A 576,716-nucleotide genomic window follows, 5' to 3' on the forward strand; every position below is an offset into this window, starting at 1 on the left:
CGCCGCCGTGTGGGCGGTTGGTGGTGGTGTGGGGGGGAAAGGTGTGAGCAGGCGTTCGCGCGCGGCGGTTGGCTGGGGTGCGCGGCGGCTGGCGGCGTGTTCCCTCCCCGCGCCTCCCCCCTACCTCCCCGCAGCGGCCCCGCGCGCTCTCCGCTGTTCCCCCCGCTCCTCCAACCCTCCCTCCCCTCTGCCGGCCGGGCCGCCGCCGTTGTTGGATGCGGGGCGGCGGTAGTAGCAGCAGCAGCGCCGCGCGGAGCCGGGGCGTAAGATGGAGGGCCTGACGCTGAGCGAGGCGGAGCAGCGCTACTACTGCGACCTCTTCTCCTACTGCGACACCGAGAGCACCAAGAAGGTGGCGTCCAACGGGCGCGTCCTGGAGCTCTTCCGCGCCGCGCAGCTGCCCAACGACGTGGTCATGCAGGTAAACCTTGCGGGCTCCCTGCGGGGGCGGTGGGCCCGGGCACCGCCCCGCCGGTACTGCCCCAGGGCAGGCAGACCCGGCCGGGGATGCCTTCGCTCTACTCTGCCGCGCCCGGCTCGGCCCTTCGGCAGGGCGGGGGTCGTCCCGCCGGCGGTGGCTGGCCGGGAGAGTCGGGAGCTATTGTCCGGCGCAAGAGCCGGGCACCTGAGCCCGTGCGGTGGGGGAAGGCTGAGCTTCGTCGGCCGAGAGGAAAGGGCGGCGGGTGCAGCGGGTCGCTGCGCCGAGCACGCTTGTAGCAGCCCCCGGTTATGGGCTTGTGGGGCCTCCGGGTACAGGGCTAGGAAGGGGCTGTTGGTCATCGTTGCTGGCCGAGTCCAGCAACTGGTAGGAAAGTGTCTTGTTTGTTTCGTGTCAGCAGAGGCTATCCGAAGCATGAGAACTCAAAAGCATTTTGTGGATGCGGGGGAGATTCATTCCTCAGTCTGCTGATGAAGAGCAACAGCACAGAAGGAAATCTGGGTTTGTACTGTCGGGTGCCACTGACGCTGATCCGCTTGATCTAAGCCATGCAGTCTTTTGGACATCAGTTCTCGGCAGATATTACCTTACCTTTAGTCATCAAAACATTTCTAACAATGAAAAATGCAGTGTTAAGAGTGACACGGGCCCGTGCTTGCAATATATATATGCACAGTTTCAGCATTTACTTCGTTGGCTGGGTTACGTCTAAAAGTTGTAGCAGTATTGCAGAGCTGCTGACATAGAAGAGGGAAAATCTGCTCTAATGTGACTTGTGTAATTATTTGGGGAAAGTATTCCCAATGAAATCTTCTTATGAACAGCTATTTGTAATAAATTCCTGCTTCTCTAGTTCTCTCTGGCCTTGTTCAGTTCTTCAAAGTTTATGTCGTGTTCTGAGCTGCTGTGGGTAAAACTGTATCTAAGAAGCCATGCTGCCTTTTATGTAGTTTCATCCTCAGCCTAGTGAGATAAGCAGCACTTTTAGCAAAGCATTAAAGTTACTATAGCCAGAAGTGCTGTACAAAAATCTTGGCATTCTGCAGTTTAGTACCAGGTTCCAGGAGAATACTTACGCTTACCTGTAGCGTGTTTTGGTCTCCTAAGAGTAAGTTAGTTATTTAAAATGAGTTTAAGATGCAAAAAAGTGGAAGAGGGCTGAATAAGAAGTGCTTCTTCTTAACTGGTAAAACTAGTAATATCTTATTTGATGACTTGCTAGACTGGACTTAATGGTAAGAGTGTCTGCATACTCAGTATGATGAGTGAGATTTCTCAAGGGCCACCCACTGCTTCTTTTTGTGTGTAGCCAACCAGTTTCAGAAAAATCATCCTAGGAAAGTGAATGCCTACATGTTTGTTGTACTTAAAATCTATTTTCCATAGAACTTGTCCAGATCACTGTAGAGATAAAGTAGCATAGTGCTAGAGAGTTTGTTATATATGCACAGATGTAGTGTAAGAATTTCAAAAGAGTTGGAAGTACTTGGAATTTTAAATACAAGTGGCCATAGATTATATCCTTATCTGTTGCAGATGAGGTTAGATATTTTATTGTGAAGTAGATCACATCTGAAGAAAATAAACTACTCGGGCGTCATTCCATGGGTTCCAAATAAATTAACTTGAGAAGCAGACCTGGTTTATCACTGTAGTGATCTCAGGCAAAACCTTGAGTTAAAATGGCAAACAAGATATTAGATTGCCTGAGGAATGAGACTGTAAGTAACACAAAGAAAGTCAAAATCCCCGTAGGAGCTTGACCCATTACAGATATCATGTGCGGTTGCTGTTGGTCACCTGTAAGTACCCTGTCCTTGTGAGGGAGAGAATTTAGTTGTCTGTTTTTTATGTTCTCCTCGAAATGTGGCTGTTTATCAGGTTATTGCAGGCATGAATGTAATGGAAGGGGGTTCTTTGAAGGGAAGTTGCATTTGATGATGCTTTGGAAGTTGTGACTATAACTAAAACCTCAAGATGATGTGGGTTAAGAAATAAGGAAATCCTGTGAAGGACATGGAATTTTCTTTTGACCATGTGCTGCTGTGTTCTTCCCTGTTCATTTGAAGCACCTGATGCTTGTGTGGAAAGGAACTTGATTCAGTTACCCAATTCTTGTATAATCATGGAATGCAAGTGTAGTAGCAGTCACGTGAATGCTAAGTACCTTTGTAAGTGTGCAAAACATAGCACAAAATCACTGCTCTTCAAACTCATGAGGGCCAAGTGTTCCTGAGGAATTCTCAAAGCTTTTCCTCTTCAGTAGTACAGGCCTGTAGATACCTTTAGATAATTCAGAGCTGATTCTGTTGAAATGAAAATTGGTGACATTTGCATTTTTAGACCCATAACCTGTTCTGCTTGCAAATGTGTTATTTGAAGGCTGGATAGATGTACAGCCTTTCCTGCAAATAGTTCTGTTTATGTGAGATCTGTCTTGCAGCACGAAAAGTTAATACATGCATCTAATCATTGCTAATCATTCTCATTTCTGCCTCTAAGGGACAATGCCAGCTGCCTGTTAAATGGGAATAAATGGACATATGGAAGACTGAAACAGATATGGTTGCTGTATCCAAATCACATGCTCACAAAGCAGCAAAACCCTGGAAAAGAAAAGCTCTATGTCCACTTAGTACACATCTACAAAAGGACAGCCTTACTACCAAACAAAAATACCACACCAAAGGTCTTACAGCCTTAACTGCACATGTGAAAACACCAGCCTTTATTAACCCATATTTCTGCCTTTTTGTGCGCATCATGGAAATTAGCATTAAGGTAGAAGATTTGCATAAAACAGTGAATAGAAATACCTGTGTTGGGATAACAAGTCCAGCTACTTCACAACAGTTACACCAGTCTTTAAATTGCTCTCAGGGTGGGGTTTCACATTGCAGCTAAACCAATGTAATTGTGAGTTGCCACTGAAACAGGAGGTTCAGTCTGCCCTCATCCATGTGCTCCTGCTGCCGCTTCTCTTTGTGAAGAGTCTAGTGCCTGTCCAATGCTGTTGTACGCTGGCATCAGGGGCTGTGCAGGAAGAAAATTAATCACAGTTTTTTGTTGATTTAACCTCTGTATCAGCTAACACGGGGGTTGAATGAATGTCAGTGCTGGCACTTTTTCTAGAGCAGTTGGGCATTTCAGTTGTGATCTAGCATGGGTTTCATGGTAGCTTAAACCGGTAGAAGCTGGAGCTGGTTGGTGCTGGCACTGGCATTTATTTGAACAGACAGTGAGCTGTTACAGGAAGCTTGTTCAGCCGAGAGTTAGGTTTTGTCAAGTTATTTTTCACTTGACTCAGCTGCCTGAGCTCATGGCTCAGTTGCATGTGCATTAGTGTTTGTCTTAACAAGTAGTATGACACAACACAAGTGATGCTGAGGAGCTGCCATCCACCCCATATATGTATTTCAGAAGCTTTCCTTTGATAAAATTCTGGCCTGGTTAGCTGCAATTTGTTAGGTGTATTCCAAGAGTGTATCTTCTAGGTTAGCTTGATACAAAAGAAATCTAGTTGCCTGTTCTGGAGTGGCTGCACAGTATGAACCAGATCAGTGAGAGTGATCAGGAAATGGGCTTCATAAGCACATTCCACATCTGACCTAAAACCCTAATGTAGCTATGCTGTTGAAGTCAGTTCTTGGTACCTCTTTACTGGTGGTGAAGTTCTTTGAAAAGCAACTGTTTTGTCAGACAAAAAAAATGAATTGTAACATTCATTACTTGTCTGTGGGATTAATGTAATAGCTGTCCCATTTGTTCAATTTGTAGGATTATTTCTTGGGTGATTTAATCACAGAATATTTTACGAACTTACACTCTTTGGTTGTGAATCATAGAAACTTCAAGAAGTAATCAGTCGTGCATATGATACTCATCTGAAGTTTAGTCAAGGCATCTTGCTTTAAAATGCAATATTATTATAAAACAACAAATACAAGAATATTTACTTGTACTCTCTCTAGAACAAATGAAATGTCATTTTCAGTTTTGGCCTTGTGCAACAGTGTTACCTGACTTCTAATTTAGTGTTAGAAAGTCTTTGACAGATGAATCGGGTGATTATGCCCAGTTTCATCAATTACAGTAAAGTGTATTTTTGGCTCGTTAGCGAGTCTCAAGCTTTTTTTTTTTTTTTTTTAATTTTGTCCCCCCCCCCCCCCCTTTTTTTTTCCTCCATTTCTAAGGAGTCTTTACAGATGGATTATTTTTGATTGCTTTGTGTCATTGTTGGAAAAAAATGGTCTCTGGTTCTCTGCCTCAGTTCTGTCCGAGTTTGCTGTCTTCACATCAAAAGTTGTAAGAAAGTGCATGCCTGTGATACAGCTGCTTCATTGTGAAGTCCAGACTCTTGGTGTAGCACCTCACTTATTAGCTGCAGTTTCTGCACTGTGCAGGAAAACAGCTAAGGTGCAAGCATGTGCTGCCTTCTGTTGTTCTTGAGGTGATAGCTTTTGGTAAACAAATGGAACAGACTTGGAGCGGTAGTTTCCTCAGGTGCCAGAGTTTGTCTGCTGGCATGTGGTGCAATTGTAATTGGAAGTATAATCCATAGCCAGAACATGGCAAAACAAAATTCAGGGTGCTTGATTTAAACTGCTGGCCTCTTTGTGGAAGAATGGGTGGCAAGAGAAAGGGATCTAGGAAAACAAAGTTGTTCACAAAGATTTTATTGTTGCAGTTAGTGTTTCAGTGAATTTTCCTACACAAAGACTACCTGTTTGTCAAATCAGTTGAGTTTACTAAATGCCAACTGCAAATGGAAGCTGAGCCAGGGCATATGTAGGATTACCTGTGTGGTGGAGACATGCAGAAAACTCAGTCTGGTTCTTGTTCATTTGCTGAATTTATTATCTTTTCAGAACTCGTGAGGTAAGAAGTTAGAATCCTTATAGGAGGCCTTTGCCTTCCTTTCAGTGATTTGGAGTATATTTAAAAATACATGGCATTTTCAGATTATAAAAAAAAAAAAAGGTCTGCAGCGTAAAAAGGCTTTTCTCTTGTAATACTGACCTTTACCTAATCTGCAAACAAGCCCAAATCTTAAATCACTTTATTGAATGGAGCCCATATATTTGGGGTTGGTATTTTTTATTTTAAAATTTACAGCTTTTGTACATGACTTTTCAAGATAAAATTAGTTTAGACTTCTGAGGCAATATTCACCACAGGTCATTGTTAAGGCATTCTTGCAGTGTAGAAATATGTAACTGTACCCATAAAGTCTGGAGCTTTTTATGATTGTAATATTATGTAATTTATATACATTTTTTATATAATTAAAGCATGTTTGTACATACATTATGCTGTATCTAAGATCTTGTTTAGGAAGTAAAGGGTTGTTAAAAAGCTGTTGTAAATGCAAACAGTGTCTGGGTCCGCAATTAAGAATATCCAGTTTGTGAAGTATGTATTTTTTTCCCTGCAGATGTTACTGTAATAGAGTATTTTCCTTTCCTCTCAGTTGAGCAGTAAGTTAGTTTTATTTCTCTGTAATGATAAGATCTATAAGTAGTCTACTTTCTGCTAGTGCCAGAAACGGCTTTTGGTCTGCTTTGTATACTTATACAATTGTACTTTTGAGTTTTCTGGTGAAAAAGTTTAGTTTAATGGTGTTACCTTCACAGAGACTATAGTGGGCTGCAGATTGTTTGGTCTTTGCAGTTAATTAGTTTGAGTAGTCTCATATCTCAGCAGCATTTAGTTAGAGAACAATCACTGTTGTTGAAATGAAAGGGAAAAGTTAATGGCAGAACTTTAGGTCTGTAAATTGAGTCTGTTAGACTTACATTTGTTTTCACCTGATTTCTGGTTTTGAGCTTTTGAAATTGACTGGCATTCATTGTGTATAGTCACTTATACAGTAAATAATTCCTTTATAATTCCCTATGCTGCCACAGCACTTAGCTAATTTCAGGTATTACAGCTCAGCTTTGTTTGAAAACAGTTTCTTTTTTTTTCCTTTTTAAGTGTGCCTTCAGATGATAGCAGGAATGATTAATATCCATTCTGACATGACTGGATAGAATTCTAATACCTTTTCAGAAATATCAGGGCCTTTGGCAAATACAGCTTAGAATCAAGTTAGCTGTACAAAATTATGAGTTGCAAACTTGATCTTTTTTTCTTTTTTTCCTGTGAAGATGATTCTGTTGTATTAGAAGTTTTGAGCGCTTTACCCACTGCCTGTGAAAAATCGCGAACGTGCTTTCATCTTAGTCTTATCTTTAGTAAATATTATGGCAGATGCTGTAATATTGTAGGACTTTGCTAGCAGTCTCTATTACTTTTCAGTTATAGTTGCTTTCAAAATAGTTCTTACAGACAAGTTTCACACCTGTTAGGTCATAAATATTTGCTGTTTAGATTAGTCCTGCTTGTAGAATTCTTAGACTTAAAATTGGAGTTCTGCTCTTTGCTTAAATGAATTTGGAGACAGAAGCAAGTGTGAGAGCAGTATTATGTCTATCAGATTTTTCTTGCTGGTGCTCGAGCAATGATTAGTGTAAGAATATATTTCCCTTTTTTTGTTTTCCTTTACTATTTCTTTAGATAATAAGATCTTTAGAACATTAAGCCAGCAATGTAATTCTTTATAAACTAATGTGCTGAATTGCTGATCATGTTTATGACTGGCTTTTTTTTCCAGCCGTTGTTGGTGTCTAAAGAGGTAAATTATCTCCTGCACTTGTTATACAAAACCCTCCACGTTGTAACTTAGGCATGCCTGTCTAGGATGTATAGGAACTGTGTTTTACTAGGTTAAAGGACTTAGGAAAGATGACAGTCTGACCTGAAATTCTGGAATGGTTGACTTCTGGCATCTAAAATGCTCCTGAAGTATGGTAACAGAACAATGAGTAGACTCGGTTTCAAATTCATCTTCAGTGGGTGACTAGGACTGAGCTATGTAACATGAAGCATTAAGTGCCAACTTACTCCTGCTTCAGACTATTAGTTGTTAATTTTGTCAAGATGTTCTTACTGCAGTAGTGTGTACAACTTGGTTTGTTGATTTTGTTTTTTGTTGTTTTTTTTTTCTGAATTAGAATGTCTTAAATTGTTTAAGACCAAGTGTTAGCAGCTCTATACTGAGTCTCAAATGTACCTCTGTAAACAAGCGTTTCTTAGAACTTTAACTGACCTTTGTTTAAACTTTGATAGACACTTGTTAAGAATTGTAGGCCTTACTGGGAGGAGAGCAGTGCAAAGCTAAGTAACTAACACTGGTCACATGGATGCTCAGAGGAAAACAGATTGAGATGGGAAAGTAGCATCAAGTAATGGGCACAGTTGCTTCAGGTAAGCTTGTACGGAAGTGCTCAGGAATAACAAGACCAGATCTGAGCAGTCCTATTTAGCTAAGCTACAGCACATTCATTCACTAATTCTGGGATCAGATAATGCCTTAATCTTCATATTACATTGGCAAAGAGAAGCATGTGTTCATTTCTTACATTTGTTCTGGCATATTGCTGAAAGGTTATGTGTGTAGAAAATATCAAGAAAAGTAAGAAAATAATTATTAGCAAGGAATATCAACTACTGGAATGCTTTGGGTATAAGGATGTCTCAAAGGAATCAAAATGTCTATATGAATGCTGTTCCCTTCAGCATTTAGTGCTTAAGTAAGAATTTTGCAGGAAAAATATTCAACCTAATGCTGCATGGCAAGAGCTTTGACAATTAGAATGTCCATGTGACCTCCCTTGTACTATTTGTTATTGGAGTAATGATTTGAAATACTAAATATATTATTGCTGCAAAATATCCCTCCAATGCCTGCTGCAGCTAGATGCTTTCTTGGTGCTTACATAGATACTTTGGCTGCTACTGTTTGGTTTTTTTGTTTGTTTTTTTCCAGGAAGATACAATGACTTGAGTGTTACAGAATCACTCTGGAGTCTCAAATTGTCACAGACTAGCTCAGGCATTCTTGCTGAAGTGTGTTTCTTCATCTCCTATTCCTTGAACTATTCATGGCACTACCATGAAAAAAGACACCTTCGTTTTGAGGGCAGTTCTTAGCAACCTGATATGTAACTATGTCATTTGTTAGGGGGGCTTCTTTGCATAAGGTAAAGAAATCAGTTGGAGTTGTAAGTGCTCTTGATGTGACATTCTGTTCAGTTACCTCATTTCTGCCTTTTCTGCCCCTCCTAAATGCAAAGAACACAACTTTCTTGAGGCTGCAGTCTTGTAAGAAGTTTGGAGTCAAATGAACAAACTTAATACCAGCCACATGTTCCCATGTGCCCTCTAGCTCCTGAGGTAGGTGTTGGTTGTACGGTAGACAGATTCAGCTTAATAATCACAATAACTTTTTGCTGGCTTACTGAGTTGAAGAATCATACTGTCTGATCAGATAGATGAGCAACAGTTAGTGCTTTAGGAATTGAGGAACTGGGAAACTGAGAGCAGAGGAGGAAGTAGCTGTTTAGGTTAAGCAGTAATGTAAAATTGCATAGGAAGAGGAGACAGGTATGTGGAATATCTCCTTTTTTTAAAAAAGAACCTTTCTTTATGCATCAGGAATTAGAAATCATTCTTCTAAGTCCCCAGGCTGTCTTTTGCTGCTTCAGGGTTTTTTAATTCGTTCTTCTTGCTGCTTTATTACCATTACTGCTTGTAAGGTACCTTTCTCATGAGCGCATACTCTGCTGGAAGAACAGCAGTAGAGAGAATCTTAATGCAAGCAAAGAATGACTCTGTCTTGAGGTCTTCCAGCTATGACTTTTTATTTGGGAGGATAGTAGTTGTTTTCTAGGTGAATGTTCATCTGGCTGCCTGTTTTTTTCCTTCATTGGTGCTATTGAACATGTAAAAAAGGAATATGCTTCTTTATTCTGTCCTCTTTTTGAGGTTATTTGGCAATAATTTGTTTATGAATTATAGTCAAGTAGAATGGCCTGTGGCTTTAGATCTTTGGAGAAATATCCCCTCTAAATCAGTATCTTAGACTTTTTTGTAGTTGCATGTAGTGTGCATCTACATCATCTTGATTGATGGTGGTTACCATGTACTACCAAATCAAGAAGGGAACCACTGACCTCAGAGAGCTGTGGTGCTCTGCATAGGAGGCTCTACAGGTAAGATGCATGTGTGTGGGCTGTGACAGCTTTTGCAGGAGCTGTTATCAAGACCATAGACTTTGATTGCAAATGGAAAGATCAAAGCTGCTGCATTAGGAAGTGTGTGTTAAGTGAGGCTAATCTACCATGCTACCATGAACGTATATGCTACCAGGAAAAACAGGAGATGCTGTAGACCACTTTGGGAATGTGTTGATGTCAGAAATTAGCTAAAATACAGCTGGTTCAAAAAGTACTACTGCAGATGAAATTTCAGTGTGGTTGAGTGTTTTTTGGTGGTGGTGGTTTTGTGTGGAGGTAGGTTTTTTTGTTTGTTTTGGTTTTTTTTTGTAATTTGTTTTTTTGTGTGTGTGTGGCATTCAACATTCATTTGTTAAGATATGTATTTTTCATGTGCATGTGTTGTAAACCAGAGTTTTAAGTTTTCAGTGCTTTTTGCTGCTTTATTAACAAAGTGAAAACATGACTTCAGATCTGACAACCCTTACTCGGGGAGTGAACACTCTTGTAAAACCGAGCCCAAAGTACAGAGGCAGAGTCATTTCTATGAGGCTTAAATATTGGATCATTTTTTTAACAGCTAATTCTTTATTTCTGATGTGATTAATTCTGAAATTTCGTTTGATTGAAACACATGTGTGCTTGAACCTGAAATGACCTGTGGAATGGGAAACTTTAGTTCTGGGTACCTATAAGAGAGAATTAGTTGTTAGAGCTGATAGGTAGCTTTTTCCTTCTGTTGGTATTTCAGTAGTCTGCTTCCGCTGTGGATATGTGTGGTGTGAAAATCAAGGGCAGAAAAGTATTAGGAGAGGCTCAGACAGTAGGGGACTCTAAATAGTTTGTTGCCAGAGAGCGTGTGTCATCTTGGAAGTCCTCCAATACTACTGGGTTTATTTCTTTAAAGGCTTGTGTTCTGAAGCCAGGTTTATGGCATTGACCGAGATCCATCTTCATGGATCTGTCAGTAAAACTTGAAAGGAAGACCTTACTATTTGTTGCATACTGTTGGTTATGCAACAAAGTGCAACAGTGTCCAAATATAACCTGTGCCTGGGAATTCTTAGTATCAATTAATTAACTGTATTTACTACTATGCTTCTGAAGTACTTAATAAGATAAATGTATGCATTATAGGTAATGTTACACTTGCAGTTCAGCACATGAACATTCTCTACTTCACACTTAGTGCATTAAATATAGCAGTTCTTGATGTCCTCCATAAATAGATTTTGCAAATGATCTTCAGATGGGGTAAGACTGTTTAAATGTTTTGTCATATGCTGCTGTTAGTGCTGAAAAATAGAATTCAGAGCAATATTCGGGCCGTTTCTTTTAGTGGCATTTTTTGTCCTGTCTCCAATTTTTTTTTCTTTGTGTGCAACATGTTTCTGGAGCCATGTGGAGAACTGGGTCAGAGACTTGACTTGGTTAAAAATAACTCATCAAAAGAAAGATCTTTGTCAGTTCTCTGTCTTGTTCCTGCTATGGAGTGCTGTGAACAACTGTTGCATCTGAGAAGCTACCTGTCAGGTGAGGATTTCCTGAGGAAAACTGAAAACATCTTGAATAACTAATAAGTGTCGCTTTGATCTGTTGATGGTAGGTGAGAGATTGTAGTTAGAAAACTATGTCAGGCCTTGTGGTCTCCAACTAGTGCGACAGACTGAGATAAAAGAGTGACGAGAACTGACCTATTGAACAGCGGTTTCAGAGTAGCAAGATTAGAAGGTAACATTGTGAGGAAAGAAATGTATTCAACCTGTAGAAAAGCACAGAGGAGCTTTTTGTAGGTCTTCAACATGTAGTAATGGTCAGGGATTTTTTTTCTGCTACATTAGCAATGATTGGGAAGTATTTTTTTCAAATTCCCTTATATACCCCCAGATTACATTAAACCATACAGACATGGTTAATTTGTGTTTTGTCTCAGCTGGGTGGGTTACATGACTTCAGGAGAGCTCCTTTATCGGAGAGCATATTCTAGTACCCACTTTGGATTGTGTTCTAATAAACTCGATTTGGAAAACATCCTGTCATATCTCTTTAATGCTTAAGTTTGCAAAAAGCTTTAGAATACTCATCAATGAATTGCTGCATATGGGATGCAGAATAATGTTGTTGGCATGATAGTGTGTTTAGGTTTAAACTGTGAATCAAAATCAATTTGTAATCGGCTACAATTTTATTAAATAATCTAAAATTGAATGCAGCTGGTTATTTTACGTTTTTTAGCTTTTTTTTTTATCTGAAGTAAAACATTACCTTTTTCGATGCATTTCTTGGTTTTCATTAGAAGGTTGTTGTCAGTATGCACAATAAAACTCGAAAATCATGTACTGAGTACTAAAGCACAAGTATGCTCATGGTCTGGTTTAACTTCAGTTTATGTCAAGTACTGTAAAAGTGATGTGAAAACTTGTTTTGCACCTCTGGTGCACGGTTTATTTTTTTATTATATTTTTATCTTTACCAGGTAGGTAGTGTGCATGTTGGTTTATTTATTGTTTTACCATTGAAGTCATCCCTGTTTAAATACTGTTGTACTTTTGCATGAATAATATTTGCAGATAATGGACTTGATTTGCCTTGTGGAAAAACCTGGGGCAGGGGGACTGTGATATTCTGGAACACTCTCCCAGAGAGGTTTTCTCAGTTCTGGAAAGGGCATTTTGCAACACTTGATAGAGATGTGATTTGTTCCACTTCAGCAGGAATTTTTAAGGGTTCTCAAGTCTAAGTTTTTTTTGTTCATAGACTTTTCCAAGTTCAAGGACCTCTTATTTGAAACCTGTAAGAGTTCTAAAGGGCATGTGCTTGAAATGGTGCCTGTCATCAACATACTGCTTCCTGTGCATGTCTGATCTGTGCCAACTCCTGGTATTGGTGGTGATGCTGTTACATCTTTGCAGTATGATGACTGCAATTTCATAATTTACTGCACTGAGGTTTGTTTAGTTTGTGTTTTGGAGTGGGTTTTTTGAGAGGGGAGTTGAATGGGAGGGGTTATTGGGTTTTGTTTGTTTGGGTTTTTTTTATCAACAGCTTCTAGCAATTCTGAAGCTTCACAGAATTGTTGGCCTTAGTCCAGTTAATTGCAGTAGTGTGTTATCAGGATCCTTATATCTAAGGAGATGAAAACAGTTATGGAGCACTTTGTTTGGAAGGTAGCTCTGCATTGCTTGAAGAGTTTAAGGAAATTCCTTATGCTCTCTCTTCCTAAGGAGATGAAAGCCCTAAACAGAAATCTTAGTGAAGCAATCCCTTGATTTTTTTTTTTTTTTTTTTATCTCTTCTCCCCTCCCCCATCAGTATAGCTGACTACCTGTTGAATGTTTAAATCCTTCTTCAAGGAGATTATGGGTAGATACTAGTTTGAGTATGCTCAAGCATGCTGTCAGTCAGCAGGGGAGTCTCCACAAGCTGTTTGCATTTAATAATTTTGCTCAGCCTTCACTCATGTTCCTGATTGGGTTATATTCTGTGTTGGAAATAGAGGACTCCTTTAGCTGTCTGTGGGTGGATCTTACAGCTACTTGTTCAGTAGCAGAAGGACATTATTTTTTGTTGGTTAGTGGGCTTTTTTTGTATTCTTAGCTTTTTTTCTTTTCTTGATACTTACATCTGGTGTATTTTCTACATTTACATCTACTAAGTTTGAATCCATGCTTGTCTTTCCTTTCTAATGCTTATCTGCCATGCTAGCTTAATTATTGATTCAGTTTTTAACTGAAGTTTCTGGCAATACTGACTAGCTCCAAAAGACATAATTTCTAGTCTAGCACTGGCTTTGAAATTACCCAAAGCCATTACTGCCTAATGGTTCTGTAGGTCACTGCTTGCTTTCGTAAGAACCTTTCCCAGAATATGACCAGTTATTCATCTGTCAGTGCTAGGTTGCTGGATCCACAGGCTTTTTCTGTGTTGGGTGTAGAAAAGTATGTGGATGTTCATTAATCTTCCAGGATACAATGCTTTAAAAAATGAATTGTTCTTCCTGTTGCACCGGTTTACATTGCTAGGTGTCTCTTGGATCTTCACTGCTTTAGTTCTGTAAGTTATTTAAACTTAGCATTATTATTTTTGGCATTAGGAAGGGTACCGGCAGTTTATTTTAGACGTTGATGCCTCAAAGTTTTTGACTGTTTGAATTGTCACCTGTCAATTTACACTGTCACTCCTTACTTCATGGCACTTTTTGTAGTCCAACCAACCTGTTGAAACTAGCATATTCAACTATACTGAATTATTTTCTTTTAGTTAATGAACATTAGAAAATGCTCTGTTATCTCCTGCCTTCTGTCCAGATATCATGCTACAGAAATACTGTAATTGGAAAATACAAATGATACAGGTGCTGTAGGACACTGTGGGAAGTATAATGCACGCACAGCCAAATGATTTAGCTTAACTAGCTTCTGTCCTGCAGGATTCAAGCTCCATGTAGCCCTAGACTGTCTGATCCTCTTGGGACTTCTGTAGGACTAAGTGTTTGTCAACTTCTCACACCTTCCTATGATAGCTTATACAACAGTTTGTGTTCATGAGGTCCTAGAGTCCTGGTACATGGTATGGAAACATGCAAGCAGCTTTTTGTTGAGCCATATCTAGCTCAGCTATAGTTAATAAACCCATCTGTTTGATTGTATGGAGTTACTGAAGCCTATTTCCTGTTTCAGCAGTGCTGAAGCATACAGATATAACTTCTCATGGATCATGTGGTTCAGTTGCTGCTACATGAACATGTAGTTGGCTTTTTCAGTTGGAACATGTCTGCAAGCAGGGCTCTTCTGCTCTTCAGAACTGTTTCCTTTGAAAGCTGGGAAGTCTTTCAGGACAGCTTTCTCTAAACCCAGTAACAGTACATCCCAGTAGTTAGGAAAATAAGCAGATGTATCAAGAGACCAGGTTTGTCAAAGAGGGACCTTACGACTGAGCTCTGGTGGGAAGGGTAGGGAGAGAAATTAGTGTCCATGAACATATTCTCAGTGCCCTCTCTGCATTGATCTTCACAGACAGGGTCTCATGGGCCTTTGTGCCTGGAGATGGGTTGAAAGAGGAGAGAAACGAGTAGTACTACAAGAAAATTATGGATCTCTTGAGGAATATCAAGTTCGTGGGATTAGATGGGATGATTCTGAGGGCAGAGAGAGCTAGCTAGTGTCATTGCAAACCAGCTTTCTCTTTGAATAGTTGTGGAGATCAGGGGTGGACCTCAGTGACTGGAGAAAGACATGCTGCAGCTGTCTTCCAGAAGGGCAGGAACTTGATCTGGGAAACTACAGGCTGGTCAGCTGCACTTTGGTCCCTGGCAAATTGTGGAACAAGTGCTTGGAAGACATTTCTAGTCATATAACAGGCAAAACAGTAATAAGGGTAAGCAAGCATGGATTTACCGAGGGTACTGGTAAACATTGTCTGATGTGCTGGAAAGAGTTGAACTATGGTTGAGGAGAGAAAAGCAGTGATGTCTTCCTTGACTTCAACAACCCTTTCACCATGATTGTCCAAGAGCTTCCTTGTGTCCCATTTGGAAGATACAGTCTAAATCAGACTGCTGGATAGGTAAAAAGACAATCATTTCACTTGGAGAGTCTGATGTAGGATGTGTTGTGCTTAATATCTTATTGGTGATCTGGCACATAGAAGGATGCACGCTCAGCAAGTTTGCAGGTCTATAGTATGGAGGGATGTGCAGGCAGTATGTTAGAATACACAGCTGCTCTCTGCATGGATGAGACTTTTTCACAACTCACAATAGAAGACTGAACCACCTTTCCATTATCTAGAACACTGGGGAAGAAAAGAGGAATAATACACCACTGCTTCTTTGTTGCATTTCTTAAATGAAACAGAGTCTGTAGCATTGTTTGGAGAACCTGAAGTTCTGCATTCTCCTCCAGTGCTTAATTCCATGCATGTATACATGGATACTTCTTTCTGTTTTTATGAATTCTTTATAGGTTTGTTTTATAAGTTTGAAGTTGAGCTATACCAAGCTTACATCAGAAATGGCTAGAAGGTATCATTCACAATTGTCTGACTTTTTAACTTGTTATAAATTCTAGCCTCATTATTGAAATATTTGGGAGAAATTTGGAGGCAGACCGTTTCTCTGACTTGGTCACCAACACACTCTTCAGTTTTGTCTGAGAGATTTAGAAGTCTTCATTTTGTGTTTTTCAATCGCATCTGACAATATAATACTAAAAATGTTGTGCTGTTCCTTTGTTGTTGCAGTTGCTAAGACAGGCAATATAGCTGTTATTGCCTAGCTAATTACTAGCTAACTAGCTAATAGAGACGGGGGATGTTGGTTTTGTGTTCTTGGTGATTTGGGGTTCTTGTTGCCTGGGTGACTTGTTTGTGTTGTTTGGGTTTTATTTTTTAAGGAACATGACTCCAGTTATTCTCTTTCTGTCTCTCACATCAACTCTGCAAAACATCTAAAGCCCAGGTGAAAAAAAAGTTTTAGCCTTGGTACTTCTGGTTGTGAGGAATTGCATACTCTGACTCATGTCACATATTTAAAGATTGCATGTGAAGTTATTACTGAAAGATTAGGAAGCTGTTTTTATAACATTTAATGCAGGGGATGCTGGTGTATGAAATCACCTCTGTAGAGCACTTTGTGTTTTAAGTTTCTTTGTACAAGTATCTGTGTTTTATTTCAGATCATGGAGCAGTGTGGTGCAACAAGACTTGGCTATTTTGGAAGAAGTCAATTTTACATTGCTTTGAAACTTGTTGCTGTGGCCCAGTCTGGTCTCCCTCTAAGAGTGGAAAGCTTAAATACAGGTAAATCACAGGACTGAGGGGAAATGTAGTTGCTGAGCAGCATTATTACACTTGGCTCTATACTTCTTGTAGAGTGACTTTGTAAATTAGTGGGGTATATCTTTTTATACACGTTTCTGACTTAAAAAGATACTGTGGAGAGACTAGGAGGGAGTGTATTCTTACTGTGCAAAAAATGATGTGAAATACCTTACTCTTATTCAGTAAAAGTATTGCTCATTATGGGGTAAGTGAGCAGCTACTACTGACCATTATGTAGATACAAGTTCATTCTGTAGATTACTAATGTGAGAACTTGTGTGCTGCTGAATAAAGTACTAATGGGACTAATGTGAATTGCAAGGAAAAGAATGATGTGGCATTTGCAGGCTTTTGTAGTTGCTAAGCTTATGAAGCCTTGATTGCAACAAATGAAAGGTCATTTTTCTGAAGTCATATTCCTCCACTCTTGGCTTGACAGTTTTCTCCTTTCTTAGCACAGATATGAAGACTGGTGGCTTAAGGTTTTTTTTTGTTTTTTTCTATTGAAAACCTTATCAGTAAGAGATCTTTGAAGTCTGTTATCAGCCAAAACACCTGTTATCCTGCTTTTCAAAGGTCAGCTGTGGTTGGGTTAGTGAAATAGGAACAGGAGAAAGGCTTTAGGAAGATGGTTCAGAACAGCAGAAAGAGCTTTGATATGAGGCTCTACTGTAGCCTTCAGAGTGACATAAACAGATCCATGTCAGTACTGCTCTGTAAGATGAAAAGAGACTTGGGAAGATGAAGTACTGAGTTTTAAGCCACTGTAGCTTTTTGCAGCATAGTACACAACTCAGAGCTGAAAAATATCTTAAGAGCACAGCTTTGCATTGAGGTGACTTCCCTCGTAGATTTTGTCTGTAGAAAACATGTTATGATAGAATTGATATATGGTACTAATTAAAAGAAAGCTTAGGAGTTTTTTGTTTAAAGCATCTAAATTAAACAGTAGTTAAGGATTGTTAAAAGCAATCCAATAGGGCTGAAGTATTTGACAAAACTATAAAAAAACGAAGAGAATAATCATGTATACTTTTACAGTTATGTTTATTTGAGGTTTTTACAAACAGTATGTGCTGCTTTTGTGAGTGGTTTTTTATTTTTTTTGAGAAGTGCATGGTTTCGGTCAATGTTTTGCTAGTATTCAAGTTCCTTTCTGTTCATAACCCACCCTGTGTTTATGAACCTTTTTTCTGATGAGTGCTTCATCATTTTTCAGCAAGATGTAGCAGAATGCCCTCGAATCAGAAAGTTGGAAAGGGTCCTTCAACTCTTAATGTCTGATAGAATTGGGACTTTATATAGCAAGTGTGGGATTTCTCGTCAAATGCCCATTGGAGAAGTCAAAGACTAAAATCTGTGTATGTAGCTTTTCCCAGATTTTTTGTACAGTTTATTTTAATGCAAGATACCTTAACTAGAAGGAGCTTTTGTATTTACAAAAAAAAAAAAATCAGAAGAAACTTGAAGGAAGGAATTAATTCTAAACTATAAAATATGTTGCTGTAAAATTAGCAGCCATTGGAACTTTTATGATTTAATATGTTTTCTTGATTCATAATAATACTAGAAATAGTTGTAATGGTTTCTGGACTTCTAGGAATAATTTTCTGTAACTGGTTCCAAACCTACTAAATACATAAAGTACAGTTGTCAGAACATTTATTTTTGCGCTGTTTTTAGGTTTGGTTGTCTGTTGCCTTGGTTGCAATGGTTCCAGTCCTGTCTATGAAGTTCTGGCTTCTAGGATGATTCACGTGTTGTGGCAGCTACTATATAGCTAAAATAGAGCAGCCTGAAGAGTTGTAAAATGATTCTGATCTTGTGTTAACTTCCTTTGAAAACCAGCTCAGCAGGCTGGCCAGCTGGATTCTGCCCGCAGTCCATCTCCACAAAGTCTGGAAGAGGAACTGTTACATCCATACCAAGCTAAATCGTACATTCCTTCTTTTTTCAAAGTAAACCAGTTACAATTAGTTAAAGCTTATATTTTAGGACATCTACTTTTTAACTCTGCATTCTATGCATGTTTTATTCCATGATTTGTTTTTTACTGTTATTCCCTCTGTCATCTATTTTCTCTGCCCTTCTCTTCTTTCTCTTGCTCTTTGGTTCACCATGTGTCTCTTCAGTAGACAGGAATGTGAGTTGCTGGGTGCAGACTGCAGTCAAATTTTGAGTACTAAGTCCATCCAACACAAGTGTCATCCAGTTGATTCTTGGTTAACTAAGTACTTTTTTGATTACTCAGATGTGCAGTGTAGTAGAAATACTAGTTTAATTATTCTGCTACAAGCCTCTAAATCTGTTGTTCCTTTGCTGTCCCAGAAAATTTTCCTTCTGGGAAGTTGAGAAATTAATGTCTATTTTCTAAGTATGGAGTGCCGTTTTTGGTGAAGATTAAAAAGGATGTGAGCATAAAAACTACAGAGAACTTCTTAATTTATTCAGTATCAATATTCTGTTCATAACAGTATCAATCATTCTGTTGCATTTATACTTGAGGGATTTCTGAATGTTAATAGATGTTGTGGTGTTGAAATGAGGTTTTTCTGCTGTATGGGGAAAAGACAGTAGAGGTAAAAATAGCAAATTTCAATCGGTGATGTAGAAACTTAGTACAGCAAGACAAACCTATCTAGTTTTGTCCTTATCTTGTCTTGTTTTTAAAGAAGACTGTAAAGTAATTTGTGTTCCTTCTGAGCCTTCTGTAGTATTTTGTGAATTGGTGCTAGATAACTTACGCCAAAGCCTTGTGTTAGAACAACTGGTTGCATAGATTTGCATGGAATTGCATAGATTGCCAGTTGGGTGTTCTAGTGTTATGATTTATCCCCTGGTTTGTGAGCATACAAATTTTCACTTTTGTATGCAATGAATTTTTCACTGTTTGGCTGTAGTTCACTCTAGCTAAGCAAGTAACTTCCCTAGTGTAATAGGGGGTACAATACTGATGTGAAAATTGGCATCTAGGAATGAGGAAGGCATCGGGAATTGCTTTAACAGTGTTTCCACACGATGGATAGCCACAAACATAGTAAAGAGGCTGTGTTGCTTGCTCCTTCCCCGTTTAGCATGTTGAGTTGTGCTTAGTGACAGAGGCTTAAATGAAGAATTTATGCTCTTACTGGAGCGTTGTTCTTTAATGCTGCGTACATAAAGATGTTTATGGATACATAGTTGTTGAATGCTATGAATTCAAATTACACTCTTCAAATACAAATCGGTTTAATGTTTAATTTTGGTGTAATAAACTGGATGCAATTTCATCTCAAATCTGAATAGAGTTGGTATTTTTTGACTTGACTCATTTTGAATACCAGAACTAATTGATGTAAGCAGTCAGCAGGAGAAATAAAACTTGAGCCATGCTTGTAAATTTGTTTTGTGTTGGAAAAATAATTTCCAAGTAAGCTGTGCAGCAAATTTTCAATTTATTTCTTATTCATGGTGGACCAGTAAGAAAATTGTGACTGGGATTCATAGAAATCATAGGAATCTTACAGTGAAAAATTAAAGACTTATATAGACTCATTTTTATATCAGGCTACTCTGAACCATGGTACATAAAGCTAAGGACCTCCTAATATTTTTTAGAAAATTTGCTTTATAGGTGTTTCTGACAAAGTATCCAAGTAAAAAAACTAATTTAGCTTCTATTGTGGAAAGATGTACACTGATATATTTAAGCAACGCAGAGCAAACTTGCAGTGTTTGCGGTATCTGTTGTGAATATAAACCTGGCATCAGATCACTGAAAGGTGTTGAATATACTGTCGTCTTTTAGCATTTGTTTTGCTGTATGAAGACTCTCGAATTTTATATATGTGCTAGAAATGGTAGATAAATCTTGAAAATAACACTTCAATAATTAAATGTTGGCAAAACTAAGAAAAAATGAGCTAAATGCAAATTATTTGATTACTACTGCATTTAATGCAGAGTTGTATTGCTACACTTACAGAGCTATGTGAAGTCCTCTGTATACCAAACACCAGAACTTGAGTAACAGAATCATGGAACATAACGCAGAAAGAATATTTGTTTTTTCCCAGCTGGCAGATGTTGGCACAGGTATAGCAGCAGTTTCAGTGTTTTAATTAATCGAGGCATGTATGAAATTTTAACTACAAAACAGAACTGCATTTTTATTTTCAAGCATCATACTTCTGCATAGTAAATGGCCTGCTCTGTTTTGTTGTTGTTTTTTTTAACAGTAAAGGACCTCCCTCTTCCCAGATTTGTTATGACAAAGAATGAACAAGAATCAAGGCATGCAGCCTTGTATCCTTCAGATGCTGATAACTCAGCTTCATATTCAGGTGTGATTCCTCCTCCACCTGGTAGGATACAAGTCAAAAAAGGCTCTGTGAGCCATGATGCAATTCAGCAACGTACATCAACTGATCAACAGGTAAGTTAACTTAAACGATTAAACAGGACTCGTAATCACTACTTCGCTGCATAGGTGTAAATTTGGTAGGGCTTCTAAGCTTTATTGCTTTCGAAGTAGTTTCTTACATCATACTGATATATATTACATGTGAAGACCACATGCTTCTGAAATACTTCCATGTAGGAGACTTTTTTTTTCGGAAGTCTTATAATCTACGATTAAAGTACTGGTGGTAATGGACAGAATCGAGACAGAAAAGAAAAATAATATCTAAGATATAGCAAATATCAAATTGTAATCATTAAGATATCAATTTCTTGTTTATTAGATCACATTGGCTTCCTGGTGATTGGAACAGCAGTACTGAATGCCTTTGAAGACTGGTTTCCTAGTCCTTCAACATGCTATCTAAGATACAGCAAATATCAAATTGTATTCATTAAAATACTGATGTCTTGTTTATTAGATCACATTGGCTTCCTGGTGATTAGAACAGCAGTACTGAATGCCTTTGAAGACTGGTTTTCTAGTCCTTCAACATGCTCCAGTACTTTTAAATCTGAAATACTTTAGAGATTTTTTTTTTTAAAAACTCAGTTACTTTTCTCTGCTGTACGTTTTGTTGTTCAGCTATTTAACCATTAAGTAGAAATAATGAGAATCAGAAATAACAGACAAGTTTTCACATAGCTTTATACTGTGTTCTAGTGATGAGAAAACTGATTTCCTTTTGCTCGCTGGTTTTTTATTCTTCAGCTGAGTAAATGAAAACTGAAGGCTTATAGCTCTGTGCCTCCTCATAATTCCTTGGGATTTATAGTCTTTACACTCTCTCTATGGGTAAATCTTTTCTTACTGTCTTTTCTACAAGCTAGAATACTGAATACAAATACTAAATACTGCTTAGTATATGTGTCTGTGTGTGTAACTGAATGACTTTTCTTCCCCATGGTATACTGTCTTTTGAGCTTATTTTGTAAAGAATTGAGAAACTTGCAAGCATACCTTAATCTCTCTGGGACTCAAGGAATAGCTCATAGATGTTTATTAATCTCTCTGAGAATAGCCCAACACTGATCCAATATAAAGAAAAAGCAAATTAGCAGAGGCAATCCATGATTAGTGTTTGACTGATACTTCCTTTCTCAGAAACTGGAGATGGGGACTATAACAAAAGGAGGGCTGGCAGTATTTCTGAAAATAGCTTGTCATCTGATTTTGGGTAGGTGTGTTTGAGGGACCTCCCAAGTGCTTCAGGAAGAATCAACAAGTGCAGATCTTCTTGATCTGTTGATGGAGTTTTACTGTGGTCGAAATGGTGTTTTGTATGCTTCCCTCATGGTGCTGAGTTTGTTTAGTGAACAGCTACAATTTGATACAGGAATCTGTATCAAATCGGTGTAACTTTAAAGTAAAAAACAAAAAAAAAAACAAAAAAAAAACCCCTCCACCTATGGTGTTTGAGTTCTTCAGTTTCCGGATAAAGAAGACACATATTCACAAAGATATATAAGCATCCAAATTTCATTTCTTCATCTTGTCTGACAGAAGCGGCGTGGTGTCTCTTTCACACACGTCTCTATAAGATCATCAGAAAAAAAATACTGTGTAAGTTCTTCAAGATATCTGGCCCAGAAAACAGACTTGGAGCAAACATAATGGACAACACAGCATTGGGTCCGGCAGTTTTAAATTGTATTCATGGTCTAGAACATCAGGGACATATTGTCTGATTTTGCGCCCTATTGTAAGCTTCGTTTTCTGTGGCTGATTCTATATTTCTAATCGTATAATGAATCCATCCAGTCTAATATTTATAGATTTGGACACTGTGTTACAAACAAGCTGAGAAGGGGACTGAATCCAGGTTTCTTGCTTAACCACATAAATACCACTAATTGGGTTATTTTCCAAAAGGTGGATACAGCTTTTATACATATGTTTGTATAAATTGCTGATCCAGTTGTCTTTACCTACAGATATCACTGAAATTTATAAAATCTAGGAAGAAGTTAAGACAGTGAATTCTCATTATATGCCACCTCTCTCAATGATGAGGATGAGCAGAGCCAAAGACTAAGAAGTAAATTACTGCATGTCATTTTCCTAGGGATGACTGTTCAGAAAGAACAGGAGTTTAAGTGTAAAAATTAAGCTTGGATATGTCAAGTAGCCTGTTAGATATTCCATTAGTGAATTTGTTTGGTTTTGCTTTTGCTTTTCTTAAACTGTTTACTGGCTTGATGATATTTCTGGCACTTCAGAATATATTGATTTCATAAAATACTCTGGCTGAAATATTGGTTGTATGAAATCATAAGATATCTCAATCTTTGTCTTTAAAAACTGCTTTCATTCATATGCAACTTTTGTATTAATGAGATGTCATGCATATGTTAGTATCTTATAATTTATGTAAAAGAATTGTGCTTAGAGTATTGTCTACTGAAATATCCTAGCTAATACTATTTCTTCATCAATGCGTTATTTTGTCAGCTCCCCTCAATGAGCTTCACTTGGAGGCAGTTTGTTGGTAAATGTCAATCAGGTTGTGTTTCCAAAGAGTAGCTAGCTATAAATGAGGTCATCTTTAAAAGTAAGCATGGGCTAAGTTCCTTTTTCTGTCTCTGTCCATTTCTGTGGAGGCATTTTTAGTTCATAATGGCTATGTACTATGTAAATACAGCACTGGCCAGAAGTTTGTCTTTTTTATATTGTTAGTGTTAATAGAAGATGACTGAAGTCATGCCCAGGTGTCATGGAAGCTGCAGAACTGATTCTAGGAGTCAAGCCAAATAATGAAAGGTGCCTTCACTTAGCAGGTGACATGGTGACCACGTGTCCCAGTGAGATAAAACGCTGGGAGAAGATCCATTTTTTTAATTTTTTTTTTCTTTTTCCCTACTGACATAATTTCTTTCTCCCAAATAATAGAGGCTAAGTAGATTTGAACACTTTTGCTGACTATGTGACATGTTGGCATAGGTATATTAACCATAGTGTATATAAATACTTCTATACTTTGATAGTAGCAGCTATGCTAACTTAGGCCAGTCTTAAGAATCTAGATTCTGTTGAGTTCTTGTGCTTTTTAGGAAGAAATCCTTTAGTAGAATTAGGAGCTGTTATTGTAGATGGAATCTTTTTTGGGTTTTGGTGGGTTTTTTTGGTGGTGTTTTTATTCTGTTTGTTTTGGGTGTTTTTTGAAGACATAAGACAAATGTATTTAAAACAGTTTCTTAGCAGAAGCAGTGATATTGGGATTTGAAGGTATTTTCTGTCTTACATGATACTTTCAAAAGCAATAAACAGTCTCAATATCTGTCTGTTAGATACTGTCTTTGGATGTTTTTTGTTTTGTTGTTAGAGTGAAAAGGCAAATACTTTTTCCAGTGTCTTTGAGTGTGATCTAGGTGTTGATTAGGTACTGCTTTAGGATACTTACTGGCTTACCTCCATTTTCTGGGAAAAGTGGACAGCTAGTTTCAATAGATGTTGAGGCTGTAACAGCTGAAAAATGTGTATCTGGCAGATAGTTGTAGGCTGAACTGTGCTACATCCAGGTGAACATAAAAGGTAAATCTGAAGGTATTCATCTACCTATGTGTGCTTTACACTTACTAGTGCCACTCTGTATTAATTTATTGCTGTATCGGTGCAGCCTTAGGAGGGGACATTTCAAATTTGGCACCTGTAGCAGTCAAAATTTGACCATTTCAGCTTTTTTAATTCTGTGAATTGTGTGACTTTAAGGTTTTGCCAGTAGTCCATTTTTGTTCAGTTCTGTTTTGCAGATTGAACAGGTAATTCTAGGCAAAAGATACCTGGCATTAAATAAATTGTTTAGGACCACAGAACTGGAAAAGACCTCTTGTTTTATTGAGTCTAACCCTCTATTATCATGATAAATTGTATTAGATAATGAGTTTTTAAAAAATCAGGGGTTTGTCTTGAAATCACAACCTTTTATCCACACTGGCTATGTTGGGGAGAAGTGTTGCAGAGCATTAGTAGGAATGTGGTGGGAATTCTCACTTAACTTTACTCAGACAAGGTAAAACCTATTCTTTTAACAACTCTGTACTTAGTATTTGCTGCAGAGCACCACTAGTATTTAGTAGAAAGCCATTATATTACCCCTTAGCTTTGTTTTGCTTGATTAAATCTAGCACCTCAGTTTTGTTTCATAAAGTAGTTACCAGTAATCCCTATAAATACTTGTGTGCCTTTGATCCAATTTGAATTTGTTCTTACTGAAAATATTTTACTGGATTTGTATTTATTGTTACAAATGAGATGTTGTCATGGTTTAAACCCAGTCAGACAGCTCGTTCACTCACTCCCCCCCCCACTTTCTTTCCCTCCCACTACTCCCAGAGGGACGGAGAGGAGAATCAATGCAACTCACAGGGGTTGAGATAAGAACAGTTTAGTAACTAAGGCATAACACAAATCACTACTGCTACCACCAATGATAATAAAGTAAATAACAAGGGAAGAGAATACAACACCTCACCACCAGCCAACCGATAACTCACCCCCCCAGCCTGACCAAGCACCAACCGATAACCTCCTGCAGTCCCCCAGCCCTTCCGGCTAACTCCCAGTTACATCCTGGGCATGACGTGCTGTGGTATGGAATACCTCTTTGGCTAGCTTGGGTCAGGTGTCCTGTCTCTGCTTCCTTCTGGCTTCCTCTCCTCCCTGGCAGAGCATGAGGCTCACAAAGTCCTTGGCCAAACCAAAACATCATTGTTATCAGCTCTGTTCCCAAGCTGAAAGTCAAAACACAGCACTGCACCAGCTACCAAGAAGGAGAAAAATGACTGCTACTGCTGAACCCAGGACAGATGTCACCAGTATTAGTACTCTACAAAATAGTATTTCTGTACTTCTGCTTGACATCTTACCTCATATACTTTAGCAGCAGTGAGTAAAGCAAATCTGCCATATATGATATAGTGGCTTGATAGTTGACATATGCATTCAGTCTTCTATTTTCAGCTGTTTGAGTCTTATTACGCAGTTTGGTACTAATTTCAACTATGCAAGAAACTGTATTTTATATTTTAAACTCTATAGTTAACTGTTACCTATGTCCTGAAAGGAGCCCATCCATTTGCCTCCTTACAGTTGTCAAAATTCATCAGCATGCTATTTAGTGTGCATAATCAGTTACCTAAAGTACCAAATTAGGTCACTCCCCAAACCAGTCATTCAGCAGCATTATTAGAAATTTCCTTTCAGACCCATAGTTCCCACTCTTAATACAATTCTACTTCCCTCCTTCTGTAGCCAGTTCTTTTGCATCTTAGATTCTTGTATTAATCTCCACATCATTGGAATTATCTTCTATGGCACCTCACTGAAGTATGCTGAGGTAGAGGTTAAATGTAGTGCAGATACTTTGTCTAGAAAAATCACAAAAATAGTATCAGCAAATTTAAGTAAAATTTCCCATTCTGTGATTGATCCCTTTTCCATTTGTTGCTGGTTTTAATTACTATTTTCTTCCAAACCTAGTCTAAAACCTTCAAACTGTTGAGGTCAGACTAAGAAGTTTGTAATTGCACCCCTCCCTAAAAATGCACCCCTCTCTAAAAATGTGTAGCGCTGCATGTGGAGAAGTTCACATCGAACCTTGGACTATTTTGTTCTTCAGTGTGAATGCTAGTTGATTGCAAAAACATGGGTTCTGCAATGCAGTTACCAGCTCTAGCATAATGTTTCTTCATGATGGATCTGTTCCCTGACTCTTATGCAGGCTGTGTGGTATCAGGACCTGGATCACAACATCATTAGAGCTACCCTTCGGATACCATGTCTGGCTACATTGTCTCTGGAATTCTCCTTAGGAGGCTTTCTTCTGGCCTGAGGTGTGAGATCCAGGAAAAGGTTTATAATCTCATTTCACTCATGTATGCTTGCAATGCCCTTTTGAGGTTGAGATCCCTCCAGAGTTGCTTTAGCACAGTATTTTGTTGCCTTACACCAGTTTGTTTGACTTACCTTCACTAAGGTGGTACTTTTAAAGCCATGTATTATGTAACCTTTTTAATTAAAAGCTATTTTTTTAACTGCTTGTCAGTCCAAAAAGTCCAACTTCCAAGTCCTTCATAGTGTCTTGGTTTGGTAATTTCAGTTTGACAAAACCCATGCTTTTTACAACTTTTTTTAAACCATGATTTTTCAAAAATTAAGATGGATTACTTAATTTTTGCATGTTAGTTGCAACCTTTTTTTTCTGAGTTATTGAGAAGAATGTTCTCAGTTTGATTTAACATGAAAATGTTAAGTACTTATTAACTATTTACGTCAACATGCTTTTGTTTAGATCTGCTTTCAAGAACAATTTAAAGAGGAGGAATGAATGTCTTAAAATAGTAAAAACCAGAATATTGGCTATTGGTATGAATTCTATTGAGGTTGGTTTGGAGAAAAAAAACAACAGCTAGTGTTTCAAATTTAAAGTGCTAAAATACTTTATCAAAATAAGATTTTAATAAAGGCTGATCTAATTAATTATGCATCAACTGCAGTATGCAGATGGTGAGTAAAATTGTCAAAGTTCCCAAAGGGATTAGGTAACTTCTGTTAAAATTGGTGAAATTCAAAGTCATTGCGTTATCAGTAACACAAATTAGGCAAACTGTAGTAGTTCTTACATGTTAAGATTTTGGAGAGCAGTTAAGTTAGATTCTGAGCCTAATACTCTCAGAAAAATCTGATCCTGGATATTTCAGGCTGTCATAATTAGTTTCTTTTATTAATAGATTGGACAGATGAAACTGAACAACCCTACTTCCTCAGCTGCAGCATGTGCTCTCAAAGCACTCAGTTCATGACTGTGTGTTGCAGCTGAACAGGAGTGATTCTAATGAACATACTGCCTCTGTTTACTGAAGTGTGAAGCTGAGTGGAAAATTGAAGTGGAAACTTTGTACAACAAACCATGTTTTCTAGGCATGAGTATATGAAAATGACAGCTTCTTACCCCTGCAAAGGCAGATGCTTAGTTGATCACCTATGGACAAGGGGTAAATGACCCTGTGTGTAATTGCAGTTTCAATAAATCTTTACTCATTGTGTTTTTCCATGACTGCTTTTGAGTGAGAGTTAATGTTTCTACAGTCCTGCCTCCTCCCCAGTCTTTTCAGTTTTCATAGGCATATATTTGGGGGGGTATATATAAATACATATAGACATACTTAAAAAAAAAAAGAAAACAAAACAAAAATTAAGCTCTCTTTAGCTTCCAGTAAGCTAAATCAGTGAATGCCGTGAGTGGTTTGTAGGAGTGACCAGGACTGTGCAACAAAAAGACAGTGCCACAGTAATGCCATCTAAATTTGGTTTAAATTTTTTCATGACTGTGGGGTGTCAGTGGTGGTAAAGCTGAAGATGTGGTTTGGCCCTCTCCCAGAAGCTTTTTTGATGTCAAAGTTGGTGGTACGCTTTTGCTGTATAGTGGAGTCTAAGCTGAAGCTCCAAATCAATTGTGGGAAATCTGTAAAGGTTTAGGATTCTGATAGAATGTTGACTGGAACAATGAAAACAAAGTTAATTATTTATTATGCCTGTACTTCTCATGATCTGATTATCATTATTGTATGCTTTACAGAATCACATGCATGACATGTAAATATATGTAAGAATTCAAGTTGAAGATCATACAGTTTCTTCCTATTTCTTCCTATGCCTTAAGTATAAGGCCAAATACTAGGCGGAGGTTTACTAATAGATGCAGTTGTCAGCTTCATTAGGGCAGGGCTGCTTCATGAGGACTATGTGTCAAGAGTTTTAATGTTCATGTTACTAGAAGTAGCGAGTGGTTTCCTTTAGATAGACTATTGTTTGTTTATCTGCCTCAGGTGTTCTTCTATGTCTTTCTGGACCATCTGACTTACCAGAGTAAGTGTACTGGAGTAAATGGATAGTGTCAGTGACCGAGTATAGCTTTCCCTAGGTTTACTCACAATATTTTGTCTAAAAATTCAAACATCTTTCAAATCTTGTTTGATAAAAATGGTTTGTATAAAAGCCGGTGGAAGAGGAAGCTTGTAATTGATTTCAGTGATGCATCATCAAGTTCTTCTAGCACCTGTTGTACTGTGCTAGATGGGGTAATAATCCAACCTCGGTTTTAGCTGCCAGCCTGAAAGTGACACTTTGAACGCCCTGACTCCTTCCCTTCCTGCCCCCATGTACCTGTAATGGCAAGAATGTACTGACATCTACAATAAGTGTCTTATCGAGTAAGATTCTAAGAGGAAGAGTCTTCAGGCAAGTTTCAGAAAGGCATGTAGCTGCAACAAAAATGTCTTGAACTGGTGAGGTACTGTGAAAAAACAGTGACTTTGGGCATTCAATTGGTCCCTAAATTAACAATTGAAGTGAGTTAGTACTGCACACAGCTGCTTTGTAATACTCTTTGCCAATACATATGGGCATCATTTAAGTGCTTTGAATGGAAAGTTCAAAATCCTGTGGCCTAGGTACTTATTTAAGGAAATATGACTCAATGATCAGAACTTTCAAAAAACACCTGTTGCCAAATCAACCAAGAAACACAAAAATCAGAGGGGATTAAAGGTTTAAGTTTACATCAAAATGTTAGGAAGTAACCACTTATCATGGCCTTAAACTTTTTTTTATTAGGATGTGTGTAGTTTTAATATGTACCTTGCTTGGAGAAAAGCTTGTTTAGGACACTTTCTCATTGTCTTTTAGACTTTTGCAGATGTAATATTGATTGAAAAGCAAAATGGCCTTTGAATATTCAGCAGAGAAAACCAGTTCAGTTTTGGTAATCATGTGGAAGCCTGCGCTCAGTCTGGCTATTACTGCTTGATCATATGTTAACAGTTGTTAACATAGGCTACCTTTTTTTTTTTTTTGTCTGCTGCTGAAACAGATGTTGAGATTTTTAGCTTTGTTTTTACTTTTCAGGAAACTAGGAATTCATGTTTTGCTTTTTTTCTTGTACTTTTTTCCACTAATACGGTTAAATTCAGATTAGGAGATCTGGCAAGACAGCAATTTCAAAACATCTAGATACAGGGAGTAAATGACTTTCTACTATTTAAATATTTTACTTTGTGAAACAGAGATTTTTTTCCTTTGTATTTTATTTGAAATGGAATAATCTGATAACCTGAATGTCTCATGAGAACTGATTCCACATAGAAATTGCATATGTAATTCTTTTCCTGCCTCTTCAGGGAGAATCTAGTACAATATGGGATTAAAGAGAAACTTGAGCCTTAACACCAGGGCAAAGTTACCTTGTAATTTGTACAGCAGAGAAGTATATCCTAGATATACTTTGAAAAGTATATCATTCTTTAACAAAAAGAATGATATACTTTTCAAAAGGCATCATTCTTTGAAAAAATTACATCTGTGTTTTTGCATATTAAAAAAACGTGGCCTGTCTAGTGATTTTATTTTTTTTTTTCCTGCCAATGTTTAATTCTGGTTCATTTTTTTTAAATGAAAGTAACTGATTGTGAATCATTTGATAATAATTAGGTATGATAGTAAGTTGTACAGTGACTTAGAGTAACTCTTTTGAGACCTGGTTTCAAATGTAACTTTTATCTCAAGTGAAAGGGAGCCTTATAACCTAGTTTGCTTTGTAGCTAAGTAATTTAACTCAGCATTGCTGTTGTCTTAAGGATGCCAAGTTGAAAATATATTATGTATTTTTAAAAATATATTAGATGATGTTGTTTGAAGTGGACATGTGCAGTCATACTGTACCTGACTTCTCCTTTTTGCTCATTTTAATAAGTACTAAAATTTACACTTTCTAAAATGAGGCTTTAACTGAAATAAAGGTTTTAGATAGAAATGTATTTAGTTGTTTAGCGAAAACTGAAAAGGTTCCTTTGTTTTATTAGGAGTCCACATCTCCAGTTGTTTCACCACAGCAATCCCCACCAACCTCTCCACATACATGGAGGAAGCACAACCGCCATCCCAGCGGAGGGAATAATGAACGACCTCTTGCTGGACCTGGGCCTTTTTGGGCTCCATTTAGTGAAGCACAACCAGGTATAAATGTCTTATGTTATACTTCAGCTGTAACCCAAAGTCAAATATGTATTGAAAAAATACATTAAATGAGTTTAGAGCAGTTAATCTTTGTATTTTCCAATCCTGGAAAGTTTCTTGCAGATTCAGATGTTCACATTGACAGCAACACTGTGGAATCTGAGCTTGTGTATATGGTGGATCCATTTCTTAGTGTGGTATGGGAAATGGTTGAATTTGGAAGTGGAGGAAGAGAGTATGAAAGCTTCCCAGTGGAAAGTTTTCCAATAGAGACCTTATATCCTAGTGAGATTGTGCAGGAACTGTCAGTACAGCTGAAAACATGGGAAGCTCAAGGGAAAGCAGCAGATAATGCATTGTTTGTTTGGATTAATGTTTCTGGTAAATTAGATGAATTGTCAGAACAACTAATTCTTTTAACTTTTTTTGCTTTCTTTAAAGTTTATGTAAACATAAGCTACTGTATCTCCTGTCTGTCAAAGTAGAACCACTTATTTCAGTAAAACTTTTCATCCTTTGGTGTTCTTCATTTAACATGGAAGACTCTCCCTATTATATTGCTGTGCTCAGATTTAAAAAGCTTTCCCCCCTTAATATCTCATATTTCAATAAGTTCTATTGTGTTTTCTAGTATCTGATAGAGTATTAATAAATTTAGCAGAGCAATTCTAATTTGTGTGCTGTCTTTGATACTGCTGAATAATATGATGCACTTTATAGGCTGTAGTTTCAGATTAAACTGTGGTTGATTGGTTTATTTCAGTTATGGTATTTCAAAGTTGGTCTGTTACCTTTCACTTTATTCTGTAGTCATTCTTTAGTTATAAGCATCTATGGAGGACCAGGGATTCTGTTCTTAGAGTCAGTTGGATAAGGAAATAAAACACTATTTTAGAAGTGGGTGGTATGCAGAGATTTTTGTCAGTGCCCCAGATGTTGTTTGCTAGTAAGTACCAGTCAATTTAGACAAAAACAATTAGTCACTTCTAAAGGTTCAGTACAGGCACTGTGATTTTTTTGTCAGTTTCTTGACTTTTCTTGCACAGTTTAGTTGATTTGGTTTTCTTGTAAGCTGAAATACAAGTTTGTCCGGTAGCTGATTTCCACTTGTGAAGCTTTTCTAACTTCCGAAGTCAAGGACTCCAGGAAAGTATGCAAACTATTCCTACTGTTGAAGAGTTCAATATAGTACTCTTAAAAATAAAGTTGTAATGCCATGTTTGTCAGTGGTTTCCCTGTGATGTCTAATGGATAAATTTTTCAGTAGCAGTCTGAAAACATTTCTGAACTAGCTCAATATTCTCTAATTTAATATTCCATGCTGAAACACATCCATAGTGTGTTTAAAGCAATTTGGAGATACTGTTATAGAAGGATTGTCTGTTCTGCCAATGTGAAAGATAGAATGGATTTTCATACATTAATTGCACAAAAAATTGTCATCTTGATTCTTTCGCACTGCAGAGGATTAATTATTCCTTTGAATTTCAGTTTGTGTAGATAGTTTGTCATTCTTTTTCCCTCTCTTGAGCCTACTTTTTAAGGACAGTATTTTGTAGAAAAATATCTGACATTCAGGTAGAACCAGATAGACTGTTGGTTAGTTTTCTTAAAATCAGCACTGCAAGCTCATCTTGATTCCAGTGCGAGATGTTCTTGAAAAATTGGATAATTTGCAAGTACATGATTTTCTTTCAGTAGGATTTTAAGGCAGGACTGTGCCATTTCACTTGTGATCCAAGAAAAATAAGAACCCAGGTCTCAGCTTTTATATCGTGTTATGTAAAAACATTGTTTGAGGGTATTGGGGTTATCAACTGAAAGCATGGAACCTCAAGTGTGAAAATGTTTGATGGGTCTAATAGTGAGTAGCATGTTGCCTTAAACCAGAAAGATAAATTTAAAAACTTTTAGGGGGAAGATCTTGTTTAAATGGGAAGATTCTGACTTAGCCGTAGTAAAGACACTCCACTGCATCATCATACTCCCATCATGAACAAGATTAAATAGTGCTTTCTGTATCAAATTGTGCTGTAATTATTAAATAATGGCCTAATTGTTGTTTTTAAAAATCTTGCATCTGAAGTCTTAAGCATAACTTAACAGCTGTAGCCCTCAGTTGCTTGAGGAAGAAAACTCTGTTCTTATTTCAACAGAGCAAAAGAATTTGGATTTCACAAATTTTTTTGACACTGTTGTGCAGTATTCGGTTAGGATAGTGTTAGTGATGCTTCATAAGTAGATGTCCCAATTCTGGCTTGCATCTCTGGTCTGGATCAGTCTTCAGAGAAAAATACAATGGATGACTGAACCTCTTGTAGGAAACAACTGCATATGAGATGAGAGCCTCCTGTTCCTATAGTTACAAGAGAGGAAAAATATACTTCGTACTTTCACCTTTCCAGCTCATTTTGCAGTCCAGCTTCAGCTGCTAGAAGGATGCTGATGGTGACAAATTTGAGAGAATGAACCCCTTCCCTGCTTCAAATGATAGTTGAATAGCATGTCTGAATAGGGACTATAAGATATTTTTTTATTACCTTGTGGACTGTTTGTACTGGAAGCAGAGCAGAACGTTTATGTTGGTAGTACCCAAATAATGGTTAAAACTAGTAAAAAAATCTGATGCCTTCTCTCCATTCAAAGTGCTGTTAATGGTGTTCTTACTGATGAAAATGCATGGAGAGTGTTGACGGTTGTTTCTTCATTGGGTTACAAATCATAAAATAAGAATACAGAGATTGTTCCAGGTCTTCTCTGAAACCCGGTATTATTCCACCTTCCCCAGTCTGGTTTTGTAGTTTGTGGAGAAAATGAGGTTTTGAGCAGGGGAGAAAGGAAACAGTTCTTGTAATACTTGTATTTTGAAGGTATGACAGTTTGGTGCTACTGCATTTGTTACTGTCAAAGTACCACTTTGGAAGACGTGCTGTGCTAAGTGGGATACAAATTGAACTGTTCTAAGACAAGTTGCTGGAAGTAAAGATCTATAAGGTCAGTGAGAATAATGTCTGTGTCTGAGGGACAGAGAAGGGGAGAGCCATTGTATTAAAAGTAAAATTTGTGTGGCATGTCTGTAGGAGAGATGGAAAGGACGTGTTTGAATCTTACTGTTAGTTCTGTGCAGAAAGAGACCAGGCAGAGACTGAGCTTTTCTGCATGCTTCTTTCTAGTGCTTTAGAGTTGGGTCAGCTACTGAACCTTGAGGTAAAAAGCATTGTCAAACTCATTGCCTTTATTCTTGACAATTTTGGATAAAGTCACTGGAAGCTTCAGGCCACATCAAGAACTTGCAGAAGTGGAAGATGAATTTGAGAACAAACAGAATATTTAATAGTGGCTAGTAAAGCTCATTAAAAATCAACCAACCAAACAACACACCAAAACCCCATGCTTTATTAATCTTACATTTTTATGAAATTCAGAAATAGTGTAACCTCTCAATTTTGTACATTTTACTTACCTCCTCCTTCAAAAAGTGGTTCTCCCCCTGGAAATCTCAATTTTTACTTTCCGTAATGCAAGATAAATGTGTTATGCACAATTATGGCTATTGTGTGTAGGAGAGCAAAGATAAACCAGTACTAAGCATTTCTCACATTACTCTCTTGTTACTCTTTCCTAGGAAAAAGGTCATTTATGGAATGAAGGAGTAATTGCATACTGCGATATCATACTGATATTAAATAGCAATTTTGGATGCTAACCATGTTACTGTCCCTTTAGATGTTAACCCTCAGTGTGCTTCACTGATTTCCTTCACTCTGGTTACTGCAGATTGTGTACTACTAGTGTACAACCTGAAATTGTTGATATTCATCAGTTTCATAAATAGATTATCTAGATGGAAATTTCATAGCAATATGCTTTGTCAGTATCTTGACAATAAATTCTTCATATTTATTGCTTCAATTTAGATTGTAGTAGCAGTATTAAAATTGCCATTGTCATATTTCTTGTTTGTGGCTTGTGTGGAGGGCTTAAAGAAACTCACAGCAAGTTGCCTGGCTTTTAAAGGGAAATCTGCTTCTATGTATGAGGCAGAAATTCTTATCAAAGTATGACTTTATTTAGCAAATACCTAGAGAAAGCATTTATTTGTACGAAAAGGGTAAAGTGTTCAGTTGCACAACTGCTGTTTAGGTTTAAGGAATTCAGCATTTCTTTTAAGAGTCATGGAGTAGAATGGTGTCTGGGATTCTTCTAGACTTGTTCTAGATGGTTAGTTTTCCCTCTGATCCAAGTTTCTTACATTTTTAATTTGCAACTGCAAGTTAAGAGAATTCTGAGAGGTTTCTACGTAGAGCAGTGGGTGGCCAAATCTTTCTATAGTTACTTCATGGTTATTTTAATATTAAGACATTGAACATAGGCAGTATTTCAGAAGTAGATTGTAACAAGGCACTGGGTGAATCTCAGTTATTGTGTTCCAGATAGTTAATGCAGAGCAGATGTCAGCACTCTCTGTGGATGCCCTTTATTATTCTTGGCCTGTTTTCAAGCAACTGAGTTAAGTTAGTCTAGAAATCATTTAGGAAAAAAAGTTGCATGCTAGTATCTTGTGCCACTTTTAAATAGATCTTTGTCCATACAAGTGTTGGTCACATTTCAACTAAATGAAAATGTTTAGTATTAACTCATTCAAAACCTATTAAGTGGGTAAAAATCCATTTACATTTTACGCATGGTGCTATAAGCTTATTCCTCACGTCTTTTTAGTGAAGATTCAAGCTGACAATGTAAAAATCTACAGAAGTGAGTTGACAGGAGGTGAACGTTGTTTTGTTGGTGCAATTTGCATTTCATTTCTTTCATGATTCTACAAGTGTATATTTCCCTGACAGGAGCTTGTGTTTCAGGATTTGTTTTTGTTTTTTTTTTGTTTTTGTTTTTGTGTGGTTTTTTTTGTTTTTATTTGATTTTTTTTTTTGACTGCTTTCCATATCCATAATTCTTACTCAGTTTTCAAGATTGTCTTTTGAAAAAGAAATGTTTCTTCTACTTTCAGGCTCATCTACTTCTAGTGATCCCATATGGTCTGGCCATTCACCACCACCCCATCAAGAAAACTGGGTCAGTTTTGCAGATACCCCACCAACCAGTGCTCTTTTAGCCATGCATCCTGCTTCTGTCCAGGTGTGACACTTTATTGGTATTTGATTTGCTTCATTCAGATTGATGTTACAATTTATTTTTTCTTTTTTTTTTAAATAATCTTCATTGCAGATGTTTACTGTGTATCTGTGCTGTAGTCTGTTCAGTGCTGTTTACCCAACAGATACTCATTGAGTTGACTTAATTTGGAATGGTTAAATTAAAGCCCATTAAAAAGCCATCAGCAATTACAACTTTAAAACATTTGTGTTTAGCTTTTTTGCGTATGTGCCATACTTTTTTTTTTTCCTGCTCTCATACCTGCAGTCATTCCTGTTCATATGTATCAGTGTGCAAAATACCCTGTCATTATTCTGTAGACACAATCTGTGGATGGTTTCCCTCAGTTTTTAAACTACCATGAGATTTAACTATGCTTTATTTTTTGAAGGCAAGAAGTTGAGAATTCATAGAAGCATTTTAGGTAGATAATACTGAGGAAAAATATTTCATTTCAGGACCAGACAACAGTACGAACTGTAGCATCAGCTACAACAACAAATGAAATTCGTAGGCAATCAAGTAGTTATGATGACCCCTGGAAAATAACTGATGAACAAAGGCAGTATTATGTTAATCAGTTTAAAACCATTCAACCTGATCTAAATGGATTTATACCAGGTAAGTTACTCTTTAAAAAATATAATTGTGGGTGCAGCAGTTCTGTTACAAAGACTTTGTTGTGTCCTTAGGTTTGCATACCATTTTAAACAAAGTTCTTCATTTTACTTGTAATATTCTAGTGAACTCCAGTGTAATTCAGGAAGGGACTTGAAACTAATTTTTTTCCTTCATTTAACCTTAGTAATTAGTGCCATCTTTCCAAAACCTTTGCTAAATAGCTCATCTCCTTTACCATAAAACTCTTACTCTTCTAATGATTTAACTTGCTTTAAATATTGAAAGTGGTTGTTGTAATTTTTCAGGGTCTGCAGCTAAAGAATTTTTCACTAAGTCAAAACTACCTATTCTTGAACTTTCTCATATTTGGTAAGTGTGATGTGTCTTTATTCAGGATAATTTAGAAAGATGGCATCTATCTGGCAGTCATTTAATAATCTACTTACTAGAAGATGTTAAGTGGAATTTCATTAGTCATACTTTGAGTATATACTACGGTATGTTCAGTCCTACTCACGTTTATGCCACCATTACTTTAATGGGCTTTAAAAGGTCTAGGCTGGCATTATTTACAAAGCATTTTGAGCTTTTGGAGAAATTTCACACACTCAATTTGAGCGTTTTATTGCTAAAGATACATTTTAAGTAATTCCTTACCTATATTTATTTATTCAAGTCTAAGTTTAAATGAAATGTGCAGATGCAAATATTTTTAAATGCATTTAGTAGGCCTTGATGACAAATTTAGCTTTGACTTGGTACAAAGCTTATATTTTGCTGTATTCTGTAATTTGTACTGCATCACTGCATGCTATCATTAAATGGCTTACCTTGACAGATTTCATCTTTGTGTGTACTTATTTGTAATTCAACTGTTTTCCCATTTAAAATAAACATCGCCTCAGCATTTTTGCCAAAAATGAGGGCAATAATATTATGTAGTACTGTCTTTAATGAGTTAAAAACCTGGAGAGATAAAAGTGGGTTTAAATTATCTTTAAGCCCTAAGAAATATTATTAATGAAAACTCATCTTTGAAGAGTAGAGCATGTAGCACTAATATGAAGTATTTAATAGGGTAAAATGAACTATAAACTGCATTCTTTGATCTTCCACATAGCAGAACAGAAGTACGTAATTTGAAATAACATAACCTTAAGAAATTTTATTATACTAAGGTTTTTCTTTTTAGGGAACTGTCAGATTTTGATAAAGACGGTGCACTGACATTGGACGAGTTCTGTGCTGCGTTTCATCTGGTAGTTGCTAGGAAGAATGGTTATGATTTGCCACAAAAGTTACCTGAAAGTTTAATGCCCAAACTGATTGATTTGGAAGACTCAACAGGTAAGACATGCATCAAGTGATGGGATAGTTGTTACAGTATATCAGCAGATGCTTACAGATTTGTCTGAACATAATCCATTAGTCAGTATGAAATAAAGCAATGTGCAATTTTTAGAAATCTTAATTAGTGCTCACAGCTAATCTAAGCACGTACATATTTCTGTACAGGGAGGTGTTATTTAGGAACAGTACACATTGACTATCACATTTGGAAATACTGCCTGTGGCCTTTAAAGGTTAAGGAAAACAAAAGTGTCACAGTATCGATTTTTATTACTATATTCCAAATTCCCAACCCAGCTCTACTTCAGATTTGATTTCAAATGAATATATTTTCTGTTCCCTCTTATTTCTGAAAATACAGCATGAGCGTCTAAGTAATTAAGGTACCTGGAAAGTGCTACCGGGTTCAATGCTAGAGATAGGTCTGTAGTTTAAAAGTACAGAATCTTCTGTATATAAAATATACAGAAATTTCTTTTTTTTTTTTTTTTTAAATTCTGTTCCCGACTTGACAGCTGGATTTATCCTCCGTTGCTTTGGCACCTGGTCTTTCTGTGCATAGTCCTTTATCTTTGAATGCTTCCAGATAAACCATTGAATGTATGAGTTTGCTTGTGCCAGAAACTCTCCTGTAACTGAAAAGCAAACTACTGTTCCATGTAAAAGTAGTGTTTAAAAACAGGTGTTACATATATAATGTTTTTATATATATATATATACATGCACATATATGTGTGTGTGTATGTATATATATTTATAAAGGAAGATGGCCACAAACATCCTGTTTGAAACACCACCTTTACATGGAATGGTGTATTTATATAGATTTTAAAACAGACAAAGGAAACAGAGTATTTTATGCCTTAGATTACTTTTTATCAAGCAGTCTTGGCTTGGGAAGTCAGGTTATACTATAGGTGCACAGGTGCTACAGTTTCCTAGAATTTTATGTCTTTTCAGTAAATACTTCAAAGGGGGTCTCTTCAGTACTGCATTTGTATGTCAGAGACCTTCATCTGACAATTACTGATGAGTTCTTAAACTAGGTACTGTAGCTCTTACTACCTTTGCTTTAATAATTAAACCATTTTTTGTGGGAGTAGCTTTGTGGTTTCTCAAAGAACCTTTGTAACAGCAACAAGTGAACTGTTTTCAGGATGAGTAAACATCTTGCTATGACAAGTACATGAGAAATAACTACAGTTAATTGGGTGAATAATTAGCAAGTGTCTAAAACTACTCATCTGTCTATTTCTGTATTTAAGGTGATTGCCAAGCAAAAGCCTTTATAGGAAATGGAGTAATGTTTATTTGTATAAACCACTGGGGTTGTTTTTTAAAAAACAACAAAAAAACAAACCACCCAACAACTGTTGTTGTACATTATCTGTACCCGATACTCTACTGCCTTTACTTGTAGCAGATTTACAAGGCTTTTATCATTTAACTGAAGTTGCCTGGAAACTTTATAAATTGGACACTAACCCAGAAAGTGTTATATATGTGTTTATTGTTTTTGTGTTGCAGGCAACGTGGTTAATATAAAACTTTGATATATTACCATGAGGTACAAATCAGTCTTTTTCCCTCCGGTATTAAATGAAAGTTACCTTATTCTAGTGAATGTTAAAAAGTTACAAGAATGTGTAAGCTCTGTTTAAAAGGAAACGTTCTGATTTCTATTTGAATCTGCTGTTACAGCTACAAGGAAAACTATCAGTTCTTGCGAACTTGTTGAATTTTATCTAACTAGATTTTTTTTTAAATATGGGCCGCCAGTGTTGGACATAGCTTTTCTAGCATCTAACATGATTCATCACCAGAACTTGTATATTGAATAGAAAACTTTAGAAATGATTATTGATGTGGCTGCAGTTTTACTTGTAGGTACAACAGTCAAAATCTCCTGAATACATTTACTATTTTATTCTAAATTAAAAATTACTCATAAGTGTATGTGCATACTAATGCACATGTTAAATTGCAATAGTTCAACTTAAAAATCAGCCTTGAAAGATCAACCAGTTAAACTTCTGTAACTTTTTCTTTTTAGTTCTCATAAGAAGTGTATTTCAGTTAAGCTTGCTTCCAACAGCCTTCTCAGAACTGTAAAGTGTGACACTGGTGTGTCTTTTTGTGTGCACTTCTTTCATGGGATAACAATTTCTCAGCATTATTAATGATCTTCTACTGACTAAAGTCTCAGTGTGAGTAACATGATTTCAAACTGCTCAAGAAGGTGAATTACTTGGTGTCTTTTTAAGCCAATGTGCAAGATGGTAAATTTTATTTCAGAAGTGTTAACAATACCATATCAATTCTCTCCTTTTGTTAGAAACTTTCACCTTGATATTCCATATTTCTGCTTGGTGCTTGAAACTTGCCATCTGTTTCCATTTTGCCTATTGAACTAGTGGCCAGCAGAAAGAAGAGTAGCAAGGGGCTCCCTACCCCCTATGTCTCTGTTCAAACAGAGGAAGGGAAGAATGTTCCTGGTCTACTCTGGTAGCCTCTCCCTCAACAGCCCCTGTGAATCTATTATGTGACCAACTGCAGGTGTTTCAAACCTGTTACTGTGTGGTCTTGTCTTGCATCTGGCATCATGGCCAGGGATACGTATTTCTCTCACATGACATAGACCTAATGTATAATAAAGCATTTATATTGGTAATTTTTCTGGTATAGCACTATGCCTCTAAAGAATTATAATAGGAAAAAAGTTAAATGAGGTTCTATATCTTTCTACTGACTAGAGAGAGAAATGAGGTGTTTAAATCCTTAGAATAATGTGGTAATTCTACAAGACATTTGAATGGGCTTACTATTTTGAATTGTATCGTATACTTCAAAATTATTTCTATTGCAGCTGCTCCACCTAAGATTTGACATTATGCTGTGGTATGCTCTTCAGAGTGAGGGAGATCTGTCTGTGTAAGAACAGCCAGAACTGCACTGAATGAAAATGGGAGCATGAAGTCAGGCAGTTTTATAAATACTTCTCTGAGCGCTTATGTATTTATTTTATTAATTGACGGCTTAGTACATTTTGTATACCATGACCAGCATGTCATCTTGACTGCTTGAAAACGTGGTTGTGTCTGTAAATATCATCTTGATGTAGCCTGGTTTGTGTTTTTATTGCCAGATGCTTTTTGCCTGAAGCAGGTGTTAGGTGCAGTTTCTGTCTGGAATAATTTGTGAAGCCAAGTACAGTAGTACTTGATGCTAGGTGCTGGGTACAATTTAGGGAATACTGCATCTCAGCCTGTTGTCTGGCTATTTACAGGAAGCTTAAAGACCTGCAAAATTTTGAGTTACTGTTTTCTCTGCGCCTTTCTTGATGTCAGCAGCACTCAGTCTCCCCTGGCCTCAAGATGGGACAGTTAATTTCTTTCTGGATTTCAGTGTTTTGTCTGTTCTTTTTAGGCTATGCCTCTTGGTGTCCCAGTAACACCTTGCAGACTATAAATAATGAGCTGTTAGTTTTAATGGGTGCAGTTGTCACCATTGACAATTAAAGTGTTTCCAGTTCAATTTGATGTTGGATTAATTACAAGTTTCTTCTGAATGGAAGACAGCAGACAGAATATTGAGCTGTCACAGCAGAAGAGCACACTTCAGAGTTCAGCTCTTCAGGAGCATAAACCCAATCCTTTTTATAATTTTTAATCAGTTTTTGGTACCATGTATCACACATTCTTGTGGCAGTCATCTTCAATCTCACATCTATCAAGCAGTTCTTCTAAATGATAATTTAATTAAGCCATCTTTCCTCTTGTGCAGTATTTTCTCTTGTTCAGATCTTTAATTCTTTGGACTACAAACATCTTGTTAATATGTCTAGCTACTTATCAATCCTTTTTTCAATTGTTCCTGTTGTTACATTATACACTTGTAATCTGAACTTCAGGATTTTGAGGCTTTCAGTGTGTTGCTTTAGCTTGGATAGTGGTATCTAGCAAAATTGAAGAGCCTGTAAATAGGATTTTACTGTGTTAGGCAGAATGTCTAAGCTGCTGTTCAGATTTACTTTACCCAATTCTCTTACAGTTTGAACAGAATAAAAATAATTGTTCAGTATCATGAAAATTTGTACAACTCTGAAGGAGTGTTTCTGCAAGGAACTGTACTTGCTGAAAGCTCAGAGAAAACTGAAATAACAGCAACAATGTGCAGTTGCAGTGTGACAGCTGCTGCACTTGTTCAGTTTGCAAAATATAGGGAATGGAAATGTTACTGTTTTAGTAAGGAAGCTTAAAAACTTAGAATATTCCTTATCAATAACCTGTGAATATGGTTTTCTTCATCTCTTCTCATATTTCTGGTCAGTATTTGCATTGATATACTGGTTTTTGCTTTAACCTTTCATATAAGGAAGTGTTTTATTCTGTAAGATAAACTCAGTGCTGGATTTGATGCGGTAAACATTAGTGTAAAATTTCTCAATGTAAGAATGAATTACATTTATTTCAGTATGTAAGGAACATCTAAAAATGCTATTTAAAAGTCAAAGTACAGGGAGATAGTATGGTACAGAGTAATCTTCAAAGTCCAGTTTTCAGAAAGGTCCTCAAAATAAGAGTAGCACCAGATAAATAGAATGCTTTACTTGAATGAGTATATTTTGTCTGGTGCTAAGTATTTACTTGGAAAAGATGAAACCAAAGGGTACTTTGCACTTTCCATGAGATGTGAGCAGCTTTTTTGAGAATAAACTGAATGCAGTTCATGATTTTGGTTTATAATGATTCCTCTCATTTCAGAAGTTGGGGAACAGACAGGTGAGGTAGGTTACTCCAGCTCTCCAGCAGAAGCACCTCCAAGCAAGTCTCCATCAATGCCATCGCTAAACCAGACCTGGCCAGAACTGAATCAGAGCAGTGAGGTTAGCGCTTTTATTTAAGAGTTATTTAATTGCTAGTCAGTAACTAATTGTGTATGCATATGTAATTCATCATAAGTAGATTTCTGATCACAGATTGTGAAAAAGCAGGACAAACAGACACAGGAAGGTTCTAAATCTGTTAAATTGTAAAAAAGTTAATGTTTTCCTTCTATTTTTTCTGTCTCATTGTGAGATGAGCTACTGTTTAAAATGCTGTCATTAATAGTAATTAAGCTTTATGTCAGTGACAGAATGAACTCATAGCACTTACTGGATAGGTTGAATTCATTCCCAGTTTTTTTATTTAAGGTGAGTTTGGGGTTGTTTTTTTTGTTACCTTTGAAGGACTTTTATAGTCAACATTTGTGAAACGTCAAAATAAATTTCTGTTGGAACTGAACATTGAGACTTATTTCTGCAGATGGTTTTACCCTGAAATACAAGTTACCTCACGAGTAATGTAGATAAGTCATAGTTCTGGGTTTGTGTCAGAAGCAAAGAATCAAAGTTGAATCTGTCAGCTAAATTTATTTAAATATTAAATTTATGCTGTTATATACTGCTGCTTTATCATCATTTACCATACGTATTTGCTATATAAGCAGTCTTATATACTAAAACTCTATTTTGGTAACTGAAGTTACCAAACAGGATTTTTTGTTTTGTGGTTTCTCCTTTTCCCCCGTCCCACTGCAAAATGTCCATTGTTAAAGCCTGTAAGGAACTAATTCCTAGAGTCAGTCGTGTTGCTCTGGTTTACATTTTTGCCTTTGACTTAGAATAAACCAGTGTTTTGCTCCAAGAGCTACTTCAGAGACTCAAATGAGTTCCTTACTGTAGCCATGCTAAAAAGGTGGTGTAGGCTTACAGGGAATAGGGGGAAACTGGTGAAATTGTGTTTTGAAAACTGTCAAGAAGAGTCTAAAGCTAACATCTGAGATAGTTCTGTCAGTAGCTGAGTATTATCCTACACTGTTCCTCGTTTTGAAAAAGCTTTTTGTGGTTTTCCTCTCCAGTCTTCAAGTGAATGGAAGATTGATAGCCAAAGTTTTAGATGAATCAAAGGACAGGCAATGTGAAACAGAAAATAAGCAAATTTTTAGGATTAAAGTTAAGAGCAAAGGAAATTTTCTTCTCAGGAGGAAGGTCTTTGTAAAGTCTGCTGTTCCTCTTAAGGGTATATGCTAGCCTCACAGTGATATTCTTGCCAAATAAAAAATGTAGAAAATTATTTAGTGGTTCTTAGTTGTTCTGTTTGACAGAATGACTCTTAGACTGCCTGTAGGATAAGCTTTAGGAGGGAGGTGAACAGATACTCGGTTGTTGATAAAAAGCTGTAAATGTATGCAACTGTATTAAAATTTGCACTGATACGCTCCATCATGTTTGCAATGAAGATATAATAAACTAATAATTTGGTAATCTGCATTGTAATTGAAAAGTTGTCCAGTGCAACTCAAAGCAATTGAATAGGGTAATTCCACTAATGGAACAAATTTAATGACAATTCTGTCAGCCACAGTCATGCCTTACGAAACTGACTTTGTCCATTCAGATAGATAATGTGGTATTTTCTTTATGAAAATCTACTAAAACTTTAAGAGGCTTGGAAAAGTTCTCATACTAAATATTACCAGATACTAACTATACTAAAATAAGACTTGAACACTTACTAAATGTTAAGAGTTTTTTGTTCTAACACAAAGGAATTTCTGATTTTCCAGCTATATTGCTGTGCATGCTTCTTGCTCCTCTGTATTTTCTTTTCAGCATGACTCAGGTCAAAGTCCGTGAGGTTTTAATGCCAGGAAAAAAATCCTAGTATTACTGCAGGCACCAGTCTAATTGTTTCCTCTTTGAACCTCTTATAACTGTCATCAACAAATTGCTTGAAAAAGCCATGCGTCTTTGGATCATCTGCCTTTTCAGGCAGTTTCATCTCCATTGGTTTCAAAACTGTTGGTTACTTTGTGCTTTCTAGCTCATACTTCATTTTTAGATTCTAGTTGCCAGGCTCAGTTACTGTAAGATTATAAGTATGGACCAAGGCAATCTCAAACTCAGAATAAAAAGCATTATGAAAATCCACCTAGCTCTGGATACTACATGCTTCACATTCTTGCCTCTTCATTCATCACTTCTTCCTCACTTCAGGCATCTTTTCTGTTCAGTCTCAAGGCTGAGGAATAAATTCTGGGAGCTTTAAAAAAAAAAATATCCAAAAAAAACCAACCAAAAAACCCCCAACAAAACAAACATCCTACTGAATTTTTGTTGGAAACAGTCTAGTGTCATATGGTCATACTAGCTTTGACACAGATACGGAGATTTGCATTTGAGTTCTCACCCTTTACACCTTGTTTCAACTGTCTTAATGTTCTTTTAGTAATGGTTCAGGTTACTGTGAGTTTTAGTTTCTAGTAATTAACCTTTTGAAAGTACTTTTGAAACATTTTTTGCAAGTCTAGAAGACAAGTATTTTAGTTCAGCTAGTAGGAATTTAAACATAGCAAATCAGTTGTATTGTCAATGCTGTTAAACCTTGCATAGAGTTTGAGATGAAGTCTAGTAGATTCTTAATATATGTAGCTTCCTGTTAACCAGGGAATTAGCAGTAACTAGCTTCTGGTAGTATTTCAGGATGGAGCACAATAGAATATTCCCCAAAGCAGTCAGGAGGTGGTGGTGTTCATTTGTCTATGCCCACCTAGGGAGCCTGAGAACAAGTAATAAATATACCTGCAGTTTTGCTTCAGAGGAGTAGAATAAGAGGTAAATTCAGCATCCATCTCTAAGACATATTTTATTGTTGATCTTAATTATGACATAGATGGTGTATGCCTTTATGGAAGTTTTGAAAAATCAAGAAACAATATTTCTGTCGTGGTCTTGTTACCAGTCTTACCACTAACTTTGAAGCCACTGGCCAAATTAAGTTTCAAAGGGTAGTACTAAGATAAATACTAATACTAATTTCATAAAAATTAGCAGCTGTTTAAATGCAAGAGAAAAGTCAGTGGAAATGCTGGCACAACCTTGCAGTTAAGTTTCTGACTTATAAAAACCTCTTGAATGAGCCAGTTTTTACTAGCTCCAAACTACTTGCAATGCTGCCTTTTCATGAAGGGGTGGAGCAACACAGAGATAAACTGTTCAATACAGGTAGCATGACAGAGCAGTTAGGAAGAAAACCTTACATCCTTGCTAAAAAGGTTTCATTAGATTCTGTCTGTGAAGGGGCTATTTTTGTGGGTTAAAACAAATAAAACAAAAACTCCGTTCCAAAAAAAAAAAAAACCCAACAAAAAAAAAAAAAAAAAAAAACCAAACTCCACCAACCTGAGAAAAAAGCCATCCCCCAAAAATATGTGAACAGTATCCCATAATCTTTGCCTTAATTTAAAGTTTAAAATGAGGAGATAAAGCTCTGTCTCTACAAGGAGCGACATCACACATGAAAGCACTTACGCATTCTGAATTTAATTTCAGCTGGTTAAAAGCAGTTACTTAGGAACTTCTGTAAAGAGTTATTTCTGAAATAAATGGTTTAGACTAGTTTCACATGCAGGCTATTCACTGAATATATTTCAGTGTAGAGGAGCACATGAGATAAGATTGACTAACACCATATAGTTTGTCCTGTATCTTCTGGAATCATTTACATTGATTTGCCTACAAAGATGAGACAAAAATATTGGTTTGTTCTCACAACTATATTGACATAATTTTTTTGTCAAATTTTCTGAGCATTGAAAGTTTTTAATTTTGAATTTTTGTTGTAGCGTTTGCGACTTGGTTAATATTTACCAATACATTACAAGTTTAGCATTCCTATTGTGATTTGTAATATGTTTCTGGATCACAGACTAATTTTATGTACTTTGGTACTTTGTTGATCCAGTTGTGGCTGTAGCTTGACAAGCATGTGGACTTTTGACAGCCATGTATTGGTACAGCATGCCTATAACTTACAGAATTGTTCAGAGATTGACTTACTTGCCTTTAGCAATCAGTAGTGTATTTGAGTTTAATTCTTTGCCTTGTCAGTGATTTAGACTTGTAAAAATGCTCTTTTAAAGCATAGAATCACTTCTGAGGGGTTGCACTGGCAAGCTGAACTGGTGTAGTTGGAGTACTCTGCTCGATGTTCATTAATCTAGGATTTTGTACAAAAATCAGCATTCAGAAAATACGTTGGAAACTTGGCAGTTACAAAGCTGAAGAACCTTTTTGTGTGTTTTATAATTACAAATACACAGCATGTGTCACTGATTTTTATCTTTACAGTGTTTGAATGGCTTAATGATATTTTTTTCTTGTGTGATTTTCATTGGCAAACATGAACTTTGAAGGTACTTCTGTTGACTCTGCACCTGTATCTTCATTGTGAAATGAGAATGTAAAGATAGATATTGACAGGTAACAAACTTGGTCACACAACAAGCTCAGACTGAAATAGAAATACTTAATGTGTATTGTTGTGCTTTCCAAGTCAAGTACTGCCCAGTGCAAATATAGTACTTTCCAGTGCAACCTCTGAACTACTGTGCTAGATCTCCTCAGTGATCTTTTACTCCCATCTTTCTCATCATGCTGACTTCTCTCCTCTGTCTGTTCAGCAGTGGGAGACATTTAGCGAACGCTCTTCAAGCTCACAAACTCTGACCCAATTTGATTCTAACATTGCACCAGCTGATCCTGTAAGTCAATCACTTAGCTTGCTTGTTTGAAATTAATTTTATTAACACTGAATTTCCATTCATTGTGTTTAGCTGTTATGCATGATACCATGAACTGCTTTTTGGGGAATGGTGGCAGGCTTCTTCAGATTTTTACTCATTTTAGAAATACAAACTTTCTGATACTGCTCATGTTCAATACCAGAGTGCAAAGAATGCTTTTCCCTTGATTTTGAGGTAATAAAACACTGCTATCAAAACCTGTATTATACAAAGTGTTTAAATGTGTAATGGTTTTTTTTTTATATATTTATAAGTCAACTCAAGGGCCACTCCCAATGGTAAACCAGTCCTGTTTTAGTTTTTGTCTTAAGTGTTGTTTTGGTCTTTCAAGTTGCAGAGCTTGATTTGTACACAATTTTAGGAGTTGACAATGCCAATTCACTGAAAAACTACTGGGCTTTAATCAGTGTGGAATTTCATATTCCTGTGTTTTTGCAAAGTTAATTTCAATAATAAGGCTGTTAGTATTTTTTCAGCTAAACTTCTGCTGTTCTAGTGCTTTACTCAGTGAGGAGTGCTCTGAAGAATTATGTCGTTAAATAGCTTGTGAAGTTTGGGAGCCAGAAATTCACTATGGCATTTCCAGTTCTGCTGGTTTTTAAACTTCACAGCATGTGACATTGTAGTGCTTCTGAGATACATTAAAATTACTTCAGTATTTAGCTGCTGCTTTCATCCTGCTTTTCTTACAGGTTTCATTACCACTGTTAGTATCCATTTTAATTTAATTACGGTGTTGGTGTCCATTTGATTCTGTAACAAAATTGTAGGTGTATTTAATATGTATTTAACTACTTTTAGTATTAAAAACATCACTTCTGAAAAGATATAATATGTAAATATACCTATATTTTTAGGTACATCAGTACTCCAGTCTTGGAGCTAACCTTGATATTCATGTGGAAATAGCATTTCTAGATGCTGGAAAGTATAAATCAAACTGTGCTGTTCCCTATGCTCAGAGTTGCCCTTAGTTAACATTCAAAACACATGAAATTATCATACTTGAAGTGAAAAACAGCCCTTTTCCATCTGAGAGACTTTGTTTGTTTTTTTGTTTAAATGTGCTATTTTTATGCTTTAATGAAGTAAACATGATGAAAATCAATTTATAGTTGTTTCTTACTATGTGTAATTGCTCAACAGTAAAGAGCTATCACTGTCTTGTTTCCACAGTAAGATAGTAGTTTATTTTACACATAATTAGTAAATGACAGAAATCTGACGTTTGATTTTTTTTTTTTTTTCCCCATACGTTAATAGTCTAAAAGGTAGAAAATGATGATATATGGGAAATTCATTTATGTGTATATGCCTGTATGCATGCCTGTCTAAATAGAAATTCAATAGAAATACAGAAAATATACTGGGAGATTACCCTTTTGAGTTACTTTCTTACAGTGTTTGTAGTTGAGAAAAAAATTAAGAGTTGTGAGCATCTTTAAAGCATACTAAGGTAATGGACTGTGGGAATAGACACTTCAGAGTCTTTTCATATGAAAATAAGAACAAATGGCACCAAATTCTCAGTAGCAGTTTGCGGACTTCTGAATATTGTGGGCTCAATTGTGATGCTTAGGACTGATTTATTGAACAGCTCCAGCCTTCCCAAAGGGGAGAATAGGCTTTTTCAAGCAGTTAGTAATAACTAACTAAAGAGTATATTTATAGACCAGTTCTTCTGTCTTTTTGTTGGAAAAGCAACTGCTTTGGAGGTAAAAGATAAGTGAGAAGATTAAAACAGTACATTCATCTCCCAATATGGGAACATAATTTGCTTACTGTTAAGTGAAAGTTGGTAACATGATGTTCTGTGTAAAATTTGATTAATGATCTGAATTAATACATTATATAACAATCCATTTCACCATGAGACATGATTTTTATAGTAGCTGAAGTAGGTACAGCAAGAGTGATTTTTGTGTAGTAATCCCATTACAGGGGGGAAAAAAACCAACAACAGTATATTCCTAGAAGCCAGATACAAGAAGAGTTGTTTGAGCTGTGACTAGGAAGTGGTCTTAAAAGTTCTTACTTGCAACAAGAATAGTGTAAATCAGATTAAACAGTTTTAGAAAATATTAATGTAAATGTGTTAAGCATGGTGGAATCGATCAACTTGGGTAGTCAGAACAGATTAAATTTGCGTAGTTCTGAAAGTTCTTGTCATTTGTAGGGACAGGATATAATCTAGGATTTTTTTGTGTGCTGTCACTGTACCACCCATTCATATATTCTGAATATAGATGACAGCCTCACACCACTATGTCCATATTTTTAGGTTAACTTGAGAGCAAACGTAAAAGTTCTAAGTGTTTTTTTAAGATATCTACTTACCTACTCAGTCTCCAAACCAATCGAAAAGGACTGTCTGTAAAGCACATTAAAATGGAGTTGATTATCTGAACTACAAAGAAAATGCCTCAGTCTAAGGTCAATGCCTATCTAGACCATAGAGGAATATTCCATAGAGTTTATTATCCTCAAGTTTAGAAGACTCTATTTTAAAGACTCCTAAACCAATTTGTCTTAAACTACTACAGATTACCTATTTTATAGAGAATTACTCATACAATTTAAAGAGGCCGTAACTTCCTGAGGCAACATAAATAAACCTCAGTGGTGGGATTCTGAAATTGTAAGATTTTGTTGGGTAGTTTTGGGATTTGGTTTTTTGTTTGTGGTGGGTTTTGGGGTTGTTTTTTTTGTTTTGTTTGGTTTGGTTTTTTTGTTGTTGTTTGTTTGTTTACTTGGTTTTTTTTTTCCTTTTTTTAATTGGTTGGTTTTTTTGAAGGTTCACTTCTGGTGTGCCAAAAGTTGTGGAAAGCTGGTAGATCTCAGCTGTTGTCCTAGTTACAACTTGATTATGTATAGAAACATTTCTAGTGCCCTTTTAAAGTAGTATGCTAGGTTACACCTTATACATCACTGTAGTATGCTAGCTTACGCCTTAAAAATCATTAGAGAAACTTTAGCTGATAGAGCTTTGGTTTTGTGGGTATATTCCAAGTCCCTGGAGCTTGCATAAAAAATCAAATTTATGAAATTTTGTTTAGAGATGACATTTTGCATGGTGTCAGACACTCTTAATAGAACTGTTTAAAAATAGGTTAACATCACTTAACTCTGATTTCCTTTGCAGGACACTGCAATTGTGCACCCAGTTCCTATAAGAATGACTCCAAGCAAAATCCACATGCAGGAAATGGAGCTTAAAAGAACCGGAAGCGGTAATGCGTTTTCTCTTGCTAATGAGAAAGTATTTGTACAATTACAGTTGGCTTTGCTTCCTCAAACATGCTTTTTTTGTCTCCATGGATGAATATATCTGGAGTTATAACCAGGATAATTAGTGAGATTTGCCGAGTTAAGGATTGGAGTACTGTTCAGATAGGTTTTGAATTGGCCATTTGCAGCAGTAAAAATTCCACCATCTACAAGAGATCACTGCTTGAAGTAGTTTCAGGAGCATGATGATATAGATTGGATATGGGCCTCTGGGGGGATGTCTAGGTTTCTTGCTTTCTGAAGGAGACTGTGAAGAGTGAGGACATAGCTTTCATTGATAAAGCTTGCTCTGCTGTGGTCAGAAACACTTGAGTTTCTTGTTTTGAAACCTGACAGCATCTGGGAGGATTGGCAAGCCTTTTGTTTTTGGAGTTTTTTGTTGGTTTGGGTTGGTTGTTTTTGGGTTGTTCATTTGGGGTTTTTTTGTCCACGCTGGTGTTTGATTTTTTGGGTTTGTTTTTTTTTTTTTTGGTCTGTTGGTTGGTTTGGTTTGTTTTGGGTCTTTTTTAATAATAATAAACAAGGAGGTTTGATAATTTTTTTGAAGGAACAGTAGAGTCTTAATTTGTAGGTGTGTGCCTACAGTATTTCCTAAGGTCAGGTAACCCATGCAGACTATGAGAATAAATAACATGTTTCTTTCAGAATATCCCTAGCCTTGTAAATGGGTAAAGATTCCAAACCATTGACACTACAGAAATAGAAATCTCTATAGAAATAGAAATAACACTATTACAATGTAAAACACTCAATTTTAGTCTTGTGTGCAGCACTTTAGATAAGCGTAGAAAACTAATATAAGGCCTAGTTTGAAGGCTAGTTTGTAAAGGCTAGTTTGAATACATTAATTTATTTAGATTTATTTTTCAATCTAGATCATGCTAACCCTACTAGCCCACTACTTGTGAAACCACCTGATCTCGCAGAAGAAAACAAAATGAGTTCATCTGTAAAATTTACACCTGGAAATACAGTTAGTAAGTATCACAATATATTTTCTGATCTAATTTTTTATATTATACAAAATGTAGGTCTGATATATTCCTCTGTGAATGAAAACTTACTAGATGGCAGAAGCTCTAAAGTGAGATAAACTTATCCAAAGAACAGAGACAAATTATATAAGTAGTAATTAAGGAAGTTCTGGATGTCACTGGAGATGTTTTCCTGCCATGCTCAGAAAAAAGTTCATATTTTCAGCTCTTTTCCATCTTCCTATTTGCTCTTTTAATCTTAGGATGAGAAACTGAAATGCGTGGAAAGTGGAATTGATTAAGCATTTGAATCTACCTCAGAACTGTGTAACAGTATTTTCTGAAGGGTGAAAACCTGTTCACCACAGTTTTCAGGCAATTTACATCTAGTTTAGCTACTAAGAAAATGCTAATAGACTTCTAGATTTCTTTTTTAGGTACAGCTTTTCAACTGTTTATTTGCTTCTAATAGCATTTTTGATTTTTCAGTAACTCCTATGTCCAAAACTTTCCAATCTTTTGATCAGTCCATTTGTCTGATATTGAGAGAGGTTCCAGATTATATGTAGCCTGAATGAGTCTTCTGGATCTGTTTCTGAGACTTGTGTTCTTTAAACTAGGAACTTCAGTAAAAATAAGATTTGAAGAGCCCATTACTTTGAGTCCTTTGCATTATTAAGACAGTAGTATTTTGGTTGGTTTGTAATACCGAAGTAATTTACGAAGTGCCAGGTAAGAATGTGTCTTACTAAACAGGAAAGTCATCTCTGCAGGATTCTCATCTCTGGGTCTTGGCTGGTGTGTCTTAACACTTTTGAAAACTTTAGTGTCCTACAAGGTTAAAACAATCTTTTGAGGCTGGGTAATTGAGAAAAATCTTGATGTTCTTGATTAGAATTTTCTTCTTCACTGATAACTAATCAGGTAAGTCTCATTGCTCTGGTGATGTTCCACCCTGAACTGTGCTTTACAGGGTGCTCTGGAATTATCCCTTGTGGTAACTTATTCTCAGATCCATTTTTCTGTTTATATTCATTCCATACAAATGTTGTGACTTTTGTTGAGATTCCACATTTGTGGGGTAAAAACCTCATGCTTTGCATAGCTTTTAAGGGTAAGGGTTCCTTAAGGCATTAAGGAAACTGTATGTGGTGCTGTAATAGCATCTTTCATTTATAAAGGTTGCCTTAACCAGAAGCTTTTTGAAAAGATTTAGTCCAAAACAGAGCTGAGTACTAGCCTTGGAGGTACAGAAGTTGCATTAGAAGTAAAGCTACTGAGTTCGTCTCTATACTGTACGTACATTTTCCTTTTTCTGACTTCTCAGGTTGGTGACAGTCCTTCAGCACTTATAAAATCAAGCATGTCCTACTTCTTGCCTTTTCTTTTTACTTGGATGTCTCTTACTCTTGTTGGCTAGATTGTCAAAGTGATAGAACGTCAAATGTTTAAAAAATCAGTGCTTATGAAACTTACATTTTGTGTTTTAATTACAACATTGCTGTCTTCGTTTATTCTTCAGAACATCCCAGTAGTAACCAAGAACTCAGAAGTATTGGGGGGAGTTGGTTTATATTGAGTCCTTCAATTATTCAGATTCTAGGATTTTGAACCCTGCCCAAATGATACCTTTCAGGGAAAAAAAATATATAAACCTTTTTTAAAAATAGAAATTGCATATTTGAAGTTATCTGTTACCTGTATCTGTTAGAGTATACTAATGATGCATAACAAATATGAAACTTTTTACTTTTCTCTTACCAGCAGATGGTTATAGCAGTTCAGACTCGTATACTTCAGATCCAGAGCAAATTGGAAGCACTGTAACGCGGCAACGGTCAGTAGAGTAGCAACTGAAAAAAATAAATAAAGCTGGTTAAAGAAGCCTGTTCTGAGCTTCTGTTGTTTGACAACAAGCTTGTAAAATGAGGGCTGAATAGATTCTTAACTTTAACATTCAGGAATCCGGAGGCAGTCTGTTTTCTAATGCATTAATAATGTGTGCTCTTCCTGTTCATCTGTAAAGTAACAGTTAAAAAAAGTGGTCTAAAAAGTTATTTGGGATTGGCCAATCAAATGAAACTCCACATTCAGTCAAAAATCTTGATAAAGACTCTCCCTAAACACAAGGGAATATAAGCACAGGAGATCATGATGTTACTTGAAACCAATTTTTTGTATTTTTAAAATCGTATGAGGCATTAATGGAGAAGGACCTTGTGACTTTGCAGCATACAAGAATAATAAATAAGAAATATCACAGCAGTAACTGAATCTCTTTTAATAATGGACTTTTATTAAATGAAGGGCAGTCACAGGCCCAAGGTAAACTAAGGGATTGGAGGAAGCTATGTAAGCTCATAACCAACAACTGCATCATTTGACATAAGAGAATGTGCTGTACTAGCTGGTGCTAATTGTTCCCACTAATCTGCCTGAATAGGATTAAAAACCAGCTATGCCATTAACCGTCTTACAATCAGTTTCAAAGGTAAGATTCCAAACAAAAATAATTAGGGAGACTTCAATAGCAGAGAAAGATTTGCAGTTGCCTGTCAGTACAGCAGCTTAAAAACTTCTTTCCTCCATTATAATTAATGGCAAATTTGATTCTGTCCTGCTTCTATGTATGTTTTTGCACTACCAACATGTTGGTTTCAACATGTTCTTTTCATCTCTGATTTTTGTGTTAGGTTCTCTTGCTGAACTTGTGTAGATGGGTGGAGCTTTATGATGAGTTGCTGCTTAATGGCACAAGCAGCTTCTGTCCAGATCAGGCAGTTCTGGCAGTGTCCTCCCAGGAAATTTTTCTCCCACTTCATCTTTTACTTCCTACCACTGATATCTCATCAACCGATTGCAGCTTTATTACCATTAGTCCAGAGTACTTTTTTGAATTTTCAGAAACAAAAAACTGACAAGACTATGTCAGATAATAATACTTCAGGAGTGTCCTTAAACCACTTTCTCCCTCCTTTAATCCTACTTGCGCTTTACTAGACTAGGTAGATGGATGACCCTAGGACTCAGTGTAATTAGATTTTCATTTAGTCAGCTGGATATATATGCATTTCATCAGTGTTATATATAGAAGAATTGTCCGTGAGAGTATATTAAGAGAGTAAATTTTTTGCTGTGATAACTCACATTTCTCTCTGGACATATACATTCAGGAATTTCAAGTTCTGTGTGGAACTTGGGTACCTCTTACCTTTCCTAGTTTCGTTTTATGGTAGTTTCAGAAGAACATTGCAGAAGTCAGTTGTAGAAAAGAACTTATCAGTTATTTATGAGTTGAATAATAGAGTAGTTGTATTCCTGTCAGTGATTCAATAATGTCTTACTCGTGTTTGAGTAGTTAGGAAGCTTCTGCAAGCTGTTTTTAAATGGAAGGTGTATACAGTAAATCCCACTTAAAGGACGGGCACTATTTCACCCTTCTATCCTTTTTGTGTGTGTGCTCCATGAACTTACAACAGGTATCCACTAGATGGTGATCCGACCTAGGAAACGAGTAGCAATGCTGCTACCTGGTATATAGATTTGGAAAATTTCAGGCAGAGAATTAAATAGCTATTTGAGATAGTCAGCTCAATATGCATTGAGGCAGGTCCAACAGAAACTTCATATTCTTCAGTGACATTAAACTTAACCTGTTTAAAATCTAATCAGGATGTTGAGTACATCTTCCATACTTTGCAAAATATAGTGACTACCATCTGGATGCAATTACCATATTTAGGATTCTGTGTTCCTGAGCTATTATTGTTTAGGATGTGTGTCAAGCTATTGATTTTCCAGAGATAAGTTACTTGTGATAATATAAGAATAATTAGGATAACAGATTTAAGAAAATGGAAATACAAAAACAATTGTGAAATCAAAGGATGTCAGAAATTTAAAACTGATTTTGTAATCTGCAAAAATCAATGGCAATAAGGCTCTTTTCCATTTGTCAAACTTTTATTTTTTAATTGTGTACTTTGAAAAGCTCTTGAATTTTAGTTCTGTTGTAGCTGCCTAAAATCACTACGGAAACTTCTGTTTTGCAGATCACATTCAGGAACATCTCCAGATAACACTGCACCACCACCACCCCCTCCAAGGCCTCATCCTTCTCATTCTCGATCATCGTCTTTAGATATGAACAGATCCTTTTCAGTTACCCCAGGTAGATACACCCTCTTCCTCTTGTATGTTATTTTTTCAGCATATATATTCCTGAAGCATACTTCTTTTTTTTTTCTCTGAAAAAAGATTGTGTCTTCTGAATGAAAAAGCTGAAAATCTTGTTACTCTTTCTGTTTGTATAAAAGTGTGTGGCCCACTTTGCTTAAACAGATAATTTATAAGTAAATTCTAAATGCTGGCATTGTAGTCCTTTGGGTGAACGTGGGGAGCAAAATCAGGCAGTAACGTTTTGGTGGTACACCTACGTGCAATGAGTTGCATCTGCCAGAATATTCTCAAGTGAAGATATTTTTGTATCAAATGTGTTAGAGAGGGGTATTAAGTATTTTGCCTCAGAGGAAATTATTAATCTTTACTTCTGATTCTGCTTAAGGTTTTTTTATTGTACTTCTGACTTGTCAGTACTTTTAAATCCAGGATCAGAGTATGAGAAAATGTTAAGGTGGTGTATAACGAGGGTAAAGCAGAAAAAGAAAGGACTAAGATCAGCAAAGTATGACCATTTCTGTACTTTGAGGTGGAACAAAGGACAAGATCCATGTTCTGGTTCCTTGTTTTATCTGTTGCAAATTTGAAAGGAGATGCCATTACAGTTACGGTAAATGTGACAGGTTAATATGTAGGCAAAATGCAGAATTTCTTCTGTTGACAAGTCAAAAAAATTAGATAGCACTGTAGCATGAAGAGTAAAATCTTGGCCAAATGTGATGCCTCTTTTACAGGACAGCAACAGGCTGGAGTTGTTGCCTATCCCCCTGCAGTGCCTCCAAGACCACAGCCTTCACAGGTGATGATGTCACTTTTGAAAAAATCATACTCTTAGTGCATCATTTCTATCTAACTCTGAATTTTAACTTATCTCTAACATGAGTAGCATTGCTTGGTATTTTTGAAACCACCAATTTGTGAATGATGGCGAAACCTAGACTAGCCAAATGTTAGCCTCTCCTGAATAAAGAACTGCTTCTGGTAGAACCATGGAAAAGGATTAAATTAGAGAGTGAAAAGGAATGAGTGGCTCTGGAGCTCTGAGTTGTAGGAAAGAAAGTCACACTTTCACATTTCTTTACCTGTCCATGTTTAGCTAGTAGGTGCTAACACAGACTGAGAGCAGTCTTTAAAGTTGCAAAGTAAGTGTTTGTCTTCTGTGGGTCTGGCATAGGGTATAGTTTATTCATAATATGACTGCTCCCTAAAGGAAATATCCCACTTCTTCCTTTGTCAGAGACTTGGTAATCTTTGCAGTCCTGGTTGGTTCAGTTGCAACTGGAGTTGGTTCAGTTGGCTGATTTGGTAGAAGACAAATCTTGCATAAGTTTGGGTTTGGTGTGGTTTTTTTTTTTTTTCCTTTGTCTCAACCAGCTGATTCCTTCAACTGCTCTGCAGATCTGACATTGGACAGATAAAATTGTTTTTCAATTGCTTTGCAGCAGCAGCTACTTCCTAGAATCTGAGTTACCATCAACTGAAGTCAGTCAATGGGCTTCGCTTCCTTTTCTCTTAAAGTTTTCCCTATTTTTATAAACACAGAGTGGTCTCTCTGTGTCTTGGATGAGATGTGCTTTGTCCTACTGACAATGTCACTAAATACTTTTGTCTTTTTGTTGCAGGGTGCAGGTCCTCATGTGCATCGCCCAGTGGATGCTGAAGGCCTAATAGCTCATACCAGTACCTCACCTCAACAAATACCAGAACAGCCAAATTTTGCAGACTTCAGCCAGTTTGAGGCATTTGCTGTTTCAGGTGCAAACAAAGAGGAAGATGGTGAAATTGAAACACACTCAGAAGTCTTGCAGGTGAGCAGAAGTGAAGATCTTGTCAATTGCTTAACACCACCAGCAGTTACGAGAATTTCTTAAAACCTACTTCTGCTGTTTGAACTCAGTAGTTTAGTGTTTTTAATGGTGTCCCAACCTATTGCCAGAAAGCAATTATGTTACACATTGCTACATTTATTTAGTAACTGCCAAATACCTAGACATGTGTTTTTTTTCTTTCAGTTCTTAATTGTAATTCAAGAAATTTTGTAGTTATTAGCATATATGTGCACAAACATCATTGTATTGGTGCATTTAAGATTTTGCAGAGGCAAAACTTTTCGTCTGCTCATTCTTGTCAGCCTTTCAAATGACTTCTAAGTCATAAACTAGTCTGTCTTAATAAATGAGATGACAGTCAGTTATCATTAAGTTCTGCTACAATTCCATTAATTTGTTTTTGTTCAATGCCTTTGGAGAGACGGCTAGCATCCTTCTATAGTAGATCATCAGAGATGTTTACAAAACCTTGTTTCCTACTACAGACACAGGACTTAAAAGTTTGGAAGCCTTGGGGTTATTCCTATTAATGTCATAATAGCATACTACTGTTACACAAGTTACTTCCTATTTTCCTGTTATAATTTGTAGCCTTCACCCAGATTGTAAATTCTCTGGCGCATTTTGGCATCCTCAGTTGCAAAAGTACCTGTGGTGCTTCAAAGTTCTCCCAACTATCAGCAGCATGTTTTTGCTTCCCTTAATCGGGAAGGTCAATGATGTAGAACTGTTTGAGGGCTCTCCATGTACCTCATTGCAAAATCAGCTGCATTAGCTTAAGCTGCCACTGAAAACTGCTGAAGTTAAGCTTGCTGATTGTTTTGCACTGGGGTGGACAGGGAACAGTGGCATTGTGCTCCACTGGAGGGATTAACCTTTGTCGGAAGAGATGGATAATGGTGGTAATGTAGTAGCAGAAACAGCTGTAGCATTTTATCATCAGGCCACAGCCTCTTTTGTTCTCTACAGTGCCTCATAACATTGGGGTTTTGACTTTATTTAGAGTAAAATGCTTGAGAGCAGAGTACTTTCAAATAACCATTGTGTCTCTTTTTCATGACAATTTTATATTCTGTATTGAATCTTCTGTATCAAAAGACAGGTCTGACAGGAAGTACAGCATTTTACTTGTGCCTGTTCTGTAAGCTGCTTCCAGGCCAAACCAGTGTTTGTGACCAAGATAGTTCTAGATGGTTTTACTCTAAAGCATGTATTGTTGTTGTATTCCAGCTTGTCCTTCTAAAGAAGACTTGAATTTTAGGTGTTAACTATATTCATGTATCAGAACACAGCATACTGACTGTTGCTGAATGAAATATTTGTTGAGAAGTAGTTTTCTAAATATAGTGTATATCCCCCTAGGTTGAAAAGCCCTCTGATTCTGCAAGTTCTCTTAGAGGTGCCAAAGCAGATGGAAGAGTTGAAGACAAAGCACCTGCTAATGTCCCCACTAGTGCGGTACGCAAAGTACACTTGGAAGGAGAGTGTAGTTGTCAGATGCATATGAAATTATGTCTGTTTTGATTTGTGACAGCAACTCTGTATGCTTCCACTCGAACCCAGTTTTCTTAGATCCAGTGTGTGCTTGAAATAGGCATGTGTGTGATGAATTTTTGCATCAGATGTTCATGATTACCTTTATTCTTGAGATAGCAGAAAATGAAGATCTTAAGTGTTCAAATTTTTGAAACAGCAAAACTTTTAGTGCAGAAATTGGTTAACAGCAGCTTTTTTTTGTTTGTTTTGTTTTTTGTGTTACCTAATTACTGGGGGGAAGGCCTGTTCTGAGATGGTGTGTATTTACAATTGACTGCTTGCACAGTTTTTTCAGACCATATGAGAATGCAGCTAGATGTCCATCAGAGAATATCAGATGGGTTGTAAATTCAGTTAGCTCAGTAACTGGTTTTAAAAATACATAATGTAAACAAGCTACCAGGTTATAATCCAAGTCTAGTGCAGCTTGTGAGAATTAATAGGCTGTGATTTTTCTCTCTAGGGTAAAGGCACTACCCCACTTGCTCCACCACCAAAGCCTATTCGCAGAAGATTAAAATCAGAGGATGAGCTAAGACCTGAAGCTGAGGAACATACACAGAAAACAGGTGTCATAGCTGCTGTTCTTGCTTCACAGCCATCTATTCCTAGGTAACCCAAGAAGTGTATAAATACATCTGTTACTGGAAACTTTACATTAAAACAGCATACACACTTTCTGTTCCAGGAGCTGCAAACAACTTCAGTGTGTTTGAGTTAGATTATTTACCAGTTTAAAAGTTTTTGGCTTTTAAACAAGATCATCCCAAAGCCTCTATTACTGGGAGACTTTTTAGTGGTCTTGAATTTTGGAGTGTCAACTTTTTAAACTTCTGCAAGTATGTTGGAAATAAGTGGCGGAAGTATTAAGATGTGGTGTTGAATTTCAAATAATGGTTACTATGAACAGTCCAAAATGTGCAGTCTTTGTGTCCTAGCTTGAAAGTGGGACTGTTGTGTTAGTCGCTTTGAGGTAAATGAATGTTGTACAGTGTGTTGTGGCTTTGGAAAATGAATTATGATAAGTTTTTTAAATCTGCTGCTTGTTCTTTCATTGAAATTAAATATGTGTGGTTTCCATGCAGATAAACAATCAAGCCAAGCAGAAAAGGGAAAATAACAGTGTAACAAATTAAAAAAAAAAAAAATAGGAGTTTGCTCATTTAAAAAGGAGGTTATGATAAATTAGATGTTCAACTAAGCTATGAAATTACTTATTACAATGCTTCTATATATTCTCAGATCAGTGGGGAAAGACAAGAAGGCAATTCAGGCATCAATCAGACGTAACAAGGAAACCAACACTGTTTTGGCCAGATTGAATAGTGAACTACAGCAGCAACTAAAGGTAATTCCATAATCTTTGTCTCTTTAAGAGAAGAGCCTGAGAAGGCAAGATGTTAGTGATACATAATAATGGACATTTCTGCAAATCGATATACATACTATACATAGTAGAGGATATCACTATAGAATATTTAGATGATTTTGGAGATCATGGAATATACCTGTAAAATTACAAAGGATGCTTTTGCTACTACAAAACACATTTTTCAGTGTCCTGATTTGCCTTCAGCTACACTAAAAATAAAAAAGCAGAAATGTTAACTTAGTATTAATAATTCAAGGTAGCTGTCGTGGTCATCAGATACTCTAAAAGCAGTATTGAGAAGAGCAGCTTTCCTTCCTTTGTTTCTGAAGGAAAAGCAAACCTTAAGTCTTGGTTACTTTTAAACAAATACAATAATCTGAAATACAAAACTTGCAGCTTAATAACAACAGTCATCTGTTTATCTAGGTCAGCTATTATAATTTAGGATTTATCTGTAGGCACCATTTTAACATCTTTCTCTTGCTATCCTAAGATATCCAGTATTAGTTATGAAATCAGTTAAAAACCTTAAATGTAAACATGAATAAATGTGATACTGCCTAGTCTGAAAGATAAGCCATTTTAAAAATTATCCAGCCTGAATTTAACTTGTTGCTTTTTATGAGAGGCAAAGTATGTAAAATATACAAAGGAGGCAAAAATTGGGGGGAAATGGCAAGTTTCCAGTCCTTTAACTGAGATAAGGGCTTGCCCCTTAATATTTTAAACTTTATTTGAAAATGCTATACTTAGTTTTGCAGCTGGTTACAACTTTGTGGGTTTGGGTTGTTTGAAAGAAATGAAAGAATACTAAATGGCTTCTCCTTTTGAACAAAGTATACACTTTCACTTATGAGTAAGTACCAGCTAGCCAATCTTCTATTCAGATTATGGGAAGAGTTCTTCACATTCTAGAAAATGTTAGTTCTCAGAAGTGAAGCTGATGTTTACCAGTTTTGTTTGTATGAGGAAGTTTTTGAGTGTTCATTCACTGTGGACAGTCAGTAGAAAATCTTTCTTTTGTAGGATGTTCTTGAAGAGAGAATCTCCCTGGAAGTCCAACTGGAACAACTTCGACCTTTCTCTCACCTCTAAGCCTACTGCCATTAACTGTGAATTTACTAATTTTGAAAGGGGTATTGGTTTCAAAGCCTATTTAAAGATCCATGCATCTAGCTCAGTGCACTCTATTCTACATTAAATGTTGTGGTTCTCTTTTGCCAATTTGTCCACTTTTGTATTTAAGTACTTTAATTTCAGTACAGAGAGAAAAAAAAAACTTTTTTCCTTGAATGTGACACTGCCTCTCACATCATTTTCTGTGGGTATCCGTGGTCTCTGTTGGGCTTGAGTTTGCAAAGTTTGTCGCCAAAATTTCCAACTGGAATTTTTTAGTGGTTTCTTTTTTCCTGTTGAAACATCTTTGCAGAAGAGGATTGCTAACCAATTGACTTTAAACTTTAAGCACATAATGTCTTCTTTCACTATGGCATTGATCTTATTGTGCTGGAAAAGAGAGAAACTGTCATTGACCAATGTTACTTCTCAAGCTGCCTTTCACAATTGGAAAGTTGTTCACAATTCTAGAAAGCCTGCCTCTTTGCAATAAACCAGCTTTTTCAGGTTGAGAGGATTATTGCAGGCTGTTTGCCACATCATCTGGATTTTATTTTGTTTTGTTGCATACACTATAAAGTATGTAACCACAGATTGCCAGGTGTTCATGTTTTATCCATTCATGATCCTAACTCAGCCGCATGCATATGAAGATTTATGGTACAATTGGTAATCTGTCAAACAGACCTTTTTCAGCCCTCCCTTTTGTGAAAAGAGTTGGGTGTAAATCCCCAACATATTAATTACACATTACCTAAGCACCACCTGTAATTGCATGTTTCACACATTACCTTTTAATAACAGATCACATCCACCAGTCTTCACTATAACAAATTGTACTGTCAAGTAACGTGTCAATACCTCTATGAACTTCTAATTCCCAGCAAAAAATAAAACAGAAAATGAACAGTTTGCTTCTTAGGAATTCTGGGGTACCTTCTGTCATCTTGTTTCCAGGCCTTATTTCTCTGGCATATAGACAGGCTTCACTATTAACAGTTCCCTGAGTGTATCCTGCTATTCAGGTTGATGTACTGTATTAGGATTTGTTGTATATTGTACGATACACACCTTTTGATCTCATATGTAAATTTGCATTAATTGCTGACTAACAGCAAATATTCTATTTAATGGCTTCTTCTGGCTGTGGGATCATAGATGTTTAACTGCATGGATGTATCTCTGCAGAATCAGAACTAGCAATTGTGTGATTTTTACACCAATAAAACAGCACAATATTTTAATTTTGTTGATTCATCTTTATCTGGGAATTGAAATTCATTCAAATATGGGGGGGGGGGGGTCATTTCTGGTCTAAAGGTAATTTTTTGTAGTTTTGTGGCCTGTACAAGAAAGAGTTGATCCATAATCCCTTGATTTTTTTCTTCCCTCATTTTTTAGCTGTTGATAGAAATGATTGAATTCTCTTGGTAATCTGTGGCTATATTCCTTTTGTATCCTCTTATGAGCAAATTTAATACGGTTGTTACTTCTAAAAACTAAATGCCACCATTGACTTGGGTCAAAGTAATGTGTAGTTCTTTAGTTTTCATTTCTGTTTTCATATCCTTGAGCATACCTTTGAAAATTCAAGCAAAATTATCTCCTGTTAGCAGTCCTTATCCTCACTGTCTCACTTCTGTATTTAAGTGAAATTTTCTTAACATCTGCTTCCCTTCCAGAAAGATAGCTCAAGTTAGATTTTTTCTGCTGGATATGCTGTTTGTTACAGTGAAAAAGAAGTATGTGTCTTTATTGTTAGAATTTACTGACTGAATAATTATGCTTACTTTTATTGCTATAACTATTCCGACATTTTTTTCAAATGTTATGTACATTTTGCAGACAGCTTATGTATATAGTCCAAAGCAAGATTCCCTGGAATGAGAGAAACAGACGCCAAAGCTGCATGAAAGATGGTACTTTCTTTTTGCATGTAAGGGGATTAAGAAATGATAGCTAAATATGTGTAAAGGTTGCATATAAATTACATTCCAACTATGTAGATAATCTGCAAAGCTTTGACTTGGAAAATATATATGTATATATACATATATATATTAAAAAAAAAACCAAAACCTACAGAAAACAAAAAAAAAAACAAATGAAAAAAACCCAAAACACAAAAAAAGACACAAAACTGAAAAACCTTGAAGTTGATGGACTAATGATTTGTATTAAACTGCCAAGTAGCAAGAACAGTGTTTAAAAAAAGTGGGAAAGTGTGGGTCACTTAATGAAGTTGGACTGTTGATTTCCAACCAACTGTATCTTGTCCATAGTTTGAAGTCAAAAATACATTTTTAAAATAGTACTATTTTCATATTAATACTTAAGTATTAAGCCTATAACAGCAGGATTCTTAAATCAGAACTTCACATTTTAAACTTAAATGTAAAAAGCCTTTTACATTCAAATGTGACATGTACATACAAATTTCTGTAACATCCTGCTTTCTCATAGAATAACATGAATATTTTTTGTATCTTGCCAACAACTCTGTTAAGAATTTTGTGGATTACTTTTAATGCATCATTCAGTACATTTTTAACCAGTTTTTCGTGATCAGAAGAGCTTCTAACTGAAAAGCTGTGTCTTAAGAACATCACTGCCAACGATGTTCAGAAGTTACCTCACTTAGTAATGTAAACAAACTTTAATCCCTTATAAAATAATTTTCCTATAGTCTGTGTTTGATCTTGATCCAGCTACTTAATGTATTCTTTTTTAATGAACTTAGACTGTAAGCTCTTTGGAGCAAGGAGTTACATACCATACCAGGGATGTGCTGTCTACATTGCAATTATAAACGTAGACTACTAAATAGTATGGACTGTGATTAATGTACATAGCCAGGAAGGATGGATGGATGGATGGATGGACAGCAACATGCATTTCTGAAACACCTGAAAAATGTTTTTCTTTGGACTCTGTGATGGGAAGAGTGTTTTCTCTTTGATTTGTGTTTCCTTTGTTTCTCCTACTAATGTGCCTCTTTCTTCATTCTACCTGGTTTGGAGTTGCTTTCTTCTCCATTCATTGCCTGTCTTTGGACAGCAGAGCAGATTTCCAAAACACAAAGGTAAAAAGCTGAAAAGCTAATTTTTTGAGCAGTATTTCAAGCCTGCCCAGTGTAAGCTAGCGTTTTCAGGGTTTTTTTTGCATTTCACATGCCCCTCATTTTACGTGCAATTGTACAGTACATGAACAAGAGGATCTCTTATTACTGGAAATGTCTTATGTGGGATAAACAAAGTTGAGGTTATAAAAACTTAAAACTAAGGAAAATAAATTTGCAGGATTGTTTCTTGTGTGAGATGTCTCTGTCCCTTATGGATGGGCTGTGCTTTGTTTCTGCTCTGCATTTAGGGCAAAAGTGAGTTAACTCTCAAGGCTTCAGCTGTGCATGGAGTTTGTCTCTAAATACAACTGTACAGATGACCTAATCTGAATCACTTTTTCCTAAAAGGAAAAAAAAAACAAAAAAAAACCCCACTGTTTCCTGACTCATTCTAGCCTTAGTTGCTAGTAGAATGTATTTTCATGGAATGGTGACATTTTACAACAAAAACATCTTTCTCCCAAGTGAGTAATAACAATGCAATTCTTACACAAGTTATTTTTCAGTCTTGCACAGAGTATTTCAAACATATTTGCATGCTTAAGTTGCTTAAATACTTTATAAAGCAGTTCATGTGCAGTTGAGCATTTATACTCCCCAGAGTTCCATTTTCTGGACAACTTAATTTCATAAGCAAAATTCTAGCCTGTTTTGCCATGCACATTTCTGTACTAGTCATTTATAATACAGCTCTCTAGAATAAAGCACATGATAACTAAGGACTTGGTTCTCTAATAGCAAAAAAAACCCACCTATTTTAAATGTTGTGTTCTCTTAATAGTCTTTGAAACCAACCATTGTTGGCTGTATAGAAACAATGTTATAAATGCCTATATATACTAATAACCAAATGAGATTATACAGCCTAGTCCTGATAAACAGTACTCATCAAAGTACAGTTTTATTTTTACTTCCCCCCACAGGAGTCTGAATTAATTGCTTTTCAAAAATCAATTCTGTGTATGGGGGGAGGGTTTAGTACTGTGTAATTCCCTTTCAGTTTGTTGTTTGTTTGTTTTTGTTTTGTTTGTTTGGGGTTTTTAATTGACAGGTTTTAGAGGTGCAACTCCTGGTTTAAAGCCAGATTGTACACTAATTGTACCTGGTTGTACATGTTACTGTATTCCAAAATGATTTTTACAGTACTTTTTTCCAGCTTACTGATACATAGGTATTCAGTGTCTTGCATTTAAGTTATTGTCAGAAACAGCCCTTGTTTCATTATAATACTTGGATTCAGAATCGTAACACTACAAAGTGCTAAATTTGTGATCTCACAGCTTAAGAGAGTGCTACCTGTCACATGTTGACTGCATATACTGTAGCGTAGAAAGCTAGGTAAATTTTCCTCCATTTCTGTTAGAGTATGTTCTTGTCACTTCCATTCTTACAGACATGAGGAATGCATCTAATCTGGAAGGAGTTGAAATTCCTCTGTCATTTTGACTGGTCTTGATTATGAGCAATCTAAGAAATGAATGTCAGAAATAATGAAAGCAATTTTAAACTGATGTTCAATGGCATATTGATGGAAAAAAAAAATGTAGTAGTATTGCTGTTGAACCTTACATGTTTGTTTCCCTGCCTCCTGCTTATAGGATACATCCTACTCTACAACACATGTAAACTCTTCGGTATACCCCATAATAGCATGAATGGTGGCTTTTGCTTTCTGTTCTCTAACTTCAGAGGTCCAACTGTATTTCTCTGTTCGGCTCAAATAAGATTGCATTTAAACTGACAGAAGTCCATGGAGTGGAACAGGTTAACTTTGAATCAGTTCACTTGTGAATCAGTGTGTTCTGCAAGGAGCCTGTTGTCTTTAGTATCCATCCAAAAGGCAAATAAGGCAGACTAGTATTTGAAAGAACAGCTGCCTATTGAGAGAGGAGGCAATGTCCCCCTGACATTCAGCTGGGGGAGCAGGGTGTGGAATAAGCATTACAACAGTTGCCGTGAACTGAAAACACTTGTCTGTGTGAACACTTAAGGGCTTCTAAGGGTCTAGCACATATGATTGGCTGTGTCAGACTTGGCAAAGAGGTATGTATAGTGAGTGCTTCAGCAATATGTGATTTCTCATCAGAAGTCAAAGGAATTGCTTTGGGAACACCTGCAGTGTCTTAGGAGTGTGTTTCATTCAACTGCATTGGAATTCAGCACACTGTACAAAGTGCTGTTATGCCTTATTTTGCAGGTCTTCTTTAACACATACAAAGCTTGAGTTCAGTTGTAGTATGAAAATACAGTATGTATTTCAAGAAAAATATTATGGAGGGAATTTATAGGAAGTTGTAATTCAGTGTATTCTATCAGAAAACGCAGATGTGATGTGCCTCCAACTTTTTCTGTTAGGTATCCCTGCCTTTGGAAGTAGAGTGCTGCGATTTACAACAATCCCTTCTAGAGCTTCAATCCCATTGTCTTTCACTGCTGTCATGGAGGAGCTGAGTCACCTACTTTCTGATCAGAAGGAACCGAGAGGTCATAGAAGAATAGTAAGTCCTTTTGCTGTAGAAGGGTACTTAAAAGTACCTGCCTGCACTTTGGAGATAAAGGAGTTGAAGCAAGAAGATTCCTGTGGAAAAGCAGCATTAATTCAAATGCCATTTTATCAAAATTGAGAGTCTGGTCATTCTGATGGATTTTATGGTTTCTCCCAAATTCTTTCCACAGGTGGCCTCACCAAGAAAAACACTAAGACTGGTAATATTTTAAACTTTACAGGACAAAAATTTCAAATGTTGTTTTGTGACTGCTTTTTTATCCTTTCTTCCAAGAGCCTTTTCAATGGAATCCTTTGACACTTTAAAGCTTCCTTTTTTGTAAATAGCTGTGAATGTGCAATAGAAGGAAGACACTTTTTCCACCTGTGGAAAGAAAACCCTATGTATTGGTTTAAGTGGGGTTGCATTTCAACTGTCAAAACTCAAGACTGTCCTGATGTGAATTAATACAAACTGAGAACTGCCAAAAATTGAATTGAAAATAGATGATATTGATCATTCTCAAGCTACAGTTTTGGGTTTAAAATTTTGATCAAGATGGCGATATGATGTATTATTTGATTTTCATGGCCTCACACTTTAAAACCAACGGTAAGGATAAGGTTAAAATGGCTTGAGAATAAAAAAAAACTTTTTTTAATTGTAAAACAGAAGGGCGGTGGCCTTATAATTTAAGCTGTTCTGCAGTTACTCAGATACAGTTACCCATTTAATGCAAAGGTCCTGGGAAGCTCTTGTGTTCTTTGCTAAGTAAATACAGGGCAACCTGTCAAATCAACAACTTAAAACTTGAGTTTAAAACTGTATCAGCAGCCCTGGCCATCAGTAAAACCTTATTAAAACATTTTTAGATTTTGTTCTAGGATAGAGCAGAAGTTGTACTGAAAATGTGGCGTCAGTGGTGTTGAAAGGAAGCTGTGTTTTCAGTTTTCCTGCACGGAGCAGGGACCTTTCACTCTGAGACTGAACTCCTGGTGCTGTTAACTTAGTAGTGTTATATTTCCGTAGTGTTAGGGGCTAAGAGCTCAAGTGCAGTACCCCACCTCAAGCTTCACTTCATTATGATGATGGTTTAAACAACAAAATGATTTCCCCCTTCCCCCCCCCCCCCGTACACCTATAGATGCTTTTTCCTTTGTCCAGAGGATAAGAACAGAGCATTATTTGTTGTTAAAAGTACACAGACCAAAATTATGTATTCCTTGAGGCATTCAGCTCTGAATACTGCTTACAAATTCCAATATAAAAGTGGTCTCTAGACACCTGTGTAGCAAAAAGCAGCACTTGCTACAGAAATACTGGCATGTGCATTTCTATATTTTCCTGGTTGTTTTCATCTCCTAGCATTTATGTAGTAAGTTGTAGCTTAAAAATGTATGGAATATTTTCACTGCTTCCAGGCTGTACCTCATGATTTACACATTATTACCCTGTGGTTAGTCCTGTGATTCAGAGGTACCTTATTATGTGATACGTTTAAGAATTAAATAGAAACCGTTTTGCATTTGAGTAAGAAATACATTGTTTGCATTAGGCTTTTAAAATTGTTCATTGGTCTAGGTACTGTAGTTTGTGTCAGCTTTTTTGACTGGCAGAAGTCTTAAATGGGTGTTACAATGATTCTGGCTATAATGATTCTGGTAAAAGCTTTTCAAGCAAGTATTAAGGATGCAGTCAAACTCTACTGCAGTAACAGACTCCTGAGAAAATGCTTCTGAAGGCTTTGCATCCCCAACCTATGGCATTCAACCGTAGGTGTCTGAATTCATCCTACAGGACAGACTGTGAGAAGCAAATTTGGCTCATGTAACTTCATGCCCTCTTCTCTTACAAGAGTCCAAGGCCATCTGTGCGTGTGGCACTGCTCCCATCTGAGCTGTGTCTTTCTGACAGAGGTGTGTGCGTAATTTAAGAATGTACAGTGAGCCATGAAACATTGATTTGACATAAAACAGACACTGAAGCTGCACCCAAGGAACTGACAGGTAGGTGGGTTAACCAGCTCTAGCCTCTGGGTGCATGTTACACTGACAGGAGAGCAGAATACCTGAAGGCATGGACCATCACACGCCACACAGTGATAATGTCTGAGGTCTGTATATGTAACTGTGTAGTGGTGGAAAAAACAAATACTAATTGGTTTTCTTTATTATCCAACAATAAGGTGAATGCTTTATCCACAGATGAGTCAGCATAATGCTTGGTTGGATTAATCATGCAGTCTTTATCCCAGTACTGTACATAGGTAGTGACTCCTACGTGGTGTTTATGTTGAGTTCACAAACCTGAGCTGTGCTCATCCACTTCATCTGTTTGCATGTATTCAGAGTGGTTGATGAGGTTTTAATAACTTGCAGGTTCCTAGTCAAAACTGAAAGGAAATCAGGTAAGTTGTAAGAAAGAGCTAAGCTAATGACACTATTCTTTTCAATAAAGGTTCCCTGTTAACAGACTCTTTATTTTGGGACTTTGAAAATAGTAAAAAATGGACAGTGCAACATCTGTTTTATAAACTTTGGTTTGGGTCAAAATTCAAATTCAAGCTAAAAATTATCAAAACTAAACTGACTCTAAAGAGAGACAACTAGCATTATAGGGATCTGCACTTATTCCAGACTCAGACCTGCTTATAGCAATCATAAAGTACACTGTTATTACAAGAAATTAGTATTTGTTGAATTAAAAGGGGTTGACCTTCATTCCTTAGTAAGTGTTATGTAAAATGTCACTGTTTGTCAGAACCTAGCTGGGAAGGATCATTAGGAGAAGTATTAATTTAAAACTGATTTTCTTTGCTGAAGGTCATAAACTGCAGCTTTCATTTTTATTGTTCTTTGGAATCCAGACATCATGCACTTAGTCTGAGAACCAGACAATCAATCAAAGGCTATGCCTGGAAGTATGCCATTCACTGGGAGCAGACACGTCTTTTTGAATGTTTGACCATGTTGGTAGTTCTAAAGGGAAAAATCCCCATTTGTTTGCATAGGAATTCAGGCTCAGTTGTACTCTTGGCCTTTTGTACACAGAAATGGTGAGAACGGACAGTTAAGAATCCTTTGCGCTTTTCTTGTCTCCCAGCTTGGCGGCATAAGCTCTGGTGCTTCTCTGACTGGAGGGTTGATCTTTACATTTGATCAGTCTTTTATAGACTGACCTTCTGAACAGAAAAAAAAGACTAAGCAACAGCAGGCAGTCTCTGCAAGTAGCTTCTGTGTTCAGCAGCTACTTATCACAAGACACATGGCTAATATGGGTTCTGGTCTAGGGAGAAGAGGAGGAATGGGTTGGTATCAGTGCCAGGGAAAGTCACTTGCACCAGTTTTGGCTGACCAAGTTCAATTAACCCCTCACCTAAAGTCTGTTCCAACCTAAAGCTCTTGCTCCGTGTCATTCATGACCTCCCATCAGCAGGCAGGCCCTCAGCCATGTCTGGGAAAGCAGGGACTTGGCATACATGTCATGTTCCCACTATCAAATGCTTTATGCTAGTTGGTGCTTTGGGCAATCAACTGCGGATTTGATGTGTACTCATTCATATTCTAGATGTTTCTTACAGTAAGTGAAGAGGGCTGTGATGAAGCCCATGTCTTGTGATGACGACAGCAAGACGCACAAGCATAGCTCACTGACAGTGAATTTAATTACTTGTAATTAAAAAGGAATGAATTTCCACTATTGCTGGCTAAAACCTGTTCTGTGTTAGTAATCCCAAACAGTCTCTGAACTCAGCATTTGCATATGGACAGAAACAGTTCCTGTATGTGACCTATGACATGAAGTGCTGGATTTGATTGCATGAGGAGTGATGAAATGTGAGTACATTTGTAAAGAACGTGCAGTAAGCCCTGCCTGGTGGCTGAATTTGATACACATCCTCTGTGCTCAGAGGCCCTGTGATAGATGAGCTCCTTTCTAGAAACAAACTCTCCTCCAGCACCCGTGACACCTGCAATAGCTGTAGTGGTCAAGGAAGCGAATACTTGAGGAAATGATCCACTTAAAAACAGGACATCTGATTTCTTATCAGAAACTTGAGACTTCATGTGGAAAAAGCATTCCCATGTCTGCTCCTGTCCTAGGGCATGCGTTGGGTTTTACTGCCTTTTATGGGAAGTGTGTCATCCCCTTCATTTTTTGTGGGAAAGGCTAGAGCAGAACTGCAGAAATCATAAACCTGTGTTTGAAGAAATACCAGTTTTCTGTCTGCTTTGGGGAGGAGAGTGAGGTTGCATTTTTCTGTAGTGAATAGAACCAAAATTAAAAATACAATGTTTCAAGAGTTGAAGCAGATGAAAAATGCAAAGCATCATAAGCTGATGCTTCAAAATCCATGTATATACTGTGTTAAAGGTGAAGCACCTGGAACCACAACATAACCCTGACAAACTGGGATCAGTAGGGATACAGAATAGGCATTAACAAAATATGAAGAATGTGATGGAGTTGTGAAGTCTCAATATGTTGCAGATTATTTATAAGGCTCTAACTAAAGTCTAGCAAATACTTTCTATTGATTTAATTCTGACTGAACTAAATTTACAGGTCATGATCCAAATTTAACCAGGCTACTTTTTAACCCACACTCTCATGCTTTTGCTCGTTGTGCCTTTGTGTTAACAGTTGTAGAACTCAACCTACCAAAAACTAACAGTAGGCAGCAGGTCTTCATACAAAATAAGTCTGGAACCAAAGGCATAGTTTGATGTACCAGGATACAAATGTTGAATCTAAAACCTGCTTGATTTTACCCTACTACAGGATTTTTTTTCTTTGTGAACACAATGAAAATACCAATACCAGGCTGCTTATAAGACAGGCGTGACTACAAAATTGCTTATACTGGATTTATTTACTGTTTACCCAATTTTGGAATTTTACAATCCTTCCTCAAGCTAGCACAGATGCTAGTTGTAATCTAGTGACATTCAATAATTATTCACAGTAATGGAAAATAAACTCTGCAACCATTAAGACCATAAAATAACTCAGACCTTCTTAACACAGCCAAACAAATAGCAGCTTCTCTAAATGAAACATTGTCTATTTAAAATGTATTACTTAATTAACAATAAATAAATCTGTGCCATCACTGATCAACAGAACACTAGTGTGCAGACTGTCTACATACTGATCAGACAGGCAACATCATTGTTACCTTGATAAAAAAATGGGGAAATGGTAATGAACTTATATACATATATCACTTTCAACCATATGAACAACACTGAGCAGAAAAAATGTACTTCCACATTTGCCCAGTTTTTCTATTAAATAAAGCAATAATAAAAAGCAGAGTATTGCAATCATCTGTTTAAAACTCTAGATACTGAGTACTGGCATAATGCAGTGCTCAAAAAGGAATGTGCAAAAAGAAACACCTGGATTTGCACTTTGATTCTTCAGTGTGTAAAATTAAAACCAAGTACATACAAACCCACAACTGTTCCAGATTCCACTGCCAGGGAGGGGTGAAAACCCAACAAAAGAAAAGCATCTGACAAAGCTGTTTTTTCAGCCTGTGGCACCATTTGGAATATCTTGAGCATCTGCTAAATGTAGTTTTTGGCTGAATCAGCCATTAAGGAATAAAAATTTCGTATCTAGATAAGGTATAAACAAGATAGCAATGTTACACAAAACTCTGCTCACTCCTGTGACAGGTATGCGTCAGTCCAATAACTTCAGTTCCTTTGTGTCCTATGCTAGTTACCAGCCACCATATTAATCTTTCTCAGTGAGATGTAACCATTACATACCTCCAGATTTAGTTGGCAGATCAAGGGGGATGGCAGATTATTTTTATCACTATTACGTGATATTACTTGTGTTCTTTATAAGGCCTAGCCTTAAACAGCTTTCCACAGAGAATGTATATACCAGAGCCGTATCTTCAGTCCCACCTTCCTCAATGCATATGAAGTATGTAAGCCATCAGAAATAAGTAGACCACAGTATAAACTGAATGCAACACGCCTCAGCTCTGTTCTTATCAAAAAGATGGTGTAAAAGACAAGCTAAGGACATTCAGCTTTATCTTCTTCTGGGTGGGCTTATCCAATTACCAAAGCTCTGCTGAAGTATTTGACTCAACCATAGTCTGACCCTAGAAATAATTAATTAGGTCAGTACACAATGCACAGTAAAATCAGTGATAAATAGCTACACATACTTCTACAAAAAAATAAAAAGCAATAGGACTCGGGATGCTTCTGTGTACTATAGGGGGAAGATTGCTGTGTATGTTCGTTCCAGGATATCTCAGCTAGACACATATAGAAAGATTGTGCTTCTGACAGACTCTGCCACTGACTATCAATGCATTGTCTGAAGTGGTACACACTAGCTAAGTAAATCACCATATGAAAAAACAGCCTGTAATTAAGAGTGTTAAGATCCAGCTATTTATGCAGAATCACCCAAAATCCATGAGGTATTACAGTACCATCTTAAAGGATGTTATTGAGTGTTTTGCTTCCTGATAAAGACACTATTTACTGAGGAAATACACTGTAATTCAGTTATAGTACACAGTAATTATAATGCAAAATAGACATCTAAGGAAAGGATACATAGATGAATTCAGTTCTTCTAGCTGCAATATAAATATAGAAATTATCAGTAACGGCATTTCAGTTAGTCAAATAAATGCTGATATGGTGAAATAATTACATTAAACCAGTGAAGAAAATCACTAGTAGTTTGGGCTAAAATGTGTAATTTTATTACTAAAAGCAATGCAAACCTGCACTGAATGCTACACCAGAGCTAAGTCCCAAATTAGGTTTCAATCTGCTGATCTCAGGAAATTTAAAGAAATTTAAACACAGAAAGGAGAAACTTAAAGTGTAGAATTTTTGCTATGTGTGGTCTTCCACACATTATTTTATATATATTCTATATATAGTTTTTATTTATAAATATTTTATGTATTTTATAAATATACACTTTATATATATATATATAAAATTATAATTAGGAGGCTGGGCCACAGGGAAAACAGTTGTAGTTCCCAGATACATGGGCTGCCTCTAAACATGCCTGCAACCTCAGACAATTTACAGCTAGACTGCTCCACTCACTCAAACAAGCAGCAGCCTATAAAAACAGAACAGGGTACCATGTTTCCTCAAAACTAAGATGAGGGTAAGACTCACATCTTGGCTCATTACAGAGCTATAACCTCCTCAGCTGTACATCACTGCCCACCCAATAGTGTTGTTTCCCTGAGCTGAGTGCTGTGGGCAAAGTTCCATGCTTTCTGCCTACCCAGTACTTACATCTGACAGCAGCCTATCCAGGTTGGAGTCACTGGCTAGTTTTCTTTTATCTTCAGGGAGTTCTTCCAGCTCCCCATAGAGCTCCAGGTTGAGGCGAGCAAGTTTCTCCTGCATACTCCGCACATGCTCCATCTGCTCTATGGAACATTCATTTCCTAAAAGGATGAGCAATAGCTTTTGATAAAGAAACCCAAGAGAGAATGAAGGTGCAAAAGTGTGGCTTCTTACATCACAGAAGAGGAATTTAACATCAAATTTACAAGTTAATTTGCTTTCTCAGTGATTTCTCCCCATTTCACTGCTGAAGTTTGTCATCTCTCTGGTTCTGAGATAACTACTGAATGTACTAACTGGGTTTTAAAAAATATGGTTTTTCTCTACTTCTGAATTTCTGTCCAAATTAGGAAGGACCTGGATTTTAACTTTGAATATAATCACAATAAATGTCCCTTCTAATTTTGCTTAATCTTGGGGTTTGTTCCTTGTCATTGATGCCTTATATAACTCTTCTGAGGTGCTCTTGTAAAAATCACTGTGGAACTAACATGGCATGCCAACCTAACACTAAACTTGCAAAAGCGCATACGCATCTTTCTACTTAGTAAAGAGAAAAGAAGGAGACAGAAGAGCATCATGGTTTTTCTGAACCCTCCATCAACTGTGAAGTAGTAAGAAGCTAAGTCAGAAGAGCAAGCTGGGTAAAATGCAACTTGCATTGGATTCCATAAAAGTTGTTACCAATAGTGTAAAGCGTTAATATGTTATGTAAGTGTTATCAGGTGCTAAATACAGTTACTTTTTATTATTCTTACACTTTCAAAAATAAATGGTTTTAAACTTGCTATCTTAAATCCATAAGCCAAGGTATTGCCTTTGGAAAGCCATCCTGGAAGGAACAATGAAATGGCATTTGAATAATCTCACACCAAAGACAACCCTACAATAGGACTATAACTTAAAAATGCAGTAAGATCTATTAATTATAGAATCATAGAATCACAGAACTGTTTGGGTTGGAAAGGACCTTAAGATCATCTAGTTCCAACCCCCCCATGCCATTGGCAGGAACACCTCCCACCAGACCAGACCATGTAACCCAAGGCTCTGTCCAACCTGAACAAGGATGGGGCATTTAGCACTTCTCTGGGCAACCTGTTCCAGTGCCTCACCAACCTCACAGTAAAGAACTTCTTCCTTGTATCTTATAATATATCCTTATGTCTTCCTTATATCTTATACCTGAACTTCCCCTGTTTCAGTTTACACCCATTATCCCTTGTCCTATTGCTACAGTCCCTGATGAAGAATCCCTCCCCAGCACCCTTGTAGGCCCCCTTCAGATACTAGAAGGCTGTTAAATTTCATTTCATATGGTGGAGTCCACTATGTTAAAGTGGCAGCCTGTCTGTACAGTAGCACACTTGCTTGCAAATGTTACCATCATATAGGTATAAAAACATACAAACATTGCACACAGACAGCTCAGACACTTACCAAATGCTTGAAGTTTGCCAGAGTGGAAATCATTCAGGAGACTCAGAAGTCCCCTTTCCATTTCCTGGACATCAGATACATCTGTGAGAAAAGAATGCTGGATCGGTGCTGCCTGTGCCCCTTTTGATTCGCCTCCCGGAGGTTTGGCTTTCTCTTTTATTACTCTGGAAAAATATAAACAAGCCAAAAAGATTACTTCCTGCTTTCACTTTCCCTGAGAATCTGAATGCAAGATAAGTGTACATCTGGGTTTTGATAATGAAATGGAAAATAAGTACTACATGTTTCAATTACTCCATTTAAATTAAAAATACAGATCACCTGTTTGCCTGAAGACTAAAGAACAACATTGCTATCTTGACAGTTTGGTACTGCAGAATGAAAAATTCCAACAACCTGCTTTCTTACTAATAAATAGTGTGAAACATCAGTGGAGAACATGTATGTTATGGCCACCTTAATACGCTAAAGAGGACCAGTAGTGACACATGGTGCATGGGGTATTATCTACATAAAAATCAACCCAAAAAAGGCATCTGCAAACTCTCTTCAAGTCAGAGGGAAAAACCCTCAGCAAGCATATGCCCCTGTTCTCACAAGCACCTATAGACTGCACCCAGCGTGGAAAACAACTTGCTATAATCTATACCAGAAGGTGACCTCGTCTCCAGATAAATTTTCCTAGTTCCCATCCATATTAACATGTAATTGATATGGAAGCTAAACACAGAGTTACAGCTGGACAGACAGACATATGGCATCCTAACCTAATATAATTCAGGTAAGGGGCTGTTTTCACCCCTGATCTGCCCATCCATGCATGCAAGCAGCCTTTCTCATATGGGCATGGCTGCTTCTGCAGCCTTACAGTAAGTCTTTTCAGAACTGGACTCAGAAATTTTGAGACTAAAAGTTAAAATTTAGAATACTATGGGATATTAAATAAAATCCCAGACTTAATAAAGAAGCTTTATTTAATTAGTGAAGATACTAGGGTTTACAGCATACTAAGCCCCACCCTTCCCTTGAACTCTTCCAAGCTCTGCAAGTCATAAATTCTTTCCTATGGGAAGTAATAATTCTTTTTCCAGCCTAACAGTTTCTGTGATCTATAAACATGATATAGACTTTGTAGTCTATATGCTGGAACAACTAATAGTCCAACAATTATCGTACCTGGTTCAGCTCAGAGCAATGTGTCTCAATTTAGGTTTAACTTTGGCTATTTCTACTTCAATTTCAGACATCAAGTAAGATTTGTATGCCATGGGCAGGATCACCTCACACTAAACCATCTCACCCAAGGCTTCATCCAACCTGGCCTTGAACACCACCAGGGACGGAGCATTCACAACTTACTTGGGCAACCCATTCCATTGCCTCACCACCCTAACAGGAAAAAATTTCCTCCTTATATCCAATCTAAACTTCCCCTGCTTAAGTTTTAACCCGTTACCCCTTGTCCTACCACTACAGTCTCTAATGAAGAGTCCCTCCCCAGCCATCCTGCCAGTTCTTTATCCACCGAGTGGTCCACCTATCAAATTGATGTCTCTCCAATTCAGAGACAAAGATGTCGTGTGGGACAGTGTCCAACGCTTTGCAGAAGTCCAGGTTGATGACATCAACTGCTCTACCCCTGTCCATCAGTTCTATTAAAGTCTTGCAGATCAGGTGAAAACTAATTAAATACTCCCACTCTGCTATCGTAACAGCAGTTCATCTTCACCTTGTTCTGTCCATTCCTGCTTGGAAAGTTCAAGGAATTGTCTGTACTAGCACAGCTTGGTAAACTTGACTTAATAATTGGGCAGAATTTCCCTTCCCAAAACTTAAAGTGAAAAGGACCTTTTCTTCTCTAGCCAGTATTGTGGACTGCATGAAATTACTTTCTAGTACATTCTATAATAGCATTGAGACTTAACTGTACAGTCAGCTGCAGTAACCACCAATTTATAGCACAATAAGTTTTCCCTGAAAAACAGCAGACTTTACATTGCAGAAATTCATTATTCATCAGGCCAATATCAGATCCTTCACACAGACTATCTGTACTCATGATGATAGTGCAATATTTAATCTTCAGCTAATAGAGGACAGTAAACTCAGCTGCCTCTCTCTAGCGAACATTTCACTTTAAAATTCCTCTTCACTCATTTATCTATTATCTGCCATGGACAAGAAGTGTGTTTTCTAACATTAAGGAAAATCAACATTCTCAAACTCAAGCACAAACTATTCCAAGAAGGTTCTTTTTTAAGAACTGAAAGTCTCTCTCTGCACACAAGTGTGGCCTGGGAACTACTGCTGCCCCTGCTGATAGGTCCCCAAGCAAACAAACACCAGGAAACTCCACTTCTAGCACATCCTGTTCAATTCACATCCTTCATTTCCTGCCCTACTCATCAGTCCCACCCTTGCAGTCATGTGGTATTTGTTCTTCACAGCTGCACATATGGAGCTCTGCCATCTCCCACACAATGCCCACATTTGCCATATTTGATCACCCAGCTCTTGTCTTTCACCAGTCCCATCAGGCCATCATCTCTTCAGTTAAACTGCATCAGTATGAGTCTGCAGCACTGTGTAATAAAAGCTTACAAGAGGAGTGTTGAGCACCTTCCTTTTCTGTAAAATAACCATTCTGTTGCATTAAACACAAACTGCTTTGCTAAAAAAGACACGTCATCAAAGAGTTTCACAAGTCTGAAGCTTACCCTTTACATTCTGCCCCAGCCAGACTAAACACCCTTTCATCTGTCTGAATAGGGACAGGTTTCTGGCTTCCAACTTCCACTGAGCTTGCAAGATGCTCCCAAGCTTACCGTTTTAACTTTGTTTTTTGTACCGCCGGCTGTGGTGCAGGATTTGAAAAGGCTGTGCTTTTACTGACTGGCACTGAGTTTTTCTTGGAGTTTGCAACCTGAGGAGGGTGACTGGTAGATGATTTGGGGCTCCTCCTCTTGATCTTCCTTTCTTCCATTGTTTCCAGTTTACTGCATCTAAACTAATCTCTTGTCCTTCAAACGGAAAGGAAAAAAAAAAAGGAAACATCAATTAAAACTGGCACTTACAATAAAAGCAAGGGAAAAAACAGGTCACAGTGCATGGAAATACAGCTTTATAGTTTCTTCAAAGATGAGCAGTCACTCATGTATTTAAACAAGAGAAACCAGTTTTCAGAAGCTGCCCAGGCCTGCCTGATTTGCAAAACAGGCAAGAATTCAAATCGTTACACTACCTTCAGCCGACAGGTACCTCAAAAAGATCTCAAGCTTTCCATCCCATGGATTACTGCTAGAAAGCACCGTGACTAGTCAAGTCCACGATAGCCAACACGGGAAACGACGGTGGCATAAGGATGCTGTGATTCACCTCACCAACCAACCTCCGCTAAAGGGAGAGCCAACAGCTTTCTCACCACTCAGCTGGTGCCCGGTTACCGCCGCTATTACACACGCATGTGGGCGGGACAGGTACTGCCCGGTAACACACGCGCTATCATACCTGCCATTATGGGTTCTAACTCATGATCTCCCCACCTGGGGACGCGCCTCCTCCGAGATCCCCCACTGCAGGAGGCGGCAGCGGGTGCCGTGAAGGGGGCACGGCGCTGTACATCACACCAAGGGCCGCCCGCCGCCTGTGGCGCAGGCCGCCCTCAGCGCTCACCGCCATTTTCCCGGCACGGAGGGTCGGGACGCCACCGGTCACCCCAACGCCCCGGGATTTACAACCACCGCCCCCCGCCACACGTTAAACGCCCGGCGAGGCGCACACCCCGCCCCCTGCACTGCCCTGCCCAGCCCCGCCCCCCGCCCGCGCGTGGACGTCCCCCCCTTCCCCCAAGTCTCGCCGGCTCTCACCCCCCCACACACGGAAGCGGCGGGCTCCAGTCACATGACCTCAGTCAGGGGCGGAGCGGCCCCGGCTGCCGCCCTGCGAGAGGCATTGTGGGAGTCCCGCCCCCTGGCGGCGGCGGCCGGGCTCGCCGTGCGGGCAGAGCGACTACCCTTCCCAGGATGCCCCGCAGCACGCTCTGCGCATGCGTAAGAGGAGCTCCTTTTCCTGCCCCTCCCGGCGTGAGCAGCCGTTAACGGCCGAAAGGGGCGGGGCCGCGCTGACGAGCAGCTGGGGGCAAGAGGGAGGGTGAGGAGCTCTACGGCCACAGCCGGCTCCCAGGTGGACAGCTGTCTTTGACTGCGGGCCCCATCCCTTCGTGCTGCTATGGAGCTTTCCAGTGTGCACACGCGTGTCCGGCTGGTGGCGGAGGCGTCGCTGGCCGTACTGGAAATGCTGGTGAAACAACGAATTCCATAGCTCTAAAACGCGAGAAACGGGGGGAGAGCAGAAAGGGGCTGTCGCAGCCTCGGCAGTAGCGTCTTCCATGCTCCTTGGGACTTTCGGAGATCTGTGTTTGTCGCCTACAGAGATAGAGTAGCTCGAGCGTGAATGGTTTTGCAGGTTCGAAGCTTTAGGGGCATGCTATCATCAGTGGCGAGTCCTGTGCCCTAGAGGGCAGCACCGCTTCGGGCTCCGGAGCTCTATCAGCCTCGGCCGTTCTTAGCCTTCCTCTCCCCGGCTGTGAGCTCCCTTCAGCAGTAGCAGGGGTAGGTAACAGTGTGATAGACACGGACAACCTGCTTTTCTCTCATACAGCTTTACCACCGCAACACATGTTCCGAGGGAGGAGAGGAGGGTACTGAATCAAGTTAAGATGCAGGTGACCCTGCTGCCATGTTCAGCTTGGTGCAGCGTTCAGTCTCTTCCCAACCTTGATTCCAGCCCTGAGCAGCTGTCTTGTAGGAACGTAATTTTGAAGGCAGGTGATACTGGCAAGGCATGTCTACCTAGCCTTAGTAATTAATACCAAGTCTGTTTCCCAATGCTGTCGCTATTGTGGGGGAACTCTATTGCATTTGTGCTCATTGCTTATCTCATCAGTGCTCCCTGGCTTTGTGGGCTGGAATGCTTGGCACATCTTTCCCAGCTGCAGCTGGTATTTCATGGTGGTTTTTTATCCAAGGTGGCAGTAGTTTGTTGCCTAGTGAGATGAACTTGTAAGTTCTCTCTGCAATTTGTCAACTGGAATATCTTCTACTTGCAATGCGACCTTGGTTTTTACCTGAGAAACATGTTTGTTCATGTGTGTTTTCTAATGTAAACTGTAAGACATTACTTACCAGCTATGAAAGGTGGTGTAATCCTCATCAACCAGAATGAAAACATCAGCCAGAAGCTTTTGCTGGTGTTTGCAAGGGTATGTCTCTATAAAAAGCTATGGCATAGCTTAACAGATATGCAGCTAGGATGCACTCGTACCTCTGTCTAGACCTTATACAATACCAAAAACTGATTCCCTGCTTGTACCCTGATCCTGAACCTTCTTACGGATCTTGAATTAGACCCAAGGGGCTATTAGATGTAACAGTGCTTCATCAAGACTTATGTGGGACACTGCACCTCTGAGACTCATTGGTCACTCTGAGTCCAGAAAGTGATGCTGTTAAAGAGAGATTGTTTGCAATGACTCTCAGGTGAAAAGACTAGGACTAAATGTCCACTGAAGGTAACTCTGCACAGAAAAGTTATTCCTTGCAGCCAAGACACAGCTTGGGTCTGATGTGCTGGATCAGTTCTGATACATTATGAACAGTTCTGTTGCAAGGGATCCATACTGGTGATACAGTGACAGTTTACTTGTAGCAATAGACAGTCTATGGGTGTTTACCTGTAGGCTACAAGTCTCCAAAAAAAAAAAAAAAAAAGGCCTGAGTGGGAAGAAAACTCTATAACATTGGAGACAGATCAAACAAGAAGGTGGTGGTACAAGACTGAAGGGGCAGACAGAGAAGCAGGAATAGTTTTTTATCATCTTTTTGATTCCTTAATAGAAAAAGTGTGGTATCTAGTTTGGCATGCTAGCAAAAACCACACAGGCTGTAAGCCAGTTACAAATTCTCAGACATAGGGCTGCCCAAGTAGAATCATTCACACACATACATATGTGTGTATATGTATTCGGGTGGCTACAAAAACTGGAAAAAAAGCAAGATTTATGGACAGATTTTTGTAGCTGTGTGGGAGATCTGCATGAGGTAATGACTGTTTCTGCAGGGTAACTCTGGAAACGTTTGTGTTCATTCAGCTAATTTCTCACATGCTTTATAAGCAGGTAAGTGTACCCACCTTGCAGTTTGTAGATAGTGGTGTGGTTTTGAATTCCCTTGAACACACCACAAAGATGAGCAATCCATTTTAGCACACAGGTAATGTTTTGCTCCAAGTGCATTTCTTATCACTGCATACTACATGACATTAGAATTATTATTAAAATATCTCTGTTACTTCTCCATCTGATTTAGCAGAGCCTACAAGGGCAGGCAACTGGGAAAGCATCAGATTTTACTGTATGTCTTCATAATGAAAGTAATTTTATAGTGAATAATTAATTTCTTATATAAGATAACAGTAAGTTAAGAGCAAAGAATCAAAGGTACCATGGTCTTGATGTGATACTACAAATCCTATTGCAGATAACACTGTTGTCTGGAATCAAATAAAGATATCATAAATTCATCAGGAAAAAAAAATCTGTTTTGGATGATCTCCATTTACCTGAGCTCTTGCATAATTTTGTATTGTGGTAATGATCCGCAGTTCAGAAAATGTTGTTTTCTTCCTTAATAGGGCTTTTTTTCTGACACCATCAAGTGTTACAGTGGTAGCATTTGTATATACTTGTTGACTGAAGTGCTCCAAGGGTAACAGTTTTAATAGTAACAATGTTATTGTTAAAGAAGCAAATTAAAAAGTCAATTGAATCTGATTTTATTTACATGTACATCTCCTAACAAACTAGAGGCCCAGCTTTGAAGATGCTTTGAAGAAGAACTTCAAAGAAGTTATTCTGCATTTTGTATTGAGATATGCATGCAAATAAAATCAGATTCTTCTTTCTGAACACCCTATTCAGTTAACATGAGATGGCAAGTTGGTTGTAATGGCTTCCAAGACAGTGATGAAAGCACCTTGTTCTTTAGCATCTATAATTAATCTCAGATGTATTTCACAGATTGGCACCCTGTACTCATGGAAGCATGACATTATTACAGCATCACATTCCAAAAAAGAATCATAAAATGGTTTGGGTTGGAAGGGACCTTAAACACCATCTAGTTCCAACGCTCCTACTGTGGGTAGCGACACCTTCTTCTAGACCAGGTTGCTCAAAGCCCCATCCAACCTGGCCTTGAACACTTCCAGAGACAGGGCATCTACAGCTTCTCTGGGCAACCTGTTTCAGTATCTCTCACCCCCTCATATTAAAGAATTTCTTCCTAATGTCCAATCCAAATTTACCCTCTTTCAGTTTAAAACCATCTCCCCTTGTCTTATCACAGCATGCCCTGGTAAAAAGTCCCTCTCCAGATTTCTTGTAGGTCCCATTTAGGTACTGGAATGCTGCTGTGAGGTCTCCCCAGAGCTTTCTCTTCTCTAGGCTGAGCAAGCCCATCTCTCAGCTGTCTTCATAGCAGAGGTGTTCCAGCCCTCTGATCATTTTTATGGCCCTCTGCTGGACTCGATCCAACAGGTCCATGTTCCTCTTGTGTTGGGGGCCCCAGCGCTGAGCACAGTACTTCAAGTGGGGTCTCACAACAGCAGAGTAGAAAAGGAGAATCACTTTCCTCAGCCTGGTGGTCACACTCCTTTTGATGTGGCCCAGCATACAATTGGCTCTCTGGGCTGCAGGCGCACACTGCAAAGTTGTGTTGAACTTCTCATCAAGAGCATTGAAGAGCATAGTCTGGGACATACCTGTGCAGATGAAATGAAGCAATTGTTTGTGGTATACAACTAGCAGCATAACAACATATGTGTGTATCAGCCAGTTAAATGTGCAGAACAATACAGCAAAGTTGAAATCGTATATAAAGAAAATTAACACTGGATTAGTATGGATGTAGAACTGTGTGGATTAGGCACATCTGTATTCTGCTTTACAGAATAATGACAGATACGCTCTCAAGAAATGTCGCTGAAAACGTGTCGACATGTATACTTACATTTTATCTCTGTGCATACACGCACTATGATTTGGCTAAGTGAAGGAGTATATATAAATATTTAGACTTCTATATTATCACTAACCAGTTTCCACATTTCTAACATGAATAGTCCATTGAAGTCAATACTATTACATATGAGCGCAAGTAGTTTAAAACCTCTGCCAGTACCATGTGTGTATCCAGTGTCACCTTGCTGAAAAAAAAAAAATCAGTTCTTGGTTAGCTACCAAAGCATTAAATGTGTGACCTGCTTAAAAACTAAACAAATCTTCTGCCAGAATGTGGATGCTGAATAAGCCATCTCCTTGCATCAGCAGTATGGTAATTTAGTCACTCACAGTGTGGAAGAGAGGATTAAGGAGGGGGAACAGAGGGGACTTGCTGCATCAGTTGGGAAGCAGACTCTTCTCGCTTAACGTGTCAACATGCCTCTGAAGTAGGATGGCTGCTCAAAGCTAGTCCTAATGAGGAAGTTCTTCCTTAAACAGTTTCTAGTTATATAAAAACATGCTAATATTCTGTATGTGTTCAATAGATATAGAAGCTATTTTATAGTTACGTTTGCCTTCCTCTAAATATATAAATATTTTAACATGCACTAAGGTCCTCCAAGGAAAAATCACTTTGGAGCTCTACGTTAGTTGCTTTATTAACCCTGACACTCCAGTTGGAAAGGAAAAAAGTCTGCCATTGGCTCTGCCAGCACACCCAGTATTTCAGGTGTTGTCCCAAACCTAATACATTTTTTCAGGCTCTGTCAGGGATGTAGAACTGAAATTGGCGAGAAATGCATAGTGGATTTCTCACTAGGGATAATGTATTCTTATTTAGTATTATTTCAAAATGTTTTCCATGTTTTTAAATGCTGGCATGCTCTAAAAAGCTTAGGATTTTATGAAGGATAAGGCTACGAGTCACTTAAGGGAAATGTGGAGGGAAAGCGGGAAGGAAAAAGACGTTTAGTGCAGGATGATTGCTAATCTCCATCTCTCACCATTGTCTTGCTTGGACAGTACTTGTTCACATCTTGAAATACATTATAATCAAATGATTCCATCTACCAAACTTTCACTAATTTTATCATAAATAACCTTTCTTACAGGACTGAAATGACCCGTTGATAGACTTGAGAGAAGGCTTGGGTAATATGGCACCACTCCTTCAAATGCTTGCAGGCATGTTCAGTATTAGCAGTGAATTTCACATGTGCTTTTAAAATAATTCAAAATATACCTTGGGCAAACCCTTTATCCTTGGGCACCCTGCTGAGCTATTTTTGCAGGTACTCATTTTGCTACTCACTGTAAATGTAACAATGTTTGCTGTCACTCCAAGATCAGCAACATGATGTTTACAGAATTGTATCAAGGTCAGAACCAAAGTGGGAAGTAAATTCTAAAAACAAGCCCAAATCAGAAAATGTGACAAAAACCTTTTCTGTGCAGCTGGGGATGGTTTCTGATGTATATTATGGAAATAATATGTGGAAAACATTGTTGCATTTTGTTTAACCTTAAATTTGTAACAGCTGTTCTTGGCAGGCGCCTGCTCTTTTCCCCTTTTAAATATTTAAATGTTGAATAATGTTAATTTATTACAACAAGATAAAACACGCAGCTCATATTGCAAAGAACCAAGGTGCATCTTTTGTTTTCTGTAGACTGCTTTTTAAACTGTTCATTAATTTAGCACAAGACGACCATAATGGAAGAAGACCTTGCAGAAAAAAACCCAAACCAGTCTTAAGGTAGCAACTGAAATAACATACTTGCTGAGCTGTTTCAATAGTTTGGTGAAGTGCCTACAAAAATCGGTTTATTTTCTTTGCCAGTGTTTACACTTAATGCCAGTGGAAGAAACTACTATTCACATTCTCTCTACAAAAAAACACTGAAGAGTATTGCTAGCACCAAGCAACCCAGGCCTGCCAGGGAAGGTACAGTAAATAAAGTTCAACTTTTCAAAGCAATTTCAGCCTCACTTCTTCTAGCATACACAAACATGGGCTTGAGGACACAATCTCCTGCACAGACTTCTGATCTTCAGTCATGGCAAAGAACCACAATGGCACAAAATAGGAAGCACATAAAGGCAATTCCTACCACAAAGATCATACAACAGGTGGATATGAGACAAAAGAGGAAAAAAGAAAAAAGGAAACAACTCAACATCCAGGATCTACGTGTTCAACTATGGTTTAAGCACAGCAGCAACTTAATTTTTGTCAGAGGTTCTGCTGGCATCATGAGCAAGGATGAATTTGTAGCTTACAGGAAAGAATTTGTAGGTGAATTCTGTTGATTAATCTTTTGGCTTAAAGGAAAACCGGGCAAACTTACTTAGAATTTTCTTCTTCAGACACAAAGCATCAAACTAACTTGAATATGCTTGTTTCTTTCTTTTTTCTTTTTTTTTTCTTAGTGGCAAATTCCATATGCAAAATCATAACTCATGGGCCTCATTTGGAAACTTCAAGACAATCCAGCAATTTTTCTAAATGACAAGATTTGTGAGGATCATGCCTGCAAAGGTCTACGAAGGCAAGCAAGTGGACTTCCTTTATTGACTGTCTGAAGAGCATGAAATATAGCTCTCATAGTTACAGCTATAGAAATAAAGTTATGTTTCAGAAATATATAAATGTATAGTTATATTCTAGAAATATAACTCAGATTTTTATCTTAGTATTGAAATAGGACTGAGTTATTTGAAGTCTACAGTTTTTCTGGTCAGATTCATAGTCGGTCTTGAGTCACATCTTCATGTTTCTTGGGAAATTTAGTTCCCTTCCCCCTCTCTAGCTTGGAGGCTCAATATAAATACAACTGCTATGATGTTTTAAACCACCAAGTGATTCTAATTTTTCCAGGATAGAAGATATATTGCTGAGAAGTTCCACTGACTACGTGTCTGTTCTCCCAGACAGACACTGGAAAGCATGTTTGCTATTTCAGACTCTGCTTTGTTAGACGTATACAAATGCAGAACTAAAAGCAAACAAAAATCCATTCCCTAAAGAGAATAAATGTACATAGAAATATTTATACAGAAAGCTGTTTCTAAGCAATGCCTATGGTAAATGGTATAATAGAGTTTTCTGTTTAATATGATTTTACTCTAGTAACTCTAATTAACAAAGGAAAAGTTAAATATTTGAAGCATTTTCCTTTGGAAGTGCTGAAAAGAAATAGCAATGAGAGGTCTCAGGTCCAAGCAGGACACCTGTGGCTGCAGGTTCTATATTCCTGTAGAATAAAGAGTGCCTGTGTATCAAAATATTTAAGGCTTGAATACATGACAGAATCCAGTGGGGAATCAGTAGCACTGTTTCACTGAAGACAACTGTATGTAGCCTAATAGTTAATGATGGCACAGCGCAATAGATATTAGTGAGAAGGCTTCTATTTTAAGGTTTTCTTAAATTTATCTTCATAGAATAACAGGTTTAAATAAGGCATCCTTAACAAAGTATATTAAAAAAACAGCTACAGGGAAAAGAATGGTAAAAAGATACAGACTTCAGTGAAACATAGCTGACTATATGCACCTATAGGTTTTGGTTGTGAATCACAGTAAATCACAATATCACAGTATGCTAGAGATTGGAAGGGACCTCAAAAGCTCATCTAGTCCAATCCCCCTGCCGGAGCAGGAACACCTAGATAATGTTACACAGGAATGTGTCCAGGCAGGTTTTGAATGTCTCCAGGGAAGGAGACTCCACAACCTCCCTGGGCAGCCTGTTCCAGTGTTCTGTCACCCTCACTGAGAAGAAGTTTCTTCTCAAGTTTAAGTGGAACCTCTTGTGTTCCAGTTTGTACCCATTACCCCTTGTCCTATCATTGTTTGCCACTGAGTAGAGCCTGGCTCCATCCTCGTGACACTCCCCCTTTATATATTTATAGACACTTATAAGGTCACCCCTCAGTCTCCTCTTCTCCAAACTATAGAGACCCAGCTTCCTCAGTCTTTCCTCATAAGGGAGATGCTCCACTCCCTTAATCATCTTCATTGCCCTGCGCTGGACTCTCTCCAGCAGCTCCCTGTCCTTCTTGAACTGAGGGGCCCAGAACTGGACACAATATTCCAGATGGGGTCTCACCAGGGCAGAGTAGAGGGGAAGGAGGACCTCTCTCGACCTACTAACCACCCCCCTTCTAATACACCCCAGGATGCCATTGGCCTTCTTGGCCACAAGGGCACAGTGTTGGCTCATGGTCATCCTGTCGTCCACTAGGACCCCCAGGTCCCTCTCCCCTACACTGCTCTCTAACAGGTCGTTCCCCAACCTATACTGGAACCTGGGGTTGTTCCTGCCCAGATGCAGGACTCTACACTTTCCCTTGTTATATTTCATCAAGTTATTCCCTGCCCAACTCTCCAGCCTGTCCAGGTCTCGCTGGATGGCAGCACAGCCTTCTGGCGTGTCAGCCACTCCTCCCAGCTTAGTGTCATCAGCAAACTGATGACACTATTCCCTCATCTAAATCGTTGATGAATATATTAAATAATACTGGTCCCAGTACTGACCCTTGAGGCACTCCACTAGTTACAGGCCTCCAACTAGACTCCACCCCATAGACTACAACTCTCTGGCTTCTCTCCTTCAGCCAGTTCGCAGTCCACCTCACTACCTGATCATCCAGACCACACTTCCTCAATTTAGCTGTGAGGATGCTGTGGGAGACTGTGTCAAATGCTTTGCTGAAGTCAAGGTAGACCACATCCACTGCTCTGCCATCATCCATCCACCGTGTTATTTCCTCATAAAAGGCTAAGAGATTGGTCAAGCATGATTTCCCCCTGGTGAAGCCATGTTGACTGCCCCCCATAACCCTCTTATCCTTGATATGCCTTAAGATGGCACCAACGATAAGGTGTTCCATCACTTTCCCAGGGATGGAGGTGAGGCTGACCGGTCTGTAGTTACCCAGGTCCTCCTTCTTGCCCTTTTTGAAGACTGGAGTGACATTTGCTTTCCTCCAGTCCTCAGGCACCTCTCCCATTTCCCAAGACTTGGTAAAGATGATGGAGAGCGGTCTAGCAATGACTTCCGCCAGTTCCCTCAGCACCCGCGGGTGCATCCCATCTGGACCCATGGATTTATGGATGTCCAGATTGCTCAACTGGTCTCTAACCCATTCCTCATCGACTAAGGCAAACCGCTCCATTGACCTGACTTCATCTGAGGTCTCAGGGGTACAGGGCTCTTCAGGACTGCCTGCAGCAGAGTAGACAGAGACAAAGAAGGCATTCAGTAACTCTGCCATCTCTGTATCTTCTGTCACCAGGGCACCCATCCCGTTCATCAGTGGGCCTACATTGCCTCTGGTGTTAGTTTTGTCTGCCATGTATTTGAAAAAGCTCTTTTTGCTGTCCTTGACCCTTCTCGCCAGGTTTAATTCTAAGGAGGCCTTAGTCCTCCTAGCTGCCTTCCTACATCCTCTAGCAGCAGCCTTATATTCCTCCCAAGTGGCCAGCCCCTCCTTCCATGACCTGTAAACTCTCCTCTTCCACTTGATGTATTAGTATTGAAAACTTCAGTTGTAACTGTCATGAAATACAACATACAGAAAAAATCAATCAACACATGAAAGAACCAAAGTGAGACTGGTTTTGGGGTTTGGTTGGGTTTTTATTGCGTATGTACAGTCAGGGATTAAATTTGTAAACTTTTGGAAAGATACCATAAGGGAGACTCACGGAATGGGGCTCAAATATAGTCAGTATTTTCTTTTTTAATTTTAAAATTCTGGAGACCAGTAACGAGTCGCGTCCCTCGGGAATCAGTGTTGGGACCGGTCTTGTTCAACATCTTTGTCAGTGACATGGACAGTGGGATTGAGTGCGCCCTCAGCAAGTTTGCCAATGACACCAAGTTGTGTGGTTCGGTTGATATGCTGGAGGGAAGGAATGCCATCCAGAGGGACCTCAATACGCTTGTGAGGTGGGCTGATGCCAACCTCATGAAATTTAACCATGACAAGTGCAAGGACCTACACATGGGTTGCAGCAATCCCAGGCACAGCTACAGGTTGGGCAGAGAAGAGATTCAGAGCAGCCCTGAGGAGAAGGACTTGGGGGTGTTGGTCGTTAAGAAACTTAACATGAGCCAGCTTCAGTGTATGCTCGCAGCCCAGAAAGCCAACCGTATCCTGGGCTGCATCAAAAGGAGCGTGACCAGCAGGTCGAAGGAGGTGGTCCTGCCCCTCTACTCTGCTCTCGTGAGACCTCACTTGGGAGTATTGTGTGCAGTTCTGGTGTCCTCAACATAAAAAGGACATGGAACTGTTGGAACAAGTCCACAGGAGGGCCACGAGGATGATCAGGGGACTGGAGCACCTCCCGTATGAAGATAGGCTGAGAAAGTTGGGGCTGTTGGGACTGTTCAGCCTGGAGAGGAGAAGGCTGCTGGGGAGGGTCTCTTCATTAGGGATTGTAGTGACAGGACAAGGAGTAATGGGTTAAAACTTAAGCAGGGGAAGTTTAGATTGGATATAAGGAGGAAATTCTTTCCTGTTAGGGTGGTGAGGCACTGGAATGGGTTGCCCGAGTAAGTTGTGAATGCTCCATCCCTGTCAGTGTTCAAGGCTGGGCTGGACAGAGCCTTGGGTGAGATGGTTTAATGTGAGGTGTCCCTGCCCATGGCAGGGGGGTTGGAACTTGGTGATCTTAAAGCCCTTTCCAACCCTAACTATTCTATGATTCTATAAGGAGGCTATTCCTGAAATAGGAAATAGTCTGAAATTCTTTACACTTTCTTTCACCCTACTTTTAAGAAGCAGTAAACAGAACTTTTTTAGCTATATCTCACTATATTTAAAAGTTGATTCCTCTGCTATTAAGCAAAGTGTTTATACATTTTCTTGAACTAGCTAAAAAACTATTTTGCTAGAAATGCTTAAAACTCGGCATGTTCATAGTCCTCTAAGGAACATGTGCTCTGCCAAGTCTGAAAACACTTGGAACAGAAAGAAGGTCTGAGTAAATCTTGCATATTGTGCTACATTTTTTTTTTACTGATTTATGAACAAGAGGCTGATGCTTAGTTTGCACAGTTTGTCTGATCTGTGCAGTGAAATAACCACAGCTGCATTTCTTACAGTGATTGCACAATCACATATTTGGTACCCAGAAACCTTTGGGAATACTGAGAGAAGTATGTGCTAAAAATCCTAATTTTCTTTACTTTCTCTAATATCACGTTCAATTTATTTTAAGTTTAATATAAGGTTTTGTTTGTATAAGTAGACATTGTAATAGTAACATTTCTGCAACACCAGTAATTCAGATCATTTATACTGTTTGTAAAGCAGTGGTACTAACACCACATAGGTTGTAAAAATCTGAATGTGCAAGCAGTCACAGATATTGCTTTGAGTTTCCCAATTTGGAGGCATATAGATCCTCAACTATTATTCCATGTAGTATAGACTTTACTACTCAGTGTAATTTCTAGATAGCCATAAAATAGTTTTCCCCTTATTGTCAGACTTCCAAATTATTATTTGGGAATTTGAAAATATTTTATTAGACTTTAATTGCTAGTAATTATTAGCAATATGCCAGTGTCTGAGACTGACTGGGTATATAAACCGAAACACTGAGCTTTGCAGCATGAAATTATGCAGAGGAACATAAATGTGGCAGCCAGAGACTTTTTATGATCTACCACAGTGATATATTCTTCCCAAATTAATGTATTTTAAAATCAGTTTAAAACCAAAATAATTTTTTTCTGGCTTCTTGTAAACACCCAAAGCATGGATAGTATAATAAATATATTTAGGAAATATTTTGTTTATTTTTATTTGTTTTTTTCCAAGCTGAAAGTTTCAAGTGATATCCAAACAAAGTCTCTAAAAAATTGGACAGGTGAGTTTAGACAGTGGTGGAGTCTGTTGCAGATTGCTGTGCGCAGTTCCACTATAATTTCACCAGCAACTGGTTCTATTCATGGTGGAGGTCAGAGTGACAAACCATGCTCCCTTGCAAGGAAGAGAATGGTGGAAATTGTGTTGGTGCATAGATGGTTTATCACACCCTATGTTTTTCCGGCGACCAAAGCCCATATTTTATTTACCTGCTGTATCAAAATGTATCAAAATTCATTTGTGACAGACTGGCGTACTCTAGTATCCATCTGTGGTCATCCACTGAAAAAAACTAGGGTGGCATATTTTTAGAAAGTATTACATATAATTTAAACAAATACTTCACTATAGCTGCAGTGACTGGTGCTGGAAAGCTAATACCTAAGGAGAAGCTGCGTTCTGTTTTAGTGACCAGCACAGTCTGCACACTCAGGAAGCAATTTTAAGAGGCTCCTGTCTGTTGGATATGTTGTTTGCCCTGAGTCCTGAGGCATTCGTTTGAGAAGATAATCAGCCTTGTTAAAAGAATACAGTTTCAAGTCTTGTTTGGCTGAATTGTTTTTCAAACTGCTTTAGCTTTTTTTTTGTGATGATATTTAGCTAATGAATCAAAATGTAAACAGTGTAATTACTTCAAAGGAGGCCACATATAATACAATTAGAGAAGACATAAATGTGGTCAGTGTCTTAGATAAATAAAAATCTCATATGGAATTTACAAAAGCTTTCAACACAAACTGTTCTCATTAGAGCTAGGGACAGCATTTATGAAATCCCCATATGTTGAGTCTGATTTTTAGCTGATAATTCCTCCAGCCTTTGTTTTTCCAGCTGAATGTTTTCTTTCAAAAATAATGACACCCATATTCCTGTCCTACAATTCCTTGCTGTATACAAACATGTAGCTGTGGAACTGAGTAATAAGGAATAATTTATACATTACTTAGGTTAAATTTATATTAAATATAAGGAAGAAATTTTTCATAGGTGTGGTGAAGCTCTGGAACAGGTTGCCCAGAGCTGTGGAAGCCCCACCCCTGCAAGTGTTCAAGGCCAGGCTGGGTGGCGCTTGGAGTGACCTGATTTAGTGAAAGATGTCCCAGCCCACAGCAGGGGCATTGGAACTAGGTGATCTTCCAAGGTCTCTTATGGCCCAAACCATTCTGTGATTCTGTGCTTCCATGATATTTAGATGGCCAAAGTCCTTGTAAAGTAGAAACATAAACACTTTATCAGTTAGAATAAGAATATATCAGAAGTTTTTTCTGCCACAGAGAAAGTGGAAGCGAGGAATGAACTTTGTTAAAAGACACAGAAATGTTCCAACCAAATGAAGAAAACTAGAATGGCATCTCAAACTCCAAGACTAGTATTATTGATCCATTGAGATAATTTCTCAGCAACTTGGGTTCTATATGGGGAGATGCATCTTGGGATTATTGCCATTTTCCAAGAATTGGAGTCCTAAAAGTGAGTTGTCTCTCAGTTCCACACTGACACAGTGGCAGTCTTCTCTTCACACTGTAGTCCATTGAACACAGCAACTAAAAAGCCTCTGATGATCACTTTGAGCTCTGAGTGGGCTGTAATGTTATAGTCATGCTTTACTAGGCTCTATGATCTCTCACATGTGTTTCTGTTCACAGCCTAAATTTTGCCTCACGGTTCTGCTCCCCTGAGAATGATCCAACATACTGCTGTGTCTTGAAGTGCAGAAAGTACATTTTCTGGCAATTTCTTCACACCACGTCAGCCGCCTCATTTTATACAGAAGAGCTGCAGTAGTTCTACACTGAGGACTTCAGATGCTTGCAGAGCAAGCTACAGCCCATGCATCTGTCAGCAGGAATGGAAGGAAGGAAGCAGGGGTAGAAAAGCTCCTCTTTTAGAGGCAAAAGCTGTTACGCCTGGTTGTTGTGTTGTTGAATCATATCCTTAGGCCATCACAGCTACCACTTCCTCCAGGGGGTCATTCCTACTGCAGTTAGCTTTGATTGTTTCAATGCACCATTGCTAGCTTGGCTTTTATCCACAGACAACTGTGTAAGGGTAGAAAAATGAGAAAGGGTTTGAGAGACTTTAAGCTGGCAGAATGTAGTGTGCTGACTCTTGCATTTCTGTAGATACACAGCTCTGTAGTCTTCAGAGCTCAGGGAGCAGCTAGCAGAAGCACAAACCAGACAGACTCAAGCAGTAAGTTTTAGTTTAATGTTAGGATAAGAAAAGAGAGCAGGGACAGAAAAATCACTGGGACTGGTGCAACAAACCACTAGCCTTTAAGATAGTGCTCAAGAAAATACCAAATTCGTCCACTAGGAAAAGTGTGGATACATCTACTAAGCACTTTGAATATCAGGGATTAAGGTGTTGGAGTTAGTTACACTGCTACCTTTGTTTAATGGTAAAGATAACACGGTGAAGAAAATCATCGAAAAAAAAAAAAAGTGCAGAACTAAACAGCCAGGGGAGCTCAGCTCCAGGCTTCAAGCATGTGCATGACCCAGGGATAAGCCAGGCAAGCAGACTGGGGCTGACAGGAGTTTGCAACAATGAATGTCCAGGGAAACAGGACTTTGTAAAGCAACCTGTGTCAAAGGGATGCCTGTCATCATCAGAGAAGTTCTGCTATTAGGTTTAAAAGAATATCCACAAGATTCCATTTCTGGACAAGGAAGGAGTCTTTCGGGCCATACTGCATACTAATTCCAGCACACACACACACAAAAAACCACTTCCTGGCACTGGTAAACTGGAAGAAAAGTGATATTTAGGAAGTTCTGCTGCATCATCAGGCAAAGGTGATCATGAGGCTAACATACCAGTGTGTACATTTAAAGGAACCCAGCAAAACAGCTACCACTTTTTTCTGTAGTAATTAATTTGATCATTTGGTAGCACTTATATAAAGCACAAAAAGTAAGCAGTCATGAGGGACACACCACAAAAGAAATTGGCAAAATTCTGGTACCATTTAATCTTGTCAGGAGTTAGATCTACTCCTATTTTCTGCCTATCTTATGCAGGTTTCTTTGAAAAAGGTTTTCTATTGAAGACAGAAATGAAAAGTACAATGATTAGAAGAGCCCAATGGTCCAACAAGACTGGGAACATCCACATACTTCTGGTTAACCAGGAAATTACTCTTTCCTTTCTTTTATTCAATGTCAGAAAACAACCTTCTTTTGCATAATTGCCTCTATTTTAAGCTTACACCAAACTTCTGCAGCTCAACATTGACCTTGCTTTCTAAATTACAAACCAGAGCCCATTAGCGCTGCTCTGGGAGCAATAAAGAAATGCCCTCCTTTATCCCTCCAAGCTGTAGTGGTGTCTATTTCTGTTTTGAAACTTGATTGGGTTTTCCTAGCCTACATAAGCATAGAGCTTGGATCTGTGGGCTAAGCTACAGTGGGTGAGCCTGGTGATATCAGCTGACCACATCTAAACTCCCCTCTTGGCATGTACTGACAATTTCAGGAAGAGTTGTTTGATGTTTCATGGTTGGTCACATGGCTTTTGTACTGCTGCTCACCATTTGCTTCTCAGAACCCAAACAGATTGCAGAAGCAAGCTGAGGGAAGAACAGCATTCATTCCGCAATAGGTGATGAGTAAGTCCCACAAGATTTGTCTTCTATTTCTTGAAATAGAACATGAAACTTATTAGGTCCTTAATTTGGTAATTTAACTTGAGGCTTTAAATGCTGAAGGAAGAAAGCTACCATTCAGATGTGATGAATTTTCCAGTGAACTTTGAACTTTCATTAAAAATGAAATTAATATTAACTTGAAATATTCAGTGAAATTTCTACTGTCCCTTTGCCTGCCTTCCTCCTCTGCATCTTGGTTTCCTAGGCTCTGTTCCTCCTCTCAGAGGATCTCCCACTCCTGACTGTGGGTATTTGCAGGTGTGCGACCCAGAACTCTGGGTCACTATTCTGCCAGACTTAGCTGCAGGAGTGAAAGTGACTGCTGCCCACCAAACTCACAGACCTCCTTCTCCAGCAGATGCAGCTAAAGCAGACCCTTGCTCCTACCACTGCTATAGCACAATTGCCGCAGACTGAACTGACATGAATGTGCAGGGCCCTGAGCTGCAGGAGTGGCTCACCAAGGGCAATGGGGAGAAGCTCTGGGGCAGCCACAACTGCTGCTCTGTCAGGCACTGTCCCTAGCCCCAGTGCACCCCTGGGCCTGTGGGCTGGAGCATCCTTGAAGTGCTGACAGGAAAGGAAACATTTTCCAGCCTTAACCACTTGAAGTAGACAATATGCACAGGTACTGGAGGGGGACAGGGTGCCCCTTTGAAAGTCAGTATTTCCACTGAACTTAGAATTTTTAAACGCTTCCTTTCCAGTATGATGAATACTTTAAATCTTTAACCATATAAGTATTTAAGCTCTGTTTCCCTTCTCATGTCTCTTCCTTTTGCACAGAAGAAACAGCCTCTGAGACTGTCCTTTACTGGTTTCAGTTAACTGATGTTCATATTTTGATCACTCAATATCTAAATTTTTTTTACATTTGTTTTCCTTCTGGGTATTCCATGTAGTAACAGCCCATCCCAGAAAAACAGGCCCAAGTAAAAGAAATAGAGTATTGTTCTGCAATAAACATACAGACTTTGAATGTTTCAAGAATGTCAGTGCATTTAAAATTCAGATTTATTTCTTGGTTTAACTTGGTTATGAGACAATATTCGCACCAGAAATGTTCAAGCTGTCACAGTAATTAATTTCCAGTTTGCAAACACAGGAACCAGCGAAATAGGTAAAGTAGGCTTCACTGGCAGTAGAACTCCACTCACTCACAGTAGCTGAGGCTCTTTGCTATGCTTAGGTGTTACCTGAAGTTTTGATTTCTCATTATTATTCTCCCTGTCCTCAAACCTGGTTTAAATCCTTTTCCCTGCTTACAGATAGGACCATGCAAAAATAATTGCAATACCAGGGTTTGATGTGAATTTTCAGAAAGACTGTTAGATCGGTAATTGTTTCTTTTTAAAACTGCCTATCACTAAAATTCAGAGTAAAAATCTGTAATTTCCAGTCAAACAAACATGCTCATGGTCTTATATCTGCCTCAGCAGATAACTTGCTGTGGATTCTTTTCAGCTGACACCTGAATGAGTTATTTGCTTGCGCTCTTCCTACTGTGTTTTATATTTAAGTCCACTTCATACTTGGTTTCTGCATCACACTTCTACAGCTTAAACAAAACATACAAAGGTATGCTCCTCTCAATTCAAACATGTCGGTGAACAGCCCAGAGCTTTTCTCAAACAACTATCCCAAACACGTCTAAGAAGTAATGAAGACATTATGTTCCAAAATAAAACCAGAAGAATTCACTATAAGAGAATGACTGCTTTCCATCCTCTGTTAATCAATCCTGACAGCTTCCCTGTTGAAAGACTATTGCTTAGGATTCTTTCTGTGCTTAAATGCCGTTTAGCCTGTTTGCACCCTGTTCTTCCTCATCAGGTTCTACAAATACTGCACATATGCACTTGGTGGTACTGTCTGTAACAGAAAATCAGTGGGAGCATTCCAAGTTGCAAAGTTATCCACTGGTAACCTGGTTTGGACTGAGGTCTGAAGAAAGGCAGTTTTGTTCTTTTTTTTTTTTTTTTTAACTATATTGCATTGCTGGTTCCTTTTCTTACGCCCCAAGGAAAACCTGAAGATGAAAGATTAATGTAGGAGAAGAATTAGTCACTTGCAATTTTTGCATATAAGTATCACCCCTAAATGTGTTTCTTGTAGATCCTAACTGTTGTGTATGCCAGTGAGTCCTTGGTTTGTATTCCACTGCGTGCAGCCTCACTCCCAGACTCCTCTATGCACCAAGGAGTTTCTGAAACACTACTGGTGGAATAGATTTCTTCAGGTATCCCTTAAGCAACTAAGGCTAAAACTACATACGAGAATCACTACAATATTTTGTTATAAATTATGTGTCCCCAGGATGCTAATGAAAGGACACAGTGGGTCTGTCCCTAGATCCTTCCTTCCCCAGCTGATTCTCTTTCCTTCATCACCGAGATTCATCAGCTGCAGCAAGCTACAGGGCAGGAGGGGACTATACAGACACTTTTCCCCAAGGTCCTTTTCCACAAGAAGAGAGGGATTGTGTTCCCCTCTTTATCATAGAGCAGGAGCTGGAGCCAGCAGGGCATTGTCCAATTAAAATTAAACAGCAGCTGCTGACAGTTGCTAGTGGACTAAATTGGTTCTGTGGGGAATAGCTCATTAGAGCAGTCGTCCCGATGAAGAGCTGGGTGTGTCTCGTAGGGGGCTTCTACGGTTTAAACTTGCCTTTGGCCCATACCAGAACTACGCGTTGGGGTAACGTTTGGTGCTGCGACGCTCGATGTCATGCTGCCTGGTTCAGGCTTTGCTTTTTCCACCTTAGCGTCGACCTTACTAAAAATTAACCACAAACAACAGCTGGAGCTCCGCTCACACAGCCACCCCCGTTTCCCAGGCGGGCTGCTCTTCCTCCACCGCCTTGAGCAGCACCTCTGGCCAGACCTGCGGCGCAGGCGGGGAGGGGGCTGAGGCTTGGGCCGGGGGGGGGGGGGCAACGACGACCTGTGCAGTCTCTTGCTCGGCTTCTCTCTCCGGCCAGGGGGAGGCAGCGGGGCCGGAGGGGGCTGGTGTCCGCCGACGGGCGGCAGGGTCGGCAGGGTGAGGCTCTGGCAGAGGCTCCAGTTCGGGGAGCCACAGGTAGGCGGCGGCCTCTTTTCCCAGGTTGGCGGAGGTTTTTTTTCTCTTCCTCCCTCTCTCCTCCTCAGTTCTCGCTTTCCGGGTTGGGAGTTTGGTGCTCTCAGAAAAGTGCCTGCAACGGTGAGGCGTTCCCCAGGTGGGGCTGCTCTGGGCTTCTCGCTACTTTCTCCTCCCTCTCTCTCTGGCTGGCTTTCCTCCTTTGTGGCCGCATACAGGGCGCTTCAGCCCCCCTTCCCACGCTTCCTCCCAATCAGTCTCCACTTCAGGGAGAGAAACACGGACTCTTTCCTGTCTCCCGGCCGCAGGGCAGCGCCGCTTTCCCCGCGCCCGCCGTGCGGCCCCGCTCCGCTCCCTCCCTCTCCTCCCGCCTCTCGGGGCCGCTCCCGCCCCCGGGGCCGCTCCCGCACATGGGCGCCGAGCGGGGCTCCGCCGAGGCGGCGGCAGCAGCGGCGGTTCTTGCCCAGCCCCGGAGCGCGTAGCCCGGCCGCCCTCCCGCCCCGATTCATTTGTTGTTGTTCTCCCTCCCTCTTTCTTTTCTCTGCTCTCTCTGAACTTTTGTCACCGCGGCCGCTGCGCGGATGAAGACTTTTCGCGGCGGGGACGCCTAGCTTCTCCCCCCTCCCCGCCGTGCCCTACACTGCCCGCCTTCCCCCGCCGCGATGCCGTTCCCTCTGCGGACCCTGGAGCCGCTGAAGCTGTGCAGGTTGGAGGAGGCCGGCGGGGATGGCGCGGAGCGGGGCGGCCCGGCGCCGGGGGACCCCGCTGGGGCGGCGGAGGGTGGCGCCGGGCGCCGCCGGGGCGCGGTGCCGCTCTTCGGGGCGCTGGAGCAGGTCAGCTCGTACGCGCTGGTGTCGCTGCTCATGCAGCTCTCCGACCTCTCCCGCTGCGCCGGCGACATCTTCGGCGGGATCCTCAGCGAGGCGGACTCCCTCTGCCACCGCAACGCCCGGCTCCAGCGTCGCCTCGGCGCACTGGAGGCGCTCCTTGCCCGCCTCGACCACCGCAAAGTCAAGATCCGTGAGTGAGACCCTTCCCCTTCACCGGGCCGGGTGGCGGGGGGTTCGGCCGGGGTGTGTGCTCGGCGGGCTTTGCGTTATTCATTTATTTATCTTTTTAAGGAGGACAAAAAAGAGGGAAACTTAAGCATCCTCCTTTCGCCCGTTCCTTGTTCAGGTGGTGATGCCTGGCCCCGCCGAGGCTCCTCCCGGGTCCCCGCCGGCTGCGGCGCGACCTATCCCCCTCTCAGTGACCCCGGCCCCGGGCTTCTTCCCGGCGGCTCCGGCGCTGGCTGCCGCCCGGGCGGGGAGGTACCAGCGTGCGGGGCCGGTGGTGCGGGTGTTTTCCCGATGCCTCTCTCTAGCAGAGCGCTAATCCACGGCGGGGAGGGTGTCTGCTGCGGGGGCAGCCGGCGGTCGGTAGTGCCGGCGCGGGGAGGCTTTAGCCGGGAGATAGCGCGGGGATCCTGAGGCAGGGCTGGGTGGGTTTGTTTGTATGTTTATACCGGGTTTGCGCTAGACTTCGGCTCAGCCGCGCTTCTGACAGGTCAGCCCACATGCCTGATTAGTTCTTGTATGTGCATGGGAAAACCTCAGTAAATAGAAACCTGGAGGTACTTTGCAGCTAGTTTTATATGTGTGGGCTCCCCCGAGCTCCTCCTGTTCGGTGTGCAGAACTGATCCCAAGTTTGTATTTTCAACTTCATGCGGAGCACAAGCAGCCAGATACAGATTCAGTTTAGGACTCCTAAGTAGTGGCAGTATGGGGTAATGCTTGTTCAGTTTCTTTCTGAGCCTGTAAAGTGGCCCTCAGAAGCGACTAACTGTACATCTACATAGAGTTATAGGAAGTTTTTTTTCTGAGGTTGGTTCAGCTTTGGAGAAAGGCTCCTGTAGAAATGTGCTTCATGGAGTTTCATTACTATGTGTCCTAGCTCCCTGCCGACCAAGTGAAAGAAGGCTTGCGACATCAGCTTAGCTGTCTCAATGTGCTGGAAACATTCAGGCATCCAAAGAACTATGTTGCAACTTCTGGGACAGCTGTGTAAGGTGTAAGCTGCTTTTAAATAGGATTGCTGCTCAGAAACCACCAGTAGTGTTCCGTAGTTCATTGCAGAACTATTCCTCATGGAATACTTAAGTGTGTGATTCCTCCAAAAGGGAAAGCCTTCATCACCCTTACCCATGGGTGATTTCTGTAGTTTGTAAGCATTAGGCTAAAGTTTTGAGATAACCAGTTTGTAACTGCTTGATAAACTTAAGGAGCTTTTCTTCCTCACCAAGACAGGTTTATCCTCTTCTGCCAATATAGTTGTGGTAGTTTGGCATGGCATGATGCAGTCAGACTTGAAGTGAGAATGTTTTATCACTGGGGATACTGCAGTATGGTGCTGTATTACATTGATGCCCTGATAGAAAGCAGTCTTTATTTATCTCTATTTTAAACAGGGAGCTAATTGCTACTGTACGCTGATGCAATACATCTAGAGGGAAGAGTAAAATAAGGCTAGTGCTGCACTGTGCAAACCATGAAATTTTACATGTGTCAGACAGTTACTGTATTTGCTCTTGGTCATCATTTTGCACAAGTTAAATATTTGCTACTTTTTTAATCACAGCTCAATTCTTTGAGCTAAGCCTCATTGCTTTTAATTTGCTGATCTTTGCTCTTGTCATTTCAATTCCCAAAACTGGACGCTGCTCTTACGTTTGGCCTTCTCCATTTGGTTTTAAATTCTTTGGTAAGTGGCATCTCTGCTGTCAAGTTTAATTTTGCTACTTACCAGCTGCATCGCTGCTGCTAATAGTTACTTTCTAAAGATCTTATTTATTAAAGTCAAGGGAAATTAATGATTTTTTAAAAATATTTCTTTAATTGTATGAAATACATCTTTTTTTTTTAAAGGAAGAGTTCTTTATTTGCCTATGGGTTGCAAGGAATTGGGAATTGACGTGTAGGCTAAGAATGTTGATGTGAAGTTACGCATAAAGAGATGTCAGTTCTTTCTTATATGCTTTCTGGATATTGTAATCTGGCCAAGGAGGTCAGGTGGGATGATCAGTTGTAGTTAGCATCATGAACGTCTCTCTAATGTAAGCCTCTCTATAATGTAAGCTGTCAAGGCTCATCTGCAAGTTTAACCCTGTTCCTGGCATTAAAGGAAAATATCTGCAAAACAAAGAGAATGGTTTAATAATGCTGGCTTTGTCTGGGGACAGTGACAAGGGGGATTTTTCCTTCCCATTTTCGAAGATACTGAAGCTTCATGGAGAAAGCTCTTTGCTGTTACGGGACTATAAGAACATCAAGGATTGTATGCAAATTTAGTTGCTTTCCCATTTACTAGATTCTTATTGGTCATAAACCTTTTCTTGTGGGGAAAATATTGGAAGGTACTGTATCACTGGGGTAACATGATGTTGTATCAGATGACATAAGTATTTTGCTCTGGCTTTCAGGATGAGGGGATAGGACAGTGTACACCTGCTTTTCAAATCACGGGTAATTTCTACTTGAATAAATGGCTTTTGTTCTCTTTGTGAGCCCCAGACAATAATCTCTTCTTGGAACTGGAGGTCCCAGGATGACGTTTGTGATCCCAGCATGAGCTTATATGGGAAGGACCAGAAGAGGACTAGTGAACTTCAGATCTGGGTTACAAAAACTTCTTGGAAAGTAGCTGCAGAATGGCATCCAGTATAAGCTATGCTACATATGTCCCTGGTGTTTGGGAAAATACAAACTTTGAAATTGTGAGGGGTTTTTATTTGTGTACTATCATCATTCTGTTGCAAAGTAATGTTTCCACGTAGTATCCTTCAGATAACAGGGGTCCGTTAGTGTTTGTTCCTTGCTGAGCAGGGGTAGGGGTGTGAGGGAGGGAAAGCAGGCAGAACAAAGCTCTTTGTCTTCAGTTAGTCATTCTTCACAGTCATGGACTATGCTTGCTTGTCTGGCTGTATGCTGTATCCTTGTGTGTGTGTAGGATCCATATGCTCCCAGATACACATATTGGGTTATTCATAGGTGAATGTGTCTTGACTGATCTCTGCTGTTTCTCTTGTGTTATATCCTCTTTGGTATCCTGCAGCAAATGCATCAGTCCGAGTACATCCATTTGTTGCACATTTGAAAGAACTTTCTGATGTAGCAAACTGGTTAATGATGTGCTGCGTTGCACTAGGTGCTATGTCTTTGAAACCCATACTAGGGGAAACTTCCTCATCTCTGAAGACTGGCTGGACTTCTGCCATGCCCTTCGACTAGGAGGCCTGCTTTTCAAGGGTCTTGTATTAGTGTGCTACATGCACCTCGTGAAGTTTAATTTCATGTCAGCTTCAGGATATTGAACGTAGCTCTCAGCCCTCTGATCTTAGCAACGGTTGGTTTTTTTGAAGGTTCGGTGCTGATGCTGAGGTTCACCGAAATGGTTCGGCATTCTCTGGTTTGGTTTGGTTGTCTTAAACTTTGCATTTAGGGTGGTGGAGAAGTTTCTCTTATGTCCTTTCTCTTACGTCCCCCAAATGAGAAACTTGTACCTGACTCTATTTCAATACAAGGGTATTTTTAAGGCCATTTAGTAAAACGCTTTCCCAACATGTATTTGGGCTTTGCATGACAAGCAGGGTGTTGTGCCATAAGAAGGGACATGAAAATATGATGAGACACGTTCCTGTAGGGCCGGTGACTGGTTTACAACTCATGGTGGAGGGAGGCACTAATGGCTCATGGCGGTTTATAATATTCAAGTGTAGCTCATAGTACTTGTGACCTTAGTTTAACTGCACTAGCCGTGTCTAGAGAATTAATGAGTTCAGTGCTTTTATTTAAACAGTCTTTCATCAGGTTTTCATTAAGCTTATGTGCATTTCTGTTTTGTGTGGTGTTTTGTTATATGTTTCCAGCATCCAGCTGCTGTAATATGTTTTACACCATGGAACTTGCCTAACAGCTTTTCATCTTGCACCTTCTAGCAGTGTGCATCTGTATCTGTGATCTAGCATTAGGTGATGTAGTTTTCATCACTTTCAGCTCTCTAACGTCAGGGTGAGTGGGGACAAGTGCAGCTTTGAAGTGATCACAGCTCATCAAAAGGCATATATGGTGGCAGCAAAGAAATGTTGCGTGAATTACAAGGCCAGCTCTTGGGAAGCACTGTGAGGTTTTAAACAGTCATTGTTTTCAATAGGGCATGAAGAAGGACATTTTTTCTATTAATGTCTTCTACCATCTGCAGATTCTTATGCAAAATGTAATATTGCTGTTCTTCCCTGTGGATCCTGGTGGTTTGTCAGACTAGAAGCCTGTCCTTCTTTTTCTAGGCTATTTATTTTTAGTCCTTCTGAAGAGATGTTTGGAGAGAAATGCTGGGAGGTTAACCTAATGACAACTTATGGTTCAGTTTCTCCAGTAGTAGGATGGGGTTTGGCCAGTTGTACCTCCTATCCTAACAAGAAGAAACTGATTCTGTGGGAGAGAGGAAATGCTACCTCCTAATTAGCGTTGTTGTTGTTTAAAATCCTTCGGTGTTTGGTTTTAAAGGCACAGCATAATCATTTGATGTCCATGCAGAACATATATACATATGCATGTATTCCCCTCCCCCCCCAAGTTTAAGTACATTAATGCAAGAGAGCTGGGGGATGGGAAGTATGGCTTTCTATTTGTCTGCATGATGGAAGGACAATCCAGTTTACATTTCATCTCCTGCTATTTTGTTTAGTAAGTGTTTTCCACTCTTTGTGTGCAAGGCAGTACTGGAGCACATTTCCTGCTTCAGCCGAACAGGAAGCTTTATTCAGCTTATTCCTAGGGAAACCCCTCCTCCATCCCTGGCCACCAAAAATGAGCATTTTACAAGACAGTATCAGCAGTAGGCAGGAGATGAATGGGTTGGCTGACTTGCTGGGCTTTCAGTAGCTTCTGGTGTAAGGATAGAGTGTACAATATATTTGTCATCTTGTAATAACAAGAAGAAACCTTCCTTAAAAAAAGTTTAGGCAAAAAAAAGGCCCAAAACCCAAACAAAACACACAGCCCCCAACAGAAAGAAAACAAACCCTCAAAAACCCCCAAAACACACCACAACCAAAAACCCCAAACCAACCACCAAAACCGTGGCGTGCTGTTGAGGAAGCTTTGGTGAGAAAGGACTGACTTGTAGGTGAACAATTCTGTTCTAGCCCTATTTGGGAGCTACAATTTAGCTGTGATATCCTGCAGATGCTTGAGGCGGCTGTGCGCTATGATACTTCTCTCTGTTGCTGTGTGATGTGAAGATTCAGCAGCAAAGTTCAAACCCTGTTGAACAGTTCATTGCCAAGTTCCCCTTGGATTAAAAGAAGAAGAAATTTTCTCTGTTACCCTGTTGTAGTTACTCGGGTTGCCATTCAGAAGCGATATAACTCTTGTTTTATTTAGCTGGTGCAAGACTAATTATCTGTGGAGATTCAACCTGGTCCAAAGGAGATTTCATTTGAAATAAGCAGGAAGAAAGTCCGAGTTAGGAAAAGATTTCCCATGGGGACAGTGGGCCAAGTCGCTGTCCTGCTGCGTGGCAGAGCTCCAGCTGAATTCAGTGTGGTGAGGGTTTAGCTTGCCGTTTTGAAAACAGCTGACACTCTTTGGCTGAAATGTAGGGCTGCTTTGTACGTTTCTCAGAACCCATTATATACCACCTATGAACGTTTATTTCCATAGATCTTATGACTGGCTTGATCCTTGAGGAGAAGGGTGTTTAGGAGAGGTAGTTAATGAATTAAGCTTGCTTGTATTTAGTTGTTTTTAATTAGGATCTATTTTGAAGGTTCCTAGATATTTTTGGGTACAGTGTCCTCAGAAGTTTCTCTTCCTTTTGGTATTGGCACAGTCTCAGTTTGGCTGTGTGCAAGCTAGTAATCTTGGTCTTGTGGGCTTTTCTCCTAAGCTGCTAATCTGAAGCTCCTGTAGAAGAGGCATTTTTTGGGTGAACCTATTCACAAACATAAAACAACACAGTGGAAAGCCACTGAAATGCCTCAAAACCTCTGTACTGGAATTTAAACAAGCCTCTCATCAGTGGAGAGTCAGATGAGGCTTTTCAGGGGGATGGGGAGCAGATCATCCCAGACATCTTAGTGATTCCTGCACCTTCTGCTTTTAGTGCTGGCTGCCATCAGCCACATGATAATGTTGCTGAGGCCAGATTCACTGCGGTAATTTCTGATCTTTTTCTGTATTTCTGGGTGAAGGAGAGGCAATTCCCCTTTCCTCGTCTTTCTTCCCTCCACCTCCTGCACGTCCAAATAAATGATACCATAAATGAGGGGATGTGCTTTGGTTCTTGTTAGCAGGAGCATTAGTGTAGCACAAACAGAAAGGGAGATTGAGAAATAGAAGGAATTCAAAAATGCCCATCGAAGACTTGGCAATTATGCAAAGTGCCAGTTTCTTTTGTAGTCATAAACTAGCTATCAGCAGGAAAGATCAAAGCTGTCCACCCTAACAGTTAACAAGATCAATTAAGCATGGTAATTAAATGTTGTTCTCAGCTGTAGGTTGGACAGGAAACCAGCTGGTTGGATGGCAGTCTCCGGAGAGCCTGGATGACATGCCACTTGAGACTAGGAAAAATACCTTTCTGCCTGTGGGTGAAGCACAGATTAATGTGGGTGGACTTTGCAAGTTGTTTGTATTTATATCATACTGTGTTTTAGTTGGGCAGGGCTGCTTCTGGCTTCGGGCTGTCATGGGTTTTTACTTTGTCATTTGTGAATTATGGCGTGTTAAGTCAGGTTGTTTTTATTTATTTATTTATTGGCCTCTTGTCCTTTAATCAGCATTGTGCATATGAGATTTTGTTGCTCTTTGAGAACTATGAGTCGTTAGAATATGAATGTTTAAGGTCCTCCTGAATGTGGCTGGACTCTAACGTCACTGTGCAGTGTGGAGGCAGGGCAGTTACACCTGCAAAGAGAGACAGTGCCGAGTAATTGCTTTGCCATGGCTCTGCTTGGCAATTTCCCTGTTGGAGCCACTGGTCTGCACACTCTTTAGGTTAAGGCCTGATTGTTACTATTTTTTTTTCTCCCTTCCTCCTCTCTTGCCTCTTCTCTTCCTCCTTTTCTTCAGAAGTTCAGGCTCCCCACCCTAGGTGTACTCTGAGCTGTCTCTCCGTGTCCAGTCCAGCCTGCTCTGAGGTGTGACAGTTTCAGTGCCTGCGCCTCGCCAGCTGTGTTCTGCCTGATAAAACTGATCTTGGGCATCTCCCCTTCCTCAAATGCAACACCCTCTGCATGCCTGGTAGTTGGTAGGATTTGGGAGAAAGGAGGTGTGAGGGGAATGGGAGGAAGAGAAAAGAAAGGGTGAAATTTGATGGAGCTTCTGGCTTTCTCATGACACTCCCCTTCTCATGGCACCCCCCTTCTCACTCCTCCATGTCAGTGTTAGCCCCAGTGTAGGGCCTTCCTGGCTGGGGTTGTAGGACAGTGGATAACCCCTAGTAATCCTGTCCAAGTATGTCCCTTTGTTCATTTTTAATGCGTCCCTTCCAAACACAGAGATGTCTACTGCTCTGCTTTCAGAGTATAAATTGAGAGTAAAACTATTTACACCATTACAGTTGTGGTAGCAAGATTATCTAGTTATTACTTGACAAAAAAAAAAAAAACCAACAAAAAACTCAAAGATACTCACTTCAGTGTATATTTGTGTCTGAGTTCTTACAACTTTTGAACTGAAAGGACACCTTAATGTTTCAGTAGGTTGTATATCCCTAATCTACATGTGAGCAAGCAGCTCTGTTTTAATCTGAACTTTAACATCTTGACAATCAGTAGATCTGTTAAGTTAGTTGATTGGATATTCCTTTAACTGGAATCAGGCTGTAGTCTAAGCAAATTTTGATGAAGATCATATTTTTTGTTTTTAATTAAGCTGCTGTGTTTCAGAGATTAGGACTATGCCAGACGTCTCCTGAAACAAATTGCAAAATTGATGCTATCTGAAGAGTTAGGCCACTTAATTTTTCTATTAGCAATACATACTGATGTAAATCATAGTGGAAAAATGATAGGGATTTCAAGTGTATTGCTTTGGGTGACAGTGGCGGTTCTTTATTTTATTATTTTATTTTCCTGGCGGTATGTCCAAGTGGAATGTATGTCCTTGCTGCTCCCAGTTTTTTTTCCTTTTTAGTGTCAAAATGCTGCCTAAGGAACAGCCTTCATCAGCTTTTAAGCGGTGGGATAAATATTGCTGCTCACTGGCTTACATATATTCTTTTGTGTTTGGTTGTTATTTGGGTCAGCTTTCTCAACAGCTTGGGTTTGAGTAAGAAAGCAAGCTCAGTCTTTCTCTTGGCAAACAGACATCTGTCTTCTGTTTTCTACTGTGGAGAGTTTTGGCTTTTGGCAACAGATGGAGTTTGCTTATGGGAGGCTCAGCAGGACCTAAGAGGAGTGCTTTGTGGGTTATCTCGACTGGCACCTTTTGTTCCTGTATGGGAGGAAGGAGCTCCCAAGTGAGTGGTGTTGGCTTTCCCTTCCTATTCAATATCTAGTTGACGATGAGTAACCGAATATGTTTGAGTGGCTTGAAAAACCAAGTCATGTTGGCAAATGTGGTATCTCTGACTGTTAAAAAGAAAAACTCAAAATGTTGTTAGCCACATTGTTCTTAGAAGTGCTTAAAACATTCTGAATTAGAGAAAAGAAGCCAGCTACCAGGAAATGGGAACAAGCTCTTACAAAACCTATCTAAACCATTCCCTTTTTTGTTAGCTCTGGTCCTTGATTTCTAGCAAAACTTGATTGATTACACAGCAAGATTCTCCTCTCCCTCCCCCTCCTTTCTGGACATGAAGCAAATAAAATCCTTTTTTCTCAAATTTTGAATGATTTTTTCCTCCCTCCAACATATACACTACACACCAGAAGGCCAGGAATCCCAAGATTTCTGGAAGTAATCACTCTTAAGATTGAGATATATGCTAATGTGTTTATGAGCAATAATGCAATGAAGTATATGTTTATAGTCTCCTTTATACTATTTTGATTTGGAGTGTTGCAAAGATGGAGGCCCTGTTTTGTGAGCTTGAATGCTTAGAATATGAGAAAGAACTTGGCAAGTTTGGTTTATGTGCGTTACGAGGGAGAAAGAATGAAAATACCATCATGTTTGTAATATGCCTCGGTGTGTTTAGATGCAGTTTTCTAGAACTTGTTCATTAAACCATTTTCTTGCTCTATTAAAATAAAGGTAGATAGTTACTGTGTGGCTCCTCCTGCTAATTTTTTTTGTTTAATAGCATGTGTATGCAATAGAGTATCAGGAGTGTTGCAAGATAGCAGCATATTTATCACCAAAAGTCAGTTTGCATGGCTGAATGGGTGCTGTAGGGAACGGGTAGGGTAGGAAATAGAAGGGTGACAATGGGGGAAGATACCATTTGTGTTCAGGAGCTTGATGGAAGGCAAGATACAGGAAGCTGGAATAACAGCTGATCTCCCCGGAGCCAACACCCTTCCCCGTATCTCTGGCTGCTACCCTTGCAGTGGGGAGCATGTGCCATCCTGTTGGGCAGGCTGGGACAGCTGGAGCCCCATGGGGAGCAGTCCTGCAGGGAATGGGGCCCTGACCCTCTTAGGCTGCAGCTGGGCTCAGCCCCAGTTGTGCAACATGTGCCAAAGTGTCTGCCTCTGCGCTTGCTGAAATCCCAGGTAACATTGTGTAGGGTTCACCTTGTCCTGGAGAGGCAAAGCATGATCTTAACAAGGGTGATTTAAATGTAAACAGATTATTGCATCTGATTCTGAAATTATAGTTGCAGTTGTAATTATGTAATAATTATAAAATGTATGGAATTGTAATCTGTAATCATGACCTTTACCTTCAGGAAAGGCAGGGAGGCTGGAGAAAGGGAGTGAGTGTGAGCCAGTTCTCTTTGCCCTGCCTGGTCTTGGTGGCTGGTGGTAGGATGGGGCTGCCCTTCAGTGAGAAGTCATGGAGAGGAGGGAGGGTGTGCATGCTTATCCTGAAGGAAGGTGAAACTGTAGTGTTGGCCTATGTGCAATCGCAAATTTCCTTAAAACATTAGAAAGCACTTAGCACAGCCACAATACCGATTTAACTGTGAGCATAAGGCTTTTTTGCCTGAGAGAGTCTAGTCTTAACACATACAAGTCAAGCTAGAAGATGGCAATTTAGTTAAGTGTAGTTTGAAAAGGTTTGTTTTGAAGAACCCAAAGTTTCACAATAGTTATGGGCCTTCTTGAGGTCTGCAAGAAGAGCAGGTAATTAGAAATCCATGGGGTGTTTGCCTGGGGCGAAGAATACCACAAAAGCATAGAGCTCTTGGTACTTTTTAGATTGTCATGTTACAAGAGCCTCTGTTTGCTCTGTATCTGCTACAGAGACATTGTGTCTACTTGATGGTAATGAAGACCAAAACCATCTGCACTATTTATTATCGTGCCTGCTCCCACTCGTTGCTGAGCCTGGCTTGAATTCTGTAATTTGTGATGTCCCCTCTGAAGAGTGTGGTATGTAGCCTGGGAGGGAGTGCTCTGCAAGGCGTGTTGTTTTGACCCTGTTGCTCTAACAGAGCCTGTTTTCCTCTCCCACCCCTTTTCCCAACACACAAAATACAGTAGCTTTTTCCTTATGAGCCATTTTGTTCTGTTAATAACCCTGCTGACAAATTGTGAAACTTGCTGCAGTCTGGAAATAGCTACAGCTTGTAAATGGTAGGATGAAGAGTAGGTAATTTAGCGTTGTATATAGAGGTAACGTGCTGCAGGTTAGCACATTAAATATTTAAATGATTTAAATGCATTGTGTAGTGCAATTGGTAGAAAAGTGAATTAGGTAATGACAGACAAAAGCCTGTCTTCATTTGAGCTCCTGTCAGCTTGGCATGTTTGTGCTTCATTGGCTTTATCACTGGTTATGTCTATGCACATATGGTATTTCTAAGCTATTTTATAAGCCACTAATAACTTAGATTATTATTAGTGGCTTATACAGATAAAATATGAAAAAACTTAATCCTGAAGACAAATGAAGGTGTGGGTAAATTTCTAGTATAAGTTTGAGCTTACCAGGGAGAACCCCAGAATATCTCAGCATTTCAGAGAAATAACAAATTGGAAAAATCACTGCCTGACAAAGGTTGAATAGCAGCCTTTGGTATGAACTCTGTAGGAAAACACTGAAGTGACCATAGTCTTTCTCATCACTCAGCCTGAAAGCCCTGTCTGATCTCTGAACACTAGAGCACAGTCTCCACTTGCAGGGTGTTGTAAAAGATGCTTGAACTGTGTGCTGTTTACTGCAGTACCTTTTCTTATTTCTTCACACACACGCACATGCACCCCCTTGGTGGCTGTTGTTGAAGCTGTGACTGCATGAGTTGGAATGGAATGAAAATTTTCAAGGAACAGTTCTCAGCACTGCTTGAGCAGTCACCAGAGATGATGCTTTGGAACTGAAAAGCTAAAAGTTCTTTGTGGTCATTTAAATCACAGAATCCCAGGTGTGGGATAGCACCTCTGGAGATCACAGAACAGTTTGTGTTGGAAGGGACCTATAAAAGTAATTTAGTTCACTAGACAAGGTTGCTCAAAGCCCTGTCCAGCCTGATCTTGAACACTTTCAGGGATGGCACATCCATCACCTCTCTGGGCAACCTGTGCCAGGGTTTCACCACCCTCACTGTGAAAAATGTCTTCCTTATATGTAGTCTAAATCTACTCTATTTTAGTTTAAAACCATTTCCCTTGTCCTGTCTTATCAGAGCAACAGGCCCTGATAAGAAGTTTGTCCCCACCTTTCTTATAAGAACCACTGAAGTATTGAAAGGCTGCTATAAGCAGCCAAGACGGGCAACCTAATTGAGAGAACTGGGGTACTCTGTGGCCGTAGGTAAATGTCTTAGCACATTTATCTGAAAAAGAATGGTTAAGGGAGGGTGTTAGTTAAGTAACAAAATTACCTAGTTAACAAAGCAGCCAAAAATAACATTTTTAAAGATTATAGTTAAAAAAAAATAAAAATGGAAATTTAAAATTTAAAAATTACGTAATCAAAATTATATAATTATTGACTTAGTACCTCTGCAGTGCTTCCTTGGAAGAGCTTTAATACTCTCCATGAAATACCTGCTGCTTCTCCTGAAAGTCAGGGTAGTAAACCTGATCTCAGATGGCAACCACATCCAGTGGTGATAGTGGAAACTGTTTCCAGTGTCTCACCTTACAGATGCGGTCGACAGTGTCCCTTAGAGAGTGGAAAGCGCTTGGTGTTCACAGGAGGAGTCCTGAACAACCGTGCTGCATGCTTAAGAATTTCAGCAGCGGCTTCTTTTTGAAACCCTGACAAAGATTCCTGGCTGGGTTTTTGGAAGCTGCCTAGGATTTAGGTTACATTAATACAATGTCGCCCCCCCCCCCCTTTTTTTTTTTGTGCTTGCTGATGGGAGCTTTATAAAGGAGCTGGAAAAGATACCGTGTAGTTCTGTTCCTCATCTTGCTTGAGGCAAGCGAGTGCACGCCAATGAGAATTATAAGAAACACTTTTTTCATCATCCACAGCAGCAGCCGATCAAATAAAGTAGTTCTTGGTGTCCTGAGTTGCTGCTAATTAAACACATTTCCTATCCTTCCCCTAAGTAAGCACTGCTTTAGGCTGACTTAATTGCCAGGACTTGGTATGTGTGATGGTACTTTAAAAGAAATTTGTAATTTAAAGGCCAAATAAAAGCTATTGGAGAGAAATAACTTCTTTTGTTTTTGTTAGACTGCAGGATTATCTGGTATTTTACATAACCTATTACACACATGGACAGCAAACTATTATTATACATGCATTTTTTTTCCAGTGAAAGTTCATAAACTCTTGTTAAAATGTCCAAACTCACATGGAGGAAGCCAAACTGGCATTTGATAAAGCTATGTTTGAAGCTCTTGGCAGGACATTTCCCATACGAAAGATGTTATGCGTAAGGTCTTGGAAGAAAGTTTAAAGAAGTTTTGAGATGACATTCTAAAGACTACCAGATTATCCTAAAATGAAGACATTTAAATACTAGATCACAGTTTTGTGTCAGAGTTCTCTTGTCTTACACCATCATTGTACTGTACATGTAAATTGATTATTGTTTTTTTTTTGTTACGGCACCTCTGGGAAATATCCACTGGATAAGCTGTAATCTCAGGTATTTGGCACCTCTGTGCTTGCAGCTGTGGAACTTCGCAAAAATGGGGCTCACTGAAAAGTCTGGCCTTAACTATTTGAGCATAATGAGTGATTATTTTTTCTTTTCCCCTATTGTGTTTCTAAGGAGCATAGTTACAGCCTGTGGAATGCATCCTGTTTTCTCTGCTGCAATGAAACCCTTGCTTTTCATTTGGAATACCTACTATTTTCCTTCTTTGTTAAGGCTGCCCACATCTGACCTAGGACGTTGTAACGCCAAAGGCTAAGAGATGTGTTCTTTTGTTTTTGTAACAGAGAGGAAAAGGTTGTTCTTTTTTAAACCAGTTGTTTTCCCTGGGGTGTTTTCAGTCAAACTGTGTGTGTATCAAAAAAAACAGGCCCCAAACTAACACCCCCTCTCCCTGCCCCCCCCCCCCAAAAAAAAAACCGAACGAAACCAACCAAAGCAACCAGTCAACCAACAAAAAACAACTAAACAACAAAAAAGCCCCACCAGGTGAAAACAACTGATTGACTTTGCCCAGTCTGTAAGAGAACCAAAGTAGTAAAGGCATTGTATCCTAGATGCATATGTTCTGATTTTGTTTTTCTAATCTGTATCATTAGTAGTGTAGACTAAGAACCGCATCCACAGTCATTTTTAAGTGGATTATTTACCTTGATACACATTTTTATATAAGTAGATTGTGTAGCAAAAATTTCTTTTTCACTATTCCTTGCTTGTGTTTAAGGTCAAAAAGACACGGAGGGGTGCAAGTCTGGGTTAATTTAAGATTTGCATTTTCCAACATCAGTTTTGACGTTGAGTTGCTAAGTATGAACTTGGAACAAAAGAGCTTTATAGAAGTGGTTAGTGGATGGGTTGTAATATTGAAGTTTCCCTCCCCCATGCTCACATCCTCAGAGCTCAGTCCATCCTTAGACCGAAGTGCTGTCTTTGTAGGGAGGAGCCTTCTTGCTTCAGGAGTTAAAAATGCTGAGGTTGGCACTTTGGGAGTATGTTTACAATAGTGAAGATGTAGGAGAGAAAGAAAAAGTGAAAAGTGTGTAGGTAAGTTTTGGGTTTCTTCTATTTTATCTATTTTACCTATTTCTTAGGAAATGCTATTATATTCCTTTGTGACATTATATCATTATAACATTTAATATTATATCCCTCTGTAAACAGCTTGCTTCTGTGTTTGAGGTACTTTTTTTTTTAACAATTTATTTTTTTGGCAAAAAAAATAAAATCTTCTGAACCCTATTCCCCTCCGGCTTTTTCCTGCATTTCTTTCAGTAGCTCTGGCTGTCACAGGTTTGTGTTCTGGAAAAACTACTGAGATTACCCCTTATTGTTTTTCACTGGAATGCCTTAAAAATAGACAGGGGGTTGTTTTGGGAGGAGAGGAAATTGCCCGCAGTGGAAGTAGCAGCCTGAACAGTGGTGGTATATCCAAGAGTGCTCTGGAAGCTGGCTTTGGCAATAATGAAATTTGAAAACAGAGATCCTCCTAATTAAGGCTTGCCCTTTTGTTTTTAATCAGGCTTTATTAATATTCAGTAGTGAGTAGGATGTAAGAGCAGGACCTCTGTAAAACATTACTGGGGCAAGCTGTGCCATGTGGGCACTGTGGCTCCCCATGGGGAGCTGTGGGTGAAATCCCCTGAGTACTACTGATGCTTAGAGTGCTGATGGTTGTCAGCACCACCATAAGACTTCTAATGATGACCAGCACCCTTGTACTGTAAGCTTGCAAGGTCTCCTCTAGTATCATAGTTGGCAATCTTCCTCTGCAAGTCTTGAGAGACAGACCTTGGTTTTGGAAACTGGAAATACCCTATTTATGGATGCAGAAGAATGGACTAATGCACAGAGAACTGAGAAGCCTCTGTATGAAAATACCATAACCAACATAAAAAAGTAGATCAGAAATCCTTAAATGGAAGAGCAACATCCCATCTTTAAAGGCTGATGTTTCAAAGTGAACCACAGGATAGATGTGGCCATTGTGATGTGGCCATAGCTATGGCTAGAAGACATTCTCACTTACAGACATCAAAAGAGCTTTGAGGGTGATAGAATTCCCATTTTACAGCCAAATAGAGAAAATTCAAAATGGTCAAGTGGCATGTCCAAGTAAGCTAGTATCAGAGTCTGCACGTCAATCCTGGTGAAGTAAGATGTCCCAATGGATTAAAGCTGCTCTCCAGTTTGTAGGCTGCATAAGCTTGATCTGTCTAGAACTGGCTTGCCTTCTGAACTTCGCTTTGATCAGTTTGGCTTTGATGAATAGGGCATCAGTGGCAAAACCTACCCACCAGATCTGAGGAGGAAGGGTGTAGGAGTGCCTGGTATTTTGCAGACTTGGGCTGATTTGTGATGATTAAGATGACTTTAATGATAAAGGAAAATAATTACATTATAACCTGTAACATTCTATAGATGTTTAAATACAAAGCACTGTGGGTTTTTTTTTCCCCAAGATTGTATGACATTACTATTTTTATTACTATAAGATTTCATTTTGTTACAATACGAAATTCACTACAGAAGTACCTTCTCTAATGATCAATATCGGAACGGTCCAAAGGTGTCTTGGTTTTCCTGCTCAGCTTTGTGCGAGGCCAGAGGTGTTCCCTGCAACACCGTGTTTCATTCCTGCTCTTTCAAACCCATTTTGTACTGGCTGCCTTCTCTCTGGTCTGCTGTTTAATGCCTGGGATGAAATCTTTCCTTCTGCTTCAACAATCCTGAAAAGCCTTCTTCAAAAACCCTCACTATGGTTAATTCTAACAACCCCTTGCAAACAAATCGAAGAATGGTTTTACCGCTTAGATTGGTAAAAGATGATAACGTACATACACGTACTGAAATCACTTCATGAAGTATGCCTGAGGAAAGGGTCAAATGCTTTTTGACTTCGGTTCAGTAAATTTCAGAGATGATGTATGTGTATGTGATATCCCCAGTGATTAATTGCTCTCAAATATTTATCCCAGCTGAGTTATGTAATATGAATCTCTGAAGGATTCCCAATAAAAAGTTTATGAATGGTAGATGTAAACATCTGCAGTGGCTTTTGAAATCTTAGATGTGAAAAGTGCTAATGGGAAAAATGCCTTACATAGCTCCCAAGGTAAAGATGGGATCTAGAATTTTTAAGGCCTTGTGTTTAACTCCCACTGACTTAAAATTTTGAGGCTTTGCTATAAATTGTTCCGTATGCTTCTGGCAGAACAAAAGTTGAGTGTATTCAAAGAAATTACATTGAGGCGGGGAAGTGAAAAGTACAAAGTGGAAAGGTATGCACCTAATTCCAACTGCTGTATGTGAAAAACTGCTATAATACGCTGGAGATTCTATGATAGGGTGCTATTTCTGAGTACCTCAAAAAGGATATTTTTTTTGGCAGCAGGATGATTAACGGTTTTCCTCGGTTACATGGAGTCCTGAATTTTTCAGAGTGCTTTTGCTGGCAACCTAGAAATTGGGAATGAACCAATGCTGAGATGAGCGTGTAGAAGTTTTCGGTATGTATATATAAAACTAAATTTCAAGGTTCACAGTACTGGTGCTAATACCTGAGGATCACAATGTTAATGGTTTTCTATGGGTTTGGTTGAAAATGGAGTTGAGGCACTTAGAGGAATGGAGGAGAGGGGTGCTCCTCTTGTGCTGGAGTGCTGAGATCAGCATTGACTTGGGTGCCCTGGCCTGCTGCATCTAGGGGATGGGTACAATGAACAATTCCTCTGCTTACGTGTAAAGGAAATGTAGTAAAACATTTGTTGTGGTGAAGGAAAGCATACCTGAAGACGTGAAAGTGTGAGATCTCCAATCCAGATAGGCAGACAGCCTGTGCTTATCTTGTCTGCATTGCTTACAATCACTACTAGCTAAAACTGTGATGAAGCTGCTGACACGCTTGCGTTTCTCCAGATGATGGGCACAACCATGCTTATGTTCCCTTGTGCTGGGCTTTGTCTGCCACTCATCAATCAACTTTGTTTTCGGTCCTGTTTACATGGCAGTGGTGGCTTACAGGTCCTAACTGCCTGCACCGAGCTGCAGCAGGGGAAGCTTAGCACATGCAGGCTGTGTTGGTGGCAGCTCCATGCGAGCTCACGGCAGCCTCCTTTGCTCTGTCTTCCCACAAGAAATGTCAGTTCAGAGAGACTCATCCAGTACCTTACTTGTGGGATCATTCCTGCTTTGGTTACAGGCTCTTTTCTTCTGGGATGCTGGGACGATCTTGGCAGGGGTACAAATAAAAATGAAATCAGACTGAACTTGTTTCTGCACAGCTGACTAATGTGGCAGCTATTAGGCACAGCTGATAGATTTGCTGTTACTGTTTTCCTTAGAAGGCTGTAGCACAGACCTTGGGATACTGTAGGTGCTTGAATAATTACTAAAAATAAAGAGAATTCTTGGTAATGTGAGAATGTGTGTTTTGTGTTGGTTTATTTTAAGGATCCTCACATCTGCAGTTGATTGTGCAAGGCAGTTCTGCCTTTCTTTTGTAGGGGAAGATGGATCTTTTGAAGTGCTTTAGCTGTTGACCAGTAGCTTCTTGCTGTAGTGTGTTACTTGGTCCATATCAGAAACTAATAATTAGATATGCATGAGATTACTAAGAAGTGAGGAGGAAAATGTACCATCGTTGGAGTGATGAGTAGTAGTGGTTTTATGAGCCTTGAGCTCTAAGTCAGGACATTAAAATAGATTTGGATTTCAGGGAAGCAAATGTTATATATAACTGGAGTTTATAAAGCTCTGTACATCACATGTGGTTTTTTTTTTATGCTGATGAGAGACATTAGTCCACACTTGCATTCAGTTAGATATTGAGGTTACACTCTTCTGTCTTGGTGTGCACATACCAAAAACCCCAAAGAAGAAGTGACCCAAAGGAAGCACTCCTGTGACTCCATGGGAGGATAGGCAAAACCACTGGCCAGCAGAGAGGTGGCACAGGACAGTGTGAGCCATCTTGCAGCTGCTGATGGGCAAATGAAGGGAATGATTTGAGCAGTTGTGGCCAAATGCTGCCACTGGGGCTTCTACCAGTCAACAGCAGTTAGAGCAGCCTCTGGTTTTGGTGGCACTCAAGGAAAAAACTCCATCAAATGGGAACCTGCTCTGGTATTTTGTTGGCCAGGCCTTGATAGCTTTATGACCACTGAGTGCTGGCATACCTCTCTTCACCTCTTTAGCACCAGTGACAACATCGTGAAAAACTATCCAGTTCAAAATAAGGTGCACATGCAGATTTGCTGAGAATTAATGCAAAGTGTGACATGAAAACAGGTTTAGTTATTTTGATGTAAGTTGGTGTGTAGTTCAACTCATTCCAAAGGATATGATAAATACTGAAGTATTTAAATCTAAGGCTTCATGTTTCCTTTAATAAATGGTTTTGAGTAAAGAGTTTTGAACTGTTAACTCTGTAGTTAACTCAGTTAATGGTATGAGTTTGTTTTCATGTTTTTTGTTCAACTCAAGCCCACTGCTTGGAGGGTGGAGTGGGGAAGTTCCTGTCCATTTATAAATGCATTAATCTAAAACAGATTTTTTTTCTTTTTTTTTTAACTAAATACCATTAGGTGATCATTTTTTGTCTTAAGAGCAGATTTCTAGTAGTGATGTTTTTAATTTTGGGGTTTTTGTTTGTTTTTTTTTTTTTAAATAAAATGCTCTCCTCACAATCTTTAACACAAAGCATGCTGTGCTTTCTCCCAACCCCCACCTCCCCCCAAAGGAAAATATTGTAAAAGATTATTTTTAGCTCAGAAGTAATTCAGAAATTACAGGTTGGGTTTTATTAACCTCCTTCCAAGCCTACTGCTACCTATAAGCATATGTGGCCTGATAGGGAGTCATTCACATTATTGCCAGCTGAAATATATTCTGGGTAGTAAATTCCCTAAAGTAATGCTTTCTTATTTGTGAAACAGTGAATGTCTCAGCATCATGTGTTTATTACAATAGTGGTATTTTCAACTGTAACAGTGTTACTGTAACATACATGCGTGGATCAACTCTCTTAATTTGTAATCTTCATGAGGCATGTCGTCTTATTCTAGCAATAATTAAGGTTCAGCTGAATAAATATGAAGACTAACTAAGCTTGTCCTTACTTTATGTATTGTTTGCTTGTTTTTATGGTTGCGTCTTACGTTTTTTGACAATCAAACCCTGAAGCAGAAATGGCAAACAAGCCCCAATTGGCATATTTCTATGGTTAGCTAAGCAACAATGAAAACAGTGACAGCTATCGAGCAGTGGGAGTAGCAGCTAAACTGGGTTAGAGGTATTTGAAGCCATATATTGTGTTCATTCATATGTGGCTGTTCCTCCAAATTCGGCATATAGTTCCATTTATTTGTTTGTGCTGTAGGAAATAAATTACATTTTGAAGTTCAGCAGAACTTCAGGAGTTATTTACTCTAAAGCTTTATTTACAATAGAAGAAGTACAAGTTTTTCTGAACAAGCTGTAATGAATCTGTATTATATGTATGTCACTGGCCAATATCAGATGTTTAATTCTGACTTCTTTCTTTTTCATCAGTTTTAGTAAGTGTAGTGAATATTCTTAAGTTTTTGGCGAAGTTAGCATTGTAAGTATTTGCAGTTCTTAAATCCTGGAGGTGACCTATAAAACCTGAGTGGTCTGGGTTTGTTTTCTCTTGAAACCTCCAAGTCCAGCTCAGTATTTACTGCTTTGTGCCATTTTATAGTAGGGAACAGGGGTGGAAGTTGGCTTGCTCATCCCCTTCCCTCAGTTATGGGATGAGGAGTGTACAGCTCATCTGGCTGTAACTAGAAACAACTGCTGAACTTTCATCTGTTAATTACCCATTCACTGAGGACTGCACTGCTGTAGCATCTGTTAGTCATTGTATCTTGTTTAAAAAGCAGCCAGTAGGAAAAACGTAGGAGGGAGAAAAACAGTGAGGTATCAGTTTAGAGCACAGAATTGATAACAAATGTTCTATTTCTGGTTTCTTTGCTGCCATGGAAGCCTTCTACCTTCACACAAATAAGTGCCTTTCATCACCTGTTAAATGAAGTCTGTGCCTGCTGCATGCAGGTGCTTTGATTATTTTTAGTTTATGCATGTATCAGTGGAAGGCTTTGAAAATGCTTGGGTTTGCTGTTTCTTTCCTCTGCCTGTTACGTCCTATTTCTTTGTTGTTTTTTACCCAGCCATGGTTGTTTTTCAAGCCTTTCTCCAGATGAGTTTTCATGTCACTTTCTAAAGCGCAGCAGCAAAGGGAGCCCAGAGAGGATTTACTGATGCAGGAGTTGGAGCCTGCATTGCAAGGCTGTGGGAGGTAGCACCAACTGCTCTCAGACACAAGCTTGAGAGTTGTCACACCTGTGACAGCAGCATCTCTTGAGCTGCCTCCAGGGATCTAACAGACCCATACAGGGAGTTGGGATTTTTAGGACAGTAGCAAAGAGAATTTGTGCAGTGGTTGTGAGAGGGTTTTGTATTTTAACTCTTATTGTTTTGTCCTGAAATATTAATGGTATGGTTCCTACTTGTTCCCAAACAGAATGTTTTACACCCTAATTTATGAACAGGTTTTCCCTGTCTGATCTGATATGATAGAGCCATGTACAGTGTGTGTGCCTAGCTGTTGGAATGGTGCTCTTTATAAAACTACAGTGCACTTCAGTTTATGCTGATTTTGCTTCAGACTGGTTTCTGTGTCTTTTCAGTAACTTTTGTCTATTGGACTATCTATGCTATGTCCTGGCATAACCTGTCCAGCCATACCTAATACACCAGAAGAGCTTGGTGTGGTGTGTGTGAGGAACCACTGAAATGTTCCAGACATCTTTCAGATGTGCTTTGACCCCAAAGAGAAGGCAGAAGAATGTGAATACCTGCTTTGATGGTGGCAGCAAGCTGGTGGGTGGGCTCAGTCCACCACTCTGGGTGACACCTCCCTCATCTGTGTAACTGCAGGTTGCTGCCACCCGTTGTCCTCTCCTCTTGCTGTTGCTCCAGTCACAGGGCTGGTGTGAAATAGCACTTTCTTATCCCTCCTGCTGAATGTCACGGGACCAGAAAGGAAGAAATTGGGAAAGCAGCCTCCTAGGCTTTGTAGCCTGGGAGTTAGGGTATTTGTCTGGCTTGGATTAATGTGGGTTTTGGTCTGCATTCTAGGATTTTTTTTTTTTGCTTTAGTCCAGTGACATTTTTCATGTAATAATAATAATGCAACTATTGTTAATAAAAGGTTCTGTGTATCCACTTCTAGGTTCTCTAGTCCATGTCATTTATAGATCTAATTCCTTTACCTAGATAGCCAAGTATTTTTGGCATGTCAAAATAGAAAACTTTCCTTTTTATATTTCTCTACAGTATACCCCTGTATGTTCTTGCCGTCTCTTGCCTTTGTCTGTAGGGACTGGAATTTTCCCTTAGCTGAAATTCCTGTTTCTCTCACACACCTTGAGCGTTCATTAGTTTCCCTTATTGAAATTGGTGCCAGACCTGTGTTGCTTGATCTACTGCTGTAATTAAATGCAAATTAAACCAGTTTTGCTCAATGCTAGTCTGCATCACAGCTCACTAATTAAAAATGCCTAATGTCTTGAAAAACCTGAGTCACGGAACTTCTCAGCCTGGTACCACAGTCTCTGACTTACTTTGCAGTGGCAGAAAGCAGCTTGTTTGGAGTTCAGAGCACAGCAGATGCCTCTCAGATATTAAAAGGTAGAAGGCAGGATATTACCCCTTCCTGTTTGCAGTTGCTTTAATAGGAATTGGAAGTTTTCTGAGATGGTTATTCTCAACCTATGGATTGTGCTAATGTCCAAACAGGCAGGTCTGAGCTTGTAATTCTTCCTTTTTGTTCTGTTCTGCTTTAGTGAAAACTAAGGGCTTTTAGGCTGCCCCGTAATCCCACTTGCCCAGGACCTGTAGTGGGAGAACTGCTGCTAGCCCTGCCTGGCTCTTCCTACATTCATTGGTGTCTCATCTCCTTTTGCATTAGGATCAAGTTTCCTCTTCCTGCTTGTTTATTTCCTCCTTGCACATCTCAACTCTGTTTTCATTTGTTCTGTACATTTGCTTATAGTATTGGTGCTTCCCCAAAAGCTCTCCTGTTCATGCCATGTTTAGGCTTATAATGAGCATGCACCATAACATCAGCTTCCTTCTGTTCAGGGTGCACATGGGGCCAGATTGTGAAATTCTCGTTGGTGTGGGGAGATTGTTATTGCTCAGCACACTTTCTTTTTACTGTGTTTGTAAGCATATATATGGTTTAGCTGGGAACACTGCTTATGATAACTAGTATACATGCTGTTACGAGTAGGTGTGTTGGTGGGTAACTGTTTACTGCCCAGTGTACAATTATTGCTTGATTGCTTTTCATTAGAGTTGGGTTTTTTTAAAAAGCTGGTTCCGCCTCTATGCATGTGTTCATTTTTCAGGCTAGTCTTAAACAGCTTGTGAAACTGTCTTTAAGATTGTGAAGCTGATGCCATTCCATGGGCTGTATCTGGGATGGTTTGGGCTTGATCACTTTTTGGAGCTTTGTCTCCCCACAAGTCCACCTTTCTCAAAATCAGGCCCAAACCACAATCCAAACACTACATGAAGTTTTTACTTTGTTTTCAGTGTCACTAATAGAAAACTGTTTGTCCAACAGAAATGTTTCAAATTAATGGTGATTCTTTTCCTTGTCGGTAACACTTGGTCATTCCTAACATTTATCCTGAGCACTGAGATTGTTGTTTCTCAGCAGTGTAGTTTGAGTCAGGATTTCTTGGGTTTTAGCATGGCATGCACTTCCTTTTTGGCACCAGCTTCATCAAAGGACAGTAAATCTTGCATCTATTAAGCAAATGTGAATTTACTGTGCCTATCCAGTCTGTAATTATAGTCACAATTATAGTGAGAGAACTGATCAATTATTGCCTCCACAAAAGCTGAGGTGATGGACTAGCTAGCATTATAGCAGTTTTGACCATTAGTGATCTGTATTGGATGTGAACCATACTTACGTGTTGGTCAGGTTGCTCATGCCCCTTGGCTTTCGTGAAACGGATTTGTTGGTTACCTGTGAGCACTATGATAGAAGGAAGGCTGTTAGAGGTTTCACAGTGATAGTAATGTTTTGTCTTTCAATGTGTAAGTACTCATGTGTATGCAAGCGCAGAACCAAAAAATACGAAGAGCTCTGGTTTTGGGACTCAGGCTTTTTTTTAATCTTGCCTTCTGTCATTGACACTTTTAGACCTCTCGGTAACTTTTTTTTTTAATGCAACAGAAGTAAAAGCAATGGGCATTTTGTAAGCAGCACAGAAGCATACTGCTGAAGTCTATTTTAAGCATGCATATACAGCTTTGTCCAGTTTGCTAACGACTGGAGTAGACTCAAGGCTTGGACTCTGAATTCCAGCTCTACCATTAATCGCCCACAAAAACAGGGATAAACTCTTGCTGTGTCCCTAGATTTACTCGAAGGTCTAATTTAAGTGAGCTAATAGGAAGCATTGAACAATCCAGTGAAGAGCACAATTCTTCAGTTCTTCCTGTTGAAATCAAGGCCTCTCTCTAGTTCCTGTTTTAGTCTTGTTACCATTAATAATCCCTCCTAAGATGGTGCTGTGACTCACATTACTGTGCTCTAGCTCAAGATGAAGAGGAGGAGGAGGTTGGTGCATCCTCCACCATGGCAGTTTCCTGCCCTGCACTTCCCTTTGCCTGCCTGCGAGCAAAAGCTAAATCATGGCAAGCAGGGTGGTGGAGAAGGACAGGGCCAATCTTTTTAATTGAGGGTGCTGAATTCAGCTGAACTTGGGGCTTCAGCTGCTTCTCTTTCTGCTGCATCATGCCCCCACATCAGAATTTTAAGTATGGAACTGAGGAAGAAATAGTGAAGCCGAAGCCCACATCTTCATAAGTGCTTGTAGGCAGCACTTCCCTGTGACCTTAAGCTGTGCAGGCAGGGAGTCTTGGAAGGGGTGTGGGCAGAGGGGTCTGATGGAGCAGCGGGAAGTCTAAAGGGAAGGAGATGTTGAGTGGCAAGAAGAGATAGTGGTAGGTGCAGGGGAGGCCAGGCCAGCATGGAAGGTTACTAGAGGGAGATAGAAGGGATCAGATTAAGTAGCAGGAGTGAGAGGAGGAGGAGGAGAGTATTCTTGTTTGTTTGTTTTTAAACAAACAAGTGGGAAATCTGTTACCAGATGGCCTTTGCTGAGGGAGACAAACTGAAGCTTGGAGCCTGGTTAAGACTGCGTCAGCTACTGTGCTTGTAAGCATGGGAACCTAGTGCCTGTGTTCCCCTGTACAAAACCTGATACTTTGAGAGAATACTGCTGAGATTTCTGGTTTAAGCTTGGAATGTGCAATTTTAGGAAAAGCAAGTGTTCTGCTGTATGTATGTGTCTCCTGCTACCAGAGGTTTTCTCTGCTGCCCTCTTAGTTCCTTGCCATGCCTGAGGTTGGATAAGATCTTGCAGAAGACAGTAAAACCAAAGGATAAACCAGTCATGGTTGCTTCCTAACCCTTCTGAAGGACTGTTTAATTGCCAAGGATTGAAATACAACTATGATTGTTGTAGCATGTGCAACCGTGTGTATTGCCTTTTCCCAGTAATGGTTGCTGTATGTTTTGAGAGGAATAGCCATGTTGTTAGTTTTTTCCCTAGACTTACAGATTCATACCAAAATACAGGTTCAATATCTTCCACAAAGTAATTAATGTGATTAGGGGAATTAAAAAATGGACCATCCCTGCTCCCTCCAGTACAGTTTCTGTGGAAATATGATCTAGCTTGTCTCTGCGTAAGGGTGTTTTCTCCACTTCCAGCTGTTATATGAAATGAACTAACTCCATAAAATCATAATAGGTGATCTCAAGGGAGGTCAAATATAGAAATTATACTTAACTGTATAACATGAGTCCGCTTAAAAGCTAACAGGAATAGTTCTCAGCCACAAATAATACAGTTCTTCAGGAGTAATAATACACTATATTCTGGGTTTCTTTTATGTTCTTCCCTGTGTACAGTCCCTAGTAGTTTGGTTTTGGGCATCAATCTTTTAGCTCCAAATAAAGCATGTTTCGAGGAGAACAGTGGTTTTTACCACGAGGTTTCGTCAGGGCAAGCTTAAAAGAACAGAAGGATTCCTCTCCTCTCAGGTCAAAAGCTCTGGTTGGGCAAAACTGATTTGAGATCAGTTCTCAAGAAAATCCCAGAAGAGTCAGTTTTTATTTCTGGAATTCAGTTTCATTAACTACAGTTGATGAAAACTTCCAGTAAAAAAGCTAGTTACTGGATATTTTTGCAATCACTGGACTAATATCAGATGTAATAAAAAAAATACAGCAAACTCATGGGTAAAGATCTAACAATTAGAATCGGGTACTGTCATAATGTCTTCAAGTATCTCAAGTATGCAGTCTCAAGTGAACAGCGTTTGTATGTGACTGCTGGGCATGCCTGACTGCAGTGTTTTTAAGGGCAGAAGATTTTGGTTTAGATAAGGTAGAAAGTGAATGGCTGAGGAAAACACAGAATCCAGTGCCGTAAGTCCTGGTTTTGTATTTTATGTGTAGGTCTACTGGCTTTCTACTATGGATCTGTAGTCTTGATGTCTATTGTGAAAAGGAGCTTTTGCATAATGAATGATTCCTTTTGAAATGGACTTTAAATACTTCTGGAGAGAGCTGTACTCTCCCTTGGGGGATGGACTTGTAAAGAATTCTAAGCACCAGTTGAAGAGCTACAGAATATCTGGTTTCAGAGTCTTTCCTCCTATACTGAAAATAAGGTTTCTGTATAGTAACTGTGTAAGCAGAGTGGTGAAGGGGATCTGTTGTGTCTACAGTGGTGAGGCAGGTTGAAAGCTGAGAAGCTGTTGTGTGACAGCGAGGGCTTCCCTGGTTACTGTCAAGTTGTCCATATTTATTTCCTTATCTTACTTTCTGCTTGCAGTCTGACAGTCACAAATTCTGGTAATCCACAGTGGAGGAATTTGACTGCCAAAGGAACTGGGTTTTGTGCATTGTGGGATTTGAAGCCTGTGTGTGACATTGCGTTTAACAAGAATTTGCTTGTTGAAAATGTGCTTGTGTGCTCATTCTATTGGGAATAGAAAGTGAACTTGCAGCTCTGCCAGGGAGGGGAGAAGGAGGGAGAGGCAGAAGTCCAGAAAATGGTAAGTTCTTGCCTGAATGTAAATGCTGTTTTCTGCTGTGAACTTTTGTACCTGCAGCACTCTTGGATTCATCTTTACCAGTTGGAGCAGTCAGCTGCTGGTCAAGAAGTGTGTTCATGGGAGCCAGGAAGAGATTTCTGGGGGAAAAGCTACAGAAGCAAGGGAAACAAATGCACATTAGAAATAGATTAGCATCTTAAATCTTAGTAAATCGAAAACAATCACAGGATAGCTTTAGCTACAGAAAACCTTCTGGAGATGAGCTAGGATTTTTCACAAACTGGAATGAACTCATCCCTTCTTAAACTGGTGCTTAGGGTGAGACCAGAGCTAAACCAGGAGATTAAAACCAAGAGTTCATATCCTTACTGCAAATCAGATAATAACTGGCACTTCCCATGCTTGGTGAGAAACCGGTACAAGAGCAGTGTTGAGAAGACCCCAGAACAAATCAAGCATGTATGAGACCAAAAATGAGCAAAATAATCTCGAATTTAGTATTGTGGCAGTAAGAAGCATGGGCGTGGCATGTGAAATACTTGGGCTTTTTTTCTTTTTGTAAGTTCAACTGAAGCCTTAATTTGTGGTAAGATGGTTTTTGAAATGCTGACGTTATCAAGAGTCGGCACTACAAGCCAGTCACATGTATGATGTGGATTGGAAAATGTTGAGCAAAGTGGACAATAACTGTATTTTTTTTGAAAAGTGTCTAAATTTGTCCCCTTAGTGAAATTCTGTATCTCTTTCAATTGGCTTTTTGGGTTTACCGACTGAAAATCTCTGTGGCGTGACTGGTTACAAATGTTTTCATGCAAGCACATTAGCTTTTAAGTTGGTACATAAGCTGCTATTTTTTAAAGAAAGTGAATAAGTTTGTAAAATAGGGTGCTGGAAACAAAAAAAGTCTTTTTTTCATACAGACAGATCTGATTCATCAGAGAGCATCAAGATAATTGTCACGATTTTCATTTTAAAAGGAAACCAAGAAATCTTGGCACAAGTGTAAAACTTTCTGTTGCTGTACTGGCCAGTTGCCTGGAGCTAAATATTTGCCTCATGAATTTTCCTTTCCCTATCAGGAACAGGAAGCAATGTTACAAATGAAATGCATTAAGGTTTGTAAGTGATGCCTGTTATTCAAGACAGGAAAGATGCTGTACATGTTATGTGATTATTAATGAGATAAAATGATTTTTAATCTGGCCGAAATTTGGATGGTCACTTATTCTTTGTGATTGAATTTTTCCTAATGTGGGGATTTGTATTTACTTGTCTGCAGGCCTCCATCTAGATAATTAAAACATGTATTAGAGTCAGGTTTAGTTATGTGATTTGAAACACCATTAAGATGCCTGGACACATTTCCATTTTGCTCTATTTTTCTCTTCATTTTTCTTTTAATAAGCTTAGGCATTAGCAAATTGGGCTCTTGCTGTTGCTTTTCAGCCTTCAGTGCTTCATGTGCTTCTTGTAACTCTTCATCTCCCCTTTTATCCCTGTCCCTGGAGAGGGGCACAGGACAGGATGGCCGGCAGCAAGCAGCTGCGTCTTCTCTCCTGCGTCTTCTCTCCTGCGTCTTCTCTCCTGCGTCTTCTCTCCTGCGTCTTCTCTCCTGCGTCTTCTCTCCTGCGTCTTCTCTCCTGCGTCTTCTCTCCTGCGTCTTCTCTCCTGCGTCTTCTCTCCTGCGTCTTCTCTCCTGCGTCTTCTCTCCTGCGTCTTCTCTCCTGCGTCTTCTCTCCTGCGTCTTCTCTCCTCTTCTCCCAGTGGTTGCTGTCTGTGAGCAGCTGTTACCTGGTCTAAAAGGAGAGAGAAACCAATCCTGTTGAGAGACCAGAAAAACACAGAGGCTGCAGAAATATGGAAAAGGCATTTTAAGATTTTGTTCCTTTCAGGGGCTTCTGTGAACACTCCTTCCTGCTGGTTGGGAAGGCCGGTGTACCCACTGGCATCTGGGGCAGTGTACCACAGGCGGTCTTGGGTGCACAGTATGTTACGTTGAACACAATAAACATGACAAGTGTCTCACCTTTTCCTGCTGCTTGGGATGAGTTAGAGGATGAGCAATTGATTCCTGGCTGTCTCTTAGTCATAAGGGATTTCAGAGCCACCACTCTACATGCATGAAGTTGATAATATGGTGAATGGCTCTCTAAAGCTTCATGGGTTTTCTCCAACTTAATAAAGGTGGTAATGCTAACTTTGATTGTCACTGACACTGACGAAGGGCTTTTTGTTTTAATTATGTATCCTACAAAATTACTCCACATGTGGAAGGCATTAGTGATATTTCACAATGATAAGCTATTCAACTCGTGTCTTTGTTTAATCTGCAAGGGCCTTGCTTTTTGCTTTCATTTTCTGCTTTGTAAGAAACAATTGCCGTGCTTATGGTACTAAAAGATAAAATTTAATGGTGAAATAAATTAGTTAAGACACAAAGCTTTAATTTTTATGCTACTTTCTGAATCTGTGTTTCTGCAGTCAGGTTGGATTTTCCCCAGTCTTTTTTCAGGAATTTAATGTTGGGTGATGTTTAATCATTTTCTTTTCATTACATAATGTAAAGTAAGTTTTCTGATCTCCAGTACAGACTTCCATATTTTACTTGAATTGCAAGTAATTCTTAAAAGTTTTCCTTTCACTTTGCCTATTTTATGCAGCCAGGAAAGGGTTTCTTTTTTAGCTAAGTGTACCTGGCATTTAGCCGTTCAATGTGTATATCATTTCTACATATTTACGGTTCTTGAGTTAAGCTAGTCTGAACGAGAATTGAGCACACAATGGAGTTTTTCCTTCTATTCTGGAAAAGCTTTGCATGGTAAGTAGCAGTGCAGTTAGATGAAGTATTCTTATTTCCTAATGAAATCTGCTTTCTTAGGACTCTTGAGGAATTGTGGGAGGGCACTGCGGTAGTAGTGTTTTCTCTGTCTGTGCATTATCATATGCACTTGTAGGAATCAGCCAGAAGAGTTTTAGAAGACCACTGTACTGTGTTCTGTGCTTACATTTTTGAACTGTGCAGCCTTCTGAGAATCTTAGGCAGTAACAAAACCTGCACCTGAGAAAGGACCTATCTGCTGGCTTTGCAACCTATTGACTTCACTGGCCAGGAGTTTGTTTTCATAAAATGTATTTGAGATACATGCTTCCAGCTCCTGATTCATATCAGAAACAATTTATTGTGTTGAGGGTTTTCTTTTTAACCTCTCTTTTTTGTATTGCATAACAGTCAGAGTATAAAATGTTTTGATGCTCAACTACTGTGTTTGTATGTTCAAAATAATATATGTGTATGGAGTCACCGACTGGCATAAATTTTTAGAGTGCAAGAACTGCCCTTCATTTAGATGACCTGTAAAAAACAGTACTGGGAGAGAAATTAGAACCAAACTTATACAGCTCAACTCCCTAAATACTTGTGTCCATTGCAAGAACTTGCATGACCTGAATTAAAGGCTTCAAATGAGGAGCTAGAGAATAGGAGGAAGAGAAGGTAATGTCTTTAGGCAAGAGAAAGATGAATAAGTAAAACACTCAAAGAAAGATCAGGAAGTTTGGGGCTCAGCCTGGACGAAGCTCAAGGTGTGTGGCACTGGGATTGTGCCCTGTGTGATGGTGTTTTTGAGCAGCGAGCAAAAGAAGCGTCTCCTTTTTAATCCCTCATGCACACAGGGACACTCTGGGTTGCTATGAAGACTTTCAAGCTCTCATTGCAAATTCTCTCCAGCTACAGCAAATTATCACACACAGAGATTTTGTCTGGCTGTTCTAATGCAAATGGACAACATTGATTCTTCTGTCACAGGAAAAGTGATACTGAGCAAGCCATCTGCACGGGTGTTTTGCCTGCTACAAATGCTGGGAATATAACTTTAATTCCATTAAGCTTGTATTTATAGTTGATTTAAAACTGTTTTTATTTGTGCCTTTTAAACTGTGAAAACTTTGACTCCTATTTGTTTCTAAAGTTATACACTAATTGAGGACCTGATGTAATTTGTTTTGGAGGCCGGGTTCTTTTATATCTGATAAATGCGACTAAGTTAATGATTCCTAACAAGTCGCCAGAATTATTGTTTGCAAGTTGTTTTAACTTGTAACAATCCCTTGGCAAACCAATGGAATGGCCTGTTGTGATTTGCAGCAGTGTGTGTCACAGAATGCGCTTACTAGTGCTTTCCACCCACTATTCAGCTTGCTTGTTTGCTGTTTTAAAAAGTGTTTTCATTCTCGAACTGCATCCAAACTATTCAGTTGGAGCAGCCCATTTGCTGGTGCTCCGAGATACTTCGTTTTGTCCCAGCTGGCACCTGATGATGGATGCAGAATATTCTGAACCGAATGGTAAATATGAGTCTTCTACTTATGTCACTGGTTTTAGATATATTGATTTTATTTAGGTCTAGGACATGTTTTATGACTGTGATTGAATGTGGACGAGGTCACGGTACTATCTGGGGCTTTGAATATCAGCAGAAAACCCCATGGATGCAAATGAGTAGAAAACAGACAAACCATGCAGAAAAAAAAGTCCTGTTTGAAGAACATTGCTGTCATCAAAGGAAGATTTTTGTCTTCTGTTATTTCTAAAATCATTAAAATCCTACATATGTATGTAGGATCATAACAATATTTGGTAGTGAATAAATGTCTTCTATGAAATGTGACTTTACAGGCTCTTCAAATCTAAGTAGCAAGAACTGGGAATGAACTATCCAGAAAAAGGTGTTTGGAATGTCTGTTTTGGTGAAAGAGGAGAAAAATGTAGAAAAGACTGAAACTATGGGTGCACATTGAGCTAATTTTTGGGAGATGATTACATAAAAATCTACAGATGCAGGTGAAATTGATATAAAATAGTCCATCACTGCATCTTGTATTCTTTACACTTTCAATTTATTAAAAGTTTTTCTGCTCAGTGTCATGTCAAATACTGAAAACTGGGATGGGTGAGAGTGCTCCAAAGAAACCTTTCTGACGTGTTTCTAGAATTCTTGTTTATGTTTTAGGAATTAATACAATTATCAGGGCACAATTCTGCAAATATATACAATTAATCTTTTCTTGCATCACCTAAAGGGACCTGCTCACATGGTCAGTCAAATGTGTAAGCCTTTGCAGGATTAAATCTGAAATGGTGTAAAAAAATAAGATCTCCAAAATATTTTTTGGCTTTTAAAGTGTTTTTAAGACGTGTGTGTAGCTGGTGTTTTATCTCAGGTGTCTCTGCATAATTTCTACAGTGGAAAACCTCTACTTGTTGGTTTCTTTTTGTTTTTCCCTCTCTTGCATTCTCTCTATTTTTACTTTTTTATCTCAACAAACCAGAAGATGCTTTTTCAAAATTAAAAATCTAGAGGCACTGCAGTGATGTCATACTTAAAAAGGACAGTTTTTTCATTTTGAAGTTGGAGAGCTTTAGTTCCTCTTCCAACCATGCAAGTGTTTATACTTTTCTTTTTAAAGGAAATTAATTTTGAATGGTCTCTGATTAGTGGCTTGGCTCTGCTTCACTGTCACGTCGATTTTCATATGGCGCTCTTCAAAATAAAATATCAGGAAGGCAGACACAGTAATAGGGGAGAACCAGCAGCCCTAGGTGTTTCTTGCCACCTTAACGTGGGGAAAGCCATGGAGGTGGGAGCAGGAACTGGGGAGCTGTGTCCTGAGCTGGGTGTCCTAGGCAGGGAGAGAGGTAGCGGTCTGAGCAGCATGGAGAGGGATAGCTGGAGAGGGTGCAATAAGACTATGGTGTCTTTTTCTTCCAGATCAGGGAAACTAAACATCTGATGTGTAACACTGCATAGTGGGCTAGAACAAGGAATGTAGCTGGGAGCAAAGGTGCAAAATACCAGAGAAATGAGTGGCTGAGGGGAAACTGAGATGTTAAGGCTTCAGATGCACCCAGCAACCGCATCTGAACCCTGCTGGCTGCAGGGTGCTGTTTGCTGGTGGCTGGGTCTGCAGGCTGTATCAGCTCTGCACCCCAGCAGTCCTGGGCTGCTGAAAATAAAGAATTGGGATGGTCTGGTGGTGCTCAGCTGGGATGTTCTGTGTCAGCTGAGTCATTGCTGACTGAGGCGGGACACAGCAGCAGCAGCACCTGACCTTCACATTGTTTCACCCTTGTAGTGAGGTGTGTGGGGTTTCCCTACAGTGTGGCCCTAATCCAGGTTATTCCCTATCAATGCCAGAATCTCCATTTGCAGGACTGAGATGTGTTACTGCTGCACTTCAGCATGCATTGCTTTCATTCATTTAACTTAAAATACATGAATGCCAGGTATACCAAAGTGTTCTGTAAAATGGCTAGAGATGTAAATGATTGGAAGGGAAAGCACAAATAAAACCATTTCCACAGCACATTTAATTTTCTGTTTGATTACCTGTGGAAAATGTAATTGAGTTAAAAAAGGGAGTTTATTCGTGACTGCAGTCAGTAGCTCTAATTTTATTCTCCTACAACTCTCAGGTGAATTTTAAACTTGTTTAAAAGGAGGTAAAGTTGGGCTGCCTCTTTGTCACAACGAAACAAGCAATACCGCATTGTGTTTCCCTACCCCTCCTAGGGAATGGCAAACTGGAGGGGTATTCAGGGAAGGTGACAGTTTGCAGTTATTTCCCTCCAGTTTCTGTTCCTCAACCCTTACCCACTGCTGAGTGGCCAGCAGCCTTGCTCTGCTGCACAGGTCTGCCACGGCAGTATGCTGCTTAAATCAGTCACTTCTTGCCAGTTTTTCTCCCCTTAGGTTTTATAAAAACTGGTATTTTACTATCATCTAGTAAAGAATCTTATGTGCTATATCTCATCTTGTACATTTGCTTAAGTTGTTTTATTTCATGGTCAGGTTTTTAATCTTGTTGGAATAAATGGTGCTTTGGAAAACCACAGTGAAGAAGTTTAGTCTGAGGGAAGGCTTAAATCTAAAGTTGCTTTCATTTATATTCATTATATATTATGTAAAATCCACACTGGTTTTCTTTGCCATATTTTAAGTAATAGGCATTGCCATGGTTGCAATGTAGTGTCTAATGTTGATGAGGTGAAGAGCAGGATTGCAGTTCTTGATGCTCTGGAAGCTGCTGTGGTCCTGGGTGATGCGTGGTAGGTTTCAGCTCTGGCACGGGCCCTGCACCGGGGCTGCTTGAAGATGCACTTGGGCATGAGTAGCATTCACTGGGGTGGGGACATACCTGCAGGCTTAGCACCTAGGAGACAACCAGCACAAGAATGAAAATTTACTCTTAATTTTCACATTGGTCCTCCACCAAATTATTTTATTTTTTCCCTGACAAACTGACTGTACCTGCTTTTTAGCTGCAGAAGTTTGTCAGCCTGGCACTTTGATCCTGAACTTGGAAATTAAAGTGTGATGCTGGTCATTCCATTTGCTGAAGCTTGCCGTAGCTGCTCAAGGGGAATAGGATGGCCTGCTAATAACTCTGCTGTGTCAGTGCTGGCTTCATCACGACACCAGAAACCTCTTTTGTTCACTGCTAGTTTATAAAGCCTTGCCTGATTGTTTTTAAATTGGCGTTACCCACTGGGAGAAGTTCTAGGTGGCTGTTATTTTTGGAAGAGCATTAATGCACAAATGTGCCTGTACTTACTGAGTGTAGGCTTAAGGCAAGTCTAAAAATTTGTGAGGGAGAGAACACCACTATTTGATGTTAGTAGATTTTGAGAGTAAGCATTTTTATTTATTTATTTTTTTTTTACTGAATACCAGAAATGTGTATATTGTCCAGATATTTTGTATAATATTTGCAGATAATTTGTACAAATTCCCAGGCAATAGTTGATGGCAGAACTGAAGGCACTGAAAAACTGAATATAGAGATGCTGCTCGTATGGTTGTAGAGCTCAAGTAAACTGCAGTCAACTTGTTTATGTATTTGTGTATAGACCTACTTAACTTAAATAGTTAATAGTCTTATAATTGGGAATAAAATAATACAGATTTTTTTATGTAGAATCTGAGTTCTTTTTCCATTTTTTTTCCCTTGCCTCCAAAAAGGAAAGCATCATGAAGCTAATGTAGAAAGTTATACAAACAGTGGGAGTTTTAATAAATTCTGTTTTTTTCCATCTATTTGTGTTTGGGATGGGACAAACTAGAGCTGAAATTGAAGATTTTTCTGACTGTTTCAGGTTCTGCAAATTTGCCTATGGGTAATTTGGAAGCAGTGTCCCTTGAGGGCCTCATGCCTTCTGTGTGCCATACAGAAATACCCCTGACACTTTTTATGACTTAGTGAAACAGCCTTGCTTACCTGTTGGCCAAAACGAATGAAGTTCTGGTTTTGGTTGACTGGAAAATTACTTGTGCTGCTTCATTTCTTCAAAATGATTTAAAAACTTGTTGGAGGCCTGAATGAAATTGCCTTTTTCTTTCTTTTTATTTAGACCTAGATCTCTTCAAGTGTAAATTGTTTGGAACCAAAAGTTATTTCAGTTTGATGCTTCTGGTAGCACATGAAATCTTTGATCTCAGTTGTATTCCAAACATCATTCATCTTTCCAAGTCATCACTGTGGCTAGCATAAATTTACAGACTTTTCACAGCCTTACAGGAGAGACATAAGTGAAAACTTTTAAAAGCAGGTATAAAGCTTGGGTTTTAACCAAATTTAACAGTTGACATAAGTAGCTTAATGGGTTTTCCTCCCTCCCCAGAAGTGAGGAAAGAAGCTTATATATAATAACTGGTGCAACCACATACACCTTTTGCTGTATTGTAGTGTAGTAACATATGGACAGTGGCATCATCTATACCTTTTGTAGTGCCATATAGATGTAGCTGATGGTACTTTGATAAAAATCAACTAAAAATTATAATTTTTAGTTGACTTACAGCTTATTTTTTAATAATCTTATGCTGTGGAATGAAAAAGTAGGGTTTGAAAGAAACTGTTGCTTTCCTTCTGCTACTCAATACCAAAAAACATCAGTTCTGGTCTTTTTTATAAAGGCTGTACGGTAAGACTTTAGGGTTTTAATGAGGAAAGCAACACAGTGTTTCCTCACCCACTGTGTTACTTTAAATTTTGTGGAACTCAGAAGTCTCTCTGGCATCCATTGTGTTGGTGTGTGCACTCTTGATTTTGTTACTCTTGCGGTGTCACCATTTTGCAGACTCTTGATCTTCCAGGCTAGACAGGATCAGCATTCTTAATACAAAAATTCAGACGTTCTTGCAGATCAAAACGGAACAAAAGTAGTCAAGTTTCTCCAGAGCTATTAACCCGGCGCCTTCTCATGAATGCTAATTAATTTACTCCAAACTACCGAAGGCACTTCAATTGCAGTGATTTTCTTTGAAATGTGAAATATTGCAGTATCCACAAATTTTCAGGATTGCGTGTGTATATATGTATACATATATATAAAGTACCTCCAATAATGCCCGAGGATTAAGTTTTGGGAGCTTTATTGTAAGATTTGCCTTTTGTAGGGTTGATATTAGCCAAATAGAAAATACATGTTCAAAATAGGTTGTTCAGGAGCTTGCATGGGGTCATAAGGTTAGAAGGTGAAGCATAAAGAGTAATGAAATAAGATATTTTATTAAATAAGGTGTATTAAAGATACTTAATGAGTTATATTTGCTGGAATGTTTTTTCTGATACGTCACCGTATGAAGCTAAGCATGCTAATATGTTGCCAGTATTTTCTTTTCCACTGTCTCCAACTAAATTTAAGCCCAGCTCCACCATGATTTTCTTTTCCAACCGATCCTCTTTACTCCTAGTCTGTGAGAGTATAATTTGAAAAACGCACCTATCCCCCCAGCAAGAACCAACAAGGTCTGACTTGTTTTACTAGGTTAGCTCTTCAACCAAAATAAAATGCTCCCAAGTTAGAGCTAGGCTTGGGTTGATGAAAACAATATATTGAAGACTGAGAGCTTGCTGGTATTCACATTTCCCATTTCAAGCTTAGTATTTGTCAGGTATGTCATCATCTGTCTTGCCATCCTTTGTCAAACTAAGTGCCATTGGAATCAGTGCAGGTTTGGCATAAGTCATGACAACAAATCTTGATTATAAGTAACAATGTAGGAAAATTGTGATGATGCTTTTGGTAAATGCTAGGTTTTGGTGTGGCATTGAAATTGTGGTAGAAGTTCTGAAAGACCACGATTGAGATGGACATCCTTTCGTGCTTGTAGTCTATACAAACAGGTTGGCTTTGGGAGAACACTGAAGTTGCTTTGGGGGTAACCAATATTTTGGGTGTTGGTTTTGGCTATAAAGTTATCTTTATAACTGGCTGTTACATTTTATTGTAATGTTCACAATTCTTGTCTAATCAGATGTTTCCTTTTTATTTCTTCTACTCTTGGGTAAATTTCACTGTGTGTGGTTAAAGCTGAAGTCAAGCATAAATGGTAATTCATAAGATTGAATGTTACACAAACAGATATGGAATAGAGCAGATTCAGTGAGTGCTACTGAATTAAAAGCAATTTTAGCAGAAGGTGTAGTGTTGAAAGCGGAGCAACAAGGTTTTTGCTGTAACAGAATATCCTTTTAAATTTAAAATTGAAATTTTATTAGGTTGCTCTTCAGGTCTAAAGGTGGTCCTTTAGTTAGAGCCTTTCTTACGCTGAGTTGTGGCATATATTAACAAGGAGCAGCTGGCTTCAGCCTGTGCTGTGCCAGCCTGGTTTGGTGACTGTTCCTTCACAGCTCAGTCTTGGGTCTGTTGGAGCTATTTCCTAGTGTTGTTGCCTGGCTCTTGTGATGGGAAATGATAGGGAAGTTGAAAAGAGTGTTTCAAGGAAAGGCTACACCTGGCAAGCTCTTCTACTTGCTCATATGCAGAACTCTAGGTATTTTAACTGGGCGTATACCAAGGTAAACACACTCTGGTTTCTGGGAGGAAATCTGCGTTTGTTTCCAAGCTGCTTCATGTGCAAATTGGGCACCTTTGCCTTGGGACAGGGTGTGTGGGTAGAGATAGGAGCAACTTTACTTGTCTTTTACCAACTGCTACAAATCTGTCAGAAACTTGATGTGAGTTTTGGTGTCTGAGGAAGGAACTACCACAGAGTTTAAGGAGTTCCTGCCTTGAGCCCTCTGCTGCAGGTTAGTGCCCTGGCAGCAAGATTTTCTAAAGCTTATCTATCAAGTGCTTTATCATGAAGCTTCTTTAAAAAAATTTGCTCTCAATCTACTTTGAGGTTTCAGTATAATAGAGATGTAAATAAGGGAGAATGTTTTCATGCTCCTTTTACAAATTCAGAAATAGTTCACTTCTGCATAACCTGCTCCAATTTTTACACAAATTCGTCTTAACCACAATTTATTGCACTAAACTCAAGGCAGTAAAAATTCAAACCAGATATCATTGTGACTCTTGGAAATTTGCCCTCTCCAGCAGGTATCTGACTTCCTTAAAAGCATTAAATCTGTCCATAGTTCCTGTTTTTCTATTTTGCAATTAGCATGTGCCTACACTTTCACATTTTTGACTGCTTTAATACATCGTGCAAGTGCTTGATTTATAGATGAATGTTTAAGATGGCTTTGGTAATATTAGAGAGTTGAGTGTTTAAAGAGAGTGAGCTTTGGCTGGATAACCATGTGTTGTCTGATTCTTTGTCTTCTATGCTTTTGTCTTATGTTCCCTTTTGTTGGGGCTGTTTCTGTGCAGCCCCTGCTGTTGAGCTGGCAGGCCAGGGCAGAGGGTAGCAGCTAGCCATAACTGCTTGTAAAGCAGTGCTCATCCCACCATTGCTCTTCATCTGAAAGCAGTAGGCATGTCAATCTTTCCAAATATTTGCTATTACCCTGTTCTTCCAATCTTTGCTGCCTTCTCCTGATGTCAGGTAGTTTGGCCCACGCTGTCTGTATTCTGTATTAACATTACCTGTCAGTGGAGTTATTGCTTCATTGCTGTTGTCCTTGGCAGTTCTGATGTTAAGTCATTAATGTCTTCCCCTGGCTTGCTTGCTTGTTTTATTTTTCTTTCATGTCATACAGCATGCATGAGCATTTGCTGAGTGATATATGCAGAATTATTCATCATTTTAATATATAAAGGTTTAATAAGTACCAGAGTCTAATGAGTAAGGAAATAGAGTTGTTTAAGCCACAATATTTTATTTATATCTTGTAACTCAAAATAAACTGTACAGATCCGTAGGCTTCACTCCAATTGAACAGGCTCGTAATAGTATTGTGAAGCTCCATGCATTCTGTTCTCTATTTCCATTCCTTCTGTCCGTCAACCCCACCATTTGTTTGTTATCCCCATTTATTTTATTACCTGTTAAGGCTGTAAATGACTTACAGAAAACATTTTATAGTGTGTGTTTGTACAGCTCAGGTTGGAGCCTCTTACTGTAGGCAATGGGAGTTTTCCATGGGTGTGACACAGGCATAAGACAGCAGTTCTGGCACCAGCATTAAAGTAAAGAGGTGGGGCCAAATTTAGGATGAGCATAAGCTCCAAATTATGATCTGGAGTCAAAATTGGGGTAGCCTGATTTTCTGTTCTGCACAAGTCCCTTCATTTCATGCTAAGCTCTTACAGAGCAAAGTCTCCAAGAACACTTGGTGAGACCTGCACAGCTTAATGGATTTTCATCCAGTAATCTCTGCACCATGTGTCTGAGCTGATCATCTCTCTTAGAAATATGTTTAATAAAAGACAAAAGTATTTTTAATCTTAAAAGTGAAATGTTCTGAAAATGTATTTCAAAGTCTGTTCCCCTTCCCTAAGAGTTTGCCCTCTGCAACATACATGAGAAATAAAAATTGTAATTCTTTTCAGGAAAGAATAAATAACCTCAAAATACTTGAAGTTGAGTAATATTTTGTTCTAGTAAGCCTGGGTTCCCTGACGTTATTTGTGTAATCCTGTCTATGGAAATGTCAAGTTTGCCATTAATTTGCAGTATTTCAGTATATAGCCTCAGAAGGACTTACAGAGGCCACATACTCAGCAAATGAAGCCCAAACACTAGCAGCTCTGAAGCTGGAAATAGGGGCTATATTGATATGTATCTGTCATACAACTTTTGATCAAGCCTATGAAGTTTGCATCCTCACAACAGGGGATTTTCTAATCAATTTACCAAATAGGCAGAGCTGCCAGTAAGCATGGCATGGTGTCAGTCTATGATGTCTTTCTAAGCAGCAGGCAAAAAAAACAGCTCACTCTTCTATTCCTTTTGTTTTCCACCCACTACAGTCAGTTTTATTAGATTGTACGTCAAATGTATCCTTGCCCAGAAGTACAGCAACTGTACCCATCATGCTCTGAGCAGGTTTCATGAGCAACATCATATTCTTGAAGCACCTGTGGTGTATTTGTGTGTGGTGGGATGCCAGGGAGCCAGAGCTTCTCCTGCTGTTGGCAGAGCTGAAGGAAATGCAGTATTAGAAGCGTAATCATCTTGGTTTGGGGCTTTTGATGAAATACTGAGATGAGAAGAAAATAGCTGTTAAATGGAAATAAATGTAAACCCCAGGAAGGTAGCTGGGAGAGTTGATAAAATATGCTTTATGCAAGTTTGACTACTTGCACCAGTTTTCACATAAGTAAACATCATTAGGGTGTGCTTTCAAATATTGATTATTTGTTTTGATTTGCATACCCTGGTATAGTGCTAGGAGTTGCCTTTGAGAGATCCAGGGCTAAGGATCAAGCCTTGCAACTTAACTTTTAAGTGAGGTGAAAGCTTTTACGCGTTAGTACTAGGACACTTCTTAGAGTTGCTGTTTGGTTAAATTTTAAGGTGCAGATATACTAATTTCCCTAATTTCTAATTTATAAAGATAAATTAAATATGGATTAGGAAGGTGCACAGGTGCATCTGGGAATTGTACCTTTTGTTTCTCTGCTAATAAAAGGTATTAAATTACCTTTCATTGTTTAAGTAATCGTGAGGTTTGCTGGGGTGGGGGCACAAAGCAAGCCCAGCTGCCAATTTCAGGCTGGTTTTCAGAGCACATGAGTTTTATATATGGTTACTTTATTCTCCAAAATCTCTTTTTGCAAGAATTACTCAAACCAAGGATTTGCAACTTCTCTCTGCTGAGTTGTCGCACATGTGATACTTACTGTTCATGAGGCTGCTTTTACATTCCGCACAAGCCTGCCAGGCTTTCTTCCTTCTCTTTCAAAGCAAGAGTTCACATCTGAATGGTTTCTCACTCTAGTGGTGGAAAAGGTCTGTTTGAGTGTACTGTAAGAATGCTGCCGAAGGCTTAAACCCCAAGGGAACAGGAATCAAGCATCTGAAAAGTTGGAAAGGTCTTCTAATAAAAGCGATTAGTGATGTTTTTTTTTCTTCAGCCATGAACGGTGTTTGCCTTACAAATGAGAATTCAGTCTCTGAAATCTATGATTACTGAAACAGTTGTGAATGCATGAATGAAACAAAATGTAGAGGTGGCAGAAGTAGTGCAAATGAATGAGAACTTTCAAAAAGTTGTAGTAAACTGGGTTTAGGGTATTTGATACAGAATAAAACAGTCATTTACCTGCACTCAGAACCCTGCTTATAGCACAAGTGTTTTAACAGCTGCGGTTTTTTCCTTTAATTCGAAGCTTTGTTTGAATATAGGTATTACATGCACTAGAACATCAGAGCATTGGCTAAGGCAAGTGAAGCTTTTCTGCGTGCGCTTTCTTTTACATGGCTGTTCACGTGCAGGTGACAGGCCTTGGACGGGTGCCTCTCTTGGGACGCAATGTCATGATTTGTCCTTTCGTGACCTAAAATTGGGATTGTAGCCTGGGTGTGTCAGCCAGTTCCTTCAGCAGGTAGCTGGTGTCCTGTGCTCTGTAGGGGACTCTTTTCTGCAGTCTAGTGGCAGCAGATGTCAGTGACAGGGAGTCAGCATCTTCAGAACATGGTGTTACTTATTTATCCCTCAAAAATAGCTTGTTGGATACATGATACAGTACTGCATGAGATGCAGCTTTGTCTCCAAAAAGGCTTATGTGGATAGGTTTTACTTGCTCATTTATAAATTCCTCTGAGCCTAGATAAATCTGTCTGTGGCAGGGAAAACTGGCTTAAACTGTATTTTTACAAGATGAATTCATATCCCATGTTTCCATCCTGCACACCCCTCTCAGTTGTTCCAGCACAGCCGCACAGCTCTCCTGTGACTCACAGCTGGGACTGGGTCTGACTTAAAAATGCAAGGGGGGGGGGGGCAGAACCCAACGTGTTTTGTGGTTTTTGTTTTGCTCAGTGAAGCCCCAGATCCGGTTCTCAGTGTGGCTGTGTAAACAGGCATGCTGGCATTGCTGTAGAGCAGGCAGCAGCATTCCAAACAGGCACTACTGTGGGAGGCTCTGGTAGATGAAGTCATGTCATGGTCTTACAGGGCTCCTGTGCACAGGTCAGCCCATCCTCCTGTCACTGGTAGTCTTTTCTTCTGCTTCATTCAGACCTCTTCCCTTTTCTTGAGGTATGAAATAGCCTTTGATTCATTTTTAAGCTTTGGGAAAATTAACACATTCAAATATGGATGGATTTATGCAGGCAGTCTCTCCAGTTAATGCTGTTGGCACTGTCAGTTCCTTTTGAAGCACCGTCTTTGAGATGTTTACCTGCTTACTATGTATGTTCCTTTTTTCTTCACAAGGGAAGCAGAGCTACTACTTGAAGAGCTCATCTGACATCACTGATCAAAAATAAGCATTTTTCTACTTCGTTGCAACATCTACCATTTACCCCCCATTTCCCTTCCCTCCAAATTAGTCTTTGAGATTTCCAGTGCAGTAGCTGACCAAAATACTTGCATTAAAATACTTGGGAAAAAGCCTCCATCCTCCGTCTTCTTGACTTCCATTTTTCCGTGGGCTGATTATATCAGTCTGTTCTTTATCGCTGTTCGCTGCTGGGGTAGGTTGCAGATACATCTCTAATGTGAGAAGGTGACAGGAGCTGCCACAGTTATTGCTGCGTTTTGAATATGTTGTAGTCTGGTATTTTCCTGCTGCTAGAGCCCTTTGAAGAGCCTGAGAACCAGTTGTGTGTGCTTTTTGAAGTCCTTCCTCCTGAGCGAGGCAGGAATCCCAGCTGGCTGTCCCTACTGATGCAGGAGCCCTGAGAGCTTTTCCTTAGGACTGTGTCCTGAAAAATGGATGTAGTGACATAATGACCACCCTGTTTTGTTTATCCTTTTCTTTCATTCCTTCTGCTCCTTCCAGCTCACTGAGGAGCAGCACACCAATCCATACTTGAAATGTAGAGATACCTGCAGCATTGCTAGGATTGGCATGCAAAAGAAACGGCAGGTATCTGTGTGTGTTGGGGTGGCCTTAGTTGTAAGAACTGGTGATCATGTGATTCTTACTGTATTCTGGTTTTGATGCTTGGAACTGCTAAATTGTATAAAGTTATACATAGTAATTTGAATGAAGTGAGATAAAATCAAAAGGAAAGGAAATGACCCAGGGGCCTTTAGCATGCCTTTATTATTGCAACCAAAATACATGTAGAAATTACAAAGATCAACCTGAGTCTGCTTTTACACCTCTGATCTGAATAATACCGTTTCAAAGGGTAGGGATTAGTTTGACTTCTTGGTTAACAGAGGAAAGAGAGGAGAGGTGGAAAAATGCCTGATTCACCAGTTACTACATATCCAAAGCTGTCTTGTCATGTTAGGCTTCAGCTCATTTTGTATATGCATGATTGCAATTTCCCCTTTGCTTAATGCATGAACAAAACACCATTTCAGGAGAACTGGCAAACAGGATGGGGAGCACACTGTGTGTGGGGTATCCCTCTAAACTCTTGCTGTGGCTGATGCCTGCACCAGCGCATCCTCCTCCTCCTGGCTGTTGTAGCCGGGCGGTAGGCTGTGGTGCAAGCTTCAGCACAGGAGGACCACACATGTGCATGGCCAGCTGGGTACATGGAGCTACAAAGCTAAAGCTTTGGTGACATGGTTTTAAAAGCATTTCAGAAGCAAGTATGGTTTTGTGATAGATCAAATGGGTATCAATTGATTTGAACTTTTGACCAGAGAGCTGTAAGCTGTCAATTTTCAGTGGAGGTATGTGTCATGATCTACCCCTCACTCCATCCCTTCCTCTGCCATTATTTTTTTTCTTGCTTTTTTTGTTGGGTTGTTTTGGGTTTTTTTTCAGAAACACAGGTATTTGACCCCCCTGGATATTTTCAGACTGTGCTAGTGCTGCAATACATCAGGAACACAACTGCTGTGGATATTCTCTTTATCCAGGCCATTGTTCAACTGTAGCAACTAATTATACATAGCTTGTTATGAACACAACACAGACTTTCCCCTATAAATCGCCAGCCCTGAACTGCAATTGGGTTCAAGTCCATGACTGAGCATGCACAGTTTAAGGTCTGGCTTTGTCTGATGGGCATCAGAGACACTGAATGTACACTACCCAGGTGCCTAACCGTTGTACCGATGTAACTGAGATCATATTAATGGTGCTTACATTAGCTCTCTGCTGAATGGAGTCAGCCTGCCACAAAGCAGGGTGATGTTGGCAGCAGGGCTCTGTCTGGATCCCATCCTTCCAGTTGGAGGGGAAAGCATTCCTAGCAAGGAGGAGCCTGGTTTGAAAGCAGAGTGAGAGAAGTCATGTGTGCAGAGCTCATGGGAGCTTGGGTGGTTGTAATTCAGGTGGAAGTGGAGGGAAATGAAAGGAGGAGGAATGTAAATGGTGTGTGAAATGTGAGTATGCTGGCTCAATCATAGTATTACAAATCCAAATATAAATATTTAAAATCTCTTATTTAACGTCATTGTGTAATCAAATCCATGTGCAGTCAGAACATGAATGTAACTTCATATAAATAAAGAACACAAAATTTAGAAAGCAATCCACATTTAGTCAGTTTGGCAGTTTCCCCATGATGTGTCACTGTTCCAATCCCTGCATTACTAGTCACACTGCTTTTCAGTGTTCTCTCCATAGGACGGTTCTGTAACATTCAGTGATCCCAGCCATGACACCCTATAAGAGAGGGACCTTACAGCCACCTAGTTGTCTGGCCTGAGCAGGGACTATGATCAGGAGTACCCTATAGGCAATGCAGAGTGCAGTTTGAATAGTAGAGCAGGGCACCCTACTCAAAAACAAGAGATAGCTCTTGGAGTGAAATTGCTATCTATCTAGGCTGATACTCCTGGCATTGAATATTAAGTGTTTTGAAAGAGAGTTATCAGTTGGATGGGTATGTTTTGTGTGTGTGTCGTAATATGCCAAACAGATAAGCAGACCTGATTTCCTGCTTGATGTTTGGCTCATGGTGGGAGGTGGAGCTTGAAAACAACAGCTATTTAGTCCTGAGTTTCTTCTCCAGTTATTTCTCCTTTATTGCCTTTCTGCATTTTATTACAGCTGCAAAAGTGTATGTTCCTCTAACAGAAGCCAGTGACCTATATATAACTCAATTCCCCACGCAATTACCTGTACAATAAAAACAAATGATTCAGAAACTGTTTATCAAAGCTGTAAACAAACATCAAAATTAAAGATCTGTTGAAGGTGATCATTTTCCATGAGGAGATCTTATGGCCTTGTTCACACACACGGAAGTTGTGAAGTTCTCAGGTCCTGCTTCTGGCATTGCTGGTGACTGCCATGGTGTTGAGTAAGTTGCATCACTTCTACCCTGGCTTCCGTGTTAAATAGTTTCCTCTATTAACTGGCTGAATAGTTTGTTTCCTCTAGAGTACTTCATCAGGAAGCTGCCAAACCTGACGTACACTGGAGCCCGTCTTATTCTTTGACTAGTCTCATTGAAGTTAGTGGGTGTGCTTGTTAGGCTGTAATTACGCTTTGTTATGAGTAAGCAGCATCAGGCTATAAACCTAATATCCTTCTCAGATGAGTGCTGTTTTAAATAATAAGTAACCGTCTGCTTTGTCTATCCAGTCTAGTTTAAGTCCAGTAAGCTTTCAAAATGAAACACTATATTATGTGGCTCTAATAATTCCCTGAAAATGGCAGCTACTTCACATTGCGTTTAGATTTGCCTTTGCCTTATACTTGATGAAAATACATGTGCATCTTGCATTGATGTTTCCTTTACTTACTAATACACACTTTTTAATTCAGTTTTCTTATTCAAATATCCTTCTTTTGCAAATTAGCTCTTCATGTTTGCTCCAGTACTTATTCCCATCTTGCATATTACTGTTGCTTCCAAAGCAATTATTGCTTACATTCTGTGCTGTATTTGCTGTACAAGCATTTTCATATGTGATACAAAATAAATACAGCTATACCTCCTTAGGAAATCCTGGTTTGTTTCTTCACAGAATCACAGAATGGTTTGGGTTGGAAGGAACCTTAAAGACCATCTAGTTCCAACTCCCTGCCATGGGCAGCAACACCTTCCACTAGACCAGGTTGCTTGAAGCCCCATCCAGCAGCCTTGAACACTTCCAGGGATGGGGTGTCCACATCTTCTTCAGTTTTGTCTTCCTTTTGCTTCCAGTGTTTTATCTATGAAAGTAGCTGTGTTTGAATTCCCTTTGCTAGCCTTGTGCCTTTTCCTAGTACTAGGAAAAACATGGCAGGGTTAGGAGCTGGGTGATGGCCATCAGTAAGGGTCAGGAGTGGATGGACTCCCAGAGAACATGATCCTCTTTGTAGAAATGCAGTCAGAATTATTTTAAATGAGAAAGTCACTTACAGAAATTCTGGTTGTCAAAATACGTCCCTCAAGCTGTCTGTGCTGTGTAGAACTGTGGCAGCATGCTGGGAGAGCATGTGTGAAGCTGCCTATTTTGCCAAAAAGTTGTATGTTTACAGTGGATTCAAATGTGCTGGCTGTCCTTCCCTTGACACCTCATGTTCCCTCACCTGCCATGTCCTTTACTCCCTTGGCTGTGTGGCCTTGCACCACGGGTTGGTTGTTCGGTGCCATGAGCTGTGCAGCTGCTGTGATCTGGTGCTGGGAGCTGAGCTGGTGTGGAGAAAGAAAAAAGGCAAAGAAGCAGGCTTTCTTCATCAGTGTCAGATCCTTGCTGGGTATGATTCATGGAGAAGGGGAGGGGAAGGATGAAGTGGTGAGGAATGGAAATTGTTCAAGCCAATGTATGGCTCTCGCTTTGAGCCTTAACATGGTGGTCTGAGAGTATATCAGCTGGTGACGATTGACTTGCTGCTGGCTTTGACGTTTCTGTGCATAGCTTGAGATCCTTCCGCTGTTTGTGGACAGTTTTAACTGAGTGAATATGATAAATTTATTCTGGATAAATTTAAACGATGGAACTGGGACTGCTCAGGACAATGGGAGGTCAGTTACCAGCTCTCTGCTAACAGGTTGTAATTTTCGAGGAGAACATAACACAGAAACCGCATCTTTTTCTGTGCATGTTCCCTGAGGAGCCACCATGCTATCTCCTCCTGGGATGAGCTCTTCTTGGTCCAGGTGGATTTCTGTAGGGATGCAAATGGGAAGAAGTGTGTGAGGGCAGGTCTCAGTGCAGTGGTTTCCAAGAAGGGGGGAAATAGAGCATGTGGACAGTGGCAGCTTCCCCTGTGGCATTTGGGCTGCACTTGTGAATTGAATCCATTGCTCTTCTCCCATGTGCTGGAGGAGCTTTGCATCATGCCTCAGGAGGCACCGTGAGAAGGGAAGGACCAGTGGATTTTGGGTGGATTTTGACTTTCCTCTCAAGCCCTTTCTGAACAGAACAAGAGGAAAAAACCTCCCCCCGAGTGTTTTTTATTTTTTTCATAAAAGGTGTAAAAGCAGCCACAGAGCCTTTAGTGTTATGCAAACAATTTAGAGAACACCTTAAACACAGAATTTAGTTGTTTGAAGGTTAGTTTTCATTGAAGTTTTGTTTGTGCCTCTAAAGTTTCCAGGTGCTCACATATTTGCTTCACAAAAAAAAACTTTTTTTCTTTTAGCTACACTAAATACCAAAGATTTGAAAAGAATTCTTAGGTGAAAGAGCCCCCCTTCTCATCTTTGAAGACTCGTCACTGGGGGTTTCTGTTTTTTGGGGAGTCTCATCCTCTTAGAATAAATACTGCATTTTCAGAGCACTTTTCATTGCTGAGAATTTCACTTGTTGGGATTAGGTATTATAACACTGTCACCTACCCTGCAGAGTTGCTCCTGCTTGGCTGCACAGCAGAGAAAAAAGAGAAATTACTGCGGCTTGCAGAGATGCTTTCCCGTAATTACTATTCTTCATTGAGGAGTGTCCTGGGTTCAGCAGTAGCAGTCATTTTTCTCCTTCTTGGTAGCTGGTGCAGTGCTGTCCACCTTAGTGCTGACCACTGGAAAGCATGTGTTTGCCAAGTGTCCATTCCGGGAGATCTAGGACGAGAATTGGTCCATAATCAAGTATAAGCAGAATTTCTAATGCAACTAATCCGGGTGTAAGTTTTATCAATTTCTTTCTGGTTTTTGCTCTTTCAAGTCTTCGTGCTCTGTGAAGTGAGGGAGGAAAGGATTGAAGGTTCTTTTTATTAGGTTAAGTAAAAATAGGACATCAGTGCATGTACGGTCTACTTTTGGGGCAATCAGTATGACACCCACTAGATGGCCTTGATTATGCAGTTAAAGGAACAGAAGCACTCTGTTTTTTATTTTCCACAATTTAAGCACAGTAAAATGCTGTCAAATAAGGTCTATCAGGATCCTGTAAGTTTGATGAGGCCCTTTTCTTGTGTTTTTCTTCCCTGCTAAGCTGCTCGGTATTCCAGCGTCCTCCAAAGTTTCACATGCTGTGAAGTAATGAAGCAGAACATTGAATCTTTTTTAAGTCCTAAGACTGTTGGCAATCTCCTGAGCATTTCACAGTGCTGTTGTCAGTGAAGAATGCCTGTGTGTATTCTCTACATTGTAATTCCAGACTGTGAAATTAGATCTGCTACCAGTTTCTTTTTTTCTCTTCCTCCATTCTTTTTCATATCAAATATAATAAATACTTTAATCACCCTATCTGTTTCTGGGTATATAAAATAAGGGAATACCACTCTCTCTTTTTTTCTTTCTGTAGTAAATCTTAATAGTACAATTTAAATAGAATGAATGGTTGTGTGAAGAATTACAGCTTTTTTTTTCACCTTTATTTTTACATTTGGGCTCCTTTTGAATATTTACCAATGTCAGTCCTATACATCCCTATTTATACTTTAAAAATCTGATGTAATAGCATATGGCCTTTTTGTGATGAATGTTGGACTTAATGAGTGCTTTCAAAACATTGCCTTGCTAAACATAGATAATTTTGTGTTAATTTCAGGTCTCAGGAGCACAGTCTGTCAATCACAAATATTAACTCTCAAATCTTTTTCTTTTTTCCCATCAGTTTAAACAAGTCAGTAAACTTTTGTTTCACAGCTAAAGACACAGCTATAAAAAGACGGATGCTTACCTGGCACATCATGGAGTAATTGAAACTGGTTAGTGCCTGAGATTTAGAAAGGGTCTGAGAAAACAAGGAAAGACACAAATGAGACTGAATTTGATTAGTTTGAATCAAGGGATCCAGTGGTGCATGTGGCTTAAAGAGCTGAAATTGTCTGTTCTGTGTTCACCAGCATGGTGAAGTCCTTACAGGGGTATGGGAAGCCCCTGTGCTATGAATGATGGAGAAGATTCCAGTTCTGTTATGGGAAGTTGAGCCACTTGGAATTGTTCACCCAAGGAAGCAGCAGGTAATGCTTGTTGTAAGCATAGTTTGAGTTAGCATATCTGTCATGAGTTTATCTGGGGAGAGAGTTAGAAAATGGAAGGGGTAAGGCAAATACCTATGGTGTGTAGTGCTGAAGAAGGAAGATCACCTATGGGCAGCTCTGGGATTCCCATTTGCTAGAGTTGAAATGGAGAAGAGGCTAAGGTGCCAACTTCTGTCTCCTGGCACAGGTGTGAGTAGGGCTATTTCTGGATGCAGTCATTTGTTGAGGAAATAACTAATTTTGTTTCTCTGTAAATTAGATTTCGTGTTTGAAAATAACATGGGCATATGTCTAGTCCCTGTTTATTGCAGGTAGGTTTAAATAGGGGATTATATTTTTGGCATTTAGCTGACCAAACAGAAGAAAGAGCATGCTTTCATGCTTGTAAAAGAACAAGTTGTTCTTGCTGTTGAGAATAATCTAGCTTTTTCATCTGAAAATGAAGCTACTTAAAAAAAATTGTCAAAGCATACACAATACACAAGGTCTGCTGCTAAGTATTCTTTGCTTTAAATGAACATATTTATTCACTGATTTATCTTCAGTAGAAATGTAGGGATTATAATGTGATGAAGCTGTGAGGGACATGGATGTAATAAATCCTGGGACCTTAGGTGAGACTATGGAAAACTTAAATTTCCTTATGCTATTGAGCTCACAGGGCCTGCAGACTATGACTGGCAAAGAACAGTAACTGTTTTTTCTGTAATGCTGATTTGCAAAAATATTTTCATATCTTTTAAAATAATAATGAAAAGCTTTGAGTATTCACAGATACCCTTGGTTAAGAGCAATCTAAGCTTCTGTAATACTTGCAGTCTTCTGTGATCCTGTTCTGTGATTGTGGGTAGGATAGAAGCAGCATTTGTTGAAGTTCTATGCTTTGCCTCACCATGGCCTCACGTGTTTTTAGTGAAAAGTGTGAACACTTGAAATGTTGGAATTTCTTTTAAGCAGCAGCGCTCTGGGATTTTGTTTCCATTCTCTTTAATCTGGGTGAATCTGTCTAAACAGCTATGCTGACATGGCAGTCATCATACAAATGTTTACACTGTGCTGCAGAATAGACGAAAGCTCATGGAAAAAAAATATGTTGAGATTTGACACACGGGTGTGAGTGGTTTCAGGATGCTGTTGCATCCCTTGTTTCCTGGAGTCTCCTGATATAACAGTTGTGGCATTTTTCTCCCCTGTGAAACTTATTGCTATTAGCTATGCTCTTTTGGCTTCCAGAGACATTTAATGAAGCCTCCTCTTTAATATTCCATGAGAGATATAGCAAGATCAGAGTGGAGCAGAGCTGCCTGTTTATCACTTTCCTAGCAGGGAAAGTCACAGATGCCATGCTGACTTCTTCCTTGCTGCCTGGTGTGGCTCGCATCGGTGATTTGCCTGTGACCTTTCCTGTGAAAGCTGCTGTACATGTGTTTGTTAGTGTAGTTCTTGCTCACGCTTAATAAAGGTAGGTTCTTTGATGTTTTGGCATGATTCTGTACTTGAGGGCCCTCAGCTGCACTGATCTGGTCATAGTTAAAGCATAACAAGTTCCTGCTTGTTTGCTTACTTGCTGCCCAAAAGACTTCGTGAAAACTTGTGTTTTTTCGTGTTAGGCGTATCTCATACTTGGGATATAACTTTTGTTTCAAAATGGAGCAGGGCAGTGTAGTGGAATACATCATGATCTTTGATGTCAAATCATGACAAATTTGTTTCAGTGTGGAACATTATGTAGAGAAACACTCGTAATTCAAAAAAAGAAACAGGTCAGCCAGGTGCAAGAAACTGTGTCTGCTGTGCTTTATAATCTAAACAGTTGCATGTTAAGAACTTGATCTAAAGATTTGAAAAGCTTCCCTTCCTCTATTTTGAGGTATTTCATCATTTTTTTCCCAGTGAAAACAGCAATAAACTTGATCAGATGAATCTTCCAAATCTGTTTACATTACCATTTTAATTGGAAAATGAATGAAAAGCTGTTTTAACCAGGGGCAAGAGCAGATATGAAAGGAGCAAGAATCCTCAGAGGGACTCCATCCCTTACTGGAGTGTCCTTTGATACGCCTTTTAGCAACACATTTAAGTTATTCATATAAAAAAAATCTAATGATAACCATTCAGTGCTTCTTCAGTGATGTTCTTCTGAAAAACAAGAACTTCTAAAAACCTGGTAGGTTTTGAGACCAGATTTTGACTGTTTTAAATGAAAAGTTGCTGTTAGATGTAATCTTGTAGCTAATAATGAGAACTCAGGAGCGCCTTCCAGTGATCACAACTGCTTTATAAACAGTCTAGTCTTGCTTCTGTTAAAATTAATGAGAGTTTTGCTACTGTCTTTGGTGCAAGGCTATGTCTCTTTAATTATTTGAGCTTCACTGAAGTTTTGTAGTAATTGCAAGGTTATAGCACAGGAGCAGAGTCAGAAAAACAGACATGAAATCCTGGCCCCATGGAAATTAGCTGACTTCTATTGTGGGTTTCCTCACGGAGCTTTTTAATAACCTACTCAACCAAGATAACTGCTGTTCTGTAGTTTTCCTCTGTTTGTAAAGTGGAGGAAATGATACCATAAATCACAAGGTGGTCATGGGGCTTCGTGTATTAATAATCTCTAATGGAGTGTTAGATTGTTTTGGTTGAAGCATGATGTGGATATGTATATAGGTTATTGAGTCTCTTGTAAATAATAGAGTTGTCTCTTCCCTATTCATTAATTCACTAGTGGAAACATAGCAGAGAGAAATCTCCTTTACTAGGAGAAGGCATATTTAAGCAGGTACCAATTAATTCTCCTAAGGTACCTGTAGCTGGATGGCTGTTTCAGACAAGGGCGTTTCCTCCTTGATGATCCTGATGGTGGTTTTCTTTGTATTTTTTTCCACCTACTACAGGAAATTAAAGAATCATGGCCCTGCTTTCATAGTGAGTGCACACAGTGCGTGCTGTGTTCCTTTGTAGTAAATACCACGCCGTCACAAGGTAACGATGAGAGGTTATGCTGGCTGTGTTGCATTGCATCTCTCCTGTCAGAGATGAACAAAGATGCGGCAGGCTTGGTGGTGGATATCCCACCAGTGGTGTGCTGCTCTGAGGTGGGTGTATAACCTGCCTCTTGCTCAGTGCCTGGCTCAGGACCTCCTCTGAGCTTAAAGAGCAGTCATGGGAGTTTGAGTGATCCTTCAGAAGCTTCAGTCAGGGCTTCCCTCAACCTGTGGTCAGACGCCATCCTCCCATGTCTCACCACAGCCATTCTCTGTGGCTTTGAAGAGGGAAGGTTGAAGGAAGTCCTGATTGATTTTGCTGTACAGGTCTGGGAATTAGTATGCAAGTCATGAGACGCACAGGAATCATCAGCCAGCCCTTTTATCTCTTTGACGACTTTCTGTGGCAGCATTATGGAGCAGTGCTGTGGTGAGGCCTGTATATTCTGCAATCCTGAAAGACACAAGAAGGGTTTTCAGTATCTGTTTAATTAGCTTTAATGTACAGTCAATAAGCAAAGGCAAAACCAAATTAGAAATACAGGTGTTGCAAAGATTTGTGGCAATGCTGAGTTGTATCTAGAAGACTAGAAATTACTGCAAAGTGATTACTTAACATAGGCTGTAGGGTGGCAGCAGCCTAAGAAAACCTATCTGTGAATGGAGTGGTGTCTTCTCCACTGCTGCAGTCCCACCTTCCCCTCTCTGCTCAGCCATTTTAGTAAGCAGACAGAAACAAAACCCATGGGATAACAGAAAAACAAGATTATTTTCTGTTGGGTAAGTGTCTCAGGAGCAGAGGCCTGGGATGCTGGCAGACAGCCATTAGATGGGCTTCAGTTGCATGAAATTGGGGCCTCAGGGCTTTCCTCTGCTTTGTTTCACAGCTCTTAACTAGCCAGTCTTTGCTGTGACTGGAGTGGGGCTGGGGAAGGGGTTAAGTGCCAGCACAGCTCCTGGGAATGCAGTGGCTAGACCTATACCTCAGCAATGGTGTCTACCTGCTCCTGAGCTGGTCAGTCTTCCTCTGCTCTTGAAAGACTTGGCTGGAAAGCAAAGAAAATTTGGGGCATGATTTAAGCAAAATCTTGGTATCAGTGCCTGTTGCTGTGCCCTCCTTGCACTGGCACGTGTGTGTGTGATTGCATGGGGAAGCAGATAGAGTGAAAAGCCACAAAAGGAATGTGACCAGCAGGTTGAGGGAGGTGATTCTCCCCCTCTGCTCCACTCTTACAAGGCCCCACCTGCAGTACCACGTTCAGCTCTGGGGCCCCCAATACCAGAGGGATGTGGACCTGCTTGAGCAAGTTCAGAGGAGGGCCATGAAGACGATCAGAGGGCTGGAGCACCTCTGCTATGGAGACAGGCTGAGAGAGTTGGGATTGTTCAGCCTGGAGAACAGAAGGCTCAGGGGCCACCTTAGAACAGCTTCCAGTGCCTAAATGGGACCTACAAGAAATCTGGAGAGGGACTTTTTGCAAAGGCATGTAGGGATAGGACAAGGGGAAGTGGCTTTAAACTGTAAGAGTTTAGATTAGACATTAGGAAGAAATTCTTTGAGGGTGGTGAGATGCTGGCACACGTTGCCCAGAGAAGCTGTGGCTGCCCCATCCCTGGCTGTGTTCAAGGCCAGGTTGGATGGGGCTTTGAGCAACCTGATCTAGTGGAAGGTGTCCCTGTCTTTGAGGTGCCTTCCAACCCAAACCAGTCTGTGATTCTATGATTTTTTCAGCCGAATCAGTTCCTTGGGCCTGTTTGCTGCTGAGGCAGCACCAATCCCTGTCTGTCAGAGTGCAGGGCAGTACCTGTCCAGCAGTCCTGGGCAGGAGTGTCTGTGAGTGGTGGCTGCTGAAGGGTGCTGCCACCAGACTTTGGATTGGTGCTTAAATACAGTTCGTGCTGCTCTAATGCTTAGTTTAATTTGGTTTGGCTTCTCTAGAGAAAGTCATTTGTTATGAAAACTTAAATGTAATAACATTGCTTGTCTAATTCCTCCCTTATTAACCATATGATGTGCTGTAGGGAACTGGAAGGTTGCATTTTTTCCCCCAGGAATGTTGGATTTCAGTAACCCATGAGGCTGTGTTAGAGCTGCGTCTCTATTCCAGTAAGCCTGCATTGAAGCATCTGTTGAAGTTGTAGAGGAATGTTCATTTCCAGTTAAATTTTTACATTTGTGTTTTAATAGGAGTACTTAAATATTTCAAAGTACTTTGAACAGATCTTTTTGGAATACAGCTTTATTATTTTGTTAAAGCTCAGTGCCACTGTGTCTCACAAAATGTAAGTTGCTTGAGGAAGGTGACCATCTCCCTTGGATTTTTTTTAAGCAAATGCATTCATTTAGTTGTAGACCAGTGGTAGGTTTATTTTTTTTAACACATGTATGAAGCTGAAGAGACGGAAGAAATAAATATGTAGATTTGCCTCGGTGTTCAAAAGCTTACTACAAATGAATTTACTGATGCCTTAGACATTGGTAATTGAAATGCCCTCCCCTTACGAACATATTTGTTACCTGTTCACTTTGGCATACATGGGCCAAATTAGCATTCAGTGGTAACTACATTAGTTAGAAAAACTGGACAATATTGTTCTTAATGTTTCCCCTTATCATTATGGGAAATACATGATCTTATTTGCAGTAGTGGTTGGCTACCCATGTATGTAGTAATTATAATTGTTACAAAGAAGTAAGACAAACACATCTTTTCTGATGCTACATGAATTCCATTGGGATCGGTAACGATTGCAATGAACATGCATTTTTGAGGAAGATTAAGTAAACAAATAAAAAGATAAAAGGTTGGTTGGCAGGCTGACAACTTGCTAGAGTTTCTGCTGACTTCTCCGAGTTTCCACTGTGATCTCCTTCCTTTGAAAACAGGATGAACGAGTTCAAAATTATCTGCCTGTGCTGTCTAAATTGGCTGCTTTTTACTGTCACAGTAAATGAATTTTGATTTAAGAGATGCTTTGAGCAAAGGTGGTGACAGATTTATGCTCTGCAAAGCTTTACCTGGTGACCTGAGTCTCTAGGCTTGGGATTTTTCTATATTTAGAAAGGAATAATTAATATAGCAGGAGCAAATGAGTTTTTTTATTACAACTGCATAGCATTTATGATTATGCAGATAAAGGCTGCACTTTGGTTTATGGATGAAAGCTTTACACTTTTTTTCTTCTTTTTTTTTTGTGTGTGTATGAAAGTCAGGTCAGAGTCCAAGTGCACAGATTCTAACCTAAGTATGTATCCTTTTGATTTCATAATATGTTTTAAATCAAGTGTAAATAACAACAGAGAATGCTGCTGAGTAAACTTAGCTCAGTGAATGCTTGGGAGAACCGTTTTAACAACATGCATAGTAAGCCAAGGCAAAGACTCTCAACTCCTTGCATTTTAAGCAATACTAGTGAAGTGAACCTTTACGTGGAAGTCTTTAAAATTAAGATTTACAATACAGTCAAATCAACGTCAGTGTTCTCACACTTGTGGACTCCTTATAGAGGAGACTCATCAATTGAAGTATATGTAATAAGATTCTTAGAATGTTTTATGTATGCCAGAGGCAGCATATCTTTTTGTTAGCTGCTTTGTATGTAGGACTTTACCTACTGGGTAGATTTAAATAGTGTGCAGTATATAAAAGGAATAAAAAATATATTTGTGTAAATAAATATAAGCAGATATCTGATGGGAGTTATTTCCTGCAAAGAGAAGATGATGACTGAATACACTCTGTTCTTCCACACTGTGTTGTTTTTTTCTTCTTTCCATGTGTTAATGTATGCTTTACAGAACAGCAAAAAGCCTTTAATAATTTGAACTATAAATTGCTTTCATATTAAAGTAGATTAAAGAATTTATTATCATTTATAAGAATGGTGAGCTGCCCATAATATTTTCTTTCTTAGTGCCGGTTAAAACAGTTTCATTTATATTAGCCAAAATGTGAAATTGTAAGTTCTTTATCTGTTGCTAGTAGCAACTATACTTGATGTTTTGGTCTGGAGTAAGCATGAAGTTTGAGCTTTAATTTAGGATGTTGAAATATTTTTCCACTCAGTTTTTTAGCAAGGAGATTTTTCAGGTACTTGATTGTGGATTTTATCTGGCTTAGGTCACCTTTCTGCAAAAGCTGTTTTAAAGCAGGAAATTACTACACTTGGGAATCTGAAAAATTTGTATTCCTTTCAGAAACAGTACAATGCTTGTGAAAGTTTTGATGAATGTATGGGTCAACATGGTGCAGGCATGGGTAAAGAGGATGTTTTATCGCTGTGCAGTTTGTTCAGATACCATATGCATTTGCTACCTTGGTAATACCCATATCAGAGAAGGTAAGGGTGAGAAGAGATGACACAGATGGAAAGAAAGCAAGGCAGCTGCAATGACTCTGGCAGGGAACATGGCTTTCCCTGTGCTGCTCAGTTCTCTGCTCTGGCTGGAGGGGTGGCCAGGTTGGCCATCACACAGGGAGGTTGGTCACTGCAGTACTAGGAGAGGCACTTGCTCCTCAGGTGAATCTGTAAGCAGATCCCATGTTTCTTCTACAGCCTGTTCAGGTTTAAAAACCCTGGAATTCCTCAAGCCCATTGTTCAGTATGAGGACAGACTGGTTTTACATGCAGTGTGTAGGGCCAATATTGCACAGTCCAATAGTTACAAGAAAGTGTTGGTATGCATTAGAAAAACCCCATACATATGACTGAGTTTATATTAATGCTTTTATGTGAAAAGTTGTTTTAGGAAAAGAGTTCATATTGCATCAAATCCAGGTTTAAATAATGAAGTCCAAGATTCTCCAGTTACTGATGAGTTTCGTACATGGTGCTATTGTAATTTTTGGAAGAGAAGCAGGAGTGACTTCATTCGAATCCAGGGGTATGGCTTTTTTCCACCATCTCCTAGAACTGCTCCAAGAAGAACACATGTACTCTGTATCCCTCCACAAAACTACTACCGAGTGTCCATATTTACAAAGCCCATATTGAAATGTGCTAGTCATTCTCAAATAATTAAAAATGAATTACGAAGAAGAAGGGCAGCCAGTCAGGTTGACAGTTTCTAGGAATATTCTAAGCCTTAGTACCAGAAATCTGTTGATTATATTTGTGTAAACTTCCCCCAAAAGGGAAGAAATAAGCAGTGCAGTGCTGTGTTAGCGTAGCCATTCTTTCTAGTGCTTTGGCAGTTTGCAACAGAACAATTCCCTGGTGACTCCCCCTGTAGAAATGTGTTGATATTGTGACTGATCACCCCTGAGAGAAATAATGGGTGAAGGGGATTGGTGATGGGAGGATGAAGGAAAGGGTGGGAGGATGGAGGGGGTTGCTAGTTTCATGAAATCACCAGCAGGTGGTAAAATGGAGACTTGTTTGGGGTAATTTTCAAACCACCAGTGAGGAGGTTGGCACAAATGAAGCTTCTGAGCAATGGGAGGTCAAAGCATGAAGGTTGATGGGTGCAGTGCAGTTGCCCAGGGAAAGTGATGACCTGTATGGCCACAGGTATTTTTTCTCAAGGACACAGTTCCCTTTTTGCCACATCAAGTGGGCTTGGGCACCTAAACGTCGGAGACAGTAGGTGTCTGAGCACTCCAGCTTTGGTTGCTACAGCTCTCTGTTGGAGAGCAGATTTTACCTCCACAGGAAACTTGATTTTGGCATCCTGTTCCTATGTGTAGACTCACATGCTTTTGCTGGAGGCCGGCTGTGTTCAGGGAGCAGACTACTGCACTGATGTCATGAGAGTGAAGCTGACAAAATCTGTATCACTTGAGGTTCATTTATAGGCAAGGGCTTGTCCGCAGCTGCGTCAGGTAAAGGAAACCATCCAGTATCTTCCTTACCCCATGACAGGGAGCATTTGGGCCATGGAGCATTTTCCCCAAATGATGGCGAAGAAACGTTGGGCTGTTTCTCAGAGGCAGAGGTAGGGCCAAACTGCTGAGAATACAGAAAATGGAATATAATAAAAACCAGGCTGAAATGACATCATTCTTTTCTGTTTCACAAGCATGCACTGCATGTGTGGACAGTGCACAGATGTTTTGCTTTGATAACTTGCTGTGTAGGTTTATGGCCTTGGAATGTTGGTAATTAGAGAGGTTGGTTTTATTTTTGACTGTGTGAAATTCTGGGGAAGCATGTATCAAACTTTAACTTACATCTCTGCAATATTCAGGGTGTTCTAGTCATAATAATTCACTACTTTAAGTACTTAGCATTCTAAGTATTTTTTATTAGTTTTCCTCCTTCTTTTTTAATCACTAATTATTTCCAGACATTTTTTCACCATGATGAAGATCTTTGTTGATGTTTTCCTTTTTTTTCTTCTTTAAGTGCAATATGTAAGGAAGTGTTTTGATCCCATCCTCTTGCTAGAAAGTCTGAGCAGTAAACTTTGAACACATCGTGTTTTTTGCCGTCAGGATTTCCTGCCAACAGTGTCTGATACCACAAAGAAATAAAAAAAGGTGAAATCTCTGGAGAGCTTTTGTAATGGTTTGTGTTAGTTTACTGTTGTATTCCAGACCAGACTCTATTGTGTCTAAGAACAGGACTGAATATGCTGATGGCTAGAGAACAGCTTTGCTAGGTGAACATAACACATTCCATAGGTTTCTCCCTTTTATGATCTTGGCTACAAATAGTTTTTTACCTTCAGTATGGTTTAGCAAATGTAGTCTGCTTTTAAAGAGACATTCAACATACGGGTGTCTGCTTTAACAAAGGGCCAACAAGCCATAGATCAGATAAAAAAATCATTTTTCACTCTGACTATATAATCCTACTAAATGGAGTTTATTTTTCCTTGTACGTCTTTTGTTTGCCAAAGTTCCTGTTCTTTAATATTATCCCCAAGTTTCCGAAGAACTTCCCAATCAAATCATCAGGACCCTATTTTGGCATTTGTGTTGATGGAGGCAGAAATGCTATAAATCAAGTAGAAGAGGGAATTAAGCAGTAATATAAAGGTAGTGGAGAATGGTAGCTGTAGCAGACTGCTTCAGCTATGGACCAACTCATTTACAGTAGTGCATAGCTTGTGTTTCTTTACACAAGATTTGTGTTTTAGAGCAGTGTAAGAGATCAATAAAATGGGATAAAAATTTCATTTTATTATCATATGAATATGGCTGTGCTGAGTTCTCAAAAAAAAATAAAAATAAAATAAACCAACCCCAAACCCACAAAACAAACCCAAACCCAAAACTACAACCAACCCAAACCAGCAGCAACAACAAAAAAACCCAAACCAAAATCAACCGATGTTTCAATGCCCCATACTTGTAAAACCTTTGAAGACAAAGAAGCTTTAGGTTAAAGGCCTTTTGTGGGCGAGGAAAATACTTTCCTCTTCCATCCTGAAATTGTGGCATCTCTCCTGTGGGCAGAGGGTCATCTTTGTCCTTGTCGTGGAAACATCAGCTCTTGTTTTGCCCAGTATCTTTTCTTTCAAATCCCTGTTAGTGAGTTCATGTGCTGTCCAGCACTCCAGTCATTGTCTTCTTTTGTGTGGCAGAAGCATGTGACATTTGTTGTAAATGTTTCAGACTATTATTTAGTTCTAATTCTAAAACATTGTATGAGTCCAAGGTGTTAAGGTTCATTTTGAGTAACTGACTCTTCTGCATTGCATATCTCTTGCCAGCTGTCTGTTCATTTCATCATAAAACCAGAAAAAGCAATCTGGGTTGACCACTCTTGTTTTAAAAAGTATTTTCAACGTACTCCAGTGTATCTAGTCAGTCATTAATGCTTTTTCTTTCTCACCCTCTTTAATATATTGGCTTAGTTTTCTCTAAGAAAGGAAAAAAGGACAAAAGGACAAAATGTCAGTCTGTATTGGCAGTGATATAGGTCACTTGGCTAAATCAGGCATATTTCATCTTTAGGTATGAAGTGTTAAATGTTGATTTGGCCCTTTCTTGCTTTTTCTGAGAACAAAAGCAGCTTTTTTGGAAGCTGATCTGCAACCTGGAAGTAAACTGTCTCCTAGAGGAAAACAAGGAAACATAAACCAGAAATTTTTCAATGGGTACTTGTTTAATCTTTCACACCAAGCAGTATGAAAATTGGTTAGCTCATGTATTGGTGAACTAGCTTCAAAAGGTGGCAGTGATTGAATTTTTTGTTTTTTGTTTTTGTTGGTTTTTTTTTGTCCTAAATTTGTTACTGATGCCAGAAGAACAGAACAGGAGAGGAAGAAAATAGATGAAGTATAAATCTTGTGACAGTAGTTGATAGCTGGGTGGAGGCATTCATGGGGAGCTGCGTTCTTGCCTTTACACACACCCAGCTTTGGGTGATTGAGAAAGAGACTTCTTTTAGATGGAGCTGGTGAAGAAAGGGAAGGAGGTGGACATACTAGTGGTGATCACATTCTGGTCATCTCAACTGTTGCTTACTTTGTGCTTAAAAAGGCCCTGTGAAGTTACCCCTTTTAAGAATGGGAGCTTTTAAAGATGAAGTGGGGGTTTGGTATTTTTTCTGTGTTGTTTTGAAAAAGTTTGATTAAAATCTGAGTGTAATCATCAATGATGAGAGCTGTTAAGAATCAAGATCAGATTTCCAGTAAACTCTTTGACTAAAAAAAGCATTGTTGGACAAGAATTTTAAGTTTCTTTAATTAGCTTTTGAGTGAATAATTTTAGTCACTTATGCTTATGTTTGGCTGTGAGTTTTCTGGGAGAAGAGACTGTGTTAGTGGTTCATACTTGCTAAAGTCTTTACCATATAGAAAGCTATTTTACTTATTTTCACACAGGTGCTGCTTCAGTTCTTGCTTCTCTTCTAACACTAGGGATCTTGTAGTGTTTTTGTTAGCATGCTTGTCCTAGCTACTTAGTGGTGAGCAATTACTTAGTAAACTGCTTTCACTACTAAGGGTGTGCACTCAATTATTCAATAATGAAAGCCTGTATTTTTCTTGCTTCCACCCTGATGAGGCATTAGCTTGACAGAAGTGGCCTTAAAACTATTGAATGCAAGCATTCAGCACCCTCCCCAGGAAAGCATCCCTTATCTTGCTTTGACTGCATTCCTGCAGTGTAACTGCTTCCATTACAGAGAATTTGGCTGCGATCTTCCCACCTGTAGAAGTGTGTTTAACCAAAGCACTCAGAATCTTGAGCTTACCCCCCAAAAGTAATGAAATATGAAAATAAAAAGGATTATTTGTAATAGCTATTTTATGGTGTTTGGGCTGTGGGAATTTCCCCCATCCCTCAAATTAAGTTTAGAAATGTTCTCTTTTCTTTGAAGATAAAAGACGAGACTCTTGCACAAATAAGTGACTCCCAAGAACAGGGATGTGGGAAGTAGCAGTACAAATATGATTCACCCTGAATTTCGCAGAAATTGGCAGCACTGTGAAAGGCAATGTATGCATGGTGTTTCCCCCCCACATCCCGTATGCAGAGCAGCAGTGTGGTTGCTCTGTGCTACCTTGCCTTCCTTGGCTCAGTTTCCCACTTGCACTATCCTGGGAAGCTGCACATGGAGAGGGAATGATACCAGAGAAAGTGTTTGATGAGGTTAAAGATACTTTCTCATGTGTCTTTGTGTGGCTCTGACTAACAGTGTCCATCACTATAGAAAAAAGCAGTCATTATGGAGAGTTTGTGGGATGAGAAGGAAAGGTACGAAGGAGGCCAGTCTTCCCACAAGGAGATGCAGACCCAGTTTTACAGGCAGAACCTGTAGGACAACTGCAGATGAACCTCTGCTGAAGACATGCAAAGGCAGCAGCACCCCCGAGCTTAAAACTAGCTGGTGGTGCCAAAAGGATGAGTGTCTGTCCAGCAGACCTGCTGCTGAAGACTAGGAGGGCATTTCAGGTTGCATCTTGAACTGGTATTCCAGGAAGGGGGGTGTGTGTGTGTTGCATGTTTTGGCTGGGGAGTGACATTGTGTCACCTCTGCTACAAAACAGTGACATCTCTTTTCCATCAGGGCTGAAGGGCCAGCAATGCCTGTCCTACCCTCCACTCACATGAATGACTTCTTTGTGTCTAATCCGTGCTTGCCGCTCTAGCACAGAAATGCATTTTCTGCCCTTTGTTGTAGTGGCTTTCTGCAGTAAGACCCTAAGTGAAGGTTTCCACTAAAAATATGATTAAAAAGCAGTGTTGAAAGCCAAGCAGCAGGCATCAACTTTGCCAAGGGGGCCTAGAGTTAAAAATTTGTAAAGGAAATCAGGTTTGCTGGAATTAAGTTGGAAATACGCTTCTACTTAATTTCAGCAGGCTGCCCTAACTCTGATGTCTGTAGTTGGCTGACAATGCAGAAATAACCTATGAACTAAAAGAAGAGTTTACTCCGGAAGACAGCTCTTACATTATTTACCTTGGCTTCATCCTCTCCTGAACTGGGGAGAACATAACAGTATTTCCCTCTCTTGATCCCTGTCTTGGCTGGTTGCTGAGGTGCTTTTGGATATAATGAAACCTTCTTAGCAGAGAAGAGAACTTCCAGCATAGCAAAACTGATTGCCAAACCTAAAAATAAAAAAAGAGTGTGCATCCAGTAATGACCTTCCTGTGATCTTGGATACCACACTCCTTCTGTGTTGTGGCAATGACTTTTCCACACATTTTCGTGAAGTGTTTTGAATCTTTTTTGCTGACATAATTCACATCAATGTTCTAAGCGCTCTCTTTGCCCAACCCTGATCTCAACCCACTATGGAGTTTCTTTAGTAGTTTTTCCTTTGTTGAAAACTACCAAAGACTTGAGGCATCACTTTCCCACACATAGTGACAATAAAGCACTACTTGAAAAAAAAAAAACAACAAAACCCCAAAACAAACAAAAAAAAACCACCTCTGACCTCTGCAAACAGATTTTTCTCCAAAGAAGAGTTCTGTTTGAAACTGAAAAGCAAATCTTCTTTTGTTTTTAAGGTAAATGGTGAACAGGGATCCAGGAATGCACTCTGCTGTGGCCTTCTTATTAATACCCTGAACTGTCCAACGAGAAACAAACTTGAGAGTTTGTAAAAGCCCCTGGACAGATGTAGCCCTGGGGGCATGACTGATTAACCTGACACACTTTGCTCCTGAAGGAGTTCCCATTCTTTCAGTGCTCATGTTCACCTGTCTCCTTCAGCCTGCTGTCCCTTTGGCTGTGCTGACACAGCTGTTTTGGGGCCACAAATAGGCCCACTGCAGTGATTTAGATTAAATCTTGGCATTCCATCCCTGTCAGTGTTCAAGGTCGGGTTGGATGGGGCTTTCAGCAGCCTGGTCTAGTGGAAAGTGTTCCTACCCATAGCAGGGGATCAGAACTAGGTGATCTTTAAGGTCCCTTCCAACTCAAACCATTCTGTAATTTCTGAATGTGGTTGCACTGATTCCCAGGCAGTCCCTGAGGCAGCTGTGCTTGCACAGCAACAAGAATGCAGAGGACAGGGAAAGATGGGAACTTTATTTTCTGGCTTTACTTGATAGCAAAAGAAAAGTGCTTTGTAATGACCCCACCTGAGGGTAGACCCCATTGGCTACCTGGGAGGGTGGGCTGCATGCACTCTTCTGGGGGCTCTCCTAAGTTTTTCTTCTGAGATACTCTCAGTGACCCCTACAGCAGGCCAGAACGTGAGGGCCATAAAGGAGCTGCTTTGTCTGTTGGTTTAGGTTTCTTACAAGTGTCTAAAAAGTGGCACTTTTTTCCTCTTTTTTTTTTTTTTTTTTGAGAAACCATGCAGGATACTAACTCAACAGCTAAACTGTGCCATTTAAGATGGCCCATTCACTGCTGAAGGATACTTGCAGGTACCATATATTTTAGCCAAGACGTGATTTCTCCCCCCACCCCAAGTGTTCTTTAGAACTGTCAGTCTGTTGCCTTTTGCTGGCCCTAAACTAAACAGAGTAACTCAGGATCCTGTAACCAGAGCAGCCCTTCATAAATGAAGGTCAGTTGGGTGCAGTGCTGTAACAACAGCCTGTAGACACAGCCTTAAACCAAGGCATCTTTTGTTAAGCAGAGGAATATCAACTGCACTAAGAGTTCCTGAAAGTGGGTGGTTTCTGCCGCCAAGCTCAGTAACGCTTTGTCATAATGAAAAAACAATACTGTCTGCAAGTGAAGATTGAAAGCGTCTCCTCACATCTGTTTTTCTAAGCTTGGGAAAAGGTGCCATTGGATGAGAAGAGCAAATCCTGCTGTGGCCATGCTCATACTTGAAGGAAAAGCTTTAAATGCCAACAAATGCCAAGGCGTCTTTCATGAAGTTAGTTTTAATTTATTTTTAGACTTGATTAATAGTTACTGCAATATTTGCCTTGCACATTTTTTAATGGAATGCTTTAAAAGACTCGTTTAATATGTGATCCCTTCTGTGTAATTGTGCTCTCATACAATGTCTTTGGTGAGAATGAACTAGCAGAGTTTTACCCAGAATTGTTTGGAAGACACCAGTGTGGAAAGCAGAGATGAGTCACTTGCCTTGGAGCAAAAAGAGCTAGCGATTAACCACAGAGCATGGCATTATCTCTATGCCAAAGCTGGCTGAGAAAACCAGCATGTTTTGCACTCTGCTATTTCAGGAAAAAAAGTAATGCAGAGAAGTGTTGGCTATTTAAGCAATCTTGATAATCTTGGCAATTTGAGGAGTTTTAGAAACGTTAGCATGGGAGGCATGTGAATCAAAAGAAGGTAGTAGTTCCCATCTAGAAACCATTGTTATTTTTATTTGATGAATAAATACATATGAAATATTCTCATCAGCGGACTTGTCCAGGTGAATAAACCTGGTTGCATAACAGAATGTGGTATGTGATAGAGCACATGGGTAGATACGGAGTATTTCTGCATAAATGTGTTTTCTGTGTAATCCCATGTGTCCATATTTGTATTTCTTTAGGAATCTTTATATAGCATAAGCTTCTACTGCTGGCAGTTTACCAGATGCCTGTAAATAGGGAATATTTATTGCAAGTGAAATAATAAATCTCTCTTACTTCTCAATGTCCTTTGGTTTCCATTTGCATTTAGTGCAGTAAGGTTCATGTTGATGAAGGTGGCTTGACTTTACAGGCTGAACTAGGTGAAAAGCACAGCAACTAAATCTTCGTTTTGATTTCCTCACAATAAAAATCTTTTAAACCATATGTTGAGTATTTTCTTTTGGGGATGTGTTTTATTTAAATTAGTTTGACGTTTCCTTTTACATCTAATGGCCTTTACTTTTGCTTACACAGAGAATACAGTAAGAAAGGGGTTAGCTTCCATTTTTGGGTCCTACTTTTCCTCAGCCCTCACCTCCTGAAAGATGTAAACATGTATTGCTATTGTGGGGCACTGTCCTGGCACCTAGGCCTGTTCATGTAGAGGTCTTCTGCTGTTCCACTTCTTCCTACATTGTGTGCAAGCTCAGTTATCGAGCTTGAGCCATGTTCTTTGTTTCTACCAAGAAGAAGGTGAAAGACCTCATGAAATACTGGACTTGGCACGTGGGCTGCCAGTTGTGCCAATTGCTTTACTTCATTTAGTAAAAGGAAAAAAAGGTACGGGAGCAGTATTTTGGCATTGCCAATAGGAGAAGTCATGCTGACAGAAGTGTTCGGGAGTTAATGATGCATAAGGATTGATACTCAGTTTCCAAACATCTGAAGAGGACGGCTTTGAAGAACTTGCATGATGAGGAGCTTAGAGTTGCTTTCCGGCTAGTAGATTGTCTCATGGGCAGGAAAAAGCCCTAGGTGAAAACTAAGCCTGTAATTTAGTTCACTGGTTTAGTGAAATGTCAGGGTGACTTCATTTAAAAATTACTATCAAGGTGTGAATCTTCTTTGCCTTGATGAAACCAACTGAAATAGTGATTGGTGGTTGGCAATGACTGTGCGAAGTCTTAAGTCTGATTTCTAAAATCTTTCCTCCTTGGAAGAAGTTGATTTGGGGTGTTAATATTGTGGGAGACATCCACTGGGCTCTCAGCAGATTAGTATCTGATGAACAAACATTTTTTACACCTGTAATTTCAATAGTGTGTAATTTCTCTTTCACTTTCTACCCCTCCCGCCCTGCATTTCACTAAGTAAGTGGGTATGTCAGAAGATGAGCTTTCTTTAGATATGTAAACAAGAAGCTGTGGTACAAATTACAGAAGATTGCAAAGCCTTGATTTGGTTTTCTCTGTGCTGTGAGCAAAGAGACACGATTTAAGAATTGACACTCTCAGTTTTTTAACTGTGACTAAACAGCTGTCTGTTGAGGCTGATTATTTCATATGATTGAGAGGCAGCACCAGATTATTCCTGTTACTGGCATAAATACTGAGGATAATCTGGGCTTTCATTTTCCTTCCTGTCCTCACCTTGTTTTGGCAGCCAATTAATAGGAACCCCTCCTGTGTGTCATATGTTTTATACAGGGTTTGTTGGGTGAGCCATAGGCTCTACGAGAATGACACTGTGTATTATTCTTTTGTATTCTTGGGTCTTTTTCCACCTAGAAACTGCTACTGGTAGGGGAAAATGTTTAAATGTTTCAGGGTTGCAAAACCAAAGAAAGAATCAAGGTCGATTTCAGGCCTGTATATGGCAGAAGGGGAACTTGCAGGAGGGGGGAAATCTTTCTTGCTGGTCACAGTTGGTGCTTCTGCTGAACTACGTGGATGTGTACATAGGGAGCGAGCACATGCGCAGGCACTCCATACAGAGAGAGCACATACACGTACATAGGCAATATGTTCATTATATTAGAAGTTTTGTTTTCTCTTACATTTTTTAATCAAGCTTTTAGCTGGGCTATTTTAATTGGGATTAAATATAACTATGTAGGACAGTAACTAAGACACAAACTGTTCTTCTTGCTCACTCTCTGTGTGTCAGCAACATTCCTTGTGTGCTCATCCTCCACCTAGAAATGAGTTTGTTTTAAACTAGAGCCTGTTGTGAGGAAGAGAGGAGATTGCAGCATTCCTCCAGGCGTGGCAGGGCTGGGTTTCATTTGCAAATTTTGTTCAGAGTTGCAACACAGTTCTCTGTACTTACTGTGTGTACGCAGGCATGCAAACTTACAGATGAGCTGAAAAACCATGACAGTGATCTTGTACCTGTGCACACACATGCAAAAATGAGCCTTCTGTCTGTCTTCTGAAGTTCAATGTTCATGCATAGTTTACAGAAACAGCACGTTCGTGGCTCTTTTCCGAGAAGAAACGTATGTACAGCATCAGTGAAGTTAAATAATTTTGCTGTTTTGGCTGCGAAGTAACATTGAAATATGTTTTAGTGATACAGGATTTGAGACAAAAAGATTGTGCAAATGAATCATATCTATAGTAAGAAACAGTTTCTTCTACGTTTCTTCTTTTAATGTGTTCTGCGTGTCAGTGAGACCTGGTTATAACACATGTGTGAACTACGTTTTCAGTATTGGAATAGTTAGGACTATCCAAGTTTCTCACTGAGTTCTAATGTTCCTTTTAAGCATTTGATTATTGCAAACACCTAGTAAGATTTATTAAGTTGCATAGTTTGTAAGTCAAACAGTATGTAAATACAAACAGGAAAAAAAACCAAAATAAATACCTTTTGCATTCATGGGCCTAGTAAATAAGATGAAGAATGAGATTTCTGAGTTTACTGATGATGATTCTTTGCTGCTTCTTTAGCCACTCTCTCCTTTCTTGCTCTGTGGTTCTGCTATCTACAAAAACATTCAGATTAGAGCGTTAATTAGTTTATGTTAACCAGCAGAGGGCTACCACCTCAAAGCAAACAGCCAGCCATCCCCTCTACAGTTTCACTGGTATCCTCTCTGAATCAGAGAAGTGGGAAACAGGCGTTTATTTGGTTGTCTGGGGTACTTTCCTGCTGGCAGAATGGTGCTCAATTCGTGTTAATGTTTTTTATACAGTTTGGTTTTAACTGGCTTACAGTTGTTTTTAGTACAGCTGCCAGCATTTCCACAGGAAACTTAGATGATCTAGTAGAAGTTTCTTGTGTTTCACCAAAATCTGGTATTTCTAATGTTAACTGGTGTGTTGCAAAGTTTCACATGCATATTCAGGCATTAAAACTGATTTGAGTTCATTCTTAGTATGAACATAACATATGCTGAGTAAAGAAGTAAAAGAGAGTAAACTAATCTTACAGTTTAGGTGAAAGCAATGCAAGTTGCATTTATTAAGTCACAATTTCTTTAAACCCATGTGTTCATTGCAGAGTGTTCAAGAGCAGGCAGGAATATATGTGAAGTAGAGACAGGGTATTACAAACACACAGAGCTTTTTCTCTTCTCCTAGGAGGTAGGAGCTGCCTGCTGAGATAAAGGGGGTGGTTTGATTCAGAACATCCTCAGCTGGAGTTTGGAGTGGTGGGTGCCTGGTGAAGTGCAGAATGGTGCAGTGCAGGGGTGAGGAGGCACTGAGTGTTGGGTGACTGCTCGAGCTTCTCTCCCAGACCCTGTAAGTGACTTCTCATGTTGATCAGAACTGTTATTGATAACTTTTGGAGATTCAATGAACAGATGAGTGCCTAGGGGGAAAAAAATCATAATCTTTAGATTTCAGAAAACTTATTCCCGCCTCAAAAATTCAACACTTGGATAGTTAATTTTCACAGACCATCACCACTAGGGATGGTTGGCTAACAGTTGTGAGCGGAATACTTCCCTGGCCAAACTTCAGCTTTGGAGGGGAGGTGACCCTGTGGTTAAGAGATTTTATAAAGGATTTTGCTATGAAAGCAGAGCCCCACAACTCGGGAGAACCCATGTAGGAATTGAGGCAGTGGCTACGGTTAGTGAGAGCTTTAGCAGACCTGTCTTTAATTAGTGAGCTGTCATGCCCGAGTCATAAAACACTAAAATTGTTAATTACATTTTGAGCAGAGATAATAACAGCTTTCTATAAGCAAATTGCTAAAAGCCAAATCACGAGTGTGTGTGTCACCATAACTGTGTTGCTAATGGCATCTCACTATCCCCAGCATCCCTCGGCTAGTTGGAGTGGACTTCACAGCGGGGTGGCTGGATCCCTGCCTGCACTTCCTGCTCACACACCACCCTGGAAATACTGCCCACCCTGATGCAGTGAATCGTTCCAGAGTACAGAAGTTGAAGGGGGGGGAGGCTGGTGGCAGGTGCATCATGCAGACTGGTCCAAAACCTGTTTTATTCTCTGTGGTTGTTGCAGTCTGATTTGTTATTTTTTATTGCTTTCCTTTCCCCACAGACCTAATCAAATTTGAAATGTGGATGGGATGCTTGAAGCAGCCCTACAGTGCAGAACTATCTTCTCTTTCAGGTGATCATTAGTAGCATGGTATATTTTTAAGTTGGGGAAAAAACCCAAAAGGATAAAATGAGTAACAAAAGAGAAAGGAGATTTTAATTTGTAATTAGGACATTCAGAGGTGCTGTAGTGGTTGTGATAGAAGCAATTAATAGGCATGTTTTTGTGTGAGGCAGGGCCTACTTAAGTAGGCTGCGAGGCCAGTAGCCAGGAGACCTACTTTCTTTTCTTGGCTTTGTTGCTTATCCTTTCTGTGATCTTGGGCAAGAGTCTTTATTTTTTTTCCTTTTCCTTCTTAACTCCCCCCCCCCCCCTTTCAGGTCCATTCACATTGGAAGTAAGTTTCTTGCTATGTGCTCTGCACAAGAAGGAACAGAATCTTAACTGGAAGATTGAGGCCCTGTTGTAATACCGACAGCTCTCTGTGGCTGCTTTGTTGGAAATAATCCTTCAGGAATGTGTGTTACTTTGTGGGTTTGCTATGTGAGCATCTTACAGGATACCTGTATAAGAACAGGCACACTGTAGAGAGCTCTGGTGGAGGTCAGATTCACAAGGCTTCTACATCTACCGCCGTTCCCATATATCTCTGCTTGGAGATGATGAGTGGCACCAGGGAGGTGCTCATATGTAGCAGATCTGGTGGTGCTGGGGCAGTTTCAGAGGTGGAGGCTCTCTTAGGGCCAACAGGAGCACCCCCTGCCCTTTGCTGCCTGCAGCAAGAGCTGCATAGCAAAGGGTTGAGTCTGCAGGCAAGGTGTTTTCAATGGGCTTTGGACAGTGCTTAATCCAAATGGCTTTATGACTAGCTGGTGATGAGCTGTTACCACCTGAAGGAAAACACCCAGGAAGTCCAAGAGAGGTGTCCTCCCTGGTGCTGGAGCAGTGGCTGTAAATCACCCTTGTTACTGTCTGCTTGAGTCATCAGAAATGGTAGACTAGGAAATGTAGGAATTAAATTAACAGGTGAATTGTGCCAAAAACCACAGCCCAAACAAAACCAGAGCACTTCTGAGGGGTTTTGAGGTTGGGTGGTTGTTTTTTTTTGCTTTTCCGTAGCATTGTTTTTTTACACTGAACCGAAACCTTTTCCATGCAATAATTTTTTTGTTTGCTGGCCTTAGGGGAACGCAGTAGCTTTGAGCCATAAACGTGTGTTTTCTTAACAACTTTCAGAGAGAATTCTTTGATGATCAGGTTGTGATAGATGGCAGAAATCCTGATGGCATTTGAGGCTGTGCATATTTGCTTTTGTTCACCTCTAAAAAATAACGAAAAGGGAAAGAGGAGGAAGCAATTTAGCTTCCTACTTCAAACCCTGAATTACTTCTGTGATTCCTTCATGGTTTTTTACTAAGATGGGCTTGTATTAAGTGAACAAAAAACAATGCCTTAATCTTTACATGCGTAGCCTGGAAAATGTAAAGGCTGCTTACTTGTATGATGACTTCATAAGGGAGAAAACAGGTTGGAAAACTAGCTAAGCTCATTAGAAGGTACCTGGTTTCTCTTAAATGGCTTTGTAGAGTATTTTACAAAATTAATCCTCTAAAGTGTGTCAGTTGCTAAAATTTCCAAATCCTTGGCCTTGTGTTTGGCTACTGATTAAAGCATGGATTAAGCTGCAATTCCGTTGATGTTAATGCCTAAATATGTGGTGGTTTTCAGACGGTAATCACTATTTTTTCTTGATCTTGGGAAATTTACTTTTGATCCACATGGGCAACAATGTATGAAGATATTAAGCTTCTTGCCACCTACAAATAAAAAGCGTTCTGTGGTAGTGGATCTTTTTCTGCAATGAAATATCATGATGCCAAACTCTGAGCAAAGCATTGCATCACTTTGTATTTACAGTAACAGTAACAGTGGAAATGTTATGGGCAATCACCCACAGCAGTATTTTTGCCCTTGCATCACCAAGGTGTGACTCAGCACCATGATATAAAGGCAGAGCTCCAGACAGGTCAGGAAAATTCCTAAAATCAAACTGCTGCCAAGACTGGGCAGGTCTCTGGGATTTACCCTGGTATTTTGGGTTAACCTAAAAGGGTTTCCTTCTTGTTGGTTTCTCTAATCTTCTAAGTAGTACAGCGGAACAGAGATGACTCTGATTCTACAGTTCCTAGCAGGGTTTTTATACATCTGGCTCTGTATAATTTAGCCGGTACAGCTGTGGTAGTTTACAGTTCTGTGTACTTTGCAGTACTGGCAATTCCAAATGTTTGCTCTTTCTCAAAAGAAACACTTAAAACATGGTCTTTGATTCTTTGATTTTCACATTATATCCTGGCTATTCGAACATGGACTGCCCCAAAATGGATATTCTAGTGTTGGGTGTCTAGGGGTATGTCACCCCACATTCTCCAAATCTTCTTCTGAGCAAAAGGCCTAAAGAATAAAAACAAAACACCCCCCTCCAAAAAAAAAACCACACCCAAGTCTCTTGTCTCATCAGGGGTGAGGAGTGGTGTCTTTTTAAGACAAAAACCCTCCATAATAGAAAGACCTGGTGACACAGACAGAAAAGCAAGTGTTAGCAGTGCCTGCTCCCATTGGGCACTCCTTCCCAACCCTACTACACCACCACTGACTTTGGGAAATTGTGTATGTACATACACATTACCTCGCTGGGCAAGCTCAATTTAAATGCAGCCTATTAAATTATTTACAGAAGACAGTTGGCCAGCCCATTGTGCTGTGTTAGTAGGAGCCAAAGGTCACTTTGGTTGCCTGGTTGATTCATAGGGTAATCTGATACAGTACTTAGCTTTTTGCCTCCCAGTCAGTGGGTTAAACCTTATCCTCTTGTTATGAGTCAGAGAACCATAAGTTTCAGAAAAAGCTGGAGCCTTTGTTTTTAATGGTTTTGAAGTGGCTGTGCAGCAGAATCCAAAGGGCTGCGAGAGCATCTGCCAGGGGGCTGGGGCGTGTTCTGCAGTAGTGTAAGCCGGACTGACATCTTAGGAGCTGGAACCCTGTACCCTTGTTTCCTTAAGCTGCTTGTCCTTTTCCTAACATCATCTGCAGCTATGAGGATGTTAAGGCATTTATGCTTATCTTTCAGATAGGTGGCACTTTTTGTTTTGGTGGTTTTGTTTTAGATTGTTCTTATGTTTTTTCCTGGGGTCCTCACTATCAGTATCTCCTTTTGGATTCACTGAGCTGATTTTATTCGATATCTCATATGTTCACATCTATTTTTCTTCTGCAAGATACAAGCCTGTGTGCTTTTTGTCAGCTCTTACCTTGGTAACAGATCCCATCAAAAAACAGGGGTATTGGGATACCTTGGTATTGCCAACTTCTGTCTGCTTTAAAACGGTGCATTTACCTCACCCACTTCCAGGATTACTCCCTCCAGGAAGCAGCATTGGTGTCAGCATGCAGGGCAAGTGGTTGGCATTGCAGCAGCTTTCAGTAGACCCTAACTTTATAATGCTTTTTCCAGTAGCTAGCCTAAAGAGAAGGTGGCAGAACACAGCATAGCTGGGAGTTGAAACCTGGTTTGTGAGCTGCAGCCACACCAGTGGCTGTGTGGTTACTAGAAATGCCTGCTCACTTGCAGATTTTGTTTGTGCCTGTGCACGAATGTCTCTTTAAATAAACCACAGGTTACAGGGGCACTGATGTTTTCGGCACGCTGCTCAGGACACCCCAGAGTTTTGTTGTTCCTCTCTCCAAGTAGGCAGAGGTACACAAGTGCTTTTGTATTTCTGCATTCAGCGATCAGAAGTTTGTGCTGCCACCGAGCAGGCTGAGGAAAGGAGGAGTTTTGCTTCTGTGGTCGTGCTCTTAGGAGAGCGAGCCTATCGTATTTCACTCTAATCCTAAGCGATAGCCACGCAGTCTGTTTTATTGTTAGGAGAGCTTTCCTGGAGCTCCTTCACCCAGCTTTTCTCACTAAGGAAGAGCAGGGCAGCCAGAACAAGGAGGCAGAAGTGTGGCCAGTCCATTGTCCCTCCTGAGCTGTGCCATGCCGTGATGTGATCTCTGCCTCTTCTTTTGTCCCTGTGGGGTGTTTTTGGTGAGCCAGAAGAGAGGACTGAAATGTATGCATGCTCCTGGGGAGCGATGCCAGGGTGAAGAGTGGAGCTACAGTTTTTGCTGTTGAGTGGGGAATGGGGAAAACACGTGCCTTAGTGCTATATTCTTCTCAGCCGTTACATGCTTCTCTGAGCTGCTGCTGCAAGGTGCCACTTTCTGCTGCTTTTCTGCCCTTTGTTTTCTTTGGCAGCTCCCTAAGTGCTGTATCAAAACAGCTTCAGGGGAGCTGTGCTGGCACGGTGACCTACCTCCACACTGTTGCTGGTTTAAATGCAGCGAGAAGAAACCTGGACGGAAATTGGATTGAAATTGTTTAGCCTCCCGCGAAAACCACTGAGAAGGGGGACAGGAACGATTTCAGAAAGGTCTGTTTGGAACTGAGGCCAGTAGCTGGCTTGAAAGAAAATGAAAAAGGAGTGTGTTTCAAGACCTTTCAAACTCAAACAAAACCCAGGCTCCCTCTCGCGTGCTGTAAGCTGGATAAATTTCTCCTCCTTGTCAAGGCAGACAAAGAGATTGTTTCGCAGTGATGGTGAACTCTCCTCCATGTGCGTGCAGCAGGTAGACGAGGATGATGAGAACTGGATCTACAGGAGCCAGCAGAGAAAAGGTGACTCTTCAGCTTTCTCTTTAACCCTTGCAATAGCTGCTGCTGTATCAGCCTCTGGTCCGTGCTGTTGTCCAGCTGCTCAGGTCCCACTGGGAGCTGGGAGCCGCAGGTGGGGTAGGAGGAGGAGGGCAGCACAAAAAGCCCAGGAGCAGCACTGCCTTGCCAAGTTTTGCTCAGGTTAAAATTGTGACAGCTTATAGTAATCAACAGGAAAACCTTTAATTTCCCATCTGGGCAGCAGAAAGGTACTGTGTGGTGCATTGGTAAGTTCTGTTTATGCTTCTTGTAGCCGATAGTTGTTGATGGCAGATCCTCTGGGCAGGTGCTGCAGGAATCTCTCCTCATTATGTGGTACCAAAAGCCATTTAAGACTTCACTTGTAACAGCCTAGGTGGCTTTTTGGATGACTGCCTTGTGGTCCTACTGGAAAACGTTAAGTGTGTTTAGGTTTATGAGGGCAGATTGAGAAGAGGTCCCAGATCGAAAATAAAAGAGATGATAGTATGGTGATGGGAATTGCTCCACAGAGAGAAGGGAGATCTAGGATGCATGATAGGTAGCTCTGAATGAACCCTTGCAATACTGAAATCTGCAGTGTGTTTTATACAGGACTTTAAAAAAGTAGCTTTCTTTGTGCATGTTCATTATTTTGAATGGAGTTTGTCAGGTATTTATTCAAGCATACCTCATATTTACCATAAATCAAAATAAATCTCAGAAGTTTGCTCCTCCAAAATGGTGAGCTAGTGTTAGCAGTGTATTTACTGGCTGGCAGGCAGTGGCATATGTGTGTGTGGTTAAAAATACTTTTTGAAGTGATTTGGTTGTAATTTCTCCAGTGCTGCCAGAGCACTAGTTTGTTAATGGAAAGTGTAAGGTTGACTCAGTTCTGTTGTAAGGTCACTCCAGTAAGAGCAGGCAGGTTCTCCAAGGGCATTTGAACTTCAGAGGTTTTTATTTCTTTTCATTTGTGGGAGCAGTTAACAGCTGTCTGACCAGAATTTCAGTTCCAAGTCAGGCTGAATTGTGGCTTTAGTAAATGGTTTGGATGCAGGAACACTAACACAGGATGTATACCCTTGTGTTTTGCTCCCAGCATGCTAGAAGACTATTTTAATCTGTGCTTTGAAGATTTATTTTTAACCCCTTTTGCTCCTGAAAAACTTCCAAAGAGGGAGTTTGTATTTGCACTCAGTAGCTAATATTTAGTTCTGATTGTTGGCATGTTGATACTGTTCAGCAATGTCAGATACGCTTCTTATGCCTCTGGGATCTTACCTGTTGTGGAGCAGAACCACTGTACTCCTGCTGGTACAGCAGGTACTCCTGCTACTGGTCACTATGTAACTTACATAAAGTTTCTCATGCTGCTTTCCTTAGCCTGCGCTCACACCACAAGGCAGAGACGGGAAAGGAAGCTTTACTGAAGGATTAAAGGTGTATTAGTTTTTCTGACTGATTTACATAAAAAGCCCATTGTACAAACTGGAGGGGGAGGCCAGAATTCTTCCCATAATTAGGCAGCAAGCTTATGATAGCTTCCCTGCCTGCCTATAGTGGAGATGATTGTATGTTATTTTTTGAAGGAAGGTGGAATGAGGGATATATTCTTAAGGCTTATTTCCACTTTGCGGGGCCCAATTTGCCTCAACTTATAAAATCTGGCTGGATCATAAATCTAACTGTGCAGTTCTGTCTGACTGGAATCATCTGCCTGGAGGGGGCTGACAAACTGGTGGGGGATGCCAGGGCTGAAGAGAGTTTAGGTTATACACTCCAGCAGGAGAAACTTGTCATGGCTGCAAGTGTTTCACCCAGGACTGTGAGTCAGGCTTGCACAGTGTTGGAACAGTTCGAATATTGGTACCTGGCTGAGATGTAATTTTGGTTCGTGTTCAAAGGCAAAGTATATGTGATAAATGAATACTTGTGTTCTTGAATTAGCTTGCTCCACTGGACTGTTGCGTTGCTGCTTGCCAGCCTTTGTAAGACTGAGGGCTCAAAACAGCATTGTACTTGGTGCTCGAATTAACCACATCACTTAGAATTTATGCAGACTAGAAAGAATTGAGGTGCACAGCAGGCTGGAAAGATGGCTAGTTTTACATAAAACCCAGAGTGTTTAAGTTAGCTGAAAAGCAATCAAAATTTCATCTGTCAGAATAATTTTGCCTTCAGTTCCTCCTCAGGTGAATCAGTGAAAAGAGAAGCCTGACAAATCACAGCCTCTCCTCCTACCTTTTTCTTTGCCTAAGTGTACATGTAAAGGAGGAGCATTAACAGAGCTGGAAATGAAGGAATTGTTGTTCTTTCAGCGCTGTTTCTCTTCCTGTCTTTTTAGACCTCTCATTCTCTTGCCGCTTCATTGCTCTTTCCCGCTCATACTGCATTCCCACGGGGCTGCTAGGTGACAGGCACAAGGCAGCATGTGTTGCGTGGTATTTCACCAGCAAAGCGGCTAATCTGCATTGGCTGCAAACGAGAACTTGCAAACAGTGGTGAGCAGCGAGATTGGATTTGTCAGTTTAAAATGAGCAAGAAAAACAAGACATAAATGATAACTATGAACCTGGGACACACCCGAATGTCCTGTGCAGCTGAGCTCTGTGTGGAAGTCAACTTGGAGGCTCCTGCTTTGCTCTTTGTTTTTAAAAGTTATATAGTATTAAAGATCATTTTGGAACTGGTGGCAAGCACCAAGTAGTCTTCACATCTGATAAAGCAGTTACTAAAAGAGATGTTAAAGTTTGTAGTAAAATAAAGTTTTCTTGTTTAAAGCATTTCTTGCTTAGCCCTGTTCCCTCCTGGTCAGCTGAAGAACCTTTGAAATGAGAGCACACTGTAACTCTCTTGTTTCTCTTCTTCAATCTGAATTTTTAGTTCAGGTTTCTTACTTTGTAGGGTAGGAAGTGTTTTCAGACTGAAGCTCAGAGTGTTTTTCTCCTTTAAAACCACATTAGAACTGTTGTTTTCTTTTAAAAACACAAATAACTGACAAATAGATTTCTTCGAAACTAACATGAAGGTGAGTTTATGGTACAGATCTCACCATATTTACTTCGACTTTGCAGAAGAGGACATTAATCACATTTCAGCATCAGAACATCTTCCTGAGTTGTGCTGATTTGTTTGGTTAGTTGGTTTTGCTTTGTTTATTTTTTTCTTCCTTTCTTCCTTCCTATTGGTTTGAGGTTTGGAAGAGGAAAGCTTGTGACAGCAGCTCTGAGCAGTGCTGCCTTCACGGCTGGGCTTGCTGATCTCCTCACTGTGCTGGCAGGGATGCAGAGAAAGGGAATATGTTTCTCTGGAGCAGTGACCTTACTTCTCCTGTTACTTCCTTCCAGCAGTGATCTTCTGCTCAGGTGTTGAGGAACGACAATTAGCAGTCATGCCTGGCAGCATGTGCAATGCATCCAAAGAACCTGTCACCCAGTGGGGAGGTTTCCCCCTCTCCCTCCCAGCTCCTGTCCCTATTTATTGCTTGGAGTTTTTACTCACTACGTCCATTTAACTTGGTCACTTTCCAACCTTTCTGCATCACAAGAAAGTCAAAAGCCATGGCTGCTTTTTACCGCAGGCTGTACTACCTGGGAAACTTATTCAGAGTCATTAGTCAGAGAAACCTAATTTCTCAGATAACTGCGGTCTTTTAAAGACTGATCAAACATAGTTCAAAAGGTGGCAGCCACTGGCTTTCTGCTGTCTGCTGGCCAAGTCTCAGTCCTTAATATAAAAGCATGGGGAATGCCCATTTTTTCCTTTCAAAAACAGTCTAAATGTGAAACTTTCTTTTAATGCTAAAAATCCTTTAAATTCCTGAGTAGCTACTGTGGGTTCGGCTTTTTGTGTCCTTGTGGCATGTCGGATGGAGCTCATCCTGATGTCCTGATGACAACTCTTAGCAAAGCTATCAGTTGACTTTCTAACTACCCACTGCATGTCACAATCTGAGAACATCAGGGTTACCAAAGGGTTAAATTTCCATGAGCTGAGCAATTAATTTCTTCTGTCACAGTAGCAATATTGCACTGCCTCACTATGTCAGTAAAAATTACGCTCTTCAGCTATGCTTATACTACCTGTGGTCAGTTTAAATATATATAGCATAAATTTTATACTGTTGGATGAGTTTCCCTTCACATTCCAGAGGCAGAGTCGGGAATCAAGAACTTCTGTTTTTGCAATACCAAGGAGTTTGTGTTTTCAGTGCTTCCTGTAGAAACTCAAGGTAGGGATTTTAGACTCTAACATTGTCTGATGTTAGCAGCTCAGCCTTTTTTTTTTGAAGTCCAAATGAATTTTTAAGTTGGGTGTGTTTTAAGTCATGAACACAGTTCATGAGGAGGTTTCAGGGACAAAGCAGCAATCACATTTTTTCTTTAATAATGAGATTTAAGAGTGCCAAGAGCTAGGAAATCCCCATAAGCAAGACTGCTAATTCAGACGTGCTGTTTCTATTCTAATGTAAAAATATTTTTTTCTGCATAAGATCTTGTGGCCAAGGGGGGAAAAGTCATGGCAGTTACTACATAGATAAGGACCTGTAAACCCAAAGGGAGCTGTTAACATTTGTAGAAGCAGTAATATGTGATGGATTGTAGTGTTGGGGCATGTGTTTTTGTGAAAAGGATTCTTGAAGCTTTGGGCAAGTCCATAAATAATCATTTATGGAAACCTCAAAAAGTGTTTGCATAAGAGACTGGAATAACTCCAAAAGAAATACTACATGTTTTATGTACTTTTCTGTGGAAGGCTTATCTTTTTTTTTTTTTTTTTTCAAGAAAGGAATTAATGTTTTATAGGCAGGGAATTTTGTATATGTAAGCAAACATATACAAATCTAAATATTTAAGTGGAAAAATAATGACAGATTTGATACAAGAAAGAAAATTAGCCTTTATCATACCTTCTCCTTTTATGGGTTCTGTGTGCAAAGATAAAACTGGGTATAGTTCCACGCATTTGTAACAATTTGCCTATATGGTCAAGTTTGCATCTTAGTATTTGTGGTTGAAACCATTGGAGGTCGTGCTTTTATGGAAGCAGTCCTCAGCTGGGAGCAGGGGTGCTACTTAAATTACTGAGCCATGTACTATCTATCTTAGCACGTTTGTATCATGGTGCAGCAAAGGGTTCTGTAAAACTATCATGATATACAGTGGCAATCCAAACTTTTCATGCTGGTAAAACAGCTGGAGACAGTTGAAAGTCCTGCATTTAAATACAACTTGAAGTAACAACTTTTATATGTTTGTACATCAATGGAAATGTAATCAAAACTGACTTCTTTCCCATGATTTGTGGTAAATATTGCCATAGAGGGGAAACTGAAAGTGGGTTTGCTACAAAACTTTGTAAGTTACAGAAACAAATTAAGTTTAAGTAAGAAATGTTGATATGTATCACAGAATCATTTGCTCAAAAGCACATCTCTGCTTTTGCTTTATCAAGAAAACATGGATCCAGCCATCATTGCTATTCATTCAAGAAAATCCTTGCCAAATTTCAATTCTTTGCTATTTCTATAGTACAGATAACTTTTGTATTAAAAAAGAAAAAATAAAGTTTGTTTTTTTTTTTTATCTGATCAAAACTTTCCAAACATTTGCTGCAGTTCCTCCCTCTTCACTGACTACCAGGGAGTCCATGTGCCTCCAGGAAGCAGTGGCTGGAGGTCCACGCTCTGTATTAAAGGACCTTTCCAAGTAGACTGTGGCTGGTTTCAATGTTTATATGCTGTCTACTCCAACAGCCGTAACCTCATACTCATGTAAGTCTAATGTTGAATGGTCTTAATCTTCCAGGGGATTGTGAAATATTTCTTGTTATAATGCAGAAGCTGATGGGAAGAACACGTTTGTATGGTATTACGTTGAGGAACCAACATGTTAGAGCTGCTTTCTCAGAAGTTTGATTTTGTTAGGTGAAGGGGAAGTTAACCACAAGGTGTTTGAGAACCATGAAGCTCCTTGGGTTGCTGCTCCCAGGGCAGATGCTGGTTCCTTCTGGGCAGCTCTGTGCTGCTGTGAAGGGAGACCCTGCCTGATTTTATCTTCTGTAGCGCACCTTGCAGAGTACACTTGCAGAGTAGTTCCAGGAAGAGTTTTCTTGGCTGGTCACAGTAGAAGACCATAGTCTTGGGAAATGCAAACAAATTGAGTAGCACCTGAATTAACTGTGTGTTTCTAGTGTTTCAAAGATGTTGCAAACCAATGTCTTCCTTTACTGGATGTTTGGATTAGCCCTGTAGCTAGAGCAGTGCTCTTCACAGAATAGCCTGTTCTTGCTGCTACTTTGCAGTGATGGAGAAAAACACTATGGGTACTATGATTTTCCTTCTGAGAATGTATTATTTTGACCTTTATGAATGGTTTCAAGTTGTATCTTGTGATGTACACACTTCTATATACTCCTATATACTTTACATACTCTTCCTTGCTCCTAGGATATTTCTCATTCCCTCTTAAATCCAGCTATTCCTTATGCTGAAAACTTGGGGAAATGTTTCTCATGCAGTAGAGGGTCAAAACTGAGTCTCCTGACTGGATGTTTTCCAGTGAGACATTGTATGCACAGTTAGAGCTGAAACAACGTGCTGTATGTGCTTTCCTACACACTGCTCATCAAGTAAGAGAATACATGAAAATTTCTGTTTCCATGCAGTTGTTATGCAACTGTTTCATGAATTGTCCCTAAAACTGAGGGGGCCTTTGTCTTCAGCATGGGCATAGCTCACCATTCTGGCAGGACATTGCAAATACTACAGCTACTTGTTTTTCTCCAATCTCCATTACAAATGAAAAGAAAGTGAAGTTAAAGGTTAAGAATGTGGTTTTATGACTAAAGTTAATGAATTTTGCAAGAGTGTATTTAGCTTCTGTTACAATATTTGGAACAATTAAAAAGGGTGGATTTGACAGTTTGTAATTTAAACTGTGAAATACATTTTCTTTTTGTCTTTTAGCTGCAGAATCTCAATAAAAATAAAGAAATTGAACTCTAGCTTTTCCATCCACCTGTGGCTTTTTTGCTGATGCTTACCTCTTAATTCACCTGCTAGCCGTTCTTGCCCACTTGCAGACAGAAACCCCTTTGTTATATTTCTCTTTTCTTCCTGGGGAATTGAAATGTAAATGTCTATAACCTTGTGTGTAGCTTGCTGTTCCAAAGCCTGAGATGAAGTAGTCTGTTAAGATATAAGGCTTGGACGCTCATGGTATCTACTCAAGGTCTGTTTTCAGTATCTGAGCTTGTATGTTGGACACATAAGAGTATGGCATATTTTTCATCCTGAGGAAAGGTAATTAATATGTACACCCTTTGCTCCTTCTAGAGCTTCCCTTACATATGGCATGGCAGCTTCTGCCAGGCATTGCATCTCCCTGAAGCAGATGGATTCTCTGGACATTGAGTCTTGATGAACTTGCAGTGTACCAATGACAGTTATGAGCTGTGAATTAAATGCATTGCAACTGGTGTATGGCTTGCCCATTCACTCAAAACAAGATGATGTGAGAAGCGCGTAGAAAGCTTTCAGCAGAGTTGTTCAGAAGCTGTCAAATCAAACACCGAAGCAGAGGGATTGGGAGGGCTGAATATTACTTGAGAGTAGCTCATGGAGGTGTTGAACAGAAGTTATTCCTGTTTGCAGTTAACACAGGTCCATAATAGTGCATGCGCATTTGTGTGCAGGTATATTGGAAGGGAGGAGGGAGGCAGACATGACCCCTCTTCCCACTTCTTACATGGACTGTGGGCCATGTCCTTTAACTGCGGTACAAGAAAGCATGCTTGCCAGTTGGCAGGTCAGGGTTGATAGGAGTGGCTGCTGGATGGAGGCATGGCTTGGCCTCCTTGCTGCTTTGGCCAGGAACAGCACCTGCCCACTGAGCACCATGTGCCTAGATGCAGCATGTTCCTGTCAGTTGGGTCCCATCAGATCCGCTCCCTTCGCCTGCTGCCTCTGTTTCCTACTGCTTGTTTGCATGTGTGAATTTTCTTCTGTGAGGCTTTATTTCATTTTGCACATGCAGGTGCTCCCTAATGCAGCAGGGATGCTCACAGATTACGTATTTGGCTTAACTCTGAATCACACTCTTGTAGGCACCTAACTAGTGACTTTAATAAAGAGGTACCTGTGGAAAAAACATTGTTAATTTTGATTCTGTCATTTAGTGCCTGAAATAGGTATAGAAACTAATGAATAGTGGAGGCTGTTGCCTTACAGAAACTGAAATTTGTTTGTACTTGCTTGTAATTTCCATGGAGTCCTTTGTATCTGTTTTTTTTTCCTGGTAGTCAAGACTGCTGAAATACTAGTGAGTAAGGGTGAGTGATTACAGCATACCATACACTTACACAGAAACTTTCATCCAGGAATTACTAACTCCATTTTATTAACCTTGACTAAAGCACATAATGCCAGATATGATAAATATGGCATTTTCGTTTCAGAATGAAAATGAGGTCATTTTGACATGTAGTGGCAGGATCAGGGATGAAATTGTACGTTTGACTTGTAGCCAACTTGATCTGCTTTTGCAAAGGGAAAAGACCCCCTGTGCTCAAGCAGCACAACTCCTTCCACTGGTGATGGAGCTGGACCAACGGTGAGAGGGCGGCTGTGACTGTGATTCAGCTGGGACTTCAGGAAAGGCAGATAACCTCTTAAATTAATCAATCAAATGAAAAATAACTGATTTTATTCTCTCTGCTCTGCGCTGACACTTCACACACAGGTGCAGGAGCCTCAGTGAAGAAGCAGTTGAGTTTCTGCCATCATTCCAGGGATGCCATCATCCCAGGGATGATGGCAGAAAACGCCTAAAGGCTGGCTCAGATTTGTAGAAAGGAAAGAGGTAGAACAGGTGGGGATGCAGGAATGTTTCCCTTTGCAACACACAAGTGAAGCTGTAATAACCTACAAACCTGCTCTGCCACCATGCTCTGCGCATAGTTACTGATGAGAGAGCTGTCTGTTTGCTACCCAAGGACAGCGAATGCCCAAGTGCCAATTCTTGTAATTTGTTTTCAAGGACTTGGGTGTATTTTGGCCTGTTGCTTCAAACCAGAAGAGAATTACTTAAAGTACTGCTGGTTTTAGCTCAAAATTTCAGTGAACTGTTTCTGGTCTGTTAGTTAAGCATTTTGATGATGTGAATGAAGATGGATCCCCAGCTGGTACTGATGGTGTGCCTGCATGGTGGTTGTATTGCTTAGGGCAAAAGAGAAACTGGTTTTTTTTGCTTGCTCCTTTGTGTTTGGTCGATGTTTCAGCCTTGGGGAGCTTTTCAGTAAAAGATCACTGCTCTGTATTTGGTGACAATGTACCGTAATTGTGCACGTTTCAGGAAGCAACCTGTTCTGTTCTCCTCCACCTTGTAGGACAGTGTGTAACAGTACAGTTGTCTCTGGATGCCAGGATGATAATGGGTGATTTTGATATTCTCAGTCGGCCAAAGGTGGCCTTAGAGCTTTCCTCAGTGGCTTGCTGTGACAGGGCTAGTGAAATACTGATGGCATCAGTCTGAAGGAGCAAGCCATATCAACCTGTGGTATACCTGCTCATTCTGGAGTAATGCACAGGTGACTGGGCAAAGGAAATTGCCACAAGGGCCTTTTTTTGTGTTGTTTAAACAGTAAACATTATCACTACAGCCCAGTTGCATCCATTAATCAAAGGTAATTTGGCACACAACCCTTGCAAAACTATGGATTCTTAATTTAGGAGCAGGTCTTATAGCAGCAGGTTGAAGTGACTGAATTGCCTGTTGTTTTTCGAGGCTTCTTCAGAATTTCTTCTCTAGCCTCTCTTTAAATTTAGGATTGTCAGTCACTGTTTCGGAATAATTAGTTTTCTCCTTGTCATCTGATAAGCTTCTGTACACTTTGGTCCTCACCACACAACCAGGAATGACCTCTTTGTTCGACTTCTGCAGCAAAGAAATTCCTTAATGAATTTGGATAGCTTGGTTACAGATTCCTTTCTTGACCTACAGCAGCTCTTAAAAAGATTTTGCCCTTTCTGCACCCTTTGTCTGAAGAGTAAGGCAAACAAAAGATAAGGCAAACTAATTCATGACTTCATTGTATTTGTTTTCTTCCTCACTTAAGGCAGAAGATAGTTCATTCCTAAACCCCATTTATTTTATTAGTTTTAATGCCGAGCACTTTGCACCTGCAGACCTTGCTGGGTTTATTACAGAAGAAGTTTGTGTTTGCAGTAATCAGAAACCATTCCACAAATCCTGTGTCTATTATCTAATTTAAAACTCTTCCTGTATACCTATAGCTAGGGTAGGAACAGAAATAAAGTCATTTCATTGAAAATCTCCTTTTGGTGAAAAAGGACATACACACACGTAACAGATTTTACTTTAGCTCCTGAATTTATATGTGACTAACGTGGAACTATGTCCCCCCTTCAAGTAAGAGGTCAGTGTTTTAGGTTTAATTCTCTAGGAAAACAATTTCAAATGGTTTCAAAGATTATATTGGAAGAAGGCTGTTTTAGAAATAAATTTCAGTCATAGGCTAGAGCTCTTTTTCAAATGTGGATTCTGTTTTGAAGGACATACTTCCAGCCTGATTGTTTGAGTAAGTTACTTGTTCTATTCATCCCTGTTGCTTAAAAGTGCTTAAAATTGTTATTTCATCTATATTTCAATATGTGAAAAATTCTGTTTCTTGTGCCAGTCTTGAAAAGTATGACAAGGCCCTAAAGCTGCGAATCTCGGGATGTGTGACCAGATCTATACTAGTTGTTTCACTGGTAATTTCACTTGTTTCACAAGTTACCTGCCTGCATTACTATTTTAGCAGGACAGGACACATCTCCTGCTATGGTGAGTATTTATCCATTTGAGTTAAAGCATGGGGTTATTCTAATTATTGACAGTGGATTCTGTTTTGAAGGACATACTTCCAGCCTGATCATTTCAGTAAGTTACTTGTTTCATTATGTTTGCTGTGACTTTCCCTAAGTGAATTTCATCTTCTGTAACAGTTTTTAAAATACTTCTTTCCTTCCTCACTGTATGAGGAAACTCCACCCTAATCAGTCCTCAACTGGAATGGGTAATATAATGCACACTATCAACTGTAAGAGATAATAGCAAAATATTTTCTCTCACTTTGGAGTTACAAGAATATTTGGTTTTACTTATGACAATAATGGTTAATATCTTTTCAGCTAGTGCCTGGTTTCCGAGTCAGTGCTGCTGCTTTAGAGATACACTGAGGCTAACCTGTGACCTCTCTTTATCTCTCCCCCTCTTATCACCAGTGGGACCACAGGGCCTGTTGGCCTTTTGGTCTGGCTTTCCTTAGTGCTTGAGCAGACTGCAGACCAAACAGTGTTGGGTTGTGACAACCTTCACGTTGAAAATCTTACTTCTACTCCAGCTGGTTTCTTTGGATAGTTTTTCAGGGTGGGTTGTTAGATTTTTCTTTTGTTTGTGTGTTTTATGCACAGTTTGAAAGGGAAATGTGTCAGAATGATTCAGGCTTTGGAAAATAAAATCTCTTTCAATAGTTGGCACCCATCCAGGGTGTCAGAAACATACATCTCCACAGATCTCTTTGGTTCTAAAAGGAAAAAGGATTTAATCAGACATCCCAACAGCCCTGCTAGCTAGCAGTCAGACTGGGATGCGCCTTGCTGTGCAGCAAGACAGAAACAGCCTAAACCCTCATCCTTTTTCTGTGATTTGGGCAGGTCTGAGTTGCATTTTCTTCCACTCATTTCAATGGTACAATCTTTAGTATCAAAAAAAGGGCTGGAAGTATACATATATTTTTCCTAAATTTATTTCCCTCCATCCTGCTGCACTTTCAAGTTAGGGCAGTTAAGGGAAAATGGAAATAGTGATGTTATGTTTTCAACAAGGGGAAAATGACACTGGCTTATTTCTTCTAGTTGTTCTTAGAGAGCTGATATTTCACTGGCTTGGCAGTGTAAGATAGAGAATGAAAGACATGGTTTGGTGTGTTAAAATTCCTGACTTCATGTGGTTAAAACCTTTCTATTCAGAAGACCATGACCAGTCCTCATTAAACATGGATGTGCATGCACAATTCTCCATGTAATTCTCTCCTCTGTGCAGCCACTATACTGAGCAATTGCTGAGTAGGAGCACTGTCCCTGTGAGAGGTGGTGGTGGCAGTTGACATTATCTCCTCATGGGGTAGATGTGCTTGGTTATGTTCACGCTTGTAGCTGTCTCTTCGTATGTGGCTTGACAGGTAATGCTATATACAGTCAGTATATATTTTAATTTGACTGTTGGAAGATATTTACATGTTATTTCCATAGCATTCACCTTGTACAATGGATAAATCTGGCTCCCTGGTGTCACAGACGGCAAAATGAGATGTAGGGAGTCAGTGAACTAGTTCCCTGATGGGACTCAAAGTTAGGACCAAGTGTGATGTCCTTCAGGTGTCACAGATTCCAGAGGTGGGCCTGTCTCCTGTCTTGGGTTGAGTAATTCTGCACTTTTCCCAAATAAGTGATTTTTTTTCTTTCCTTTTTTTTTTTTTTTTTTTTTAAGCACTCCCTCTTCCCCAGTGGGCATCAGGAATGTGGGAATTCCATTCAGGCTTCTTTTTTTTCCTCCCAGTGAGGGTGGGAGGAGCTGGTGAACAGGACTGAGGGTATCCCCTAAGGGAAGGGATCCTGGTCCAAACCCTTACAAAGGGGTATGTGCCACCAGTGTTATGGCCCCGAGCAATTTCTGACTTTTCAGCATTTTAATAAGCACAGTGCATTCAGGCTGTGTCTGGTTTCTCAGGCAGCATTATTGTTCTTCTTCCTCCTTGTTTTATTGACAGTTTTTCCCACTGCCTGTGTTCAGAACTGGATGCTGGGTTTGTATCTTTTTTGTATTTTTCTACTTGTGTCTGCGATTCCTCCGGAGCCTGTTGTGTGGTTTCTCAGTCCCCAGTGGCATGCTCACAGCTGCTCTCAGTCCCCAGCGATTATCACTAATATGGTGCTTACTTCCCCTTCCAGGTAATTAATGAGTAGATTTAACAAGATTAGACCTTAAAGTCCCTCTGGTATCCAAGTAACCTTCCTCCAGCTACAATATGATTTTTATTTGTTTTGCCTCCATGAAGTGTTTATTCCTGGAGCCCTCTGAAGAGTTAGGGTAGGAAATAGTTTCTGCATGCCTGGAACACCAGAAAATGGAATTAAGGGGAAAAAGCCCTTTTGCTTCTCAGAGCATAAGGAAATTACATTAGTCTGTACCTTTTCTAGCAGGGTTTAAAAAAGAAAAGGCAGGCTGAGCTGTATAAACGCCATTTCTGGATTTTGAGCTACTCCACTGTAACATCTCCACTTTTTTTTTTGCCAGTGCAGCCTGTCCTTAGCCCTCTCTAAAATGAAGTAACTTTTCTTACATGATGACAGATCTTTGAAGTGTGATACTTTAAGATCTAAGCACCATTACTGGTACTCCACATCTCATTAGTGCTGCTTTATCTGGGGTCTGAACTGCCCTTTTCAAGGTGACTGGAACAGGCTTTTTTTCTGGAGCTCCACCCAAAGATAACATGTGTTTGCATTTCTTTCTTTTCATTGGGCTTTATATGGAGGGGTTTAGAACTCAAACATTTGGAGATGGTCGCACTTGTCGGTTGTTTGGCGAGGTCGATTACCTTCCTCCTGGTTCTTGTATTTCTTTGCTCTACAAGGCCAGGCCCTACAAAAGTTAGTCAACACAACAAAGCTGCATTTAGCCCCAGATATCATTAGGGCTGGTGGCAGCTCTTCCTGACCCTTATAAAATAAAATGCTTACAAAGTTGTGTGTTTCTATTCCTGAAGGTCTCCTCCACAGAAACAGAATGTATGCAAGAAATCTTTTTAGACACATCACCTCTGGTGTTGAGCTGGGGAAGCAGTCTTAAGGTGCACAGAAAGGAATATACAGTACTCAAATAACGAGCATTTTCTCTAGCTCTGCTGTTCAGATACACTTGCAAGATTTCCGTTTATTAAGCTTATGTTATAGAATCATAGAATCACACAATGATTTGAGTTGAAGGGGACCTTAAAGATTACCTAGTTCCAAGCCCCCTGCCATTGCCATGTATGTTGGATGAAATAGAAAACTGCACAAGCAGAGCCCTTTCCAAGACCAGGCATAGATTCCAGAACAAACAAAAACCACCAAGAACAGAGTGATTCACAGAATCGTAGGATGGTTTGGTTTAGAAGGGAACTTAAAAGACCACCTAGTTCTAACCCCCCTGCCATGGGCAGCGACACCTTCCAGGACTTGTGCAAAGCCCCATCCAACCTGGCCTTGAACACTGCCAGGGATGGGGCAGCCACAGCTTCTCTGGGCAACCTGTGCCAGTGTCTCAACACCCTCCTAGTGAAGAACTTCTTCCCATTATCTAATATTAATAATGAACAGTCCTGTGGGATTACGGTTTCTCTCATGCCCATAAACTGAATGCACAGCGGTGAGAAATGCTGACGAGCTACAACAATTGCCTTCAGGCCTGCTGGGTCGGAAGGACTGTGCCCGGCAGGCAGCGTGTCGCTGCGGGGTGAGCGGGGGGGGCAGGTCTCAGCGCTGAGGCGGAGGCCCCCGCGGATTGGGCGGCGGCGGGGGTCCTGAGGGCCGGGGCCCCTCTTCGCCGCCTGCCCTCAGCCGCGGGATGGGGTGGGACGTGCCGTGCTGGAGAGCAGCTGGGCCGGGCACTGCGGGGTGCCGCGCCCGGGAGGCACGGACCGGCTCGACCCGGTACTGCTCCGCCTCACCTCGCCTCGAGCCGGGACTGGACAGGACGGAGAGGAGGCAGGATGTTCTGCCTGAAAGGTGAGGGTGCCGCCGTTTCCAGCTGGACCCCCGAGTCCGGTGGAGGACGGGTTTTGGGAGTGAAATGTAATCCTTAAAATGAAGTGTTCTCAGTGCGTTGGTGAGGGAGCGCCTGAATTTGCTGTTCCTTTTGTTCTGGCGGCGCGGGTCCTGTGGGAGGACGCGGGGCAGGTGGCGTACCCAGCCCTGGCCGGGGCTGCCCGTGCAGGGGAGCTGCTGTAGTGGCCCGGTGTGGGAGCATATCTGCTGGTGGTACCAGGCCTTTATGTACCTTGGTTCGGTTTTGTCCGAACCCCGCATGGGTGAAATGTGTGGGGCGCCCGCAGAAAGAGCAGAGAATCAGTCATGACTCTGGTGTTGCAGGTGCTTAATATAAACTCCTGTGGCTCAGCCAGGCTGTGCTGACTCTCGTTTAGATGTAGTGCAGATTTCACTTCCTAAGAGCATGGTTCTGAAGCTAAAAGGCTAGGAAAAGCTTACTGGTTTTCTTTAATGTCCATATTTCTGGTTTTATTAGAAATTGATATTACTGCTACTCTTCTGACTGAAGTACAGTTGTTGAAAGATGACATTGGAGAGCTGTAAGAAACTTTTCCTGGGAAAGAGCAGCAATCAAGTTAAATACTTGAGCACTTATCAAGGCTTGCTCAGAATATTTTTCTTTTCTAAGCTGATTCAAAACATTGACTGCTTTCATTTTACTAGTGACTCCTATTTGTGCAGGATCCCCACTAAGGAACTTGGTACAGTTGCCAACCATAAATTAAAAAGGACATAAAAAGAAGTTCCTTTTCTGTCAATTTCGGAGTAGCAAACCAGTGTTTCTAGAGAAAATCTTAATGGATCATACGACACAATTTGCTATGCAGTGGTTTAACTTAAATTGTTCCAATATACAAAGTCAACAAAAACCCACGATGTTTAAATTTTTTAACTGCACAAGAGGTTTTCAATTCATGACAATTCAACAGGTCACTGGAATTTAGAAGCAGTGAAATCTTTGTTAAAGCATTAAATTAAAGATACAGGACAGAAGTTGTTTAAATGAAGAGTATAATAGATGAAATTGTGTTATAGTATAAGAGCTAAAAGGCTTTCAGGTGAGTTGGATAGCTAAGAAGACAAGGCTTCTGTAACCTACATCACCTGGCTGAAAACCAGGGGGTAAAGTTTTTGGAGACTGTCACATGTGCAGCAAGTTTGTTTGTACAGAAGCAAAGAATTTTTGACTTGCATAACAATGGAATTATATTTTTTTGTTTGTTTTTTATCTTGACCATATGGGGAAAAGTATTTTCAAAAGTTTCAGGTTTTATTTCTGAATAAGAAAAGTTGCTAGTTACAAGATCTAAAAAGCAGTACTGGGTAGTTTTGCTGTATAGCAGTGTAATTTGTTGCGTGTTAACTTTTTCCTGTTCGCATGCACTTACGTCTGTTTTCTCCAAGTCACTGTGCTTCACACTGTTTCATAGAATCATAGAATAATTAGGGTTGGAAAGGACCTTAAGATCATCTAGTTCCAACCCCCCTGCCGTGGGCAGGGACACCTTACGCTAAACCATATCACCCAAGGCCTCGTCCAGCCTGGTCTTGAACACTGCCAGGGATGGAGCATTCACAACCTCCCTGGGCAATCCATTCCAGTGCCTCACCACCCTAACAGGAAAGAATTTCTTCCTTATATCCAGTCTAAACTTCCCCTGTTTAAGTTTTAACCCGTTACTCCTTGTCCTATCACTGCAGTCCCTAATGAAGAGTCCCTCCCCAGCATCCCTGTAGGCCCCCTTCAGATACTGGAAGGCTGCTATGAGGTCTCCACACAGCCTTCTCTTCTCCAGGCTGAACAGCCCCAACTTCCTCATCCTGTCTTCATATGGGAGGTGCTCCAGTCCCCTGATCATCCTTGTGGCCCTTCTCTGGACTTGTTCCAACAGTTCCATGTCCTTTTTATGTTGAGGACACCAGAACTGCACACAATACTCCAAGTGAGGTCTCATGAGAGCAGAGTAGAGGAGCAGGACCACCTCCTTCAACCTGCTGGTCACGCTCCTTTTGATGCAGCCCAGGATACGGTTGGCTTTCTGGGCTGCAAGCGCACACTGCAGCCGGCTCATGTTCATTTTCTCATCAACCAACACCCCCAAGTCTTTCTCCTCAGGGCTGCTCTGAATCTCTTCTCTGCCCAGCCTGTAGCTGTGCCTGGGATTGCTCCGACCCAGGTGTAGGACCTTGCACTTGTCATGGTTAAACTTCATGAGGTTGGCATCAGCCCACCTCACAGGCATGTCAAGGTCCCTCTGGATGGCATTCCTCCCCTCCAGCGTATCAACCGAACCACACAGCTTGGTGTCATCGGCAAACTTGCTGAGGGCGCACTCAATCCCACTGTCCATGTCAGCAACAAAGATGTTAAACAAGACCGGTCCCAGCACTGATCCCTGAGGGACACCACTCGTTACTGGTCTCCAGCCGGACATTGAGCCATTGACCATGACTCTTTGTGTGCAGCCATCCAGCCAGTTCTTTATGCACCGAGTGGTCCATCCATCAAATTGATGTCTCTCCAATTTAGAGACAAGGATGTTGTGTGGGACAGTGTTGAACGCTTTACACAAGTCCAGCTGGATGACATCAACTGCTCTACCCCTGTCCATCAGTTCTGTAGCCCCATCATAGAAGGCCACCAAATTGGTCAGGCAGGATTTCCCCTTAGTGAAGCCATGCTGGCTGTCACCAAGCACCTTGTTGATTTTCATGTGCCTCAGCATGCTATCCAGGAGAAGTTTGTAGTAGACTTCTGCCTACCGTAACAAGACACAGTCACTGTGTATTACATTATTATGCACTGAAAATCATGATTCTGAAATACTCAGCTGGGGCGTTATTGATAATCTTAACACATGAAGGAGCGAAGTTGTTACATACCAGTCCTTACACTGACTTGATGGTAGTGTGTGTAGGGAGGAGGGTCTGTTTTTGAAACAGCAGGGCTTGTCAGAGTCTGGTATGTTTGGGCTCTTAGGGCTCAAGGAGAAGTGATGTAGTTATTTAGGTGCTGCCCTGGCTACCACCTCACACAGTGTTTTCTCATTCTGATCCAGCAGACAGTCTTGATCAGATGAATAAGACCCAGGTTTGCTTAGGGTGTATTTGTTCAATGTGGATGTGCTGGGTGTGCATGGGCTTGGTGATGAAACCCCTGCTCTGGAACTCGGTCTCCAGGAGCTCTAGGGGCCTGCTGCCTCTAATTTTTGCCTTTTTTTTTCTTTTTCTTTCTTTTTTTTTTTTTTTTTTCAGATTCCTGTTTCTGTTTGCTTTATGATAGTCCATACTATCAGCACAGAGCCTCTTGGTGCTGTGCCTTTCCCAGCTGCCCTTTAAGGCACTTGGGGAAAAGAGGTGGCAGGAGCAGGGCACCTCAGCTCCTGCATGGTGGGCGACCCATCGTCGTCTCCTTGCAGGCTGATCCAAGCTGTCCAGTGCTGGGGTGCTTGGTGGCCCTCACGACCCTTGATGTGATCCCCACCGAGTGAAACAAGAGTTGTATTGCTGTTTGATCGAAATTGGGCATCTGCAGCAGAGGCAATGCTGCATGCTTGATGCTGTGTGCTTGTTATTGATCTTTTTGGACTAAAGAGGTATAAATGGAAGACTAAAATAAATTTTCATATAAAACAGTTAATTGCTAGAAAGGTCATGAGCCAGTTCATTGGCATGTCCTGAGCTCATGTTTCTGTAATATTTGCCTAGAGTTTCTCTTTCCTTTATAGCTTTTGTAGAAGGAGAACAGTGCGAAGAAATGCTGTAAAGCAAGCATGTGCGCTTTCTGCTTGCCTGCACTTGGGAAGTATTTTCCATCCTTGCTTGTCTTACAGCTGTGGATTTGTGAGGGAAGTCTTTTATACTAATAATAGCAAGAAGTTATGATAGAAGCTATCCATGAAAAATCCCAGGCATGTGCTGCTTGCTCCCTGGAGAAGGGTTCCATGCTAGAAATGCAGGGTTTTTTTAATTTATTTTTTGTAAAAGATCACAGGGCTGCTCACCAGTTGTCTCATGTGTTCTGTGCATGTAAGGACATTCCTTGGATTCCTTTCTTGGAAATGTTCTCATAAAATACCCAGTGTTTGAAATCAGAAACAGATTGATGTCTCTAAAACAAATGCATTTTCCAAGTTGAACTGGGCAAGCAAAAATTTGTTTAAGTTGCTTTCTTCTTTTTTTCTTTCTCTCTGTTTAAAGTTTTTTTTGTGTATGTGTGTTAACAGCAGTCCAAAATGAGGGAGGGGAGATGTAGTAATCTAAATGAAAGTATCTGCCAAAGTGAAGATTCCTGGCAAAATTTAGTGAGTTTAGTTTAAACCTAAGATTGATCGTGTGGCATTTGTTCCTCTGGCTTCATTTCAATATTTTTCTTTCTGAGTTGTGTGTAATCGCAATGGGCATTGTGAGTCAGACCCATTCTTTTGTAATTGTTTTTTTGTATCATATGCATTATTTTAATAGATGGAGTGAGGACATTTCTCATCTGTATTAATTCAAAATAGAATCATAAGTAGAATCATAGAACCCTAGTACAGTTTGGGTTGGAAGGTCTAGTTCAGCCCCCCTGCAGTGAGCATGGACATCTTCAACTAGGTCAGGTTGCCCAGAACCATATCCAGCCTGGCCTTGAATGTCTCCAAGGACCACGCATCTCCCACCTCCCTGGGCAACCTGTGCCAATGTTTTGTTACCCTCATTCTTCCTCACATCCAGCTGAAATCTCCCCTCTTTTAGTTTAAGACCATTACACCATATCCTGTCACAACAGGCCCTGCTAAAAAGTCTCTCCCCATCTTTCTTACAGGCCCATTTTAAGAACTGAAAGGCTGCAGTAAGGTTTCTCTGGAGTCTTGTCTTTTCCAGGCTGGACAACCCCAACTCTCAGACTTTCCTCATAGAATAGGTGCTCCAGCCCTCTGATTTGTGGCCCTCCTCTGGATCCTCTCTAACAGGTCCATAAAAGCAGTTTGAACAAATGCAGAATTAGTACAAACAAATGATAATTAAGTGTATGACTTGGAGTTTAAAAATCCACTGAGAGAAAAGCTCTGCTATGTTTCTTAATTTCTCCTGTATCTCATAGAATTACTCTTTCTGCTGTGCTGTTTCATTGGGGGGGGGGGTGTGCTACTGTTTTTCCTATCCCCACTCAAGTGAATGGCTGCTTGTTCATCTTGGATGCAGCTGGGGTCTGCTGCTCCCTCTCTATCTGCCGAATGAAGGTGCTCAGTTACACCTGTGTGAACTCCTGGTAGACCAGGAGAGCTAGAGAGCTCTGTCAAGCAGGGTGCATTCACATACTATTGAAAAAAAAACCCAATCCAGTTTCTACTTAATTACTAAAGAGATTTTAGTGTTTAAGACTGCTTAAAGTCTGTTTAGAGGAGGCAGCATACATAAAAGCAAAGTGAATTTCCAAAGCCAGCATGGTGCCTAGGTGGCTGAGCTGTGGCTATGCCTGCACTGCCTACCCCACATGTGTCCTGGCTCTGTTTGCAGCAGAGGGGCCGAATGGAAACCTCAGATAGTACTTCTGCCATGCTGGAGGGGAGAGTGGCATACCCCAGCTCTTGTTTTTTTTTTATTCAGGTTGCCCGTAAATATATTTGTTCACCACGTTGTGTAAGCATGTGTGTAAGCACTCCTTGAGGCTGTTTGGATACCACCAAATGGCACAGGCACAGAACCTGCAGAATGAATACCTATTGTTTGCTGTGGTTTTATTTTGCTTTTTTTTTGGTCATAGAAGAGGGTGTGGGTGCCTGTTTTTTCCGTTAAATTTTTAAGAAGGCCAATGGCAGTGGGTGAAACAGGGTGAGCATAGTCAGGCATTAGATAAAAATCTCTTCCAGAAGGTATGCCAGCCTTTCCCAGGGCACATGGGGCTTTTACCCTTAAGTGGTATGGTGCCAAGGCAAGTCATATAGATTCAGCCATGAACTGAGTATTAAAACTCTTCTTCAGTAAATCTTTAGCTGAAGAGCAGAAATGTGAAGGTCAGGATAGGCTTCTGCATGTGCCTAGCTTTCAGTACTTGAATTCAGCTTATGCTTTTCAAACACACAGCAGTATAAATACACACAGACAAAAATACTTGATGCTTGTAGTCCCATTAGTTTACTCTGGTGATGTTCAGTCTTTAAGACTATGAAAATTGACTTGTCTACTGTCACAACTGTATAATTAATAACACAGCTTTTCCTTAGACACTATTTTTACTTTCACATGAACATTTAGGGCAAACTCTGCCTTCTGCTCCACATCTAGTTCTTTACTGCAGGCTGCAACAGGAGCCATTTGCGCAATTTACACAGCACTGCAATCCGGAAGAGGACCTGCTGCTAAATGAATCTTAGGTAGAAAGATCATCTGCTGTTTTCCTTGACCTGCTAATGTTTGCTTTTAAACAATATCTGTTAACCCCTCCATCATCTGTAGGGCTGTGAGTACAGTGCAGATGGTCAAAGCAGTGCTCAAGGGCAGCGAATTTCTGCCAAATCGCAGCAAGAAGCCAACACTTAATTTTAAACAGTAAAAGTGTGCAGGCTAGACAGTATTAAAACAGATATAAAAAGTATCATGCACAGCTGATTGGATTCATAAGCATTGAAAGAATTTAATGTTGGAGTGATCTTTAAGCCAGCATGCACATACTCGGAACCTATAAATACCTTCATACATTTTTCAGTGGTTTAAGTACAGTAATGATTTCACATTGTTTAAGCACTGCATTACCAGATTGTATCGTCTATGCTTGTCACTCTCATACGTTGGCTTTGTTTTTCCCGCGTAACAGCATTTGCGCAGAAGGCTGCTGTTGCTTCTGGGGAAATGCCATAAACCTTTGTCAAATGGGAGACCACTTTCCTGTGAAAGCACACTGCCTGGTATTCAGAGATGGAAATTTTATTAATTCTTTTATTCAGAGTCCTGTCACAGCTGTGAACTTGCCTGTGGTTAATGGCTGGCAAAACAGTCTATAATTACCGCAGGCATCTTTTTTAATACTATCCCAGCGTTGTCTGACTTCCAGTCCTCTAGAGCATCCCACGTTTTCTAGCTATATTTAAAAAAAATTCAGAAAATGTTTTTGGTATTTGAAGCTCTTCTGTAACTTATCTGGACTTTCAGGCTTTAAAATATTTTAAACTTAATTGCTGGTTTTATGCAGAGCGATTACAAAGTGTGGCTTAATTTAGTCTAGATGGTAGCATGGGAGGTAAATACCACAAGGAGAGAGGAAACCTATAGAGGTCCAAGGAGAGTATTGGCACAAGATGAATGGTTATGGGCATGTCCTGAATTAACTGAAGTCGGACATGAAAAGGTCCCAGACCGTCTGAGGAGGGAAGTTGTGGAACAGACTTCCAAACAGGATAATGTGGACAAAGAAGTGTTTTTAAGATGGTTCTTGATAAGTTTGGGGACAGTTTAAGTCAGAATTTTTGGAGCTGGTAAGGGAAGTTTGTGACAGAGGGACACTGGGCTACGTGGAGGCTTGGGGACAGGATTGCATTTGTACTGTGCATATGTTGTAGTCACCCCATGTTTAAGTGCTTCTGTTGGTCCTCGAGTGAAGACCAGGAAGAATTACCCTTTAAATACGTAATTTTAGCTTCTGAAGTTTCTCTTCATTCTGTTCTGCTTCACCGGATGGAGGCTGGCCACAGGGAGAGGCAGGACTGGGAGCCAAGTGTGCTGTGTGTCCTTGCAGCATCCAGCTGGCTTGCAGGTGTACCCTGCTCACCCCATCCTTCCCTTTAGACTGAGCAACAGGTACTACTGAGGTGGGAGTCTCTCCAGAAGCTCAGAGTGGTTGGGATTGCTGGGCTTTTCCTGTCCTCTTCTAGTGCTGCTCTCTCCTTACAAGTTTTATCTGTCAGATTTCCTGCTGTCACAGGGGTGCAGACCTTGCTGACACCCTTCAAATTGATCTTGCTCTTTTCCTGTGATGCGCTTTAGTTGCACACGTAGTGAGATGCTGTTGTGTATATGTCAGCTGCTTGCTATAAGGTCTTTGGCCAGTGAATCCTTCTAATCCAGAGACCTGTTGGAAATTTTCTCTTTGCAGCACAGCATCCTGGCCCTTTTTCATTGCTGATTTTAAATCCATCCATTTTAATTTAAGCCCATCAATAGCTGCTGAAACAAAGACAAACCAAGAATTTTAGCTATAATCTATAGGGATGTGGCAAGGACTAATATTTCTGGTGCTGAAGCAAAGGCATCTTCAGCAATGGCAGATTCAGCTTTTAAGAAGGGGAATGTGCTTTCTGTCTGTACCTCAGTCGTAAAGTCTTGGATTATTTTTTATTTCCCCCCTCCCCCTTCATAATTAAGATCCTTTTGTGGTTTTTCCTCTTTTCATGATTATGATCAACCAGTTGGACGCTCTTGCCTGAAGGCTTAATTTGCAGGGAGGTTTGTGTTAAATAGGAGGAAAGCTTTCCACCATCTGAATGCACAAATGCACCCTTCTTTAGTCGGTCAGGTTTACTTTTTGTTGTCCCAGTTTCATACCTCAGATGAATTCAAGATTACATTGAGGTTTTCGTAGTTGCTGGCAACCAGGAGCCATCATTTGTGCAGCACCCTGTGGATAGATGCCCTTCCCCACGCAAACCATGCCAGAAAATCACAGATGGTGGGAACACTGAGTCCTCCTCGAGGAATAAGGATGCAAGGTTTGGTGTTAAACTTCCTTCCTTACAGGCAGTGTTGGACTAAAGTGGGTGTCAAATTAGGAGAAGGAATATGTGTTAGTATCTTAATTAGAATTAAAGAAATAAAATACATTCTTTCTCCTGCCTGTTATATAGCTATGTTTTTGAGAAATTTATGATGAGTAAAGTCATTTTTATTCACCTTTTTGGAAATGTGAACTAAAAAGGGTAAATGGAAGCCATCAAGTTGTCTCTGTTTCTTTGTTACCTTCTGAAGGTTTTAGAAGAACATTTTCCCCTGACATGGAGTACTCAGCTCTCTTCTCTTCTGAAGCTGTGGCAAGACTTGAGATGGGAACACCCCTCCTTGGTAGGAGTGAGGCCAAGAATGTATTTAAGAATAGAAAAAATGAAAAGCTATTTTTCCTGCCTAATGGCTAATTGGCAGGCAATTCTTGATTCTTTTCAAAGCCTTATTTTTCATTGTGTCCATATGTATCGATATGAATCAGTGCATGCTCTGGAGCAGCATGCCTAACAAGGGCAGTGCCCCTGCCTAGGAGCTGTTCCAGAGGACTGCTGTGGTGAGAGATGTCCCACCCTGTTGGATCAAACAGTTTGTACTTCCACCCTGATGATCTTTCAAGGGTTTCTCATCTTGTTCACCTGTGCAGCAGTTGCTCGGATTACTTTCTAAAGGATCATTTTCAAATCACTTAAAAATGATTTTACTTTTCTGCTACAATTTTCATGTCTGTTCTTGAATTGTCATCCTGATTTGTGTGGCTTTACTGGTATTTTTCTGTAAAAAAGCGTAGTGCAGAATACACATAGAGGCTGAGTGACTCTTTTTAAGAACAAAAGTTTGTAATGATCTGTTCAGGTTCAAATTTATCTTGATCCGGTAGCCTGAGAAGGATGTAATTTGTCAAAATACAGAATTTCAGAATAAGTAATTCTGAAATTAACAGAAGCATGGATTTGAAGAATTACATAAATTTTCCATGTCCTGGTTTATGACTTTAATATGAGCCTTATTATAACCAAGGCATTTTGCATTGCTCAGTCAGGGTAGTTGCAGAGTAGATCCTTTTCTAGCACCATGTCAGTGTGTAAGGAGGATAATCATAAAGGACATTTGTTTTCAAGATTAGTGCTTGAAAATTCAGGATAAATGTTATTTTTTTAATTCTAATGAGCAGACTGAAAATGAAGCCCAGAGATAACTGGATCTATATGTGTGCTTACTGTGGCACATACAGATGTCTGCTCTTTCCAGTTGACTTTGTGAAGCTCATTTGACGTGTATTTTTTACAGAGCAGTAATTACAGGTACCAAGAAGGAAGAGTTGGAAAATCAGATACTGTAAGGACATTTGACTTCAGTAACTTCATATTCTGCATGAAAAAGCAGTCCAGAAAGTTTGTTGTTAAAGATACAAAAAGGACAAGTCAATATAAATTTTCTGTTAAAATCGAGACTATATAATTGATATTAAAAAGTTTGCACATCATATAGATACATTATTGATCAAGGACTCAAGAAGAACATTCTTCCTAGGGTGTAAATTTGTTGTGGATTGGTATGTTACTACAGTAACTGCAGTACAAAGTGGGTCTGCATTTTTGTCATTACTCTTTTTAATGGAATTTGGTGAATTCGTCTGCTGTGATCTCTAAATCCAAGTTTACTCTTTTTAAAAGGCCTTTATGTGACCTGTTGGAAAGTAGGTGGCTGTATTTAGCTGCAATTCCTAAGAAGCTAGTGCTAACTAGGTTATCTTGGATAAATACAATTTTCAAGTAAATGTGACACTTCAGATTACAAATTTTGAACCATTCCAGGTTAATGTGATGATTTTGTTATAAAGTATTGCTTTAGTTCTTTTAACGTAGTTCTCTTTGCTGAGGTATAGCCTTTCCTTAGGCTGCTGACAAAAGTGTGTGACAAAGTTCCTTTTTCATTGCTTGTGCATTTAAAAATAATAAAATTACCTTATTGTAAGCACACAACAATGATTAAGAGAAGCTGTGTCTACACCAAGAAGTAGCATGACAGGGAGGAGACAGGATCTGTCGTGTGTGGTTCTTGCGCCTGCGGTGCAAACCAGTGGCATGGATGTGGAGGTGGCCAGGGTCATGCCAAAAGGAGCGCCCCAGAGCTGAATTAATGTGTGGCTGAAATTTGTGCTGATATGCAGGAAGACCCTTTCAGGCTGCAAAGTGAAAAATATGACCATTGAATTTCTTGTTTTTGTGACAATAGCTTTGGTATTCTTCTCTTTCATTGACTTTTAATGTTGTTTTAATATTGTTGCATTATATTGTCATAGATTTTTATCTAATGTATTAAGTGCTGCTCTGTGGTCTGAAAAAGAGTAAACAAATGCATGCCTCTGCCCTGACTGATGCTCTTCAATGTTGAATGTTGTGCTTACAGAGTGGAAAGTCTTGACCTTGTGGGGGTGGGTATTACCTTGTGGTTTCTGTCTAAAATGGGTGAGCACAGATAAGGTCATCTTTTGATCTGTCGAGACTTTTTTACTATTCAGTGAAGCAGCACTCTGTTAGTAAAACTGAGTTTCACTTTTTTCTGCCATAGAATCAAAGACTCCTTCAGGTTGGAAAAGACCTTTAAGATCATAAAGGCCAGCCGTTAACCCAGCACTGCCAATTCCACCACTAAATCCTGTCCCTAAGCACCACATTTACACATCTTTTAAATACCTCCAGGCATGGTGACTCAGCCACTTCTCTGGAAAGCCCGTTCCAGTGCTTGACAACCCTTTCAGTAAAGAAATTTTTCCTAATATCCAATCTAAACCTCCCCAGTGCAACTTGAGGCAATTTTCTCTTGTCCTATTGTTTGTTACTTGGGAAAAGACATCAACACCCACCTCGCTCCATCCTCCTTCCAGGTAGCTGCAGAGAGCAGTAAGGTCTCGCCTCAGCCTCCTTTTCTCTAGACTAAACACCACCTCAGCGCACTTGTGAGCTTCTCCTCATCACACTTGTATTCCAGAGCTTTCACCAGCTTTGTTGCCCTTCTCTGGACCTGCTCCAGCAACTTAGTATCTCTCTTGTAGTGAGAGGCCCAGAACTGAGCACAGTATTTGAGGTGCAGCCTCAGCAGTGCCCAGTACAGGGGAATGATCACTTCCCTAGTCCTGCTGGCCATGCTACTGCTGATACAGGCCAGGATGCTGTTGGCCTTCTTGGCCACTTGATCACAAGCTGGCTCTTATTCAAGCTTCATCAATCAGCGTCCCCAGGTCTTTTTCCAGAGCAGCTTTCCAGCCTGTGGCATTGCAGTAGGTTGTTGTGGCCCAAGTGCAGGACCTGTCACTTTGCCGTGTTGAACCTCATACAGTTGGCATCAGCCCATGGATCCAGTCTGTTAAGATCCCTCTGTAGAGCCTTCCTACTCTAAAGCAGGTCAACATTTTAGAAGTATCCACTAAAAATAATGAACACTCTTGATACAGATTTGAATTCTTTTAATCGTTTTTGTCAATTTAATCTTGAAGGAGCTCCTTGCCCTCCATTCTACACTTGGCTGAAGCAGGCCTTCCTGGAAATGTGTGTGTCCAGGGGGTGGCACTGGTTTTGACAGCAGTAAGGGTGTCCATGAACAGAAGGCAGCCTCAGCAAAGCTTCTTCTCCAGAGGGCGGAGGGCTAGGGTGCTGTAGCCTTCTGACTGAAGGCTCCTTTTTATGGTGGCTTTTGTGAAGTGGTGTAAGTTGCTTTGGTTTTTGCACTGAAAAATCTCTCTGCGTGTGGACTTTTCCGAGGAGTTGTGTGGGTAGCAGGGAGGTCGCTACTGCTCTGTGTATAGGAAGGGTGCTTCCCTCTTGGGGCTTTTAAATCCATTAAAGGAATTGTGAGAGAAAATAAGAGCAGAGAGATGACTTCTTTCTCTTCCTGTTACCATGGTAATGAGTTTAATGAGCAGACCTGAACTGGGTAATCCTACCCAATTCTGTCTGAATTGCTATTTAATGAGTTACAAAATAAGCTGGTAGTGATGTGACTCTCTTGTTCACAGAGTGGGTGGGTGTACCAGTGTTAGCACTGCCATCCACTGCAGCTCCAGAATGGAAGCCGCCTTCTCCCCTGGCTGTTGACAGCACCATCTTTTGCTCCATGTTTTCAGAAGATCAACAGATACGTGGGACCTAACCTGTGGAGTAAAGCAGCAAGAATAGCTTCTGTTCAATCACAAGCAGTAATATCTAATTGTTTCCCTCTTGCTAATGGCTCTGTCTTATGTCCCAAATGTGCATTACCCCTTCCTAAAGGTGGTATAGTTCAAAGAATGAACCAACCAAAATACTTTATCTTTTGTATGCAAAGAGAGCTAAAACAGAAAAGCATAGAAAGGCTTTTCTGAGCTACCTGCAGCTTGTACAGCTGGCTTTATTTGCTTTCTTCGTTTAAATATTGCAAAGCAGTGATCAAGAATTAATATCAAACATATGACATTGCTTGTTGCTCTTAAGAAAGCTTTCTAATTGAAAGTAAAGTAGACTAATTGGAACACAAAAGTCTATTTTTAAGTGCCCAGAGACTGCCAATAAGGTAATGCAAAGTGTGCTTTTCTCTTCTAGTGTCTTACATGTGTGCTGTGTATTAAAATGCTTATTGGATTAAAAGTAGTTACAGAGGGCTATTAGGTAACAGAAAAGGAAGAATTAAATTAAGATATAAAAGAGAGGGTAATGTGAGTGCATTCAGAATTAATGTGGCGGGGAGATAACAGGGAAGCTGTTCCAGGTAGTAAGAAAAGACTCTGCCCCACTATCTGCACGGGGGATTTGTGCATGAAGAGACAAAAAAATGCTGTTGTTGGAAAGATACCATAAATACCAAAAATCTGCATGGTTTTAATGGGAAGAGTGTTAATTCTGAGCTTACACTGAGTATGAAATCAGAGGAGCTGTTTTACTAGTCGGGCTAACTAACTAGTAGTAACTAACCTAACTGTAGTTACTGGAGAGTGCAGAAAGCAAGAAACTTATGTCAGGACTGTTTGTAAAGACTTTGTTTTTGCTTTCCACCAACCCATTGATTCCTTACTATCCTTTTAGTTTATTTTAAATTTTGTTGTTGTTGTTTCCTGTTGTGTTTTATGGGTGCCTGCTGTATCGGAATAGTTTGCAGGTTCAATGTCCCTTGCATAGAGAGGGCTGAGGTTTGCTTAAGTGTGATGCTTTGAAACTATGACTGCGTGTTTCAGTACCAGGAATTATATTAGCCAAATGCCCCAGCATTCAGAGATTTGCATACAATTTATTAGGCATGCAATTGACAGCGACACTTGCTGTAACTTTTCACAAAGCATATGAGATTGGTACTATTGCTTTTAGCTATTAGGCCAGTCAAGTTCTTTAAGCCTCACATGCCTTATTACTTATGTCCTTTAAAAAAAAAACACAACACTTTAAAGCTTGATAGATTCTATGTGATCACAAGCATATGATAAAAATACATCCATAAAAGTAGTCGGGGATAGAACTAATGCTGTAGAATGTGAAAGTGGACATGTGGAGAGAGCTTTTTGGAGCATCATGAAGCTTTGTGTGCATCCTGGCAGGGGTGCCTCCCGCTCCCCTGCCCTGGGTCTCTTTCATCTCCCCTGCGCCCTGATGTCTGTTGGTATTGTATGAGCTTGTCAAATGTTGGGCTTGCTTTGAACACCATAAAGCTGATACCTCCTGCTTGCTTCCTGTTTGAGAGATTCATATTCAGTTAAGAAATGAATAACAATACCTTGAGGTTTGTTCTCCCCTCCTCCCTCCTGCTGCCCCCTTCATTTTGAAATCCTTTAGCTTTTGTCTGTTGTATGTGTGTTTAAGAAACATGAGTTGAGACTTCAGAAGCTCTAAATTAATGCACAGGAAAGAGAAAAGGTACATCCACAGGCCAGGAGAATAGGACATCCTGTGTCTGATCTGTCGTTGCCAGCTCCTAGGGACACTGGGGTGCTCTGCCATGATGGGTATGTCCTCATTCTTGCTGTGTCGCAAGTTGTCCATCTGTAAAGGGAGGGTACTTTCTCTCCAGGTCTGTTATTTTAGGGCTTGGTTAATGTTACGTGGCTCCAACAAAAAAAAAAAAAAAAAAGTTTATATATATTTTTTCATGGTTGTTTTTTTTTTTTTTATTTTATTTTTTTATGTACAGCTTAAAACCTCCTGATAGTCAGCCAGAACCCTCAGAATACATCAGACCATCACTGCTAAAAATAGGATGGCTGTCTAATTAGGGCAAAGTTTATCCCCATGGATTTCTACAAGCTGTCTTTAATTTCCAATGTGGCTGTTGGGCTTGCATCAGAAATTACTTAATTTGATGGTTTTGTTGTGTATGGCATTCATAAATATTCCTTTATTTCACTACATTGTGGATATTACAGTTTTTCTTCTATCCAGAAGATCTTTAAATTGTACACAAGGACTGATACAGTTTCTCATGTAGCATATTCATAAGGATTCCCTTAATACCAGAGTAGGACTGACATGATGATACTTTGTGATTCCAAATCCTCTGAGTTCCCATTAGGTATATTCTGTATGGTTTTTAAACTCCTACATGTAATATGTCATCAGTATCATTGCTATTCTCAGAGCTTGGGAGGATATATGCTTGTCTAATAAAAGCTCTAATATTTTCTTTGGGATTTTTCTGTTGTTTGTTTTGGGTATTTTTAAGTTTTCTTTCTTGTAATCCCTGTGTTAGTCACAGGTTTTGGAGTCTGTCAAGCTCTTAACAATCTTTTTTCTTTAGACCAAATGTTGTTTCCAATTTAATGTAATCAGTTTTCTCCCTAATTATTCAGGCTCTCCCTAATAGAGCCTGGCTATAAAGAGTTGGTTTAGCAAAGATGAAATATGCTGATAAAGATGAATATGCATGTTTAACAGTCTGCTCAGAACACGCATGCTTGCATTACTAATAGTTCCATTTTGAAAAGGTGTGAAAAAGAATAATAAGGCAATAAAATGTTATTTTGGGGAAATCTTTATATAAGTGATAGCCCAAGGCTGAGAAAAATGAATAGCCTCACTTTTGTGTATTGAAAAAATAAAATGGTGCTATAGCTGCAGTAGAGTAAGTGAAGTTGAATCAGAAGTTCTGTGGCAAAATTTTGGGTGAGATTTTAATTCTGCCCAACTTAGAGAATTGCTCCAAATAGACATGGTATAAAATAATAGTTTCTTTTAATAGGGTATCTGGGGGAAGACTAGAAGAGGGAGAGGCAATGTACACAATGTCTTTCTCACATGAGATGGTACATCCTTGTCCTAACTCTTTATGGTTTTGCGTTTGCTAATAATTGAAACTATAACCATCACCAAATCTTACATCATTTACATTACCAAAGTCTTCCAGGCTTCAGGGAAAACCAGATTTATTCTTCAAGTAGAAGATTAATTTATGGGGACATTAATGCCTACCATATGGTAAATATACTTGTTCAACTGGATTTCAGCCTTGATCCCATTATTGTGCATCAGCCTTACTTCGTGAGCATGCATTGGAAACATGGCTAATTGAGTATGTCTGTGGTCTAGAAAAAGCGCATGGTAAATGTCATGGGGAATCCAAGCCAATATAGTATCCTGTGTCATTTTGTTGAGTGTTGGGGAACATCTGAGTCTGCTGAACATTGAATTTTGTCTGTGTCCTGTCTTCTTGCTCCTCTGTTTGCACTGTATGTTACCTATTAATATTAGTTTAATGTGTAGATCTGCGCTTAATTTTTATGTCAAGAAACATGCTTGCATTGAGATACAGACTACTCAAACATCAGCTGATATCCTTTTGAAATCTGATAACATGATTTTGAGTTATTGAAATAAAAAGCATAATAGAAATCCAGCTGTATTCTTGTATAATAAAATATACCCTTCCTGTCTGCAGGAGAAATAAATACAAGCCCCAGTGCACTCTTTTATCAATAGCTTGTTGATGCTCTGAAGTTTTATGCATCACATCTGTAAGAGTTGACTTCCTGAGACCTTGATAATCACAGTGAGTCAAAAGGGTGAGACAGCAGGCGCAGTGGCTAGACAAATGGGTTAAGGAGATGCTGTCCCATGTCCCGCTAGGGAGGCATTAATGGAGTCTCCTTATGAACTGGTTCACTGACTGCACTTCCAGAGCTTCATCCCACCCAGGAGGACTGTCTAGACATTCATTTATTCTGGCCGACGCAAGTATGTCAGCATAGTTGATGAGTGAGTTGAACTCAGCTAGTGTTAATCACAGTTTGTCTTTCTCAGAGCCTGATGAGTAAATGTACTTGGGTTTGTAAATCTGTATTTGCTTCAAGTGCTTAGTTGCCAATGTTCAGTTTATGCTGGTGAGTTTCTGTTGTATGTACAGATGAGCCAGTGGTGCTGACAGCTGTCACCCATGCTGTTGGCATATTTTTCCCATTCCATCCATAGTTTTGCAGATACTTGAAATTGTTGTTAAAAATAAAAAATTGCAGGCAGGGCTTGTTTCATCCCTATTTATTAAACTTACCTGACGTGTCATTCTAAGACCTGTTTTCATCTATTTGCAAGTTTGCTGAGATTTGACCACGTGAGATGTGTATAGAACACTGTAGAGTGAAAATCACTGCTCAGGTTGCTGTGCAAAGTAACGGGCTGTTAAACAACAGAACTCCAAATACCAAACAAGCCAGTTTCTTGCTAACTTTCTGCACTTTGCCAGCACTGTTGAGTCAGTGTTGCAGACAGTTTATGCTGGGCGGTGCTCTGTGTTTTGTGTCTTTGAATGCTGATGCCACCCTGGTGCAGTGCCTGCAGGCAGCTGGTGTGTACTCCCTCTTCCCTGACTGCGGTTGCCAATGCAGACAGCAGCAGTGCCAAGACGGCAAGAGATGCATGTGTGTGTGTCAGTGAGAAAGAGATGTGTGTCTGATCTGATGTTTTGTTGTTGTTAAACAGTGGTTTTTTTTCTGTCCAAAAGTTTATTGTAGATATAAACTAAACAGCAGATAAAGCCTTTTCTAAAATGGATAAATACTTGACACTGAATAGAGCAGCCAGTTTGATGAATAGTATGACCTGCAACCAAAGCATTTGTAAAGAAGAGTTAAGGAAGCAGAGTAAGAATTGGCCTTTGTTGTACTTTCCTTAGGGTTTCAATATCTTCCCATTTTTAAACGCAAATATTATTCCATGTGATATTTTGGACAATGTAAATTAAAAGGCAAACTTCAAAGTTGCTGAAGACACCAGTTTATGCAGGGTGCGTGTCTCTTTATGTGCTGTTTCTTGCTGTCCCAATCTGACTGTGCTGTTGCAGCCAATTCAAAAGCCCAGGAATGGCAGGCTTCCTGGATCCCAGCAAAAAAAAACAGTACAGGGGATGAGAGATTAGGGTTGACGTGGTTACCAGCACAGAACCTTGCTTAGTAGTGCAGTATTTGGGACAGGTGCCATGGACTAATGGCTTGCGGATGAGGCTGAAGAACTGAGAATACCTCAACTCTAATCCTGGCTTTTGCACTCTGTGGGCAGGTTACTAAATCCCTTTGAGACTATGTCTTCATCTTTAAATAGGAATAACAGCTACTCTAGAGGCATTGTGAGGATTTATATATTTATGCAGTACTGACTGCATGTGCTTTGTAATCAGCATAAATTCAGTTGTCTAACCTGGAGATACCTTCTTTTGGTATGATTCTGACTTTGAAAGGTAGTTTCCTTCCTAATATCCAAGTACTGAAATCACAACACCTTGCTCTTACTTTTTTGTTTGTTTGGGGTTTTTTTTTCCTCTTAGTCTGCATGTTTTTCCTGCTTTTGCATTCTGGAAGGTGGTAAATGTTCTTGTTCTTGGCAGATTCCTGCCAAGTTACAGTTCTCTGGCTGTCATGTCACAGCGATTACTGTAAGTTAGCTTTAAATAAGCTCCTTGGATATGGCCATCTGTGTATGGCCACAGTACCTGTTGTTCAGAGGGTGGTGAATAATCAGGGATAAGGCTTAAGAGAAGCAGCAGACTGGAGTGGAAGCAGGAAGAGGGAAGCCTGAAAGCTGTGGCAGGTGACTGGGTTTCCCAGCTCGCAGCCTGTATTTTCCTACTTGGGGCTGGGAGCTGGGGGCTGGTGTTAGGGCAGGGGCAGAGCATCCAGCAGCTGGAGTGAACTGCTTAACCAGATGGTTGATTTTTGTTTTCCTTCTTCCTTAAAGGGCTGACAGAATATTATTTAAACAGTTCCCTGCATAACTGAATAGCTTAGTTTGCCTAAGTGCAGAGGAGGAGAAAATCTTTTCCTTTGAAGCTTTTGAATGTGTCTGTTCAAGGGTTATGAGCAGGCCACTCCCTTCTGCTCCAAACTAGCCACTGGGGACAGCAGGGAGATCTTTGAGAGGAGCATCTCGCAATGATTGCCTATGTGCACTGCCTGCCCGCAGACCCGATGGTCGGGTGCCTCGGCAGGAGCAAGTGGCAGCCCAGCTGCAATGATGATGATGAGGAACTTATCCCGCTGTATTCCAGCAAAATGGGAAACACTCACACCAAGCTGCCTGGGCGCCTCAAGAGAAAGTTACTGAGCAAAGATGACAACTGCTTCTGGCCAAGTAAGAAAATCAGTTCTTTTTCGTTAGTTGTTTTGGTCATTTAGCATTGTGTTGTTATTGAGGAAATAAGTAAGTAAAGCAGACTTATAAACAAGGAATATTCTCCTATTTCTCTTACTCTTTTGGAGGATGAAGGCATTGGGAACAATATTCTTATGAAGAGAATGTATTTTCACCTCAGGAGAGTGTACGTAAATACTGTGTCCAGTGGGGCTGCTAAGTTGACACAGGATGACACTGTCTTTGTGCACGTGATACATCTATGTTTGAGAGGTCTTGAGCACTCTCAGTTCAATAATGCTTCTTTTCAGCAAAAATTGTTTTAGACAAGTGGAGCTGTTGACATGGCACTCTAATTGAAAGCCATAGAAACAATCAGTGGATAAAAAGGCCAGGAAATATAAGAAAAAGGTCTAACAGACTCAAAGATGCTTAATGCAGTTGCTGAGTACTTTTTAAATCTGCTTTTGAATAACCTTAGGTCTAAGGTTATTTTCCCTCTGAACATGAGAAGAAAGAATTTCTGAATTGTGATGACTCTGTCCTTTTCTTTAAATCTGTATAGTTTCAAATTTCACTGGCAAATACAGATGGGAAATAGGGAGAGAATAGGACAGACAATGGTAATGTTCAGCTTTTTTGTGTTTTTAGCCTTATTGCTTCCCTTCCCTTTTTTTTTTTTTTTCGGACCACCTAGGCAAAGGCACCCAGCTGTTTGTAATGGTTGCTCAGGAAAAGTGTATTATTTAAGGGTGATGGGGAGAAATTTCTTAAGACAAAGATTTCTTAGGTTTCTTTTCAAAAGATTTCTTTTACTTTTCCTGCAAAAGCCAGCTGTCTGGCTATCTTGCACCATGTCTTAATAGTAATAGTAATAATAATAATAATAATAAAGAATATATTTGCAACAGTATTGATTTTTTTTTTTTTTTTCCCTTGTTAGTATCACACTGATCATCTGACAATGACCAGTTATTACTAGCAATTGAAAAATCACCATCTAGCCACATGATGCTAACACTCATTAGTGAAGCCACCTGTACTTCTGTTTTCTCCATCTAGGGCTAACCAAGTTCTGGTTTACATCCCCTCCTGTAGGAGGAGTGTGATTTACCACATGGGTGTTTCAGGCCTTTTTCAAGAAAAAGCAATTTCTTAAAATGCAGGGAAAACAAAATCCATCTCATCTGGCTGAAATTTAGAGCACAGGGTCAATTCTGGCTCATTCAGAACAGAAAGTGAAAATGCTTCCTTTATGCAAAATGATAGAATCTCTGTGCTGTAGGACCTGAACAAACTCTAAAGAGGCTAGGTGCTAGGGAGTAGCTCCAGGGGTGCTCTTGGGGAGAAGGACGTGGCCCCTCTGGCCATCCGGGGAGGGTGTGTGTGTGGGGTGTACGTATTTTGTATCTCTTGCTGAGTGACAGCTTAGTTAGTTCCTATGAAGTCGTGACATCGACCTTCAGAGCTGGCTCTTGTAGTGCCCTAGGTGCTGTTGCTCTGCCAGCAGAGCTCAGGGCATTGGAAGCAGGTTCTCCAGAGTGTGGAAACGGGATTGAGGAGCATAGGTAGGGTGCTGAGAAATCCCTGCTCCCTCTCTGCAGCCAGCCTCCTTTTTCTCTTTGTGCTGAATGCAAGGAAAGGTGTCCTCCCCTCCTTTCTAAAATGCACTTCAGTTGAAATTATAAAACTTGTCAGAAGTTGAATAGGGACGGAGGGATTGGGAGCAGAACAATACTTTAAAGATTTACGTTACTACAGTATTAGAACATATGCTGATGATCCTAAGGCTTCTTTGCATTTAAAAAGTTTAGAAACTGAAACACATGGATATTTTGTTGGTAATTTTTGTATTTAAATACCTGAGTCTCTTCAAGGCACTGTCCAGTGTCTTCTTGGGTGAGAACTTAATGACCTCTCAACTAAAATGATGTAAATAGGTGTGCAAAGAAGACCCTGGGAAACAGCCTTTCTGAATGGTGTGATGTAGACTATACACGCAGTGGGAGTGTCTGCTCTCGTTGTCTAGGTGCATTCATTTTTTGTTGTTGCTGCAGCATATTCCTAATGAAGTGAGAAGAATTCTGTGTAATTCTATTTAATATTTTAAAAATTATGTGCATATTTGTAATTGTCTTGATTTACAATATGCCACTTCTACAGGCAATCGAATTGTTAGCTTTTTGTGCAGTTTCTGGTCCTTAACAGTAAACTCTCACTTCTTGCAGACCAATTTTATTGTTGACTAAGTTTATGGTGAGTTTCATGCATTGAATTTCTTTTTGAATTACAGATCATTGAAGTTTCGATATTTAATGTTGGATCCTTGAGACGGTGAATGGCAAATGTCGTTAACGTGCTTCCTGCCCTGAGTTTTCCCAGGCGGACTGCTTGTGCTTGCTTCAGTGGTGGCGTCCCACTGTTGTACATGCATGTACATGTGGGACACCAGCTCTGCCCTGCTGGCTCCCCTTCCTTTATATCATTCCCAGCATGTAGAAACAAAAGAATGGCAGGACAGGTACTGTTTCTTTCTGAGATAGGGTGGCTGTGTTGCTTTTAAACTCTGTTAATGTTTATTTTAAGGAACAAAAGTGTTTAAGAGTGGAAGTGCTTTCTGGGACCAGGTCAAGTGATAACTGTGGAGCACAGCAGGGGATTATTGGCTGAGCTTTATCTCTGTTGATAAAGGCCTCCCTCTGGGGTCCTTATCGAGCGTCATGAGAACTGTGCTTGGAGAGGTTTCACAGTGCTGAGGTACTCCATAGAAAATGCCCCCAAGTAGTGTTAGGGTTGTTTGAAAACATAATACAGTCAAATTATTGAACTTCCTCATGGGTTGGGGGAGTATCTTGATGGTCTGCAGCAGTAGTTCCTGGTGCCCCTGCTCATCCTACATCATCTCTGCTGCAAAATACTCAAGTGTGAAAATATCTGTGGTGTGAGGTAGCAGCTGTGAGGATCAAGTGACCATGTTAGAGTTTGGGGTTTTTCAGGCTGCAGCAATTGTTCTGATAAAACTGTCAAATTAGTGATACTGTGAAGTGGAGGCTCTGCATTACCAGCTAAGCCTTGTTTCAGCATCCATGATGCTGTTTCTCTGCCATTCTTTGCTGCCAGATTGACTGTAAGTAGACAACATAGGACTGAAGTTAGGTGGAGTGCAGCAGTGAATCCTTTAACAGCCTACCTGACTGCCAGAGAAACGGTGTTACAGTGGTGGAGGGACTATCACCACCATGTGTTCATTCATGATTTCAGACAAATTCCAGTGGTGTTGAGTACTCAGTACTTGGTTTTCCTGCAGCAAAGTTAAGCTGAGATCTTCCACTGACCAGGTTTGGCAGAAATGTGAAGGGTTTGGTTTGGTTTAAATGCCTCTTGTATTGGAATCTAAGGTTGTTGGCATGACTGGTTGGTTGGCATGTTGGTTAATGCCATGGGAGGCTGTCACCTCCTGGTCAGAGCATCGCCTGCCTCTTGTGGTTCCCAGTGACGCTTCGTATTTTATGAAATTCATGAAGTTTGAATTTGTGGTAAGCTGTTGCTAACCTGGGTAAATTGTGGCATCTGCTGATTTTTTGTGACAATAAGGTGTTGGTAAGGATTTTGGAGGTTTTTGGTTTCTTCTGTAGGCACGGGAGCGAGCCAATGGCAATATCAGATTACTTCTAATGTTTGTTAAACAGTAGCTTCAGGTAGTGGGATTTTTTTTCTCAGTGTTTTGTTGCATGCTAGCTCATGAGAGAATGCTGTCTTCTTTTCCATTCATTGCTCTTTCTAAGGACAACAGCTCTGTCTTATCTGTGGAGACATTTCTGCATGATATGTGTTTTGTGAAAAACAATATTTGAAAGAATAACAATTAAATCTATTTATAAATGAATAGTATGTTTTGAACCAAGTTGGGTATTTTATTGTTCATTATTTGCTATGATTTTTTTTCACATTTCTCTTCCTATAGTGATGTGATTTCAATTTCCCAGTTAAAGGATATTATGTTTTTTTAAAAAAAAAAAGCAAGAATCATTGCAACTTGGAGGGATTCATCTTTTGCCTTGTCATTCACCAGTGCAAAACAAAGACTGAATTGCTTTCCATCTCTGCAGATACCAGGCCGTGCAGAGCACTGAGCCAGCCTTTGTGGCCTTTTGTGACCTAAGTGACAGAAGTATTCAGTCTGTGGTGGTGAATGGCTGGGATGGCTACTTACATAGAGCATCATGCAAGTGACTGACCATCCTCATTCCCAGCTTTATCTGCTGCATCCCACTCTTACCACAACAGATGACATATTGGATTGCATCAGATAAAGCGGGGAACTGGTTTGTTTTGAAAAGTAACTTGAATACAAGGTTTACTGCATGTCTGGGGGAAAAAAAAGAAAAAGGATCTTTTTTTTTTCCCCTTTTCTCTTGGTTTTCTTCACAAAGGCTTGTCTGATGGCTGAGTTTTCTTGGAATTTTTGTTAATTGGTCAAAGCAAGCCACCAAAATGCTGCAAAGCAGGGAAACTTGTCTATTTCTACAAAATTATTTCAGGTCCTGGATAAATAGAAACTCTTCTGGTATGCATTTCTGTATGAATCTTGCATTTTGGCTCATTTTGCTGCATGTTCTCCATGTGTGCCATCGAGAACAAGCCTCTCTGCCAGGATGTTTCTAGCCAAGCTATGGAGGTCCAGCTCTTGATCTCCTCTGCAGTTGCCAGACGGCTTTTAATCCCTTTTGAGAGTCAGATGTGAGAGTGTTGTGGGTGAAGGGAGGGATGAAGAATTTGGGATATGCTGGATAAAAAGAGGTTAAAGCTGGGGTGTTGTAAAACTCTTAATAAGTGAATTGTTAACACATGAAGTATGAAGGCCTTACTGTGTTGCCTGGCCAAAAGACAACGCTTTGCTAGCCTGGCTGCCCACTAGTGCGTGTGAACTTGTGCTCACCATTACAAGGAGGTGCTGGTGGTGGGTGTTTCACACCTTCTTCCCTGTGTGTGAGCAGATGAGAAGCTGTGTGTGGCACTCAGGACCACAAGGGAGGTTTTGGAACAGAGCTCATTAATGTCGTTGCAGTGCATCTGGAGGAGTCTGAAAAAATTGAGAGTCGAGAGGTATGTTTTGTGTTTTCAGCAGTTGGAGCAGAGAACGGCTGCTGTAATTAAAGAGGTGGAGCAATGTAAGTGCAAATCCACATGCAAAACGGGTGAAATTGGAAAGCCTGCAGTTGAAGCTGGTGGTTAATGTTAGACTGACTAGGCTCTTAAGTGCTTAATTTGATTGAAAATCCTGGGGTTTATGGATGGTAGGTACAGTATGTTTGCAGTTCTTACTGGGAGTTGCATTATCTAGTGCAGTGAAGTCAAGAAATGGTTTTGAGTGCTCTAAGAAGATCAGATTAAAGCTGAAATGCAGTGAGGAGAATGTGAAACTCCACAGAAAAGGCACAGACATTTTAAGGGATGCCTCTGTCAGCCTGGCTAATGGAGTCTCACTCATAATCAGAAACAGATTGCGGCAGCATTATCAAAATCTATTTTACTATTCCATGTTTCTTACTGTGTCCCACCCTCCCCCAGGCCAACACTTTGAGATGAAGTGATAAAAGGTAACCAGGTTTTATAGCTACAGTGCATTTTCTTGTGCTGGAAGAGTAGAGAAGCAAATTGTGTGGTTAACAAGGCAGATATTCACATCATCCCTTCTGGAGCCCATTTTCTAGGACTCTGGAAATAGGTGACTTCCACCCATCTCCTGTGTGCCTGTGCATGCTTGGTTATGGTAGTAGAGGGTTTCTGTGGCATTTGGCACGTTTGCAGAGCTCTGCAGCAGAAATCCTCCTGGTGAGTTGCCTTTCCTTGTTAACTGCTACTAAATGTGAAAGTCTTCAAAGGCTTCCTTGCCACTCCCTTATTTTTCCTGTGCCGACTGCTCCCTCCACAGTGTCCTTTCCCATGTTTTTTTCTCACACTATTGGGTAGTCAGAAACTTCATTAGTGACCCTTTGGAAAGGTGTAACAGGTTGCCTTGCCAGTACTTTGGTTATCCAGGTACCATGTTTGATGCTTCATGTGAGTGCAGACCAAATCTGAATGTAGGTATCCTGCAGGGCTGCTCTTGCAGAGCCCATGGTGGTAATGCAATGATTAAAATAGTATATTGCCATTTACATGGCTGGTACACTGACCTCTATGTTGTGCTCAGAGGGAGCTGTATGGGCTGTGTAGCGTACCACCAGTGAAGGACAGTTGGAAAAGGACATACAGCCTCCACAGGGGACATGGGCTTCTGCTGGGGGACCCTGCACAGGCAAAGGGGTCTGGCTTCTGGATGGCAGCTCCTCTGGTGAGACCTGAGGGGACCAGGCTGGCAGAGCATCATTGTCATCTGTCCCAGCGCCTCTTCCCGCTGGGGGATCTGGGCTGAGTAAGTTTTCTGGTGCTTGAAGCTTGTGCCGTGGTCTCTGCCGCACTGCTGTGCCAAGGTGTGGGGTTTTTGCTCCTGTTCTCAGCTCTCAGAGCCCATGGCTGTACCTGATACTGCTTTTCCTCCTTGTGGCTCCTGCATAGGCCAAAATAATAACTTTTAAAGGAAATGGTATTAATAATTCTGGTAGATGACAACAAATTTTTAGTCCTTAGTTGTGTTCCTGCCCTAATACAATGACAAATCATTGAAAAATACGTGTGCTACTTGATCCTTAAGATATTCAAGCCTCTGCTTCTACACAGCAACAAATCAACTCTGCTTTTGTCCCATATCCAGAGCCACTTGCTTCATACTCTATGGGCTGTGATACTGTAAGTAAAAATGCACTCGTTCTCTGAAATACATCCCTTCTCAACTCTCAGCTGGCTTGAGCAAATTGCCTTGGAGGTAAAGCAAACTTGCTGGCATTGAAGCTGGCAGGATGTAAGTCTGGTTTATTGATACCTTGTAGTGTTAATAAAAAAAAAATGTTTAAAATAATCCCAAATGCCAATAGCCTTAGTGACATTTAAGCATGAGTGATGCTGTCATTTCATCCACAAACAAAAGCAGTACATCTTAATTTGTCTAATTATGCTCTAACATGCAGACCAGCTGCTGCTGTGAACAAAAGCAGTTGATCGCACCATTTTATTAATTGCATATTAATTGCCACATTCATGTTAACCATATGGGGGAGAGTGGAGTGGAGTGAAGGCTACTTAGTAGTGGAAAAGAGAAAATGAACTGGCAGCATGGTAACTTCAGAGGACAAATCTCAGAATGATAGGGTGCCTGGAACTTGCCGATGACATCCCATTTGGAAGAAATCTGTATTTTTCTTTACCGAAGCTGAATAAATTATTGCACTTAAAAGTGAGAGGGATTTGAGTATAAATGATTGTGCCTTGCATGGTGACAGCGTATTTGTGAAAGTACTGCTGTGCATGTTGGTGCTGAATTTGGTAATCTGCAGGAGGCAGCCTTGCTGGCATGTGGCTGTCTGCCTTTGTCTGCCTGCTGTGCGGATGGATGCGCCCGCACTGCCTGGAATCGGTTTTCACGGAAGCAAGGCTGCAAGAGCCAAAAGGAGTACAACACTTTCTGATTTTTAGACTTCACACCATTTTGCTGCAAGTATGTAGTCTTCTTAGATAACAGTGGTAAGTCTTGAGCAGAACCAGGCTTCTTAGAGTGAAAAAGAAACCCCTCAACACAGGTGGGTTAGCTGGTGTAAAATACAGCAAAAAACAAACAAGTAGTGGACCAACTGCTGCATGTATCTGACATCAGATTACCTTGTAGGATGTTGAATGATGCTCTTCCTGAAAGGAAGACTTAAAAAAGCTACTCTCAGCTTCTTTTCTGTTTTTGTTTTTTGTGCTGTGTGAAGGCAGCAGCCACTCTTGGCAGATTTGTGGCCATTCTTTCAGGCGGCAGGCTGGGAGTACCCTGGGAGTACACATACAGTGACTTCTCTCCTGTCACCCCAGACTGACATTATCACGGTCTGCAGAGCAGCTCCTTTGGTGGGGCTGAGAGGTGGCTGTCTCCTGCCTTCAGGCACCCACAGCAGGGACAAATAGTATGATATGTGCAAAGGAAGCCTACTAAAACAAGACAGGAGAACCACCCGAGGTCCACCCTGAGTTTATGTGCTCTCTCCTCCCCTTCATACCTCTTTAGGAAGGTGAGCAAAGCTCCATGCTGGAATTTTTGAGCCAGTGAAGGGGTAGCGGGTTTGGTAGGAGGAAGACCCAAGCACAGCTCATCGCTTTCTTAGAAATTAATGCCAGACCAAATTGACTATGTCCAGTTATGTGAAAGGAAGCACAGGACTGGACCTGGAATATGCAGTGATATAGAGAACTCAGTCTTGGTTGATTAAATCTGCCTGCTTGGGTTTTCTAAAGTGAGAATTTCAACATTAAAGGCTTAGTCCCACCTCACTGCCAACAGATGGCATTTTGCTTGCATTTCCTAAACATCTCTGAGAAGCTGGGATTGGGAGAGATTGGTTATTAAAAAAAAAGGGGGGGGGGGAACAGGACACAGCCTTTGTTTTAATTAACACATTGTTCCAAAAACCACTCCCTAGAAACATTTTACAAACAATATTGGAAAGCACAAAAGGAGACACAAGGACTGCATTAATAAATAATCAGTAAGTAGATTGGATCTCATCTATTCTAAGGATATGTGCTGCAAGACAAACAATAATTCTTATGCCTAAGCAGAAATTGGGGCAGAGGGGTTGTTTTCTTGGGGTTTCTTAATCAGAAAAATGTTTTAAGTGGCTCATCACAATTATATCTCAATTGGTTCTGTAAATCTGGATCTGCAGTGGGATCTGGATTAGAGGGATGATGCATGATTGGAAAGACACAGCTTGAATTTCAGACTGCAGGCGATGCCTGTCATTACAGTAGTTACAGAAACAGCTCCTGACTTGTGAACTGACCAGTTTTGACTTGGAGTCTTTGGAAGAGAATAAATGCGAAACTCTATGATGCCACATCTCCAGTCACAGCAGAAGGGTACTTAACCAGCCTCCCCATGTCTTCTGCATACAGGCAGGCAGGCTACAGCCTGACTATTACTAATTTAAAGACCGAATTCCCCAAGGCACTGCTCGTGGCTGTTAGGCTGCAGCTCCTTTCGTTTGGAAACTAGTTTTCAAAGTGCTGGTGTTTGTCTACGTTAGGGCTTGTCCCATCAGCTGAGCATGAACTGGTGGCATTGGAGATGAGGCTTCTGAAAAAGAGAGAAAATCCTGTAAATATTGTGGTTGAAAGGCAAATTACCTGACTGTGATGCCTTTTCTGTGGGAGTGCTCAGCTACTCGCCCTGTGAGGGGTCAGTGACCACGTACTGCTCATCCTGAAGATCTCGTATCGCGTTTGTCAGATTTAAGCCATGTTAAGTATGGCACGACTTTTCCTCCTCTGGTTCAGTGCTGTCATTTTTTTGTCTACTGTCCTTTGGATGCTTTGACAAGGAGTTTAAGAACAGTAAAGTTTTACATACAAGAGCTTTGGAGTACATTTGTCATTGTCCAAAAGCATCAACAGAGGTTTATAAACCCATTTGTCTGCAGTTTCAGGATCTGTTCCAGGGAGGACTAATTAAACTTGAAGCTGGCAGCATCTCAAAAGAGGTTTGGCACCTGTCCTGACTGAATGATCCCTCATGGTTGTCCTCAGCATCAATTTTTAATCAGCCTGGCCTTCCTGTTTGTCAGATGTTTGCCACAAACACGATGGCATTGGCTAGACCAGTGACAGTGGGCTGCTGTTTGGTGGGTGTGAGCAGGGCCACAAGCAGATGGTGGTAGCAATGTTAGGCTAATTAATAGCATCAGAAGAAAAGACACTCTTTTATGTCCAGTAGCTGAAGGTGAGCACGAGTTTTTTCTTGTCTGTGATGCTTACCTTGGCCTATTAGGACAATGAGGAGCAGGATGCTAGTTGACATAAAAGAAGTGTTTTCAAAGCCTGTATGAACACAGTGTTTTAATTTCTTTGTTCCTGGAGCATGGTGTATGCTCTGTACAGAATATTAGATGTTGTGAGATGTGACAAATGCTTTTAATGACTGTAGTTTCAACTATATTCTTCAAAGCAGCCATGGTTTAAAAAAAGGTGTAAATTTTTTTGTGTGCATCACGAAACTCACCATGTTAATGTTGATCACATGGCAGTGTCCGAGTTCCAAATGTCCAAGGCCAGCCAAAGACATTCTCTGTAGATGCTGTGGTACAGATGTTGGTTCAGTTGTTTTCTTATGAGCTTAAAACAGGTTGCTGAATCCTGCAGCAACATAAATATTAGATGACGGTTACATGGATTTGATGACTTCCTTTAGTTTGGAGAATACTGTTTTTCAGGGCAGATTGTGCCATTTTTTAATTGGAACATTCCTAGGTTTTCAGATTCTGTAAAAGTCTTAGGGCTTTAGAAACAAAACCAAATGTCACAACTGCTGAAATCTGCCTATTATTTGTGGACCTTCATTTTTATTTACCGTTTTACTGTTGTGCAGATAACATTTTCACGTGAAGTTCTTGAAAGTTTCTAACTAAGAAACAAAGCTGCTTTTTCAGGTTGCTGTGTAAGACAGCAAGTGAGCATTCAGTGCTTGATTTTGGCATGAGCAATTATAAAATCATATGAAGGCTGGTATTTTACAAGGAGCTTATGGATTTTTCATTAATAAATTGCAAAGTTGTTAGGAAACTAGAGGATCTACTGGTCTAATTTTCAGAGAGAGTGTCTGCAAGCTTAAATGCAGCTCACCCTGAATATACTGATTCAGCAGAAAGAAGAAAAAACTTCTAACTCCTTATACCAGGATAATCCATATATAAATAGAAGTATTTTAGAGCAGTATTTAAAAGAGCAGTGTTGGGTAGGGAGATGGAGATAGGCTACAAAAATTCTTTCAGTGACCTTTAAATAAGTGAAATGAGTGGGAAGCATGGCCCCTTCAGGACATCTGTGAGGAGAATGCAGAATGAGATTAGCTGAAGAATATCTGTTGGATATTGGTGTGGATCCACAATTGCACAGCTGCCAAAGATGGAATTACAGACTGAAGAGGGAGACAGTTTGGAACAGAAGTTCAGAAATGGCATTTCTGCAGTGTGTTTTTGTTGGTTTCACTCTGAGTCCTACAGGAATCAATAAGAAGACTTATGTCTGCCTGGTGTTTTTTCCATTGCTAATTCAGAAGAGAAACATCTCTATGGTGCATTATTAGGGCAAATAAGGGTCAGGATTTTACAGACTGACTTACCGCAGCCATTTTTGTTCGGTTCTTCAAGATAAGCAGTGGTATAGGAGCATTCATGTGGATTTGGAATTCAAAGTGGGAATATTTCCTGGTGGCATTTTAAAAGGCTCTTCCTGGGGACAGAGAAAAGTACTCTTCTGGGAGCTGACGTTGCCTTAGCTGAGGTTCAGAAATGGCCAAAGAAAAAGGTATTGTGCCCTGAAATTTAAGACAAAACCACGAAACAAAATTGCATATTCACGAAGTATTTTCAGTTATCCTGCCTGCAGTTACAGTGTGTGGGGAGATGCTCTAACCAAAAGAAACTGCTGCATTGTCTGCCGGCAGCCCTGCCCAACTGCTCCCTTTTCTCTCTGCTGATGTGTTTGAATGATAGAGGATCCAGTGGAAAGATGTTTTGAATTGTCAAAGGAATGAATTAGCTTTATTGTGCTGTGACCTAAATAGGATCATCAGATCAATCAGTCTGCTGCTTTTCTGTCCTCTCTGGCTTAGGTTGTGCTGCTTTTCTTTCTCATCTTCCTCCCTCTTCCCCCTTCCCCACCAGGCAGCCCCTTCCCAGAGCCTGCAGCCATAATCCTTTATGAGTGTGAATAAAGGAGGGCACTGCCGGGGTACTCCCTTTAAAGCAATACCTGCTCTGTAATTGCCTGTGCAGACAGGTCCAGCACCCGGCTCCCCTGCCATTTCACAGAAGTATGGGTCCTTCTTGCCTTTTTGTTGCAGTGGCTTTGTGATAAAATACTTTTTCTCCTTTGTTCCATCTCCCCCATGCATTCTCCTCCTCCTCTTCCTCCTGATCCCAGGTTTAATGAATTATTTCTCAGTAGCTGGGGAAGTATCGCACTTCACCAAGGCTGAGGTTGCCTTGAAAGAGGCCATTGTGAGCTGGAGACAGGAGGGCAGCCGAGTGTGGTGCTGCCTGGGACTGCCTTTGTGGAGGGAGCACTTTTGTTCTCCTGAAAGATGTCGAGAGAGGGCCAGTTGCTGGGACTGGTTCTGAGGGAGGCAGAAGCCCCTTCTGAGAATAAATTATTGACTCCTGTGGCTGGTGGGGTGGCTTCAGCTCCATTTAAGCACCAGGAAGTGGCTGATGGTATGGTTAAGGTGGCCAGAAGAAGCATAAAGCTTGGGCACAAGTTATGAAACAAGGCATTCAGACTTTCTTATCTCAGGTGCTTGATTGTTTCTTAATGAAGGAAGTCTCACATAGAAGTCAAGGTGCGCTTTCAAGTCTTGGTGGTGTTGGTCTTAGCAGGCAGGAGCCTTGTGGCTCCCAGGAAGGGGTTTATGGCCCTCCTTGGTTCAGGCTCGCCCTGCCAATGCCTGGGTGCCTGTGTGCAGCGTGGGAATGAGGTGCTTGGGAGTCAGTCCCACAGCTGCTCCCCACTAAACACCACAGCTGCTTGGAGTGGGTGGATGGGGGTTGCAGGGGGCAATCCCAAGCAGGTCCTACATGGACCCATCCCTTCTGATGTGCAACAGCTGCCCTCCAACAGCTTCTTCTCCACGCATCCATGTGAGTCACTGGAGGGTGGCACAGTGGAAACTTACTTTTGACATGTCTGTAACAAGCAAAGACATTGATCTATTTGTTTCTACTTTTCATTTACTTACTGAACAGAGACTCACTGGAAGAGCTCTTGCAGTGCATCTTCCAACTCAATTGTATGGTTGTATTTTTCTAGCCTCTTAAAATGCCACCAATGATACACAGTTGTTTAATGGATGATTTTTTCACTTCCTGAATAAAGTCATTAAGGCTTACAAGTTAAATTTTAGGTTTTGAGATGATGATACATGTTAGTTGCTTGATGTGTCTCCATTCATGAACTAAATATAAAACGTGTATTGGGTTTATATCTCCTTCAGGGAAGTAAGTGGTGAAATTGATTTGTTGGAGGGAGCAGGAATGTTTTCCTTACTATTTACTTTCCTTACTTTCCTTTAACTATTAACTATTTTTGTTATGTGGGGTTTTGGTTTTCTTTATAAGGTAGTACTTTCTAAATTTCATACTGCACCTGTGCATAGGCTGATGAGCAGCAGTAGAAGGAGGATGGTTGATTCACACCAATCCATTAGTGTCCCTGATGGAGAGCTACCACCAGGGCTGCTGTTGGGCAGCTCTTGCATTTGTGGCTACCAACAGCCCAAGTACCTCCCTTGTCAGCATTTGCCTTTTTATAATGGCTCAACTTCAGCTAATTGAGCACTAGTGCAAGGTTCAGGACACTGGGTTGTGAATGGGAGTTGGACAGGCAAGGCCCCTTCCCCCAAGGGCTGGCCTGAAGTATTTTCTATGGAAGCTGAGCATTTCCAGATTGTTTCACAGACGCTGGTGTTTTATGTTGCTGCGAATATGGAGGGTGGCTGTCCCAGATGGCTGTCGCAGAGCAGGTCAGCTGGAAAGCCCCCCTAAAGAGGGGAAAGAGCAGGGAGAGGACTGAAGGAATGGCTGCAGTGTTTCAGGCACACCATGCCCAAGCAGCTGCTCACGTTTGCTTCTCTTCTGGATGTACATGGCCTCTACTAGAAATTAAAATCAGTCTAACCACTCAGGGATTAGAAACTATTATAACATGAACTAAAAAAAGACACAGTTTTAGCTAATGAGCGTGTTACACCTTTGTGATTTTGAGCGTGCTGTTTGGCAGTGCATCTTGGGCTTCTCATTTTCTTTGCTTCAACCTTTGACTTGTTTGTTAGGAAGGAGTTTCTTCTGGGCCAAACTTTGTAACCTAAGTTAACAGTCCCATCTGCTATGAAGTGATGATAATTAGTATTGGCTGAACACGTTCTCCATATTTTCTGTATTCCTTGTGATGGTATCCTTGTGCAGTGGCAAGTGTGATCCCTGCTTCGAAGGAAGTGGGAACTGAGGCAGGTGGGTTAATATTAACTTGTTCAAGGTGAAGTAGGAAGTGTGCCACAGAGCAAGGTCCCCCGAGTCTGATACCTGTGTCTGAGTCATTTACTTTTCAAGGTCTGTTATTGCAGTGTGTGCACACCTACTGTTCATGCTGGGTTTATCCAGCTTTAACAACCTTTGCATTTTTTTCTATCGAGGTAGTTTGGTGGTGGGTGTTTTGTGGTTTTGTCTGATGGATTGGCAACATTGGAGGCTAAAGTCCTTTATCTGTTTGCGTGGTGATTACAATATAAATTTTCTCAACCTGCCCCATCTTTTCCTTCTCTTCTCAACGTAGAGAGGTGGGCTGTGGAGAAGCACGCTTATTTCATGCTTTTAGCTCTAAGAGAGCTGCTCTTAGAAGCCAATTGCGTGACAGTTTCTTGTGACAGGAAAAGCATTTTAAAAAAGCTGTATTGAGATGGCATGCTGACTTCCATGGAAGTCAGTGGGTTTGTTTCAAGTGGGGAAGAGCTTTTGGTTGTTTTTGACCTTGTACAGATTCTGAGAGCTGCAGATACAGGTAGCTAACTGTTTCCTTTGGGGTATCCCTTCATGGTAACCGTTTTGATATTTGACCTCTTTGTCAGCATGACCTGAGGGAAGGTGGAAGCAAAGCAGGAGGAGGATGAAAGGCAGACATCATCTTATGCATGGTTGTTACTGGGTTTGAATAGTTGCCTCATACTGGAGATCAGGGCAAGAGGACAGTGATCAAGCGCTCATTCTCTGGCAGGAAAAATGCTTCAGGGTGGGTTGAGTATCCAGTAACAAAGAGCAACACTGCGCCTGGCACACATTGCAGCGCCTGGTGATAGAGGGAAGGAGGCTCCCTGAGCCATGCCAGGTACTCAGGATCATGTTGATACAAAGGGCTTGAACACGAAACAGGAACAAAGTCTTCTTACCTGGGCTTGCAAGCCTCTATGAGGTGCCCTAAAGACCTCAGGGAGAGTCTGTCTCACTACCATTAGTCTTCCTCAAATGCTAGTTTGAAACAGTCACCTTCTTCTGTGCCAATGAACAGTAGCTCCTCTTCCCACTTGCAGAGACACTTCTACATCCTAAAAAATACTGACGCTACGCTAAAAAAGGAGTTACCACCTTCTGGATTTGCTCGTGGATGGCAGTGTCACTGGAGTTAGAAAGGGAGTCATTCTGTACTCACCAGGTACAAGGTGTGGCCAGCAACTGTGACCAGCATTTAAAGTGGTTTTAATGATGTGTGGGTCATGGCAAATTTGTCATGGGGTTATTCTTAGCGGAAAGTGTCTCTGCCTGTGGCAGGGTTTGGAACTGAATAGTCTTTAAGGCCCCTTCCAACCCATTCTGTGATTATTGTGTAAGTGGGTTTTCCTATAAAAACAACGGTGATTATTTTGTTATCAGAGAGATGCCATGGTCACTGTTTTTGTGTAAGGTGTGTGATGGAAATCAATGCAAAAAGCAGAGGTGCCTTCCACTGCTGCTGTGGCACTGTGGTCTTCAGTCCGTTTGCCAGACGTGAGCCAGTCAAAATCTCTTGGGGCAGCAGCTGCTGCAGACCTGCTGCTAATGGTGGTTTTGATGTCAGCCCAACATTGCAACTGTAAAATCTCTGGATTTGGAAATACTAGTAAAGTGCTGATAAAAGTGTGTTCAGACAATGATGAACAGACTTTGTTTATGGTCTGTTATGGGTGGTGCTGAGTCTCAGCCATTTAGAGAAACTCAGAGTAAAGTTCTTGTGAATCATCTGCTTTTTACATGCTGCACTCCAGAGGCCTCATCCTGCTGCAACGCTGGGGTCAGTCTGAGCCCCCCTGCTGCTCGCATTTTCTTTTTCCTGAGGAAAAAATCCATGTCATTGTTAAGCCAAGGGGGATTCCTAAGGTTGCTTTGTGAGGGAAGGCTTGCTTCTTGAGTCTGAGCATTGTGTGAAGGGCATGCCCTGCTGAGCACATTCATTTGGTGCTTAGTGTTTTCCCTTTAACTTCTGCAAAACTGCAGTTCATTCCTAGGAAGGATGGCTGTGAGCCTCTGTACAGATACATATTTTTTAAGCCATGAGGATATAATGTGCAGTTCAAGCAGCTGGGCTGTTCCACCTCTGTGCACAAGTTTCATTTGACTAATAGCAGGTTCTCTATTAGCCAGCACTAACTCGATTTCGTTTCCCATATATCTGGTCTGACATGACGCTAATAAGAATAAATTAGGAGTGTTGCTGAATGAAAATTCAATATGTAGAATTAGTGGGCTCTAGTCCCAGGCAATAGCAGTGACTGCGAAGGGGGGGGCAGTGGATCTGGAAGGGGAGGTGAGGCTTTGGGTCCTTAATGAAGTGGGAGCGAGAGGGTGAAAATAAAGGGGAGTGAGGGGGTAGGGTGGGAAAGCGGGGCACCCTGATTTGCACGAAAATGCACTCTTCTTTGCAACTGGAAGGCGGCTGGAGGGCGGCGGCCGCGGCCGGCGGGGAGGTGCAAAGGGCGGAGGGGGGAAGGTGCCGGCATCTGCCTCCCGCTCCGCCCGCAGAGCCGGCTGGCGCGACGGGAAGGACAGGGATCACCTGCAGGCTCTGGAGCAGCCGCACTTGGAAAGCAGAGGAGAGGATGAGAAGGGCTGAGTAATTCATAGGTAGCAGGAAAGCCTGATTTTTGTGCCGATGCAAACGTTCATTAATTAACTTTTTTTAAACTCCTTCTCCTGCATTGCGTGCTGAAACTGGCTGTTTTCAGCGCACAAGTTTACATGTGAGGAGGAGAAATTCAGCCTAAAGAATTGTAAATGGTTTTGTGTGTCGGGAAGACCTAGGTAGGTTTAAAGTTGTGTTTTCAGCAAAAAAAGGTGGAGGGGAGAAACCTGGAGAAGAGAGATTCTGTGTGCATGTTCAGTCTGGAAAAGAGTCACCTTTCTGCAGCTCCTCCTTCCTCTGGGATTTAAACTCCAGGATCGCAATTCAACACCTTGAAAATGGTGGTTTTCATCAACACAAAGCTTAAATCTCTCATGAAACTTTTCAAGAGAAAGAGTAAGTAGTTGTGCATGCTCACTGGCCTTTTGGGGAGGGAGCTGAGTCCTGCGGGAAAAGGCAGTTCCCTTCGTCTTTGCTCCTGCTTTCCTGAAGGTTCTTTTTAAGTTTATCTCACTCTCTGTTGAATATTTTGTAATGTTTGAAGACAGCATTATGAGGTGCTTTAGGACCTCTGCTTTGGGATGCTGTGTTGAAGTCCTTTGTCTCGGTGGTTTTGAAGGAGCCCAAACTTCCTGGTATGAAAGGAGCAGCTTGGTGAGGAAGCTGAGGTGCTGGTGTCACCGGCGGTCTTGCACCAGTGTCCAGCTGGGTGCTGGGGCATCCTCCCAGCATCTGTCTGGCATCTGTCTCTGCCTGTGCAGCTGCCAGGTGCATCTATAGCTGTGGGCTTGCATCTCTGAGGTATGCTTGTTCTTGGTAAGCTTGAGGAAAGCTTGTTCTGAGTTTTGTTTTCTAAAGGTGCTCTAGTTTCAGAATGGTTTGTAAAATCGCCATCCTTTATGATTCATGAAGGCATGAAATCATCCAACTGATTCATGAAGGCAGACAAACTGCGCTGGATAGAGTAGTTGGCAGATGTGTGCAGTACTTCTGTCTGCTAGTTTTGATGACCTCTGATGAGCAGTAAACTTTCATTTTGGTACGGTGGGACTGCAGCCAGACAGTGGGCTTGGAGGCTGGTGTTTCCCTCCTCCTCTTCTCCTAGCCTTACCCTCTCCCTGCTTGCTCAATCAGGGGATGGCAGGGTGTGGTTTTCAGGTAGGTCATTGACTGTACCTATCACTTTTTCTGTAATATCAGGATGATTGATGCTGTAAAGTAAGTGGTGATGTGTCAGTTTGACCATGATTGACGTTTGACCTCTAATTAGCCAGGATGGGAAAAGCAGCCACAGACTGAAAGTGTATTTGCCTTGTTGCACCCAGTGTCTGCAGGAAGGGAGGGGATGCAGGAGCAAGCCTTCTCAGAAATGGAGACCAGTTGAAAGTCTTCAATAACCTTTTCTGAGGTCTGATACTAATCTATAAAAAGTGAGAAAAGGCAATTGAGAACCTAGACACATGCCCCAAGTCCTTTCAGCACAAAATGGGCATTGAACACTAGGCTGTAGATAGGTTTTGAAGCAAGAAGACATAACTTATTTTCTTTAATGAGTATTGATTACTTCCCATCTGAAATGATCCTGGCAGAGGCACAGTGGTGTTAGGGAGAGGGTCATTTTTCAGATGACAGGAGGCTGTTGACTTTGTTTTGCTTCTCTGTTTACACACCTCCTCTCCAGCACGGGGGCTTCAGCAAAACTTCATGAAATGATGCTACAGGCAGCACAGGAGTGAGCCATGCTCAGGCAAGGAGGAGAGCAAAGGGAAGATGGGGAGCTGGCAGTGAGGCCACAGTGGCAGGGCAGGTGCTTGGGAGGCAGTGCAGCCACAGGAGTGCCTTTTTCTGCCACTAAAAGCAAGGATATGCAGCATGCGGGCTGAAGGCAAAAGAGTGCCTGCAGGATCATAAGGTATGATCCCCAACTGCCCTTTTCCTTTTTACAGAGTAGAGGGTTAAGGCCATTCAGCTGTAGAAGTTTTTATTGATGATATACTTTAAACAAAAGGTAATGGCTGTCTCTTGGGAAGCATAAACTATAAACAAATCTTAGCAACATGTTCTTTGACTGATTCATTACTAGACTATCCATGAGGAACTTTGAACTTGAGCAAGGTCTGTATTTTGTTTGCATGTGTGTACTGGCTGAGAAGAGGTGGTCAGACCAATCCCTCTTCAGTTGTGCTCTGAGCAGTATTTGCCCAGGGAGTTGCTGTTGTCCAAATCTGCTTTCCACTCATGGCAATGGAAAGTAGCTTATTTGTTTGCCTCAGTGAAATCTTCGTTCCTGGTCTGAGCAAGTGTGAGGTCAGAGAAGGTTATTTCCTGATACAAATGAACCTGTCATAATCTCATGGTGGCTGTCATATTCCTAGGGTCACCTTTGAGCAAAAAGAAGCTATCCTGCAGTGCACAGTGCCTGGTAGGATCAGGGGACCAGGAAACTGGTCTTGTTTCCAAAGACTTGAGGGGGTGGAAGGGGGAAAACAGAGTAGCAAGCTCAGAGTAAAACCAACAACACGTATAAACATGGGAAAAGGGAAGGGTGTTTCCTACATAACATAGATTTAGGCTAGAAACAAAATAAGGGTTTTAACTGTCATGGAAGTGAGGTTCTAGAGAGCATTTTGATGGGATTTGATGTCAATCAGTCTTTTTTGTTTTAAGATGATGTGTGATGTGTGACAAGCATTTTTAAGATGATATGTGGGGTTTTGTGATGTAACTATCTACAATAGCATTAATTTTCTTGTTGTTTCTCTCTGCAGCTGTTTCCAACCTAGATGAAGAGAGTAGATGGACTGTGCACTACACTGCTCCATGGCACCAGCAGGAAAATGTCTTCCTGCCCTCCTCAAGACCCCCTTGTGTGGAGGACCTCCACCGACAAGCCAAGCTGAACCTCAAATCAGTGCTGAGAGGTAAGATTCTGCTGCTGACACAAATGTGTCCTAAAGGAAGGGTAGTTTTGGCCACAGTCTTTGCAAATATATCCAAATTTTGCAGGCTTCAGAAGAAGCCTATGTTTTTTTTCTGCCTCTGCAGTACATCAGGAACGTTAGTGATAATTACCCATTCAAATGTAGGAATAGTGCAAAAATGCTTTTGCTGTCAAGAAAATGTGGAAATGGAAATGTGTTACCTGGCAGAGCACTCTAGAATGGAAAAGGGTGTCTTGTCCATTTCCATTTAGCCTTTGGAGTGTTTCCAAAATCGTACCTTCAATTTCAGTATGTCCTGAGTTACACCATTTATATTTTAGTGTAAGAACCACATCAGAGGGGTTTCAATTCATGATTTCTTTTGTTGTTGTACAGTGTCATTTCCAGGGATGTGACTGGTTGTGAGAGGTAGGAAAAGGCACTAAGGGCAGAGAAGGCAAATAGGGAACAAGACACTCACAAGGACTCTTTCAGTAGTGGAAGTGCTTTGTGACAGATGGATGCAGTGTATTTTTAAGGATTAATTTTTACCCTTAGTACCTTTCTCGAGGGGTATATCTGTATGGTCTGGTGCAGGAGGCATTGTGTTGCATTTGTGCAGCCATGAAGACAGAGGCAGGCAGCCAGCAGGGAGGACTGTAGAACATCTGTCTCTGGGCCAGAAGTGAAATTGTAAAATTACAGCTTAATGTCCATGTTCTGGAAATGGCTAACCTAGGTTTTTCTTTACATTGGCTATTTAACAAAGGGGGTTACCCTGCAAAGAGCCAACTCATTTCAAGTCCTTTTTTGTTTCAGCAGGAACTGCGGGTACTGGATACCTTGCAGAGTCAACCTGATAGAAAAGAACATTGTAATTCTTGTTTGTTTAACACGGCATTTCTGCTTTTTAAACGTGCAGAAAACTTCATTTTGTATGTCTGAATAAGGAAGTATTTGGCTGCCATATTTTATTTCTCCTGCTGTTTCTCCAGGTAATTGATTTTCACCATCTCTTACTAGGTGCTTTGTATTATCGTTTCATAGGGCAATTTTGACAGCGAGGGTTAGTGGCTCATGCGTGGGTCAGCAGACAGTCTGTGTGTCCTCTACACTTATTATTGGATTAATACATTTGTGCAGGCTTTTAGCCTTGAAACGCTTACTGTTCCCTTGCAGGCACACTTACCAGCTCTTTACAAAACAGAAATATTTGCCTGCTTTAGTTTAAAAAGAATACTGCTTGTGGGTAGGTTTTTGTAAACTTAAACTACTCATTCTTCTATTTTTCTGTTCTCTGTTTGGAACTATTATCAAACCCTGCACAGGCAAAAATGTTGCTCTGATATTCTTGTGTTTTATCAGAAATTTATCTACTGCAGTTTCATCTTCTGTTTCAGTAAATTTATATCTAATGTATTTGTGTGAAACTAAGTAATATATGCTGCTTCCATGAGCTTGCACATCTGAAGTTATTTTGGTCTGCTAGGATTTTTCTTTAGAGCTGCTGCTCTTTATAGAACTAAAGCTGCTACTCCAGCTTACTGGTTAGCCATTTTTTTAAAACAAATGGGCTCATGCATGTGATGAAGGCCTCCTTGGTAATGAAGTGAATTTCAGTTTCATACTTTCAGGGTAGTAACCTGAAAACCTGCCTTCACCAGACTTCAAACTGCTAACATAGTCAACAAAACTGTGCTATTTATTTGTTTTACCTCAAGCTCTTTCCCCGGGCTGTGTTTATTCCCCAAGAACAGTTTTAAAATAACCCCTTGCTGTGGCCTTTAGTAGCCACATGATGAGTTTAATACCATTTTCAGTGATTTAATTCTTGCCTGTAGGGCCTCTAGTAGTAAGAGAGGCACTGACTAAAGTTTTATCAGTTTTACTCTGCTGTGGCTTCAGACAGCACTGTGAAATCAGGAGGACACCAGTGCTTCACACTGGGAGGCTCAGGTTAAAAGTTTTGTAGCCAGGGCTGAGTTTCACTGTGTGTAAAGTGCTGTTGAAATTGTGAAGTAATTGTGAGAACTGCCAGTATGCTTTTGTGCATGTTCCTTTAGAAAAGACAGTTTTCCAAAGCTTCTTAATGGGTAAGATGTCAATTTGGTGCTACATGATTATAGCGTAGAAAACTTTGAAGAAAAGTGGTGTCATGAGAAGCGCCATTGGGCTATCATGGGAACTTCAGTTCTGTGTTTTCTGGCTTGATGATGAAGCTTGCATTTTGACATCTTTTTGGTGTTTCAAATTCATTGGTTGAGGTGAAGCGTGGGGCAGTAGAACCGTCTCTGTGTGATCCGATGTGGGGAGTGAAGGATGTTGGATGGCAAGGTGTGCTGTGAACAGTAGGATGAATCCCCCTCTACTCCAGGAAGTGTTGGCATGAACTGGGAAGAAGTGGAGCAAAAGCAAAATTTTTTTTTCTTCGTGGTGAGTCAGAGATGAAGTACTGGACGTGCATGGCAGTTGAGGATGCTTAGGTTTGATAATAGGGGAAATTTCCTTGCAGGAAAGATACAGAAGCGCCGAAATAAATTTGGAGGGCTAGGAAATCATTGAAGGTTTTTAAGAATCGATGAGAGAAACACTACTTAGAAATCATTTGTGTATATTTAAACCTACCTTTAGAGAAAGAGAGAACCTATGGTGGTTTCCATGAACATGACCGTGTGGTCCCGAAGGCTGAACCTAGTTCAGACTATTAAAACACACATTTGAAAGTTTTCCGGTCTGCTTGGACTCCAGTTGTCTTGTTTGGATTATGTGATCTCATATTTTTGGTACATAGCAACTTGATTGAAGACTATTAATTTGTTACTGCATTTGTTACTGCCCCAGGGAATGGAAAAGTAAATATAAAACATAGGTAACAAATAGAGCACAAGCAGTCATTTAAACTACCTGTAAAGATACTAAATGTGTAACAGCTTTCAAAATAACTCAAGCAAGGTATCACTTTTTATCAAGGTGTTTTCACCCATCTCATACTAACCAGATGGAACATCTAACTTTTAAGACAATGCAAGGTCAAACCTATTTATTCTGGTACAGTTTTCACAGCAAATGTTTGGCAGCATGGGACTAGCTAAAAATACCCGGTGAAATAGTTAGGAAGCTGTCTGTTGTCTAGAATAAACTTCTAAGCACCACTTAAGGAGCAGAAAAGCTATTATTGCTGCTTATTCTTAAATTAGTTTAAGGATAAAAAATTAGGGATAGATATTAAAATGTATGATATCTAACCTGTCTTGAGAGAAATCAAGTACTCTGCCTGGTGATCTCTGCATGCCTTTAGAGGAAGCAGTTTTGTGTTTAGAGGCAGAAGAGACTTTTTCCATTGATTTTTTGTGAAGTTTAGCATTTTACTTAGTATAGTATGTCTCAGTGTACTCTGTTTATCACACTTTGCAGATATGTGCAGCATGTGATAGTAGATGTTCCATGGGTGAAATTTTTTAGATTTTTGTACCTCTGAACTAGCCTTTTACCCTTTTGGAGTCAAGGGGAAAATACTGTGCTTTTCTTTTATGAAGCTACTTTCAAGTATATATGTTGGGATCTTGCATTCAAATTTGTTCATGACTGAGGTAAAGCTACTTATCCTTCTTCAGACATGCAGGTGCTCAGCTGCCATCTTAAGTTTTAAAAAGCAGCATTGTTCAGTATTAGAAAATTAAGCACCTTGAAGCTGGAAAGTTTGTGTTGCGCAGCGTATCTGTTCTTGGTAACTGAAGTGGCTTTACGTAACATATTAAAATCTAAAGTTGTCATTGACTAAAATCAGTGGCTTTATATGCTTAACCATGCTGCATTGCTACATTTTAAATGAAAGCTGTCAGTGGCACTTAATCCTGTGGCTAGGGCAGAAGAGCAAATTCAGCTGCACTTCACAGTGTTGTGGTTTAACCCTAACCAGCAGCTAAGTACCACACAGCTGCTTGCTGTCTCTCTTCCCCACCCCGGTGGGATAGGGAGGAGAATCTGAAAAAGGTAAAACCCATATGTTTAGAGACGAACAGTTCAATAATTGAAATCAAATAAAATATAATAATAATAGGAAAAAGAGGGAGGGCAGTAAAACCCGAGAAACAGCAGTGATGCACAATACAGTTGCTGACTGATGCCAACTCCAGCCCTGAGCAGTGATCTGCCCTTCTGTGTGATTCCCCCAGTTTATATACTGGGCATGACATGCTGTGGTATGGAATACCCCTTTGGCTAGTTTGGGTCAGGTGTCCTGTCTCTGCATCCTCCCGGCTTCCCCTCCTCCCTGGCAGAGCATGAGACTCAGAAAGTCCTTGATTTAGAGTAAGCAACAACTAAAACATTAGTGTGTTATCAGCATTGTTCTCAGACTAAATCAAAAAACATGGCACTGTACCAACTACTAGAAAGAAAAATAACTTTATCCCAGCCAAAACCAGGACACGCAGTCGTGATGCTATTGCAGTATGATTTAAAGGTTTAGAAAATGATGTAGTTCTTGGGTGGTGGCAATAGATTCCATTTTTTAAAATGTTTTATTTGCATTGGATAAAACAGGCTCTCCTTCTTGTTTTTTTTTTTTTTTTTTTTTTGGAAGGAGCCAGGACCTTGGAGTGCCTGGTGAAGCAGGTTGGGCGACAAAACACGCACCATCCAAGGTGCCTGTTTCCTTACTGTCAGGACCAAGCTGCTCTAGCTGGCCTTTCCTGAGAGCCTGTTTCCTCTTCCTCATGTTTTGATGATGACCTTATGGAAGGTGTTCCCTTGCATACAGATGTTCAGATAGAAACAAAACAATATTGACCCTTGAGGAATCTTGTGTGACTCTTGTCTTCCATGTCACTGTTTCCTCCTAGGGAGTCACGAAAATAGGAGATGAAGAAAAGGGATTAGAAGGAAGAGCTCAGGCTCTGCATGGGGTTAGGATCGTCAAATCAGTCCTGGCCCCTTGTACTGTGCACTCTGCTCCAAGGCTGAAGGACTGCTTGTCTACACCCAGTCTACTGGGTGGCTGGACCAGCTCTGAAAGTCTGGTCTGGACGGTAGTGGAGCCATGAGTTTAATGTTGTTCAAAGTGGCATTGATTTTTTTTTTTTAAGGCAGACCATTATCAGTGCTAAAGGGGCAAGTGCCACGTACTGCAGTGTTTCCTACAGCTTTTTCAGTCCATGAGACCAAGAGTTTGAATGAATGTTCAACCAGAGTCAAGAGGGTAGCACCATAAAACAGCCCTCATCATTGACATATGGTGCATTGACAGATGCTGCTCTGCAGCATGGTAGTGTTTAAAGGACCATTGTTTAAAGAAGTCCTAAAGTACAGTGGTTTTCAACAGGGAGCAGAGATAAAACAGCTGTAGTATGTAGTGATGAGGTTTGGTAAGAAATCCTCATTTAGCTAACTGTACTATAATCTTTAAGAGGACAGACAATAAGGCATGAAAATGGGGGGGAGACACAGCACTGGTGTAGCATTGCTTTGCTTCACAGCTTGGAGTTTGTCTTAATTATGCCCATCTACCTTCTGGATGGGTCTGCAGCATTAGCAGTGTGTTCACAGGTGTAAGTCCAGTGTCCTAAAAGGGAAGTAATCTGGAATGCACTGGCCTTTGATAATCTTGCCAACTGTGGTGAAGTGAAGGAAAGGAATAAAGTTTCCTATCACATGCCTGAACTCACTTTGCTTCTGTATTTTTCAGACTATCCTATATTCTTCCTCAAATGTGAATATAAGTCAGTTGCAGTGATGGGAGACAGAGCAGGGCATACATAGCCAGATTTCCATGGGGCAGTTAATCTTCCAGTTCCCACATTTAGCAATGTAGAGCATTTTTGACATAAATAATAAAATAATGGAGGAGGACAAGCTCCACTGCCCTATGTTGTCACTTGTCCACGAGGTGGGAGACAACAGGCAGAAAAGGAAGAAAGAACTGTGTTAATGTTAAAAGACAAAACCAGCAAGACTGAAATGGTATTGGGCTGGCAGGAGATAGCTCCTGATGGGTCTTGTGGATGCTCTCACTATGCAGTTCACATTGGACATGAGGGGCAAGGTCTTGTCACACGCTGCAGGTTATTGCCCAGGCTGACTCTCCTTTCCAGCGGATAACAAGGTGTCAGATATATACTAAGGAAAGTATAACTGTAAATAGTGGGAACAGTCCATATGCTGGTTTAATGCTCCTTTTAAGACTGTAGCTGTGGAGACTTCCTGCACAACTGCCTGTAATTTGTGCCTTTGCCTGCCCTCCCCCCTCCGCCTGGGTAATTGTGTTGATTCAAGCTATGTACATAATGTAGGACTCTTTGTTCCAATGTCTCTGATGATTCATTTATTATCTCATCTTTCGAAGAGCTGGATTTGGCTAACTGTAGCTTCTGTTTAGCTTTGTTGGCCAAATGCAAGGAATGTATTTAAGCAGCAGTGATTGAAGCACTTGATTTGTTTTCCAGAAGACATCTGGTTAGAATTGTCAAATAAAACCGGATTTAAGTAGTTACTCATAAAGCCTCTATTATGTCTTGCTGCAAGACCCTCCAGACAGGTATGCATTTAGCCTTTGTTTTCTCAGTGCATCTGCCAGATCACTGTTCAGATGAGCAATATTAGGGTCAGCCCTACTAGTTGATAATCTTGCTGAGAAGATTATGGACTTAAAATAATCTTATGTTTCATTAAAGAGCTGCAAAATAGGGGGAACCACTTCATATTAACAATTGGTCTGGTTCAGATTCAGAGGCATGCCAGGATGTGAGCTTCCTAGCAACTGGAAACCTTAATGAAATAAAAGACCATTAAAGGCCAGGAGTAGACCATATGTTCCGGAAGGGCCTTAGAGCTATAAATCAAAAAATAGAAATCAATGTATTTCTCATTATTTTAGTTTCACTAGTCAAGTTAGTACCAGAGTTTCTGCCCATGTATCCTGCCCTTTTTACTGTTCCTGCAATAATTCACAGTACATCTGTTGATGGTTTTGGCCAAGTTCCATACTCCAACTGCCCTTTCTAATAAAGAATTTTAAAGAGCAAATATTCAAGTGAAACTAACAGAATTTGACTGGGAGTCTACACTGCACATGTTTGAAAGCTGCTCTTGTGCTGAAAAAATGAGCAATGTGGAAGTGTTTGGGTTCCTTATTTTTCAGTTCAATTATATGGTGCAGTGCTGAGTGTAAAGACATACATGGTGGTTATATTTAGATTGTTTGCCTGATATGCATGATAAGTGAACGTAGTGAAAGTGCTGAAAGAGGAAAATTTGTCTTAAAATACTACTAATGATACTATTGTTTTTCTTAAACCAGATTAATGTGTGAAAAATTAATGTTTTATGATACAAGTCTGAATCATTAGGAGGACTGAGCTGGAAGCTTGCTGAACCTCATCCCATTTCAGACCTGTGCCTTTAGTGGAGAGAAGAAGTTTGAACTGTTAATGTCTGTGGTGTAGTTGTTTCAGTGCTAGGTAAAGCAACTTCCATCATAAAGAATATTAGGCTTTCACTTGTTTACCTTTTTGCTTTTCCTCCTCTTTCCTGTTAGATTGGGGTGTTATACATGCTTCTTTACAGCATTTTAGTTACCTTAATATTGTGTCCTTGGAGGAAAACCAATAAAACCTCCTTTTATATTTTTATATTAGCTGCGTTTGGTTGTCTAAGAAACAACAAATATCTATAAAAATGCTAGAGAAAGAGTGGGGAGAATTATTTTAATGCCAGCATCTGACATGCAAAAGGAATCAAATAAACTGTTAAAGCTTCAGACATCTTGTTACCACTAAATGTAGTTGTATAACACACTTCAGAAATCTAAATTAGCACAAGGCAAATGGTGATAATTATTTTGAGCACTCCCTAGAGACAGCTTGTTAACAAATATAATTTGTCATGGCTGTTGCATTTTAGTGTCATTAGAAAGGTTTTTCTCTATGGCTAAATTATGCAGATTACCTTGGAGATTTTGGGTGGGATTAAATGAAATTGGTTTTTAAAAGCTTCAAGAAAAGAAAGAAAGGAATGATCAACATGTTTGCAGCGGCTTAACCCTGTTAAAGGTATGTTCATGTTGCAGAGTTCCTTTTAGTTTGAATCCTTCGTAAAGACTTGCATCTGATTTGGAGCCTTGAAAATTACCTGCATACTTGCTTTACTTCAATGTTGTGCTTTCATCCTCATCCTTGTACTACTACAAGTATCTGTACAGCTGAGCTCTGAAGCAATGTGGAGAACCAGTCCAGAAGGATGGGCTTCCAAGCCTGGCTGGGCATCCACGTACCATGTCAGGGTGCCCTTCCCAATGAGAAAGTGATCACTTGTGTGTTGGAGGGAATAGACCCAATATAAATACATATGATCACTTTCAGTACAGGCTTCTTTGAAGTACCCATTCAACAGACTTCTCCATCACCGAGTCCAACAGCCCTCTGTTAGTGTTACCTTCAGCCTGTGGACCCCAAGACATTTTTGTTTCTGGGAAACTCCTCACAGCATGTGTCATTAAAAGCTACCTGTGTGGCTTGGGCTTGGCTGTTTATTCAAGAGCGGGAACACATGTAACAGTCTTTAAAAAATCTGTCAGACCTTTCTTCTTACTCACCAAATAAGAAAGTCTTGCAGTAAATGATTGAAGTTTTGCCGGTGGGTTAAAAACTTGCCACTTCATATGGCACTTGCTTGTGGAATAAGTTTGTTGGGTACCAGTGTTTACTGTCTCCAGGCTTGTTTTATGCTTTTCTGTATGTACTGATAAAAGCAGAAATAGCTATATCAAATTGCACTTGGGGGTACACGAGGAAAGGTAGCTAGATTGGCAAAGGCTGGAATTAGCCAAAGCATTTAGATTGAGCTGTTGAGCAGAAGTTTTTTCAGCTGGGCTGTCACGGTACTACATCTGTTGGAATTCCTGACCCATTAAACTGTGAGCCTGAACAAAATAGCACATTGGATATATCACAGCTGAAGTTCATGAACTTGCTTTGCAGTCAGCATTGGTTACAGTTCAGTTGTTACTCAAGTGCATCATTGCTATGGCTTTACAACATGTTTTAAAGCTTTGATATAGAAGCACTCTGTGATAGTCAAGTTCTGCAGATGATATGGGGATTTATACATTTGAGGGAAATGGGACTTGATCCTAGCTGAATGAATTTTTGGGAGGAATATAAAGTGGTAGAGGCAAGCTGTCTGCCTCATTTAGATCCAGGGACAAAAATAGATGCTGCATTGGAATTAAATTGAGCTTTTTTTTTTAAAGTCATATTTTGCATGAGATATTTGTCAAAAACCAAGATTACCTTTGTACAGCTGTGCTTTTATACAGCCTGTTTCATCCACACACAGAGAGCTGTGCATTGTTAGCCCCAGTCTACAAATGAGGGACTCATACGGGGGCACAGAGCGAAAGGCATCAATTTTAGTTAGCTTTACCAACCAAAGAAACCTTTGAACTAGGGTATCTGCTTTAATTACGGTCCCAGGCATAATCATTCTCAACGAGCTCTTTATCTTGAAAAGTTGCCTCCCTGGAATTCTCTGATTAACTGCATAGTCCAGAGTTACCCTGATCTCATCCACATCTTACTACAGCACTGCAAGCAGGCAGAGGGGCAGCTGCGCCCTCTGAAGAGGTCCCAGTTTGGTAGGTGTATTCAGAGCATGTCTTTTTATGCAACATTATGACCGGTCCCAAGCAAAGCATAACTGACTACTGCATTTCAGGTGGCACCCTTTTTGCTTGGTGTTCATAGCACAGTGTCAGGAAGTTGGAGATTTAGCCTGTGCTCACCTCATACTTAAAGAATTTAAATTTGTGTCTGCATGAAAAATACTTTAACTTGCAGCACTTTATTTTAAGCAGCTTTTGGATGAAAAGCACATCATCCTGAGGCATAAAGATTTTGAAATCCCTGTTACATTCACCTGCCCCTCATGAGAAAGGATGCTTGCAGCATTGGACCCAGCACTGGTCCTTACTGGTATGGTGAGGATGAGAGTCAAGGCACCTCAGGTTTTTCTTTACTGGGCTTTATCCTGAAGTGCTTAGGAGGCACATACATGAAATTCAGGTTGTGCCATGTCTGTCTGTAGATTTAAATTCTTGATTGGATCTAACCCAAAGTGATTTTCTCAGATGCAGCAATGCCAGGTTGGGAAGCCGGGTCTTCTGACATCCATGCCTGTCTGTCACAAACCCACAAGGTCTTAGTTGGTTCAACTGGAAGAACAAACCCAAAATACACATGAAGTAAATTAAAATTATATGCAGTTATTTATCAGGTTTGAAACAGAAGGTTCTTTTAAAACAAAAAGTAATGATACAGTACATACTTCGGTTATTAAAAGTGCGTTGTGACCTATAAAGTGATGGGTCATTTAAAAAAGTTTACTTTTACAAGACAAGATGTATATTGTACTACAGCCTGCCTGGGTTTAGGTGAAATTGTGAAAAGCTGTTTGTAAGACAGCTTTTGTAGTTGTGACATACGGAGGAGTATGGTTTGTGGGTATTTACAGAAGAAGGGGCTGGCTACGGTGTTTGAAGATTTCTGACCTCAGGGAGTGCAGTGGTTTTCTGGTGATACGTGCACTGAATGGATAAATGTGTTTTAAGATACTAGTCAGCAGATTTATTTCTCTAGTTGACAGTTTAGCTGACTCTTGCAGTTAATAGCCTTTCTCTAATATCAAAAAAAAAAAAAAAGGTAAGAAAAAATCCCACTCTACGGAATACAAGTTACAACATGAAAGGCTCTACTAAGAAGTCACCCTGACTTTAGCTGAGATAATTTTTTAGGCATGCAGACGCAGCTGTCAGCTCATCGCTTGTCCCTTCTTGTTGGACAAGGAGACAACAGGGGATGGTGCAAAGGAAAGCCAAGTGTGTGCTGGTCTTTCCCCTTCCTCCTTCTGCACCCAGGAATTTCTGTTTTGGTGGCTTTGGGCAGCTCTGCAAGGCAGGCAGCATATCTGCTCCTCTGGGAAGGTGCCCCTGGTCCAACTAACATTTTCTTCGGGTTTTAGTGATTGGTTTCAAGTTCCAGGTACTGCTCTTGGATACGAGGCAAATTCAGATGTTTCTGGGACATTATCTTTCTGTCTTCCGTTGCTTGATCCGTCCAGTGGGATGGCTAGTTATGCCAAGCAAAGTTGGAGCTATTTAGATATCTGAATAACCTGGATGCCAAGTTTCTATATTTTGGCATACTTGTGAATATCATGGTAATTTAATTCTTTAACCAGTGTCTTCACTGATTACTAATAAATATTTAGAAACACAGAAAAATTGTGGGTTGTTTTTTTTTTTTCAGAAATTAAACTCTTTAATACATGCTCATGAACATGTTTGAGTGTGTACATGTGGATGCAGGCAGCTACAGAGCTGATCCTGCACCAGTCACATGAGCAGTGTTTACTTACAGGAATAATCTCATTAGGGCTAATTAAGTGAGTGATGGCTGCATGCTCAGGCCTGAGGTGTGGAGGACTGACTGGTCCAGGGTGGTGGCAGAAATCTGTGCCTCTGCACTGCTGCTGGGGCTGCACTGTGGGGAGATATCCCAGGCAAAGATGGGGTCCAGCCCTGAAAACCAGCACCTGGAGCCTTCCTTCCTGCAGCCAGGTCAATATGGGGCAGGAAAAGGAATAGTTTTATGAAGTAGCTTGTGAGGAATGATACCTAGTCTTGCACAGTTCATTTAATAATAATTAAAATAATAAATATGGAAAACTTCTGAAAATGACCATACATCTGTCTCCCTCTTACCAGTTCTGCTGCTGTCAGGGCAATGCATTTTACTTTATATAAACTTCAAGAAACTGTGACTGGTTTTGGTGGTAGGAAGCTCAGCAGGTATGAAATGTTACCAAAGCTGGTTAAAGAAAACAGTCAACACACAGAGTTCCCCCTCAGCAAACTCAGCTGTCCTTCTTCTGCACAGCAGTGTGGTGTGTAAGTCTGACTAAGAAGACAAGGTAAACATTAATCCTGGTTTCCTACGGTAATACCATGTCAGTCGAGTTTTTGAGGTATCAGTTTTGTGCCTTCTGCTCACTCCAGTGATTTATAGCTCAAACGGTCATGTAAGAATACGATTTCAAGTTGCTGGAAAAACAGTAAATCACCTCTGCATGCAAGACCAAGACTTGCTACTCTGTGTTACCAGCTCAGGGTCAGGTGCAATTACATGCAGGTTCCTTGTATAAAATGGGAGAGGAGATTGGGGCTGAGAGGCCTCAGAGGTATTTTCATACACTTTGCCTGGCTGCCTGTCACGGAGGCCATAAGGTTTTAACATGGAGAGGTCAAGTTACTCAAAACAGCACAGAATTCAGTTCCTGTGGCTCAAAATTATGGTGCAGAATCACCCTTGGCTCAGCTGAGAACGTTGCTCTCAGCATGGTGCTGCTGGTAGCTGTCCATTCCCTCGGTTATTTAGCAGATGGGAAGAGAGCAGAGAAGGGTGGTGCGCTCACCTTCTGTTGGTGAGAAGCACATCCCCAGCACACTTCTGTCTGATGCCAGGATTTAACAAACCCTGCAGTAGTGCAGTCCCGAGCAGATGTACAAGTGGTTGGATATATGACAGTGACTCAGATATAATGATATTGGGCACTGACAGCTTTAACATGTTTTCTTTTATCGTGCATCTCCTGAACATCATATCTACCCTGTTTTAATAACTGAAAATTATGAGGGGGTTTTTAAAATGTTCTTGACCACTTTTCCCATGCATTTTCTTCACACTCAAAGTGTGAAGAGCAAAACTCAACTTCATGCAAAATTTTCTTCTCTAGGAATGGTGTAACTTGTACCACATGTGGGGATAAATTATAATATAACTGGCTACAGTAATTTTTAAGCAGTGTTTATAATACAGAGAAGGTTTTGAAATTTAAGGTATCACTAGAAGAGAAGGAGAAGGATAAGAATTAAGCTATAATTTTACCTATCTAGAAAAGCAGTTGCAGGCAGCAGCAGATGATGGGCAGCACCCTTGCGCCCTCAGCCCCAGAGTGGTGGAAGGAGGAAAGGGAGGTATTTGCAGCCTTAATGCTGTGGAAATATCCAGTGCAGCCACTGATCACAACTGCCAAAGCAGTGGCTCTTTCTTGGTCCTCTTGGGCAAATAGTGTTAGTGTAAACAAAACTGGTTCATCTGGGGCACAATAATATTGTTGCACATTTCAAATCATACAAGATTATGACTTTGAGCTTGACTGCAGTATGTGCTGCAGATTTGAACTGGTGAGCCCATCATGAGGAGTGGGTGTTTGTGTCCTGCCTGGTGCAGTCTCCTGGGGTTCAACATGGCAGTTCTTTGGCAGAAATATGTGTATACACAGAAGCTGTGTATAGTTATGTATATTGGATACTGTGGGTAATGGCAGCTCTGCCACTGGGTCTAGCCAAGATTGTATCTGTCCTGCCTCAGCTAGCACTAATGTATTGTCACACTCTTAAAACTCAGGATTTTTAATAACTGTATTCTTCTGTTACCTAGTTAGCTTCCGTACAGACCTCTCTGAAACAGGCATAACTGCAAGAACTTTTAAATTCAACTGAGTATATAGTGTTTCTCTCTTTTTGGGGTTATGGAAATAGGACAAAGTTTTGCTTCTCTGGGGAAAAGGGAACATGTCTGGATTCTACAGTAAGTATTTCTAGCTTCTTTATTGGTATTTTATCTGAAAAATACAAACCTGATTGCTTACAGAAGACCATATGCACATTCAATAATAGTGATGAGATGGGGGGCTACCTCCGGCTAAAACAGTGTTTAAACAGAAGTTGACACACTTGGTCTGGCAGTGACAGGAGCTTCAGTTAGATGCAGTGACTGAGCTTGTGTTGTGCTTTTGGGCTCTTGCAAGGTGAAGTAAAAGATACCTGCCTAAAACCTCTACTGAGGTTTGTTGGCCTTTGGTCACATCCCCAGTGTGTGTTTCCTGCTATGCTGCAAAATGTACCATGACAGTACCTAGAAAAGGCTGTTCTTGGGGAAAATCACCTTTTTGTTGGTGGTGTTCCTCTGGGGTTTTGTAGCTATTCTTTTGGTTTCTTCAGCAATATTGCTGTAATAGCCTCTGATGTTGCATGGATCTTGCGTTTTTGACAAATAGAGTTTGTGAGTTTGACCAACAGCCAGTTTTTTATTGTTGAGCCATTTGAACTTTTGGTGGACTTGAGACCTTCAGTGTTGACTTCCTTAAGTTTCTGGAGCTCTTCTGGGCTTCATGAACTGCACTGTTCATCATCTTCATCTCCTTGGTTAGCAGAATAAATAAGATCAAGCAGTTAATATCAGAGCATGCATCTGTCATACCCCAGAAGGAGCCCTTCACCCTTGGGAAATGCCATGATGCCCAATGTTGAAAAGTCACAAGAGTTGCATTCTTAACTTAGGTTGTATTCATGTTTGTTTGTGGTGATTAGTGGCTGGTCTGAAGGTAAAACTTGCAGTGTCTAAGTTGACAACTTATCACGTTAACCCACAGTACAAGTTGAAGCAAGCCTTTGGGCTGTCTTGTTCTGCACAGCTCACTTACGCCTGGTGATTTGTAGGTCAAACCAACAGACAGCCATCAGGGCACTCACATCTGTGATTGTTGTGTGTTGGATCTGGCTGGATCCAGTGCCAGATTTGGAAGGGCGGTGGAGGAATTTGTTTTACTGCAGTTGTTGGCAGTCATTTTTCATGCCCCACCTGAAGTACAGCAGCCGTCTGCCAGATGCATGCAGTGTTGGCATGCTCACATGTGTGAAACAGGTAAACAGGGTCACAAACCCTCTGTTCCTGAGATGTACCAATTGATCTTGATCTCAAACCCCACCACCACTGACCTTGGTCCTTGAATTGACAGAGAAGTGACAGGTTTATGCCATACTGTCCTTTTTGACCCCGTAGGGAAACTCATAATAGGCCAGGACATACATCTGGCTCTGGTGAAAATGGCTAGTTGTCAAACTGTAAGCTTGCCGTGTCGGTGTGCATGTGCAGATACAGGGGAATCTGCACTGATTAAATCGTTGTAGAGCTGTGATTTCTCTAGGTCAGTTAACCCATTGGCACCAAGTCCTCCAGGCCTCAATCTGAGATCTTCCTGAGCATAACAGATGAAATATATGCTGGAGTTGCAAATTGTAACCCCACTTAATCATTTGCCAGGCAAAAGCCTCTCTCAAAACCTTGCCCTCAATATAAACATTGCATGTTTTCCATTTTAAGGGGTATTCAAAAAATCTACTATCACAGAAAGTCCATCTTCAGCATGTGACGATAAAAGTGCTTTGTGACTTGATAATGCCCATGTATTGTGCAGATATTTCAGTTCCTTAGAAATGTACCAAATACTTAATTTTCTTTTTGCTTTCCTTGTCTTTCAAGAGATTCAGATCTCTGTCTCTGGAATTGTAAAGCTAACAGTTTGACTGGCCTGATGATTTTTGGTTGCTGCATCTTGAACATTTAATTTTTCCTTATGCTCTGGCGTCTGTTATTCTTTAGCACAATCACACTGAATATCAATTAAGAGGCGGGAAGATGATTATGGAAAACTTGGGTGAGGGGGATGACACGCTGACTGGGATTTTGACTGTTTTGAGTGGGGATGCATGTTTTCTTCATAATCTTTCTGAACTTTGAAAACTCTTCAGTACTAAACTACGTGTGCTCTGCAGAAACATGAGATTTTGATATCCCCGTGGTACGCATTCATCTCTCCAAAATCCCAATAAATGGTCTCTTCCGTGGGCAGGAAGACAAGTGGTCAGTGCCAGAGTTACTTAGCAGATGGTGCTCTAGTAGTGAGCAGCATCATGGTTTAAAGTGTAAGGCGCATAATGGATGTCTACTGGCCTGGCAAATGAGACCCCTGGTGTTACTCATATGCTTCCGTCTCTCATCCTGCAAGATGCTGCCATCTGTCAAGACACTGAGCCAGGCCTCAAATAAGTACATAAATCCATTTCCCCATTCTTTCCAAAGCTCTTGCCATCTCCTGGATTAAAAAAAGCCATGGGTATATATGTTATGTGTGGGCTTCTGTATATAATACAGGTGAGGGAGGGGGAATATAGATACAAATAGGAGTAATGCACCTTTGGGTTCTGTTACTTGGGACAGACAATGCTAATGCATGGCAAACGTTTTCAGAATTTTTTAGAATAATATCCTGTACTTTTGTATGTGCCATTGTACACCAAGAGTAAACAGTAATGATTCTTGTAATGAATAAGTGTCCTCTTTATCTTTCTGCAGAGTGTGATAAGTTGCGGCGGGATGGCTACCGGAGCTCACAGTATTACTCTCAGGGCCCCACTTTCTCCTCATCCTCCAGTGCAATCTGTGGAAGTTACCAGGATGATTATGAAGAAATTGAACAAAAGGTAATGGTGGGGGCAAAATGCTGGAAAGTATAAGATGCCCAGTGCAGTTTAATTGTGTGCCATAACACTGTTCAAATAAGGTAGGATTTTAGAAGATCATGAAGATGCTTACTCCCTTGAATTACAGTGATACTAGGTTATCTGACTTACATAGTCTTTTAAAGATCACATTTCTAGCCATGCATTTATATAAAGTTCCTGCTGTCATGTTCAGGGGGTGAAAGCCAGAAGGAGTTGATAATGTTCTGGAGGGAAGACCCCAGAAAGGACAGCTGTTTTGAATCTGTTAAGTGTTTGCCTTCAGGTAGCAGGAGGAGCTATTAACCAGCCGTCAGCATACTCACATTGTAACAAGGGACATGTGCACACTTAGAATTGCTAATACAGGCTCTAATGCAGTTTCATTAGGTAGAGGCTTTGTCCTAATGCATTGTAACTGTTCATGTAAAGACATCCAGAAGAATGAAAAATTGCCCACTAAGTTGGGTTTATAAGCTTTCTTTCAGTTTTCCTCATGGTTTTCATGTTTGTATGCACGCATCTTAACTTCAAGTATGCTTAGCCTAGAATCTAGAAATAAAAAAATAGAGAAAGGACAGCTGAGCACAAGTCCTGAAGAAGTTGTGAAGACACACTGTTATATACATAGGTCCTTATGTAACTGCAGAACTAGTAAAATGCATTAATGAAGAAAGAAGAAAAGAAATTTTGCTCCCTTGTCCTTACCCTCTTGTGCCTGTGACTCTGAAAGAGAAGCTGACTTTGGTATTGTGGGCTAGGAGATTACTGCTGGGGTGACAGCAAGATGAACTAGAGCCTGTCTGTCCAAAGCTGAAATGCCTGAGCTCCTGGGATTTTCAAGATAGATATTCTAGAATGCTTTGCCACAGACTACTGTTGCTTAGAGAGTGGGAGGTTATCCTTGATTGTAACACAGTTGAATTTCTTTAAATCATTAATAAACCATATGTGTGTCTATATCATGACCAAATAACTGCCTGCATACAAAGCGTGCAGATCCTGAGAACTCACTTTATGGTGTTTTCAGTTCTATCCACCATGGTTTTAAGTCACGTAATAAAAGGTGTGGAATATGTACAGTCTGTCATCCATGTGGTGAGTGCATTATATCTATGTATTGGCAGGGAATGTTAGAGCATCTTGTTCAGCTGTGTGTGGTATGTACTGGCAGTGACAAGAGAATGTAAAGCACATTCATACTGTGGAATGCATTGTGACAATTTGCAAAACCTTGCTTAAATCAGTGAAATTTCCACTGGAGAAAGTTTTGACATATTGGTTGTGGCTATTAATATATGCATACATCGATGCAGCATGTAAAACTAATACAACATTTAAAAATATATAAATACACTTTTATTCAACAGTTTGAGTAAGAGCATATATACATGGGTGAAGCCTCAACAGACTAAGAGCTGTCAGGTTGGGCAGAGAAGAGATTCAGAGCAGCCCTGAGGAGGACTTCGGGGTGTTGGTTGATGAGAAAATGAACATGAGCCGGCTTCAGTGTGCACTTGCAGCCCAGAAAGCCAACCGTATCCTGGGCTGCATCAAAAGGAGTGTGACCAGCAGGTTGAAGGAGGTGATCCTGCCCCTCTACTCTGCTCTCGTGGGACCTCACCTGGAGTATTGTGTGCAGTTCTGGTGTCCTCAACATAAAAAGGACATGGAACTGTTGGAACAAGTCCAGAGGAGTGCCACGAGGATGATCAGGGGACTGGAGCACCTCCCTTAATGAAGACAGGCTGAGGAAGTTGGGGCTGTTCAGCCTGGAGAAGAGAAGGCTGCATGGAGACCTCATAGCAGCCTTCCAGTATCTGAAGGGGGCCTATAGGGATGCTGGGGAGGGACTCTTCATTAGGGACTGTAGTGGTAGGACAAGGGGTAATGGGTTAAAACTTAAACAGGGGAAGTTTAGACTGGATATAAGGAGGAAATTCTTTCCTGTTAGGGTGGTGAGGCACTGGAATAGGTTGCCCAGGGAGGTTGTGAATGCTCCATCCCTGGCAGTGTTCAAAACCAGGTTGGACGAGGCCTTGGGTGATATGGTTTAGTGTGAGGTGTCCCTGTCCATGGCAGGGGGGTTGGAACTTGATGATCTTAAGCTCCTTTCCAACCCTAACTATTCTATGATTCTGTGATTATATGATCCTTATCTTGGTTAAGGGTTTATTGGAATGTTAAAATAACATGTTAGTAACAATTTCTGTGCATTATGAAAAAAAATAAAGGTGCAACTAAATATAATTGAAGAATAGAATAGAAATTCCATTTCAAATTGCAATAGTTTCCTTTAAATATTTTTAGCTGAAAGGATAATTCACAGCTGTGGAGAAAGATAGTTGCCAAACTGACAGTCTGGGATGTTATTGGTTATCTTGGAACTTTAAGCTTAACCCTGCTGCTCTTATTTGCAGCTCAAAATGATGTTAATTCCTTCTAAACTGTAGCGTGATTCTGCCTTCATATTGTATAACTCAAGTGTTTTGTGGAGTCCATTGACCAATATCTTTGTTTAACTGGCTTTTATTGTAATGGCCTAAAATTTTACTCTTTTTTTTTTTAAATGAATGCTCACCACAAGGGATCTCTGAGCTTGAATTATAATCCCACTGGTAAATTGCCAAGTAATTCTAATAAGTCTTATTCTTTTAGTGAGTATTTCAGCTGTCAGAGGAGTTCTTCAGTAACAGTGTGGAACTGGGGTCACCAAAATCCCATGATTTAGAATGTGAACTGTTTGCCACTAGACGAAAGCTTTGTAGCTTTGTTGTTTATTCAAGGCAAAAAAGCCAACATTTAAATTCTGAACATGCAGCACTTAATAGTTGAAATTCAAGACCAGCAGAATAATGATGGGTGGATGAATAGCTATTTACTGTTCAGAAATTTACTTCTAAGTTGACATAATTGCCAACTTGCAGAAGAAACGATGTTTTGCTGCATGGTGATTTCAGAAAGGAAACCATCTTTTCCTACTCTTTTTAATCTGTTTTTTCTTTTAATGTAGGCAGATACTCCACTTGTCTGGAGACAATATAAAACCATGACCAGGTGATGTGATAGGAGACCTCAATCCACAAACATTCTCAGATTTTGTGTAGGTGGGTGTCTTGTCAGCAGAGGGTAATATTCATACCACAGAGCAGCACGTGATTTAGTGTGAGTCTTAGAAAATGTCTGAGGTAAGCAGAACATTTGCTGTTCCAAAGGAGAACCACTGGGGAGAAGCAGGCAAGTTAATCCCACTCAAAAATGAGGAAACAAAATTGGGAAGCATGGAAAGCTGAAGCCTCTGAGTAGTAGTTGATATGAAAGGAAGTTCTTGGAACTGCGCTTTTAATGTTGATGCTTACAAGTTACATTAATGGAGCTCAGGCCAATCTCCACTGCAGTTCTGATCCTAATTGAGTTTGTTGTTGGTTTATCTAGATTTTACATGTGACTGCTGTGACCAGTGTCCTCCTTTCCTGGCTTTTTACATACCACTGATGGTGATGTGACTTGGAAGCTATTCCTGCCTTTCAGTATTGCTTTGTTTTCCATGTCAAAGATGCACTGAGATGCTTTCAAACTCTGATTCACCTTGTGTTCTGAAATGCATAAACTGTGTATATTAAATGTATTTGTGTTTTGTGTGTTTTCTTCTCATTCTTTTTTCTTTCCCTTTTTATCACTCATTCTCTTTGTTTCTTTTTGTCTCGCTCAACAGTCTAGTCTGTTAGACTGCATCTCTCAGTCTTGCATTAGCGCCTGCTGTAACTTGGTTCCCTGGAGCAACAAGGTACCTTGCCCAAGAATGGGACCATCCAGCTGCCATATCTGCAGCTTGATGTTACTTGTAGCATTTAGCATAAATGCAGTCTTATTCTGCTCGTAGCCTTCACTCATTGCCTGCTTCTGTTTTCTGCTTGAAAAACATAATAATTTGAAAAATCAGCTGCTCAACAGAGGAATGCCATGCCAGGTTTGTTTCCTTTGTTATTCCTCATTACTCCTTTTTGTCTGCAGTCTGGTGTCCTCTATTTACTTGGTTCCCTGAAATTTTTAATTCCCTTTTGTCTATTAACATTTGCCTCCTTTGAAACCCTTCCCCCAATGAACACTGTGTTTTATTTAATTGGCTGCTTCACTGGTTTTTAATTAGCCAAGGAAAAACTTACTAATTTGGAGTAATGTATTTTTCTTAAATGATTAATGTGAGCTAGAGAGAGAGTACTTGCTCCCAGGCATGTAGTATATCATGTCTTCAGTCCATCTTTGAAAATATTTGTATGCCAAAAACTCATGCTGTTTTTCCCCAGGTCCTGTCGTTTGGCTTATGAACTTTGCCTTGATACAGTTGTTAATCTTTGGGTGAAAAAACATCTATTTTGCTTATTCATGGGGAAAAAAAGTACATTTTTGCCCCTGTACTGAGCCAAACTGTCATTTGGCTCTACAGTATCTGCAAGAGACTGTTAAGTATCTTAAGTGCAAACAAATGTATTAACTGTATTGTCTTGAGGGACTTGAGGAGGCTTAATGTAAAACTGTGTGGTGTTAAGAGGGCCTAAAGCAGTTGGGCCACTCCAGTTCAGAGATGGGAACACCTGAGAGCCCTGAGGCATGGGCTCTAGCAGAACTGCTCAATTTCACCTACAGGTGAAACGTGACAGGGAACATTTATTTGTACTCTCAAAACTGCCCGCAACTCTTTTACTGAATTATTTTGTAGAAGTACACTCCACTATCCTGTGGCAGAAAATCATTCTTAACTGACACAGTGCTTTGAGCTCAACTGCACAATTGTGTTTTCAATTGCTTTTCATGTGTTACATGCTCACTGGGCTGATTCATTTCTGGCCATCTTCCTCCATCTGTCCCCAGTTTTCTCAACTTCTAACTCTGCAAAATATGTGATTGTCGTTCACATTTCATTTATTTTTTATTTTTTTTTATAATTAGGATTCCCTCATAGTAGATGCTTCAGTTCTTCAGGTTTTCTATGTGTTCATATACTCTAACTGAAAAAGTGTCCTGCTTGGTTTGGGTGATTTCATTTAAAAGGAATGGTGGCTTTGCAGCCGGTATTGCTGCCACTTGACATATTGGAGTAGCCCCTGGTACTGCTACATGACAGCTGAGGCCTGGCACTTGCAGTGTAGTTTGAATATGACAGATATTGATGCTGACAGTATCAACCAAGCAAGAGTATCTGAAGGTCACTGGAGCTCATCTTCACCCCACACAAAATGGAAAATCAGGCTTGAGGTGTCTCTGTTGGTGACCAGATAGAGACAGAGAAAAGCTCTTTGTACAGGGAAAGCAACATTCCTTTGCCTCAGCCCCTGATTACTCCTTTAAGTGCATACACACATGCTCCCAGTGACACTGAGCTAGTACCCCTGTGCTACATTCCTTACAAACCCTTTATCTGAGCTGTCTTTAAACCTAACTAGGGGGAAGCATGGCCTGGAGGAAGCTTTTCCTTCTCCAAGGGTATTTCTTTCCCAGTTTGCTTAAGTTAATGAAGGTTTTTATGAATTTGAGTGATTTGAGGTGGAAAACTCCTTATGTGTAAGTACATATACGTATGTGTACCCACACTGTATATGTGTATAAACAGTGTATATACACACACTCATAATAAAATAAGCATTCACATTATAATTTCACAGGAATGGTTTTAAAGCCTTTTAAAAACAGTGTAGGCCTGAAAAAAATACTGGTATCCTCCAAGAAGCTTGTTTTGAAGGAATTGCTGGGGCTTTCACAGGGTTGAGCCCTTTCCTGGAGACAGCATTTCTCTCATCTGCAGCCTCCCTAGTAAAGAAATGGATTATTTCCTTGAAGAAAAGCTCTGACATTTCAAAGTGTGGTTCCAAACTCTGCAAGATGGCGTTAGTAATAATTTCATTGCTGAAATGTTTTTTTATTATGACCTGAAGAGATGTTACATTTCTGTTCTTTTACTTTTTGTCTGTAATTTGCTTTCATTTTTATTTTTTAGTAAGTTTAATGTTGGGCAGCAGCCTAAAGGATGTAGAATTGAAGTATAATAGAATAAATAAATGGTTAGTTATTTATAAACAGCAGGAACTCCTTATGGTAAACGGAAGAAAATAAAATCAGAAATGATAAACAGTGGTTGGAGCACAGTGTCTGGGCATGTCTTTTGTATAGCACTATGCTTCAAGAGAAAACGGATCACTCAGACTGCAAACCCGTAATAGTAAAAATCCATCTGTAATAAATAGCTGTGGTGTTTCTTTCCACACCTGGATACAGCAGTGATGGAGAGAACAGGGGACCCAGTGATCCAGTATTGACAGCCCTATTTTGGGTAGTATTCTGCTCTCTGAAGGGAGAGGGCAATAAAGAAAAGGGGTTGAGGACTGTAACTCTGGTCTGGTGGTAGAGAGGGAGGTCCTGAAGGAAACACTCCTGAAACAGAGGAATCTGGGGGTTGTAGAGATCTCTGCTAGTGCTGTAGCTGCTACACAATTCCTCTTCAATGTTTTTCTGCTCTCATTTGTTTTGCCTGGGGGTGGGAGGAGGTGGAAGTTGGTTTTCCCCCAGGTTTTACTTCCTCTCCTGCTTCTGAGATTCTGTGGGGTGCCTTGCTGCCAGGAGCAGCGAAAAGGCAGCTTCTCCTGGGTTTGCTTGTAGCTTTTGACCGCCTGCTAGAAGCCCCAGTGATGTCTTCTGCATGCCCTGAACCTGCCTGTCCTTGATTTTGCTATGTGCTAGTATTGCCTTATCAATAAAAGCTATCATACAGCGTTTTCTGCCATTACTGACATGCAAGCACAGACCTTGCAATGAAAACAAATGGCTTTTTTGGCTTATAACTTTGTCTGATAGAAGTGTTTGCATAAGCTATTCCAACCTGTTTTTCTGATGCAAAAAGCTTTTAGTTTCATTGGTGTTTTGTTTTGTTTTTTTTTAAGTGAAACACCCATCATGGAGGTGAAATCTGCCACTTTGATAAGGAATTACTTTTAAAATTACCATATGGCTACTAATATTGAAAACTGCTTCACCCCTAAAACTGGGCAGAATGTACCCCTTGACTGTGGCATGAGTTTCTCCAAGTGCAAAGCAAAGTTATCTTTGCTGCCCTACAGATCTGATTTTGTAGACTGGTGATCTTGTAGAGTGCATTGGCTGGTTCTTTTACTGAGCTCACGCAAACTCTGTTCATAACAGGCTTCTTGCTGAGACCTTGAACATCCTAGTACAGCTGGAGCAAAGCAGTGCTCAAATCTTATCTTCCTAATAGGACACTGGGAAGGGAGAAGTGAAGGGAAAGCAAACCGCCACACAGTGAGAGGGATTAATCTATTTAGGGACGATGTTAGTGTGAAAGATAATCAGTTACCGTTCTTTTCTGTGTTCAGTACCACTCTTATCTCTCTCATTTGTACATACTCCTTAGATTGGTTTGATGTCTTGGATAATAACATTCCAGGTGTTTTGTTGTGGGGTGGTTGTATGTTTTTTAAATCACTTTATGTAGGTCAAAGTGTGATATTTAGGAGGGTGAATTTTATTTGACAGCAATCATGCTGACTGCAGCGATAATACCTTAGTAATATCATAGTCTTACTTTTTTTCATCTGGTTATAAACTTACATTGTTGTATGTATTTCTATTGGTAGTGTCCCGTCTCTTCCCCAGAAGAAGAAAAGCTTATTACCATCAAAAGGCCTAAAACTCCAGTTTCAGATGACTTATCAGATATCAACACCCAAACCAACTGGACTAAGTCACTCCCACTGCCAACGCCAGAAGAGAAAATGCGACAACAAGCACAGGCAGTCCAAACAGATGTGGTTCCTATTAATGTGACTGGTAGGCTTTTAATTTCAGTGGTTACATTAGACTGATGAGGGAGGGAAGGGATAAAATGGGATCCATGCAGTTGCATAGCATTTTGACATATATTTGATGCATGAATTGTAAATTACTTGTTGCACCATTGTGCAGAAGTGTAATGTGTTTAATAGTCTACCTCCAAACTGTATGAGTAATTAAAATTATCATTAATGACCACAGTTTACACAACATGGGCTTGAAACAGCATTGGATATTCATGCAATACAAGAGAGGGATTGATAAATAGCAGTGGTTTGCTGGAGACTACACTGAATGAGAAATTGCGTTTTATGCAATGCTAATGATATTTCAGGATTTTCTTTTAGGAATTTTATATAAGGATGGTTATATATGAGGGACTTCTGTATTCCAAAAAAACAAGTGTTACAGAATTCAAGAAAACAATCTCTGGAGTCTTATTTTTATATCAGCAACAAGAGATTTAGATGTCAAGGGAAGTAGGGTAAGAACAACAAAAGTTAATGGGGCTATGTCTTAGAGCAAGACTGTTGGTAAGATTAAAGCACATTAATGTGACCACAGTCCACATTTTCCTGTTACAAACTGGGTATTAACTGTTCATTTTGAAAAGGTTCTTTGGTTTTACAGTTGCAGAGCTCTCACACTGTGGAAGTTAAATTATGTTAAAGCCTAATGCTGAATACTTTGTTGTGTGTAAATAGAATTTCTGGGAAAGACAGAATTACCACTTCAGTTTAATAATCCCTCTTTTTCTGCACATTATCAAGATTGTCTATTATTAGTTAATTCAAATAACTGACCGTTTGCCTGCCAAAACCAGGATGATATTCACTATCCAATTTATTTCAAATGCCATATGGCACACTGATTCCAAGCTCAGTCTTACAATCAATAGCTTGCAATGTTTGGTTTTGTTTTTAAATTAATTAGGTGTTCTCTTCCCCTGTGTGACTGCCAATAATTTTTTCACCTATGTTTTTATAAACTAGTATTTTAACTAGTATTGTTTGATAGTATTTAAATAGCACAGGAGCAGTACTTCTATTACAAACATCAGAGAGAGATGAGAAATCAACAAGAAACATTCCTTAAATAAACAGCAGAAAATATTTGAAAGAAATAGTATGAAGACAACAGATAATTACAAACACCCCATCTCTAGAAAATTAACAGAAGGAAAAGAAATGCCATAATGAAGTGTTACTAGGCTAGTTGGTGTTATCTAGGAAATGTGGGATACAAGTGCAGAAGGTCAAGTTATGGGAACAACGGATAATCTGACGTAATCAATAAGCCTGAGCAGGGCTTAGATAATGTGACAGCAGGAACAGGGTATACTAACAGAAAGAGTAATCTGCTGTTCAATGTAATGACCCTACATACTGATAATATATGGGGTAAGCAAACAGATGGAAAGAAAAATGAGATAAAAGAGATAAATAACCCTCATACATTTAAATCACTGTCACTGGGAACATTACAGTGTTTGGATAAATTACACCTGTGACTTCAACCAGCTTAATTCAACTGGTGTAGCAAACCTGGTGTCCCCTGAATTGTTTGGTTTGCACGTGGCAAGCTCAGTGGTTCTCAACATTTCTGATGAAAACAGAAATTGTATGTATCACACCTCACCTTTCTGGAGCATCTGTTGAGCATCTGTTCCCCTATAAACATGGTAATTGAAAGGAACCAGAATGGGGAGGGTGGTGAAGAAAGACTACAGTTGCAGTGTGTGGACTGATCTCTGGAATCCACCATTTCCTTTTCCTTGGAATAGTTATATTGCTACTATGAAGCAAGCAAGTGGCAGTAACAGACTATGAGCCATACACAACACACGCACACACACAACACACAAAGCTGCTGTCCTTGTACATCTTTAAAAAGTCACAATCTGCTCCCTTCCTCTGCCCTCCCACACACCGAGTAATTTTATTTTGTGAATTCCTTATGTTACTGCATGAGGCCAAGAAAAAAAAGTCCAAAGATTCTATGCCATTTGTTCAACGTGCCATGGAACAAACCGTTGCTGGTTTTTGTTTTGATTTGGCTTTTTCATTCACTTTTTTTCTCACTCTCCCAGAAGGGAGGTCAAAAACTTCTATTTTGTTACTCCTGGCACAAAATAAAAGGTTAACCTCTGAAGAGGCTGCTGGCAATTGACAGCGTTTTCAGCAGTGCATTAGTAACGATTCTGCTACAATGGCATCTCACGTGGCTGTGCAATAAATGCTCCACGAGTTCAGCTTTCAGGGCTCTTTGGTGAACAGATTGCAACTAATACAGTAGTAGCAAAAATCTGTTGGATAGCCTGAAGGTGCAGGGGCATTGCATTATGCTGACAAGCTGCTAACTTAGACAGCCAGATTTGGAAGCAGTTTCAGTCTTCGGGAGTGCCTGGGCTGAGCTTGTTCTGGCCTGGAAAGGGTTGGGCTGAATTTTCAGTGGTGGCCAGTCTTTGCTTTTACATACCTGGGGGTTAAAAGATGTACGATGGTGTCTGCTCTCATGGGATTTCCGGAACTAACTTTCTTTCCAGATGGAGGAGGCTGGTGATGGTGGAGGTGATCAGTGCAAGGCTGGATCCTGCAAAACATTTAAGCATTTGCTTGAGTCCAGCTTGACTGACTCCAGTGAGATTTAAGCACATACTTAAATATTTTCAGTGAATCCAAGGGAACTGAGTACACTGCATGAGGGAAGATTGAATAAACTGCATAAGGAATGCCTAGATTTGTTACAGACTTGTTACAAACCAGCAACAGAAGGAGAAAAGTATCCTTAAATCTGCAAATTATATTTAACATTAACATTGATATTTTCATTTAAAAAAAAAAGGTGATAGCAAAGAAGGGAAAAATGAAATGTTCTGATTTGTCCTGTTGGAAATTATTGAAGTTGCTACTTTGGAATTCTACAGATTAGCACAGTGGCTTTGAAAAATCCTTTTGTGTATGAAAAGCCATTGAAGATGGATTGGTTGAGTTAGCTTTTGGGTAGCTCAGGGGAAGAAGTTACTGACACAGTAAAATTTTCTCATGGTCATCCTGTTCGTGCTGTCTGAGGCTTCATGTAAAAGACTCTGTCCTTGTTTGCACCCTCTACTTACTGTTTACATTTTACTCCAGAGCATTCAAAGCTGCATTTTAATTTCCTTGCAACTTAACCATCTCAGGCATAATTATTGGCCTTTGAATGGATAAAGATATGTTCAGAAATGCAAACCTTTCTCATTCAAATTCTTTAGATTTGTTATCATTTGGCTAGAATTACTATTATCCTTCATGGCAGGATTACCTAATGGTCCTGATCCTGTAAGGGTCCTAATGTAATGCCCCAGACAGTGAAGAGTCTTAATATTTCAGGGCTTCTACTAAGCTAGTGGGATCCATAGATCTAAATTTATAGACTCCATGGGCTTCCTCCTCCCTTGATCTGCTTTGACTTCAGTCAGTCCAAAATTTGGATGAAACTGGCAATTTGTAGATGCAAGGGCCCTGCTCAGCACAAGTGCAGCTCATAGGAGTACAAGGCTCTGGTCAGACAGAGTCAGAGTCTTTATATTTACAATGTGGTGAATGAAACTGCCTTGTTTTTTCCTTGCATTTTCACAAGTCCACATGCTATACTTTTAATATATGACTGTCTTTAACTTACAGAGGTAATGAGGTTTTCTATGCTATTTGCACGACACACATCATACCGATGTGCAGTCAGCCAGAGATAGTATTTATGACATATTAGTTACCGTGCATTAATCACTTTTTAGAGGTAAATAATTTGGTCATCAGTTTTCAAAAAAAGCTTACCAGGCAAAAAAGTATATACATATGTCAGGGTTTTTTCTGCATATAAATTGGTCATCTGAGGGACATTTAGCAGTGTTTTAAAATGCTTTAGCTTCTAAAAAGGGAACTTACATGAAATATTTGGGGGGAAGTTGTTAGATTTTTAGAAGTGACAGAGCATTAACTTGGCTCACAATCTACAGAGCAAGTTATATCTTGCTACTAGTAAAATGGCCAAATTATAAGCCTCTAAACAAAAGTGAATTCCTAAAGAAAAGCTGGTTAATGATAGTGGTGCTTCTGGGTTCCATTATGATACGACACATGGTCATTATAAGGCTTTGTCTGGCAACGTGCACTTACACATTTTTTCAGTTCTTGCCATTGTATATTGTTATAATCATTTATAAAGTTTCAATTTTAAGCAGCTTCCACTCCAAAATATTTATGAGATCACAGGTTTGATCTCTGCACGCTCTGTAGTACTTATTTGTACTGACATTAAAGGATCACCACCAGAAATGTGGTACACTTGACAGGTCCAGAACAACTTGGAATGAAAAAGAAACGTCTTGTGTGATTTAATGGTGGAGCTGTGCAAAGGTACTGTAATAGCTATTGCCAATAGCAGTGTCTGTTCCTGTATAATTTGGTCATCATTGGGATCTTTCATTTTCATGAGCAGATTTGCTTTTTCTGCACCTAATTTCTTCAAAATAAAACAACAAAACCACACAAAAACCACAAAGCAAAGATTCTGTTCACTTGTGGAATTAGAGCTGCTCTCACCAGATCCGTACTGGGCTCAGGAAGTCAAAATTCCTTTTAAAACCTGCAGTACTGTGTAATAGATGTGTGTGTCTAAAGCCTTACTGTGTCCATATGCTGTATCTTCCTTCAGTGTAAACCTTCATTGTAGGACCAAGCTAACATCATTAATTAATGCCTTTTTTTCCATTTCTACAACAAAACTAGTGGAAGAAAATGCATGATGTCAGCGTGCTTGGAAGTAATGTTGCTTTGCTTGTTCTACCATGTATTAGGGGAGAATTTCGACCGCCAAGCCAGCATTCGGCGGTCTCTAATTTACACAGACACGGTGGTAAGACGGCCGAAGAAAGTCAAAAGGAGAAAGACTATTACAGGAATCCCTGACAACATACAAAAGGAGCTAGGTATGGCTCATCAGAACTGTATTCCATACACTGTTCATTGTCACTGCTTATCATTACTCAACTAATAACATTACCAGTGCTCATGAAACCAATACAGTCTGATAGCCTATTACAGTTCCAAATATGTTTGTGCCCCCTTGCCATCTTGTGCATCTGGAAATTAGGACCTTTTATCTGTTGACTTCCATCTGTTGAAAGGATCAGGGTATTTGGAAAATGGTGTATTGGTACAGTGGAAATCTGCAGGGATTTAAGGTTTCGGGCCTTTAGTGCTTTCCTGGAGATTTGGGCTACTCTTCCAGGATGCTCACTGAAGCAAAACCAAAGTGGACAGGCATTTTGGCTTGCAAATAATTACTCAGTGGAGTAAAAGAATTTATAGATGCCTTCCCCAATCTGCTGAGAGTTGCATCAACACTGAAAACCCGTGTATTTTCCAGTTCAGTTTAGATGTAATTGGTGACCCTTAAGTATCAGTGTTATTTGGTTGGATGTAATTTACATGAGTTCATTAGTTATTGCATGTATTCCAAAGTAAGAATGCCTACCCGATCCCATTTACACTACCTCAGGCTGTTCTATTTCACAGTTAGTAGCATACATGATACTCAAAGCTGATGAAGCAGTCTGGATTTTGGGAGACCTTTCAGACTCTTTCTGCAGAACTTCTTGATGTGAATCTGGTCATTTTTACTTATTTTTTAAAATGATGTTTCAGTTTTCCCCAAATGATAACTCCACAGATGAAATGACATTCCCCCTCCTTTTTCTTTTTTTCTAGTAAATGAAGAATATCTCTTAAAACAGTCTGGTAGAACATAATTTTAGGCTCTTTGCATGTGGAATCGTCTCATATATAGGCGATTTCAGTAAGTGTTATTATCTTGCATTTTGCATCTCTTTTATGTTTTTCAATACTTTGTTCTTTGTCAAGATTTTTCAGAAACAGAATCAAAAAGATGTAGCTTATCTGGATGGGTTTGAAATGAGCTAGAGGGCCATGTGCAAAGCCAAGAAATAAGCAAGTACATGAAGAACAGTTTGTGAGTGGAACAGTACTCCTTTAGCATCTATAATTTTGTTGCCCTAACCCCTGTTAGGACAGCTAAAGTTAGGCAGCTTTAAATTTCCCTACTTTTGTATCTCATTTAATGAATTTATTTGTAACTGTTGCTCTGAGAATTGTCCAGAGGTGCCAGGCATGTCCTGTGGATTGGAGGCTCTTTTGTGCCTGCTGTAGTTAAATAAAATAGATTTGTAACCAAAGAAAGATCAAATCTGGAAACAAAGCTACATAAAACTTAATATTGAATTATTCTTAACCAAAGATTCCCTTCTCCTGTTATAAGTCTTTGAGCCTAATCGTTCAGATAACATGTCTACAGCTGGTTTGTGTAATAGCAGACAACCCTCATCCTCTCATCCATTCAGGATGGATTCTTTTTACATCCTCTTCTATCTTAAACTAAATCGCTTTTCTCTCATCTAGAGCTGAGATGAAATGGCTTGTGCTCCTTGAAAATGCTTGTGCAGCTTAAATGCAAAACTGATGCAGGACATTGCTTCAGCTGTTCATTTTCATGGTTGTTACAGTGGTCTTGAGTCCAGTGTGGTATTCTGAAAATGATACACACACCAAGGTCATAGTTTTTGATAGGGATTGTCTTTGACACATGTAGGACCTACCTCGAGGGCAGGGAATGGAGAAGACATTTTCTGCCACATTACTCTTTGTCACGTGGTGGGTTTCCCACCACTCTTTCAGGCACTTGGATTTTGATAATGGGTGACAACAGTACTTGGGTGTATATGTGGAGAATGCTTCCTGCCGGCAGCATTTCCAAAACTTCGTGCTTATGTTTGTAACTACTTCATGGTTGAAAAACACTTCATGCTTGAAAACATCAACTGTAGTTTACCCAGTGGAGTAAACTGAGAATGCACATGGCATCCATCTTAAAAAGAATTCCTCAATTAATATCTTAAAAGAAGTTTGTGACTTTTGCCAACCTGTTTGCTAAGGGTGACAGGTTTTATGGTCTTGATTTTGGTCTTTCATCTCTGTGCTGAGCACACTTCATGTTGCACTGCTTGAAGGTTTTCCTTGGCTCCTATTTTAAGTTGCAGAAATTTTAGGGCGGCAGTAGCTCACTGTAAGAGCTCTCTCTGGACAGTTTCCTGGCCCACAGCCGGCAGGCACATGGGGCTTCAGCCATCTGTCCTACAGTGGAAGTTGTGTTAGAAGCTTCATGTTGATTCCGTGGTGGTTGTACATTGTCTGGACAGCAAAGTGTATGCCAGGATAACTCTCTGACGGCAGTATCCATCCTTTTAGTGTACTGCTTTCCATCACTGGAAACAAAGTGTACTTGAGAAAAGTTATCAGTGTCTTCATTTTATAGATGGGGAAACCAGGCATACTGCAGTGAAGTGACTTAGCTGGAGTCACCCACCAGGCTACTGGCAAGGCTGGGAATAAATTAAGTCTTCCCTATCTTTGTTCAGTGCTCTTTCTACCTTTTCTCCCCTATCACTCCTCAAATATTTCTGTAGCCATCCATTCCCTATTTCTCTTACTCTGTCCCAAAACAAACAATGAGTTGTTTTAAAACATTCCACAGTTCATTTGGTCGGAACAAGGATCTGGACTAAATTCCAAATCAAGCAATTGCATTGTGCGTATTGACATTCTCCCTGTGATTTCAGCTGAATAAATCTCTTTGTTTCTCCCCTAAAGCATTGCTGTGAATGGCTATAATATTTATACAAAGATTAAAATCCCTTGGTACACCAGATTTGCTGTGCACAGGCTAAATAACCAACATGTACAGCAGATTCTTGTTACATCTTGTTTATCCTTCAGAAAGAAGCAGAAACTTGAGAGAACCTCAAAGCTTCAACCAAGCTTGAACTGTTTTCTTTTCTTGTGAGAGAGCCTGGAAGAGCTTCTGCCAGGCCAAGCTGCTGGGGTTCTCCCCTGGCTGCTTTGGCTCCTTTGGAACAAAAAAAGACCAAATAGACGGGAAAGCCTACGCTGATTGCTGGCCTGAGCTCAGTGGCTCTGGTACCCTCATCGAATTTAGCTAAATGTACTGAAAGGAATCATTAACTGCACCCATGAGGCATGTGCTGAAAGTATCTTTAAACAGTCCTACTTTTGAGTGTTGTAATACTGCTGTGTTTTCACAGGTGTCTTCCAGTGATGAACCATTCTCTCTGCACAGACTGGAAACTCCCATGTAAAAAAGTGCTCTGTCAATAAAATGCAATGTGGTAGATGTGATTCTGAGATGCACTAAGAGCATGAGATGCCTACCAGTTTAGTGACACCAGTTGTTTTCTGAATAGTTTTTTTTAACTGTAGGGCCCTCTTAGTATTATTTAGCAGTGACATCAAACTAAGCAGAGAAGGCAGAGCATTCCTCTCTGCAAAAAACAGCAGTGAAAAAAAATAGGTTTGCATACCTCTTAATTACCTTCATTGTCTCACAGAACATATATATATATATATGTATGTATATATACTTAATGGAGTCAGTGTTGGATCAAAACTGCAGAAAGGTCAAGAAACTTTGAGATGATGAAACTTTAGGTTTCTGTGCTCTCAGTTTTTCTGCTCTGTGTTGCCATTTATCAGTCTCCTCTAGCTGTCTTCTTCAGATGGTAGCTGACATGCAAAGTGGCATTCTTCCCTCAGGCAAGATGATTCCCAAGCAGAAGTTTAGTAGGGATGATCAGTTCTCTGGGAGAACCAGTCTCAGGCCTTGCACATTTCTTGGCTCTTGGTTATCTTCAGCTTCCTTCACACCTTCCAGCACCCTAGATGAAATAAAGGCAGCAAAATACCTTTTCTCATCGTGTTTCCATGGTCCCTTCTTTGTGTCAGTGCTCTAGGGTTTGGCTGATACTTTCTTTTTGTGAAGGTACTGCATTACCTGAGTGTGTTTCTCCCGAGCTCTGCACCGGTGCAGTCCCAGACACCAATGGACAGCTTCTGGTGTCTCGGACTCTCTCCCTGTTTTACAGGAGGAACAGGTCCCAGACCTGAGTCTCAGTTCCACCACAGTTCATCTTCCAAATAAACAAAAGCAGGAGAGAGGAAACCATCTTAAAGTTTTGCACCATTTTATTTCTTCTTGGCCCAGGCACTTTAATCAAACAGAAGTTTCTGTCCATTCTTGGTTTTCAAAAAAGTGTCTTACAGTTTTATGCATGTACTTTCTTTGGATAATTTCAGTGCTTTTTTTTTTTTTTCTCTAAGGTGCAGTTCAGGGGCTTTACAGCTCTGTGATTTCCACCATCACCACCACCATCTGCATTTTTCTTTTCTTCCTTACCAAAGGGTTCAGAGAGCCAGATTGACCTTATACACTTTTCTTCAGCTCATTTCCCTTGCCTCCCATTTTCAGTAGCTCATAATGAATTGTCACCTATAGGACCTCCCATCATTAGAATGGATATGACTGACACCTGACCTGGCAGTCCCTCATTTGCTTTCTTGTGGCACAGCTTAGCCCCCCACTGGCCCTGTCCCAACAGCTGGCAGTGTCCCTGGGATCATTTGGGACTGTTGAAGTTTCTCCTTTGACATGTCCTAGAGGAAACAATTCCATCTCAGCAACATGAGGGCATGTTAAGTCCTTCTGATCTTTGGGAACTAAGCTATTCTATTGAAGACTACTCTTAATTGAGATTCTTTTCCCATTAGTCCCTTCAGCATTAGCAGTCATTCAAGTTTCAGGTCCCACAATTAAGAAGCATCCTGGATATCCATTATCTATAGAAAAACAACACAAATACCCAGGTGTTCAAGCAAAGTAATTCTGTACCTGCTTCAAGTTGCAACTTTAACAGTATCTGGAGAGTTACGTGTCTCTGCATTTCACAGCTAATTGTGCATTTTAAATAATACTGGTTTTATAGCTGTAGTTTCTCAACATTGTACATTTCCAGCATTATTCATCCAGAGATATATCCAGAGTACGTATTGTCTGCTTTTTCATAATGGGGGATGAAAGACAGAAATGCCAGGAATATAATCTTTACAATATGCAACGAATCAGGATATTTTTTAGCTGGCAGTACTGAAAGGTATCACAGGATTCTCTGCAGTACTTTTCTCCCCTCAGAGAGATTGTAGAGATGCTTCATGGAGCACAGTGAAAATTCCTGAAAATTACCATAAGACTGATGTACTTGTCTGTTTCTTGTTGAGTGTCTATTAAAAATCATTTGTTACATGAGTACTAGGGTAAAATAGATAAGCAATTTCTTTTGCAACACTGGAAGTTCTGGTGCCTGCACAGTGACTTGGCCAGGTCACCAGGTTTGGAAGAGGATTGCTAGGTGGGGCTGGAGGAGAAGATGAAAACAACAGATCTTAAGAATGTGCCTGTGGCACAAGAGAACAAGTGCTTCTGGTAGGAATGGTTAGAAGAAGTTTGGGAAGAAAGATTACTTCTATATACTAGTTGAAACAAGCATGTTCTTCGTGATATCAATACACACTTTATATCCTCTCAGGTCCTTGTTCTATACACTCATTTCAATGCAGAGTACCTTTCTGCTGATTCTCAGCAGCAAGCTGCTGGTACCACCAGATCAGTCATGGGTATTCTAGGAGCTAGTACCTGGCCCTAGGAACTACATGCAGACACTTTCAGTTTCCATCAGATATGCCTTCAGTCTCAATCCCTGTCAGCTCTAATGAACAACACCAGTAACTACCAGAATCAGGGAAAACTGGTGTAACTTGTATGTGCCTATCTTGGATCAAGTGCTTGGAGCTAAGGTGTGCATTTGAACCTCTTTGTGCTTCCATGCAAGACTTGTTAAATATGTCATATTTTTCTTGTTTCAGATAGTGGGTGTTTGTTATTTGCTGCTGTAGTCTACACTGAACATGTGCATTAGGGAAGAGCATTTGCCTCAGAGATCTCTCCAGCATAGCAAGGAGTAATAAGGAATACAGATACAGGTCTCGTGTGGTGGGCGTAGCAGTGGCTGCTGGGCTACTGGATACCTGATAATATAAAATGCAGACAAGATGATTATTAATTAATTTCAGCCACATTTATCATATCACCAAATTGCAGCCACTTCTGGCTTCATAACATTCAGCATCTGTAACAGGATGCTCTGATGTCATGTTCTGCCCTATTTTGTGCTGCTGTCTGCTTGGACATCACCCCTGCAGCTAGATGGACTTGTGGATGATACTCTTTAAAAGCACTGATTCAGTTCCAAAATTTTGGTGTTGCAGAAATCTTTTAACTTCTGACCGCTATTTATTTAAGTAGGGTTTTTCTGAGAAATGTAGCACTTTCAATGTCATTGTCAATTAAAGGTTTGAGCTGTCCCTTGAAATTGGATTGTTCATCTTCTAGCTGCAGTACCAAGAAAGGTGGCTTAATTTTAAGGATTTCTGAAAACCCTTGCTTTTTAGTGTTATGCTGGAAGTGAGTAAGGGTTTTACAGTTCATTTATAAATTGCAAACAAAATACTCCTCAATACCCTCCTGAATTCCGCCAAAATCTTAAACCCCTCAACATTTTAAGAGAATACTTGAGTCAGCAAACTTCAGCTGAGTTTTTTGGGACCATTTTCCCTGCAAATTTCTGTTGTCTGTCTTCAAGTAACAGAACTGTAAAAAGAGCAACCACTATATTATAAAGGAGAAGTAAACTCTCACAGCTTTGCATGAGATTGTGCATACATATGAAGCCAAAAGCAAAGGTGAAGTAATTTCAGAACACACTGCATTTCTACAAAAAGTAGTTGGCCTCTTTTATTTAGTGGCACAGATAGAGTGCCAAGGTTTAATTTGCTATCTTGGACATCGTTGTGCATTTGCCATAAACAGCATGTTCCAGTAATGCATTCTAACACTCCTAGTTTTGGAAGGAGGAGAAGGTTGGTTAGTAAGTCCAGTGTTGTTCCACTTTGCCATTTACCTTCCCGAGCAGTAACACTGTAAACAAGCATAAACCATCCATCCCTGTTACACTGCTTGTGAAACAGAGTGCATTTAGCTTCCTTTGTGAATACAAACATACTGCATACTGAAATGAGGTGCTCTCAGCCACAGGTCAGTATGTGACAGCGTTAGACACTTCTTGTAGCGCTGACAGCTTCAGTCTCCACCAGCCCCATCCTTCTGTCTCTGTGTGTGGGGGTGTGTGTATATTTGTGTGCATGTGTGTATCTACAGTGGTAGAAGAAAAAATACCCCATCTCTGGTTATTTAGTACACAGATTTTTATTACTGGATATTTTTAATTGGCTAATAGTTGTCATCAATGATGTCATAGTTCCACAGACATTTGTAATGTCTGCTCTGTTATTTGTCTCTCTCTTAACCAAAGGGGCACACACTGATTCTATACCAAAAAAATACACACGGAAAGCAAAGCTGTATTATTTTTATCACTCTACTGCTCTTAATAACTGTATACAGAATATGCAAATACCTCTCTTGGTTGGCTGCAGTAGTCCATCTGTTCTGACAGTATCTCAGATTATCCAAGACGTTTGCCAGCATCCGAGTACCTAGCTTTGCTGCAAACCTCTACCAGAAGCAGAAAGAGGCTACATTTTCATGAGAGTGAGAGAATCTACACAAAGCAAACTAAATAGGTTTCAAGCTGCTAAAAGACTACTTATGTGCCTGGGGAAAGGAAGTAAACAATCCTTTTGTGTGTGCTGCTTTCACTGTAGCCTTTTCAGAGCCCTCTTTTCATTGTTCTAAAACCCCTTTTGCCTGCCAAGAATAAGGATAATTAAATGTACTTTAAGTGGTGGTTAAAGCTGCATGATAAGAATACCTGATCCAGTTCCATATAGTAAATATGAAAGAGGAACAGTCATATCAGGCATGCTTGTTACTTCACTGCTGCTGTAAGACTAGCTAAGGCGGAGACTTGAAACAACCAATTTTCCCCCGCAGTGACATATGCAGCATCCTTACAAGCATCTCCAGCAGCACGCCTGCCGTTTGTGTCTGCTATTTATACAGTAATGCAACTGAATTGAAAAGCAACAGCCTTACACAGACTAATTTTAAAGCAGTGCTCTGGTTTGTGATTTTAAAAGGCAGCTACCAATAAAAACATAAATTTAAAAGAACCCTGGAGTCCCTTCTACTGACCCAGTGCTAACTGTATTTTGAACTACACCTGTTTTTCCATTATCCTCAAAGTCGGATTTTTTTTATGCTAATATATGATTATCACTTCTTTTTTAAAAGTACAGTTATTTTTTATTTGCTGACATGCTGAGGATGAGACGACCATCAGTACTAACTGTTTCTTTTCCCCATTTCTTAGGAGTTCTTCCTAAATGAAAAATAGAAAGTAGTTGTATGGAGAAATGTTATTTAATTATTTTCTTTGCAGTGCTGGATAATGTCTTCTTATAAATGCTGTTAGAGCACATATATTATTTGTGGTAAAGCAGTGCATGTTCCAATGTGTTAGCCTCCTTTCAGATGAACAGCAAGGCTTGGAGAGCTATCCTTACCTCCTGAAATTGTTTTCTGAAGTGTAATGCTTTAAAAAAGCAGATCTGATTATTCATATTAGTCTTCAGATTTCCTTCCTCTTTTCTTTATTGCACAAGGCATTAGCATGGAAACACACTTCACATTTCTCAGGCTTTGTCTGTGCCTGCTGCTTTGCCTACTGGAAGTAAAACAGTACTACTTGGTTTCTGACATAACTGATTACTATGGAAATTATTACCATGTCATAAACAGAGGATTTCATGTGTCAAATGTGCAGCAGGAACACAGGTAATTCTGTAAGCCGAAGATTCCTCGTAATAAAGAAAAAGGGAAGAGAAATGCAGAAAACACGGGATGCCTGTGCAAAATCCATTGTTGTAGATTCTTTTTCAGAAGGCATAACCTGCAAGAGCATGGGGATCAGTCAGGCAGTTTGCTGGGGTTCTTTGGTTTTAAATGAGTAAGAAAATAAATGTGAATTTGTGCTTCAAGAAATAATTGTTTTATTTTGACTGCAGCAGTTGGCACTGGCCAAAGTGATTTCCGAGGGCATTCGATGTATGTCCCAGATCACTGTTCCACGCTAGGGAGACTAGACAGCTATCGCTCTGCTATGCACCGCTCTGAAACCAAGGACACCAGCTGCCAGACGGAGGAAGTTAAAGTTGTGCCCCCTTCAATGAGAAGAATACGAGCACAGAAAGGACAAGGCATTGCAGCCCAGATGTCTCAATTCTCGAGCTCATCTGGAAACATGTCAGTGATGAGTGATTCTGCTGCAGTTATATTTGCTTCTCGGCAAAATAGCGACATAGGTTTTCACAGCTTGCCTCGGGCTGGTGCAAGAGTGTCTCTGCAGTCCCTAGAGCAGACACAGAGCATCTCTAGGCAGACAGAAGACATTGCTGGCTCTTTACCCTACCAGATAAGCAAATTGCAAGTGGATGATAGTGTTGTGTATCTGAGGAATAATTCCATGACAGCGACCCTGTCGAGGCCAAAGTCTCAAGAGGTGAGAAGCTATGATAGCGAAAAGTCCGCAAGCCCAGCATGTGTGGTCTCTCCTCATGCCACCTACTCAACGAGCATCATACCCAATGCAACACTGTCATCCTCTTCAGAAGTTATAGTTATTCACGCTGCCCAGAGTGTTGGATCATTGGACAATAAAATTACCAGCTCCACTGCCTACCCAAAGCCAAGAGACAATCCTGTTGCCAGCAGTGCAGTAAGTGGGAAAGAAGATCACCATTCTTCAAGCGGTAACTGGAGTGAGGGTAGCTCCACACGTCACTCACAGACGTCAGATACCATCCCATCTAATGCTGTCATGATGCTTTCTCTTGGTGACTCTGCTGTCTCTCTTAGCACTCCTGGAAATGCAGAGGCTGGGTCTCAGAGCATGGGCTACAGCTGTAGGAACAATCTCACTTTACCAAACCCTTCCCAGGACAGTGATGGTAGGAGTGATTCTAGCTGTTCAGGAGAGCGAGCACAAGCGGCAGTGAACAGCACGGAGCATTGGCTGTACAAGTCTGCAGAAAACAGTGAGACTCCTTCACACAAGGTGGTTTGTACCACATCAGGTTGTGCCACTCCTGGTAGTAACATGAGCAGCAGCAGCCTGGAGAGGACTTCTGTCAGAGATGATTCTACTTCTCTGTACTCTGCGGACCATGATGGTTATTATGGTTCCGTGCATATGGACTCTGGACTGAAGTCAGATGTGTCTTGTGATAGTACTAATGGTTTTGGGAACTCCAGAGAGAGTGTGATAAATGTCTTCGAAGGAAAGGAGAAGAAACATCAGGATGATCAGTCAGGCCAAGGTGAAAAATCCCTTGTAAGAAACATCTCTCTGAAAAAGGCAAAGAAGCCGCCTTTGCCACCATCCAGAACAGACTCACTCAGAAGGATGCCCAAGAAAAAAGCCCAGTCAAATGGACAGGTACTTGATGAAACCCTCATTGCCACCCTTCAGCATTCTCTGCAGTTGAATCTCAAATGCAAAAATGGCAGCTCCCCTTCCCAGAGTCCCTGCAGTGATTATGAGGATCCCTGGGTGTTGCGCTCCCGCAGCCAAAGCTCAGTCAGCGCAAGCAGCAGCATGATGTCCACCACTGCTCCAAACCTCTACTCCATCTGCACAGTCACTCCCTCTCAGAGTGAAACAAGTAGCATCAAGTCAGAGTATGCAGACCAGTGGGGTTACTACAGTGACTATGCAGCTGTGGCAGATGACCAGGTAAAATCCCCAGTGACTCATTCTGCCAGTACATCATCTGCTCTCAGCGATTACAGCATCAGCCACTTCAGTGATGGCTCAAGGGCTTCTGTGCCACAAGTGCCCAGTGGACTGGCCAAACCAAAGAGCACTTCTCCAGAGAAATCCCACCGAGTCACATCGCCATCAAGTGGGTACTCCAGCCAGTCCAATACACCCACTGCACTTACTCCAGTGCCTGTAATTTTAAAATCTGCATCATCAGGAAATGGAAAATCCAAGCTGAAGCCTAAAGTGCCTGAAAGGAAATCCTCTCTTCTGTCTTCGCTCTCCATGTCTTCCTCCTCCACTTCTCTTTCTTCAAATACATCTACTGAAGGGAGCGTGAGTGTGAAGAAACTGGACTCCACCCTGAGCTCTGCTCCGGATTCTGCTGCTCCCCCTCTGCCACCTCTTCTTCCAACACCTCCTCCACATTGCCCTGAAGTTTCTCCTCCCCCTCCTTCTCCTCCTCCAGCAGAAGTCATGGATCTGTCACCACTGCCAGCCTCTCCCACGTTCCCCCCTCCTCCACCAGAAGCTGATGCAAATTCTTCCTTTGCCCAGACTGTCCCATGGTTTCCACAAGAAGCCTCCATCAGTTCATTCTCTTCCCCTTGTCCTCCTTCCACTTTCCCTTTAGCTGTCCCGCCACCAGCACCACCTCTTGATCCAAAACTAACAAAAGGTGCAACAATATGCCCGCAGTATTCTTTCAAGAAACGTAGCCAGGAAGAGTCTTGCTACAGTCCAGTGAAACAGCCACTCAACAAGCAAGATCCATCAAGACCTGTGATGCCCTTAGTAACTACCAAAGCATTGCAAATGGTGCAGCTGAGGTCTGTGAAAAAAGCGACCGAAGGTGAACCATCACCTGAATCTGCTTCTGAAACTGCCTCTCAGGAAAAGGGCGCTGTAAGCTCATCATCTCAGTCTTCCCTAAAGCCATCTCTCTCACTAAGACTCAGCAGCAGCTTAGGTGAAGAGGAAATGAAAACTCAAGGCACTTCATTTAAAAACTCAATTCAAACACTGGCTCGGGGTTCTCCTGTCGTTCTGTCCGATAATATACCTACACTTGACAGGGATCAAAAGCCTACGAGTGCCGTGGGTCTAAGCAAGTGTTTTGAAGCTGATGCACTGGGGACAACTGGTGAAGACACACCCGAGCCTTCAGTGCAGAGTGAAGACCTCCATTCTGGCATGTCTCTTCAGGGGTCACCAGCATCTCCCGACAAGACTCAGGTCATACTGCCAAGCAAGAAGCCACCTCCTATTTCAAAGAAACCCAAACTGTTCCTTGTTGTACCACCTCCACAGTTAGATCTTACAGTGGAGAAAAAAGCTGAAGTGAGTGATACTGTCAGAAGCACATCAAGCCCAACTAAGAGAGACGCTGTGCTTGCACACTGCAAGGAGGCGAGAAATTGTCTTACAGATGGACTCAGTTCTAGCGAGATGGACTCTGGCAGCCTGGTTCCTGAGGGAGGAGCTGCTGGATTCACCTTCTCAGAGACAGTGGGAGCTAATGCCTTTGTGGTGCAGCCTGCTGCATCACCAGTTCAAGAAGAACCCAGGCAGGAGGAGCAGTCTGCTTTTGAAGAAGGAAGCAGTTCAGGCAGCAGCCAAGACAGCGGCAGTAACACTGACGGGCACCTATCTCAAGAGAACGAAACTGGTGAGTCTCTTTCCTTTGCCTTTTTTTCAGATGCAGCAGTATTTTAAAGAAGCTGGGGAGTGAGAATAGCAATCCTAGCATTAAGGTAGGCTTCTGTAGAGAAAATAACCCCTTGCAATAATTACAACTATAAGCCTAAAGAAAGTTGCAGGAACCCAATTAATGCTTCATGAGATTTCTTAAAATTCCTTTCTGACTTCTCATTATTGCAGACATGGAAAGAAAATGATGCTTTATCTAATTGTGCTGAGATTTCATGCTATGAAAATGTGGTTAGCTTTGTTAATTTTGATTTTGTGTTAGTGGAAGCCATACACATTTTCTTTCACTGTTGTTCTCTATGTGTGTAAGCAAGCACAGGCATTTTGTGCACTGCAGTTTCCTCAGCAAGTGTTGGTTTGAAATCACAGCAATGACAGCAGTGTACTCACTTGATCAGAGGCAGTGCGAGCAGGTTTCAGGACTGTATGCCTGTTGGGTTCCCATGATGGACTGACAGTATTGTTCATTTTCTCTGCATAGTGGAGGTGTTCGAATCTGATACAGTGCATAGTTCATTCCTGCCAAGCAATAGTTATGGGGAAGAGGCGGATGGAGCGGCAACACCAGCGAGACCAAGGACTACCGAAGATCTTTTTGCAGCCATTCACAGGTACTGTAGAAATTGCCCTTCCCAGAGTCAGGTCCTGTAGTTCTGTCAGAAATCAATTTTACGTTTACTAAAACACACAATTACAACAGTCATTGCTGTAACAGAAAGCACACATTTATCAGCTTTCTAGTAAGGCAATATATGAAAAAGATAAAGAATTTGTGTTTTATTGTTCTACAAATATATTTTAATCAATTCTGACCTAAAAGCTATCAGATTAAATCAATGTAGATTATATTGTAAATATCCTGCCCCTTAAAATATCAGTTACATCTAGTATTTATTGTACTGTTCTCAATCTGCCATATTAACTCTACTGTTGCTTTTTCTGTGTATCTTTTTGTTTTCATTCTTGTTCTTCTCCATCTCTTTTTACTCTCTTCGCTGCTTATATGGTGCAGTTTGGGACAGAGGCTCAACGCTAATGCTTCATGGCAAGCGTGGCTGAAACTGGCAAGTAACACAACATGTCAGTCATATGGCAAAACATATGGCAAACGCTGGATTATAGTTTGCCATAATCCAGCCTGAGGTCGGGTGTCTTGTGTCAAACTGGTTCATGAATGAAATGTGTAATACTGGCTCTGTTATCAAGGACATTATTCATTTCCCTTAAAAACAAAGTCACTTTCAATAGGCAACTAGATTTTGGTGCTGTTCACCTGAGGTTCTAAACAACAACAACAAAAAAAGATTAAAAAAGAGGTTTAAAACCACAAAATGAAACGTGTGCACCATTTAAACAGTACACACGGAAGACCATCACCATTCTGAACTACTGAGCTTGCTTTTAGACTAGAATCGATGTAGTAATAGTGCCATCTTGTGGCTTTGTCTTTAACTTCAAAAGATACAGGGGCCACCTCTTTATCTGGTCATAGAGAACACCTGGCAGCATCTGTATAGGTTTATTTAGGTTTAGTCAGTTTGTGAAGCTATGCATGAGCTCTGCATCAGGAGTACTGAGGGATGGGGAAAGCCTGTTGTGAGAACATGGCTGGGAGACTGCATCACTTGGGATACAAATGGTATTCTTTTCATCTTTGAAACTATTCTATTTCAGATGTTAAAAGAATTCCATACATATGATACTGCCTTTTTACAACTCACGGTTACTCCTCAAGAGTTGGTTTGTGGGAGCTGTTCTAAAAATGGTCTGTTGCATTTGTGTTGCATGGCACTTACCAGGACTGCGACAAATCTGTTTTTAGAATGAAGTATTCTGGCCAGTAGCCCTTCTCCATTCTGTATGCAGATAGGGAGTGGATCTCTGTGTATGCACATACATGTAATTTGTGAGTTTATGGGGAAATGGACAATGGAACTGGATGTGACATAGTTAAAACTGCTTCACACATTTGTTATTAAGACCTTGCTTTTGCTGGCTTTAGACTTGAGCTACTATCTTCCTTGGTTGTTAATTAATTAAAAATGGCTTGTACCCCCCCGCAGACACACTGTTTGTAAAAGGTGTTATTTTGGGGATTGATACTCGTGAATATGTGCTTTGGAGTAAGACGACAAATTTAGTGGTATGTGTGTTAAGGACAGGAAGAGCAATCTAAGTTTAAGTCACAGTTTTCTTTGAATATGTACCCTATCTCAGTCTGAAAAGCCACCAAAACCAAACTTGGTTCTTAATTTTAAGTTTTTGACATAATTCATACATGCTGACAAAAGCATGGAGTACTCTGCACTGCATTCACAGTCTAGCAGTTCAGCATCAGACCAGGATAACAGTCTTGCCCTAAAGATCTTTGCAACTGAATTTTGCTTTCTGTATATTTGGAATTTCATTTGGGTTTTAGCAGCAGTACAACCCCAGCATTGCAGTGTTTAAAGATACCCATAGGCAGCCAAAACCCTAATGAAGGGAAAGATTTTTCCCTGTAGCTAATGCACGCACGTGTTCGCACAGATGCACAGAGCATCCAAGCACCAAATCCACTTGCTTCCTATGGTACTGACACACAGTTAAATCCAGACAAGCTTGTTACATTTGCCACTACTAAAGGCATAATTTTATCCCTGTGCTGTCTTCTGGTGTCCATTCATCCTCAGGCTGACTGGATGGTGGTATTTCATTCTTCTTCCAGAAAGGCAGGTGGAGGCAGCAGCAGCTGAAAATAACAGCTGTTACAGCTGCCTGTGGGGGCATCATAAGTCATCTGTGCATAAACTTTACCACTACAGAGACAGCATCACTCCAAAGTCTTGGCAGAGTTTAGGGCAATGTCTGTTGCTGTCACCTACTCAGCTGACAGGCCTTTAAGAAAGTAGAGCTAAAGAACACATTAAGTAGAAACCTGTTTTACAAGGGGAATCATCTGTATTGAACACATGGTTGATCAAAATTCATACCAAATTACAGCATGCTAATCTTGTAACAAGTCTCCTGACTTGTTTTAAACTTTGGCCAAAATAGCATATGTGAAATTAGCCTTTATACGATGTTTTTGAATTAATTCTTGCTTAGCCTGCAAAAAAAGCACAGCAGCTTTGCTGCAGATACCAGGCATGTAAAACATTTCTTCAAGATTCCTAACAATGGGAAAATGGGCAATAGAAGTCCAGTTTCCACTTATTCCCACCTCCATAACTGCTTGTTAATTTTGTTTTTTTTATCCCTGCACTTTACTTGAAATTAATAAACACTCCATCCTTTCATTTGGAAAGATAACTTTCATGTCAGGAAGTTGGTCTTGCCTTCATTTAGAGTTGCAATGACAGAGCACCAACAGAATTGTGAATTTTGTCTGTGCATCTTAATAGAAGCTGGAAGACTCAATTTTCACTATTCAGTTAATATTTAGGTCGAGAAGGAGACTTTTGTTTTTAAATTATTTAATCCAGAGTAGTCACCTGTGGCTCCCTTTACTCCATCTTAACTTCAGCAGCAGTGCACTCCAGTATCCTTTTCTAAAAGCAAGTGCACTACACCGCACTTCTAATTCTCCAAAGAGCATCAAATAAAATAGTAGACCAAAAGAAAACAAAAAAAACCAAACATACTGTAGATGACATATTTTTAATTAGGTCCCCAAACTAACAGACAAATGGCACTGTGTATAATCTTTATAATGCACTAATCTTAGCAGTTGAACACTGACTCCAGAAAACCTGATTCACTACACTTGCTGAAGTGTTTTGGACATCGTATTGCCAGTTTTAGTAGTTTCATTGTTCCAGATTTGCAGAAGAAGAACAATAAAATTTATCTTATACCTGTAATACCTGCATTAATGCCTATACAGTTTTGGTGGTGTTCTTACTCATGCTTTCGATGTAGATTACTTCTCCCTTATCCCTCTCTCTGCTTTAGCTTAATTCATTGTCATCCCTTTAAGATGAGTTAAATTAGGAGAGGTAAAAAGTTTAATTTTTTGTTTGGTCCTCTTTTTTTTTTGCTGTTTTTCCCACTCAGATCCAAAAGGAAAGTCCTTGGCCGTAAAGATTCAGAAGACGACCGTACCCGCAACCATTCTCCTTCGCCCCCCGTAACTCCCACTGGTGCTTCCCCAACCTTAACTACCCTTAAACAAGCTGGATCTATCCAGAGGAGCGTTCGCAAGAGCAGCACCAGCAACGACAACTTCAAAGCCCTGCTGCTGAAGAAAGGGAGCCGCTGTGACACCAGCTCCCGCATGTCCGCGGCAGAGATGTTGAAGAACACAGACCCGCGGTTCCACCGGACAAAGACGGATGTGTCCCCAGACGTTTCTGACAGCCCTGCCAGCTGCTCACCCAGCAAGAGCAAACGGGCCCAGGAGGAGTGGGCCAAGAGTGAGGGCCTGATGCCAAGGAGCATGTCCTTCTCTGGCACTAGGTACGGCCGGTCCCGGACACCCCCCTCTGCTGCCAGCAGCAAGTACAATGTCCGCAACCGCATCCAGAGCAGCCCCATGACTGTCATTAGTGAAGGAGATGGGGAGGTGGTGGAACAGTCAGAGGGCAGGGTCCAAAGGACTTTGGAAGAGCAGCAAGAGAGACAGCTTGATATGTTTAACAGTGATGAAATGGACGTGAATGACTTTCCGTATGCTGAGGAGGCAGGCTGCAAGGAGACATTGGATCCAACCCATCTAGACTTACTGACTCAACCAGGTACTTCAAGGAAGTATCTAAGCCCTTCAGCTGAATGAAAGTTATAAGACAGTAGTGACAAAAGGCATTGGATATTAGTCTAGAAAATGACAGAGGACTAGATTCCAGAAGAAAGCCCAGACCAGGACAAGTTTACTTTGCTGAGCATTTAATCCATGAACTGCATGTGTGTGTTTAAATGCTAAAGCAATGATAGTTCTGCATGGTTGGGTTGGGGTGGGGAGGACTTGGGTTGAATGAGTGGTCTGTGGCTTAAAGAAGGTTAACAGTTGAATTTTGTTTTTTCATGTAAAGCCTTAGAAGTCCTCTTGGGGCGGGGGGGGGAGTTTTCACAGAGCCTGTAGGGGTGTGAAGTTTTTCTTTTTCTTGACTGCAATTGCGCAAGCAACATTTAGGAATAAGCCTGAAAAAGACGAATGGGAGGGCTCCTGTGCTACAAGCTGGATGTTTGCTTCAAAAGCATTGTAGTGGTGCAGTGTAGTGCATTTGTTAAGCAGGGAGAGGCACAATGAGGCCCATTCACCTATGAGCAGGGAGTAGGGTTGGTGCTGCGGTGTTACATGGCTTATTACTGGGATATATCCCCAGTGTTTAGTGGAGTGTGTCCTGCTAAAGCAGTTTGTGCACCAAGTTATGAATTGGTCCAGGGTACCTCTATTTTTGGTTTTTCCTGAGGGAAAATGAAATACATAGTTAACATGGAAAAGGGAGCTGAATTTTGTAACACCCCACTAGCTGCTATGCAGCCACACACACATATGCTTGGAGAAACACTCATTTCCAAGTGAATTGCTTCCTTGACTGGAGTATTCCCTTAGAGAACTGGAACAACTGGATGTGTGGGGAGGATGCGAGCAGACAGCAGAAAGGTGGGAGAGGAATTAAGCAGTGTACTGCTAGAGTTTGGAAGGGTGATGTTTCGGAATTAGAAAGGAAAATTTGACTTTGAGAACTTGCACTACAGAGCTGCAGGTGGAGCCTGTCTTTCAGAATTGAAATGGGAGCTGTGTTTTGCCAGAAGTCTGTCTTCCATTGGGCAAAACGGGAAGATTATTACATCACTTGAAATACAGATACTTGCTAACTTTTGGTTACCAAAGAATAAGTTACAGTTACTTTCCTCTTTGATTTGCCTGCAGTATTTCTCTTCTTTTTAACCTGAATAATTTAGTGAGGTTCAGTTTTATTGTATATTTTATAGATAATAAAAACACGTAACGGTTTTCCAATTGCAAAGAAGACCATTAATTAAAACTGAAATATTGGCTGGAGTTTTTGGTTCTTAGTAGCAATGAAGCTTTTAATTTTTAAGGAGAATTTTGCATCATTTGATGGTGTGCGCAGTTTTTGTATTGTTTGTAAATACTGAAAGTTGTTAAAATATCTTTTGATCTCCCTACCGTAGAATTTACACATTTTTAGATTGCTTTTAAGAAGAAAAAGCACTCTTTGTAGATTATTTATTTTAGAGAAGTACGCTTGTAATCTCTTTCTTCAGTCCTTCTACTTGTTAGTAATGTAAATTTCAGGGGCCTTTGTTTAACTCTTCCCTTCCCAAGAGGGGAATAGTGATGAAAATGCTGTGACTTTGCTTCAATAAAGAAAAAGGCTGCCAGTTGCCATATTGTCTTTTGAGTTGATTAAAATCTCCTTCAAAAGATGTGTCCCACAGCATATGGCAACCCACCGAATGCCATAAACCATGCATCCAGCTACTAATCTCCGGTTTTCATCGCAAAATGTACTAATTCACTTCACAGACAACTAAAGCCTGCTTACCCATCCATCCTATTTGGCATCTCAATGCTGAGACTAAAAAAAATTGAAATAATCCTAAGATTTTGATAATATCATTTGTGAGAGTTTCTACTACTTCCCTCTTACTTGCAACCTGTCCCCAAAAACTAAAATTCTTGGAGAACCAGATTATAAGCAGTGTGTGAAAAGTGAAATGGAAAAGGTGAATCCAGCTGTACTCACTGGAACATGTGTGGGATTAAGTGGTGCACAGCAAGCTTTCTACTGTGTTTGAATGCTAAATATATTTTAAAACCATTGGATTTTCTTTTAATTACATACAAACCTAATTGGATAAAGTAGATTGTTTCAGGTATTGTTAATATTGATCTGAACTACATACTGTTTCAAAGAGAGAGTGCAAAATGTCCTGCAGTTGCTAAATGTCTCATGAGTGTTGCTTTGGTGTTTCTTCCAGAGCTGATCGCATGGAACTTAGAGCACAGTGTCCTTTCCACAGCAGGTACTGCCCCTTTTAGAGCTGTGTGTAACAGCTGACTAGTCCTTATGCCACCATCCCAGAAGGAAAATGCTCAGGCTTTGTTTTAGTGTTAACAAATGGGGAAATCATCTAAGTGAAAAATGGCAGCATTGGAGAAAATTACAGTGTCTGCAGCTCGTGCAGGACTTGGCAGCATTTTGCATGAAGTGCTCGTAGGAGGGAGGGTGCCTGGCCAGCTTGTTTCCCTCATGCTGGCCAGCTGATGCTTCTGGGTATTGCTATAGGTGATAGGGGGAAACTCTTTGGGAAGTCCCAGCTCACATGCACACCATCTTGTCAAGGCAGGTAGGTGACACTTAATATGAATGTTACATGACTGGATTTCTCCACTGGCAACAGGTAGCCTTGATGCTCATCTAAAACCTGCATCTGCTGTTAGGTGAGTTTGGGTTGAGGCTCAGGTTTTGGCTGAAGGCAGTGCTTGTGTAGCCCTACTGATAATGCTACATGACTACATTGTACACAGTATAAGGTACAGTGAAATACATTAAATGTGCTGAAATATGTTTAATAGTGCTTGTAATGATACTTATTCAGGCAACTGAGGAAACTTTCTTAAGGAGATACCACTGTGTCATCTCCCCACTGCCATCATGCTCTGTAGCAGCACACACAGAATTGGTCAGTAGCTCAGTTTCCTCAGCAATACACTCCTTGGCCCAAGTTTCTGCTACAAAACCTTAAGAGCACGACAGCTTTAGGCTGTGTTTTCTGTACTGGCAACAACTTTGGTGTGTATGTAATTATGCTAAGGAAAACATTACTAATTTTCTGTCATGCATCCAACTTCAAAGCTGCTTTCTTCCATTATAAGTTTCCTTCATAGGGAGGTTTTGCAGTTGTGGCTTTATAGGTCAACAAGTATAGGTGAAGTTTAGCAAACCTCTGCTAAAGACATCCAGAGCAGTAGAAGAGGATGAAAAATACACTGACCATGCTAAGGAGAAAAAGGAGACTTGTCATCCTGATGTTTAATGAATCTTACTGTCACTTAGAGGGCTTATTCAGCGTTTACAGTTGGTTGCCTCTGAACCAAAATTCATTATTGAAGCTAGATGTGAGATTAATTTCTGGTTTTCCTTTTATTGGGAATGATTTTCAGCATCAGTCTTTTCCTAAATTCTGCTCTGCATTAACTCATTCTTTGCTTCCTTTGTTGATGTTCAAAGTTCTCTCTTACTGCTGTCAGATGTAGGCAGCCCCAGTCTCCCTTAAAATTAGAGACCCTCGTTATTAATAGATTCATGAGGCTCTGTGGCATTTACAAGCCTTCACAGTTTATATACTGGAGAGAGGAGAATTTATTAACTTAAATGAAAGATAGTTATGGAAGGAGCAATAGCTTGGTGAGAGGAGGTTTGGAAGGTTACTGGAAATCAGTTAAAAGAATTGGGAAAAGAGATTTGATGAAGGCAGGGTTTTAAAGAACCAGGATTAGATGCTGGTTCATGCATAAGGCTTGGCCTGAAAGAAGGCACAGAATAATGGCAGAAAGGATGAAGCAGGAAGATTGCTGAGAAGAAAAGTACAGTGAATGCACAGAACAACAGTAATTTATGAGGCGGGCAGGATATGCAGATTCTTGAAGACAAGTTTCATTAAGTACAGAAGAGAGAAAAAGGCAAAGGAACAACAGGACAGTCACAACAAGGGGTAAGAAAAAATAGTCTTTTTTTTTGTTTTTACAATTCAAAGGTTATAGAAGGCCAAAGTCAGTCAAACAGGGGAAAAATGTTTTAGAAAAGGAAAAAGAGCAAATCCGTGTGAGTTTAGAGAAGCAGTAATGGGCTGAAGTGAGGAATGCTTTAGGACAGCCTAGGCAACATGAGGCAGGTGACTACAGGCTTGAGCACAATTCTGGGAAGGGTTCTGCACAGAAAAGCTGTGCCTGGAGTCTGGAAAGAACATAGGATCAGGAAGATTAAAGCTCAGGTTCATCCTGCCTAACTTCTACCAAGAGCCCTGCATCCAGGGATTTCCATGGACTTGCTCCAGCTCTCCACAGACACCTGTGCTCTGGTATTTGCTATGCCTTCAGTTGTTTCTGGGAGAGAAGAGAGGCCACTTGTGCATGCAGCACAGGCATACATGGATTCATAATATTACAAGCAAATACATCTTGTCATGTATTGTTTGGCTCCCACAAAGTTCTGGAAAAGCCATTTATAGTGGCTTTCACTGCTCCAACAAAACTGTTACTATAGGACTTTCAAGTTCTTCAAAATGCTGCATGGTTTGCTTCTGTAAGAGAAGATGAAAACTTTGACAAAAAAACAGTGTTAAATAACTGACAGTGGCAATGAGGAATAATTTTATCTATTTTATTTAAAATAAGCACTCACAAAAGCCACAAAGCTACAGATTACATTAGCTATATAATGTTCAAAGTACATTATCTTAGCTCTGAGTTCCCCCCATATATTTTATTTTCTGATGAACTTTCAGAAGTTCATTTCTTTCCCAGATAAGACAAGAAAGCCTTCTGAAATCAGGTAATTTTCTTGGTTCTAAAGAGGTCTTACCAACTTTAAATCACAGTGCAGCATTAAAATCTTGCCAGGTATTCAGTACTGAATCATGACTCTGGCTACACTGGTGTGAATTAATAAATACTCAGCAGAGTAAAAGAGAGAGATGTCATTAAAGATGTAAAGATGTGCTATATCATCTGTTGTTTTGAAAGACTGGGTAAAAGCCTTGATAGTGCTTCCCCAGCAAAACTGAGCATGTTTCATGTTGCAAATTTACCTCTTTTGCAGTCAGGTTCTTTCACATAATGCACAACCAACACTTAAGGGCTCATCAGTTCTTCTGCCAACAATGCAAATGCAAAATGTCATTGATTTCTAGTTTGAAATTGTCTGTTAATAGTGAATCCAAATGTGAGAGTATATGCATGTCGGGGGGTATATATAGAAGAGAGAAAAGTCAATCCCAATGTACTGGAATTGCTTCTGTCTGTAGCATACTGCTCTATTTGTGCACCAGCCTGCAGTATAAACCAGAAATTGTAGGTACTGCATGAACAAAAAAAGTAAACATCTGTTAGGACATGTACGTTGCAGAAGTTCCTGCATATTAACTATCTTGTGAAAAAAAAAAAAAACCAACAATAAAAACGTAAGGTCTGTGTTAAGATGGTAAAAACTAATTGGGTTGGGGGTGAAGATATAAATTACAAAAACAATTACATAAAATCTGGCAACAAACAAGAAGTACTGGAAATAGAATGTCCCACCTGCTGAAGAATGTAGAATTCTTCTGAAGAAGAATGGTTCTACAGTGGCAGCATTTAAGAATTACTTAACTCACAAGTTGTTCTTGTACATCTCAGTAGTAAACAAATGTCTTCTTTAAAAGTGAGTCAAATATCCACTGTTAGGTCCTGTAGGCAGGAATTTGTGTCCATTTTTCTGCAGCCCAGTGTGAAAAGAGTATTAGAAAAATAGCTAGTAATTTCATCTGGAAAACGCAAACTGCTTTCTAGGCCAGTTTAAAACCAGTGGAAGAGCACTACAGTGACAAGAGCATTCAGTGCCCAAGGCAGCATCACCAGTGGAGAAGCTGCCCTAGCAGAGTCTGAAAGATGGTCACATCCTTCTCTCCTTCATGAGAATGTTGTAATGCGGTACTTCAGAAACGGTGGTTGTTGTAAATGATTGTATCAAGTGGGAGCTGCAGTGTGGTCAAAAGGATTAAAAAAAAAGGCCAGATTTCTACAGCTGGTACAACAGTCACCAACTAGGGAGTGATAATGATTTTAATATATTTACCTTTTTATAGAGTCCTAACACAAAGCACATTGCAGAAAGGAGATCTTAAAGACAACAAGAATGTGTGCACCAGGAAGCATATGGCCAGGAGCAGAGGTCATGCAGTAGTACACAAGTGAAAGTGTGGCTTTGGGGTAGGTTATATCCACTTGCAGGCTGTGGGCGTACAGTACCAAACTACTGGCAATCCCAGATGGAACTGGCATATTCCCATACACAGCACACTTTATCCATTATCCAGGCTGTCATTCAGGATCAGTCAGAAGGATTTTGTCCCTGTTTCTGTCACTGGCCTCATTAATGGTAGTGAGAAAATCACTTGAGAAAATCCTGGACAGAAAGTTCTCTGTGATGTGTTATACAGGTGAAAAGGTGTACCTCAGTGTAATATTCAAGAGGTTTTAGCTCTTTATTTATTCCAACACAGAACATTGACAAGACTGGTTTTCTCCATTTACTGATACAGCTTTTTGCTAAAATTTGTCAGACATGGAAATTGTGGTGTGGGGGGACATGGAAAAAAAACAAACAAAAAAAACCAGCTGATAGGTTATTTCTCTGAGTTTAAAAATACACAGCACTACTTTGTTTCTAGACTGTTAAGCGCAACCCTAAGCAAGTGAGCTTGTGTAAAACTAAAGCCTTTTCTGAAGTGCAGGTCTGGAGCCCAGGACTGACTATGCAATAAATTGGTCATCTAATTCATGGCATGAGTTTCTTGTGTGATGTGACAACCTCTGTAGACCCAGGTTGGATTTTGGGAACAAAGAATCTCAAAAATCACTTTCTGTGCCACAAACATGCTCTGTCTGAAATCATCACCATTGTCTGGGAAACTGTAGTGACCTCTTAAACGTGAAACTTAGTCCGTGTTAGGAGTTACCTAAAATACTTGCTGAGAAAAGAGGGAAGAAAGTATCTTGACAATAAACTGAAAATGTCTTCCTCAAAAGTCATTCTGGTTTTTACTCTTGTTTGTCAGACTTCTCCTTTTTTTGGATAAGCCACACTTCATGTCATCTAGTAATTTATGTAGGCTGCCTTAGCAGTATTCTTTCAAGGGTATTTCCTCATCCTGCTTCAGACATCTTGCTAGCATTAAGATTCCTTTGTGATACTGGTGTATCTTCTGAAAGGCCTGCTAAAAGCAATAAATATGAAGGAGTCTAATCCTAATTGTCCTTATGCCCTGGTCTGTAGACTGTGGGCTCCTGAAGTTCATCTGTCTGGGAAAATGCCATCAGTGGAAGCAACTCCTGCTCTGGTGCCAGCCCACATAAATGCCTGACAGCACAGGAGCCTCCAGCCTTGCTGGCTCTTCAGGTACTGCATGCAGCTGAAACCTTCTGGTTTCCTAGACTGTGGATTCAGAGGCGTGCTTCCTGCAGCTTCATTTCTCTCACCTCTTCTAACATAATCTGCCAATCCTTCAACTCCACTACCTTTCCCCCTGCCAGTATGTCTGCTTTCCTTAGTCACAATCCCAGATGCCTTCTTTCCATTTTGCTCCAGCAGAATTCCAGAGACTGACCCTGACCTCCATGCTCTTGCTCATCACCCCGTTTCCTACCCAGCTCTCACAAACTAGAAGCTCAGTTCTGTGTCCTCAGCCACCCCACCTTACACCCATGAAAGGACTGCAACCAGCTATGGATAGTGGTGACACCACCTAGCAATGACGGTATGGATGGGCACTCCCAACATGCCCTTATATGCATAGTGGGAGATGTCTTTGCTGTCAGCACCCAACATCAATTTGTGCCCATAGTGTCGGACCCTCTCCTATAGCCTGTTAGTCTACATCTTCCAAGACTCTCTTGGAACAGTCTGTTATACTGTACTCTCTTCACTTGCAAATATTTGGGTTTCCCAAATATTTGTGAGAAGAGATGGCCCTGGGACAAAAGGAAGCATGTATTAAATACCTTTTCAGTGAGCCAACTGGTAAGATAAATGGCCAAATATCTCAATTTGCATTTTTCAAGAACTTGATGCCCTGAGAAATGCTACCTGGAAAAGAATGCCTGTTTAGGCATCAAACAAGGACCTAACTGGGAATACTGAAAACAACAGACAAGATCTGTGTTTTTTCTTCTAGTCTTCAATTGCACTTTGCACCAGCCTGTAAGTCGAGAAGATACTGGAACCTGGAATTCAGTTTGTTTCCTTCATGTCTGCAAAGAACCCAAGCTTTTTTCCTCTCTTCCCTGGCTCCTGTAGGCACAATGTTTTTATTGTGATATATGAAAAATCAATGTGGGATAATAATGGAAGGCTGGCGAGGAGGATTATAAACACACTCAAGTGACTTGCAGCTGGGGTGTAGAGAAACACATACATCACAGTAATTGTTGTTTAGCCTTGTGTGTTTGACAAATAGAACATCTGTGTTTAGATAACACAGGCCTGCCATAGACTTAGAGGCACCCTATCAGACATGCCTGAGATTCCTGCCCTGCTAAGGGAAAGATCAAAGCACAGTGGTAAACTGAGCCTGATACACAGGCAGAAGCAGCAAGTCTGATGATCCTCTAGCATGGACTGAGCTCCGTGGTGCCTACTTCCCTGCCTGGGTGCTGCTTTGGGGATCCCCTGGTTGGTGAGGTAATGAAGATAAACTTACTCTTTGCATTTCATCCATGTGTTTCTGGCTGTTCTGCATCCTGCCTGTGCTGACTCCCGCAGCTAAGTAGGGAAAACGTGTGATTATAGAAAGTAATACGTAATCTGATGTGATACAATCTACATAAATTGTGGCCTTTGTAAGGAAAAAAAGAAAAACTGGGGGAGGTTTGCATAAGAATCACCCCAGTGAATGCCTATGGTAAGTGGGTAATAACTTTTGCTCTCTTACAGGCTGAGACCAAGCTTTGGCTCTAGGTAGTACATGGTTTATTTGGTAAAAATGAAACCTCAGCTCCCTAATGCAGGAAAGTAGGTACTAGTTTACTAAATTTATTATTCTGGAAATTCCCTTTGAACTATAGGGACACAAACCATTTGGCAGCACCACACAAATTAATCCACACCTGTCAGACACACTCATTTCTGTTCATTCTTCAGGGGAACTGGAGATACTCAGTTCTATCAAATTAATTCTATCATTCTGGTGCATTAACGGACTGCAAAAGTGGACACAGAGTGGATGTGCACCAGGCTCACTGCGGCCCCATCTGTATTTTCATCCCTTTAGAAGAACAGGTAAGTAAAAACTGCTCAGTGGCACACAGAAACTCATAGTTCAGCTAAAGAGCATGGAGTTCAAGCAAACATCTATCTTAGTGGCTTGTTCAAAGGCTGCATTTGCTCCTTTAATTGTGTACAGGGGGCAATAATACCACAAATAAAACTAACAAAACTTCATTATTCTGCCACAGTTCTGTGGGCAACAAAACACAAACACCTGTTTTTCTGTTCCTTCTGGTGTATTCTCTGCTGTGTCGCACAGTGCACACTGCAGTAACATGCTCACTGTAGTTATGAAGTCTTTCTTCTATGTGGATTTTCTTGGTGTCTTAAAAGAGATGAATACTACAGTTTTTCCCTTAGTGAAGGGAAATGAGGTCACCATCATGGTCACTTTTCCTTGAAGCTTTAGTTTCCATGAAACTGAAACTTTATAATTTTGGAATTATTTACTTTCATGCAGATTTCACAAAGAGGCCATAACAGAGCAGAAAAGCCAGAGGGAGAACACTGTCACCCCATGCAATATAACTGTATCACTTTAGTTTTCTGAAGAAACCTTGCTACCTGGCCCACTCTTTCTCCTCAGCCTATGTGGTATGCTCACAGCACTCTGACCAAATGGAGTATGTCTGAAGGATCACTATTGGTCTTGAACATTGTTTGTTTTGAAGCAAGCCTCTCAGAAGTGGAGGGCAGCTCTCCATGGGCCAAGCACTTTTACAGACCTGAGAAGAGTGTCCCTGTCCCTAGAAGATACTTATTCCTCCCAGTTTTCTCCTCTCCGAGGACTGGAAAAAGTTACATTTACTCACAGACGGGCATAGGAAAAGACCACAGCTGCCTGTGGGATTAGAAAGGCTCAGCTAGGTGGTAGCAGCTAAGTAATTTGTAAGGAAGTCAAGAGCAGCACTAGCATCTAATTGAAACTAGCCAAGAAAAACAGATTTTGGCTGCATAATGATTGCTTAAGGGTTCCTTTAAATCCTGGGAACTCCTTGATTGGTCTGCAAAAACCAGGCCACAGGTGAAATGTTATTACACCTTAGTTTGGGAGTGTAGCTTTGAAAAGTTCACTGAAGACAGCAGTTACATCTGAAGACATCTGTTAATGCTGAACCTTGCTTTCCTGTGGCTTGTCAGGCAAGGTCTGTTGCAGGTATTTTTAAATGTTGAGTTACATTACAATGTTTGTTGCTGTTTTACTGACTGTGACCCAGAATGGAAGTAGTTTCTTCTGTTGGAAGGATCTTTGCTTTTATAATGCTGTGTCAGAGGAAAACCTGTTGTACAGAGAGCCACATCAAAGCTGAAGAAAGACCTTGTACGTATGGGAAAGAGCCATGGAAATCTTCTCAGTATGGTTGTATTCAAGAAATTTTAATGTAGGTCAAATATTCAAGTTGCTTTAAGTAGTACAGGAATTGTTCTCTTGATGTTTGTTCTTCAGTACAAATTGCATTTAATCTGAAGTTACAACTTCCCAAGTAGTGCAAGCAGTGGAACCAGAGTATGCCTACATAGACCTTCAAGAGGAAGAAAATGGAAAGCAGATTTAGGAGGAGCTGTGTTAAATGCTTTTTCTGGTGATCAAGGTGTGGCTTTAAAGCCTTCTCCATTCTTGTCCTTAAACTGACTGCTGAAAGCACTTCTCCTAACCCATTAAGCTTCTGTGCCCTTGATTCAACAGCTAGATTAAGGGTGCCCTGACTGTGAGATGTATGGAGGCTCTGGATTTAAACTGGACAGCAGTAGGCTTTTTCTTTGTTAATTACCAGACCCTCTGCAAGACAAACTCCCTGCCCTCTCTACAGTCAGGTCTGTGAATCTGCTTCAGGACTGCTGCACTTTTGTGTTCAGTGAATTCAGGTAATGAAAATCACTGCTGACTGACCCTTGTGGCTGCACAGCAAGTTTTCAGGATCCAGCAGGAGCTTGGTGACATCTAGGAAACTGTTGCGTGTCCAAGCTCTCCCTTTGATGTTGGCGAGAGCATTCCTGCCTCTCCTACATACACATCACCTGCTTTTTGCTGCCTGTAAGGCCCTGTACCTCCTCATTGCATCACCTTGTTAGGGTACCTGCTGGCCATGGAGGCCCCTAAGGAAGGGGTGTGGGTTGGGGACATGGGAGCCAACACTGTACCGGGCTTGGAGGGCTGTGTGGAGAGTTTAGTGAGGAAAACTGAGACAAAACTTAAGCGTTAGCCTACTAAGCAAAGTATCTGGTATTAAGTATTTACAGCTGTACTGATTTACCAGACACTTAATGTTCAATATGGTGCTACTCAACCGTGGGGTTTTTGGATGGAGCTGCTGCTTGGACCTGCGGGACACCCCTGTTGCTCCTGAGTGACTCCGGCAGTTTGCTCTCGTTTCCAGGAACTCGAAACACACAGGAAAACATCTCCTGCCCGCCTTAATTAACAGCCATGTTTAAAGGTGGACAAAAGCCCTTGTACTGTTAGAGGCAGCTGATCGCGTAATGTCTGAGGTGCCAGTCATTATTTACCACCGGCAGTTGTGGAAAGGGACTTTCTCTGCAACTGCCGCCAACCTGCAGTGAGGCTACCGGAGCTGACAAAGTGGACTGAAAAGCTTAACTGGGGCGATCACCGTGTATGTACCTCACCCCTCAGCCACCTTGAAACCACCTTCCCTGCCCTCTCCCTTCCCTCCCGCCTTTTATGGGCTGGCTCCAGCCGGTCTGGCTGCCATTGGCTGCTTGGCGAGAGAGGGCGGAGCCAGCCTCTGCGGCGGGGCGGGGCTGGGCGGTGGTGCAGCCGGGTCCTTCCGCCCGCCCGCCCGGAGCCTGGGAGCCGGTCGGTTCCACTCGGCGCCCGCCTCACCGAGCTGGCGTCGTCAGGCCCGTCTCCTCTCGCCCTCCCCCGTGCACTGCGCTCTCAAATAAACCTCCTGCTCATCGGTTAACGCGTGTTTAAACTCGGGGTGGGCAGCACTTTTTGGCGCAGGGTTGGCTTGTAAGGGGTGTCGTAAGGGTATAGAGAGAAGGTATACTGTGCCAAAATCTGCGGTTCAAAACGGCGTTAACTGGGAAAATACCAGTTGTAGTGGTACATATAGTTGGGTACTATTGCAGCAATTGGTAAAAACTACTAAATGAAGGCGTACAGCTTTGAAAAGGGCTCGTACGGCCCTGGGGGCAAAAGAATGGGGGAAGGGGAGTTACTGTAATTCCCTAGGGTTAGCCAGCAGCGAAATCCAGCCTCTCCTTCAGAGCAGCTCACGGGTGTGCTGATGTCCGATGTCCCCAAACACGATGAGTCTGCGACAAAGCGGAATTTAGTCTCGGTATGTAGTGTTAAACATGATGCCAGATACCTGCCTGTGGGAGGGAATGCCTTTCCATGCTCTCCTTTCCTGGGAAGCAGGTTGTCATTGTAATGAAAATCTGTTTTCAGCTTTTCAAAAATCAGTCTGATCACCCTAAACCCAAGCCATCCTGGAAACAGTCTTGTAACAAAGCTGGAAAGTTGTATTTAGTGGAAACTAATGCACTTGGTGTAAATACTGTAAATACTCAGTCCCAGGTAACACTGAAAATCTGTTGATAGGTAAAAATTGTCTCTGGCAATTGTGTCGGTAGCTGGCTGGGGTGGGGGTGCTTGGACAGGGCCCATGTAGCTGCCAAAATCAGAGAATCACAGAATGGTTTGTTTTGAGAAGGGCCTTCAAGATCATCCAGTTCCAACCCCCTGCCACAGGCAGGGACACCTTCCACTAGACCAAGTTGTTTAAGGCCCTGTCCAACCTGGCATTGAACACTGCCAGGGATGGGGCAGCAACAGCTTCTCTAGGCAATCTGTGCCAGTGTTGGAACTCATAGTGAAGAATATTTCATTACTTCGGTGATGTTGGCTAAAGAGAGCCAGCTGTGCATGTGGAGCTCTTGGATACAGTATTCAGGCATACTTCATACTTATAGCATACCTTGTCTCTTATCTCCAAAATCTCTATTAGATGTTATATTTTAAATAAGGGCTGCATAAGCTAGGCAAAGAATAATAGATTAGAAAAATAAGCTAAGTTACAGGATGACCTGCAAAGCATAAAATGCAATATCAAACAGCAGTTCTTTCCTTGTGCTCTAGTTCATATCGAGTCATAAATTTAGGAAAAAAAAAATAAAATATACTTGTGCCTGATTTAGAGTCTACACAACCCCTGGCACACCGGTCTAGAGCATAAAATCATAGAATAGTTAGGGTTGGAAAGGACCTTAAGATCATCTAGTTCCAGCCCCCCTGTCATGGGCAGGGACACCTCACACTAAAATGATGGTACCAGTGTGATGGTAAATGGTACCAGTGTGTTAACTTGCTACTTTTGTAATAAAAACATAGCGGGATTTGAGAGTTATCTGAGAAATACTGTGTGAGAGACAGTCATTCGCTATATTTGTGGAGACAATAGCAGTTCTTGACTAGTTATGGGAGTATATCAGTCTTGGTCACAAGAAATATTGGTCAAAAGTTATCTGAATTGTAACTAAGGTAACTGGAGAGCAGTTTAGAATGATGAGCCCAGGGTTGGGTTTCAGGTGCTACTCTGGTTAAGGGTAAAAAAGAAATTGTGCTGACAACAGTGTAACTCATTCCAGAACAAAGATCTTTTTAAGGCAAAATACATTCAAATTGATATGACAAAGGCAGAATTTTCAAGCATATCTGTACGATTCTGCTGAAATTAGTGGAATATACAGACACCAAAGGCAAAAGTGATTTACCTTTGAACCTGAAACCTTTGTACCTTGATGATTAGGTAGTGTATGTTGTTTGGGTCTCGTATTTTTGCAGCTTTCCTTGTAGGTGGCAGAAACTCCATGTACCAAATATTAAGATGGTAAAAAAAAAAAAAAAAAAGGCAAGGAAACAGTAAAATAACAGTACTTCTAAATGCCTCCGTGAATACCAGGAACTCGTCCCAGACATGGCTGGGAAAGAAAAAAGGGTGACTGAATTTGGATTTGTCCAAAACACCTGCTCTTACAGTTTGGAGACAAAAAGGGAATGTTAGAAAAGGGAATGGTCTCAGAAGTGTAGTTCAAGAAAATAATCCATTTCTGAATCACATAAAGCAGATCTTTTTGCTCCTAGTTTAAGTGAACTGTGTGAGTGGAATCATCAGGTTTGACCTGCACTGCTCTTGGCTGCTGTGGTGATGTGATTTGTGCCATTGTTGGCAATAATATGAGATTGAACTACTTGCAGCTCGAAAGTTGTCTGGTTTTCTTCTGCTGTACAGTGATGAATTCTTCTTCCATTATCTTGGGGGTTTTGTTTGGTGTTTGGTTTGGATTGGATTTTGTTTTGTTTTTAAAGGGATGTGGTACATTCACAAAGCAGGACTGGCTGATACTGACACCTCATGACAGTTGCTGGAATCACAGCGTGTAACTCGGGACAGCCGCTTGAATTAGGGATTACACCAAGACTGCCACACAGCAGTATGTAGTAGTTGTTATGTTGGCAGGTCGCAGACAAATGTAGTATCATGGAATAGCTGACACCTGCAAGGAAGAAGCTGTCATAGCTTTTGAGGCTGTCAGGATCTGTAGGAACCACCTTCTGTAACAAGAGCATTTATCAACATGAAAATGTTATCCTGTAAGAAAGAATTAAAAATAACATACACCATTGCCTAAAAGTATGCATGTGCAAGCCCTCCTGAAACTGAACCACTGGCACCAATGCACTTGAATGAGATTTACTTTGACCTAGTGATGAAGGAGAAGGGGGTATAATGCTGGTTTGAAATACAGACCAGATTTTTGTGTGTGTGCATTTGATTTTATTTCCCCCCAACTCCTTCTCACGCTGCACCAAATACATCACAGGGTATATTGTTGTAGACTTGTAAATTGGAAAAGAAGTCAAGGCAGTAGCCTGGAATATCAGGACCTTGCAGACCCGGGCAAGTAGCTCGGAGCGACAGTGTGAGTGTACTCTTGTGTGCTCTAGAGTCTTCCTCACCCAGAATGATCAGGTCTTCTCTAGCTCTCCTTGTTGTTCAGCTGTGATAAGACAACCTTTATCCACAGCACGCGTTTGAACCTTTGGGGACAATTGCTGGAAATTTTGTAGAGGTTACATACATATCTGCTTTCCTGAGATCTGTTGTGATCATTCCAGAGCACTGCAGAATGATGTGATGTTAACACACGTAGATGGGCTGAATCGGAAATAGTCAGAATTGCCAGAAATTCAACTAAAAATAAACACATGAAAAAGAAAAAGCCAAACTGGAACAGGTATATGCTAAAACCCCTTTTCGTGACTGGTGAATCTATAGCATAATTCATGTTTCCTTGTAGCTGAGGGATTGCAGAGGGACAGATTTCCACTTGTCCTTACGTTTAATTCTTGTGTGACACCCTTTTTTAACTAGAATACCCATGTTACCAGTCTGGGACTGATTTGGTGCTACACTGTGTGTATATGCTTGCAACAAGTGGAAAGTAGAAAAGCATAGTAGAATGAGGTGAAGATGCTTGTTCCCTGTTACTCCAGGTTTCTTCTTTCATTAGTTCACTGGTTTGGCGCTTTGCTTGGGATCTTCTTGCAAATTTTAAAGGCCATATAGCAGTTCCATGTTTGTGCCTTGAGGGGCTGCATGCTTCAGCTAAGGTGCTTCTGTAGGAAGTTTATTTGGCACTGTTGGACTGCAGCGTGCTCTCTTCGTAAGGAGGCACTGGTTCTGGAGAGAGCTCAGTGTGAGCCTCGTCCATGGAAGTCTTCATGGTGGCCTCCTCGTAGGATGGAGGCAAGCACACAGTGAGGAATGTGGCATCAGGGAGCAGAGTGGAGTAGTGGAAGCTCTGTTCATTGTTCCAGGGCAGCACGGAAAGGAAATTGGACACATCATGCTCAGGCAGGGACTCGGGGAGGTCGATGCTGAAGATCTGTCCCTGTGGAGTGGGGTGCTGGCAACGGCGGTACAGGAAGAGCAGCAGGAATGCCAGGAAGAGCATCATGGTGGCAGGCAATATGATGCACAGAAATGGTTCTATGTCATCTTTGGTTGAGCTTGACTGTTGACTGCTCTGTAATCAAAGCAAATAGGTAGTGTGTGGGATTCCTGGAGACCTCTTAATCAGAGAGAAAATAAGAAAAAAGAATATCTCCATCTCCCCTGCAGATGTAGCAGTTGCTTTTCCAAATGACTTTCTGACTGCCTTAGGGATATTCAAGCAATATGTTTTGCAGATTTATAGATTGCTAGATTCTATGTACTGGTCCACTAAAACAAATGACAACTATGACAAAATAAATGGAGAAGTTGTGAAGAGTGGTGGGTTTCCAGGAAACCCTGTCTCCAGTGGGGAAAAAGCCCAACAACCTGGATTTGTATGTATTTTGGTATGAGGTTTTATTACTCCTGGATTATACCAGGACCTGTCCTTTTTGTGGAAGGTTGGTCAAGCTTTTAAAGCTAGGGAGAATAGCCAGTTGCAAAGGAATAGGGCTGGTGATCCACCTCCTAGTGTTTGTTTGCATTTAGAAAACTGTGCTGTTTACTTTAAAGAACAAATACTACCACAGCTACTCCTTTCATCAGGACCCACTACAATACCTATTGTTTGGGCTATTCTAACTTTGGAGGCCAGCTCCAGGTACAACACAGTTTGTCAGAACAGCCTGGACTTGGGCTCTTTCTTGAGTTTGTTCTGCCAGCTATGCCAGAATAGTTTTAAAACTGTAGAAAAATAACTTCTGTTTTTATGACTGCTGCGACAGCTTTGTGTCCTGCAAAATGTAGCCACAAAATGTCTCTCCCACAGCTTTTGAATTGTGTCATAGTGTTAACAGGAATAATATGCTATTTTTTTTAAAATAGCATTTGTGCTCTATTGTTGTATTAGCTTCACTTTAAAAATTCAATATAGATAATTTCCAGTCTGCCTCTATCTAGCTCTAGCTTATAATAACTGGTTCTCATTTAGAGACTAGTCGAGAGAGTGGGAAAAATCCAAACCCTAAAATTCTGTGTATTATCAACTCGTTCCCTTTAAGTACTTGAAGACTGTAATCAGATGGCTTTTTCACATTTTTATGGTGAGACTGAACAGGTCAATGGATCAGATTTCCTTTATTTTGAACAAAGGCAGCTTTGCAAGTGAGGAGAACTCCAGTGGTTCTTTCCTCAAAGCATTTGGAAGCGGGGATGCAAATGGGCTGTTGGCAGTAATGGCTCTGTGAAAAGGGCGGGGAACTCCAATGTCCCCTTCTTGATCTATGAAAACTTTCTCTGCTTATTCTTCCAAGAATCATGGTCATTCCTTTAGCTACAAAATCACATTGTAACCTATGTTCAACTGATTATCTATCAGGCATTTGTTACCTCCTTGCTTTGTTGTCATATCATGAAATTTGTAGTATGTGGTCATGCCTAAGAAAAATGTAATAAATAGGTTTTGACTTCTAACAAATAGTGCAGTGAAGATATCTGCTTTTTTTTTTTTTTTTTTTCCTGAGGTATTGTGTGTCTAAAGCCAAACCCATTAAGGTAAGTTTAAAGTACATTGAAACTTTAGTGGGCTGGCTATTAAGCTGTTTTCCCTAGCTGTCTTTTACCACAAAAATGCACACTAAAGAACTATTTCATATTTACTGATCATTTCTTATTAAAGAGTTTCTGGCAGTTCAAGCTGTTGTCTTACCTGATCATTAAATGAGCTGCAGGAAACAGCAGAGTTGGAAGAAAATGTTCAGCTATTATTCTAATTCAGATGTTAAATCCTTCTTTTAAAAATTAGGGGATTTTTTGGTTTTTAAAGTTTGTTAGCACTTTTTTGGTGTGTCTTTTGAGGTGCATAAGGCACTTCACAGGAAAATGAGAAAATGCATTCACTATTGTGTTTGAGCACTACATATATTGAGGCTCATGGAAGCTGTTATGTTACCAGTACTGTTACAGTAAATATCTGGAATCAACTAAAGAAAGTAAAATCCTCTCCTGTTTAACATCTGGAAGTTTTCAAAGCGAGCATATGAAGTGACTAAGGGAATTATTTGGTGGTGTTCTCTTGACTGGTTTAGTTTTGATGCTGCTGCTACACTGGAGGTCAGTGTGCTCTGCCTGTGTCATCACAGGCATTATTGTCAGGTTTATAACTGATGAAAATAAGGCTACAGGTCCCAGCATGAAATAAGTTGTAGACACAGAAGTACAGGGACCCTTTATAAAGAAAAAGGCAGACAAAGGCATGAGGGTAAAAGGGGTTATGGTTCTTAAAAGTCTTCTTTTTTCCCCCCCCAGAACTGATTTTAGTAGGATGGTTTGGCCATTGCAAACACATATTTATTCACTTTCTTTCATTTACACCTTTGTAGGGACTGAAGCAGAGGGTCAGTTTTCCCAAACTGAGCACACACTAGAAGTAGTAAAGCCTTTCATTAGTAGTCTGTCTGCCTATATTTTTATAACAACATGATGAGCATGTGCAGTTGCCATCTTACAGATTACATGAATCGTATCAGTTTAGATGAGCTTTTTAACTTGTGCCTGTTGGTAAAGGAATGGAATGCAGAGTGCAGCCGAGTTGTGTGGTATTTCCATGATGAGTAATGGAATGGGTTTAAAATTGAACTCTCTGTCTAGACAAAAGGAGCCTCCTACCTGGATTGGAAGTGAATGACCAAATAAGGCCAAACATAAGTTTAAAGAGAGCTTTTGTGCAAGGGTAATAAAATTAAAGTTTATTTTGCTGACATTCCCACTGAAGTGATTGTTTGATTGGTGCTAAGATTATGTTAATGATTTCATAGGCTACTTAGAACTTTATTACACTTATTTTTATTAATATAGCCCACATTTATACTAATATCTTTTGAAGCTGAATCAGGAAACCAGTACTTCTGAAATGTTTTTAGTGGATTTGAAACAAAGTCTGCTTTGAAGTCATTAGGCTATGGTCTGTGAATAGGTGCTTGCTTCTTAAAGCTGCTTCATTATTGCTTGTAAAAAGAAAAACCTAATAAATCTGGCAAATAGAAAAACATTTTGCTGTGTTTTTGGATATATTAATAATGACATACAATTTTAAAGTGAGCCCAGATTTGTACAGAATTCTTAGATACTTGTTAGAATGCAACTCTGCTGTTTGTTTCTCACTGTCAGACAAAACCAGTCCAAAGGTGTGAAGACCTTGCTATTGCTATTCTAACGCTGGCAGTGTTACTGGTGAAGTACACATGTTTAAAATTGTAGAGGCATTTAAAAACTATTTTTTTCTCCTGTTATGACCCACAGACACATACTCCTACCCTTTTTTATTTTACAACAGGACACTTGATATCCCAGCTACGTAGTGTGGCCAGTTCATTAGCTAATGCTACTTGACTCAGGTATTTACTGGGGATATATGTGCACCTTAAATTATGATTTCTGATCAGAGAAACCCTTTCACTGTATCCCAGCCAAAGCCAGAAAGGCAGACTGTGTTTTTATCTCTGAGGGCTACTTCCCTCCCCCTGTTTGCCTGCATGTGATCCTCTCTCACAGAAGTAATCAGTGCCCAGCTTAGTGAACAAGAGTTCATTGCTGACTGCTACTGACTTAACATCTGCAGAAAGGCTTCATGGGACCAGATCCAAAGCATAAACATGCATTTAAAAGAAAGGAAATGAAGGAATAGGAGAATGCATTATGCTTAAAAGAAATAATTAAACTTCTTTACCTGCTGCCCCAGCAAGATTTTTCCATCTACCGTTCTTCTTTCCCCACAAATATGTTTAAAGCAGCTTAGCAGCAATAAGTAAATGCTCTATGTAATTAAGCAGTTCTGCTTTGATACATATCAATATCCCCATATTTACTCTATGCTATACACTGAGACATTACGCAGACATACACGCACATGCAAAGTCAAAGGGCATGCTACAGAGACAAGCAGGGGGTACTGACCTGAAGCTCTGTTTCCAGAAGTGGTCCACCTGGTTCGCTGTTTAGCCAGTCATAGTTTCCCCTGTCAGCATGTCCAAATTTCGTCCAGCTGCTGCCCAAGAGCCACCTCATGCTTTCATTAACCTGGTCTCCTGTCTTCGTGCCTCCACCTTGCTTCACTGCTTGCAACTGCGTCTCCGCCTCCCAGCCTTGATCGAGCTGGGCTGCTCTCAGCTAATGATCCTTCTTAAATGATATCCCATTTATAGTGGAAAAGAAAAAAAGAAGTTAGACACCCCCCCACCCCCATCATCGGGAAGCCAAGCAAATAGAGCCTCTCTCCACTTCCAACTCAATCTCTCTGGATTTGCTTCAGTGGCCTACATTACCAGCAAAGCTGGCATCAGGTATCCGAGAGCTGGGGCTGATAGTGCTCTGATTGGAGAGTTCCTGCATTAGGATTATTAAAAGGGGAATTTGCATGTGAATCTGAGTCCACACGGTCATGACTCTGCTCAGATAAATAATGCTCTATATTTAGGTACCTAATAAACACTTTTCCCAACAAAATAAAATAAGTAAACCCCACACCACTGTGTCGATAGCAGAGACTCTCCCTCAGTTACACAGTGCAAAGAGGAACCATGATCCAGACAGGTTTTTTCTCCCTATTGCTGGAACATACAGTAAATAGTGAGAATGGTTTCTGCGTAGAGAGGTGAGGACGTAAGGCTAAATGCTGTGCTGAATTATTTAGCAGTGTTAGCATGTAGATGTTAATGATAAATCTGGAGAGAGAGCTCTGCCAGGAAAGCTTTGGTCACTGAGAGTCTAGGTTTGCTTTCAGTGTTTCCAGCGAGAAGCATGTGTGCTGTTTTATCAGAAAACTTCATTAATGTCTGGTAACCTCTGAAGGGAGGAGTTTTTAAGTTGAAAGTTGAATCAAGGTTTAGCATTTGCTGAAAAGGTGGTGGTGTGTTTTTCTGCCTTGCTGTGAGCAGAGGGAGAGGCTAGTGATAATGTCCCATTTGACTGTGGTGAATCTTGCATGGTTTCTCAAGGCTAACCTGTTCAAGCAAAAGTTGTGTTCAGGACTGATGACACAAAACTGAGGTCTGAATTGTAACGTCTTATTTCTTCCTTGGATTTCCTTTCCATAACTCCTGGGCGCATGGCTCCCAGAGAACTGCAGGCTTGATTGGCCAGGCAGAACTTTTGCAGCTCCAACAGTGGCAGTCTGATATGCAGGAGCTTGATGTTTCTGATGAGGGGAGTCTGGAAGAGCATCTTCCAGGGCTGGCTGTGACCCCTGTTACTGCAGTGTGCAGGAAGGACCTACCCTGCAGGTGAACCTGGGCTGTGGGAAAGAGAGGGGATGGTTCGATCGATCCATCCCATTTTGTAACTGGAGTTGCCAGATAAGCTGTGGACAGGGAGAATTAACATCGAATGTAGGGTAACTCTTGGTGCTCAAGCAGCTGCATTGTTCATCAGAAACTGGGCCCTGCTCTTGTTTCTGCTGGGGAGGTCCTGCATGAAGCTAGAAAGGTCACCTCAGTAAAACCTTTGTGTGCTTGTGAGAAGACTCCTCCTTTCTTCAGTGCCTCACTTGTCATCTTGGAAAGCACTTTCAGAGGTGGTGAGTGCTTACGGCTGCAACCAGAGACCGGAGGAGTTATGCTGTGAATTACAATGTCCCCTGAGACTCCTGGTCCTAAATATGGCTTAACAGGTTGTACCAAGACAATGAAATACTTCTGACTTGATGCCCCAACACCCTGTATAGAAGCAGGAATGAGGACCATCCTTCCCAAACTGGTGTTAAGAAAATAAATTCCTTAGGGAATCTTGTGACTATGTAGCTTAAATCTGTCATCTCATGTGTAAGCAGGAAATATTCATACATTATCTTAATTAGGGTCTTAATACAGCCCCTAAGATTATTAATGCTACTTTTAAAAGCCTGTTGTAAATTTCCTTTGGGATTGTGTCATGAATAATGAGAAGTAAAAAAATTATGTCATCTTACAGTATAAACACTGGTTTTGGCATCCTTGGATTCTAGTTAGATGAATTGCATCCAGAAAATAAGGTGTGTACTTTTAAGACTCACTGACCTGATTTACCAAGTGCTGCTTTGAATTCATGACCTCTGGAAAATGTTTAACAATAATTTGATTTTGTAGAGCTGAGGCCAGATGGGAATTTGGGGAAATGTGGTAGCCTTTGTCATGCAGGTAATTGGAATATAAAATAGTGATTCTCTCTCTGGCTTTTTATATAATTAGTGGACCCAGCAGGAAAACTAGTGAAGGTAATGGTGATACTGACTTTCTGGTGCCAGCGGTTGGACATCCATTTGACATACTGCCTTTATAGGGAAGATCTGCTCTTGTGCAGAACTGAAACAGTACCACTTGAGACTGCATTTGTGATGGCAAATCTGTTGCAGATTTGTAGCAACCCTGTGAGGCACACGTAGTGCTTATTTCTCCTTCTCACAAAGAGCTCATAAATACCACCCATAGCTTGTGCACGCTGGAGTGTGGAAACTGGGGTGAGGAGGAACATCCTTGTTTCCAAGACCCATGGTCAGATGTCAGGCTTGCAGCTTTGAAGAGCCAGGGAGGTTGACCTTTGGAGGTCTTCAGACCTTGACATGGACAAAACTTTTCCTCCTCCCTCCACTGTTCTTTGAAATAGTTTAACAGTTGCCCTATCAAATGATATGGAGAAAATAGCTGGCATGGAATGGTACCACCAAATTGATTAAATTTTGGTAAAGGTTTGTAAAACAACGGCCACAATATGGTTTTAATTGAGGCAGTGTTGCTAATATCGCCTCCAGTGTTACAGGAGGGGAGCAAGGAGAGACTTCTGAGGAAGCTGTTCCAGAAAATAGGCAATTCTACTGTCCTCAGTATGAAGCTCAAACTGCCATAAATAATTAATCTGCCTGATTTGCTGGGAATGTTTGAGGCTAGCACTGTAAGTCTAGGCTGTATTGCCACTAATGTTTGTAGGGAACAGTATTTCCACAGTACCCTAGTTGCCTTTCACATTTCTTGCTGCTTTCTTTGCCCAGTTTCTTTTGCTGCTTTCCACAGGTGGTGGAGAACTTTCCCTGCTTTGAGTGCGCTGCTGTGAGGGAGGGTGCGAGGGCTAACCTGAACAGTGCAAAATTAGGAATTACAGCGGGTGGGGTGTTACCACTGTAAATGGTAGTGTGTGGTCAGGTGTAGATTCATCTGATGAAACGGAGGGAGATGCTGACTTCTGCCTATAACCAGCTGCCTGTAATGTTCTGTGTCCTTCAGCTGGAGTAGTGCTGGCTCCTGTCCATTCCTATTCACTTGGGTAATTGAGCAGTTCAGTGATATGCTCTTCTTTGGTAAATTTTTCATGATATCGAGATTCTGGCTTTGCTTTTTTGTTAAGCATCGATACATTTCTTTTTCAAAATCAAAGCACCTTCTAAAGAGCAATCTCTTCCCCCTTTCAAACTAAAACCACTGTCACTTCAAAGGGTTGCCACAAGTTGGCAAGGCCCCTGCTGCAAACCAGCATTTTGAAGAGCAGCATTTGTGGACAAGCTCTGCATGCTCACAGACTGTAGAAATGGAGAGAGAAGATCTGGTTACAAAACGTGTGCATGCTGATGGTACGTACCTTGGCATAGGAGCAGCAGTGGCCAGGGGAGCAGGAGCAGGTACTGCTGAGGTATTGATCTGATGCAAAACCTTTGAAGAATGACAGTGCCAGACCCCGCGTCACTGCCAGAGCAGGATTGCCTCCAGCAGAATTTCCCTTAAAGTTTTGTGAGTGTAACCATGCTTGAAAAGTGCAGTCGATGATGTGATTTTTGTTTTGCCTCTAATGACAGCGTTTCAATCTATTCAGCAATTCTTTGTTCAAAAATGTGTAATTTTCTGCTGGAATATTGTGAATCCCTGTATCAGGTCCCTTGAGACTGTATTTAAATACCATGGTCTCTTTGTTAGTACTTGTTGCTAACACAGTAAATTTTAAACAAAAGCATGATTATGTCTTCGTAGCTTGATTTGCTTCGTATCATTTGGTGCCAAAAACCTACTGGCTCTGGATACTAAAACAATTAGTCTTTCTGCTGCTGTTGCTTAGAACCAGTGTGGCTGAGAGAGCACTGTTTGAGAAAGAATAGCTCTTCTGCCCTCTAAAACTTACTCACTTCTTCACCAGATTGGAAAAAAACAAAAACATTTATTAGTCCTTTGTCATTGCTTTCAGGCCAGGTGCAGCTCCAGAGCAGAAGAGCTATAGGCATTATGTACTCTCTTACAGGTTAATATCTCTAATTACTGATTTAGAGAAGCTCTGTTCTCTTTCCCATCATTAACAATGAATCTCCAAGTCTCTATCTGGCGTTGTTAAAATACTTGAAACATTTGAAAGCATGAGGAAATACAGCTTTTGAAATCCATTCTGGCCCCGAAACATATTTAGCAATAATAGTAAGAATGAGAGAGTCTGAAAATTATCTGTATAAACTAAACCAACTGATGCAGTACATAAGCTTTAGTAGGTTGCAGTTGCCTGTATATGTGTGAGGATAACCAGTGTGACAAACTGGACAAACACACAGCAATGAGGGGACCTTCAGGCTCTGTGAAAGGAGGGTTAAAAAGTTACACTGCCAGTTCCTTGAGTGGTCTCTTCAACAGCTGAAGGAGAAACCATAAAGAGAAGGCTGCAGTTTTGGAGGGTGAGCTCAGGGTTACCCAGCTCTCACTGACTAGCCTCTAGCTTCTCCTTAACCCCAGCTCATCACTGGTTAGGTGGCTTCCCTGAAGCTGTAGACTGTGTCCATAGGAGAACTGGGGCTGTAAACTGGGAGATGCTTGTTCAGTGTTGTGCTCAGTGCCAGAAAGGCCAAGGGAGACATTTGGCCTTTGTCCCTTCAGGACAAGGGAGAAAATTATTCTTGTCTGTGGAGTTCTGAATCCACATAAAACTCACTGAATTGAAGTGTGCATTATTTAACAGAGCATCAGCCGAGAGGCTTTTGGCAATTTTGTGCTGTTTTAATTTAAGTGAACTGGACCATTTCTTTGCTTGAAATAGCACACGTTTGTGTACTGTTGCGAGTCAGAGTTCAAGTTCGGAAGCTGAACCTCCTGTTGTGAATCTAAAGATTTCTAACTTAGGGAGAAGATGCACAGCCTCCTGCAACCTGCAAAGTTTGCTGTGTAAATGAAATGCATGAAGAAAATCTTTCACATAAAAAAGGCCCCAAATCTGCAGACTTGGCAAGATCTTTATTTTCTCAAGTGCACATGTTCAACTTGTCAGCAAAATGGCAGTCAAGCCTAGATTCGAGGATATGACCCTTGTTGTGTGAGGACAGCTTAGCTAGCCTTAACTGCACAAGGCTTTATCAGCAGAGCTGATGGCATCCATCGACTGCAAAGCTACCTGAAGGGGCAGAGAAAGGAGAAACTTCTCCCCACCAGTCAGGTAGGAAGAGAAGGGAGTCCCAGGCAGGTGTCCACCTCCTTGAGGTGTCCTCTGGGTGCAGTAGGTGCCCAGAACTCTCTGCTGAGCATGACTGCATTGCTTTCATTGGGAACGTCTCAAACTCCACTTCTTTAGTTGTTTTTGCTTATGATGCTCAGTGTTGATTGCATCACACAATGTGGTGCATGTGCTGTGTGCTGATTAGGTGCTACGCTTTGTGCATATGTGGTTTTGGGTAATGTCTGTTGACTAAATGAAGAGCCATTACCTTAGTAGGTGCTGAAGTTAAGTTACCTACTAAAAACTGCGAGGGGAATGGTGAAGAGTTCTTACTATAGAGCTATAGACTGGAAATTAAAATGTCAGGAGGCAGAGGGGGGAAAAGGGATGAGTTAAACAGGAAAGGCAGACATTTTCCTACATAACTTATAAAAATATTTCAGAATCAACCAGAGCACGTAAGGATAAGAGCTCTTGGGACAGTGGGGTATCTGGTGTGGGGCAATGAGGCCTGCATGGATGAGCAGTTGTAACAGTGGCAGGTTGTAAGAGGAGCACTAGGCCTGACTGGTTACAGTCATTTGTGTTTTGGTGCTGCTTGTCAGTTTTTGTTCTTTAAACTTTTTTTGGCTCCAAACATTGGTTTTTGCCATGTGCAGAATTATGCCTCCTTGAAAGGGATTGTCTGACTTGTCCACTCAGCCTGGCGTGGTTTGATGGTTCAGGCTCTAAAAGGCACTCAAAATGATATAGTTTGGCACCTGTTTTTCTTTAGTAGTCACTGCAGATGTGTGCTTTTGTCTATGATAGGTAGCACGGTTTACCCTATACCCTGCCCTGCCACCCATGATGGACACTCAGTGGTAGTCATTCCTCCTGTTCCCCTGAAATGCTAAGGGAGACTTGACTGAAAACTTGTAAAAAATTATTAGTGAGCTAGATGCAAACCTTCACTTGATTCTGTTTTCTTTGTCTTTTGTTTTATTATTTCACGGTTGGCTTTGCAGTCTAATAATCTTTGTTCTCATGGGCTTGGGCCACAAGAGCCTGCATCGAGATATTCAATTATTTAGCGTCCTTTTAAAAGAAGAGGTACTGTATGCAAGAGAGATGTAAGATCTGCTCTGACAACCATCCCTGCAGCTGGGTCTTTAAAAGAATGTTTTTGTCAGGGCGCTGGCTCTTGTGGTGCCACCACTGTAATTCTACCCAGAAACCAGTTCCTGTGTTTTCTCAAGGGAAGATGAATTGCTTTTGCAGGTGAGCATTTTGAACCCAACCAAGAACTTTGTCACCTTCCTCAAGTGAGCTACTGCAATACATTTTGAAAGCTGTTTCTCACTTTCTCATTATGTTTGACATCCTTGTTTCCCAAGCTTGAAGATTTGTCTGTTTCTGACCTTCTGGGCATGCTTACTTACAGGGATAGATTTCAATACTGAATCTTAACGGGTTTTATTTTGATCTGTTCCTCTCCCCGTAATCTCTGGCACAAAGGAGAACCTGATTTGAAGTACAAAGCAGTCTGCCAGGAATGTAATGTAACTTTCAAAACCACAGTAAATAATTTACAAATGCCACACAGGAAAGCATTCTAAATTGATTAAATCTTAAATAATTTTGTTTGACTGTGGTAGGGAATGAGGATGATGAGAGACCTCTTCAGAAGTGGTCACAGTCACCACAGCAAACAAGAATAATTCAGCTTGGGTGTATTTGCTCAGAGGTATTGTCCCTACTTTATGGATACAGATTGCACAGTAAGTACGATGTAGGTAAAGGTACAGTTCTCTTGTAAAAACAAAGCAAAAAACCAAACCAGATGTGCTACCATGGATTTCTATCAGGAGTCTGTGAATTGGACACTCAGCCTGATTAATGTGTTGGGGTTTGGGTTTATTTTTTTTCAGGGTAAGACTAGGACCTAAGTGACTTGTGCTTAAATCTGAATTGTTTTGTTTTATTTTGGATTCTGCTAGGGTTTGAGACCTGGGTGCTGAGTGCACTGTTCTAGGACACTGTGTCGGGCATTTGGATAAAGAGTTCAACTCATGTTTGTTTACAGTGATATTAGACGTTAAGAGGTTTATCCTGATGCTAGCTTCTTTGCCAAAAGCTCAGAAATTGGAGATGACCCTGTGTTCCACGTGGCTCAGTGAATAGAACAGAAGCCTGGTTCTACTTCTTTTTGCTACTGCTGACACAGTGCTCAGTGGGCCAAAAGAAAGGTTTTTCCATCTGTAAAACATGGATCAAGAAACATCTGTCCTGGAGAGAGCATTTTTCTAGCAGGATGTTGTGGTTTAAACCCAGCCACACAGCTCGTTCACTCACTCCCCCGCTTCCTTCTCTCTTTCTTTCCTCCCCCTTCCACCCCAGCTCCTGGAGAGATGGGGAGGAGAATCGAAAGAATGTAACTCGAACAGGTTGAGATAAGAACAGTCAAGTAACTAAGGTATAACACAAATCACTGCTGTTACCACCAATGATAATAATGATAAGAGAAAATAACAAGGGAAGAGAATACGATACCACCCACCGAAATGAGCCTGACCCAAAAGAGAGCCCATGCCCTTCCGGGTAACTCCCAGTTGCCTCCCCAGGCATGATGTGCTGTGGTATGGAATACCTCTTTGGCTAGTTTGAGTCAGGTGTCCTGTCTCTGCTTCCTCCTGGCCTCCCCTCCTCCCTGGCAGAGCATGAGACTTACAAAGTCCTTGGTCAGAGTAAACATGACTTAGCAACAGCTGAAAACATCGGTGTTATCAGCTCTATTCCCATGCTGAAAGTCAAAACACAGCACTGCACCAGCTACTAAGAAGGAGAAAAAAATTGACTGCTACTGCTAAACCCAGGACATAGGATTACCACAGATAGTGTTCCATTATTACCATGTTGGTACTTTCTGAGTGTTTAGGTGCATGAATGTGCCAGTGGTCTTTTATGCAAATCTATTGTGCATTAGCTGTGTCCTCCAAAGCGTTTCCCTTCTCTTCAGCCTTGTACCTGAAGTATCTGCTGGTGTATCTCATTTGCCTTTCTAGTGTCCCTCCTGTAAACTGTCTTTACTTTTTTCTTCTCTCCCTCTTGCCAGACTATCCCACAGGTCTACAGCTCTGGGATAAGCAAGAGGCCAGAGCATGTGGTGTAGATACTTTGGGCCCTTTTGAGCTCAAGGACGAACTTTTGACTTGCTTAGTTGTTCATCCCATCTGATGCTGGGCATGGTCTTGGCACCTTGCCAAAAAATAACAGTTAGAAAAGATGTCTGGCTTGATATCAGGAGAGCTTTTAACTTTTAGTTGACCACAGATGAATACAGTGTAGCCAGTGGTAAACCCACACTGTGAAAAACCACCAATCTTGAAATCCTATTTGTTATAAATAAATGCGTATCATGGAGGGAGACTTGGATAACTTGACGTCCAGGCACCCATCTTTGGCACCTGTTGCAATGGCAGAGGAAGGATGAGCTCTACCAAAGCTGTTGAGAGAATGCTGGTTTTGTGTGGTTTGGTGAGTGTGCCTCCCCTGAGCCTCCTGGGGGGGACTGACTTGCAGGAGGCTCTGAAGGGAGTTGAGGGTGCTGACCTTCCAGGGGCTAAAAGTCAGCCTTTCAAAATAGAACCATGCTCACTTTCTTCTGATAAATATGTTTGGCAACAACTTCTATGGGAAGTTTTCATCACCGGGCAATTAACAAAACCAAAAGCAATCTGTTAAATTTTGTCTACAAAGCAATGCATTAAATGGCCACTGACTTTCCTGTTCTGGAACCTGGTGTATAAACTCAGTGACTTCACTGAAGGGGAAACAATGCTTGAGGTTTAATGGTGTGGCTGTTCATTCTTTTGTGTGATCTCTTCTTCTCGCACCAGTGGCAGCAGAATCTGTGCCTATGTGACTCCACTGTTAAGTGAGAAGGCAGCTGGGAATTGGTACATGCGAAGAGTGAGTGGAATAGCAGAACTGTACTTTCTGTATTTACCCAGTTGCTGGTTTACATTAATGAATGCTCTCTAGGAGGAAATTAAAACCTTTCTAATGGATCTAAATGAGATGTGTGGAGGAACAGAAGGTAGTTTCCTGCAAGGGAATTTGATCCAACTGTTGGGATTTAACACACTCTGTTTTGCCAGAAGTGCTGTAAGATGATTAAGGCATCACAACCTCATTTAGTTGCTTTGTAATCTGCTCTTAACCTTCATGCTGATGAGGCTGCTGTGTAACAGGCACTGAAGGCCAGACTTTGTATGGCTTCAGTGCATGGGAGCTCATGCCAGAGATCCCAGTGAGGCCAGGTGGGAATGCAGCTGTGTTTTCACTCTTGAGATTAGGCTTGCCTTTTGGATGCAGACATGAGTGCACAGAGATGTTCCCTAAAGGCTACTGCATGCTGCTAGGTCTTGTCACTGAAATGCTCCTGCTTTCAGGGAGCCCCATGGAAATTCCTTGACAGCGGTACTGGTCAACTCCTTCTCCTGTACCTAAACTTTGGTTGCATGTGGAAGTCTGTGTGGCTGTGAAGGTGTTTACTGCTTTCATTAAATATTTCCATTAAATTACATATTTTCCTCTAGCAGGAGTGATCACTGATCCAACTTTCAATAAAGAGAATGATTTTGGTGATAAGGGAGAACCCTTGCTGAGATTTTTAGAGGGATGAAACATGCTGCTTGCATGCACCTGTAAGCTGGGAACACTTCTTCAGTGCTAGCTAAACTGAGTGTGGTGGGGGAATGCCTACTTTAAAAACTACAGAACTTTGGCAGTGAACTAGTGCTCAGAGAGCCTTGTCCTGTGATGGCTGCTTGGCTTTGTTCCTGGATTTCATGCTGGGGATGGGGTGGTGGTGGGACAGGCACTGCCTGGATTTCGGTGGCAGTAAAGTGGTTACTTTGGTGTGTGATGGAATTTGTAGAGTTCAGTCCCTAAGGTTACCTTTTAGGACAGTTTCCAAAGTTATTTATGTGATTGAAAGTAGATGCCTTTTCTGCCATGTTTGTGTGTTTGGTTTTGTTTGCTTGTTTTTTTTTCACTGCGTCCCTAATAAAGCCAAAAGTATTTTCCTCATTTTAATGGAGGGAGAAACGCTTCACCTGTTCAGATGTTTCAAAGTTCTGCACAGTGTCTACTTGCACCTTCAGCTGTCTTATTATCTTCATCCCTCCCTGCCCCTGCAAGCCCAAACTGGCTAGGAGTGGCATAAGGGTTAATTTATTTTAAAGTGCTAAATTCCCCAGGTTGCCTGTGAAAACTGCAGTCCCTACTGGTACATACCAAATATTTTGTGCCCTTTCTTAGTTCTGCTCCTTTGCTTCATCAGTAACTGTAAAAATAACTTTCTTTAGACAAAACCAAAGCATAATTTATTTTGCATTTGCCTCTTTATTCTACAACACAAGCAACGTAAATAGTTCATATATTTTTTTTTTTAATATTTCCATTTCAGAGTTCAGTCAGAATAAAATATACACAAAATACAATTTGCAAGCCAGCTGACAGTGACTGCCTGACCACTGGACATCCAAGGACCAAACAAAGCTAGCAGCACAACAGAACGCGGTGGACACGGGATGTGGTTCTCTAAAGAAGAGCAGATGGGTAGAGGGAGGAAACATGGATGAGACTGGGGAATTGCAGCTAGGTGTGAACTCAGTAGAAGGTAAACCCAATGTAAGCACTTGCTTGACAAGGGAATTTATAGTCTCTCTTAAAAAGGATTAGTGGCTCCTCCTGAATATACAGCTAGAGATGGAGTCCTGGGAATCATGTCCTGTGGTAAAATGCTTCCTATGGCAGCCATCATCATGGAAATAAACTCTGAATTTTTAAATTTTCAAACAGGAAAGGCTTAGATCTTTGGCAAAATGGAGTGTCCACTCCCTTTGGCTTGCTTTCAGCTCTGGTTGAAGGGGCCCTGGACATATGTTTGCAGTCTCAAATGATACCAAAAAGGGGGGTAGGGAGAGAAAATGGGTGGGGAGGGGAACTGAAAGAAGATGCTCGCTGCTGTTACTGCACTTTCCAATCTCTTGCTCCCATCTCCTCCAGCAAGCAGCATGCAGTGTAGGGCTGTATCACCACTGTGCTCTGCCCTTCGTGGCTGTTCTCCCTTTGGAAGAATTGATTCTGCTTTCCTCTGTAGAGCAGGGGATCAGGAGCCATAGCCTGCTTGTGGAGGTGATATTTGTCCCTTGCTTGAAGCTGTGTACCTGTGGCTCTCTGCTAGCTCAGCTCTCTTGTTTCATCTTGCTTTTTGTGGAAGCATGGCATTCCACTGCAGCCCAGATGAACCAGATGCAAGGACAGGAACTAGGGCTCTGGTGCTCCATGGTATTTAGATGAAATTTATCAAAACACGTAACTATTTTTTGAAAAGTGGGATGTTGGGGTAAAAGGGTTAAAATAGATCCTGTTGCCATGTTTCTTAGAAAAAAAATGACTTCCATGAACACAGTTCCCTAATTCAGTGAGGCAGTGGAGACTATGCAAGCTTCAACTTGTGAACTTGCCAAAAATAAAAAGAATTTGAGGGATATGGTCCCACAGGCAAGCTCATTATTGCATTAATCCAGGATCATACAGTGTAGCTCCACTGAGACAGCCACAGAATTAGGGCATTTCTTCTTCCCTCAGCTTTTAATTTTTAGCTTGGAGACCTCTGAGAACTCAGTGAAAAGGTTGATGCATACTTACACCATGTGTTCTTTTTTCTTTTTAATTAGCCAGCACTCCATGTTTGGCCAAAGCTGTTTTTTTAATGTGATACCATACAGTTAGTGCCATGTATAAAATGTATGTTCTGTGGGGGATCAGTGGGAATGACAGAAAGAAGTGCTACAACTTCTTCCTTGCAGCTGTACAACTTCCTGAAGTCACAGGCATGTTGCTGGTGAGGGCTGCCAAGTGACCCTTAGGTTGTATCCCTATAGAAGCCCTACTGAAAATAGGGAGGTTCAGTGAAGAGGGATCTTTAGCTGCCAGAGGCTGTTACCTACATTGCATAAAATCCAACGTTTGTGCTTTTGTGCTATGGTAACTTGGTCCTTTTGTACTAAAAAAGAAGAGAAACTTTATTTTTTAATTGATTGTATTGCATTATTTTTTCAAACAATTGTGGAATGATCAGAAATTGGAAAAACTAACTGTATTTTGTGTCATATGCCATGATTAGCACTGTACATAGATCTCAGAAATTACTTTAACTACAGTAATGGGTAAGTAGCTTGCTTATGCATAATTGTAGCACAACCCCACAAAAGGACAAGGAAAGAAAGCACTTCATTCATCACTGAGTAATGGCATTTCTAGAGTGGACTGCTGAAGGTTAAAATAGGTAAAGCACATGCTCAATTTCTAAATAAGCTTTTATGCAGATGAACTAGGAATAAATAAATTGCTTTGGCTTGCTATGGTCAGCTTCCTACATGTTGAAACTGTATCTGTGCAAAAATGAAGGTTCTAGTTTTGGGGTGCTGGGATGCATGGGAGTATGTGCTAGTTCTTGTGGATTTTTCAAGCAAGAGGGTTATAGAGGACAGCAGCAGAGCTGATGACATCAGGAGCTGTACAGGACTTCCCCTTTCCTGAGAACTTGTGAACCTGTGTGTAGGGGTTGAAGAATTCAACTGGGTCTGGCGCATCAACCAGATATGTAACTCACACTGATTCCGACAGCTTAGGCACTCTGAGTGAGGGCCTCAGCTGTCAAGAGAGGTACAAAATGCAGGCAGCACACAGACCGGGACCTCTCTACTTGCTAACCTGCTTGCCACTTGGTGTCATACTAGTGCTGCGCTGAGCTCTGCAGATGCTGAGATGCTACTATATCAAGTGCAGTTGGACATTAGGTGTGTTAACACAAGGTATTGAGAGGTGGGAGTTAGATCTTTGGCAGCTGAGGATTTGTCAGTGAGTTTTCCAGTAAGGTTTAGGTTTTAAACAAAACTTGAAGCTCACATTGAAAGGCAAAGTACCTTACATGTCACAGCTGTAAACTTGGCTTGGCCTTGACATGAGCCAACTGCAGTCCAGATGACATGATTTTTTTATCTGTCATGAGGCAAAAGCCTGTGCTTGGACCTTTACAAGGAAAGTTTTGCCCAGGTCTGTGTACATCTTTCCCTAATAATTCTTTCTAGATGCTAAAATAAGTCATTTATTCTCACATGAGTGTTTATCCCTAGGAGAGTATTAAATCTGTATCTTCATGTCTTAAAGACATGCAAGTGTGTTAACCAAGAGACAGCAGTGGTAATTCTATGGCAGCTGAATATTTAGAAAAGACTGCTGTGGGAAGTTACCAGAACAACCATTATGCATTGTCAACGTGACACAAACATGCAGGGAGCATGATAAACATACTACAAATGTGGGTATTGCTCTGTAAATACGAAGAATGCTCAGAGTGTGAAAGTGTCTGGAGCTGTACAAATCTACACATGGACACACCAGTCATCTCATATGTGTATACAGTCACACTGCAGAATGAAGTGCAAACATATGCAATGGCCTGAGACCACATCAGTTGGGATCAAACCTTGCTCCTGTTATACAGTGTCAAAGTACAGCTGGACATGATTGGGGTGGTATTGTCATTCCTAGAGTTCTTCCTTCTGTTGTACAGAAGGACTTTGTATTGCAACCACGACACAAAACCAGTGTTTCTGGATGTTAGGCCCTCTGCTGGAGTCTGGAGTGATTCCATTGGTACTGCTATCAGTTTTACTTCTCCAACATGTTTTAGAGATTTACTTTAGTACAGCAAGGATCTGCATCCATTCCATGCATGTATAATGAAAAACAGCAGAATTGGATGTTTTGCATAGTTTATTATTCTGATTTCTCTTGTTGCCTAATTAATGTACTGCTTTAAAAGCATCTCTGTATAGATGGCCAATAAGACCTTTAACAAAATTATAACCAACTTCTTTGTCTACCTACCTGAAGATGTGTAAGAAAGACATGGCAACAGAAATCTAACCATGCCACAACCCTCCCATGTAACAAGTCTAATTGTACCTTTCCCCAAGGAAATATTAAAATTGTTCAGGGAAAATTGACAATTGTTAAAATTGCTAAATTACTCATTTGTAAAGTCAATGTTGGTGGTAAGAAAGAGTTGGTTTTACAGAATTTTTATGTCCTTGAAAAAATTTAGCAAAGGAAAGTTTTGAAAGAAAAAATGGTGTGACTGACACTACAGAAAGTTAAGGGACAAATATTCCCTGCACAAGTCTAGCAAGTGATAAATGGGAATTGGGAAATGGAAGGAAAAGGCAGGAGGATAGTGTCAGACCCTTTGTAAACACATCAGCTTGGGTGATGGCTGTTCAGTGGAGCCTCTTGGCTCCCTCTATTTCTCTATGTTTAAGATGCTAAAAGGAGTTAGCTGTGCAAAATCAAGGCCTGATACAAAGAGATGCCATTTTGAAGATGAAGGGAGCAGGGACTGAAGCTGTATATTTAGTTGGTATGCACATTTTAAAAGCCTTGGGAGAATATCATGAAGTGGTCACCTAAGATTAAAATCAATGTATTTTCAACAAATTATTTCAACTTCTAATCAACAAATTATGTGGTATGGAAGTATGAGATGGAGTGTCCCGGAGGCTGTGACATAACTTGTACAGCAGGTAACCCTTTGCTGTTTCTAGTGTGAACAGCATCACACATGTATTTGATAACACAATAGTCAAGCATTCCCCTTAATAATATCAGCAAACGGTAGTAGTCCCTATAGGAGTGCTGCACAGAGGGGGATGTACCTCCAAGACTTTCTCCCCTTCAATTTACAGCAGCAGACAAGAAATGGGAGAGAAACAAGAAAAATACCTTCCTTTCAGACTATTTTTTATCTCAGTTCAGCTCAATGTGGAGTGATAAGCTAAGTTTAACAAAGGTGATAATGGTCTTCCTGGTTACAGCCACCTATGTAAGCAAACATTTCCTGATAGAAGCATACACTAACTTAGCTTCAGTGTTGCTTAAACCAGAACACTTTACTCTGTTAAGTTGAATGTTGAATATTGGCACATGCCGGTATTTGCTCTGTGGTGGGTCTTCTCTCCCAGGTTCATAGGACACAGAAAAACAAATTTCTTTGTTGCCCTTAAGGGAAACTAAAAACATGGAAAAATGATCAGCTGTAGGTGTAGCTGAACAGGCAGACTGAGTAGTGTTGTCGAGAGAGCAGCTCTGACAGCGTCATTTGTCTTAAAGCAGTACTCCACAAGAGCAATGAAAGGACAAATAGTCTGTGCTTGGGTCACCAGTTTTAGCCTTGGGATACTTCAACAGTCACTTATTAGCTACCCCAAATGTGACCAGATTTCAAAGGCTCCTCTCAGAGCAAAATAAATCTCCACTTACTTTCTCTAGTGAGTGAGGCATATTAGTAATTACAATTACTAGATTAATCTTTATTTGGCTTTCTTCTCTCATGCTTATTTCAGAAGGGAAAAAGGTTACCCTAAACAACTGTCAGTTTTTCACTTGTCCCACAGCCCCACCTTTTCCCTGCCTTCTATTTAGTTCTTTTTTAAAAGTTACATAGGCTTATTGGCCTGGTTTGACATCCAGATGACAGTTGTGTTCACAGCTAATTGTAAGTGTGGAAGTTCTGCTGCAGTTTATTGTGGCTCCCACTGCAGCAAATTTGAATTAAATGAAGGCTACTGAAATGTATCACCCCTTCAGGTACCAGCCTGATTTACTGGTAGTTTCTAGGGCCATTCCAGACCATGCTGGACATACTCATGCTATGCCATCTTTGCTAGTGTGAGTGAGGGGGACACAGTCTCAAGCAGACATAAGATATACATTGACAAGCTCATTGTTTCTTAATGTGCCACCAACAAATAGGCAATTAATGAACCCCGAGTACTTCTTTGCTGTATACCTTTGATGTTGTCTCCCCTTTGCAATAGAGCACATCTAGGTTTAAATGATGATATCATACACTCGTCCCACTCTTCCCAGCCATTCCCGTACTGCTTGGCGGACACGGATGTCTGTCACGTGGCAGGTCAGCTGGCTGATACAGGGAAATACCACTGGCTGCAGGGCTGTGAAAGTTTGGTCTGGCAGGGCCTGAATCTGATTGAGAACTGTCAGCACCATGTTGGTCCATGCCTACAAACAAATAAATTCAATACAAAAAATGACTCTTTAGAAGACCTATAACTCATTATTTGGTTTTGTATTGCAGATATCATGCTCGTCTTTCATCACCTTTAATTTCACCCCATAGTGAACAAAGTTTGATGCTTTCACGAATTTGCTGACATGGACATGCAGGCAGCGAGTTTCTGTTTAGCAATGGAGCCTGCTATTTCTGCTGTGGAATTAGCAAAACCCCTTCTTAAGTACAAAAGCATTGTGACAAGCAGCATGCCATTTTCAAAAGCCTTAAGTGGGCGAGAGCCCTTAGCAGTAAGCAATGGGTTCACTGTAGGCTGCTAGCTCTTAAGACTAAGAAGTGCAGCTTTGGCCCCAGGCACAGAAGCACTCTTGAAAGCTGTACGAGTGTATGCATGATAGCACTTCCCTGAAAACTGATTTCTTTTGGATAAAACAGAATTAGGTTTTTATCAGTGCCAGCCTCTGAACATTCAGTCCTCATCATGATGCAGTCTTTAAGTAATGAAGACATTATAATAACCAAAATATATAAAAAAATAGGTATCTTTTTAATTATTGCTATTATTGTTGGCATCCTACAGGCATATCCTACCTGTATCTGGGCCTCAGCATCCCTAACAGATATATTCAGGGAACTGACTGTGGATCCTGAGCGTGGTCTCTTCTCTTGTCTCAGGATCTCCGGACCAGCACTGAATGAATGCCTCATTTGACCTTGATCTATAAGATGTTGTGGACGCTGGAGTATGGGTGAGTCTGGCCCTCTTGAACTGAGAAGTTCTCCTTTCTTTTCCACTTTGACCTCTTTGGTGAAGGATGTCATGGCCTGTTGCTGCTTTCTTTTCTTGTATTCTGTCATGAGCTTGGAGATAGTTTTGTCAGTGGCTATGGTGTAGATCTTGTTGCCAGCACTCTCCCACCATTCTTTTTTCCTGGTTTGCTCTTTCTTCTCTGGCTTAGGACTTAGGGGTGGGGGTAGCAGCAATATTTCTCCACTCCCACCTCGGGGTGTCAGGCTGTCTCCCAGCTGATCCCTGATTTGACTCCGATCATCTTCTGATGGTGTGTCCTTCCCAGATTGCCCTCCAGTCGATGGGGTGGAGGTTTCTGAGTGAAAGGATGGTAAAATGAAGAAAGGGTCGCCTTTGAATGCTGGAGGCTCCTCTACATTATTCTCCAGGTCCAAATGCATCTGGATATAGTTGTTGCACAGTTCCATGCAGAGCTTATGAAGCCTCTTGATAAGCCACCCCCAGTCTGCATTGCTGACAGGCTGTACACTCAGGGATGGTATTCGAGCCCTCCACTGTCTCTTCTCCTTCCCTCGTGGAGGACTGACCTGGGCAGTTTCTTCAAAAATGTCTTCATCTTCTGAAGAACACTGCTGTGATGAGTCTGTGCTTCTCTCATCATCCTCAAAGAGGATCTTTTTCACTTGCTCTGCAGTGATGTTCTCCTGGTTTGTCAGGATTGCACAAATCAAAGCATGGAAGTAGATGTTAAAGCTCATTGCTGACTGGCGATACAAATTGGCAGCTCCACTAATGCCAGAAACTTTTTTCAGCAAGCACTTCAGTCCAGGTCTGGTGTCAAACTCTCTGGCTGTTCTATAAGAGTCCAGCAGTAAGTCGAAGATGACAGCCAGGTTTTGCATGGAGATGTACCTGAGAAAACCAGCCAACTTGTTTTCTGGTACTTGTATTGTCATTTTTTCCTCCAAGTTAGAAGGGCCCTTCACAAATTCCTCCAGTAAGATGTCATATAAATTCTGGAGCAGTACTTGGTGGGACAGCAAACTCACCACTATCGTCCTGAAAGGAATACTTGGTAAACCAAGCATGGGAAGGAAAAAAAAGGAATTAAAATGGTGCATTGTGCTTTTACAGAAATACTTCATGTTTCAGAACCTAATGTGAAAGGCCAAATTTTCACAGCTTTGTTACAAAAAGGTGGAGGAAGATAAAGGTGTCTTTCAGTTACTTTTTCAGTTACTTATCTTGATTAAGCTAAATAGCTGCCTATAGCAAGCATGCTAATAACACTTATTGCAGATAATGGTATTAAAACAAAGCTCTATTATAATTTTTGTGCTTTTCTTCAGAGATGTCCAACACTAACGGATTAAATATTATGTGTTTCAATTTCATGGCAGCTGCAAGTTCTTTCAACATTTTAGCCTGCCATAACTCAGGAATTTGTTAACAGAGTTATTCCTGCACTCGTATTGCAGGCAACCTTAACTTTGCCATGACAAATGGAGGTCAAAACTAGTTAAATACTTGGTTTCTATTTCCATTAATGCCAGGAGTACTACTTAAAAATAAAATACAAAGAACCAACCAACAAAAAACATCTACAGAAACATCAGCAGTGCAATGGAGCACGCAAGATAGCTTAAGTCTTGCTGAAGGCACATTTCACTGTTTGCTCTTAGGACTCCAACTTGAACACTGAGAGCCTAGCATGGAAATAACTATTCCTAACCCTGTTTCTCATATGTAATCCTTGATGATTCCTAGCTGTGCTCCTGCTAGAGATGCTGCGAGTTGTTCTAGATCTCACTGATTTTTGAATTGCACAGGAACTCGGGAAAGGCTAATTCCTCCCACCAAAATTTCAGGTCATCCACCAGTGAATAACGTTGAGAGGCTTACAGGCAAGGGAGGCTAGGAAGAAGGAGTGGACAGGATTGTTGTTGTCTGGTATCTCATGGATTTAAAATTATAAACTGTGAAACCTATCTTAAGGCATTTAGGAAAAAGCCTTTGAGTAAGATTACAGAGGTGATGTTTTAAATGGAGCTGACACTGTTACACATAGTAATATTTGTTTTGATTTAGGGAACTATGATGGGTCACATTTTAATTAGCACTGCTATCAAGTGAGAAAAATTTTTCAGTTTGCTTGCAATACTAAAGTTTAGGTCTAAGTCAAAGTAAATTCATGTAATATCACATGTTCAGTTGTAGACCTTTAATATTTTTTTGTTGCAAAAATTATTCTACTTTCATTAAACAACTTTCAAAAGTGTTCCCAAAATAACAACAACCAAAAAAAATTTTTTTTTTTTGAGAAATCATAGCAAAACTAAGTTTAGAGAATGCAACATTAAAAAAAACCAAACAATTTCAGACAAAACTCTGATGCTTGGGTTAATTTACCTGTGTCAGTTTGCTTATCATGACACAGCTGTCACTGCTGATATATTAGTAAAATGTAGTAGTCTTACTATCTGACAGTGCTAAAATCTTGATGATTAATATATACATTGGAGCTTTTTATGGGGAAGTCATTTTCTGCTGTAAAAATCATTAGAGACTGACTCAGAAAAGCTCTTAAGAGCATATATAAAGTTAAATGAATGTTTGCATTGATTTCAAGAGACTAATCCTGTTCCAAAAGCAGGATCAGGATGAAGGAGATCTGATTTCCTTGTAAAAGCCAAAAAGGCAATTTACAAGGACAGTCTGAAGTCCTGCTCAGTTCCAAAGGAAACTAGTACAGAACTATAGGTGAAAACACAATGACAAAGCTGGTTAAGGATAGGATTTTCTTTTTCTGCCTAAAGTTTAAAACTGAAATATATTATTACTTTTTAGGAAGAAGAAAAGCTCCCTTACCCCAGCTTCCTGTGAAACGATGCAGCATTAAGGAAACAAAAGCAAAAAGGGAGAAGAGAAACCCCGCTAAAGTTAAAGTAAAACTTCTGAAAGGCTACAGTTACTAGCATGCAAGACTGGCATATTACTGCACTGCTGTAGCAAATAATATGAAAAACAGTGGCACAGTCAACCTTTGAGCCCTGTTTTGGTGAAAAGTGAGCATTGCCGGGGTAACATCTGCCTATTGGCATATACACTTTTTGCAGTTGTTTAGACAAAGCGCAGTGTGAGAGCATTCAGAGTTTGCATTAATTGCAAGCTTGCTTTGTTTGTTTAAAGACAAGCAAGACCCATACTACCTTTACAAACACAGCCTGTTAGATTTGCATGGCCTTATGTGGCATGAGGGGTGTACTCCAGTCTTGTTCTGCATCATTATAACAAGAAGAATGACATGCAAACCTCTGGATAAAGCAAATATTTTCCTGCCACAAAGGAAGGGGTTTAGACTGTGATCTCAACCTTTCTTTGTGCAGGGCCTTGTTCTGTGAAGGTGAGGCAACAGAGCATGTGCTCTGGGGGGAAACTTCTGTACAGCTGTGTAATACAAACATCTTGCATGGTCTTTCTTCCTGTCCATCACATTCTGGATCCTTGTTGCAAGCAATAGTTTAGTTTTGAATGAGAATGCCTGAAGTGGTACAGAAGCAGGTTTGGTATCTAGTAAAAGACAATTTCATGCCACATGTTACGTACCTTGCAATACAAACACAAACCCTGAATGCAAAATTCTAATTCTTGTCCCTGTTGAAGTTACGGCAGTTGTTAAGCAATTGAGTGCAAGCAAAAAGAAATATTCTTTGACAGGATCAGATTTTCATGCAAATGCATGAAGTTTCTGAGGTGGTAACATACAGAAGGACTTCCACAAAAATGAAGTGCCAAGCAAAACCAATGTTCCCTAGATCAATATGTTGACAGTTTTGCAGCTTTGGGTGTGGTTTCTTCAATTTATACTTCTCCAGTTTATCCATTAACTTTTTCTACCTTCTTAATCCAGTAATACTGACTTTAAAAGACCCTCAGTGAAGCAGACATTATTTCATTTGCTAGGTATCATTACAAATGTAACAGTATTTCCAAAGCTCTCTTCAAACAGAAATTTTTGACTTCTTAAAGAAAAGACTCTCAATATTGGAAAGATTTTCCTAGTGTTTCCTATGAGAATTCTTTTCTTAATTTAACTTACATTTCCTCTACTTGAAGGCTTTCTGTGACCTTATGTATCCTTCAGGTATTTGTAACCTATCACTTTTTATTATCTATCAGAAGCAGTTTCCTTATTTAGGTTTCTAAGGGCCACTTTATAGACCCTGACACAGGCTCCTCTATCACTATAACAGCTCTTGCACATGCCTACTCACCAGTATGTGATCACAGTAACATTTGGAGAGCAGACAGTAATATCTATTGTCTCCTTTCTCAGAAAACCTAATTTTTATTTGATTGGTGCTTTTCATTTTTTGATGAGACCTATGGAGAGGCATGGTTTGCCAGGCTTTGTTCACGTCTCTGCCAGTCTTTTTTATCTTGCTTTTAGTGACGCAGCATTTTCCTAATAAGTTATTTTACCTTCTCTGGGTATGCCCATTTGGTTTCTTATCTGGTGGCAGGTCAATGATGAGCACGCACGACTGGGCATGTTCAAATCCTTCCTTGTTGCTAGGGGTCTTTGGGGAGCACTGGGTCTCCAGCATGAAGACCTAAAAAACAACAAGTTACATAAAACAAACAGTTTAGCATTTGCACTGGCTCCTTGTTGGGGGCTGAGAAAAGGATTTCCTGCATTGTGAAAGATGTGTTATGATGACTTATTTTACAGTGATGGAGACAATGCAAGGTATCACTCCAGCAGACTTGCTGGAGCATGCTGCTTTGGTAAAATAGCCTCAGAGGCATGGGCTACCTCCAGACACCCAGCAGAGCACAAGACAAGAGACAGACATCTTTTTATTTCAAGTTGTTTAAGACATAATGCCAAATGCTAAAACAAGCTTTCTGCTGTCTGTATGCTACTATCAGGAAATACCACGTATAGTGGAGAAAAGGACCTGTTTGTATAGTTAGCCTGTTGTACCTAGAAAGATTAGTTGGAAGGTTTATTTTCAGCCATGAAGATCAAGCAGACACCCAACTTGCAATTCCTTGGGTGAGAAACGGGAAAACAACTCTCAGTTGCTGTAGCTTTGTTTTGTAGCTTGCTAGCTGTGTGTCGTGGTTTAAACCCAGTCAGGTAACTCGTTCACTCACTTCCCCCCCTTTCTTGCCCTCCCCCTGCTCTCGGAGGGACGGAGAGGAGAATCGAAAAGAATGCAACTCCCACGGGTTGAGATAAGAACAGTTTAGTAACTAAGGTATAACACAAATCACTACTGCTACCACCAATGATAATAATGATAAAGGAAATAACAAGGGAAGAGAATACATCATCTCACCACCAGCCGACCGATAACTCGCCCCCCAAGCCCGACCAAGCTCTGATACCTCCTCCAACCCTGCAGTCTCCCAGCCCTTCCGGCTAACTCCCAGTTACATCCTGGGCATGACGTGCTGTGGTATGGAAAGTCATGGGTCATCCCGGCTTCCCCTCCTCCCTGGCATGAGGCTCACAAAGTCCTTGGCCAAACCAAAACATCACCTATCAGCTCTGTTCCCGAGCTGAAAGTCAAAACACTGCACTGCACCAGCTACCAAGAAGGGGAAAAATGACTGCTACTGCTGAACCCAGGACACTGTGTCAAATCCTCACTGAGAAAGACTCGGGGACTGCCACTGATAGTGTCTAATAGAAAAGCATATATGCCATATCTCCTGCTTTCTTGAGTTCTATGTCTTTAAAACTTAAAACTTTTTTTTCCATTCAAACAAAAGTCTGCCCCTGCCACATTATTTCTGATCACAAATCCTGGTCTGTGTGTCTCAGATTTTCAAGCAGCATCAGGGTATGATTAATCAAGTCAGAAACCGACACCAAACAGCTGTTGGCTCTTTTAATTCATCTGCTTTCCCATGCTGAAACTGTCATACAATATTCACAGTCTTACAGTACCCTGCAGGTCATTAAGTTCAGTCTGCTGTATTTCAAAAAACTTGTTTCATATTACCACGTTTACAAAATGAACAACCTCTACTGTAATCAAAAGGACCCTGAGAAGGTTGTCTCTAAGCTCGCTCTGCTGATTAGGAGTTAGCGGTGAGTGTTAAACCATTTGTTAAATGTCAGCGTTATGCTCTAGTTCTCAGAAACTCTCTTTGTTCTCTGCAATCTATACCAGGTATTTATAGAGAAAATTCCTCTTCAAACTCTCCTCTGATAGTTTGAACAAATATTGTTTCTCTAGTTTTGTATCACAGTCTCTGTTGCATTTGTTGTCCTTTGAATGTATTATTCTTTAATAGAGTAATGAGAAATGTATATGACATTCTAGATGAGGATTCATAGTGAAACTGCTATTTTCCCTTCTCTAACAGAAACATTTCCACTGATGTATGCTGGGGTTCCTGGTTTTAAAACTACCTTACACAGTAGGCTCATCATCAGTCTGAGGCATCTTTCCCCACCCTAGGCATTCCTAATTCCTACTTACATGGAATCACTTTTAAGTTGTTTTGTTTTTTTTTATCCTAGGTTTTATTACTTTTTCTCAATACTACTGTTCGACAAATACATGTTAGGTGATGAGGAAGTCTTTGCCCATAGGGTTTGTGAGGAAGGTGCTTGTAAAAATCTACTTTCATAAAGAAAAGTCCCCAGTTTAAAAGATTTTTCAACTTTCCCGGAAACATCAGTCAGTACCTGTTGTGCCATGGCTCTGATTCTCCAGTATTCAGCTTCAGCGCTTGGCGAAAGGGAGGGGGCTGCCACCTTCACTTCACAAGCATCTCCACTAAAGCTTTCAGAACCACTGTGGAAATAGCCCAATAGGTTCTATAGAGAGACACAACATCAGACTTTCACTGTGCGTTAAACAAAGTCAGTGACTGCAGCATTGTCCAGTCTCTTTGTGTGTCATATAAGATTCAGAGTAATCGGTCCCATTACCATAAGCTGGTCACCTGTTCCTTAGCATTTGATGTATCTGATGTAAAGGCAATACAACTTACGCGCTCCAGCCTGCGGTGACTTGACTGGACTTTTTGGTTACAACAAAGATAGTGAGTTGAGAAATAATCTGTGGAGACCTATGGAGAATGCAGCTACAGGATCAAGTAAGCAACTTTGTCTTCTGCTAGTTTCAGCCATTTCAGAGGAATAAATGGATCGAATGGTAAGTTTTCACCTTCTGATTTCATACTGGCAAGGAAATTTAAAATCAGAGTGGGCTGTTAGCAGCTCGTGTTGTCTGTACATGTTTAGAAAAACTGATTATAATCTCCACTGTTGATACAACACCTTTCATTGTGAATTGACAAAGTAACAGAAGCTATCACATAATCCTTACACTTCTTTTCCTGGCTTTGTACCAAAAAATTTTTCTGAAAAAGCAACCTGTCCAAAGTTAGTGAATCTGTAACTAGTGTCATTATGTTTTGACTGTCAGAAAAAAAGGCAGTTTACCTTTACTGGCTCCAGAGTGGCAGAGAATGCATCTTGCAGGGCACAACATGCAAGCCTCCACATCTCTTCAGTAAAAACAGGCCCTGCTGTCACTAACACATACCTGCAAAGATATGAGAAAACATTACCATGTTCAAGAAAGAGCTGGACAATTCTTACTTATAATGGGAGAAGGTTGAAAACAGAACAAAAGGCCTACTTGGTGACTAGCTAATGATATTCAACTTCCCCAGTTGCTACTCTGACCTATTTTTGTAATTATACTGTAGTTTTGAGGGTATTTTTTCCTTTGCTTTTCCTCTTCAAGTAGTCATCTTACCAGGACAAGAACCACACATTGGGTAACTATATAATGCAGTGCATATTTTGATTGTGACTGTAAGAACCTGGAGACTGTGAAAGGTAGTAATTACCGCTAAAGACCTGCGAATTCCAGCAGAAAGACCCCTGATTATTCTTCCTAGGGATTAATTACAGACTAATTTCATATATGTAATATACAAGTGCTTTTTATGGGAATCATATACATAGTAACGCCTAAAATCACAGGTTCTGAAGCAGACTGAAAGCAGCAAGAGAAACTTACTAAGTCCAAAATTTATTATTCAAATAACAAGAGACAGATGTATTGTAGTATTCTTTCAAGATGTTAGACAACTTAATCAGTTGAGGAGTTCTTCAAATACATGAAGACATCCTGTTTTGACTATGCTAACAGAATGAACAGACTGTGTACCTGATACAAGAGCAGCCAACTCTGGAAATAATTTCTGTTGGTTCTGCTACACAGGCTACCAGCAACTTGAAAAGTTCTTTCAGCATAGTATTAATCATGTTTTCATAACCAATATCTACAAGGAAAAGATACAGATTGGTTTTAATATCATTGCTTTTTCATTATAATTAAAGTCTTGCTACACTTACTGCTATTCAGAGACTTTGCAAGCCCAAATTATTTTTATGCAGCTGTCACTTAAGTTCTATTTTGAACTATGCATCACATCAAACCGAAATAAGAACAATCCTTTTGATATTAACATTACAAAATGTCTGAACTTAAGTGGTACTGGAGAATTTCAGTTAAAACCTGTTTCTGATATTCTAGTACTTTATGATCAAAGTCTTAGAATATTCTTTTGGAAAGTATAATGTACACTGTGATGACTTCATTTTGAAGATAGCCCAGCTCTGAGCAGGAAGCTGGACTAAGTAACTTCCATAGGTCTCTAAGAAGTTTGTTTTTTTTTCCCCATAATTCTAAACCTTGTAAAGAAATTAAACCCCCCAACCCAAACAAACAGAAATTTTCAACCCTCCTCCTCTTATTTTATGCTTGAGCAAACACAAAGCAATGAAAACATCTCCCCAAGTAGCTATTCAGTAACGTGTCACTGGTATCTATCAGTACATGAGACAGTACAATGACATACCTGAGTGTATGAAATTTTGAATGTGCTCCACTACGAGTTCACAGGAAAGGCCAATGGCATGCTTGAAATTAGCAGATGCCACATCCCAGTATGAATGGTCACCATGGCTGCGATGGAGCCAAAGAGACATCGTGGGAAGAAGAAGATGTACAACTGCATAAATGCCAAATCCTGGTCCTTAAAATAAACATAATGGCGGTTGTATATTTTTTGCTTACAAAGCCTATATGCACAGTAAATTTGCTAAGTTGTTCTAGGCTTGAGGCCAGCAGTGATGCTAAAGAGAGCAGGTTCTGAAACTTTTTTTGTGGGATGAGAAGAGTAAGCTGGTTTGGATCTAGTTGTGAGGTAGGATATGAACACTTAGCCAACTGTTTACCCGCTGTCTTTAATAAGCAGGTCTACAGGACTATATGATTTTCTTTTTCTATTTTCTGGACACCAGGCAAACATTTTGTGTGAGTAGGACATTGATGGAGTAGTCCACCTCTTTATTTGGGCAACAAGAGTAAGAGTATACTTAACATACTCTTACAAGATGCCTTTTGTCAACATAGAACAATGCACTAACTGGATCATGCTCTAAGAAAATCCCTTTCCACTTAAGAATGTCTCTGTGCAGCTCCAGCGTGAGTAACACACTTTACAAAATTGGTTTAGGATTCTAAAAGGTTTGGGTAAGGGCTCTGCTAGCTTGTATTTAATCAAGCTCTTTCATTACCAGGTGTTTTGGCAACATCCCTCAGCAATTCAAACAACAGATCCAAAGTAGGAGGCTGGTGCTGACGGGGACAGTTGGATATGGCTGTTGTTAATTCTTCTAGCAGAATAATCCAGACATTGATAAGGCCTACAAATAAGGAAACAAAGATTAAAAAACATGAGTGAGATACTGCGTTATCCACCAAACTTTTGCTCAGACAGTTATGGAGGCTAAGAAATCATGGATTCTTGCATGTTGACTTGCATGTTGACTGTTGCTGTGTAATGGCTGTGGGCAATATCAATTTTGAAATGAGTGCCTCCTTTTTCTTCCCTTTTTATTAAGTTTGTGTTTTAGCCCATCGTTCCTCCTCCACATTCTGGTCTTCTTTCTTAGTTTACTACTCCTGCTAGTCCAGCCTCTTTAACCTTGGGTGGGGATTTTTAATTATTTTTTTGTTTTTAATGGGAGGTTTTACACGTCTCACGAGCATTGCAAACGCTGCCAGAATGGAGCATACTCATTTAGGTTGTGCTTTTGCGTAAGGATCCAAGGTGACGAGCCATAATTTTACTGGCTGTGTTTGGTACCCAGAATTGAACAGCAATGATGCCTCATGAAGTATCATCAAGCTGCTTCACGTGTCACGTTTAGTTGTTAACAGGTCACAGACAGAAGTCTATTAAATGTGGATATGGCACAGCTGGACAACTACCAAGCAGCAGTTAGGATGCAGGTAGTACTGTGAGTTCACATCTACATTAGCAAACATGAATGCTCTAAAAGATTACAGGATACAACTAGTTTTCAATTAAAAAAAAAAGGATTTTACTTTGGCTTTAATGAGCCCACCTTCTCTGCCACCGGTAGCCATTCTGAAGCAGAGCAGAGCAGAGAAGAGCAATGAAGCTGGTGAAAAGCTTAGAGCACACGTCTTGCAAGGAGAAGCTGAGGGAACAAGGGTTGTTTGCCTGAAGAAAAGGAGGCTGAAGGGGGACTTTATCACTCTCTACAACTACATGAAAGGCGGCTGTAGCAAGCAGGGTGTCAGTCCCACCCCAAACAAAACCAAACATAGAAAAGGGAAAGTAAAAGTGTGTTAGTGTTTTTTGTTTGTCATTTTGTTTTGGGTTTTGTATTTGTTTGTTGGTTTTTTTTTTGTTTTAAACTAGGATTTATGATTTAATTTTTTGTCAGAGAGCAGCTTTTATCTCCTTTATCCAAGGTAGCAGTGGAACAGAACAACCCATGTGATGGAAGAGCCTAGATAAAAGTAGGTACCAAGAGTTATTCTGGTGAAGCATGTGAATGAAAGGCTCTGGAGTCGGCCTACTTTCTGCCTGGCTGGAGCTGGCTCTTCACAGGGACAGCCAGGTCAGAACACTTCAGTAGTTCCGATATTCAAAAGTGTACTGCTTCCAAGTGCCACCATGAGTCCAGAAGCAGTAATGCTGCATTCCTCTACTGCTTGGCTCCACACAGACCTAGTTCATCAAACACCTGATTAATCTACAACTCATATAACCACAAAAGTGATCAGGAGACAAATGCTGCTTGTTTATCTGAAGGTCATAGCACTTTTTATGAACTTCAGAAAAACACCATTTAATTCAATAGACCACAGGACAGAAGTTTGGAAACATATTTAAATGTACTCTTTTTCTTTCTAAACTCTAACTCAACACTTATTTTTCCTGGTAAAGGCAGGCCTGCCAATACCAGCTTTAAAAGTTTTTCACTCCTTCAGCTGTGCTCTAGAAAGTATTCTTGTATTAGCTCTCAGAAATCAATACTGGTTATATTATGGATATCAGAGTAATTAAAATATTAATTAAAATATTATTATCTTGTCCTATGAGAGAGGTTTTATTTTTCTTATATATGAGCTGTATCTTTTAATGTAAAGAAGGTGACATGACCTGAACTTACAAGCTTTATGTGTGCACATCTGTGTGTATAGACAACAAAGAAGAAATAAATGATGAAGATTTTCCCCTCCTTTTTGCTTTTGGCAGCTGGCAAAATTTACAGTGACGTGTGGAAGAAGCAATTGATTAGCTCTGCATTTACTGCTTTCAATGCACTTACCAGTGTCATCATCAAAGTCGGAAAGGATGCACTCAATACCATCCTCACTGCTCGCTGATTGCTCCTGCGCTCTTCGGGGCAAGTTAACCAGCCGGCCACTGAGGAAGATGGGTTTCAAGGGCATTTTATAGATTTTAGCTAATAACTTGGAGTGGGGAGGAGGGAGAGAGAGAAAAAAAAGAGAAGAAAAAGTAAATGTGTATGGGAAAGTTTGTAAAAGCTGTCACACACAACATAGATATATAAAATAAAAGCTTATTACTGTTACTTACTGACTGTACCTATGACCTCAGAAGCTCCATCAATCAGCTGTACACAGAATATTTTGGAGCTCTGAAGGACTAAGTAAATAATGATAAAAGTACAGGTTTACTTCAGAGCTTCATTGCCTGGGTTGTCCATTTTGCAACAAATAATACACACTTTGTAGAACTGTGCTATAGCTGGGAATCTCCCCGTATTTTACTAGACCTTTCTAAAGTAAATGATGTATTTGCAATATACAGACAGCATTTCTTTTTAGTCATTCCTATTGTTCTTCCACCGACAGGTTGAAAGATATAACAAGATAAAAAATGGCTGCTTCTTTTAAAGAGGAGAAAATATTTCTGCCTCATTGTGAATTGGGTTTTGTAAGGATGAGGAAAGGTGATGTGATGCGATGCACATAGCCTATAGATAGAACATACATTAGATATACAGACAGGTATTCACTACATTTTCTTAGATGAACAAGATAGACAGTACAGATTGATATGTCTGCTATTTATTATTTTGAGCTGCCTCATTCTTTTCTTCCCTCAGTCTATGTACTGTACCCACCCATTATCTCTGAATTTAGATATTAAATCCTTTCAGCTATGATAATATCCTTTGTTATGCATTTGTATTGTACCCAGAGAAAACATGGCCTGAGTCCAACAAAAAGACCTGCATGTGCTACAGAAATACATAACATCAGCAAAACCCACCCTAATAACCCTGGATAATAGTCTGTGCTGTGTGCAAGGAGATTACAGGACACATGCCAGCATTCTAATTCTTAGAGATCTGCCCTGAGCTTCAGATATGTTTTCACGGTACAGATAAGCTGCTGCTGCATTTTAGAGAGTGTAACCTGTTGCCCCTCTTAAGATCTGAGAATTCTTGGTTGGGTGTTTGGTTTTTTTTCCTGCCTTCATTCCAAACACTGTTTACAGTACCCGTTTCAGTAAGAATGAATGCAGCTTTGGATATGTTACTGCTAGGATTTGAACACTCACATTTTCCCACATGCTCCTTGGGTCTGCGTGTTTTTAACTCCTCAGTTTTAGGTGGCTTAGAAGGTATGAGATTCCTTCAGATCGCCACTCTCCAGTGCAGGTTATTACCACAGTCTGAAGGTTAGAACCATTTCCTAGGTCAGGTTAGTACATGTTCACCCTACCTGAGAACATCTCCTGAGGTAATCAAGAGCGGGAAGGCACAAGTCTGTAGATGCAGGTCCTGATCCTGGCACACAGTCACCCATCTCCTTACAATCTACTTCCCCTGGGGACACAAAAGGCAGCATTGGGAAGGACAGAAGAGAAACAAATATAGCATTTCCATTTTCAATCACTTGTGCCCTAATGTCTGAACAGAATCCAAAACCCATCCTTCGTTTGATATTATTATATGACAAACAGATGATCCTCATACAAACAGTACATTAATATTGGTCACAGTTTATACATGGACTTTTATATGCATAAATGCTTTAATAAATGCATGCCTGTTTCATAACTCTTTAGGAAAGTCTTTGAGAGTTCTTCTAATCATACTTTATAGTCATCTGTCATATTGACCCACTCCACTTTTTTCCATGGTTGTATAAATTACTTGCTCATATTCACCCTTTGCTTAATTAGTATGCTCATTTTTTCTATTCAGTTTCACCCCAGTGCCCTGGAAAATTCTTCTACCAAAAGTTCTTCCTTTCAGATTATTTTATATTTTGTGCTACAGTATTTCCTTTTGCTGTCTAATTCAGGTGTCAAGGTCTCAGGTTCACCTCTATGACAGCTTCAAGCTCTAGTGTCTTAGTATCACAGCTGTTACTAATTCTGTGGCATCAGCAGACTCCTGCTTTCAGCTCAGTTTTACCAAGTGTATTAAATAAGCAGATCTCTTCCAAGGCATCCAAAGGTCCTCCCTGCATAACTCCATTCACTCTAACTTTTCCTTGCCTGCAGAGTCTCTTTTCCTCCCCTCTCAGCCAATGGTCTGCCTACCCTAGAATATTTGGCTCATAACCATTTTTCCAATTTAGCCAAATATTTACCATTCAGTGCCAGAACTGCAGCTTTACCAAGTGCCCATATACATTTACATTTTATTGACTTAAAAACTATTCCTCTCATAATACCCTGCAAGATAAATATGAAATTCTTTTATTAAATTTATTCAATGTTATTCAATTATTGTTCAATTATTCAATGTTATTCAATGTTATTCAATGTTTCATCTTGCTTTTTGACATGTTAACCATAAAGTGGACTAACTTATCTTATAAAAGTAAGAAACCTAAAGAAATGAGAGACTTTTAAGTTCTCCAGAAGGAACATCAGTTCCCTCTACTGGCACTGGAACATGCAAGTTTATTTCTCTTTTGTAGTAATAATTACAATTCCAGTCTGTCAACAGAAGCTGAATTCTGCCCCTGCTGAAAATGACGGAAAAATAGCTTAACAAGATGAGAGTAACATTAAAGACTAGATCTGCTGCAGCTAGGTGCATCTTTTAAATCAAAGTCCCTTACAGACCCAGATACCTCTATGAACGAATATAAATGTAAAACATGAAAGTCCCATTTTACCACTCATTAGAAGTTTTGCAAATTACATAAGGAAGAAAAATATCACTGCCACAGTTCAAGGAAAAGTGTCAAATTCTATTGATCAAGGCAAGACAGGGAACACAAATGGGGCAAAAAGACCCAACACCATTTGCCTTTGTTCTTAAGTTTGGTGAAGCACCACAATTACTCTGCAGTCACATTGACCTGACATGCTTGGTCTCCACTGCCCTCAGTAACGTAACAAAACACTAGCCATGGGGACAGAGTGTTGCTGGTTGCCATGCTCATGATCCTACTGGAGGGTCAGCAGGCTTTCAGTGTTGCATACACCAGACTACTGCTGCTGAGGTGGGCAAGGGAAGAAAGGACAGACAATAAGCAAGTCCTGATGCAAATTAGGATAAAATGAAGCAGACATTTAATAGAGAGATACATCAACAACTTGAAGAATTGATAGCATTAGAAGTGTTCCTGAAATAATCCCTTAGTCTTATTTTATTTTAGCATTCTGGACTCAATTTCGTCACTGCCTCTCTCTTCCCTACCATACTATGTCTTACAAAACTGAATTTTACTCTTCTGCAGGACCAAGTTTGACATATCATGACTTAATAGGATACAAAGAAAATAAAAATATTTACCCAGTCCTTTGACAAACTTCATAAGGCACATAACATAACTGGTGGCAGCATTGGCGAAGACCTGGATGCTGTCTGTGTTTAGAAATGCTTCAAAGACATCAAACACCGGAGCCTGGCGTTTCCCTGTGAAAATAACAAGATGAGAACTCTCCCCCATGCCCCGTAAAGCTGATTTTCCAACAGTTTTTCAACAGTTTAACTGAATTTGTACAATCTCTTCTATTCTGGGCAGACAAAGAAATTACTTTACAGTAAGACTTTCTATTGCTCCTGAGGTAATTTATGTAGTCCTTAGGAGAAAGTGATACAGACTCCCTGCTTTGCCTTATCTGTGAAAAACAGCAGCTTAAGCCTGCCCAGATAGTAAGAGCAGGCTTGAGCTCTTGATCTCAGCACAGTAGCTAACACTTCTGTTTGGTGGAGCCTTGTGGTTTAGTTCTTGGTAACTGCCAAGATGACAGCAGTCACACTGAGAACTATTCAGAATATACAGTAACAAAAAAAAGCCTTACTTTTTCTGTGTAGATTATTGGTAAGAAGTAGGAAAACCATATCCCTTACATGTGACTTGTAACATTTAAAAATACTAAAATACTTTCTAAAAGCAAAATAGCAGCTTAAAGTGATTTTCCCTTATTACCCAGTTTCCATACAAGCAAACATCTCTGTGAGAGACGCAGAATCACTCTTATTACAGCAAACACGGTTTGAAATAGCACTAGTAATTTGAAGCCTTGAGGTTAAATGTCTGGACAAGCACTTGCCTAGATTATCCCACCAAGTTACCTTCATATGTAAGAGCAACAGGTTTTACATAGTAAGAAAGACAGGCCATATGAGATATGGTGGTTTTATACAGTATGCTTCCTTTTCTCTAGCAGGACAGTGACAAGGGCCCAGCCAAGCTCAGTACTCCTGCACTACTGTTTTGCTCAAAAATTTTCAAGTATTAAAGAAAAAATTCAAAAAAAGAAGAAAAAATTCAAAAAAGAAGAAAAAATTCAAGTAGGTTTAAAGCCTCATTCTATTTGTCTGCCAGAATCTAGAGGATAAAAAGTCAGAACAATACCTCTCTCTCCCTCCCACCCCAGCTAATAAACCAGATAGTTCAGTATAGTCCTGGAGTCTTGCAGTGCCACTGCTAAGTGCCACTATTCAGGTAGGGCATTTAAATACGTTCAGTTAGTTACTGCATCCCCAAGGAATAAGATAGGGAAACAAAAGCATCTATGAAACAGTCAGTGCAGTAAGTCCTTACCCATAGAGTATTCTCCTACAAGATACTCCTTAACCTCTGACTTGCTGCTGCTGTGCACTGTTTCCAGGGCACTGAACAGGGGTCTCCATCCTGACTGGATCTGGGTAGAACACATTTCCACCAACTCTCCTATAGAGGCGACCACCTGCAGACAGTGTAGGAGGGGTTAAAAGAATAAAGTCCCAGACCCGAACTGATATATAAATAGACCTTCAGAAGGAATGAGGATGGCTTTAAACACATTCCTGGATTTCACTATGTCGATCTAGACTCATTCATTACTTTCTTTATTTTAGATAATAGAAAAGTTTTATGAAATTGTTTCAAAGGCAGGTGTACTCTCTGTGTGCTCTACCACAATGCTGGCTTAGGGAGGCAGTGCCCTTCTGATTCCTTGAAGATGATTGAGGGGCACCATTTGAAGGGAGTCTGGGAAACAATCTCAAGTGGACCAAAGGCACTCTGGAGACCTTCTTGTGGACTTGGAGATCCTTCTTGTGGGCATGGAGATCCTTCTTGTGGACACGGTAGGCTAGATGCAGACACACTATTCAGGGTTGACTTGCCTGGTCTTGGACATCCTCGTCACACAGCTCTAGCTGCATGATACGCTCAAAGGGGCGGAAAAGCGCCTCATTAAAGTGAAAATGAGAAGGCTCATTCCAGTCCGTCAGCACTTCAGTGAGGATGTCATGGATGAAGGAGACAGCCTTCCGAGACACATGTCTCTCCTTATGACAAGCAGCCTACAGGGAAAGGGAGGAACATTAGTTTGCCCAAACAAAAAAAATTTGCTTTTAGTGAGACACTTTTAATGGAGGTAAGCACTTCAAGTTGCTGAACCCTAAAAACCAGCTTCACCACTAAGTGATTTAAGGCCCCCACTGCAATGAAAATGGGAGTCTCAGCCATAGAAACAGATGGCTGAGACTCTTGAGCTGCTCAGACTTCAGATGCACGAAGGCTTGCTGACAATTGAAAAAGGTACAGCTAAAAATAAGTTAAATAACAAACCCTACAGAACAGAACTTGTGTGAAATGTTGTCTTTTGTTTCTGTGTGACCATTTTTTCGTTCAAAAAGGTGGTTCCTGCATGTATTCACCTTACATATCCATGCATGACCAAATGTCACTTTTTACTTGGCTGTTTATGGAATTTACAGTGAGAAGGTTCTCATCACTTTTGGAAGAGCTATTAAAAAATTAAACAAATGAGAACGTGGATATAAAGGTATTGTATTGAGGAACTACACAGGTTATGCTAAATTATGTCCTTTCCCTCATGTTTCTTCTTCCCAGTAATGCCCTTATCTGCACTCAAGTCAACCAAAAAGACTGACCAGCCCTGTATTCTAAAAACATGGAAGGTACTTGAGTTTAAACTGGCTTGGGGTCTTGAAAGTCTTAAAAGCATTCAAAATATGACAAGCATTTAAAGTGGTCTCAGGCTGGCATCCAAAGGTGAGACACCAGTTTTCAAAATAAAGGGATGTTAAAGCATACAACAGAAAATTCTCTGCTATTTCTACTTCACTTAAAAGGATTCCACAGAGACTCCCCAGTGTCTGAACTCCTCTATAAAATAGTCCACACATTTTCTTGAGTCAATGAAATAAAGTGCTATGGCAATTAAGCAAACAGCTCATCTTAAAACTCCACAGAGGCATGCTCCCTATAGACCTGGGCAGATGACACCACATAATTTACTGTCAGAAAGAAAGGAAGTACTGCACACTTATTTGTAGCAATGATACAAATTAAAAAGCTCTGAGAAGCCAACCCACCAGTGTTTCACCAGTTAAGACTCAAGGTTTGTCTGAGGAAATGTCATTTGTTATGACTGAAATCCATTATGTGGCTGCTATTAGCATGCCACTGACCAGGGTTCACCAGGCAGAAGGAAACGGAAAAATGTCACCATCTTGCCAGTTGAGCTGACTTTATGTGGGAAAAGAAAGCTGCATCCTTTTATGGGAAGACTTGCAAGGATGCAGACCTAGGCTGGGAAAATAGGTAGACAGCGGAGTTACCTATAACCTCTTGGGGTGGTTTCAGTTTTTTCACCACTGACACACAGGAAGTAGCATACTGCAAAAATCCAACACACTATCACTGGACCTGACCATTCCAGTTTTGTAAAAACATTCTTTTCAGAAGCAGTATTGGTGTAACATATTGTACATCTGCTGCGGGTAGTCATAGTTAACTTTACATGTTAGGAACTTGAATATGGGTCAAGATGACCTTCACTAACAATAAGAAATTAATGAGTAAAACCAGGACTTGGTTCTGTTTAAAAGATCCAAAGGACAACATCCAGGATTGATAGCACCAAGGATAAGTTATTTGACAGCCTGGCAAAGTGACTATTTGATTAATCAACTTGGCAATGAAACTAACCTTTAAGGAGTCCTGAAGTGAACTGCCTTCATTATAATACTCCAAATCACACCCACAGGTGACAAAGACCCCAGCCCAGCCCAGCCCTCCTCTGAGCATGCGTAGCAATTAGAAGGAATGACACAGCAAATATTGTGTGTTGATTACTGACCAAATACTGGGAGCATACAACCTTGTAGCTTTTGTAAGCTGATATTCAGGTGTGTTTGATTTGTGGAAAAGTCCACCTGGTACCCAGGCCTGAATAAATACAGTATTTCTCCTGAGCTTGTGGAACTGGTTTACTGCACGCTGGGTATGAATACACTTTTTGGACAAACAATATTACAACATGTGACACACTATATACAGTATCCCAGCAGGAGTCTAAACAGAATTGACAAGGCTGACTTTGACTTCTCCAGCTTTTTCAACTTTGCTCACATTCCCATTCTCTCCCCTACTCCTACCTCTACAAGGTGGGGTGCCACCAGGCTCCAGCAGCGCATGAGGTGGAGCAACGGCCGAGATTTACTCCTTACGATTCTGAGCATGGCATCACCAAGTCGGAACAAGTGAAGTGCACTTCTCCTGTCCTGGGTAGATTTCACTTCACCTACAAGGAAGTATGAGAAAATAAATGGATATTTATAATGGAGCTACTCCTTCATCTCTAGAGGTCTAAACTGGAATTTAAATCAGGTGAGAAATTATTAGTATTAAGTTGAGGGTGGTGGAAGAAAAAAAATAATAAAGAAATTAATCTTTAGGTTTGAATTGCAATGCAATTGAAATGATTGAATTTTACTGCAATACCTATGCCTGTGTAGGTGAAAGAACAGATGGACCCAAGTTTTAAAGAAAAAGGCTTGGAGAAGTAGTGCAGAGAAATTAAGCAAGGAATTAATTGAAATTAAGACAAAAACAGTAGCTGCAAAATCCTTTAGTGACACCTACAGGAAATATAAACTATAAATATTAACTACAAATTATTTAGTTTTGGTTTGTCCTTTTTATTTCTTCTCAAGCAAAGGATACAAAGCAGAGAACATGAGAAAACACTTTTCCTCGGCCAGTAACAGTTGTTATTTCCTGTTATTTCCAGTTGTTTCTTTCCTTTGAAAGAAATTAATCTTCCATTGCTCTTACAACATTTGGAAAGATACCTCATTCTCTCATTTAAAATATGCTAGTGCTTTTATCTTTAGCGTAAGACATTATCGGGGGCATACCACTTTTAATATCTATTAAAAAAGCCATTATGTGCTCTATTCCAAGTCTTACATACATGATAAGACAATCACTATTTACTGAAAAAAAAAAAAGATGAATGTTGAGGCCTGGAGACAAGAGGCTTGTCATATTGAGAAAATGACAAGTAGCACTTCAGGAAGAGGGGAAACCAATTACACTGGAGACATATACCAGATAAAATCCATCCCTGACACAGGGCAATACTAAACCCATATGACTAATGTCACTTCTAAAGGCACAATACAAATTTAAGTGAAATATATTCCTTTGGGTTCAATCCTTCTGCTCAGTTTGACACAGTGATGGAAATGACAATTTACAGGCTTTGAACTGTGAGGTATATGGTCCAATCTGCTGGGGAGGAAAAAGCACAAAAAATCCCACTGCTTTATATAATATTCTCCGGCTGTGTGCTTTGTTTGCTGTCACCCATTTTCTGAACACTTCTGAGGATATCCCACTGTCAAATGTCTAACCTAAATCCACTCTCTTAAGTCTATATTCACCCAAGTTTCTTTACTGGATTAGATTACAAAATGGAGCTTTGATGAAATATCTGTGTATAATTAACATTCCCAAAGTCCAAGAACCAAATGAATGTCCTCTGAAGTGTTTCTTAGAAGGTGTGGATGTGATCGCTGTCCCCAAAAAAGCACTCAACCTTTTCTAAAGAATGAATTGGTCCTACAGAAAGATCTTATTAGACTAAATACTGTGGTTTACATATAACTTGAAATTTCAATCAGAAAAATTAAAACTGTAAGAAGACAAAGCAACTCCTATAAGCAGTTCAGTTGTATATGAAACACAGAGCTCTGGAAGAGATCTTCAGTAGATTTTACCTGGCATTGCTAGGGAGTAATCAACTGTATCTGTGACTGAATGGAAAAGCTGGGCCTGAGAAGCCTTCTTGAGCTGGTAAAGGAAGCCTGCCAGTGCCATCAAGTTTAACTTGTCAGCAGCATCTTCAAAGAGCCTGTAGTAAAAGAATTGAATCTAATTGAAAAATTCATGAGATGCAGACTTAAATATCTAAGAAGAAAACCTGTATCTTTACATGGCTGCTATGTGCTGCATTTGGTGACACATGAGGTTATTTTCATTTACATGGTGCCTCATGAAGACTTTGATCCAGAAACTTCAATTGGAGGGTGGAAAGTAGGCTGCTGTAGGGCCAGCCAGACACCTTCCAAGATTCAACTTAGGTACTAAAACAAAAAGTCGCTTTTTAAAGGAACTGATGCTTTCCCATTACTGTATCTTAATGCTGTAAGCAGTTCATGAACCAGTAATCAAAAACAACAGCAAGAATATGCCTGGTCCTCATGTCATAGGTCATCACAGCTTCACTGGCTTTGGCATTGCAGTGGTTTGCTCCATCCAGTTACAGCCCCTTACATGCAAAACAAATTAATTCAAGTCTTAGACGTAAAGTTGCTGTACCAGAATTGCTATTTTGAAGTATAAGCAAGAGTTGTTATTTTCAGCTGCAATGAGCTCTTAAGAATTAAAATCTGTACCCTTAAACCAGTAAACATGCTTATGTAGGAGGTGGGTTCCAGAGAGATTACAGTGGAAGTTCACATGGTTCAGCCAAAAGTTGACACAAATACAATTTTCTGACCTTGTTTTTCATGAAAAACTTTCTATAGCCCTAGAAAACTGGGGACTGAGTCCTAATAAAATCAACACTGAAGTAAAAGTTCAGAAATCAAACCTGCATCATTAAAATTACAGTACTGCTATTCTCTAATCCTTGGAAGTAAGTTGTATTGTGAATTTCCTAAATAAAAGATACTCTTCATGCACAAACTCATATAAGCAGTGTCAGTATGCATTGCTTTTTCCTTGAATTTACAAATATCACCCTCCTGTGAGCAAAGAAAAAGAATATAAAATGTCACCTGGAAATAAAAAGGTTATTAGAAGCATGTAAACCCAGGAAATTTTCAACTCTTGCCTTAGCTGTTGAAAGAATAGCAGAAATAGGAAAAATATCTGTGACATATCTGTCTGCAGACTGTGTTTTAGGAACATTTAACCTAGCCAGTCTGTGACCATGTCTTGTGGCCCTTTCTCCTGCAGGTCTTTTAGGGACTGCTGGTTGTGCAGCACTCCTGTGTGTGAAACTCAACTGAAGTAAGTGGATACAACAGACAAAGGTCACTCCCCATTGCACCACAAAAAGGTCCATTTTGATCCTGTTTTGGGAACAAAGCTGCTGGTTCCTGAGAGCACTGCTTGTACCTGTCAGCTTGTGTAGAAAGCGTGAGAACAGCCTTGGCAGCACTGGTCCCACACAGCAGACTGCCTCCACGGAAGTCAAAAGCTCTGCCCTTACTGCTCTCCTTGATGAGTTCCTGGATAGAAACCGGCTGAATGACAGGATTGTTGCTGAGGGTGGTCTCTTGCTCAGGGCTCGGTGCCTGGGCAGAGTCCCCAGGCTCAGAGTCTGTGTGCAGCCCTGCAGGTGTCTGCTGTGACTGGGTGATGGTAAGAGAGGGCTGGGAAGCACCATCACTGAAGTGGGTGTGCTCCAATGTGCTGATGTACTCACATACCCTGAGAACAAACAGAGAAGAAAAAGATGAATAAAACCCACAAAAGCACACCTCCTCCCCCCACCAATCACTAGGCTCACTGAATAAATGTTTACTCCAGAGGTGAGTCAGAAGGATAGTGCAAGTACAGCTCTTGGCTGCTTCAAAGCCCCATCACTCTGAGAAGCCAGTTTACATGGAAACCCACTGCCAATTTGCAGGCACTGATTACATCTGAACCAGATACAATGCACAGGACATTTTCCTCAAACCATAAACAGACAATCTCAAAGTCTCAGACTCAGACACACAAAACCTGTCTTATATCCTTGGGCCTCCTGTGTGCCTAGACAGCAAATAGTTTAGTGAAGCTGCCTGAAGAGCCCATTTAGGTTCCTGGGTCTGTCAGAGTCAGAACTTTAAAATTTCTAAGCACTGATTTTGTCTCTAAATAGTGGTGGAAAACAATAACATCTTTCCTCCTACAGTTGCTGGCAGTTAATTCTCTCTGACACTGTTTATACAGAACACTCCCAAAGTACCTAAAGTCCTTTTTCTCAGTCTGTTATTTTCAGGCAACATGGCATAAATTCTGTTTCTTTTGAGAACACTGGTGAGTACCTGAATACATGAGGCCAACAGTCCTGATTGTGGCTTCCCATCTCCAGGCCCACATTAAGAACTGCATCCATACACAAAACATGAGCAGTGTGCAGGCACACTCCCTGCACTTTGCCCATCTGTTCCAATTTCTGCTCCACTTTCTGTTTCACTGCAGCATGAAAAAAAAACAACAAACAACCCACATTAGCATCTCCAGCTTTTGAACAAGCACTGGTTTGTATATAAGGTAATGGCAAATGTATACAGTTCGAGAGCTATAAAAGAACATGGAAGTTAGACCAAAAAAACAACAGAGAAACACATTTCTTGCTAAGAAACATAAGGCAGTTTTAAAATTAAAATCCTTTTTGACTGATCTTATATGCATGAAAAAAAAAAAAAAAAATCAATGCCAGATTGACAACCTCCACCCCTGAATTCACATCTTGTTGCCCACAGAACAGATGCGGATTGCCAGTGATATTACATGCTTTTCTTTGGAGCTGGCTGGCTGGCTGGATATTTATTTTTACCAAAATCTCCTTTGCTATAGGAAAGAGTTTGTGTATGTCACATCTATTTCCATACAAAAATTTCACCAAAAAGTTTTGTTAATGGTTACTCCTGTCAAAGTAAAACTAATCCTGACCTGAACTACAAGCACTTTGACCTCATTCTTTTTCCTGAGAATCTCTGAAAAGCTTAGTTTTCATGCTGCATTGGAATGGAACCAAATTTTGAAGCTTTGCAAGCTTTCACAGAACAGATCCGTTGGCCTCTGGCCATTGCTACTGCCTCCTCTTTGCGTCACCATGGCCTGGCCAACTCACTTCAGTCCTATCCAGCAGAGAAGGCAAAAGCTGGTTTGTGCCCAGGCCTATTCAGTTTTGTTTTCTCTACTGAGACACCAAATTTAAGTGCCAAGCAGGGTCATTTGTGCACCACTGTTTTGTTATGGGCTTCTTGCCATTAGAAATCAGGTGTCATCAGACAAATCTTATGTGCTTCTCCAAACAGCGACTGAAGACAACAATTCAACAAAAATTGTTGAAGACAACAACTGAAGTTGACTTCCACTGGTTTGGAAGTATGGTATAGAGATGCAGAATTTTCTATATGTTATAAATATATATATATTTATTATTCCAGCTTCATTTAACATGATTCAGAAACAGTTTTAAATATCTGATGATGACAAAAGACAATCAAGGTTGTATACACAAGATTGGTATAGGGATGCAAACTCAAGCTTTATACTACCACCCAATGCATTAAAAAAAGATACATTATTTCTCCGATGCTCTCTGGTTGTACTAGTATCACACAGCTTAAAAAGTGCACATTGCAAAATGCTGTTCTATTGTTCCACTGATTTCAGTTCCACCTAAAATATAATTAGTGTGGCATAATGATAAGACAGCAGGACATGTACTGAAGCCTCTAGGCATACGTCCCATATGCCTACAAGTGAGTGCTGCACAGTAGTGGCATTCCCCTATGTCCTTCTTCCATATGTAGCAAAGTACTTCCCAGTAGCATCTTTACAGGCAATACAAGACAAGACAGGTAATTTAATCACATTGTTACCTTGAGCTATAGTATCACTGGGCTCTTGGATTTCTTTTTCCTCTTTCTCTTCTTGGACACAGGAGGCAGCAGCCATTTGGGCAAGAGCAGATGCACAGTTAGCAGCAACTCCTGTAAATGAACAACACAATTAGTGTTTAACCAGCATTTTCTTCCTAATTCCATGCAGTCTCAACAACAGGTTGTGTGATGGAAAGTTGGCTGGATATGTCTATGCTGTACGGCAGGTACCATATAGGTATGGAGAGTCCTACAGTCCAGGTTCCTATTCAAGACTCAAACAGGATGCTGCTTTTCTCTCTCCCAGATTCCTTCAAGGAAAGATACTATCCTACTTTGTAAGAAGTCTGACACGACATCCCACATGCAGCAGTACCTAGAGCACAGCTCAACCGGGCTGCTCTCCTCAGTCCATCCAGGCTCACGCAGATGGAGTCCTTCTCCTTTTGGTTCTGTTCTTTGGCTCCTTCTGCTCCCAAGATGAATGCCAGCCCCTTGGAGCTGCCTGCCATGCGGCCAGTCAGCGGTGTGGACAAAGTGTCAATTAAGTTCTTCCAACAGCCGATTAAAATGTATCGGGCAAAAGCAACTCCTGGGGCGAGAAATGCATTACTACTGCTACTACTGGAAAACAACACAACAGCAGCTTTATTATCAGCGGCAAAAAAAGGTATCATATTTGTCCTCTGCATGCTGGACAACCAATTCACATTTAGGATGCATTGACATACATCCCTCAATCATTAAACTATTCTAAACCACATATAAAACCCATTGCTGGTAGATACACACTTGTTCTTACAACAGTCTTAATACCTGCAACAACAGAATCATCTGTCTTCTGGTTTTGGGAAAGAGGAGATTGAACTGAAGCAGATGCCATTAGTTGGCCACCGATTGCACTGCTTCCCAAGCCATCAATGTCTGCCAGAACATTAAAAACAACAGATTACTATTTGAGGCACAGATGGTATAAGGAAAGCATCTCCTACTTGCTTTTTGTTCAAGTAAGTACTAGCACTCCCAACTTCTCTGGTATGACTTTTAGTCGCTCTTTTCTGCCAGTCTTCTGAAGCCTTGGCATAAACATGAGCTGTGACATCTTATGCTTTACCCAGTATAAACAACATTTTCTTGAAGGGAAATATCCCACTCTCAAAAGTCGTCCCTTAGCGCCCCAGTTACACAGTCAACAGAACTCTCAGCAAAGATTTAACAGTATTTCTTAGAGTTCAGAACTTCCAACACTCTTAAATCTCCACATTTCTTAGTATAACCTTTGAAATTTTGCTAAATCCTGTATCTAGACGTTCCCAGACCTCCGCCTGAGTCCTCAAGATGCACTGGAATCCTATGTCCTGAATACCATTTTTAGTAGACCTGTATAGATTCAATCTCAACAAAATAAAGAAAATGAATTACAACCCTTTCTCCAAAACCTCAAAAGGCCAGCGTCTCACAGACAGTTTAATGTTAGGGATGTCAGGTTGATTTCCTTTCCAGCAGCCCCTGTCTGTCTTCTCCACATACTTCATGGCTATTGTTTTTCTCAATTGTTTCCTTTAGCTTCCCAGCTCAATAGCTAAAAGCAACAGTGAGCTCAATACAGTCAGCAACAAACTGTCAGAGCAGTGCCCTTTCATTACCACTCAATAGCACAGCAGAAGCCAGTGTTCTCCCTGCATACACTGTTTTAATTACTTCTTTGTAATCATAAAGCATACACATTCAAGCAGACAGTGCACTGGATGTCAATACAATATCATAGACATCTTGCTGCCTTTTAGCTGATACAATTTGATTTTTTTCCCCTCAAATAAAGCTAAGGATAGTTTTTAAGCATTTGTTAAAGGTGCCCCAGGTTTTCAGCTTCTCTCCAGTGCCATTTGGCATATCCCTGGCATAGAAGAAATCTGAACTAAGGAGAGCCAAATCTGTGGAAGGCTTCCAGGATCAGACACCATAATTTATATTTGTACTGCACCACAGGCACACTGAAATAGCTTTGCTATGACATCAAGAAAATAGCAGCCTTACCGCTTATCATTAACAGCTACCAAGTCTACCAGAACTGATGCTGAGGAGACTGGTTCAATGAACAAACCTACTCTCCCTGTCTCCCACGGACAGACTGTTTTTAAACTCACACTTCAAAAGCTTTGTGTGATGCAAAACAAATACTTAAGTACTTGCCACAGTTAAGTCTGATTCCTTCTTTACCAATATGTTCATGAAACATCGTGTGTTGCATTGATGACATGCTGTTCTGTATGTAATGCAGCAAAGCAGTGTGTTTTTGTAGGTGGCTTTAGGCACATGTTTGGAAGTTAGCCTTGCCGACATAACATATTACTGACCGGTCAGCATGGTGATAAGTGGAAGGCTGTGCTCTTCAGGGCTTCCCCAGTATCCAGCTTCCCCCAGCATGTTCCTTTCTAGTACCTGGTGGTACAGTTCTTCAACCCAGGCCTGGGAAAATACCATCAACACTCCACTGGACTGGACCTGCTTCATGAATTCCTTCTGCAGAGAAACATAAAAACCAGATGTAAGACAACACTAAGCTCTATGGCATGACCCTCAACCTGTAGATCTACTCCTGAGTGTAATGGCATGCAGGAGCAGAAATGAAATTATGCAAAAAGAAGAATTAACTGAGGATTGCAATGTGTCTACAGTGGAGAAAGATGTGAATAAGAAGCTTTCCCTTCTCTTTCTGCATTTCATGCAAGATATAAATCACAGTGACAGTTCTTGCACGATGACAATGGGATATGCTGAGCTCTCACTATTTTCACAAAGTAGGTGTAAGATCTCAGTTCCCATAAAAAGAAGTTATGGCACTTACTGCTGCCTGTCCAGCAATCAGGGCCTTCTGCACTGAACAATCATCACAGATGAACTGGGGTCCAACTAGATATCTGAACTATTTTCAAAGATAACTACCTCATGCTCAGGTCTGTTGTGCACAGTGCTGCCCCTAGAGAAGGTTCTAAGTCACAGATTTGCTGTTGCAGCTGCTGAAGAACACAGCAGAACTAATGATATTAAACCCCACTTGTTCTTGAGAACTTCCAGAAAATAAATCCTCTTCAATCGGAAGTTCAGCAATAACAGAAAATTTTGACAGATTTTTTTTTTTCTCTTTTTTTTTTTGTCGTTCCATATACCAACATTTTTTTTATTTTCAGGAGAACTCTGAAACAACTTCTCTTGGACAACTTAGTTAAAAAACATAGATTCATGTTTTATAACTCCTGCAGCCCTGAAAACAATGTTTAGAAAGCCCAAGGAGCTGAGGAATACCAGGTGCCACAAAAATCATCAGGTCATATTAAAAAGTCTGATTATTTTTCACTCTAACTTCTCATGTCTTCATCCGTGTTGTCCTGGGTTCAGCAGTAGCAGTCATTTTTCTCCTTCTTAGTAGCTGGTGCAGTGCTGTGGTTTTGACTTTCAGCCTGGGAACAGCGCTGATAACACCGATGTTAGTTGCTGCTCAGTAATGTTTACTCTGACCAAGGACTTTGTGAGTCTTATGCTCTGCCAGGGAGGAGGGGAAGTCGGGAGGAAGCAGAGACAGGACACCTGACCCAAACTAACCAAAGGGGTATTCCATACCACAGCATGTCATGCCCGGTATATAAACTGGGGGCAGTTACCCGGAAGGGCTAGATCTCTGCTCAGGTTGGGCTGGGTATCAGTCGACAGGTGGTGAGCAGTTGTATTCTCTTCCCTTGTTATTTCCCTTATCATTATTATTACTGGTGGTGGCAGTAGTGGTTTGTGTTATACCTTAGTTACTGGACTGTTCTTATCTCAACCTGTGCGAGTCGCATTCTCTTGATTCTCCTCCCCATCCAGACACGGGGGGAGGAAGGGGAAGGGGGGGAGTGAGTGAGTGGCTGCGTGGTTCTGAGTTACTGGATGGGCTTAAACCATGACACGTGTAAATACACATAGAGTATTAAGCAACAAATTTGTCATTATGCTCAAAAGTAGTTGCCAGGTGAAAGTCTGCCCTGTGATAATGTGCACAAACAATGCTTGCTGTGTCACATGATGCTAATGAAGATCTGAAGACAGAGTATCCATCAAAATGACTGTTACTTTAATGACAACCAGTTAAGCAGCACTCATTTTCCCATTTCCCTGCCCCCCCCCCCAAATTATAGAGAAGCTGTGTAATTCAGATGCATGACAGTTATCATTCAGGATTCATAAGCAGCTTGGAGAACACTTCATTTGCAATTATTATTTCTCCATTTAACAAGACGCCTGAAGACTTTCTGTGTGGGCTGTTTTATGTGAAAAGAAGCAAAACAAATTTTGGGATTTTTAACAGTTTTTCGATATTCCCCAACTCACCAGCAACACAGGGGCTTGGGCAGGTTTCTTCCTGTAGTAATCAGAGTTGGCCAATTTTAGGTTGAGCAGCAGAGTGTAATGTGAGACCATGTAGAGACTGTCTGCATTCACCAGAGTCTGGAAGCTGAAATTTAGGTTTCCCTCAAATCCTGGTGAGTGCATCATACCTAACAAAAACACCATGTGAGCTCTCACATTTTACACAGATTTTGCCTGGAAAAAAAGAAGATCAGAAACCAACCCTAGCATTTCAGCAGCAATAGATTGCTAGAACAATTAATGAATCATCAGTAGAAATTACTCTACTAAATGCACTAGAACAGGGGATAGAAAAATAAGTAGTCCACCTAGAACACAGTGCTGCAAAAGGCAAACTGAACACTCCAGTCACCGTCCAGCAAAGCAACATGCTAAATTTGAATACACAAGGAGCACCAGCATTCATTACGATGACTGCCAGGTACAAAGCAAAGTGCAAGCTATATCTGCAATGCTAACTGGAAAGGTGAGGTGGGAACAAGCAGAGGAAAAGCCTGCAGTACTTAACTGAGCATACATTGCACCAAATGGTGCTAATGAGGGTGACAGCCCTTTCAACCCCCCAGTAAATCTGCCTTAGCTAAGTGAGTTGTTGTATGGAGACTGGAGTGCTCAGCACCTTGCAGAATCAGGCTGTAATCGTCATTCTCTCCATGGACTCTCCAGGTATGTGAATAAATATTTGGGGCCAAGCTGGCTGGAACTCATTACAACTCCAACCCCTGTTAGTTCATACAAGACCTGCTTTCTAGATAGCTGAGCACTTGCAGCTCTGTCAGACAATAAGCCACCCGTAAACACTCAGTATTCCTGAAAACACTATTTGTATGAAATGATAGCCTAGAACCATGCCCAGTGGTCCAATCCCTTCTTCCCAGGTAGGATGGACAGCAGGTATGTTTTGAGTTAGCTGTAGAAAAACATAAACCAAGTATGAGCAATACCTAATTGAATTTCCATGATCTGTAGTTTGAGCCATGAAAACACCTAGAAATATTAGACCCCCCCACATGACCCACAGTATTTCATGGGTTTCGCATCAACTGTGAAACCCGTTCATATAACATCAATTAAGGAAGATTAAGGAATAAGCTTTATCCTAGAGGAACATCTGAAATGAAACAACAACAAAAGAAAAAAAGCTTCCAAGGTTAGTTACATGGTGAAGCAAAGCTGTGTCATTTGTCAGCTGCTGCAGTGGTTTACTGTGAATATATTCCTCCCACCATAGAGCTCATGTCTCGTCTTTAACAGCATACAACAAACCATTAACATAAACCAAAAAAAAAGTAAATAAAAATCCAAACACAAAAAAGAAGCAAATGTTTTTCTTGCCTCGTGAGGGTTTGAAAGCTCTGTGCTGCTGCCTTCTCGGACTTTCCACTGTCGTCACTTTGGGGGCGTGGATAAGGTGAGTAACTGTTTGAGGGTGGATTTAGAAAGAGAGTAACTGTTCCAGGGTGGGTCTAAACAATGAATAGCTGTTCAAGGAGCAACCTTTGTGGAAGAGGGGTGATAGGGCTGGCCACAAACCATACCCAGATGGGCTGGCATGTGCTTGGGATAGATTTCTTATGGTGAATGTTGACAGAGAAACTTTACCTAGCACTAAAACTGCAACTACGTGCTTGTAAGTAGCCTGTGAGTAGCTCCAGTGACTCCCTCACCACTGCAGGCAAAGATGCGTATTAATACTTTGTTGGATGGAGGATCATGATATTGATGTAGCTAGAATTGATTTGATGTTTCATCTCTCAAATATCTACCTTGAGGACTAGAATCTGCTAGAGTAATAAAAACTTCAAGGCAGGGAGATATGTAAAACAAACAAACAAAAAGCAGCCCACTTTATTTTGCATTAAAATATTTTAAAATGTGTGCAACCTCCTATCCAAGACTACAATTAAAAAGGAAGGTGTACAACTGCACATAAAAGTGGCTACTGCATAGTCAGTATGTATTTGAGCACCCAAAAGCATTTGGGAAAAATACAGTGCCTAATTTCCTCTAACATATGGGACGATAAACAGCTACATTTAAGAGATGCTGAGATTTGAAAAGCAGATTAGATAATGTGTAAACTTGCAATGATGCTTACCAACATAAAAACCTTTCTGCTCAAAGCTATGGAATTAAAACTGAAAGGAGGTACTAAAAATGTTTGCTATGATTATTCGCACAATGGTACACAGTTATGAATTAATCCCTTGACGCTGCAGTTCATGAGAATAGTTATGTCTGAATTAAGAGAATACTGATTATATTCTATATCAATTATAAAAATCTGCCAGCTATAATAAACAATGAGGTTAGCACACTGTCTTAACAGAGACAACAGTTCATTTAAATTGGCCAGGTAAAGGAGATCCTGAAAAAATGCAAACTTGATGCTTTGCGCAAGTCAAGATAATGTTGAGACTTTTTAGAAAATACTGTATTTTTTGAGACAGACATCACACTCCAGTGACTAAGATTTTTTTTTGGCATTGGTTTTATCTAGCAACAAGAAGGAACTTTCTGAGGAAAGATGAAAACTGTAGATTAGCAAGGCTTTTAACCAAGTGACTTCCAAACCTTAATTTCACTACAGGTCTGCTTAGCTGACATTACTTTTCCCATGCTTATACTCCCATGCTAGTGCCTCAAACTCCTAGCTCCTTTCATCACCTTTCAATCCTGTAAAAACATAATCATATTAAAATACTATTTAAGGACCTAATTTGTAGGAAAGACTATTAAATTGCAGCTAATATATCCCCCCCCCCCCCCCGATTGTAAGCAAATTTGAAAAATTAAATAAAGCAAGTTAAATCAGGTCTCTCAGAAACACAAAAATACAGCTTCTGACTGCTCTCAGAACTGCACCTGCCTCTTTTCCCAACTCAGTCTCAACCAATACTCAAATTTCCTAACGTATTCTTCAGGAATTATAGATGAATAGATGTTGTACATAAAATGAATATGACCAGTTCCTCTAACTTCATTCTCTAATTTATGCCTTGAACTGTTGGTGATAATAAAGGAGTCCTGAAGGGCGGGCTCAAACGTTGCCTCTATCTGCAGATCAGACTGTTATCTCGAAACTCTCCAGGGGGAGCTCCTACCCCCAGGCATGTGTTTCAAAGCCAGCAAGTCTCTCCCTACATGTCTTCAGTCTCAGGCTTCTCTCACCTGCACAGAAACACAAGCCCTTACCTTTTGCTTAATATCTGAAGTACAAGTTAAAGGACTATTTCAGCTGGATTGAAACTCATTCCAGGTGTTCAGCTGAAACACGAACTACACAGATCTTGTGAGAGCATAAAATTACAACTCTAACAGCCACGGCTCTATTAAAACACCAGGACACCTCTTCCTAGCTATTTTAACACAGTAACTTGCTACTGTATTTTTCCATGATTCCTTATGGAGTGACGTCTTCTAGAGAATACTTCACCAAATCATACTGGAAACATTTTGAAGTACGGATTTAGCCACGGGGGTGGCTTTTTTAGGAAAGTGAACTTTCTCAAGTCTAAGCACAAGACTAGGTATCTTTTTGAGAGAGATGTATAAACCAGAAATTATCCACTTAATGCAGAAATTGAGTTATATTCTTTCACCTTTCTTACTGTATTAGTCATAGTGAGTGACAACAAAAGCCATGTTTAGTCTTCAAATCTAGAAGTCTGCTAGGTCTACCTATTCCAACGCTTTAAAACATTCCTTTAGAATGTTTTAGGATTTGACAAGCAAAAGAGATAAGAAGCAGTATACTCATTCATAGATGAGGGAACAGGTGCACTAAAGTTTGCAGTAGAGTTCTGTTTTTTTGTTATAACCTCAAGATTGATCTTTTTCAGGAAAAAGAAATCCCTTGTGCAGAAAGGATGCTTTTGAGTACCTCAATTAGGAATGTAATGAATATGAATGTCCTCTTTAAGATCTCTCCTTCCTGTGATATAAGATGGCCAGTGTTTCTTAAGAATGTTATCTACCATCTTCCTGATTTATGGATTATTTGGGCAGTATTTAGACAAGGTGTCAAGAATATTAGCTTATTCACTCAGCTTCATATCTAAATTATGCTGTATGATGATAGGAGGCATCTTTTCTTACTCTCTATGAATTTAATGTGTGTGAGAGAGCACAAATGAATGAAGCAATGCTTAGGAGAGGAGCAACAGGAAAGGCAATTGTGGTGAATTAATTAAGTTAAAGAAACAGAGAAATATGTTCTAACAAACATTTCCACTTTGGCCACTGCCAGGAAAAATAAACCATTCTAAATATATATATATATATATATATACACACACACAAACTTATGCATTTTATCAACAGGACAAATTAACCTTTGCATGGCATTTTTCTGTATGACTGACCAAATCAATATCCCAAAGGTTCTAACCCTGAAAGAATTGCAGGAATTTAATCTCTTAAAAGGTAAGATTTTTAATTACTTTTCACTTGATCTAGACTTTGAGAGCTTTGCGTTTCCTGTTATATTGAGTAGCAGTATTAAGAAAAACAAAAGAGTGAAGAAGAGAGTTGTTCCTCTTTTCTTATCCTTTCAAGAGCTTACTGTTGTGGAATTTTTATCACTTTCTTTGCAAGGCTGGCATTACTAATATCAATACAGTGATGTACTAAGCTACTTAAACCTCTTTCAAAATAGGTGATGGCCCAGCCTCTCTTTAATGGCATCATGTGCAAATCTTCTCAACAGATCTTTGCAAACCTGTAAAGAGGTATCTTAATACAGAAAATTCCATTTCTCTGTTGACTGGACATAATCCAGAGCCTGTTAAGAGTCAATGGACTGACCTCCCTTTGAATCAGTATCTGCATATTCCATTTGCTTTGCCCTAAATGAAGTGTGCTGCTGTGGAGAAATGTGCTTTGTGGTGCACAAACCTCCTTATTCTGGATATATTCTCTGAAGATAAAATCCTACACAAGAATCTGCATACAGTGCTGTCACAGTGTGCATGCTGGTTAGACAGTAAATACTTGCTTGCAAACCTGAGCAGAATGTTGAAGTAAAGCTCTGAAGTGCTCCATCCACCTCCTCTATGCTGGGAAGAGATAGAAGCCGAGGAAGAAGAGCTTCAAGTGACTGGATAAACAGCTGTGCACTGTGCTGGTCTGCTTCTTGGTTTTTCAGCAACTTCAGAGACAGAGCAGCAGTACGTAGGGACCTGTGTCCTGGACAATCCCGTGGTGTCTGCTCCTCATCAGCCAGGGAGCAATTGTCAGAACCTATGTCTGAGACATCTGACCTGCCCGAGTCCTTCTCTGCTGCCATGGAATACTGATCACATGAATCAAATTCAGTCCTAGAAAGGTCTTGGTCATCTACACTGAAGTTACTTTCACTGTATCTGGATCCATATGACCGGGTCTTGGAATCAACTGATAAGAAGTTAGTTATATCTGGATAGACTATGGTGTGGCTTCTCTGAACAACATCTGGCTGGTCAATGGTTTCTGATTCTGGTTCTCTATAATGAATCTCTCTGCCTTCACGTGCAGCTGGAGATGGCAGTGAGTTTTTTTGACTTCCTGGATTATCCTCTGGAGTTGTCTGTCCCATATCCCCTTCCAAAGTGGTCTGACCAGTGTCTGTGGTAACACTAATGCTAATATCAGGACTTTTCTCATTTGCTGATTCCCAGGCAGGATTTTCTGAGGACAGGATGCGCCTCTGCCACCTGAAGTCCGCATCATTGATCTCCATGGAGTCCCTGCTCGTCTCGGTCCCATCCTTCAGTTCTTCTAAGCGTCGAAGCAGGAGCTGGATCTGCTCTTCACTAAGACCCCTCCCTTGGCTCAGCTCATCTAATGCTCCAAGCAGGGCAAAGACACAGGACACTGAAGCATAACATGCTTCAATACCACCTTTGATGCACGCTTCTGTCATCCCATCCATGATACTACAATTAAACAGAGTTTATTTCAGTGATACAGCACATGTAATGAACACATCACTATCATCCAACACCATCCCTTCATAACCATAACCAGGGAAAAAAAGAAACAAAATTATCTCTTGAGACACTCCTGAGAAGGACAACTAGCACTAAAATGAATTAAGTCTCCCAGGTGGGCACAGCCATTCTGTAAAGGGAGTGCCAACCAGGGAAACAGTTACCGTGCATTTTATCAGCATGCACAGCATGTTTTCCCTTGCAGACAAGCACTTACACTGAAAAAAAAACCTTCAACACCTAGCTGAAGCTAAATTTAAATCTGTGTCCTGAAAATTATTTTACTACAAAATATGATCTAAAGATCAGAACTGAGAATCCTTCTTGCTCAACCTGACAATGTTTAAATTGTCACTGCAAAGTTAGGGACCCAAACCCAAGAATTTCCAATTGTAAACGAACATCTCTGGATATTTTGCCAAACTCTAGAAGGCAGTTATCTACCTCTCTATCTTACAAACACGCCCAGACTGCCAACAAACCCTTCTTCCATTTTCACAGCTTATTTAAACCAGGGAGATTACTCTGGCTCATATTTTGGCATGCTTCTGAAGATACAACTGTGTAAGTGTCCTGTGTGCACAGGTTTAAGAGAGAAGAGGCTAAAGGAGGAAACAAAGCATACAGCTTGAGAAGATCCAGATGGGACTTCCTTTTAGAAATTGACCTCTTCCTGGATTCTGACTCAGAAGAGCAGGGCCCTGCTAAATCACAAAGTTGCCGAGGACTGCCAAGTATCTGAAAAGAAAGAGAACAGAAGTTACTAGAGGATTATCTAAGCACTATTTAAATACAATAAATGAGTCATAGTTCTATCAAGCCCTGGGTCCCAAGGTAGCAGCACTGTAACTTCTCACAGCAAAGGAAAACAGCACACTGATGTTCTCCTTCTGAAGCTACCCTTCCCCTCTTTATAGACAGAAAAGCAGACAGAGAAGAGCAGAATATTCAACAAGAATCACACGTAGAATGTTCTCCAGTGCTTTACATTTTTGACTAAATACATTTCGATTGATAATGCACAAGGCAATTTTTATGCCTAAATATAAAGCAAGTATCTTGCATTGTATTATATACCAAAGGGAGCCTTTCCCTTCAGTCACTCAGTTACAAAATGACAGAATCCTGCAGTGATTCCTTCTGACTCAACCTGCTGGGTGGCATCCTGGTAATGCCCACCAGGAAATACAAGAAGGCTTTACCTACAAGCCCATATTAATGAGCAGAAAGAGGCAACAGATATGTCCTTCAGGAAACAGCATTAGACTGAGCTTTTCCCAAAACTTCATTTTTCATCTTGCTATCATTTTAAAATTAGAGGATGACACGTGCCACCAGGGTGACTGACAGTTCAGGTAACAACCCAGTGGGTGGCTGTGTGCTGTTAGATCTTCAGACTCACACCAGCCTCGGTATGCACAAGCTAGAACTAAAATCATGTCAGAGACCACTGTTCCTCCAAATTATGTAAGTTGCCTTGTGTTTCACACCATGAGAAGAAAGCTGCACATGTGAAATAGAAGCAGCCATGATTTCAGCTGCTGCTCAAAGAAGTCTCACAATGCTCCAGTTCTAGGGCTGTCAGAGGCAGTGGGCAGGAGGCCAGAAGAGGTCTTGACATTGCTGCTTAAGACACTGGCAGCTCCTTGTGGTTATTCTAATAAAGCTCAAGGAAACTGTATTTCAAAAACCTGGCATGTAATCAAAGCATATATTCACCTCAATGCCTGGAATACTACACTGTGAGGATGAATGTCTCCTTCTAGCGAGAGCAGAGAGTGGGGAAAGATGCCAACAAAGTTGAGAACTGGTTCACTATACTATATCTCACCCAAAAGAGCAGTCTAGACTCAATTATAAGATCTGCTCCATGCAGTACCACAACACGAACACTGACAGAGTTGCCATAGCAGCTTGCATTATGGAGACAAGTATAGCTATCATGGCTTTGCATGTCAGAAGGGCTTTGATGTAACAGCTTTGTTTAGAAAAGGTGATTTCAACATCCCTAGTGCTAAGGTATGGAATAGACTGGTATGCACACATCAGCAACATTTACTATTAAATAAACATTTTGCTTTACATGTCTGGATTTGCACGTGTGATTATCCTACCTCTTTCATAATTTTGATGGCTTCTACTCGGTGCTGAGGTGGTGGGTAAAGCAATATCCGGTGATAGAGAGACTGCAGCACAGGCTTCATGGATTCCACTGACCCCACCAGTCGAACCAGTTCTGCTGCAATATAATATATGGTTCGTGCAACAGGCCCACTAAGGGCAGGTGCTGTGGAGGAACAACCTGAACCCCGTCCATGATCAGAGATCCCTGAGGAAGGAGAATCAGTCTCAAGGCAGATGCTGCTGTGGGCAGAGGTGATAGTTTTGTCATGGATAGGATTTCCCAGGATTACTACTAGGGCTGGACACAGTTGCTTCCTGAGAAAGAGAAAAGCAGCAGATGGTAACTGGAAAGAAATAATCTCATAGGAACAGATTGAAAATAGCCCATGGTTAAATGAGATCCACACTCTTGCTTTAATGATCAGTCAACAGCAGTGGTTAGATAGAATAACAAATTATGCCAGGCTTTTTTTCACCTCCTAAGCACCAGAATGCTAGTACATAAGGAAATATTTTTGGGTGCTTTATAAACATTGTACTGATTTTGCAAATTCATGGTGCTGCACAGCACTGTCATTTACAGGGTATCATGGCTTACCTCTTTCCTTTCTGCAACCTATCACAAGGTAGAAATGCTAGTTTTCATTGCTAAGTGTTTCTTCTTCAGTCCACCTTGGGATCTTAAAAGAAACCCCAAACCAGTCTGTGTTAACTAGAAGGCGTGATTTTCCATCACTGAACTGAACATGCATGTATTTTAGTAAGCACCCTCTCTGTTTTGCTGGCTTTTGAGAACATAAAGACCTCTACAGTAACTCAAAGCACTGCAACTTCTCATCAGCCACTATACACTAAAAATACTGTCCTTCCTTCAACTGCCTTTCTGCATGAACACTCGAGCTTAGTGATTCCATACCAGAAAGGACATGGAATGGTTGGGAACAAGTCCAGAGGAGGGCCACGCGGATGATCAGGGGACTGGAGCACCTCCCGTATGAAGACAGGCTGAGAAAGTTGGGGCTGTTCAGCCTGGGGAAGAGAAGGCTGTGTGGAGACCTCATAGCAGCCTTCCAGTACTGAGGAGGGGCTCTTCCTTAGGGACTGTAGTGGTAGGACAAGGGTAATGGGTTAAAACTTAAACAGGGGAAATTTAGATTAGATAAAAAGCAGTAATTATTTTCTGTTAGGGTGGTGAGGCACTGGAATGGGTTGCCCAAGGAAGCTGTGAATGTTCCATCCCTCGTGGTGTCCAAAACCAGGTTGGACAGAGCCTTGGGTGGCATGTCTTAGTGTGAGGTGTCCCTGCCCATGGCAGGGGGGCTGGAACTAGATGATCTAAGGGTCCTTTCCAACCCTAACTGTTCTATGATTCTATGATTCTATGAAATGAGTTTACAATGAAAGAGAGAATTCTGCTTTTACATTAGGTGCTTCCAGGGGCCTCAGTACAGGGTCCCTGTGCAACACTGCCAAGTGTTATCAACCTGAAAACTTTCTAGTCCAGCAGCCACTGATTTTCCTGACAGCAAGGGAAGTTACAGGTGTCTCTACATGTTGCATACTTAAAAGAGAGCCCAAGTCAAATACTTTCATTTCAAAAATTACAGGATAAAAGCAAAAGAAACACAACTGCCATTAACTGTCACATATATCTTTACTTAACACAATCACCTGCCAAGGTTGCAGGATGGCCATGGACTACAAGGAACTGCAGATTAGTTACATTCTTGCTTTATTACTATTACTTAATTATCTATATGCTATCAAAAAAGCACTACTGCAAACAAAAAGAGGGACAAGTATTATTTCAGGTGCATTGAGGTGATGGTATCAAACAATCAAACAAGAGGTAGATATGAACACTAAAGATGTGAGGCCTTTCTGATGAAGGGTATTGAAAAAAGAATTTATTGATAAAGTGGAAATACTAGGAAGACCATTTTGCCTCAGCCCTTACATGATGCAGGTCATAAACATTTCTGGTCACCAGCACACCATCTAGCATTAATTTTGCTTATCTTATAGAATCATAGAATAGTTAGGGTTGGAATGGACTTTAAGATCATCAAGTTCCAACCCCCCTGCCATGGACAGGGACACCTCACACTAAACCATATCACCCAAGGCTCTGTCCAACCTGGCCTTGAACACTGCCAGGGATGGAGCATTCACAACCTCCCTGGGCAACCCATTCCAGTGCCTCACCACCCTAACAGGAAAGAATTTCCTCCTTATATCCAATCTAACTTCCCCTGTTTAAGTTTGAACCCGTTACCCCTTGTCCTGTCACTACAGTCCCTAATGAAGAGTCCCTCCCCAGCATCCCTATAGGCCCCCTTCAGATACTGGAAGGCTGCTATGAGGTCTCCACACAGCCTTCTCTTCTTCAGGCTGAACAGCCCCAACTTCCTCAGCCTGTCTTCATATGGGAGGTGCTCCAGTCCCCTGATCATCCTCGTGGCACTCCTCTGGACTTGTTCCAACAGTTCCATGTCCTTTTTATGTTGAGGACACCAGAACTGCACACAATACTCCAAGTGAGGTCTCACAAGAGCAGAATAGAGGGGCAGGATCACCTCCTTCAACCTGCTGGTCACACTCCTTTTGATGCAGCCCAGGATATGGTTGACTTTCTGGGCTGCAAGTGCCACTGCTGGCTCATGTTCATTTTCTCATCAACCAGCACCCCCAAGTCCTGCATCAGACTAGTAAGAATCCCTACAGCACCCTTCTACAGTAAACAGGATACATGTGTGTTGAATGCCACACACAAATCCAAACAATTACAGAAAGCATAGGAGGTTTTCTGTTTTGGCTAAATACATTAGACTTCATTACAGTGATAATTCATACAGGGATTTAATGTGCTAGCTGAGCATGAGGTTCTAACCAGTCTTATATGAAGCACAGGACAAACTGATAGTTGATTAATAGCAAGGTCTGCTCACATCTGGAGATTTATTACAAGTTTGTATGGCTGGGGGAGAAGGCCCTTTTATACTTACCAGCCGAGTACTTGCATTAGTCTTCAGATGTACTCACCATATTAGATCAGTGAATCCTTTGTGCTGGTGCATGCTGGGAGAGGAGCTGTTTAACATGGAGAGGATGCACTCCAAGTAAAGGAGCTGAAGCTGACGATTGTCACTGGCAAAGAGAAAAGATGCCATTCATGTCACATTTAAGCACAGATTATTTAATTTTCTAAAATAACTACATTAGTTCACTTGAAAATTATACCACAATCTACAGTAGTGATTTAATATGCTTCTTTCCTATAGATTTACAATGGTATGATTACCTTTATCATCCTATTTATGTTGTACTGACCATATGCATCGGTCCACTACTTAACAAAAGTAAAATCTATGTGAAAAGAAAGGAAGAAGAAAACAAAAATAATTATTCAAATTCAACCTAAAATCTTGAGGTGAAAGGAACCCTTAAACAGAGGAAAAGGAGACAACTGGAAGATTTTGGACTATTGGGTAGTTTCTTCAGGCAATCTGAAGGGCATTTAGGTTGCTGTCTTCTGGTTATTTTTTCTCTTTTCTTGGTGACAGCCACATAGTCAAAAGTCAGGGTCTACAGGCAGAAAGTCACATGATGACAAGGTTATTTTTCAGGGCCTTGCCAGTTACTCTGTCAAAACCATCTACACAAAGTGAGCTTCATGAGAAAGACACAAAAGATCCTGTGGACACCTGGAATTGCCACGTTTGTACATACAATATGCTTGTACCTACTCTTAGAATTAGCTGAGGGGTTCAGGAGACAAGCAAGGCTGACATCTTCCTTATGAAAGGACTCCCCCATGCCTATTGCACTCACATACTGGTTTTCACTCCTAAAAATACTAGGATTTAAAATCACTGTTTTTTTGGTCTGAGATGAGAGTTAGAGGAATGTATTTTCTGATGTATGATGGTAGGTGAAGGAAGCTGTAAAGAATGGATTTATCTTAACTGAAATTAAGGAATGATAAATGTCTGCTCTTCAGTCACTGCCTGAATTCCTTTTGTTCACGTAGCCAAACATCCACCCAAGCAGAACAGTACCTGTTCCACATGTCATGCAGAAAACAGTGAATCCCGGGGCTTGAAGTTAGATTTCTAACTCTACACTATACAGGGTTTAAAACTGCTGGCTGGTTATATATTTTAGAGATTACTGCCTTTTCCTCACAACATTCACACCTATTTGGAAAGATGCACACACTCCATTTACAATTGCCTTTTTTCCTCATAGCTTCTATTGCAATGCGTCTTCATGCAGATCATCAACATATTGCTGCTGATACTTGCATGGGCATGCACAGGGTATTGCTGTACTCTTGACTGCACTGATGCCTCTTAGTGCCAAATTGTTTTCCTGCATATAAGAAATGAACAGTGGACTCCTGCATACCTCAGCATAGCTGGTGTGTTCATATCACTGCTGCCACAAAGTCCAGAGTCATTAAAGTCACCAGTGATCTCAAGAAAAAAATCACCTCCCTGAAATCTTCCTCATCACTCACAGCTGTGCCTCCCTCAAAACCAGATTCTAATAGGCTTTAAATTTAGAAGGAGGACTTAAAGTAATCTTTAGACTAAGAAATTAGAACAGGCAGTATAGCATACTAAACCCTCTCTTCAGTGATCTGGAGGTTCGGAAGTTAAGGTGCTGGCAACAAAATGTTTTGAAGGAGATGCCAAAACTGGCCTTAAAAGAAATAAAGGCTTTTCATTCATGGAGTTAGTTCTTTAATAAGCCATCCTAATTGGATTTATTTTCCTCAGATTGTCAGAATTCTTTACTATGCTTTGCTCATAATTAGAGATCCTAACAGTCTAGGTACATATTTACAAGCATGCGGTAAATCATGGCTCAGCGAGTACTTTTAAAGTACAGTGCAGAATTCAGAGGACTTATCTACAGCGTGCCGCAGTCTGTTCTAATTCAGTACAGTTTTATGAGGAGCTGGGATTGCAAATAACTTTTAAAAGACTTAGAGTGATTTTGTCAGGTAGTTTTGATATTTCATAATCAGCAATTCAAAGTCATCATTTGGTGGACAATACCTATCAGATGATAGTTGTATATAGCACCACACGTGGGCAATATTTGATACAAAGAACTAATCTTTCAGCTGGTTTGGCCACTTGCTATTGTTAGTACACACTTTTGAAGAATTCTTATTGTCCTATAATTAGGCATACAACTAAAAAAAAATTAAATGTTCCTTCAGGAGATTCAGAAACATGCTTTTGGTTTCCCAAATGCTGACACTGATTAAATAATGCTAAGTAAGGCACTCTTCCCTTTCAAATCTTCTTGTAATTAGAGACGCTCATGGAGGAAAGTCTATAGAACTGCACACAAAGATGTCTGCTGTCTTTGGCTCTGGTAGCTCCTAAGCCATACGGTTCCTCAAAATGGTAGAATATATAAAAGGAAGTACTGATACATGCTTGTTTTGTGTATCTCCCATTTCCCTGAATTCATCACAGGCAATTTTCAGAGACATGCAAGCCAACCAGAGAGACAACATTATGGTATGTTTCAAAAAAATAGTTTCAGATCATTTTTTTTGCTAACACTCGGGTGATTTGCAGCTGGCAGTGGTAGCAAGTTAAATTGTATTTTGGTGATATAATAACAATGTTGTCAGGTGAGAACTTGTTTTTCCCTTAAAACTTTCAAATTATTTTTAGCTTGTTATATTTCTTTTTTTTTTTTTAGTAACTGCTGTATAACGTTTGCATTGCTTTTAGTAGGGTTTTCACCTCTAACACTTGCGGCTTTTTTATCTTATTTCTTAATACACCATTACTCAAGCTATGCTAGAATGCCACAGAAAGTAATTTTTAACTCATAAGTATTTACTTCTACAGTACTAGCCGACAAGAGACTCAGTGTAACGCCCTATTACTGCCCATAATAACCTCATTTTAAAAGTTAGGCTCATGCATTTCCAAGTAGGTAGAGTATATGATATTTCTAAATTTAAGGAACCCTTTGGTAATGCAAATTATTTCAATTGGATGAATGCCACCTTTCTAAGGAGGACATATTAATTCATTCTGCATATTATTTCTCTTAGGGTTTTCCATGTCTCTTGTGATTGTTCTCTCTACAACGGTTGCTTTCAAGGCAGAAAAGAAATGGAAGTTACATATGGATTAGATTTACTGGAAGGCCTTTAAAGCTGAATAGTGTATAAAGAAGGCAAATTATCTTCTCATCTCAAGTGAGGGTTAAATTAATGCATGTTGAACAATACTTCCTTTAATAAACTCTTCATTTAAGCACAGTTTTGCTCCATAATTCCAGAACTACAACAGTACAAGCACAGGTATCAGTGAAACTCCCAATCTCCAGGTAATAAATTCAAATTATAAACTGAAATAACTCACTTTATGACAGCCTGGAGCTTCTCACAAAGCACAGTGAGGACAGATACAACATCATCACAAAGAGACTCAGCTGAAGTACCTCCAAAAAGACAAAGATCAGAAGCATTACATATGTGCAGCTGGATTACAACCTCAATTTACTGCACGGATTTTCAGAGCTGGTTAGAGCTTCTAAACAATGAACAGGGCTGCCAAAATTCATACAGAAGATGCAGGAGGAAAAAGTCCTAGATTGGAAAGCGATCTCCACACAATGAAAAAGCAGCAGTACTAAATCCACAGAGCATTGATTGCTTACATGCATTTACAGGAGGTTAGCTGAAATCTAATTCAGATAATACAATAAGGACACAAACAAATAATAAAAAAAGGGCTGGCTGCAGTACTTCTACATGGCAGGTAAAATTTCTGTATCTCTCCCTGCAGTTTGCCTCTGCTACACAACTTTTCATGTATGATCAGGTTCTGATCTTAAAAGAGGATGCTTATACACCTCAATGATTTTAGCCTCCATTCACACAAGTTCTCCTACAGAAATCCAGTGAGAAGGTCAAAAGCAGGCATTATTTTTACCTATCAGGGAAGAGGCTGGAAGTTAAGACAGAATGGGAGCAGAAGAAAATTCTCTTGTAAAATAATCATTTGACAAGCATGAACAGACCTTCACTAGTGATGTGCTTGCAAAAGTCACCATTATATAAACTGCATCTCTGGCCTGAGATATGATAACACAATCATTTCCAGATTCCACATCCAACTCCATGAATCTGTTTCAATTGAGGAAGTAAAGACACTTACTAAAACTTTCCCTCAAACTCCTTAAATACAGAAGTTAGAAACTTGAAACAATCATTTATTACTGTCAAGTGTGATGCTGTTACCATGCTCCAAATGAAGACATGCATGAAAGTTTCAGGAGCTAACACGGCTGTCTCAGTTCTTACTGGCAGCAGAGTGCATAAAGCTATGGAGAAAGTAAGATATCCTGAAGATGCAATTCCTGCAACATCAGGAACTGTGCTGATGAATGAAAGCAAAGAATAAAACAGCTGGATTGGAAAGAATCACTAAAAAAGTGTTACAAATACCTTGACTCTTGAATTTCTGCGAGGTGTCATGGCTTTCAATTGTCTGTTGAGGAAAGACAAAGGTGGTGTAATTGGTGCAAGTGGGACAAAAATACTGCAGAAGCAATACTTCAACAGCAGAGCTTTCTTAACAAATCCATGCCTTCTGTCTGGTTTGGGGTTTTTTGTTTGTTAGAGGGTTGTGGGATTTTTTAGGTGAAGTTTTTGCAAAACATTTTCAAAAATTCCTTAAGATCTGTTTTAACAGTATTTTAGATTTAAGGAACTCTCATCTCATTGGGCTGAAGTAAGATTTGTAAGTACTTAAGGGATTTCCTACACCTAAACCAACTCAGTAATAACTAGGCATGTAAATTGCATTTTAAATGAGAAGCAAGCATAATCTAGATTTCACAGAGTACTTAGAAACCAAAATCAATTGAGTGTTAGAAGGTTTATCACATTGCCATCATTAATGTTACAGTGCCAACACAATTAATGGCAGTCAGGAAATGGAAATGACCTCTTGCATCATTCTGTTCAGCTGCACTATAGGATTTTCCTATCACTGCACAAAGAGATCAAGCCAAATCCTTCTCTCAAGCATCAACAACAAAATGCCAGGAACTAAATGCAGCTCTCATATACTTTCACCTACTGCTCCACTGAGAGCAGAACTAACAAAATCCCACTTTCAGACCCAAACTACTGGGGGTGTTTCCTTTTTGGGTTTTTTTTTTTTTTTTTTTTTTTTTTTTGGGGGGGGGTGTGTGTGTGTGTGTGTGTAAATGTTTTGGCTAGTAAAATGAGCCTACTTAACACAGCCAGAAGAGAAATTTAAGTAAACCAATTAATTCTGTTTTACAGTTGCTCATGAGGGAAAGTAACCTAGTCTACTAATCCAAACCAGAAGTGATCATCTTAACCCAATACAGATGTAAGGAAAGTAATCAAACAACTAAAAAAACCCAGCAATCTGTACAATTATAGTGCTTAAAATTTCCTAAGAAATAGAAACTGACTTTAAAAAATAGTATGTTATTGATAATATGATAATATACAAACCAGCATAAACGGATGAAAGAAGTCACTTTCCTTAATTGAGAATTTATTTTGTTTAGGCAAATTGTCATGCAAAAACTTTTGGCAAAAGAATTTCAACAAACCATAGGAAAACAAGCAAACAAAATAAAAGAATATAAAAGGAAAGGGCGAAGGCAGTCTGATATCAGAACAAAGCCTTTTTTTGTTTAATGGAAGAGGGCAAAAATAAAAATATCTGCCAAGCAGAGCTGACAATGTGAGAGGTGCCTTTCCAATAGACTGCTCTGAGGCAGGCACAGAGTCAGAGCCCCAAAAAGCTTTTAAACAGGGTTAATGTGGAAATGTCAAATAAAAGCCATAAGGCACAACAAGCCAGTACAATACACTGAACTCAGAAAAACAAAACGACATGCAGCCATGGATATGGAACCATTTGTTGATGCCAGAAGGCTCACCATGTTTTCTTGCTTTTGTCGTAACTGTAAAGTCAAGTCACTCAACATTTGGCTGAGGGTTGCCCGCACAGCAGTGTTAATGCTCCGCTGGTGACAGCTAGATACATATGTCTCAATACAAACCTGATGAGGAAACAAGATAGCAGTACATATATATGAACTGTAACTTACCAGGAACACATTCTAGGATACCAAGGTCTCTCTCTTGCAGATAGTCAGCCTTCCTTACTATTTCATATTGCCTTATTAGCACATCAGAAGTTTTCAGCAATATGGAAAACTAAATAGCATCTAGAAGCAGCAATGGTAGGGCAAAAACGGCAATGACTAGGGTTCTGTCCAACCCATGTGATTATTACATGCTGCAGCACATTGGAAAGCTTTTGAAGGCCTTTCCTAATACAGAAAATACAACAGTGCTTTACCATACATAACACAAATGATTGCCTTTTAATAACTGCCAATCAAGCTGAGGGCTCCTCAGCTCAGGGATCCCATGGAAGCCAAGGTAGCAATGGAATCATGGATCATCCAGTTCCTATCTCCATGCTCAGCTGCTTGACATTGTGCTGTGACCAGAGTTGTGCTAGAGTTTTGCCCCAGCTGATATTATACAAATAGTTGCCAAAACATAACACAGGTAGGACCTTGGGGACAGAACACTGCCAACTGTAGTTCCTGTCCTTGATTAGATTTTTTCTGTGGGAAGTGTTGGTCTCTATAAGAGCTGCTGTAACTGTAGTAACCACTGTAACTACTGCACAGTAACTACTCAGTGGATAAATCTTAATGGAGCTGAGAAGATTTGTGACAGAACTGTACAATACAATCTCCTAAGACTGCGAACCAAACATGCAGCTTTGGTCCTGTGGCCTATACTGAGCTTTATCATTAACAATTACCAGGATGAAAAAAATGTAAATGACTGCTCACATACTTTTCAGTCTATTTTAATTCTGCCATTGTTTGGATATACAGCTAGTGAGAAGAACCATTAATATAGATAAAACTAGCTGTGAAAAATATATTTGAAAATATATATAGTATAAATTATATACATGATGAGTAGACATAAATGCATCTGTTGTAAGCTTTTGAATTAGAAGGATATTATATGACATAAAGCCATTTTTATAGTTCCGTAATGAGGATGAGATTTTAAGAGGGAAAAATTAAAGTGATCTGATTACGTAGGCTACTCAGCATTGACATAGGCACATGGACAAAGACTCTCAATTGTTTCTAACTCCTACTAAAATGAAATCAAGCTATTCCATTGAGTAAGACAGAAAGGCTGTGGACTTGAGGCTACGAAGTTTAACATGCTGCTGGCACACTTCTCCATTTGTTAGAGTGGAAAACAATATAGCTATGTTCCTAAAACTCTTTTGACCTCCACACTTTGAGGGACCTTACATTTCAGCATTTCAAAGAAGCCACAAGGACAAGAAAACATGACTGAGTTTCTTGGATACAAACTGTCTCTTAAGTGAGTGTTTCAAGACATTGCATGTGGAAGCTATTTAATTATGGCTCTTATTTTCCCTTACTTCCCAACTACACTGAGAGATAGCATTCCAGAGCTTTTCAAGTGTGTGTACATCACTTGTTAGAAACACTATACAGATGACAAACTGAGACTGATTATCTCCTTTGACAATACATTAGAACTAGGTCTCAGTTGTAAGCAATTGCAGGATATGAGGGACCAAACTGAAAGCATCTCATTCTTGTTGCTCTTTTTCAAGACTCCAAGATCCCCCCAAATAAATAAGTGGGTTTATTTAGCTTGAGATCAGTCAGTGATGAAGATGGCCGCCTAAGTTAAAAGAAGGCCTGGACCAACTCTGCCCATCATTCAGCTATCACTTGAACTCCAGTGGACAAAAAACCCTAAAGCCTGTTAACCATGCACAGCCCTCCACAGAGGCCAAACCATTCCAGTGCTGCTGAGGTCACTCTTGAGCTGTAGGTCTTTTTCTAGTGTACCTGAATTAATTGATGAAATAGCATTCTTAAAGTTAGGCTGACTTTCTGGAGGGAGCATGGTTGATATCTCCTTCTCTCCCCTCCCCATGCCAGCTAATGAGCAACTGTACTGTCCACTTGAGGTCCAATCTTACAGAAGGCCTGTGTTCTAAAATGGCTGGGCAAGGTACCTTTTGAAAAGCCATTGATGAAGAAGCACCAGTAAAAATGCGAAAGCTCAGGGCCCCAAGGAGGTGTGCAATGGACATTTTGATAATTTCATGCATTCGGGGACTTCCAGCTCTATGGCATGCAAAACACAACTAAGAGCAAAACAAGAGGGTTAGCCAACAAAACAGAACAGCGTCAAACAAAACAAACCCCCAAAAGCTAAATGGGACTAACAAATACACACATAATACCAAGTACAAACTAAATTTTCTTGCAGGGGTGAAGGCAAGCATGGGAAGGTGCGTGGAGCAAGATTTAGTCAGTTTTCAATTCTATTAGTACTTAAGCCACAAAAAATAGCACTCTTCATGGTAGGTGCTTCCTCAATTTGAAGCTGATAATATTCAGAAAGATTTGGGGTGCAATTATTTTGTACACATTAATTGAGAACTATCCCATAGTGTAAAAAGTCCAGACTGTAGCCTTGCTTGTCAGAGAGTCCTCAGAATGTTCTACCAGTAATGCAGGTAGCACTTTCTAATTCTGCAGCAGCTCCACTTTGTTACAGAGGGCAGGCCAGGAAAACTAAGGGACTGAGTTGGAAAGAAATGTCAAATAGCAGGGTCACTGAAGTAGAAAGCTCCTCTCTGCCACCTTGCTCTTAGAGTAAGTCAGACCAATAAATGCTGAGGTGAAGCAAATGCAGAACTCAGAAATATTATTTTTTTTGTTCCTTACTGCTTATACATTGCAGAATTCAGATACAAAGGCATATTTACAGAGAGAACAGAAAATCTGATTTCTGATACAGAGCTTGATACATTTCTGATACAGAGCACAGAGAACATGACTGACTGACTGACTGACCATTTTCCTAGCCTTAGGCAGTGCTCTTAAAAAGTGAAATCTGAAGGGGTTAGAGCCATTAAATATTTTTCTCAGCCAGTATTTTATCTAAGCTAGAGCTCTGTACCTTGAGCAAAGTGATGCACTAAGCTGAATTCCTCAGCTTTTGCCTTTCCCATTAGAAAGTCTCCTGAGAAAAACTGCAGGGAAAACTATCTATTTTCTTCAGTTTGAGACACTGACATAAAAGGGTTTAGTAAAGCTTAGAAAGTTGTGGCTTGCTCTAAATGCAAATTCAGTTCATCCTTGCTGCAGCATCTACAGGCAGGGCTTACAAAGACTTCCAAAAATATCCATACCTTATGGTTTCACATAGCACAAGAGAAACCAAAGCTGTGCAGGACACCTGGAATGATTACTACTCTTTTTATCTTGTATACTTTACATACACAAACTGTTTATGTTGTATCCCTGCCTTTTAAAGCCTATTTGTTACAAACTGGCAGCTGTTTTCTTTGGTTCCCTGTTATTCCTATAGCCCCCATCCTCAGCTTCCAGTAAGACAAAGCAAAGTCAATTTTAGTCCTAAACTTGGAAAATACTGTAACTTCCCCGTAAAGTGAGCTATTTTCACAAGGGATTTTTGTTTGTTTGGTTGGTTGTTTGTTTTTGTTTTTTTTTTAAATAAAAAAACACCCCTACCAAAACCTGAAACAGGTCTCTAAATGTCTACATACATTTGGAGTGTAGGACATGTATACAACTTTTACATTACTCCATGGACATTAGCTCTCCCCATACCACATTAACAGTATAATGTTATAATACATTCTGCACTGTGCTGTGCAGAAAGATTTAGTGTTCCTGTGCATCTTATCTAACCTGAACAAACAGTCCCGTGGCTTGCTACACACTGTACTAAAAACATCAGCCGTTTACAAAGGCTCACTTAATAGACCTGCAGGTATGCTTTCCTACAGCCAAAGCTCCTTTGAAATTTAATTCAGACTAAAATTTACTGGACTAAAGGAAGAAGAGTGACTAATGGCACTAGAACAACACCACGTATCTAGAGGTGTAATAAATCTTTTACTTGGATGTATTAGTAAAAAGACACAAGGCTGACAAGGCACATTGTGGCACTTGTGTTAACACGGCACATTATGATGCACACACCTCTCTTGAGGAAGCTTCATTAGTTTTATACTTGCAGCAGCAAGTATAAACCAGAACAGTGCTGTTTTATAAAGAACTTGAGGAAATGTTCTTCTTGTAAAAAGCAAAGTAAATACGAGAGTTAGTAAACGCACAACACTGCAATATACAATTGTCAGTCAGTTTCCAAAAGTGCCTTCCCATGCAAGCCCATCAACCCTGCCCGACTTGCAATTATTTCTTCTAACTAGGCATAAGGTAGCACCAGTCCTTAAGATAGTAACTGTGATTTGGACTAGTTCAGTTTCAGAGTATGTATGAAAGACACACTCTAGATAGCAGGGGAACATTAAGAGATGTTAAGACAAGCAATGGTACAACAGAGGCACTTACCTCAGCAATTTTCAACACTGAACTCCCATTCAGCTCAAATGTGGAGGTGTATGTTATACAGAGCAAGACCTTGAATCAAAAGAAAAGGAGTAAGGAAAAAAATTAAGTTTTATCTGTTACCGCCTCCCTTCCCTACCCATGTTCTTTTAGTCACAGCTCCTTCCATTTTTAGAGGAGAAATCAGAAGATTCTCAGCACCATATGTTACTGGGATAAGGGAGATGGCACAATCGTTTCCTCCCGAGAAGGAGGCACAACCTAACAGATTGGTCCCAGAGGTACAGCCTAATGATTACATCATGCTGTCTCTGAAGTCTGACCACAGAAGGAAAGAAAATCCAGCCATCAGCTCTGGCCTCAGACTTGACAGCCAGAATCCATTCTTAGTTTAATCATAAGCTTTGTATGATTTATGATGAGTCCTTCTATTCATTTCTCTCAGTATAACAAAAGAGGAAGAAAAAAAGGCATGCAAGTTATTACTTAGGTGACACAGATACATATATATTATGTGAAACAAATTGCTAATTACTGCTTGACATAAGAATTTCCCAGCCTGGGATATTTCCAGTAAGTGTATTCTAGTCATTTTATAATAAGCAGCTAAAAAGCAACTGATAAGCCTCGCTTCATGAGGGCAGGCTTGTCCTGTCTTGAATTCAGCAGGAACAATAAGAATTGAAAGCCCCATCCAACACCTTACTTTGAAGAGGAGTGGGAATCTGACGTGATCTACCAGGGAAAGCGTGGTGGGGCAGTGAAGCAACATGGTGAGAGGTGCTGTGGTGTGATGCCTTCAGTGTCTAGAGATGTCCTCCTTCCCTCTCTTTCTTTCCAATCCCTTCTGCCCCGCAGAAGACTGAAAGTCTAAACTACCTTTCCCTCTCCCTTGAATTATAAAATTCCCCCAGTGCCAGAATTTATGCTTTTCTTGGTCTGAAATAGCATTAATTTCTTGGGCTAAGTGTACCAGCAAATATCCATCACATTAACACTAATGTATTGATCCCTACAACTTCCCAGTCCCTAAGAACTACTGTTTTCTGCTTCATAAGGAAATCTGGGATATCAGCTAAGTTAGCATTACTGGCTATTAACCATTTCTCTTACTCTTTATGTGTGTTTCAGTGGTACTAGGTTTTCTAGTTTACAGGTTTTTAGTCTGGGTTCTGTGACGGCTACTAATGCACAACACCCTTCAGTGATCTCCTTAGCTTAGAATGAAAAACAAACAACTTTGCCACAGAGTGTCTGATCAGAACTTGCATGTTAAACAAAAGAAGGAGGCAAAGGGATGCATGTTTGGAAAGATCATTGCCCTTTGGTTCCTGTAAGGCATCATTTTTCTGACCTTTTACTGTGTCACAGTTTTCACATTATGGTGAAACAGCAAAAAATTCAAAGTAACAACTAAAACTGTGCAAGCTGTATCTTCTCTCTAGGTAGTGTTGATCTCTAGAAGCATCTCTGAGCTTTCATAAAGAATAAATAACATGCTGACGTGTGTGTTAAGAGAAGGAGAGAACTCTAATATAGCATTGCTTAGCAACCTGGAGCCACTGGACACCCATCATTACTATTGAATCTCTGCTTGGAAGAATACCACTCTGCAGTTATTTTCCACCAGGGAGGGGGAAAAATCCATTACTGGAAAGCAGGCATTTAATAACTGGATGGGATTTTGAATTCTCAGTACAAGAACAGCTTTGAGAATTAGCTACTCGCTCTTAGAGTTACAGAGGAGCCTGTCCACAGGTGAGCGTGCCATTTTTCTGGAGAAGGACCTTCTTTGCATTTTCAGAGCTGGACTGAAAAGTTTCTACACACTGAAATGCATTGCACCTTTACAAATGTTTTTTTCTCAGCAGAAAAGCTGCATTTCACTAGGATGTCACACCTTACTCCAAAGTTGTTTTTTCTTCTGTTTGCTTCTTTGTTTTGTGTATAAAATACCAGGCATGAGCTTGATCCTACTCTTACAGAAGACAGTTTTACTGTAAAGTTTTCCAAGAAAACCATGATGTAATAACAGTTTTACATTTGTCTATGTATGTTCTCTTGCCTTAACTCTCACTCAGCCCTTCATTAACAGATGAATAATGTGAATTAAACAGATGAGTAATACTAGAGATAATGTGTACAGCAAAGGACATGCTATTCTTCTGAAGTACAATAGTCCTGGATTATAATCTCTTTTATAGATATTTAACATTGACTTTTAGACCAAAGCAAAGTTTCTGAGTCAAGTCTCTTCTTCGTAGTTTCCCTTTTCTGTGAAATAGGCAAAATGGGTTTTCTCATCTAAGGAGTGCGACACAGCCTACCTCAGTATTACAAGGAGATATACTAGTTGTAGAGATTTGAACTTGCAGGAGAAGTTAATACAATTCTAACTGCAAATTCTTAATAATGCCATACTTTGTATTTCCTGATACAAACTACAAATTTCTCTGCAATCTGATGCAATTGCTGCCAAATGGACAAGTGCCAGTGACAAGGAACAGAGATAAATTTTTCCTGTCCACAGAGCAAATCCTACAGAATAGCTGAAAAGTAAATGGTCAGTGTAAAACAATAATCTCATTTGGTTAGTAAGTACATAAATTATAAGGGCTGTTATTTCCATCTGCTGCTCAGCCCATACCTGCAAAATTTAAAACTTCAAAACTGAACAATGCTGTTTGGCATTAAGTGAATTCTGAACTGCCAGCCAACCTCACAGACAGCTGTTGGGCCTTGCTTTCTCAGCTGTTAAGTACCCTGAAATTTTATTGACATTTCTAATAGCTGTGAGAGCTCAGCAGCTGGCTAAAAATACATTCAGTATGTAAGGAAAAACTGTGATTTGTACTCCCCATTCACTGCTGTGTAAAACACAGGTACAATGTGCACATTTATAATCCCAGAGACAGACAACTATCACCCCCCACTGACAAATCTCTTCTTAACATGTTAAGAGCCAAGAAGGACAGCCTGACCCATGACTAATCTTATTTGGTGGACTGCATGTCCTGATTTTCTCTACTTGTAAAACCTTGTTTGCTTCATGTGATTTTCTGCTTCTTGTACCATCTTACCTTTGTACAGTTCATTAATACCTAATGCTTTCCACAGATCAAAACCTGGAAGCCATATACTACAATACCTGGAAGTACACAACAGTTTAGGCATTCTTATAAACCCTTTCTCTTCAAAATCTCTTTCTCTCCTTCTTTTTTTTTTCCAATTTCCTACCTTTATAGAGCTGAACTAGGAAAAGCTAGCACATATATGCCTAACCCTTTGTGTCACAAGTGCTAATAACCTGTTGTAACAGTGAATGATAGAAAAGTCAGATATCAAGCGCAGTAAGAAAGTGGTGATCAAAACCTTGCTATGAAGCAACAGGGAATTTCAGCAGGACTACTAAGTTTTGACTGCTACTCTTGGAATAAAATGAAATCTGGGAACCTACTAGCTAGAGGAAGGGTATATGATCTGATGTGATCAAGTAACAGAAGCATAACAATTTATCAGTCAGCATATTTTTGGCTTACTCCACTGGCTACTGTCTTCCTCACAAATCATTTGTGAGATCTGAAAGATGGTCTCTAACCAATGCTCAAGATTGCTCTCAGCTATGATTTCCATCAGTGCCACTGCAGGGCTCATTTACAGTCTTGGCAATGCTCCAGGCACTCAACTTGCGTGTCTTCCCATTTATGTGGAACAAACAGGAAGACAGCAAGCTTCTCTTTTAGATTACTGAATTAAAAAATGGGATTAAAAACAAACAAACAAAACCAAGCTTAATCATTCAGATCTACTACAAACACTAAGTCTACAGACAGCATACCCCATGGGCTGCTAAACTAGTCACAACACTAACTCAAGCAGTATGTATTTTAAAAATTTAAATAAAAATAGGTTTTCTTGAACAATGACATTTGGGATGTGCAACCACTAGTAGTGAAAGCCTATAACTAAAACTACAAACCAATTCCTAATTGGTATGGGCTCTAAAACACACCTTTTTTTTTTTTTTTTCTTTTAAAGAGGGAACTTGCATGACTACAGAGATAGTTTCAAAGTCACACAACCTCCAAGATGTTTTAATTGGCTTGCTTTATCTTGCAAATGCTTGGATGAGATCCCATTTCCATACATGACATCCATAATAATTTCTAATTACTGTCGACTGTCATGGAACAAGAAATGACATTTCTGCTCCCTGGCATTCCAGGGTACCAAATGTAGTGTAAGAGTGCACACAAGGAAAAATTTCACAAGCACAAATAAAAAACAAAACAACAAAAAAGTGCTTCTGATGATAACGAAGTGACAAAGGTTAATTGACAAAAAAGGTACAACTGTTCCATATTTTAAGATAGGTGTCTTGAAGAAGGAATCTTTTTCACCTTGTAAGACTGCTAAGTGTTGCTAGCCAAGTTCCCCAAGTGCTTAGCTGACACTGAACAGCTTATGGTGGAATCATGTCAAATAGACAAGGTGTGTAAAGAAGTTAGTATCCTTAAGATGAAGAAAGAGGAAAAAGGTACAAAACTTTAAAGCAACAACAATCTGTCATCACCTGAGGATGTTTCAGCACTTCACTGCATTTAAGTGTCAAGTCCAACATCCATATGCTACTGTTTTCCTTTTTCTATTCCAGTCCCACTGGCAAAATCCTCTGAACATTCATGTTCCTCCTAGTTGAGATGCATGTAGACACTTTAGTCCTTTTAGTGCCAAATTCTGCAGCAACCTCTAATCCCTTTGTGGAATTCAAAGAGGAGACCTTTTCTGACTTGCTTTGCTTGCAGGCTTGCAAACTTGGATGCAATGTATATTTGGATGATTCTTAAATCCTCCCCTCAGGAGGAAATACTTAGCCAGCAGACAAGGCAGGACAACCATTTATCTCATTCAGTAATCTGACATGTAAAGCAGTCATCCAGTATTTCTACAAAATAATTTGGACAGGAGGTGCTCTACTGCTTGGCAGAATAACTAGTAACCTGCTCACATAGCATTCTTCGGCCTTGAAGGGAAACAAGGGCAAGAGAAACAGTGCATTAATGAACTTATGTACATTGTGTCACCATGTATCACTGCACAAAACAGCAGATATTACTTACAGAGGGAAAGGAGACAGCGTCTCCCATGAATCACTAAACCCATAAAATGCCTTGTTATCACAGCAGCAACTGGTGCTCAGCATTATGAATGCACTGGACCTTCAAACAGAAGGGCTGTATCTGGCATAGAAGAACTTCACACATCATCAGTGATGACATGCTGAATGCTCCCAGAAGACAATGCCCATTAATTCACTAGACTAAAGCAGAACTACTGCTGAACACTCACTCTGGTGGGAGACTTCTGCTTATATAGTACAGTTGTGGATGGAAAGAAATTATTTACAGCAATTGCTTAATAGAAATTTAAGAGGTTTTCTTAACGGCTCTGAGAGGGGCTTTTTTATTTAGAATTATAACATTTAAAGGCAGGGAAGATTTAAAAAAGAAAAGAAAAAGAAGGCTGACTAGCACTGCTAGGACAGCATTTCCCATTCATGGGTTACAACCTATTTAGGTATACTACATTATTTTATGAATTGGAGATATATATCTGAGTAAAACAAAACTGAAAACTGATACAGGACAAATACCAAACTGAAAAATACCAACAAAATGCTTAAAGAGTTCTCACATAAAAATGAGGCTGCATGCATCCACTACCAAAATGATCAGAGAGGATGTCAAAACATGGGTGCTAGTAAATTCAGAGTTGGCAAGGAAGAAAAGAACCAGTTTATCCCCTGGATGGAAAATTCTGACTTTTATTCTTGACAACAAGGGAATTTTTTTGCATGGGAGAGAGGGAAGACAAGCCCCTTACTCTCAGATACCTGCAAGATTCCACCAAAATTACATCAGGGGAACTTTCCATGTGACAATACACTTCACAACAGCTAATATGAAATTACTGTTTTGAATCACTAGAAGAATCTGCAAGAAGTTAGCCTGAAAACAACCTAAGAAGTGGCATTCCACAGGCTGTCTGGCGACCCAGAGGATTTCACCCTATCCCAGACCATCTCCTGAACTACATCCAGAAAAGAGATGCTAAAAAGCCAGATAAACTGGTTTTGTGGTTGCAGCATCAACCACTATTGCCATATGAAGCTTCCACATCTTTTTCCCCTTTCACAAGAGACATATGTGAGTAGCTCTGGGGAAGAAATTGGCTAGCAGTGTCAGAGCCGCTTACTGGGACACAAGTTCTCTCCTCAGCTGCCCCTAGGGCCAAGTGGTGTTAACACTAAGGTGGCAGCAGCCCTTATCATGGGAAGGTATAAACTGGGAGCATGCCATGTGGGGCACATCTGAAGTATATGTATAATTGCATGTAAAAGCTATGGCCAGTGACCCTTCCATGTCACTATTATGTGGCCAAATTGGCTGGCAGAACTTGGCACTGTCACCTCCAGTATGCAACAATGTCTGGCAGCAGGGAAAAGATTAAATGTCAATGTATGAAAGTTAAAAGAGTTTCTATATTTGTTTTTGTGATCATACAATGTCTTTCCAATTCACTTTCTTAATGGCTGAGCAACCTCCAGGTTCTTGATCTGTGTCCAAGTCTAAAGAAAGTCTGTAAGAACTTGTACTTTCACAATTAAACCACTACAACAGGTGTTAATTTACACTTCCCATGACAAGGGACTTGATACTTTCCACACTGGCACTGGAAAACCTGCAGGTATAACCCAATGACTCACTGCTTGAACCCAATGACTCAGTGCTTGCATATGCTGCACAGTACAGAACAGCTCAGTGATAAAACTCCAACAGTGCCTATGTTTCTTCTTCTCTGCAAATTTGGCACTGTTGCAAAAAAAGAATGCCACAAGCACCCCAAAATAACAAAACCCCCTACATAAACAGCAAAATCTGTGCACTATTAACTCTGCCCCAGAGCATGTACATTGTAATACAGTATGTGATCGCAGTGTATCTCAGGTAATTTTTTTTTCCTCTTCACAGACCAGTCATTCATCAGGAAACCTGAAAAACAAGATACTGCTGAGTTAACTTGAACTAAGGAATCCTTCTGCTATCCACCTGTGATTGCAGGAGGAATGACCACCAGGACAGGATGGAAGACAGAAATCCTGCCCCCTTACCCTTTCCACGACTGCCTCAGCCCCAGGGCAGAGCATTCTTCTAGTTACTGGTTTTTGTGCCTGACCCTAATGATTTTGAACACACCACACCAAGCAGGACAGTTCAACCACGACAGAGCAAGCACGTTCTCTGTCCAAGAACACCTTCATAACCTCACAGCTGAGGGAGCAGTGAGAAAGCTAAATGTTTTGCATTAGAATTTCTCCAGGCAAGAAATTAAGCCTAGTTTTCAATCCTGCAAATCTCTTGAGAGATGCAACCACACCTCTGCTTACATTTTTAAAACTACACGGCTGCCCAGACCAACAGAGATTGTTGGTCTATGTAGGACTATGAATTCAAGCACAGAAAGGTACTGAGGAAGAGCCACATATCCTGGAAAGAGGCTGGATTCTTGAGATACTACATTCACTACTGACAGATTTAGGCAGCCCCTGTCCAGTATTCATTTGGCCACATTCAGGTCATTACATTCTCATTCTTTTGTACCCATTAAGGAGAAAGCTGAGGTATTTAATTCAAGACTGTGGTTTCTGCTATAATGGCCAGGCACTTAAGAACCAGGGGAGTTCTTTAACCACAATCTTAATTATGAGTAGTAGGCATTTACCATAGCTCTAATTAACTCAGGAAAGGATGACCTTATCTTGAAACACACAAGGTAGGTCACTCAATCCATTGGAATTAACCTGGTTACTTATAACTAAGCACAAAAATAAAATTACCTTAAAAGTAACAAAAGAAAAAGAAATTGAAAAAAGAAAGAAGAAAAAAGTATACCCTAGAGAGTCTGGATTTGTAGTTGGACTATATTACAGCAATTTAGCTCACAAAAAGTCTAAGTGAAGGAAGCACTCAGAACTCTAGTTAGCACTGCTGGGCAGGAGTGATCTTAGGAAATAATCATATTTGCATGACATTGTGCAAGTCTTTATAGATTCCCCTCTTTAACACTGCAGACTGCTAACGTGTCTGAATTATGGACTGGACAAAAATCAGTTATTGCTTATGGCAGCTCATATCAGGCACCTCTGTTACAAGAGCTAATGAATACATCCATGTACCACTTTCGTCTATAAATTTTCAGAATTTTATTTTTTCCTATTAATATAAATTTTAAACCAGTTCCAGACTAAAGCATGCAAATAAAGCTGAATAACGGTTTTTATTTTTTACTTTATTTGAAAGATAGTCCTTCTCTGCTCAGAAAGAGACTGCGCTGCAATTTATATTGTAAATTATGTTGAAAAATGCAGTGCATAAAATATACTGAGGAAGAAAAAAAAACTATCTCTTAATAAAAAATTATGCATTAATTAAAATATGCAGATTAACAGCAAGTGTCAGCAACTGGGTTGCTGATTCTCATCCTGATGACAGTTTTTCTTCTCCATCTCTATTTACCAGTTGCATTTTTACTGTTGCATCAATGACTTCTTTTTTTTTAATGGTTAGCGAAATCACTATTTTTATTCCTATATAAAACTATCATACATGCCTTGTCTCAAAGAGGCAGCATGGGGAATAACATAGTTTACATACACTTTTAAATCTAAGTTGTTTCAGTCCAGCTTCCTCCTCCATTTAATTTTACAATTCATGACAAAACAGAATGGTTGCAAATTATATTCTACGAAGCATAGCGAAGTTGTATGTGGAAAGATACATTTCATAAACATTAACCTTAAAACAATGAGAAGATATATATATACATTCCTAAGAGTTTATTACAGTGATCAGTTCATTTACCAGTACTCAAGGAAAAGGTGCAGAATACAATCATTCACAGACGCTGGGATTTTACAGTTGTGTTCTGTCAACATTTTGGATCAGACAGTTTAGGACTACTTTTCAAATATGTGTTATAACTTGTTCTCTGTCATAGAAGAACAGAGAAGAAAAATAACTGGTCGCCCATCAAATCCTCCACATCTGAGAAAAATAAAAAAAAAAAAAAAGAGATGCTTTCTGTTTAACAGCAACAAAATTTCCACCAAGTTCTCTAAGAAAGTTAACAAAAAGTTTTCCTCAGTCGCTCAAACACAAACCAGCTTAATCCAGTATTTGCATTAGATCAGGACTAACTCCCTGAGCCTATAACAACATGGTTGTGCAGAACCTAACATAGGTCAACTGTGGTTTAAAAAACTAAGAACAAATAAAAAATTGCCCGCAAACTTTCTACTACACCTTATAGATCTTCAATAGTGACCTTCTCAAGTGCCTAATTTTACACCATAACTGTGGCCCTATCAATTAAATTAGTTATTACAGAAAAAAAAATAATAGACTGAGAGATGGTTCTTGGTACTCAAAGATTCATTTTGCATCTTTAAAGCATTATAGAAGCAATCTGACCAATTTGGTGGCCTTCTATGATGGGGCTACGGAACTGATGGACAGGGATAGAGCAGTTGACATCATCTACCTGGACTTGTGAAAAGTGTTCGACACTGTCCCGCACAACATCCTTATCTCTGAATTGGAGAGACATCAATTTGACAGGTGGACCACTCGGTGGATAAAGAAGTGGCTGGATGACAGCACGCAAAGAGCTGTGGTCAACGGCTCAATCTCCAGCTGGAGACCATTAATGAGTGGTGTCCCTCAGGGATCAGTGTTGGGATGGGTCTTATTCAACATCTTTGTGGGTGACATGGATAGTGTCACTGACACTGATTGATTGAGAGCACCCTCAGCAAGTTGGCCGATAACACCAAGTTGTGTGGTTTGGTTGATACGCTGGAGGGAAGGAATGCGATCCAGAGGGACCTTCACACGCTTGTGAGGTGGGCTGATGCCAACCTTATGAAGTTTAACCATGACAAGTGCATGGTCCTACACCTGGGTAGGAGCAATCCCAGGCACAGCTACAGGTTGGGCAGAGAAGAGATTCAGAGCAGCCCTGCAGAGAAGGACTTGGGGGTGTTGGTTGATGAGAAAATGAACATGAGCCGGCAGTGTGCACCTGCAGCCCAGAAAGCCAACCGTATCCTGGGCTGCATCAAAAGGAGCGTGACCAGCAGGTCGAAGGAGGTGATCCTGCCCCTCTACTCTGCTCTCATGAGACCTCACTAGGAGTATTGTGTGCAGTTCTGGTGTCCTCAACATAAAAAGGACATGGAATTGTTGGAACAAGTCCAGAGGAGGGCCACAGGGATGATCAGGGGACTGGAGCACCTCCCTTAATGAAGACAGGCTGAGAAAGTTGGGGCTGTTCAGCCTGGAGAAGAGACGGCTGCATGGAGACCTCATAGCAGCCTTCCAGTACCTGAAGGGGGCCTATAAGGATGCTGGGGAGGGACTCTTCATTAGGGACTGTAGTGACAGGACAAGGGGTAATGAGTTAAAACTTAAACCAGGGAAGTTTAGATTGGATATAAGGAGGAAATTCTTTCCTGTTAGGGTGGTGAGGCACTGGAAGGGCTTGCCCAAGGAAGCTGTGAATGCTCCATCCCTGGTGGTGTTCAAGGCCAGGTTGGACAGAGCCTTGGTTTAGTGTGAGGTGTCCCTGCCCATGGCAGGGGGGTTGGAACTAGACGATCTTAATGTCCTTTCCAACCCTAACTATTCTATGATTCTAATCTTTGAAAGAACAACTACAAATACCCAACCTAAAGACAGTGTGTTTCAGAGGCAGAGCTATTTTCTCCATTCTGCTTGTAGTTACACAAGCTAAGTTTTACCACAGAACTCTAATGCAGATTTTGGTTCTGGTTCTGAACATATCCAAAATGAAAACTGAAATCACAAAAAGAACTGTCTAGTATCTGTCAAGTAGTACTATTGGAGTTTCCAAATGCTGCATTGATGAAACAGTGAAGAGACAAAGAGAAAAAAATTACCTTCACCCAGGGTTCATTAAACCTCATTTACAGATTAAAAAGGCTTCTGGCTGACTCCTCACTGAAAGCCTACAGGAGGAAATGATGAAAACTTTGCCCATCAGCAAGCAGTACAGCTAATCCACTAACAAACACAAGTTTGAGTCACTGGGAACAAACTAAGGTTTCCTAAATGAAATAGCTGTTTACCATGGACAACAGGTAAATAATGAGAATTAGAAAAGTTTTCTCTCAAGGCACTTCAGAAGAATTTTTTTTTTGTTCCAGAAAATCCTCAAGTCTATTTCAAAAAACACCACAAGTTGAGTAGCCACAGATACTGTGTGAAGTCTTCTCAGAGGTAATAAAAAACGAAGCTTGGAAGCTCCACTGACAGGAACATTATATATCTAATTGTAAAATGTCCAGCATTAATTAGAATAGTGAAATAAAGACCAAATATTTTAAAAGACGTCAAATAAAAACCCTGAGTTTCCTTCATGAAAGGTAATTATTCTCTTCTTGCTTGAAAATTTCTTGATAGCTCTAAATTTCTTTGGAAATGTGGGCACAGACTGCACTGGCATGCACTGCATAACATGACACAGCTTTAATTGGTGACTGAAGAAAACAGGATGCAGTAGAAAATGAGATTTTGAATGATCAATCACACCTTTCTTTCCAAACCCAACTTTGTCACTGTCAGTACCCATTACATTACAGTGTCTCATCTTTATCTAGAGAGCTTATTTCTGGGTGAGGACTCATCTACTAATTTGCAATTATTCATTAAACTCTCTGTTGTTATTGGAGAGCAATGTCATCACAGATGGAGAGAGATGCACTGCATTATTAAGAAGCCTGTCAACTTATAAATGAAAGTCACCATAACATTAGTGAGAAGAAAAGGAGTGAAAGGGGGAGTCTTTGCTGTTTTGGCTTCTTTCTACTCTGCCCACTTCCTTCATATTTCGTTTCAGCTGCTCCAACACCACAGTTAAGTTCAAAGCTGACCTCCAGTTCTTTCAGAAGCCAGTTTCTGGAGGAACTGGATTTTAGGGTCAGGGTAAGAGATGAAAAAAATCAAAGTAAGTAAAAATCACAGAATCATTTAGGCTAGAAGGGAGCTCAATCCAGAGGTTCAGCTATAGGTTGTTTGGTTTTTTTTCCCCATTGCTGATCTGACCATACTCGACAGTGCTTTTGATGATATTACATATGCTTCTATAAGCAAAGGTCTAATCGCATGAAGCAGAAGTACTTCATCCATTTTAAAAACATCTGCAGCCAGAATTTAAAAGCATCAACCCAGGAAAAAAAAAACAAATAAATCAGGATTACCCTACTCCACAATCAAACTGAAGCCTGTGATATTAAACTTCTGTCCAGAACGTATCCCCTTTCTGCTGCAGAGTTGTTAGTCTAATGCTTAAGGTCAACAAAATGTTCCTACTGCTCAATATGAGACATACCCATGTCACACAACAAATTCTTCCTACTTCTGGGCCAGACACATTGTGTGGCCATGTTTATCTAAAGGTAAGTATTGAACTATTACCTCCACTCCCCCGCATTTTTTCTATACATCTGCAACTGTATAAATAGAGCAGTGAGTCATTTTGGTGCCTCAGTGATAAAACACTGAATTTGATTAGTGACCAATATATCTCTTCCAAACAACACATGCAAGCGATATAGGAGCTTACATGCCAGCAACCTACTGCGAGGTCTGTACTCCTGCACCAATATTTTCACATCTATTCTTCATAAGTAAAAACTTTTGTCTAATCTTTGATGGTTATATTCTTAATATTTGCAAGACTGGTGCAAATGTGCAGCAAGTCACAAAGAACCAGGCCAGTATCACTGCTGACCCAGCATCATGCAAACCGCTTACACTCATGAGTGTCTAGCATCTGCACTGGGAAAAGATGTATTTAATCTCCTCCAGATGGAATAACACAGTCAAAATGTACAATCAGATGTTGCCTTGAGGACACATTTTAGCAGATCCAGGGATATAAACACACTGCTGAGACCAGCTACTTGAAAAACCCTGAAGGCTTTAGCAATTCAAGTGTTGCAACAGCATCTGTAATCTTCAGGTTACAATGTAAAAAGACCGCTACTTGACTGACTTTTAGGCAATGTTCAGATTTAATGCCTCAGAGTTTTAACTGCCCTGATTACAGAATACTTTGACCCTCTGGTCTCTTGGAACATTAAATCAAAACAGAAGTTTTGCTTTGTTCTCAGGATGTGAAGATATAGCCTGATTTTTACCATACATGCATTTCACTGTGCTTTTAGCAAAAAAAAGGCTTTCTACATCAAAATTTCACTCAGTAGAAGGAAGAAGTTTAGTGCTTAAACTGGAACTGAATGTGATTTAAAAAAAGTGTACATAATTAATGTCTTAGGTTTTGGCTTGGATTTTATGTGATTTGGTGTTTTGGGTTGGTTTTTCTTTTTTTTCTTCTCACATACCGAGACAACTATAGAACATATTCACTCACAACTGTGGTAAAATAAGAGTGCTCACATTCTTCTTAGTCTGGGGGCAATGCATCACAGCTGCATGTCAAGCCTTTCAGGGAAACAGTGTGCATGCAGATTCCAAATCTGCAATATTGAAGAAGGTAAAAAAACAACTTACAAAAAAATTACTGCATATCAAGAGAGACCTGCTGGTTCAGTAGTACTACTTAACTCTTACCTTTTCCCACTGTAGAGACAAAAGAGGAAGGGAAGAGGCATGCTGGGTTAGGAATGCAGGTCTGGGTGTCACCAGTTAAACCTGTAAGTGGGCAGAAGCCTGCTCCCATAAACCAGGTAACAGTCTACACAAATTCTTCTTCCTTTTTTCTGCTGCTAAACTCACTCTTCTGTATGGTCTGATACTGAGTGCATATTGCATCCAAGTAGTCATCTTCAGTAGCAAAGAGCACAGCTAGTACAGAGAGGTTTCAGACTGGACAACATATATTCCTTAGAACAAGGATGTCTCATGTAAGAAAAATAAAATATCTAATCTATGCACTTAGAAGTAAAGGACAGTCAAGCAGTAGATCCAAACATAGCAATCAGTACTAGGTGTAGTAAGCACAGAGAAAGGATCACCAGGTTTGTACCAACCACTGATGAGCTATAGCACAAGACCTGCAGTACAAAGTTTACACCCAGACATTTGAGAACTACGCACCACCTTTTTTATGGCAGTCCTGGCAAGTCATACAACCAACACACACAGGAGAATGCTAAAGCATTCCTAGAAATAGAAGCTTTCCCTGAGTATACAAAACATCAATTTCCCTTATACACGAGTACAGAGACACTCTGGTGCCTAAGAGAAATCATGCTCCATCATTAGTATTTTACAAAGAAAACATACAGCTAACAAACTAGAAAGTACCTATGCACACACAATTCAAAACTACAAACCTTCACAGCCCATCTCATGAGCCCTAATACTCAATATCAAACACAACCTTTCAAATCTCAAAGTCATCAATCTGTGAGCTCCCATGGACTAAACTGCCTGCCCTATTTCAGTTCGCTAAAAGTGGGACCACCACTGCACTGACTTAATATAAAGAATCTCCTATATAACCCAGGGAAACACAAATGAAGTAGAAATGAAAACAACTGACATCTGCCAGCAGGAAGGAGGGTATCAAATACTGTCCTAAAGTGAAGATTTCCAAGGCAACAGCTAATTTATTTGCTAACCCCAGCATAGAGTCATGCAACCTCTGTTGCAAGCACTGACGTGTGTGAAACACTAACCTTCATCACTTCAACCTGCAGGTCTTCATTGAGTGAAGGAGTCACTTTGACAGCATTCAGCATCTGATTAAGCAATTGTTTCTCATCTGAGTCTGTTTCCACGGATACAAACCTCTCATCAGACAGCAGCTTCTGCAGAGAGAAATTGGCAATGTACAGGTTCAGACAAAACTGCCTCTGCTTAATTCTACTGTCAACTACTACACCTAAACCTGTTAGTGTTTGGTACTATGATGGCTAGGTTTTCTATGTGCAAATTTCAAATTGATCTAACAGTATAAAATATGAAAGTACAGCAAAACTGGGAGACTCTGTGCCACGATGAGGGAACCATTAAAGTTTTTCAAATCAGCTGCCATTCCATATCATAAATGCAGATGGAGGACTGTATTGATGCATGGATTATCTTTTTAGGCTTATAGATAGGAGGTAACACTCTTATTTAAGGTACCATGCTGCAAATCTGCAACTTGGCAATTCCAGTTCATACAGAACAAAAGCGTATGTGCAGCAAGTTAAAAGAGTAAAAAGATAAATTTTATCCTCACTGAGTGTTCCCAAGGAAGTTATACTACAGTGGAGAGTGGGTCATCCCTAATTCCTCCACTATTTTTGACTGATAATCACTCTACAATGTTCTTCTAACTGGTGCACTTGCACTGATACAAGAGCAGACCCATGTTCCAGTCCCACTCGCACACTGTTGCTTTTACTTTAAGAGCAACCCCTGCACCCCCCCCCCATATACCTGAAATACAGGGCACAGGATCTCAGGGTGGGACGAGAGTACTAGGCTGCAAGAAGGTAATACATGTCTTCTGGCAGATCCAGAAACCCTTCAGGAACCCTTCAGTTCCCTTACAGGAACCCTTCAGAAAGGGCATTATATTCCCTAGCCAGATCCTCCTACAGCCATGTTGTGTCACAATATGGGGCACTCTGTAACCAAATGCCTGACATCTCATATGCTGAATTAAATGAGATTGAAATTTACATCTTTATACTCCCAAAACAACTTCATGCTTGCCTTTTGAAGGAGAAATTTCTTTTTGGAAAATGGTGGCATACATTTCATGCCCAAGCAGTGTAACAGCCATTTCCACAACTAGTATCTCCCTAGTGATAAGTATTTACTGATACATACTCATTTGTCCAATTAAAAGAAAGGTAAACTGCTTTAGTTTTTATACTGTCAAACTCAAGAGAGTCTTTCTGTTATTTGTGCTTCACTGCTGTTTCATTTTGCAATTTCACAAACTTCCAAATCAGATGCTACTCCTACTGTTTTCAGTGTACAAAAAACCCTGAAAAGTGCCCCCACAGAGAATGCAGCTCCCAGATACTTTATTCACCTCTCCATCTTCCAAGCACTGCTGTCCTCTCTTCTAATCAAAGAAAACAGCAAGACTTGACTCAGTTTAGTTTCTAAGACATTTAGCAGTGGCAAGGCTTACCGAGACTAGCACATGGCCACAAAAGGAAGAGTACACCTACATTTCAACATTGAATGCCAGGAACCCCAACCTATCTGCAGCACATTCTTAGCTCCTACAGAATCACCAGCCTTTACTGGCATCCTAACTTCTGAACACTCTTACAGAAACATGAACATTATTGTTGTTAGGTCCACACAAGGACAGACACTTTTTCTGTAGTATTTTTCTAAAGAAAAGCCTAGATTCCCTTAACACTCACTGCCCACTAACACACACCTGCTCTAAAGCCATACCTGCATCCCTGTTAGAGCCTGCTGGGCCAGCTTCATGCTCTTTGATTCCAGAGCTAGTTGGAGAGGAAGGAGACACTTCTCCCTGATGAAAATAATAAAAAAAAAATTGTAAGTGAGAAGGAACAATGGAACTACAATTGGTATTCAAAGGAGCAACACTCCAGAAGAGATGTATCACTTTCAGTAAGATGAGACTTGGGTACAGTAATCAAGGAGAATGTCACAGCTCTGTGAAGCACTTTTACCATCTCAAGAAAGCTGGCATATTTCTTCACATACTGTTAAGAATGGCCTTTTAATTGAAATTTCACAAAATACTTCCAAACTGTTAGCCCTCTGTGTACACACATGAATGTGCAAAGCATAAAGAAGGGATTCGCAGCTCACTAGTGGTCCTTCAACTCGGCATGTTAAGCATTACACTTCAGTCACCTATCTTCTGTTTCACATTCCAGTTGCCAGAAAAGTGTTTTTATAATCCACTTTCAATTAGTCGAGTTTTGGTCTATACCCTCCTCTACAGTAGTGTGTAGCTACTTCCTGTCACGTTAGCTCCCTCCAACTATAAACGATACTGACAAAAGCAAATGTATACTAATGAGTTTAGTTTACACCTGAATTAGCACATGCTATAACAATGACTAAGCTGTACTTTGATTACAGAATAATTAATATTCATTTTTTGAATATTAAAATAAATCACTATTTAGGATAATATTTTAGATGCAGTTCTCAGATACTGATTTCTCTGTTTTGGGGTGTTTTTCTGTTGTTGGTCTTTTTTGTTTTGTTTGAGTTGTTTGTTTTTGGTTTTGTTTTTCAATTTGGTGACCAAACCTAGTAACCACAAGCCTTTGAACCAAATCCTGCTAGTTGGCAGGAAACTCATTCCTCACCAGAGATGCTCAGCCCATGTCCAACTGCAGCCTCCCTGAAGGGTTGCAACATTTCATTAGGTCACATAACATAAGAGGCACTTATCCATAAATACAGAATCTATTCTTGGATTTGTATAGACCTACTTGCTTTTGGCTAACAATTTTGTACCAGCCCATAAGAGTCCTAGTTCTCTGACTCTCTGCAGTGCACCCCAAGAAGCCCTTTTGGAATCACATTATCAAAAATGTTCAATTTTTAAAAAATCTCAAAATGAAGTTTTCCCTCTTTTGCTCCTGTGAGCTGCCTTTGTCCTGAATTCACTTAGTTTCAGTTGACCCAATAATAAACATTAAACTGCTCCTCTTGCAAATTCTCCCTTCCTAACTAAGAAGCCCTAGGTTAGAGCAACAATGATTACCAGAGTTTCACACATATTGTCAAAGCTACCTAATGCTATTCTTTGTCACAATCTGCCCATAATCTACCAATTTCCCTCCAAAACTGGCAGTCTACAACCTGAACTTGGTTTTTAAAAAGCTTAAATCAAGATTACCAAACACTGACCATCACAGCCTTGGGGAACCTAATTTGTAACTCCTTCAGCTGATCCTGCTTGCAGAAGGGACTAAAAAGTCCCCTGTTTTGCATGTGTTCAATTGGTATTCCTTTCTCTCCACCTTTCCCCAAAGAGCACAGATCACAAGCTACCCCATAGAGCACTGATCTGCTATCTGCTCTTTGAAATACAACCCCTTCCTTTAATGACAAATTAAAGACTTGAGACTCACAAGCATGGCTCAGTTAAGCCATCTAGCAAGCTTCTGTACTTGGCAAAGACCTCTTGAGAATCTGCAGGTCTCTTAATATTTGTACCTTCTTCCCAGGTTATTAGAGTTTGTTAAAGGCTATTTGGCATAAAACCACAAGAAGCTTTTTAAAAAGAAACATGAATTACAGAGATTTCTAACAAACTAAGCAGACTACACATGTATCTTATAATTGGTTTCTAACTGAAAGCTAACCATTTGTTTAATTTAGGATATTCTGAGAAACAGGCTGGTACAAAGCCCAGTTTTCTCAGAAGCTCCTTTCATGAATGTTTCTGGGATCAGCTGAACTAGAAGGACTCTTAACAACCTGCAAGTTTAACATACTAAACAGCTTGAACTACAGAACATCTAGGAAATACTTCCTCATGGAGCATCATACCATACAGATCTACAGAAACTGCCAGGGTTCAGACAGTAATCTTCTAACCAACACAGAGCTGGCTGCTACTGCCTGTGTATCTACTGCCAGGTTTGCCTAAACCTGTGAACATATGTAGCATGCAGGTCAGTTGTGATAGGACTTTCTAGTTTCAAGAGGTGCCACAGCAATACACCTCTGACCCACAAACCACCTCTAAGTGCTATTTTTTACATTGTGACTTTGACATACTCTCTCTTTTGAAAGAAGTTGTCACTATCACCCTCTGGGGGAGAATTCATGTTTGAAATGAGTAGATCAACAGGTGCCAAAACAAAGTACCTGTTCATTAACTGGTACTCCATCAGCCAGAAACACACAAGAAAAAAAGAAGGGAAAAAAGAACCACAACAGTGTAAAGTACTAACTGTGGGTATTCTAAAAACTGATTATTATTTAGACCTGCACCTACTCAGGACATAACACCACATTTCTTTTAGACTTCTCTACAATTCCCTGCAACACTGTATAAATATTTGGGGTATTATTAATACACAAACTTATTCTAGTGTTAAAGTGGACGGAGATTGGGATGAAAGGAAACAGGGAACCCTGGAGTGGATCCAGTCCAGTTTCATTATAATGAAGACAGGTGGGAGCTCCTATGGCTTATGTGTAGCTACCCTGCACATCAGCATGTTGCCTACCATCTGTCATTAGATACTGCAATGAGCAGAGAACAATGAGAGTAGTTTCTTGAGATATCTCCCAAAATGAAGAGCCAAAAATGGCAATCAGGAGAATGGAAATTAGAACAGATTCAATTAGCTGAACTTCCCATCCTTGCTAAAAATATTTAACTGAAAATCTAATTAAGGTTCCTGCAGCCTGTGTTCCACTGTATTCTCAGAGAAAATTAATTGCCATTGTGTCATTTCCTGTTCTTGTTACACACTCAGTCAATTAAATCTTTAGTATTTCCATGCTACAGGTATAAAACACCTGAAGACGTACCACACAATGTCTGATTAGCTTAAGCATCTTCCACACTTCAGTTCAACCTGCCATTTAAATGCATTATCTGTTAGCACAAGAACACAGAAGGACATGGCAGATAATCCTCAAGCAGAATGCGAGAGAATACTGTAAATTAACAATCAATCCATACTAAGGTCTACCACTTAAAAAACAGGTTCAATAAGGTTGCAAAAAAGAATGCAGATCAGGATTTGGTCTCAGCTTACAAGAAGAAAGGGATTGAGGTTTCCTCTTACACCTTACAGCCCTTTTATAATTCCACCCTGTTCTGAGTGGTCTCATGCCATGGGATCTCATTGCTCCACTGCCTATAATGTCAAGTGACCATTCATGTTTTGTAGTGCTACATATGTAAGGCATTTTACATAGATGAAGTTCTCAGAAAAAGCTGGTGCACATCAATATATTTCAAACCATGCTTAAGAATGTGTTCCATTTACGTTACTGCACAGAAACTAGTTTCACACTGGAACTCCTAAGTGATGCACATGCAGGTGTGGACAATTATATACAGTTTACACCCAAATACCAACATAATCCTGAATGAGATGAGTCAAGTACAACCCAGGGCATGAAAGGAAGGGCGCACCTTTGACTTGGAGGAGGGGAGGCTACCAAAAGCTTCAGGGTAAGGTATCCAGGGCACTGACAGATGAAACAAAGCAATGAAAACAGAAGCTAGAGGGAAGAAGGAAGTTGAGATGGTGTGGAAGAAAGTACAATAGTAAATAAAAAAGGATGTGGTCAGATATCAGTGTTGTATTATGCTGAAATTCACATTAATTGCATTGTTTGCACATATCCACACTGTAGTGTTCTGGAAAGACAGTTTAAAAAAAACAAATCAAAACACACACAAAAGGGGGGGGGGGGGGGAAGGAAAAAACAAAGCAAACCAAAAAACAACCCAGACTGCAATAACAGACTCTGGCTGTAAAAAAGGGTCTGGGAGAATGATTTTTCAGCACAAAAAGTAACTGCAGAGACAGGAAACAGCTTTCCTAATCATGGTGTTTCTATTTAAATTTGGTTTAACACATAAATACTGAACAAATGCATATAACATGATGGCAGCCCCCTCCATTCAAAGCAAAGAATGACAAGCCACCCCTGTCCTGACCCAAAAGACCAATTAATATAAATATATATATATCTATATATATACTAAAGTCACTAAAAATCAGTAGCCATCTGCACTAATAGGAACTCCATTACAGAGAGCAGCATTTGGTAAGCTTGAACCTTGTTACATGCAAAACTGAGTAACCTGAGAGCACCAAGGACAAAGACTCAGACCTGTTCCTACTGAGGCTACCTGGAGTTCTGTCACTAGACCTCCATGGTACCCCAAGTGATCTGCCCAGGCTCAAGCAGAAAGATCAGAGACAGAACCACGTGTGTAATCCATGACCAGTATCTCCAGGAGCACAGGTTGTCCTTCCTAAGCTACCCTATTCCATGGCTGTTGGCTTTCTAAACTGCAGAATGCGTCATGAGAATATAAATAGACTTTATATTGAGCACATTGGGTTACAATGACCCTTCTAGTTGTCTGAGTTTGCCACGGCTCAACAACCGACCTCTTTCCCTGAAGGTCTATCACAAAAGATGCTATGACAAGCCAGTCAAAACAGACTGCCAAAAAGGTCGGAGCAAGACATTACTATTGCAAGTAGAGAGATCATAAAAATCTTTCTATCCTCACTGTAGTGGAAAAAGCCTTTAGTGAGAAAAGAATAATGGTTCATTAAATCATTCTCATGATGAAAATTGTAATGAAGATAGGAAATAGCCTAATCTTAACTCCTTGTTAGTGTCTGGAACACAGTCTCATGGCCCACGTTCACCTTCCACTTAGGGAAGGGGGCACTATAAATGAAATATTTGTCACCACCATAAGAGTTATTTCTCTTCATGCAAATGATGATAACCACATTAATTTTCAGAAACAGAATTAAAAATAAAGATTAGAAATTAGACATCTCTCTGCATTATCATCCCTCTGAAAATTATATAGGAGACACAAAATCCAGAATCTCAGGACCTTATCAGCATGTACTTTGCATTTCATAGCATAATTCATAGCCCAGTCAAAGAACAGATAAGGATTCAATTCATGGCTGTTGTCATTTTCTGATATGCTGTTTGTTAGGCAGGATAACAGTCACAGCCAGAGTCTCATATTTTTTAGTCAAAGGAACACTGACAGCTGAGAAGAGCTTCTCAGTTTTGGCTCCTTAAAATGAACAAAGTATCCCAGCATGAAATTCCATTAGCCTCACTTACTCCTGCAGAAAAGCTGTCCCGCCATGAGAAAATAAATGGTAAAGATGAATTCTCAAAATTCTGGAGGTAGTCCCAACTGTTACCCTTAAATAAACCAAACAGAAGCAAATACTGTCCCTACACAAAAGGGGATGATTTATTTAGTGTAAAACAAATTCCAGTGGTGTGCATATGAACACGTGTACGTATAAAAGTAGAAATATCCGTAACTCTTCTTTTCCTGTGCTAGCTTAGAGAACGTTGATAAAAGACTCCCCCAACTTCACGGTCCATAATGAAAGCACTTAAAACCTGGAGGAGGAACAGGAAATAAATACATCATTTTTCAAGAAACAGCTCTTCAAGAGGAAAGCAGATTTTAAGTCCTTGCTCACATCCTAAAGGAATGATTAATTTTATCTACAGCAGAAATGTGACTGTCCCACTTACAAAGAATATTACAGTTGAGCTCAGACAGAAGTTTCAAATTTACAGTGTATAAATACAGTGCAAGTTCTCATGCCTCCACAACATGGAAGTCAGACCAGATTACTACATCAACCCTTCCAGCACTAAAATTTGTATCTCTATGGAAATGTAAGTTTGTTGATAGCACTTACAGACCTCTTAGGAGCAATAGGATAAAAGACAAAATCTGAAGCCTTCCACTTAGAATCCTCCTTTTCAGGAAAAAAATCCCAACAATAAATTATATTTATGATGTTGTACCTCTGTAAGATGATTGTGCACTGTTTAGACAACTTTGGTGTTGAAGTGCTACAAAAGAACAAACAAGTGAAGCTGCAGTTTACAGGTCCTGAAAAGAAACACCAACCTGTTGAGAGACTGCTGTCATACTGTGTTGATATAAATTCTGATTTGCTTCAGCAGGATTAGGATTTTACTCCAGTTACTCACAAGCATAGAGAAGCTTGTGTGCATGTTTCCCATGTCAAGAGATTTGCCTCTCTCATAACCAGATGAAATTCCACCTTTACTAATGACTTTGTAATTTCTTGATGAAAGGATTTTCATCTTCTTCACCACTTGCAGTTTAAAAAAAGCCAAACAACAAACAAACAAAAAAGCCCAACCCTCATTCTTCTTCTCCACACAGTACAAAATTCTTTACTTCTAATCAGTTAAAATGGAAAGACTTTTCTTTTTTTTTTTTTTTTTTTTTTCACCTGACTTGAGGTTTAACTCTCCTTTTCTTTCTACATCAGATTCTCTCTCACCTCAGCTGCTGACATCAAATCTCTCTTGGAGTTCCCTCTGGGTATCTCCTCCAGCTCAGTATTTAATTTTTCCTTCCCCTCTGCTTCATGTATTCCCTCTTCCCTTCAATCTTTTTGCTTTTCAAACCAAGACAAGCTAATCACTTCACCCAACATTTAAATGAACCTGCCTCTGCAAGGAGGCATATGAACTGGTTATCAAAGGACCCTTAATGACACAGGGAAAAGGAAGTGAGCAATAATGTAACTTCATACAGTTTGTTAGCTAGAACTTTAACAATTTTTCAACCTAGAATGTCAAATGAGACTGTAATTTAATACTAGTTGGTATTAAAACAGTGAGACAGTGGCATTTCTAATCTGTGTTATTTACATACTTTCCAAAAGAAATGGATTGGCCATAACAGCAGAAGTATAGCTCTACTCATGGGAGAGGCAAATGTGAACAGTTTAGTCTTCCATCCAGCCTAATGCAGCCGAGAGCAGAGAATTCATACAATCCTAATTAAATAGCTCAGCTGGAGAGCACTTCTTAGGTCATTTGCTTCCTTGCTATACTCACTAATAACATCTTGATTTCAACACAAACATGAAGTTCCTAGATAGGAGCCTGACACTATCATCAAGATGAAACGGAACAAACCCAAAAAGATACGCACATGATGTACCTGTTTTTGAGAGGAGAGGAAAAGACACAACAAAAGATTCTACACAGTATTAAAGTGGACAAGACCAAAATAATAATCAGGATGCTTCCAGTCTCTAAAGCTGTAGCATAACCTCTCCATGATACATTATCATCACTCTCTCTAGAACATCCACCCCAGTAGGTTTTCACCCTTTGTACAAAAGGTATGACAGTTGTTTACTAACTCTGCTCTTAAGTAATTTGATGACTCAAAGAAACCTCAAAGGTCTTTCATTACAAAGCTATCTGTATCCTCTAGTATTGATTATCATTTGAAGTACAGCATGAAGATGAGGTGAGAAGAGTGTATCCATCCTTAGTGTACACCTCCTTGTCCAGCATGTATTGCATACACTGGATTTGCTAAGGCAACAATTTTCAAAGCTTACCAAGCTATTCCATGAAACCTCTCTTCCCTGTATTTGATAAGCCTGGAGGGGATGCTACAGATCTTTCCAGTGAAAACATTTTTGCTTCAGAATTTCAGTACACTGAAAACAACAAATAAAACATCTTATGAGAATTATACACTTCCACCAGCAGTTTTACAGTGCTGGGACTGGGTGGACTGAAGGGACAGAAAAGAGATGCAGAGGTACTATAGGGCAGGTATCTTGCAAATGACCTTATTTTCTCCATTACAGCTGAATGGCCTAGAGTTAATCACAGAAGTTTGACAGGGAAATGGGAGGGTAATATTTACACCTGGTCATTACTAGTTACACTTTGAAGGTTAATTTTGCAATCTGCAATTCCACTTGCACAGCAGTGCAATGCTAGCTCTTAACAGACCTAAGGGATGATTGTTAAAAATATCCCCAGATTTGCAATGCATTATGTAATTTTATACTCACTGCACTTTAGAATATTCAATTTCTTAAGCAAACAAACATTCAAGGAAACCAAAGATTTCCTGCATTTCCTGCAGCTTTGTTACTTTTCATGGAATGTAATTAAAAGAACTGTAAGAATTTTTATTATTCCAAATCACCCCTCCATTTTCAAAACAAAGTCATGACTTGCATATCACACAAAGACCACAGCAGAGTCAAGCCTTACTTAGTACAAAAAACAGTTGTCTAGGTTTCAGTGCCACTTCTCAGTGCTTCCCACCCCATTTCTTTCCTTAAGGCAATTATCAACAGCCTCTCGAAGTTCTCACTTTCTTCTTCCCTGCAAGCACTACAAGTGATCAGATTTTAAAACAAACACAGACACTGCTATCCCATTATCATCCTTAGACCCTCAGGGCAATATTTCAGTTACGTTTTTAACAGAAGTTAGACAAACATTCAACACTACAGCTGGTCTCATCTTTTGTTCCTGTACGTCCTGGGTTCAGCAGTAGCAGTCATTTTTCTCCTTCTTGGTAGCTGGTGCAGTGCTGTGTTTTGACTTCGGCCTGGGAACAGAGCTGATAACAATGATGTTTTGGTTTGGCCAAAGACTTTGTGAGCCTCATGCTCTGCCAGGGAGGAGGGGAAGCCAGGAGGAAGCAGAGACAGGACACCTGACCCAAACTGACCAAAGAGGTATTCCATACCACAGCACGTCATGCCCAGGATGTAACTGAGAGTTAGCCAGAAGGGCTGGTAGACTGCAGGGTTGGAGGAGGTATCGGTCCGTGCTTGGTCAGGCTGGGGGGCGAGTTATCGGTTGGCTGGTGGTGAGGTGTTGTATTCTCTTCCCTTGTTATTTCCTTTATCATTATTATCATTGGTGGTAGCAGTAGTGATTTGTGTTATACCTTAGTTACTAAACTGTTCTTATCTCAACCTGTCAGAGTTGCATTCTTTTGATTCTCCTCTCCGTCCCTCCAGGAGTAGGGGGAGGGAAGAAGGGGGGGGAGTGAGTGAATGAGTTGCCTGACTGGGTTTAAACCACCACACTGTACTGAAGGAATTATGTACATCACACAGTAACTGAATGTTGAGCGTTAACCCCAATAGGCAACTCAACAGATACTCCACACTCCCTCCCTACTGGCTTCTATGAAGAGAATCAACCTGGGACACTATGGGCTTTTATCACAAATCTAGAACGAAGTTTCAGAAGAATCCATAAAAGGAGCAAAGACCTAAAGAAGTAGTGAGTATTAAGGTTCACTACTACAAAGAATGTGAAGAAAGGCAGAAAGTTTGTTTCAGAAAAGAGCAAGCACTGCCCTTTTTTTCTTTTTTCCCAACCAACCAAACCACAAAACACATGCATGATGGAAACTGACCTATACACCCCTTTCCTCTCCAACATTGTCTTTTGGGGTCCCAGAACACATTCAAAGCTCTGCTGAGAGAAAAATGCCTGCCTATCAGACATGAAATAGGGCCAGTTACATATCCCATATTAAACATGCAGAATGATTCAAATACTGTACTAGACAGTGCCACTCTCCCTTTCTAATCTCCTCCCCTCACCCACTCCCTAACATTAGAAGTGCAACATTTAAAATCAAGACAGGAGCACATTTATATATATACACGCCATATATCACCATTCAAACACCAAATCAGCTACATATATGCCCCTCAAAAGTCTGGATGCAACATGTAAACTGCCATCACAGGAGATGCAGCTCAGCAATCCATACTGTCACTAGAATCTCTTCTTGGCCTGATGCCTAACAGAGAACTCATCATCTACTTGCTGAATGTCAGATAGCAACTGCGTAATGGTGGAACAGCATGAGTCACATATTGAGCAGACATGTTCAGGAGGAAAGCACAGGAGCACTTAATGCCAGGTGGTTGTGGCAGCAAGAGCAGGAAGAAAGTGCTTAAAAAAAGCAAAAGAAAGAAAGAGAGAGAGGTATGCTAAAAACACCCTCCCGAAAAAAAAAAAACCAACAACAAAAAAACATTCCTCCATTTCTGCTTCATTCTTCTGGTCAGAGGATCTGCTATGTACATCAGCTTCCCTGTCCACTCTATCCCAGTAGAAAGAAACTAACAGAAATTATGAACAAAATAAAGTAGATGGAAGAAGCATAAAATTATGAAATCACAAGTATTTCTTCACAATGGAGAAGCCAAAATGCATCCAGCCTCAAGATTCTTTAAGTGGATGAATTAGCTGCAAAGTCTCTATGGCATTAGATGTTTTGTGATGATCACACTGCACTTACTGCTTTTATTATTTGTGGAGCACATGTAAGCTAAAACAATGTTTTGTTTGTAAGTTGCTGCTACTTCTCAAGAAGTACGTCAGATGCAAAGCTAGAGATGCAAAAATTAAATGGCAGAGTAGCGCTACCAATTTCCCCCCCCCAAACACCCATGACTGGGCGGGGGGGTGAAGCAAGGAGGACAGCTACTTCAGAGTTCAGCCCAGTTTAAAGCTCACTTCTGTTCCTGACTTCTCTTCATTGTACCAGCTTCCCAAAGTTCACAAATTACCCTCAAAAGCCAGCATCAAGATGAACAGGACTGGGATCCAAACAGGACATAAGCTGGTTATTACAGCGGACCTTGCTCACCACCGACCTCTGACTTCCCAGCTACAACTTCAGAAATACTGCCTATTTTTGCAAGGCCAATGTGAGATACCGGACGGATGCAAGCTTTTCCAGTAATGAACATAGGAACTTTTACCAACACAAGCAGTACTTGGGAACGCTCAACACCTTTGAGAGCCAGGACCTGCATCTCTCTGACTAGGCACACAGAATCGGTGCCCTGAAGGTTTGGGCCTGTACCTCCATTCAATATCAATTACCTCCTCCAGCTTTTAGGTACAGAGACATACAGTATACAGATATGCTGAAGAGATAAATAAGCATTTTGAAAGCCTTTCCGGTTCTTTTTCAGAACATCAGTTACTACACCAGAATGCCTCACTCATCTACATGTCTCATGACCATTACTTTAAAGTCCACAGGGGAAACTTTAAACTACCATGAACAGCAATTTATACTACTGAGAGTCTTGCCTAAGCATCATCTTATGCACTCAGATATTTCTCTAGGAGTAAAGAGACAACAGTCACACAAGCTCCACAGAATAGCTCAAACTCAAGTCTGCAGTGATGCTTTTGCTACAGTGACGAATGGACAAAAAAAAAAAAAAAAAAAATCTATTTTGCCATTGTTCTGGTCAGAAGAAAAGTAATGACAGGACAGTAGCAAGACCTGAAAATTATATACAATGTCTTGGAACTATGAGAAAAATCTCCTTAGGATAGTTAAGAAAATAAAAATAAAAATCATCCTAATGAAGAATGGAAAGGATGTGGTAAGAAATTCTGTACATAAGACTCCAGGTTACAGTGAGGACAGCAACACCAAAACAGAACAACTAAACTGAGCCTCCTTCAGCAGTCCCAACCAACATCTTCTTCACAGTACCAAGTCCATGCTGATGAAAAGCCACTGAGTTTTACATAGCCGATAAGGCCCAATTTCATTACATAAAGCATTCCAAGAAACTCTAGTAAATCCAAGTTTTTCTGAAGCAGTATGTGACTGGCAAGCACTGTCTAGCCTTTTATTTTATTCTCTGGTATGTAGATTATCTTCACAAGTATTAAACTGTGCTGATCAAACATTCTTTTTCAAGGCTCATTTTCTTGTGTTTGTTCAGTTACTTTTTATGGATCATACTTCAGCCTCTAAAATAACAGTGGAAAAACTGGTCAGGAATTAACCAAGAAGAGCTAGCCTTAGAGCAGAATTTGTCATCTTGAAAATACTGAAGTAATGCAGCCCAAAGTAGCCAACAACTGTTTGCTGGCAGACAACATTAAGGTCTCTTTAGCTATTTTCCATGTGATCAGTTCACCAATTAAAACATCACATCAATTCCTTTTGTCTAATTCATTATTTATAAGTCATCCATTCAGCCTCCTTAAGCACTCAGTATGTATCTAGTCTTCACAAGGCCTGTTCATCAAAGACAAACACCACCCGACTAGGCAGGCAACAACAGATCTGTTAGCAATGGGTTACGTGACCCTACCTTCTCAGGTATTCACAGGACAATGTGAATGGCAAAGCCTTGAACTGACTTAAGGTAATTTCCATCCTGGTCCACTTTAATTTTCTTTAACATTTCATACCCTTGCTCAATACTCTGATCACAAGTTAAAGTACTGAAAAAACCCACACACCTTCCTCTCTCGAGGCAGAGCTGACAGGACTCTGTGAGAAACTCCACATTTACTGGAGACTGGTGTTTCTTTAGAAAGTGAGATATTTAAGTAATGCCCCTCACTAGAATTAATATGCAAGGTCATTAATTGGGATTTGGATTTGTAAATCCAATTAACATCAAATAAAGCTGAACAGCAAAATAGTCTCATTTAGCTCCCTGAAGATACACCTAACAGTTCTCTATCAAACTAATTAAAGAATGACATTCCAGACTGAATGTCCAGTCACTGCACTTCCTTGGCCGAAAGTACCTTAGGTGCTCCCAAGCACAGCAGGCATGTGTTATCTAAACTGCTATCAGAGAAGTGCTGTAAACAGCTCCCTTACAAACACTACAGCTGAACCCCATGACTAACTACACAGGCTTCAGGGAACTGCAATGCAGCCTGCCCAGTGTTTGTTACAGTGGCCCAACACAAGAGAGGAAGCTACAGTCAGGTTGCAGGCAAGCCAGAACATGGAAGCAATCTACCCCAATCTATCATGGAGATTAGTATATAGCTGATATAACTCACGTAAAAAGACTCTGGACTCAGCTAGTCATAGTCTGAGGAAATGCGAAGAGCTACTTGTCTTCCCCATTCTCACCCTAGGATGATGGTCTTAAAAGACAATAGTATGAAAAACCTCTGGACATCTTATTCTCATGAGCAGACTTCATTCTTCAGTTACAGAAGGAAAAGAACTTAAGTAAGTGCATGGCAAATCTGTTAAATGTCAATAACACCAGCACAACTTGCTACTGGAAGCCAGATGCTGCTCTGTGGAGAACAGAAACAATACTGATTGGGGTACTCACCAGATTCACTATTTCTGAAACTGAGCCAGTGTCTATCTCAACTGGCTCATGAACCTATGTCCCCCACTCTTATGCAGTATAGATGTGCCGTACATCATGAACTTTCCCAAATGTACTCTAGAGAAGCGTTGATGTCCTTCTCTTGTATCCAGTATATTCTAAGAACACACCAAACTTTCTTACTAGACAAGCTGGGATGTCCTCCCTGGATGTACACTACTCAAAATACTCATTCAGCTGCTGCTCTTGGAAGAGACCTCACAGATATGCATTTCTCTCTTGAACTATTTGCCATATTGCCTTTAACACTATCAGTATGTTATGGCTATGGATCTCAGATCTGAGCTGTGGACCAGGGTTACCGGGTGGAAAGATTATATATGTCTTCACTCTAAATCTAGTATCATGAAATATTCCAGAACATATCCCCAGGCTCCACTACTACACTCAGAAATATCGAAGCAGAAAGGGTGAATGGCAGATTCAAAGCAGATGAGCAGCAAAGGGATGATCTGTATTACAGCAGATGATCCAATCTGCATCTAATAAAGATGAAAGCAGGACAGGAGCATGGTCAGATTGTCTCCATCCTACACGGTATCTGTACTTGGCTGTATTTCTGGCCATTGCTCTATTTTCAAGGCTACTATTTTACAGTGTTAGGAATCAAGCCACCACAGCACTGTTCTTTAACAAATACCATGCAAAGATGAACTTTTACCTAATTTGCACATAATGCAGGTTAAATCCAGGCCAAAGATATGGCTCAGTGTGCAGTAGCTTGTTGGCAGAGAATGAAGACTAAGCTCAGAATACTGGTGACAGGAACATCTCCCACACTCTGTGATGTTGTGTGACAGAACCTTACAAAGGACTCCACAACCAAAACTTTTTTATTCAAATTCTGCAGCACCCTTCATTTTGCAAAACATCCAGTAACAGAGTGAATTGTTACTGACAAGTCTAACGTTAAGAGCTTACTTCATTGTAGCTACACCTGTGAAGGTTATTAGCTTTATTTAAAAAGATCAGGATTGGGGGGGGTGAGGGGATGGGACAGGACCCAAACAACAAAACAACTAAGCAAAGACAACATTAAGAATATTGGAGGAAGAAGAAGAAAAGGTAGCATATCTGCAAAGAAGCATGCAAGTGAAAAAGGAAGAAATGAAACAGAGACCATACCCTGTATTAGAGATGAAGGGTGATAAATGGGAAGATGAAATGCCAAGTAAACATAATCTAATTCTAATGGAGCTACTGGGAATTACTCATCCAGCTGTTTCCAGCTGCCCAGCCTGCGGTGGAAATGTCTGTCTCTGGCACTGGTCATGTCAGACCTGTGCTGTATCCATTCTGCATTGACTTGAGGCCCCTTGTGGACTGCAGCTGACAGGCTTTCAGAGCAGCAGCAGAACTGCTCTTACTCCTTTCCTCTGTGGTAGCTGCTCAGGGACAGCTAGCTCTTCAATCACTAATCTTCCTTGCACAAAGCTGTACCAAGCACAGCTGAAAGGAGAAGAGTGGAGTAATGAGGTGATAAAAATACTCACAGGAGTAACATCGTAGTAAAAAAGCATCACCTCCATCAGCAGCTAATAGCAGATATCTAGGAGGACCTCAGGATGTGCCAAATTTATAGCAACACTCCTCCTCTCATAAACTCAATCATCTGACTAAAGCACTTCTGATTAAGAAGGGGTATCTTTGCATCCAATAGACTTCAATGAATTTCTTCCATGCATTTGTTCGGGTGGTATTTGAACCCATGCAAACCTTTTAGCATCCCTTACATTACCTAATAAGGCAAGCCTAAGCATTTCACATCTTAACAATAAGCTGTGTGAAACAGTGTCCTCCTGTTCTGAGCAGTGTTCATTCTAGTTTCTTTTCATGCTTCCTAATGGTTCTGTCAGAAGGGACAGTGAATAATTTTGCCTGTTTGCTTTCTCCATAGCAATCAGAATTTCCAAAAGGAAATCTTAAATAGCTCTACAAATGAGGGCAGTACCACCTCCCTCATTTTACAGGTGTACAAATGGAGACAGGAAGAAGGAAGAAGGCTTACTCAAGATAACCTAGCACGCTAAAGCAAGCGCTAGGCATAGAAAGTGTATGAGTTTAGTTCCTACTTGGTGTCCTACTCATGTGGTGATATAAACTTTCCATTTCTAGAATATTTATTTTCAGTAAACAAAAACTTATGTAGATTTAAAAGAAAACAAACACACTGAGAAGACTTAGAAGCATTATCACTTATGCTGAAGCCTGTAATTAATTTAGAAGGAAAACTCTTTAGACCATAAGACAGCCCTCCCTCCTTTCTAAGTGTCACTATTATACATACTTGCACCCATTTTGACATGGTTCCTTATAGTTCATTCGTGGCCAGAGGCCAAGGGCTCATCAGCAAATTATCTACTACTACTAGCCTAGATCTACAAACTAAGGAAATCACATAGATTCAGCCCCTTCCTCTGTCTACCTCACTTTTAATTCCCATTTTTACTTCAGTTTTACAAACACTCAACAGCTCCACAGGAGTCAATATTAAATGTCCTTACCTTAGCTGATATGGAGGTATCTTGATAGCAGCATCAGGAGAATCCAAGGTTTCTGTATAACCAAAGGAAACAATAGGGCTTTTAAAAGAAACTTCTGAGTTCAGCCACAGTAATACATCTGACTACAATCTCTGAACTAATGATCCTAAAGTTTATACCTACTCCAGCTTACAGAACAACAGTCACTGCTGCTCCAAGTTGACAAAGCTTTTCATGAATCTGCCAGGGCACTGAGTGCCCAGGGAGAAGGCAATTACCATCTTTTCCTAGTGAAAAGACTGAGGAAATTAGTAAGAATATCAGCATTTTCGCAGCACAGTACTGGAACACTATAGGGGATATTAGTGTGGCTGCTGTGCAAGGGTAACACAGAGTTAATGAAGCAATGCATAGCACACCAAGCTGAAAGGCCAGTAATAAGACAGCAACAGGTATGAACTACCATAGACTGCTGTCACTAGGTGCGTACGTAAAATTAAAAAAATCAAAGCAATTTTAAGTGTTATAGTTATGCTGATGTAAGTTAAGGGTCTTGCTGATTTGTGCTCCAGGTAGTTAGCATTGAAAGTGCTTCAAGTCACAGCCAGTCTCTGGAAATGGGTGAATGCTGAAATGTACCTAAGCTCATATACCCTTAAAAGAACTCATTTTATTGATCATCACTTCCATTATACAACAAGGATAAAACAGCTCATGGAATCCAGTAAAGAAAAATACATACACCTTTTTAAATAGATGACAGAATGCAAAATAGCAGTAAGAAAACTGTACCGGAGGGGTTTTTACGATGACTGAGGAACCGGGGAGGGGGGGCTTTCAGAGAACTGACACTCCCCTCCCCAACAGACAGAAACTGATTAGCTACTGACACGCAAATCAGCCCCGCAAGACCCACGGAGCAGCCCTAAGAGGTGAGGTGGCGAGGGACGCGGACGCTCTCTGAGACTGCCAGCAGGTGCCACAACCCCTGTCAGCAGCGCGAAGCCCCCGGACGTTTTGAGGCGCTCCGGTCCCCCGCATCCCGCTGGAGGCTCGGCGGCCAGCGCGGAACAAGTTTGTTGAGGTCTCCCTGCCTCCGCAGTTACAAAACCGCTCCCTGAGAGGCTCCTGTCCCGCACCGCTGCGGGCAGGGCCGTGCCGTGACCCGACCCGCGCCGCTCCCCCGCGGGCAGCCCGGCTGCGGCAGGCTCAGCCCGGCCCTTACCGATAGCCCAGGTGCAGCTCTCCTTGATGGCCCTGTGCTTGCTGCCCGACGCTTCCTTCTGCAGCTTTCGTAGGATTTCTTCCATCTTGCCTCCCCCGGGATCCTCGCGTCGCCGCAGAAGCAGAGAAGCCGGCGGCAAGAAGGAGGAGGGCGGTGCGGACAGCAGAGCAAAGCCGGGGCTATCCCCGCCGCTGCCGTGCCTACACGCGGACGATGCCAGGCACTCCGCTGCCGCCCCGCAGCCGCTGATGAATCACGCCGAGCTCCATGGCGGGGACACGTCAGTTGTAGCCGCTGCGGAGTCCCTCCTCCTCCTCCTCCTCCTCTCCCGCGCCGGGCAGGCCCCGGTGGCGCAGCTGGGCTGCGGCCGCGCCTGGTCCTGCCCGCCACGGAAGCAACCTGGCGGCTGCAGCTTCCCCCCTGCCCCGGGAGCGTGGGGAGTCCCTTCTCAGAGCCAGGAGAAGAGGCGGCGGAGGTTGCCGCTGGCCGTGGAGGGCCCGGGGAGAGGAGTGGGGGACTGCGCCATCGGACCCGGACCCTGCGGCGGCAGCCGCCCCACGGGAGGAGCACGGCGCGGTCGGGCGGGATGCGGCCTGGCCGGTTGCCATGGCAGCCCCTGCCTGCCCGCAGAAGAGGGAGGGGTGGGCTCTGTGTCTGCCTGCGGTGTATGCTCTGCAGCTCCAGCCGCTGCAGCGGCGGGGCCGGGAGGCGCCTTGTGAGCTTTGCACGACTGAGACGGGGACCGGCCCCTGAGCCCGTCCGGCCACCCCACTGCCCAGCCGCTGAGCGCGGCCGGGCCCGGTAGGGCTAGGGTCTCGTTTCACCAGCCCCGACAGCCTGCGCTGCCCTCCGTGCAGCCCTGCCGCAGACCAGCCCCGCTCTCCCGCAACGTCCCACACGGGGAGGCAGGCTTGCACCCCAGCACGTGTGCAGGCGCTGGTCATCCCTTGAAATCAGTGGATCAAATATATGGCTGTGAGCCCTGCAGGACCTATGCCTTTTTCCTCAGATGGCAGGTGCAGAGGGTCATGACTCAACCTACTTGCCTGTGCCTTGAAAACAACGCACACCCCACAACAAGCCAGCCCCCAGGAGAGAACAGCCACTCTGCTATATTAGACCTTCCTCTTCACACCTCGAATGCTTTCTACCCAGTATAACTGCCTTCTTCGGTTTGTTGTTTCCCTCTCTAGGATATGCTGCTTGCCCTTTTTGTGACTGCATCAGCTAATGTTAATCGAGTGTTTTAATGCCATTGTCTTGATGCTGAATCTTTGTTAAAAGATACAAGAGCAGGCTAGGAAAAGAATTAAAAAGGCTATAGATAAAAAAGGCAGCCCAGGTAGCAGCTGGCAGCACTAGAAGTTATGTTTCCTACTGCTAATTGGAAGAATACCAATTGTGAATTACCAGACAGAATATTGGCACCTGGTGAATCAGCCTTAGCATTTCCCTTAGGATATTGGGCTTTGAAAGGCTGTCCCTTATCCAAATACTTACAAGGGGTGATCCTGCTGGTGTTTGGAAGTATTATGAATGCATAATCCGTTGTTGCATTTTAAGGTTGAAGTGTAAAACTTGTGTCTGAAGAAAAGGATTTAGAAATTTAGAATGATGCCAGAAAAGTTTGAAGGTGGATAGGGAATGCCTAGAACTACAGAACTACAATAATAAGGATTTTTATTAAAACAAAAAAAAAACCAAAAAACAACAAAAAAAACAACCAACCAACCAACCAAAAACACAAAAAAAAAACAAACCACAAAAACAAAACAGAAAACCAAAACTCAAACCAAAAAACAAAACAAAACTCTGACGGAAATAACAGGAAGACCAGTAAGCTTCAGATTCTAGGGCATAAACCAACCTTTAAGAAACTGGAAATAGTTTCACAAGTTTTTTAATCTATGACCATGCACTGCCACCTTCCTGGAGCAAAAAAATGGTAATAGCTGATGGCCAGGATTATCAGTGAACTGTGACTCTATAAGTTAAGGCTCCAGTTGAAGTGATGATGTTCCCCACCTATGTGCTTACTGGATGATGTGCTTAGTGGAAATTGAGCACAGCAAGCAGTTTCTGTCTTTTCAAGTCTTTTTTTGTTTTTTTTTTTGGGGTGGATGGGTAAACAACAAAAACAGCTGTGGTGGTCTTTGAGCTACTTTTAATGTAGAAACTATGTACCAGAGATCACTTGAACCTGTGGAATGCTAAAAGATAAATATATATCTATTAATAGTAAATAATTAATTGCTTATTTTCAGGAAGCCATTGATGAAAATTAATTTTTCATTTTAGATTATTTTCTAGCTCTATACATCATCAACTTGGTAGCTAATTTCTCTGTGGTCTTTATAGGAAGCCCTTTGCAGCTGAAATCGTCACCAGAGCTACAGTTTTTTCACAAATGCTGATGTCATAATAAATAATAAAAAACAGGATTTGCATTTATTCGTGTTTTACTCGCTGTCCAATGCCTTCAAGCAAAAAAAAGGCCATATTCAGGCTCTCTAGAGCATCTTAAGGTCTGCTTATATGCTTATGCAGACAGAAAACCAAGTAAGCCGTGATGAACCTTTCCAAGGAACTGTGTGTCAAGAGTACCATGAGTCAGCTTGCTGATACTTTTCATGCAAGGCCCTCCATCTCCAAATGAACAGGAGTCCACCAATCCCTTCTCTGTTGCCTAAATTAACCACATAAATACACAGTAACCATGTGTCGTGGGTCCAGCAGTAGCAGTCATTTTTCTCCTTCTTGGTAGCTGGTGTAGTGCAGTGTTTTGACTTTCAGCTCGGGAACAGAGCTGATAACAAGGATGTTTTGGTTTGGCCAAGGACTTTGTGAGCCTCATGCTCTGCCAGGGAGGAGGGGGAGCCAAGAGGAAGCAGAGACAGGACACCTGACCCAAACTGACCAAAGAGGTATTCCATACCACAGCACGTCATGTCCAGGAGGTAACTGGGAGTTAGCCGGAAGGGCTGGGGGACGGCAGGGTTGGAGGAGGTATCGGTCAGAGCTTGGTCGGGCTGGGGGGGCGAGTTATTGGTCGGCTGGTGGTGAGATGATGTATTCTCTTCCCTTGTTATTTCCTTTATCATTATTATCATTGGTGGTAGCAGTAGTGATTTGTGTTAGACCTTAGTTACTAAACTGTTCTTATCTCAACCCGTGGGAGTTGCATTCTTTTCGATTCTCCTGTCCGTCCCTCCGAGAGCAGGGGGAGGGCAAGAAAAGGGGGGGAAGTGAGCGAACGAATTACCTGACTGGGTTTAAACCACGACACCATGTCTTGCTGGAAGTCAGTCACTGAATGCTCTTTGCTAAGGGAGTAGGTTACATTTAACCAGTGCTTTAGGCTCCCCTTGGAAGCAAGCGGCCTAGAAGGTCACAAGATCTGAAGTCTATCTTCTGCTACAAAGAGACAACTCCTTGTCATGTCCTAGCTGTTGAAAGCCAGCAGCCTGGGGCTAAGACTCAGCTCTCATGATCCCCTGCACAGCTCAAGCCTTGTCCAACTGGAAGTCAGAAAGATCCTATGCAGATTTGGTATTTGCAGGTTATACATCAGTAAGACGCAGCAGCAGCTACGCAGTATGCTTTTGTGACTCTCACTTGGCAGTGCTACTGATCTTTTGCATTACGTGAATGCAGATTATATCCCAGGATATATCGTCAGTTCTGAACACAGCCAAGAAGCTGTAAGCAAAGCCAAGCTACTCAAGATACCCAGAGTAATAGAGTTGTATTACTACAATTCTCTGTCTAGGCTAGTAGGCAAATGTAAGGAGCAGCATATGCTTGCCTTCAGAGATCTCCATGCTACTATGGCTTTTCTCAGTAGCCAAGGAAAGCAACGTGCTGCCGGTTTAAATCTCTTCCCATAGCATACAGCCACATTGCCCATGCACACAGCTGCCCCGTCACTCTAGCGTTTGATATCCTTAGAAAGAACCAAATTTACAGTGGAAAAGTATGATACAAAGGTATGTTAGGCTGTGAAATAATCATATATATCTGCTATTATTCATTATCACTCCTGTATTACCTGTGCTTTGGCCATTTTAACAATATGCTTGTACACTGCAGACACTGGACAGTGTGAACCAAAGAGATGCTGTCTGTGTCCCTGAGAATTCCAAGTTTAATTACAAAATACTAAACAATACCCTCTAATGGCAGGAAACCCACCTGGTTCCATGGCTCAAAAGTGGTGCCTAGCCAGATTTTTCAGAATCACTTTTTTCCCAGAAACACCCACATGGCTGGACTAACCAGACTTGCAAAAGACAGGTGGGCTCAGTTTTCCTCAGGAATCTCTGTACTTGCAACTTTTGTGTAGGACAAATTGCTCAAAAGAAATGGAGGGACTGTAGCTGGAACATAAGCTCGCCAGCACTTTTGTGACACCTGATACCAGTAGAAAGTACCCTTCCTTCCCTCTCCCAGAGGGCAGCAAGACTCAGACAAGGAAGACCCTTGTTGGGGTTTTTCGGGTTTGGTTGTCTAGACTGTAACTCCATCATTGATGATAGGGTGGCATCTGTTATTGTCTGCGTGATTACACAGAGTTACTAGAGGCTGGGTGCTCAGTGAAGTCATTCCTGAGCAGGTGCTGCTTTCTGCACCCTTCATGACATGACTTTGCTGAACAAAGGCAAAGCACTACAAAGCACAATGACAACAGGTGCTGCTGCATGTAGGGTTTACAGAGTTAGGGAGGAAAGCCCTCTGGAGTGGAAACTGTGAATAAAGTTAGGATATATTCAGCACTGTCTGTTCAACATAACCTTATGTCATTTATTTTGTAAAGAACAGTTGAAGCAAAAATAAAGTCTTGAGATTCATGCTAGGATAGAAATAAGAGATAAGACTCTGGCCTTGCTTAGACATACTTTCTGCAAAGACAGATGATAAGCAACATTTCCCTTAACTATCTTGATTCTACCATAACCTTCTCAGCTCTCTGCAGAACTGCAAAGGCAATTGAAGAGGGTAACGGGAATGCAGAACATGAGATCAAGGTTCTTTTTATCCAGTAGCTTATTTCTGACAAATGTTATTTGGGGCTTCTTAAACAAGGGGTAGAAAGAGTGCAGTGCCCCTTCCTCTAGTAAACTCTCCCAGCTCCTATTAGTTTGCAGACTAGGTATTTTCTGAGACAGTGACTTTGTCTTGATGTGTCCAGTAATACATGATAGATTGTTCTTCTGTGAATGTATCTAATTCCTAAATGGAGCAGGTTTGGGAAGAGGGCTGTGGAAAGTGCCAGGTTGGACAGAGCCTTGGGTGACATGGTTTAGTGTGTGAACCTTTTAATGCTTCTTCCTTTTACAACCATACTGTGACAGCAAGTTCCGTAGCTGAGTTGTACACAAAATAAAATAAAATACTTTTTGTACAGTTTTAGCTTCTTCTTGCTACTTACCTTTTGTACTATGAGAAACACTGCGTAAGCATTCCCTGTTTTCTCTCCACCATTCATGATTCCTTATGCATGGGAGTGTCTTCACTCAACTGTTTGTATTTCAGTATACACTGCACTATTCTATTTAATTTTTCTTCCTATATGAACTTTGGTCATACTGATTGCCCTTGTCTGTACCAGTTCCAGTTCTGCTCTGAAATACAAGAGTTTGGGAAGAAGGGTGTATACATAGGGAAAGGCAGCGTGAAGATTTGAGCTGTAAAAGCTGGCTTTCTTCCATCAGACTCTACTGACAAGGCTTCAAGGAGAAACAAAATTACAAGTAACTGTGGAGTTAAGCCTAATATCATAAGATTTCCAAGTTGGCCAGAAAGCTGAACTTCAGAGGACTCCTTCTGTTCACTTTTCTCTCTATAATCCAAGAAATCCCCATAGTCTTAATCTATGGAAAGAGATCTTAAAAGTACAACACTACAGTCAAGGGCTGAATATAAAAGTCAGAATTGTACCATCTGGCCAATATATTATATATTTGGAATATGTGTAATAAGTAAAACCTAATGCTCTGAAGCTGTGTCTAGAAAGAGACTGAACTGATAACTTGTCATGTAGCTGTATGAAATATAGGTTACTCAAAGTTACAAATGCATTATACGTATTTGGGTCCATAAACTGCTTTGAAATGTTGGGGCAATTGACTAAGAAAGAGATGTCTCATTATGAGGAAACAAAAACATCATGGCATTTACAGCTGTTAGATGCTTATGATACAAAATGAAGAAAGGTTAGCGAGACCTAACTAAATACATCTCTCCTGGTCAGGAAATGAACTGTAATTTGCATACCCTGTTTGGTGTCAAGCATATAAATAAATGGATTGAAGTACTAGAAATACTCCTATTAAAGCTGAAATTCTCTAGGTTTCAACTTAATATGCTCTTTTTAAAACAGAGGAATAATTTTTCATGCCACTATTTCAGATTTTAATGTATGGCTCCTCTGTGACAGATCCCAAAATTTTCAAAGTATAGTGGAAACTAAAGAGCAGCACAAAGGGACAGGTTAAATAGAAATTTATTTAATAGTGTTGATTTTCAGATTTTGTTCTGCCACAGATAGATCAATCTGAAATGAATTCCCTGGTTTCAGGGGAATGTTGTCAGGTCTGCAGTGAAATAGTGGCCAAATTGGAGCCAGAGATGCCTCCTTGTGCATTTATATAATAGTCATATAGAAAGACAAATCATAGGAAAATTTATCCCTTTTCTTCTTCATGATGCCTCCAAACTCTCTATGTAGTTTGGCTTTGTTAGTCAACGGTGCTTATTTTGCCAACTTTCAAGACCAACTTAGAAAACTTAAAATATATAAAAAAAAAAGATATAATCAGAGGAAATATAACATTCATTTTCCAACTTTCTAAGAGTAGACAGACAGTAATTGCCTCTAACTCATGATCTGAAAATCCAATGCTAAGTGGATATTGAACCACGCAAAAGCTCTTATTACAGCAATAGTCACACAAGCAAACAGACTTGTAAGCTTCCAGGAGAGCAACCTCATCCATATATATATCTCTTTTAAGGATTTTTGGAAATTGCTTTTACATTGAATGGAAAATTTAGCAGAAAGACACAGTGTTTCCCAACATGTATTTTGAAAAAGGATTTCGAAGAATGGCATAGCAGAGTTCTGTGTTTGGATTTCAGTAGCTTCCAGATCAAATGTACTCAGTCTGTAAATGAAAAAGCTTGGGGTGAAAGTGATCTAATATCCAAGGCTGCAGATTTATCTGGTCTCTAGTAGTCAGACTTCATTCCTCTCTACAACATACTATAGGATAAGAAGAAAGAAAAAAAGATAAAAATGTTTGGGAGATTATTCAAATTACAGTCCTTTAAAGAACAATGACTATTTATAGGGATACAGTGTGAATATATTTCATTGGCTTGATCTTAAACATACCTAGCAGCAGTCTTGCTTTCCATACTACTGTAAGCCTCACTGATTTCAGCAGTACATGGTTAGACCTATGCAACTCTTTCCCCTCATGTTTTATTGTCACAATTGCAATCAGAAAAATTATCTGATTTCAGTTCTCATTGATATGAAAAGATAGGGGCTCTTCTACCATAGCCCTTTAATTTTGCAATGTGCTTTCTCTCTTCTTTGGTCTGTAAGAGCTTTGGTTGCTGCACAGTAGCTGCATTGATTTACCCACTTATTTATTTTTTGTTGAGTCTGCAAGGAATAGGGAGATGATAGGGATAATAAGTAGACAAACCACTGGACCGGAGAAGATTGTTCTTTTATTGGAGGATAAAGTATCTTTTACCTTTTCAGGTACTTAATTTCTCAGAATAATTTTGTATATATGGCACATTTTACAAAAAGACTTTTGATCTTAACACAGAGGTTCTTCTGTGACAAATTTTAACATTAATGAACGTTCAGACATGTAAAATAACGTTTGATGTTTAGCTTGAATTAATGATGCTCTGAATTAATATTGCTATGATTTCCTGACAGCTAGTTTACAAGAGGTGACAAAGTGGAGATGCTCACCCAGCCTTATGCCTCCTCACAATCCCATCATCCTTGTTCACTCTGCCAAGTTCTGACCTAGTTCCTCTGTTCTTCAACGCCTCTTTCTGCAGGTGCTTTCAGCTACTCTCACTTCCTTCCTGTCCCATACTTCTTGCCATGCCAGTTCCCCTTCACAAGCATCCGCTTGCCTTGCCCCTTGCCAATGTCTAACCTCAGTCAATCTTTCTGCCTACATTTTTTTTTCTTTAAATAAAATGAAATGTATCCTTTGTAGATCTGTAGAGTTAGATGACATATGCCTGGGCGTGGGACACTTCTAGTGTGAATTGAGACTAGAATTAAGTTATGGTAACTTGTATTGGGCTATACATTACAGCAGTACTCTCTGTTTAGGACATGAGTAACTAATTTATGTCTGGGTTGGGCACTGCTGAGTTACACAGACACCATTAGTGTGCAAGATAAGCCAGTCTGCTTGCTCTCAGCTCCTGTGCCACACTCTAATGACAGGTGTGGAGGTTTACAAATACAGGAAAGCTTGTGTTTAGTCCTTTACAATGTAGAGTACTAGCATATAACTATAAAAACACTCTTCCGAGATTTTACCTGATAAAAGCTACTGACCTTAATGAACATGTGTAGGCTGATTTGGACAAATTATCAACAGCGTAGCAAAATGCGTAACACTGATAGATAAGCCACTCACATTTTGTTGTAATTCTTCATGACAACCAACAGGGACAGTATATCGTCTCAAAGAAAGGTTATCAAATTGTATTAACATTGGCAAAACATTATCTTCTCTCTCTTGTCTAGAAATAGCGAAACTAATCTGATAGAAATGCAAAGCAATCACTCCTGCTCCTATCCAGATGGAAGATTTCAGCCCCAGTTAGTATTTGGCAAAGTGAGTGAAAATGAGATTGCACCATGGCAGTTGCCAGGTAACCTTAGAGTAGTCCCATCTGTAATGGCAGCCAACTTTATAAATGACATATACACAGACACAGTATTTCATGCAGTTGTATGTAATTAGAAATTAGAATATTGCTATTTTTTATTTTTTGTGCTTTTTTTCATCTGTGTGAAAAATGAAAACATTATATTCTCAAATACCAAGAGTCTAACTTGAATAATTTCTTCCTTTGGGAACAAATGAATGCAATAGTTGCTCATGTCAAGAGTAGGCAGATCTTTATGGTACAGAAGAACAGAGCATCATTGACTTATTATCAAATAGCAATGTAGATATCAGAATAAGAAGGTTTAGTCATGTTGCCTAAGGTTGTATAAGTAGAAAGTATATTAAATATAAATAAATTATTTTTATTTTTAAATTAAGCTCTGACACTCCATTTGGTTCCATCAGCCTTGTGCAAAATGTTGTAAACTAATTTACTGTTATTGGCCACTGAATGAAGACACACCTTCTTGCAGCAAGGGTCAATCACTGTTACAGCATTTCCCTTCAGAAGTGGAAGCAAGTGCTGTAGCTACCACAATCCTTCCCAATGAAACAAGTTGACATACCTCATCTATTTCATGCCGTTGCTGGATTCTTCAGTGTATGTGCACGAGCTCTACCCTCTGAGGAGGGCAGCAGCAATTCCTGTATTCTCTGCTGTCATTCCCAAAGGCTGTTGCTGTAAATAGAGGTTAGCCACTGTAGGTATTTGCAAGACTGAGCTGATACAGGTCCTTCAGTGTCACAGAAGATAGTCCAGAAGATTTACACCAGCAGAAGAGGTAGGCCTATTTTTGTTTATACTGAAGTATATATACACGCCACAGTTTAGAGACTCTAGTTTCATAATCTGACCAGAAAATCAAACGTCTGGATGCTAATGAAATTTTATTAACTTAATTAACTTAAGGAGACATTCAAGCAATAGATATACTGCTTGTTAATCTTTTCATTAATGATCTTTCCCCATTATGCTCACACTTAATCGAGTTCCACATATGAACGCAAGACATCAGATCATAATTTCATTTCTTAAGGGAAAATTGATGATATATTGTATGGATGATTCATGTCTTTTGTCTTTATGCTTAACAATACAGCAAGAGTACTATATAACAAGCTGCATGTTGATACGAGAATTTACCACATTATTCCCACAGATGAAGTATCTTTATTGACAGCTGTGTATGCTGAATTTCATCAATTTTTTCCCCAGTCCTAATTTTTTGCTCCATTAATCTACTCACCACAGTGCCTTCTGATGGTTATTCTCTAGCAAACTAGCTGCACAGATTTCCCAAATTCTCACATGACCAGAAAACCACAGTCTTCACATTCGTGTTTGTTTAACGTCTTGCTTGTTGAACATGGCACTGGGACATATTTTCAATGAATGCCTTCTCTGCTTCTCAGATATCTCACAGGCTTGCTGTGGTGTTCAGTTACCTACAAAAGCCATTTATTGCCTCACACGTTCCTCCACCATAGGCATTATCCCTTAACATTGTGCCTTACTGCCTGAGCTGCAAACAACATAAAAAATATTTAAAGACAGTCTTTACATAAAGCTCATGTAATTTCATATAAGTACAGTTAAATGCTCTTGTGGAGTAAGGTTTGCTTCAAGAAAAACTCCAGCTCAGCAGGGAATTTTCTGTTTTCCTTGTGATTTGTGTCTGAATCATGAGAATGAACATCTTCGTTGCAAGCATTATTGGTAGAGCATATACAGGCAGTTAAATCACTTTTATCTCCTCGATGCTCTTGTAATTTGTTCTTTTTGTTTGGTTGGGTTGGGGTGGTTTTTTTTCCATTTACAATCCAGGGCAGAGCAGATGGCAAAGGCTTAGTTGATGTAACGTGTCCATAAAATAAGCAAAGCTGTCAGTGAGCCTTCTCTCCAACAGGCCAGCTTCACTTTCAGAAAGATTTTTCTTTCACTGGAACAAACCTCAAAAAAAAAACCCAAAAACAAAAACAAAAAAACACAAAACAAAAAAATAAAAAAAAAAAAACAAAAAAGACTTTAGGAAGAAACAACTAGCTCTATGAGCAGCAAAAGTTAACAGTTCTGAGATTCTGAGCTCACTGTAGAGCTTCTCTTCTAGGGGAGGAAGATGATACTTTGGCATTCTGTCCTCCACAAGGCAATGTATTTTGATGAAACTTGTAGGAAATACTCAGTTTTGCTGCTTCTACTTTTGTACCATTAAAAGTGTTTTGGGGAAGTAGGGAGTGGCAGAAAGTTGGCAAAGTTATAGAGACATCAGCACTGCATGTTTTCATGGCTTGCTAAAGCCAATGACATCAGTAAGTACAGTCTCATGAAGTCCTTTTTATCGAATTCCAAAAAAAAAAAAACTTAGGTTTTTGCTCTTATAGGATTTGAGGTAATTCCTAAATATCTTCTGAAGTTCTAACTTCAGAAGCTATTTCTGTTGTTATTTCTGCTTCCAGGAGTGTGCACTTTAGAACTTTCTACTGGTAGACAGCAAAGACACACTTTACCCCAAAACACTATCTAAAAAGGTAAAACAAACTTTAATTTTGCTTATTTCTTAGGTAAAGAAATGATGGCATGGACTGCTTAAATGATTTACCCAAGGCCACACACAAGTTTGGGGAAGAACTATGTTTGAGGAAGAGCTCTGAACACAAAACTTCTCCTGAGCCACATTTCGGTGCATTCACCACAATTCATCCCTCCTTTTCAGAGTGCTGCCATGTAGTAACATTATTCAAAGTTGCTGACAAGTCTGAAAAGCTTTTTTTTTCTAACAAATGAAGGAGTGGCAGTTGGCAAAAGGTAATAACAGCACTGGGCAGCAAAGATTATAACTGCCTGTGCCATGCACTGGATTATATATTTTACCTTTAAATGCTTCCTTAGAGAAGCACAAACAGGAATACAAAGGGAGCTAAAATCTAACATCTGCCCATAATTTACAATAGTCATTATATTTTTGGGACAGCCATCTCTTGGCAAGGTAAGTTCTTTTATTTATAGGCAGGGGCTGCTCATGATTTGCATGCTAATGCATTCACATCTGCAAAGCCTATAAATTAGCCTCCAGCTCATTATGGCAATGCCATTGTCCTACTTGCCAGTATGCAATCTGATCCCAAATGTTTCAGATGTCCACAAAATAAAACCAGCCTGAGGGAAGAGCTTCACTGTCACAGTGTTAGCACACTGAAAAATATCCCACTCACAACCAACCCCCCCCCCCCCCAAATAAAAGAAGATAACATAAAATGGCTGGAGGAGAGAGGAAACTGCTAAGTGTTTCAGAAAGATGAGCCCAAAAGCCTTAACACTCAAGAAACTGGAAAGCTGTTGCTATATTTTGAGGTGCTTGTACCAGTTCAAACAAAAGAATGAATTTATAGCAGCTTTTTAATGGGCTTCCAATAAAAGAATCTTCATAGAAGGTTAAGTCCCTTGGCTGTGCATCCTGATTGGATCCTAATGTGCCATACATGAGCACTTGTGTTCTTACTATTTAAATTCTGGTTGTGCCTAGCTATCTGAAACAGACACTGAGGTTTTTGGTTTTTTTTTTCAGGTAAGCCTTATAAAGGCAGTTCCTGCTTTCTGGTAGTCAGGAGTTTAGGATTATGTCAAGATTTTGCCCCCTTGTTAAGCCAGCAAAAAGATGAAACACAGTGTAGACAAAGCAGGCCCATAGAGCACAAATCCTCTCCCATCCAGAGGGGGGGAGGGTGTGGATGCTTCCTATGTTAATTCTGTTTGTCAAAGTTAACTGGGTGGTACAAGATGGCTGGGCCCATGAGCTCAGCTTCTGAAATCTCTGCAGGCTCAACTTTGCGACTGTGGGTAGGGTGAAGAGGACTCTTCACCAACCTCAGATAAACACTATATCACTCTTGTAACTTCCATCTGGTTATCTTTAACTGTGCTGAGACACACAGACATACCCATCCTTAAAAAAGAGAAAAGCGAATCCCTTACAACCCCAACCCCCAAACCCTATCTATATCATTTGGAAGATCTTAAACAGGGTGACAGAGCTGCTATCAGCAAGCTCTCACAAACTGCCAGACTTGTTTCTGCATTACCCTGTGGCTTGAATCCTCTGGCCTTTTCATCTCTTCCTCCCAACCTCTCCACCTACTCTTCCCTGACTGTAGAGTCCTCAGAAACCTCCCTTTTTCACTGACCTGCTACTATAGGTAAACAACTGAAAATGAGAACAAGGCCTGAAACAGGAGAGCTTCAACTGAGGACAATGCACAAGTCATTGCACAAGCGTGATGCTGAGTTCAGGATCCAGATGTGCTGCATGCAGGAGGTGCAACAGTATATGTAATATCTTTACTGAATTCTGGTTGATAATAATAGCTGGTTAATTATTTATTTACCTGTAACTGTCTTGTTTGTCAGAGTAGCTGGAAGAGGAGCAGAAAAACAGGGCTCTGCATGAGTCATAACCCAGAAATAGTTTTGCTGAGGATACAGCTCACACTGCTCTGCAGTGTAGCCCAGATGATAAGCATCAGTGTTACTGTTCTCTCCATGTTGTCAGTCTCATATTGCCATGAATGACAAGATTTACTATGATGTATTCAAATGGGGCTGTAGGTAGGGATAGGTAGAGATTTCTCGATTTAATTTTCTTATATTTGTCTTTTTCATACTACCATAAGAAAGAGGAAATGCAGCATAAAGAGGAATAATTACTCATTTAGAAAAACATAAAAATAAAGAAAAAAAAAAAGATGTTACTTCTAAATCCAGGATTTTTACATCAGTTCTATTCAACTGTACTTTTGATCTTGCAATGAATTGCACAAGGCTAGATCCATCTGTGGGCCTCAGGGAGGGTTTATACATCTCTGCTGCTTATCCCACTACATGAGTGGTTTTGAGTCACAGCTCTGCCACCCCTGCACTTGGCAGACAGATGGCAGGTCTTTCTTCTAAATACAGGATTGTCCCAGTGAACTCTAAGGGACCTCCCTAGCTAAGAGCTGGGTACAGAGTGAGAGAACAAGAGAGCCTGGTGTTTTCACTGAAACCTGCAGCTCCAGCACTGATTTTAAACAGCCAGAGGGCTGCTTAAAGGCAGCCTTCCTGCCCACGTTAGGAGCTGAACTGCTTGGTGCTGAGTCTGTGATGGACTTCTTATAAATGGGCCCTGGAGTTGCCGCTGCTGGATGAGGACCACTGGCCACATCTATGCTGCTCTGAACACATTGAGCTTGGGATGGCATGAGCACTGATCTGGGTACCTCTGCTTCTCGTATCTGCCTCACCAGAAGCTGCAGACCATTAGGGGCTGCTGAGGTGCTGGATGTATGAGGTCCTGTATGGTCCCCAGAGACCTGTTCTTGCAGCCTGAACCTCTGCAAGGGCACTGTATATCACCTGCTGGCCTCCTCCAGCCCTGCAGCAGACTCTGCCAGCAGACTCTGCCAACAGACTCTGAGTAGTTGCAAGAGATTCATAGTATCATAGAATGGTTTGGGTTGGAAAGGACCTTAAGATCATCAAGTTCCAACCCCACTGCCATGAGCAGGGAGGGAAGCCTCACCCTAGACCACCTCACTCAAGGCTCTGTCCAACCTGGCCTTGAACACTGCCAGGGGTGGAGCGTTTACAACTTCTTTGGGCAGTCTGTTCCAGTGCCTCACCACTCTCAGTAAAAAACTTCTTCCTTAAGTATTGCAGTATTTCAGTAGTTTATTAATCCTTCCCATGTTTATTGTGTTTCTTCTTTTTCAAGCAGAAAGGAGTATGGGATACACTGGTTGTTGCTGTTTAGGTACTGCACTGATAAGTATAATGTCAGAGCCTAAACAGAGCTGATTCCTATCCCGTTTCTAATTGCATTCACTTTCTAAACATTTATAATTATATATTTGGGAAAAAAAGGTCTTGGTAGCATTTTTGTTCACATCACCTGTGATAAAGCCTCCTTTTCTCTTTCCTTCGCCTATTGTGCTTTTCTTTAAACTTTTGCTGAATCTATATTTGGTACCCAGCTCCTTCATGCTTTGTACTGCAGAGATCCAAGGAATTATTCCGTCAAAAACAGTAGCAAAAAAACAAAAAATAACCAAAAAAAAACCAACAAACCAAACCCAAACCATGCAAAGGCTAGAAACAGGCATGCTGTAAAGACTATTTAAAAACATATACTTTCCTCTGTGTGTATTTAAGTTTCCGTCTTCGCCATATGTTCTTTCACTCATCAATTTGCCTTTTAGATTGTTCTTTAATGCTTGCCTATTTTCTTGCTTCTGCAAGGGAAGTTGATCTTTCATTTGTTCTGCAAATATTCCTTATTGTCCCAGGTTTTATTACCCCATCTGTTATTGTGTGATCAATTGAAGTCTCTGGTGGTCTCACTTTTCCAACTGATCACACTATACCACAGGCTATATTTCAATTTAATTTCTAACTACTGTATGATGTGTAAACTAGAAAGAGAGAAGCAAAAAGATGAGGATATTTTTCCCCTGCTTACCATTCCTCTCCTTTTGTGTAAGCATGTATCTTCACTACTTCTGCAAAGTCCTGCTCTCTGTTCGTTCACAGCAAGGTTCTCAAGAAAGGCATGCTTTTAAAAGTAGAGGTATAATGCTGTTTCTGTAATGGGAAGCTAACCCTTGATGAAAGTGTGATCAAGCTGAATTGAAGAAGATGAGTCTTTTGCAGCAGGACAAATAGATGGAATTTTCTCCTACCTGTCCAGCACTAGGAGAGAGAAGACTCAGCATTGTAACTATTTATAACTATTGCTTTTCATAATCATAGACCAAAGTGGGTCATTGCCAGGGAGGAACACGGAGGCAGCTCCTGCTGTAACAAGGCTTGGGAGAGGTTGCATAAGAAGCAGCACCCCCAATTTGCCCCTGAAAATAGTGACTCAAAGTACTGATGTTCGTGCATGCTGCGTCAATCCTGTGTCACATCCACATGCACTGCTAATTTGGTGTTGTGGACCTGCATTTGAGCATGTGCTTAAAGACCAGACTTGCTCTTAGAAATCAGGCCTTGGTGGACTGAGCTATTGGGTGAGTCATTTATAAAACCGAAACAGGGTCTTTAATGTGGAACTGTGCAATGTAATGTACCCTGTTGACTTCTAGATGTGCAAGTTTTTATGCCAAAAGCTCCAGATGCTGCTGCTGGGAACCAAGACATCATTTTGCAAAAGCTACCAGTGCTGAGGCTGGAAAGAATAAAAAGGTGATGGTCTTCTACAGTGCTGTGTAGGCAGGTGTGAGATGTACATGGCTTTATGGAGGGGAAGGAGGAACTGAGACAGGAAATACAGATTGATCCAAGAAAATGCAAATATTGGTGGAAAAGAAAGCTTCTGTATATCACAGAATCATAGAATCAGAATAGTTTGGGTTGGAAGGGACCTTAAAGATCATCTAGTTCCAACTCCCCTAGTGGAACAGGGGCACCTTCCACTAGATATCTATGAATTCAGGTTCTCCTTGAGATATTTGTATAAAAACTTTCATCAAAAATATCGTGTCACACATATGTCTCTCTGTATATATATATATACACACTGAGATTTTAGATATATCTAAATACATATATAATTTATATATTTTTATATATATGCACTGAGGGCTTTTAATATATAAATATACATATACTATATACATAATATTTAATATATATAAAATCTCAGTGCTAATAATGGATAGCAGGGCAGCAGCCTCCAGCTCCCTAAATGAACTATGTACCTACAGACCAAAGGAAGTGTCAACATCCACGTTACACACATCTGTGGTGCAGGAGCTAACCGCATAGACCAGATGACTCTCCATCATCTGTGGGGAGACAAACAGACCTTTCCCTTCACTTCAGCCTCAGTCTAAAATAGCTGAGTAAGAGAAATTCCACTTTAGGTGGAAAATTCCAGTTTCAGGGGAGATAAGCACCCAAGCACCTCACTGCTACGGGAGCAGAAGCACGGACAGCTGACTTTCTGCCCAAGACATGGCCCCGCCGAGCCTTTCCAAACCCCGGGGAACCAGGCTGAGGGTCCTGGGACTTGGGAAGCCCCTTTGGCGAAGAGAGGGAGGAGGAGGAGGATGACTTTTGGCAGGAGGTGGCAGCTGCCCCCCTGCGGCACAGCACCGCTTCTCTGAGGTGTCGCCTGCCCCCTGCTGGTCAGGACTTCCGCTGCTTCCGACTATACAAGTCCACAGAATCATACAACCAACTCGGTTGGAAAAGACCTTTAAGATCATCAAGTCCAACCATTACCCTAGCACTGCCGAGGCCACCACTAAACCATGTCACTGAAGGCCTCATCTACACAGTTTTTAAACACTTCCAGGGACTGTGATTCTACCACTGCCCTGGGCAGCTTGTTCCAATGCCTGATCACCTTCTCAGTGAAAAAATTTTTGCTAATCTACAATTAAACCTCCCCTGCTGCCACATGAGGCCGTTTCCTTCTGTCTTATCACTTGTTACTTGGGAGAAAAGATCAGCCACTGCTTTGCTCCACCCTCCTTTCAGGTAGCTGTAGAGAGTGAAAAGGTTTCCCCTGGGCATTCTCTTCACCAGACTAAACAACCCCAGTTCCCTCTGCTACTCCTCCTAAGTCTTGTGCTCCAGATCCTTCACCAGCTTCATTGCCCTTCTCTAGACCTGCTCCATCACCTCAATGTCTCTCCTGCAGCGAGGGGCCCAGAACTGAACTCACCAGGGGGATGATCACTGCCCTGCTCTGCTGCCACACTAGCACTGATACAGGCCAGGATGCCATTGTCCTTCTTGGCTGCCTGGGCACAAGCTGGCTTATGTTCAGCCATCAACCAGCACCCTTAGGTCTTTTCTGCTGGGGGAAAACACAGCCAAAACCCAGTGAAAACCTCAGCATCAGCTTGGTCAACTGCTAGCACTTTGTTACTAATCTGTAACGTCACACATGAAGATGGTCAGTTTGCAGCCTTGGAAAAGGACTTACAGACAAAACCAGAATGAATATGGAGGTCATGGATGACATGGTTCTTCATCTGATGCTTTCCTTTTTTACATTTGAAAATGCAAATGAGAGGATGAGGTAAACAAGGAAGAGCTGCAGCAACAAATCCATAGACCTTAGCTGTCTGAAGACCCTGGATATTGTGTAGGTATGATCTAAGTGAATCTGAGGCCCCTAGAGAGCTCTGGGCTAAAATTCCAGCCACCAGGAATTCTGCCATTTCCTTTAATAGAGACAGGATTGCATCCAGTGCAATTCCAGAACAATACAGAGGCCTCTGCAAACTCTGTAAAAAAATGGAGTTAGTTAGCTCACATGAACTTCCATGGCTATCTGTATGGCAGTCACAGGCAGAGCATGCACAGAAGAAGGAGGGCTCTTTCACATCTTTTTATTTCTAACATTTTAGATCATCTCAGGCAGATGGAGTCACATAAGGTGTTCTCAGTGGAATGACAATGGGTTAGTCACACTTCTGCAGGCCATGCTGTTGTCCTAGTATTTTCACAAGGCTTTTTGAAGCAGGCTCAACAGTGCATCAATTGCACAGAACCAGCTTGTTTCACCTGTGCCAGCCCCAGATGAGTCTAATGTAAGCTGAGTTCAAACAAGGTCTACTGACAAAAGCTGGTCAGAAAAATGGCTTTCTTTTAAATTCAGATAATGGCAGCTTTTTGGCACACCAGGAAATTGGCGTTTGGTCTGGAAATACTGCTGGAGCAGTTGTGGGTTATACCAAGTACCTCCTATCCCTATCCTATTTTATGGGTTGAATGACTACCTTGTTTTGGTGATGCTAATTAGGTATTATGGCTGTGATGCTTGAAGAGGTATTAAGTAGAATTAGGGCACTTGGGCATGGAGGAAAGTGAGCATAAGACGCTGCTGAAGAACAACACCCATGAATTATAAAATAATTTGATTTACAACAGGTACTTAGTCTCTGGACATTGTTTTTTCCCTAATGGTTTTAGCTGAGAGGTAATCAGGCCAGAAAAACATATTTAGGTAAAACAGAAAAAGAAAAGGTACCACAGCCCTGAGGGGATCCCCTGCCCTGCCTCATGGCTGCCCACTGAAGGACAGAGAGTGCTTTGGCACTGTGCTACCCATCATGTCATCCCCCTGGGATGCACTCTTGGGAACCAGCCTGTAGATTCCCACCATCCCATTTCAAAGGCATCTCTGGGAGAGCCCAGCCATGCTCATCTGGGCTGGAGCTGATCTCTGACCTTCATTCAGTGCCATTTGGTTTTCTGATAGCTGGGTGAATGATTGCCAGCAGTGGTAAATGATTTACTCCATGTAAAGCACCATCTACTAGGGGGACATATCCTTTGTTAAGTGCAGAGAAAAGATATTGCTATAGAGCCCCAGAGATTATGAAATTATCTGACTATTTACATAATAAATATTAAAGGTAAGGATAGCAGTGGTGAAAGACGCTCATGATCCCATTTTTCCATGGTAAAAGAAAAATTTTGGAAAAGCATCTAGACTTTCATTACTACAGAATACAAAGCTATGTTCATAGCTGAAGATAATGTACTTTTGACAGAACAGCCTGATCCAGAATGTCCAGATAGATTCAGGTGGTTTTGGTGTTTAGTAAAGTAAACTCTGGTTTATTTTGTTATATATGAGGGCATTTTTTTCCCCATGAACATAGCACTGCGTATTTTTAATGCGTGTATCATTGCAGCCCCACAAAGCTGACTCCTGCCATCTGGTCTCTGTGAAGATGTGGGCTACACAGCCTGGAGGTGAGAAAAACTACATATGCTGCTGGAGCTGCCTATTTTGCTGCAGGAGGCACTGGTTTGTAAGTTTGCTGGATTTCCTCTACTAAATCCAAGCAACATGGGGACTGAAGGAAGATAACTGTGTTGTAGGCTCTCTATCACACAGAATGAAATGTTTGGTATATTTTAACTTCAGCTAGATTTCCCAGTTGTTTAAAAGCCAGGTGTTTAAAAGGAAAGGGGAAGATGACTTTTCTCTCTTTACTGGGTCACTGAGAGCAGCAGGATATACCATGAGAGATGCTAATGCCAGATGTGGGCTTACAGGCTGCCTTTGGTGTTTCTCGTCATGTTCCTCAAGTCGATTGTAGTGTGCTACTGATGATTTGGTTGGATTTGAGATGGGCAAAGTTGTGGTAATGAAAGCTTCAAGAATAACACAAATGGAGATATGATTTAAATCAATATTGTAAGGAAACAGTGGCAAGAACTGAAGAGTGGAAGTGGAGTTATGAATAAATAGTATTTGTGTGTAAAAGTATATATGTGTATATGTGTATAAATAAACAATTAATTGATACCTTGTCACAATACAAGTTACTACGCAGGAATACGCAGGTCATTGACTTTTCCTGATAGGTGACTTAAAGCTAGATTAGATTTTAAAAAAGGCCCTTCATTATTTTGCCAGTAAAAGGCCTTGAGACAGTTAAATGGCAAGTAGTCCCTGCATAGTATTCAAAAATGGAAGTTCTTAAAAGCCTCAACTTTAAAATACCCCCTTTTTCTTTTCAGTTTTTAGGAAATGATACAAGAATGCCAAGCTATAGGTTTTCATTTGCACTCTTTGAAAAGCCACATGCTATGCAGCAAATATGCAAACAATATTTTAAAGATACTTTCTCATAGAAATTGTGTCATTATTATTGGAAGAATTAATACTTCTCATATCTCATTTTCCACTCATATTGCATGAACAAGTACGTGCAAGTACATATTTCCTAGACAAATATAACACCTCTAGATTTTTCTGGTGGGAACTTTGAGGAGGATGTTGAGAGGGCTGGTGGAACTCTACATAGTTTGGGGTAACCTGCCTGAGATTTTTGCAACTTGCCTACTGCGATACCATCTTATTGTCCTGATTTTAGCATCACAGTCCATTCTCTAGCATTTGCCAGCAATTCGTACTCAAGGAGCTTGACCATTCCTCCTCACAGGACACCACCACCACCCCCCCCCCCCCGTATCCTTTGAGGAATTAACATTGGGCACAGTTTAACATGTTTGACATGGCTGTGGCAAAATGCCATTTGATGCAGTCCAGTAAGTACTCATACGTCCCCATCCTCCATGAAACCCACTGAATCCCCCCTATCCACTGTTTTTTTTTAGCCTTTCAGACCTCAAAGATTTGCTCTTCTACTGGCCTTTTTGGTGAGGCTTTGAAGCTGCTCCAAGACTTGATCAAGTGCACATTTGTTACATGCCCAAAACACACAGCTCTCTAGTCCTGTGATAGGCACATGTCTCAGCTTATATGCTGAGAGTTTGCACTGAGCTGGGCAGTGGGGTGACATGATGAGATGCGCCTAGATCTTACTGTGAAGAAGTTTTTCTCCACAACCAAAATTTTGGGTGTTTATTCAAGCCATGTGATGGGGAAGCCTTCGTTTTGGTCATCTCAGGGGTGCATTTCAGACACGGAATGGGGAAAATCAAGGCGTATGGGTCCTGAGTGCCACTGCTGGACTGGGCCCAGTACAAGCTGGTTGGAAGCCAGGGCACAACTGCAATCAAATGATCGCTAGACAGCCATTAGGAATCACGCATCTGTTCAATGCTGAGCTTGATGCCAGGCAAGTGATGGCTTCCTTGGTAATAATGTCACATTCCCATCCTCATGTAACACCTTTCTTCCTTCTTGTCTGCATGAAAACTGCCCAAAAAACTGGGCAAGAAGTTGGCCATTTCAACTGCAAAGCAGCTTACTGCAAGCTTTCCATACCTGAAGCAGCTAACACTGTTAGTGTTATCAATGCTGGTCAACATTGATCTGTCTATCTAAGGAACAGCGAAGAGAAAGATGAGGTTCAAACACCCGGGCAGGGCTTTTGAAACTGCGAGAACCAAGGTTTGGTGGGAGCCACTAAAAGGCGAACTGCCAGCCAGAGCACGGTAGGGTGAGCGGCTGGACGCGGGGAGCTGGGACAGAGCCAGGAACGGGGCCGGGCCCGCTGGATCCCGCGCTCCCTCCCCTCCACCGCGCCAGCCACACCGGTCAGGGCCGCCGCCGCCAGGCTTAGTCAGAGGAATGTGGGTGGGACTCCCTCCGCCCCGCCGCCTTAAAAACCCGCTCGGATCGGCACGCACGCACCGTCCCGTCCCGTCCTGCCGCAGCGTCCCCGCACACCGTACCCGCGGCGCTCGGGCTCGCCGGGTGTCCCCGCCGGCCGGGCAGGATGGTGGCGTGCGGCCTCGCCTGCTGGAGGTGCCGATGGCTCCTGCCTCTGCTGCTGGGCCTCGCCATCATCATGGGCATCATCGCCCTGGCGGGCAGGGGCTGGCTGGAGTCCGAGTCCGAGCCCTACGTGCAGCAAGCGTCACTCTGGGAGAGTTGCACACGCGGCGAGGAGGACCTCAACTGGAGTTGCGAGTCCCTCATGGACTACGGTGAGCGATGGCTGGGAGGCAGGGGGTGCCTTGCCATGGATGGCCTCCCCACTGCTGTCGTGGAACTGCTCCTTTCTGGGTTGGAGTTGCCCTTGCAGAGTCAGTGCTAGTGCTGTTTTAGGGCTTAAACCAGCAAAGAAACACAGGTCTAGACCTTCAGAGCAATCTGGTTTGAGTCAGATGGTCCTTGAGGTCCCTTCCAACCTGTTAGTCAAATATTCAGTCTCTTCTATTGGTACAACCAAAGTAAGAGAACCAATTGGCCACAAGCCCCTTCCTCACCCTGCTTACTTTTGCCTACCTGCTGGCTGCAAGCCTCAGCAGCCTGGCCTGGCACTTAGCCATCTCTCCTCCTTGTGCTGGTGGCCTCACTGGTTGGATGGTGAGCATGGAAACGTTCGTGCAGGGTGTTGGTGGAGAACCACACCTGGATAATAGTAAAATTGTTTTGCCCCTGGCCCACAGGAGTGGGAGAGCACCTTAGTTTAACCCTGCCTTCTCAAGGGAATGTGGCTGTTAGGATGCCTCCTGACCTACAGCTTCAAATGGCCTGATGTGGATTTGCAGGCTGGAAAAAGATGCTGTTTCCTCTGTATACCTTTCTACTGAGCTGGGGCCTAAATCAGGGGATGCCTCTGTTTTAACTTACTGAACTTCTGTATCATGAACTTCTGTATGCTTCCGTACCTGGCACTGCCAGTGTACTTAGTGTACTTACTGCACACTCCCAGTTGCTGGTGTTTTGGGGGGTCTTTTTGTTATTTGCTAGAAGACGTGGGTCTGATTACATGTGCTTTTCCTTCAAACAAAGTATTTCTGGAGAAATAAGCAGACCCGCCTTAAGATCCCGGATGAGGGTACTTTGGGGACTGGGAAGCTGGAAGGGTGTGTTTCAGCTGGGAGAGCTGGGACTGCTTCCCTGTGCAGATCCCTTGCTGCCTCAGTGCTGCGGACTGACTTCCAGCAGCTTTTCATTGCAACACTCATTTGTGAGCTGAGTCCTGAATATATTGTAAGAGCAGTGGCTTTGATCCTCAGCCAGGTGATGACTGCAGATTATATTGTAGGTGGCAGAAATCTGGCTGGAGTGACATAAATGTCTGTCTCCCCCATTAGACACAGGAAAAGCTAGTGCAGAGCTGCCGAGATTTGCATTGCACAGGGAAGAAGTGCTCATACACTTCTGCTTTCTCCTGTAGTGACACAGCTGCTCATGTCATGTCCCTGAGTGCTGATGGGTGTGTTCTTTGCGTCAGCCCTAGGCGTTGTGGGGCAAAAGCAACTTTATGCTGTTTTTAATAGTTAACAAGCTGTTAGAGAAGAAGAGTATCCTTGACTTCAGTCATTTAAGCCTTGCCTTGTTTAACCCAAAACTCATTTAAATCCTTGGCTTATTTACACCAACTTCACTTTGCCTCTTCTCTAATTTTCATGACATCAATGCCACTGTCTGCTCAAATACTATTTACATCTCAACAGGATATGAGTTCAAGTTTGATTTATTTTGTTCCCTGTTTTATATGTTAATGCCATCAGGCTCAAAATAGGAGAGGGCATTTACAAAGGAAAAAATGCCTACCAGGCATTTACAGCACTGCTGCAGGAAAATAAAAGTTAATTAATTGAGATGAATAGCTTGTGTTTTGCTACTGTACGACTATGTACTGTAACTACTATGCACTATATGTCCTGCACCTCTCCCGATGAAATGAAAACTTCAGAGTGGATCCCCATTAATGGAAAGCTCCATTAGACAATTTCTTAATTGAGCTGCATACTAAGAAGTGGAAGAGAAGAAGCAGATGGGTAACTTATTTTAAAGGGGGGGGGGGGGCGGGAGGGAGGGAAGAGCAGGAGCAGACAAACATTTGCAAATAGAAGTGTCTTCTCAACTGCATTGTTTCTAAATACACACTTGCCGCATAAGAGGGAAGAAGTGGGGAAAAAAGAAGAGTAGGATGTCATTTGGTAGGGAGGTGGGAAAGGGATTTTGTTTGGAACTCCATACTGGTTTGTGTCTGGGAAGTGTCCTGTCTGGCAGCACTTGTGTATTATCAAAGTGTTGCAATGCAGAGCTGCTGTGCTGCACTAGAATAGGACTCAAGATGACTTAGTCTGGACCACTGCAGGATTAAACTGTTGACTGTGTGTTTAATATCGGTAAGCTGTCTGATCTGACAAGAATTGTTTGCAATGCGGTTACTTGGAGAGGGTAGTTGTCTTTATAATGATGAAGCTCTAAGTTTAGGAGCAGTACATGTGCATAGCTGTGTCCTCCCAGTGCTTCTGAATGGCTTGCTCCCATCAATTTAACTCTGAATTATCACTGTAAAAGATGGGTGTGTATGTGCAGTAAAGGTGATGCCAAAGAGATTAACTCTTGCTTGTATTCCTAAAAGACAGTTGGTATTTATTAAGCACACAGGAGCCAGAGTAAAAAAAAAAGGAAGCATTCATCTGGATCCTTAGTGCCAAAAAAAAAAAGGGGGGGGGTGTGGAACTTAGAAGTAGGAGCCCAGCTTTTTTGAATCATGTTTTATTGTGGCTGTGCCACTATACCTGTGTCCTTAGAAGCTTGGACTTTGATACCACAGTTTATTGGTGAATCTGAGTGAATGTCTTAACTTCTCCAAGGGGCCAGATAAGTAGAGAAGGATTGTTACATGTACTTACCTTTCCAGTGTGCCTCTTCAGGCATGCTTCTCTGATTTACGGTGCCAGGATAGTGTCAGCCAAATGCAGGCATTTGGAGAAGGATAATGGCAAAGGTGTAGCAGTTGGTGTCCCTGGCTACAGCCAGGAGACATTTATTGCATCTCCCCAGTAAAAGATCTCCGCAACAGGCGAGGCCGGTGTCCCTTGCCAGAGGGCTTTTCTGGCCCCTGGGCATGCACACTTCTGCTGCTAGTAATCTGGAGATGTTAAAAGCTGGAAATATATAGGACTGTGCCTTTCCTGAGCTCCCAGCAGAGCCAAGAGGCTGAAGCCAGGTTTGTACCAGTGGGTTTTATTCAATAGTTTGATAGTAAGCAATTGCTTTTCCTGCACTTCTAAATCCAAAACAGAACTGTGATTCCCAGTGCTAATTCCCAGCCAGCCCTCCCAGTGAACGTTTGATTCTGGGCTGTCCTGTGCTTGCAGTGGGTATGCACATACCTTTCCTTCACCAGTCGTGCTACCATGGAAATTTGCACATTCTGTGAGCAAGAAAAATAGTGACAGAGCTCTCTTGCTTGCAGTTTGCTATTCTTTTGTTCCATCAGCAAAAGCAGGTATATTGGGGCATTCTATGGAATGGACTGACAAGGCCAAACAAGAATTGCTACTGTCATTTATATACAGGAAAGTATTATAACTACAGTGTAAAAACATGCCTCATCTATGCATATCATGGTAAAAACATCTACCCCAAGATTCCAGTTATTCACAAGCTAACAAACTAGTTTCTGCTTTTGTAAGTAGGTGAACAAAGGTGAGAGAGGCTTGTTGCTTCAAATTCTATAGCAGTTCATCTTCCTGATGGACTATTTTCCCAGCCCCTTTATTAATTTCTGAAGTGAAGTCTAGACTTAAATATCCTACCCTGTAGAGCTTCCATCTCCTTCCTGGTTAAGGCTGAGGCTGAATAAAATCAAGAAATACACCTTATGCTATGGTTCTGTTGCTTGCTGTTTTTTAATTTCATCATATTAGTGGTATTCATCATTAAATAATCCTGACCCCTCCTAGTTATTTGCACAATAATATTTGCAGCTTAGTTCCTTTCCACAGTCATCATTAATCAAGCTATGTAATAAAAGTCTTAATCCTTCCTAATAATTATAGACCTTCAGCCCCTGAACAGTTTTCTAATGTTCTTTCAACACCGCCTAATTGATAAATACCTTTCTGTTGATTAGACACAAAGTACTTGACTCTCGTTTGAGGCAAAGTTGAGCTAGGGAACACTAATACCTACAACTATTCTGGTTTTCTGTTCTCCTATTTATGCAGCCCCAAATCATTGTGGTGGTGTGTGATTTCATAAACAGACATCGTATTTGTGCCTATTTTGAGTAAGAAATACTCTCCCTGCTAAATGAAGGGACCTGAGAATCTTCTATGGAAAAACTTTAAATTCTGGCTAAATGTCTCATGATTACAAGGTCCTTCTGAGCACAAACCACCTAGAAACTGGAGCTGATACCTCTTTGAGTGTGAGCAGGTCACTCCAGTTCCGAGGGCAGCAGTGATAATGTAAATCTGCAGCTCTCCCCTCCCAGCAGCTTGGAGCTGTAGGTGGAGGATCTTGCAGGAGACAGAAGAGCTGTATGCCTGCAGGGGGCTTGATCAGCTCTCGGGAGTCTCTGGGAAGGAAAGGAGCTGGGAAAGCCAGCCTTGATAGGTACGGGGATCCTGCACAGAGAAACAGCGATTTCAGTTGGAGCCCTGCAGCAGCCCCTCTGCTGAAAGCTCTCCCTGTTAATGGGAGTAGCAATGGCTTGTGTGGGAAAGGAGAGTGGCTGGGCTGCACCCTGTGCTCGGTAAGGGTGCAACCTCCCACCTGAACCTCCCACCTGAACCTCTCCCATCAGTCACTTATTAAAAGACTTACAATTGTTTTTTTTTTTTTCAGATTTTTTTTTCATATAGTCGTTGTATTTTCTTGTATTTTCTCTTATTTCCCTTATACTGTGCAAATATACACAAGTCCAAAGCTTTTTGCTGCTCCTCCTGTGACTCCTACCAGGGCTCTTGTGGCTGTTTGATGGCAGTTGTCTAGTCCAGACCAGAGTAGACCTATCCAGTGCTGTGGCCAGCACCTATGAATCAGTCTTGTCATTATCAATCCACTGATAACTGCTGCTGGAGAAGATAATCCAGCAGGAGAAAGAGGGGAAGATACAGGGTCACCAGCACTGAGCTCTGTCACATGTGAGCACAGAACCCATTGAATTTCATAATGGTGGTGCCTCATACAGTCCTGTTTTTGAAGACTTGAAGCAAAGCTGGGCTTGATATTAACTTCCTGACAAGATCTCCTACAGTTGTGTGTTGTCACTTTCATATTGCCAGAGACAAGAAAATAAATCACTGTGAGTGGAGCCAGGGGTGACCTGTATCCAAAAGCTTGTTATGCTTGTAAGGTAAGTACAGAGGATATGGAAATAGCAGAGAGCACTGGGGGCTTTCTGGCTTATCTCCTCCAGTCATTTTTGTGTTGCACCAACCTCAAGGTGTCTAACCTGCAGGGGTATTTGAATTTGCAACCTAAATTTTATCAGGCAGATGCTATGCTTGGCTTCCTGTACTGTGCCAGCATATGTAATGCTTTTGAAAGGGAATGTGCTTTGATAACTAGGTGTTCCTTCTCGTGGTTGTGCTTTTTTAATAGGGCAAATATCAATAAATAGCATTCCTAGGTCATTTAATCTGAATCAGTTTTCCTGGGCTGGCTGTGTGTAATGATTAACTATCCCTTTGTATTAGTTATCTCTAAATCCTATTGTGGAGACAATACCCAGTACCTGTGCTAAGTATGTCAGAATATTTTGTATTAAAAGATTTTATCAGACCGCTGACGCAGCTTTAATCTCCAGACGTTCATCAGGTGTCCTCCCTTCCTCCTCACCCCGCAGCACTGTTAGGGAAGAGTTATGAAACATCCACAGCTACCTGAAGGAGAAGGAATTAGAAAAGGTTTTGCTGTCTTGAATAGTGTCAAGAAGTGACAGGGTAAAGAAAAGCCTTTTCCTTACCCTTTCTATGCCAGCATGACTGTCTTCAGGTGGTAGGGATGAGATGTGGCTGATGGATGGCTACTGTATTTCACTTTGCTGTGGGAGTAGGGGGAAAGAAACTGGTTGAGACTGATCTCATGAAAATGGCTGTAAAACAGTGCTTTGCTTTCAGAGAGTAAATTGATATATGTAGTAGAGGTGTCTGAAATAGTTTTACAGCGTTCTCTGTCTCAAATTACTGTTTTCCCCATTTATGGAACTAGTATGTGAGTTAAGGTGGAGGATTTTAACTCTTTAGGAAAAAGTTCTCCGTTTCACTGTCTTTTTCCTTAGTTTTTGCACAGAGGGACCAGAGGCCTACATTGAAAGCAGGGTGTCTACAGAGTTTCTTCAGCTGTGTGGGAACAGAGCTCTGATGAAAGAGACTTGTTTTTGTTTTTTTTTTATGTCCTGACCTAAATCTTGCTGCTTTCTTTATTCCTACATTAGAGGGAGCTCGGAAGCTGACCCTACCCCTGTCTGAATGTGTGAAAGTAGAAACCCACATTATGCAGATGTAGAAGTGAGCTGTGATGACAGCTGACTGGAAAACAAAGCACTAGCCCAATGGTTCAGTCCATGTGGGCAGGTATCCTGCCTCCGGGGCAGGAACACGTCTGTTTGTGTTGGGCTCATCTGAACTCCTGCTTGGTTTCTAAAGAGCACAGGGTCTGCCCATAATGAGTGCCTTTCCACAAGCCTGTGGCAGTATGGAAAGGGAAATACTGGCTGTTGTCTTACCTTTGCTGCCCTGGCCTGTAGTGGGTGAGTTGTGGTTTCTGGTGCTGCTCTCCTGAGTAAGGCCACTTGCTTCGTGCTTGAGCCTCTTCCAGTCTGCAGTTGCTTGATCCTAAGGATCTGTACTACCCGGTTGCTTCAAATGTCAAAGTAACAATTCAAAGAGGACTCTTCCACTTCACCTCAGTTTCTGCTGTTTCTCCTCCACCTACTACATTTTAGCTGTTCCTATTTTCTTTTCCAGCTGTGAATAGATATTTAGCTTCAAGAGCTTTCTCTTTGTCATCTCTCACCTCAGCTATTACAAATCTATTTCTTTTTGGTCATGCCAATTTTGCTCCATGTGCATTATTCTTGTCAAAAACAAACAGGCAAGAATCTGTATGCTGACAGCACTATTTTTTCCCAGCATTATCTCCTGTGGTGGTACACTCTTGCCTGCTTTCATACTTCCCCAGGCATGGAAGTGGTTTTGTAAACTTGCATGTTGAACAGGAACAATAATGATAAGAGTACATTCTGAGTGGTTGTGTCCTATCTGCTCAGGTGTCTTTGGGTCTCTTACAGATACAGAGTTTGGAGGTGTTATTTCTAGTATCATGCTGCACTTCATCCCTCTTTTTAGCAGGACAGGTTAGTATGCGGGGAGTTCTGTGGCTGCTCCACCAACAATAGTGCCTTTCTCCTTTGCAGCTGTGCACTTTGGAGGCATCCAGTGTTGCTTTGACATAGGACAAGCTTCTTACATTAAAGGGTTTCAACAAAAAATCATTAAAGGAAACCAAAGCCCTGCAGTGATCTGCAGTTCAGTGCAGTGCTGTGTGTAACATATTTCTTATTTTCTCTTCAAGGATGGGGGAGAGCAGCAGCTGCCACCTACCTTGTGGGCTTTGTGATCCTGGTCATTTGTTTTGCCCTTGCAGTCATCGCGTTCTCAATTGAGATACTTCGCTTCAACTTCGTTCGAGGAATTGGAGGCTTGCTCTTCGTTGTTGGTAAGGCTGGGCACAAAGACAAGGTTATTTTAGATGTAAAACAAGCTTAAGAGGAAAACATGGTAGGTAGAGATTCCCTTATGAAGTAAGCTGCCTTTTCTGGTTTTTGATTCATTTTTATGGGGAACAAAGGAATGTTGATTTATGCTCTGAGAGGATAATGGTTAGAGAAGCTCCAGTGGCTTTTGGCAGTTAGCACTTTCTCAAAAGCAGTGTATGGAGGCAACCAACACCTCTGGCCCTGCATATCACATGGCAGCTGAGAGTCCTGGGCACTTTCCACCTTCCCAAGGGGGGGAAGAGCGATGTGGCTATGGTACAAGTGGGTGGTAACTGGCTCTGCAGGGATCATGGTTGCTGAGCTGTAGAACAGGGCTAGTCACAGCATGCAGGTATGTGCCTTAGCAACCTAGCAACATCACCTGCAGTCAGATAGGGGTGGGGATCTGCCTTGGCCAGAAGTCGTTTACCTCTAAGAATGCAGATCTGACTGTATGACTGAAGCTAATCTTTACATATCTTAGAAAGATATGCAGTTATCTCCAGGTATCTTTTTTAGTGGGAAATGTAATACATTCTGTGTTATTTACTCCTGCTTTTCTTTATTTCTCTCTCCAGCTGCATTCCAGATCATAGGCTTGGTCATCTACCCAGTAAAATTCACTGAAGAAATTCCACTGATAGGAGATAACATGTTCAGCTGGGCCTATGGCTTCGGTTGGGCCAGCACTGTTGTTGTAATAGGTTGTGCTTTCTTTTTCTGCTGTCTCCCCAACTGGGAAGATGAAGTCCTGGGAAACATCAAGCCTACCTATTACTACTCCTCCCCAGAGAGAGCACCATACTTAAATTGAAAGATTAAGTCCAAGTACAATTGACTATCGAAATAACAGAGGAGTGCCCCTGCTGTAAATTTGGTGTGAATATAGGAGACTGAAAAAAATCTACCTTATTTCTCCAGAGTATTTCTTACTAGACCCGGTAATAAATTAGTAAAAACATTGTCATCATTAAGCAAACATTAAGCAAATAGCTTTTACCTAAAGTGTTATTTACATATTCTCATGTCAATTTTATTTGGTTTACTTGCTCTTTCCTCTCCCAACTAATGAGTCATCCTTATTTTATTCAAACACTTACTTATGAATAAAGATACAGTGTAGAAAGGAAGAGGAGGGATTTTAAACAACACAGAGGGACTTGTAGGTTATTTTGTTTTCACCTCTGACAAAATTGCCTTAAATGGAACTAGAAAAAAAAAACCTTCCAAAAAATTCTTTTTCTACCAAAATCAGTCCCAAGGAAGGAGCTTCCCTGAGACTATCACAGTCACTGACTGTCTAAGAATCTCTTCTTATTGCGGTTACTGGACTATTGTTGACTATTAACCATTTGAATTAAGGGGAAAATAAAAATTTATTTTCCACCCATTGGTGCTGTTGGATGAAGATCTCTAAAGCATAGAGCTGGTGTGTGTATAACAGTGGCTAATGTAATGCTGGTATGTTTGTGGCTGCTGCAGGACTTGTGACGGAGCTACATACAATTTTAATTTACATTGTCACAGAGAGTCAAACTTTTGGATGTTGTACCACATCATATTTTTACATGATTTTTGAGGGATGCTGGTTTAGAAAATACAAATACCTTTGAGTAGTACATACACTATCCTTTGTCTACTTTTAAACTGCAGTGTTTTTAATTATCAGCTGTGCTTTGGAGGAAAATCTTGGCATAGGTGCTGAAAACTTCCAAAAGTTTCTGAAGCACACTGTAGGTACTCCAGAGCTTTGTAAACTTGAGACTGCTTTGTGAGTCACTAGGGATAACAGGTAAATACAGAAAAGCAGTTCTGTGAGCAATTTGTGTATGCAAACTTCATACAGACACCCGTCTCGGAAAGTAATTGGGCTGGCTCCTAGCTTGTGTTTCTGGAGACAGTGATTCTGGAGACTTCTCTGTATTGGTCATGGATCTGCAGCAGCTTACATCAGGTTTAATTATGGTCTATCTTTGCTGAGAGCTTTCTACATCTTGGGAAGAAGAATGAAGAGACTCATTTGTGGAGCTCCTCTTGCAGCTATGGGGGAAGTAGCTCTAGTAGAGACAGATTCCGAGGGGGGTACAGATAGAGTGGAAGGCAAATGCTCTGTGTTACTCTGTAACGAGCAGCTGGGGAATTGCTTCCTACTATTGTGACTCAAGCACTTAGGAGAGGGTGTGTGGGTATATGTATTCATGCACATGTACAAAATCAAACTTACAAAGCATTAACCAGCATACTGTAAAGCTACAGCCATTTAGAACTAAGCATTTTCAATGCCCAGTATTTGTTGTGTATATACAGCTTTCCATTTTATAATACCTATTTTAATTTGGTAATTCTATATATATTTCGTATGATTCTGTTATGGAAAAGCCATGTGACTTCTGAAGGTCCCTTCCAGGCCTGTATTTTATAACTGTACAGAGCATAAATGTCTGCAGACTTCAGAACTGTGTTACAAGCTAAGTCATTGCATGTATAATCAACTGTATTTATGATTCTTGGTGAAGAAGAGAATCCTGTGATTAATGTGTCCCTCCCCCCTTTTCTGTACAGTACTGGCTGGTGGGGAATACTGTGTTGACTTACCTGTATCATGAGTAATGATAGTACCTACTTGCCTATTTCCTAGTGAATTCAAAACACAGCAGAGAATCCCAAGTATGGAAAATCCTTGCACAGCTAAAGCTGAGAAGGAGAAAATACATAATAAAATGGACACCCTTCCTAATGAGAGGGAGGATAGGTAATAAGGTTTAACATAAGATGTCTTTTTTTTATGTTTTTTTTTGTAAGCATTGTCATAACTTGTCAAAAAAGCACAAATGTAAAATAAACTTGGCTCTGAATACACTGGGAGGGGTAGAAGCATAACCAGCATGTTACATGTTTAAGATATTTGTGACAAAGCTATTGCATATAGTCATTAATTACTCTCAAGTAATACTCATGTATGTGGCAGTCCTTTCAAATATGGTGGCGTAATTAAAACTGGTTTAACTGATGGTTGTAGAAACCTTGTGCTGTTTGTGCTTCATAGATTCATTTCATAAGCTCAAGCAAATAACCATTCTTTCCTCCTCTTAACATGAGTGTCAGTATTTATGAAGTGTCAGATTAACAAAATGAAGTTACAGACCTCATGTCCAGGAGGCAACAACTTCATTTTCCAGCCAAATAGGCTTGAGTATGCATTGTAAAACACGTCTGTGCACTTCCACTGGAAGTGCTAGGCAGAAAAGAACTCTTTATGAAGTCAAAATCTTTCTAATGCATCACAAATTGAGGGGGAACTCTAAACATTTTGAGTGTGCAACAGCCTACAGGAGGTCTCAGATGTGGGAAGCATGTTCTTTGTTTATCAAAACTGTGCAAGCACCTTTCCTATGCTGTTCCAGAACTTTAAATAGTGAGGAAAAAAAAGAGTACTTGTTTGCTATTTTCAGTGGAAGGCTGCAGTTCTCCTGTGATGAGAAACCTTCCCATTCTAATTCTTGGATCATACATGGCCTGCAGATAACCTTATGCTAGTGTCATTCTGTATCCTGAACAACTCTTTCTCCCTGTGCTTTTACAGAAAGCAAATCTCCTGTTAGCCATCGCTGTCTTAAAGGAGCCTGCAGCTTGTGATTTCCAGAAAGAGGTTCACGATTCTGTTTTTTTTTAGCTGTACTATTCCTTAAATGTCTTAGTTTTAAAACACACCACCCTGGATGCTGGCAGCTTGCATGGGTTTCTTTTGGTTTTGTGTGTGTGTCCTCTCCCCACCCTGCGCTTCATTACTCTTTAATACAATTAGGGGTAATATTTTTGTTCCTTTTAGATTTTCCTAGATAATTTCCTAGAAGATAATGGGGGGGTTTCTATAATGACCATTTTTTTCGCCATGAAGAACATTTGTATTCTTATTTACCTTCCAGTCCGTATGCAGCAGCAGCCTAAATCTGTGCTCACTAAAATTCTCTGAACAACTCCAGCGAGCTTCAGGCTGCAGGGTAGCTCCTTCTAATCCAACCCCGGAGAAGAGGGAGCAGTTTAGAAGATTCCAAGCACACTTGGATCTTGACTCGGGGGGGGGGGGGGGGTTGAGCAATGAAAAATGTGCATGGTTAGATGCTAGGGAAGGCTAATTCCAGCTAACCTCAATGGGATGATTAATGCTTCAGTCTCATGGATATGGGAAACAGCTGCCACACCCCATTGGGATTTTGTATTTTTAGTTGATGTAGCAAGTGACTCATTCTTTTAGGCAATTCCTTAACAAGGTAAAATTCTCCAGAAGTATTCACCTGCTGTTAACATCCTGCATCTAAGGACTTTGGACCTGGAATACATACATAAATCAAGACAGCGTAGTAAATCATTCAAGGTTGTGGGTTTTTTTTCTGGGGAGAGGGTTGTTATGGTGATAAGCACTATAGAAACAAAACCACCCACAAGCTGAAAGGTTACACACACACGAAAAAAAGAAAGAGTTGCTGAGATAATTGAGCACTTATGAATTAATGATGAGCCATATATCAGTGGAAACTGAATGCTTTAGGAGACACACGGCAGTGAAGGGAGCTGAGGTACTGGTTTCACAGTGAAGAGCAGTGGAGCTTACTGGCAATATGGACAGCATCCTGAAAAAAAGGGTGTTTCAGTGCCAGCTGGTGAAGCAGCACAGTGAACGTGGGAGATGATACTCACAATTTCATTATACAGTGAAGTATAATCAAATCTGGAGGATAAGTTTGCAAAAAATAGGGATGTTGAGTTTCTGAATGCGATTCCTATAACAGGTGTTGGTACAGGAGCAGCAAAATCCATGTGCAATGAATGCACAGCATCTGGGATATGTCAGCATTACTGCACAGGTGCAGCAGTTTATATGTGTGGATCCCACTGACCAAGAATATGTTGATTTTGCTGTGCATGTCCAGCGTACTTGTAAGATGGGTCTGATGTATCCATGATGTAGGTCTGCGCTAGTACAGTAAGCAGTCTTTTGTCTGGGGTTTTCTGGTGTCCACAGGTGTGGGTCAAGCCACTCCAGCTATGGAGCTTCACATCCAGAAATTCCAGGCAAAAAAGCCAATGCCCTCAAATTTTGCCTCTATAAAATTCTATTTAAATTACTTGGGATTTGTCAGAATAACCCAAAGTTATTTTATTATGATTGTTGAAAACCTAAATTTAATAAGGTTGAATTTATCATAAAGGCTGTAATGGAAAACATGCAGGCATATCTAGAGCTTTATAACACGAATATTATAAGTATAAACAATATAAATACATAATGATGGATAAGTTATATGAATTATATATAATTAATATAATCAATAAATAATTAATAGAAATGTTTCCATGAATTATATTCTTCGTGGATTCATCTTTGCAAGATTGGATAATATTTACTGGAAGGAGTGGTGGGACTAATGCTTTTTATTTATTTATGGAAACGTGGGCAACACATACTATTTTCCACAGAGATCTTTGTGAATACACAATATTTTACAAGTACTAAGAATTACCAAGCATCAAGGGGACACATTGGAAATCAGTGTTCACTGATTTTGAAAGAGCCCAGAAAGGTTTGGAGCGAGCACTCACATGGAACTGTGAGACAAAAAGCCATCCAACTCCCATCCTTCAGTGTGGTGCTCTGGGAAATGGTCATGGATTAAAGTAAATTAGTTGACTGCCTTGGTCTTGAAGGCATATAATTGGGTCAGGAGCTGACATGTGGCCGTTACAATCCGTTTTCAGTAAATAGCCTGTTTTTAAGATCTGTTTGTGTCAGTAATCCCCTAGGACAAGAAATAAGCAGATCTTACCATAAAAAAAAAAGATTTAGATGAATTTTGGCAAGTGAAAATTAGTTTCTGTTCCGATTTGTAATAGAAAGACAAAACAACTTGCAAAACAAAACTTGGGGAAATCATATTTGACATTTTGTATCAAGACAATAGGAAAAGTTGAAAATGTTGATAGGAGACCACCATGCTCATTTCAGCCAGCTTTCCAAATCAATTCCATATCATACCGAAGAAGTCATTTCTATATAACTTTTTGGTTTCAGTGAAGCCCTACTTTTGGTTGGAGAATCTCAAAGCAAAAATTCATGGCCAAAACTCTTAAAGATATGCCTGGTATGCATGTCTTATCTGTAAATCTCAAAGTGCTGAAAAGAAGTAGCTGGTGCTGTTAGCAACTGACGCATAAGGCGCAGTGAATGAAAGCCATTTCTCTGACACAGAAAGGTAAGTAAAAAAAGTGTGGTACCTGGGAATTACCTATGTAAGGCAGATTATATTGCTCTCCTAAGGCAGCTAAGGCTAGGATCATAACGTAGGACAACTATTTAGTTAGCCACAGAGAAGTTCTAGAGCCCAAAGCAAGTAGATTAAGTAAAATTATTTTATATGTAGAACAGGACTGTACCATACCACTCTTGTGTGGCCTGACAGCTGCCTGTAGAAGGTACAGACTCCAGCAATGGTGACAAATGTCCAGAAGACATCCCAGCTGGTAACTGAGTAGTGGCTTTACAGGATACTCTTGATTTCAGCCATTTGCCTGGGGAGGAAGGGTTGGAGGTCGACTGAATTAATCAAACTTCTACAGAGCATCTATAAGAAATAACTGGGGATTAAACCTGGTTCCAGTAGAATGTATGCTGAAGAAACTTGTCCTTTATCACAAGCAGGCTGAAAAAGAAATCCATGCTCAGGTACAGAGACTAATTTTGTGTTTTCCTAATACAGTCCTGAAATCCTCACATAAATAATAATCCTGGGTGCAGGCTCATATTATCAACTCAGCTGCTAAAACTTGCTCTTGTGGTAATCTTCTGGTTTTGCATGTGTAGTCACACTAAGGAAAGGAAGAAACTGCCCTTTAAGCCTAAGTGTTTGTCTTGTTGAGGCAGGCCTGCCTTACTGACTAGAGTCAGCAAGTGATGTGCATGGGGCAGGCTTTGGCGATCTGACAGCAAACCAGTCCTGGACAACTCTTGCTAAAAGTATTAACCCCATGGAAATTATCCTCCAGGCTCAGCAGCTAGTGAACAGAGGTCTCAAACTTCTGCAGAGCTTTCCTGTGCTGTGCGAGGCAGCTGGAGGAATGCTTTCACAGGCACATGGCAGAAGGACCAAGTACCAACTCAGTCTATACTACACTACAACGCACTACAAGCATCATGGATGATCCTCGGTTTTCAGCCACTATGGGAGAGTCTCTCAGAAAAGCCCCACGTGTGGGAAACTGCAAGATCTCAACTGGGTTCATTTATGTAGGAGGTTGTTCTTATTTTGCAATGAAGTCAGGTCCTGTACAAAATCCAATATCTGTCTAATGAATGTAAATGAATTGCAGCTTGGATTACCCTGAAAAACAAAGGTATTTTTCTATATGTGCTTACTAGGGATGAAGTATTAGTCACACTGAGAACACTATTGCCTTGGTGCACAGGTAATGCAGGGTGCAGAGTGACCACAAGGTACAATTTAGCCAGGGTAGGATTTGACTGACTGAGTTGCTTCACTCTATAGGCTGTGGTTATAACAATAACTGCAGTGCCATATTCCAGTAGCAAGGCAAGTTGCAGCCCTCTCCAAAGGTAGCACACAAGAGAACGGATCATAAAATAATCTTAGCAAAGCTTTTAAAAACCAAACTCAGGGGACTTCTTGTTTATAAGTGGTATGGAATGAAAATGCACTACAGCTGGTCAGCCCAAGTCAATCCAGTCATTTATATAGCTCAGTTGACCAGCTCAGCAGACTTAACGGTGGACAAAAATGTGCTGGCAATCATTTGTTAGCTTCTTCTTCCACTAAGAAAATCATTTCTGTCTTGGCTGAATGGGCATATTTTTATTTTTCTATGCCATAGAACGTTTTGGTTTATTAATATTCTGCTGCTTACTTGGTTACTTCAAGTAGCAATGAAGCATCATTAGGAATATTTTCAGATGCAGAAAGTGCACTACAGTCTAACAGTTTTTACATTGATAAATCTTAATTATCTTAATTTTCAACAGATAATGCCGGTATTTGCCACAGGTGCTGGAAAAAGAGAACTAGCATTTGCTTTCATGTAGACACCCAGCTTGTATGTTTCAAAAGACAAATCACATTGAGGGTAAGACATCACTTCAAATCACAGATTCTTTAACAAATGTTTCCAGCCATTTCCCTCTGTGTGCCGTAGGAGTATCAGAATTACTTGAGATACTTCATTTTGTCGCCTTTGAATGCAGCTCCCTCTCTGCTGTTCCAAATACCACAAATTACCCTGGTACTGAGTGAGAAGATTGCTTGTAGTTTTAAGGTACTTAAGGATGACAAAGATGGGTAGAAACACCCATGGTGACTGAACAATACTCATCTCTCTTTCCCAGTGTGATAATGTATTTTGTAGTACCATCTTGAGAATGCTAACATTCACCCACATGTGAGTTCCAACAAAACTGATGACAAATCCTTCAGTCATAAATGCCTACCTGAAACATGGCTCAACTCCCAAGAAGCAGGGAAAAGGATTGTTTTCCTCCAAAAACATTGGTTTTCAAATACCTGGCAGTGCCTGACTTCATGCTGGCTTTCAGCTGCAAAATTGTTTTAACTTGATTTGGTTATTCTCTCTGAGTAAAGAAAAAATGGCTGAGCTTCTATTTAATATCCAAATCCGTATCCTCTTGATCTTTTGACGCTTATTGTGTCCATTTCTACCCCAGCTGTGGCAACAGAAAGAACATGTGTAAACAGATTTGAGCATCTTGCGGGTACCAGCATATTGCACTAAGGGTGAGCTTCAAATGACATTTATTTAAAGATATTATTTTAAAATATCATGATCACTGCAATGCATGCAGTACATGTCCCTGGTAATTGTGGTTTTAAACATGATATCTAAGTTAACAATATCTGAATTTGTGGGTAGCACCAACGTGGATTACAAGGGAATATACATGACATTCTAAAGAAGTGGTGGTTCACTTTAGGGAACTTTACAAAAATACTTGCTATTCTCCCTTATTTCCAGCCCCAACCAGCAGCCGAGGTGTCTTCATAGTTGACTTTCACTTTCAGTGACATTCAAATTCAATGGCCAAAGCTGTAAAGATGTCTCCTGCTCTTACAGAGGCTTGTTGAACGCCCCTGGACCTCTCACAACCTCAGGCATATTTGGCCATGTCTATACTCTGTGGGAGCTGCTGGTGGGATGCTTCAGCTAGCCAGAATTGCACCGACTAGAGAATGAGAGTCAAAACAGCCACGCCACTGCTAATCTATCACTAGGCTAATAAACTATCTCTGATTAGAGATAAGGCGCGGTGCCGCATTAACCCATTCAAATCGCTTTCATGACAGAGCTACCTCTCCACGGCGCTGCAACTCATTGCTACGGATGTTCCAGTCTGGATGTGTGCAAGTTCAATGCCTCTTCAGGCACTCCTCTCTACAGTATATCAATTTAATGTAAATTATTAATTCCTTTTATTTAGGCCATTATTGATTTATGAATATTAATTCAGCAAATTGCTGTGGAGTTTGCAGCTCAGTATAGATGTCACATTTCACCATGACAGCTGCAATGTAGCTGCAAATCTCTGAGAGTAAATGAGGTTGGTACTTACATACAACACTGCCTGACAAAATCCACCATGGGAGCAAAGGGTGCTTTACACCCTCTGTGTTTAGCCGCTCTTCACAGAAACCAGCTTTGATCTGCAAAGGGTGCAGCTGCTTCCTGTTGTAAATGTGTCTGGGCTCTACAAAAGTACTAGGTTGTAGCACGTGTTAGTTCAAAGGGAGAATGCTATGAACATGGCTATATTGCCTCTGAGCTGACAGATGGAAAACTCCGTCCCATGCTCAGCAAGGTTGGCCTCCTGGGACATGGCAAGGTGATGGCTCATCTCTGCATTGCTCCCATAGCACATTGCAGGCAGGCTCTGACAGGCCCCAGGCAGTGCACGTACAGCCAGAACCATGCACAGGGAGTGTTCATAAGGCACAGTCAAATCAAAGCTCAGTTTCTGTTCTCTCATGAAGGCTATATACAGACCATACTGTGTTTTTTAATGATAAACCTTGTTATTTCCCCCTCCCTGCAGCTATGTCCAGAAAGGGAAAGGGAGGCCAGTCACATATTCATCTTTGTCTCAGCTTTATAGCAGTTAGGGGATTTTATTTAATTGCAAAAAAGTAAGGTATCATTTTATTTTTAAATGGGGTCCAAGAAAGGCAGCTTTCAGCCTCCAGGTGGCAAGTTTCAGAAGCAACCACCCTCTAATACAAATAATTCCCTGTTTTGTCTCCGGTTTTCACCTGCCATAATGCAAATCCCTTGGGAGATAGAAAGATGTAAACACAGCTGTGAGATGCTCCTGGTGGGGAGTGGCAGGAAGGAAAGCGTTAAGTGCCGAGAGTAAACAGCACCTGATTTGTTACCAAGTCAGCAGAGCAGAGAGGATCCCACAGATAAACCCAGCCTGGAAGCTTCTCCCTAGCTCAACTGGTTATTGCTCAGCGGCAGCTCTTACTCATGTGAATTTAGGTGGAGCTCCCTTACTCCCTCTGTCCCTCCCTCTTTCCCTGCCTGCCGTGTCTCTCCTGATTAGAAAGCTTTTTCTCAAGCATCTGCACAGGCGCTCATAGGTACCAGCCAGTGCTCGCTTCCCGGGGGCTTTGTAGAAGCTTCCATTGCTCTGCACTGCTGAGTCCGTGGCAGAGACAGCTGTCCTCCTCCCATCAGTGTCCCCTGCCCTGAAAGATGGTGAAGTACGGCCTTGACTACACGCGGTGCAGATGGATCCTACCTCTGCTCCTGGGCATAGGTGTCATCTTCGGTATCATCGCACTGGCGGGAAGGGGCTGGCTGGAGTCGCAGACCTTGCCCTATGTGCACCAAGCGTCGTTATGGGAGAGCTGCAGGAGACCTGAGCAGGGTGGGGAATGGTCCTGCGAGTCCCTCATGGATTACGGTAAGCACCTGCAAGGGTGGCGGGTAGTGGTATCTGAAGCAGTGGGATACATCTCTGAGCTCACCTTCCCCCAGCTTTCCTAACTGTATTGCCTAATATTTGACATTTATAAATGAAGTTATGGGCAATAGGGACTGTCACTAAAATGCCTCAAGGCTTTTGGCTAACAGAATGAAGAAGGGAAGTCCCTCATCCCTATGCAGAAAGCAGCCTGGTTGCTTTAGATGGTGGGATGCATAGTGCAGAAGTCCACACGTGGTAATGTACCAGTGTAGAAAATATTAGAGAATTTAATATTTTCTTCCTCTCCTAGAAGAAGCGAGTAACTTCTCACTAATCATTGCTTTCCAAAACTTAATAGCTGCTGCTGATCAAATGCCCAAACAGCAAGTTGTGTGGGTAAGCCTGCTATTAGTGTGATAAATCAGTCCTGAATGCCAGCAAGAAATGGGAGGTAAAAATGAGAGATGGCAGGAAGATATTCCCTGGGAGTGTCAGGCTGCAGAATGCTGCCCTGAAACTGCTCTGATAGGTGGGTCGTGTGAAAGAGTTTTAAAAGATGAAAGGATTTCTTGTTTGCACTGAGTTTTGGTTAACTATGCTATTAAACACGTCCACCCAGGAGCAATCCTCAGCTTGAAAATATGTAAACCACAAATCTGGGAGAATAGACCAAAAGAAGGATCACTCTGGATGTGCCCTGTTTCTTTATTTTTTCTCTTTTTCTGTAGATCAGTGAACCAGGAGGAAAGTTCAAGTGTTCTTACAATTTATACTAATTCCAATTAAAAGGAAGAACGTTTTTATCTAAAGCTCAGAATCTCAACTGCTTTTGTTGAAAATTAACATAAAAGCACTTGCAGAAACAATCTCAGGGATCATTTATTACAGCTTTTGAAAATTGCTCCTGAAAGTTCATCATGTTTGGTTCCTGTGCACAAAATTCAGCTGTAACAAGTTAATTGTAGCAGGCCTCTGTGAGTGTAGGGCCCCAGGACAAGACCAGCTCCATTAAGCATCATGCCCAGTCCTGCTCTCAGAGCTCCTGCATCAGCTCTATGGCTGGGCATGGATCAAGCCAGCAAATTGGCCTCTGGTACATGGCACTGGAGAGCAGGAGAGAGACCACGATGCTTAGCAAAGGCCTTCTCTGTCCTGAGTTTCCATGAGGCTCCTGATCTCCAGATCAGGTCTAGTTGGGCAGAAAATGCTAAGACGTTTTACCTTGCTTTTCTTGATAATACAAGAAAAGTTTCAACTTGCTTTCAGGTCCTACACAATTGTTTGGTATTTCACTTCCTTGCTTATCCTGCCTCACTCTGACATGCTTAAATTCAGCAGTTGTAAGCAGTTTCTCACTGGACAGCATCTACAGACAAATGAGAGAGGTCATCCTCTATGCGGACTATGCCGCAATGCCTATGGCTACCATGAATCACATCCACAGTTAGTCCTGCACTAACACAAAAATGTTGGACTTAGTACACACATGCAGAATATTCTCAGCTGAAGAGTCAGCTGATGCTTCTGGAAGCATTAGAAATACTGTTCATGTGCTGTATGGCTGCATTATGCTTTCGGTGAGAATGCAGCTATCATTGGACCTCTTTGAGCTTATTACCTTACTTCAAGTAAATCCTCAAAATCCTCCTGGATAAAATTTCCAGGTGGAAAAGGAAGATATGTCTGGGACAATGGAGTCATTTAGCCAATGGGAGAATATGTAAAGCCTATATGTAAAAAACCTGCACATAAACTGAGTGACAGGTGATTATGCTGCCAGGCTTCTGCCTATGCAAGATTATGTCATTACGATGTGGATCTTGGCCATTGCAGGGGTGGGTTACCCTGACCCATAAAAGGGTTGGAGACCTGGCTGTCACTGTCCTGATCCTTTCCATCCCCCTTTTTCAGACACCTCGCCAGAGGTGAGATTTGTTCAGATCCAACCCTGTTCTCCATTTTTCATACCATGCTTTTCTTCCTCAGTTGGTGTGAGGTTTGGATTCTGGGGCTTCTGCCTTTCCTCACACAGGGTGCATTTGACTGATGCTGGTCTTGGATTTCACCCAGAAGATGAGACCATGAGACAGCATCTCATTTGTGAGCATCCAGGTCTTGTGCTAAGCCTGATTCTACCTGCCTCTGTGAAACATAGAGTTTTGATAATTCTGGGATTGCATTTATCCACAGTACTCCAGAAAAGTCATAAGAAACAAGCATTCAGTGTCATGTTCTGTGGGATATTTAGCTTTGTCTTGTGCCAAGCGAAACACACTGCTGCATAAACAAAGTGTAATTACACACCTTACTGAGCACAGAGACAAAAGCCATGATGTAAACAGAAAGGACAGGAGTGTTTCCCATGTTTCCCATGTTTCCTGATATGAATGCTCTCTTTCCCCTCCTCTCTTCCACAGTTCCCATCTTGTTTCCTCTGAGCTTTATTCTCAGCTTCACTACCTAATCTGCCACAGGGTGGGCAGGTTCCAAAATACGGTCTTCCTGCAGGAATGGTTTCACTGACATATGATACACATGTGTACCCCAGCAGCTTCCAGCAAATATTCTCATCATGACTTGGACAATTTAGTTATCTTACTCCACTACTGATGCCTTCATCCTATCAAAATTAGGTATAATTGTAATGTTCTTGCAAGTTGTTCAATATAATGTGAAAATTCAAATCAAATTCTTCACTTGCAATGTTTGTAATTCCCCTTGAATCTGTGCTGTTTGGCTTAACATAGGAATATGCACAGACAGAAGACAAAAACCCAACATCGTTGGAGTCAGTCAATTTGGAAGGGAAGAAGGTTGAATGTTTCATTGGAGGGGATCTTCTCCAAGGGTTCAGATCTACTTTAACCATATCATACTCATCTAGTCTTTACCAGAAGTCTTCTGCTCTTCAAGCATATTTACCTCAAACAAACAGAACTTTCTAGGGAAAAACATCTAGTGCTTTAGGGAACTTATTTGAAAAGCATGGAGCTTAGGACAGGGAACTGAGAGATGCAAATGTAGCAACATTCTGAGACTTGGAATAAAGGTCTTAAGCTTATAACATGCTTGAGCCTTTACAAAGGCAAAGACTTTTATGATAGATTCCATATTGTGCTCATCATCTATGTCTGGGACATGGCTGAGCTTGCAAAGAAAACACATAGGTCAAATCCCTTCATGAAGCTGGCACAGTACTCCCAGTACTCCTTTGTTTTTCTTGATATTTGACTATATAAATTCTCTTGAACAAGGTGTGTCTTGCAGACCTGAAACACTTTTTCAGTGTGTAATATATTCCACTGCAGGTTTTGAAGATGTTTAAACATGTGTGGATTTGGTTGGAGGAAAATAACTAATTTTATTTTATTAGTCTCAATACGATTCACAGTCGGATAGAAAACTTGTGGGTTTACTTGTCCCATCTTATATTCCACCTGGACTTACAGCTCTTCCATGTGCAGCTACTGCCATCAAAACAACTGCAAGCTTAAAGCTTTAATTTTAGGTTAAAGTGACCAGCTCATTAACGTGGTGCAAACACAGATCTTGGAGAAAAAATCAGGAAAAGACACTTCCACATGATAAGTGGAATTCAGATCTTCAGTTATTTTCAAATCCTAGTATGCAATTTCAGCCTTTTCCTGAGATGTATGGAGTGTTTAGTGGCTGTGGAGATCAGTGGAGGGATGAATGATTTTGCCATCTGGAAAGGACATCTTCCTGCATCTTGTCTCCCAGGCAAATAAATGTGTTGTAGCTCATTCCAGTTTTATTTTGGTCTATGAATGTTAATGCAAAACTACAAGATAGGATGGCTAGTATAGTATGATTATAATGCACAAAATTACTTTAAATATGGCAAATATTTGAGCATACTCAAATATGAGTATTTCTACAGGATAGATAGCAAAATAAGGGAGTGCTGCAAAAGGTAATAACTTTTTGGGGAAAGAAATATCCTGCTTTACTCTTGTAAGAACTCTATTGATGACTAGATTTTCTTCCATTTTGTCTATATCAGGCTTTTGGGTCTAGGGCTATGATAAAGCACCATTTATTATTATGTAGGAATAACAAAATGGAAATTAGTTTCTAAAAATCCCCAACAAATGTTACAACATGATCTGTTTCCAAGCAGCAGAGGACTTTTCTTGGTACTTACACCTACCATGGGCCTTGCATTGTTGGTCCAACAGCTCTGCCTCTGGAAAACTGACTTCTCCAGCAGACCAGTGACTCATCACACCCGAGGCACAGGACAGACCAGACACCAAGTTTCCCCATTTCCACAGTGCCTACGTAAAACTGTTTTGGCTTCCCCATTGTTCCCATGACATATGACAGCCAGCACCTAATCTCAGACATGGGGAAACTCTCGCTTGGCTCAAGCCAAAGCAAGTGCTGTGAGCACAGTGACATGGGGATATTTCCAGAGGGACAGGCTGGAAGACAGCCCCTCTCAGCAGGGTCTGGAAGGAGAAGCAAGCTGTCCCAGTGGCTATTTGTCATGAGAGGGTGTCTGTGTAGGAACAGAAATGAAGCCAACAAATAACTGTGCTGTTAAAGCAGGGACATTCAAGTCATGGGGCCTTTATTGCCAGGATTTTGCACATAAAAGCTTTCAGAGTTTGGTAAAATTCAAGTAGATTTGGAAAAGTATCCTTGCAGCTGGGAAACAAAGGCTGAGGAAGGTTCTGACCATGCCAAGGAAGCATGTGAGAGAGCCCAGGATGGAGGCCAGCTCCATCTTCTGCGTTGCTTGGATTACAGGGTAATGCAGGGTAAACTGAAAATGAAAGCTTATTGATGTTCCTGCTGCATCATAGCATGGAACAGATACATTTTTCTATTGTGGTTGCCTATAGTTTTAATGACAGTGTATAAAGAATCACATAATTTCCTAAGTCATCAGTCTCCTAGAAGTGTAACGTTACCCAGGACTAACCAGTGAGAAATAAGTTACTTCATAAAGTAGAATATTCAATCATTATTCAGAACTTTGAATGCTAGAAATTACAGGCTCAGATAAATATGTACAGTAATGAGAATATCACAACAACAGTATACTTAAGGAACTCTGATGCAAGAAAGAAAGAGCACATTTGATTTTTCCCCAGCTTGTTGGAGACACGCTATTGTTACTAAAGAAGTGTAAGAGAAGGGAATCAAGCCCAGAGCACTGAATTACCATGGCAATTTTCATTCCTCATCTGCAATTGCTAGCATGCTTTCTCTTGTAATTCTAGGGTTTGTCCTTTTATATATTTAGTGGCAGATTCATTTAATCAGACTCTTCTAAATAATAGTTATGCTCTTCAGCAAGTAACTCTACAGAGAGCAACTGCAGATGGCATCCCACTGTTTATTATCAAACCTTCCTTTAATAATTGTAGTTAAATTGGGTGGAAAAATAGCAATCATGCTGAGGGTTCTCATCTCCCCTTCAGGAGATATGAATTGCTGGTGCTGAGTACTTTGTGAAGATCGTCCATGCTTTGCACTGTCAGGACCTTAAATTCTTGAAAGGATACCATTCACTCACACACATGGGTGGCATCTGCTGAAAATGCGTGGAAACTTGTGGCTAAACTCTCATGTGTCTTCACCTCATCTCTTCCTCTAGTTTATTGAGGTAATCTGATACAGCAGGCTATAATAACCCATCCATAGTCTGAACAGTGATAAGGGCTGCAAGCTGGATTTTGAATTACACTGTAGGGGTAAAGAGTCAGGCTATTTAAGAAGGAAAGGAGTTACACAGGAAAACAAACAATACCCTCAAAACACTGTTTTTTTCCCCCCATTTTTATAACAGTTCTCATTGACAGTTTGCATTGTTCTGAGCAACCTTTAAATCTTGAGTCATTGAGTATTGCAATGCCGTGTTTCTTCTTTGTCAAGTATCATTACAAAACCTCACCAATCAAAAATGCCCAGGAACTCCAGGTAGTTTGGAGAGTAGGGATAGAAGCTTATATCTCAGAGGCTGATTGCTTCTTTCTACTGGTACTAATTAACACCTCAGATCACACACAGCCCTGCTGAAGTACTAATATGCAATTGAATACATTTAATGTCACCTATTATGTTGAATATGCAAACTGTGCCCAAACCAGCCCCCAAGTTTAGAAGTCTCTGTGCAGTTCATTAACAACCCCATCAGCAATAAACAACAAGTGATGAAGACTTTCAGGATGCATTGTAAAAGCTATTTCATTCACAAGAAGAGTAAATATAGCTTATGATGTATTTCATGATCACAAAGTACCATTTCTGCTTATATGTTGGTGTTTTTCTTTTGCAAATGGTACGATTTTACTTCTAACAGAAAATTAGATCCAGATTCACAGCTGCTCTCTATCAGAGAGCAAATACCTAGTGCAAAAGGCAACTTTCAGCAAGGTTTCAGAACAAAGTTGGCTCACAGTTGAAAACTGTTGATCAAGAGTAGGAACAATTCTTGGTACATACAGAAATGGGATGTAAATTCAGTGTTCTTCAGCCTCAAATGGTCCTGGGAATATGAAACTTAAAAAGATTTTTTTTTAAAGGTTCCACTCTGCTCTTTCAAATAAAAGTCCTAGTACATAGCCTCTATTATCACAGAAATTGATTCTGTTTAATTTGCATTAAATATTTTAAACCACCTTTAACTCAGGGGTAGTTAGGGAGCAGGTACATCTTGCTACTCTGATTAACTGAGCTTATGGAGATCTACTCCCTGACTACTCTCATGAGCAAACCTTTAATTTTAAGGCACAGTGTGCACATTATATTTAATAGCCAACTTACTCCCTTGGTGTTCCCTTTCATGATGGCTCTGTACGCTCTGCCACTTCTGCTTCCCTAGTGCAAAGTAAGCACAAAGGAGCAGCCCTCTTTAATACAAGATTTGCAGAAGCCAGCTTCTAAGTCAAGCCTGTACATGCTTTGACTTATGATGAGATGTATTTGAACCACTCCCTTAAGATGTAGTTGCTCCTCCCCTTTATTTTAAATCAGGGTAGCTTCTAAGTTCAGTTGCTTACCTCAGTGAGAGGTTTGCAGAAGTACATAAAGCCTTGGATACAGGCTTTGCTGGTGTATTTTTGTGGGTGAAGCCAGTGGTGGGGAATTAAGTTTTTGCTTTAAAGGCGTTTAAGTCCACCAAGCCAAACTGAGCTATTACTTTAAGCTTTGGTGAAAACACCCCTTTCTGCTAATATATCCTGTGTTTTATTGATAGATGGCCTATGCATAAAGTTTCTTTTCCTTACTGTTGTAATTTGAAATCATTATTATGGGGTAATTGTTCTAAAGTTCTAATCCTTTCTCATTTATATGGGACCTGTTACTAATCACTGAGAAACTTTTTCAATGACATTATCTTAGTGTGAACCTAAATAGGTCATTCTCTGTTTCCATGGTTGTCTCTTTAGTAGCAAGGTAAAAGCTGGTTACTGCTCACATGAAAATGGCTGCATGTTATGAGCTAATGCCTTGCTATTAAATGAGAAATTCGTATCCATCCTAAAGAAGTTATGCCAGGGGAAAAGGAATGGAGTTACCAAAAAGGATGTCAAAAAGAAGGACAAAAAAATTTTGTATTTCACATATGAACTCACACCAAAAAAAAAACCCCAGATTACTGTACATCCAGAGTACATCCAGTACTGACTCCCCATGGGAAAGATATTCAGAGAATGCAGTTGTTTTGAGAATGGTCCAGATGCAATGAAGATAGAAGCTCAGAGAAAAATACACATCCAATCATGTCATTGCTTTTTTCTCCTCATTTTATTCTGTTAATAAATTATCCATGACTAATATGTGGTTTTCTTCATTTGTATAGCCTTCCTTTGAAATTATTTTCAGTCAATAGCTTTCAGTTTGCACATGCCGTTTATTCAGAAGAAGCTGCTTTTAATAGTTTCTGATTTTTCTGTCTATGTACAAACACATGCACACTGGTATTTCAATGCCAGCTCATGTGATCAGCAAATACTTGCAAAGATTTCAGTGTTCACTTGTTTACAAAAGGGCACAGAAATTCGCTGTAGTTGGCATGTTTCAGGGTCGTGATTTCCAGCACACAGGATTTTTCACTGTTCACTGTTGCACAGATAACAAGGGGGATCCAGAGTCCTGGATGACAGTGGCTTGCATACGCACCAGCAGCTTGTTACTCTTCAGCTGATAAATTGAAGTGTGGGTTTATGAGTTTGATGGGACATCTTAAGATTCAGGCTAAGGAGAGCACACGTTCTACTGCAGACATGCACACTTTCACATGGAAAGACTCTTGAGGAGAACAAAATGAAATGGATAAAATCTGGCCAAAGCAGTTCCTTTTTGAAGTGAAGCATGTGCACTGCAGAGTTCACCACACCCTGATGAAGAGCATCAGGTTGAGAAACCCAAGTGGGTTCAGTTTGGTTTCCAAAATAATGCTCTTTCCCTTTAATCAGAGAGATGTAAAACAGGTTGGGCTCTGCAAACTCAGCCCAGAAACATTACTTACGACACAGAGATGAATCACCACCCTGGCAGATTTTTGTTCCTGTAGGAATTGCTTTGCAAAACCAGAGCTAGAACTGCAGGGTTTGTCTTTCTTTCCCTTGGTGGTATGAAGGATAACAAAGTAAAATATTAGTCTGTTACATTTTCTTCCCTCCACCTGCTGTTTCTTTTGAATTCAAACTATCCTTCCTCAAATTGCTGGACAGTTCACTGCAGTGGCTGTTGTGTTAAAATGATCAGTCAGCAAGAACTTAATAATTGTTGGTGTCTGTGAGCTGGCAATAAACATTTACTGTTTATTGTGCTAGCTGTGTATTTAACTTCAAGCCAGGAGGAACATTTGGAGAAGTATCTCCTTATTGATTAGACCAGGAGAAGTACTTCTGAGCTCTCTGGGGTTGCTTTCAGAAAACGTCACCCAAAAAGAGAGAGACAGCAGCTCATGTGGTTTGGGGGTACCAGATCAAGAAAAACATGAGAGCATAATTGTTAATGTTTTCCCATGTTTTGAACCGCATACATCAGAAACACAGAAACTTGTATTTGTCATGGGGAAAGTAGACTGCACATGATATTTTCAAGGTGACAGCTCTTTTTTGAAGGCGCCATTTGGAGCACTTAATGCAGCAGGCTAAGGAAAGACTAGATCTGGTGATTCAAACTTTTGGCTCAACTTGCTGCTGAGCAAGGAAGTTTTTTCCTTATGTGTGAAGCACAGTCAGTGTTTATACTTTTGCAAACTGGAACACATGAGGGAGTAAAATCAGGAAGGCAGGAAACTGGAGGCACTTTTGAAGTCCTGGATCTATTATGAAGTCCATCAGCTTCCCTTTGGCTGCAGTCAGCAATGTGTTTAGATGGTGCAATACAAGAAGTAGTCATGCTACCTCTGAACTGAGTTAGCTTTAATAGCAAAGTAATAAAGTGGCATCGCTATTGTACACTGTCTCAGCTAATTATCTTGCTCATAAGCTACAGTGAGCTCCGTAATGGCATGGGTGGGCTCTTTCTGGTCTCTAAATTAGCTCAGGGGGCTTCTCACACAGAAGGGAGTTTTAAAAGAGAGGCCCTTCTTTACATTTTGCAGTAGTTACCTGTTGCTGCAGTCACTGTGAGTAGTCAGACTCTCAGAAGTCATTGCTGGCTGATACATAAAGCACTGTAAATAGAAGCACTGCCCTTCCTCTGCTTGAGATAAGCATAAAAACATGGGTCCTTTTGCCTGTTTGGGTTAGTAAAGCCTTATTTTAAGACATAATTGCTCAGAAAATTGCCAGCTAGAAAGAGTTTTCAAGATGGTGTGTAGCTTCCTACAAGCTCTTCCATAGTGTTCATTGGTGTACTTCCAGCTGATAGAGGACCTGGAAAAGGGAGAAATAGGACTGGCACAAAAGTGTTGCAGGATCCTGCTGGTATTCAAGGACACTCTTGCATAAACACAAGAAGCATATTTTAACTATTAAACAGCCAAAAGCTCACAGCCATTTTGGGGGGCTGAGAAAACAGATCTCACAAACAGCTGAATATTTTCACAGACTCAGTTTGATGTCCTGTAAAAGCTGCTGTTTCTTCTGTTTCTGTTCTGATGGTAGGGGCACCTTCAGCTTTCACCTGCCCTCTCTACAGTCAAGTGTACCTGAAGTTGGTGTTGCACCTGAGGTGATTTTTTTTGTCCTGGAGTTTATGTTTTTGAGAAAGAGCTTTGCAGTTAGAACGATTTTTTAATGTTTTTTTGCTTTATGTTAAAGCAAAACAAATCACACCATGGGAATATAAGAAAATATCTGGGACCAGACTAACCACTTCCTTGTCAGTGTTTTCTGATCAGTTTAATCCTTCTAATTCTGGCATTTTTACAAAATTGTAAGTATCTGCTCTGTTGGTAAAGGCACTAAGCTACTGTAGTGCTTCTGGCTGGCACAAGGAAAAATAAGTATCTCATATATAGAAACAATTGCAATTATTGCTGCATGAAGCTTTTGCTACCTTTTACCTCAGAAGGTAAGGTGTTTGCACACTGTTGTCTTAGACTATTGATAAATGCTACATTTTGTAAGGGACAGATGAAGTCAGGATATTAATCCCTCCAAAAAACTCATAGCAACTCTTCCATGAAATCCTATTGCCTTGCTCAGGCCTGCATGTTGGTTTTCTTTCAACATCAAGTTAATATTTTTTCTTCTGTAGAAGTGCGAGTCACAAAGTTGGCTGTTAGGTGATTAAGTAGTGCCTCGTAAAGATGTAAGCAACCCAGCACCAGCATGTCTCTGCTTGCCATATAGCTAATGCCTGATGGGCTGGGTGTGCACACAATCTGCCTTCATACAGTCACTGCATTGGTAACACTGCTTCAGGAGAACCACCTGGGCGAGCCCAGCAGAGAAGTGAGATGGTAGCATGGGCGAGGTGCTGCTGCACATGGCTGAGCCCCCAGCCCAGGCAATGCTTCCATCCTGGGCAATGATGCTCTGCCATCAGTTGGTCTTGGGAAGCAAGACTGAACTTTGGCAGACCATGTGCTGCCCACTGGAGTGATGGTGGCAGTGGATGAGATGAAGCACACCAGGTCTTGTGGTGCCTCAGCACTTCCTGAGTCTGCTCATGGAGAGAGACACCCCTTCACCCATAGGTTTTGCGCTTAACCACAAGCAGTTGTACACCTAGCAGAAACCATCACCTCTAGATGTCCTTGTCATTTCACCCTTCTGCCAGAAGCTGTGAATCTTGTATCCAATAGCAGTGAGGTCAGTGATGCTGAGCAACTTCTTTTATGGCCAGGTGCCCCTTTTTTTGCCATTTTAGAGGGGTGGCAGAGAGGCTGGGAGCAGGAGCATCCTCAACAAGGATGAATTGCACTGTGACAGTGTGTTAAATTCCTCTTCTTGGCTGTTTCCTTTGATACTCTGCCTGAAGTGCTGCCCTCTCTCCTGCACTTCCACATCGCATACTCCACCTCCAAGCCTCCTGTAAACTCCCTGCAAGAAGAGTTTGGGTTAAAATAATGGGCTAAAAAATGAAATGTAGGCACATCTTTGCTGTCGCTTTCAGTCTTCTCAGTCATCTGCCTGCTTACAGGAAAAACAAAGCAGTTAGAAAGCAGAAAGAAACTTTTTGGCATAAGCAAGAGAAAGGACACAACATAAACCTGCAAATATGGTGCAACAGCTAGAAAGGAGCAGGGATTACAAAGCATGGGGGGATGGTGAAAAGCAAACAAAGAGGGAAATTGTTTTTTATGGGAAGATCAGAAGAAAAGTAGAGCTGGAAAATCCTGATGCATTTTTTTTTAGTCTGATAGCAGAGGTGGTGTGGGGCCTGGGAGAAGAGAGGTTGAGCACCAAGGTGTCACTTGAATGGTGGCTTTCATACCTAACTGGCACTTGCCAGGGGGAAAGGTAGGACACTTCGCATTTTATTACTTGCATATTTGAAGCAAACTAGTTGGCAGGTTACTGGGTATCAATAACCTTAACTTGCTTGGTTCCAGAGTGAGCTTTTACTGAAGAGTGTGTACTGCATTTGAGTTGTAATTACAGTCTGACTTGTTTGGGCTGTGATAATTTTTCAGCACTGCTGCTGTATATATGGTTAGAAGCTGATACCCTACAAGTGCATAGTATAGGCCAGGGGGTGAAGTCTGTAGATGCCCAGTAGACTTTCACTGCCTACTCCATGTACATACATGATTTTAAAAGTGTCAGAGTAGGCTTTTTACATTCCAAAGAGGAGACACTTTGATTTCTTTGCAAGTAATTGCCCCTCCAGACATAAACCACTGAATAAATATCTTTTTTTCCCAGTTCTTATGCTAGCATGATACACTTTCCTCTGACATGTTATAACACAGATATATAATTTGAAAATGAAAGTATCTTGAACAAGCTTTTCAAAATGAAACGGTTCTGACTTTGGATCAAAAACAGAGGTCAAATTTCCCTACAAAACAGACTCCAGATCTTTAGCTCCATTTAAGATACAGAGATAAACACAGGCTGCAAAGACAGAAACCACTGAATTTTGACATCAGTAGACTATTGCCATACCTTTAACTTTGCATGCCGGAGTGGTATGAGCATTTGTACAAACCCTTTTTTTTAAAGGAAGAATTTAGTTAGTTTCAGGGACTGTCTAATTCTCCTTCCAAAATGCTGCTGGTTTTATGGCATCTGCTGAGTTAATGACATTTGTTATTGAAGGACAGTGTCCATTCTTACACCTTTATAGACATTTTATCTTGATTCATAATTGTTAAATCTAAAGAAGAAACTTGCACACAAGCCCCCTTGCATTCTGTATGAAAGGTCAAAGCTGACATTTCTAATCCATTCTGCACTGAGCGGATGGTTTCTTGTGGAGCTAAAATGTTAACGTATGAGAGAAGAGAAATCTCCCATGCTTTCCTTTTTGGGAGCTGTCCTTCTCACATTTTTTAAAATTAGCCTTTCATTGTAAACCAGAGAAAAACACTGCAAGGGATTTTTTTGTTCTCTTTTAATGTATCTTCCTTCTGATTTCAGCTTGGGGAAGAGCTGCTGCTGCCACATACCTGGTTGGCTTTATACTTCTAGTCATTTGTTTTGCTCTGGCCATCATAGCATTTGCTATTGACACACTTCGATTCAACTTCATACGCGGGATTGGAGGCTTGCTTTTTGTCGCTGGTAAGGCAGTATATGAAGTCCAAGTTTATCCTGTGCAGATATATCCATACTAGAACTGATATTTCCCTCAGCTGATTCTATGCCCAAGTCTTTGCGTGCACCTGAGCTCTCTATGACAAATAATACAAAGTCTGTAAGGCAGTGGACCGATTTTCAAATCCTCCAAAACACGGGTGGGTTTAGCTACAGGTGGTTATGGAGGTAGGCAACGTGATGGGTGTTAAACATTTTCTTGTTTTCTTCTGTTTCTTCAGCTGTATTCTCCATCATGGGCCTGGTTATTTATCCAGTAAAGTTCTCAACTGAAATTGAAATGACGGGAATCAATATGTTCAGCTGGGCCTATGGCTTTGGCTGGACCACTGCCATTATGGAAATATGCTTGGGATTCTTCTTCTGCTGCCTTCCTAACTACGAAGATCAAATCTTGGGTAATGTGAAGCCCACATATTTTTACTCTTCCCCGTAAGCACCAGGAAAAAAGGGTTCGTATTCCAGAGGTATCTGTCAGACCAGCTACATTTTCTAGAATATTGTCGTTGGATGTTAGTAGAAATGGCTGGAAACTTTTCAAATGCGTGTAGAAAAATGATACTGGAATTCCACAATAAAGTTATCCACTCTATTTTGGACCTTCATAGTTGATGTGCATTGGTTAGATAGTCTAAACATTAAAAACACTTGTGTTTCCTCATTCATTCCTGTGAGTGAGGTATGTGTGCATTCCACTGCATCTTAAAGGCATTCATTTTTCTAATTAAATTCAGAAAAGCTTTTTAAACTGCCAAGAAACTAAACAATATATAGCATCTTCCTGAGGGAAAGGAAGACCCCACCCCCCCCATTTTGTATGTATTATCTTTATCCTGAAGATATTGCACATTTTTTAAGAAGCCAAATACCTTTACCCACTGACTGCCAGAGTAGTAAATTAGTCAGCCAGCACTTCATAGCTTTGCTTCCATTTCTCATTCATTCACTTAAGACTTAGAGACAGGGTAGGACAAGGACGAGAGAAGCCCCCTATCAAAGATAGGATCTTGACTTTTACCCATCCATGTGGAATATAAGTATTTATTTCTAAATACCTGTAAGAGTAAGAAAGGACCTTCAGTAAACTTAAAAATCTCAGTGTGCCATTGATAGGGCCAGCACAGAGTGGGCAGAGGTAGAGGCAATTTCAAGCCACTCCTGCAACCTGGTTTGAAGAGGCTCCTGGTGTGGCTTTGTTCATGAGCATCTGCCTCTTCTAACTACTGTATCAAGATCTATGTCTTTAAAAAGCCCTGCTATACTGGTCCAGCCCTTTTATCCACTGTAGAAGGGTCAAGAAGGACTTAAGCAGAGCTATACTGTTGTACATTACTGTAAAATGTATAAGTACCTCTTACCATCTTATACTAAGGCTCTCATAGAGAAAATCATGTCATAAAGCACATTTCAGAATTTTACACTCCAGAGTGCTGCAAGCATCAATATACTGCAAGCAATGAAGTATTCTCAAGCCTCTGCTGGTTTCTGCCTTGTTAACCCTAACTTTATAATGCTCCATTTCTTCTCTTAAGTGAAAAAATTGATAATTTTGCTATGAGGAGAAATAAATCTTTATCAAAATCCTTAGCTACAGAGGTTTATTACCTTGTAACACATCTGCAATTTTTTAACTATGTGTACCCTGCCAAATATCTTCACTGCAAAGAATGAGGGATAGAAAACATTTTTTAGTAGAAGCTCTGGGTAGCTAAAATTAATGAAGACACCAGACTTAACTGCTTAAAAAAGAGCCCTACAGGTTAACTTTGTTCACTTTTATGGAGTGTCTTCTAACTTTGATCAATAAACATGAGAGATGTATCAGACCAGTGAGGAGAGTAGATGCACCAGGGAATAGTTAGACAAGAACTTGCAAATACATTAAGAAGATGTTTCCTAATTGGAAGGATATGAAAATGCAATAGAGTTGAGAAAGCAGTTTGTATAAAATAGCTTGCAAGTCTTTGTGTAATATGATCTGTTCAGGAAAAATATTATCATAAATTTTTTATTGTGCTTATTATACCTAATAAATAATGGTATCAATGTATTGTTTCAATGATGAGTCTTAGCTTTTGTTCTCTACTAAGAGTGGGGAAGTGGGAAAGCCCTCAAAGCCTCCTCTTCTCAGGCACCAGCTTGGAGCACCTAGATACACTGGCTGGATTTTGAGAGGGGAGAGAGTAACTTACTTAGAAATCTAACATCATGACATACTGTTACTCTTCAGTCCTATTTATTTTGGCTGTCTCCTGAGGTCTTGTTCACAAGCACATGACAGTAGAGGACGTGGTCTGTTTGCTCATGTTCAATGGGGTGACATGCAGCACAGTTCTCTGCTATAGTGTGCTACAGCTCCTTTTGGAGGGGAGGGTAATACACTCATGTTCACCAAATAGGAAGCCAGTGTGGTCTTGCTTGAAGTTTTTGCTCCCACAGATGTGGCAATCCCCTAAGGAAGCAAATGGGAAGTTGAGCGATTACTAGTTATATTTACAGTTTAGCATTAGCTGGACACTGACCCAACATCTTGAGGTGGGGAAAGGTGCACAAAACAAGGTTTAGGAGTGTGACTCCAACCTTGATGAAAGAGCAGAACATAATTAAAAAACAAACAAAATCTACAGTGATCATCCCCCTTCCTCCCTCCTCTCCCTTACTGCTCTCAGCAACTTCACCAGCTCCTCTCTCTCCTTCTCTTCCTCTTCCTCCTCCTTAAGAGCAACACAGCAGTGTCAGGGCTGGTGGTGATGCGGTGATGTGGGATGCAGCTCCATTCCCCACTACCACTTTCCCCTTCCTGGGACAGAGGAGGAGTGAAGCAACTTTGCTGACCTCACCACAGCAGCAGGACCCTAGCCTGGATCCCTGTGCCTAGGCTCCCATGGGAAAAGGCTTTCTTTAAATACAGGAGGGAGTTGAGTGCGTATCCAGCAATCAGAAGCATCACCATCACAGGAGCTAGAGCTCAAGTGCCTGCCTTTAGGGTACTTTGCTTCCAGCCATGCCCTGCCTTTAGGGTAGTTTGCTTCCAGTTGTGCCAAGCCAGCTCACCACAGATCCCTAGAAAAATACATCCTAAACCCTGAGGCAGAAAATCTGAGAGAAAAAAGCACAAAACTGTTGCATACACCCCAGTGCTACTTTCTGTCTGTAAGTACTGAGAGAGGGGAGCATGGCAAAAGCAGCATGCAAAATGCAATCAGTTCTGACAGAAGAGGAAGCTGAATCCAGAAGCCTCCAGAAGAGTGTGCCTCAACTAGATTATTAACTGACCAGGTTATCAACTAGCTAGGTTATCAATTGTTAGTCTACAGCCAGGTCAGTAGATTATTAACTAACCAAATTGTTAGATTAATTTGAGCTATGTCATCATCCGAAAGTTTGGATTTTCAAGCAAAGGAGAAATTAGAGGAAGGGAAGACATCCCTTTAGTTCTGCATCTCTTTTCTGCAGGGCTCTCACTCTAAATTTTGCCTCTAAGAGAAACAGGCACTTATCCATCAAGAGCAGCACAATAGAAGAGTATACACTTAAAGTTTCATTGTGCCCAATGGCAATGCTAAAGAGAGAGCAGGAAAGAACAGATGCCTGCAAGATTTGGCTTTTGGGAACACCAGGTCTGTTACAACAGCAGAAATAAAGACTTAACTGCTAATGGTATTACCGCTGTTCCCATCAAATTAAGAATTAGGGCAACATCCTCAAACAAATGCATTGTATCTAATCCAACTATACTACTGAAAAGCAAAGGAAAAATAGTGCTGAAAACAAGTGGAATGTCAAGCAGCCCTAGAGGTACAAACTGAAGCAAAAATAAATAATTAAAAGTTTCTGCAGGTAAGTTATTATGTTCAATTTTATTTCTGATGTTTCTGCTGCAGCTTGCATAACGTGGACATCTTGGTCTTTTGAATTTTCTCTGCAAGCATGTGCATATGTGAGTATTCATTTTTCAGGCACCTGCCATTTGGTCTTAAAATATGGCCTGCCTAATCAATAATTCAAATGCAATCTAGTTTGCAATGATATTAAAGTTGCACATATTTTGTTATATGAACTAGTGCTATGAGTGAGGTTTTGACCCCATTGACATCCCTTGCAGTGCATTTATTGATTTCCTTGAGGCTGACATTTCATCCTTGAAGTGTAAACCCTGTTTTTACATGTGCTCAGAATTAATAATATCTCTGTGGGATGCTCCACTGATTTCAGCAGCGCTGTTTACTTCTGGAGTAGGACACTGATCCATACAAGATAAGGAACAAGATTTATAGCAGACAGGATCATTCCCAGAATAAAGAACAATTCAATGTATGTAAGATCAGTAGAATCTAGGTCATAATTAAATCACATTTCATTAGATACGCAATATGGTCACAGTAAAAGATTGGTCTTTCCTTTTGACATATCTCAGTTGTACGACAGTTATTTCTTCTTATAATTGGTATTGTAGAACACTTCCTTGCACATTTCTATATTCAGTTGATTTCTGTGTGCTCTGAAGACAGCTAGATTTAATAAAAGAATGAAACAATCAACTTTGTGACAAGGGAGAACAGAGTTGGCCCTTTTGGACACTGTTGGAAAGTGGGAATCAAACCTCTTGGTAGAAGAATAGTGAACTGACTAACCAAAGAATTATTTCTGAGTCATATCAGAAACTTAAAACTGAGTATCAAATGACTGCTATGCAGTTAACAATGGGGGAAGAAAGACAAAGTCTTTTTCCTCACTGTCAAAATACTGCTTCTGCTAGAAATTTTGGTTCCAAGAAAGAATTTGTTCTTCTGCTACACCTGCATAATACTGTCTAGGCCTAAATTTTATCTGCAAAATTCTTCAGTGCTAAGTGCCAAAATCTAGAAAATCACTTGGATAACCTTAAGGTTGCAGATGGTTCTGATGGGGTCATCAAAGCTGTTTGCATAGATGGTTCCTTAGGTGACTTAATGCATTAGGGGTCATATGCCTGTTTACACACACCAGTTAGTTCCACAGATTCTTGTATATGAAGCAATGTAGTAGATATTTTTAATTTTGCTTTTCATTTTTTTTTATGGTATGAGTGAAAATGTGGGTGCATCATAGAATTTTACATGTGACTGCTGGGTGTGAGGAGTATTTATAGGAACAACTTTCAAAATAGTTTTGCTGTTTATGATAAATGTGGTGAGAGTACATCAAACTGCCCTCTCTTGGATAGCTTTTATGATACATCCTTTTACTTGTGCCACTGTTTGCCTAAGCCATCTGTTTTTCCATAAAAACAGTTTAGGGAAAACCTACTCTAATGATTCTATCATACTGAAAAGAAATTATATTGGATATCCATGGAGAACCCATCATAAAGCCTTTAAATAGCCCTTGATTGTTCAAATGCAGTTCAAACAGAGAGACTGATGTTCCCTGTAGGATTTTCCAACGGAATATTTTAAACCCAAAAGAAGCAAATTCACTCACCTATTGACTGTAGATCTCAGGATCTACACACCCAGCTTCCCATTTCTTGCAAAGTAACAAGCGCCCTAGAGCCTTGTCCTTAGCAAAACATCAAACAAATAAACAAAACACAAACCAAGAAAACAGCCAGGGAAAAATGTTACATAAAGGTATGTACATATATGTACATATACTTCGCCTCAACAATTACTCTACGGCTGACCTCAACACCTCAATGTGAGGATGGACCAAAGGTATGCAAAACACGTTTGGGTTTGCACTGTTTTTTCCAGTTTTTCATTCTTTTTGCCTCCCCTTTGGAAATGTTCTCACCTCACTTCTGAAAGCATTGCTGCTTTTTGGTGAACTGTTCCTGTTCTGCCACACCCTGTCCTGGCAAGCACACCCATGCTTGCTGTGCTCATATCTGAATTTTATATGAAGTATTAATACAAGTAGGCTTTTATTCCTTTACCCCCCCCCCCCCCTTTGCTTCATATATAAAAGGGTTTGAAGTAATAAAATATTGCCAACATTAGGCAAATTAGAGGAATGGAAGGTTTTCTCAAGCTGCTTTAGAGTTAACTCACAAAAGAAGAGAAACAAAAAAAAATAAGGTTCAAGAGAAAAACCCAGGGTAGTCTAAAAATGATAACCCAAAATCTACTTGCATTCCTGACAGTAAAATGGTTTGGGGTGATTAGCAGTCAAATTACCTTTGCAGCCCCCCTCTTCCTAGGAGTGTGTGCTCTCTGCTGCCTTGCAGTCCCCCTCTTCCTAGGAGTGTGTGCTCTCTGCTGCCTTGCAGTTTTTCACCAACATCAACAAATCTTCTGGGCACTGGTTTCTGAGTCCTCCCGTATGCAGAAGGAGGAACTGCCTGTTGCCTCTACCTTCTACAGCACCCAGGGAAGGAAGGCTGGGGGGAAGCTCGAAGGACTTATTTGGCTCTTGTGTGGTAGGGCTGGTGCTTTCATGGCAGGATGGGATGGTTACCCATCTGAGTGAAAAGTTTCTCTCAGTGTTAGCCTACAGTCCTAAATGAGATACTATTAAGTTGAAAATATCATTTTATTCAGTTGAGAGATTTATGTGTGAGGGCAAATAAAGATTAGAGACTTGGCAACTCACAGTGGTTAGCCCAAGACAGAAAAATATTCTTGTGAAATAAAAAGATCACTGTGTCAATATTTACAATTTTCCTTAAGGTACTCCCATGCATAATACATGGAAAAAGGGAGGGGACAGATGCACATATTTATCTTCATAATTGTTAGGCCTAGTGCTTCAACACCAAGAAATACTCTCTGTATTAGTAACAAGAGGACAAGTAGAAAGGGCTGAGACTTTACACTTTGCCCCGAGTCACAGAACAGGTAAGGACTTCCTGAGTCACCGAGTGCTGCCCCTGGCTATCAGAGAATATTTCTTATCATCTCATTCATTATCTGGTCCCAGGTCTACTTTGCCATCCATCTTCCATAGGAGGCTGATCTGAAATATCGACTGAGATTCAGCCTCTGACTTCCATCCAAGATGTATCACTACTCAGACGACAAGAGTACCTCTCCCTCTAGCACAGCCTATGGTGATACCCAGACCTCACCCTGGGGCAGCATTATGTCCTCTGAACTTTCCTGCAGCACAACTTCTTGTTTCAACTGCAAGAACTTGCATTTTGTCTTCTCCATCCCCTTTAACACATCCTTCCGCAAGAAGCACACTGCCTTCCAAATCTGTGCTGCTGTCCTGACTGCTGCCTCACTCCCCATGGCTGCCACTCTGGGTAATTGCTATCATCCCCAGTAGTGTTCTGGGCATCCTTTGGGTCTCTCTCTTTCCCAGCCCATAGCACAATTACTCTGATCTGGCCATGCAGCTGTCAGATGAGGAATACTACTCACCCCATCTGTGTGAGCTTGCTGGAGGGGAGTCCTGCTCATCTCTGTGGCAGTGAATGCTTAAACAGCATCTAGGCCAGCAGGAGGGAGCATTGAAAAAAAGTGAAGAAAAAAAGTGAAGAACAAGGTAAAAGCAAACTTCTTCAGTTCTCCATCTGGCACAGTCAAGACAAATCAGGACACAAGAACTGTTTGCTAAACCACTTTTTGCACCGGTGGACCTGAAATGACATGTTCTGCCTCTGCCTCCAAGCTCCTGAGGGCACTTGGAAACCATGGTGCTCACAGGAATGAGTCCTCTAAAGGTTCAAAGAAGGTGGGAATATTTCTTTTCCACATGCATTTCCACCTCCTCCTAGCGACACAACTCAAAGATTGCTCTCAAACCTGCAATGGGAGTGTAACTAACATGAAACAATCAAACTAAAATAGCTCCGAGGAGGAAAGATGGTTTCAGACCCAGTGGGTTATCACCTCTTATATATTAGTTTACATAGAATATTACACAAATATATGTATATATACAGTTCATGTTTTGGGATAGGATGCTATGTTCTAATGTATAATCATTACTACAGGTGGGGTGCTAGCTTGGATTAATATTGGAAATGGGGATTGATATTCACCAGCCTCAGGTCATCAAAACATCTCCAATCTGAGCTGTGTTTATTTGTATCTTACTGTATATATATATAAAAAAATGCATGTTTGGTATTAAATTTGCCTAAATGATTGATTCTTTAGGGCATTTTAAAATTTCTTTTTATTTGGCTACTTTCATGAACTTCAGCCCAAACCAAAATATTTATTTCAGCTTCTATTATCCCAGTATATTTTTATCCAGATTTTAGAATAATAAAATTGTGAAATTAAATATAAACTTTATTTCAGAAGTATTGAGGTACAACATTTTAGTTATATAATTTTTATTCTATAGTGCATGAAAATATTCACAAATGACAAATCTGAGCATTTAAAGGCAAGCTGAGATCTTGCTTTTTAGCAAATAATCTGTTTGCCCCAGAATTGGCCTGGTTCTGCTGTTGTAAATAGAGTAGCTGTTTTGTTTTTAAAAACAGTAGTATAGCTAATGTAAAGCTACTGTAATCTGAAGAGATTCTTTCTTTCAAGTCCCAAGTGACAGCAGTACAAACAAGCAGTGAAATGCAGAGAAAGGCATGGCTTTGAATGTTATCAGATGAGAGATCACAGAAGACCAAGCCAGGCTACAGATGACTGGGCTTGTACATGGGATCCTCCTCACTCACTTGGATGGTTTTGAGAGGCTCTGCCAAGTCAAACACAAACATAAAGACTTGTTGACAGCCTGTGAAAAGCATTTTGAAGGGAGGGAGGCACTGCAGATAAATGCCAAATAATCACAGTGCTGCTGCCACTAAAAATGTGATCTGTGCCTCACTACTGCTCTACACATGCTTTAGTTTTCTTGCATTAGGAAGCTTCATTGAATTTGCATTAATACAGTGAAGATATAGGCTGGCCTAGCAATAAAAAAAAAAAATAATGAATTAATGTGCACGGGGAAAAGGGAGTGCTTGTGTCCATCTTACAGAGCTTTATCATCATGCTTCCTTCTCCTCTCATAGCTGCTTACCATGGCTGTGATAAGTAGTGCTACAATCCACTTCCTGGAAGCAAAAAATATGAATTTATACCACTGAAATACAAATTCCCATCAGGCTTTGAGACTGCGAAAATACTGTAGAGATGCAAACAGTCAGCACCTAGAATACCTACCCATGTGAAAATTAAGCTCAGCATGAAACAGTTGACCTGGGAAACAAAAAAAAACCTCTTCTCCAGCTTTAGGGCAGCCAGTGTATTTCTACTATCACAACAGATTAAAAAACACACTGTGCAGTCCCGAGGAGCTGAATCAGCAGAAAACCCTGGGCCGAGACGCTGGTGAGGAGACATTCAGTATCAGTTCTTGGGCAGAAAACACCCCTTGGGCAAGGGCTGGGTTGCTCCAAACGTTCTTGGCAAAGAGGCAAGAGGCACAGGCAGTGCAGTCATCCAGCATTTGGTGCTGGGGAGCAGCTCCTGCAATTGCTTGAGGGCAGTGAGACAGTAGGTAGAGAAGCCACCACAGCACTGAAATTAAAGTTGCAAGCTGCTTTCCCATGTCAGTGCTGGGACATAGCATGGTGCTTTATAATTATGTTTTAGGAGCCTCCACCCTCTTGCCCTGATTTTCAATTACCAGTTGTACCCTTTCCAATAGAGATTGCAAACATCCCGCAAACAGGGGGAGGAGGCGAGGAAGGACCATTCTGTGTAGGTCAGTAGCAGGCAGCAATCTGCAGAAATTACTTTATGTCACCACCAGCAGCTTCCCAGCCCTGTCTCCTCATTAATTTCTCTTGTAGACTCACTGACAGTATATTTAAAGCCACAGGGGAAAAAAAAAAAGGACAGTGGGTGGAATGGAGAAGTAGTGGGAATGGAAGAAGAGGGGAAGCTGAGACAGGCAGCAAGGCAGCAGGATGCAAACAAAATACTTCAGCCTGGATGTTATTTATATTGTCAGCCAGCTGTGAATTATTTAGGGTGAAAGGTAGGCTAAACATGTTAGCAAGGGATGTCTTTCCCTCTAGCTCATTTCCCTAACCATACCTAGGTGTTAGATGGTGCTTCTTCAGCAGGGCTCCTCTGTTTTCCCCTACCTCACCCTAGATGTCACAGATATTGCACTGAGAAAAAAATACTGATCAGTAACCTCATGATCTTTTGAAAAGTGGAACATCAGAACTGTACAGTTAACAGTATTTTAAAATATTTTCTTGCTTAAGTTTTGTGAACTTTTTCATAGGTTTCATAGGTTTTCACTGCAGGTGTATATACAGATTTTTAAGATGTTTTAACTCCCAACTCAAAAGCAACACATATAAGACCCACATTTTCATCCAAAAAGTTTGTCAATAACAATTTCCTGGTGGCTTTAAATGACTGGTAAGCCACTCTTTATGCCAAATGGCACAGATGAAACCAGGATACTTGTTTTGTCATAGAGGCCTGCAGCACCCCCTTCATTGAGGAAAAAAGGTGTAAGTAACTGCTAAAAAAAACCCTGTTTTACCACATCTGAATGGCTAGTCCTACCCTAATGGGTTATGTTCCTTGGTCAGTAGGTTGCAACAGGGAAGGGAACATCACTTGCCCATTACACAGACCCTTCTCTGATGCCCTCTCCTCTTCCTCATTGGCTGGTGGAACAAGGAGGGTTTCACAACTCTGCAGCCATCCACTCGTTTCATGTGGGTATAAATTAAGGGAAGACCATAACCTCATGAGAGTAATTTAAAGCAACAACTATGCCCCTTGTAATGATAGTAATTGAATATCTCTCCAATACAATATTAAAAGGATATTTCTCCCTTCATCTGTGTAATAAAGAGTTTCATTTTAACTTTAATAGTCCTTGCTCTATCATCTGTGACTAGCAGAATGTATTATTAGAAACAAATGTGATTTATATTATTAGAGATTTATGGGCTTGTATTCAACCTTCTACCAGCCTGTTTTGTTGCTATAAACCACAGTTTTCTTGTTTGTTTTTGCTGCTGGTGAGAGCCTGGGTGGCCACTAAAGTGGAAATTGTGAAAAAATTCCATATAGAAATCTTTCCCACTGGAATAAGTCGATTTGGATAAAAAAGTCAAAGCAACCTTTATGAATCTGTTTGGTTTAATAAAGACAGAACAGACTGTATTACTTCCTCTGCAGTCTTAGACACTCATTATAGTATTTTTATTCATGTGAAAAGATAAAAACAGTGCTTAATGAGATGAATTTTTTAATCTTATCAAAATGAAAAGACTTTGGCCTGATGAAAATATCATCAGTAAATTCTTAGCTTATGTTTTTAAATAACTCTTCTTTTAGATTTTTAAAATCTATCTTACAACAGGTAGAAATATCATAGTACTATAACATAAATAGCAGAAAAGAAATTTTTTCATTGACCACTGTCAATAAATGGAATCTTGGGGATGCATCTTATGAAAGTTAATTCTGGTGATAACCAGGAGTTACTTTTCATTTAGGAACTTCTTTACAAGGAAAAAGTAATGTGAATAAACATGGAAAAGATAAATATCCCTATATAGTTATATAGATGTAATGGAACAAAAAGTCTGAGGAAATGTCCATTCTAGTGGGCACTGTGAATGTCCTGTCCATCTGAAGAGAGTACCAAACCTCAAGCTCTGTAACTGAGGCTAGAGCCTATTTGACTAGGTAAGATGATGCCTTAAGGCAAAGCCACCTTCAGACTGACACCCCAGCACTGACTGCACTGTGTACGTTGAGTCACTGCACATCTAGCACTTCGTTCTCTTTACACCTATCTGAAGATAAAATCTGGGAGAAGGCTGCAGGGGACACACAACTGGACCCAGAGACAAAGCTGAATCAGAGCCTGCCTCTTTCTTCATTATGGGAGATGTTGCAACATGGCCAGTTTATGACCAATGCAGTTGCTATTGCTGAGGATAATGTGTTGCAAAGTATTGGCTTCTTCTTCAATCGAGGGTGGCATCCATGACGTTTCTTTTGCTCCCTGTGTACTACAGGATAGATTACAAGCAGTGAAGACTATTAATTGTATAATTAGCAAATGATTTAAGATGAAACGTTACTGATTTAGTAAGAACTTTTATTGCAGCGCAAGTAAGCAGCCATGTCTCACATGAAAGACGAAGCTTTATGCTCATAGCTCTTCAGGGCTAATTAGTGTTAAAACTTTTTTGAGCTACCCTGGACTAAAAGGTTGACTGAGAGATCAACAGCTGCACTAACCGGAAATCTTTCAGCCATCAGTCAAGGAAGAGGCAAGGAAAAAGAACAAACGTACATGTTCAAGGCAAGAGTCTGCATTCCAGTTCAACAAGCTAGTATTAACCCTCATTTTTATCCACTCTTGTCTGATTACACTTGTAATCTTCTGACAGTAGAAATTCAGGACAACTTGTCCTTCCATAGCACAAAAAAGGCTTTTCCTAAGTGTCCTAGGGAAAGAAAACCCTGAAGCCACATAGAAATGATAAAAAGGATCAGGGGTTACATTTTATTTCTTTTTTTTTTTTTTCCCCAGAAAACACAGAGTTACCATGACTGGTCAGGTCAATAAGTGAACTACAGAAGGATCAGGTGGTGTGGAGGAGAAGTATCAAAGCATACTGAGAGCTTGCTTTAAAGAAAAGGTGACAGTGTGGAAACAGCTCAAGAAGAGCTTGAAATGGCTGCTAATCCTGATGTGACACGCTAGTATTTCAAGTACTGCAGTGGATTGCTCTCAATGTTATTTTTCAATTACATCTTGTTACTGCTGCAGCTAGTGATCCATATGGGAGTACTGAGAGGAAAGATTTTAGTGTACAAACATGTACAAACTGGGCTTTCAATGTTATAATTTTGTTCAATAAAGTCATCATCTTCCAGCAGTTCATTGTGTATGAGGGTTTTGGAAGAAAGGGAACCTATAGGGAGCTAAACTTAGCTGTGATTTTAATGAGTGGGAACCTCAATTTTGCCTACATGTGTGGATATGAGGGATTAACAGACTAGACAATAATCCAGTGAGTGCAGGAACAGAGTGCTGTAATCCTCCAGTGCCACTTACCTCCTCCAAGCATCTGTTTCTATGTGAAACTGGGATAACAGCACCCTGTAGAGTTGTTGGGAAGATGAATATTTGAAAGGTACACTGACACTGGGGATGTTTTTGCATTTAGCTTCTACTGATTGCTAAAGCTGGCAAACAATCTGAGCCTGTTGTTCCTCAGGATGCCAACTCTGCCACTCCTCAAAGGCAACACCCAAGGCAACACCACCACCACCCTGATCTGAAAAGAAGTGAAGAAGCTGCTTTCCTTCCTTTTAATCCCAGAGTGCCCCCAAATCCCAATTTGCTCACGTCAGACACCATGGTGAAGCAATACTGCCCTTTGTGCCCTTTCTCACATTTTATGGAAAGAGCAATTGTGACAGCACAAAACAACTTAATTAGAGGCACACTCAGAACACCAGGAATATTTTCAGTAACTTTTGTTGCTGTGAAATGTTTGGTTGTTGTGTATGTTCTAGCAGAATGCAGGCCTGGTTGAAAGTTCGAGCTTTGTACATTAGAGAAATTGAAGCCTACCCCTCTGTGACCAGCAGCAGTGATGCTGGTATTGGGTTTACTGCAGTGCCCCAGGACACCAGGGTAACTATCACTGTTGCCTTAGCAGTGCTAGTGTTGTCATTCTCCTCCCAGTTTATGGAACAGCAGTGGTTACCTCGGGTGTTTTGGAAGTCGACACACAGCAGAAGTCAGTTTGTCCTGTAACTCAGCAACACGTTGCTGTTGCATAGGGGGATGATGAATCATGAGGGTGTTGGTTCAGGCTCCGCAGGGCTTGGCTTGGAGAAAGGACTAAACAAAGCAGCCTAACGAATCTCATACAAAGCCAGGAAAACACTGATGTTCTCATTATCCAGGTCAGGGACTAGCCCAAGCAACAGACTGCAGTCTATGCAATAGAAAAAGTCCCTGGCTTCACAGCCAGAGATGTCAGGTCGCAGAGACAGCCTTATCAAGTGACCAGAAAACAAATGAGATATACTGATTTCCCCCCTTCCCCAGGATTACTCTGTCCTGTATTAAACAGAAGCAAGGCTGTAATGTTTGTGTGTGTGTGAAGGTGAACACAGAGACTATCATCATCCAGGAAACAGCTTTTGGAACAACAGTGATTTTAATGGATTTTAGGGATTCTGGAAGTATTAGAAGCTTTGAAATTTGGTACCATTTTTAGAAACATATGCAGACTTGAGAAATGGATTCTCTTAACCAATTTTTCTTTTAACTTTGAACAGATTTATGAGAATTTAATATCCCATAGCAAGCATTATGCAAATTTTCCTACTGCCTGCTAACAAACCAGGAAATAATGAATGGTGAGGCTCTATCAATTACATGATTAAATAAGATTGGCAAATAAACAAGAAAACCAACCCATAAAATGCAGTTTTTGAGTGAGCATGTGTATAAGTCTATAATTTCACTAATGGGAGGCTCTGCAAATAGTGATACATTTGGCACAGATTATTGATACTGTGGCACAGATTAGTCCTTACCTTGGAAGGCAGACCTCTTTACCAGGGAGCCTTCAAGAGGGAATGTAAAAGTAACCAACTGAAAGCTTGTCCCTTAGCCTGGGTATCATGGAGCTATATCTTGAAACACTAATTTTATGTTGTTTCTTTTTAAACACAAATCAACCCTTACTGAGTTTCAGCCCAGTCATTTAGAAATCCCTGTTCTAAACTGAGCTTGCTTGATAAGGATTCTGTTAATATTGAAAGCTGCCTGATTCTCAAGACTTCTCATTTGTCAATATTAGATCAATTTTCTATCATAAAAATCAGATGTGTCTAGAGCTTTTGCTTTCCCAGAGCCTGGAAACGGCTGTGACAGTCTTTCAAAGCTGCAGAGAAGAATCTTCTTCTGATTTAATTTCTTACTACCCTCTTTGTTAGTTGTCATTGCCTTCTTGCGTATACACACCTCATTGATCTGCCTGCAGTGATTCACATTAATGTTCCCTAACTTGTTTTCAGGCACAGCCAGTTGAACTATTTCAAACTTTTTTCAAAAATGTCTTTACTTTCCTCTGATTTACATTATTTAGCTTTGCTGATTAACAGTGACATGAATTAGAAAATGTTTCTGCAATTGTGTTGTCAACAGAACTGCTGTGGAAGAAAGAAGTAGCTGGGAATCACCTTTTTTGCTTTTGGGCAACTGAGGACAACAGGCATAAAGCAGATGAGAATCGGGCTCTAGAATATGATAATTTCTTTTGGTCCCTTCCTTTCCCAGATTTCCCAGACAATGTTTTCTGGAATTATTGAAAAAAAAAGACTTTTTATACATATACACACACATATACATATATATGCATATATACATATATATATGTGTATATATATGTATATATATATATGTATATATACATATATATGTGCATTGATGGCTTGGCTTCGCGAGCGAAGATTTGGGAAGGGCTTTACCCATGCTTACTACAAGCACGGTGACCAAGGGCAACGAGGGACAGGCAAACCTGTTTGGAAAAAAGGCTGCTTAGGCAATCAGGAAGTGTCCGACCAGGACTGTCAGCTCCTGGGGCAATCTTGAGCAACCAGTGCCCTGGTCCACACGCATGCAAGGTTGGATCTGCAGCTTCCCATGCACCTTATCACCTACCGTTTCGACCCTCGCCCATCCATACAGACAAGTGAGAGTGAGCCCTTCCAGCCTGCACAGTGAAATTTTTAGGTGAGGGAAGCTTGTGCAGAACTGGCCCCACCCTTTACACCTGAGGTTTAACTGCCATGGCCTAGCTAGCTAGGATGGTGACAGCAAAGTCCTCAGGTCGTAGGTTTTTTAAGAGTGTCAGTCTCTTTGATGGAAGCCCTCACATGGCTAGACGAGCTCCATCTGCCCGGGTTTGAAGATAGGAGTTTTCCTTCTCCTATGAGGAAGGCTTGTCTTCACTAACGAAGATTCAGGAAGAGCTTTAACCATGCATTCTGAGCAGGGCTCTCATCTCCTGGGTCAATCTCGAGCAACTGATGATGCAACAGCACATCATCAAACGTCTAGGTGGGATTCTGACTTAGAGGCTGTCAGTCTTAAGCCCGCAGATGGTAGCCTCGCGCCAGTGGCACCTCAGCCAAGCGCACGCACCAGGGGTCTGAACCTGCAGCTCCTTTCGTACTGAGCAGGATTACTATTGCAACAACGTATCATCAGTAGGGTAAAACTAACCTGCCTCACAACAGTCTAATCCCAGCTCACGTTCCCTATTAGTGGGTGAACAATCCAACACTTGGTGAATTCTGTTTCACAATGACAGGATATATGTGTACATATATACATATACGTGTATATATGTATATATATATGTTTACATTTTTTAAAGAAGGGGTTACTAGAAAATAAATCAACTTATATTGAGAAGCTACTGACTGTAATTACACCACAGCTGCCTACGCTTCTTGTGTTTTGCATCCTGCCCGTTACAATTGGGTGGAATTAGTCTCACTGTTTGAATCCTTGAGAGCTGGTGACATTGCTGGAAGCTAGCAGAGCCACCTTTACTGTGCTCCCCACCGGCTGGACAAAGGACATCTATTTCAACTTGGCTGCCAGGAAGCACAGTAGTGCTAACCTGTGTGTGTTAGCATGCAAATTTTTCCATTGTTGTGGCCCCTTGTAAGCCTGTTCCCAGTGAAAGTGAATGGCAAAACCCCTCTGGCTACATTTTATTGAAGTCAGTTCAAGTGCTGGGTTTGTATTTACCTTTCTAGCTCAATGAATCCATCAAGTGGTTCATGTCTCCCTCCAGAGATGATGTAATCCTGCCTTCTGCAGTCAAAGACCCATAATTTAACTGAAGTTGAACCTTCAGCCACAGTGTCAGCTTAGACTGCAGCACAGGAGCTCTTTATTTCAGTTCTTTGCTTCGCAGCCTTTACCTTTAGTTTAACCTTTACCATGCAGATCTCTTAGAGAAAACATTCATTCTAGTTATATGGCTGGAGTTTTCCACCTCCCCCCAGAACGACTCAGTCCATCCTGCCATGCATATTGCAATTAGAAGGGGACAGTGCACACAATAGGAAGAATTAACTGCAGCACTCAGAAAGGCTCCCACTACTTGTAGTCACAGTTACTGCCTGATACCAGTACAACCTTCATGTGCAAATCTGCTATTAAACAGGCTTAGAGGCAAACCTTCTGCAGCTCTAACAGAATACCTACACACATACGTCACTTTGTGCAGATTTTTCTTTAATGGCACAAAATATTCAGAAGATAGTGTTTAGGAGCACTTTTAAACAGGAAGGCTTTCACAGGTTCAGCTGCAGCTTATCATGCCCTGGACTTCTTTGAAGTTTTTCCTAAACAAATCCAAGTAAACATTAATTAACTGTGGATAGGTGTGGGTCTTAATCAGAATGTACAAAGGATTCATATTTAGTAACCCTCTTGTACTGGGCAAGTTTACCTCCCAGGTAGAAAAGTGTTAGGACATCAAATAGCTCTCTTAAAAATATTTCAGAAGAATCTCAAGGATCTTTCTTACACTTTTCAAACTGCTCTAGGAAAGGCAGCCTGCTTTCACTGAGCGAGTACAACTGGAATAGCAGCTTCTAAACTAAACCTTGAGGTATCGATGATCTGCTTTGGGCATTTCACTCAAGTTTATTTTACATCTTGATTTGCTTGTTCAAACCATGACAGCCTTTCTGTGTCTGTGGTGAGGAGGGAGGACTTCCCTCTTTTAACCACATTTTGCAAGTAAGAAGTTATTTATTATGCAGGACAATTAATAATTTCTTATGTAAGACTAAAACAGCTTTAAAACTTGATCAGTGAGTCCTCCCATGTAAAACTCAACTACTGACTACAACTTATTTTTTGATGTGGTGGCTGGTTGATTTTTGAAGAGATACTTTTCTTGATTGGTTGACTTAAAAGCAACCTTAGCTTTCTGTATTATTAGTATCAACATTGACATCTCTTTATTTAATTTCTAGAGACCTAGTTTTTGTAGCAAAGAGGTTGTAATCCCTGGTAGTGATTACCTGGCAAAACATAAGTGCATCCCCTGGGTTAGTTTCCTCAGTGGGCAGAGCTGATTAAGTCTTGTGGCTACAAAGGTGTGCTGTTTTTCAGAAGGAAGAGCTGTCAGCATCAGTGCAGGTGGCCTGATGGTCTTAGAGAGCCTTTTAACACCCCAAACCCAGTAATTACTAGATTTAGTTGAAAATCTGGAAAAATCTTAGAAGTTTCCAGTAGCTAGTCATTATCAAACTGTCTCATGTCCCTTTTGGCATTAAATTGAAGCAATGTTGGCTCAAGAATTTGAAGTGAGGGTGCAGTATTTCACATGAATAAGGCTGAAATTCAGTCTCACAGATATTTGCATGTCTCTTGTTCATTTGTTTGTTTTGGAAATGATCTAATTTACAACTTGACATAACAGAAGAAAAGATTTCTTTGAAAATAAGTGAGAAAAGGTGGATTTTTAAACAGAGGTTTGTGGATTATTCCCATTCTTATTTATTTTTACTACAATTGAGTTCCTAGTTCCCTTCAGATCCTTTGAGAAACTCACCTCCATTAGCACAATTTATGTAGACCATGTCTATATAAAATGAGGACCACCTGCACTTTAATTGTCTTAGAAGCTCTAAATATTACATTCACCTCCTCTAATGGAAAGTTTTACATTCTCTTAAAAACAGAAAAATTATCTTGTCAGAGGTATATTTGATATTTTTAAGCTTAAGCACCCATCAATAGAACTTAATCTGACCAGTTTCTCCATAACACTTTTGATGTCCTACACTGATACTTCGGGGTCTCCAGTGAGTGTAGCTGTTGTGGTTTTCTGACAGTGGCTAACATATAATTATAATAATTTTTAAAAATATTTTATTTATTTATTAATTTTATTTGCTTTCATTTTTATTTATTTACTATAAATATAATAATTTTATTTATTTTGTCCATGACAAAAAAACTTCTGTCATGGACATATGCCCAAAACAGCTTACACTAACATTTTAGTAAAAAGACTCAATGGTATGATAAGCTTGAACTGAAGAAGTAAATTTGGTAAATAGTTATGATTTCATACTTCTATAAGACAGAATTGATGTAAACAAAATCCCTTTTTCTCCTATGCAGGAAGAGATGGAGAAAATGTTATAGTAACTGTGTTGGCTTCCCTGCCTCCTGTGGTAACAGATGGTTTTCACTGTCCATGCCCAGGTTGCAGGGTCATCCCATGACCTGGGGGGTTTTTGAATGTGAATATGGTAAGCAAGAAGGCTGAAAGTTCCCAGAGGACTAAAAACTAAAAACAGATCTATTGTGAGTAATACGTAAATTGGGTCTCATGTTGTCCAAGCTCAAGCCCACATCAAAACCTCAGCCAATTCAGCCCAGAACCAGACCACACATAGAGAGCTGTGATATACTGACCAACTGTTTAGACAAAGAAATGTATAGAAGTCTCCTCATCCATATATTGACTGACACATTTTCCAGTGTGTGATCCTGCTCAAAATTGCTAGACCCTCCAGACTGAAACCAAAGCTTGATTTTTCAACTCTGATTTCAAATTGTTGACAGTTGCATTATTTAATGGACTGACCAAGTCCTGTCATTATATGCCACTTGGTGGGCATGTGTCTGTGTCATTTACAAAGTTCACATGTTTGCAAGAGGTGAGAACATCGTTTTTCTCCTTTATGTCACATTCCAATGACACTGTCTACACATTTAGAGCTATTAAGCTCTTAGGGGTAGGGGGAGCTATGAAACCGTTCAACAACCCCCATTTATTCAGCAGATTAGAGAAGGGAAGGTTCACTTTTCAAAACTTGCTGATGTAGAACATGGTGCATGTGAGTGTGGGTGGGAGAGTGATCTGTAAAGGGTACAAACGCATGAATAGTGATGTGGCCAGACTGGTGCTGTCAGTAAGGAGGGGGGCATTAGGTGCTGGCAGTGTGTTGTGCTCAGCAAGAATGCTGGTTGCACTAATTACCAGAGGAGGAAAAATGGCTTAAGTAATTCAGATTCACCAAGGGGAAATAACTAAAGTGAAAATCAAAATACTTAGTCTAGAAGAGAGCACAGTCCACAGAGACTGAGCTCCCCAGCACAGCCATGCTCCTTGACAGGCACATGAGCAATGAGATGCTTCCAGTGCTTGCTCCTCAGTGCCTGAGGCTTCTTGACTGTAGTGCAGCTCCATCTCAAACCCACAGCAATGCCCTCAGCAAGATGGCTTATGATCTTGAAATACACATTGTTCTGTCCTTATAAAATCACGACAAGAGAGGTATAGTCAGCCAGCCATCCAAGGCCTCAGGGGACCTAGACAAATAAAAGTTCATTGTTTTGCCTGCCATTCATACCTTGGGAAATCACTTGGCATAAATCAGTAAAAGATAGCTGTGCTTTTAAGGATGCAAGATAGGAAATGTTTGAAGGCAAGAGCAGTTCTTAAAAATTTTCGTAGTTGGAGTGTTAGGTACTCTTCAGGGCTGAGAAATACATTTTTTTCTCCATGTGCAACCTATTATTTAATATCTTCATTAACACAGACACCAAGAGCTTCCTAAAGTAAGGAGCGGTAATTCTGACACTGAGGAAGCTGGTAACCCCCTTACATTTATTCGTTCAGAGAGGAGACCGGCTGCCAGCTCCCAAGGTGAGAAGCCACATGCAATTGCCCCTGCTGCCCAGGGTAACTCAAACCCTTCAGTGCTTCCTTCTGCACATGGCATTCATGCTCCCTCCTGAGCTGGGGACACTGCAGAGGAAAAGGTAAGTAAAAGAGCAAAGCAAGAGAGGGAAGGGATCGCTATCCTGAGCTCAGACATCAGCATACCTTACCCCAAGGCAAGACCTCAGATTCTGCCTTTTCTCAAAATACTGGTTAAACATTTAAGAACTGTTATATCATCATGAATGTGTACGTATTCACACTCATGGGAAGAGGTGGCTGCAATCCAGATCCCAATGTCTTCTCCTTTCTCTGCCACATGAGCATCTTCATCTTTATGCTGCAGCACTGTTATCTCTGTGGACTGCTGGAATACGAAGCCATGAGCCTCAGCACGACAGAAGGGGCTATAGCCATATTTGTAAGGGAAGCAGCTGAACCTAGGGCTCCCATGGCCTTGTGACTACACTACCTGTTGGTGCCTTTCAAAAAGCAAGGCACCTGTGGTATTTAGAAACCTTCAGGAATAGACAGCAGCCAAACAGGGGTTTGCTGATCTGAATCTGTGCGCTTCATTCTGACCTGACAATGCACCATTTCATCAGCTATGTCTTTTCAAGATCTCCATCTATCTGTCCAATAGTGAAGAGTGAGAGGAGAATATTTATGAGCAGACTGCAGGCATAAATACACTGAAAGACTGTGGAATTATAGACACTAGAATAATGAGCAAAAATACTTGACATATCATGTCCTCTGAGTTAGGGATAAAGTGGTTACTTAAGTGATTCCGTTCCAAACAATGCAAAACCAACATTAATCATGTCTAACCATATAATCTTAGCTTGTACAGATACATTCTGGATCCCATCCAGCTACTGGAAAGCTTAACCACATTATAACCGCATTTTGATTATCTGTTGCTTAGGGAATCAGTTTCAGGCCTCCTGGAGGCACAAAGGAAATGTGACTGAGCACCACCAATATTCTGGTAGGCACCTTCTTTCTTCTAAAAGCACTTTAAGAAATAAGTCAGAAATCTCCATCTCTCTTGGATGCATCCTTTCTCCTGGAGCAGGAGTCTTTTCTGGCTGCTGCCTTTGCCCTGGCCAGCTCTGTGCTAAGTCCTGGGGAGAGAAGATGCCAGCTGGGCAACAAAAGCTGTCAATTTGGGAAGAAGAGTCACTGCTCGCATGCTTGCAGGTGGGCAGTAAGTTATTAGAGATCCATGCTTACAGCTGAGTAACAAATTATTCAGTAGGCAGTGTGGCATTAAAGAGTTAATCAGCAGTGAGGCAGAGATTAATGTCTGATTGTAGCAACTCCACGCAGTTTCATTTGCTTCCCTTGGCCTAGTGACAGAGTGAAACTGTCATCTGGAGCTGTGTGAAGCCTGCTCCACCTCCACCCAAAACAGGGTGGTTTCAAACAGAAAGCTCCTTCTGATCTGTCTGTCCTGCCTCCCCACATACACAGAAAAGCAGAAATCATGTACAACTCTCCAGCTCCTAATCTCCAACTCCTAAACTCCTCTGCACTGAGGGAATTACCTGTTACATATATCCTTGATGGAAGCTGCTGCCACCTCAATTGGTTAGACATGTTCACGTGCTAAAGAAAAGATAAAAGTGTCTGAGTAATCTGAGATTAGTTTCTGCCTCCTTTTGTTGGAGCCGTATTCAAGGTGCAGCCTCAGCCCTCTTGCAGGAGGGAGAACAGGATTAAAGGGATTATCACAAAAATTTGCAACTCTGCACTGAAATACCGTTTCCTTATCTCACTTTTCTGTCAGTCATGCTCCACTGCCCTAACTTTGGAGTTAGACCAGACTTAGGGAAAAGACTTGCAGTAATGAGTCCACCATAGCAGTTTTCTTTAAAAAAGAATCCAACATCACTACTTTGTACAGAAATTTGTTTCTCACCTCTCCACACTGCTCAGGTCCCACTAAAGGAGCTGATTTACAACATTCCACAGTAGTGGACAACTACTGGGAAAGTACCTGTATGTTGCATTAGCAGGAACAACAACAGTGGCTGAACCTGCAGGGGAACTTCCAGTGGGCTGGATGAAGACACCCAGATAGGAATTTGGCAACAAATCTGAGCCATTTCCTTTACTTTAAGAAACATGATTGAGACCCTAAGGGCTTACACTGCATGAAAAAACATGGTCTCCCTAATGTGGTAAAATCAGTCATTCACAAAGTAATTTGAATTATTTTTCCCCATAGCCTGCTTTAGAAGATTGTCCTTGTCAGCCTTAATTCTGGTGATTATGTTTGCTAGAGAAATAGTTACTTTGGGTTCCCAGCTCAGAGTCCTCAAAATTAGTTCTCATGCAAAAGCACAGAGAATATTGATGTGAAAACTGCAGGCATAAATACACTTGAAAGGCTGCGAATTTAGGTGCACCCTGACACACATAGGGTGACCTCAAGCCATCGTGGTGAGTTGAGGTGGTGAGTTGCTCTCTGAATGTGTCACAGGCTGCAGCAAGTGACCATTTTCAGCCTTTGCTGAAATAGTTACTGAATTCTGGGTGGTACCATGGGGAGATTTGCCACACAGAATGACGCACTTTTTTTCAATGTGAGATAATTGTCTTGGTTTGTGCCTGTTCCTCCTGATGCAATAAAGACAGGGTGCTTTTATTGAAAGAGTAGGACCCCAGCGACTATAGGGAAATGGTGAGAAACCGCATGAAAAATCAGAAAATGCCTGAGCTGCCCAGATGTCTTTGGTACTAAACACTGGCATAGCAGAAAGATGGCAGATATATTCCTGTCTCAAGATCTGGGGTTGGACTGCTTACTCTGGCCAGTGCTGTGGCAGTCCGCAAAACTTTACTTCCATACGAGAAAGCTGCCATCTCTAAAGGAGGGCTGGCCTCAGCCTGGGAGAAGATGTTTCAGTGGCCCAAGGAGAGGAGGGAGGCCCAAGCCTGATTCAGGCTTGTGCAGAGACACTGGCAGATTCCCGGCTCACCTGAGCTCTTTGCACTCACCTGGGCCTTGGAGCTCCACCTTGTTCTCTGTGGATAACAGAACAGCTAGACGCTTACTTTCCCCGGGGGAGTCCATCTGAGATGAATGGTTACTGAGCCCTAGAAACCGCCAGCTGCCATCTCCCTGCTTAAATCACCGCTGTGCTCTCATCCAGGGACTGCTACTGGAGGGAAAGAGAGGGGCGCAAAGGAAAGAGGAGTGTCTGCTTCTCCGCCGGGAGGACGGAGCGCTGTTTTCCCGCAGGCACACCAGCGATGCATCCCCCACACCCGCCGCTACTGCGCCAGCCCGCGCCCGCCCCCTGGCGGCCTCCGGGGGCGCTGCCGGGCAGCAGGAACCGGGCGGGGCGGAGACCCTGGGGCCAGGCCCAGCTCTCCACGGGCGGAAAAGCAGGGGCGGGCTTCCACTGCTGGGCCCTGCTCCGTAGCAAAGCGAGCCCCGAGCAAATGGTGGTAGGCGCTTTTCGCTTTGGACGATCTGTCGTTTAACGGCGTGTCCCAGCCCCCTCCCAGGGATTTCTCATCGCCCTAAGGGAGGGGAGCTGGGCTTTTAGTTTATGTGTGAGGTTAAATAGGAAGAGGGGACAGGCTGCTGCTGCGGAGCGCTGTGGTTGCTGGGGTTCCTGGTAGCTGCCCCTGGCCCAGCAGTGGCCAGATGCTGCATGGCGGGAGCAGAAGGACTACTCCTCACCTTCCTGAGAGAAGCAATTAGCAGCAGCCAGGCAACAGCTTCAGCTGCCGCCCTGCCTGATGCAGCTTGGAAGCTGCCGTCTCCGATTGCAATATGCCACACAGCTAAAAAGATCTCATACAAAACCTGGGACAGACTCACAGAAGTACTTTGGATTTTAAACTAGTCCATCCCCTAGATGGGGACAGGGAGACGGGTCAATGACCTCTATCCAAGAGGAGGAAGAGGCCACAAGCTGGCTGCACAGGAGGAGCTTGGCCTGAGCAGTGGAAACACAGCAAGCCCAGCCCAGCTGAACTGTGCCCCCAGGGGAGCTGTGACTGTACAGACTGCTTTGGGGTGCAGTGTTTTTGGGTGCTGAGCACACATGCACACAGAGCTCTGTCGGGTCAGACCTGTAACACTACAAAACTCTGTGATACTAAATAGCACTAAAATAAATGAACTTGCAACAGGAAGGCCCTAACCCTTTTTTCTACATGTAATTTGAAAATCTAATTCTGCCTGAACAGCTTTACTCCTGTCTTTGCTTTTAATTTCTCCTGTGCTGTGCAACTTAAACACTCCTGCACAGCTAGTCACAGTGTCCTTACTAAAGCTGCACCAAGGTCATAAAACCATGCATTGCAAACCTGGGTCTTGGCTTGCAACCTGTCGTGGTTTAAACCCAGTCAGGTAATTCGTTCGCTCACTTCCCCCCCTTTCTTGCCCTCCCCCTGCTCCCGGAGGGACAGAGAGGAGAATCGAAAAGAATGCAACTGCCACAGGTTGAGATAAGAACAGTTTAGTAATTAAGGTATAACACAGATCACTACTGCTACCACCAATGATAATAATGATAAAGGAAATAACAAGGGAAGAGAATACAACACCTCAGCACCAGCCGACCGATAACTCGCCCCCCTCAGCCCAACCAAGCACCGACCGATACCTCCTCCAACACTGCAGTCCCCCAGCCCTTCCAGCTAACTCCCAGTTACCTCCTGGACATGACGTGCTGTGGTATGGAATACCTCTTTGGTCAGTTTGGGTCAGGTGTCCTGTCTCTGCTTCCTCCTGGCTTCCCCTCCTCCCTGGCAGAGCATGAGGCTCACAAAGTCCTTGGCCAAACCAAAACATCATTGTTCTCAGCTCTGTTCCCGAGCTGAAAGTCAAAACACTGCACTGCACCAGCTACCAAGAAGGAGAAACATGACTGCTACTGCTGAACCCAGGACACAACCACACGAATCCCTGGGTTGTGAGGTTATGGGTGGCAGAAACGTGCCTGACCTGTGAGGGTGTGAGCTCAAAGGGAGAGCTCAGCAGGACCAGCCCATTGCCTTCCCAAAAAGCAGGCTAATATTCACACTTACATGCAATCAAAGCAAAGGCTACCAGTGAAATAGGTTAAATTGGGGAGCTGGAATCCTTCCTCTGGCCCTAAACTTGACATTTTTCTAAAACACATGTATAAATTCACATTCAGTGCCCAGGCCTTACTGTGGCTCCTTTTTTAGAAAGTCTGTCCATAGCCACAAGTAGAGAAGGCCAATTTTCCTCTTTAGGCTGGACCTCAAATGTAACTCTTATGTGCTGTACAAGGAAAAAGGGAATTTTCTTGCTCGTGCACCCTTATTGGTCTCCACTTCTCTGCTCTGTTCTCTTTTGAAAACTGTAGGGAATAAACAAGAATTAACCACTAGATGGCTGTATTCAGTAACAAAAGGCCACACATTCTTATTCTGCTATAATCCGTACTAAAGGTGTGTTATTTTTATGAGGTCAGTCTTTTCATGGATTCATGTGGACAGGCCAAAGAGGCGGGATAACCAACACTGACAAGGTTATGGGCTATATAAGCAATCTTGGTCACTCTGTGTATTAGTAGTTTGGCTTCCCTAGACAAGAAGAAGAGCTGTAGATTTTTGTGCAGTAGCTCTTCGCAAAACCACCCTGAGCAGGACTGCTTGGTCAACACTGAGCCTGACCATGTAGGTCCTGAGCTGTCCTCCATTGCTAGACCCAGTCTAATTCTAACAGAGGCTATGGATGACGCTTTTTGGCAGGAATATGGGGATGTGCTCATGTCCCAGTTTGAGATGTTCCTAGAAGTTCCAGATATGGAGTATCAGTCGTTCTATGGCTGTGCCAGCCATTATTTTGGATGGCAGAGGAAGGGTAAGGCGAAAGTGGCACATGTCTGCCCCTTCCCACAAAGGAGTCCACAGTGCCAAAAGAGGACTGTGGTGGGTTAATTTTGTCTAACAGCAAAATGCCCACCCAGCTGCTCACTCCCTCCTCCCTCCCCTCCTCCTGCAGTAGGACAGAGGGAGAAAATGGGATAAGAAGGGTCATGAAGACAGGGACATTTATTGCCAATTACTGTCGTGAGCAAAACAGACTTAATGTGGGAAAATCAATGTAATTTATTGCCAATTAAAACAGTTTTGGGTAGCAAGAAACAAGAACACTAAAATAACACCCTCCCCTCCTTCCCAAGTTCAACTTCACTCCTTCAATTCAAACTCTTCTACCCACCACAAGTAGTGAAAGGTGGCAGAGGTGGGTACGTTCAGTATGTAGTGGTTTCTGTCTTCTCTTCTTTCCTTCCTTCTCACACTTTTCCTCTGTTTCAGTGTGAATTGCTCATGGGCTGCATGCAGTTCCTGTTAGGAAAAACCTGCTCTGGTATGGGCTTTTCACAAGCTGCAGTCCTTCAGGAATATCCATCTGCTCCAGTGTGGGTCTTCCATGGGCTGCAGGGGGCATCTGCTCACTTATGGAGCACCTCCTTCTTTTCCTCTTTTCTCTGCCCTTGGTGTTCCCTCTGCTGCTACTCACTCTTGTTTTCCTACTCCTCAGTCTCAGAGGACAGTCTAAAAATTATGAGAAATACCCAGTGTGGCTACTTGGCTTTGAGCCTTCTTTCAATTATCAACTGTCCTTGGGTGCACTGGGAAGGGCTCCCAGCAATTCTGGTACTGTGGGAGAGGCTTGGTCATATCTGGCCTTTCTTCAGTGTCTCTGAGAGCATGTGCAGAAGTGATAGACTGCCAGCCCCAAGCTCCTATGGGAGCCTGACAAAGCCATGGCACACAGAGCAGGAGCTCCAAGGAGCTGGCTGCAGAGCTTATGTGAAGCATGTTCTGGGCCAGTGGGAAGGTTCCCTGTGGCTGCTGGTTGACCATACCTGCTGGTGATGCTCCTGAGTTACTGCAGTGTTCATCCATCATTGCCAACAGAGGAAGGAAGCTATTGGACATGGCATCTGTCAGTGATGCCCTGTCTGTATGCTTTAGCAGTCACCAAGGATACTTCTTAACGCATGGTTTTACAATATGAAAGCTAGGCTTATGTCCTGAAACACAGGTCAAAGAGGGCTAGTTGTCCGTGTCTGTCTATTGCACATCTGTGGAGGTGCAAGTAAACCAGACAGGTATTGTTTTCAATTTTATCTCAGTAATCCCATGTTGACCATTGTCAGATTTACCAATTTGCTATGTATCAAAGGGTGGCTGACCTACGTCTTTTGCTGTCTCTAATGATAGATTCACACCCCTAGTGATAAAATAACAGGCCAGCCTTGTGAAGGTCTCTGCCTGTACAGACAGCTCTCTAGATCTGTTTCTTTGCGCCCTGTTTCTCAGTTTTGTACACTACCATGACAGAAGAGGCAGCCATGTGCATCTATATTACGACCTTAATGAACCTAAAACATCTGCAGTGAATCTTGAACTCATACAATGATTTCAGTGGCTCAGGCAGATAGAAAGTTAAGACTGATAAAGATGAAATGTTATGCCTACTCCATAGGTGAGTTACCTACAGGTGTGTTATTTCAATGGTTCTCAGTGGCTTGGCAGCATGTCCACACTGCTTTGACATGCCCACAAGCACAGCAAGGGGCACAGCATGCCAGGGCAGAGGAGGTGACTGTTGGGTAGGGGTTATATCTCCCAGGCTGGGTCACAAGTTACAACAGTCCTGTTCAGGTGTAACACAGTCCAGGCAGAATGGTAATGCAGTGGCCCTGGATAAAACCCCAATATGCTACTTGACTGCAGCAAATTCATGCCATCTAGCATCATCTGAAAGTTTTTTCCTCTTTCTTGATTGTCAGGAATTAACAGCAAAGATGCTTCTCTCTTTTAAGTGCTTTTCTGGCTGCTGATGCCTACGGGTCATGTTGGGAAAGCAGAGGTGTCAATGTCTTAGCTAATGTGGATTTCCGTGCCCTGTAAAATCCACTTTTACCCTTTTGCATAAATACAGTCATGTTCCTTGAATGAATTAAATGCTAATTTTGCATTTTCTGAGGTGGTATATGCATGGATGGCAGTACTTACTTAGCTTTAGTCTGTCATATTTGAAAACATTGATCCAATCCATAAAGGAAATGTAACGCTTGTGGAGTAAGAAATGTTGTGTATTAAACATTGGTTTGTTTCTTTTACCATTAAGAAATCAAATTGATATGTTAAAAATCCTTTAAAAAACAAAATAAAAATCAAAATAAAAATTAAATGGGGCTGAAGAGTTTTTTTCATAAAGGATTTTGAAATTTTTGAAACCTGAATGCTTTGTCACCAAAGAACACTAGGCAAGCAATAATTCAGAGAAAGAAATATAGACCTGCAATTAGTCTAACTTGGACTCACCCAGGAATTTCACTTTAACAAAACCCTGAAGTTTCAGTGTTGGTTTTCTTTTTTTTTTTTTTTTAATGAGAAATTTAAGCAAATAATCTGATTATGTCAGATGCATTCTCTTCCTGTCTACCTGCTTTTTATAATCATTTTGATATCTGGCTGATTTCACAGGGAGAATGTGGAAACCTGGCCTCACAGACAGGCAACAGGAAAACTGATCACAGACTTGAGTATAGTGAGCTTTTTCCACCTACGGTTCCTGGAGCTCTCTCATTCTTGGACAAGCAATTAAATTACTTATTTTAAGGACTTTTTTCCCCTGTAGAGCAGCTTTCTTGTTTCTACATAGATTAGAAAAAGAATAATAATTATTTTTTTTTTAAATGTGAAAATTGTGGGTTCATCTTAAGAAAGAAGAAGTTCAAGGCAGTTCTGCCTGTCCCGAAGCAGTTCTGCATTCCAGGTGCCAAGCATTATGATGAGTGCCTAGAGATAGGGAATCTTTGCTTCTGTATCTATATCTGATAAAATCTTTAGAATAGATTCCTATTTCTTGACATAAAACAGTGATATGTAAGCACTCAGTAAAGCCCTTGGGTTAATCACTGGGGTATCCTGGAAGAGCACCATGGCACCAAAAGTCTTCTATGCCCAACAAAGCTGAGTTCCTGGTTACTGACACTTATAGGGACTCTGGTATGCACTGCCAGAGGTTAAGGAGAAACAGTGATGGAGGGTGGCAGGCAGGTAAGGTGATAGCTACTGAAATAAATGGCTCACAGGGAGGCATTGGCATATCTTGTTGACCATGACAATCATATTCAAAATCTTGTGGAAAATTCCCAGGAGAAGAGCATAGGTGTTCTTTTTCTACATAGTTTCACTGTGCCAGCAGTGAGATTTGAATTTAGAGTATTAGCTACTATATTCAAAATGAAACTACTAGGGTCAGCTGAGAGTGTCTGAGATGAGATTTAGCTGAGGCTGAAGTAGTTTAATCAAATTTTTACCATCATCTTAGTCTTTTGGTAAAAGGAAGAGACTTCCTCCGGGGTATATTGCCTGAAACTAGTGACTACAAATTTATTTAGAAGACTTCACAAAAATTGTGCAAAACCCTTTTTTAAAATAAAAAAAAATATTAGTGTCATGGCAATAGTTATATATCAATTTCAGATTATGCAAATAAGGAGTTACAGAGCATATGCTAGATATTCTTCTTACATCAAGTGGTGATTTATTTATAACTTTTTGTCCATTATGTTGATTACCAGTAAGCCTTCACACTTCTGCCTGTTTCTTCTAATAACAGGAACAGGACTCATGCAAATTCAGAGAAAATACATGGTTACAGCCTTCTAAAATGGGGAAATGAGGAATTTCTTAACAGACTGTCAAGCTAATCTTGCGTCCTTGTTTAGTCAGTCCTTGATTGTGATGCCAAACAGAAAGTGAGTTGTGATTATGAAACTTTTTTTAGAACTTGCCAACTATGAGCCCAGTTCTGACCGTCATTCTTCTCTTACAGAAACATCACACCTTCAAGAGATGATGGTGTCTTTTGTTTGCTGCACTTGCACTAGGAGTCAGGATTAGTTATACATTTTTATAGACTATCTCAGACATCTGATCTAGTATATGAAAATGTTGTGTGGAGCAGTGTTTACTAGGAATGCTATTAAAAGTCCCCAGCAACTGAAGCACTGTTAGGTTAAACTACTTGTCTAGCTTATATTGGAAAATCACAGGAGGCTCGGACTGTCTCTAATGCCCCCAAACCCATTAAAATTATCTTATTACAGACAAGTCTCTGGAAAGGATACATCTAAATGGTAGGTAGTGGAAACAAGTCCAATGCTCTTGTTTCCTCTCTTCATGTAATGGATACCTTGTTCACCTTTTCTGTCTTTCGCTATGTGGCTGAAAGTAGTGCATGTTAAATGTGCTGCAGCAGCTGTACCATGGTCCTCATGCATACATACTGTTCATTCTGTGTACTTTTAGCAGCTGCCATGAATACCCATCAGCAAACATTTGTATGAAGTTATTATTTAATTAAAGATTTGACATGTAACATCAGGGATGAACACTGGCAAAAAAGCAAGCTGTCAGATACTGATTCAAAAGGCTCAGGACTGCTCATCTGGAACCCAGGGCAGCTCAAGGTCAAGTACTTCCCCTTATTCAACCACACACAATACCCCTGGCTGCTCTGTATTTTTAGTTTCCAGCATTTCCTATCTTTGGTATTGTATTGTTCCACCAACAATCAAAGTATAAGAAAAGTTTTGAAGAGCTGCCAGGAAGCTTTGTTGGAAAGCTTGTGGTGTTAACCCACATGCTGGCATACTTCTTGCACTAAGGTTTGAGGGGATAGCAACGGAAGATTTCAAGCTTCAGACAAAACCATGTGTCGTGGTTTAAACCCTAGCCAGACAGCTTGTTCACTCACTCCCAGTGAGTGGTGCCAGGCTGAGAGCAATCGAGGGCCCCCCTCCACCGGGGCTCTCCCCTTCCCCACTCCTGGAGGAATGGGGAGGAGGATCGAAAGAGTGCAACTCCTACGGGTTGAGACAAGAACAGTCCAGCAACCAATGTACAACACAAATCACCACCGCTACCACCAACGACAACAATGATAAGAAAAAATAACAAGGGAAGAGAATACAGTACCACCGGCCAAGAAAAGAGTCCGACCCAGAAGCCCCTGTGTCCTTCCGGGTAACTCCCAGTTACCCCCCACCCCGAGCATGACGTGCTGTGGTATGGAATACCTCTTTGGCTAGCCTGGGTCAGGCGCCCCGTATCTGCTTCCTCATGGCTTCCCCTCCTCCCTGGCAGAGCATGAGGCTCACAAAGTCCTCGGTCAGGGTAAACATCACTTAGCAACAACCAAAAACATCGGTATCACCAACACTGTTCCCAGGCTGGAAGTCAAAACACAGCACTGCGCCAGCTACCATGAAGGAGAAACATGACTGCTACTGCTGAACCCAGGACACCATGTCAGTTCTGTATGGGTTTCTCTAAGCAGGTGGAGGTGACACCTTCCTCAGGAAAAGCATGTCAAATAGTAGAAATACAGGCAGAGAGGCAGCATGTAGCAGTGGGATTTTCTAGGGCTTTCTTTATGGAAGCACCAAAGTGTGTTGATGAGCAGCATCTGGCCTGGCTGAGTGGTGCCCCTTGGGACAGTACGAATATTAATGGCTGTTTGGGTCACTTTCATCTCAACACTGAAATTTACACATGAAGTTTAAGAAGATGATCTCCTTTTGCTGTTTTAATCAATGAATGAGTATGCTTCCTCATGAGAGGCCTTCCTCTGCTGTGCTGGTAACCTAGTCTTCAGAGTGACGGGTTTGAACCTGAGAACCTCCAAGTGACGCCGGTCACTGGGAAACCTTCCACTGACTATCTGCCTCCTTCAAGCTGGCAACAATGCAGTTCATTAATGAAGTGCTCAGGCAAGTATGGGGTTTTACACATCTAAAGTGTACTGTCCCTCTTTTTTCTTTTAGAAAGAAATATGGGTCAAATTCCTGATGGAGCTCTGAAGAATGAATTATACATAGTTATATATTGCTTGTTGCTGTGGTATTTGAATATTTTCATGGGCTCTATAATGTATGTGAGCTACCGAAGCTAGTAGTGTTTTTCTCTATCAGATGCTGGTAAAACCAGGACCCATCTGGATTCACTGTTATAAAATGGAGGGGACACAGAGAAAATTATTGAAGGGGGTGGGAACATTTACAAATAGTAGCTATGTGACTTTCCAAGGAAAAAAATAATCAAAGCATTGTTTAATGGCAGGAAGTGGTTCTTCAGGGAACAATTCTTGCAAGCTCTTGTGCTGTTTTTAGTCTTGATCAACTAAGCAGAGCACAGCAGCTCTCAAAGGACCTGTGTGGGCTGCTGGCTCCACAGGACACATGGACATGCTGCTGGTCATTCTGAGTGAGGAGGGAAAGAAGGCACCTGAATGCCTCTGGGGAGGTGACATCTCAGAGAAAGCAAGTATAGAAGGCATCTGTAGAGGATTACAGATGACTGGATTGTTTCTCTGGGAAGCCTTGAGAGTATTTTTTCTTTAACTGCCCATTAGGTGCATTGTGCAGTGCTTTTGTTGTGATGAGAAAAACCCTCTCCTCTTGCACCAGGGTGGCAGCATTGCCAGTCGTTCCAGCTAGCAAGAGGCAAGGTGAGGTTGTACACCCATATGGATGGTGCAGTGAGACAATGCGAGAGCCAGCCCTGCATTACCCAGCTGAAGTGGACCCACTTTGGTCATTCCCAAGTGGGACTGGAGGATGGATGCAGCTCACCCAGGACCAGCCATTCCTGAGGCCTTCCCATGGTTTTCCTCGGAAAACGAGCACATCTCCAGCCCTTTCCACTGAAAAGAACTGCAGTGAAAAAGTGCAAATAGCTCAGCAGAAAGCCCAAAGCCTGGGTATGCTCCCAAGCACAGGATGAATAAAGTACTCACAGCTGGGTAGGCTGCTAATCACTTAATGGAAATATTTGAGGACATCAGATGAGCATGCATTAAGTGCTGCTCCAGCCAAAGGCCTGCTTCCCATATGACATCTGGCAGCAATCACTTTTGAAATGGATGGAAGTACCTGTGACATTTTGGAAAAATATAACAATATTTTCATGTTGCTTGGAGACATGTGGCTGTTTCTGGAAGAACTTACCATGAACTGAAATAAAGAAAAACTGAGACTTACGTACAAGCGTTTGCACCTCAGCTATATACATGTGTGTGAAAAGCACCTAGATAAAGTGTTTGAGAAACAAGAACTATTTTGACATGGGAAAGGAAGCAGATGTGTGATTCACAATACACTTCCAACTTAGATTTTACAGCAGTGAGGTTTAAGGAGGGAGAGATACCATCTAAAAGTTATCAGATTTTTTGTTTAAAATATGTATCTGTGGAAATCCTAAAAATTGGTTCAATTTGAACAGTTTTTGTTCAAATCCTTGAACAAAATGACCAGAAGTCAGAATAAATCACTTAGTTTAGCAAAATAGCTGCACAGGCTGTAGAACTCATGACAAGCCACATGAAATCTGTGCAGTTTCCCCTGTGTGTCACTGACAAGGGGTGGGGAGGAGTATGCGTAATTAATACCCCAGGGAAGAATAGGGGGACATCTGTTGAAGTAATCCCTCATTACTCTTGAGTGGGTATCAATCAAATGAAATCAAATAGGCTTTTGTACAGATTCTCCTGGATAGCAGAATCTGGAGATTGTCCAAGCAGAAGTAGTGGAGGAGCTGCTATGTGACCTGATGGTACCACCCGCTGCTGCGTATCTGGAGGGGTGAGGAGGTGAGACACAGGGAGACCCCCTGCTGACATATACCTGTGCACTGCACTGCTGGTGGGCATAGAGGACAGACTCATACAGTCTTAAGGGTGAGTATTAAGGGTGATTTTTTTTTGTTTAGATTTTCACATGTGGTCTTTAAGCTAGATTAATATGGAAGTAGGAGGACAAAAATGAGTATTTGAAGGTTGGAAAAAAATCATCTGAAAGAGAAGTTTCTGGGTGTTGTGTGACTTATCTTTCCCTGTTTCTCACTGTTATTCAGCAAGATGATGGCTTTTGAATTGCAGTTATTATCTGTACATGATAAACTTAGTTCTGGTGACAAGATAAATGATGTTGTAAGCAAGACTTCATTTTCCTCTCACTGGTTTCTTTGGTTAAGTAACTTAGGTTAGTTATGGAAGAAAGCAAGGTACAATGTAAATAAACACTATATCCTTTTTATCCAGCCTTTCGGTAATATTGTGTTGCAGGAGGTAAGGACTTAATGTTAACGTTTTGACATTATGTACAATGATACTGCAATAAGATTATGTTGTTTTGACAGAGATAATTTTACAATTATAAGCTGCAGTGTTAAAAAGAACAAACAAACAAACAAAAAACAAAACAAAGAAAAACAAAAAAAACCACCAAAGCAACAAAACCATCTGCTTTCTCTTTCTTCACCCTGTTCACAATTTTTCTGGCAAAATTAGTTGCACAAAATTTGTCCTCTTCAATTTGTAATTACAATTCCCTTCATTTCAAAGGGAAATTCCCAAGATTTCAAAGCTTCGAAGTATTTAGAGCACAGATACCCTCATTCATTCACTGTGAGCAAGACTCAGAACAGTTCCGTGCACTGGTTTGTCCTGAGTGACTGGTGTGGTATAAAAATATCCATCCAGACTTGTGCCTCCAGCTTTCTAGAGAATCATTTTGAGAAAAGCTGAGGTGGATAAGCCAGAATTTAATGGCAAAAAAAGTCACGTCCTTGTGGGTGACTGTGGTTGTATCGGTGGTTAGAAATTCATACCTAGCTCATGCTTCACCACACAGTTTGGGTAGGGGTGAATGGCTGGGCCAGGCAGGAGACATACTGCTGAGGTGTTCATTCCTCCCATGCTGGAAAGACACTTGTCTGGGGACTTTCTGAAACATTTGCTTTAAAAATTCACTGGAAATGTGACAAAACATGAAAGAAGCAGGTTCTGCTAGTCTGTGTGTATGGGAGCAGCAGATTTCAAGGGATTCTATGATGATTCTATTTCGGCACGCATCCTAAAGACCACATTTCCATTGAGAACCCAAAGTCAATGCTCCAGATTCTGTGCCCAGGGACTGCCCGGGGTATTGCTGAGCAGGGGTGCATGCCCTGACCTGCATTGACTGTCCTGCTGGGAGCTGCCAGCAAACTAGTGTTTGCTGGCATACAAAATGAATGGAGAGGATGAAAGAAGTGGCAATTCTATCAAAGGCCGGTGCACTTCTTAGTAATTAACTTTTTTTAATGAGGCAGCAGAGCAATCTCCTGTAGTCACACAAATGGGAAACCCCCTCTTTGCAAATGACTTTGTATTAAGCACTGTTTAGGCTCTCCCCACGTGCAGCCTTGAGGGACGAAGATTGCTCTTCAGACCTACCAGGCTAGAATCTGTTGGAGAAAAATGGCCCTGTGGTGCCTTCAGTCCTGCAAGGTGTAACCTAGAGTCCTTGGAGCTGAGAGGGACACAGAAATCTAAGACTGATTGAGATCTTGAGAAAAGGTCTCCCTTGGGTTATCTCCAAAGCCAGCTTCAACACCAGCTTCAACACTGGTTGATCCGGGACCCCCTGGGAAGAGATATCCCCTGTACAACGCTTTTTCATTTCTCCTTTGGGTGTGGGCTACCTTCTGCTGTATCCAGGTGAGCTGCCACATACCTTGCTTGCCCTATCCAGGTGAGCTGCCACATACCTTGTTTGCCCTGGGGCAACACCACTCCTGGGATCCCACTGGGAAGAACTGCTGATGGGACACAGAACATTCGAACACAGCCTGAATCCGTGAGTGACTTGCAAGGAGACTTGGAGCTGGACAAGGGCGATCCAGCAACCCACCTTGGAAGTTGGGGGCATGGACAAGTGTAGGTGTGGTCATGTTAACCACCATGAAACACCCCACAACACAGAGGCTGATGATAGTTGGTCTACTGTAAATTTGTCATTTTTCATTTCTTTTAGTTGGAAAAATGAAAATATCTAAATTCTTCATAAGCTTCCCCCCCCCGAATATAAATTATTCTGAGAACTGTTTAAATCTCACTTACATGGCACTTTTTATACTGATAACGAATGTTCTTCTAAGTTCTTCTGCTTGTGTCCCTATGTAAATCTTAATGCAAATACATGAATTACGGTTTCTTAATGCTTCCCTCTTGAAAGTTTTCAGTGACCTGATGGAGGAAACCAATAGCACACTGTTTTCTCTTATTTAGTATAGGAAAAGATCTTTTTCATTTCATTGTGTTTGCAGTTTGTTTAGCCCTTGTACAATACAGTAACTGAGTAGAGCTAAAAACAAGAACGTCACACTTTCCATGCTGGGGGACCAAAGGGTCATTTCCTTAGCTGTGCTGGAGCAGCTCAGCAGCCAGAGTATGGCAATGGAGCTGGGTGGATGGTGCAGACATGTAGGAGTAGGGAAGTTTTTGCATTGCCACATAATGCCAAAGCTTGACGGTTGAACTCTAACACAGCACCCTGTGTGTCATCTGTTTGTTCTCTTGACATCTGACTTGTTTACAGCACAAATACTTCTCTCCCCCATACAGGGATCGAAACTCCCCAGAGTCTAGCACAAGATGCCAGCAGATAGGGTGGTTTACACATTTTGAGCAAAGGGTAGGTAAAATTTTTACCTGGTGTGAAACTTTTTCAAGGGTTTGACTTAGCTAATATTTTAATGTGGATTAGGTGGGTAGACAAGGGCTACTAAAGGTTAATGACACTGGAGAGCCTTTTTACTGTAGGTTATTTCCCTAAGTCATTTTTTTTTCTGAAGTCAGGTTTCTTGCAATTCAGAACTGAAAGTTGAAGCCATTTTATCAAAACAGAATGTGAACAGTTGTAGAAGGATTAATTTAGGAACATTTTGGACATCTTCCCAAGTCTGAGTTGCACTTACATTGAGGGAAAATCAGAGTTTGGCAAATCTGAAGGCAAGAAAGAATTTTTCATCATCAAATTAATCTCAGTGGTAGTAAATATCTCCTCTGGAGATAAAATTCCAAAGATAGAGGGGAAAATTGTTCAGTAAACATCCTGGTTCTGTATCTAACATCTTCCTTAAATATTAATGTAATGGAAAGTGTTTTTCTTATGTGATACAAGTAAATAACATTACTTCTTCCTGAATGCAACTTACACCCACAAATCCTACAACAGTTGCTTGAAGAAGAAGGAAACCAACCAGTGTTATTCTATGTTAATTACTAGAAAACAAAGCTTCTTTAATAAACCTGATTCCATGCTTTTCTGATGTCAATTACCAGCCTGTTTGATGAAAGCAATTATGTAGACTTTTGTGAGGTATTTGTTTTGGTATCATGTGATGTTTGGACAGAAAAAAATCTAGCAACTGTTGCTGGCAAAACCCCCATGCCCATTAAACTGAGAACTGACCCCTCTGGCACAATTACTAATAGGCTGGTGATAAGAAATCTTCAGCACATGACTTCTCTAGAGATCAGTGCCAGATTTGATCTCATTCTACATTTTCATCTCTGTCCAGGAAGAAAATATTAAGTCACTACTGATAACCAAAAATAACAGGAAGACTTGGGAGAACAGTAAAAACGGAGGAGGCAGAGGAGTTGAGTTAGGCAGTGTAAAATAGATGGATTAGCAAACTACTCCCACTAAAACAAATGCACTTTAATACAGGAAAATACAAGGTGGGCTATTGTATCCTGAAAACAACAAAGAGGTAAGGGGCACAGTGGGCAAATAGCTAAACATGAGTTTACAGTTCATTACAGGGGTGAAAGGGAATGATGCAATTCATGGGTGTATAAGCAAGCTAGGAGGTGATTCTTTCCCCTGTACTTCTCGTTGCTGAGATTTTTTTCCATGCTAGTAATTCTAAGTATTTTTGTCGGTACTTCCCAGGTCTCACTGAGATGACAATTTTATCTTTATTATGAATATTTTTCCACTGCAAAAAGGGTGTTTATCACTTGACTATGGCAATAATTCACTGCAGAAATAGATAAACGCCAGCTAGATGGACTTCTCATGTAACTTCCTTGTTCATGGCACAGTGGTTTATTCTCATCTCCACTGATAATGTTGAAAACCTCAGAATAAACAAGTGGGCCATCTGTTTCCCCCAGTTTGTAACATGAAACATTGTGTAAGCCGGATACGTATTCCCTGGTACATCTCAACTGTGTTGTGACTCCAAGAAGCTAAATATACCAATCTGCAGCCACCTGCAAGTGGCATGCAGAGAACTGTGACCCAGTACTTTTCCTTGTCATTTGACAACATTTCAGATCTTTAGCTTTGTTAGAAAGAAATCAGTGATGGAGCCAGGTAGCTCTTTCATACAGTTCCATTGACTACAATGAAACCCCCTGTTTTCCTGAATGTGTTTTTCATGCAAGTGGAGGATAGCTTGTCTTTGACAACAATACCAAGTATCTTGCCATTTACATTTATTCCAAACAGCCCTGCTCTGATATAACTGCATTTGCTTTGATTTTCTACACCAGGGACACATTTGGTCTGGACTGCAATTACTTGAGAATTGAAACACATTTATAGAAAACTGCTAAAATAACCAAGGAAATGGCAATGAAGCGGTCTTAGTATTTAGCTGTTGTTTAGTGCAGAGACATGCATCTGGTCCCACATGCACATTCACGTTTCATTTTGATTCTTTTATATCCCATGGAGTACCTGAAAAAAGAACAAGACAAAGTGATTTAAGAAAAATGAAAGACAGTTCTCAAAAGGTGCGACTCAATTCATCCCAAAGTTATGTTGTGAGTGGGGACTAAGTGCATCCTCAGTGCAGACAGAAATACTAGGTATTGTTATTTACATATCGGACCTTTCACCTGAGGATGTCAGTGCACACTGTATTTGTCAATGAATGTAATCTCATACCTACTGAGGAGAGCTGGGTGAGTGTTAATTTCTCCAATTTCATGCAGAACAAATATATAAGTGGAAGAAATGAGTGATTAATTACCCCAAGATATGCAAGGCATTTAAATGCCTAAGAAGTTTTCAGGAGGCACTAGTCGCCATAAGTGTTGAGTATCTCTGTGGTTTGCCCAGCATCAAAGTGATTAGTCAGGAGCCTGTGCAATAAAATGCAGTCTGTGTACTGCCATGATTTTCTAACTCTCTCTGAGAGGGAACATCACCTTAGAAATGATTTGTGAGATTAATCTCATCAAACAAGTCAGCTTTGCAGTGTTAACATCTACATCTGGACAAGTCCTCTGGATGCTCTTTGTACTCAAGGGAGGGAAAGACAACGGAGACAAATTCCACCTCAGGTGTCTGCGCCGAAAAAGCAGAATACCAAAACGCAGCCTACACCGGCTGTGGTCATCCACTTGCCTTCGCCTCTTGTATTTGCTATCCTGAGATTCACCGGAAAAAATTACAAAACATATCCAGGGGATTTCCACACAGTCCTTGATGCTATCTTTAGAGTGCTCTAATGCACTTTCAGAATAAAGAACTTGTTTGTACTTTTTCTTGTGTCTACTTGCCTCTGCTTCACCCAGCTCAAAACAAGAAAGTTTATAGATTAAACACTTACTGGCTCCACATGCCTACAAAGTTATCAACCCCTGGTTTTGCTGACCTCTGTGATGTCCTGTGATTATTTTCCATTTATTATAGGTTTTGCTAGATTACCTACTGATGATATTTTCATCATCACAGTATTAAAATAGAGCTTTAGCCAATCTTTTATACATTAGCAAGTATTTTAAATAGCTTATTGCTTTTTGACTGGAGAAAAATGAGTCACAATCAATATAGAATCATGGAATCATAGAACAGTTAGGGTTGGAAAGGACCTTAACATCACCTAGTTCCAACTCCCTCTGCCATGGGCAGGAACACCTCACAATAGACCATGTCACCCAAAACTCCATCCAGCCTTGGCCTTGAACACTACTAGGAATGGAACATTTACCAGTTCTTTGGGCAACCCATTCCAGTGCCTTACTACCCTCACAGTAAAGAACTTCCTCCCTATATCTAACCTGAACTTCCCCTGGCTAGTCTTTCCCTGAGACTGAAAACATTTAGTTACACTCTGAAACATAACAGAAAGAGCCTGTTAATAAAAAGAGGTCAGGCACAAACGCAGCTCCAGCAGCTATACTACAAATGTTATTATTACAGGCTGACAATTCATTGTAGAGGAGTGAAAAAGAGAAAAAACCTACTCATAACTGCTGTGTTTGCTGCTGGACTTTGATGAGAACTTAGTTCAAAGTTATTTCCAAATAGGAAGCATTGTTAACTCAAGAGAGTAAATACTGTGGAATTTGGAAGGTCAGCCCTTTGCAGAGCATGGCTGGACTTCTGCATTTCTACAGATGCAGCCATCCGCAAGATGAAGAAGGCAAGTGCAAGGATGAGCATTAGGGACTGGAAATTTTCAGCAAGACACGCTTGTGACTCTCACCTTCTCCAAAGCCTTGTGGAGCAGAGGAACATGCCTGCCCTGGGAAACAGCTCACCAATGGGAGCAAACCAAGGTGCACTCAGACTTGGCATGAAGGCTGGGGGAGCAGTGAGGCAGAAGCCTCTTTCCGGTGCAGAATGAAACCACAGGTACCTGGGGAGATGGTTAAAGCTGGAAATACTGTGCCATCTATGGCACAAGCAGATATGGAAAGTATAATGAAGCTCTGCACATTAAAGATCCTGATCCCAGCTGTTGGTGGGTGTCTCTTCTGGGAGAGGAGAGTGAGCCTGGATCAGAGAATGGACATGTGCCAATGAGGAAACTCAACATCATAGATGATGTTGTGGCTGCAGTCAACTTAAAATATGTGGGTACATGAAAAACCCAAATCCTCAGAAAAATTCTTACCACTCTGAGAAGGACTGAGTGCATAATGGAGCCCAGAGTGGAAATCTGACATAGCCCCAGTGTGGGGGAGATGAGCAAAGCTTAAAGGTTTGATATAACAGAAAACTGTCTGAACTGAAAGTCAGTTAATTAAATAATGAAACCCCAATTATATGAAATTGTTCCTTAATAGGTCTTCCCTGCTGCATGCCCAAAGGAAAAAGCGAGAGGAAGAAAATTCTGGTGATGAGTTTGTTAGATTTGACATTCACGTAGACTCAGGTTCGGCTGGGCCTGAGCTACATGTCTGGTCTGAGTAATGCATTTTGCTCTTTAATGGTGCACACTACTGATATGACTCAAATGCACAGGAGCACCGACAAGCACCGGATGCTTTCCTGCCTCCAAGCACCTGATCTGTCACCAGCCTTCAAAGAGAACAGCTCTGCCAGGGGTCATCATTCATTGCTCTATCACCACCACACAAGCTTCCTTTTCTTAAAAAAAATGTCTCTGGAAATGATGACTTCTTTCTTTTAGGCAAATGTAGGCTGGTCGAGACATGCACATGAGAATGAAAAACCCATACAACATCATCCTTGTCTGTTGGGCTCTGCCTTCGTAATACAGAAATGACAAATGTCATCTCTTCCCTCCACTAAAAATAATTTTTGTCCTCATTGCAGCTAATGAGTTACAGGATAAATAAGCTATAACCAATCATGCTGAAATATGTTTGGCTACTTTTCCTGCCTATTAAGTTGTTGTGCATTAAGGACCACAGCAAAGGCTAAAACTCCTAATTACTATTGAACTGTAACCAGCAACAAAGGCATGTATCTATTTAAACACAGTGTCTTAACAACGAGGTTTGCCTACATAGGCATGTCTTTGTGGCATGAGGATTGCAACAACAATTTAAGATGCAGCTTTTCATTCCAGAACATATAAAAGCAACTCAAAGACTATTTTTATATGACAGCTGGCCAAATCCCCATCCTAGTTCTCCTACAGAATACCTGGAGTAAAGTTGCAGAAGCTTATTGAATCATTACAGGTTTACACGAGTATAAATGTTATTGGAGTTTGCAGTAAGATGTTTACTGGGCATCACTGCAGCATGCACTCTTCTGTTACCAGCATCAGGCAACAGGAAACAACATGAGTCCTCCAGGAAGTAATATTGGTAAGTGGGAATTCTGACCGGGTGATCTCATGCTACGCCATACTTCATGCTGTGAAGAAATTCTGCCCCATGGCACGGAGAGCAGTCAGTAAAAAAAGCATTGGTTTCAAAGCGCAATCCGCCATACACAGTTGCGCTCCTCATAGCAGATCCTTACTGGCTTAGTTTTACATTGTAAAAGAGAAGGGGATTTTGACCCCTTCTTGTGAGATGCCACTGAACAGTGGCTTTTATACAAACCAGTACCAGCTGGGAACTGGACTAACAATGTGCATTCATATGAGCTCATATGAATCCTTTGACATAAGCAATATAACCAGAGAGTAAAACCCAAGTTCCCTCCCCCCCCCCAGTAATTCACCAGGGGAAATCTGACTTCCTGCCTAACACCACCGACATGTACTGGAGCTTAACCAGAAAAAAAGGGGGGGGGGGGGGGAAGAGAAAAAAAAACAAATCAATAATAAAAAGAATCATTGCTGTCAGAGACTGAGGGTGGTGGGAGGGGGGAGAGGTTACATACGTATATTATTCACTTTAGTGGGGCTGGAGGAGGGGGCAGTCTGGATAGCATGCCGTAGGCTGTCTTTCAATATTAGACACAGGGTTTTTTTTAGAAAATTAACATTAGTACAAACAGAAGTCATCATAAAACTCCCAGGCAAAATTACCTGTTCGTATTTTAGGTTTCTGTTTGACAGACATTAAATATGTTGGGTGTTTTTTAGTACATGTACTGCTAGTGGCAGTCTTCTCCAAAACAACTATGGATGGTTAAGGAAAGAGGAGTTAATGAAGTAGCAGCTCAAACGATCCACTTCCAAGCATTTTATCTTTCTTTGTATGCAGCTAGGACAACCCTTCTGAACCAGGCAAGGGTTGATGCTATCAGTATTTATCACTGATGTGAGAGAAAGCGTCAGAACAGAAATGACAAGAGCAAGTTTATGTTAGCTGATTGAATCTGCTCCATCAGTGACAGGTTTGCTGTACTGTATGTTAAACATAGGCACCTGAGGAATGGAGCACTCCGACGTAAAAGCACCTGTACTTCTAACTCTGGATTTTAAGGGGCCTTGGCAGTTTAATATAAACTGAAATTGTACCTGTTCAGTGTCGTGGTTTTCTATTTCAGTGCTATAGTGTACATATTACGCTATAGTGTCCTACTCAAGTATGCACGATAAAATTATGCAGTCGCTGCTCCTCTGTGGCTCTCATCTGAACAAAACATGTATATATCACCATGCTAAGCCACTGATTTTGCACAGGTTGAATGCACAAGCTAATGTCATGCACTGTGGCCTTATGGCCCAAAGGGCATGAAGTTAGGCTCAGCATGAGATTTTGGAGATTTATATCTAAAACACTTATATCCAACATCTAGACCCTGCTGAGATCTTCACAGGCCCCCTTAAATACTGCCTGAAGTCCTTCAGCCCCTGTTATAGTAAAATCCCCAGGTACTGATGGTCTCTCTGGTGAGTCTGTGTCTCCATTTCCATGCTACGGAGATGCTCGGGGGCCCTTTTGGTGCCAAAGCCTCAGCAGGACCCTCAAACAAAGCATTGTTCTGGGCATCTGAACTACCAGGTCTGGCCCTACCAGATGTCCCTGTCCATCTCATCACCTCCTAAACACAGCTAGGGATGAGCCTGTTAAGATTCTTTTCCAGTAGGTGGACCACCTCTTTGACATAATGGCTTAGAAGCCCTTGCTATGACTGCTCAGATGAGCTTAGAGTCAAGTATCCCTTTCCCAAACAAAATTAACATACAAGCACTGCCTTTACTGCACTATGAGGAATTCCAGTGCAATGCAAATGGTCAGTAAACCAATTGTTTCATATTAGTTTTGCCTTTCTGCTAAGAAAAGAGTCCCTGGCTATGAAAGGTTTGTGTCTTAGCAATGAGACTTCCAGAAGTGGTAGCAAAATGGGAGAGTCCAAATAAAAGTTCTATCTTTCAGAACAGGAAGGAAAACATATATGAACTTGAAGAAGTGTCTGGGCAAAGAGCAGAAAGCATCACAGGGTCAAAATCCCCTCAGGACACTAGGGAAATACCAGAGCAGTTAAATAAAAGAAGGCCCTACTAGCTTTAACATTCCCACACAAGTAAGTCATAAGAGAGGCTGGGCACTCATTTACATGGGAGCTTCAGAATGAGACAAGCCCCATGTGACTTCAGGGTTATGAGTAATGGGCCCAGAAAACAGCAGAGAAAAATCAGTGGGATCTGGGGCATTTCAGCTGAAATCCTTCCTCTTTCCAGAAGCTGCAGTTAACAGCAACTGGAGATTATCAGCTTCGTGACACTGAAGGTGCTATGATGGAGGCTCTGCCTTTTCAGCAAGCAGGGACTGATGGCTACAGGGGCTGGATGCCATGAGTTGCTTCCACCTCCTGGTGCCTGGCTGCAGACATCCCTCCCCGTCTTTGCCCACTCTTTCAACACTAAGGTGTCTGCCTGGTGCAGAAGTTCGATGAATTAAGTGGGCATGTGAGTTGCATGAGCTGTAAAGAAAGGGGAAGTAGGGCATGGATAAATGAAGACTCAGATTTTGAAAAAGAGGAATATGCTGTAGGGATGGGGCTGGCAGATGCACCAGGCTCTGCTCTGGTGGGGGGGAGGCTGACTTGTAGGTTTTATTTTCCAAAAGGAGTGGTACTTGAGTCCAGAAGTTGGGCTAAATTGTAAAGAGAGCAGTGTGCATTAGGAAGGTGGACAGGCATCCAGGAACACAGGCTACACAGCTGAGTGAGTTACAAGGACCAGCGAACCTATGGCAAAGTTACTCAGGAGCTTAACATCTACATGGTTTCACTTGTGACAGTACTGAAGCATGTGAGGAGGTGTGCTCCTGAGCAGTCGGACGGGATTAATGAGTTAACCGGGATAGAAAGCAGGTAACCTAGAGAGGTCAGCACTTAGGAAAGGGTCCTCTTTGCTAACTAGACAGGGACCATCTGCAGCTCTGGGTCATTTTTATCCTTCATGTTATGGGCAACATGTAAAAGTCATGGTAGTGTACAGTATTGCTTATCTAGGCAGAGGTCTGAGACACCTGAGTGCCAGTACAGGCATACTCATGCCATACTGGAAGAGTGTTACAGTACAGAAATCCTCTGGATGTAAGGCTAGAGCTTGGGATGAGAAGGAAACACTACTGGGATGAGAAGGAAGCACCACTATTAACTGCTTTTCAAGTAGCAGCTGGCAACATGCTTTTCAGGAGCTACTGGGCAATCCAGATGCCACGACCAAAAGGCAAGGGGCCTTCTCGTGAGGGGGGGTGGTAGAGCTGGCTGGTGCCTTTGGGGTCACACACAAGGCTGGGCAGAGTTGGGGATAACCTGCTGCCATCGCCACCTCCTAAGATGGCACTCAACTACCATTGGTTGTGAATCCCTGGTATAACTGATGGAAGAATGAAGAAAGCAAAGCCAAGTCGGTCTAGCTCAGCTTACCTTGAAGCTGGTCCTGCAACATCCTTACTCTCCCACATCCATCCTTTTGGGGACTGGAGATACTCTGTACCCACAGGAGCAACTCCCTGTGCACACCGACAGTACCAAGAGCTCTTCCTAAGAGAAATCTGACATAAGGTGAGAGTATGCAGAGATTCTCAGTAAGTTATCACCTCTTCCAAGTGCTTGGCTACATGATCTGAACGAGGTAGCACTTGGTAACACGCTGAATGGTGGTCCTGGACAGAAATGCTTTCTTCGGGGGGGGTGTCCCATGCTCAACTGCGCTCTCTCTTATCAGTATAAAATCACCAAGTCAATCCTTCAATAATTTATTTCTTTATATCAGAGAATGTTTCTCAATTATACATTTAAGTTTGTAACTTTCAACACAAGGGTAAATACACATTAAAAAAAAAAAAACCTAGCTGTGCAAATTTCAAGTTGCATTGTTTCAAATAGTATAAATATTTTAATAAAACATGTTCACATTAAGTTTCACAAATACATGAACTTTAACAGAAATAAGTCATGAGTTTGTTTTTTTTTGTCTTTTCAAAAAACTGTTTTTTGATAAGTAGAGAAAGTTTCTAAATTTGAGAAGCAACTTAGAAGAGGTGTCACCTCCAAAATCATAGCAGCAAAATAGATGCTGAAAACTTTCAAGGCATGAAAGGAGAATAGAGAAGCAGGCATCAGGCACAACAGTAACAGCAAGATCACAAAAGTACTGCAGAGATTGAACTCCAGGAGTAAAATCTCAAACCAAAAGCATTCTCCTATGGAGCTCCAAGCTGCTTGCATAACAGAATCACATCAAGAATGACAGAATTGACAGAGAAATGGGTAAGAAGAGCAGCACGCATATTCCCAACACTTAAAATGCAAGAGAAGAGTTCCTCTGGTTTCAGAACTGAAGCTGAAGGACTTTGGGTTCTTTTTTGTCTGTTGGAGGCAATTCCTTCTGTAAGAGCAGGGAACAGCAGGATTCCATTTTCCCATCACATGCATATGCTCATGAAAGTTGCTTCTGTAATCACCTGTTTTTTCAGATGTCTTGGGATATGGGAAAGGATCTAAATGCTGATTAGTTAAACATGTTAAAGGAGCAGACCAATGCTGGTCTTGTATCTGGCTGTGGTTTACCGAGGGCTCTGCAAACACAGCACTGCTCACCATTAACACCCTGAACACCTGTGGGAGCTCCCACCTAGAAGAGCTCTGTAAGAACACCAACATGCAACCCACAGCAAGTTTCTTTAGACATGAACTGCAAGTTGCATCAGCCTGTCCTGCAGGATCCCGCTCAGGAAAGACTTGCCTCTGACTGATGTATGCGAACACAAAGAGGTCCTGCACCTCTGACAGCAGCTGCAGCGCCTCACCCGGGAGCAGGGGAGGTATTAAGAAAGAAGCAGAACTGGGAAGTTCTCTGGATTCAAATGCTTCACACTTCCTCCTGGGAAGTCCAAGAATTAAATATGGCATTGTAGGAGCTTAGTCACAAAAGCTCTGTGCAGAAGGCAACCTGCTTTTCTCAGCAGTCCTTGTATGCAGTGTTTAGAGGAAGTAGACATTTATTCCCATCTTGGGAATAAACATGAACATGAGCACACAACTTATATTCCTCCCCTCCCTCCCCCTCCCAGGGCTGTTCAGTGTTCTGGACATAGCACCATTTCAGTAAAGGAAGTAGCTGGTACTGCTTTCCTGTTCTTTACCAAGTCCTCCCCTCCACTAGCCATAGATCTGCTTGAACTGGTAGCACTCATTGCAGTAGCCGTTGCACTTGGCATTGCCATAGTGATCACAGGCAGGGGCTCGGCAGCGCTGCTTTGGGGGCTCCTCTGCAGATGGGTTCCTGGCACTCCCTGATGGTGGAAGCAGACCGAGGCGCTGGCACTCCTGGCACAAGTCATTGTTCCTGCTGTCCAGGTTGTTTCTACATGAAGCCACAGCACACGGTCTCTTCTGCTTACTCAATGCTGTTCGCTGCAGATCTCTGCGCTGCTCTGTTCTCTTGCAAAACATTAAAACACACTGTCAGTTGCTGTGCCTGCAGCACAAGTGGCTTTTCATTCATTTGCAACTCTGGTCATGGTTTGTATAGGTAATCACTGAGGTCACATGCAGACACATGCTGCTTCTGAAAAGTGCAATACCAAAAGCCAAGTTGGGCTTTACCAAAGAAAATCACAGATTATGTCATTTCTTAGAAAAAAAAAATCAGTAATTGTTTTTATCTTTGGTAACTCTCAATTCTAAAAGGGCCAAACCAAATTTATAAAACACAAAAAAATGTGGAACAAAAAGTTTGTAATGGGCTCAATAAAAAAGGCAACATGAAGTGGACTAAAGCCCTCGATGCAGTTGCATAGATCTAGAGTAGTAATTAAAATCTCTCCCCAGCCAGCAAACAAATCACCTGTTGGTCCAATTGCTTCCACTAAAATTGCTGGCAAACTCCCAGCTAAGGTAAAACTGACCCCTGTCATGATAACCCTAAACTGAGGGCAGCTTTTAGGAGTGCTGCTCAGTTGCAGCACACAAAAATCATGCCTTGTCTCTCCACGATACTTCGGATGCAGTCAGTAGAGGATTTTCTAGTATGCACCCTGAGTTGTTCACACAAGAGAAAAACATGCAGTGGTAAGCAACAGGAAGATGGTGAGAAGTTCACACTTACTTCTGGCTGTCTCACCAGCTGTTCTTCTGTTCTCCTTGCTTCCTGAAATCGCTGGTTCTGGGCTTTAATGAAGCAGTTCTGGCAGTACCCCTCCAGCATCGTGCTGCCCAGGGTGTCACAGTTACGCCACTGGCAGGACACAGTGTTACGGAAGGTGGCAGCAGAGGTCCCTGACTGACCCACTGGTGAGGACTTCCTCTGAGGTCTCCTCTGGTGGCATAGCAAAGCGCTGTCTGTAATACAAAGGACAGGAGGAGTTTGAATGAGCCTCACAGATGTGATGAGCCAAAGCAACTATGAAAAGTTACCCAATTGAAAAATAAAAATAACCCAAAACATGTGACAATCCTGAGCCCCTCAGTTAATGAACTTTCCTACATGTTACATAAATAAGGGAGCTAATACAGCCAGATTTTCACATCAGAACCTGTTGAAACAACTGATTTGGGAAAAACTTGCCCTCAGTGGGAAAAATAGACCCCACTGAAGTCAAGAGGAATTTCACCTTTGGCTTCAGCATGTCATCTGTGACCTAGCCTGACATTCCCCTGCCTCCTCCATTTCAGGAGTAATGGTAGTACAGTAGCACAGACCTTAATGGGAAAAAGTGCCTTATGCTTTTTGGGTCTTATGAAGCAATCTTATATATTCCACAATCTGAAGGAAAAAATTCTCATTGTGAACAACACTGGAAAATAAGCTATTGCAAGCTGGCATAGAGGCTCCATAATTTGAAAGCGCAGCATTGTGAAAGATGTTCCTACACACGGCAGGGGAGTTGGACTATGTGGTCTTTAAAGGTCTCTTCCGACCCAAACCATCTTATATTTCTGTGTTTCTTTTGGCACATTTGTCTGCAATGAGACGTAAGAGAGAAGCAATTATTCTCTCTTACATGTGCCTTTCACCTTCTATACCAAAAGGCTCTTTGCCTGTGTAACAGGGCAGTGTTCAAGGCCAGGTTGGATGAAGCCTTGGGTGACATGGTTTAGTGTGAGGTGTCCCATGGCCGTTGGCACTAGATGATCTTAAGGCCCTTTCCAACCCTAACTATTCTATGATTCTATGAAAGATGAAGCTTTCATGTTGTGATTTGTTCCCAGGGTATTGCGGTTTTGAAGGCCTGCCTTTAAACACACACGGGCAAGCATACGTATGATATCACCAAGGAAGATTTCAAGGTAGATTGTAACAATGCACTTCTAAATTACCTCAAAATACAAGAACATTATTTACAGTCAACTTTTACTTGATCTGCTTAGCAAGGTGACTTCAGTAGTGATGCCAGGGTGTTGTATCTGTTACATCTAGAACAGATACAGATCTTCAAATTCATCCCAAGCTTTTTAAAAGACTTGCTAACATAACTGGTTTTCAGTAACATCAATACAATAGCATTTTCCTCATTGACCCTTATAACTTGTCTAGCTGTGAAGAAAATTCATACCAAATCATGACTGCAGTGGATGGTGGGGAGGGATCAAACCCCACCTCTGTCCTTGAGCTAGTTTTGCTTCCATGAAAGCTGACAGGAAGTTTTACAAGACATTTCACAATTTCCCACACTGTTACTGTGTGCCCTCTTATGAGATATTATCAGCCAAAAAAGCACCTTCTCACACTGCTGCTTCTGCTCCACACCATTCCCATCACCCCCCACCCTTTCAGCACCCAGTGCATGCACAGCTTCATAGCTCAAGGAGGCCAATCTACAGCTGAAGTGTGTCAGAGCTCACCCCATCTCCACTTACCATGGTTTTCCCTGTACTCAAAGAAACACAGCGTGCAAAAGCCCTCATTCTGCGATGTCCCAAAGAACTTGCAGCCAGGTTTCCTGCAGAGGTTGCCCCCTCTCTTCTCCTCCGGCAGCAGCACTGGTGGCAGTGGCTCGTCGTCAGGGCTGTTGGGAACCTGATGGCAGGGGTGCTGGAGGAGGCTCTGCAAGATCTGTGATGGGTCAGATGTGGATCTCTGGTGGCACGCGGGCAGTAAAGCAGGGCTGCCATTTGAGGAGCGCTCTGTAGACCTCTTGAAGCAAGTGCTGCATGTGCCATTGAAAGTCCTTTTGACCTTCTGACGGCACACCTTGCACGTGGCATAGTCTAAATGTTTCCGGTCATCCAAGTTGTTGGAAGGACCAAGCTGCCTGGAGTTGTAGCAGCGTTCACAAAGCCCGTTGTGTTGCACATTCAATGTAAAGGGGCAGTCTGGTGTCCTGCATTTCATGGCTGTGGTCTCGCTGTATAGGAAAAGGCTTGGAGCCATTGGAGGTGCGGAGCGAGGCCCTGTTACAGGCCCCTCAGATGTCCATCCCCCAGGCTCAATAACATCGCCATGGGAGGAGCCTGCCCCAGCTGCCATCAGTTTCTCAGGTGCTGTTGAGGAGGTCTGCTTTCTTCCTTTGTTTCCTTGTGACCTCCGCTCAAAGCACTCATGACAGTAGGGCTGGGTGTTCACAGACATGTAGAAAGGGCAATTTGGTGTTTCACATTTCACCTGTAAGAGGGAGAGCTGGGAAAGAGACAGTTCCTGTCTGTTCCTGGAGCAGTTCTCTCTTCTTGCAGGTTCAGCATTCTCCTGCCACTTCTTGTACTCATGCTGCACCAGTTGAAAGTAATCTTCCACAAGGTTTATTTCTTTGGGTAGGTTGCCTTCATCTAACCTGACAGCCAGAAAAGGAAGATTGCATCAGTGGGTGAAAAGGGCAGATGGTGGGGGTGGAGGCAAATGCAAGCAATGTGAGGAGGAAATGTAGATTTAATGCACATCCATATTACTCAGCTAGAAGATCCAGGATGTTAAAACTGTTGCTGTAAATGGAAATAATTTTAAAGGCAGGTGTTCAGTGATGTCAAATGGAGACTTTCACATCTAATAAAGTGGTCTGACATGATGCTAAACGAAGTATTCTTAAAAGGATTTTCTAGGTGAGGGTTTTCTATCTGAGAGCTGTTTGCACAAAGAATATGGATAATCTCTCAAAACTGAAAAGTCTCCCAAATCCTGAATACCTCTGAAGACCAGTGCTCAGCTGAGCAGGGGTTACAATAGAAGATCCTTGTCTTCACCAGCAGCATGAGCCTCTCCTACAGTGGGTTCAGTGTTTTCCGATACAGCTTATCATGAAATCTGCTCCCGGTTTTGCCCTGTTTGGTCTGTATCCACCAGTGCAATTCTGCACACAAATTACAGGGCCTCAGTGTGGTGTGTGTGTAACACTAGCATCCATATCATCCCTACTCTGCCCCCAACAGCAGGGGAAAATCCCACACCGGAGCCTCACCATGCCACAGCTGGTAGGATTGAGGCGTGTTCTGGAACATTACCGGTAATGGTAATATCTGTGCAGTGGGCCTAGGTAAGCTCCATTTCTACTCTTCATGTATGCGTATAACCTTTGGATAGAAGGACTTCAAATTTCAAGGCTTCTAAACCAAAACCACCCAACAGCATGAAGATACCTTCCTGTGTTGTAATAGAAGCAAAGACAGAGGATACAGGGAGTCACTTCCCCCCTACTCTGGGAAAGGGGCTATACGGACACTGCTATCAGCATCCCATAAATGCAAGAAGAGACGATGGGTGCCACCAGCTGCCCCTTGCACGTTTCTGATGCTTAACCATCAGGGGAATGAGCACAGACGCCGGTTCCTCCACCAGCCACAATTTCCTGCCTACAACACTGCAACCGCCCAGGGCGTCAAGGCATCTGTGCTAAGAACATACCACTAAGTACTTTCCCTAGGGCAGCCAAAATTACACCAACTGCCTTTTATGCAATGTGCCCTTACAGAAGGCGCAAGAGTCGAGTTTAACTAGTTCCTGGATGTAACTACTTTTCAGCCACCCTTCTGTGTAATTTAAAGTCAGTGGAAGTAATGCATTGGGTTTACTCTTCCAAAACACTAGTTTCAGTCTGCTAAGTCTGAAGACATTCTTGCCTTTAAATCTGAAACTGGTCTGGGCTCATACAACTACAAAGCATGTCAACAGGAATGTAAATATTTAATATTTCAGAGGGTAAACACAGGCACTACTGTGGAAGGAAGGAAAGGCTGAAGGAACACACTGGACTGTCCAGCTTCTCCCATCTCTGTAAACAAGATGGCTTGGAGGAAACAGGAATGACACTCACTTTGCAGCATTAATTAGATGCGTTGTTCCATGATCCCAGCCTTGCACTGGAATTTCTATCACCATCAAATAGTCTTTCAGCAGCTGCTCTTTCACCCTCTCTTCTGTGTCTGTCAGAAAGTGCACACGCAAATCCTCAAATCTGCCTTTTTCACTGGTGACCAGAGGGACGGCCCGGATTTCTGTGGGGAAACAAGATGAATTAGCGATATCTATATCTATATCTATATCTATCTATATATTTTACCAGGCAGGAGTAACCACAAGTTGCAAAACATGGAGATGTCACCACTGCTGGTGAATTTTGAAGACAGAGGAGAATGGCTGGCCAGACCAACCAGTTTCTAAACAGTGCCACTGGGGGAGGACACAGACACATCTAGACCACAAACTTAGCCCTATCCCATGGAGTTTTTATGTTTCTCCCCCTAGCAATTTTCTTCTCAGTGTGGGCAGCATTGTAGATCTTAGTTTGTTATGCCTTTCCACAGGAAGATGCCTAACCTGAACCTGCAGAACAGGTATCCATTCAGAAGTGCATTAAAAAATGACAAAGCATATACTTCATGATCCCTGCCAGACAGCAGTACACTGCTGTTAGGCTGTGTCCTTCAAAGCTTCTTCTCTTATGACAAGGTGTGGAAAGGAGACCAGAACACAAGGAAGCAGAGGCCACCCTTTGACTGATTCCAGCCTGCAAGCAGGTGAGTTGCACTCTACTTTCAGATCGCATTTTGAGGGCAACCTTTAGTTCTCATTTAGTTTCAGGTTTACAGACGAAGCTGGTTTTGGTCACACATCGAGAACATATTCCAAAGGAATCTTTTACATTTATTTTAACTTTAAGAATGCAAATCTAAACCAGATTATACTTTAAATGCTTTACCACCATGGTGATACTGAAGAAGCCACATAAATACCAAAGAAGGTACTTGAAGAATACCTGGTCCGCTGTCCTTCAGAGTCACTAGTGGTGTAAAATGCATGTTGTCATAGCCAAGCACAACTGGGTACCTGTAGCATTCTTCTGCTGGCCAAAGGAGAGGCAAGTAAATACCCCCAACGTTCAGAGGAGCAAAACTGGAGCCTGACTCTAAACTTCTTACCACTTTATCTGCATAAGGGAGAAAAAGAAAACACAAATAAACACAAATAAGTATGTGCTACAGGCAAGAAAAAACATACTCTGGCTGGTTTAGAACAATTGCTAAAAACACCCTGTTCTGAAATGCATCTGCCAGAAAGCAGCCATTACCAAAGTAAGATTACCAACACAGCACAGAGTAACACAGTGAGATGACTGGCTGGGCAACTCACCTGCAAGGACAATAACTGGCCTTCTGAGGATGTTAGCAAGGATGAAGATGTGGATTTCTTCCAGTGCATTATATGGAAGCCTGTTTCGAGCCCCAGATGTTTCTGGGGAGGTCATTTCAATGAGGTATTCCCACTCCTCCTCCCAGTTCTGGGGAAAGAAACATCCCTTAGTAACAGTTCAAAGACATGGAGGTCAGGAACCAGCTGCAGCTCAGCAGGACTCAAAATAATCACATTTTCCCATTTACTCCACAGGAAAACTATTTGCACTCTCCACTAATAGCGGAATCCATGAAGCCAAAAAGCGAACTAAATCAATAAGGCAATGCTGACAAGCATCAGAAAACAGCAGCATTCCCTCAGGCCACCTTACCCGGGTGTCATAGTGGAGTCCTGTTTCTACAAACTCCTGGGATTTAATAGCCTCCCGCTGCCAGCGGAGCTTGAAGTTCCGTGTGTCAATCTCCTTCAGTGCACTAAACAATGTTTTTCTTAAGACAAGGTCAATATCTTCAATACCCCACATGTACTGTGATGCAGCATGCATGAGGCAATTGCCATCACCTGCAAAAAAAAAGAAAGAGTACATTATTTTTAAATGGTTGCTCAAGTAAAACCCCACAAGCACTCAGGATATGGAATTATGCGGCACAAATGCATATTCCCTATGTACTTCTCCCTAAGCCTCAGACAGAAGGGTTTTAATAAGGAGACCACAGCTATGAGCTCTTTGCTCAGAAAGGAAGAAAGTCTCCTCTCTACTGGTTTTGTCCCTTTGTCATTCAATAATGCCCCTTATTAACTTTGACTGGTACCACGAACTAAACTTTGGGGTCAACTGCAAACGTCAAACATAGTTGAAATAGGTTTTGAATGCAACAAAATCATCTTAAAACTACAAAAAGAACACATAACTTTCCCTCATCAGTGTTGACACAAATACACACATGATGGCACGTGGTAGAGATAATAGAAACCACTAAGAAAATACTGTAGTAGCACTAAGCCTCATGTCCCCTGGCAAGCACTGCACTGAAAGGATTGGCACTTGGCCCTGCTTGATAGAGGATTTGCAATAAAAAAACAACATAGAAAAGAGTAAGTGATTTATGTAAAGCAACCATAGGAACACCTCTTTCCTTCCTCTCAGAACTGGTAGTATGCTGGGCTGTTAAATATTTCATTTAGAGGGTTTTTCTTTAAAACACAAAATTAAATGAAAAATAATGATTTGATTTTCATTTAGACACCCTCCTTGCACTAAAAAAGTCCTCTTTACAGGTAGGAAGGAAAGTGATGTTCTGCGATTTCAGAGGGGGTGAAACTGAGACTCAGAGGAGTCAACTAACTTAATTAAAAGGTGTGACAAAATATGCCTATGGCTGGGTTTCAAGTTCTATCCCTAGCAATCTTCTTCAAAAGGGGATGCCTGCCCTGAAAGGCAGCCATCACAAATCATTATTATCATATCCTTAGATAGAAAACTAGGTCCGGTGTTTACTACAGTGGTAAACAGACTGACCCAGTGCTAGAAAGCCACAGCAATTTCCTTGGAATAGAGAACATGACCGTGGTAAAGCTACTAGTTTTTTTTTCATTTGGAAAAAGCTCAACACTTCATGAATTGTTACAGACTCAGTGCACATCAGGTTCCTGCAGCTGCCTTCTGGTTTCTGAATACTGTCCTGCTAAGTTTACTTCAAGTCCATGGGCTGCTTACTGGAGCTCAAAAATCAGGGAACAACATGTAAGACAGAAATCTGACTGGGTTTCCTTCTGACCGAGAAAGCTGACATACTAATCCCATTAAAATTTTCCCTTTGCAAAATCTAGAGTAAAGATAAGATTAAGTATTTGCTCCCTCTCCGAGAGCTCACTTTCAATTCTATATTGAGATGTGCTGCCCAAAATTCCTTACACAGCACTTGGAATTCCCCTGCCCTGTTTGACTACCAATTGAGTAACAGTTGTACTTTTTGTTCTGCGGTGTGCCGGGCTGAGCAGTGGAGCCTCCCTCGGACTTTCCCAGGGGGTGTGGCAGGGTGAGCTGGAATGAATGCCAATTCATTATACAAGCGAAATCTCTGCAGCCAAGAGAGGCTAGAATTTTTAAATTAAAAAGCAGCCAGCAGCCAACAAGAAAGAGTTTCAATTTCTGTATTCCTACTGCTTTCCTTCTATCCTCCATCACAGGTCTGCGAAGAAACGCGTGGGGATTCAAAAGGGTGGGGTTTTTATTAAAAAATCCCAACCACTCCACAAACTCATATCAGGTAAAATATACACTGAAAGATCCTATAGGAGATACTTTCTCTGTTTTCAACAATTACAACTTTCATCCAAAAAAAAACCCCAGAATTTTCTGAAGGAAGCCCACCGCTGACTGAAAGAGCTAATACATTCCTCCCACATCTATAGGTTAAGCAGCTAAATCCTTTAATAAAATACTCTTCATGCCAAATGAAACCCCAACATACAACCCCATGTATTTTCTGGGATAATACATGGCTTCTCCAGGCTTCTGTTCCTTCTTTCAGGGATCCTCTCCCTCAGTCGGATCTACCTCCTCTCCTGTGCTAAGGTCTCTCACTACAACTACTTTGCATAAACCAGATTCACAAAGCCACTCCTGCTACTCATGCCCTTGATGACCCTAAAGCACTGAGCTGAAGCTGGTTGAGCAGCCAAGTGCACAGGGTACAGGGGAGCCACAAACAAGGTCCTTGCTTTGCCTTCCCTCAACTTGCCCTAATATTTCAGCATCTTGTATATTGGTATGCTGGCTCATGAATGAGATACAAGTCCACACTGTTCCCATGTGTAACACTGGTTGACAGTCATGAGACAAGGCAAGAAGTCACAGTTATTAAGTATAAGGTTGTCAGCAACAAGGGCCCGTCCAGGCAGTGTTAACCCCGGCAGGGCTCATATTGACAGGAGACAGAGGGATTCTAAAACTGCTGCTATTCACCCACACATTGTCCATTTTCCTAGCAAATCTGTTAGAGTGCATCTCTTGGGGCGAAGTTTGGAAGATGCAATGCTCCCAGCAATGTTACCTTCCTAGAACCTGTAGAGTGCTGCCTATCCCAGCTGCCACTCCAGCCCTTCTGGAAGTACAAGATCACATGAACTCCATGCACAGCCTAATTACAATTATGAGAATTTTATGCCAGTGCAGAGGCAGCCCACAGAAGCTCACCATAAGGACAATGCCTCTATCACAGTTACAGAGACACACATTGGGATCAGGCTGTTCTAGGTCAGGGCAGTAACATTAGCACAGCAGTTCTGTTACGGCTTTTGCACAACACGTCTGTGTACAATCAGACTGAGAAACATGGTAGAACTTGGGATGGGAAGAATGTGGACTAGAAGATAAGGACAATGAGTATATAAGCAGATAAGAAAAGCAGCATCCACAGAACATAACAGAAGGACTTCAACAAGGCTGCAGGTCTACCACACCCAGTGTTCCTATAGCCACTGTGATCTGCTCTTTGAGCAGAGTATGTATTTTCCATGTTCCTGGAGTCCTCACTGTCCCAGTCTACCTTCCCAGTTTGGCACAATCTGTGCTGTAGGGAATCCTGAGTCCAAGTTTTCAGGTACGTGACCATCAGTCATAGCTATTACTGAATCTTTTCTCCACTGAATGTGAAATGCCCAGCAAACCTTACAGTCATGTGCAAAAGTTTCCTGCTCAAGACTGTGGACACATGTGACCCATTCAGGCAGTCTTTGAGCTGCGGCAGTACCTTTTAATTTACAGCATTTGATGCAATACACACAATTTAACCCAAAATCCAAGTCCTCAAACCAGCACTTACCCTTGAAAGAAAAGGGCACTGCAACTTGGTGTTGCACAAGAATGGCTATAAATCAAACACACAGTAGTTACTGGTGAGTGCTGAGGGAATGCAAGAGCTGGCAAACCCTGCCAGGTAGCTGAGGATGAGGGAGGCAGCCGGGTGCAGGGTGCTGACTCCAGGGCCAGTGAGGACAGGCTCTCAGAGGCTCCATGTCCAGGACACTCCTGCCTGCACCACCATTAAAGTTGGATCAGCAAGTGAACCCTGCCTGACAGCTACGAAGGCAGGGCTTATGGCAGGACATTAATTCTGCTATATACACACGTAGGAATGCATCCCCGCCACTCAAAGCTGAAGGCTCCTCTTGCCTGGCATTAAAGGCAGCTCAGCACTTCTAATGAGGCAGCCAACACACCACAGAGTCAGATTCAAGTTTCCTGCCTGGTATTTTATTCTGACATGCCACAGGTTACCGATATTAAGAAAACATCTGTGAGATTTTCAGGCTATTCATAACCCTGTGGTATGGGCAGGGGTCTGCTACAGCCTCAGAACACTATGTCATGCGGAAAGAATTTTAGTTTACAGAACTAAGATTAAAAGGCATCACTTCTTTAAAGCTGTGCGCTTCTGATTCAGTAACATGAACTCAGATGCTATTAATAAAAGTGCTACATTCATATCAGCCATTTCAATGCAAGTGAAAAGATGTGCTCACAACTTACCATTAGTCTTCAAAGGGACAAGTCTCCGAACTTCCATGCACCAGTTGAGCTTCCTCTGGCGCTCCAGCGAAGTCTGGGTGGCCTGGTCAGTCAGGGCCTTCTGAAGCGTTTCCCGAAACTGAGGGCAAAACTGGCACATTCTGAACATTTCTATGGTGTATCTGTGCATAGTCCTGAAGTGGTGAATTATTCCACTGGGGGGTTTGACCAGATCTTCAGGTGTCCTCTCTCTAATCTTCATGGCTTTCAGCATATTGCTCTGATACAAAGCTTGGGGAAGGATGTGTTGGCCAGCCATGTTTCTAGAAGACATCTGAAATGAAAAAGCATCCTTTTATTGACATGTTAGTGTCCTTGCGCGACAGCGCTATCACTTCTGCAGAGACTGAGAAGGCAGTTTCAGGGGCTGGATTCTGACTGCAGTTTTGCCTAAAACAACCACAGAGTGGATGAAGTCCACTGCGCCTCATACAGATGATGCTTTTTAAAGCTGATACCCATTAGCCTTTCTGCATTTCTTGGGTATAGATACTGACTTTCCATCATTTTCTGCTATCATTTACTGAGATATTAAAGACAATTTATCCATAACTAAGGAAACTGCATCATTAAAAAAAAAAAAAGGCATTTAAATAAAAGTAAGGATAAAAGAAGGCAAGATCAAGGGAAGGGAAAATTATCCTGGAAACTTGACTAACTGATAATAGCACAGTGTAATCCCATATGAACTTGCTGAACTTCCAGCATGTTTCAAGCTCTCATTTTGATGACATGCCAAAAAAACAGCAGATAATGACCATTTCACATTTCCACAGCCCATACACTCTGAGAAGGGATGCTTGGTTCAGTGCAAAATGAGCCCCAAGAATTGCATGCCATGCTAGCATCTGCCCCATACTTATGGTGGCTGAAGATAGCAAATTTGTTGCAGAGCAAGTACTCAAGGACAGGCTTATATTACTCTTCTTGAGCCTTCTTGTATTTTGTGAGCATTAGGGCTACTGCCCAGAGATGCTCGTGCTGTGTGTGGGGGTGCAGGCTGCAGTGCTGCTATTACTCAGAGGTAAGTCAACATAGCTAAAAAAGCATTTCCATTTGGCTCAAAAACCCCAATATTTTTCCACAGTGGGACACGTAATGTTTGCTGCCCTGCATCCCTTTCTTCAGTATCTCTGGCCTCATGGGCTATAGCAGGAAGAACAAAAACCCCCATAACCTCAAACTATCTACATTTCTGAAGAACTTATGCATGGCACACTAACTCTGTGGCTAGCTAGAGCCAAACGTAGGGACCACATTCCTCAAAACCCCTGTGCACTACAATAACACTACCAACAACCTATTTTTACATGGAGAGGTTTCCAATGCTGTCTTTCTGTTTAAAAAGAAAGGAAAATTTCTATTAAGGCAAATAAAGGTAGTCATGCCTAACGTGTTTAGAACACAGCTGGCTACATGAGGAGAACACACCATTGTGGTTACGAATCTACGGACAAATATCAAGGCATAAATATCTATCAAGAGCTGAATATACACCTTTCCAAGTACAGGTAGACAAGAAGCAACTGAAAACCAGTTTATGAAGCTATTAGGAAACTTTCTCAGGGAGATGTGAGTCTGGAAGGCCAGGAAGAGGAGGAAGGTCTACAGCCTGATGGACTGACCAGGAAGACACTCCCAGGTCTGCAGAGGCAGAAGACCCCTCTTGCACAAAATGACTTAGCGCGCCCTTCCCACAGGGAACCAGCTGCTCTCTCCTCTTCCCCAAGACACTTCCATTGGTAACCTCCACCTCCAACCACATAACCAGAGCACTGGAAAGGACCCTGCCAGAGTATGATGGGGGCCTTAAACACCTGCTGCCAAAAGCTGCCTTCTATAACCTCTCAAAGTAACAGGTGATGGAGAGGTTCAGTAGATGTCCCATCAAGCCCTAAAAAGAAGCAGGTGAAATACAAGATGCTGCAAAGTCCTCTCCGCTCAGTCAGAGCAATTGCAATTCACACAGCACTTCCTCTGATCTTGTAAGAGCACTAGAGACAGGGCTCAGAGCTGGCATTTCTTGCAATACATGGAAAATGTTTTCTTTAGCTAACAAACATGGCATATTATTATCATTCCTCCACCAACATACAGCCGTATAATGGAAATAACACATTTTCTCATGAACTCTCCCTACCAATATGGTTTTACACGTGCTATTTTGTAATCCCGTATTTAAATGTATGGATGATTTAAAAAATTAAACATAAACAAGCCTTTATTAATCTTTGTTTAATAGCTGTACTTTGCGCTGAGATGTCTGAATTCTTACTGATGTAAGTAGAGTCCTTGAGTCAATGGGATTTTCTTACATGAATAAAGACTAATCACATGATTAAGCACTACCAGCACGGACCCTTGAAATGGTTATTTCCAGCTTTATGTAACGAAAAGTACTGAGTTTAGAGAAGCGTTTGCTGAAACTGTTACTCAATATTATATTCTGCAGGCATATTTTCCCTTCCACACATGGAAATCACTGTGCTATTTATAGTCATTAGATGTCAATGAAGGCAACAGCTGAACAACTCTTATTTTTCAAAAACAATGTGATGAAACAAGCAGAACTTACCAGCTACCTAAGGTAGGGCTTTAAAGGTCAGAAAACACAGCTACAATTAGATTAGTTTATACTGCACCGCGCTTTAGTAGACACTATACTGTTTTAACCTTTTGACACGTACTACGAGTTCCCAGAACGGCTGTAAACAATGATTCGACAGCGATCTGAGGCGGCATCCTTCCTGAACATGCAGTACCGGGGATGCTCGGGAAAGCTGCACGCTGTCCGGAGATGTTCGGTGGTTTCATAGAGTTACACCGACTCCGTGCCCTCCGAAAAGCAGCAGTAACAAACCCACGGAGTTCCAGGGCTGAAGAAACACACCCGCGGCGCCCGCCCAAGCCAGCAGGAGGCGCGGCACGCCCGCAGGCGGCCAACGCGACCCCTGCGGACCCGCCTGGTCCCCTCGCAGTCGAGTGGCACGCCGGAGGGGAAGCCGCCCCGCCGCCTTCCTTCCCTCCCTCCCTCCCTCCCGCCTTTCTTATGCTCAAGCGGTGCTCACCTGTCCGCCGGCGGGCTCCTCCTCCGGTCGGTAACTCCTGCTTCAGCAACGGGGCTGGGGCGGTGGGGAGAAGTTGTATTCGGCAGCCATCAAGCCCCGAACCGAGCCAGGGCTCAGCTTCCCTCCGCCGCACTCTCCGCGCCGGAGCTGTTGCTGTTGTTGCTGTTGCCGCCGCGGAATGAGGGGCTGAGCCGAGCCTCTTGGGGCTTTTTTTTTTTCCCCTTTCTGTTTCAGCGCCCTGGCGAGGAAGAAAGGAGAAAACACACAACAACAAAAAGCCCCACCGGGGATTTCCACCGGCAGCGCCGGGGACTTTCCGACATGTGACAAGCGCCGCCGGCACGCACGGCGGCCGCCGCTAGAGGGCTCCGCCGCATTCCAGGCCCGGCCCAGCACAGCACAGCTGCGGGGAGGCCGCTTTGGCTTACCGCCGGGTCTTTCGGAACCATTTGACGTTTGGGCCTTCCTTATTCCGCACCCCACCATAGGGGTGTGTACGGGGGACGGGACGACTCGCTACGGTGCTCGGTGGGGGTGTGAGGCAGCCCGTGCCTCTAGTGGCTGGGGCCGGAGCAGCGTCCCGGTGTGGGGTATCGTCCTGTCGCCAGCGTGGCGGTGGAGAAGGTCCCTTGGGCTGCGGGGAGTTCTGCTGGGGAAGCGGCAGCTGCAGCTTGTCGTGCCGTGTCCAGAGCGGGGGACAGCTCTCTTGCACCCCGGTGTACTCGCATCCCCTCTGCAGCAGCAGCGAAGGAGGCGCTGATTTCCAGGAGCCGTTCTCGTCCTCGTCCACATGGGCAAGCGTTGCACAGGGCCCGCTGGCCTCTGTGCCCACGCGGAGACTGGTGTCAGAGTGTAGGTGCTGGGTGTAGGTGCCCACACCCCTGCAGGTATCATCCCAACAGGATGGAAAGGGAGCCCTGCCTATTAGAAGACATTGTTTTACCTGTTTTCGAACCCAAGCAAGTTGTAGTTTTTCCCATTTAGTTTGTATTTGCTTCACAGGTTTAATTTGTATTGTAAGTAACCACAAGTGGCTTCATTTCTCTAATTAGAGGTTAGACTGATATGTAATCCTCTGACTCCATATGCTGGCATTTTAAGGCAGAAGATATGCCTTAATCCAGCCCTGCTCAAAGTAAGGTTGTTGTAGGCAAGGGGTAGAACTTCTGCCTGAAGTTACCAAATCAGGAAGATCTTAGTGCATAGGTGTGTTTGTAAACTCTTGGACATGCCTAGCAGTTTCTAGGAATCATGACATTTAATTATTGTAATCAATTAATTCACACCTTTAAACAACATTCTAAAATCTGTGCAGTGGAAAAACATGCTGAATAAAAATACTTAAGGCCTGTTAATATGACTTGAGGAGATTTCTGCTGGAAAGAGGGGAGTTCCTTGCTCAGCAGCCTTGCAACATGAAGGCACTCAGAAATGAAATACAACACGTTTCTTGCAGCCTTAAAGGACTTTATCCTTAGGCTGAACTCCTACCCATTCTTGAGCACCCGCCGCTCTTGATGAGAAGCCAGGGTAGCACCACACTTTGGAATTAGGTCTTGAGTCCTTCAGAGAGCAGGTGGATTTTGGAAGAGTTCAGCCTTGGGCTACCTCTTGGGCTCTCAGCTCCAGCAGCAGGCTCAGGTCCTGTGCTTGTGCTACATGGTGTGGTTATGTTGCAGATGCTCTTTCCCAGTATTTGTAGGCCTGTGGCTGGCTCTGTGAAGCCTGCCATCCTTCTCTGCATTTGTTCAAAAAGAAGTCAAGGATATGGCTGGAAAAAGAATAATCCCTTCCATTCTTTTATGGGGATTTTTAAGGTTTTTAGTACAGCTTTTTTCCCCTCCCCCCCCCCCCCCTTTTTTTTTCCCACCTAGCCTCTCTGCTGCCTTGGTAAATAGTCGTTTGATAGGAAGGCGCCACACTTAAAGACTGAGGGGCTGAGGGATGGCTGGGATCCAGGGGGCTGGATTCCTGAGTAACTGGGCTGGGTAATTACTTGCATAGCCAGGGCAGCTATGTGTGTGTGGTGTGGTGTAATTTACCCAGAGTATGTTTCCTTCGGCATCTTCCTGTTCCCTGCTCCTGGATAATTTCCCTGTCACCTCATGTGGGCTGAGACACTGGATTACTGATTAGGAAAAAGATACATATATGTGTTTGGTTTTATCCAAAGCATTTCTCTCGTGTTACGAAGCCTGACCCCTCAGAGGGTTTTACAGAGATCATTTGAAGTGATAGAGAGTTTCACTGTGGAGTGGGAATGAGGAGCTAAAGTAGGAAGTAGGGAAAGACAAGCTGACTTATACCCTGCTTTGTACATGAAACTGCAGAAAATAGGCTAGCAAGTGGTCCTAGCCCCTTCTGGTTTTCAATTACTAGAAAGCGGAAAGGAAAATAGTGTAAGTAAGGAGACCAATGGTTCTGCAGTTATTAGCTATGAGCCTATGAGGGAGAGGCTGAGTCCCAGGAAAACCTGAAAAGGCAACAGCTTATTTTTGTGTTTCCAAACAGTAAGCACATCTGAGTATTCCTAATTGTTATTTGCACCTTGATAAACTGAAAGTTGATTTCACGTGGCATGGCTAAGGCTGATGTTTATCATACACATCTGAGCAGGATGGCAGGAATTCATTTGATCTGAAGTTGCACAGCACAAGATGAAGTTTTGTCTTGTCAACTGGATCTCCTAGGCAATGTAGGAATACATTAAAAACATCAACAACATCAATAATTGTAGAACACATGAACACGCATTCCTCTTTTCTGATCTATTCCTATTTATTGTAATTCTACCCCATGGATTATCCCATCATTTATGTTATTTATATCTGACAAAATATAAACATATATATGTATATGTAAGGGCAAGGAAAATTTTCTTCTTTGAAGTGTGTGTGTAGACACACATACATACACACATACCTATATATATACATACACACACATGTTTTTATGTATGTATATGTATCTGTATCTCTTGAGGGGAAGGAGAAGTTCTCCTTGCCATTGAGGACAGGATAAGAAATAATTTCAACTGCAGCTACCTAGATGCTGGTTAGGCTTAAGGGTAAAAAAAAATCATCCTTATAAGTGGTGAAGTTTCTATAACCCTGGAGCAGTTTCTATAACCCTGAAGAAAGCTGCAGAATATCCATTTTTTGAGGGGAATTAATCAGTTTCATGCATATCAGTCACTAATAGTTCTTTATTGTACCTGGGAAGAAGAATAAATCTCACAAGTACCCATTCAGCTCTGTATCTCTAAATTATTTTAATTATTTCACTTCTTTTTTTCTGTTCAGGAAGTAGGAGCTCATGCTTGGAGCCTTCAGAACACCACCACCAAGTGTTTCAGAGATTATATTAGGAAAGACTCATTGTTAAGACAGTACTGCAATATTCTGTTATAGGAGGATGACTGTGATAATGCTTATGGATAGTAGCATTCAGCATTTAATAGCTCAATCATTTGCTAGGTCTTTCAGTATCAGATAATTCTGTAAGAGGGGTGATTCATCTAGAAGGGAGGAAAAGGATCTTAAAAGGGAAATCCCTTCTATTGCAATAGCAGTGGTTGAGGTCACACTTGAGTTCAGGATTTCTGTCTTCCAGGAGCCCTTTTGTTGCTTCTTTTCGTGGTGGAGAAGCAATGAGAAGAGCTTGTCGGTGCAGAGAAGCAAGAAGGAGGAAAATCCCTTAAGCCTCTATCAGACAGCAAACCAGTGCTTACTACTGAATCCAGTAGTGATAGTAAAATAAATAAATAAATAAATAAATAAATAAAATACCCAAACCTGTCTCTGCCAGTTAGATAGGAAGAGCTGAACTGGTTCTGTGAGTTTTCCATTACACTTATCCAAATGCAGTAAGAGACTCTAGACTCCCTGGGAGGTTATTACTGGGTATTGTGGCAAGAGACTGCACTGGGAGTAGGGGTTCATGCTAGTGGGACAAGGTTCCCTCTGCTTTTTCACTTTATGGAGGCAAACACTGGACATTTTTAACAGGTTTTATTAGCCAGAAGAGGGTTAGGTATGGCCTTAACCATACTTAAGGTTGGCCTTAACCATACTTACCTCCTGGTGTGGAGGTAACTGGCAAGCTGAAATCTCTGAATGCTTTTACAGCTCTGTTTTATGAGAGTGTGAAATGTGTGAAGAGGTTGCAGTGGCAGTGATAATATCTTTCTAACTTGATTTTTATCTGTCATACATTCCTGTGATATCTGTAAATAGTGGATCAAGCCTCAGGCCCATGGGAACTGCAGAGACAGAGAGGTACGTATAGCTACATTTGAGACAGCACCACAGCCCAGCATTACTCACCTTTGCAATGCACAGTACAGAGAATTCCAGTCAGCCCCAGCAAGAAATAAGCACAAGACCTACATTATTATTGCCTAGGAGAGTGAAGTGCTTTCGTTGGATTTTGAAGCAAGCTGAAACAGGGCTTGTGGCTAAATTGAAGAAAATAAAAGCAGCAGTAGTAAGCCAAACCAAAGGCCCATGGAGCTCAGTGCCCTGTTCCTCACACTGATTAGGAAGATGCTCAGGAAAGAGCACAGAGATGGGGTCGTTGTTCCTGATGCTTTTCCAGCCCATACTTTGCCACAGTTTTCCTGTGGGATTTGGGTTTGTGGCTTATCGGTTTCTCAGTTATATGGTAATTGTAAGGATTTTTCATGTCTCACATTTTTCAACATCTTGCTTGTTTAATTCTGACTACAAACTCTTTGTGACTGAGCCTTTTCTTGTTTTGTGTTTGCTGTACCTTAAGACCTAGACACATGGTTATTTACTGTGCATATTAACAGTGTGGTCTTTGCTTCAAGAAAGTTACCATCTAAGTGTAGCAGACTTCACTACACTGTAAACTAGAACTTTCATAATGGTCTTTGATTTAGGTTGAGAGTTGCAAACATAAAGCTCTGCACAGATAACACTGCAGAGCAATGGGTTCTGCAGTGTTATCTATGGATGTAGAAAACTTCCTGCCTTAATGCACAGAGCAAATGGTTTAGGCAGTGCAAGCCCACTCATTTTAGCCTTTCTCTTGGTCTTTAGGCTGGGACAACTGCTGTGCTGCCTAAATGTAGAGTGCACACCACAGCAGGGAGCCCTAAAGCAGAGTCTGGATTTCCGAGTTGTTTGTTTCAGCCAGCACATGAACATCGAGGAGTCAGCAACTGCTTAACAAACAAATAGCTAAAGACAGTGCCTTGTCAGAAGTCTGGCAGGAGCTACTGTTGTTTTCTTTCTGTATTCTGTGTATGTGAGCAGCTGTCCTAACTTTAGATGTGAGGTAAGCATTTAGCACAGAGCTATACCCTCTCGGAGTAGATGGGAAGGGTCAGGGAATGCAGGTAGTGAATGCCTGCCTCGTCATGTAATTAAAGTCCTTACTCCTCTATTCCTCAAAGAATTTTAACGTACAATGCAGTCAGTCAAACTTTCTTACATAGGACAACCTGCAGTTCAGCAGACTTGACAGTCTTACAGGTCATTATCATCTTGTGCTGCTTTCCCAGTGAATTCCAGTCTCACTATAAGGTTTTATTTTTTCCCCAAAAATATGCAGTTTGTATAATCTGCATGGTAAGAAAAATAAAATCACTGCAACCTGTTCTCCTTTTAGATACTTCCAGTAACGTATTTTCTTATGTATGTGTCCATTTATTAAGCCAGCCTTACACCCTTTAAAATCAGTAAAGCTCTTTTAAATTGTGGTTAATTTCCATGTGCTTGGTGATTATGTGACTGTGTGACTCTGTATCATTCCTTGCTAACATGGAAGAACTGCTGACACCATTTTCATTATGGAAATATCTCTTCTTAGCAGCTCCTAACAATGGAATTATGTGGGGAGTGCTAAGAGAAAAAAAAAAAGTGACCATTTGAAGTTAGTCTTCAGTCGTGAATCATAGAGCATGAAGCTTGTCACTCTTTTCCCTCTGCAATTTTTGTAATTTCCCCAATTCGTCAGAATGTGAAATAGCCAACAAATATAAATTTCTACAGTACATGGTGAAGACTTCTGATCAGACTTTCATGTTCATAATTGTCTGGTCTGACCTTCTCAATAGCACAGGCCATTGAGCTTCATCTGTATTTTCTGTGTCAGCCCGATAACTGCTGCTAGGTGCTCAGCATCACTCTCAGGAGGAGACTGTTTTGATTTTGTCAAAGAGAATAGAAATGTATAAGGAGTCTGGTAGCCCCAGTGCTTACTGTAAATCCTGGTTTAGAATAACTAGTGTAGGTGTGTGATTTAGTCTTATTTGGCACACCCTCAGCCAGTTTCACTGAGGTTTACCTGAAAAATGTTAAGTATTGAATTGGTTTCAGCATCGTGTATGTTATCAGGTTAACTACATTCTGGGCATGTTCAAAATTCACAGCCGTTTTCAGTGACAATGGGGAAGTGAATTCATTCCTGGACTTTGAAAAGCAGAGGAAAGGCATTTCCTCTTTGTGAGGCAAATTCTTTCATGAGGAATAACACAAGAGGCATATATGAGTGGCCAGAGATTCAAGCTAGCTTTCCAAGTGGAGAGAAAATTCTATTTGCCCTGTATTAGCAGTGCCAGAATTTCCCCAAGAAATTCTCCTCCAAATTAATTCTCCAGAGAAGGGTGTTTTCGCATGGGAATTCACCAACATTTGCTGAATTAAATGAGTCCATAGATTGTTTCCTAAAAACTAACAACCATCTCCCACCAGAGAAACTGTGATTTTGCTTTGTAAATATGGATTTAGTCAATGCCTGTGGGATGACTCTGATCATGTGTTTTAGCTCAAAAAATACATTGTTTTCTTCTGATTCAAACTGATTTTGGGGAGAGGGGAATCCCCATTTTTGTGATGCCAGTATTCATTGGTAACACTGACATAATCATTTATTCCTATCTCCACAGAGACAGTATTTTAAGATTTCTGCTGTGTACACGTGGAAAATGTGTTTTCATGTTGCATGCCAGCACTTTGTAATTTTTGCAGCTTCAGAAGACAGCCCACAGGCTGCTTACTATAAATTAGCCATTCACTCATTAAGGTGGAGAGAATTAAAAGTAGTCCAAGATAGATTTGGGAGTAGTAGAGAAAGAAACATCTCCTCATGTCTAGGAGACACTATAGAAATCTATTAAACTCTAGTCTACGGGAAGCACCCTAACTAACTGTTTTTCTATTGTCATGGTCCTAGAGCATTAGAGTTGAAGACTGTCCCATCTGGATCACCCACACCAAGCAAATGCATCTCTCTGTGTCCTGACCTTTTTCATACAGGGTGGGAGTCCCTTTTCATGGCACAGTAACATAGATTGTGTTAGGGACAGGCAACTTCTGACGGGCCATAGATTTATGATTTTTAGTATGCTCCTGTTATAGCTCATTGCCCAGAAGCATTTTGCACTTTCTAATTGAATTGATGAATTTGCCATACTCTTTTGAGGAGGCATTTCTGTATTTGGTAGACCAGTTTTACAGAAAGTTGTTTTTAAACTTTTTTTTTTCTCAAATGGGAGAGCTGCTAAAGTTCCGTAACTATTCTATGGGATTTCTCACTGCAGTAAAGGCTTGCGTTGGCTTGACATGTTTTGATGAGGCCAAGTGTTTCTGCCTACATAGCTTTCCCCTTGTAATTTCAGAAGTTTTATGGCATGCTGTCATTCCGTGGACTAAATAAAGTCATTTAGGTGTGCACTGAGAAGTAGCTATGTTATTCTCCTGAAAAAAAAATGGCTGCATTTCAGGGCTGGTTCCAGTTTGCAACAAAAATAGAAAGAAAATGAGTATCAAAGAGAGTTCCCTGTGTTACATCATCTGCTGAGAAACACAGAACAGCATATGCTGGATATGTGTGTGAATAATAATTCTTCTATCATGAAAGTAATACATGGGCTCCGGTAAGGATATTCATCTATGTATACATGTGTGCACAGATTGTAGAGACGTGGAACAGAGAAGGACTATATCCTGTATCTTAGAATCATAGAATAGTTAGGGTTGGAAATGACCTTAAGATCATCTAGTTCCAACCCCCCTGCCATGGGCAGGAACACCTCACACTAAACCATGTCACCCAAGGCTCTGTCCAGCCTGGCCTTGAACACCACCAGTGATGGAACATTCACAGCTTCCCTGGGCAACCCATTCCAGTGCCTCACCACCTTCACAGTAAAAAATTTCCTCCTTATATCCAATCTAAACTTCCCCTGTTTAAGTTTTTACCCGTTACCCCTTGTCCTGTCACTACAGTCCCTAATGAAGAGTCCTTCCCCAGCATCCCTATAGGCCCCTTTCAGATACTGGAAGGCTGCTATGAGGTCTCAACATGGCCTTCTCTTCTCCAGGCTGAACAGTCCCGACTTTCTCAGCCTATCTTCATACGGGAGATGCTCCAGTCCCCTGATCATCCTCGTGGCCCTCCTCTGGACTTGTTCCAACAGTTCCATGTCCTTTTTATGTTGAGGACACCAGAACTGCACACAATACTCCAAGTGAGGTCTCACGAGAGCAGAGTAGAGGGGCAGGATCACCTCCTTCGACCTGCTGGTCACACTCCTTTTGATGCAGCCCAGGATACGGTTGGCTTTCTGGGCTGCGAGTGCACACTGAAGCCAGCTCATGTTCATTTTCTCATCGACTAACACCCCCAAGTCCTTCTCTGCAGGGCTGCTCTGAATCTCTTCTCTGCCCAACCTGTAGCTGTGCCTGGGATTGCTCTGACCCAGGTGTAGGACCTTGCACTTGGCATGGTTAAACTTCATAAGGTTGGCATCAGCCCACCTCACAAGTGTGTCAAGGTGCCACTGTCCATGTCACTGAGAAAGATGTTGAACAAGACCAGTCCCAACACCGATTCCTGAGGGACACCACTGGTTACTGGTCTCCAGGCGTAGAGGACAGATGCAGCAGAATGCAAACAACAGGAATAAAGACTGTGGCATGATATCGACAGAGTACAGAGGGGTGGTTTTCACAGATTACCTATGAATTTCTTCTCTTTGACACTCTCAGCAATAACTTTTCATCTCTTTGTCATGAGTCCTCCCAGTCTTCATGCCTTTTGGTTCTTACAGGCACAGCGCTAGGCTACTGTGCAGCTGATCTGCAGGCTGTACCTGCAGGGCACCGTTCACATTGCTCAGACCTGCCTTCATTTCACCTCCCTGTGCTCCTGACTTTGGGGGTACCCAGGATACCATAAGCTCATCTGTCTGCCCTGACAGCACCCTTACTGATCATCCGGCTGCCTGAACAAGACAGTATCTCTTCTGCTATATCGAGTGGATCTAACAGCCTTGTGATTGGTCATAACAGGTTCATGATTCAGAATCCGCTTCCTGAAAGGGGCTTTCTCTGATTCACTTCAGCATGATGGAAAATGTAGTGATAAGCTTCAGGCTTTTCTTGTGATGCTTCTAGATCATCAGTTCTAGGGGTAGTATCTCAGTGTCTGTATGGCTTACTAGGTACACTCTGACACAATCACTATCACTCTCATCTAGCTGCTGCAAGTACACTCAGCATGGACATGTCTGTCTTTTAAAAGTTCTCCATTCAAAACAGCAGTCATTAGCTGTTCCTGGTCACAGATCAGGACCTTACTCTAAGCACACATCATTCCAGGAATTCCTGTGCTCTTGTGACTCTTTACTGTTCTGGCTACAGGTATGTTATGTTGGCTGTAGGAGCAGGTGTTCATATGATTTACCTCTGTTCTCTTGCTTTGGTACATTGAATCCCTCAAGATGCAGGGAGGAAGTAATCTCTGCACTCTCTGTCTTTGTGTTAGGTTCTTGTGGAGACTGCAGAAGGAAGATCTATTCTGACCTCTTGGCTGCTTGGCATCTATACCATATGTTGGCATTAATGAAACCAGGATTATCTCTGACTTCATGTTCTGCAGAAACATTAGTTCCTTTATAGATAGGACAGATGGCACCAAAATGGGAAGAGTTTACAACACACCAAAGTAGAGCAGCACTGTTACTTCAAAGTTCCAAGTGGGAGCCTGCAAACTCTGGATATACTTGCTAGAACTGGAGCTATCCTGAGGGCGACTCCTTCTAACAAAATCCTGCACTATTCTAATGAAGCTCTGTCGTAGTTCACCTACTTCCACTGAACTGCGCATAAAAACCCCACAATGCTGTTGTAGTCCATAGCTGATTTAACATCTCTATTGCTCATCAAAGGTAAATCCCCTATCTAAACATTCACCATTGCTTGAGTGGTTTTGCAGATTAGAGGCACCTATGCACACTCACCCAGTTTTTGCTTTAGTTCAATACTCAGGGTATCTGTTCCATGTTAAGTCATCATTCTTATTAAGAGAAAGCTGATACAATGTCTCTGAAGAATGAAGTTAGAGCATGTGTTTCAGTCTTAGGTCTTAATTATAAGCAGAACCAGGCAAAACAGTTTACTAAGTGCTCAGGATCACTGGTGTTAAAACCTGGTTTCCTGTTTTTATCATGTTTGTCAAGCCACATTTTTTTAGGATGAATTGTCTAATAATAGTCTCCACAGTGAATTTGGTGACAGGGGTGAGAAGGAGGGAAAGCCTGACTTAAAATAGATAATTCTTTTCTAGGGACAAGGCTAAGGAAAGAATGCATAGTTTTGACTATGCAAAAAATTTCACCAACTTTTTCTTTAAATTGCTCTGATTCTTAGGATCAGAAACCTGACTTATTGCAACAGAAAGACTTATGCATCAGAGTTGTGCTACGTGCAACCCAAAGAATTTCTGCCTCTGCCACAGAAAGCTAAGTGAAGACAGGGGCAAACCTACATTTCCTTTACCCTCCTTGGTGAAGTAAGAAAATCTCCAAGCTATACTGAAGCACAGGGTATTCAGGGAGAGTCTTTCAGTTCTCTTGCTCTAACTGTGGAACTTAATTATTTACTTTCTGGGTTGGAGAGAAAGCACCAAGGAGCTAGATTTCATCATAGACTAACAATGAGGGAACTAAAGTTATATATTTCTAAATAGACTAGAAGAGTCTCAATATGCAAAGTTGGGAGCACCTTACCCTGGGCTGTACCATCTGATGATATAAGCTGTGGAAGAAGAGCATGGGTCTCCTCACACACCAAAAGGTTATCCAAAGGCTCTTTAGGTAGTTAAAAGGCAGAAAGCTATAGCACTGCCTCCTTGTTCTTCACTTTGTGCCTTTTGTTTTTTGTTTCCAATGCTATAAATGGAAATGAAAGATTTTTTAATGACTAAAAATGCAGGTAAATATAATTTTTCAGGTTAATACAAGGAATAGAAAAATCTGCATCTGCCTCCAGATTAAACCACTTCTTTTATAGAGTTTTTGGTTCTTCTACTAAGCTAAACTAGCTTTATTCAGAGCTAGAGTAAGTTGCCATTCTGTAACTATGTGCTCCCCACAGTGTGATGAATTATATGCCATCCCCTCACAGATCCAATGCTGCCCACTGTGCAACAGAGTGCAGCCATGCAGGGTGATCCAGAGATGGTTTGCTGCATCCCTCACCTGTAGGACAAGGCTGGACCTCCTACATTTCCTGCCCCCACTAGTCCAAATCGAGGTGAGAGGCAATGAAAATGAAACAAGGGAACAAGGGAGCTTCTCCCTGTCTCATGCCATTAGTGCCCTTTGTCTTGCTGAAAAGCACTGTAGAAGGGGGAAATATCTGTGACTTGGTAAGAGCCTGGTGTCACTTAGTGGCAGCTGAGACTTGATGGTGACTTCTGGTAACTAAAGTGGAAGAAGACTGAGTTTCAGATCTGGGAAGACAGGGTACACAGAACAGTTTCTATGGAAGACAGGAAACTGGGAGCTGAGAAGCTGTGTAAAGGAAGAGATTCAGTCAATCAAATCATTCATCAACAGTACTAGAATAGAAACCAACTGAGATTGGGGAAATCGATGATGGAAAAAGCACCAAGTCTTACTAGGAACTAAAATACAGGAAAAGGAAATGTATGGAGAAAAATAGATCAAGTAGATTAACGAACTGAGTGGGACAGGGATAGGAGGAGCCCAAGGAAAAGGCTATGACAAGGAGCTGAAAAACGGAACAAAGAAGTTGAAGACTATCAGCAAAATGTCTAATATGGATTTTGAAGAGATGAAGACTTGGCCAGAAGGGCTAGAAAATAAGACTGAAACTTGGTAAAGCAAGGAGATGAAAGCTTGGTAGCAAACCTTGAGGAATGGAGGCTGAAAGTTGAAGACAACAAAATAAGAGAGATAAGAAAGAAACAGGTGGAACCTGAGCATGAAGGTGTGGGAAATGAAAAGCAGAAAATGTGAGGCAATGGGCAGAGACAAGTATGCTGTGCGGCACAGTCTGTGCTTGGGCATGGGCTGGTGTTCAAACTCTGTGAGTTTTGACATTTCTACTCCAGGGGTTGTCCACTGCCTTTGTCCCACTCCCCCTGGGATTAAAGAACACTAAAGTCACTGTCATACATGAGAGAAAGCCCATCTCCTTCAGAGTACATAAATCATTTGCCCAGGGGGAGCAAGGTGGAATGAAGAAGACATCCCCTGCTGTGTCCAGGACCTCCACCTTGCTCTCCATCTCATTCTGAAGCTGCAGGCTGAGGAAGGGATTGCACCGAGAGCAAGCACAGCCGCATGGTGAAGGCAGTCACATTCTGGCCTGGGAAACTGTGCTTTATCCTCTTCTTTGCCACAAAATTTCTGTGTGGTGCCGGGCAAGTTTTGAAACCTGCCTTCTCAGAGGCAATGATTGACTGGCTGCTCCTCATATGACGCATGTGTGGGTGGAGATTTTGGGTCTGACGTGAAGGAGTGCTGAGTTCTCACAGCTGTAGCTGAGGTAATGCACTCTGTGCTTTGGAGACAGAAAGTAGAGTATTAAATAAACTGAGAAATCAGGTCCTAGGGAGTACACAGAAGTGATGGAAACTTTTGACCTTAATCACTTTGTACTTCAGTTCCTTATGTGTAAAATGTGGATTGTACCACCCCGTCATGTTGCAGGGCTTATGAACAAAGATTAGTTACATTCAGAGACACTCAGATGCTTTAGTGATGAGGCAGGAGCGTCTGAGTAATGTTATTTTCAGAGCCATTTTTGAATAGTAAGTAAAGCATGAGGCTAGGTGATGAGCAAAGAGGAGGACTTGAAAGCCGAAAGAGCTGCTCACCAAATGACTAGCTGTGCATGCAAAGAGATTGCGGTGGGGTGGAAAAAGTTATTATGAGATCTTGAAAGGACTTTCCTAAGGCAAAGAGCAACTGAAATAGAGCTGCAAAGGTAACTTAAATTCTGGGATTTCCTACCATGACTGTTTGGTTTGTAAATGTCTGATGAACATTTTTGTGCACAACGTAAACATATTGGCAAACTGTTTGCTGAAATGGTCACTCTGTCTGTAATGCAAGATGAGTGATGCTTTCCTCATCATAGTGTAGTATATTCTGTTGGTGAATAATAGGGTCATTCATGCAGTAGTTTTAATGAATATGTTGGCATTCATAGGAGCAGGGTTTTAGACAAGTGGGCAACTATTGCAGTCATTTTACAGATCTGTCCTATGTAGATTTGAAAGGAACATTGAAGAGTTGGGAACAAATCACAAATCCCTGCATCTTGCACTTTCCCCCTAAAGATCAAACAAGGCATACATTTTTTTTCCAGTCACATTGGGTTAGAAACACTGCATAGATAAACACAGGTCTGCAGTTTACCTTGGAATTCAGTGGTTGTCTCATCATTTAATATAACTAGGGTCAGGTCTGGGATGAATAATTATTTGGGAACACTAAGCATGTTAGAAGAGAAATCCAGGTCTGACACTGAAGGAAATCTGAACGAATCTTTATTTTACAAAGATCTCTGGGGTCTATATGAGTCTTATGTGATGGACTCAAAAGAGCTTCTGGTATCAACAGCTCAAAGCCAGGAACATGGATGAGGTCTGGATTTGGAATTAAAGGTAGATTTCTAGAACTGATGTTCACCTGTACCCTAATGAGCAAAGGGGTACTCCTTTCCATTGCACTGAGAGTGTGTGGAATCCCCTCTAATAACTGATCATGAAACTGTAACTGATACTTCAAAATTCACACATTTGATGGTTTGTTTTTAAAAATTTCTGTGAGTCACAGGAATCTGTGAGGGCAGGTGGAAGCGGGGGGGGGGGGAAAGCAACCCTCTACAATGTAGGTCGCTAACTAGCAAAAAAGTCAGTGAACAAAAAATAAAAACCCCAAACCAAGTAGAGGTCCTTACTCTAGTCACTATTTTGGGTACAGAAAATTTAATTTCTGAGCAATAAAGAACCCATAACTTTGTTTACTTCTCCACCATGAAAATAAGAGCAGAGTAGAATTTATTCCAAATGTCATTACAGTCTGTAGGTTCAGAGCTATGAGTTTGACACCATGTGGGATATTTATCAGTAACATTTTAAAACTCAGTATACAGTTTTCCTGGTGGCTGTCTTCACTAATGTCTTCTCTTGGTCTCAGACATGAAAGTATATTTTGCATACTTTGTATTCATAGCAGGAAGGCAATGTCTTGTGTCCCTTTAGAAAACAAACAACTTTTTGTAATATTTAACCATGTGGCTTTAAATTAGGAATGGAACTTTCTTTAATTACACTGTGGAAGTAATAAGTAAAAGGATAATATAAAAGTATCTTCAGCCTTTCCAAGGAAACCCCAAGAAAACAGTCATAAAATAAAGAGGTTGTGCAGATTTTTACCTTCTCTTTTGCTGCAGCTCTAATTACAACTGAAACTGTGGGCCTTGACATCAGCTACTGGAAAACATTTAATATTACCCGTGAGTAGAAAATGCTGCAGGCCTTGACCTATCATTTTTCTTCACCACAATCACAGCATATATCTCACTTAGACAACTGATTCTGTACTGTACTTGCTGCTGATGAATTAAAATTTGCTCACAAAAACCATTGTCAATCAGGATTGAGACCTGTGGTATGGAAGTGGCAATGGGTATGAGCAGTCCTGAGAGGTATGTTGCAACCTGAAAAGAGCACAGAAATAGTAATAACATTCAAGGAGGTCTTATCTGGTTAAACTTCTGGAAGACGATCTTTCTGGTATATGTCTCCTCCTGCAAAAAGATTTTTTCAGGGAACGACTTCGCAGCTGATTTTAATCAGACTCAGGACTGCTGACTTTAATTCTTTAGGTCTTTGTCCCTAATGCAGTCCATTTGAACATCTGGATACTGACTCCAGTGAGTGAGAGGGCTATTTGAGTGTGGGTATTCTAAACACATCCTGAAACTGGATTAGCTGAGTTGGAACAGACCTCTGTGTGTGGACACTGGATAGACTGTCTCTTTACCAACATATACAGTATCTTAAACACATGTGGAGTGAGACATCGTACTGTTAACCCATGTGAAAAAGGCAGAGGTGTGGCTTTTCTGTGCAGGGACTGTATCCACAAAGAAGTTACAGCTCATAAAGCTGTGCTTACTTTCAAGAAAAGCAAAAATAGCCAGATCAGGTAATAAACACCTTTGTACAGGTATAGTTTAACTGAATGCGGCATACACAAGAATATCAATACCCTCCTTAGGAAGGTATGTAGAAGCATCTTCTTTAGTCTAATGTAACTAGTAATTGTCTTTTAAATGGCTACTTTTGCCCCTCAGATTTTCAAAGATTACTGTTTACTTTGGGGTGTCTTATTTTTGTGTACTGGACACCCGAAAGAAACTCAAGGAAGGCACTCATACAGCACTAGAGAAGCATCTAGACTAAGTACCTTTTAAAAAGACACCACCAAAGGAAGGCAAGTGAGGTGACCAGGCACTTTTTAATGATTGCCCAAGCAAAACAGGAATGTGCTTCTTGGCAAACATTACTCCTGGGTTGTTGAAGCACTGAGCCTATGGTTTTCAATCAAGCCTTTGGCATTTCCCTGCCTAGCAGTCATGACAGAGGGTAGTTTCACCTTGTGAGAGTTGCCTTTGGCCAATAGCAGTACCAGGCCAGTAGTAGTACTAGTACTAGAATAAGTTCTCCCTTTATTCTAGAGGGAGAACATGCATGATCTCCCATATTTTGCCATTATTTTATCAGTGAGGAGAGTCTGCTGCTGTTACGTGCTGCTGAAGTGGTTTGAAAAGTTTCACAGTAACTTAGGTTGGTGATGCTACAAATTTGTAAATTTGCCATGTCTTTAAGCAGAATTGCTTTTCTCCTAGCAGGTGCATATTTACAGAATTCAGAGTGTTAAGTATGAGATGCTGATTTAAGAAAGAAGGTTAAACCACTTTCATCCTTTCCTATTGTCTCCTTTTTTCCCCCACAGCATACTGGCATGAAAAAGTGCTTATGACTTTCTCTGCAAATAACAAATCTGCTGCTGCAGACCTTGAATCTCTCTTAACCTCGTTGGTTCTTTTCATACCTGTCAGTGGCCACAACAGACCAGTTGTTGCTTAGGGATGGCTGTTGACATTCAGCCCATTTTCTCTGCCTTAGTTACATGATCAGTATCACCCCAGAATGGATTTATTTGGTTCACTTGCTGGCATAGTTGCTTCAAGAGGTTGCAGATTGAAATCACTGGTATGTTATGTTTCTGTCTTCTGCTACGTGTTCAGATGAAAGGCCCATCATTGCTGTGCTGGTCTGGAGTAAAACCGTGTGCTAAATTTATACGCATGTGGGAATGAAAAGCCCCTGTGGGAATGAAAAACCACTGCATTCTTAGAAATAGATGGCCTCTGGAAGTGGTGAGTGTAGCGGTCAGTCATCTCAGCCCACTTGTGTACCAGATGTGGGAGGGTAAGCCCACGCTCTTTAACTATTATATAGGTATAAGCTAATTTAGCATCACTTGACAGCTTTTTTTTTAAGCAATATCTTCTTTTATTTTTTTTTTCGGAGGGAAATGCCAGACTTGACTAACAAAGACAAGAGCAGACTAAATGTTTCCTTAACAGGAAGCCACTAGCTCTCCGCTTAGCAAGTGGGGAGGGAAAGCCTTTAAAGCTGTTCAAACTTTCTCATGCAAATTTCAGTTGCACACAAATTAAACCTGTGGGAAAATGTCCCAGGGAAAACCTATGTGATTGGAAATGGAGCCCTCCAGTCCCTTCCAAAAAGTGATTGTGGTATGTCAGTGATTATAAATGCACAATACACAAAACTGCACTGCAACATTATGCAGAAATCTAAAGGTGAGGGGTTTTTCAGGTATCCCAGGGTGGTTTTCCACTGTTTCGATCTGATCTGGTTTTGGCTACATCTTTTCTAAGAAAAAGCACTAGAAGAGCTTTGAAGCAAAAATAGGCCATTGAAGGGCAAAGTCGTGCAGTGCCCCTAGGGGACCATGACAGTTTCTCAAATGAAGGCATTTACCATAGCTGTAGCCAGAAAATTAGTGTTTGACTGGCTATTTGAAACATCAGCATATACAATTGCCATTATAAGGAAACATCCTGGAGTCCTGTCAGCGATCAAGGAATGTTTCTAACTGCTCTTCTCACATACATCAAAGAGGTCATTTTTGTCTCCAGACTGCTCTGGCTTGGACTTGGGATCTGTATGCATACTTTGTGAGCTCAATGGTGCTAGTGAGATCATGTGCACATGTGCAGCGGCTGAGGCCTTAGTCAGTGGCAAGACGCCTTCAGAGGGTAAAGCAGAAAAAGTGATAAGTGAGAGATGGGCTATTGTTTGCATGTTGTCTTCTCCAATCCTCGTGGTAAAAATGAGTCTTACAGATTGTGAAGCAGTTCAGGTGAATTAAGAGCAACTGCAGCTGCTGTAATAGTCTGTCTTCCTAGGAAAACAAGTGTCAATACTAAGCTCTCTTCCCTGGAACTTTGCCTTTCTTTTGCTGAGAGCACAGAAAATGGTTTTGTTGGTTTCCATTGGACTTTGCGGGACAGTCTGCAGAGGGGCAAGTGTGTTGGTATGTGTGTATGAGGTTGCCTTAAGCCTGCACTGTCTGGCACATATATCCCAGAAGGTCCTGTGCCTGGCCTGATGAGTGTCAGACCAGCCTGTGGCTCTGCTTTTATGAAGGCCAGCATCTAATGGTCCTAAGGAGGGGATACCACAGCTGAGTATCAAGACAGCAGAGGCATGTCCCCTCCCTTCTCCTACTGTCAGGAAAGCAGGCAGTAGCTTGTACTACCAGAGGATGCCTTTTGCATTTGAGTGAGCTATCTGTGGCTGGAATGTCTGCCTGCTCAAAGCAGGCACAAAGCCCCTGGAGGTTGTTAGTGTGTGAGTTAATGCTTCAGGGCAAGAAGTGCAGTCTGCCCCTTGAACTCTGGGCCCAGTTTCTTCATGTCATCCCGTTCACCGACCAAAGGGACAATGTTTTATCATGGTGACATGGCCATGCATCTTCATGAGGACTGTCTGCCTACTAACCAGCTACAAGACCTTAGTTGCATTCTTGCTATACTTATGTACTGATATGGTAACTCTCTGACTCAGTTTCCTCATTCATTGAATGTGAATAAGGATGCTGCTTTTCTTTGTGGAGTCTGTTGAGCACTGTGGATGCGAGCAGTACACAAGGGAGAGGAATCGTGAGAGGGCAGAATACAGTGCTGGCCTGCTGCAATCAGCAGTGTTCTGCTGTGCTATGGGTACATATTGACAGCTGTAATCCATGTCAGATAAGCAGAGAGATGATCTGAATTGCCTACACTGACTTTGCTTGTCTTCCTGAGGAAGAATCCACTTTTATCCATGTGGCTGATGTCTGAGAGAAGTGACCATCCCAAAAAGTGCTTTTTGGGACTCCACAGAATTTTATTCCATAACACGAGCACAGCACTTGCTACTGAGAAACAACCCTGTGCAAATTGACTATCACTAGCTGTCCACAGTCTTAGGTTGTCATATGGCCACACAGCAGCAGATAAAGTTCTCGGACCCCTGCTGGAGGGTGGGTGATGGTGAAGAAAATTCCCAGGTGCTGCAGATGGTAACGTGGCAACAAGCAATGATTCAGGAAGCAGCATTATTTTCTCTGAGTCACTGCTGATCATCTGCTTTCTGTTAGAGAAATTGTTGCTGCATGGTTACTGTCTTTCTCATAGTATTTAGAACTGAGGTTTTGGCACTTTTCAGCATCAGCAGAGGTTACAGCACTCTTTACAGTAACAGGTTGAGATGAGTTTTTATTGGGTCATGAGAGACAAGAAGCCCAGCACTGGGAGGTGATCTGTCCTACCTTGCCCTGAGGCAAGACCCTGCACACCTCAGCTGATTCTGACAGATGCTCCTATTAACTGTTGTTAAACAGCTGCAATGATAAGGGTTTCACAATCTGGTCTAGTGTCTCCTTAGCTTTACTGGCTGGAGGTGTCTCTAAGGTGTTTCCCTTTGAGCTCCCTAAATTCTGCACTCTGCAGCTGGAGCCGAGCAGTATGAGTATATACATCATTTGTAACCAAAGAGTTCGTCTTTGTAGGAAAGGAGTGAAGGATTCTTTTTCCCATTAAAGAAATGTGGGGAAAATAAGTATTTATAGTGCAGGTGCCTATTTTGTGACTTTACTTTCTGTCTTTACAGTGAAAAGCCAGCCTAGAGAGCACAGATTCACTGTTGGCTGGATATCTTAGGTGCCCCTGTGCCGTTAGGACCAGTGGCAGCACCAGGTTTTAAACTTCACATCACTGGTGCATGCTGTTGCTGCTGCCAGTCCCAGCACTGTCAGGGGCCAGGTTGGTCAGCAGGGCTGCAAGCCCCTGCATTGCTTTTCTATGGCATTTCTTGTGTCTGCAGTGAAGCTGGTGGAGGTCATCATGATAGAGGTGTGTGAGAACATGTGCAAGTCACTGAGTCACTCTGTGGGTGGCAGGAGGGCAACAGTCCCATTTGGTGACATTGTCCTCACCTACCCATCCATAAGCATCTTCTCGCCATGTCCTGGGGGATGAGCACTGCAGAAATGTGGCATATTTCTGACTTTGATTGTGTGCCAGACAAGAAATTCCTAATGGATGTCAGTGGTTTGCCTCGGCTGGGCAGTGGTGTTCAGTGCACCCCATGGCATGTCGGCTGGGTGACGACACCAGGTGGGGCTTGGGGTACAGCCAAGGCAGAGCAGCAAGATGGGGAGTAGTGGCATGAAGCAATCTGGGAAGTCATGTTTCTGCCATGCGGATGCCAGCAAAACTTTTCAGGACTTGGCTTTCCACAGAAACAGACAAAAAATAGGTTAATGTCTCTTTTGGGAGCCTTCAGAGAACTTAAGATACACCTTCCTGTCCTATAGACTTTGAGATTTTATTTCACTTTAAGAACCAGATAGTTAAGCCAAGAGCTGCAGTTTTTGGTGCTGTGGATTGTAATCAGCAACCACTGCCTGTATAGCAATTCCTTTATTAAATTTCTCCTTCAAAGGTGGCATCCTTGCCTTCTCTCCTTACCCAGCAAAACTGTCCTCAAGTTTCAACTTCAAATACATGCATATATCATATATCCACTTGTATATGAATTAATTCCTGTGCCTCTGCTTAACTTATCAAGAATTTTGCATTAGCCAAACTCCTGTAATTACATAATGGAGGAAAAACCAAAGGAAAACCACTTGAATCATTCATACAGCACATTACCAATACTCCTTCATGCATCTAGTGCTTTTGTATCGAATGTGTGGCAATTTCACAAGAACTGACTGCCACTTTACTGGAAGTGATTTTTAGCTCTATAACCAGGGAAAGCCACTCTTATTTTTCATTTCCCAACAACAACCAATTTATTTTGAAACCAATATTTTGTAATAGCTGAAGTGAAGGATTTTTTCTACCAGACTATCCTGGTGACTTTTGACCGTAAGACCATAACTCTGGGCAGGTGGAAGCGGATCATTTGCACACAGAAAAGTCATCAGCCCTGTTGTAAAAGTGGCTACTGTTTCCAGCTGGACACATAATGAGTAATTTTTTATGGACAGTTCTTGCAAGACTGCTGGTTTGCTTATTTTTGCTGTACACTGATTTTCTACTTTTTATACTGTTTTGAGAAAAGCTCCGCAATTCCTGAAGTGCAGCTGTTTTCTGCACAGTTCTGTTTCAAGCAATCATCTACAAGTGTTTTGCCTTTAAGGACATGTAGTCCTGCTGATAGAGATGTCGGCTCTAAAGAGAAAAGTGTTTTTTCTCTTTTTTTTTTGGTTATCCCATTTTTGACCTGGCAAACATAGGTGTGACATAGGTGATTACCATCTGTGCCAGAGGGCTTGTTCAGCTTGCTGAGTCCGAGGCCAGAGGCTGATCTCATGCACATTGTTTTTACAGGCATAAGACTCTGCTGACATCGATCCTTTGGCTTCCTGTTCAGTGAGGCTGTGCTTGGCATCATCAGCTTTAGGCATGACATGCACCCTCTTAGACTTCACCCTCTGTCTCTCACTTTGTTTCATTAGCCCTCCCCTGCCTGTGAATAATGTTTGCTCGTGATTGCAGTGTGGGGCGGTGGTAACGAGGGAAGGTCCCCTCTACTGCAAGCCCTTTTGGTGACAGCAGTGTGGGTGAGGTAGGTGTGTGTGGGAAGGAGAGGGAGCAGATTGCAGGCAGTTGCTGGTAACGTGTGAGGCCCACAGTGGGTGGTGTTCCTCCCCCCCCCCATCATGAAACCTGCAGGTTTCAAGTGGGTTGAATCCTGGCAAGTCACAGGCACGTTATAAAAATAAACACAGGCCTCTGAGGTGGATAGGTTACTGGTGAGGGGGCAGTGGCAGGGCTAATTTCTCCTTCTGGTAAACACCAACAGTAAAATCAACTGTTCCTACTGTCAGGCTGCAAGGCTTTGCCTCCCCTTTGTGTTAATAGTGTTGGTGCTGTGTTGCATGTCTTGGATGGCCACACCAAAGAAAGGTCATATAATCATACAGTCATAGAATAGTTAGCGTTGGAAAGGACCTTAAGATCATCTAGTTCCAACCTCCCTGCCATGGACAGGGACACCTCACACTAGACCATGTACCCAAGACTCCATCCAGCCTGGCATTGAACACTGCCAGGGATGGAGAATTTACCACTTCTTTGGGCAAGCTATTTCAATGCCTCTCCAGCCTCACAGTAAAGAACTTCTTCCTTATACCTAACCAGAACTTCCCCTCTTCCAATTTAAACACTCGCTGAAGCTTCTGAGAACAAGCATTTGAAGGTCCCAAGTGCTGTTTTCTGGTGCCAGACCAGAATAATAACAATGGGCTGGCAAGGAACTTCCCTGAGAATTACTGAGACCAGAATCAAGGGTCATGCCTGTCCCCGCTTTCATTTTTGATATATTAGTTAGGGAGGGCATTTCAGCTGTTATTCACAGGAAACCAAGGCAGACAATGCTTCTCCCTTTGTTCCCTGTCTGTCCTTTTCTGAGCCCGATTTCAGTTATAAAATCATGTGGCATTCTCCAGAATGGACATTTCATAAGACAAGTGGAGGATTATGCTGGCTGAAGTATTCTGCTGTCTATAATTCAGATGTAGTGCTGTGTTTTGTCAGTGGAACCAAAAGAATCAAAAGTATCTTTCACCCTTCTGCAAGAATTCGTTTCATATTGCCAACTTAAGGCAGTCTGTTGTTGCAACTACTTCAAATTTGCTAAGCTTTAACTGTCATATGCTGTGACTGCTTGCACGTCTAGTTTAAGGAGAACATTTGAGTTTTTTTTTTCCTAATGGTGTCTACACTTGAAGAAGAACTGAAGGAAGCAGGAAAACTCCAGCTCTGTGCACATGTAAGAAGGTTAAAAGACAGGGATGCCAGGCCCTGGAGAGGCTGACAAGAACCTCATGAAATTTTACAAAAGCAAATCAAATGTGAAGTTGTGCACCTAGGAAGGAAAAGACCCTGACAGTGATGTGGCAAGGGGACTGATTGGCTGAAGAGCAGCCCTGCCAAAGAGGACTGGGGGCAGGCAGCAAAATGAATGTGAGCCAGCAATGTGTCCTCACAGCAAAGGAGGCCAACGGCATCCTGGGCTGTGTTAACAGGAGGAGAGGCAGTAGATGGGGGGAGGGATTATCACCCTCCACTCAGAGCTCATCAGTCCACATCTAGAATACCATGTCCACTCTTGTACACTCCCCCTCCCCTGCCAAGTACAGGAAAGTTGGAGCATGCTCAGCAGAGGGCCACCAAGATTGTCACAACCAGAGCACCTTGCCCTATGAGGAGAGGCTGATGGGTCAGCCTCTGGTTTGTCCTGGGGCATCTTTGTAAGACAGAAAGACATCTTTGTAAGAACCTATGTATCCAGCATGTATGGAGAGGTCAGCAAGAAGACAGTGCGAGGGTATTCACAGCATTATACATTAGGAGAGCAAGAGACTAGAGGCTGAAGCTGAAACAAGAGGCTCAGGCTGGGTATAGACACATGACCATGAGGACACTGAAGCATTGAACCAGGCCACCCAACTAGGGTTGTGCATACTTGGAGCTGTTCAAGACTGGCCAGGCAGAGCCCTGAGCAGCCTGGTCTGAGCTTTCAGTTGTGCCTGCTTTGGGCAAAAGATTGCGGTAGAGACTTCTCAACATCCATTCCAGCCCCATATCCTGTGATCCCATGTCTAGATATCATCCCGCACTCTGAGTGCCATGAAAAGTTTCAGAACTAGGTGAATGGTTGAAAAGATAAAAGGAACATATTTTGACCCCTCTCTCCACCTTTGACCAACTGATTAAGCTCCAGTCCAGCAACAATGGTGTTTCCCCTGATTTCTCTAACTGTAATCAGGCAGTAGGCTTGTGTGTTTGCTTGGCAAACATTGGTATTTTAAGATGAGCTCAGAGGATGTGGGTACTGGGCGAAAGGAATGATGACCCATTGCCTGAGAAGATTCTAATGTTAAAGCAAGGCTCAGTCATGCAGGAGTGCCTGAGCCTGGTGGGATGTCTGTAGACTTAGAGATCGGAACACAAACCCAGCAAGGTCTATGCAGCAGGATGCACACTCCCGGTAAGTGAGCTATAGATACACACAGAGACAAAGCATATAACAGCGGCCAATTTTGACAGTTTTAATCTCCCTAGAGTACATAATCAAGATGATACCACAGCATTAAAATAATTACAGTTATTTGGGGTATTTTACTTCCCAACCCAAAATCAGTCATGTGCAAATTCAGCTCCAAGAAGAGGGCATCCTTTTTGCCTGTGGGGCAGTTGTCGTGCTCAGCGGTGCTGCTGTATCATACTTCCTTCTTTCCTTCCTTGTGGCTCAGAACCTCAGCATGAGTCTGTTCCTTCCCTGCAGATCCCAGTGCTGAGCAGCCACCAGCAGCCAAGAGAAGTCACTGTGTTTGTGTTGGTTGGTTTGATGTTTTTTTTTCTGAATGTAAGAATTACCAAAACTGAATGAACAACTCATTCATTAAAATGATGCATGAGAAAGAAAAGTGCTCCTCTGTTATTCTTGGAAATTGTTAACCCTATTGCTTTTTATTGCCTTTACTGTGGCAGGGACCGGCACCAGCTGTTGCTGAGAGCCAGCAAGTTCACTCTCAGTGAAAGTTTGGGGTGGAGGGAGGAAAGGTGCCTGTCTTCTGGGGATGAGCTCTGACCCGCAGCCACTGATGGCTTTTGTGGTTGTTCTCAGTAAGTCCTGCTGGGCAGCCAGGGTGACTCACCGGCAGCTGACTTCAGGCAGACAGGATGCCAACAGCCCCAGCACAACTGGAAAGTACAGAGCAAGACCAGCATGCACCAGAGAAAGGAGAAGATGACATGCAGTGATATGTCAGTCTGCCTGGCTTGTGTGTCACAAGGCTAGAAAAAAAGTGACTCTCTGCAATCCCCTATAGGATATATGGGAGATTGATGATGTGAAGCCACCTTTGTTCTTGAGGGCGCGTTACATGGTGACACAGTGACAGGGAGGAGCTATCACAGGCTTTCTGTAATCTGTTTTTCAAGCCAAACATCCTCAGACACATGATATTAAATCCTTTCACAGGTACTGCATACTTTAGGATTTCTGAGGACAAGTCAGGTTTACTCTCTGAAGCTTCTCTTGCTGCTGTCCATCAGGATGGAGACACAAAGCTATAATGCATGTGGTCATAGAAGGGTAGAGGTATAAATACGGCCCATGCCTGTTTCATGGTATCTCGTTCACTGGGGGCTCTGGAAAGCAAGTTAGGGTAGCCAGTTCTGTGTGTTACCCCTGAAGCTGATAGAATCATAGAATAATTAGGGTTGGAAAGGACCTTAAGATCACCAAGTTTCAACACCCCTGCCATGAGCAGGAACACCTCACACTAGACCATGTCACCCAAGACTCCATCCAACCTGGCATTGAACACTGCCAGGGATGGAGCATTCACAACTTCCTTGGGCAACCCATTCCACTGCCTCACCACCCTCACAGTAAAGAACTTCTTCCTTATATCTATCTAAACTTCCCCTGTTTAAAGTCTCATTCCCTACAGAGCTGTGCCTTCAACTCTCGTGACAGGCAACCTCTGACAGGAGATCTTCCTGTTATGGGCTTGTGTGTGCCCCCTAAGGTGCCCCTTCGCTGCAGACTTGTTGGTATCCAAGGAGGGTTATCCTCCTGCCACAGCATCCCTCCACACCCTTGGCTGCAGGAGGTGACCCAAGGTGGCAGGTTGTTGCTGCCCCCAGGACCCTGCCTAGATAGAGCTGGAGTTAGCAGACCACCAGCAGTACAAACCTGGGGCTTATCCTAACAGGCCTTACCACAACTTTGCCTGAACATGCCAGGGCCATGTTTAACACCAATTCCCCTCACCAGGCCTGGTTCTGACCCTCATCCACATGCTGACATCCCACACCCATCCCTGGGGAGCTTCCCAATGATGAATCCTGACCAGCTCCTTCCTAGCCCTGGATGCCCAAGGCACATTAAACCAGGAATGAAGTCACTGAGTGCCTGAGGCTGAGGAGCTATGAGCTACCCTTGCTGTAGCTAAGCCTCTGGGGAAGTGCTGAGGCATGGACTTAGAATGATATGATACAGAGCAAACAGTGATTCAATTTTGATTCAAAGTCCATCGTGAAGGGCATGGCCAGCTTGGCTTTCTCCCTTTTTCCTTGAAAAGGCAGTTCTCTGCTGGTATTATACCCCACGGAGGGGGGATGTAGACACATTTCCCCTTCTTGCAGGTGAAAAGCAGGAGTGTTTTGTGAAGGAAGTCAATCAAAAATCCCACGAAATCCACGTCACTTGACTCCAGCAGACAAGTAGCATTCAGCTTCCATCCCATGACTCAGATTGTATGGGAAATGCTGCAGGCTGCTCTCTGAAGGTCAGGATGCAGGTATTCCTGCTGCTGGTGGAAAAGGTGAAGAGGCTCTCCAGAGCACTGCAGCTCCTCTTGCTGATATGCACTGTGAGAGCCCCACAAGGGCTACTCCAGGGTCAAGCCTAGGAGAAGAGGTTTACATAGCGGCAGTTGAGGCTGTGTTGGTTGAATCACCACTTAAAAGGTTGTTCTAATATGGGCAAAACTCTGGAGTCTAAAGAGGGAACTGACACCAGTGTTTAGGGATTAAAATAATGAAATGTTCCTTTTTCAGTAAGAGTGACTGACCTCCAACTGCAAAGAGGGAGTTTTTCAGAATGCATGCACATACTTTCTGTGGTTTGTACCGCCTGACAGCCATTCAAGATACAGAAACTGTCAAGTAAGTCTTTTCTGTGATGAATGCAAGAGAACATTGAAAAGCAACCCTCTAAAATGTACAGTGCTGTGCAAAATCCAGGACTGAGAATGCCAGTGGAGGACCAATGCATCTTGCAGTAGGCTAACAGTACAGCCTCCTTTGCTCTGAGCTCCTGGTTTCCAAAGGCAAGGGTGGAGAGGAGGTGAGGTGTGTGGTAGGGGCAGAACCCCATAAGGATCAAGCAGGGACCAACTAGTTTGCGTTTGCTTGGAATAACTGAAACTTCTTTCTTTTTCTGGGGGTGTTTTGTTCATGTTTTAGTTTCCCTTTATGCAAGGAAAAGGTGTCCCATTCAGTAACTCCCTTTGCATAATCCAGAGGCCAAGGGGAATCAGTAGCAGGCAGATCTGTGACACTGAACACAGCAATGTTCAGAAAAAGACCCTAGTGACAAATCATCCTGGGGAAACACAGAGCCTGACCCTACCAGTGTCACTGGCACAAGTCTTTTAGGGCATAACTAACCCCACTGCAGAGATAGCAGTGCGTAAAGCTGCTATGGATGTGTGTGTGGTATGCTGCCATGTCACAAGGCATCTCCAAGACAGCCCAGTATCCTCTTACTAGCCTGGCACCGTGGCAGGGATAACAACTTCTATGTCTTGGCATGGAGGATTGGTTTGGGCACAGAGCCATCCCAGAAGGACTGGTAATATCATACAAGCACCCAGAACAAGGCTGCTGAGGGTCACAGAGTAGAATAGTTAAGACTGGAAAAGGCCTTTAAGATCATCAAGTCCAACCGTTAACCCAGCACTGCCACCACTAAACCATGTCCCTAAGCACCACATCTACACATCTTTTAAATACCTCCAGGGATGGTATTTAAAATTGCCTGGTTGAATGCCCTGGTGGAACAGGGCAGCCTGTTCAAGTGCTTGACAACCTTCCAGTGAAGAAATTTTTCCCAGTATCCAATCTGAACCTTCCCTGGTGCAACATGAGGCCATTTCCTGTTGTCCTATCCTCATTATATAAAGAAGTTCTTTACTGTGAGGGCAGTGAGGCACTGGAACAGATTGCCCAAAGAAGTGGTCAATGCTCCATTCCTGGCAGTGTTCAAGGCCAGACTGGGCAGAGCCTTGGGTGATATGGTCTAGGGTGAAGCGTCACTGCCCATGGCAGGGTGTTGGAGCTAGATGATCCTAAGGTCCTTTCCAACCCTAACTATTCTATGATTCTATGATTACTTGGGTGGGGTGACCAACACCTACCTAACTACAACCTCCTTTCAGGTAGTTGTAGAGTGATAAGGTCCCACCTGAGTCTCCTTCCTCCAGGCTAAACAGCCCCAGTTTCCTCACCCATTCATCATAAGACTTGTTCCCAAGACCCTTCACCAACTTCATTGCCCTTCATGGACACACACCAGCATGTCAGTGTCTTTCTTGTAACAAAAGGCCCAAAACTGAGCACGGCTTTCCAGACACTCTTCCCTAAGCCTGTAGCACTGCGTGGGTTTGTTGTGGCCCAGGTGCAGGTCCCATGACTGAGTATTGTTGAACCTCATACAGTTGCCCTTGGCCCATGGATCCAGCCTGTCCAGATCTCTCTGCAGAGCCTTCCTACCCTCAAGCAGGTCAACACTCCTGTTCAACTTGATGCTGTCTGCAGACTTACTGAGGGTGCACTTGATCCCCTTGTCCAGAACCTCAATAAAGATATGAAACTCTCATTTTGTGATTGTCATGCCACAGACAACTTCCAAACATCACATCGCACACAAATCTTGCTCATGAACAGCAGGTCTAGAGGGGCACCTTCCCCCTCTGCAGCAGTGATGCTTTCTGCACTGTGCTGTTTCTTTGCCAGCCTGAGTGGTGCGTGAAGCCAGCCCATACTTCACTGTGCTATACATTTGAAACCCTGACACATCTTGTCCCAGCAGAAGTTTTGAATGCAGTGTATCAAGGTATATGCTGCTAAGTGGCTATGTCATCCCCTATTTTCTGTCAGAGGTTTGGGGACAAAGATTGCAAAATGCAGCTTTTGGTTTCCCTGTAATGTGGTTTCCTATGACAGAATGAATGAAAATAATACAAATTCCTAAAAAATAAGAAAGGATAAAAGTTTTGGAGATCTCTGTAATTCAAAAACCAGAAAGAACTTAGTCTTGTCAGGCTACTCAATAGGTAAGATCAGGTTTTAAAAAAGCCCAAATACAGATTCCTCCTTAATAAGTATGCAGCTGATTAAAGGGGAACTGCTAGAACACTTGTGATACAGGATGTGGACTAGGGTTCCTCATCTTCATTTGAGTCCTATGGATTGCAAGGGCATGCTGGTCTACTAAACAAAGGAAACCCCTAAGCAGTAAGTGAGGAGAAGCCAAAGGTACAGAGGAAATTCCTCACAGTGATTCCACAGTTCCCCTTTAAGTGGTGCCTGAACTGAGAGAGGCAGCTTAAATAATCTGTATTACTGCACTTCCGTCTGCTGCTCCATTTCCTCCTGTGTCAGTTGTTCAGCAAAGCAAATGTAAACCATCAGCCTAAAATATTCTTTGTTGCTCTGTTGCAAAGACAGTCAGCAATTTCAGTTGCTTTTAAGGAAATGTACAGCACAAGCAGATAAGCTACTGTGACTAAATATGTGACTAATATCTCCTTCTTATTAAGGAGAAAAGAGATATGAAAAAATATTGCGGGCACATTAGCTGTGGAGAAGTCTTAGGGGAAGGTCAATGTTATGCTTAAGCCAGTACATACTGCTTAAAGTCAATATATTCAGTTTTTGAAAGACACAAACAGAAAGTTGTGAAAGGTGGAAATATATTCTAGTGGGCAGTGAGTGTGCTCTGCTGGAGCAGAGAGTCCAGCTGGAGGGAGGACAGTAAAGTCCTCTTGTCGAATCTGGTTTTATTACTTGAGACAGCCAGCAGGACTGTTACTGAGATTGTTATTGAGACTGTTAAAGATCCTAGAGATATACTGACAAAACCAGCTACATGATATTTGACATTGCCATCACTAGCCCAGTGCATGGGCTTCACATGCAGTGAAATGATTGCAAGCCAAACTGGTACAAGACACGTTTAAACCTAGTAGGCAGAAAACAAAAAAGGAATCTGACAGGTGAGCCTTGGTGATGCGTGGTGCAGCAAGTGAAGATGCCAGCAGTGGCAGCTCTCTGCACTGCTTCTCCAGGAAACCCTGCTCTCACTCAGCAGAGCTGGTGCATCTGCATCCTTGTTGCATCCTGGTTGTGCCTGATTCACAGTTGGGTATTCTGGAATATCTGGAGTCACCATTTGTTCTATTAAGGGACCTGAAATGTAAAGTGTGGCTTTGTGGTAAGATTTTGGTACCTGAGCGAATGTCACGTTCCACTCACCCCCTTATAGGAATGGAAACCTCTGGCTTTCTTTCTTGGTGGACCAGGAGTGTCAGTACTATCTTCATCTTCCTGGATGGATTTTCCACAGTTTGTCAGGCTTAAAAGGAATTTAAAAATGGATTTCAGTTAAATCAGCATAACTTTCCTGTATAGACGTGGGCAGATTTTCTTACCGTACTGATCTAAGAAGGAGCAGAAAAATCTCTAGAGTTCCCCCAGTCCCACAAAACCCGGGCCTCTATGTTCTCTTTTTTCCTGAAGAGCTGGAAAATATGTCTATTTCCTTCTGAAAAGGATAAACTACATGGGGGCTTCAAACTACATTTTCCCATCTCTGACTTTACACAGTTTCTGAGAGTTTAACCCCTTCTTTCATAAGGCAGAAAGGATGGGTAAAAATTCACATTTTATTGCAGCATTCTCATCATCACAGACAACATCAGATCCTGATAATACTTGGTCTGTGATGAAGTTTTCAAGATGTTCCCAAGATACCAAAACGAGGACATGACACAGGAATGAAGAGGCCACTATTTCAAGTGTCTAAACAATTACTTGACTGATAGCAGAGTGCTGCTACTCCTTTCTGGAACTGTGCAAAGGCACGCTGACCACTGTTACTGTGCATTTCACCCAAACATGGTAGGTGCTGGGAAGGTAATTCAGGCCAGCAGTTGTTGGAGCATGAACAGAGCATCCCTTCTGATGGGTGCTGTGAGGAGGTGGGGGATGGGGAGAGTGGGGTGGTGATGGCTGGGTGAGAGGAGAAAGAGTGATGGAAGGCACATGGTGCATGGCTAGAGAAGCAGCAGAGAGCTTTGAAACCTCAGAAAGGATCTGGGAGCAGATGAGTGCAGGAAAGGAGAAAAATAAACGTAGAGGCAGAGCGAGCAGGGAGATTTCCACTCTACATGGAACAGGAGCTGCATGGAGGGTCTGGAGAGGAGCACATGGCAAAGGTGCAGCTGCAGAAGAGGAAGACGAGCATTTGTTTTGGCTGCTTATACAACAAAGCTGTACCTACAGGTGCTGGCAATAGTCACTACACCCATCAGTGTAGGTAACAGATGTTGGACAAGTGCTGACAATTAACAAAACTTTTGTATCTGTTCCAAGCCAACCGAACTGGTTAACCTTATGGTTCAGAGGAAGTTGTGATGAGGTGATCCAACTTTTGTTGGGACTATTGTTACAACACTGGCTCTAATCATCCTGCCTTCTGCGCATCTCTCGAAAAACATTCAGGGAAGTTTTGTCACCTCCATTAACTGTGCTCCCCAAAACAGAAAGATTCCAAGATCATAATGAAAAAAGTCAAAATATTTCTATTTATATATTTCCTTGCTGGGAAATTATGTGTAGCAAAATCAGTCCTTGCATTTGGGAATTTGTCATTTCCAGGAAAAGTCCATTTTTACATGAACAACAAATTAAACTTGAAATAACATGTGAATTTCATTTTCATTCTGTTTCTGTTTATGGAAAAAATTCCTCAAAGCTAGGATGAATCAGGGGACAATGTGTACTCAGGGGTTAGAAATGGAAATAGAGATGTTCATATTCCAGATCAGGGTAGTTTAAGGAGTGGTGAGGGGCAAATAACACTGCAACAGTGATCCAAGCAAAACTTTCACATAGATTGATTTGTGCACATTGGTCTTCAGACTTGCCCAGACTTTGCTGACTGCATTCTGCGAGGGTACTGTCAGATCATGTTTCATTTTTTTTTCCTACTGCAGCTTTCAAATCCCCCTCAGCTTCAGCAAAGCTACAGAGCAGGTAAAATAATAATAATGATGATGATGATGATGATGATGGTGATGAAGATGAAGTAGTTTAGCATTGGCCCTAGGGAAAAGTGGAAAGCTAAATTTGGCAGGCTTGAATAGTTCACCTCCACACATTTTCCCCAGATGGAGACAGTATAGAAAATCACAAAATGGACACCCCTTCTCCCCCAAACCGTACTGTTGAAGAAATACTGCATGTGAATCCTTTTCACATTCTTACTGGCAGAAAAAGGGGGGGGAAATGTGTGCTACCATTACCAACTGAAAACGGAATTCTAAATGCTTGAAGAATATGTATATAGGCTCTCACACACTTTCACATGCACAAAAGCACAGTCCCCTGCTGTCTGCTAGACCAAGTACCCACCTGCACTCTCAGATAGGTTTCAAATTCGTAACTGATTTTAAGGCAGCTTACTTGCTGAGGTGTAGCAGTAGCACATCTTTTTATGGGCAAAATTGTTATTAATTTTTCTATTTATTTAGAGAATTTTTTTGAGACTTCATAGAAAGTAGATAGGGGTCCACGTCATCATGAGAAACACTCAAGCTTTGTGAGTATTTGAATAGCTGACTGAAGATTATGAGTGAGTGAATTTATATTAAAATGTTCATGTTAGAAAACCCTCAGGGGACTGGTTGTCTAAAATAGTGGAGTCAGGGCTAGGGATTCATAAATGTTTTCAAGTACAACATTTACAATGGAGAAAAGAGCCTCATCATGAAAAGCAGCAAAAATGCATTTCCATTCTCTACTACCTCAGTGTTTCTTGGCAGACTCACAGCAAAAACAGTTTTTGCTTTGAGTCTTTTGTTTTGGCTTCAGCCTCCTCCGCTTTCTGTTTCCTTCCTTCTCGTTTCCTGGCCTTTGCCAGAAAATTTGGGTGACTAGCTGTTAACCTGAATTCTCCCTGGGAAGAGACCTATTTCTCCACAATGAGTATTGGGTATATTTAAAGATTAATTCCCCTTTCTGACTTGAGAAAGTCTCCATTCTAAACTCCCTTAACTGGAGACTGTGTAATTGAAATTGATTCTCAGAAAACAGAAAGGGAAAGAATTGTGAAACGGAAATCACTTGCAGTGGCAATCTTTATTTCTAGACCTTCCAGGTAAAGTCAAACCCCAGAGGATTGATGTTATTTAGGATTTTACCAATCTCTTTTTCATTCTTGTACTGTAACTAAAATTTGGAGTCTGTATAGGAAATGTTATTTTCAGGCCAGTGTCACTGTAACCTATGTGACAACCTTTTTACTAATCACAGGAGTGACAACACAGTAGGATGCGCAAAGTATGAAGACCATGAAGTAAGCCTATCTCCTCTGAAAATGCTTGAATGAGTTTGGAGAACTAGACTCTGCTCTTCTGGCAGATATTCTGGATAAACAAAGGCTTTCAAAAAAAAAAGGAAAAAGGGGGAAAAACCCCAAGAAAATATAAGTTTTAAGGGCCCGTAAAAGCTCTAAATAAACACATTTTTTGTGCTGTGCCAGAAAATCATGCTCCAGCTTCTCAGTTTAATTCTAGGGAGATGGTGGGTTAGTTTGGAGACTAAAGGCCTTAACATCAAGGAAAAAGGTCTTATTGATAAAACTTATAAATCTTCTGCTAACTGAAATGCAGTGCTGCCCAAACCAGGCAGGGGAATTTGGCTGCATGACAAAACAAGGAGTTTGCAGTGTCAAATTACTACAGACCAGAACTTGCTGAGGTGATGCTGGGCTGATCTTTCTGCCTGTTAAAAGTAACATTTCTGTGAGTCATCCTAGATAATTCCTCAGATGCTTTTCTAGTCCTAGCAGGAAACCTCTGCTTTCTGATGGCAATTTTCCCTTTGCTATAGCAGAGCCTGCTGTGGTTTCATAGAAAGGAAATCCTTATGTCCCTCCCAGATACGCAACTGTCAGGGCTGTGGTTTAGTTTGGTAGTTCTGATAATTTGACTGTATTATCCACAGCTTTTTTTTCTTACCGTCACTGAGCTCTCTGCAATTGCCTTTGGGGTCCTGTGCTTTACCAAGATGGAGGTAGTTGGTACCTCTATCTGGGTTGGTTGTTCTATGCATTTACATACTCACACACACACAAATACACACTGGAGATAAGAGCTGTAGCACCTTCATCTCAGAAAAATGGGGTGCATGTATAGAAAGGGGTCCATAGAAGCAGTGGCCTAGGTCTCCCTGATGTAAGACGGCTGTCAGTTTGTCCTTTGGGTGTGTCACTGCCAGGATCTGGCCAATGCCTCAATTCGACTTTGTATGGGACAAGCTGGGCTGCAGAGCAGATGACTCCTGAGCCCCTGGGTGCTCCTGTAAAAAGAAAGCCATACCAAATCTTGCCCCTGTCCCTGTAAGCGACGTACATCACATCAGTTCTGCTGCACTGCAGGAGTCAAACAAATCCCAGCTTGGAGTGGCATTTCACTCAACCAGCAATAAGGGCTGTTCTCTATAATCACTGGTATGGCATCAGTCATTTTTCCTGCTCCATTTATGTAACATGGCATTTTATAGAAACATTCCTAGTCATGAGGAGGATATGGAAAAAGAGATGGATATAGGAAGAAGCAACCACATAAGGCTGGCATATATTATCCTCTTTTTTTCTTTTCTTTTTTTTTTCACAGTACTTTCTCTTGAATCACATGTGTATATGCAAATATCTCTTGTTCTTCATGAAGAAGTTCTACCCACACAAAGAAGAGCTCTTTGCTGCACCTTAAAATATCCACCTTGTTTGCAAGGCAGAACATCTGTTTAAAAAGAAAGCACATGAGACAATACTTCCATTGCTAGCTCTGCCCTTTTCCATGTGGTAAGCACTGAAAAGATGGAAGGTGTGCCCCCTGATTAATGTTCCTTGGCACAAGTGGTGCTGTACCTTCCAGGCAGTTATCTTGAAAGTTCTCCCTAATAACAAAGATAGCACTGCAGTTACTTAATTACAACAAGTAAATGTCTGTGAAAGCAAACAAAGTAAAAAGGACCTTTCATCAGTAGCTAAGGTGTGCCAGTAACTGCAACTTAATATTCCTACAGGTAATAAACATATAACAAGCAATTATATTTGGAAGGCAGCAGTGCTCTAGCTGGTGATGTCATAAAATATTGACAACTGTCTTTAGTGCCCTAAAGAGAAGTGAAACACAATAGGGACACCATGGACTGTGTTGCTCTGCTAAACATATTTTCCCCAATACATGCATGATCACTGCCCCAGACAGGCAGTGTCAGTGGCTATGCTGGTACTGCTCAGGGCTAGAGAAGAGTGACCACACCCAGGTCACAGTGGGCTTGTCTCAGTCCTCCTTCAGGCTCCACGCAGTGCGCTGGGGTTTTAGGACATGATCAATGAGGCACTCAAACAGTAAAGAATTTCTTCCTTATATTTAACCTAAATCTCCCCTGTTTAAGTTTGAACCCGTTGCCTCTTGTCCTATTGCTACAGTCCTTGATGAAATGTCCCTCTCTGGAACTCTTCTTACCACGTGAAGCTGAGGATACCTCCCAGGTGCTGCATGCCACACTGTGTGAGGTGAGGTCATGCGGAAGCTGGTGCTTGGAGATGTCTGTGTGGGACAGTACTGGAGGAAAATGTGGAGTGAAGGAAGGCAAATGTGGTGCAGGTTCATGCACACTCAGGCCACCCTGGGGTGACCTGTTCTCCCTGCTGCACGTGGGTTTGTTTCAGAGGGAACCAGATGCCCTTTCCCAAAAGGGAAATGAAACAGTGCTTCTCCAGGATGGATGAGCAGGGGGTGGGAGTTATGGGGTTCTGAGTTAGCTCACAGGCTAGATGACGGTATGACAGCATAGCCACTACAGCATCCTCTTTCACGAGTGGTGAGGGGAGATTGTGACGGGAGAAGAGGAGAGGCCATGAGGGGACATTGTAAAGGGAAAGGAGAGAGAAACATAAGGGAAGATCATAAGGGGAGAACAGGGGTGGCCAAGAGGGGAGCTCGTTGACAGAGAAGCAGGGGCAGCCGTGAGGTGAGATCATGAGGAAAGATACTGAGGGGAAAGGAGTGCTAGCAATGAAGAAAGATTGTGAAAGGAGAGAAGGAGCGGCCATGAGGAGTGAGCGGAATCGTGAGGGGAGAAGGGAAGTGGCTATGAGAGGAGGTCATGAGGGGAGAGAAGGAGCGGCCATGAGGGGAGATTGTGAGGGAAGATCATGAAGGGAGAGGAGGGGCAGCCATGAGGGAAGATTGTGAGGGGAGACCAGCGGCAGCCACAAAGTGAGATCATGAGGAGAAAGGAGAGGCAGCCATAAGGGGAGATCGTGAGAGGAGAGCAGAGGCAGCCATGAGGGGGATCGTGACGGAAAAGCAGGGGCAGCAATGAGGGGAGATAGAGAGGGGAGAGGAAGGACAGCCATGAGGAGGGATCGTGAGGTGAGAAGAAGTACAGCCATGAGGGGAGATCATCAGGGCGGAGCAAGGGCAGCCATGAGAGAAGATCATTAGAGGAGAGCAGGGGCAGCCATGAGGGGAGATCATTAGGGAGAGGAGGGACAGCCATGAGGGGAGATTGTGATGGGAGATCGTGAGGGGAGAGCATGTGCAGCCATGAGGGAAGATAATGAGCGGAGAGCAGGAGCAGCCATGAGGGAAGATTGAGAGGGGAGAGGAGAGGCAGCCATGAGAGGAGATCATGAGGGGAGAGCAGGGTCAACAGTGGGGGGAGATCATGAGGGATGATCGTGAAGGGAGAGGAGGGGTGGCCATGAGGAAAGATTGTAAAGGGAAATCAGGGGCAGCCATGAGAGGAGATCGGGAAGGGAGATCAGGGGCAGCCATGACAGGAGATCGGGAAGGGAGCAGGAGCAGCCATGAGGGGAGATTGTGAGGGGAAAGTAGGGGCAGCCATGAGGGGAGATGGTGAAGGAAGAGCATGGGCAGCCATGAGACAAGATCGTGAGGGGAGAGGAGGGGCAGCCATGAGGGGAGATGGTAAAGGAAGAGCATGGGCAGCCATGAGACAAGATGGTGAGGGGAGAGGAGGGGCATCCATGAGGGGAGATCGTGAGGGGAGAGGAGGGGCAGCCATGAGGGGAGATCATGAGGTGACAGCAGGGGCAGCCATGAGGGGAGATCGTGAGGGGAGAGCAGGGGCAGCCATGGGAGGAGATTGAGAGGGGACAGCAGGGGCAGCCATGAGAGGAGATCGTTAAGGGAGAGCAGGGGTGGCTATGAGGGAAGATCATGAGGGGAGAGCAGAGGGAGCCACACGGGAAGATCTTGAGGGGAGAGCAGGGGCAGCCATGAGAGAAGATCATTAGGGGAGGGACAGCCATGAGAGGAGATAGCGGAGAGTAGGGGCAATCATGAGGGGAGATCATGAGGTGAGAGGAGGGGTGGCCATGAGGGGAGATCGAGAGGGGAGAGCAGGGGCAGCCATAAGGGAAGATCTTGAGGGGAGATCAGGGGCAGCCATGGGAGGAGATTGAGAGGGGAGGGGCAACCATGAGGGGAGATTGTGAGGTGAGAGGAGGGGCAGCCATGAGGAGATTTCCTATGAGGATAACCAGGACAGCCATGAGGGGAAATCGTCTGGGGAGAGCAGGGGCACACATAGAAGATTGTGAGGGGATAGGAGGGGCAATCATGAGGGGAGATCGTGAGGTGAGAGGAGGGGCAGTCATGAAGGGAGATCGTGAGGAGAAACCATGGACAGCCATGAGCGGAGATCGTGAGAAGGAACCATGGACAGCCATGAGCGGAGATCGTGAGGGGAGAACAGGGGCACCCATAGGAGGAGATCATGAGGGGAGTGGAGCATCAGCCATGAGGAGAGACTGTGAGGGGAGATCAGAGGCAGTCGTGAGGGGAGAGCAGGGGCAGCCATGAAGGGAGATCATGAGTTGAGAGTGAGCCATGAAGTGTGAGGGGTGATTATGAGGAGAGAGCAAGGGCAGCACTGAGAGGTGAGGGGCATTCATGAAGGGAGATCATGAGGGGAAAGCACAGGCAGCCGTGGGGCATGAGGGGTGACCATGAAGGGAGATCTTGAGGGGTATGAGGGGTGTCCATGAGGGGTCGGGACAGCAGCTATACTGTGTGCCACTATGGGGCACTGATGAGCAGTGGCTGCGAGTGGAGATCATGAGAGGCACCCTGACAGGAGACCTTGAGAGGAGATCGGTTTGCCTTTAGTGACATGGATTTATAGTGGGCTTGGCAGTGCTGGGGTAACGGTTGGACTTGATGACCTTAAAAGTCTTTTCCAACTCAGTTGATTCTATTCTATATGTACCAGTGATCTTATCTTACCATCAAAAGGCAAGATGTAGAAGACATCCCTGGAAATGGCACCATGACCCCAATTCTCATTGACTTGGGGATGCAAGAAAAGCTGTCATTTTGCTGAGAATGCCAGATAAAATTGCCAGGTGCAATTTTATATTACTCTAAGTGCAGCGTAAATGCTTGGGATGCTTCCATTGAAAAGGGGATAAAAAGGCAGAAAGGGGAGCTCCCACTCTTCCCTGTCCCTGGCTGACCTTCCTGCTGCTTACCAAGGGTCACCTAGTGACCACCTGGAGCCAACTGCAGAAAGAGAATGCAGTAACTAGAGACTGCCAGGTCAGCCAGAGCCAAGATACTCCATTTGAAGGGCAACCCCAGTTCTCAGTCCCAGGAGGAAATGAGCCAGCAGGGTTGTCCTGGGACACAGCTGCATGCCTGGTCTTGCTCTCTCCCACATTGCTTCTGGAATTTCCCCTCCTCTCAGCTCCTGGTGGTGCAGTATGTGGTAGGTGTCTTGCAGCCGTCAGGCACAGGGAAGCATCAGGGAGAGCTTGGCCATTGCTGGCCCACCTCCCAGGGATAAGTGGGAAAACTGGGATGACTCAACTAAAACTACACACTCAGTCCTCAGAAATGAAAGAACTTAGCTACACCCCGCCCCTTTAGAAGGCACCAAGCATGCTTTTACTTGTAGAAATAGAGTTCACACCTTTAGCAGAGTCTTCTTCAGGAATTCCAGCTGCTTTCTCACTTCACTGTGTATCAAACACCTCATCTTTGCTTCTGTGTGTTTTAGACAAAAGGCGAGAGACAGATACTCTTAGTGGTCACTGAAATGTATTTGTAGGCGAACAGAAATCCCTGCCTTGGGGATTGTCTCAGAGATTTTAGAGTCTTCACTTATTTATGCAGAGGATAACATACTTTCTTGAGAGTCAGGCTAGTCCTGGTTAAACAAACCTTCAGTGATTTCCAGATGGAAGGCAAGAAGCCTGGCTAGTGTCAGTGTAAATAAGGACAGCAGGCATCTTACCTATGCGGGCTACAATCTTCAGCTAACAAGCCATGCCTTGGGCTACTCAGAGGGGAATTTTGGTAATGTGCCCTTTGACAAATCTGAACAAACAGAGACTGCCAAATTCAGGTGAGAAAGCACCAAATGGCAGTCACTTGTCTGCAAAGGTGCTTTCAGATGCTACTAGATACTCAGAAATAAGTGTAAAAATTTAATCTTAAGGGTCCCAGCATTGGCAAGGGCTGACAGACACAGAATCACAGAATCCTAAGGGTTGGAAGGGACCTCAAAAGATCATCTAGTCCAACCCTCCTGCAAGAGCAGGGTAACCTAGAGTACATCACACGTGAACTTGTCCAGGCAGGTCTTGAATATCTCCAACATAGGAGACTCCACAACCCCCCTGGACACACTGTTTCATTTTTCCTGGGGTGAGTCAGAAAGTGTCCATGAGGATTCACCATGCAATAAGCTTGTCACTAAGATCAATAGATCAATGTCCTGCCTGGGCTGTAACAGAAAAGAGGCAAAAAAAGGTACCTTAAAGATTTAGATTTGAGAATTGGACCTAGGGCGAGACCCACTTTTGTGCTCCAGCTGTGTCTGAGTATTGACTGCAGATGCTCTTTCGGGCTTTCATCTAATGTCACAGAGAAACTTTTCTAAACTGAACCCACTATACTATAAACTGTGGAAAAACATTTTTACAGGAAAATTTCTACTTTGTGCATGCTTTTACATTTTATTCCTGCTGGAAAAATAATACCTTTCTACTAACTGATGGAAAACACCCTAGGAAAATACCAGTTGCAGCTTCCTCTTCTGGCTGTCAGCACATTGCCAAGGTAGAGCTGCCATGATAGATAGCTGTCCCAACAGTTGCAGCCAATTTCACCTGCCCTGGACAAGACACTTTCCTATGCTCTTTAATCCTTTTTCCAACCTACCAACAGTTTTGGAAACCTCTTTGTTGCTGCCCAGCTTCCCCAAAAGGCAGATAAATGGGCTTCACTACCTAAACCTTCTCTCCCTGCCCAGATCAGGAAGGACCTCCTCAGTCTCTTCAGCCTGCAGAAAGAAACAGCTATAAGAGTCTAGCTTACAGGGCAGCCACAGGACTCAGGTGCTGAGGTTGGGGATATGAGCAAGAACCAGCAGAGAGCTAAGGTTCCATGCAAAGGATCTAGGGAGCACATATTATAAGTAAGGCTGGAAATGGATGGGGAACTGGTCTCCACCCTTGTTGTCACTGCAAAAACCCAGCACGAACCTCTGAAGGCCACAATAAAGAGATGGAAGACAGAGATGCTGAGGTGAAATGAGCACACAAATCTTGTGGAGAAGCAGGATATCTTTGAAACACAGCAGGACTGGCACTAAGGCAAATGAGAGCAAGGAGGGAGGCAGTTGCAATGCAATCATGTCTGATTTCTTTTCAAATGTGTGGGCTTTTCTCTTGGTACTCTTGCAAATTCTCTTGTCCAATTATGCAAAAATACTCTTTTTGGTCTGTGTCATCTCTGCATTGTTTTCTGGAAGATACTCTTCGGTTCTTTATCTGAGATCATGAGAAAAAGTCACTCTGCTTCTTCCATCATAGACAGGCCCTTTATAATAAGCTCTGTAAAGACCATCTCTATAAGCTGCCGGTATCAACAGGCTCAAGAGCCACAGGTAGCATCTACCTTCCATAGGTCTTCATCACCTTCAAGTGTGACGCAAGGATACTAGAAATTACTACTATATTACACATGTGCAGAAGATATTCCTCATGAACACCTGCCTCTCACCCATCCTTTCACCTGGTCCCTCGCAGCTCTTGCTAGCCCCAGGCTAATGGCTGTTCCAGTCCTGAGATGATTCCCCACTGACCTTCTGTCTGACCTGCTTCCCCTGGCTGCCTTCCCAGTAGGAAAATAACCTTCTTTGCACCACCATGCTGTTGGGAGGATGGGGAAAATGCAGGTGTGCAATTCCAGGAATGTGGCTTCCTGTCACCAGCAAGGCTGCTGTTCACTAAATCGCCAGTCACTGTTACCAGAGTGATGTTTTTTTCCTGCTGCAGAAAGTTATCACAGCTGCTGTAAAAACAATAGTCAAATTCTGCTGATCCAAGCATGATCTGCATAGAGGAAAAACATATGGAAATCAAGGGATTTCTTTAAAATACTGCAAAATATATGGGACGCAAATGTAGGATGGAGGAAGTTGTATAGGCATCCTACACTTCCCTATGTGCCTCTACAAGGTATTGCCCTAGGGTGCAACAAAGAGGACTTGGGGTTTCCAAACCTGGGCTCACACAGGTGCTCAGTGTGCCCAGCCCTGCCTGAGTACTCAGGTGTGCTTTCCAGTGACAGAACATTGTGGCATGCTGTGCACCTGACTTTGTACAACAAACCAAAATAAATAACCAGAACCACAAGTAGAAATGCCTGAGGCAAATAAATCTGTGGATCCACTTATATGTAAAATCTTTCCAGCAATATTATATCAGTTAGAAGTATGGGGCTTTTTTTTCTAATGTAGTTATGCCACTAAAAGCACTAGCATAGATTCAGTTACATCAGTACAAATTGCTTTTATACTCAGATTTGCTTCCCATAATGATGTTAAGCAGTTGATCCTCTTCAATGCTATGATACTACAAGATGCAGTTTTCCTCCTGTAGAGCCTTCAAGCATCTTGGGCTATTAGAAGAGATGATAGCAAAATCTGCCTGTTTTCTAGATAGGAAGCTGAGGGTCTTTTTGCCTATGTTACTGTGAGAGTCTGCCATCTGGGTAAACCGGTAGATTGACATTAAAACTGTGGTGCAAAAGGGTTTGTTCAAATATTCATAATACTTGAATCTATATATAACTTGAACAGGAAAACATGTAGAGAGTTTTCTGATGCAGATGGCTTCCATGTTAACAGGCCTGAATGCTACCCGTGGTGACAGAGACTGAGGAGGGAAGGTTGGGAGACAAGTGCCAGAGAAGGCTGGATCCTGAGGCCAGAGAAGGTGAGTGTTTCATGACCACTATTTGTAGGGACAGGGATGGACAGGTCAAGACATCTGTTAATGTGTCTTGTTGTGAGGTTTAGCTGGGAAAGAAGTGGTCAGAAGCTCAGCAGAGTACTGTTTGGAGACTCTAGACTGGAAATAATGTAAAATCCATTTGCCAATGAGCTTAAAAGGGAAAGGAACCTGGAACTCTTCACTGGCAAAGCAAGTGAAATTGAGCTGTTGTTCTTTTAGAGGGAGACATATTTATAATATGAAGGAAAGAGCAGGAGGAAAGTGAGGGTGAAACGACAGTCAGTGATTAGAGCCACTCTCACAGCTTGGGGCTGCTGAAAGAGGAAGGTTCCACTCCTCCACCCATTGTGTCCCTTCTGTCCTTGGCCAGATGCTGCTCTTTCCTCTGGCCCACTGGCTTTCAATTCACTATTGTAAATTCAGCCCAGTAACACCCTACAGGAAAAAACCCAGCTTAAAGCCTCAGAGGATGTTTTCTGCAGGGTTGGTGATTTGAATTGACCCAGAAAAAAACCCAGCTTAAAGCCTCAGAGGATGTTTTCTGCAGGGTTGGTGATTTGAATTGGCCCAAAGAAATAACCCAGTGAGCTGGCACTTCTGGGGCTTGATGAGTGAATGGTGGGGGCTGGAAAGAATGGGGCGACACAAGGGTCTGGGAGTCAATCTCTGAAAGTTAAGATTGTTTCTCTTTCCCTGTGTAATGCCAATGTGAAATGCTGCAGAAGAGGTAATGAAAGGAGATGTGAAGGGATAGGCTGGGCTCCCTGGGGGAAATGACTGGGCAAGAGGGGAAACGAAGGCAGAAAAGAACTTTTCTATGAGGAAAAGACTGTCTCTGTGCTGGTAGAGAGGCAGGCGCAAGAATAATTTAAGTTAGAGAAGCAGAAATGCTTCGATAAGAATAAGGAAGAATAAGCAAATGAATCTGCAATGCAGGGTGTCAGCCTGGACACAGACTCACTGGAAGTGGTCTTCAGACCTGGAGGACTATTCTCAGAGGGGCAGAAGTGAAGAGCAAACCAGAGGCTGGGAGTGAGCCAGGAGAGACTTTGCCATGGGAGAAGGTGTGGGGGGCATCCCAGGTGGGTTAAGGAGAACTGGTAACTTCAAGAATCAGGGAGGGGAAGCTGGGAGCATGTAAGAGCATCTAAGTTAATATCACTGCTGGTGGATGGAAAGTTAGGCAAAGGCAACCTGGCAGGTAATGTGGATCAGTTAGCAGTGCTGGGTGAAGGTAAGAGAGGACTCAGCAATGCTAGAGGCAGCTTCAAGAAAACCGAGTGCCCTAGATGTCAGATGTTACATGTGGGAGGGCTGTTCTAGAAGGTAGCATGACAGCATGAGCACAAAGAAATAAACAGCTAAGCAATTACAGGGGCCAGCAGCAAAATACTGATCTTTTGAGAAGGGCAGGGAGAGGACAGCAGTCAGTCATTAGGGAAGGAGTAGAGGAGATGACAGAAGGAAAAGGGGCTGCTGTGGAATGGAAGATAAAATGGGCAGATTCACCTGACAGTCATGTAAAGAGGCTGCAGCACTATAACTAATACTGTCTCAGCCTTCAGCATATGAGAAATGACACATATTGTATGAAGTCCCAGCCTGATCCTCTGGCCCTGACTACCTGTTCCACCCATATTCCTGCCTACTTTTGGTTCGTGGTCCACCTGCATTCAGGTAGGCATCTGCCTTATCGTTATTGCCTTGTGTCATGGTTTAAACCCAGTCAGCCACGCAGTCTCTCTCCACCCCCCACCCCCCCACCCCCCACCCTTCTTGCTTCCACGCATCTCCCCTGGAGGGATGGGGAGGAGAATCGAAAGAATGTAACTCCCATGGGTTGAGATAAGAACAGTCCAGCAACTAAGGTATAACACAAATCACTATTGCTACCATCAATAATAATAATGACAAGGGAAATAACAAGGGAAGAGAATACAGTACCACCTGCCGACCGAGCCCGACTGAGCAGAGAGTGCCCTTCCGGGTAAATCCCAGTTACATCCCAGGCATGATGTGCTGTGGTATGGAATACCTCTTTGGCTAGTTTGGGTCAGGTGTCCTTTCTCTGCTTTCTCCTGGCTACCCCTCCTCCCTGGCACAGCATGAGACTCACAAAGTCCTTGGTCAGACTAAACATTTGAGCAGTAACTAAAAACATCAGTGTTATCAGTGATGTTCCCAGGCTGAAAAAGTCAAAAACACCAGTTACTAAGAAGGATTAAAAATGACTGCTGCTGCTAAACCCAGGACATCTGAGCCTAGGAGAAGGAGCCAGGGCTCCCCAGAAGTGTTAGCACCACTACTCATACTCTGGTGCTTAAAGCCTTGAGCAGGGATCTTTCTGAATTCCTGGTACTAAACATGCTCAGTGTGAATTGTCCTAGTAGAAGATCCAGTGAGCTTTTTCCTGAGGTTGTGCAAACTGAAATTTCTCCAAAAGCTTCTATATCTTGACCAAATTTGGGCAGATTATTCCAATAGCAAAACTCCCTTCTCAGACTGAAAGACATCTCCCTGCTAAATGCAAAGCCCTGCTCCAGCATACTGGGGCAATGCATCTTTGCCAAAATCAGGTATCTGCCAAAAAATCTAGGATAAACAGCCTTTATTCCCCAATCTCACTATACTTCTAAGAAAATTTCATCCCAAAGCAGCCACTTAGGCATGAAAAAATTAGGCCTGAAAGCTGAAAGTCATATTATGAGCAACGTCAGGTAATATTGATCTTCTGTGAACATCTTCCCACACTACCTCATGGCTTCGCTTTGCTTCTGCATGCAGGAAACACAGTCTAAGGCACCCCAAACCTGGGATTCAGCTGCACTAGGCATGCCTCAGGCAATGAACAAAAAGGCAGCCACTGCAACATAGTGCTGCCTTTCCTACCACCATTCTCCTGTTTCCTGTCATTATTTGATCTTCCTTTTTGTATTGTGCATCTTTCTCCTTTTCAACTTTATTTTGTGATGCCATATGTGCCTCTTTTACTAAAGACAGTGGTTGGGACTGCCATAGGAAAAAGCCCTGTGAAACTTTGTCTCCTTGGCATGCTCCTTTGTGCCCACTGGCAGAGGGAGATGTCGGGGTAGGAGGTGGGAAGGGCTGTGGGTCAGAGAGGTTTGTACCCTCTGCTGAACGTTCATTTCACTTCTAAAAAAGTCCTCAGAAACAGTTCAGGTTGATACCTATCTTATGGTAAATTGAGCTATCGAAGACGAGCAACCTGCATCAAAGCCATGCTATGTAGAGCTTTTCCTGTCTTCACTACGAAATAGTTCCTACGGCTTTATCTAGGAGAAAAAACAAATGCCTCTTCCCAGGCTGCTCGGGACTCCAGAGACCCTGTGCGGCGATGTGGAACATCGCAGGCTGTAGGTGACTATTCTGCAGTGGAGAGGTCCAGGCAAAACTAGAGTCTTACCCCAGTCTGAGGTCTAAGCTGGACCCAGCTGCTCTGCTTGGAGCCACAAGCCAATGATACCTTCTGCAGTGCAAGTGTGAAGCTTTGAGATGCCTTTGGGGCAGTGTCTTCTGTGCTGAATGGGTCCTTTTGCCCCCTTACCTGTGACCTCAGAGCCTGGGACTGCCAAGGTAGGACATGGAGAAGGGGGAGGTCAAAACACAGAGGTGATTTCCCCCAGTGCTGTTTGCCATTCCAGCTATGCTGACTTCCCTTTCTGGTGGTGGGAGGGAACTGTGACTTATTTCTTGTGTCAATGTTGTGGTTTAAGCACAGTTGGTAACTCAGCACCATGCAGCACCTTCTTGCCAACACCCCAGGTGGGATGGGGAGGAGAATCGGAGGAATATAAACCCCATGGGTTGAGATAAGAACTAAAGTGTAATACAAAATTACTACTACTATGAATAATAATACTGATACGGGAAATAACAAGGGGAGAGAATATGAAACTAAAAAGGGGAAAAAAAGAAACCAAACAAACCCAATAAACACAAGTGATGCACAATACAATTGCTCACCGACTGCTGACCACTACCCAGCCTGACCTGAGCAGCAATGTGCCATTCCAGGTAACTCTCCCAAGTCCACACACTGGGCACAATGTACTGTGGTATGGAATACCCCTTTGGCTTGTTTGGGTCAGGTGTCCTGTCTCTTCTCCCTTCCGGCTTCCCCTCCTCCCTGGGCAGAGCATGAGACTGAAAAATCCTTGATCAGTGTAAGCGCTACTTCAACACAACTAAAGCATCATTGTGTTATCTGCATTGCTCTCAGACTAAAGCCAAAACACAGCACTGGACCCGCTACCAAGAAGGAGAAAAATAACTCTTACAGCTGAACCCAGGTTAGTCAAGAACATGCTGTTCCTCTTCCTACTTCACCTGCCATTTCATTGCTACAAGGTAGTACTTTAAATATTTGTGGAACAAAAGGGGTACCTTAAAATAAATGCAAAGAAATGCTTTCTTTCTGGCTAACAGGTGATAGCTAGCTAGGTAATTTCTTTGCACCTCGCAGCTGTGTGAATCACGGCTATTCATCACAGAAAGAGGCTTTGATCTTTCTCCATGTACGTATCAGTTAAATAACTTTATCTCTTGGAGGGACCTCATGCTGATATCATTTTCTTTCCTTCAGCTCCTGAAATTGTGATTCTGAATGTCTAGAAGTTTCACTCTCCTGTTGACTAGAAGCCTTTGCTTCAGTTGTCTGCGTCTTAGGAAATGAAATGCTTTCTGTAGCACAGGCAGAAGGAGCTTTGGTTAGGAACAGCCTCCGATCTCAGCATGGGCTCTATATTCGCCAGAGACAGGATGTGTCTGGGATCTGGTAATGCAATATCATTGTTAGGTGCCAAAGGACCAGCCTGTTCTGCTGCCCATAAAATCAGGATGTTTTTAAGGAGAGCAAGGAGATATTTCATAACAACTTTTTTTCAGGACTATATTAAGCCACTTTAAAAATAGAAAGTTTGTATCAAGTCCCGTCATGGCATGCCACGTGCTTCCTGCTCTGTCCCTTCATGCCCACTTTTCTGTTGTTAGTGTTTTCTTTGGCAACAAAGAACTCTCGCTTACATTAAGAAAAAAGGGGGAAAAGAAAAGAGAGCACATACCTGTCAGCATTTTCAGAACCTCACTTTCATGGAGCTGCCCCATCCAGGTGGACACCAGCACCAGCAGCCAAAGAGCACGCCTGCCGTTCTGTGCCAACGAGGCAAACCAGTGGGTCCAGCATTTCTCTGGACTTCTTCAAACCTCACCTGTCCCACCAGTTCAACCCTTGCTTCAGCAGCAGTGCTGGCCTGACTTCCCCCATAGCAGCTGTCCTGAGGGAGCGGCAATATGCCTTTGGCACAGGCTGGGTGATTTCCCAGTGCCTGCCCTGCCTAGCCTAGGATGGGTACCCAGGCCAGGCAGCCTTCCTGGATCCACTTTTGGAGATCTGTTGCCGCCAGGGCTGCACCCCCTCTTGCCCAAGACCTCAGCTACCACCCCACTGTTCTGGATATCCCTATGACAGGATGGGATGAAGGGCAGGAGGAGTAGGGGGGCTGTTACTGCCAGGTGGTCCCAGATGGGTCATGGCACTTCAGTGGGACTCACGCCATCCCCAGTTCTCCACCAGTGATGTTCTACTGATGAGCAGCCATGTTTGGTCAAAGAGTTCCATTTGTGGGACCATTGTCTGCTCACCCATCGTCCCATGCTGCATGTGTGCTTCCCATAGAGGGATAGTCCAGCAACAGGAACCCCCAGCCAGCTGATTGGAGCGGCTGTGGAGTGCTGTGAAAGTGACATCTGGCTCAGAAAGGCTGCTGACAGAGGGAGAAGCAAACTGGAAGAGACTGGAAAAAGGAGAAGTTGGTGCAGAGGGGAGAGGTAGGGCAGAAGTAGTCAGGAGGCCTACAGGAAACACTTGGAGAGGGAATGAAAATGAAAAAAGGAAGAGACAAGAATAATATATATATGATTTAAAGATACAGACACTTGGTGAGGTTTGCAATAAAGAAATTAAAATAATTTCTTAAGGAATATTTTAGCACCAGCCAATGTACCTTTCAGGCAGTGTGTCATGGGGATTAACAGGTATCCAAGCTGTCAAAGACTCCTCCCATAAGCCCTGTCCTTGTTGCCTGTCACCTTCAGTGTGGGAACCTTCCTGTCACCTTCCTGTCACCTTCCCTCTTGTGGGAACGGTGCCAGTATTCACATTTTCAGGGCTGTGCTTGGTAAATTGTCATGTGCAGCTCTCTCCACGGCTTGGTCCATGAAGGAGGCCCATGGCAGACACATTAGTTTTGTGTCTGGGGAAACTGCAGCATGAAAGATGAAGCAGCTTGCTCAGGGTTATCCAGGAAGGCAGGGCCATAACTGATACCAGTCCTCTTGTCTGTCCATGAGGTCAAAAAAGAGCCAAAGTTGCTGTGTATAACTTCTTTAATATCTCCAAAGCACACACAAATGTAGTTTGAGGTGCTCATTATCTGCAGTGCCAGGATCTTCATTTAAAACATCTGTTTCAACATTTTCACTTCAAGCCAGCAGAAACATTCCTCTGTTTTGTCAGTGTGCCACCAGCCAGAATTCTGAGCAGATATCTTACTGATATCCATCAAATCCTATTTTAAGTTGACCTGTTCTGAATAACATTCTTCAGTGACAGCCCCTGCTTCTTCCTGAACTAGCATCCTTCCTCGAGGCAAAAAACCCCCAACAACTCAATCATCATCATCAGCATCATTATTATTATTATTATTATTATTATGTAGTTTGAGTACGTCATGAGGACTTTCCCTTCAGCAACCCCAAGGAGCCTGCTGGCACCTGGTGGGGGATCTGAAGACTATTTACATTCCAGAGGAATCTGCTGGGAAAGTCCAGGACTCTCAGGGCTTTGAACATCACACATCTGAGGAGAGACGCCTGATTGCCGTAATCTGAGATGGGGCTCTTTGCTGAGTGTCTGAAGCCCTTGTCCAGTTGCAAACCAGCTCTCTGCAAGTTTGATTGACTCTGTCTACGCCAGCAACAACAACAAAGCAAGCATGCAGGTGCTGGCCAAGCATGTCTGGCTGAGTTCTGCAAGCCCATGTAGCCTGTGGCGAGAAACCTCAGGTTTGCTGTTTGTTTGCCACATGCTCAACATTACTATTATTATTTTACTGCCTATAGCGGAGATATTCTACAGTCACAAATATCAAAGGGAAAGAAAATGTTTTATGGCTCTCCCCCACAATCCTGTTAACAGGACATGCTACCAAAGCAAAACTATTTTCATACAGATATGGCCCCCATATTGTAACAGGATAGACTCAAAGGTGAGCACCTTTGACCACAAGTCATTTTAGACATGGGGGATGCAACAGCAGCTTCATCAACTCTTTTGCTGCGCTAGCACCACAGCTGACCTTTTGTCTGTATCTGACCTACAGAAAATGTCATTTTGTAAAAAAAAAGTGAAGACAGTAAAAGCCTGTCATCCAGGTGAAATGGTCAGACCAGTCAGTTGCCTTCAAAGCTGGCTCAGAAATTCTCAGAACTGGGGGAAAATTGTGTTTTATTGCCATGCACATGCAGGCAGCAGCCAGCCTGGGTTCCTACAGCCTTTTCATGGATCCAGGGCCATCGTCACACACCTAGCCCTCTCTTCTGGGCTGTTTTGTGTCACCCTCAATCACCCCATCCTGGGTGAGGAAAAGAGCTGTGAGGATTTTTAAAACATTTTCACTCAACAGGCTTCCAAATAAGCCTGAAAGTGTCTTTGCTGAATGAAGGCATGGGGAACAACAGCAGAAGAATGAGCACAGGTGAACTAAATGAATTTTCCAGAGGTTCAGGGAGAGAGGGAGAAATTATTTAGTTCCCACTCTTTGCCAGCCTGTTGAAATGAAGGTCTGAGACTGTTGCTTCTCTGATGCTGCACAAGGAGCAGCTGCCTCAGCGCCAAGCTAGGACCAAAGCCATGCGGGTGGATGGGGCTAGTTTTTAAGAGTTCTCACATTACCCTCTGCCCAGCTCATCCCCATGGCATGAAGCTTCAGCTCTTGCCTCTACATCCATGACCTTGCACACGCTGTATGGCACAGAGATGTACTCAAATGTGGGCCTTGGATCCTGGCCACAGGGTCTCGCAGGCAACCCTGGAAGCAGCATGAGCTGAGCAAGCAGTGTTGGCTGCCTGTGCAGTTGCAACATGGCTTTCCTGACCACCTGGCCAGCACTCACTGCTCTCATCCCTGCCTCTAAATGGTCACTTGCTGCTCTGATTTGCCTCAGCCCACTTCTGCCAGCTGTCAGCAACTCCTGGAAAGGTTTGGAAAACCTCTCGCTGAACACAGAATCAACTCGTCAGCCAGATTTCATCTGTGAGAAACACTCTGTGATTGCCTATTAGAAACTGCACTTTGATCTTTCTCTTCTCTGACTTGATGGCGTATGGAAAGAAACAGAAATAGGGAAAATGCTGTCAGAAAACACAAGCCTCCACATAAGAATTTTGAGTGTCTAAGCAACAGCCCAAAACAGCATCAAAGTACACATGCTAGCTGAGCAAGCTAGGTCGTGACATGGCAGTATAACTTTGGATTCGATGCAGAAATAGGAAAGGCACTTTTTAGTTTGCCAATAGTTTGTTTTCAGATAGTAGTTCCTTGCTAAGAAACATTATTTCAGACTGGACAGTAGCTTGGTCAGGACAAGTTAAGCATTGTTCCCATCCACCCTGAGTAACTGTAATTCCTCTGAACAAGTTCAACATGAGCACCAGGGAGACACCAGATGATATGATGAGACATTGCCTGCATCCTCTGCAGAGAGAGCTCCCAGGATCAGCGCTTAAGACTTCCAGGCTCCATGCTGGTTTCCCAGTCTGTTTCTGAAGTGACTTTAAAGCCAAATCCTTATGTCAGATACTGAATTAAGACTCAGGAGATGTCAAGATGGCTGCACTTTTACTGAACGTTAAGGAGTCCAGTTACAGGGAAAGCTCCCAGATGAGAGCAGGAAAGCCCAGAGCCCCTTCAGGAGCTTTCTGAAGCCTTTTGTGCCAACTGAGCCTTACCAGCATTGTGACAGCTTTAGAAAACTGAAAGTCTTCCAGCTTGTCTCTCACCATCAAAAAATACAACTCAGAAACTCCTCAGAAGCCTGCGAGCAACACCTTCCAAGCTGCTTGCAGGAGTTAGCCAGCCCAGCCCTTCTCCATGCTGAACTCTAACCTCCCAGTGCAGGAGAAGAGCCAGAGTGCCTCCCAGTGTGCTGGGGCATTTACTGTTAACAGTTGCTTTTTTCTTCGAAACCTCAGAACTAATACATATGACATGGGTACAGCATAAAACACAAGAAAGCACTATGTTATCAAATGCCTAAGCAAAGCCTTTTTTGCATAAGCTTCAGAGCAACCACTGACCACAGCATAAGAGTACATAAGAGTGCCCACCTTGGAGAAGAGGTGGCTTTCTGTGGTAGCACTTTGGGGCAGAATATAATCCCAAAGGCTGTGGGGAAAAAGAGAAGAGGGGTTTGGGGAGTTTCATATCCCCAGTCTAGTACTGCAGATAGATTATTTTGAAGCAGTTAACTTCTCTGTTTGCAGATCCATGAAAAGACTAATGCCTGCTCTCCATCCCCAGTGCTGCCCTTAATCCTTTCCCTTATGCAAATCAGAAAAGGAGGCATTAAATCCAGAGTTCATTTACAGCATGCAAAGGTGGATGGCTGTCAAGAGCCGCAGGTCCCTGACTCACACTACCAACTGTGGTGGTTTAACACCATCTTCCCTCTTTCTCTCACCACGCAGAGATGTCTGTACCTCTACGTTCCTGGCTTAAGCTAGCATGCCAGGCAATAAAAGCTAATAAACCAGCTGTGAGCTGGGGCAACAGAGCAGTAAATACACACTTACTCCTGAACACCTAGCATTTGTATGTCAGTCTGAAGGATTTTCTGTGCCTGCACTTTGGCTACCCAGTCTCACTCAGTTCTTCTGCAGATGTATAATAATTTTCTTCCTTTTCCTTATTAACCATCATGGTGAACGGTTACAGCCTTAGGAATGCTTCTTATCTCCCACTCCTGTGGTTGCCCTATGGTCATAGATAATATCGTCTCACCGGGTGTTTAGAGTTTCACACTGCCTTGCTGCAATCCCCGGAAGTTTTGTCACCCGTTTCAGCCTGGCATGGGTGTAGGCTCATGAGTAACTCTGCTCCCATGCACCTCTGTGTGCCAAGAAGAGTGAAGATCACCTGTCTCAGTGTGAGATGGCAGGACTGAACCTGCTTAGAGCTGTAGAGATTTCAGGATATGGCAATAGCTATTTGTTTATATTATGTAGCTCCAAGTCAGTTACATAAAAAGGACTTGGCAGAATGTTTTCATTTAAAATGCTCTGCTGTACAGGAGAGCAAAGATAATGATATTTTTATTTTTTTTTTTCCTCGTAGAATCAAATCTGGAAAAGGTGTAGGAAGGACCATGTGTTTTTTACAGTCTGAGCTTTCAGAAAGCAGGAACGTGGAGAGTTCGAAGTGCAGTCTTCTGGCACTGCAGGGTACCACTACAAAATACACACCAGTTTTTGTGACTTTGCTGTGAGCACACTGGGGAGATGTGCTTTCAGCATTGGGTAAATCACTGACTGTCTCTCTGAAGACCATTTGTTCATGCACGCTATGAAGTAATGACTTTGAAGGGAGGGGAAGAAAGTGTCTTGGACTTCCCCTTCAATATTTCTATTTCTAGTTTGCCAATAAGCAGTGGAAGTTTGATACTTCCTTTTATGTCTACAGTAGAGCACAAAAGTACACGGTAAACTCCTCTTTCCATTGCAAACAACTCTCATAAAAATAGCAGCATAAATTTAAATGTGGTTTCTCCTGAAGATACTAAAGGACAAAAAAGTGTAACTTGCACCCATTTAACCTCCCACGGGACTCACCATGAGCCACCAGGGACATTCTCTGTGTGGGTCTGTCATACGGACAGAAAGGGTCAGGGGATGAAATAACCATGTGTGAAGTGGTAGAAGCCTTCTGCTTTAACATACAGCCCTCTGAACATCCTTCAAACTAAGAAGTATCTACATGGTATACTTCTTTAAAGTCTCACATCTAGAAAGGTTCCCAGACTTCTTCGTAGTTGTTAAAAGAGGTAAAATTTAAAAGGAGAATCAATATATTCTATTAGGTGAAAAACTGCATTCATCATAATTTTGTTGTGATTCACTATAGTAGTCCTAGTAGTCCATAATGAAGAATCAAGCAATTTCTGTTACGACTCAGCAAATCAGATCCATTCAATCACAAATCCATGTCCTTCAGGTTGGGTCATTAACACAGCTTTCATATTCTCTCTTTTCTTATAAGAAACAAAGAGACTGAATATTCTCCCTTGCTCTCCCTATAGGAAAAAAAAAAAAAAAAAGAAGCTTAGAAGAGAAAATATCCTTTTCTCCTTCACATCCTAAACTCTTTCAAAAAGAAAGAAAAAAAATTTTTGACCTGTATCTTTGTGCCATTCCTTTTGGCTTGAGCTGCAGACCTGTAGTAGTATTTCAATACTGAGTGATTTTAGCCAGCTTTACAAGATGATGAAAACAGCCTCTGTTTCAGCACTTTCCTTAGAGACAGTCGGGAGTTTTTTCACATTGTGAAATTCTCTAATAGATTTCACCACTTAAAGGGGAAAAAGCAATTGCTTGTCTCCTGGATTCTCCCATTACCATCATCAGAGGAATAACATACAAAAAGTTTTAAGGACCTGTTGGGAACCTCTTCTCCTTGTAAAGAATATTTTATAAACATGTTCTGGTTATAAATCCATCTTGTTAGTCTAAACACAAATAAGTTTTGATAGCACTAAATGATTATATTTTCATGAAAGCTGCAAACTCTTGACAGCCCCTGCCTTGCAGAAAAAGTAATTTCAAGAAGGAACATAAATGTGTGTCTTTGTGTCTGTGTATGCATGTCTGAGACCTACATGAAAAATATATGTAAAAATCCTTTTGACTCAAGGTGGCCTTGTACACCAACCACAGACATGACCACTATGGTATTAAATAAACCACAAACTGGTTTTCCTACCAAAACACAACTTCCATTTTTGGTGTCACCAGAAACATGGTACTTTTCAGGCAAGGGGAAGATCCTAAGAATTTCCCAGGGAATGCAGAGAAGAAATGGAAGACAGTATAATGAGAACTATCAGACTTCTGAACTTATCTTTGGACTATTCAGAGCTATGATTAGATCTCGTATGCTTTCTGACTTCTTTGCTTACCATCTGAGAAGGAAAAGCTTCCCATGCTACTCATTAACAAACGAAAACATACTTTTGAGTAATTTCTGGACTAGGATGATGTTTGTTCCTTGATTTTGAACCTTGTGCTTTCCATAAAAGTTTATGGAAATGTTTAGCAGGCCTGGAAATCTCCTTAGAATCCAAGATAGTATTACCACATGTCTCAGGAATCGTGGAATTTTCTGACTTTGCAGATGAATGCACAGTGTTAAGTGACCACAGGGAATCCCAAGTATGACCAACTGGGACAACATGGACATTGAACCATTATTAATGTTTGGGATTTGTGACCTAAATAATCATGCTAACAATGAATGTGAATGCCACTGGCAAGCACTTCTACCTTCTATGGTTACATCATGCAGTTTTGACCTTTCTGTGTGCCCATGGATAGTGTAAAGTGGCAGCAGAAAGAGATCTGTAAATCTGGGCAACCTGCTAACAGTCTGATCTTGTTGCTGGTAGCAAGGCCAGGAATCACAGTGGTAGGACCCAGTTCTTGACCTGCCTGTTCAGATCTGTGAGTCTGAAGGCAGTGGTAAGGCAGATAAGACTCAGACACTGAGTTTGTTGTTGTATTGTGTTGCCAGTTAACAAGTATGAGCAAATTAGCCTTCCCCCAGAGTCATTGTCTGTCTTTGGAACTATGGTGACATTTATTAATATCACAAGTTACACTTGATAGCAAAATCACATAATGTGTTAATAAAAGGCTACAAAGGTCTAGGACCAAAATCTCAGCAGCTTTGGGAAATAATTGTCTTAGATCTTTGAAAGTTATGAGTTGCAATATCTGTGTTCTTACAATCAGAGATTTGCTAAAACACATAACGCAGACACTGGAGGGGTAAAATGTGATTTTTTTTTATTTTTTTCCCAGATATGAGACTGAGTATATCAGCATTTAGTTTCATAGAATCATAGAATGGTTTGGGTTGGAAGAGACCTTACAGATCATCCAGTTTCAACCCCACTGCCATGGGCAGGGACACCTCCCACTAGATCAGGTTGCTCAAAGCCCCATCCAACCTGGCCTTGAACACTGCCAGGGATGGGATAGCCACAGCTTCTCTGGGTAACCTGTTTCAGTGTCTCAGCACCCTCATAGTGCGGAACTTTTTTCTAATATCTAATCTAAATCTCCCCTCTTTCAGCTTAAAGCCATTCCCACTTGTGCTGTCACTACAGGCCCTTGTAAGAAGTCTGATATTCTAACAAAATACATACATTATTTTCATTTGCTGAAGATGTACATGAAGATCCATCTCAGCAGAGGTTAAAGTTCCATGCTGAGGACCTGAAGTATCTGCTCCAGGGGGAAACATACTCAGCTCTGCTATCAGAGGTGTCTTCTGACATAACTGCGAATTGCCAGAAGAAATAATTTTAGCCAAAGCTACTTGTCAGGTCTAAATGTCAGATGACTGGCCATAATCAAGGTGGGCTAATGTGTTTGAAACAAAGTTCATCAGAGACCTCACAGGTCTCATAGCAGATTGATAAAACACTGTGAGTGCTGTGGAGGCGGAGGGAAAGCCAACAAAATGGCAAACATTACTGAGCAGTTTTCATTTTGGTGTCTCTGTGAGCCAGGTGGGGTTTCCATGAATTTAGTCTCTCCCTCCTAACCCTCACTTTGTTTCTTCTGCAGCTGTGCAGGCTCTGATGGTACCCTTATGCCAGGTAGGCCCTGGCCACAGGACCACCTCCTTCTCCTTGTCAGGGGACCTCAGGTGAGGGGGCAGAAATAAACCAGATCCCTTCATCTTATAGTCACCCCTGTGGGGAGAATTCCAATGGGTCAGACCCTGCCTCCAACAGAGAGCAAGAAAGTGTCCACCCTCCTGTCCACATGCTCCAAGTCCTGGCATGGCCGTGGGCTTCTGGCAGCCCTGAGCCCAAGTGCTGCAGAGGGATTGCCTGCCCCTCACAGCCAAGGGCTCAACAGCCCTTTCCCTGTGCATTCCCCAGCCCAGGGCAGCCATGGGACAAGCTTTTGCAGGGATAGAGGCAGGCATTGAAGCAGTTGCACCCCAGCTCCAAAGCAAGCATGTACACCCTTGCTAACACTTGTTATGTTTTCAGGAACTGGGATCATTTTTCATGACTGCCTGGAGGTATTCACGTAATTTTAGAAAATACACAGGATCCTCCGCCTCAACTGACCTCATTTTGATTTGTGAATTGGGATTTTTTTTTCTCCTGTCAAAGCTCTTCCAGGGGTTGCAATGCCCAAATTAGGACAAGAAGGCAAAAGGGACAGTGTGTTCCAGTGCTCTTATTTTTAATTCTTCCTGGTTATTAATTAGTAGAAGTGAAAAATAGGACTTAAGGAAAATTAGTGTGGGTTTATTTTTATTTTTTTTTTAATGGAATGCCTGTTTCATTAAATAAAAATATCTATTTCTCCCAGAACAATCTGGAGAGAAATTACAAGCTTTGATGGAAAAAAATATATTGCCTTTAATATTTTTCTTAGGAAAACTCTTTTTTCTGATTTTGAGCAATTTCTCTTTGAAATGTAAGCTCTTCTAAACACTAAAAACATAAAACCCAAGCAGCTACTTTTTTTTTTTAATGAGCAGAAACATTCCCATTTGGATTTCTCCCTTCTGTCCTGAAGAAGAAAAATTTTAAGAGACATTCCTGAGAATGTTAATGAGATGCAAAAGATATATTCTGCTCTCATAAATTATCTGTACATACCCTACCCACAATGCCATTTCAGTGTGCAGTGGTGGTACTTCACAGTACCTGTCTGATTTGTTATTTGCTTGCAAGCTTAATTCCTCCTTATCTCTAAGGACAGAAATCCACAGACCAATTTGTACCTTGCCTTAATTCCAAATGGTGTTATTCTGTCACTGCTGCATTCGGTCCATTATGATTGCAAAGTGTCCTTAGCTGGCAAGGAAATTAGGTAAGCATATGTACTTAATTTTAAGCATGCTTTTAATGCTATCTGTTTTCAGCAAACCACTTAGACACATGCTTAACAGCCTGTGTGCTTGAATTTAATTAAGTGACTAATTGCTTTTCTGAACGTGGGCCTGAATAGGGATGGACTGAAGCATGTACTTAAGTTCCCAGTTAAATTGCATCTTAAAAAGCAACTGTTTTCCTAACCTTTCAACTCCCCTTGCTCAGTTCATTTCATTCCTGTGACAGCCAATTCATCCCTGTTTGCATAACTAGTATCCAACTGGAACAAGTTGTGGCCTCTTCATACTAGCTTTAAATATACTTGTAAACAGCTGTAATTAAATCCAGAAATCTAGTAACATGGCATCAATTAACCTAATGGAGAACTGAGAGAGAAATGTGGTTTCTGAGGCAGTAAAATTCTGTGCCCTAGAATACAAGACACACTGTTTAAAACCCTGCTCGGAGGGCCTCCAGGAAATACTAAACCTTGTCAGGACCCGGTTGGTTTTGATGGGGGCAGGGGAAACGGCATAAAGTTCAAATTCCCCAGAACTTTTTGAGAGCTCACCTGGTTGCTTTGGTTGCCGGGTACCGGGCAGGGAACCTGGGAGAGCGGGACTGGCCCCCGTTACAGGCACCCCGGTTACAGTAGCCACCCGCCACGGGTTCCCGTGATTTAAACCACTTTCCCTTTCCCCCGTAGGTTTCTTTTAGAGATAAATCAGCGCAACTGCCCGCCTCTTGCTAGTCTTGATCCGCGCCAGGGAAGCCCCAGGAAATGGGGAGGGTTCGCAAGGACCCGCCGGGAGCCGCCGCGGGACACCGGCCCTGCCCATGCAGCACTCCTGTCCCGCCAGAAGGGGCTTCCCCGCCAGCCCCGCTCGAGAGCTGTAGTAACATGTGCTGCCGTGCCGTGCCAGAGGTCGGTACTGCAGCTAGCGCGGCTGCGGGAACGGCGTGGCGTCAGCGGGGTAACGTCGCCATGAAGAGGCACAGCATGGGATGAGAGAGGCGGTTAATCAGTAGTTTATCCCTTAATTCACGCAGGCAGTGCGTAACTTGCGCTAACATAGCAAACAATGTAGGATTAACCAGTCCGCTTCTTCGTTATAATGAAGTAGCGGCGAATTTCTGGCTCCATCCAACCTCTCCTGAGGTGGCTGCCAAAACTGTGGTCCAGAGAGACAGAAATCGGTACCATTGTCCCTCTGCACAGGCAGGCTGTGGCAAAGGGGGTGTATCACATGTCTCTCAAAGACTGTTCATGAGTTCAGCAGGTACTAATGTAAAGAAAGTGACTTTGCCATCCTTTCATGGTACATCCTAAATCTTTGGTGTGTTAAGCCTGTCTTATGGCAAGCTACTCTCCCCTTCTCCTGGTTCACTTCCCTGGCACCTCTGATCTCCTCTGGGAGTACTTTGGTTTGCAGAGGCAACAAGCCTGAGCCTCACCCACCTGCAATCTCTGGTAAGAACTGATGTTTGAAATACCTGCATGGACACCGCACAGCTGGAGGATGCTAGCGTTGCCTGCTCGGTGGGAAAAAAAAAAGATCCCTCCAGCTGCTGGTAAGACTTAGGACACATAACTCTGTGCAAAGCCTACACAGTATTGAACTGGACTGTACATTTTACCTCCTGCTTGAACTCATGTTGCACATGGTAAAAACTGTTCTCTCACATCCTGGGACTGACCAGTAAATTGTATTTACTCTGTAACATACTGAATAGGTATATGTATGAGAGAAAGGTTTCACTGAGTGGAAACACTAGCAGGAGGAAACATGGATTGCTACATTATCACACTGCAAACACCAAAGTGCCCCTAGCCTGTTTACCTTCACAGAAACGGACAAAACACATGAATGATCCATAGGCATTAGACTATGCAAGGAAAAGAGATGAGGAAAGCTGCCGGAAACTGTAAGGCTGGAAAACGGGTGTTTTTGTATTAGCATTTACAGCCAAATAATATCCTGCACTACGACCCTGTAGGCACCAAACTGTCATTGGAGCAAAGAGCTGTTAACAAAATGTAGCACCACAGAAGCTTTTGCTATGGCGCAGGTGTGAAGCTTCCTGACACTTCACCGCCTGCCTGGAAAACTAGCTTGAGCCTGAGCCCTTGCAAGACCATGAAGTCTCCACCTCTGGAAAAACCCTAGGTCAGTTCTTTGAACAGTGTTTTCTTCTTCAGTGGCAGCAACCATCACTACAGCTGCCAGAAAAACCTATGGACCATGGAGAAGACCTGCTGCACAGCAGACCGAGACTGTGTCTGGCTCCAGAAATAGATAAATGTCAAGATCTAGCTTGACAGAAATGCAGTAGGTGTCTCTAGAGACCCAGGCTCATCTGCAGCAGGGATCACAGAAAAGGAGCTCTGTACTTCCCTGAAGGCCTCCTCCACTCAAGCCTGTTGAGGACTTCACCCAGTGCCTGAGCTCTAGTCTAGTCTACCATAAATTAGGCTATGTGCTTGTGTGTGCTCTTGTGGTCACAGCTTCCCCACAGGTGATCTCCTCCAGCACTGTTCTCCCCCTCCAGACTTCTCACACAGAGGCCCTTCCTCCTTGGCACAGCAAACCAGAAAGTAGCACATCCCTGTGAGTTAGCAGTGAACAGCTCTCAAACATAATCTGGATCATGATAAGGGTTCAGCACTGTCCCACATGACATGCTTGTCTCTAAATTGGAGAGACATCAATTTGATATCCACTCAGTGGATAAAGAACTGGCTGGATGGCTGCACACAAAGAGTTGTGGTCAACGGCTCAATGTCCAGTGGGAGACCAGTAGTGAGTGGTGTCCCTCAGGGATCGGTCTTGTTCAACATCTTTCTCAGTGACATGGACAGTGGGATTGAGCGCGCCTTCAGCAAGTTTGCCGATGACACCAAGTTGTGTGGTTCGGTTGATCCGCTGGAGGGAAGGAATGCCATCCAGAGGGACCTTCACACGCTTGTGAGGTGGGCTGATGCCAACCTCATGAAGTTTAACCATGACAAGTGCAAGGTCCTACATCTGGGTCAGAGCAATCCCAGGCACAGCTACAGGCTGGGCAGAGAAGAGATTCAGAGCAGCCCTGAGGAGAAAGACTTGGGGGTGTTGGTTGATGAGAAAATGAACATGAGCAGGCAGTGTGTGCTCGCAGCCCAAAAAGTCAACTGTATCCTGGGCTGCATCAAAGGAGCGTGACTAGCAGGTAGAAGGAGGTGATCCTGCCCCTCTACTCTGCTCTCGTGTGATCTCACTTGGAGTGTTGTGTGCAGTTCTGGTGTCCTCAACATAAAAAGGACATGGAACTGTTGGAACAAGTCCAGAGGAGGGCCACGACGATGATCAGGGGACTGGAGCATCTCCCTTATGAAGACAGTGAGAAAGTTGGGGCTGTTCAGCCTGGAGAAGAGAAGGCTGCGTGGAGACCTCATAGCAGCCTTCCAGTATCTGAAGGGTGATATAAGGATGATAGGGATGGACTCTTTATTAGGGACTGTAGTGATAGGACAAGGGGTAACGGGTTAAAACTTAAACAGGGGAAGTTTAAATTGGATATAAGGAAGAAGTTCTTTACTGTAAAGTGGTGAGGCACTGGAATGGGTTGCCCAAGGAAGCTGTGAATGCTGCATCGCTGGTGGTGTTCAAGGCCAGGTTGAACAGAGCCTTGGGTGACATGGTTTAGTGTCAGGAGTCCCTGCCCACGGCAGGGGGGGTTGGAACTTGATGATCTTAAGTTCCTTTGACAAGTTGACGCTCTTGTCTTTTACCTAATTGTTCTACAGCATGCTGCTCCCCAGCTGGATCATCTACTCACTGAGTTGCCCTAACCACAAGCAGGTGCCTGTCGGGAATTTGCCCTCCTCCCTGGGACTGAATGGTTTTCACCAGTGTGAGGGGTTATTCCTCCCCAGGGGGATGGCTTTGCAGTCTATGCTGACCTTCATAAGCCTCCTCTCAGCTCATTTCTCCAGGTTTCAGGTCCTCTGGCTGCGAGAAAGGGAGCCTGAATCAAGCAGCAGTGTGTGGCCATCCTGCTGAGCCTCCAGGGCCTGGGAGTGTGCCAAGGAAATAGTCTTAGAGAGGCCACCCTGCAAGAGTGCATGAACTTAGGTTTAAGCAAGTCAGTGCATTGAATGAGAGTCAAGGAGAAAGGTGCATGAGGGCAAGTGGATGAGGAAAAAGATACATTTGGATCACCACTTCACACCATCGACATAACACATAAACCTTGTAAATTCAGCCCTGACAGCTGTAGTTATTGTTTCTGAGTGAGAGGTTGTATTTTTATTGTAGGTGGTACCTCCTTAAAACAAGTCCCAGCCCATGTCACTCAGAGAGGGTGACAAAAGGGAATGACTGCACTTGTGTCCAGGTTTCTTTAATGATCCAAGTTAGGCAGTTGTAAAGGTGCCATATCTGCTGAGACCCTGCTGCCTTGGTGCAAGTGACACAGGGGCTTGTGGATGGGTACAAGCAAATGATGAGAGTGAGGATTCGCCCTTCTCACCAGGGCTCCCAGACTGGCCAAGAGCTGCAGGGTTTCATCCAGAAAACTGCACACTGTGGATTAGATTATCTTGTGTTTTACCACTGTAACCCACTCAACTGAGTGCACACTCTGATGGTGAAAGGACATTCATCTTGTGGAAGATTGATCCAGCATTTGTGGAGCTCTACTTCTCACCACCTTGCCTTCTTCCCTCTTGGGGAGTTAACAACTGTGCTACTCTTCCTTGTGTGCATGGAGTACCAGAACAGCTGTGCTGGCTGGATCCTGCTCTAAGACATTGCTGCAGAGAGCCCTCAAACCAGACAGGTCTGCATGACCTTGTAAAGCATCCAGCAAGTAGCAGCAGGTCTTTGTAGGAAATCATGTCTACAGCCAGAGAGCTCTGTGAAGGCATGCTACTTGCAAACTAAGCTACCCCGTATCATATGATTCTGTGATATCTTTTTGCATACCAAAACTGGCCTCTTGGCCAGCTAGATGTCTCCCATTTGCTGTGCAATTTCTAAGGACTTGATCCTTATGTTCTTAACTTTCCCATTCAGTGTGCAGAAAAGAAAGACCTGGGAATTCCAGAAGAGTTTGTTATTGCACTCACCAAACTCCTTTGTAGCCTCAGCCATAAAGTAACACTTAGGAGTCAGTTTTACAGTGATCACATGCAGTCTGACTGGGGAGAAGCAGTAAGAAGTTGGTTCAGCTGTGGGCTTTGCTTGCAATTATGAAAGACTTCTTTTGGGAGGTAAATGGGTATGTGGTTTTAATAGCTGAAGATTCTCCCAGGAGTTGGAAAGGCCTTTTTTTGTTTCTTTCTTTACTTCTTTTAATAAAGACAGCAACAGCTGGAAGCACTTCCTTGAAGACTGCCCTTAGCAGTTTTTCTTTTGCTGGGGTTTTGTCTGAGGAGTGGGTGGAAATGGGTTTTCCCCCACCGCAGGAGAACAAAGCATTTATAGAATGGTATTTCTGAGCAGATTTAAAGGGATGTTCTGGCTTTATATAACTTCTGTGTTTAGCAGAACATAAATATTTTAGTGGAGAACGGCTATCGCACTGTAACGGTCTGACCCCTCTGCCTTCAGCAAAAAAAAAGGAAGCAGATTGGCATTTCTTTGTGAGTACGTGCTTTTCTCTGCATACGGATATCTCGTAGGGATGACAGTCGGGGTGCACCCTCAGCTGTCTCTCCGCGTGCACAGTTTAGCCCGCAAAACCGCCGCAGCTTGGACGCCCTCACCCCCTCAGACAAAACGCGGCACCAGGGCTCGACCGCCAGGTGGCGCTGCAGGAGCGCAGAGTGCCGGGGCGAGGGTTGCCTTGTTCAGGGGAGCGGGAGACAGGGTAAAGGATGCGGGATTCGGGGTGCAGGGTTCAGGGGTGCAGGGTGAGGGATGCGGGTTCCGGGGCTTGGGGTGAGGGATGTGCGGTGGGGAGTAGGGGATGCGGTGTTCAGGGTTCAGGATGCAGGGTGAGGACTGTGGGGTTCAGAGGTTCAGGCTGAGGGATGCAGGGTTCAGGGTCAGAGATTCAGGATGAAGGGTGCAGATTCCACTGGTTGGGGGTTCAGGATGCGGGATAGGGAGAGGTGCAGGGTGCAGGTGAGGGGTGTGGAGATCTGAGCAGTGGGTTTCCTGTGGTGCCTGGCAGCCTGCTCCTTGGCGTTGTTGGAAACAAAGGTGTTTGCCTTCTCTCTGGTAAATTTGCGTTGTTTTTTTTTACAGGTTGGCCTGCTAAGCGTCGCCCATGGCAGGGCTGCCACAGGAGCTGCTGAGCCCTGAGGCAATTTCAGGTTCTTTGATGAATACGGATTCTGTTTTCTGCAGAGGGAAACATCATGTCCCCATTCACTCCCAGCCATGAAACAGTGGAAAGGCTAACCACAGTCCTCCCATACAATGATATCAAGGACATTTAAGGGTAAAAGATGGGAACAAAGCAAGTCAGTTGTTTGACAAGATGAAGATTTTGGGAACAATTTAAAGAGTCAAATTAAGTAGCTGGAAAAGTAGCAAAGTACATTCTTTCACAGCGTGTACTGGTGCTCAACCCTGGATGGCAGTGGCAGCTTTGCTTCCTAACACTGCCCAAGGAGCAGAGACTTCCTTGAGTGGATGGCATCTGACACCAAAATGCCAAAACCACCTGGCTCTGCAGTGAGCCTCCATGCACTGGTGATGCTTCAGGTCAGTCACTGGGGAGAACACACTGTCTGTGCCTGGTGCTCAGTGTGGGTCTGGGTGAATCACAGACAAACTCCATTCTGAAAGTTCCCATTTGCTTACATACATATTTTAACTTCTGCTTGAAAACCAGACTGGAAACTGCTGTATGAACTAGGTAACAAATCTCAGATTTGTTTTCTTCTAATGTTGAATAAGGACTTTCATAAAAAGACAGGAGACAGAAACATCCTGAAACCTGGGTTTTCTTTGCCTTGCTTTGAAACCCAACAATCAACTTTTCTTGGTACTGGCCTGGCCCTGAGCTGTGGGGTAGATATCCATCTCACCTGTGACTTCTGGGTGGCTGACTGGTGCTCAAAATGTGCTTTCATGTTGATTATAGGAGTTAAGAGGCTCATACAGACTATAGTCCAACTGTTTGCCTGAAAGCAGGCCCTGCTCCTGCCCAAATGCCTTTGGTTGGTACCTGTAGTGCCAGTGGGTAGGTTTGTTACAGTCTTTCAGGAGGAAGCTGTTTCCATGGTGGAGCAGAGGCTCAGAAAGGGTAATGAGAGATATGGGGTGAGTGAGCAGGACACATGGAAGCAAGAAGTGGGAGAGGGGGATATGCTTTGTATGGAGAGGATTGAGAGTAGTGGGGGGCAAGGTAGCGGGAAGAGGAAGTAGGAGGTATGGGAGTGCTTAGTTTGCAGCTAATTGGGGAAACTGTGATGGACAGGGTGACTGCAGCTGCTGTAGAAAGGAGCTAGGATATTGAGCAAAGAGATAGGGTGTTAGACATGCTGGCAAGTTGGGTAGCTTCCTGCCCATGCTGCTCACTTGATGGCATCACCCTTCCAGAGTTTCGTTTTCAGGTTTATGCAGCTCTTTTATCCCAGTTGTTTGTTCCAGAACTGAATGAGGAAATTACACCCCTTACAGGAAGTAAAGTGGAAGTGCTGAAAA

General features: G+C 41.4%; 9 protein-coding genes and 3 long non-coding RNA genes across 38 annotated transcripts; 8 read left to right on the plus strand and 4 right to left on the minus strand.

The window, feature by feature from the left end:
* Nucleotides 1–106: 106 nt before the first annotated feature.
* On the plus strand, nucleotides 107–63,098 carry REPS1 (RALBP1 associated Eps domain containing 1). Of its 13 annotated transcripts, XM_062622786.1 has the most exons (21): nucleotides 293–421; nucleotides 840–940; nucleotides 16,212–16,335; nucleotides 20,574–20,770; nucleotides 30,655–30,808; nucleotides 35,817–35,944; nucleotides 36,421–36,583; nucleotides 36,889–36,952; nucleotides 37,776–37,930; nucleotides 42,697–42,818; nucleotides 47,438–47,518; nucleotides 50,703–50,790; nucleotides 51,724–51,825; nucleotides 53,587–53,659; nucleotides 55,875–55,993; nucleotides 56,736–56,800; nucleotides 57,624–57,809; nucleotides 59,193–59,288; nucleotides 59,830–59,978; nucleotides 60,609–60,714; nucleotides 61,765–63,098. In XM_062622786.1, exons 3-21 carry the CDS (start codon nucleotides 16,215–16,217, stop codon nucleotides 61,831–61,833), a joined length of 2,238 nt encoding a protein of 745 aa, XP_062478770.1. In that variant the 5' UTR covers nucleotides 293–421; nucleotides 840–940; nucleotides 16,212–16,214; the 3' UTR covers nucleotides 61,834–63,098. The 13 variants fall into 13 exon arrangements, with proteins under 13 accessions (XP_062478772.1, XP_062478768.1, XP_062478761.1 ...); XM_062622784.1 differs by lacking the exon at nucleotides 840–940 and having other exon boundaries at nucleotides 108–421; nucleotides 59,830–59,935; XM_062622777.1 differs by lacking the exon at nucleotides 840–940 and having other exon boundaries at nucleotides 108–421; nucleotides 53,590–53,659.
* CCDC28A (coiled-coil domain containing 28A) lies at nucleotides 53,646–80,217 on the minus strand. 5 transcript variants are annotated; one of them, XM_062622792.1, is made up of 6 exons: nucleotides 80,135–80,217; nucleotides 79,082–79,276; nucleotides 76,257–76,420; nucleotides 74,763–74,917; nucleotides 74,055–74,077; nucleotides 72,316–73,051 (listed from the first exon to the last, which is right to left on the minus strand). In XM_062622792.1, the coding sequence occupies exons 2-6, from the start codon at nucleotides 79,237–79,239 to the stop codon at nucleotides 72,997–72,999; spliced, it is 555 nt and encodes a 184-aa protein (XP_062478776.1). In that variant the 5' UTR covers nucleotides 79,240–79,276; nucleotides 80,135–80,217; the 3' UTR covers nucleotides 72,316–72,996. The 5 variants fall into 5 exon arrangements, with proteins under 5 accessions (XP_062478778.1, XP_062478776.1, XP_062478777.1 ...); XM_062622793.1 differs by lacking the exon at nucleotides 80,135–80,217 and adding an exon at nucleotides 79,498–79,962 and having other exon boundaries at nucleotides 72,316–72,411; XM_062622791.1 differs by lacking the exon at nucleotides 80,135–80,217 and adding an exon at nucleotides 79,515–79,957.
* Nucleotides 80,218–80,409: 192 nt separating this feature from the next.
* Nucleotides 80,410–85,575, plus strand: LOC134165730 (uncharacterized). Its single transcript, XR_009965631.1, has 2 exons — nucleotides 80,410–80,866; nucleotides 85,428–85,575. It is a non-coding gene; the product is annotated as an uncharacterized LOC134165730 (long non-coding RNA).
* A 7,697-nt stretch (nucleotides 85,576–93,272) lies between these two features.
* Nucleotides 93,273–95,984, plus strand: LOC134165731 (uncharacterized). Its single transcript, XR_009965632.1, has 2 exons — nucleotides 93,273–93,669; nucleotides 93,846–95,984. It is a non-coding gene; the product is annotated as an uncharacterized LOC134165731 (long non-coding RNA).
* Nucleotides 95,985–98,877: 2,893 nt separating this feature from the next.
* NHSL1 (NHS like 1) lies at nucleotides 98,878–275,709 on the plus strand. 9 transcript variants are annotated; one of them, XM_062622805.1, is made up of 9 exons: nucleotides 98,878–99,943; nucleotides 227,530–227,682; nucleotides 243,933–244,060; nucleotides 251,725–251,917; nucleotides 256,758–256,889; nucleotides 265,909–269,331; nucleotides 269,854–269,983; nucleotides 270,385–270,436; nucleotides 273,408–273,571. In XM_062622805.1, the coding sequence occupies exons 1-9, from the start codon at nucleotides 99,586–99,588 to the stop codon at nucleotides 273,432–273,434; spliced, it is 4,596 nt and encodes a 1,531-aa protein (XP_062478789.1). In that variant the 5' UTR covers nucleotides 98,878–99,585; the 3' UTR covers nucleotides 273,435–273,571. The 9 variants fall into 9 exon arrangements, with proteins under 9 accessions (XP_062478789.1, XP_062478780.1, XP_062478781.1 ...); XM_062622803.1 differs by lacking the exons at nucleotides 98,878–99,943; nucleotides 270,385–270,436 and adding exons at nucleotides 224,686–224,940; nucleotides 225,047–225,157 and having other exon boundaries at nucleotides 273,408–275,709; XM_062622796.1 differs by lacking the exon at nucleotides 270,385–270,436 and having other exon boundaries at nucleotides 273,408–275,709.
* Nucleotides 275,710–287,821: 12,112 nt separating this feature from the next.
* SMIM28 (small integral membrane protein 28) lies at nucleotides 287,822–295,092 on the minus strand. The gene is made up of 2 exons (XM_062622806.1): nucleotides 294,271–295,092; nucleotides 287,822–290,407 (listed from the first exon to the last, which is right to left on the minus strand). Exons 1-2 carry the CDS (start codon nucleotides 294,379–294,381, stop codon nucleotides 290,009–290,011), a joined length of 510 nt encoding a protein of 169 aa, XP_062478790.1. The 5' UTR covers nucleotides 294,382–295,092; the 3' UTR covers nucleotides 287,822–290,008.
* A 13,399-nt stretch (nucleotides 295,093–308,491) lies between these two features.
* Nucleotides 308,492–396,476, minus strand: ARFGEF3 (ARFGEF family member 3). Its single transcript, XM_062622807.1, has 34 exons — nucleotides 395,920–396,476; nucleotides 394,716–394,767; nucleotides 378,914–378,995; nucleotides 377,185–377,316; nucleotides 362,406–362,474; nucleotides 357,873–357,995; nucleotides 356,395–356,437; nucleotides 355,307–355,385; nucleotides 351,951–352,055; nucleotides 348,899–349,223; nucleotides 347,410–347,522; nucleotides 345,820–346,730; nucleotides 340,777–340,943; nucleotides 338,766–338,931; nucleotides 337,225–337,332; nucleotides 336,785–337,000; nucleotides 336,409–336,519; nucleotides 334,840–334,990; nucleotides 333,926–334,240; nucleotides 332,521–332,654; nucleotides 330,895–331,040; nucleotides 328,612–328,791; nucleotides 328,046–328,190; nucleotides 326,788–326,910; nucleotides 324,755–324,858; nucleotides 323,329–323,473; nucleotides 321,259–321,387; nucleotides 320,538–320,714; nucleotides 319,844–319,958; nucleotides 319,108–319,210; nucleotides 318,346–318,477; nucleotides 316,122–316,252; nucleotides 311,480–312,710; nucleotides 308,492–310,878 (listed from the first exon to the last, which is right to left on the minus strand). Exons 1-34 carry the CDS (start codon nucleotides 396,002–396,004, stop codon nucleotides 310,687–310,689), a joined length of 6,540 nt encoding a protein of 2,179 aa, XP_062478791.1. The 5' UTR covers nucleotides 396,005–396,476; the 3' UTR covers nucleotides 308,492–310,686.
* A 21,433-nt stretch (nucleotides 396,477–417,909) lies between these two features.
* Nucleotides 417,910–428,799, plus strand: PERP (p53 apoptosis effector related to PMP22). The gene is made up of 3 exons (XM_062622808.1): nucleotides 417,910–418,257; nucleotides 425,606–425,749; nucleotides 426,368–428,799. Exons 1-3 carry the CDS (start codon nucleotides 418,047–418,049, stop codon nucleotides 426,601–426,603), a joined length of 591 nt encoding a protein of 196 aa, XP_062478792.1. The 5' UTR covers nucleotides 417,910–418,046; the 3' UTR covers nucleotides 426,604–428,799.
* Nucleotides 428,800–436,248: 7,449 nt separating this feature from the next.
* On the plus strand, nucleotides 436,249–451,700 carry LOC134165736 (p53 apoptosis effector related to PMP-22-like). Its single transcript, XM_062622809.1, has 3 exons — nucleotides 436,249–436,770; nucleotides 449,793–449,936; nucleotides 450,191–451,700. Exons 1-3 carry the CDS (start codon nucleotides 436,560–436,562, stop codon nucleotides 450,403–450,405), a joined length of 570 nt encoding a protein of 189 aa, XP_062478793.1. The 5' UTR covers nucleotides 436,249–436,559; the 3' UTR covers nucleotides 450,406–451,700.
* Nucleotides 451,701–496,344: 44,644 nt separating this feature from the next.
* Nucleotides 496,345–512,126, minus strand: TNFAIP3 (TNF alpha induced protein 3). 2 transcript variants are annotated; one of them, XM_062622810.1, is made up of 9 exons: nucleotides 511,807–512,126; nucleotides 508,700–509,012; nucleotides 504,536–504,726; nucleotides 504,163–504,310; nucleotides 503,789–503,959; nucleotides 502,847–503,027; nucleotides 500,463–501,373; nucleotides 498,712–498,944; nucleotides 496,345–498,044 (listed from the first exon to the last, which is right to left on the minus strand). In XM_062622810.1, exons 2-9 carry the CDS (start codon nucleotides 509,010–509,012, stop codon nucleotides 497,763–497,765), a joined length of 2,430 nt encoding a protein of 809 aa, XP_062478794.1. In that variant the 5' UTR covers nucleotides 511,807–512,126; the 3' UTR covers nucleotides 496,345–497,762. The 2 variants fall into 2 exon arrangements, with proteins under 2 accessions (XP_062478794.1, XP_062478795.1); XM_062622811.1 differs by lacking the exon at nucleotides 511,807–512,126 and adding an exon at nucleotides 511,314–511,598.
* On the plus strand, nucleotides 511,536–512,173 carry LOC134165727 (uncharacterized). The gene is made up of 2 exons (XM_062622775.1): nucleotides 511,536–511,832; nucleotides 512,041–512,173. Exons 1-2 carry the CDS (start codon nucleotides 511,536–511,538, stop codon nucleotides 512,131–512,133), a joined length of 390 nt encoding a protein of 129 aa, XP_062478759.1. The 3' UTR covers nucleotides 512,134–512,173.
* Nucleotides 512,174–547,130: 34,957 nt separating this feature from the next.
* LOC134165738 (uncharacterized) lies at nucleotides 547,131–554,338 on the plus strand. 2 transcript variants are annotated; one of them, XR_009965634.1, is made up of 3 exons: nucleotides 547,131–547,222; nucleotides 553,782–553,869; nucleotides 554,107–554,338. It is a non-coding gene; the product is annotated as an uncharacterized LOC134165738 (long non-coding RNA). The 2 variants fall into 2 exon arrangements; XR_009965633.1 differs by having other exon boundaries at nucleotides 553,782–554,338.
* The last annotated feature ends 22,378 nt before the right edge of the window (nucleotides 554,339–576,716 follow it).

Source organism: Pezoporus occidentalis, unplaced genomic scaffold, assembly GCF_034315485.1.
Source record: "Pezoporus occidentalis ecotype Australia unplaced genomic scaffold, CSIRO_AGI_Poc_V1 ctg248, whole genome shotgun sequence".
Lineage (NCBI taxonomy): Eukaryota > Metazoa > Chordata > Aves > Psittaciformes > Psittacidae > Pezoporus > Pezoporus occidentalis.

What these genes read in the sequence shown, in the direction of transcription:
- REPS1 (XM_062622776.1), top strand. Translation starts at nt 269, where the DNA reads ATGGAGGGCCTGACGCTGAGCGAGGCGGAGCAGCGCTACTACTGCGAC. An exon ending in TCTAAATGGATTTATACCAG is followed by an intron (nt 36,584 to 36,888) that starts GTAAGTTACTCT and finishes GTAATTTTTCAG; the next exon opens with GGTCTGCAGCTAAAGAATTT. An exon ending in AGCACTGTAACGCGGCAACG is followed by an intron (nt 53,660 to 55,874) that starts GTCAGTAGAGTA and finishes TCTGTTTTGCAG; the next exon opens with ATCACATTCAGGAACATCTC.
- CCDC28A (XM_062622792.1), bottom strand. Translation starts at nt 79,239, where the DNA reads ATGGAAGAAAGGAAGATCAAGAGGAGGAGCCCCAAATCATCTACCAGT. An exon ending in TGGATAGGCTGCTGTCAGAT is followed by an intron (nt 74,078 to 74,762) that starts GTAAGTACTGGG and finishes TTTATATTGCAG; the next exon opens with CTAGAAGAACTGAATTCATC. An exon ending in GAAGAACTGAATTCATCTAT is followed by an intron (nt 73,052 to 74,054) that starts GTATCCTTTCCT and finishes TGGCTGATTCAG; the next exon opens with CCAAAAACTACATTTAGCAG.
- NHSL1 (XM_062622796.1), top strand. Translation starts at nt 99,586, where the DNA reads ATGCCGTTCCCTCTGCGGACCCTGGAGCCGCTGAAGCTGTGCAGGTTG. An exon ending in ATGAAGAAATTGAACAAAAG is followed by an intron (nt 244,061 to 251,724) that starts GTAATGGTGGGG and finishes TTCTATTGGTAG; the next exon opens with TGTCCCGTCTCTTCCCCAGA. An exon ending in ATCTCAAGAGAACGAAACTG is followed by an intron (nt 269,332 to 269,853) that starts GTGAGTCTCTTT and finishes TTCTCTGCATAG; the next exon opens with TGGAGGTGTTCGAATCTGAT.
- SMIM28 (XM_062622806.1), bottom strand. Translation starts at nt 294,381, where the DNA reads ATGAGGTGGCTCTTGGGCAGCAGCTGGACGAAATTTGGACATGCTGAC. An exon ending in TTCTGGAAACAGAGCTTCAG is followed by an intron (nt 290,408 to 294,270) that starts GTCAGTACCCCC and finishes CTTTGATTACAG; the next exon opens with AGCAGTCAACAGTCAAGCTC.
- ARFGEF3 (XM_062622807.1), bottom strand. Translation starts at nt 396,004, where the DNA reads ATGGAAGAAATCCTACGAAAGCTGCAGAAGGAAGCGTCGGGCAGCAAG. An exon ending in TGTTGGCCTCATGTATTCAG is followed by an intron (nt 334,241 to 334,839) that starts GTACTCACCAGT and finishes GTTTGTTCTCAG; the next exon opens with GGTATGTGAGTACATCAGCA. An exon ending in GGATGTTGCCAAAACACCTG is followed by an intron (nt 320,715 to 321,258) that starts GTAATGAAAGAG and finishes GTTTATTTTAAG; the next exon opens with GACCAGGATTTGGCATTTAT.
- PERP (XM_062622808.1), top strand. Translation starts at nt 418,047, where the DNA reads ATGGTGGCGTGCGGCCTCGCCTGCTGGAGGTGCCGATGGCTCCTGCCT. An exon ending in CGAGTCCCTCATGGACTACG is followed by an intron (nt 418,258 to 425,605) that starts GTGAGCGATGGC and finishes TTTCTCTTCAAG; the next exon opens with GATGGGGGAGAGCAGCAGCT. An exon ending in AGGCTTGCTCTTCGTTGTTG is followed by an intron (nt 425,750 to 426,367) that starts GTAAGGCTGGGC and finishes TTCTCTCTCCAG; the next exon opens with CTGCATTCCAGATCATAGGC.
- LOC134165736 (XM_062622809.1), top strand. Translation starts at nt 436,560, where the DNA reads ATGGTGAAGTACGGCCTTGACTACACGCGGTGCAGATGGATCCTACCT. An exon ending in CGAGTCCCTCATGGATTACG is followed by an intron (nt 436,771 to 449,792) that starts GTAAGCACCTGC and finishes TTCTGATTTCAG; the next exon opens with CTTGGGGAAGAGCTGCTGCT. An exon ending in AGGCTTGCTTTTTGTCGCTG is followed by an intron (nt 449,937 to 450,190) that starts GTAAGGCAGTAT and finishes CTGTTTCTTCAG; the next exon opens with CTGTATTCTCCATCATGGGC.
- TNFAIP3 (XM_062622810.1), bottom strand. Translation starts at nt 509,012, where the DNA reads ATGTCTTCTAGAAACATGGCTGGCCAACACATCCTTCCCCAAGCTTTG. An exon ending in TGTCCCTTTGAAGACTAATG is followed by an intron (nt 504,727 to 508,699) that starts GTAAGTTGTGAG and finishes TTTTTTTTGCAG; the next exon opens with GTGATGGCAATTGCCTCATG. An exon ending in GCCAGTTATTGTCCTTGCAG is followed by an intron (nt 503,960 to 504,162) that starts GTGAGTTGCCCA and finishes TCCCTTATGCAG; the next exon opens with ATAAAGTGGTAAGAAGTTTA.
- LOC134165727 (XM_062622775.1), top strand. Translation starts at nt 511,536, where the DNA reads ATGTTCGGTGGTTTCATAGAGTTACACCGACTCCGTGCCCTCCGAAAA. An exon ending in GCCGGCGGGCTCCTCCTCCG is followed by an intron (nt 511,833 to 512,040) that starts GTCGGTAACTCC and finishes TTTCTGTTTCAG; the next exon opens with CGCCCTGGCGAGGAAGAAAG.